Raw genomic sequence first — 525981 nt, forward strand, 5'->3', positions numbered from 1 at the left:
TTCCAGTTTGAAACAAAATTTTGAATAATGCACATTGACCAAATTTCTACCCCTAATCTGGCAACGTATCTCAGGGGATACATACATTTCAAAAGCTGCTAAGTAACACCACAAACACAGTTGGAACATTTTTTCTTCATCAGAATGTTTAGACAAATGTCCTAATTAATTTTAGGAATTTATATTGTTGTTTTATTGAAAATAAGTATGGCTAATATATGATTACTTACCCCCAAGGAAGCAGGTTCTCCACCACTGGCGGCCATGATATTTTCTGATCAGGCTGATGAAACGATGAAAGATAGCCTGAACCAAATCATGTGATCTAGATGCTAATACCAGACAAGACTTTTGATAAATGCTAACTTTATTAGTGAAAACCTCACAGCACACCCCCTACAGGATGTTAAAGAGTGTGTATCTCCTGGTGCACGTTGCCTGTATGTTCACCACGTTAGTTTAGCATGGTAGCATGCTAACATTTGCTTGTTGTTGATTAGCTTGTTGTCTTTGTGGGTATTATAAACAAAGTTGTTTTTTTTAAAAAGATTTTTGAGCTGATTATAGTGAAAGACAACAAGTTAAGCGTTCATGCATCAGTATCTACCATTTTCTGAGATACTTCCCCTCAAGAATGGCACTCTTGGCAGTGTCTAGATGTTGAGTTAGGATAAGTGGTAATTTGGACCTGCAGGTGGTGCCAGTAAGAAGATCAGCATGGATGTGTGTACAAAATTTCATGGCAATCTTAAGTTTTTCATTCTGGAGCCAGGTTGCTAGCATGACTGAAGACAACTTTGCCTTCAATAAAGTGCTTGTAACTAGCTACCTACTTCATGGTTCTTTGTTTTATTTGGTGTGTAATGTCATTTGTTCACTCTGTAAACTGTCATGAATGCAGTTCCAGTCAGACTATTAGTTTTCCCATGATGACTGAGTGCTGGGTGGATGCGATCTTTGTGTAAACAGAATAGTGTTCCAAAGACACAAGTGCTTCAAGAGTTTGCAGAAGAAACTGAGAGACTAAAATTGCATAAAAATTGTAAATGGCATTTTTGCATTTACCCTCCACTACCGCCCTGCTTTTGCCACTCCATGAATCAACACCATTTTCTGAATGGCTCTGGGTCTCGACTAACATCACGAATGTTTTGCGACTCTATCATTATTAATTAACTCAATTACATTAGATCAGAAGGGGCAAGTGTAACTGGAGAGGATGTTGTTCCTTAAATTCTGCCTTCACATTTGGGGAAAATTAATAAATAAATGAAAATAACTGTTCAGCAAGCAGGCCCCATCCACATCATTAAAGCCCTGAGGGAACTCAGTTCGGTTCAAGGGTGGACACTTCATGAAGATTAGCCACTGTCATTTTTTTACAGACTCAAATTCCCAGTTGTCATTTAGCTCTGGGCTGGCCAGGGGAAATGTGTTGCTGCTGTGGTATGATCTGTGCTGCTGGCAAATTCATCAAACCCACAGAGCTCCAGGGTATGTCAGTTTTAAAATGCCGGGGAGCAGTTTTAGGTGGAGGTCAGGCATATGGTTACACATAAAAAAATATGAATCTGAAGTGCATCTGAAAAGTATCAGATGCTCTTAAAGTGCACCTTTGCGTGCATGAATGTGTGATTCAAGCTTTTGGTTTTGTTCCTTTGACGGGTAGAGCAGTGAGCGATTAGGTTTCCTGCTGTTGCTGAAAGAAAACATTCATAATCAGATGCTCCCCAAGGAATCCTGAACCACAAGTACTTAAACATCCACATTTGCTCACTGCACAGCAATCTTCTACAGATCGAGTACCTACAGTTTTTGTGTAAGGTTCTTGCTTTTTTCAGACTATTGTTACAGAAAAAAACAAACATTTTTTAAAAAAATTCCCCAAAAAGGGACTGCTCTGACATTCGATAAGATCTTATTTAACTAAAATGTCTAACAGCTGGCGGGAAGTTCGTTCATCCTGCTGTAATGGCAGAATGACCTGCAGTGAGTCAGAACAGAGAGTTGTGTGCAAAGTGAAAAATACTTGTGAGAAGTGGTAAAAGGAAGAAAGAGAGTCATTACTGTCAAATCAATGGGATTCATATCAGGTTTCTGAGGAGTGGAAAAAGGAAAGAAGGTAGGATGGCAATGAGGAGACAACTAAATACCAAGAATGAAATTTAGGTGGTTTCACATGACAACAAACTTTGCCAGAGGAAGTAATGTTTTATTTCATATTTATTCTCATGTGAAGTTGATGAGATAATCAGTTCATTCAGACTTGAGCCTAATACCTTAAACAGAGATCAGTAAATCTCTATGTGATGTGTCTGACAACATGATGAATTACAACAGAAAATTACGGGACCGTGACTGCTTTTCCTCCCATATATCTGTCTGCTGTTTGCTTTGAAAAACTCCACTGACCCACCATGACGGCTGCTTACAGCGGAGAGGTATTTTGGGGCACACTTTGGTGCTAGGCAGTGAGTAGGGAAGGATTCTTTTTTTAATGATCAAAGCTTTTATATCAATTTGCACCGCCACTATATTTGAGTTTAATTCAAGAGATAGAGTAGATTCTTTTTCATGTAGAGGCTGCGTCATACATCAGCGCGGCAAAACACCCGCTGTGTCACACAGCAAGTTTTTAGCGTCAGCATGACTGTTGATACAGTGTGTGATATTTTTAGAATAAAGAGGGCTGTTCTAAAAGTGTCCTCGAAATATGTACTTTATCAACTCAAATAGCTACTTGAACTCTTTTAGGTCAAGTACTGTAGCTGTTAAGTGCTTGGCCACTTGACCCTCCATGATCTTTCTCCAGCCACTGGCTCTGAATCTCAGCCTTGTGGCTCTTTTTACACATACAGTAGTAACAATTATTCCTAAATTATGAATGTGTTTTCATGTGCCTGCTGTTTTGCACTGAAACCTCTTGTGAACAAATGTCACTGAACTGTAAACACTTGACAACTTATCAAACTGAACTGGACATATTGTAGGTATGTTTTAGTAACAATAATTACACTCAATGTTTTAAACGGCCTGAAAATTGGTCCTGCTTTGACTGCGACTGCTGTGCGTGTGTGTCTAAGTGTTGGATAAGGAGCAGCTCTGGGGAGTTGCTGCGTTAGTGTGTGTGTAGCCAGGAACTAGACTGCAGAGAACTACAGACACAAGTATCTGCCACCTCTTCAGTTCTTTATGAAACCTCATCAGTGTATATAAATCCAGCAGATGTACTGAGCCAGTAAACAGAGAATCATTAGAAACCAATGGAGATTGTTTTTACTTTTGTGAGTGCACATAAGGATAAAGATAAAACTATTTTGCCTATGATTTTGCTGAAGCACTAGACAACATCTTGGTTACAGTTTCTATGGCTACTACATCTAAACTGCATTTCTGACGAACATCCACATCACAGCTGTCGTATAACCATGGTAATAGCCCTTCAGCAGATTGGGTTTGGTGCTTATTTCATAAAGACAGTGACAGTCTCTCACGTATTCACTTCCCACTTTGTCCTCACCTTAACGACATCTTTTCAACTTGCTTCTTCTCTTTCTTCTGGATTGCTGTCAACCAGATTGTAAAGGCACACTTATGTAAAATAAATAATGTCCACGTGTCATAATGTTATGGGTTGTCTGAGCTTTTCCTCTCAGCCTTTCCAAGTAATGGACACATTTTTAAAGATTTCTGGCAGCTGACTCCAGTATATTCATACGTCAGCCCTTTCCTGCTGAATACTAAAATAGTTGAGGCGAAGACACTTTAAAGGTAGATATGTGATGTTTTAGAGCAAAATTGTACCAAGCCTCATTCATGGGCATCACAGTGAGAGAGAGAATATACAGCAGAAATAGTACAACTGGTATAATGGTACAAAAAGTCACTACAGTACAAAAAATGAAATTGTACAATCACAGCTATTCACAGCTACTGTGTGTTTTTAAAGAGTACCACACCGATTAAGCATTATACTCTATAACATTGTCCGACTCGAACTGACCTATAAAAACAACAAGGGATCAAAATCGATGAAGCAGAGTCAGAGATGCAGAGGTGAGCAGCAGCTACAGAGGTCTGTTGAGTTTGCTTCTTTATAACACCACACATGCAGTGTAGTGGATCGAACACAGCTGCTCACGCAGTCAAACATAGAAGACAAGAGTCTCCCAGCAGTACTAACACTGCCAGGAATGGAAGAAGACATCCATTTCAAAACTCTTTTATTTGAGAACCTCCATCACTGCACCAGGTACCATCTAGGTATTCTGGCATAGCCTGAAGCACAAAACACTTGATAACTACACTAGTTGGAGTTTAGATATTTGTTTAATACAAACAAACCTTGACTAAGACCACAGAGCCCAAATTTGTCTTGAGCACTGACCTTGAATATCTGTCCCGGGAGCTTGAGGGAGTGAAGTATTCCCGTTATTGCGTTTTTGAGAACATTCATTATTTAATTCATTCTGTTGGCAAAAGCTTGTTAATTTAACATTTGTCAATACCCCTGAAAACTCCCTCTTTTTCATAGCCTAATGTTGGCAGGTATGTTCACTGTGCTCTCAAAGTGCCTTTGCTAAAAAAGTTTACTAAATTCTAGGTTTATTGCCTTGTTGTACAGCCAACCTCAAATACATAGTTTCTCCTGCTCAGCCCATAGACTTTACATTACAGTGACGTTACTCAAAGTGAGCTTTTCTAGGGCTCAAGCTTGGCTTTTATGATAGCACATTATTGGGGAAATGCTTTTTGTTCTGTTTGTGATTTTTTGTTGCAGCGACTATAAGCAACCACTCACAAAAACTGGCTGCAAGGCTGAGTGATGTTGTAATGTCCAACTTTGTAATACATCCATGGTATAATGTGTAGTGAGTTTAACACCTTAGTTTATCATGTTAGCATACAAAAATGCTATGCTATTTGGTACTAATCACAGAGTACCAGCTGAGGTACATTGGATTTGCAGATATGGTCACCTACCAAAGAATTGGACCAATTAAAATCTTGACCTAATGGTAGTGCTAGATTTAAGGCAAAGGATAAGTTCCCATTTTTTTCGAGTCTATCAATAAACAATACTGACTTGCCTATTTTAACAATGAAGCAACTTTTGTTTTCTATAATTGTTCCTCATGTTCATATTGGACTGGTAGTGATCCTTTCCGAGGACAGGTCCAATGTAAGAGATGGGGCAATAATACCCTCAATATGATGCTTCATTAGTCTTAGTTGGACAAATCAAGTGGGTATCTGCTCAAGTGCAGCCTTTCAGCCTTTTACATACAACCTTTGTCTTTCAGTTTTTGTGGACATTGATTCCTTGCTGAGCTGTGCTAATGAGATACTAACACAAAAAGGGCATTTTACTAGCAAGATTGTAACTTTGGGGAATAGCCACTCGGCCACCGAAGCCTTTATTAGCTTATGAACTTCAGAATTCACAGAATGAGAGCAGTGGGTTTTGTCTGCTAACTCTTCCATTAGAGAAGGGAATTGATCTTTTTATGGCCAATATGGATAGAAGGAATGGTTTCAGCGACCAGTAACTCAATTTAAAGTATAAAAGATCTTGAGACTATTGTATCCAACCACCCCAACCACCTCCTGACTTTAGCGTTCCTAGCTCTTTATACTTGTACTCTTATTACTTATACTCTACTGCACTAGAAGGGCACTTAAAGAAGTGACGCTAAGGTAACTACAGTGTCAAACTAGACCAGACTGCAGTATTTGACGTGTTGGGAGTGAGAATGGGCTGCAAAAATAGACCTTTTTCACAGCAGACATTTTGACTTGTCAGAGCTGGAACCTAGCCATTGTTAATATTATTAGTTCTGCTTGTGGTTTTCCTGCTTTGACAAATCAAAAGAAGAGTTGTGGTGCTTTCACATCTGGAGTCGTTATTCTCATTGCACCCCAAATGGTAAAACACTTTAGCAATGACAGTAGCTGTAATTTAAAATGACAAGAATTCTGTTTTGCACAAGATGTCCACAGAGAACAATCTATGAATTATGATTGACATTACTGCTAGTCACACTCTCACCTATCTGGTGTGGCACTGCAGGTAGCTTTCTCAGTAGAGAAAACACGAAAAACGTAATTGCACTGAGCAGTAAACTTTTTTGAGTGGTAAAATAAGTATTTATTCTCTGGCTTGATTACTGAGTAGATTGGATGTTTTAATTCCACTTAGGGTTATCCACGTATCCTAGGTCATTATTCCACTTGATTTGTTTTGCTTAGAGGCAATTTATTCGACTGTAATTGCTTAATTTTGCTAAAGTAACAGTAAAATGACTCTGTATCGGCTGAATTTTAACCAAGCCTTTTCACAGTGTTAATGCTCTACACATTCAAGCACCCACAACACTAGCTTCTGCATGTGTTCCCCTAGAGTTCTAAAAAAGTATGTGTTTATGTTTGTGTATGAGTGAGAGTGTGTACCGTATGTGTGTATGCACTGTCTAATCTAAATCATTACTGACACAAAGGGTGTTAATTGTCTCATTGCCATGGATTCAGATGTTACTAAACGTGTGCCAAATCAAACAACTGTTCCTCTTGATCTTCCATCCGACCATCTGCAAATCATTTGACCACAGATGAGTGAATTTCTAGCTAGCGGGCGAATACAAATAAAATGTCCCCGCACGAGAGTCAAAATTTATCCTGAAAGATTTGATCTTCCCTTTTTTTGTCTGACCGACATTTATATTAAACAGTCCATTATGTTGTGTTTGGAGTACCTGCATTCACAAGGCCATGCTAGAGAGGCTCCCCCTTGTTTTCATCAGTCTGCATGTGTTACCAAGGCAACCATATACAAGCAGCAGTGCCAGCAGGGGGGAAAAAATCATTCATAGACTCTGACAGTGTGGCATAATGCTGCTCAGTCACTGCCGGAGCAATTTCAGAAATTAGGGATTTTTTCCCCAACTTTTATGGAAGATTTGCTATTTCTTAAATAGTCGGAGAATAGAAAGCATATCTACTCTAGTTCATATCTCCATGATCATTAGATATGTATAACCAACAACACAATGATCTTTAAAAACATTGGCTATCTCCGCTCCAGTTTGATCTCGCTACCTCTGCTGTATATATCTGATCTTTGCCATATGAGTTGTCCAAGGGCAGACAATATTTGGACATCACAAGACACCTGTGTCTGCCTGCAGTGAACTGTGGACTGAGTAAATTAAAGGAGATAAGAATGAACCAGTGGAGCGCTTAAATTCAAAGAGGATGATGTTAGAAACATAATTATTCATTGTGACACACTGAGGTCGAGAGATAAGATAATCCTGGACACAAGCAGGTATACAACCTGTGGAGGTAAACAAAATAAGTCCTCGCTGTTGTCTGATGGCCCTTCCCCCTGAAGGATTCCTATCTCCATCTGTTATGATAACATTATTCTCACCAAAGTAATGCTAAGATTGGGGGTATTGGAGTGTCCAAATGATCAAGCAGGTTGTAAACAAGCCAACATATTAGAACAAAAGTGAGCATAACCAAACTGTAGCTAACAATCCTTATTGCACATGAAAGTGAGCACTCAACTACAGGTCATTTTAACCAAGGTGTAACTTTGATGGATGTTTACAATGGTAGTCGGAGAAAAGAAGAAGCAGCATAAGCATTCACTCAAAGTTGTGTTTGGGTCAGCTGACACATTTTAAGGCTTATATTCACTCTTCTTTTAGCTCTGGTTTGCTCTCAACCAACTCTTGAGGAAAAGTTTCGGATTCTTTAGCGTCTAAATGCTCCATCATGTTCAGCAGCTAGTTGCTAACTTTATCCGTGATGATTTGTTGTGATAGTGATAATTGTCCCTTGGTTTGTTTTTAAGGATGACTCCCCTTTTCTCTTGCACATAGACATTTGATCCCATTGTTACTTTATTATAAAAATATTGATTTAAGCATCTTTGAAGAACACAAACAACAATCAACATTTTGAAAATCTGGCAGCATTAGCCATTTGTCTTATTTTCAGCTGCAGTCCACACAACATGTTACATTTAATTTATAAATTCCTAAAATACAGTTAAAAAAAAAAAATGTGAATGACTCATCCCACACTCAGGAGTGAATACTAAGTTTGCATCCAAAATATATTCTGTTTTTCCCACTGATGCCCTCCAGCTGCTCTGCCTCAACTCTAAATTAACTGCTAACTGCCGCTACCCAGGAACCTCCTGACTGGGGCTGTATGCAGCCTCTGAGAACGTGAGAACAATGATGAGTCATTGGACCAAGGTGATTCTCTGATAGATGATGGACGGATACCATGAGCTTTGTTGCTAAAGGGTCTGTCAATATCAATTTATCTGGGCCCTCTCCATTTATATCATGGATTTTCTTGGAAAAATCTGTATAAAAACTTCTTTTATTCATGAGACCTTGCAGAATCCTATAGCTGGTCTCCAAAAACTGTTTAAGATATGAATTTTTAAAGTTTGGCCCTCAACCTCTTAGCAACATGTTCAATAATAAACTTAATAAATAAATCAACGATAAATCAGTTTTTACCTGTCGAAGAATCCTTATTTTTAAAAATGAATATCTCCTCTAGTTTTCACTTTCTTGCAACTTATTTTTTCTGTTTAGTCTTAATATAGAATTAATGTAATCCTTTTTGGTCCTTCAAGTTCTATCCCAATTGTGTTTTTCTCAACTGGAGAGCATCTCAAAAACTGTGTCTCTTCTCTCTCGGCCTGATCTTAAGGTCATATATGCTTTTATATCATCTTGGTTGAATTATTGTATTTCATTGGATTCAATGTTAAGTAATGTTAAGTGTAAAACAATCTCAGGTCTTCAGCTGGTACAAATCATCAGCCCTGATTTAGCCTCTCTTTATTTGTTGCTAGTAAGTTGTAAAACTTAAGTTTATTTACCCAGTCATAAGGTGTATGCTCCTTTTTGACTGTCAAAGACTAAAATAATCCTGTGCAAGTCAGTCAAAACAGTCTTTGTAGGTTCAGTCTCCAGCTTTGTCTGAAGTTTAAAGGTAGCGGAACATTCATGCAGTAGATATTCATATCATACTCTCATACCTTTGACTGCTGTGCACATCCATCAAACAATCCAGGGTTACAACAAACCTTGATCAAGGACATCTTGACAGTAGATACTGAGGGAGAGGAAAGGACTACCTGCTAGTTCCTACCGCCTATGTGACTGCACACATTAATATGTGCCACACATACATGTGAAGGAATAGATTATAGGCCTGGGCAGCAAAGGAATGTTGGGGCTGATTTAGAACAGCTCATTAAGGCTGCGGCTGAATATTTTCTCTTCTCCACTGGGGATTGGCAGTCAATATCACTTACTGAAGTAAAACATTGAGCTATACTAAATTTTTAATGGCATTTCCTCACTTTCAGATATATAGCAAAAACATAACCCTCAGTGGATATGGAGTTGTTGAACACAACAAACAAAACAACAAACTAGCAACAATGTTGTCCAATGAATACCAATTGCATTCATCATGTGTTTTTGTATTTTTATGCTATTTTCTGCTTTAGGCTTGTAAAGTGGCCTGGAGAGCATATATTTTCCTGCCTATCAGCAGTGGACCCCAGGGACACCAGCTAAGAGACTGCCCTCAGTAAGGAGAGAGAGCACTCACCACTTTGTGTCACAAAGTCGAGTACACTTTCCATGATGTACATTTAGCTGGAACTATACTGTATATATATGTGTGTGTGTGTGTGTGTGTATATATATATATATATATATATATATATATATATATATATATACATATATATATATATATATATATATACATATATATATATATACCTCTACATTGGAATTCGAATTACAATTAAACTATTATTAAAGTTCACACATATATGACAAGAGTGACTCATGCTCAATCATAAGATGATTTTTGTTGTGAATTGGCGCTATACAAATAAAGATTGATTGATTGATATCAAGTGAAGGCAATCAAATTATCCCAATGATTATAATCTACAATATACTATGAGCCATGGCTAATCCATGCTTTCTGAGATCAAATTCATGCCACAATAGGAACAAACAGTTAATGAACAGCTAACAAGTAACTCTAGTTGCTGAATCACTTTTAAGGGGTCATAGACTGATATTCAGCATGCATTAGCATGATAAGTTACCGATGTCTCCTAAATATGTGTTAAGGCCTATAGGCCTGTTTGTCATTGTGTAGACATTTGTGTAAAATGTTGTCATAATTATAATATAAATTGTGAGTAATGGCCCAAAATGTGTTTTGTGAGTTCACATTGACCTGACCTTTGACCATCACAATTGAATATGGTCATCCAGAGTCCAAGTGGACATTTGTGCCAAATTTAAAGAAATTCCATCAAGACACTCTTGAGATATTCCATTCAAAAGAATGGGATGGACGGATATATGCATGGAAATACGGAGGGGCGGCCAAATGAAAACATAATAATAATTAAAAATGTAGTTTTACATTTTGACAATGCTGTGCTTATGGTCTGGTTAAGTTTAGGCACAAAAACTACTTGGTTAGGGTTAGGTAAAGGTCATGCTTTGGCTTAAAATACCTGTTTTGGTCACCACAGACACGACCTGAAGTTGTCCTGAGGTCTGCTTAAAAATACCCAGGGGTGTTTACGCTATCAAAATAAAAAAAAAAGATCTCTTGAACTGCGGTCACCGGCTTTCTCACTTGTAACTCCTCCACCATTGCCTCTACTATACCATGCCATAAATATGTAATGTGAACGTGGTATGACACGAATTGTAGAAATATCAATGCGGCGTGTAGCCATGACATACAAACGTGAACATTTTATCATGCCTGGCCTGTCCAGCACTTGACACAAATAACTTAAGGATCGTTTCACACTTACTCTTAATTATTTTCATTTGGTAGATAAATAAAAGCAACACATGGTTTCTTCCGAAGGAAAGGAAGACAAAACAGCTCCACTGTTATGTGCTAATTTATTTGTACAGCAGTTGAAAATAAATGCTTTGCTGTTCGTTGCTGCATTGCATCTTAACTTGTTGCCACATCTTAACACTTTCGATTGTTTTTAATCTCTCTCTCTGTCTCGGTACACCAGGACATATGATAGTGTTTTTCTCTGCTGACATGTGTTTTTTATTTGCTTACCTCCAGTCAAAGCGCAACATATCTCCGCAGGATATGTAATAATGGAAAATGCCTCAAAGGACATTTTCTGTGGCATCATTAAGGATGTTGAGCAGGTTTTGTCAGATAATCCTTCAGTGGCGCAATGCAAAGTAAGAATTATGATTAACCCAATTAATTATAGAGATTAATAACTATTCTACCAAGGACACAGAGACACTGAGAGGTCAAGCTGTTTTTTAATAGCAGTGCACATAGTTAACATCAGTCATTGTCTTCAATTCAGAATAACAGAATAACAGCATTAGTGTTCCACTGTAGCTCCAGGTGTTATGTCACCCCTAGGGAGAATACAATTAAAGATAAATAATCATCAGCCAAGGGCAAACCACCCCCTCATGACTGGACGTGTGTCTGAGCCCTTATTTTAGAACAACACTGTCTAATTAAGCAGAGATTTAAACACAATGTACTAAACAACGGTTGGCTTTGTATAACCTCTAACAGGATGAATATTCTTACTGGCTACATTAACATGCTTGAAGAAATCTGTTGTTAACCCATGTAATTCATGTATCCCAAGTTTGATTATGTTGGACTGAAGGAATGCCAGGGAAAACTTGATTTTCTGATTACTGAGATTACATTTAGAAGACGTAATGAAAAGAGAGCTCTCATCAGCCATCCCATATTATAGTGTGTTCAGACAGAAAGCAAAGCAAATTTTTATCTTGCGTCATGAATTGGACTGCTGGCATTTGTGTTTGTTTGCCCCATGCAGTCAATGTACTGACTATACAGATGTTGACAGCTTTACACTTTGCCTAAACGTGCATCTCTGACTGGATCTCACTTCCCTGCTCTATGTGCAAATAAGGATGTGCATCAATGGAACAAACAGATCAGTGTCACAAATAAAGAAATATCTTCATGTACAATTTTTACAAAATTAACAAGAAGGCCCAAATAGTTAAGAATGTGCTATATGGGCTTGTTTTCACAAAGTTTTCACAAAATTGAGCAGTCTGGGGACTTTCTCCACAGGCGACACAGAAGTAGCCTTTATGAGTCACTGTCTGAAATTTGACATGTTTACCGTCAATCAAATGTTGTCTTCCTTCATAAATTCATTGTAAATGATGAAATCAGTTGTAAGATGAACTTTAAACACAGAAACAGACAGGCTGGTACAGTGATGCCGCAACAAAATGACACTTTTTACAACGAAATAACTTAATGCATTGTATTTAATACCAAATTAAAAAGAAGGCCTGAATAACCTCATACTTTTCAAGGCAAAGTTTTGAAAACAACTTTCGCCTCCTAGTGGTCAAAATGTATTTAATGTAGCATGAGGTGCAATATGTAAGAAATGGCCACATGTCAAATTCATACTCCAAACAAATAGGGGGCAGCACATCACCAGAGTAACCTCTAACTGTAGCTGCCATTAGCTAGTTAGCTCAAATAGCCACCATGCAACTAGAACTCCTGTTAGCTGACTCTGCCCGGACTGTGAGTTCGGAGTACAGGGGGAGTGTTAGTGTTCTTTACTATTGGACTATCACCTCTTGAGGGACAAAGTTGTTTGGGGCTAGCTTGTTAGCATGCTAACTTCAATAGATATCTCTGCAATACAATACACTGATTTCTTTGACATATGATTAGAACTGTTATTGCATCACATTCAGTTAACAATGTTTTAGATATTTTTTGAATGTTTGAAACCAACATTCTTACTTATTGCACCTTTAAATACCCATGCATATTTTCACTTAGTCCCTGTTTTTTCTACAAAGGTATTGACAGGTTGAATTCTCTTAGAATGTTGAAGATGGCAATTTTCACTTTAAAGATTTTTTCAATACTCTTTTCTAACTTGATAATGGAGAGCTAAACAGGAAACAAGGGTGGAGAAAGAGAGAGCATAACATGTAACAGAGGTCCCCCGTCAGAATCAAATCAGGGACACTGGGGACTGCCCATTGTTTGTTGGTCCATTATTCCGAAACCCAAATAGTAAGGAAAATGTGCCATTAGACCAAGGGCCATTTGTTTGACAGCCTGTTTTCTTGAAAGCAAAAGCCCACAACAATAGTAAGGTCACCTTTCCCATCAAAGTCAGGTGACCTGTGTTGTTATGGTAACGATAATAAACAGGTGGTTCATTTGGTCAGGTTCAGGCATCAAAACTAGGTTAGGTATAGGAGAAGCTTGTGGTTTGGTTTTAAATAAGTATGTTAGTTATATCAGTTAAGCTCTGTACGTAAGGAGAATGGACCTGAGGAATGGCCGTTGGTTTTTTTCGGGATAACAGGCTGTCAGACAACTGGGCTTTCTTTCCAATGGGTCATTTTTTAGACTACTGGGGTTTTGGAAGAATGGCATGGCACAGGGGCATTGCGTTCATACAGAGGCATTCCACCTGAGAGCCTTATGCTGAAATCTTGCATATTTGGTGGTATTTTAATCAAGGTGATTCAAGGTGAAACTTTGTCACTGGTGGAAATGCACCTGAAAGGTTTGGCTAAATAGTATAATTCTGTGAGTTCTGTGAGTCAACAATCGCAGAAGACAGGCGCTGATCTTGGTCCGCTGTTAAAGTGCTATTAAGTTACTCATATTCTACCATAATAATCTCCTACATTAAATCAAACTTACAAGAGTTAAAACAAAAAAAATATAAACAGCAGAGGTCCAGATATACTTTTAGACCAAGAATGGGCAGAAATCGAAAAATGTCAGATCCTTGTTAGATCCTTTCAGCCTAGTAAATCTCTTGGTAAAGTCTTGGTAAACTCCATGCCCCTAGTTTGCAAGAATGAAGGAGTCTTCAGGCCCAAGCTGTGATAACCCTGATGAAATCATGAGGTTTATTTTTCTCAGACTTTCAAAGCCTGCTGAAACAGAAGACATTATACAACTGTTTTCCCAGGCTGTGCAGAACTCCTCATAACAAGCAAACTGAACTTGAGTGGCCCTTTTGAGGTAGACCTAACAAAAGTTGAATTTATACATTTAAATGCAAGTTATTTGTGCCTGGGACAATAGAGGGTTGCTGAAAATGTGACTGAATTTCTCTGCAGTAGGGACAGGCAATACAGAGTGTCATGATCCTGATTTTGTGATTCTGTTATTTCCTGTTTTATTTTGAAATTGTGCCCTGTCAATCAGCACTGTGTGTTGTCTTTGTCAGTTCGTTCCTGTGTTCCCTCCCTATGTTCCCTCTACACCATCCACCTGTGTTATTCCCCGAGCCTGTTCCAGTGTCTTCGAGTGTCTTCCTGTGTCACCCCATGGTCTGTTTTCTGTTTTTTGTTACTGGCATTATGTTTCTGCTTTATTCCTCATATTTTGCCTGAGTTCTTCTTCGCTCTTCTTAGTTGGTACTTTGTATTTTGGTGTTTGCTCCTCTTGGTTTTCGGATAATTTCAGCTTGATGTTAATAAAGCTCGTTTTCAGTTCCTAATCCTGCATGCTTCCTGTGTGTTTCTGCGTTTGGGTCCTAACCTTTTCAAAAACCACAACAACAGAGGCTATGATTGGTTATGATTACGATCTAAATTTGTTTGTTATTAAACGGTGTCACTGCACCTCGCCATGAATAATAATGTGGACCATTAAAGCTTACAGAAAATACATTTTAACATATCTTACAATGCAGGCAGAAGGTCAGTCTCAAAGAAGTCTGAAGTGTTTAACTTACAAGCTTTAAAAACAGAAACACTTAGTCCAGATACAAATAATGGGACCCAGTGCTACTATACACCATCATTATTATCGCTTCCTTTTCTCGTATTCCAAGTAACCTCCTACTCTATCAAAGAAGATAGAAAGCAACCAAACCTTGTCATGACAGTTAGTTCTATTTGCGGCCAATAAATTGGTTTATTTATGACATTTGAGACTCAATCACAAGGTATGAAATCTGGCATTACCTGACTGCGTATTAGCACAGCTGGTGTGGACTTCTCAAGTGTACAGTGTACATAAGTACAAAGGCAGCAGGCTACATCTAAAGAAAAACTTCAGATCCCATGGCGAGATCGGTGTAAATTTATTTCACTTTTCAAGCTCCTGCATACAAATCCTCCCAAATCCAAGTACATGATTTCTTCAGAGGATAGATTGGTTAAATATGCATCAGCCAGGCGATGTTTGCAGCTTGTCTCCAGCTGCTCTGGGAGCTAAATCAATAGAGATGTAACAGCTTGGTTCCTACCTGCTCACACTCTTTGTATCCTTTTCTTGTATTAAAATTGGAGCCAAAACACGATCAACTCGACCTCAGAGGAGCCTTGCAGATCTGAGAAATCACACCAAAAGAGCTTTTGGCTTTTAAGCATTTTTTTTTATGAATGATAGCATTGCACGGTAGCATTAAATAGCAGCAATGACATGCAAACAAATTCAAATATCTGTAAACAGATGAAATACATCAGATGAAATACATCAGTAACAGTATCTTTACCGGAATTTTTTTCCCCCCTCAACAATATATATAATATATTATATATTATATATTAATATATAATATATTCAATTCTTTTTACAATTTATTTTATAAAGTTCAAAGCAAGGTTCTGATGTCTTCGTAGATTGAATGATCACCTTGATTGCACATGGAATAAGGCTGTTCTCTTTATTTTCCTTGTTCAAGAGAAAGAAATCCCCTGTAAAACCCAAAACCAAAACCAATAGTGTAAGGCCATCTCTCAATACTTTTGTTTCTCCTGACCTGTCTCTGTCACTCAGCTCCAGGCCTATACTGAAGACATAAATCTTAAAAAATGGTTCAGGAGTATATAGTTTACTTTTTTATAAGTGTTCTCTAGTGCCTTGGTCACACTACAGAGCTTTCTGTCTTGTAAGTCTTGCAGTCTACATGACTGATCAGCATCATGGGGTTGTAATTACAAGACATGGGAATGATTTGCAGCAAAAAACACGGAAAAAAAACAAATAAGAGTGATAGGAAGGATTAAGATGATTGGGCAGCAAACGTGAAACTGCTTTTACTGTGGTTCAACAAGGACGGTGCAGTTTCAAATACTGAAAAGTTTGTATTTATGTATTCTGAAACTATAGGCTCCTATTGTGTATGACTCATACAGAATATTGCCAAATGCATATTAATATACAATTTGTGGTCTGTATGTCAACATGGCAAATATTGGAGTGACTCAACATATCTGCAGTGTTCATGGTAATAAAGGAACAATTCAGCTAGTAAAAAATGTGTAGCTCATTAGGTTCACACAGATGAATTGTAAAATCTTTAGTGACCCTCTGACCTTCATGTAGCTTCATCATTTAAACATGTAATTTGTCTAATACTTTAATGCAGTTAAAGACATTCCCATCAACTTCAGCTGTACTTTATATTTAATGATATTCAGTACGGATGAGCCAGTACACCATTATTTGTATCTGTATCTGTTCAACCAACTAAATTATCTGTATCCATATCTCATCATCCTCACAATGGGTGTAGCTTAAACTGGAAATGGATGTGGTCAACAAGATTAAGTTAATTTAAGGCTGACATTGATCTGGGTTGATCAGAAGTTGCTATATTCATAATTTATTATTTATCAGCTTCAGATCGATGTTTTTGATCACAACAATTAGAGAACTATTTACAGAAGAAGTTTTTTATAAACTTGGATGAATGAACTCCTTCATCCCAAGTACAGTTATTGACACATTTAACTCGGATGTTATGCATACTCATAAAAGTACATTATCTGTACAGAATACTTGTTTCAGCCAAGCACTAGCTCGATCCTAATAGTCAGATTGTTTCAAAAATTCTAAACTTAGATGATGCACATGTTTAACATAACATAAGCATATTATCCGTGTCATTGTGAGCAGGTTAGCATGCTGATGTCAGCATTTAGCTGTCTTAGTACAATCTCACCAGCCAGTCCTCAGAAAAATGACCATATATGTCAGCACTGAAAGCAGTTTATTACTTCTCATGTTGAGATTTCTTGTTAGGCAGCAACCTCTAGTGGCCATAGTAATTATTATGGCAGCAAAAGGAGGAAGTCGATGTAGTTTAAAAAGCGACAATGTCTGCTTAGGGAGGAGGTCAGGGACAGATGGTTGGGTTAAAACAAACAAAGGGCTTTAACCTGCTGTTCATGTGAAGCCAAAACACAATGGTGTTATTTTATCATACTAACATAGTTAAGTAACATCATGTACATCATGTAAGTGAAGTTACGTACATAATGTAGATACCTTCATAATTTACGTTACATAATTGTGGTTATTTTAACCCAACTGTGTAGTTTTCTTGCCTAAATATTAACCAAATTGTGACAGTATGACAAAGGTCTGGCGTGCCCGTCACTGGTACACTCCAACAGCCATGATGTTTTAGGAACTATGATATATGTCATTTTGGGAGTCACTGGCAATTCAGTAATTTAGGTATGAGGGTGCGTTGGTCTCACATAGCTTCTTAGCTTCACTGTATACTCTTAGTCTTATTTAATATAATAATTGCGATTTACAGCACAGAGAAAGATATAGCAGGCTTTGGCTACACATTTAATAGTCATTGTTGGTATTGTTTTTTTCATGACAGCAAGAAAAATACATTTTATCGCCAACTTTATGAGCTGTTCAGACGGACAACAGCTGTTCAGTTGTTGTTGCGCTAGTAATGTTGTTGCTGTATGTAACAGTCACTGAAATGCAATCCAGAAAAGTCTAGTTTGAGAAACAGATCAGTGAGTTAAAAGGTTTATCAGAGGCCAAAACGCTGCATGGTGATTTATGATACCAAGAGAAAGGATTACAACTAAAGAGAGTTGTCATGGTTAAAATTATGTTATCCTTAACAGTGGAAAAACTGTACTCCCACAGTCATGTACTTATGCCTTTGCACGTATATGATAGCTGCATCACAGCTGGATGACGTCACATCATGCTGAGTCAGATTCAACTTGTTAGACAACTGTTTTTGCCTCTTCTTGGCGTGGTGGTCCCATTCAAATGAATGAGGGGGCTGAACTCTGCCGTATCATTAAAACACGAGCGTTCCAGATGTCCTCTAAAAGCAGTCATTTGTTACAGTGAAAGCTCTTTCACGCATTTTGATCTGTCATGGATTTAAAATATCACATGCCAGACACTTTTTTTCACTTCAGCTTGACTGACATTTAAACACAGTTTCCTTTTTTTGTGAATCAAACCACTGATGCCTCGATAATGCTGCCCTTATCTCACCTGTGTGTCGACAGCATAACCCCCCTGTTGCCAACTTCTCTCCATCACAAAGAAATTACAGTTTCAAAGACACTTTCCCTTGAAGGCAGACACAATGCACTGTGAGAGGGACAGAGGGTAAACATAAGAGAAAGCACAAAAGTTGAAAAGTTTTTGTAATGTAAGACGCTGATCTTTCTTCTTCGGACACAGGAAAGTTCTGTGAGTGACAAATAAATAGACTTCTAGTTTGCACACAGTCTCCAACTGCAGCTACCAGCTCATTCAGTTCCTGCTGGTGCTCATACCATCCTATTGTGTCCACACGTACTGAACTATACAAATACAAAGGAAACGTCTTCGTCCTCTTCCACAGTTGTGATGATGGGGAGTTCAGGGTCTGCTACTGTGTTTGTCATCTCCAACAGGTTTCTTTCTGTCCTTTCTTCCTCTCCTTCAGCCAGCACAGCTCAGCTATATCTGTATCAGGGAGACACAGGACAGGCTATTAATATTGCAGTTGTAAATCCTCTGAACACCCACACACACTCACACAAACACACACACACACACACACACACACACACACACACAGACATACACATATACAGTACATACACACACACACACAATCCCAACTGTTTGCATTACTTGTTCTCTTTCGAAACAGTGTGCTGGTAAAAATAGCAAGGAAGCAGTTTTGAGTTCCTGTCTGCATTCAGAAAGGTAGGCAGAACACACACGCACACACTCAAAGAAAGAGGAGAATTCTAACTCAAAGAAATCATTAAAGCACGATTTAGAGAGCAGAGTTAACAGGATTGCCTTGCAGTGTCAGATTACAGTGTCTTTGGTTCCACTGCCATTATCCCTCAGGTGTTTCGTTCACACCAAACACAGTTATCCTCATACATTATGTATAAATGCTTCAGACTAAACATGTCTTTCCACAATGAGACTTTTTGTAGAGGTGTATAGATTCTTTTTATTTTTTGACAGAAGAAAATATATATCTGTTACTGTAATTATCTAAAGGTTATAACTCAGTTTCAACTGAAAACGCTAAATAACTATTTTTTAGCTCCATTAAAAAAAACAAGAAAAATGGTGAATCATGAAGTTCTTGTCAGATGGTAAAACGGTGTCCATATACCACCACACATTTGTGATGTTAAATATGGGGGGTGTGTGTTGGACAATTTATGTAACTTTCCGAAATCAACAATCCAACAAGAAGTACCGGAAGTAGTATAGCTGCAGAAACACCGTACTGTTGTTGAAAATAGCATACTAAGAATATATAGTTTAACAGCTCCGGGCCCCTCATCTCTCTTCTCCACACTGCCAAACCAGTCTGCTCAACTGAATCTCTCATGAATTAGAAGACGGGGGGTATTATAGGCTCTCCCCTAGCCTATAATGTTTTTGCTGTAGCCACATGTATGCCTCCAGACATGCGTCATGACATTCCAAACAACTTTGCTGGGTAGGGTTAGGGTTATACAACTGTATCCACATATTAACTTCTTTTGTGCTTATTTAAATCAAATGAAAGTGGGTCAGATGCAAATATATTCATTCAGTGACTGTTCATCTGCTTCATAAGATTTATCCCCACTACCCAAATAGTTAATAAACAATTCCCACGCTTTGATACACACAGATATCTTATTATAGCACATACAGCATGTGGCATCCATACGAGACTTCACATCAACCATCATTAATCTCACAGAAACTAACAGTATAGTAATCACAGCAGGTTCTATGCAGCAAGATGTAAAGAGAAACAGCATTAAGTACTCTGAGATGGCAAGTGACAGTGGTCATGTTTGATGTTGCTGTTGGATAACTTTAGGACCTATTGAATTTCTTGTTCTTCTTCCTTCAGTGTAGCTCAAGTCAGGTCTACTCATGGCTGAATAAAGGCATCTATAATCAACTCGATTATTATGTTCTACTCCCAACTTAATTTTCCTTTTCAACTAGAGGACTGGCAGACATCACTGCCCTTACTCTGAGAGTGACTCAGAGTAAGGTCAGTGAATGAAATTAAATTTCACCGCAATAAAGAAAACCTCATGTATTAATTAATTTTCTGACTGCTGCATGTTGTTTAAGTGAAGGCATAAGAAAACAAACTGAAGAAGGAAGGAAAATGCCGATCACCATAATATTACCTGTGCCATTCATTTGAATAATAATATTTGAATCCTTGATCTGAAAGTTTAATTAGTACTGCATCATCATTCCATTCACATCATGTTTACTGAGATTGCAAACAGGAAGGTATTCATGATATTTTTAATTAAAGAAACAAGAAATTGCACAGATAGAGCATCTCTGGCTCTATGTCACTTCAAGTCAGGATTTGTACATACAATATGTGTCTGCTAGTTAGGTTAGCTAAGCAGTGAGACTGGAAACAAGGAAAAACAAATTGCCTGGCCCTGTCTAAAGCTAACAAGATAACACTGCATACCAAGATCCTTAGTTAATCGGTAATGAGGCCTTTGTAAATCCTTAAGAGATTCTTATTAACATCATTATGTGTTAATCGGACTATATAAGTGTTATTAATAGCATCATAAAACATGTTTATTATTAAATTGTAAGACAATTACAAACACTTTGCTACATGTCTCCTATATTCAGCTGTACTATTCAATAAAAGTAAAAATAGAGGGGCAGTACAATCTTTTATCTAGGACATCCAAGTTGACATGTTGGAACGAACAAATCTCTTGAAAGCGCAAAAAGCAATTTAACCACCAGACCACTGTTATAAAAGAGACATCTGTAAAACATCGACATTCAAGGAAATGTATTACTCTTTGTATTATAAAAGGGATCGCATGCTTGTTTTATAACATGTACAGAAAATGGATTTCTTTCTGATACAACTGGACCGTACTGTTACTTTCAACTGACATGTGTGCAAAGGCGTGTATGTGTGAGTGTGTGATAGCATGTGCAGGTGCTAGTTGAAGTGATGCTCATGTCACTCTTTCCACATCCACTTAACAAGACTCTTTCTGGGCTTTCGCTGGAACATCCAGTATTATCCTGCCCAGTAAATGTTGGAGCTTTATCATTAAAAGGTGCAGAAAAGTCACTCAAACACACACGACTTGGCACACAGCAGCGGCACGTAGACTCTTTCCATTATATAGTGCTGTTGCCATTGGCATGAAAAATGCCTGGTACACCTGTAACGGTTCCCTATCTGTACTGACTGCATCTGCTTTTGTACTTTATCTGTACTGATTTTCCTGCGCGGGATGAAAATGTTTGTCTTATCGTAGTTAAATTAATGTTACTGTTATTCAAGACAATAAATATGTAGTAATTTAATAGGCTTAGTTCCTTCCAGCTTTAGATAGTCCAGTCAGTCCTCTTACAGCAGGAAAATGGTTGCACAACAGTATCACACATACTTCAATTTACTATAAAAGCAGATCTCTTACTTTCTTACTTCATCTTATAAAGTTGTTGAAAAGTATTTGACAGAGAAAAAAAGCCTGGCGTGTTTGAGAGGTGCAATATTCTGATATTAATTGAATTATAGTTAAATTTTATAAAACAGAGGTTCACTTGATGGAAAACGGTTATCCTCCTTTAGAAGCAAGTCTTACAGCACTGAGAAGATTAGGTTGCTGACTGTCTTCTTTGACTCTAATGCTTGCAGCAATAGAGTCAAGTTCTTTTGCTGTTTGAATAGCAGTGGGCAGAAAATAGAAACCTGAGTCACTCTGTTCCCTAGGCCATCAGTCCAGCTGTTCATTGGCCACCTGTTGACTTGCTATTTGGCTGTGAGCCCTATCACTGATGTGTCTCCTTCATTACCCTCGCTAAACCCCTCTCATTTTTGCTACTGTCCTGCTCCCCCACACCTCCTATGCTCTCTCAGTAGCAGCCAAACCACCTTACGGCCCACTTGGCAGCAGCCGTCAGGCAGTGAGGTGCACATTTGTCCCTCTTTGCCAAGGCCTCATCATAAAGGGCTCATCAGAGACCATGAGTGGATCTCAATCTGCTGAGGAAGTGAAGGGTTCATTGACTGAGAGTGGTTTCCTCTGCCATTTCCTGTAACTCAATAGATTTAAATTATTCACCTAGTTTTAAAACAGAAGTAACCCTCCGCATGCTTATTGTAACATGCTACACCTTTAAAGAAAAGCTTCAGTAAGGTTGACTGTGAAGTGAAACATATTAGCAGCAGAGTGGTATAAATCTCCTCCCCGGCAGAGCTGGGAGAAAGATTTAAAGGGTAAATATTGTGGTTGTCACAGTTGTTATTGTTATATATTTCACACACACTGGACCACACTCAACCTGGCTGGCAACAAATTTACATTTGGAATAGATGACTTTCACTTCTGGATGAAATATGCCACAGGAGGTGCAGAAAGTTAAATCTGAACGCAGAAATGTGTGTTTAGGCCAGGTGGTGATATTGGCTGAACGTCTCGGTAAAAGATGATAAAAGCAGAGTTTGTGCTCCAATTTTTGCACCATGAGGGCCTGTGAGTCAGTGTCACTGGTTCTCTGGCTGTTACGCTTCTGCTTCTTGCTTGCTTCCTCTCTGGCAGGACATACAGACCTGGCTTATCCTGCCTGGCTTAACACACAACCCGCTGCCTGGTTCTTATCTGAGGCTTGCAGCACCGCAGGCCTCAGCCTCACATGCAATTACACCAATGCACACAGACCACTTATAAGGACAGTGTGTCGATATTGTGTGTGTGCACACATGTGCCTCTGTTTACCAACCACAGATTTGGGGGGGTTGGCCAGAGGTAACCGTGGCAGTCATGGAGTGAAGCCTGGCAACCCTGTCGGCCACCACAGTTGTGACTGCCGCTTGAAGCATTTTTTCTTGGCCAGAATGTTTTTTTTCTTCTTTTTTTCTTTGAGCTGGAACCGTTTCTGTACAGCTGCTGCACACCTAGGATGCATTTTAGGTGCCACACACATATTTGAGTGTGCACCCGCAAGGGCCTCTGGGCACCTGACCGTACAAGTCTAGTTAACCAACAAATGATTACAGGTAAGCTAATAATAATCAGACAGAAGATTGCATTTCAACACAGTTGTTCCATCTGTGACCATATCTATTTAAGTTAACAGCCCTGAGCATGACAGGAGGAAAAAAATCAACAGTTAGCATTATATAACTTGAACTAAACTTGACAATGAATAACTATGAATCGTGCAAAAAGGTAAAGTTGTCTCCATGCTTTCACACCTTACTTGTTTGGTTCGGTTTGAGCTGGTCAGAAAGCTGTCAATCAAACCCTGTTCTGGAAGAAACAATCAGGCCAAGACTGCTTGAAAAGTAGCTCTCATCCTGCTTCCATTGCACCAATCACAAGATTTTTGATAACAGATATGTGATTTTAAATCCCTGACAGCTCCATTTGCTGATCATGAACTGTTCAAGAATCAATCTTGTAATCCACCTGTCATGCATATGCCTATTTAATCATAAAATCATTTGGTAACCATTGTACACTAATGCACATCAGTGTGAGTGTTTTCCCTGATTAATATTTCAAAAGCTGTTAAAACTGCTGTGCTATATCCTACTCGTGTACTTTGTCAGTTCATTAAGTCCATGAAAAGCAAAAAGTGTGTGTGACAGCATTCCCACAGTAATAAGCCCCGAATCATTACTGTACAAGATCCTGTCTCTGTTAGCCATTAATCATTAGCTGCAGTTGATTTACAGCCCTGTAATATAAATGCTTATAATCAGCTATTTCTTTAAGAGCTCTTTGTGACACCAGGGAATATAAATAAACACATCAGAGGCATTAAAATGCTGCATAAACTCCTGTCAGTTACCAGAGTTTACTTTCCCCACATGGATCATGATGATGCACTGATGATGCAGGATGACAATCGCTAAAACTATCCAATCAACGAGTTACCTGTCAGTCTGTATAGCTTCATGTTTACCCCTCTTGGTTCCTTTGTAAAAAAGTCACTGTGATGGTATATGTATGACATGTTCTGCATTTTGCACTGGCGTGTAATGTCATAGAAGTAAAAATGACGATAAAGACTCTCAGAGCTATCAGAACAATAGTAATACTCCGTAGCTTGGGACTCTTGTACTTTGTACCTAGTGTAAGCTTCTTTGCTACTTTACCTGCTGGAATAAGAATAAGTGTTGGTGATGATGACCAATTACTGACTAACTTCATTATTAAAACAATGTGAATTTGTTTGGCTGTTCTCTTAACAGATGGACGGGTTGCTATTTCTCAAAAAGTAGCTGATCAATGAGCAATTGCTGTGGAATTACACTGCACCTGTTACCTGTTACTGTTACCACCGTAGCCACAGGTGTTGCATAATCACCCAGTACTGAAATCTAAAGGATTATAACTTTATCTCTTTGATTAGTTTCAACAAGCTGTGGATGTCACAGTAGGCTGTCTTAGATAAATGCAGCTCAGCTAAATTGGCAAGTGCAGATCCCCATACAAGGACTGATGAGAAAACTTTGCCACTGCAGTAGCATATAGACTAATTTATAACTCTGTAAGAATAAAGGCCCAAATGGCATTAAACAAAGGAAGACATGTTGATTTTAGTAAACAGACATGTTTCAATATAGAGTTATTTCTAATTATGGTATGTAGATAGATACACCCCCCATTACTCCTCTTCACTTGCGCGCACATTCTCTCCTACACACACATGAATCCTATACAACAGACTCACCAAAACTCTCAATGCATCTTTTTCCTTATTGTGTTAATCCTGTCATTTCACCCAATATATTAAGTTATGTGTAGTCTTACCCCATCTGATATGTCTCATTTCACTAAATCACTTTACAAAAATAAATACATTAATGAGATGTATTCATAATCACTGTTGATTACCATTAGGTATTTTCTTGCTCTTGTGTACAGAAAATCACTCACTGTATCACACACTCCTGTTGCTGCATATTAATATGCAGTGTATGTAGCACAAAAGCAAAACTAACATTTGTAAAGCCTATTAATAATATTTGCTTCCCATTTTATGCATTTTTTTTGACAACAGATGGGGGGATTACAATGTGTGCATGTGCAAGTATGCCTCTGTGAAGCCTCTGTAGATGGTATCTAATTACAAACCAAGATAAAAGCACGCTGTAAACTGGATGAGAGGCACCCTGCTAATGCAAAAGTACCAGATAGTTAATAAATCAACAAATTACACCATGACCAAAAATAATTATGAATGGACTTAGACACATATAAACAACTATTCATCATTAGTAATACATTTGCTTCGGTGTTTAGGTATTAACACTACTACTAATTGATCATTTCAGTTGCTAATCCATATCAACATGAACAATGCAGCTGGAACTGCTGTATATATTTTTGGCTACTGCATAATTACTGTAGGAGTAGCTGTGTTGCACTGTTTACACTGTTGTGCTCCAGTGGGAACTGTATATTTGTGTTATTTTGTAGTGTTTAGGAATGTCATATAGAAGCTATGTCTTTGTGCAGCTACATGTCTATGTGAGACTCCAAGCCACTAACTAGAGGGGCATTATAATGCACCCATCGCTCCCTTCCAAGTGCCTGAACAGCCCCTATGAAAGCAGTAAAGATCAGAAGAACCTTTCTTCATGTCTACATCTGCCTGGATGCTCTTACAGGTTGCCAGTATGGCTGAGGTTTTGTTCTCGAGAACAAAGGGAGGTATAGAAAGGTCGCTGAAAAAGCTTTCTTTAAAAGTAGGATAGAGAGAAAATTGTAATGACGCCTGAATCATAGAAGGACGGGACAGCGCTGAGAGCTATTTCACTCCAGGGATGCGTCAGAGTGAAACTTTCAACGTCGCAACAAGGGCACTCTTTGATCCCTTCCCATATTTAAATGTCACTTCATCAAACTCTGGCACATCAACAAGAAATCTCAACACACATGACTGTATGTTTGAATTCAAAGTTTTCTTAGACTTTGTTTTGGTGCTTTTAATGTGCAATGTGTCCCAGAGCAGACCCACGAGTCAAAGAAAGTGTGATGTGCCTATAGTTCAACTTTTGATGAGGCTCCCTCCAGAGCTGTTCCTCACATTTTTTATGTAAAAACCTTGGTATTCAAGGTTTAAGTGAGGCTGTGTTCCTCTTTCTAAACAGTACCTACTGTGGCCTCAAGTTCTTGCTACAAGACAGCGAGGAATTTAAGCAACGGGGAACACAAATGCCTTTACAATATTTTTGCTTATTGTTTTACTCTTGATAAAAAACAAATGTCTAGATGTAACATGCTAAGATGTAGTGTATATAAGCAAAAGTAGAAAAGAGGCATAATGTCAGTGAAATGACTCAGAAACACTGGGTAGACAGCAATGTGCAACTGGCATTATGCTAACTTTAGCTTATATTAGCTACTGGTCATAACTAAACAACCAGGGCGAAGGCTCTAGCAGGACAACATCTTGGTGAATTGAGTTGTGAATGGGTGCTTACAGAGCGCTGCAGGGATAACCAACTTTTGTAGGCTAACAGGAAGTTAGCATCGCCCTTGTTCCCTTGACCATGGTTTTTTGAACTGCATTTTGGATTGTTGCAGAACACAAGGTCTGTGGAAAACACAAGTTTATGATACTTTCATAAACTTTCATTCAGCAAGATCATATTCATAGATTAACTCCACTATTATGACTTTTGAAGCAAAAATAAAATCACTAGAAGTAAAAAGCTAGCTGTTGGCTATCACCAAACACTGTGGTACACTTTACCATAAATTGATCAGTCTACAAGTTGTATAGTTAGTATTTCGTTTGAATAGTTACAGTTAGAATAGTTTCTCAACTAAAGTTCACTTGTAAAGATGGACTAGTGAGTGGATAAGTCTCCATGTAAGACATGATGAGGTTCAATGTCCCTGAAAACCTCTGTAGTGTCATTATGCTATTGTAAGTTACCACCTTTTATGACACGTAAATGGACCTTATTTCCGTCATTCAACTGAAAACCGAAGCCCATTCAAAAATCCCACTGACTTCGAGACGAGAGAACTGGAAGTGCAAAAATGATTTCCAGGTTTTGGGACTCATTCCTCCAGTACGATATTCTTGGTACTATTTTTTCATGGAAATGATACATTGACTCATTTCAAACCTGGAATTACAGATGTTTTATCTGGCCACTTGGGGGCAGTGTAAATAAACACATAAACACAACATTGACATGTCACCTTTTAAGTTGATATGGTGAACCTTCAATTTTCTTTCTTTTATGAATACATCCAGCAGATGCAGTGCAACATCAGCATTCTTTTGGAGTTGATTTTTTTGGCATCCTGGTGAACGTATCCTAATATTCACTATCCTTTTAGCTCTGTTTTTGGTCTCTACCAACCCCTAAAGGAAAGGTCTGGTCCTTGACTGCTAAATGGTACATTATGTTGACTAGCAAGTTCCCAGCTTAGTCTGTCTGTTGAGTTAAATGCTGGGCAGGGAATGTACAGTGTACAGAGAGAACAACTCAGTCAATTCGGTGGCTGTAAAACCAACAATGAGCTGAAAGACACTATAACGCTCTGTTGTGATGATGGGAAGTGAGCTGGATTGTAATTGTTGGATGTGGGTTACAAGTGGTTATGCGATTCATTGTTAATATAAACCTCTTTTGTAGCTGTTAATTTTCTCTCTATAGCTAATGAGTGTTTAACCTGTTGTGCTCTTTGGGGATCTGTTTTCAATTGTGCAGAACTGGATTAGCTTTTTGATTTGGGGTGAATTATTAATGCTGATGGAATCTGCTTAACTGTAAGGTAGTCTTCAGTCTTCTACCTTTTTCTCAAAATCCTACAGGCGCACCAGCTTTGCATGTGCCCCTACCCCACCCTCACACTTCAGCCGTGTCCTTTGTGTACCCTGACACCTCTTCTCACACCCACTTCTGCTGGATTTTGGAAAAGTCACGCACTACACGGTGAAGGGCTAAAACTGAGATTATCCCTTCCCTTTAAAGTCTGGAATAGAATATCAGATGGAAGCTTTTGACCTCTCTACAACCTTGTTTAAATGTAGGGGAGTATCTATTCTACGTCTGCCTCTGTGGGTCTACTAAACTGTGTGTGGTCTACTGCTAAGCACTTAGTCAAAACTGCTCTAATTCACAACATGATGTAATTGTAGTGCCTTAATTTCTATGCTTTACTTGTGCTCAAGAACAATCTGATAAGCCAAATCAAAATCACTTAAACTGATCAAAGCAAAATATAAACGTGGAAGACCCAGGAGAGCTTTTCTTCTTCCACATGTTACTTGTCTTGTCTTCTCCATTAACTGTTCCTTTAGTCTTTCTCCACAACTGTTAAACAACTGTCCCTTAGCTTTCTTATTGCACTTTTGGAAGATCAGAGGTTAGGTTTATTGGTTCTCTTTTATCCCCTGTTCCTTCTTTGCTCTCCCACACACTCTTTCCTCAGTGTGTGTGTTCATTTATGGCTTTCCCCTTGGCTATTCATGTCAAGGTGGAAGAGTATAGCATGGATATCTTTATATCCACGTGTCACATTTCTTTCGACCAGAGGCGAATAAGACTGGATGAAACTTGCCAGCACAGCACGTCTACTTCAGACACCTTGATCTCCTTTAAGATCAACACAGGCCTAATTTCAGCAATACTCCTCTCATTATGTTTGACAAAACAGCCAGCTGAATGGCAGTACCAACCAACTTTAAAACTGTCTTGATCACAGTCTTCCATTCATTTTTTCTCAGGGTTGTTTGATTGAGTTGACCCCTGTGGAATGTTTCCCTCTGATCCTCAGGGCTGCTGGCTAATGGACACTGATTGAGCTGAGGTTTGGAATACTCAGCACTGCGCAGGGCTGTCGGTCACAAAAGCAGCTCCCTTAAGCAACAGCAGCATTAGCAATGGGAAGCAGAAGGGCTGGACAGAGGAGATAAAAAGAAAGTTGCTTGCTCTGTCACTGGCAATTATCAAGAGTACTGTGAAACTCGTCACATACAACAGCTTGGTCAGTGGCCTCAGGCTTTAAACTATGATGCTCTCCTCTAGAATCATATCCTAACATATTATGACTTTTGGACGGATATTAATGTTGTCAAACGATTGAGGTTCAGTTAGGTTTAGGCACCAAAACAACTTGGTTAGGGTTAGGAAAAGATTATATTTTAAGTTCAAATATTCAGCCTCGTAATTTAAGTTACATAAGTGACGTATCGCACATCAAGTAAAGTCGGGTCTAAGGATTGTGTTACTAGTTAATTTAAGTTACTAGTGTGACATAACTTAAAGTCGCTTTTGACTCTTATAAGTGTCCAGTGTATGACCAACCCAACCAAACCAACCACCCTTTGACTCAGACTTTTCCTGCTTAAAGAAGTGACACTACAGGGGTTCCTACAGCGTCAAATTTAGAAGCATAGGGCAACTGACCAACGCATTGGGAGTGAGAACGGGCTGGAATTTGTTAATTGAATGTGGAGAAAATCTGATTTAACAAAAGTACCATCCTCTGAGGCATTATTTCAGTAGTCTATTTCAATAAGCTTACTTTGATTTGATTTTGATTTAACATCTCTTGTTGGTGAATTAATAACCTATTAATCTTGATTGACTTCATGCTGTAATGGATTTTGAGGTATGGTCATTTAGAGAAGTGTCCTTGAGAAAGCATCTTTGAACAGTGTGGCGAATGTTGGGTACTGAAGTGAGTTTCTATTTGAGTGAAGTGCTTCCATCATGCCCTGTAGTTATACACTGCTCTCAGCTCTCTAGCATACAAATGGTGTATACATGCTTTTTGTTACACAATATTGATTACGCAGGTATAAATGGCCTGGGAAAATTCTTCTTTGTAGCTGCCTCTCAAACGTCATTCCTGAGTGTTCGTGGTCAGGCTTTTACAGTGCACAATGAAAGGCAGGCTTTCATCACTTTTTGTTTGTGTGTCATTAGTGTATGTGCCTGTGATGCCGGGCTGCCTCTAATGGAACCAAGCTGCCTGGCATTTTCCATTACTTAATGCTTGAAAGATCTAAACTCCAAATCGGTTGTTTTATCCTCCTGTTATGGCTGTCGGAGACAAACTAAATCCAATCTTTTTTTTTAAAGTATTCAGTAGGGTAAGTGGTAAGAATAGGATACAATGTATTTTTCATTATTTCAATGCAAAAGCTTTCCACAAAGCTAAATGTTACTGAATGTGAAATATTATTATGATGGTACACTCTGTGTGCACACATTCATATGTGCACAGTTAATTACAATTAGTGGTTTTCATTTGGATTTGGATTTCATTGTATCCAAATTATTCACACTCTGATTGGGTCTAAGTTCCAATTCTGTTGCGGGCTCAATATGTCTAATACCTAGCTGAATCAATTCAGCCGCATCTTATTAAAGGTGGCCCATCATGTCTCTGTCAGTGTTGGTGCTCTCTCCCTATTTGGCTCTGTTGGGGTAAGCCACAATTTGGATTGGGTACATTTATCTTAGTCTATATTGATCCTGTTTTGTCTTTGGGTCTCTTTCTGGACTTCTTTTTTCCTTGGGTAGGATTTGTGCTGGTCCGTTCAGATCCAGAATTTAGAAACGTAATACTAGGAACAAATACTTTGTTTGGTAGAGGACTGAGGATAGGATGTATGGATATTCCATATCCACTGGATATGGAAATTAAGAAAAATGTTGACACCTCATTCTCAAAAGTTGTGTCAATTAGTGTTTTCTGTACCAACAATGACTCAAATGATTATGTTTTATCTGACAGGGGTCATGCATAAGCTATATTAAGATAAAAGCTGTGATATGACCACCGCTACCTGCTGCTACACTAATCTCTATTTAATATATAGGAATGGATCAAATGACTATGCATAGGCTAGTGTAAAAAGAGTGGCATGCAGTGGCCAACTCATAGACAATATGATACATGACTCTACCCTTGCCTTAGTTAGGTTAGCATTGTTAAGCTCACTGTTTTGGTTTTGCAGCTCACAACTTTACTGTTTTGGGTAAGTCTTGCAGATCTTATGAACCCCATTTCTAACCAGCTGCTCTTTAAACCAAAGTAGTTCTGATAAGCCCACTGTACAACAACTGATCAGGACAGGATAGCAGAAAGAGAAAGTTAATAACTAGCTAGAAGGTCAAACATCTACTAGCTATAAGCGAAGATGAAATATTGGACTTTATTACTCAGGAGACTGTAAGCATTACTTGATGATGATGATAATGCGTTGTCTCATGTCTGCTGGATGTGTAAGTAGGCAACTGTTAACCAACACATTTCAACACAAAAAAATCTATAAATACAAAAATCAGCCAGTGCTGTGTGTTAGCTTCTTTTGATGTTACTGTTGCCTCTAGTGACCAAGGTCAGAACACTTACAGTATGTAAATGTACAAAAGCTGATATACTTGCATGCATCTGGATTATCCATGCTCTTAAGGCATCTAGCCACTACATGTTAAGATACGTTAGATAGCGTGTCATCATCAATATAAGGCTTTACAGCCGTGAAACTCAAGCTGAGTGGCTAGACAAGTTCATGCCGAGGGAAGGCATTTTAATGAGAAACGGGAACTTGAATTCATATTTGTGCTTAATGAAGACAAGCTGGTATATCTTCTTTTTAATGAGGCAGTGACAATGTCAAATGAATACAATTAACACCAAACACAGAGCCAAGTATGCTAACCTACCAAAAGCCCTTTGAGAGCAACCAAAATGCTAATGTGGCCCAGGATGAAAATACGTTTTACGCTCCTGGTCTAGACATTTCCTCAATTTACTTCTGTGAGAATCCTGACTGAGAACACGTCTCATCCACAGCACTGAAATGATGAACATGAGTAGAAACTCCTCCACACTGCAGAGCATTCGGCTCTGACTCTCAACGGGCTTCACTAGAGTCAACAGAGCCAACGTTTGATTTGGTAAAGAAAGGAAAATAAGTTCATGTTCCTCATTCCTGAGGGTTTAGCCTCACCCTAAACCTGCAGCCAGTAATCACAGATCTCATCATGTACATCCCACCCTACACTTTAACTGGGCAACAAAACCTGTGATAAATTGCAGTTACATGTCTGTGTGGGGCTGTAAAGCCTCAAAAGTAATTGCATCCACTTGTTTACTGTACCACATCTTTCATCAGTCTGGGAAATGTGGCCTCTTATCACCAGACTCCTGTCATTAATGCTTTGTGTCCCCATCGTGATTGTGAGAGAAAAATATGTGGTTCTACACACTCTCTGTCTTTATCTCTGCAGTAGTGTTTCCTCTTTGCTGGTATGTTTGTCTTTGTAAATGTCTCTTAGCATGTCATTAAGTAAATTACTTTTTCCATTTACTTGTAAATTCATGCATGTCAAAACATTTCTTCTATTGCTGAGGTATCAGGTAGATATATCCATTTAGAGCTGCAAGCTATGTGCACATGAATTAATGACATTTTCCTCATGAACTTATGCCATTTCAAATTAAATATGATGGCATTTTGAGGTATGTGTGGTATGTTGGCCTCATGTCTCGTGTGTTTGTACAAGTGTATCCTCAATTAAGCTCCCCCTTCCGATAACCTGGCTCGTGTGAAATGGCAAACCTTAATATGCTCCTCGCTGATAACATTCCAGTTGTGCTGTTGTGTCACATTTAATCATCAAACATCAAAAAACTTTCCAGCCTATCACGGAAGGTAGTCGTTACTCAGAGGAAGCTTCTGAACAATGGACAAAACTAAACCACTTTTACAAAACACCTCTACAATGAATCAGAGTACTGGCTGAACTAAGACTAGTTCAGTTCCTCTTTTCCATCTTTTCTGTTCCTTTTTCTCGAAAGTCAAACTAAATTTTAAATTAAGTTTTGCTTAGAAAGAATATCTGTGATGTTGTTCTGTTAGCTTCTTCCACATTGGTGTTCTCAGACACTAACTGTCAGTGCTGGTAATTGGATTTGGTGCAATATCCTTAGGCAGGCACTGAATAACATTCAAATTAATTTCCAGTTGCCAAAGAGGAAAGTTAACTAGCTAACATTATTAGCAGTGGCTCCATGGGCCTTGTGAAAGTACCCTCCTAATACACAAGTATGGAATGATTTTTCTCCTACAGATGTAAGTGGACAGCAGAGGGTGGACCTGAGAAGTTGGCCTCCTTTGTTGTGCCATTCGTTTATGAAGAGGTTGTTTTGTCTCCCCAGTGTACAAATCTGTTCAGTCCTGGCTGCATTGAACAGCATAAACTACATTACTCTGTTTATGCCTGGGTGTTTAGTCTTTAGGATGGACAAGTTTCTGCCTCAGCGTGTTTGTAGGTTTGAAGTGAACTGGGATATGATGTTTATTAAAGATCCTCCTGAGTTTCTCAGATGTTTGCGCAACATAGGGAATGACGATGTTGTTACGTTTTCTCGTCTCCTCCTCCCTGTCTGCTCAGGATCTTTTAGCGGTTTTGACAAAGGTCCAGTTTGCGTAACCACAGATTTTAAGTACTGTGTGTTTTTCCTTAGGATGGATATGGACAAAACACCCAGGCAAAGAGGACTAAAAGAATCCATCGATGTAAAACTGGAACAACCGTCTTTGAACAGAGGAGGTGGCCTAAGACATTACTTATCACCCACCTACAATGCAGTACTGAGTTCTCTCCCCAGACAGCTTAACAATCATTCACACCTGGCTCACCTATCCCTAGCAACTCACATGAAGGCAGGTTGGGTCAACGACCCACAAGTGGTCCTAACAACTCTGAAACTCAGAGCTCACACTTGTCCTTAATGACTCTGTGAGGACACTCCCACACAAAGTTTAAAAGCCTGCCAACTCCCCTCCAGTAAGTTAGAACTGAGGAAGCCTCTTGGATGAGAGGTGAAATCTCTTCAAGAAACTGAAACACATCCAGTTGCCTACGATACAGCAATTAAAATGTTCCTACTACTGCTACTCTCAGCTGCATGCAAACAATCTTTCACACTGTCTCCACCACTGACAGTATATTTCTAGGTTTATATGGCTGAGGTGTGGTGTATGGGGGGGACTGAGATATTGCTTTCATTTAGTGTTAAATCGGCTTGGTCTCTGTTAGTGGAGCGGAGAGAGGCACATCCTTTGGACTGTCGCTGACATTCAGACACTTGTCCTTCACAAAGAACACAGTCCAGCTGCATTAAACAAATGAAACAAATTGTCCCCACGCTTGTATCGGCAACCGAGAGGGATGGGTATGGTCTAATTTTTCATTCATGCTACAATCCCCTCACATATGGCCAATAAAAAGTGATTAATATGTGCAATTACTGCAAATTGTCACAAAGAGACACTTTAAGTTACTCTTTAACAGGACAATGCTTAATATAATAAATGGAAAGACATCTTAAATTGCTTAAATCATTATAGTTTACATTTCCCAGGGACAAATTCAATGTTCAGATTGATTTAAAAGATTCTTAATTCTACAATTTCTTTCCATAATCAAACATTTCCTCTAGCTCTCATCTGAACACAAATAATGTCACAGTCGCATCTGTATGCGTCATAATACCTGGAGAAGAAAGGCAGCGATATATCATTAACACCTAGTTAATAAAAGATAAACCCTGCTGTCGCTGAACTCAACATCTTTGAAGTGTCTGATTGTGCAGATGAAGACTTGCTCTATGCCTGGGAGACTCTGCGATGAATTCTGGAAAACAACATGCCTCTGGCTTTTGAATGTACTCCACTGTCTGATGTAGTGTAACAACAAGTGAGAACAGAGAGAAGAGAAGCTGTCCTGACAGGAAGCTGCTTCAGTTTGCCACCAGATCAATGCAAAGGCACTGCAGGTGACCTCACGAACAACGCCGGGAAGAGATTGCCTGTGACACTTCCTGTAGCACAGTACAGTGTAGCCTTAACTTCTTTCAACAATCAAAGTTGTATGGACGGCGTTAAATGGCGTCTTGACAGGATTAAACCAGCCTGCTGTAATAACATCTGATAGCTGTCACAAACTCCTTGCAGTTTGGAACCCTAACAACTTTTTGAAGCTGTTTCTCCTCGCTCAGTTTTTGCAGACTGTGCAAGGATGTTGTTGAAGCCTTATCTGTGATGTCACTTAGGTATCCAGCTTATGCAAATAAAATAACTATAGAATAATCCAGGTTACACTGCTTCTATTGAGAAAGTTCAACATCGAGACTAAGCTTACTTATTTGCCTCAGAAAAAGTGGGGAAGTTGAAAATGACTGTTTATGTCCATTTCTTCTCCTCTCTGCTGGTGAAATTGATATTGATTATCAATAAACTAACTCACTAGGAGCACAAGGGGTCAGATCTTAATCAATACATACGTTAGGGTGAGAAACTAGAGCAAGTCAATGTAAGTCAATGAGTTTGACAACTCATTCTTGGTCTTGCAAAAGGCAGCGGACAGAACAATCCTACACGAGCTCAACTTTTTCTGGAGCATTTGACTGCATCACACGAAGACCATGTAGACCTCAGCAGATGGAATTTGCACCACCAGACTTCCAAAACATATTCCCTTATTAAGTTAAGGTCATAGCTTTTAAATTACATCATTTTCAGACTCATAATGCCCAGCCCTGCTGCCCTGCACAGAACCATCTGCATTTGTCATTTCCTCCACGCATTTTTAAAATGTTATTTTAATGACTTTATGCTGGCTACAGCCATTTGTGGAGGCAATTTGTTTTTGGGGTTGAACTCAAGGATGTCTGATTTGAATTTGGTGGTAAAATGTCAAAAGTCACTGTGATATCACAAAAACGTTTTAGGCCATAACTCAAGAAATAATTTGCTATTTATGACAAAATATCACACAAATGTCACTGTGACGTCATAATGTTCAGCAAAAAACACTTTTCTTGCCATTATTCAACACATAACATATAACTCACATAACTCAGGACCAGAAGGGAAGATTGTGACCATATTTCACATTTGGTCAGATGGTGACACTTATCTTGAGTTTCCACCTTGAAACCATGTTGATTGTATGGCTCTTCTGAGTTGAACATGAGTGTGAAGCATCCACATTTTAGAATTTGTAGCTTCTTCGCAGCAACATCCAATTTTGAAGCATTGTAACCACCACAAGCTCATTGGTTTTGCTAATATTTTGCTTCAGGTGATTGTCGTTGCACCACCAGACGAAGACTCTGTAAGTCCTTTGTACTCCTCTGTAAAAATAGTCTCTAAGTGAGGACAACATGTTTCTTACCAGGGAGTACTCACTGGAATCATTCCTGTCAAATAGCTTGATAATGAATTCCATTTTGCCAAATAATACATTGAATACTTTTTTTTATCCTTCAAAGTCTTATATGAGTCTGGACAGACATGGATGTAAACTGCAGCTTGACTGGTTGGTGGAGGCATACAACCACGAGGTCTCATTCTAGTTTCTCTTAACTTGTCACCTGTCCATAGGTGTCAGGGCTTCAGATGGACTTTTTCCACTATTAGCACTGGTGCTCCTTACTGAAAGTCTTCAGAGCACCAGCACAGTCAGGAAAAAACTCCCGTACACTGTTCACCTCACTTGCAATTCATTTTAATAACAACAGTTTGGTACTCGGAATTTCATCAGGTTACCTTACAAGACAATAGGGGGGGGCCATCTTAAAGAGGTTGGTCGACCCATGTGGACCAATTAGGTCACATTACATCACTCAAAATACGATCACACACACCTGGACCAATAAAGTCACGTTACTGAACGAAAACACTCCTGAATTAGACAGTAGAACTACATGGTACTGTGGGCCTACAAAAGGTGGGCCTTTTCAAAACATCATGATAGGAAAAATTTCATATATCAATCAAAACGTGCATGTTCACGATAGGAATAGTATAACAATATAAATATAGTACAAACATTGGTTGGAGCTTAATGTGTCTTCTAGGGCCTGTCCATGAACAACAAAAAAAGGACATAGAATTAAGCAAAAAAAACTTTACAAATCTAGCCTATGAAGAAGCTGATAAAGACAAAAAAAGGAAAAAATTTGATATAGGTATAGAATTTGCGTTGGTTATTATCATATGCCTACATTAGCTTCCTTATGATGTGGACATAACATGTGGTTGCTTTGGTGGCAAAAGCAACAAGTTACCAGCAGAAATGTTGCCCCTGTTGTTTCACATGATGATGATTAAAAAAAAAAAAACAGGCTTTAAGTGCTGCAATATGGATGGTTGACCTTTGGTGGAAACACTCCCACCGCTCTTTGAGCAAACCAATTTGTCTCTCCACAGGTAGAGTTGCTGTTACGTCATTCAGTCAATTCAAGTTCAGTATAGTTTTGAGTATCTGGATGAAACACCGATAATTTCATTTTGACATCTTAAGTGTGTGTGTGCAGGAATGTGTGGCTCAGCATCTGCTGCATGTTCCTGTTTGTTTGTGTGTTTTGGCTCCGTGTTGAAAGAATCACTGTGGGGAGCTGGGAAAAGTTCCCATTAAGGAAACTGCACGTGCAAGTCACCCCAACCTTCACCCTGTGTGATCTGATTGTAATAAGCCCTGCATCTGTCTACCATCACCCGCTTCCTCCCTCAAGCTATCCTCCTCCTCCTCCTCCTCCTCCTCCTCCTCCTCCTCCTCCTCCTCCACCGTCCTCCCTCCTGCTGTACGCTCATCTTTCAATAGGCTCGGTCCACCTCTCGCATATGGTCCCATCATGCCTAACTGCTTGGATTCACTACTTAATTCCAATGGATAATCTATTTACCTGGGCGAGATGAAGACTGGCAGGATGTTTATGAGATTTCATCATGCCTGGGTTCACAAGGAGAATGTTTAGTTATAATGCAGCATCTGCACTGCCATAATTGAGATGCAACACGCTGCGTGTCAACAGATTTATAGGTACCTATATGCAAAGTTTTCTGAGGCAGGTGTAGGGGTCTGATTCAGAATAATCCACAGTGTCAGGTTGTTGCTGTAGACTTTTAATCTCCAAAGGGCTTGAACTCTGAGGGGCCCTGCTGGCTCAGCAGGTGAAGGTTTGCAGGATGTACTCAAAATGTCCTTTCACTTATTGCTCACGCTTTGCATTCAGTGTCATTCTCCCTCCTTGTCACTTGCTGTTGTATGCTATCTAATAAAGCAGCAGAAGGCTGAGATGCTTGCAGTTAGACAAATACGTAATAAAGCTTTACATTTTTACCATCTAGATTATGACCAATTTTCTGATTACAGAGCTCCTGAGTCAAGTGCATGTTAACAGCCATTACCCATTACATTTCTGTCCTCTATGCCTTTCTGTATTTGTTGACCTTCGTTTTTTTGAGTGAGGGTTTAATTTTTTGTATTTATTTTGGCTTTGGCTCACATCAAAACAAGGCTTTCATCTTAATGTGGTGACTCCAGTTAAATGGATCTTATTAGAAGAAAAATAAGCTGCTGAGAGATGAACGACTTCTTTGCCAAAACACAACATCAGAGTCAATATCATGTTGGGTGAAAGTGCCTTTAAACTCAGCTAAGAGTAAACAAACGTCCTTGGTTTGGACCAAATGATAATGCCCTTGGAGTTCAGGCCATCATAAGGAGAATCCAGTAGAGTCACTAAAGCTGTTACTTTATTTATAAACTGAGCCAATCCACATGAAACAGCAACATAGGAGATCTATGGTAGCTACAATAACTCACATTCATCTTGTAAAACAAAAGACTCAAATATATTATATGTAACATTTTTACATTAAAATGTCTTAAAACGACTGGACTTTTGTTATATATTTTTAGTTGTGTGCTTGCATTATCTCAAATGTTTCCAACAATGTTCACACCCAGAGCAATCAGCCATTTTTACACAATACAACTGTCAACTTTCATTTGGTCGCCTGTAGCTGTAACTTCTGGGGAAACATGAGTGAGGAAGGAAGTTTGATTCAACGTAACATTAAACGTATTACCTTGTCTGTGAACACTCCTACATTTCTGAGTGACATTTCTTTTGTTTTAATTGTTTTGGGAGAGAGATCATAAGTGGCAGAAGTTATATTTTGTGCATTTAAGATAATAATTTGAATAAATCTTTCATTCCTTTCTTTATTCTCCCCCAGGTCATAGGGACTACTACTCAGCCAGTAAAAGCAGTTGTCTAGAGGACTTGTTAAATCTTAGATGACATCATCAGGGTTTTGTCTTGACATGCTTAGAGACTACAAGAATTCCACCAGGCAAAAGGGACTAATGAAAGATGCAATTGGAAGAACTATAGTATCTAGTATTTTTAGCAATGCTAGCAGTGTGGTTAAATGAGGGGCAATTTTGGTTGGTCTGTCTGTTTGCCACTTTGCCCAGAGTGAAAAATTGAAAAACTGTTTCATGGATTGTTCAAAAGTGTGCAACAAATATTCAAGGTCCCTACAGAGGATACATTATCTTGTTGTCCCACAAGAGGGTCAAAATTTCATTGTGCCCAACACTTTGGTTTATGACCAGTTATCTGGCACTCAGCCCCAAACCCATTAATGAAGACATAAATCGAACTAAAGAGCTCACAAATGTATACTTTTAATGAATAAAAGTGCACAATTATTTTCTAAAACGGCTGGTCAGTGTAGTTTTTTTAGCAAATTAATCAAACAGGATGTAATGTATTAGAGCCCATTGTCAGCCATGGCTTTGGTGCATTAGTGAGTATTTCCAGCAGCAGGACGGTGTGTTTGGGATTGAGAATAACTTCTGGGTAGAAAAGCCCTGCATCACGCTTTTTTTAATGATGCTATCTCAAAGTGTATACATCTAATCCAATCTAAAATGCATGTTTGATGCTGTCATATCTTAATACTAACAAAACTTTCACGAACGCTATGTTGGAGACCTAATTTAACTGTTGGGCCACAGATTAAAGTAAATGATAGCTTGAGTTTACCCAAAAGTAGCAATTAGTCTGAGATTTCTGTTGCTTAGATATCAAAGAAGCTAGCAAAGCATGAAGCTGGCAAAAGAAGTGTCAGATAAGGCAGAGCACTGCCAGTTTTCTACTCAGAAGTAACTAATGTCACGGTGATTTCAACATACACTATACAAAGTAGTGAGCTAAAAAAGCACCTCTTACAAATCAAGCACTCTGTAAAATTATAACAATTCTCAATAATTGATCAGTTACAGCTCCGGGTCCAGATTCGGACCTAGGTAAGTCTATTAGTAGTGATGTACCACTGATTTCCTCTCTGATCCAATACCAAGTAAAACCCAGGCTGGTATCACTGATACCAATAAGACACTGATAGTGAATCACTTTCACACCAAAAGCAATACTGTCTCTCATGCTGTACCTGGATAATAGTCTGCCATTAAAATAGGACTGAAGGCACCTCTCTTCTCCTCTTCTTCAGACCACCACTGCATAAATCTCATCATGTTCTGTATTGTGATTACATTTCAGAGGCTTAAGTTAGTGGTGTTGCCTCCATAACTCCAATTCCTCATTCCATATCACATAGTGTTCTTGCTGTTCTGAGAACTGAAAAGGCTCTACCTGAGCTGTAGATGGCGTCTAGAGCTGTTATTAGCATATGACTATGACAGGCGGAAGGAGAAGTTGGTATTATTTGACCTAGATCCTGGTGATACTGTAGTTAATTTCTTCTTCTGCCCCTGTTGATGATAAAACATAAATTTACCCAGAATTACTGAGTTTAAATATTAGATAGATATAGATTTGTAAGAGAGTTGATTGTTGAGTCTCATTTCAAGTCATCAGTTACCAATGCATTGGACTGATAGGCCAGGTCATCCATCAATCAAAAAGATCAGTTTGACGACTTGGCAATGAGACTCAACAATCAGATATTTTACAAATGGGACCTTTAAGTACAAAGAAAAACTCACATGAAGCTTTACTTATATGAATGTGCTGGGAATGCTGCTTGTGGGGTTTGATTGAAATTCCAGATTGACAGTACACTGAGGCCACATTCTCACAGACTGGTATGTTTTTATTTCCGTTAGGGAAACACAAAATATGTTTCTTTAAATGACAAAAAATCTATGTGACGTGTCTGATTTGTGCTGAAAATAAGTGAAGGTTTCAAAGCCTTTGGCACATTTTTGAATTTTCTGAATAAAAACAATCAGAGATTCAAGATTAAAAATGAGGTGAATAGTTTCCATCCCTCTGAGTCTAAGCTGTTATTCCTTGTTTTCATGTTATTCAAATGGAATAATGACCGAGGAATTCGAGATTAGTTTGAGTGCATTTGGGATTTCTGATTCTGATGAGAGAGAGTGTGTGTGTGTGTGTGTGTGTGTGTGTGTGCCTGTGGGAGACAAAGAGTTCATGACCGTAAAAACCATTTATACTCTTGTCCCTGTAAAGCCTTCTATTTGTATTTGTAGTTGTGGCATACTAAATGAAGTTGTGGCCTTCTCTGAGCAAATGAGTCTCACAGCACAATTAGTCTGTGAGAACCATCAGTAAGAAACATTTAATCTCAGCCTCTGACGGATGAACATTAAAATATTCAGCATTATTAATCATCCAGATCAAACCCAGTGAGTGCTCCTTCTTGACTTTCATTAGTTGTCTGAGACATTTATTTCTCAAGTTACAGGTTCTGCACTCTGCCAGATATTCTAATTTCTATCCTTCACCACTTCAAATGTCTTGATTACGCTTCCTCTCCCCCCATCTCTATCTGCCTTTCACTCCCCACTTTGCTGGCCAGCTTGTGTGTGAGAGTGTTTTATGAGGGTAAAAGTTCTGCACAAGGGGCTGCAGTCTGCTCAGGCATCATTTGTCTTCTCCATTGGCTAGAGCTCCAGCTATCATTCGTTGTCTATCTGGGGCCCCTAATGCCAAAAACATTTGAGTGTGTGAAAGAGAGAGTCTGTTTGAGTCTGCTGCCCTCTGACAGCACAAGCAACCTTGGGATTGGTTCAGGTGCCTCAGGAGAGAAACACAACAGCAGACCCTGAGCTTTCCAGCCCTGTTTTGAACTCGCTGCTCTGCCCTCTAAAGCTACTGGAACCCCCCTTAGCCTTGTTTTCCTTACATACCCAACATAAATGGTGTTGAATTCACCACCTCCTACTGCTATATAGGCCTTAATAGACTCATATTCACCTAGAAGTTTGAACTTCTTTGTTACTTTTTAGGACTCTAGGGATTTGAATATCAGTTGGTGGGTTGGTCCACTGCGGTTCAAACAGAGATATCTCAAATAATAGGTGGATTGCCATTAAATTTAGTTGAGCATGTGTACTGTATTGGCTTTGATGATCCCAACTTTTTATCTAGCCCCATCATCAGGTTAAGAGCTGCACTAACCAATGTTTTTATATCAAAGTAGGGTATACTGGCTATGTGTAACCTGAAGAGGGTCATTTATAAAGATGAACCCACAGAAAATTATTACCCAATTCTGCAGTTCCCTTCAACTCTACGGAGCATTTAAAAAAGCTTGTCCTTATCAAAAAACAACCATACTGTGGAAGCAGCTTATTACAACCTATATTTAAACTTATTATTAGGTGGCGACCCCTTATGGTCATAGTAATTATTAAAGCTGCAAAGGAGGAAGTTAGACAAAGTAGTATAAAGAGCGACAAAGTCCACATTAGGAGTAGGCTTGGGTGGCTCAAACAAACACAGGACTTTCACCCAGGAGACTGCAAAAGTTATTTTTTTTATAAAGTTATTTTAACTTTATAATGTAATATATATTAATGTAACTTCAGTAACGTACATACCATAGATAGGTAAGCATGTTACATAACTTACTCATTTTAAACCATGATCTTTTCCTAAACCTAACCCAATAGTTTTGTTGCCTAAACTTAGTCAAACTGCGACTGTTCGACGAAGGATGATGTCTGTCACAGTACTAATTACCAAATGTTAGGATGTTGGAACACCAAGATGGTTTAATGCGTTTTAAGCATGTTGGCATTGTCATTGTGAGTTTGGCTGCATGGAAACCACTACCATTATTACCTCCACCAGGAGGTTACATTTTCACCCGTGTCTGTTTGTTGGTTTGTCTGCAGGGTTACACAAAATCTACTGAACACATTTCCACAAAACTTGGATAGAGGATGGCCCAGAATAGACCACATTAACTTGTGGTGTGGATCCAGATAAGAGAACAGACCCAGGAATTTTTTCTCACTTTCTTTAACAGTGTGAGATAGGGCCTTTTTGGACATTTTTGTTAATTTCTCATGGAATAATGCATAGATCTTGACAGAAAATAGGTGTATTTAGGTGGCTGCTATCTATGAGTGAGTGCAAAAGACGACTGCTGAGTGCCATTTGAGTTACATTTATTTATTCCATAGGCTACTGTATTCATGCTAATTAAAGTACTGCAAATGTCTAATGGTTTTTTTTCTAGTTTAAAATGCAACATCTCTTAAACTAGAAATTTTTGAAACGATTTTTCTGAGTGAATGAGCAATATAAATGATTAACATGTCCTCACATTCTCGGCTCACACTGCTTTAACCTCAGTGACACTGTTGATGTTGCCCTGGGCCAAAGAGTACAGAGACACTATAGGCTACAGTAGACTCACCCTCCACTAATTAGTTACATCTACAAATGTATTCAAACAGCTCAAATGCTCAGAAAGTGACTCATGCAAAAATAAGGCACGAGTATGAATGATGCATGCGGGATGGAGAGGTGCAGTAAAGTGTAGAGTAAGGATACCCTACAACCTGAAATCTTAAGTGATTTTGGCAAAGTATACTGGTTCTCTCAACTGCAAATCTGCACATATGAATATTAGGGGGCAAAGTAAAACACACAAGCAGTATTTTAATGATATAAAAGAAAATCCTGCTGAATCATCAGGTAATGTTGGAACTTATGCAATCCTGCAAAATAAGCATGGATTTAATATGCTATCTTCATAGACTATATAAGTAATAAAGCATTGGAATTGTAATCGTAATTAACACTGACGAGCTGAAAAATGCAAAAATACTCAGGTCACGTTGAAATTGTCCTAATGGGTCTGTGGACTTAGCTGCAACCCTGTTGCCAAAATACCTTGCTGATGACAGTGCTAAAAGAATGGTACGATTCAGGCAACAACTATTCAACAACAACATTTCGGTACACAGGTGTTGTGCAGAGTAGTTCAGCATGCAACTCATCAAATTCTCTCTCTTCTGTCTGTTTCCATTTCCTCTGAAAAGACTGAGGAGCCGACTCTCACTTAAACTTTAAAGTTTAGGAATGATTTTACAGAATAGAGAGAAGAAGACGTACTTAAAACTGAAGGGACATTCAGAATGCAGTTAGAATTTCAATAAGTTGTATAATAGCCAACACATTCTCATATCTAAACAACTTAATAGGTCAAGTGTCAGTGATTCACAAAACAACGTGACCTATAGGTCTTAAACCTAACCTTGTCATTGAATTGCAATCTGGTTATGTTTCGGCGCTTAAAGTACTTGGTAAGTTGTAAGAAAACATAGTGGTTTGGCTTAAAATAAAAACAGGCCTTTCTCAGATTTGTGACAGTATATTTGTCAGTGTAATTAGCATAAGGGGGAGGGGACTTTCCTCAACCCGCATGGAAAAATTTTCATTGTGGTTCACAATGACAAAAACTCAGCTCACAAGAAAAATTATAAATTACAAAATTTAATCCAGATACATGATTTTCAATGGACAGTGGCAATATGATTGATCTTAAATGTTCTAAAACACATAAATGAATAACTATAAAATGATAATTATCCTTGTGTTGTATTTGTGATCCTTGCTTGTGATTTATTTTTCAGTGTTTTAATGAAAGTCTTTTGATAGAAGTTAATTAAAGTTGTATGGAAATGTTATGAAAACATAATAATAATAAAGAGTTCTGTTTCAGATTTATAATAAGGATGATCAAGCCAGTAACCTGAGTATCCATTATCCTATTTTGCAATATCAGTAGACAAAGATAAAAATATAATAATTTTCAAGTTAAACCACCCTCACAGACTTAAAATGGAGGGCTCAAATCAGAAATGAATAAAAAACGAAGGAATGCTGCTTTGATTATTTGTAGAAAAGACTCAGAGAAAATGTCCCTGGCAATGCTTTACAAATGGAGACCTCCAGCAGGATTATGTTCTCGTGCTGGCTCAGGAATATGACTGAAACTCCAGTTTTGTCCCTAGATTTGAAACCATGAAATGCCTTTTGAAATGAGACCAGGATGTTGCCTGTCTTGTCAACAAAAGCTGCATGATACTACTGAGTCAACATGGCACAAGGATGCTGCGTTACAGTTCCAGTACCTGTATGCCTCAACGTGTCCAGGTTAGTGTAAAAAATCTGTTGCACGTAATACTAACAAAGCACACTTGTTAGTAGTTGTCCGTGATATGGCTCAGGACCAATAGCGCAATTAATTATATGGGCTGTACACACACACACACACACACACACACACACACACACACACACACCTGAACTGGAGGATTACTGCATAGCAAACTATTGTAGATAGCAACATGATGTGAAGGAGGTCAGTAAGAGAGGGATGGAAAAGGACAGAGATAGAGTGAGGAAATATATAAATGCAAAATGTTACAAAAAAAGAAATAAATGGCGAGACAGAGGACAGACACGTAACTTGTGATTTATTCTCCCTTTGGTAAGGGACAGTATGAACATTATTTTCTCATCCCATTTATATTTAATGTAAATGTCACATTGTTGTAAAAACTAAAAACATCAAATACCGAAATAATATAACTCTTGAGGTGGCAGTGACTCAAGAGAGTATGTCATTTACTGATTCCAGGTTATGTGATTCCCACCTCCTCCTGTCCACATATCAAAGTGTCTTTCGGCAAGACACTGATCCCAAAATTGCTCCTAGTGGTCAGGCCAGTACCCTGCATGGTAGCTTGCTGTCTTCAGGGTGTGAGTGTGTGTGTGAATTCATAAATAAAAAAACCCTTGTGAAGCGCTAAGGTTTGAGTGTACCATGCTAAACTCTTTATCTTTGCCTCTTTAAGTTATTAATGGTGGATCCACACATATTATTTTCAGATTTTGGAGGGGGCTACTGCAACTTCTTTTCTGTGAAAACTGGGGTTTGATTTCCTAAAAATCGTATGGATCGCAGCTTGTTTACATATATTTTCCAGCAGTCATTGCAACAGCCAAGGTAAGGGTCCAAATATATTACATAACATAAATATCTAGCTGTATTGTTTTGGATATCAGTAAATACTGTCAACAGCAGACTCTTGTGTGGTAACATTTTGATGTTGACCATTAGCTTCACTATGCTGCAATGTGTTACTGAAAAATACAGTTTTTGTTCAGGCAGATTTTTTTTTTTTCTTCTTTACATGTATGCCCAGTAAGTCTATTTCTTCATATTAAATAAACTGTGTCTCTAACTTGACATGCACTCCACTGTATTACTTTTATGTCATTCACATTTTTTTCCAGTAAAGGACAAGTATGTTCTTATTTTTGGTTAACACTATTTTCTGTCTAGCTTATTTTATTCATGGGTGCAATCTTTGTTTCAGCACCATGTCTGTGCATTCAGAGTTACTGCAGCCCCTAAAGTGAGAACACTCAACAACAATTTTGAAACTATCTCATGAGTAATCAGGCATTGCAACAGCTTTGCTGGGATTAGGACATTAGTAATTTGAGTAACATGCAACTTTTAAAAGAATGGAGCCAGGGAGCCAGTTTTGTAATGCTATAATGGAAAATTCAATGAAGTTCTAATATTTAATCAACTTTCTTTTGTAAACACACAGAATGGTTTGCTTTTCATGTAGGACTGTTTCTCATGGTTTGAGTGAGCCCCCTCATTCTAATAAAGGAACATTTTAATGATACATTTTAGACATAGATGGTGTTGGTCCAACTGTGTGGCAACATTTCTGGGAAGGCCCCTTCCTGTTTCCACATGGCAATGCTCCCATGTACAAGCCAGGTCAACAAAGAATTGTCTTCCAAGTTTGGTGTGGAAGAACTTGACTGAAGCCCACAGACCTGGACCTCAACTCCATCCGACACCTTTGTATGGCTGAAGTGGATAGTCATCTGTATCATTTCGTCATTTGACTTGTTTTAATTTTGATCAAAAGACTAGCCCCACTGAGAAACATATAAAGACACATTACAATTTTCCATCATGTTACTGTTTTCAAACTCTGTATACTGCATGTAAACAACTCAATTTGAAAACTTCTATAAATAAAACTTCTATAAAACTTCTATAAATGAAATCATACATGAGATTTTCATGGAATCACAGCCTATTTATTTATGGTCTGTCTTTTTCAGCAATAGCTATGCACTGTATATCAATTCTTTGATCACCTTTCTGTATAGTACTTTTCATTGTTAGTTTTCCACCTTCCCTGTGCCAGATTCAAATTGCCTTCCTAGATCAAGGGATTCACAGGAACAGAAACAATGCATGCATGTAATATGGCGTTACTTTTTGTAATTTATCTCATTGATATAAGCCTAACTGACTCTAACAAAATTCTAAAAAATTCTTACAAAAACATTTTTACAACACTGTTAAATCTTTACAAGGCTGAAGTCATGAAGCAATTCCAGACCAGTCGGCAACCACAGAGAGGTTCAAATTTGTATGTGTCATACATAACATATCAATATTTCTACAATACCTGTCATATCACATTCACAAGTAAACGTGTCATATCACAGCTAGGTGACAAGGCTGCCAAGCCAGAGACCACTGTTCAAGGCAGCGTTTCAACATTTGATAAGTGCTAAACCACTGGATATTTTTAATAAGACGTCAGGTCATTTAACAGCCGTGTTTGTGGTAACAAAACAGGATATTTTTAATGAGGCACTGGGACAATTTCCAGCAGTAGCGACAGATCCAGGTTAGTAAAAAACAGATCTTTATCTAACCCTTTTCTATTTTTTTGTGCCTAAACCTACCCTGACCATAAGTACAGTGGTGTCACAATGAAAAACTGAAAACTGAACCTGAAGTAATGTAAACTTGCAACATAAAGATATGTAAAGTTTAAACATATGCATTGTTTGCAGAAAGGTACATTGCAAAGATTTATTCAGATTGATATGATGGGGTTGTTAAATTCTGAAACAATTCTGAACGTGACAACAAGATAGTAATATAAAACATGTAATTACACTGACTTGAGAGTATAATTATTTTAATTGATTATGACATTTTACAGTGATCAGGTGTTTGGTATAAATAAACCATGGAGTGAACCTGGAAGGTTTTCAGGATTTGCTAAGTTTTGCCAATGCAAGGGAAAAGTTGATTTAGCCCAATAATAGAAATGGGACTTTTAGCATGTACCTTTCTATCCACATACTTTTGGCCATGTAGTGTACGTGTTCAGAGAGAGAGAAAGCTGTACAGTTAGATTACGTTCACAGGGTGTTCTGTGAGCACACATCCAGACATCCTATTGATTGTATCAGCTTTTTATGACTGCTAGATGGCTGTGATTTATTGCACCAGATTAGCCCACGCGGAGTGTGGATCCCTCAGCAAACATATGCAAATACATTTTGGTTTCCTGAAATAGAAGACCTCTTTGTTCCCATGGATACCTGTTCATTCTTCCACAAGTGATTATGAAAAGAACTAAAACATGTGAGTAGAGCTTCTTAGTATCCCTGTTCAACCTGTCCTTTAACGACTCCGATTGATTTTGTGTCTCCGGGAGACGGAGACGCACGAGATAGGCAGCTGAGCCAAAAGGAGGATAGTGACATAGACCGATAGTGAACAGATTGAGAAACAGTAAATGTGATTCAAAACAGGCACAGCCAAGGGTGAAAAGACCTTAGTAGAGTCTGGAGAAGGAAACAGGGAGTACTTTGTTTCAGGATGGTTTAAATAATGCATCTTCCTCATTTTGAGCCCTCCCGGCCTCAAGATCAAACGTGCTCCTGCAGCCGGGAAAAGTCTGCTGAGGGATGTAGGTATCAGGTCTTCAGCCTGCCTGGCCCTGGGGAGGCCATTACAGCAGAATGCACTTAATTCAGAAGAATCCTTTATCCATGATAAATAATGCATTCATTTTGACATGAAACTAAAAAATCTTGGACTTGTGTGAACCATGTGATACCTCACGGTAAAGCTGCCAGGATTCCCTTGGAAGTGTTCCTGCTGGACAATACTGTACAAGTATTTACGTTCAAGGACAAAGGCGTCATGGCTTTTTTGATTGTCACAGCAGGGAAAGCTCAGGTGTAACTAATAATATTAATAATGGTGTGTTTCATGTGTAAATTAAGGTGTGCCAATTCTGGGGCCCAACTATGGCTGAGAGCCAAAATGAAATTCATTGCACCTGTACCTTTTTTGCTGTGACGATAAAGGCCTAATCTGTGTCAGAAACAATCCTTTGTTACCTTGTTTTATTGTTCCCCCTAAACAAAAAAACTTAAGCAGAAGTTTTCTAACGATAAGGCTGCTCCCCAGGGGGCTGTCAGGAAGTTGCAAAGATTGCACTTCTTCTCTAATTATAGCTCTGTCTAATATCAACGAACAGGCTTTATAGACTTATTTTTGTGACTTACACCTCAAGGATATCATATATTTATATATAAGCTCTGATGTACTGTTTTGTGTAAATCGTGTCAAGCTTTGTCAGGGCAGTCGCTGACTGTCGGAGGCTCTAGTCTCTAGCTCTAGCCAATTCAGCATGTACAATCGACAGCAGCTTGTCGGTGAGAGAAATCACTCTGATTGGCTGTTCAGGTAAGCGGATCAGTGCAGAAAAGAGAAAGAAAAAAACAAAAAACAAAAGCCTCTTGAGTCTGTCAGTGTAGTATCTATGATTTCACCCCTTTAGTGCAGTTTCTTCTTATTTTTCTCTCTTTGCCAGTTCCATTTGCAGCTTTTTGTCAGACATATTCTCGATTGGAAGTGGCTATATTAGCGAGGGTTGTGTCAAAAATACTGCTTAATCATAACAACGATTTGGACATCGGCAGAGAGGTATTTCCTTTCACGCAGGTGCAGAACGTACAATGTTGTTGGCTGCCAGCTGTAGTGTTTGCAGTGTGTTCAAGTGCAGCTTTGGTGTATAGGGGCCACTGCAAGCCGAGTCCCATCCAGTTCCATGGATTCTGGGGTTCTGGGGTTCTGCAAAATCATCCAGTATCAATCTTCCGTTTCTGTTCTCCATCTTCTGTTTGGCTTTGGCAGTTTGTGGACTGGGAGAAGAAACCAGATGCTATAAATGTTTACCATCAGTGGCGCTACTGCCCAGTCAATCCAGTCCAGTTGTTTTAAAAGGTATATAGCTCATTTCACAAGGTCAGCATCCATCCCAGCAGGCCAGCCTGAACATAGAAAAATGATGGCTCTGCAGTTCCATTTCCTGCTGTTGTGAAGTGCAACAATAATTCATATTGATTGACACCGCTGCAGCGAGAATCTTCACAGTTCATCTCACAAGTTCCCTTTAGAAAAAGCAAAGGGAAACTAGATAGCTCTTAAAATGCTAAATTTCTGTCACGGCTCTGTGCATTGGAACATGGTGAACTGTATCATCCTCCTCCTCTGTGAAAAATGCACAAACATTTCCATTATTATAACAGGACAGGAGCACAAAGGGGAGCAGGAGGAGCTGCAGGATTTAGAGGCGTTCAATACAGTAGACATGGATTAACACGAATTAGCACAGGACTGATTTTTAATGTCTTGTGTTGCTTGTGTAAGTGGTTTAATGACCCCCCCCCCCCCCCCACCCCCCACCCCCTCCCAGACCAGGATGCCAAATTGTTTGCAGATGCCAGACACTTTTGTTCAGGGTCAGAGGATAAGTATTTACAAGCATGTGTGCAGCCGAGGACCTGAGGACTATAAACACACACAGCTGTCATGGTTCAGTCACTTTGCTCAACACACACACATCAATACTTTTACTCAATCCTAATCCATGTTCTCCTTAGTTTCATCACTCAGAAGCGTCATCTATGTATAGCATGCCAGCGTTTCTGTTCCTCACTGACACACATAATCTATTTTCTTGTCTTCTCACTGAATCTATTTTTTGCCTTCTCCATTCATTTTACATCATTCTTTTTCATGACAGCAGAACAAATGAAAAGAGTTCACCTGCGCTCATCCTTCTGTTAAAATATGTAACACACACACACGCACGCACGCACACACACACACACACACACACACACACACACACACACACCCTCTCTATCTTTCCTCTTCTCACTCTTTCTTCATTTTGCCTTTGTCCATATTGCAGAAGCTCTAAATCCTTGTAGAGGTTGCCAAAAAAAAAAAAAAAATGGTTTGCTGTCACTTTAGCTACCATGTGCAAAAGCCCTCTTTTCTTTTTTCTTGTCAGGAAAGAGTCAGAGGAGTTAGAGGTCTGATTTTCCCCTGCATTCATGTGCTTTACTGTGCCCATGCGGTCACAGTGCAGTAAGTTTTTCCATTAAGGTTTAATATGGTCTGGGTACAGGCAAGTGGGCTTATTCAGCAGCCTTATCTGATTGCTAAGGCTAGAATACCAACTGGGCAAAGAAGGCAACTGCCCCTGGGCCCTTAGGGATCCCAAAAGGTATAGTGCACGTCAATAAGTTGCATGTAATTCGATTAAAGGTGCAATATGTAAGAATTAGCCACCTGTCAAACAAATAACACATAAGGGGCAGCATATCACCAGAGTCACCGCTAACTGCTGCTAACTGTAGCTGCCGTTGGCTAGTTAGCCCAGTTAGCCATGCAGCTAGCGGTTGGAACTGGGAGCTCAGGGACCAGGTGAATGTTTGTGTTTACACTGCTAGCACAGGATGGGTTAGCTGGTTAGCAAGTTAGCTTCAGCAGATATCTCAATACATAGACATCATAATATCAAGTTGTTATTTCTTCACATTCTGTTTATAATTTTATTTATTTTTTCGTGTTTTTAACTAAAATTCTTACATATATCCCTCTTTAAATGCAAATTCAGTAAAGACTTGGGACCAGTAAAGTGCAGTATCAACTACAGCATAGGGAGTGCTGTTTCATTTTAAAGGAAAATTTCAACACGTTTTCAGCATGGATCTTCTTCTCTGTTACACTTACCACCTCAGTTAAAGGGGTTCGGTAAACATGACTGTGTAAAAAAATATAATGGGTCAAGCAGCAAGAGCCTCCTAAAGCTTTTCAAATACCTTAAACTAAAGTTTTACAATCCAGAGCTAAATCAAAATGATCAAGAAATATCCCTCGAGACAATGTCCAAGGGACCAATCTCAAGGGGCCATGTCCCTACCCGATGTGAGGTGGTGCCCGATCTGAGTAACACATTCGCGAGTGTGTGAACCATCTTGGACAAACCATATGACTGCAGTAAATCAGAGATTTATTGAGTTAATTTATGATAATAGTTACATTTGCTAATGATTATTTTGGACGGTATCACGTGGTGCCTGTCATGGCAAAGCATTTTTATCCCCAATTCAATTCAGATTGAAGGCTTTTTTTAGAGAATATAGGAACAATGGTGCCACATCATAAGAGCATAGGCTACAAGTTGTCCAAATATTTGGATAGAGAACAATAACAGCAATATGGATATAGATAAATATACTACGCTACAACAGGCAACCACGCACGGCTGCCCTAAATAATCATAAGCAAATGTAATCATAATAACAAACTCCTTTACTTACTTACTAGTTCTGCATATGGTTGTGTGTTGCTGCTGTATTGAAGTCTAAGATGGCAGATGCACTCCTGCATGCACTTAACAAATCGGTTACTCACATTGGGCTGTGACAATCCAAATACCTGCAAAATTAATGACATTCCCATTCGTCTCAGCTATACATTGCCTTTGGCACTAACTAGCAAATGTTGGCATGCTAAAACAATATGTACACATTGTACATATTTCAAAATACATTTGTGTTTAATTAAACTGATTAACAAATTAACCTGGAGCCAAGCAAGTACAAGCACCAGTTGGTTCCTGGCTCGGGTAACTAAGCATCCGTGTATAGTATGCACTGCACTCGATCGGAGGTGACACTGAGAAGGGCACAACGACAACAAAATGCCCGTAGCCTCCCATTAAAGGTTAATATAGCCACTGGCACACTCAGAAGGTACTAGGAAAATAGTTTCTGCTGGATCTCAGTGGGGCCACAGATTGAACTCGGAAACCAAATGTATACACAGCAAGATGCAGGAAATTGCTGCTCATGCATTTCATAACTCTGACGTATTGCCTATCATTTAAATGTGAAAAGTGCAGATATTTCAAAAATGTTGAAGAGCACAAAACAAAGCTGAAAATAAAATGCTGTCACCCACTTGAATATCCTATCATCGCCTCCTGCCTGCTTACATTGCTGAACTCTGCACAAACTGTCATTTCATTCCCAATTCGCACGAGCTGTCTGCCAGGAATCTGTGAAGGAACAGAAACATGATGCATGAGCTCCTTTAAAATTCATGTGCTCTTATCTAATGAGAGTACAGCGTGACCCAGGAAAAAAGAGTATATGTAATACATTTATGTGCATCAAATCATCAGAGAATGTTTCATCAGCTTAAGACTTTTCTAAATGAGGGTTGGAGCATTAACGTGAACCCTGCTAACAAAAGGGGCCACTCGATCAATCCCAGCCCCTATATAATCTTGTAGAACAGCAGTGGAGGGTGAGTCAGAGCGCTTATTGATCACACCGGGGACTTTTCCAGACAATGCAGCCTATAGGTATGACAGGCAAAGCTTCCTATCACATAGGAGAAGAGAATAGCAATCCCCATTTCCAATTCCCAAAATGAGCCAAGTCAATGTAATCAGCTTTCATATATTTGGCCGGGCGATCAATAGTCCTTTCACCATCATGAGTGAAAGAGAATGAGTTAGTGTGTGTCTCTGGATGACCTTTGCAGAGGTGAACTCTGCTTGATTTTGCCAACAGACCCTCTGTCCAAGTGCCATTTCATTTGGCAGCTGAGATGGAAGCTGTATGAGGAAAAAGCTACAAGTAATGAGTCCTCTATCAATATTTCTATAATATGCTCCGGCACAGCCTGTGATAGATGAGGATGGCTTTAAAGTGGGGCTGACATGTACAGCTCTAGACATGGGATTAAAGCAATTATAATTAAAGATGGAGCATGTCTGGTCTGTAAGGGAATGATTATTTCATGGCCAGCTCTAATAGCGGTCAAGACTTCTCTGGTTTGATCTTTATGGGGCAAGATTTGTGCACAGCTGCAAGTAGGCACAGAACATTTATGAAGCTGTGGCATTTGATAGCCTTGCTGATAAATGCTAACAACCAAACAAATATACTTCTAAATATCAACAAGTAGAGTCTACACCTATTCTAGAATCAGTGAGGTTGTAATTAACCACGATATTTTGAGCTGAATGCTAAGGTCAGCATGCTAACATGCTGATGTTTTGCAGTAGTGACATAAACCATGTTCACCATAGGTTTAGCTTGTAGCATGCTAACATTTGTTATTTAGCAATTGACACAAAGTACTCCCATTGTGGATGGGAATGTCACCAGTTGTGGTAGTTTGGATCTCTAAATTTGATATTTTAAGCCAGTTTTCAATGAGAAATTTAAAATCGAAGCCATTTTATATATTTGTTCTCAATGAAAGGGAACATGAGAACAATTGAAAATTGTGTTAGTGTAAAGAAGTTTCTGGCATATTTTAATGGACCAGTATCAGTTAAAACAAAGCTGATTAATATCAGATCCTTTCTTTACTGAACTCTACTGTGTCTGTCCACCTCAGATATTAGTGTGTCTGCACTGCAAAACTTTCAGCTGGCAGTGCTCCTTCTAAGTGGTGATGACCATTGGTTTTGTCAGTTAAAATGACAAACATCACTGCAGGCACATCATTGCAGCTGTTACTAATTAGTGTTAATGTCGAGAGTAACTTCAGAACAGGCCAAAATGCCGTCTGGTTAAAGTGCTCTCTGCAGCTGTTGTGGATTGACTGCAACTGCAAGTGGATTGAGTGTTTAGTTCAAACAACAGAGTGATACATCTTCTCTAGTTAAGTGATCTTTTGGATTGTGTCACATCCGTCTCAGGAGTCATACTCTCTCAGTTAAAGTTGCAATCATATCATGTCAATAGTTTAAGTTTATAAACCAGACCTGCAGGATTTGGATGTGGTAGCTTGTGAAAGAATTTAGATTAAGTTGCTACACCTGTCTTTTCAATGTGTCAGATAGTATTTTATGAACATTTAGGTCGGACCACACTCAGTATCTGCTGATTCTGCAATGTTAAAGGCCTCAGATAAGAACTGGTTCCAAAAAAACTTAATTGTGATTCCCTAGTGTTTTTTAACAAATATCTTTTGAGAAAAAAATAATGATCATCTTGTTTTGTATACTTGGTATCAGTAGTGAATTATCCAAGAAATCCTCAAAACTAAACGACTGAATAAGTTAATAGCCAGTGTCTCTCAAAATTACATATATGGTAGTTCCCACCCCAATAGCATGTGTTGAGACTGTTAATCTAAAAGTTGTTTGAGACTATTAAGATCTGATTGGAGTTAAAAATGAAAAAGAAAAGGGAAAATCAACTTTTATTTACTACTTTTATTTTAATTTTTGTAAAATAAAGATTTTTTTGTAAAAATTAATTTTATTAATTTTATTTTAAAAGGACAATTTTTCAAAAGTTCGATGGTATGTGTTTGAATTTGAAAAGCAGCCCTTCTTTTATTTGAAATGAGTAAGGAATATTTATTTACTATAAACTACTTATCTAAAACCCCTTTAGCTCAATGGGAAAAATGACAATATTTTTGAAATGAAGAATTGTACTTTTATTTAATTTGACAGTCAGTTGTTGACTACAAACAGACGTTGATACAACAACTAGGCTGCTTCAGTATACTGTATATGGCACTGAATCGTGATGCGAGTTAGACATTGTGATGGTCCAACAATGAGATATTTTAGTGGCTAAACTTTGACCTTTTTGAGGCTAGAGGAACTGTTATAAAATCACAAGGTCAGATGTCTTCACCCCCTGGGGACCATGAATGTCTGTACAAAATGTTAAGAAAAAACATCTCACAGTTTTTGAGATATTTTAGTCCAGACCAAAATGGTAGTGAATGGGAGTGAACAACAGACAGTTTGCACCTCAAACTTTTTTTTAATAATTTCTTCCTTTTTCTTAATAGCCCACATGCTGCAAAGGATTCTTCTTAAGAGCAAAATCACCATTTATTGCTACAAAACACTGAAATATATTAAATATAATATAATATTAATATTTAAATACTTTAAAGTTGATGAATAAAATATAGGCCTATGGGTATGTTCAAGTGGTTTTATTGTAGCATAGAGCACAACATAAAAAGAAACAAACATTAAAATAACATAAGCTCAGGAGCACTACATCAACAAACAAGAACAATCATTAAAACAGCAATAAAAACACTACAGTAATGACAATCCTGCTAAACCCCTGAATAAGCAATGACCAGCAACAAACTCCAGATTTGTTTAGTGTCTTGTATGAATTATTCACCTTTTCTGTTCAAACACAGCTGACACACCGAGAAAAATATTATTGGAGAATCAGTTGTTTTATTTAAATTCCCACTTCCTTTGCTGACTAATTTCCTCTGCTTATCTCTGAGGAAAAGGGCAAGCGTTTAGACCTGTCACTAAGACAATAAGACTATCAGATATATGACTGTGTTTTGTGAATGTGCTACGTCATACACAAATGGTTATTCATAATCATATACGTGCATGAAGGCACAGATTATGTAAATACCTCTCTATGCTTTAACACCCCAGGCTGTGGTTTTTATCCAGACACTGTTATTATGTAGATAATTGATACCAGTGCACAGAGTTGCCATGGATAGAAACAGGTAATGCCAAAGCAACTAAACAAATGTCCTCATCACATTTTATCCCAGGGAAACCCATTTCAGGGCAGTCTCAGTCCTGTGTGTGTGGGGAATATGTATCCTCTATAAGGAATAATTATGCTTGTGAAGGGGAGATTCCATATGCCCTTGCTGCTGCGGTGAATATTAAACCACAACCCATTAAAACTGGACTATACAGTACATGTTTTCCACAGCGCCTGCTAAAAATGTATGGTTCCTACTGTTTCCTATGTCCACTGGCTGCTTCCTGGTGTGGCCTGTGCTACAATAAAAAATGTGATGTTATAAGCCTGCAGAGGAGTTGGGGCACTTCCACATAGCCTGCCAAGCAGCTGTCACCATGTAAATCATGAGTTTAGCCTGAAACTTTTCATTGAGGAAACATTTATGGGTCAGTTTAGAATTTAGCACAGAATCGTATAAGCCAGCACTGATGAATTGTCAAGGGGCTCTTTTACAAAAATCCACTTAGGGCAATGATACATATGTGTGGAAACCAATAAAAAGAAAGAAAGGTGCACATTTTAAATACTTTAAAGGGAGTAGACTGGAAGTAAAACGCATAACTTTATTTTCATGACCCAGTAGCTCATTTATTCTGAAACTGATTTTCCAAAGGCACTGTGATAAAATCTTTAACCGGCCTTTGTATGCACAATTTTCCAATAGTCACCAATAGTCAGCAGATCCAAATGTGAAAAGGTTTTATACATTTTTCTCAGACAGCAAAACTTGTATCTATCATACAGAGAAAAGACATCTTTTCTTTGCGCACATAGAGCAAATTATATTATTACTTCATGCTCACAGACTCCAGTCTTATCTTTGCTGCTGTCTGCTCAGGCAGTTTAACCGTGGCAGTGATTCCACTGTAGAACGATATAAAATCAATCCACAGACTCAGTTTGATATTATGGCTTCCTTGTTCTGCCTCTCATGTCCCTCACCAAAAAAGCAAATGAGCAGATTTTCCAGCTGGTGGGTTGTCATGTCTGTAATAGCTACAATATCACACTTTTCCTCCAGGGCACATAAACTGTTTATATATCATTATAATTAAAAATGTGTGCTGTATATTGTTGCTGGTAAATTAAACCAGCAATTTAATGTTACCCCCTCGCTGGTTTAAATCAAAGAACATAAGGCTGGACTGTAATTACTGTAATAGAAGAGAGATTGGGCTGAGCAACAACCTTCAAAATGTTTTATGATCTGTACATAACAGGGCCTCTATTGTATGAGTGCCGCTGCAGTAATTCTGCAAATTTAGTCTATATGTGACGATTATATTATATTATATTATTTGTAATCATCAAACTCATTGATAAAGTATTTATGTTACTTGACTCTTTACTCAACAGCAAAGGTAATACATTACTCGTTGCATTACTTTAGTGCGCATTTATAGATCTAATCTGAGGCTCTACACTAAAGTGAGAGCCTGGCTGTTTCAAGTTGTAGACGTTGGCTTTCTGTATGAACTAAAGAGTGGGTCAACCATCAAAAAATAGATGAAAGAAAAACTTGTACTTGTGTAAATCAGTATTGTAAAAAGTAACCAGATGCCATACTTAAAAGTAGTAAAAGTAATGATATTGTGTTACATTATTACTTTGAAAAAAGGGAAAAGTCACCCGTACGAATAATTGAAAGGCTATTAATGTAGCCTACGTAAGTATCAAAAGTAATTATCTGGCAAAAAATGTATTTAAGTGTCAAAAGTACAAGTAAAAGTTAATTATACATGTATTTACATATATGTATACTGTGCACTATGTGTCAACCAATTATAGTAGCCGATTATCAGATTTAGTGTTTTATTTATTGAACTGCAACTAGGATAAATGAATCTTAAAATGTGGCATACAATCATACAATCTGCAAAGCAATGAGTAAGTAAAGTCATTAAATACATGTAGTGTAGTAAAAAGTACAATCATTTCCTCCAAAATGTAGTGAAAGTATAAAGTAGCTGAAAATGCACTCAAAGTACAAGTACCTCAAAATTATACTTTAGTATACTACCTAAGTAAATGTACTTAGTTACGTTCCAATACTGTGTAAACTATGTACTTTAATACAAAATGTAAGTAAATGCAAGAACAAAGATCAGTTAAAGGTGCCTTTAAAAAGCCCAATGCCTCCATACCCACACATTACATCAGCTATAGAAAACAAAGGAAAAACACGAGAAAATATGGTTTTAAAAGCCATCGACCTAGCTCTACAGAAGTTCCCTTTACAGTTAAGCTGCAGGGTTCACCTCCAACTCTGAAGAAAACCAGGCTGATTCCCAAATGCAGGCTAACTGGTGGCTAACATTAGTAAGCCAGCTAAGAAAACACATTGGAGCTATGGGGAGGTGTATTGCTCATTCGCAGGAGTCACATTTCTCCTCTTTTGCTAGCTGCCGTTAGCTGCCTACCACAACACTAGCACCCACGTTAAGCTGACGTGTCGCAGAGCTGTCTGTAACACACAGGAATGAAAATTTATATCAGCTTTCATCAACTTCCAGGTGAGACAGCAGAGAAAGCCAACTACGTGTTACTGGAAAAATCACATTACTTTCATGTGCTACTAAGTAATGCGTCACTGCCCAGCACTGAAAAGAATGTGTGTCAGTAAAACATACGCACACACTGGATGTAGTTTATTGGCGAAAACCTGCACACGTGTGTGTTTCTGTGTGTGCAGGAACAAATATGGAGCCATATTCTCTGCCCTTGTGAATTATGGTAGATGTCACTCGGCACATTGTATTCCAGGGCAGAGAGTAGTAATATATGACTTGCTGCTCCTTTCTCTCTGCAGGCAGCCTGGACACACACCAACCAGCAATCAAGGGTAAAGCACTACCAATATATTAGCGGGGTGCAATGTCATGAACAGGCTGGTAAATATTGGATTTTCCCTCTTTTCCCTCTTGTGGGATGAATTAGAAAGAATGGTGATATTATTTTGTAACATAAAATAGTTTATTGGAGATGTTATGGGGGGAAAAAGGTAAACACTCAGCCATTATATCCTACTGTCTCAATCTGGATTTAGTTAGGATCCATATTCATTTTAGCAGATGCCACGATCTGCAAAACAGCAAAAGGATTCTGTGCTGTGTTTCAGCTGGCTTCTTCACAGCATGACAGAAATACGGCTGTGCTACAAAACTCAAGTGGCAAGTTAGTGGCAAGTGTGTGTGTGTGTGTGTGTGTGTGTGTGTGTGTGTGTGTTGCCACTACACCCCACCCTACCCACTTCTCCCCATTCCCTGCTCTTCATCCTCCGCTTCCCTCTACTGCATAGGGATTCAGTCCCCAAGCCTTCACTGCAAGGAACATGTTCGACCATCCTCTAAAACCTGTTTAATGTATGATGCAATCATACAGACTGACGGACACATACTGTACTTAAGTACACGCAAAATATTTATGTATTGCAAGACCTGGGGAAAGCCAATAAATAATCAGATTTTATCCAAATTCCAAACAAGACCTATCATCCAGTCACTGAATACAGTAATAGGATTGTTAAAAGAGACACTTCTGTCTGTTAAAAATTAAAATAAGGCAGAATCTGGCAAGAATGTATAGCCTATTATTAAATGAATAGGGACAGAAAACTTGAGGCAATATAAAATAGCTTCATTGGATAATATTTCAGGAGTTACTTTATAGCTTTCTTGAGGTAATAGAAATTCCATGGGTAATACCCTGCATAACTACTGTATAAAGTCGAGCTGGAAAAACGAATTTCCACATTATATTGAATGTTGTAAATTTTGAGACTGCGCCTGTAGAATGAAGTCTTTCATGAATAATGTAATAAAAGTGCCATACAAACATATTTACAAACCTCTACATGAATGGAATCAGATGAAATAATGCAATATAGTTGTTGAGGTTCTCCCAGAATTCCTTTGTTTATAACGAATTAGAGGAAAGTCAGCTTCTGAGTAAATTTGCCAGTTATTCTATAGAAAACAAGAGCATTCTAGTTCACATTTAAATGTAGTGATTTAGTCACTCTGCCCACTTGTCTGCTAATGTAGACAATAAAACTTACAGCTCAGAAGGCTGCCTAATGTTCGTAAAGAGGAAATGCACATAGAGACAGAAAAATTGCAATCGCTGTGTTTGTGAAATAAATTAATTTTAAAGTCATTGTGTCAAGTTTGTGTTTTTCGAAATACCAATGGAATTTATTAGGCTTTGGCAATTTTACCAGTGTTTCATGTGCTTTGCATCAGGATTGGGAGGGCCTTGTCACTCCACCTTCAACTTTAGGGAGGGAGAGGATTGAGATGACTGACATAGATGACCAGTGTTTACCACTTGCAAATAATACAAATTAACTACAACTGAATAAATTTCAAATTGCATTTTTTGACATAAAAACAATTAATTGTCAGCCCTGAGATCCACCGACTTCTCCATGTGGTCTTCAAAGAAGACAGTGAGATCATTTGTAAGCCCTGAAAAGACCTTTTCACTTTGATAAATCAAATCAATTTCATTTATATAGCCCGAAATCATGATCACATTGCCTCAGTGGGCTTTACAATCTGTACAGTGATCAACATCCTCTGTTCTTAGATTCGAGTAAGGGAAAACTTCCCATAGTAAAAGAAACCCTTGTAACAGGGAAAAAAATGGAAAAATCCTCAGCTAGGGGCCACAGAGGAGGGATCCAAGGATGGACAGATATGCAAAAAAAAGACCAGCGTACAGATTTCATTGACAGATTATCTAATACAAGTAGATTATGTAAAATATAAGTGAAGAATGTGGATCCAGGAGGACAACTGAGATAGAATTACACAGTTTAATCTATGGTCAAACTGCAGCTGTATAGTGCCTTATACCGACATACTGCCATCATGACATCAGGCATGATAAAAAAAAAGATTTGATTTATATTTTTGATATTCTTCAAACAGAGTAATGCTCCTAACATTGTCTCACGACTTGTATGATTCATTCATACTTTGTGCCCCCTAAGGACCGAGACAGTTCTCTGAAACCCAATGAAACAAAAAGTTTTTTAAATGAAACCCATTGCTGTCCTGAACTTTGTGAATTTCAATGCAATGGAATATTTATTGTTGCCCAACATATTTCACTGGCTCACCCAGTTCCATACATAAACATCAAGAGGCACCAGTTGTCCCACTTGGCCATGTTTACACTACATACCAGGAAGTAGGATTCCTAAACAGACCTCTTCACAAGGCTAGAAATCAATGCCATCTGAAATCCCATAACCCATCAGAACAAGACTTTCCTCTGATAGAACTCCAACAAAGCCACCAAGTCTAAAGCTTCTACTGGCTCCCACACTGTTGATGCATAATTGTTAGTAGAAAGATGGGGAAAAAAGACTGGAATTTGCAGCACTGAGCTGAATTTAGGCAGTCTTGGACTGTATTTTAGAGATTATCTTTTGTTACAGCTAAGCAGCTCACAAAATTACAAATATTAGCCAGAAAAAATCTGCTCCTACCTTACAAACTGCTGTTATGTGCTCGCAGCGAGGCTGTGTGCGTTAGCATAAAGCTCTCGGTGCACTGCTGACTGCTTGAAGATGGTGACCTGCGTGGCGAGCGCTGAAAGCGACTCCTCCTATTGAAGTAGCTGCCAGCTGACCAGGACCGCTTGTGCTTCCTCAGGTACTCCTTGTAGTTCTTGGTGAGCAGCGTGTACAGAAAAGGGTTGATGCAGCTGTTGGAATATGTCAAACACGTGGTAAGGTAGTTGATGTTGCGTTTGGCTTTGGTGGACAGGGACAGTGAGGGGTGGAACTGACCCAGCAGCTGCCAGATCCAGAAGGGCAGGAAACATGCCCAGAAAAGGAGCACAATAGTGAAGATCAGGTACAGCACCTTCAGAGATATAAGACCACAGAGATTTACCATTAAGGAGAATCATTAAAGCATTGGATAGTGGTACATCAATGTCAAATCCAACAAAAAATTTTATTATATGGACAGTGAATGAAAATGATGTCTTATCACACCCTGCCTCTCTGCCCCAGTGTGATCAAAGTGATTCTCAGTATTGGTAGGGAGAGAATTATTCCTGTAGCAAGCAGCTGTGCTTTTAAAAGTTGGGCAGTCTCCATTCTCTCAAGCTCTAGGGTCCGAGTAAATTCTATGAAGAGCATTGAAAGCAACTGAGGCAGCGTTCCTCACATTATTTATCACACTGATAAAACACAATGAAGCCATCTTCAGCCCTGCTATGAAGCAAATTGGAAACGGTTTTGTCTCAGCATGTATTTGCGGAAAGCAAAAGGGGGAATGGAAAATTGAAAACCAGCAGTAGCAGCAAGAGGATAGATAACTGAATGTTTTTGCAGAGAGACAATCTGGTGCTGCTGTTAAAGGTCTGGTGTGTGGGATTTAATGGCATCTAGTGGCATCTACTGAACACCCTTCCCTTCACCCTTCTGTTCCGAGTGTATAGGAGAACCTACGGTGGATTCTAAAAATATCAAAGGCCCTCCGTGAAGTCAGTGTTTGGTTTGTCTGTTCTGGGCTACTGTGGAAACATTGCAGAGCAACATGGTGGACTCAGTGGAAGAGAACCCCCACTCGCTGTAGGTATAAAAAGATCAATTTATGGTATGAAAACATGCCAATTCTTATTTTTAAGGTGAATGTACACAAAAAAAAAAAAAAAAATTATAAATATTACAATCAAATTTGGGCGGCTGTAGCTCAGGAGGTAGAGCGGGTCGTCTAGTAATTGGAAGGTCGCTGGTTCCCCCTGGCTCCATGCCAAAGTGTCCTTGAGCAAGATACTGAACCCCAAATTGCTCCTGATGAGCAGTTGGCACCTTGCATGGCAGCCTCCGCCATCAGTGTATGAATGTGTGTGTGAATGGGTGAATCTGACAAGTGTTGTAAAGCGCTTTGAGCGGTCAGTAGACTAGAAAAGCACTATAGAAATGCAAGTCCATTTACAATACATTTCTGCTCTAAAATCCTACACACTGGACCTTTACATAGCAACTGTTTGTCTTTTGTGATGATAGAGTTTGCCCAAACAGGAGGTCATACAATAGCTGTGGGACAGAATGTCACAAGCCTATGAGCTACAAGATAGGACCCCTCCCTCAGGAGTTAGTACAGTCTCCAGGAGGAGTATGACTAAATCAAAAACTAAATTGATGAGTGGATTGCCTGTGCTGTTAGTTTGTTTGCCTTATTGCTTGCCTAATTTTCTGGCTATTCATCAGGTTCTACCTGATGGATCTACCTGATGAGATTCCTAGGTGAGTTGAAGGGACAGCGTTTAGGGTGATGCTGCCTACCAAAAAAGGAATTACCCAGAACTGGGCCTGAGATTGTTTAGGAGAGACTATCCTCCCTTCAGAAAGTCCACAAGGAAAGGAGATTAGGGTAAATGGGTGGGTCAACAAAAGGTCAAACTTTTACACTGGAGACCACTGTTAATTTCCTGGCTCTCACTGAAAGTCAGCATTATTTTTTAGTCATTACCATGATCATTCCCCAGTTTGATCCAAATAGTTATTTTTACCCAAACATGATGTTTCCCTTATCCTAATCAAGTGATTGTGGAGAAAGACAGAGGATTGTTGAGTCTTATTCCCAGATTGTCAAACAGCGGCACTTTGGGTTTCCCACGTTGTCAAATACTGCTTCTATGTGCTAGGTTGGGGCAGGAATCAACCAATCTTACTTATTGCACTTTTAACCTAACCAAATCTTTACCATAGAAGCAACCTAGATTTGTAATAGTTTCAGTTGGCACTGACACATCAGGTCACCCTGCACAACTTGTCCTTCTGGAGGACAACATATCACATTTTATATTGTCTTACTTGGAGGACTTGTAGGATTTAGTGTAAGGTTGTCATCTACGTCTACAGAAATCTTTGAAGAATTCTCTGGAAAGCCCCAAAAGCACCATTAGAAAGCAGGCTTGTGTGAAATAGAACCACTTGTATCCCTTCAAGTGAGACAGAAACACTATCTCATAATGCACTGACCTTTTGATTGGGAAGTTTCTTGGTCTGTTTGAAGGTCTCCGTCTGTGAAACCCAGTAAGTGCGTGCAAGCTGGATGTAGAGATAGCCAATGATCAGTCCTGGAGCAACAATGCTAGTGCAAAACAGGAAGGAGATGTAAACTTTGTAGGAGAGTGCTGACAAGGTGGACTGGCACATAGCCTTGTTGCCCAGTGTCATTAGCTGAATGCTTACAATCATCGGTAGGGTGAGGATGAGAGAGGCAACCCAGACCAGCAGAGCGATGGCTTTCCGGTAACTTTTAGACCGTTTGACTGTGTCGAGTGGCTTGAGCACAGCAAAGTATCGCTCAGTGCTCATGATTGTCAGTGTGAAGATACTGGCATGCATGGTCAGGAAGTCCATGCTGATCAGAATGCGACACCCTGCATCCCCAAAGTACCATCCCTTTAGGAAGTGTGTGTAGACTACAAAGGGTATGGTTAGAAGATACAACAGATCTGCCAGAGCTAAGTTTATGATGTAGATGTACATAGAGGCTGCAGTCCTCATGGAGTGGCACATGACCACCAGGGTGTAGATGTTCCCTGAGACTCCAACGAGGCACATGATGGAGAGAATGGTGCCGATGGTAAAGGTGGCGGCTGTGTCCTCATGTGCGTTCAGAGGGGGGTCGGTGGCATTGGTGCCCCTTTCCACGAGGACTCCTACAGGCTCCATGGATACTGTGGTCATATCTGGATGCATGGGAACAGAAATGTAAGGGGTGAGGGTGGTAACTGTACAGAAAAATGGCATTTGATAATCAACCCTTATCTTCTAACTTGGCCTGATTCTTGGACTATTAAAGCGCTTACATACCGTTTCAATGGAGAAACTGGCCTGTTTGATTTGATTTATAATCTCCATTTGTGAGAGAAGCAGAAGTCATCATGGAAGTACTTAATGAGCTTGCGACCCATGCAAAGCTCCTTTTCAGGCTCCATCTCTAATAGTCAGTTGTAAAATCTTTGTCTTTCAGTTGAAGTGCCTCTGACTGCTGGCACTCACTCATATTGAGGAAAATGAAACCCCTCATTTCAGTCATCGCTTGGAAAGCAGGCCTGGAAACAGCTTCAAGCTTTTATGTCACTTAAGCTTAATGTTTATAAATGTAATATCAAACACCATGTTCTTGCAAGGTTACTCAAGTTTTCCTAAATCAGTCATAAAATGAGATGTTGGAATAGGATTTTAAGTGTCTGTATCTTTGATTCTGAGCTCAGGTTATTCGATGGCACATTGCACCACTGTCCAGTAGTGAAAGAAGTACTCTGATTTTTTATGGAAGTAAAAGTAGCAAGACTAGAGTGTGAAATTTCTGTTTCAAGTAAAAGTCCTGTATTCAAAATATAACTTTTTCTTAAAGTTTATTCAGAGAGTGTTCACTGAGGGCAATGCTCTTTTTTTCAGGAATGCCCTGATCCCATTCACACAGTTACACATTCACACCAGGAAGCTGCTCAGTACAACCACAGTCTGATCTACTCAGCAGATGCTCTGGAGCAGTTGGTGTTAAGGGCCTTGCTCAAGGGCACCTGTGTGGTGGCAATGAGGGAAGGGCAAACGGTGCCTTTCACATTCCCACCCAGATTTATCCTACTGGGGATTGAAGCAGCGACCCTGGAAACTTGTTTCCCTTGACCTTTTGCCTTAAATAACATAGTATAAGCATTAAAATATATTATCAAAATCAAGGTACTTATTTGCAGAATTACTGGTTTATAATTACCTCTGTTAGGAAGGTTATGTCTTCGCCAATGAGAGTTTGTTGGTTGGTTTGTCAGCAGGACTACAAAAAACTAAAGAAAAGATTTCAACAAAACTTGGATGGAGGATGGGTCTTGGCCCAGAATAGACCCCAATAAGTTTTAGTGCGGATCCAGATAAAGTGACTTTTTTCTACTTTTTAATTAATTTCTCAGGGAATAATGCATGGATATTGATGAAAAAATCAGGCGTATTTAGATGGCATACTTTTTGATACAGATCTTGATAAAAATCTGGATCTAGCATATTTAAATATATATATACTGCTGTTGCTTAACCTATAATGACAATATAATTTATTAGATGAATCATGTTTTTTTTTTTTTACCCCAAATCTGCAAAGTAACTGGTTACTAAAGCTATCAAATAAATATACTGGAGTAAAGAGAACTACATTTTCCTCCAGAATGTAGCACTGTTGAAGTGTAAAACAGCATATAATATAAATACTCCAGTTAAAGAACCTTGAAATTGTACTTCAGTGCAGTACTTGGGTATATGAACTGCAACTGTCTGGACTGAGTATGAACATAGTCTGAATCAAAGGAAAGCATTTAAAAAACAAAATGACAGCAAACTGTTCTGAATGTTGCATTTTGATCGCACAATGCTGATAAATTTAGCAAATCTTACAGTGGAATTCTACTAGAAATGAGAGCTATACACACTGGGTGATAATCTGAGTATGATTTGCGTCAGCAGAATTTCAGCAGGCTGATGACGAAATGCTCTGTCTTACACTCTAAGCAGAGTAAGCAGGCAAACCAATGCAATTTTTTGTGATGCCAGTACCCAGGACTTATATTTAATAAATAGCCAAATGTATCGGAGTCGATGCAACTGTTGAAGGCACACAGAGAACTTTTTACTTGTTCACAGACATCTCCCTTTATCCAGTCTGTTGCTAAGCTGTCAAGATTCAGACAGAAATACTGAGGAAAGTATTCTACCTTTGCCACAAATGCTGTTTCAAATACATGCAGAGATGAAGTCAGACATGATAAACATTACATCTTAAGCACAACAGAATAGATGAATAGATAAGAACACACGGAGACTTACCTGGTCTGCCTCCCTGGACCAAAGAGTTCAACACGCAACCGCAGTGACATCAGCCATGCTTCGTATCACTTTGCTCCTCCAAACTTTGCACTTGCTGTAGAAATTTCACACTCCATAAGAGTCCCACAGATTATACAGAGTATCTGAGAGGGGAAATACGCAGGTGGAACAAAAGAAGAAAAATCTATATCCAGCAGTCTCGAGGGGGAAAATAACCTAAATGAGTCATCCACTACAACAGAAATCCTGCCATTGTTGACTTGTGTCTCAACAACACATGAACCAATCCAGTGAGTCTAGGTTCAAGAGAAAGGCGCTCTGATTGCAGCCTTAAAAGTTCCTTTCCATTCCCTCTACCCTTTGTGCACCTTGGTAGCATCCGGACACTGGATGTCAGCTGTGACATAGGCAGCAGAGTCATTTAATTCAGGAGAGAAAAAACAGGAAAAAAAGAGAACATCAATGAAATAGTGATGAGAAGTGAGGATCACATTAAGCTACAGCTGGTTACGGAGAATACCCCCCTTTGACTGAGAGAGAGTAAGAGAGAGAGTACCAGAGGTACAGAGCAAGAGAGGGGAGAGAGAGAGGGAGAGAGAGAGAGAGAGAGAGGAGCGCTCTGCTGGTGAGGCACTCTCGCTCAGAAGCCCTCAGAAGTGGGAGGGAGAAGACGGAGAGAACGGGCAAGAGAGAGGTATGCAGGAAATGCGCTCTGCTCTCTCTCTCTCTCTCTCTCTCTCTCTCTGTCCCTCTCTCTCGACTCTAACCCCTGTGCCATCTATTTTCATGCAATGGGGGCATGTGCCACACTTGAGGCACATTACAAACTGACAGAACAACCCTGCTGACACGCATGCAGGATAAATCAATAGCTAAAAAGACAGCCAACAATTCCCATTTGTTCCAGTGTGGAATATCCAGTATCCATTATTTTAAAGATGGTCAATGTCACTTACCGCTGCAGCAATTCACCTATGCACAGTCATCAAACATCATCCACTGCAGGAGGGGACGAAGCTAAACAATGTCTTTGGCCTTCTGTCGCTGCTCATACAGGTTACAAAGGGACAATGCATTTATGAAATTGTATGCGTTATGCTTTTGGGTGTGCCCTTGGTAGTTGACGCTGCCCTTTAAATGAAATGGGGGAAAGTAATAAAACAATGAATCGGTGTTAAAAACAAAAACATAAGCATCAGAATAACTCTAAAAAATGTTTTTTATGGTGGGTTAAAACTGAGCGTGAAGCCAATTTTGGTGGCAAAATGATTACATATGAAAATAATTGAGTGGATGTGTGTTCATAAAAATTTATGAAGGGCGGTGCAAAGAGATTAACTGAGGTGAACTGAAAATGTTTTAACTTTTGCTATAGCCATTAAACGTATTTACACTAGTTGACTAGTTACCTCTCTGTGAGGTGGGTTGCATCATCAATGGTGGAGTCCATTACTGTGCTGAATTCAAATGGTGTCCACATCAAACCCATGAAACGAAGCTTGGCTGTGAAGCGATTTTGGTGCAGTGGCCAGTGCAAGGAAGCAGCATATGCACCCAGTGAGCACCTTTGGATGGGGCGCAGTCTTTGATTGCTGTGTCCAGTGCTCTTTAATACATCCATGTTGCACATGTAAATGGGATTCACAGGAGATGACGCATGACGCATGCACAACACTCAAAAAAAACAAACAAACACACATCACATTACATTCACATTGTACATCATGGTGTTCATCATGCAAACTAAACAGATACACAAGTTCCTGTTTCCACTTTGAACAAAACCCTCAGACTTGTGTAATTAAGACATTCTTAGTGTTATCCAGGTAACCACACATTAAACCAAATCAGCATGAGCTAGAATTACAAGGATTATAATGATTATGACTAATGAAGCTAACAGTGTCTGTCATTAGTGCATATCCCAAGGTTTAATGACTCCATGCACATAAACACACACAGAAAAACAGGAGTCTGGAAAGGAATAACAGGAAGAACTAGACCTGCAAAATTTGATTCATCAGTTGCTAAACTGTCCTAAAACACAGCACACGTTGCTAGCCAGGAGCAGCTAGCAATGTGTGAGAGTGAGTAGATAATGATTGTATTTTTTTGTTTTTGGGCAAACTTGCACTTTAAGAACCCGGAGCCAGCAAATGTTTCACATTTTTGCTTGAAAATGACTGAAATAATGAATTATCAAAGTAGTTGGTGAATAGTCATTGCAGTTCTACTACTCTTCCTGTCTGTCTGAATGTAATTTGCATATCCAGAGAATTGCTCATCTGATCTACTTCACACTTGGCAGGTTTGCTACTGAGGACCCAAAAAATTGATGCAATTTGAACATGCAACATATTCAACATCCAAACATTTTGAAACAGACAGCGCTCTGTGCAGCAGCAGGTGCGTGGTTTCAGTGCTGTGGCTTCATGCCTCTACAGACTGTAGCTGGTCTCACATGTGATCCTTCTCATGTGATATCATGGGGAAGTAGACGTAAACAAAATGAGGATTAGCATGGTGCAACAACTTGCTGTAGTAACGTGTTACAGTGAGAGAAAAACAGAAGCATATGGTTAAATGAGTCTGGATGAGCTGGGAGATACGGTCAGCACAGGTTTTATATTCTTCAGCGATAAATGGAGGTGAGACTTTAAGTTTCTGGTAACAGTAGTATGCTGGCTAACGTTAGCCTCAAGGGCTTGAGTGTTAAATGTTGCTTGGCAGCACTTTCAGCTTCTCCTGAGCTGCTCTAGGATGCCTCTCTACGTGGTTGTTGTGGTCCGGCTCTGAAAGTACAGAGCGCATCTGTGCCGAACACTGGTACCCATTTAGGACCCCGACCATATTTCTCCTCAGATTGTTGGGAGGGGTGAATCAGAATCAAATGATCCCTAAACTCCTGTAGCATGAACCCAGCTTGACCTAAGTCTTCTCCTACATCTGCAGCACACATGTCATTGCAGGTATATTGCTCAGTACCCAAGGAAGTAGTGTAGTTCTGTGAGCTTTTTGTCGAATGCTGCCACCAGCAGTACTACAGACCAACCTATTGGCCCTTTTGAACAGCATGTTTTGAAAAGGCATTGCAATGGTATACATATTTGGTGCAGCCGGACTTTTTCCAGGGGCTGACAGAGTGTTGTGTTCTCATTTGTTAGAATTGGAGGCTAACACTTTCTTCTTTTTGTTGTTGTTAGTCTAAAATCAACCACAAATAAACTGCAGCAGACACATCTCAGTATTTGGAGGTAAAAGTCGACTCTCCTGGTGTGAAAGTAACTGTTGTTCTTTGTTTTTGTCATCATAATGTGATTTTTATTAGACTGCTATTTAAAAAAAACAACACCAAAACGTTTGCCAATTGGCAGGAAATCCCATCCACACATGCTTTAATTTATTATTACTGTACCAGTAGGAGGGTAATATGAATGGTCTTTCCCAGTGGGCGGCTTACAATAACAGGCTGAACTGACTGCAGCGTTATCCCCCATTCAGTCTGTCATTTAACACTTATCTAATCAGAGATGACCTCCAGGCAGACTGATTTTATGCAGAAACAGACACTCTGTGGAAGGCCTTTTATGCTCCTGTATTTACTGCTCTAACCTTTTCACCTCACAGGTCAGAATTCCATTTATAACAATAGAGCCTCTCTTTGTTGCAGTCAATACATTTAGCCACTCAATGAGCCTATACACAGTTGTTGTTTTCCAAACCCCTAATGTTGTATCCATGAAACTACAGCAAATGCGTATTGGTAGCAGGACTGAGATGATAAATGGCTGCTGGAAAAGACACTTAGGATGCACGAGAGAGACACAAATCCTCCTGACAACATGCATTTACTTTTATGACTGAATTAATGTCAAAGAGTTCCTATCAGGGTCCAGCAGGTGTAACAAGATGTAAACATGTCAGTCGAAAAGCAAACAAGCCTCTCCTATGCATTATTTACAGACTATTGAAAATAAATTATCAGCTGTTATGTAATACTCTGTTCTGCGGGAAGGTGTGTGTGTATGTCTGAGGATTTACGTGGAATGTAGTCAGAGTTTACAAGGGTTGTCTGTGGGATCTTATCACAGCAGGGGTCACATTGCTCCTTCATGGTGTGTATGTGTTTGTGTTTAGAGGTCAGCCTCATAAAATTAGAGACTATTTGTAAAGGGATTAGGGGAGCACTGATGAGCAGTCATTGTAACTAGATCAGGACTGGATAACTGCTGGTGCTTACACAGTAAATGATGCAGTGCAACCGCCTGTCACAGATTTCTACAATCGCTTTACAGGATGACACCCACCTCCACCTCATTAGCCATCGCACATACACATGCACACATGCCAAATGCGCAAGACACATAAAAAAATCACAAATGCAGAAAGTGGCAGCTCTGCTGCATATTTGTGACTGCACGTGTTGGCATGTTTACCCTCCTTTAGCATACTCAATGCTAGGCGTGTTGCTATGGGGCAGCTGCATCAATCAGCCTTTGGTAAATAGCTAGTTGACTGAATGCTTAAATGCGTTCATGATGGCGTGTGTGAGTCTGTGTGTGTGTGTGTGAGAGAGAGAGAGTTCAATGACAGGTGTGCATGTCTGTGTACCATTTGAAGTTGTACAACATGCATAATGCATCCCCCCCCCTCCGATGCGATGAACAGCAGAGCCGAGTTGACTGCTGTCTGCTCTTCATTTGTTCAGTGGATGAAAGGATGAAGATTGTCAATGTAGCAGACAGAGAGGAGTAGAAGAGAAGGAATGATAGAATAATGGGGGAATAGAAATAAGGTGGAAGGAATTCAAAATGAAAGCACATGAAAGTAATTTTAAAACACAGCCAAGGCAGATCAGAATCCCAAAAATGAAAAGGAAAAGAACATTGAGAGCAATAATATTGATGGGATGTTCTTTTGTTTCCTGCCTGGGGGGACGTCAGATCATTGTCTCAAAGGAACATTATGTACCTTTTATCCTTAGAAATAACAGCTTCAAAATCATTTTGTTGGTACAGTGTCTTTTAATAGAAACTGTGGGGGGTGCCAAATCGCACAAAATGCCAATTTCTACAAAATGTTGCTTTTAACAAAAGGAGCAGGATCATAATGTGAAAGTACAATACAAAATTAAAAAATGCTCTTCCACAAAATAATGCTTCAATATAAGTATAAAAATTTTACGATTAGGATTTAAATCTCTTTAGTAACTTAAACAGAAAAACGTAACATTACTGAAAATAAAGATGTTTTAGCGTCTGTTTCACAGAGACTTGTTTGATTTGGTGACACCATGTGGATACTGGTAGTGGTAACAGCAGGTGTGTTTAATCCAGCCCCCAGGAACAGTGAGGTGGTTGTGGTGTGAGTTTGATTAAAATGTCAAATGTAAAATCTCAAAAAGCCATATGGTAAACTATTTGCGCCCTGTGGTCAGCTTTTATACTGGAATGAATACTGTGCCACCTTGAACCATGGGTGAATCACACCTTATTTTCAATCTACTACTCCATATTTACTTTCTACCATTTTGGAGTGTCCAAATTCTTAGTATATAATTTAAATAACGATCTAAGGAATTTTAAATGTAAAACCTTTATCATTTAAACATGTATAATACAAAAGTAAGTAAAAACTCATTTGCAGTCAGAGGTGTGCTGTCATTAGTTATGTAAATATCGCCAGCCAGGCTGACTTGTTGCCTATTCAGCTCTGTAATGCAACCATAATCCAGTTATAACCCACCGAAGTCTGATGTCACATTGTTCCATTAAGAAGGACAGGCAACAGCATCGTTTACCAAATACTAACTACAAAATGATTCCAGTCATTAATGACAGCTGTCTCACGTATTATCTGTAATCTCCCAAATATGTCCACTGTCATTTGTTTACTCAATCATTTCAAGTACATGCCTGCATAATTTACTATGAATTCTGTTATTAGTAGCTAGGAAATTTGAATCCCACAAGGGAAAGGCGGACCCTGCCACCAATGAGCACATGATCTTGCAAATCATGCTGCCTCGCAACCTTTAATCATAAAGGAACATATGCTGCCATCCAGGCAAAGTCTTTTTTGAGGGCCGCGTTCTGCATGTGTTACAGCAGAGTAAAAAGGATTGGCATTCTGACATTGCAATCTGTTTCTTTCTATGGTTTACACAGCATCCCCACTCTTTTGGAGTTGGGATTGTAGAAACAAGGCCGGTCTCTTGAGGCTTTTTTTTTTGGAATTAATGAACTTTAGTTGACAGCTCTGCATTTTTTCCCATAACTTTCCCTTCTTCCCTTGATGCTGGAAAATGGCGCTAGCTGAGGGCACATTGTCTCATGGGGTTTAGCTGAGGGGACTATAGCTGTCAGATAAATGTAGTGGAGTAATTACAACTTTTCAGTCAAACATGTGGTGGAGTGCTGTAGCACAAAATGGAAAGAACAAGTACCCTTAAAAAGTACTTTACATTGTTAATATTTGGTAAAACTTGACAGGCATCAACCATTGGGCCACCACTTTATTATTACTGGTATTATGAGTAGTATAAGTTACACTTCTCTTACAGTGAGACTTGAGCATTCTTTCTTAATTTTTTGTGGGTGGAAAGCCTGACTCCACTTTAGCCCGGTCCACTTTACTGTGTGGGTGGGTTGTTATAGCATAATAAGCTTTCTCCCAGTGTGAATAAAGCCAAGAGCTTTATTACTGGATCTGACTTATTGGCCACACCAAAGCTGCTGTCTGAACAAAAAGAGGAGGATACCTTTTCACGAAAGATGAGAGGTGGAGTTATGCAAGTGTTGGTTTGCCAGTAAAGACAGCCGTCACAGTTCATTCATCACACTGACAGACAATCACAGTCAGGCCTCTCACCTGGATCAGTGTCAATAAAGATGTGCCTCTGCGTCATCCTGTACACACACACACACACACACACACACACACACACACACACACACACACACACACACACTTACCTAAAAGCAATGCTGTCAGCTCATTGTGTGTGTGTGCATAAATCATTTTTTCCAGCTTGAAAGGGGATCTGAGTTAAACTCAACATATTTTTTGTTCTCGGGTGGGTTTGGATGCACAACTACAGCTCATCACAATGCAATTCATTACTCTTCCACAGAGTAGAACAGCAGGAGGCTCTGCTGCAATGTGGAGTCAGAGAAAGTCATAATGCACAGGGTACATATATCGTTACACCTATTTTACGTCCTGTCAGTGCAGCTCATATCATCCCATAATGCTGCGCCGAATTCAGAGATGATCCAGGGGCAAAAACAAATCATATATTTCTCATATTGCTATCAAATCTCTATCAAACAATCTGTGCAGTCTGAGCCCAATCTTGCCACATGTCAGAGAGCAAAAATAAAACATGATGAATTCTGTTATGAATTCTGTAAAGGCAGCAACAAAAAATACAGACTAGGAATTTTCTGGCTAAAGGTAGCCAGGGAGTGATGTGATTAAAAAAAAAAAATCCACAAAGATCAATCAAGTCATCTCATCTTTCTATGTTGTAAAAATGTGTTTGCCCTGAGAGAAGAAAAATGCCACAGGGGTGAGATACAGATGGATTTTCTTGGTACAAGATTGTTCCGCTGGTTTACCTTGTTTTTACTTGTTCCTTTTGTAGTGACTGTAAAACACAGTAATAGAGATAATATAAAGGAGCCACGACACAATAATAGCTGAATATTGTTGAGCATGGGTGAAAAAGGGGCAATGAAGGTGTCAGTATGCTTCAAAGTGCTTGTCAGACAGTATCTGACAGCAGCAGAAACAGCAAACACACACAGAGACACAGACACACACACACACACACCTTGGGGGGACTGTTTCTAACATTTTCTGAAATTTTCTGAAATTGACAATCCAACATTACACCTACCTAATTCAGACATTGCATTTACAGAAAAAACTCTCGTCACTTTTCTTTTGTAAAACTGAGTAAAACACCAAGAAGAGTTTGTCCTGAAGTGTATCCCAATTTGAACCATATTCTGTCTTGCCTCTCTCCACAACTATAGGCTGTGAACACTTTTGTCTTTTTGACAGCCTGTCATACAAACTAATTTGTTTTGAATATACTGACACTTTTAGTATAGTCTAGTACAGATGAAAGAAGAAACTCACTGTAGGCAAATCTCTCCTTGGCCGTTTCACCCACACCAACTTGGAGTCCCAGATGTTGCCTTAAAAAGGAAGTAATGGGAGAGGTATGCACACGATTGAATGAAAGGATGGAGAAGATTAAAGAAGGGATGGAAAGGTTTGGAAGGAAGGGGTGTGGATGAAGAGTGTGGATCAACAAAAATGCCTATAAACTTGAGAAATTGGCTTGTATAATAGGGTTTGAAAGTTGTTATTGAGGCGTGGGTCTGTACTTAAACCTAACCTTTGTTTAGAAGTGACTGTACAGGAAACTCAAAGTCTGCCTGGGGGAGACAATGGGGGATAAAGAAATAAAATGATGAAAATGGATGTCAGTGGAATCTGATACAGTATGTGTGCCAAGGTGTTGACCTGCTGATCGGAAGTGACACAGCGCTCCCTAACCAAAGCACCCCATGATATTTATATGCTGAACCATTTACACAACCACTCACACCAATAGAACAGCCATCGGGAGCAAATTGAGATTCAATGTCTTGCCTAAGGACACTTTAACTTGCATGCATTCAAGTCACTTCACATACATGCGTATGTTTTACTCCATCTTATGACGTAGGGGGAAATTTGTAGATATTGTTACGCTCGACCTAGGGAGCCGAGCCTAACATAAATAGCCGACACCCAAACAAGGCGAGTTATGTGACACAACAATTTATTTACAACAAGGGTATAAGTGCAATTTATGTACAGTGAATAGGTGCTCTATATACAAGTGATGAAGCGTGGCTTCAGGGTGAGCTCAGGCCTAAAACAACAAACAAAACACAGATCTAAACTCCGGGGTCCGAATCTATCTAAGCCCTATAACAAAGGAAAGAAACAAAAAGACAATTACTGAACCTAACTCCCTAACCTAGTCAAAAACAGGAGAAAACTGAAGCAAAGAAAAAGGCAGCTCACCCCTACTGCTTCCCTAACCGCAAACACTCTTGCTCTGGTTTTACCCAGAGCACACGCACTCTCACAGACACTCTCGCACTCGGGCTCACAAACACACTCTAACGATTTCTAAGCACTAATATTCACAATACGAAATTCTCTCAATTTGGGTAGATGCCGGCACGATAGCGATCCACCACGTCCTCTTGGCATTGCCGGCTCTTATAGTCCCGCTTCCGGGAGCAGCCAATCCCTCTCTGCCACCGCCGGGATGCGGAACCAATGAGGTGCGGGAGCCACACGATCTTCTGAGGAGACAGGAGCTCTCACGCTGTACAGAAAACACAAAACAAAAACACACACACTAACGAATACGGCGCGAGCCGTAACACCCTCCCCCTTAAAAACATTCATCTTCTCATGAACGCTTGTGATTAGCCTGGGCCATACACGCGGGAAAACGCGTCTGCCATCACGTTGTCGGTGCCCTTTTTATGTCGCACCTCCAGGTTGAAATCCTGCACCAGCAACGACCACCTCATGAGTCGCTGGTTGGCGTTCTGCATCTGATGCAGGAAGACTAGGGGGTTATGGTCAGTATAGATTACCACCGGTAACGGGCTAGAACCGATGTACACCTCGAAATGTTGCAGTGCTAACAACAAGGCTAATGTTTCCTGCTCAATGGTGCTGTAATTTTTCTGGGCGGCAATGAACTTCTTTGAGAAATAGCTAACAGGGTGGTCAATACCATGGCTGTCCTCTTGCAGTAGCACCGCACCTGCCCCGCTAGCGCTGGCATCGACCTCCATTTTGAATGGATGAGCGAAGTCAGGAGCCGCCAGGACCGGTGTACTGCAGAGCAGCGCTTTGCATGACTCAAAGGCTTTCTGACAAACAGGGGACCAGGAGAAAACGGTCTTCTCACTGGTGAGGCTAGTGAGCGGAGCAACCACGTCCGCAAAAGTACGGCAGAAGCCGCGGTAATACCCCGCCATCCCCAAAAAACGGCGGAGCTCACGTCTGGTACGGGGCACAGGATAGTCTACGATGGCCTGGATTTTTGCATGGACCGGACGCACCTGACCCTGACCCACTTGTTTCCTGAGGTATGTGACGGTGGCTCTACCAAACTCACACTTGGCCAAATTCAGGGTGAGGTTGGCCTCCTTTAACCTCTCAAATATTTTCCTCAGGATTTTCAGGTGCTGGGGCCAAGTATCGGTGTAGGCAACAACATCATCAAGGTAGACTTCACAATTGTCTACCTCTGCTAACACCAGGTGCATCAACCGCTGAAAAGTGGCAGGTGCGTTACGGAGACCAAAAGGCATGACGGTGTACTGCAGAAAACTATCAGGGGTGACAAATGCAGAAATTTCGGAGGCACGAGGAGTTAATGGGACCTGCCAATAACCTTTCAATAAATCGAGTTTGGTGACAAATGTAGCTGATCCTACCCGGTCCACACAGTCCTCCATTCTGGGTAACGGGTAGGAATCCGGCTTTGTGACATTATTCACCTTCCTGAAATCAGTGCAAAAACGGGGTGTCTGATCGTGTTTGGGCACCAGCAGGCAAGGAGAACTCCAGGCACTGGAGCTGGGAACAGCTAGTCCATTTTCCAACAGGTACTCAACCTCTTTTTTACACAGTGTGCGCTTGGTCGGATTTACCCGGTAAGCATGTTGCTTAATGGGCAGGTGATCACCCACATCAATATCATGAGCGAGGACAGTGGTGCGGGATGGTGTGTCGCTAAACAGAGTGGGATGGGTTTTAATCAGCTGAATAATATCTGTTTGTGCGGCAGCATCCAGATGCTGCAGATGGCCTGGCAAATCTGCGACAATTTGGGAATTTTTCAGTCGGGGACAGGCAAAATTCCCAACATTTAAACCATCATTCGCCGGGGAGTACAGCGCAGGAGTGGCCGTGGTGGCAGCAGCTACAGTGACAGGTTTGACGGAGGGCGAACTACTGCTGTCAATGCGGGTGAAATAGGGCTTTAACATGTTCACATGACAGACTCTGTTTTTTCGTCTGCGTTCTGGGGTACCAACAACATAATCCGTCTCACTCAGCTGTTCCTCTATTACATATGGTCCACAAAATTTTGCCTGGAGAGAGGAACTGGGCAGTGGGGGGAGCACGAGCACGTGATCACCCACCTGAAACTCTCTCTTAATGGACTTTTTATCGAACTTTTTTTTCATTTTTCCTTGAGATGCAGCCAGCGTGCTGTGGGCCATCTCACGGGCCTTATGCAGTCTCTCTCTAAAACTACTCACATAGTCCAACACATTGGCAACCGGACTCGCGTTCTCGGACAAAAACTGCTCCCGGAGCAGCCGTAGAGGACCGCGCTCGGTGTGTCCGAACACCAGCTCAGCCGGGCTGAAACCAGTGGATTCCTGCACACTTTCTCTCACTGCTAACATCAGTAAAGGCAGACCCTCGTCCCATTCTTTCCCACTTTCCAGGCAGTATTTTTTCAACATGGATTTTAACGTCTGATGAAAACGCTCCAGCGCGCCCTGGGACTGAGGGTGGTACGCGCTGGCCTTTCTGTGCTTGATGGACAGTGACGCTATTACCTGGGTGAAAAGTTTTGACATGAAATTTGTTCCCTGATCGGTCTGGATGTATCTGGGTAAACCAAAAGTGGAAAAGAAATTAACGAGGACTTTGACCACTGCTTTCGCTTTCAACGTGCGCAGCGGGATGGCCTCAGGATAACGAGTGGCTGTGCACATTAACGTTAGCAAATACTGATGGCCGGACTTCGTCTTAGGAAGTGGACCCACACAATCTAAAATAATGTGCTCAAAAGGTTCTCCGAGCACCGGAATGGGATGCAACGGAGCGGGAGGAATAACCTGGTTCGGTTTTCCACTAAGCTGACACACATGACAGGAGCGGCAGAAACGGCGCACATCAGCCTTCAACCCTGGCCAAAAGAAATATCGCAGAATGCGGTGATAAGTTTTCCTAACCCCCAAATGGCCAGACGCATTATCATGTGCCACGCTGACAACTTGAGAGCGAAAACTCTGGGGCACCACTACCTGCTGGACGGAGTTCCACCCTAAGTCACCAGCGGCAGAGGGGTACCATTTACGCATCAGGATGCCATCCACAACACTGTACGCACGGGAGTCAGAGTCGGTTTTAAGTGCCGCGGCACGGCACGCAGCCAGAGTCGGATCACTCTGCTGAGCTTTACGAAATGCACTTTTATCGACCACAACATTAATCTCCGCTGTGGCAGGCAGCAAACTATCCCTCACAGGGGATTCAGACTTAGCATCACAACACTCTGCCTTCATAGACTCCTCCGGTGCGGACAAAAATGAATCTGCCAGGCTCAACATGTCTTCAAATTTGCGTGACTGGGCGCGCGTCACAACACAGGCAGGAAACACAGGACTAACAGCAGCGGATACAGTCGGACTTAACTCAAGCGCAGGATTTTCAACAACCTCAGGTGTGGGAAAAACTCTTTTTCCTGCCAGATCATTCCCGAGGATGAGAGTCACACCTGACACGGGCAAACGCGCACGTATGCCAATTTTCACAGGACCCGAAACAAGTGAGGAACGCAGAAAAACAGTGTGCAGCGGAGCTCGCAGTGTACTCATTTTCACACCCCACACAAGGGCATCAGAACCACAAAATGAACTGTCGGAGAAAGGCAAAACACTCTGCAACATCAGGGACTGATTGGCTCCCGTATCACGCAGAATTGTGATCGGTACCTGATCCACATCTTCTCCCGTCAAAGAGACTGAACCTTGTAAGATGAAAGGTTTGTAACCCTCATCAACTTCCTCAGTTACTTTTTCAGGGGGGGCGATAGGAGGCGGCACAGGAGCAGACTGGACAAAACCTACACTTTTCGGCCTTCGGGAGCTCTGGTTGTGCTCTTTGCGCTGCAGCGCTGGACAGGCGGCGATACGGTGCCCTGTCTCATGGCAGTAAAAACACTCCCGACTATCGGAGGAAGCGGCGGGAGGACGCGGCGAGTGGATTTTAGGATTTCTCACCACAGGATTACCTGGACCATGTTCACGACGCGCAGAGGAAAAAGCAACCCGGTGAGTCAACACAAACTCATCTGCCAGCACGGCAGCTTTAGACAACGACTCAACTTTCTGCTCATTTAAGTATAGTACGATTTTCTCCGGTAAGCTAGTTTTAAATTCCTCCAACAGAAACAGTTCGCGGAGCTCAGTGAAAGTTTTCACCTCGCTCGCGGCGCACCATTTATCCAATAGGACCGATTTTTCTCTTGCAAACTCCACATATGTTTGGTTGGCAGATTTCTCACAGCTACGGAACTTTTGGCGATATGCCTCTGGAACCAATTCATAGGCACGTAACACGGTGGCCTTTACTATAGAATAATCCAAACTTTCATCAATGGATAAACTTGCACACACTTCTTGGGCTTTTCCCACCAGTTTACATTGCAGCAACAGACTCCACACCTCCTTTGGCCATTTTAGCGTTGCTGCAATGCGTTCAAAAGCTTTAAAGTATGAATCAACCTCACTCTCTCTGAATGGTGGGACTAAGGCAATGTGTCTACTTAAATCAAAATGCTCTGGAGATGTAGAGGGGATCCGCATACTCACGGGGGTGGAGGCAGCTTGCTGCCACGGTCGGTCTAGCTCCATGACTCTTAGGCGCAGGTGCATGAGCTCCACCTCACGGGTTTTTGTTTGGAGCTCCACCTCTCTCATGCGGAGAGCCAGTTTAAGATCCTCCGTATCTACCCCCGCTTGTAGCAACGCCAGTGGGTCAGTGCCGGAGGCCGAAGCGAGAGCAGGGGCCTCCGCCCCTACCTTCCCCTGGCCTCTGGAAGCCTGCGTGGCGGTGGCAGCCTCCGCTCCCACCTCCTCGTCTGAGCTTTCCACCGCACTGCCCATCTCAGGCTTGGTAACAATTACCTCCCTCTCCATCAGTTTCTCCGCGAGACATTTTTTTATCTCTGCCTTACGTGCGTTTAGCGGGACAGAGATATCAAATAGCCCTGCCACCAGTAACAAGTCGGCCTTTGTGCACCGATCTAGTTTTTCCAATGTAGGATGTTGTGCAAAATCATCCATTTCAAAAAGCATTTTCAATTTTGCCATACTCCACAAACCTGCCAACCAACCAGTGAACAAAAACTGGGAACAAATATCCCGGACGAGCCCCCAATTTATGTTACGCTCGACCTAGGGAGCCGAGCCTAACATAAATAGCCGACACCCAAACAAGGCGAGTTATGTGACACAACAATTTATTTACAACAAGGGTATAAGTGCAATTTATGTACAGTGAATAGGTGCTCTATATACAAGTGATGAAGCGTGGCTTCAGGGTGAGCTCAGGCCTAAAACAACAAACAAAACACAGATCTAAACTCCGGGGTCCGAATCTATCTAAGCCCTATAACAAAGGAAAGAAACAAAAAGACAATTACTGAACCTAACTCCCTAACCTAGTCAAAAACAGGAGAAAACTGAAGCAAAGAAAAAGGCAGCTCACCCCTACTGCTTCCCTAACCGCAAACACTCTTGCTCTGGTTTTACCCAGAGCACACGCACTCTCACAGACACTCTCGCACTCGGGCTCACAAACACACTCTAACGATTTCTAAGCACTAATATTCACAATACGAAATTCTCTCAATTTGGGTAGATGCCGGCACGATAGCGATCCACCACGTCCTCTTGGCATTGCCGGCTCTTATAGTCCCGCTTCCGGGAGCAGCCAATCCCTCTCTGCCACCGCCGGGATGCGGAACCAATGAGGTGCGGGAGCCACACGATCTTCTGAGGAGACAGGAGCTCTCACGCTGTACAGAAAACACAAAACAAAAACACACACACTAACGAATACGGCGCGAGCCGTAACAGATATGGTCAGAATTTAGTTCAAAACATTACAAAAAATGAATAACATTATCAACAGAATGTGAAGAAACAACAGTGTTGATGATATGTCAAAGACGTCTATGTGTTGTGTTGCAGAGATGTCTACTGAAATTAGCATGCCAGCCAGCTAGCTATTAAACGCCCTGGTGCCAGACACCGCAGGACACCATCAGAGGTCTTAAGACCATGTCTTGACAGGTCAGAGCTGTTCTGGCTGCACAAGGGGAACTTTCACAATATTAGGCAGGTGGTCATAATGTTATGCCTGATCGGTGTAGCTTTTAGTGTCATAAATGAACAAAATAAACTCACAAAATGTCACAAATGAAATACTCTCACTTCTGTTTTCCACACTGAACAGAAAAACATAACCGTAAACCTTCTGAATTGAAGTTTCTCACATCAAGCTTATTTCCCTCATTAACTTATCATAGAACACCCTTAATTAAAACTGGATGTAAACTAAATTGAACTCACCAAACAGTATTGGTTTGTCTTTCCACAATCACCTCTGGTTAGGTTGAAATAAATCCTCAATGGGGTGTCCCAATAGCTCAGTTAGCATGCGCCCCATGTACAGAGGCTGTGCCGCAGATCAACTTGTCAGCTCATCCGCGCTCTCATCCCATTTCCCCTCAATCTTCAGCTGTTCTATCAAATAAAGCCATGAAGAGTCTTCTCATACTCCTGGTCACGACAGCTGTAAATCACCTCCATACTTCAATCCCTAAATCTAGGACTGTGTTCAGTCAGTTCAGTTATCTTTTTAATTGTTTTTATTCAATATCATAACAGCTGTAGCCTAAAAACTATGTATTCTTCGAGTTTCACATTTCATGTTTCCCTTGTCTTACTTCCATTACCATTTATAATTTTATATTTACAAATGCTCTAAGTTTGAGCATATCAGTTTTAGCTTTTGCATTTAAAATTTTATTTTTTGCATTTACTCACCTTTGCCTACATTTTCAATTTATCATTTTACATTTTCATTTTCAATTTACTTTTATGTTTTAAGTTTATTTATGACATGATTATTTCTAGTTGCATCATAAAATAACAATCTTTTTAAATTGTATTTATTTGACTTTTAGTTTTCTATTTGGACTTCAGATTTTTTCTTTAATATTTTCCATACAGAGGATGCCCCGAGCGCTGTGAAACTGAAACTTTGAATTTCTGAACAACCATTCCTGATTGAATTTATGAACGCACCATATTTAAAGCTAAACAATCAACGGGCAAATGGTTATTCTTAATTATTAACAAATGTTTGAATAGTTAATGACATAACACACCCAAGGTGGATGAGGAAATGAGGGATGAACTACCAGCTCAGCACTCTGGCCATGTCTTTACCTGTACACAAATGAAGCACCTTGGCTAGATCCAGAAAAGAAGAAAGAAATGGATATAGAAAGAGTTCTTGTGTTTCTTGTGTGCAGAAGACAACGAGCATTGTCTGCTTCAGCTTTAGTAACATTAAAGCAGCCTTTTGAGTGCACTGTCATCAGAGAAGGTCTGTTTGTATGCACACAGCACACTGACAACAGCCTTCTCCCAATGCCCCCTGTTGGGCAGTACAGCCCCCGTTGAAAAACACTGATCCCGGGCCACTGGCGTCATGGCTAAGTGAGCCATGAGTGAATTAACTAACGGTAGCTAGGAAAGAGCATCAGTTGTTGGTTACTCTGGTGATATGCTGTCTCCTATGTTTTTTAGGGGCCAATTTCCACATTTTCCAAATTACACCTTTAATTGGACCTAAATTACACCAGGGAAATACAGTCAGCAATAGCTATATAGCCATTTATTTTACCTAAACTTGAAACTGTTTTTCTAATGAATGAAAATCATATCATTGATTGTTAAAGATGGACATTTGGCATCGTGTGTTTCTTTTAGTCATACAATGGACTTATTTACTTGTAACCTGTGCAATAGCAGTAAGTAACAACTGTCTCACAACTTTGTCACTGGCAGACTGGTCTACAGAGTCTTATTAAGAAAACTTTTCTTCCAAGAGTTGGAGGCTGAGTGTTCTGAGGTAACGGAGTAAGAACAAAGAGATGAAGCACCGGGGGAAGCTGCTGGGAATCATTGTTCTGGACCCCACTGACTTGTTAAAGACCCAACCGCAGTGTGGAATCCACTTGATGTGTTAAACTGGCCCATAGGGTGGCCGAACGTGTGTGTGTGGGAGAGAGAGAGGTGTCATTGATTTCTGTCTGATGTCAAGCTGAGATTACATTACATACAGCGATTGTGTTTCTAGCTGTGTGTTTGTGTGTGCTGACTTATGTGCCAAGTGACTCAGAGTAGAGCACCGAGGGTCGCAGCATTTGCTGGTGACAGGCACAATGTGATTTTCAATTCCTCATTCTTTCTTTTCTGTTAACTGCTCACCTGCTGTGTTTCTAACATTTACACACACACATGCACACACACACAAAGGACATCCTGCAGGCAACAGAGGAAAGATGGAAGAAACAGGTTCTTTGTGCTAAAAGAAACCAATCAAATAGGCGGTTTCCTCTGACAGACTAAACCATCTCAGGAGGAGCTGTCTTTCATCTGCAGACATCGAATATTTACAAAATGTGTCAACATAGCTTAATTTGTATGTGAGTATGAATGCCCTCAGGTGCTGGTGCTGCATAGATGGCATGCAAAAGTAAAAAATATAGTACAGTAGCATGAAACTTTAATGCGCTCCATAGGAGAAAACAAGACAAAAGGCAGAGAAAATGTAGATCTATAGCTGACATCTGAAATGTGTTGAGTGTGGAATTTTTAGGCTTTCCTGTCCTATAGCAGAACTTGCAGACTGTAGTTAGAGTGCTTCCACGTCTCTTCCTACCTTTTCACCTCTCCTCTTCCTTTATTTACCTGAAACCTTTATTTTGTTTGGATGGATGTAACTGCAGCATCAAACTCTTACATCACTTGTTGCTTTCTCTACACCAACCATGACAAAAGATTCATGGCAGCCATAGATTGTATATAAAGATGGATGATGATTCACCACTTCCCTCTCGCCATGCAGAAGTGAAACCAAAAAAGAGAGCTGCCTTTTTGCTTTTGTGATACATTTTCAATTAGAGAGTACAGCCTAAACCATTTTCACACCAAAGTAACAACACCGTGTTCAAACTCTCTTTGTGTCATTGTCTTTGAAAGAAATCTAGAGATGGACACAGAGTGGTGTTCTCATCGTCTGTAATCACCATATAAACCATTGGGTAAATTTTATCAGTTTGAGTTTGCCTTAATTATACATTTAACTTTGCGGTTGTATATATATCACAAGACGAAATATTTGCTCATCTAGGGCGTCATTAAGTCGTCATCGTTAGCTTACACTTTTTCCAGTAATCATAGGAAAACACAAATATTTTGTGTGCTGATCCAAATCCATCAAACCAGCCCACCCTCATTAGAGATATTACCTCACACTAGATTATTTGCAAGGGTCTTATTACGACCCATATTGATATTTCTTGTTAGGTGGTATTTATCATGACCGCAGCAAAGTCGTATAGAGGCTGTGAAGTAGTATAAAGACGAACAAAGCATGCATAGGGAAGCAGATGTGGTGGATAGGCGAGTGAAACAATCACACCTTCACCCAGGACACTGCTGTTCATGTCCAGTGTGAAACCAAAAGTTGACACTGAGTTATTTTAATTTACTAACAGTCAACTTACTGTATGTCACGTATATAATGTAACTTAAGTTACTTAAAATGACAATTGTATGTAACTTAGGTTACACATGTAAAGTACTCATTTTAGCCCAAACCACAACCTTTTCTTCCCCAAACCAATCTGCGACTGAATAACAAAGGTCAGGTACACCTGTCACTGGTACGCTGCAATGGTCATGTAGTTTAGGTAACAGTGATATGTCATATTTGGTGTAACAGTGAATTAACTTATTCAGTCTTTTAGGTACAAGGAAGTGTTGCATCAAACACTGTCAGATAATGTTAATCAATATAATTTTGCCAGGTTTGAAAAACATTCAACTTTGTCATGTTAACTTTAGACTTCAGTAAGAGTTAAAAAGAGATTAAATATATGGCATTATCAACAGTGCTTGACTGGATTTTTTATTTCTTCCCACCTGTACTCAATTACTGTATATATAATTAATCCATCCATCTACTGCTCAAGTCTGGAGTAAAGCCAAGTGCATTGCTGCTCCGCCAGAGTCTGAGGTTCAGATGCAGCTTGATTTGTCGCTCCAATACACATTAGCATTCATTAGCATTAATTGGCAGTGAGTAGGAGTGATTAATGTAAGTCTAATACTCACTTTTTTTTTTCACTTTAAAGCAAAACTTGAAGTTACTTTTCAAAATCCTCTTCTTGATGTCCTCACTTACAAGGTATCAATTTATCCCTCTAAACATACTCTTTGTACTGTTTGTACAGGTGCCAAAATCCACAGGAGAGAAGTGACAAGTTGATAAAGATGTTAATGTGTTCAGCTGGGTCACTTTCAGATATTACCCTGTTTTATTATTAATTAGCTTTACAAGCAGCAGCTGACTTTTTGGACTTTTATTTGGCCCTATTTTCACCTCTCAAGCTACATAGAGGCTACAGTTTCTACGCTCTGATTGGTGAAATTATACCTGCAGCATGAGAGGAAGATCTGCATGCATGCATTTAAATAAATAAAGCCCTGCAAACTCAGCAGTTTTCCAGTAAAAATCAAAAAAAGGAAAAAAAAGAATGTATTTTATTCATAGTCAGAATTCTCTCAAAAAGACATTAGTGAAGATTTGTCAACTCTAAAGCCATAAAAGACAGTGAAGTAAACGAGCACATTTTTGTGTTTTCATATTACTGCAGTTTTCTTTGTGTTTGTTAGACTACTGCTAAGTTGGAAAAACAGCTAGACAAAACATTATTATGTATTAGATTGCTACAAATATATACACGCTTAAAATGGCATTCATATATTTACAGTTTAGTTTAGGATCATCTGACTGCATGAGCCCCCGTACTCTTGCAACTAAACCTGGTGGTTGTTAAGTTGGACCCAAAAGCGGACAACAAGACAGGGAAAAGGTAGGCAGGATCAAGAACAAAAAGTGAGCTTTAATTAACGAAAGCTGTAATCCACAAAACCACATTACCAAAATAAAAACACAAAGTAGCAACACAAAAACGCTTTAAACAAAGTACAACCTAAACACAAATGAGCAAAAACACAAGGAGCACAAAAAAACCAAACACCTACCATGGGGCAAAACACGGGAGACACTGGAGGACTCAGGAACTGGCTCAGGTGAAACACAGGTGATTGACACAGGAGGAAAACCCAGGAGAGTAACACAGGATGAACTGACAAAGACATCAGGGAGCACACAGACTATATACACACAAAGGAAGAAACTGAAAAGTAACACATGACACATGAGGGCAAAACTTCAATATAAAACAGGAAATCACAGAAACACAGAATCAGAACCTTTCAGTGAGACTCAACCAAAACACATAAGTTAGAAGCCAGGTAAACTAAAACAGTTATCAGACACACACTAAAAAAAAGTTGTGTGGAACTGCTAAGGGTGATAAACTCAATCAATCAAGAAAAAAAAAGAAAAGAAAAGAAGAGAAAATCCTGATCAGAGCAGCTATCAGGTTCACGTCTTTCTACATTTCATTGCTGAGTCTGTTTTTCATACCAAGCGCAAAGGAGCACATTGATCTTCAGACATTCCCAGTAGATTAAGATAACATCAAGTTTCATCATCAACCTGTGTTATCTTCCCGTCCACCAGTGTCTAGACTCCAACACACCATGCAATTTTAATGAGATTTTTTCTCTGTATTGTTGATCTGATCTGCTCTGCCAAAGACCAATTACAGAATTCCTTCCAAAAAATTGTAGTTGTGAAGACATTTGTCAGAAATTTGAGATACAGTCATATTCTGTGAATGCCATATAACACTGGCTGCTTTTGTTGTAAACCCAAAAATAGCTAGATTAATTGGGATTGAGAGCTCAAAAAAAACAACAACCATCACTGTGAGGAATGCACTAATATGATTTACTGTTACACTAACATTGCCTTTAATTTTGTTCCCTGGTTCAGTTCAGTAAATTTACTGCAGTCGTTTTGTTGCCCTTGGCATATACATCAGTACGTTTTGCGAGGTTCTGGGCGGAAATTTAAGTAATGACTTCAATGGAAAATAAATCTTTTGCTGATGGTGTAAAAGCACCAATAATCCATTATAATGTATACACAAAAGGAACGCTGGGCCACACCATTAATAAATCTTTGGTAATTAGTCTAAATGAGCACAACCACTTTTAAAGTGGCACTTAAACAACTTTATAAAGTTGAGTGAACTTGTGATAAGGAGTACTACACAGTCTGTGAAAACAAATCTATGAATATCCTCCATGATGATGTCATCAGGGTTATCTTGGCTTTGGTTTGGAGACTTGAAAGTCTTTGAATCAAATCTTTGGGCGTGGAATTTAAAAGACAAAAGAAGACTTGTGACATAAGACAATGAAAGATGCTATCGAGTTGCATTACAGGGAATAAAGGATCTAGTGAGCTGTTAGACCCACATGTAAGACTAAAAGTTAACAACGTACTTTTTAGGCACACTAGCTATGTGGCTTTAGCAATTGCATTTTCCAACTCTACAGATTGAAAAAGTGTAAACAACTTACTAGTTGGATTGCCAATACATGTGGCAGATGTTCATGGTACCCAGAGAATGAAAGCTGTTGACTTTCATGATCTTCTGACATTTATTCTTGGGCCCAGCCCAATTGCCAAAATTAGCAGTTAACATTCCTGCAAACTATGGAAACAGTCACATTTCTACATGTCTACATGGAGGGGATGGTGTTGGTGTTGTAGCTACAACTAGGAGAGAACACTTTAAATATTTGTAATTGTGACAACTGGAAATTTTTAAGGAGACCTCAGAATCATTTTCCAACTGTGTTAGGGGCGACAAAACCGGGTGCAGCACTGACAATTAAATTCAATTGACAACTAAACCAAAAGAATCAGAAAGTTGCAACGTCAATAAATGTAAAGTTTTGACATATCCGCATGGAAACATACATTAGCAACATTTATCCTGGCAATAGCGTTGCTTGGGCTACCTGCAAGTTGATATTTTGTTTATTAGTGAAATGTCTCAACAATTATTGGATGGATTGCAATGAAATGTGCTACAGGTGGTCATGGTTCCCCAGAGGATGAATGTGTCAGGCGATACCCAGCATTTTTCTCTAGTACCAGGAGTGGATCACATTTTCTTTCTTATCCAGTGAAATATGTCAACTTCTACTAAATCTATACAGACATTCATGGTTCCCAGATGATGTATCCTTGTGATTGCCTGACTTTTCATCTGATGCCATTGTTAGGTCGATATTTCAACTTTTCCAGTACTTTGGTGTTTCGGAATACTGGTTAATAACATTTCTTTCAGCCTTAACTTGTACTTTGTGTTTAGTGTTACATAGCAAATACTAGCATGTTAATACGCTAAAATAAGATGGTCAACATAGTAAACATTACTTCTGTTACAATCTGTTATTGTGAGCATGTTAGCATTTAAAAAATCTGTTATTGTGAGCATGTTAGCATAGACCAAGACAAGACAATTGTATTTGCAACACCAGGGTCTAAACAAAGGATAACACATATGGAGAAATGGATCACTGTCTGCCAACAGTTCTCAGATAACTTCACATGTGCAAATGTATTTTCAAGGTCCATTGGCTTCAAGCTAAAATATGACTTTTGCCAACAGAAGTTTTACTTGAGTGATTGAGCACACTTTCATCTTAGTAGAAAGAATATGACAGAAAAAGAATGAAAAATATACCAATTAAAAAGTAGTTTTTCCTCTGATCATAGAGAGGCAGTGAGGGAGCATAGTGGCTGTGACTCATTGTGCTTTAATTGCTAAAAACAGGAGTCATACCACAAAGCGTGTGTGGTGACATCTTTATTGATCTGTCTTTCCCTTTAGAACACAATAGTTCCCACCAAAATGTGACTTAAAGTAGACATCAGTGAAATGACTTTGAGACCTAAAAAGAAAACCTCCACCTGTTCAGCCTCATCTGTTTCCTTTGGGATTTCCATGTGTTTGTGATGGGGTCACAAAGGTTTTATCATTTCCTGTGTAATCTTGCTGAAAATTCAATTTTGTTGTTTCAATTTAAATTCACTTTACAACCTGTCAGCAGGCTTGGTCTGGATGGATTTAAAAAGAATCTGGCATCACATCAAGAGTCTGTTGCTTATCCGGTGTTGTTTTTTGTCCCAAATATGAAATCCAAATATTATTAAAGCTCTCAAAGAGCTGTTTTTCTGCATAACGACTGTAACGTCCCTTTTCCAGGGCTACACCATTAGTCTGTGACCTTCAGCCTTGTCTTTGACAGCAAAGCCTGGTTAGTGGGAGCATAGAGGGAAGTGCTCTGGAAACCAGAAACTCCTGCATTTGACACAAAAAATTCCAGCCAGACACAACCTCTGTGAGAGAGGAAGAAAGGAGTGGAGACAGATGGTGAATTATAGACGGAAGACATGCAAGAACAAGATTTTTATCATAAATAGTTTGCATCAATTCTCCAATAGTGCGTCTGTTCATTTATAATTTTGCCTGATAACACAGAAGTATTTGTTTAAAAAAGAGACAGAGAAACCAGAGAAACCAATAAGGTTAGGCATCCTGTTCCAGTCGAAAAGCAGGCACATCCTTGGGGAATAGGAAACTGAGGTTAAAATAATTAAAACTGGTGGCTGTGATCAAAACCTACATCTAGGACTGTTACAGTTGAGGGCTGCCGTAGCCTTACATTAAGGCAAGTTTGCAAGTTAGTTTGCATACACCAATAAATAAATAAAGAAAGAAATATGTGTGCGCACATGTGTGTCCAAGTCTCACTTCTTGTCTGTCAACGATGCTGACTGGATGGAGGCCTTGCACAGCAAACCTGAGTTTTAGTGTGTTGAATTTTGAGACACAGCAGCACTGACTGTTTGCCTTATAGAAACGCTGCCGTAGTACTTGGCTCCTCCCTAGCAGATCCAGGCTCAGCATCTGAAGATTTTTTTAATGCAGAATTCCTGCTGCAGTCTGTCCTTCCCTTTGCACTTGTACAAATGCTTCCTCCCCACAAAAGAAAGACACATTTATAATGAGTAAGCATAGAATAGCATGACATTTTTAATGGTCTGTGTAATTATCTTTATATCACCAGATCACCTTTAAATAAAATTGCATGTGTGTAATACTGCAACTACAATAAATATATACACACATCTACACACCTCTAACTATAATAAATAATAATAAAATTACCAGTTGATTCCAGCCCTGTATGGGAGAACTTATGGCTAATAGCGGTCAAGGCTATAAAGCCACAAGGGAGTCACAAGCAACAGATGCTGACCGACACAAGGAGATACACACCAGTTCCAGTGTAGACCAGAAGTTAAAGGACTACATATTTAAGTGGATCAATTGCTCGTTGCTGTCTCACTCAGGTCTATTAATTAATCAAAATCCAATTAAACAATGTCCAGATTTAGATTCTTGGGTTATTTTATGAAGCTTCTTAACATTAGTGTGTGAATGAAAATGAAGTTCAATCAGGAAGACTATCATTTCATTCACCTCTCCCCCTGCTCCCTCTAATTCACCTGACATGGGCATTTCTTCATGTACTCTCTCTCCTCCATTTAACCAATCAGATTCTGCCACGAACACTTTCAGCCAATCATGTTTCTGCTGTCAAACTTAAAACTGCTCTCCTCTCTGCTGTCAGCTGTCATTTGAGGCATTCGTACGACCCTCCTCCTCCAGCTCTTTATCCAGTGGCTCGGTTCTACTCACCAGAATCAACCACCAGTGTCTAGACTCCATCAGGGGGTTTTCTATTCTACACAGCTTCATCACCTCCCCAAAATATTACTTCATCACGATGGAGTCTAACTGCCAGAGACTTTCTCATTCTCTTTGTACACATGGCGATAAATCTTCATGTTCACTCGTCTCTCTCCTGATTGAACTGCTGGTTCACCATTAATATGATCAGAGAGCAAGCTTCTTCAATTCTGAAAAATATAAGCAGCCCAAAATAGAATGGAAGCTTAATATTTAGCACAGCACATCAAATAATATTTGGTCTTTCATATCTGCAGTTATGATTTATAATACTTCTCTTGGCCCTGTCTGTGTCCTGTCCTGACGTTCTCTAAATATAATGTAATTTATTTGCCACAGGCAGTGATGCACAAGTCAAACCTGCACACGGTAGGTCAAAGATGAATTACATTAACACAAATCTATCAAACTGCCCCTGTATGAGGTCATACAGACAGCGGCGGTGAAACAGCCCCTCAAGCAGTGTGTCTGCAGGTCCTCACAACAGATTGCAGCAAATGGCAGTTACTGTACAGGCTTTGACTCCACACTCAAACATCTCTGAGATGATGATTACTAAAAAGAAGAAGAGGCTTGGTGTCATACAACAGATGGCTTGAGCAATTATGAAGTGTGAAGTTTGGGCAGCATTGGAGGTGTGCAGTGAAACGTGTTATAATGTTTATTGTAATAATTGCAAACATGTATGAGGGTCATAGATGACTGTCTGTACTGTGCTGTAGGTGAAAAAGATGTTCTGTTCCCATGCTCAGTCTGTATTTAAATCTGTCTGCCTTGCACAACCTTGATTTGCAGTCGGGAAAATTAGTAATTTGAAAATATATACAGACTGTCACTTTATGCCAGTGGATTCTTGGACATTGTATCTGACCATGAACTGTTATATATGACACACAAGGAGAAGCATCGAAAGCACAACGCAAGACAGACATTTTTTCTTCAAGAAAAAACAGAGCTTTTTAAGCAAGCTCGCCACCCACTGAGCTTCTGTTATTGTTGATATCATGCTTTAGTGATAAAATAAAAGCTGTGTTAGGTTTGCCTTTTTTTTACCACCCTAAGGTACCCTAGCATGTTGAAAGCTGCTCTGAACATGAAAGAGTTCCTCAAGTTCAGCGCTAACGTTAGCCCCAGTGGCTGTGTGTGTTAGCTTAATCCTGGTTCTTTGTGCAGCACTCCACAAGTTTACATACCCATGTCTGAAAGTAATGAGGTGATAACCTGTTAACTTGTCACAGTAGAAAAGCACAAAGTCAAAGTGATAACATTAACGATGGCTGAATTCCATTTAGCTACTTACAGTTTTGTTTTGTGTATTGTGTTAGCTGACTATCGTGACGTACTGAAACATTTAAACTGAACTGTCATCGTTAGCGTTTTCAGTATCACATGGCTCTCCCAGACTATGCCAAGCCAAAATGCCTGCTACATTCAGGTGTGATCTTACTAATAACTAATTTCTGCAAACCAGCTAATAAGACCCAACACGGCAAATACGACAACTCTGGAGTTACTGGAAAGAGTATTCTGCCTTGTTTGCCACAGCTAGCTTTCTCCCCAGTCTCATCACCAAGCTAACGTGTCCTGGACCAGATTCTCCAATAAAACCAAATGAGACAAAGGGCTTAAACTTGCTATTGGATATCATCCTGTGCTGGTTGAAAGCAAAAAAGTAAAACAGCCAAAGATTTTAACAGAGCATAGGGTTACTAATGCATTCCTAAACTTGAACTGTAATCTCTTACACTACTCGTTGGTGGTTACTGAAAAATTAATTGCATTAGTATCATGTATTACTTTCTCACTTATCAAACAAAAATTCTTAAGGTATTGACACTGCAATTATTTCATGTTAGCTTGTTATTATTAATGTAAAATGCACCATCTTAAAAATCTCCAAAGACAAACTCTAACTATTATGTGTAATATAAGGAACTAATTATGAAACAGTCTCAATGTAATACTAATGGCGTACATAAGCAAACAAGACCACCAGCCAGAATATTATTTCTAAACAGTTAATCTTACTACCTGTTACAGGGTCAAATTCTAACATAATCTGGATAAATCATAATATTTAAACTATTTTTTATGCCAGTGTGCCGAAGATGATTTGGGGAGTCTTGCAGAGGAAAGAAGCTGCTCTGGAGTCTGGTGGTACGGTACAGCACTAAAACAAAGTTTACTTTATTTAGCTTTTGTCCACAGGGGCCGCCAGAATCAACAAAAAATAAAGTTCCTTGTAACAGCTTTAAGCAGAAAAGCAATGCATCAACTTCAAAATCAATTTCTTTAAAAAGGCCTTATGTGTGTAGAGTGGCTTTCAGAGACTGCATCATCTTCTAATTACCTGACTTATTTTCTGTTCTGAATTAGCTACAGGTGTTATGTAAATTTAGCTGCTGTTCCACTCTCTCACGGCTGTGAGCACAGTCTTCCTATGTTAATTTAGGATAATTACTTGTTCTCAGGAAATATAACCGAGGGAGAGTGTGAAGAAAATGTTCTTGGCATGGAGACGTGCGTGGAAAATTGTCATGAAGACAACAGCAAGGTGTTTACATCCCGATTTATAATTATTTTGTGTTTCCGACACCTTCCCAGTGGACTGATTCTTCTGTCTCAGACATCTGTGCTATTGTCTGGAGCTAATTTTTGGTTACTATCAGGTGAACTGATGAGGATGTGAATAGCGATCTGTTCATAAGTGGGTTGCACTGGCTGTTTTGATCTATGGGTACACAACAGTCATTTTAATACTGCCCTACAGGGGTATGGCATTTGATTATGCAAAACCAATTATGCCTGCAACTATGCCAGAGTTTGATGTTATTGGTGACAGACATGAGTTTGGAAATTCGAGCCACATCAGGACAAACAACATCAACTGGATATATTTTATTATAAAGCTGATGGTGAGAAAGATATGTTGATCTGAGTAAATCTCTGAGTATAAAGTAAAAGTGACACCTCTTTATCACAATAACACAGAGTGCATAGTAACATGCGTCTGGTGAATTTATAATCATAAAAACTCCCTTGGAGTGCATTTGTATTATTTTATAGCTCTTCTGGAAATCTGTTTAGTCTCATCCCTGCTTTACCTTTCCCTGACCTTTTCTCGACAGCAGCTCATACAACAATCAGTCAAGCATAAGGACTTGTGAAGAATCCTTAAGTTATGCAAAGAAGATGCGCAATAACTTGAAGAATATATGAATATGTGACAGCTTGCTTATTGTGTTTAGGTGTGATATGTACTGTCTTCCACATTTATCTAAAGCCTGGATTTGTGTGTGTGTGCGTGCGTGCGTGTGTGTGTGTGCGTGCGTGCGTGCGTGCGTGCGTGCGTGCATGTGTGTGTGTGTGAGCTCTGAGTCAGCAGCAGACTTGAGGTGTCCCAGAAAGTGTAAGTGATGAAGAAACACAGCCACAGATTGGATTGTTAGGTTCAGGGAAATACCAAGACTGCTGTTGTAATCTAGGACTGCTCTTTGATTAACTCTGCCCAGAAGCAAACATTTGTTTTGGGCCAGCACCACCTCTCTGAATTGTGTACTGTATGTATCCTGTCTCCTCAGAGTACTCTAAAATAAGCATGTTCGGGCCTTCACCAATCCCTTCAAGACCGGCAGCAGCTCCACACTTCAGATGCCCTGAGTGAGGTTCCTGCGAGTCAGCCAGATGGCTAACTTAGCAGATGCGCTCAGAAAGTTCACCAGGGTGTGCACAGTCTTTCTTTTTGCACAATACTTTGGGCCAAAGATAAACAAAACAAAATAGAAAACCTCCCCCAGTCCCTCAATCCACCTTTTTAAACAAAGGAACATTTCAGCAAGTCGAGGACACTCAACAAATGCGCAAGTGTTTCTGTTTGTCTGCAGAACCCACATCCCTCCCTCAGCTCAGGATCAAGGTGTGCTCTGTATCTGTTTGTAGCTATAGCCCCATGTACAATCCTCCACTGGAGGTCTGCTGTCCGCTTTTCAACAGGCAGCTTGTACAGAGACCGCCAACTGCCTTTCGGGGAAAAGTCTGGACACAAAAACTTGGCCCACTTCGACTCCCTCACACTTCTGAGCAGTCCAAAGTCTGAAGGACGCAACTTTTGCCCTGATGTTGATGAGGCCCTGTCCTCTTTCGGCCACAGGCAGATAGAGGGCTGCTGCCTGCACCCAGTGCTTCCCAGACCAGAAGAAGTCCAGGATGGCATGTTGGATTTCGTCCACCAGGCTTATCGGTGGGGTCAGAGCCATGAGTTTGTGCCAAAGAGTCGAATCGACCAAGCCATTGGCAACCAGAACTCTTCCCCTTTACTACAGCTGGGGTAGCAACCATTTCCATTTAGACAACCGGGCACACACTTCTCCTTCACTCCCTCCCAGTTCTTTTTTCAAAGTTCTTTGTCCCAACATAAACCCCCAAAACCTTCAGACCTTCCCTATCCCACTCAAGTCCACCAGGCAAACTGGGAGCTACCTGATCTCTCCACGGCCCCACCAACAACGCCTCACTCTTAGACCAGTTTACCCGGGCAGATGAAGCATTCTGAAACAGGTCCAGGGTTTCCCTCAAATGTTGTACATCCTCCCGCCTCTCCACCATTAATGTTTAATGAACCTATTTTGAGGCTCTGCATGGAAAAATGAAAAAGGAAAAACAGACAAGATGACACAAGTAAAGAGTAGTAAAGAAAGGAAAAACCCATGTGAGACATGATCATTTACTTCCTTGTTGTTTTTGCAGTCTTACTTTTTGCTTCTTTTCTTAATGTTGTGATGTGCTTCTTGAGACGGAAGCGTTTCTTTTCGTCCAGTATGTCGAACCCAACCAGTCTCTTCAGTACACTGACAGATCTAATAAATTTATCGGTATCACTGAAGTAGTTACTTACTTTAATTGATCTTTTATATGTGACATCTAGAAAGTGGTTGATCTCTCCTACTGAGTACATGTCAGTGTTTCTGTTGGAGGTATCACTGATGGACACAGAGTCTGACTCAGAGTCATCCTCCATCTCCTCTCCTTCCACTGAGACCTGGCTGCTCTCTGCATCCTGCCCTGATGGGGAGCGGCCTCCAGAGCCGGACCCAACCCAAACCGCGGCCGGCACCAGCCGCCCCAGCGCCCCCGCACCGCCCTCTGGTGCACCGTCAGCCCCTGCAGCCTGCTGCTCGTGCGGACACGCAAAGCGTTTGTGCCCCACATCACCACACTCAAAGCACTTCATGTGTCCGGCGCTCGCATAAACCATATAGGAGCCGTCACCATGCTTTACTCTGAAGGACACGTCTAAGGTTTGATCAGACGCGTCCAAAAACCATGAACACCTGTCGCCTCAGCGACGGCACATGCTTCAGTTTGGGATCTCTACATCCCAAACTGACAGTTTTAAATGCGCTGGCAAACTTCCCAAACCTGCGGAGCTCCTTCTCCAGCAGTTCGTTTGGGATGAATGGGGGAACACCTGAGACGGTGTTCCGGGTGGACGGGACCGACAGCGGGGACACCTGTACAAACATTTCCCTTATGAACACTCCACTCCCAATCAGAGAATGAACAAGAGGCTTCTCTTTTAGAAACATGACCACTGCCTTGTTCATTCGTCAGGCAAAAATGAGTTTCTCGTGTCCTACCTGCTCGCCGACCGCCAGCAGAACTTCCTCCACAGAAACATTATTATCCGGCGGGACAATCCTCACTCCGTGCCGGATCGACGGAGGAGGCGTCTCGGTGGACACCATTCCTCCAAAAACACCTGATAAACCTCCGATTACTCCTTAAACACTCAATTTATAAAGAAAAACAACTTACCAGATCATGTACATAGAGGAAAGTAGAAAACCAAGTGAAATCCGCAAAATCAGGACAGAAAACCATTCAAAACTCCGCGCCACTCGCACATCCACCACTACCACCACCACCACTCACGCTCACCGGAAACAGAAACGAGGAGAGGAGAGGAGAGGACAAGGGAGGAGAGGAGGAGAGGGGAGGGGAGAGGAGAAAGGAGAGGAGAGGAGAGGAGAGGAGGGGAGGTGAGGAGAGAGAGGAGGGGAGGGGAGAGAGGAGAGGAGAGGAGAGGAGGGGATGGGAGGGGAGGAGAGGAGAGGAGAGGAGCCCCAAGAACACTGCTATAACCATGTGCTGCCTCTATGATGAAGCAGAATGCAACCCAACAGGAGTCGCCTCTAGCAGCAGTAAATGATTTCTTTGCTTTCAATGAGTATGATATATTGACGAAGGTTTTTAATCATCCAGGTCAAGGTAATTCAAAGTGCTGTATCGTAGGCCAGAAACTGAAACAAGTCCGGTTGCCTATGATACAGCACTTAGGAGTATGATATAGCTTCCTTTAACTCCGACACTAAAGTCATTGAATATTTAAAGAGTAATTAAAAAAGTGCCTCTATGTGCCTCAACATGGACAGGGCTAGGAGGGGGTGCTAACACAGCACTGTGCTCTGGTTAGGTACTCTGGTGAAGCACAAAAAACAACTTGAATTGAGTTAGGAAAAGATCATTTTGTCGCCACAAAACACAGGTGGAAAATGTCCTGAGGTCTCTCTCCAGTAGTCACACACTTGCAACTGCTGAAACGCAAAAGCATGCATATTTATAACACAATATTTAGAATTCAGATACTTTCCACTTACCACAATTTGTCACAGTCAGTCATTTTCTGTGTTGGATTTGTGCTGTGGTGCTTTTTGTTTGTTTCTGTGCTTGTTGTGCTTGCGGAGGTGCACCGAGAGGCTGGGCGAGGTTTCCCCTCACCGGAGCTGTTGACACACACACACCTGCAGCAGATTTGCAATCAGTACCTGCTGATAAGCTCTGGTCTCCACTCTACCTGCTGCCAGATGATTGTGTCAGTTCTGAGTGGTACATGGCCCCTACTAGTGCTAATCTCTTTGATAGCTTCCTCACGTTGTTCTCTGTGCATGTTACTAAGAGGTTTTAGTTTTTGCTTTTTTGCCTTCAGTGAGCGACTTCATTTTCACCTCTACTGCCTACAGCCTTGCCCTGAGTTCCCCTGAGCTCCACACTCCACGCTATCCACCAGCGCCACCGTGAGCTACCTCTCCCCCCCCTTCTCTCCGGCGGATTCTCCAGCCAGAGCCTCTCACTACTCATACCTGCATACTCCCTGTGGAGCATCAATACATTTTCTTACTACTCTACTCCCTGCCTTGTTGTCCGCTTTTGGGTCCTACTACATCTACGCATTATAACAAAATTGTCAAGCTTTGGACCTGAATCAATCAACATTACTAAATTCCCATAAACATTGATTTTTAGCTGAAAGAAGTGGTTTGGGGGTTTAGTTACTCTTTAATGTTGGAGTCAGAGATGGAGATCCTTCAAAAACAAATGAATAAAAACCCTGTTTGTGATGCTGTTTGTGGCTGCCTGTTGTTTTTTTTATTTTTAAGCAGTGGCCATTCACTATAATCATTATCGAGTTTAGTTTTGAGCTTTTGATGTGAGTTTATTGAGATTTTTTTTGCTTCAGCATGAAATCAAATACAAAAGAATTGCCTATATTACTATTACATTTCTTTTCCTAACTGGCACCATCCCAGACAGGCCATAAAAAGTAATCGAACACCGTCTCCTCCTGACCATGCAATCCAACTGGGAGTTAAAGAGACACAGTTGCATGCTTAATCCATTCAAACAGAGAAAATTCGCTGAGCAGCGTATCAGGAGCCCATGATGTGTATGGAGCGAGGAATATTAAGAATTGTAAGAAAAAATAACACTCCCACTGTTTAAAAAAACTGAACTATAAAGTATTCCTACACCTGAAGTTTATCACACTGTCCACCTTATTTCCTCTATCCAGTCCAACTTCAGGGTAAGTTAAAATTAGCATAATGTTCAGCATGATATCACAGCTGAAAAGCTCAGTTAAGTTACTCATTCAAGTTAAAATTTGCCAGACTGGACACTACAGCGGCAAAAATGGGAAGATGAAGAGAAAACATTTCATGCTGCTGGTGGTGAGAAGAGAAGAGGTAGTCAGACTAAAGAAGTAAATAGCCGAGTTAAAGTTGAGAATTTTGTTTGAGGGGTGTAACTTACTATTTTCCGTCAGATTTAAGTGCTTTTGCTTCCCTGTTTAATTTGGTTTTTGTGAGGGTTAAAGTTTTCAAGTCATGGCTATGTGAGTAGATGAAGTGGGATGAAGTGAACAGCAGCTGCAGTATGAAGAAGAGGAGCTTAATTTAAAGTAGAACTATGAAACCTCGCCTCAAGTAATCAGACGGCCAACATAGGGAAGCAGGGAAGAAAATATCAGATTTTTGCAATAATCAAGCTTTGCCAGGCAACTCCCAGTCGACATCTCAGCTGGCTAACAGAGTGCCAGAGATTCTGAATGCAGACTACAAAAAGACCCTCTCATCTTGAAGACTTGCCACAAGCTGTGATGCTCGCATCCCGCTGATATATCAGTCTTTTTCAATCCCAGTGGGTTCGTAATGCGCAGCTGTCAGCCTCAGTTAAGGTGGAGAATATATCTAAATTTTCAAGTTTAAAAAATGAAGGTAAAGAGTGATGAAGGCAGGTGAGTGAATTTCCGTTAGTTTCCACCTCTTGCCACAGTAGGTGCTTATAGACTTTGATCTGCAGAGACAGATTTTGGATGTATCAGAATTGAATCCAGTGAGAGGGATTAAAAAGTTTTTCCACCAAATCCCAGTGGGTAGCATTTCTCTGAATGTGAGTTTCTAAGCTTAAAGTCGACCATCGGCAACTAAGAAAAGATCAAATCGGTTCAGCATTAAGTCACACTGAGAGAAGATTATAATCGTCAGTCTAATGCCCGCGGTCCGTCACGGACTTTATTCTTACAAACTCCTTCAGGTTTGTCCTTGTCTGCTTCACATTTGACGCATGCTTGTCCTGATGTTCTGCAGACTTGGGAGACCTAAACACAGATACACCAACAGTTGCGTGCAGAAAGATTTAAATGTGCTTAATAAAGGGCAAATTTCCACATGGGGATAATAGAACTGTAGCAGTTTTGCCTGCAGTATGCTCATCCCTGTGCAGCTGACAGTGGATCCTCCTCAACCCCCTGCTCCCCTCATGCTGAAGCAGCAGCACAGGCCAATGTAAAGTGTCAGATTATGCAGCAGTTATACTATTGGAAGCAGTAGGTAATATAAGGTCATTCATGCTCTCTTATAAACTAGTTCAATTTCTGTGAAGTTTTCAACAAAAGCAACATATTCATATAATGATTGGACCACAAAGTACTTTGAACAGAAAAACCAGCATGTTGTCACTCCCAACACGTCAAAAACAGCAGGTTGCTTGGCGCCCTTAAGCTTTCAACTATGACGCTCTTCCTACCCCTGTAGCGTCAGTTTTAAATGTGAAGAGCTCGGTGGTTAAGTTTGCAATAATATGCAACCTCCGGTTAGACTTTTAAAATAAAGCTTGCTGATAAACAGTTCAAATATAATGGCATATTATGACTTTTGGACAGTTGTGAACATTGTCAAACAGTCAGAGTTTGGTTAGGTTTAGGAAAAGATCATACTTTGGGTTCAAAAAAAATTGCTGAGTCAAGGAAACTTACGTCAGGGAAGTTATGGAAGTAAACATGTCATGTAACGTAAGTATTCCACTCACCTAACACACGTTAAGTCATTTACACATGTTAACTTAAGGTTACATAATGTAATTTTAGAACAAATCACTCTTGATTTTTGGTCACAAATGGGACGCGGACACTGGCCTGAGAAACATGTACCACTTTAAACTCTAGGTTAACTGTTACTTCTGAAAAGTTTGGAACATAATAAATATTATATCCAAGTGCACTTCATTTTCGAGTTTCTGTATCTCCTGCCCAAACCGATGTCTGCTGGCTTTGGCACATGTATTCGTGATGCCATGGGGTTTAATCCATCCACATCATTTAGCTTTACTCATCACAGCTGCTGCTCCGACAGACTTTCCAACCCAGCCAGCAGCAGAGTATACTGCAAATACAGCAGCTACTCAAAAGAGTACAGACAAAGACTTTTCCAACAAATGTCTGCAGAATGTGCTTTCAAACTTCAACTGATCTGAACTGTCTATAATGAGTCCAACAGTGCTACAGGAGTGCAACCTACACCAGCGGACTGTGTTTAAAACCTGGCAAACCTTACCCATAAGTGGTACCTAATCTTCCTGGGGTCCTTACAAACATAGCAACAATACAAAACAAAAATTAAGATCTACGTACATCAATATAACATAACATTGACATAAAAAACAGACCCTCACATCACAAAGACATAATTTTTGGATTTGGAGAACTCACTTTGGCAAACAGCTCAAAGCAAAAATTTAATTATCGTATTTTGTTCTGTATTTTACTCGTCACCGTCTGGCTGAACCGTAATCCTTTTCCCCAAAGCACGCCAGTCTTCTATCTGCAACACCCAAGATAATCCTGCAGTGTGCACACGCACACACACAGCCATTATCTCCTCTGTTTATTTCTTGGGACTTGTTTTTAGTGTGGTGTGTGATTAGCAGACTGGGGAGAGGCCGTGGTTGGTGTACCGGAAAAGTCCGGAATCAACCTCTGCAGCAGCCTACAGGCCCTTCTTAACCTGTTCTATCACCACACTCTGGAATGAGAGAAAATTGGAGGAGAAATGTCAGAGCGTATCGGCTGTAGGGGCATCATGTGCCGCCGGCTAGAATGGCTCTGTGAGAGGAGGCTGGTAATAACTGAATAGAGAGATGGCAGAGGGCATTTTTAGTGCTGTTTATCCTACTCTTGAACGCCCCCCTACCAACCCACTCAGCTGATTCTTTTATCATCAATGTAGCGCTCAGTGTGTGTTTATCTGGGTGAAAACAGATGAGTAAGATAGAAGTTCAAAGCAGAAAGACATCACAAACAAGACTTTTTTTGTAATGAGCATGTGCTGTAATGAAAGGAGATGTCTGCAGGGAATCGTGGATCCTCTGAAGTGGCAGCAGAGTCCGTTCAGCTCCCTCGTCATTGATGAATGCTCTCTGCTGGAATTAGAACAGTCTCTACATGTCTCCCTCGGGTGCGTTGCCCTTCCTAAATCTCCACTGAAAAGCATGAGTCAGACCCCTAAGGCTGGCTGACAGCACTTGTAGTGCACTGTGCAACAAGTGTGAATATTCTCTGCGGAGTTGCGGTCGAGATGAATTGCCTGTCGAGCAAGCAAGTCAATCGATGCAGTCCGAGAAGCCGCGCAGAGAGGCACTACAGCTACAGTTTTACCAGTGAGAGCTACCTATGTAAATCCAACTACTTGAACAGGAAATGGAGGGTGTTTTATTTTTCCAGCTGGGTAACATTTCCATAAATTAAGTGGTAATGACATGATGTTTTTTTCTCTGTAGTGGCATCAGCTATCTTTATTGTAGAGGTCTGTTGGGACAGCAGCATCTCGACTGCTGACAGGAAGTAACTTAACAGACTGGTTAAGAAGGCTGGCTCTGTCCTGGGATGCCCCCTCGACTCAGTGGGGGTGGTGGGAGAAAGAGAGTGATGGCAAAGGTATCATGCCTGATGGAGTGCATGTCCCGCCCCTTGCAGGACACTCCATCAACACTGGGCAGCTCCTTCAGTGACATGCTGCTTCACTTGTGGTGCGTGAAGGATAGAAACTGCAGATCCTGCCTTCCTGCTGCTGTCAGACTTTACAACCAACTCTGCTCCCATTAGACCACACACAACACAACTGAGAAATTCACTCATGTGTAATATCAGTTTATCCAAAAACTTTTTATTCCCTGTATGTGATGTGAATTCAACCATCGATTCTGTTTACTTTTTATTATATTGTTTACCTCTGCCTATTTATTGTAGCTTGCTTTTTACTGATGCTACTTGCTATTGCAATGTAACTGCATATCATTCTGCTTAACACTGGCAATTTAATATAAACATATATATATAAATATTAATATAAAAACACAGCAAATAAAAAAGTATCTCTTGTGCCCTGCCTGACCCACTGCCACTGACCCACTCAAGTTTGCAAAGTTTAATCTGAAAACAGGAAAGCTGAAGAATGGAAGGAGGTTCTAGTCGGACCAATTATGACGTTTGTTTCATGTGACAGAGAGAGAGAGAGCGGAAAATGGAAAATGTTTTAAGAGAGAGAGAGAAGACATGGAAGTGCGTGGTAGAGTGCAGTGTAGACAGAGAAAAAATAGAGGTGATGAGCCAGTAAAAGGTTAATGGAAGAGCAGCTAAGAGACAATTGATCCCTCGTAATCTTCAATATGCTGAGTGGAACATCACTTCAACACAGTGACAAGGCTATTTGTGCAGTCGAGCCCCAGAAGAGAGTCTAGCGGGAGTGTGCATATAAGTGTGTGTGAGGCTGTTTGTCATTTTAATGTCTGGTACTGAATGTAACCTTGTAAAACATGGAGGAGCCTAAATCACTTTTATACCCTTTTATACACACAAAAGTGCGCTCACACACACACACACACACACATATCTCACGGTTTTTAAGGCGACTGAATCACAGCAGATTTATGTTTTTTTGCACTCAAACATACCTTCAACTAAATCACTTGTTTTCCAGCATTAATAGAAATCTGGTTTTGAGTCTGCTATAAATAAATGAACAAGTGGCTGCAGTAATTAGACACAGACGTGTAAACGTGTCACCAAGCTGCCTCGTCCTTGTTTCACATGGTCTTTATTTGCTGTAGTATTTCATACATCGTGAAATAAACATTACGCCAGCAGATACATGCTGCAGCTGTACTATCTCCTTCATCTGTTGTCCTTGCTGGGGGAGCAAAGGGGCAAAGAAGGACAGAGGCCGTGAGGAATGGCCATGGGAAGGAGATGACCGGAAGGAGGTGAGATGGTATGGTATCTGATGAGAGGCAGGGCCGCACCCGAACACAAACATACTCATAAAAGCAGTGTTAGAGAGTATGGGAATTAAACAGTTGTGGATTCAGAAAACAATGTAAGGTAGAGAACATATCAGGATGTGAGAGGAGGGGAGATTGTCAGGGTTAGAACAGGTCAGGAAGTCATTAGCCTGTGGTTTCCCTCAGTCTCCGTTGGCTCGTCTGTTTTTCTCGTCTGTTCCCTGGTCATGTTTTCAGTCGTGTCCTCATGTTACGTATACTGGTTTGTACTTTGCCAATGTTGCTGTGGCAGAGAAAAAGTCTGAGCCCCTGAGCTGGACACCAAAGATGCCAGGGATTGTGTATATCGCATACTTGCATACCTAACAAATCAATCCAATTACATAATATTACATAATCACCTTATAAAATTCTTAGTTAGCAAACTATTGACTACACATCCAGCTAACGAGGACAAGATTAGCATTCATCTGGTAATATTTCCGACCACCTGCTAAAGCTTGGAAATTGAGTCTGCTGACATAAATAAATGACCAGCTTCCAGCACATCACACAGTTCCGCAGAGCTCCTTTAATTTACAAATGTAAGTGCAGCTTTAATATATAAATATATCACTTTTCTTGTTGGTGGCTTTGCTAACATGCTTCATTTTCTGGAGTTAAGTAGCTAAAAAAGCTAAATTAACACTCACAACACACATCAGCTGCATACACAGATACAATAAAACCACAGACTGTAAACACTTCACCTCACTTGAGTGGGACCTTGTTAGCGCTGCAAATAGAAACACCCTGACATTTACAAAAGCTGATTCTGCTCTACTCTGACTAACTGCACAATTACATGAAAGTGAAAACTGTAAGGCGGTTTCCAATTAGTGGGTTTTTTGGGCTTTTTTTTAACTACAAAGTGTTTTTTAAAATGACAACTTAACAGTGCATTACTTTAACTAAGCTCTGGGGCTTTGAGGACGTGCCTGCAAGCAGGTCCGCTTACGTCCCTTGTGTCTCATCAAGCTGTTGATTCAAGCAAGATATGAGATTTTCCTCAAGAGGAGTTGCACCCTGTTTATAACCAGGAACAAACTGATGGCCCACAGTCAGCATCACACATTACCTATCTTTGCAAATCTTCGCCATCAGAAAACACGTCAGCAATGCCAAGACAAAACAAACCTGAAACTAAACTGTTATTCCTTATGTAAAATGACATAACTGGAGGATAAAGAGATAAAGGATTAAATATATATATATATATATATATATATATATATATATATATATATATATATATATATATATATATATATATATATATACATATATATATGTATTATTATTTTTTACTCTATTGAAATTAATTGGAAAAAATAGACTAATGAAGACAATTCATCAAAACAAAACTCATGTCATAACAATTTCATGTCTTGAAAACTTGTATCTTGAAGTAAACATGTATGTAACGCTGTGATCCTACCCTCTCACTGAGTTTACATAGTGCAGAAACAAGTGATGGGGGGTGCAGTGGCTGTGACAGAGACACTTTCAAGACATTGCACAATAAAAAAAAGTTAAAAGTTAAAAAGTTATTAGTTATTTTAAAGGTACAAAAGTTACATAATGTTGCTGAAATAAAGAAATAAAGCTTGAAACCAGTACCCTACCGGTGCAATGTAATATAACTGACAGTGGGCAAATACTCTAAATAATGTTTTAATGAGATCTTGAACTAAAAAGTAAATAAACTGTCAGGGTTTATCTCCATAACACTTTTTGCTCTGGTTTTTGCACACCTTATATCCCACAGGCCCACTTAAATTCATACTTCTGGCAACGCAACTGATACATACCTGGAAGGCTGCACATGAACTTTGTTTTTATTATTCATAAACTGAGTGCAGACCCTAAAGAAACCCCTCATTCTGCTACAGTTTTATATCCACAAAACTGAATAATTTAACTGTCCTTGCAGTGAAGCGAATGGAAAGATGAAAAAAAAAATTCTATTAAAGATTAGATTCAGAGTGTTGAAAGTGAAACTGAACAAAAAATGGTCCGTGAACTGACAAACTTGCTGTCAGGCAGTAAGGGCCAGAGTTTTGACAGCCGGAGACAAAGGCACCAGAGACATAATTTTTCTAATTACAGAGGTGTGTTTGGTGCGTGTCACCTTGCACATCTTGGACTGCTCCTAATTTGCCTGTTTGTCTGCCACTCGGCTGTACCTCTGACTTCAATCTCACCAGAGATTGGTGTCCACTTTCAACCTGGCAACTAAAGCTCTCCTGTCCTCTGTTGGAAAATACCGGTTCAAGAAAGGCCACTCCACCAAATTGCGATATTCCATCTGCATTTACATTACTAGATTGGATTTTCTCAATCATGCAAGAACAAGTCTTAAAACCAATTCTGGGTGTACCTTTTGTGGTCTAATAATGCATGAGGTACATACTGTGATGTCTCAACTGCTTGGACTGACAAATCCACTTCATGTAAACTCAGTTTAATTGCATCAGTCTCCTCGGGATGCAGCACAATGCAGAATGCCTCTACCAAACAAGTTTGGAAAACTGCATTAAAAGTTTGACTTGGCCGAACAGACAGCAGTGGCGGCAGTTTGTCTGTCATCTGATCTGCAGAACATCAGAGAGACTTGCACAACCAAGCTGTGGGGAGAATAAAAACCTCTGTGCTGCCTGCCTGTGTGTGAGTGTTCCAGTGATGAATATTAGGCCCTCTGTCATTAAACTGGTCTAAATTAAATAATGAATAAAGCTGATGAGAAGTTAAAATGGCAGGGTCTGGAATAATTTTCTCCCACACGTCCTGTCTCAAGGCCATGAACGGCATTAAAAGAGAACGATGAACTATTCAGGTCCAGCTGTCTGAGCTTCAGTCAGGTTCAAAAGTACAGACCTCCAATTTAGCAGTATTGAAACTCATTCTCTGCAGCACAGTATTCTGCAGCCACACAGCAACAGACATCTTAAGTGAACATTAACTGTAACTCAAAGAAAAAGTTGGTAATATTCTTCCTTTTCGTATTTTCAACAAATTGACTGACTTGACCCCACTATGACCAATATTGTTAGCGTATTAAAGCCTCATATATATTCTTACTCTGTGCCATAGATCTCCATTGTGGTCCAACAAAACATATCAATGATCAATCTCATCAATACAGCATGATGTTTTATTAATTGTGGTCCCATTTAGAGTAAAATAGACCACAAAGCAGGTATATGTTTTAGGTCTAGCTACTTTGACATTGACAAGTCGCTACCACCACAGATCCAATCAGAATAGAGGCGCAGCACTGCGGATCCTCCCCAACTACACGCTGTTGTCCAAAACATGCTCACTTCTGGCTCCAAAAAACCAAGATAGCGATGGCCATGAAGCCAAACTCGAGGCCCCAAAGCAGTACTTTGGAAACCAGTGGGTGATGTCATTGTAGGTTAACACTTGGGATGAATATTGGTCACTGTAGTTTATTTTAGTCAATCCCACATCCTTTCCAAGAAACAGTTCAAACCTTTTAAAAAATGAAACAATATTTGTGTCTTCTTTTTGAAGACTTACATCCTCAGTAGAAACTGATGGTCCTTGGGTTAAGAGCCACAGACAGAGTAGGGAAGACAGACAGTATTGAGAGACGGACAGATGCATTGCTGGGTTTGATCTTTATATGGATTTTTTTTTTTTTTTTTAAAAAACAAGGGAAGACAAGGAACAATAACACTAGACTTATCTTTTGAATGGATTTTGAATAATCAGGAGGTGTCTTAACATGCATCTAATAAGTTAGCGGTGAATAGTAACAACAAATGCTCAATATTTGGCAAATCAGAGGTAATGACGATGTGTTCAGGGTCTGGAATAATTTTCTCCCACACGTCTTGTCTCGTCCTGTCTTGTTATAACAGCGAGTAACCGATTAATGATTAAAATTTTCCTTTTTGTGAATCAGATCAAACATAATATTACATTAGCTACTTTCAGTCATAAAATGTTCTGGCCCGAGGATTAGCTTGCATCAGATCAAAGCCAAATTTTTGCGCTCTTGCCCACCACTCCATTCAGGCAAAGTCACTTTCTTTAATGAGACCTGATCAGTCAAAGCAGAGAGCAGACAGTAATGAATTCATCATAACTCATGAGGGGAAATGAGGATCAGTGCCTCATGGTGACGCATCCAGCCTCTACTTTGTCTTTTAACATGGGACAGATAAGGCTGCAAAGTCATAATCCTTGACTACTAGGTTGATTGTGTCCCTGAGGTTTAAAACTGAGCAAAACATACCAGGGTACATTCAATCAAACATTTTTAATACAGAAGGGAAGGCTTTGGTGACCTTTAAAGACATAATCAATGATAGATATTCACAGTGCCCTTCCCTGACTGTAACTTAAACCTGTTATAGGCCATAAATTGATCGAGGCTGAACTGTACTTCAACTTAATCTAAAGCATCTGTGTAAACATTTCTGCAACCTGAGCTCACTTTAAACTTTCTTCATAATTCACATCATTGAACGCTGAGTTCAACAAAAAATCCTTAGTTTCCACTCAAGCTAATGTAGCCACACCATCCAGATTATTTGAGTCCACATGTGAGACCCTGCTGCCAGGAAAACACTGCACACCCATGCAGAGACAACACGGAGCCGATATGTTGAATGTAATGTAATTATGTTTATTTCTGTGTTAAATAGAAAGGTGAAGGTAGCCCTTCTCTACAGTGGCCGACGGGTGCAACTCACAACATTAACCAGGAAACACATCAGAATTTGAATAAATAATTTATAAAATAAATGAATCTATCAACTTTCTCAACAGTTCACGTCATTCATAATGTATTCAGTAATGTTAAATGTAACTGACACATTACCATTTGAACTATGTGCAAATGATATAAAGAAAAACTTATTTTCTCACCAATTTTCCTTTGTCGATGTACAGCATGATGACCAAGCGCGTCTTCTTCTTCTGTATGACTTCCGGTCAGCATGGACCTCCGCACATTCCCACTGTTATGGACACTGATCTGCCCAGTCAGATTCAACAAGCACAAGGCCCGTCCTTTCCGTTTGACAAAATTCTGATGTGTTTTCTGGTTAATGTCATTGTGTTTTTGGAATTTGCAATCGTGTTTTCTATCTTGCTGTTGTGATTTGCACCCGTGGGCCGCCATACTTCTCAGATCAGAATGTATAGCAGTGTGAACCTAATCCTCTAATGCTTTAAATACTTGATATTAGATTTGATCCCTTCTTCTCCAGCTCAGTTTAATAACTTGGCGAGGCCAAGGTCTGTACAGTTTCCTATTTATCTGAGCTCCTTCTTAATGAGTCTCATTTTATCATACTTACATTGATCTCACACACAAAGTGTACACAATGCTATATTTAGATTATGTAGTCGTGTAGTTTAATAAGTTTCATTCACTGGTGCACAGATGCTTGCTTTTCATCCACGATTAAAATCATCCTGTATTATTTAGCAATCCACAGGCCTTTGGTGCATTTAATTGAACTGGAGAGAGAAATCTTGTAAAAGAAAAAATTAAATTGGCTCACCATTCATGTTTAAAATATTAATAATTTATTAGATTTTCAGATTTGTGTCTGAAGATTTCACAACCAGACGAGCAACAGCAGCAAACCCTGCAACTTCAGCATGGCTTTTGTTTTGATAATTAATCATAATAATGATAATGATAATAATTGTTTCTGGAAAAAACTAATTCATACAAATACGTGTGGAAATGGTTTTATTTGAAAATGCTGTTTCCTTAATTATGTGCTTGTTTCCTTCAGTTAAATGTACAAAATAATCAAAACTTCATTAATTACACTGATCTCACACACACATGAATTCATTCAGGAGCAAAGAAATTAAAGCTAAAATACATAACCTTATGCACTTTGTTGTTCTCTGCAGCAGAACATCAGTACAAAAGATCAAATATAAAAAATGCAAGCCTGTGCACATCAAAATGTAGCCTCAAACAATTTTATGTTTTTGCAAATCTTAAGATGTTTGCTTTCTACAGTATCTGCTCATTATAACTGGGAAACGTTTAAGTTGGGGAAGGATCATATTGATAGCAGATAAACTGTGATTGATGTTAGAGTTAGAGTTAAAACACCTGATCAAGGTTCGGGAAAAATCATGGTTCCAGTTAAAAAAAATGACTAATGTTAAATGCAGGTCTATGACAGGGCATTCCTGTCCTAAATTTTCAGCATGTCCATCCTCATCAACCTCCACAACCTCTATTCATTTAACTTTTGTCTTGCTACAGTGAAAGGTACCAGTAACACTTATATATTACAGTCTTTGTAATAAGCATCAGCTACAAGGTAATTAGGGCCTTTTAAGTCCTTATACAATGCTTATTAACATTAATAAGACTATTTAAGTGACTCACTTTAATACCGGTAGCTGCAAAGAGTGTAGTTAGCAGCTGTAGCTCAGGAGGTAGAGCAATCCCCGGCTCCCCTGGCTCCATGTTGAAGTATCCTTGAGCAAGATACTGAAGCCCAAATTGCTCCTGATGAGCAAGTCGGCACCTTGCATGGCAGCCTCTGCCATCAGTGTATGAATGTGAGTGTGTGAATGAGTCGGTAGCCTTGAAAAGCGCTATAGAAATGCAAGTCCATTTACCATTTACCATACAATCATGAATCAGTGTGACTGGCTCAGAAACGTCTGATCTCTCCACAGAGCACACAGTTATACAATCAAACAGATATTTTACTGTTTCGTATGTAGAATCAAATCACGTTTACAGATCCACCTTATCTCTGCTAACAGAGTCAGTTTGACATTAGATATAAACACTGGTGGATCCCAGATGAAAGATTCAGCCTTGTGTGAGTTTCGTTATTTTAATGAGACGGTTCAGGAATGAGCTGCAGAGAGTGGAGCCACATCAGATCAACGTCAGCATGAAAACAGTTCACTGTTAGGATTTTTTGCATCATACACTCAGTCGTCTTCACAGATATTTGGGCATCAAAGTCACTTTGATCATAATTTAAGAGGATCTTTCAAAATGTGCTGGGACAGTTCTTAGATGACTTTAGGAACTGTTCATTATGTGCTCTTATTTCTCTACAGGGCCTTACATCACAAATGGTAATGATGCAAATCTATTATTTTTAGAATTTAAGAGGTTTGCTACTCTCACATTGTGCATGAATCTCACTGGGGAGACACAGCACAGTAATATCATCAAAAGAACGCAGAAGTGCCTAGTTACTTTTGATATCATTCTGATATATCTCATTATTTTTTTTCCAGTGATTTTGTGTAAATCTTGTTCGCTATTGTTGTTATTATTATTATTATTATTTGCACAATGTTGGTTTACATGCTGCAATACCGTAATATATTTTACACGTATTTGATTGAGTCTGGCTTAGAGATATTCACCGGTTCTACGGTTGTAGCCACACACAGAGGAGGGACACCTGAGTTAACTTGATGCCTCTTAACTCAACGAAGAACCAACCTGGGCTCAAAAAGTTGCACTCTCTCTGTATGAATTACAGCAGTCTGTTTCATTCCTGCTCCCTGGGGCCCCCTGCCCTGTACATGATCAGCTCGCCATCAAGCTCTACAGAAGCCTGATAATGCCCCATTCATTTGAATCAGGTGTGTTGGAGCAGGGAAACACTAAAACATGCAGGGCAAGGGAGCAGGATAGAAAAACGCTGGCTTTTAGAAAAGCTGCAATGTGCATCAATCAGACAGCTGAGAATGAGGCTCACCAATCCCACTGGGCAGACACTGACACGCTCATAGAGACGGATGAGCAGGGTAAGCACAGGAAACACAAGGAAAAACTAAGTGATGACACTTATATTGCAACAAGTCTATTGATTTAAAAGGTAATCTCATCACTGAAACATAAACTGCTCACATCTGTTACTGTTATAGTTTAACTTCTTTCAGTGTACACATGGATTGACACATAATAGGTTTCTACTCTTCTGCTGACAGCTCAACTCCAACTTCAGTTTACCATTTCAAAGCCACACGCTCGCCTTTCACCAGCACTTCATCTAAAATGTATATTGCTTTCAATGGTGACAAATTATAACTTGAATTATTCTTGATTTTTTTCTTTTAAACTCCTAAAGTGAAACTAAATGTGGCGCGAGCATATTGAGTTTTGTTGACGGACTTGAGTGCTTCATTAATGAGTTTAAAAAAGTGTAGGAAAGTAAAACTGCTTACCGCGGATAATGGCGGCAGTGACTGCAGACCAGACTAAAAGGCTGGAAAGTATGCAGAAACTGGCTTGTAAATATATGTGCATACTAAATGATCTAAATGTCCTAAATGTCAGAACATTTTAGATTTCAGATTTGTTGTATTAGGTATTTTTTAGTTAAGATAATTGAACATTTTAAATTTTGCTCTATTTTACATTTTTAGTCTAATTTAGGTTTTTTTTCAGTCTATTTAGTATTGGTTCAAAACAATATTTATAATATTTAATGCCAATTGTCTTAATGAACAATACTGACAAGTCAATTTATTAAATTAATCTGAAAGATGTGTAGTGCTTCAGCTTTCTCTATATGCCACAATTCACACTGTGAGAATGAACATAGTAGAGCTTCTGTCCTTCTCAGGTACTAGTTCTGGACAGTGAGAGTGTTTCTGTCAAGGTGACATAAATTAATTTAGTGCCGACACAGCACTTTGTATCAATGAGGTAAATAAATTCATAAATAATTAAATGATGGATTTTCAATTTGTCTGCCATTTATAAATAGTGCCAGGAAGTTGAATTGTAATGTTGGTGTCCACCAGTAGGTTCCTAGGTTTCTAACAGGACAGGCACCAATGACCTGAGCACAGCTCCTAGCAGCTGCCTCCTCTACAATGGAGGCTTTGAACATGACCCAGTAGGATTGTGTCTAAGACATACGGCCACAGATCTGCCTTTGGCCTAGAGTGGTCTGGTACCGCCTTATGAACTACCTTATGCTTAAACATGGTGTTTGTTATGGCCAATCCATGACTAGCACAGAAGTCCAAAAACAAAACACCACTGCTTTGGTTCAGATTATCAATTATCAATCAATTATCCTTGTCCAGGTGTCGCCATCTTTGCCAACATGAGCGTCGAAGTCCCCCTGAAGAACTATAGAGTTGCAGTCGCATAGAGGCAAGCCTCTTGTTCTTTGGAGAGAACTCAGCCAGGGGCTTGTGGGTACTCCCCTACATAGCCATTTATAAATGCAATTACATGTTTGACCCACATTTGTCATGTGTATTAAATTGAAATATTTCAAAATAAAGTGGAGAATGCACAAGCAGGTTAACCAGGTGATTTAATCCAAATCATTTTTGCTCTCTTAGCAGAGCTCCAGGTCCCAGTCTGTGTTGGGAGGAGAAGTAATATATTTAGTTTGCCTTGATTTCTGATCTCTCTGCTCCACCTATCATGACCAACGTCCCAGAAGGCCTCTGCCAAACACTGACTGACACTGGTAAACAAGAATGTCTTGTTGTGATGCCCATCAATTTGTTTTTCCATGCATGGCTGCATTGTGTTGCTAATTTCTAACCCTGTTGACGAGGAGAGAGATTGTTATTCGGAGGCCATCCACTGTCTTAATTTAGTTTAGTGAGGCGGATGGACTGTTATTCTGTCTGTTCTCGGGTGCAGAGCAGGGTCAGATAACTGAAGCGCGGATGGAAATGAGACATCAGATACAGTCAAGGGCGCTTTCATCAGACCTACAGCATTCCAAAACAAACATAATACAGGAGTTCAGAATATTCCAGCTCATCTCATATGACCTGCTGTCAGCCATGAAATGTTGAAATGAGAATATAAAAAGACCAAGATAGGTAAGAGAATAACCAGCAGGGACTGTAGGCTAATAGGAGACAAAAACAGTGGAAAAAGTGAGAAACGAGAGCCAGTAACAGTGAATGCAATTGTTTCTGTAATGGGTTTTGTCAGACGGTTTATAGGTTAAGTTAGAACTTCGAAATGATAGTGATTCGTACTTCTTTTACCACTGCCAGAAAGAAAATGGGATTTAGAAGGAGATACATAGGCAATAAGTATAGGTTATATATAAGTGCCTACTGCAGATGGGGGGGGTTTAAAAAGTTTCCATCATTAAAACAACTTCTAAGTTTATGAGTCAATTCACTTTTCTTGCCTTCTCACTTTCCAAGCCACTTCAAAGCATCATCATTGATCAAAAACTATGAGATGTTAGAACTAAAAAACAAACATTCACACACACTTTCATTGCAAATTTTCTGAAGGTATTCTCCAGACATGGCTGTCCACAATCAGCTTGCATCAAATTGTTGATTCTGCTTATTCATATGCAAAAACAACCCTGAAAGCTCTCTAAAGTTTATTTTAATTTATGGTGGTATGCATCTGTATACACAAGTGATTCATTCAAATTCTAACAGAACTTAAATTCTAACCAGAATTTGTATAAATGAGGACTCAAACACATGTATACTAATATATTTTTAAAACTTTTTTTAACCAGGGAGGATTTGCTTGGCTCAAAAATTGTAACAAAACATTACTTCATTGCAGTTATCCAGTTCCTTGCAGTGTTTCCATCTTAAAATATTGGTGCTGGTCCACATATCCTGGAAGATGTTAATTCCAATTGTGCTAGTATCTATTCAGAAAGCAAAGTTTTCTCCTTAGGTTGAGCAGGCATTGTGTGTGATTGTGTTTGCAGTTCAGCCTCTGAATGAACTCAGCACTCACTAGAGACTGGTTATTTTCCTCCACTCTCTTTATGTTCATGAAGTCAAGTACATGTCCCCTCCAGTCAGAAGTCAACAAGTATGAAGAGAGACTAATTACAGTACATTTCACCTGACAGTGAGAGTCAGACCTCTGCAGCTCAGCACTGCAGATGCATGAGAGAATATAAATCCACTTTTTAAGTGATCTAGACCTGTTACAGGTGTATCAGTGCATGGACATGTAACGGGTGTGTCTTGTCTCTGGCCTATGCACATCCGTTAACTTGTTTCTTGTGTGTGTTGTTTCTATCCTGCGTTGTGTTCTTGGGGGTGAGGGAAAGATGGACACAGGACTCAGGCTGCTGATCCACCGGACATTTATTCAACAGGCAATGGTGGCATCTGTATGAGAATCAAATGAAAGTGCATCTGTGACATGCGGTCTTGAGCTAGCTCACAGCAGGCCCCTGCTCTCAGTGGGGTCATCACCGACTGAGCTAACTATAAAGTTCACAATTATATTTAATAAAATACTGAAATAAAATGAAATAAAAAAATATATTAAAATGTTCCTTGTTGAGTTGTATCTGTACATGAACATAAATTCAACCAACAATCAACCAAGTCAATGGAAAAATGAAACCAGTAAACAGTGAAATACATCAGTATCCATACCTGTATGAGAATCAAATGAAAGTGCATCTGTGACATGCGGTCTTGAGCTAGCTCACAGCAGGCCCCTGTTAGCAGCACACACATACACACACATGAAGAAAACAACGAAAAATAAACACTTGTGCCTGCAGTAGTTTTACAATGGCATAGCTGCGAAATTCACCTAGCAACACACACCACAACCGTTCACACTCTTCATTTATCATCCATACATGTATATTATTACGTTTTTAATACCTTTCAACCCAAAACAAAATGTAAACATGACGAGAGAAATGAACACATACCTGCTCTCAGTGGGGTCATCACCGACTGAGAGCGGAGCAGTTCGCGGGTCAAGCAGACGACGAACTCTTAAAGAGACAGTACTGATTTAACGTCTCTGCAGACCAAACTACAAAATAAAGGTGAAACCAAATAAAATGGTTCCTTTCAAAATAAAATCAGGGTTTTGGTGAGATTTCAAAAGATAAAATTAAAGTACATTTCAACCTGGTTACATTCACCCCTCCTGAAATTCAACAACATCCTGATTTTAGATGTCTGTTCAGGAATGCAAATATGTCTAACACTGACACAACCTGGCACAAGTGAAAAGAAGGACCTAGTCCTCAGTAACAACTCAGGAGTTACCTTACATATAAGGATCAGGAAAGAAAGAGGGTGATCAAATCTCAAAATTCCCTTAGTTAAATGTGACGCCTGATACGCCACATAACACTTGGCCCACAAAATTGTCTATAGACACTTGCACATTCAAAACTTAACCCTTAAAAGTGGAGTCTGAACCATAGACTCTATCAGTCTGTTCACAGATTTCACCAATCTCCCTGCACGTGTTCTAACATGACCATCAGCCCCTGTGTGTGTGCATGGGTCAGTGTGAACTGAGACACTTGCATCTGTTGATGGTAGCATGTCCGTGTGGGGTGCCAGTGAGATGGATGGGTTCTCAGCAATGGCATCGACAGGGCTAGACACTGGACCAGGCTGGTCCTGCTCTTCCGAATCAGCCGATTCAGGCTCAGGTGTATCAGCAGAGAGTGAAACATCAGATCCTCCTCCATCCTGCGCATCGTCGTCCTCAGCCAGTGCTCCCAACAGTGAAGTTATACCATCACCATCCTCTGCCTGATCGGATTCCTCGCTGATGAATGACAGATCAGTGGCGCAGGTGTCCTCACCTGTATCCATCCCAGAGAGAGGCAGGAAGTTGACCTCCAGCAAAAGGTTCCTGTGCACCACTTTTGTACGTCCAGCCACATCCTGTATCTTGTAGACGTGAATGTCCGGATTCACTCCAACAACTGTGTACACTCCATCCTCCCATTTGTCGGCCAATTTCCTCTTCCCACGTTCAGTCTTGTTTGCCACCAAGACACGATCTCCCACAGACAAATAAGCGCCCTTCACACGCTTGTTGTATTGCTGAGTTTGATGTCGCTGCTCGACAGAAGAATGTCTCTGAGCAATCTCCATGGCGCTTTTCAGACAGGAGAGCAAAGAAGTCACATATGAGTCATAGTCGACAACGTCAGAGTCGCTCAGAACAGGCCCGAACATGAGATCCACAGGCAGGCGAGGGACACGCCCAAACATCAAAAAGAAGGGGGCGTAACCTGTAGTCTCATGGACAGTGGCGTTGTACGCAAATGTGAGGGTCTGGATCTGTTGTGGCCACCGATGTTTTTCTTTGAGGGGAAGGGTACGGAGCATGTTACCCAGAGTGCGATTGAATCGCTCTGTCCCGCCATTACCCATAGGGTGATAGGCTGTTGTGTGCGATTTGGCGACACCAGCCAACAGGAGGAGCTCTGCGATCAACTTGCTCTCAAAATTGGTGCCCTGATCGGAATGTAGTCGCACAGGAAAGCCGTACACACAGAACACGTTATCCCAGAGCTTTCTGGCGACCTGCTGCGCTGTTTGGTTGGTACAAGGAAAAGCATGGGCGAGTTTGGTAAAGTGGTCGGTGACCACTAGGACATCGACTGACCGCTGCCTGCTGTCCTCCGCCGACCAAAAATCTATGCACACCAGCTCCATTGGTGCTGAGCTCTTGATGCTTTCCAATGGCGCACGAGCAGCAGGTTCGGGCGACTTCCCAACCACACACCTCTGACAACACTTGACGTAAGCTCTCACATCCCTCTCCATGGTGGGCCAGTAAAAACGCTGCCTAGCGAGTGAGAGAGTCCGGTCCTGACCCTGATGACCAGCCAGGTCATGGACGCCGGACAAAGCTTTGTTCAACAGGCTCTCAGGCAACACGTACTGGAATCTTTTCTGTTTGGACACGTGGTCCTTCATGACTCTGTACAGGACACCATCACGGACTACAAATTTGTCCCATTGCCTCAACAACCTGAGCACTTTGGAATTAGCGCCATGCTTTTCACGTCTTGACGGTCGCCTCTTGGCAGCAACAAAAGACACAACCCTGGAAATGTTGGAGTCCTGCTCTTGACTCAACTGCAGCTCTTGGGCAGAAAACATGGGCAAAGTTTCTGGACCAGCTGGTAGCTGTTGGACATGCTGGACCAAACAGAGTGCCCTGGACTCAGCCGCGTCAATCCAGTCACAGTGAGCCTGGCAAAGAGCCTGGATTTCATTTGCATCACAGACTGACTTGGGGAACGAGTGACCTTTGGACCTGCAGGATTGAGACAGACAGCTGGCCCTGAAAACATCCTGCACAGACTCCCCTTCGACAGCATTGGCCTCCTGAACCAAGGTGGAATATGGCTCTTTCAGTAGTCTCTGACTGATAGACTTGGCGAATGGGTCGCGGCTCAGAGCATCAGCCACCACGTTCTTCTTTCCAGGTAGATGATTGAGGTCAAAGGAGTAGGATGCGAGCTTAGACACCCAGCGGATCTCACAGGCGTCAAGCTTCGGCTTCGTCAGCAGGTATGTAAGCGGATTATTATCCGTCCAAATGGTGAAGCTACGGCCTTTCAGCCAGTGGCTGAATTTTTCGCAAACACTCCACTTCAAAGCCATAAACTCCAATCTGTGCGCTGGATATCTTCGCTGTGACGCGTTCAGTGTCTTGCTCGCAAAAGCCACGGGTCTGGCTTTAGACTCCCCTTGAGGCACTTGAGATAGAACCGCCCCAAGTCCGTCCAATGACGCGTCAACTGACAAAATGAAAGGTTCGTTAAAGTCTGGATGAGCAAGCACAACACACTGCAACAACATGGTCTTCAACTGCTCAAAAGCGTCTTGACATTCTACTGACCAATCAGCGGAGGTAAGTTTACGATAAGTGCCCTGAGACTTCCTGTCTTTTGCAAACTTTCCTTTTCTTTTCTGTCCAGCTGTTAGAGCAAACAGTGGCTTTGCAATAGCTGAACAATGTGGGATGAAATGCTGGTAGTAGAATACCATACCGAGGAAAGATTTGATTCTTCGGACAGAGGGTGTACACTCATCAACCTCCATGAGATCCTGTACAGTCATCTTGGTGATGACTTCCACCTTGGCGGGATCGACTGACACACCCTCACCATTGATGACATGGCCGAGGAAACCAACTTGCTTCTTCAGGAAATGGCATTTTTTAGGAGCCAATTTCAAATTATTCTCCCGCAACCTCTGAAACACTAGCCGGAGTCTGGACAAGGCCTCATCCTCTGACGGCGCAAAAACAAGGAGATCGTCGAGGTAACACAACAGCTTTGAAAAGTTCATGTCCCCAAAGATCCCAATCATCATCCTCATGAAGGACGCGGGACTGTTACACAATCCCTGGGGCATGCGATTGTATTCATGCAGCCCCAGAGGAGTTGTGAAAGCTGTGTACTTCTTGTCGTCCTCGTGAAGCGGGATGTTAAAGAAGCCCGAAGTGAGGTCCATTGTGCTAAAGAGACAGTTGCCTCCAAGAGCGGCCAGACAATCGGACTGGTGCGGTAAAGGGTGAGCGTCTTTCAAAGTTCTGGCGTTCAGCCACCTGAAGTCGGTGCAAATCCGCACCCCACCGTCTTTCTTCCACACCATCACCAGAGGCGAAGCATATTCACTTGAGGATTTCCTAATGATACCCTTCTCCTCCATCTCAGTAAGAACTTGCCTCAGCTTCTGATAATGCGCAGGAGGAACTCTTCGGTACGGCAGGCGAAAAGGACGGTCGTCCGTGAGACGAATGCGGTGCACGTACCCACTGACTTCACCACAGTCCAAAGAATGTCTCGAGAAAATGTCCTGATATTCAGATATCAACTGTGTGAGCTGAGACTTACAGGCAGCACTGACCTGACAAGAGTCTACATCGATGTCACTCAGGCCCAACTCCAACAAACTTTTGTCCAAGTGAACGGCAGGAGGGACACAGGATGAGCTGCCAGAATGCTGCGTGTCTGCGCCAGAAGCTGGTGTCTCTGCATCTGACTGCAGCTTCTCAGAAGCAGCTTGCATGCCCTGGAAAACATCCAAATCTTCAATTGCCACACAAGAAAACACATCAGCCAATTTACAGTTTCTTTTCAGTGTGACTGCTTTTTCAGACGGGTTCACAACAGTCATAGGTACCCATCTATCACCCCAAAGAGGCGAGACGAGACGACCCACCAAAACACCTCGTGGCATGGACTTGGAGCTGGTCGGCTCTATAACAACCGTGCTGCCTGGAGACATAGGTGAGTTTGCAGGGAGTCTGCCCCAAACCAAATGTTCATGTCTCGGCAGGAGTGTTACTGCTTGGGTGAGTTTAACAGTGCCTATTTTGTCAGGAACTTCACGCCCTTTCCATGACTCAACATTGGTGAACATAGACAAGAACTGCTCAACATCAGGATCAGGCTGATATCCATGTCTGGATGCAATGTCCCAATAGTCGCTGTCGCTCTTCATGACATGAATGATGTGCTTGATGACATTTGAACCCAAGATGAGGTCGTCACGCTGGCCAGGGACCACCAAGGTAGGTACAACACAATGAACACCATAAATCTTCATTTCTAACTCATGAAAACCCTCAGGTTGAGTTTGCAGACCTCCACAGCCAATCAAAACAACATTCTCTTCAGGGTACTGTCTCTCAGGCAAAACACCGGCAGAGCTGAGTTTCTCCACAGCTGGCTCACTGACGCTACACGCCATAGACCCAGAGTCCAACATACCTTTAAGCTCCACGCTGTTGTTGACGAGGACAGGAGCATAGAACAGCTCACTGAAGGCTTGAATTTTCTGAGAGGCTTGAATGACAATCTTGGTCCCTTTTGGAGCCTTTGCACAGCTGTTCTCATATAGCCAAGCAGGATCAGATGTGTCAGAGAGGGATTCAGTCAAATCACCCACACCGCCCCCCTCCAGGTGCAGGCGCTCTAGTTTAACTGCTGGTTCTGCCCACCAGCGCTGCTGTTGGGCTGGAAGCGGCGCTGGCTAGCCTGCTGTGGACAGTCCTTCTTCCAATGACCAGGAGACAAACACTTCAGGCACCTGTTCTCCTTCCTGCAGTGAGACAATGTAGAATGATTAGAAGCCCCACAAACTCTACACACCCTCTGGAGAGCGTGAGGTGCTGTGGCTCGAGAGCGAAAGTCTGTAGCAGGCACTTGTGTCTGTTGTGTGACTAGCCGATCTAACAAAGTCACCAAGCTCTTCATGCAGTCATTATTAACACAAGATGCAGCTGAGGGTACTGAAAGTGGCACAGACTGCATAGTAACATTAGGGACAGGTGCATTGTCAACCTTAGAAACTTGACACTGGGAATGGACTTTGTGTTCTACTGTACTTGGTCTAGTTGGTCTTATGACAGCAGCTCGAGTCTTCTTCTCCTGCATGTGTTCATCCAGTCTCTCTTGGATCTCACAAGCTGACCATTTCTCTGCAGACTTGTACTTGAAAACACTGGCAAGAGATTGGTCTGGGCAGTGTTTGATAAACATCATGCTAACTTCATGGCTTGGGTCATCAATGTTACGGCCTTGCCTTCTCAAACATTCATCTGCCACATCCACAGTTTTATTTAGCCTGATCCAATACTCCATGGCATCTTCACCTGGTGCAGGTAGTGTGTTATAAAAATCTGCCAGTGGCATGTTGGAGTATGTCAATTCGCTAAAGTGTTGTTTCAAAATGTCAAAAATCATGTGTGGGTCTGTAGTATGGTTGATAGAGGTGTTATTACGCAGCTTTATCCTCACTACATCCCCTGCCTTGCCCATAAGCCTCGCTAGAATTTCTTGTGATTGCTCATGAACAGGAATATGTCTTTTCTTTAAGTACAGAGTCATCAAATTTTCCCACTCATGAACAGTGAATCTGTCTGAGCCATCGCCCCTAAATATAGGAGGCTCCTTTGCATCTGACTGCATGACAAACTTGACATTAGATTGTGACATGTCTGAGGATTTGTCAGGAGTGTCTGTACTGATTGTGTACCTGTCGTGCTGTAGCTGAGCTGCAATGGACTCACCTAGCTTTGCAGCTAACTGTGTGATGAGTGAGCCCAAGTCTGGGTCCTGCTCGACATGGCTTGGCCTGGCACGATCTACATATTGTGTTGAGGTAAGTTGTGGCATGTCTAATGCACTGACTCTGTGCCCTGGTGTCCTGGTCTCTGAAGGCTGCCTGGCAAACCCCCTCCCCACACCAAACTGGAACTCAAAAGAGTCACGCCCAACATCATCACCTTCCCCCTCAACAAAAAAAGTCTCACCGCCCTCTGCCATGGTACTTTCACTTCATACACACAAACAAAAAAAATATCTGGTAAAGATATCAAATCAGTCAGAGTGGTTAAATCAAAATAGCAGAAAAAAAACAGATAACCACATCAATCAACAGTTTCAAAACAATAAATCAACATCTAGGCGCTGTTATGTTGACACAGGCCATTTTCCACATCTTTCTTTCTTATCATTTTTTTTTTTTTTGTCCTTTAATTTTTTTTCTGTCTCAGAATCTTAGTCCATGTAAATCCAAAAGAAACTGTCCGCTGGGCATAGTCCGTGGAAATACCTGAGTACCATGAAAGGTGAGTGACTGCAGCTTCCCTCGGTGGACGAGCTGACGTCGAACTTCTGACCAATCCTTGAAAGGTCACGGCACCATTGTAACGGGTGTGTCTTGTCTCTGGCCTATGCACATCCGTTAACTTGTTTCTTGTGTGTGTTGTTTCTATCCTGCGTTGTGTTCTTGGGGGTGAGGGAAAGATGGACACAGGACTCAGGCTGCTGATCCACCGGACATTTATTCAACAGGCAATGGTGGCATCTGTATGAGAATCAAATGAAAGTGCATCTGTGACATGCGGTCTTGAGCTAGCTCACAGCAGGCCCCTGCTCTCAGTGGGGTCATCACCGACTGAGCTAACTATAAAGTTCACAATTATATTTAATAAAATACTGAAATAAAATGAAATAAAAAAATATATTAAAATGTTCCTTGTTGAGTTGTATCTGTACATGAACATAAATTCAACCAACAATCAACCAAGTCAATGGAAAAATGAAACCAGTAAACAGTGAAATACATCAGTATCCATACCTGTATGAGAATCAAATGAAAGTGCATCTGTGACATGCGGTCTTGAGCTAGCTCACAGCAGGCCCCTGTTAGCAGCACACACATACACACACATGAAGAAAACAACGAAAAATAAACACTTGTGCCTGCAGTAGTTTTACAATGGCATAGCTGCGAAATTCACCTAGCAACACACACCACAACCGTTCACACTCTTCATTTATCATCCATACATGTATATTATTACGTTTTTAATACCTTTCAACCCAAAACAAAATGTAAACATGACGAGAGAAATGAACACATACCTGCTCTCAGTGGGGTCATCACCGACTGAGAGCGGAGCAGTTCGCGGGTCAAGCAGACGACGAACTCTTAAAGAGACAGTACTGATTTAACGTCTCTGCAGACCAAACTACAAAATAAAGGTGAAACCAAATAAAATGGTTCCTTTCAAAATAAAATCAGGGTTTTGGTGAGATTTCAAAAGATAAAATTAAAGTACATTTCAACCTGGTTACAGACATCAGTTTTTGGCATAGTTACGTGTGAAAACTTGCACTAAACTTGCTTGGTCTGAGCAATGGCTTGACTCGACCTGCTTGACTCTCATGACAGTAAGGTGGGACTTGCTTGCGACTTGAAAGTTAAGACTTGAGACATGCTTGTGACTTGCACACGTGTGACTTACTCCCACCTCTGCTATTTGTAGGAACTTCTCCACTGCAAATACATCTTTTGAATATCTACAGATTGGAGACTTGACAAGAGGCTTTAGAAATACTGTAGCTTGCTCTGTCACAGAGGACGTTAGCTGTCCTCACCTTGGATAGATGTTACAATGGCGACCCAATGTACAGTAAAAGAAAGAAACTTCTCAAACCATGTTTGGAGATACACTTAGTGTTTGAAACACAGCCCGGAGTGGTTCAAGACATTTTTATGGTCTTTTTGATTTTTTTTCTGAGCCACATTTCAAGCCTACAGAAGGTGAGTAATAAGTTTTGCTGCAAGAGATTCCCATCAACTATCAATTTTGTCCGAGCCAGTAAGAACTTATTTGTACAGTGTTTGTATATGCACGGCTGCCTGCAGACTGGGAAATGATTAAAGAGCTCATAAGCGTAAGAAGAGTGTAGCATACTGAAATCTGGCAAAAACATTTAGTCCATAATTCAACTCTGCTCTCATTTCATCATGTTGAACTCTCTTATAGTGGTACATGCTGTTGTTGTAAAGTGGGTAGTGTATGAATTGGGAATTTCAATAGGATATTTACATATACAATGTATAGGGCCTTTACTGTTCTTTAGCACTATGCTAATTTGTTTGTGTTGTTAACAGTAACACTTCTCCCTGACAGGGATATACTGTTACCAGAACAGGTCTGCATTTTAATGAGTGTGCAGCCCACACACATGTACTTTGACACACACACTAACACACACACTCCTACATGCTCCTAAGGAGAGTTCCCGTGTATAAGCTCAGGCTAGCGGAAGTATACTAAATATGTAAAACTACAGCAATTCATCGAACACATTTGAATGCATACATTTTCCATCACCTGTTTGTGCCTCACATGTAACCGTTAAATTTGTGTCATAGAGCTAAACTCCTAAATAACCCAAATATAATCTCACTGAATTATGATGGTGTTTCCAGATTCCTTCAAGATTAAAATAAAGACTTTTAACCATTTCAGCACCCACAAATATGGTCTTTTTGCTCTCCTGTAAAACAAACACAAAATACGAATGTGTTATTTTGTTTGAACATAAAATATTGGAAATAAATATCAACAAAAGAGGTGCAACTTGAGACAAAGTCTTTTTATATTGTGCCACAGATGGCATGTTTATTCATCCAGATGGTTCACAAAGTCTTTAAGGATTCTGAAAAAAACCTTCAGAGCAGCGGTAAGCGCTGATTAACCACAGGAGACACTGTATATGAGATGATAAAAGACGATAAAACAAGAGCACCTCTGTTTCTCCATCTCAAAGATTTGGAGAACTTCTGCTGAGCCAAAAGCAGCACTCTTATTAGAGTTAGAAACAAGACTCTTTCTTTCCTCTGCCTTTGAAACATCAGTGAAAACTACCATAATATTGTTGTAATCTGTTTATCAGGCATGTTTTACTTTTTGGGTTTATGTATCTTTACTGTTTAGTAGCAGGAGCCCTCTAAATGATACCAATGTGTCATATAGCTGGGTTTATGCTCAAATCATTCCGCCAAAGGCAGTTGTTTATTAAGCACAAGCACCTCAGGAGTTCTCTTTAACTCCTACAGAGATCTCAGCACTTTCATAATTGTGTTGTTTGTTTTACTGTGCGCTGCTGCAGTTTAATTTGAAAACACAACTGGATATTTTAGGCTGCAATCACATTTATCTCCTGATAACGTATGTCATAATACTGGTGTTGTAACATACGGAGAAGGAGCTCAGAGTGCAACCAGTGTTACATCATTCTGACTGCTGCACGGCTGTGCAATTATGCTTTTGTGACTGACATTGTTAAAAACAAGGCGAAGATGGAGACCCTGTTCCAAAAGGAGGAACATGTTTACATCCCATGAGACATTAGTTTGGATCTGATATACAGCTGAAGCTCTTTACCTTGCAGCTGATACCAACAACAGAAGACAACTGACAACTGATCCCGAAGGAAAGCAACAGATTTTAGGGAAGGTGCCCTCTTTGTTAAAGCTACATAATGACAGCAGAGATGGCATTATTCCACAGAAAGTTAAATCACTGTGTAGATACAGCACTTAGAATTACCATGGCCTGGATGACTGAGAACCTTCATCAACATCACTGTGTAGACAAAGTTTAGAAATGTGGAGTTGGAGATTGAAATGTGATAAAAAATATCCTAATATTTCCACAGGAAGTGGACGTAGTGACAGTGGGGGAATCCAAAGCCTTATCTCTGATCTAGGTTGTTTTTCCTCTCTCAGAGGGGGCCACACAGATCCTTCATCGCTCTCTCTGTCTGAACACACTTCCTATTGAGAGTCAGTAGAGTCTGCAACTTGGAAGACGGGGCGGGAGGTGGGAGGAACAAATGAAATATTTAGGAGAGAGGGGAGGAGAGATGAAGTAAATGCAGTGAGAGGGAAGGGAGGTGGAGGAGAACAAGGGTACGGCGAATCAGGGAGGACGAGAAGGGGAGACAAGTTAGTGTGAGGAGATGAGGATGAGAAGCATCAGTCTGGGTCAAAGTTCACAGGCCGGCCGGGATATTCCCAGAGTACTCTCTGTACAGGTCATTGGAGGCAGCGCGGGGTTGAATTGGTATTGCAACATTCTTCCATGAATTATAACATGGAAATACAGAGGTTGCACTGCATTACTCAATGGCAGATTTCCAGATGAATATTTGTCAATAGTGAGTTGTGTAAACAACTTTTGAGACACTCGGTGACTTTGCTTTGGTTTTAATCATTTATTCTGCAGAACATCTGTTGAGGCAGAGCCATTACATTGTATTTACATCTCATAGGAATGCTAATGTATTATTGTTGAAGCCCAGCCCCTTCTCAAGTTTAACATGTGTACACATGTACCAGCAAGACTTTGTGACATCACAATTAGTTTGTACCCCAATGCTGATCCAGTATGCAACTTATACAAGTGTGATGTGGAAACCTGATACTTCCAGTTCAACACTAAGAAAGGACGTAGGAGACACCTTATGTCCAGCAATTAAACCTTTGAAGGAACAATATGCATATTTTGATACATCTGGATTCTACTTTATTAATGAGGTAGAAGTAATTTTATTTTTAAAAAGGATTATGCAAAACAGATAATTTTAATTTGTCTCAAAACATGTCTGGAGGGGGTCTTTAAAGGGATTTGACTACTAAAATTAGCTATGTGTACTTGAACAACCCTGAAACATGATGATTAAAATTGTTGGACAGTTTCCTCCACTTGCTCATACAGGGATTATAAATGTAACCAAAAATAAAGTTGATTTTGAGAATCTTGGAAATAAATATGGATTTGTGCATTAAACATAGGGAGAGGAAGGGTTGGTAAGCACAATGGTTGCTATAAGTCATAAAAATGTCCTCATGAACTCATGACCTGTTCCTTATAAACCACAAATGAACAGTATTTGAATAAAATTGTGTTGAATCAGTTCAATCAGAACATGTTGAATCTGTAGAGTTGAGGAAACAAGGCCTGCATGAGTTTTACAGCACAGTACGTCATGGGTCTCCCTGCATGAGCCTGAACAGTGTGACCACATTGACACCCAGTGGTCAAATATATTACAACCAATCACCAGCCACAGCAATAAAACACTGAGTTACAAATAATTAGAGTGCGTACTATAACAATACTAGAAAATATCACCCTGTCAGACTTTTTAAAGCAAAATAAGGTTAAGTACAATAACGACTGTACAAAAACTATGAACGTTTCAAGCACGAAGCAAGTCAATAGAAGATATCCAGGTGCTCTATCACTGTGGTACTGTGTGTAAGAAACTGCCAAATGCTTACGGATGGCACTTGCTCTTCTATAGCAACCCATCGAATTGGATAGTTTGTAAAGCAGTAAGTGCACTGCATTGTGGGCACATTTCTCAGAGAAATAACATCTTTGTCTGGCTTGAATACATTTTAACACTCAGCTACCAAATAATCCACTGATGCAATTTTACACCTAGCTCAGACTCAGAGATGCTGAGAACACACTTGCCAGAAAAAGATGTAATTTTTCATATAATATGACAAAAAAGTCTAACTTGTAAAAAAAAAGTCATTTTATTAAAAGGCCTCATTTTATGAGCCATAAAAATAGACATTAAAATTGCTTTAGCTACCAAAATGTCAGGATATGACAAAAAACTGATGCTTCACTGCTCACCGACATACAAAAATGATCGGCAACTCTCTCTGTTCTTTACTCCTTCAATTATACATGGATATGTATTTAATGCCTAAATGAATACAACTGAAGGTAAATAAAAACCCACATTATTAGAAGCATTTCCTTGTTATGTATTCATTTACTCTGTCATAATAAAATAAAAAAACATCTGTTAAAGGGGCAGTTATTTAGCTCCCAGTCTTTCAGTGACATGACTTTTCCATGCCACATTAAAATGTAATCACAGCCACTACAAATATTATGAAACCTGCAAATGTTTCAGTATTTAATTTATTTTTATTTTCATCTAATAGAAAATAAAAAAATCATCATCATCATCAATCATTTCAAAAGTCTGATGTGTTACTCTGTTCAGGTAAGTTTGGGACGGCCCACATCCTCAAGACTACAACACAACCTTTACATTGACGGACTCTATTATTCAATATGGTTTTTTTTTCGTTCCCAACTGATGATAGAGTAAACAGAAAAACACAAGTAGTAGAGAACACAACAAGCTTAAGAACACATATTAGGTGTGTTCGAGATCAGCCACACCTGCGCAGAATCGATCAGCTGCAATATCCGCTCAATGCATGGCAGTTAAATGACCCTGTGTTCTGATACCCATACTACAATATTATTTAATATGCCAGAAAAAGATTTAGTATGTCAAAATATTAAGAATGTGAAATGCAGTCTGCCAAAAATACAAGGATGTCCTACTACATCCGGTCGCATTTTGCAGTATGCAAGCCAGCATGCTTTTCTGGCTATTCTGACCCACAATCCTCTGCGCAGTGGAAGATATGTCACATACCTCATTGTGTGTCACGCAAATATAAACAAAGCCAAGTTAGAACAACATATGACGGCTTACTGACAGAAGACAGACACCACAATGACAGAGGAAAGCACATTTAAGTGTGAGAAGTTTGTTCCGCTAAGGCTGTGACAGATATAGGAACAAGAGGGTCAAAGCTCAAGGCACACTGTCATGACCAAGTAGTATGTCCCAACTGTATGCATACCGCAGGCAACAGTGTGTACTTTGTAAGGGCAGCTGCTGTACGTACTAAAAGTAAAAAGACAAACTAGCACACACTAACACACAAACTTAATATTACAATTAATTGCTGATATCACACTTCGAGAGAGAGGAAAACAGAAGTTTACCTGACCGCCCGCAATAGAGAGCCGAAGTCACGCTCGTTCCGGTGGACCCCATGGGACCTTATATTGGAAAAAACTTTGTATAGTAAATGGAAAAGATAAATAATGTTTTGATCCGGCTTGAATTGTGTCATGAATTACACATATGATGTTTGTCAATTTAACAGATAATTTTTCTAGTCAAGTAAGTCGCAGTTTGTTGTAATTAAAGTAAAATATCATGTAGTTTTGTGTTAAAGAACTCAGTGAACTACATCATCTCCAACACCAACATAGCGCAGAAAAGATACTAAAAAAGATGAGAATCACAATAAATCTGGCCATATTGACAACTACAGTTATGTGAAAGCCTAATTTGTCCGTTTTGTGAGCAAGCTAAAATACAGGGGCAGCTCTACAATGTTTAAGTTACAGGTTTTGGTGAGCGTTCAATGAGACGACGTCACTAACGCGACTGTTTGCTGCGGAGTCTTTATAATGATGTATTTTCGGATTCCTGTCAGGACCTGATAAAACTAAAAGAGACAAGGCTTACAGAGCTTTGGGTCTCCTAAGTCCTTTATCCTCATTCCTCTTCAGGGAGCGTGTGTGTGTGGAGTCATGATGATGTCAGCAGAACAGCAGACAAGATGTCAGCATGTATTTTATCTTTATGATCCCATTAAACAGCCACTTCATCACAAAACTGGCAGTTAACAGATATGATTATGGTTCAACAGTCATACGTCTCTCTGGGTGTTTCCTGTTTAAAGTTCCATTCGCTCTGAACATTGTGGCATAGATCTCCATCTGAACGTCCAGCTGAAGGTAACGTATCAAGTTTGAAATATTTTACTCATTAACACAAGCTGTCGTTGAAACAGCAAAAAGTGTTCATTTCTCCAAACTCACAACTCTGAGTTTGTCAAAACTCTGTCTTTCTTCTCCTTCCTACAGTTGAATGTTTGAGCTTCACTGTGTAGAATGATGTATGTAAAAATTGAATATCGGATTTTATGATCACAAATAGTTTGGAAGCCAATCCTGGTTCAATATTCAGCAAACATAGGTGCGATTTGGACATTTGAGGCCTCCAGTGCACAACCACTGAGAACTGACTTTACACTGAAGTAGGCGACATGTTGTGTTCAGTAGTTAAACTTGTGAAAATGAAAAATGTTTGCTATTCATATATTGTGTAATTTTAACAAAGTGTCATTTTAAAAACCTTCAATATAGTAATTACACTTTTTACTGCAGAGACCATGTCAGACACAATTAAATAATGTATAATAATAATGTAATAATAATTATTATATATGATGTAATACATGTTTGGAGGGTCTGTAAAGAAGTAAATATGTAAATGTATCCCTAACTGAGCTGGCAGATTACTAAGTGTCCCCTCTGTTACTTTCAGTGGTGGAAGGTAACAGGTAAAGTTACTCAAATACTGTAATTAGGTACAACTTTGAAGTACTGGTATTTCACTTGAGTATTTCTGTTTTCTGCTACTTTCTTTTTCCTTTGCATTACATCTCTGAAGGAGATATTTTCCTTTTTATTTTACTACATTTGGTGACTTTTCAGATTAAGATTTTAAATAAAAAAATCAGACAATGAGTTTATATCTACCTCAAAGTCTATAAAACAGTTAAAACTTACTCCAACGCAAAAATAGAATACTTAAATTACCGTCAATGATACAGTAATATAATAACAGTGAGAGGAGCCTTTCAGATGATCTTTGTTCTCAGAGATGAAATATAATTTTCTTAACAGTTTAAGAACGCGTCACCTCTGTGGACTTTGGGTTCTTTATCAATGTTCAACATTCAGCTTTAGTTTCATTCTTACACAGGACGGTAACAACGAGTCAACTCAGCAAACTTGTGTGGATAACTTTTTGTTGCTTTATTATTGAGTGATTTTTTTTTCTCTTCTCATTAATTGTCATACATGTGCTTAATGTTAAACACTCACACGCACCTCTGTTTTCCTTAAAACGTTTCCCCAATCTAACAAAGCAGGTGAAACAACTTCCATTGAAAAAAACCTGCCATGTTGTGTCGATATTTGGAAGTGTAAACTCAGAAATAAGAGTAGAAGTCGGGGTAGTTGATCCCATAGACTGGGCAGCTTTCAGTTGAGAGTGGGTAACTATGTGAGCGTGATCAGGGCGTTCCTGAAAAAGAGAGCTCTCAGTGAACACTCTCTGAATAAATAAAGGTTAAAAAAAACAAAAAACAAAACAAGAAAAAACAAGAGTGTTGTAGCTACTTCCAGTCTAATGTAAAGTCCAGGGTGTATCTAGCAGCTAGTGGAATAGTGAAACAGCTGGATCTTCCTCTATTAGAAGGAATACACGGTTATCCAGGGTCTGAACTCAACTGTGTTTATTTATCACTACCAGGATGGCATGGCAGCCTTTAGAATAGTTGGATTACACATTGAACATGCAGGTATCACTACATGTAATAATAGTGCTAATGCTAATATTCATGCTGCTTGTCAATACTAATGTCGATGCTATTGCTACCCATGCTAGTGATGTTGATCTTGCTCGAATGGCAGTTTCGTTGCTATGGTAATAACTGCTTATGGATATTAACCACGCCCCCATTCTCTGTTTGAGAAAGAACATTGACCATTAGACAGGAAGAAAAGGTGACTGGTGGTGGGCTTTAAGGGTGTGGTTCTGCAATCACAGGAAAATAAAGTGTAACAGAATATTAGCTAAATGTACAAATATCCATAAAAACACAAATTACAAGTAAGGTATTTAAATTCTCTAAGACAGAAAGGCTTGCTACTACCAGCTTAAATGCATTGTGAATATTAGCTGCAGTACCAGAATATTCCACAAGCAACAAATCTGGCTCAATGAGGGGAGTACTACATGTTAGCATGTTAGTGCCCACTACAAGGGCTATTAGCATTAGTTTGCAACCATGCTAACTTAATTATTATAAATATGAGTCAGTACAAACATTATAAACATACAGTCTGACATGACTTCCTTCAGCAGCAGACATGTGGCTCTCTGCTACACAGTTAGGAATAGATGACCCCAACTGTGCTCAGAATAGCGTCACATGATCAAGTTAGGCATGTTGGGAAATGTAGTCCTTAAAGGAGAACAGGGAGTTTTCCATAAAGAAGTTTTCCAACCAGCTTCATGGGGGAGATTGTGTTGAATGCTGAGCTGAAGTCAACAAACAGTATTCTGATGTAGCTGTTCTTATTTTTAAGGTGTGTGAAGACTGAGCAGAGGGCAGTGGATATGGCACCCTCTGTGGATCTGCTGGTTCTCAATGCAAACTGGTGAGGGTCCAGGGCAACTGGGATGTTACCTTTGAATTACTGGAGAACTAGTTTCTTCCATCACTCCATCAGAATAGAGGTTCCACAGGGCGGTAGTCTTTAAAACTAGACACTGTAGACTTTTTAGGTACAGGAACGATGGTGGCTGTCTTTACCAGGTGGTAACAGTCTCCTGTGAGAGTGAGATGTTAGAAATGTCAGAACACATTCAGGGATGTTATCAGACCCAGCAGATTTACTCATATTCACTCTCAGCAGGTTTTTGATCCAGACAAAATTGAAGTTCCTGGGAATGTGGAGAAAATGAGGCAGGAAATTGATGTAAAGATGTCTCACTCGGGCCTTAGAGAGAAGAAAACCATAGTGGCTGTCTTGAAGCAGGTCTACTGTGAGAGTAATATATTAAAAATATATAGAGAGCATCAACTAGCTGACTGATTATGGGTTGAGAGACAGAGGGGGAGTAGAGCAGCCACAGCAGTAATAACAGCTTTACAAGTTGAGATATTTATAATACTAAAAGTATAATAATAATAATAATAATGATAATATTTATAAAAAGGAAACTGCACATTGTTATGCGTACACCAGGTTTTATAGATCAGAATATTTTTTGGTGTATGGGCATTTCCGCATTTGTACGTACGCAAACATGTAGTGTGGATTCTCCGCAGAGTTTTATAAATGAGAGCCCTGTTCTGTACTTGTGACCTTTATGGATGTGTAGAAAAACACAGAGCATTCATTAACATTCGATCCTGACCACTCATGTCGGCGTGTTGGGATATAAATAGATATAATGAAATAGATACATATAATGCTGGGATATAATTGATCACCCTACCTGTTTATGGGTGTTACACACACATGGATACGCATCACCCCTTCTCCTCCTCAGTTAAACATCAGTGCGCCTTTATGCCAAAAAGAAAAAAAAAGAAAAGAAAAATCTGACGGGGTTGAGCAGGGCCATTGGTTGATTTTGGACGGAATGATCCTATAGCCTTAACCTTACTTATTTTATTGACTGAAGTTGTTACATAATTGTTGCTTTTTTAAAGTTTTTTTTTATCTGTATTTCTCCTTTATTATTACAGTGACGGCAGAGAGACGGGATGACATGCAGCAAAGGACCTCCAGCTGGAATCGAAGGCAGGGCCTGGCCGGTGCAGTAAGAAGATATAAGCTCAACCAGGTGAGCCACCGAGGCTTTAGAAGGCTTCTTTTCTTTTCACCGATATTCAAACCAGCAGGACATTCTGTTGTGGTTGTCATATACCAAAGTCATTCAAAGTTATATTTTTTTGTCCTTCACTGTTTGCAGACAGATATCATCAATTAACTTCATCAAAAATGGGGAACGGAGAAAGTCACAAGGGCCTGGGATGCTCCAAATGTCGGATATGCTGCAAGTGTAAAAAAGACTTGCCTCCATGTAAATGCCCATCAAACCCTCACCATTTGTACAAAGATACTGTTCATGGGCGAAATGTGTATGTGTACAATGGAGGTGAATACTACAGACCAGTTGACCAAGACTTTATGTATGAGTGTGAGTACTGCTTTAATAAGCCAATCAGGGAACAAGAGGAGATACAGAGAAGAGAGGAGGAGAGGAGAAAACAAGAGGAGCAACAGAGGAGGGAGGAGGAGAGGAGGAGAGAAGAGGAGAGACAGAAGAGGGAGGAGGAGAGGAGAAGACAAGAGGAGCGACGGAGGAGGGAGGAGGAGAGGAGAAGACAAGAGGAGATACAGAGGAGGGAGGAGGAGAGGAGGAGACAAGAGGAGCAACAGAGGAGGGAGGAGGAGAGGAGAAGACAAGAGGAGCAACAGAGGAGGGAGGAGGAGAGGAGAAGACAAGAGGAGCAACAGAGGAGGGAGGAGGAGAGGAGAAGACAAGAGGAGCAACAGAGGAGGGAGGAGGAGAGAAGACAAGAGGAGATACAGAGGAGGGAGGAGGAGAGGAGAAGACAAGAGGAGATACAGAGGAGGGAGGAGGAGAGGAGACAAGAGGAGATACAGAGGAGGGAGGAGGAGAGAAGACAAGAGGAGATACAGAGGAGGGAGGAGGAGAGGAGAAGACAAGAGGAGATACAGAGGAGGGAGGGGGAGAGGAGGAGACAAGAGGAGCAACAGAGGAGGGAGGAGGAGAGGAGGAGACAAGAGGAGAGACAGAGGAGGGGGGAGGAGAGGAGAAAACAAGAAGAGAGACAGATGACGGAGGAGGAGAGAAGAAGACAAGAGGGGCGACAGAGGAGGGAGGAGGAGAGAAGACAAGAGGAGCAACAGAAGAGGGAAAAGGAGAGGAGAAGACTAGAAGAGAGACAGAGGAGGGAGGAGGAGAGGAGACGACACGAGGAGCAACAGAGGAAGGAAAAGGAGAGGGGAAGACAAGAGGAAGGACAGAGAAGGGAGGAGGAGAAGATGAGAGAAGAGGAGAGACAGAGGAGGGAGGAGGAGAGGAGAAGACAAGAGCAGCAACAGAGGAAGGAAAAGGAGAGGAGAAGACAAGAGGAGGGACAGAGGAGGGAGGAGGAGAGGAGGAGACAAGAGGAGCAACAGAGGAGGGAGGAGGAGAGGAGGAGACTAGAGGAGAGACAGAGGAGGGAGGAGGAGAGGAGAATACAAGAGGAGCAACAGAGGAGGGAAAAGGAGAGGAGAAGACAAGACGAGAGACAGAGAAGGGAGGAGGAGAGGAGGACGAGAGAAGAGGAGAGACAGAGGAGGGAGGAGCAGAGGAGGAGAGAAGGGGAGAGACGAAGGAGGGAGGAGGAGAGGAGAAAAGAAGAACTGAATCAAAAACTTCAAGAATCCCACCAAAAAGCCAAAGAGCAGCTTGAAAAACTGAGCAGCAACATTTCAGAGGAACGTGAGTCCAAGCGAGATGTTCTAATAACACGTCTGGATGAGTTTGAGGCAAACTATGAACCACGCAGTGACAGGGATGACCTTCTAGAAATCCTCTCTTTGAAATGCAGTATCCCAGTTCCAGATCTCAGTCTGACTCGGCTGACAGCTGATCAGCTGGGGAACATCCTGTCAGTCTTGGACAAACTTCTGTTTGATGAATGGATTAGTGCTCATCCATCCCTCAGCACTCTGCAGCACACTCAGGTGTTCATCACAGAGCTGTGTATTCTGTCTGTGGAAATAACATGTGGAGTTTCCCTACAAAGCATCTCTGATCACGTGCAGTTCCTGGTAGAGTCCATCAGCCAATCAGCACGTAATGTTTTTGAGAACTTCCTGCTGACTCAAGCCCTGTATCTGAACCTGATGCACTTTTTCACTGACTGTGGCAGCTGTGATACTGACGCAGTCCTCATAGCCAAGCAATGGGCTGAAGACGAGCTGTCCACTGAACAACTCTTTCTTTTAGACTTCCTGGGCACCTTCACATCATCACTGCAGAGTACAGTTAGAAGAGCCACTGTGTGCATTTTAAAGATGGAAATCCAGTGCTTGAAGCTTCTCTTATCCACACTGAAACATCTAAATGGCAAAGAATCCTACTCAGAATCCACTGAAATGCTCACCAGACTGGTGCAAGCAAACCGATGGACCCCAGCGAAAGCATTGAGTCTTCTCAAAGCACTATCACAAAAATATGCAGAGGATTCTTCAATAAGTAAAATCCTGACATTGGTGCAAGTGTATGACATATCACCAGAGTGGACAGATGAGTCTGGACACTCTGTTGTACAGGCTCTTGACTTTGCTGGCCCCGAGAGATTCCATCAGGATTTCCTAAAGACTCTCAGAAGGAATGATGAGAGCAGTGTAGTTGCAGCTCTAGCAGATTTAAAAGTGTTATGGAGTTTGGATGATTCTGTTATTGATTTGATAACAAACATTACCTCTGGTGTCCCGCAATATTTAGAAAATGCATCAAAAGATGCACCATTAATTAAAGGGTTCATTAAACGTGAAACTTTGAATGCAGACGACTTACAGAACTCTCTGCTTCAGCTCTGCAAAGCAGTTTTTGACGCAAAAGGCTTGTGGCCCACAGCGAGGCAGATGGTGCGGTGGTGTGCGTGGGTGCTGACAGAAAAGAGTGAAGCACTACAGCTGGTTGGTGTGGAAGAAGACCCATGTGTTTCAGCCATGTTTGCAGCTACACAGGTCTACATGGGAAACAGACTGGACATTGTACTGAGCTCTGAAATTCACGTGGAGGAGCGAACTAAGGAGTGGTCCGACTTCTACAAGCACCTTGGAATTTCCGTCACTACAAACATGAAGGCAACTGGTGCATCATACAGGGACATCTATGAAGCAGACATTGTGTATGGTACCATGGATGACTTTGTGTCTGATTACTTTCAACATGGTATAGAGGTAATAGAAAAAGGGGACCCTCATGTAAGTCGTGGATTTATCATTGAAGAACAAAGTCTCAGCGCGTCCAATAGTCTGGAACTTTCAAGGTTCAAGGACAATGATTCCCTGGTGTTTGCTGCAGAGGTCCTGCAAAGCCTCATGGGTAAATTTCACAGTGAAGATATGAAACTGAGACACAGGTTTATCAAGGCCATTTTTCAGGTGCTCCACACCAACCTTAACAAAGACTCAAGCACTGGCAGTAAAATCATCACCATCTCAGAGAAAATCACTGGAAAGGTATTGTCTTCTAATGAGGTCTTCATTCTGACCTTTCTTGAGACTCTCCTGAGAGTGGTAACTGAAGAAACAGAAACATCTCCAGCAGGACAGTGGTGTTTGAGGAATGTATTTGCCTGTGTGGAGAAATTCCAAGCATCAACGACTACAGAAGAACTCTTCCAGAATGTCTTAAACCTTGAAGAGCAAAGACTTTGGTCTCCAGGAGAGGCCTTAAACCTCCTTGGAGCATTAACTGACCACCATCATGACGAAGGCTGTATTTCCATCCTAAAGATTTTACATTTGATGGCAACATATCAGGTTTCTTCCAAGTGGACAGATGAGAACAACCAACATCTCCTTAAGCTCTTAAATTCATCCAGAACAAAGAATCTGATTCAGTATTTAGAAAAGAGCCTCAGAGATGAGAAGACAAAAAGCATTGAGACTCTCTTTGATGAAATCCGTCAGATGAAAGACATTGATGAACAAACACTGAGTAAATCATACAGTGTAGTGGCTCATGTAACAAACCTGATTGAAACCGGTAAAATTAAAAAGCACAAAGATGTACAGCGAGCGAGAAATCTAAGTCATAGCACGGACACAGAAGACCTTCAGGGGTTGCTAGCAGTCTTATGTAATGCTGTACACCTGAAGAGGGCTGACGGGAAGTGGTGGCCCAGAGCCACTCAGATGATAAGCTGGTGCCTCTTGGCCCTGTCTGACACTGGGAAGCTCCTGGAGATGGGCACTGGAGAAGGAAAGTCTTGTGTCATAGCAATGTTTGCAGTGCTGCGAGTGCTGAGAGGTGAAAAAGTAGATGTGGTGTCCAGCTCCTCTATCTTATGTCAAAGAGATGCAGAAGAATGGAACAACTTCTACAAGTTCTTTGGCATAACAGCTGACACAAACACAAATAAAACCAAAGATGAAGATAGAAAAGAATGCTACCAAAAGGATGTGGTCTATGGAACCATCGAAGCCTTCGCTGCAGATCACCTTCGCCAGACATTTGAGATGAAAGATGTAAGACCTGATCGCGGCTATCAGTGCATCATAGTCGATGAAGTGGACTCACTGCTGCTAGATCAGGGAGTGCAGCTGACCTACCTTTCCAGCCCCATGGTCTCCATGCAGCACCTTAACATTATTCTGGCAATGATCTGGAGCCATGTCAGCCAGTATGGCTTCCTGTCTACAGGACAGCAGACATTTATACGTGGTCCTCCTGCTTCTTTCTTCAAGGCCATCTTTGACTCAATAGACACAGAAGGAACTGGAATTAATGATCCCATTGACATTTTATGTATTGCTGAAGAATTCAACATTGTGCCAGAAGGATTTACAGAGGATTTCTCCAAAAGTGAAAATGATGACCTTCTTAGAAAACTGAGAACAGTGAGTCAGGATGCTGTGATAGATTTTTTCCAAGAACTTGAGCAACACGTCCCATATGGTTTTACTGTTTACACCTTAGATGACAAGGGATTGCTCTGTCTTCAAAAGCGCAGCCGGTACAACAACCAGAGCATTCCAGAGCTTACATTTCTTGTCTTGGAGGAGGGCTTGTGTTGTTCTCTCTATGATTCAGAAGAAACGCTCATCAAGCCTATTGCAGAATTTCTCTCAGAGAAGATTCAGTATACCCCATGTAGTACAAACAGTGAAGGCAAAATCAGCATCCCTGGATTCTTGAAGAATCTGGTGGAGAAGAAAGTGTCAGTGTGGGTTCAGAATGCCTTTCTGGCAATGCAACTGAAGAAGGGACAGGAATATGTCGTTGAAAATGACAATGTTTGTCCAGTGGATTTCAGATCTACTGGAATTGTAGAATTGAATAAGAAATGGGGTGATGGTCTGCAGCAGTTTGTTGAGATTAAACACCAAATCAAACTGAGCACAATTTCAGCAGTGACAAACTACATTTCTAACATCTCCCTGTTTGAAAAGTACCAAGGGAAAATATATGGAACAACTGGGACAATTGGGAGCAAAACAGACATTTTGTTTTTGCAGGACCTATATCCAGATCTCTCTGCCTGCAAAATGCCAACATTCAACAGGAAGAAGTTATTTGAAGTCAAAGGTAGTGTGAGGACCTCAGCTGAAGAGTGGAAATCTGAAATAAAACGAGTGGTTTTGGCTCAGATTTCTCCAAAATCATACAGAGATGGAAGAGCTGCCCTGGTGATCTGTGAAACTATCAACAAAGCCAAAGAGATCTATGATGAGCTGAAAAGCAGCATCCCAGGTGAAATCATTCTCTACTGCCGCTCTGACAGAGACAGTTTGAGTCAAATAGATAAAGAACTGCTTCCTGGTGATGTCATCGTTGCCACAAACCTTGCCGGGCGTGGTACAGACATTAAAGTGTCCAAACAAGTTAACCATAATGGAGGATTATTTGTGATCCTCTCTTTCCTTTCTGAAAACAAAAGAGTGGAACTCCAGGCTTTTGGTCGAACTGGGCGCAAAGGTAAACCTGGATCTGCTCAGATAATCATGTCCACTGAATACCTGCAGCCGTCTTTCAGCACAGTGTCTTCTCTGGAGGAAGCCAAGAGCACAAGGGACAGACTTGCAGCAGAAAAGATAAAGGACATGATGAACGATGTCACTGAGTTGAATCTGCGGGAGGACCTCTTTTCAGAGTACCTCAGAACTCTTTACGACATTCATAAGAACACAGATGATGATGAAAAAAGAGCTGCTGTTGCTGTCATGAATGACTTCTGGGGGATATGGTTGCAAACTAAATCAGAAGACATTGAACAGTTGAAGAGAAATGAGCTGCAAAAGAGTTTGAAAGCTGATTTGTCATTGGCAAAAAGTCAGTCTCAGAGTCAGACTTCACCGTGTTCTAGCGTTTATCACTACATCAAGTTTGGAAATATCGCACTGAATGACAAACAATGGGACGTCAGCAGCAGGCTATTTGAAAAAGCCATGAAACAAGATGAAAGTTGGGCAGCTATAGCTTTTTACAATAATGCATACTGCACTTTACAGCTGCGGAGTGCAGATTACTACGCCAAGGCCAAAGAAGACCTTAAGAAGGCGCAGGAGTCCCTGAAGTATCTCAGTGAGGAATGCATTGTCTGTCTGCAGTTGGTGAAAATGTCGTCTGCAAATTTAGCCAACAGTGACCCAAGCAGCCTCGAAAAACAGTTAACAAACAAGTGCAGCATATTGAGTTACTTTGACAAAAACATTAGTGAGGCCATCCAAAAGCTGGAAGAAATCAAAGAAAGAGGGAAGAATGCAGTGGCTTATAAATCTCCTATTTTCTCCCTGATGTCGAGTGCTGATGAAGGTCTCCAAGTGGAAGCTCACAACCTCTACAGTCAAGGTCTGAAATATGTGTTTTCTGTAGAAGAGGAGCCTAGATTCTCATGGGGAGCTTTGCTGGTGACTTGTCTTGGAGTTTTACAGATAATTGCAGGAGCATTGCTCGTTACAGGTACGCTTGGTACATTTGCTCTTGTCGGCATGGAACTCATCACTGAGGGAATATTCGACTGCATCCATGGCATACAGTCCATGGTGAAAGGAGATTTCAGCTGGAAATCATGGGCTATAACAAAAGCCATTTCTGTTGGTGTATCTCTTGTTTCATTTGGAGTTGGAAAGTGGATGGCAAAGGGCTTCAAAGCTTGTAAGCTGTCAATTAAGGGATTTGGAGCAAGGTTGATGGCAAAGCTTCTCTCCAGACGGACTACAGACAGTGTTGTAGCAAAGACAACTATGAGGAATACAGTAACACTCATTGCTAAAAAAATGGCAGAGGAAATCAATACTTGTGGACAGGGGAAGGAAGAAGAGGAAATACTGGAAGAAATACTAAACAGCATCAAAAATGTGGTGAAAGATGGAATTGTTAAAATTGTGAGATCAAACATGGAAAAAAAGCACTTGGCTACTTCAGTAGACCTAATTATCCTCTCACACCTTGAGGATAAAAAGCAACTTAGTGATCTCCTGAAGGACGAGAACAGAAGGAGTGATCTGTTGGCCATCTTCAGAATGTTAAGCAACACTGCACTACAACCATTCTATGCAGATGTCGGCTGGCAGAACAAGCTTAACTCATCCATTGATCCAGTGCTTGAGCGAGCTAAAGCAGAGGCACCAGGAACAGCACAAAGATTTCTGGCAGCCATTCAAGATGCCCACAAGTTGGCACTGGCAAGAGACGCCATCAGTGTAGCACTCAGCCTCTCCAATGAATTTTTCTCAAACCTTAAAGAACAGCTGAATATATTTGAAAAAGAAAACGTTTTTTCAGAGAAAGTGAAGGTGAATGAGCTGTCTGCATCAGACACTGAGATGCTGAAAGAATTCAAGCAGGATTTAGGTGACACCATCAGTGCTTTATTGGCTGATGCTTTGGTAGAAGTGTTCCACCAGAGGTTTTCCCGTCACGCTGTTTCTCATGTTCAGGGCAAAGTAAATGGCATCATTGGCCGCTATGCAAGAACTGGCTTAAACACTGACAGAACAGAGGAACTACTCAGAGCTGAACAAAACAACAGATACATCACTTACATGCCAGTAGACCCAAGTTCTAGACATGAAGTTACAGCAGAGGCAGGTGAACACTCTCGGTCACATGCTGAGAAGATCATAAACCCCAGGACTCCAGGCACGCTTCTTGATATCAGAGTCCTGTCAGAAGCCACCGGCACTAATGTTGTCATCCTAACTCAGGATAGCAATGGTAGACTTATCAAATTGTCTGAGTTGAGCCCAAGCACTAAACCCGCCAGTCAAACTGTGACATTGATCTACAGACCACAGAGTGCCCAATACCCAGACGGCCATTACGATGTGCAAATCAATACCCAGACAGTGAGCATAGTCAACGAGTATCGGAGCTGCCTGTTTCATGCTTTTGCACGAGGCATGAAACCAGAGGCCAGTGAAAGAGAGATCGCTTTGGAAGCACGACGTCTCCGATTTGTAGTGGCAGACACTCTCCTCGGACACCCAGGCCAATGGGAGCCTTTCGTCAAGCGCAAAGTGCGGACTGAAGCCATCAGAGGAGGGGACTGGTTCATGTTAAAGGGAGGCACACGTAAAAATAACATAGAAGAATTCAGAAGGATACTGAAGGAATTGGTTGGAAAAATACAACTCTACAAAGACTGGCTTGAATACAAAAAAAATTTAGGAATTGGATATTTGATCAATGCAGATCACCAGCCACCAGTGAATAGTTTAATAAGAGCGAGTAAAATGAATAAGAAGAGCAGATTACTAAAAGCCATGCTTCAAGTGGCAACCAACTCATCTTCTCCGAATAACAACCAGATTGCTGCAGTGGAGCAAGATCATGGCCCTGAACTTCCAACTGTTCTCGTGCCTTACGAAATCCATATGCAGTGTCCCAGTACAAGATCACCAGCCTTCAGAGCACGCTTAGCTGAAGCCATAAGCAATGATGATGTTGAGGGCACCTTCAAGCTGATGATCATTGGTTCGATGCCCAAATTCAAGTTGAAAAGCGGCAACAAAATTAAAAACTTTCAGGACAAGGAGGAGAGTCGAATCAGTCTTGCTGTTTTTGAAGACAATTTTCAGCAATACAGTAAAAGGATGGTAGAGACATGGTTCGACCTGCTTCAAGACAAGGGAGTCATGACAGAAACCCATCTTACCAACATTATCGATTGGATCAACAGGGAGGGCTACGATGATCAAAACGATCCATACAGGGACCAAGTCTCCAAACTACTATAATGAAAAGGTAACATTACATTTAATGTGATACTAAAATAAAGCACATATATACATTTATATATGAGTGTTTATGGTATTAGAATATGTAATAAAGGGGTGAAAGGGACGTGGAGTAGAGCCACATGTTCATAGTGCAGTGGTCCACCCTGTGTACAAGTCATGCCTGCCTACTGGTTGAGGGAAAAATTGGCTCAGACACTGGAGTAATCAGAAAACCATGGACCTCCCAGCCTTGTAACAGATACCTGAAGCATTGCTGTCATTAGTTCAATTGACCCAGTCAGGACACTCCCACTACCATTATACTGATGTTTAAATACCGATAATTAAACTCATCGGTCTCATCGGTCCTTTTCTGCACTGTCAAAAATCCTAAATGTTGTTTTGTTGTTTTTAGCCACTTCCTCCTGCGTCTGTGGGAGAATTTAATATACTTATATTTACTGAAAAGGTACACATTAAGAGATCACATTTACACAGTAAATGCTGCATTACAGTGAGCAGCTGACCTGAGTGGCTTTGTGTTTTCTTTACAGTAGACTGAGACCTGTGAAAAAGACTGGTAAATAAGAGGAAAACCATGGAGATCTTCCACCTGCCTGATCATCATCAAGAGACCTGACTGGCTCATCAGGATTACTTTTGGCTTTTGTTTGAATTCAAAATAACTATTTTACTGGAGGCTCATCAGACAAAATCATAATTGCTTGTCCTGTTCCATTTTGAAAGTGGAAAAGAGGAAAAATATAAATTTGCCATGACAGAAGTCTGAATACACCCCTTTGACCTCCTTAATGTAAGTAGAACTTTGTCTGGTCCAATGGCAGACTATATAAACATAACCGTTAACGTGCCTAATTAACACTCTGCCATTAGTCACATGATTCTGTGGCTGTGAGTAGTAAACATCCTCACTGAAATGTACTACTTTTCTATCCAGTTTCTGTGATGAGGAACTTTTTTACTGTTTAGAATAAGATTCATCCCCAGTAAACCTTGTTAAGCCCCATCTCATTACACTCTTTGCCCCTACCACTTAGCCTGTACCCCTCTGTTTGCATGTTTACATCTCAATGAAGGGTGTCCCGATTCTTGCTGTGATAGAGGTGTAGGGTGAGGTGTTCAGGCTCCAGAGCAAATTATAAAGCGGTGTCAATTTTCATAAAATATCATTACAGTATAATGTTTAAGATCTCCTATTTCATTATTATTAGAACAAAGTGAAGAGAATATTTGTGAACAGTTTTAGTGAATATTTATATTTTACAATACCTCTTCCTGTGCTTGCCATCTCTTCCCTCTTCCAAACTGCTGAAGGATGGAAGACACATCAGTGAAACATCCTCTTCCCAGGGTGTGTTTGTAATGCCTCGTGGTAAAAAAATATAATCAAACACATTCATCAATCAAGGGAGCAAGCTAGTGAAGTTTTTCCCAATGTATTACTTATATGTTTGAAATTCATTGTAACAGGATGTTAAAATGTTGTGGTGATTATGGAATGTTTTTAAGAGAGGAACGTTTGAAATGTGTCTTACTCCAAAATACTCACCTGAGTGGATAACATAGTTCTTCATATTTGCCACTAGAGGGAGCCCCAGGAATGACTTAGGTCATCATGGCTGACATTTTCATTCATTCAACTTAAAAAATGTGTTTTATTCATGATTTTTTTCATTGTATTGTTTAATTTGACTCAGTTTCTGTATTTACCAGTATTTTTGTTTTCATTTTTGGTTGTGTAAACTTATCTCTACATCTTCTCAGTTTCTGTATGTATTTACCAGTATTTTTGTTTTCATTTTTAGTTGTGTAAACTTATCTCTATATCTTTTCAGTGTGTCGACATTAAGAAAACAGTCAGACCCTTCCAAATGCCTTTTTGTATTAGTGGTCCTCATACCAAGCCTCTTTGTTTTTATCGACACCATGAATGCCAAACCAATGTGATTCCGAGTGATGGAAACAGAATTTTTAAATAAATAACGACATTGCAGGATCTTTTCATTTCACGTTTCATTTGCAGCAGCGAAGCTGTATCATCTGGTTTCCTGTCATCATTCCTTCAGCAGAAAGAAACATAAATAATAAGTCAGACAAGTCTCAGTGATAAAGCTGTCCTGAACTCCCTGGGGCCCTGAGTAAACTTCTGATAGGGGGCCCTCCTACCTGACCTGTTAGCCATGTAAACCTTTGCCATTGCGACACAGTCACAACTGACAGCCCAGTGTCTCCTCTACAATCCTCCCTCCTTTGAAACAGTATACTTCATCTGATGGAATAAATATACGTAGACCTACAGAGGAGAATGAGGTATAAACAAGCAATATTTATCGAATAGAATATTTTCTATAGAATCTTAAAATCAATGAATATTAACGTTAACCCAAATAAGAAATTTTAGAAAATAATAAATGTAGAAAATACTAAAATATAACTCTAAGCTTTCGCTCTGCTGCCTGGTTATTAGTCCAGCCCTTACAATAATGTACAAATAGCTTTGGCTATACAATGTAGACACGAGCCTGTAGGCTGTGGCTGCAGCTTAATGTCTGAAAATAGCAAATCAAAACCTCGACAGCTCTGTGATTAATTTTAAACATGAGCCGATACACGTAAGTTGACAAGTCACCATTACTGCGGTGGCATCTCTCGACGCGTTTCAACCTTAAACATGTTTACTGCATAATGAGTAGTTTTACCTTTGGTACTTTAAGTTCATTTTGCTGATAATACATACTTTTACTCAAAGCTGCAGTGAGTGTTATTTAATTATTCAGTGTAGAGGACTATTTTCAGAGTGTGGTATTATCGAAGTAAATGATGTAGTATTTTTACTATCTAAATAGTCTTTGTCTTGTTTTAATATTATGATGACGAGTGTCATCAAGCCCAGATGTTTGTTTACACCTGTATGTCCTGATGTGCTGACATTCTCCTAACAGTTCCATCGTCTCCATGCTGCACAAGACAAATATATTTTTGGCATTATTTGAATTTTGGCCCAGTCGGCATCTTTTTACAATAATTTCGATGCAAAATTTGCCAACATTGTTGCCCTCAAACCAAAATAACAGTGATTTCAAAATAAAACACTACTGTTAGTATAGTCCACACCTGTCCTGCGATAATCAATACATTCTATCCATCAAATAATCATTGTACATGGAGAAATCGGAGTGTGAAAGTCTCTTTTGACCAAATCTGTAGTTTTTTCATCAGGCCCACTAATAACACGTAATGACCACTTCAAAAATTTAAATTAATGTTTAAACCAAGGAGGTTTTTAAGGATTTAACTTTGATGAATGAAAAAAAATGTGTCATAAGAAACATAGATATTTAAAAGTTAGCTTACCTGCATGGTCGTTCTCCGCCACAGCGGCGACACCAACAGTGGGTTATTACAGCGGGGTCCACTGAGAGCCATTTTCCAGCTGTTCCATTTCCCACTATATTTCAGTAACCTACTAGTCTGTTTTCCGATGAGGTCCATTCAGAGTAGATCCAGCAGATTCCCTCTACAGTTCTCCAGGTGTTCGCTTTCCAACAGTTTGTTTTTTTTGGCTTCAGGTTTTACAGCAGGTCAACTCGTGTCCAAGTGCAAAGAGAGAAATCAGAATGGTCTGCTGACCTTATGTGACCTCGGTTGGCACGTCATTCTGTTTCCATGACATTTGACTGTGTGTGTGTGTGTGCGATAGAGAGAAGAGCATTTTAACATATCATACAATATTTATATTAATATTTAATTTAATTAAATTAGGACTATATACATATTTGCATGTAATGTATTATTTATTTTCAGTGTAATATTATTATTATTGTTGTTTTACTCACACTGTAAACCTTGGATAATGTCCATGAATCCTGCCAATGTGAGTGCTGCTGCTGCTCTTTTATGTGCAAAGAAAAGTTTTAGTTTAGTTTTCATGCACTTGAGTAGTTGAACATCCAAATGAACTTAAATTCTAAGAGGCTTTGTATGGGTGAGGGTCAATACTTATATATACATAAATATACAGTATATGAATATTTTTAAACCCAAGGAGGCTTTTTTGGCTACACAAATTGCAGTGGCATCCTGCTTGACTGCAGTGGTCCTGTTTGAGCAGTGTGGATGCCTCTTGCCTGTGTGACGGTCCAAGCTTAAGTATTTCATTTTACAACACAGCATTGTACAATGAAATGCAAGTTGTAGTCCCTTTACGTTACACAAGAAAAACTGTTATTTATGGTGAAGTGCTGAGGATGAGTTAAGAAGTCTCACAGCCTGAGGAAAGAAGCTGCTCTGTAGTCTGGTGGTACGGCAGAGGATACTTCTGTATCTTTTGCCAGACGTCAGCTGGGTGAACATTTGATGGATGCCATGATTGTTTGTACAGACATTTGTGGTTCCATTAAGATATAGCCTACTGATTTCGGTGATGAGAGATGGATTGTTTGAGAGGTGGTCAGAAGTAGTCCAGAAAGTTTCTATGGACATTGTGATGAGTTAGGACACTTTTCTCTATTTTTTTGCTGTCACTTTACAGTCTGTGAATCCAAGCTGACCACAGCTGACGTCCTCTGTGGAAGATCAAATTACTTTTCAAATGCAGCAGCATTTCAAGACTACAGAAGGTGATTAATATGTTTTCTTCAACTATCAGTTTTGTCTGCGCCAGTAAGAACTTATTTATTTGTATTTGTATATACACAAATGCGTGTAGTGTAGTGTTTCTGGTGAAAATATTTGGTCCATAATTCAACTCTGCTCGCATTACATAATGTTGAACTCTCTTATAGTGCTGTTGTTGTAAAGTGGGTAGCATACAATTGGAAATGAATTATACAATGTATATTGGCTTTACTGTTCAGTTTTGCTAGTTGTTTAGCATGATGCTAATTTGAATTTCAACCCTGACAGGGATATACTGTTACCAGAGCAAGTCTGCATTTTAATAGGTGTGCAGCCCACAATTATGCACTGTGACACACAATAGCACACACTCCTACATGCTCTAAGTGAACACATTATTAAAGTTAAGATGAAATCTGCTCATTTATATAAATCATTTGTGCACTACTTGTTTGACAACTCATGCTGATCATTAACAGGAGAACTGACTGTTATATAATAATGTTTTAATGGCTTGTTTAGTGGCATTCTCATCTGTTCAGGTTGGTGTTGCCATGTTGCTTTAACTGTATACTACATACTCTAAAAACATGACGGTACATTTTAGGGTACGACCACATTTATCTCCTGATGTATGTCATTACACTGGTGCTGTAACATACAGAGTGCAACCAGTGTTAGAACATTCTCACTGCTGCACAACTATGCAATTATGCATCTGTGAATGAGATGGTACAACATTAAAATAAAATGTTATTACAAAAACATTTTCAATTGCTGGCAGGAGACCTGTTCCAAATGGGGGAACATGTTTACACCTAACGAGACATTAGTTTGGATCTGATATACAGCTGAAGCTCTTTAACTTGCTGCTGCTACCAACAATACATAACAACTGACAAAAGTTGCAGACATTTTAAAGCGCTGCCTCCTGTGTGCAGCCTTTATTAATCTCAGATTTTAAGGAAGGTGGCCTCTTTACTGTGAAAGCAAACTTCTACAGTTTTTCCTTGAAAGTTAAACAACTTTTAAAAACAAGTTGTTAATAACTTTTTACGGAAAAAAGTTTGAGTTTGTGATTAAAAAGTGATATAAAAACTATAATGTTTTGAACCATTTGTTTTCCTCACTGTTTCCACAGAAAGTGAAGGAAGTGATAGCGGTGAAAGCCCAACCATTATCTCTGTTTAAGGATGTTTTTTCTCAGTTATGCCAAACTTATTCTTAAACTAAACTTATGCATGATACAGCAGGGTTACCTGCAGTCTCACTGAAGATAAGGTGTAGATTTGATCAATAGTTTAGTGTTGGATTTAAACTGCTGATCTTGCATCTTCTATCATACGTAATCAAGATTTATCATCACATTCCCATAACACTGTGGGACATTTTTTATTTTTAAAAGGATAACAATTAAAATAGCAGAACCTGATCTATTGCCTTTTTTATTCCATGTAGTCTAATACCTTGTCAAAACCTACGTCACCCACAATGCAACTCGATCATCAACAGTTGTATTGGAGATTCAGGTGATTTGTTGTGGCCAGTGTAGCCTGAAGCCTCCAGCTGAGATGAGGAGCAGCGACAGAGGTGCTGTAATCTCACTTCTTTCTAACTCCACAGCGGGAGACTTCCTTCATTTTCAAACTTGTAGTCTCAACTGACGCCAGCTCAAGTGACATCACTTGAGGCAATTAACCAGACTCAACACAGCTTCCCCTGGAGACGCAAGAGGCTTTATGTAACTTTTTCTCACATATGCACTTTGTGATAACGATGAGCTATGAACATACTGATATAACTATAAGACTCAAGTATTTTGGCTTGTCTCATGCTGAACAGGACACTAGGGCCATGGTGAGCAGAAGGTTTGCAGTTGAGATTGCTTTGAGCAGATAACTGAGTCTTTGACTTCAACCTGTCGTAGGAAACTAAAAAAGTAGCCCAGGCTGACGGCTTACAGTTTTAGTTGTCTCTTTGTGTAGCTCTGTAGCACCAACTTATAGTTACATTTTTGAGGAGGAGCATGTTGGCTATGGTGTAGCTTCAGAGCCTGAACACATACAGCAGCTGCTGTAGCTACGCTTTAACTCATTAATTAACAGGTATAAAGACAGATTTGATCTCAGTTAATCTATGTTGCTCATGTAATATGGTCAGAATGTAGATAGGCCACATTGTTGTATTAATGATGAGCCATTCTTACAACGAAAACCACACATTTTACTCACCTGAGATGTCAGTGGAAAAATCAGCTGTCTCATGAGGTCAGATTTAGTATTTTGTGTGTTTGTGTGATCTAAGAGTCATGTTTCTGCTGTAACAGTCCATTCATCTCTCAAGATGAAATGTGTGGAATGGACATCAATCTGTTGTCCAGAGGAATATAAATCTTCTGCAAATATACACAAACCTAATCATTAAACGCTGGATTATTTGGTAAAAAAAACAACAACCATTTAATCAATTTTAAATTGTTTTTCCCAACTATTTCTTCAGTCTGTACAGGACTTTAGGGCTGTAGGCACTCAAAAGAATCAAGCAACCAATGAAAAACTTAAACTGCATTCTCATGTTTCCAACAAACCACCATTGTCTAATGCGTGTGCTTAAAAATCCAAGCTCAGTTTAATGACTTGTTTTTTATATATATATTTATATATTATTCCTACAAATACATGGTTTTCAGCACTTTGAAAAACGTTCACTTTCCTCAGTAAACCAAGAAAGCTAGAAATATCCTACAGTGAAAAAAAGAGACAAAGACAAACCATTTTGACAAAAAAAAAAAGAAAATCACAAAAAAGACATGAAAATAACAATTAAAATGAAATTAAAAAACAACATCCTGTACAAACACTATGGCCCAATAATTTAAGAAAATAGTGTCTCTAAAACGTTCATATTGCTTTGTACCTCCACTGACCGGGCAAAGCCCACCCTGTGTGACACCAGGCAGTTCATATAGCAACCACAGAGGCCGCCAGATCCCAGGTACTGATGTCACTCCAGAGGTTATGGGGTCATGCTGCAGCCAGTGGCATGCAGGCATAGCAGAAGAGAAACAGTCATGTTTGTGTTGTTGTTCCATTGTTCTCTTCTTCTCTGGTTGTTTTGGCAGTAACAATACAAAGACAAGGGATGGTCACACTACTACAGTACTGCACTCCTTATGAAACCAAGGATGTTTTCACTGTTTGTTGTAGTTTTACCATTATTACTCTCTACAGCATTATTACTAGAACTATCACCATCACAGATACACAGAGTGCATCGTGTGTTTGTGTGTGTGGAGGGTTCGTCCGGCTGTGTGCATGTGTGTATCTGTGTGTTAGAGTTTCAGTGTTCAGTGCTCAGAGCTTGTCTTCTCAAAAGAGAAACTGGGAAGAGTCAATAGCTTGGGGTTGGTGTTGGGGTTTGACGAGCCTCCATCCTGTCCTGAACCCTCTCCAACTCCCAGGTCAAAGGAGTCCTTGGAGTCACTGGAGGGCGCTCTCCTCCTCAGACAGGTGTCCCGGCTGGGCAGAGGAGGGGGCATCCCTAATCCCCCCAGCCCCATGCCCCCAAGTCCACCCAGGCCTGGGTAGAGGCCAGACTGGGGCTCCAGTCCGTCAGGGGGGTCCACGGAGATGCAGGGTGGGCTCATCTTCTTCTTGCGTCGGGGTGAGGGGAGCAAGCTCTGAGTAGGGGTCTGGCTGTGTATCTGCAAGCTGTCGGCTCGTGACACAAAGCCGGAGGAGGTGGAGGCTGTGCTGCGCTGGGGGCTGGACTCTGCGGAGGAGCATACCTCTACAGAGTGGCGTCGTGGGTCATCTAGCCAGGAGTAAGGGCGGGGGCGGGGCAGGAGGACGCTCTGGCCTTGCGTGTCAGCACTGTGGAACCTCTTCAGCTGCCTCAAACATGGACTCTGGCTCTCCTGTTGTCCTGCGTAGCGGCTGTAACCCTCATTACTGCCAGCGCCACTGTCCTCTGTCATGATGTCATCACTGCAAGTCAACCCTGCATGGATAATGAGGGATACTTCCTGATCCTCTGAGGCTTCCTCCTGTGGATGCGGCCTGGCTGGTAAGGGCGGAGGAGGCAATGAGGAGGAAGAGGAGGAGGAAGAGGAAGGGGAGGAGGAGGTGAGGAATTGCTGGTCATGGAGCTGGGTGTGCACGCTGCTGGGGCGCGATGGTTTAGGGGAGGCGCCTGGTGTGGGGGGGACCAGGCAGAGAGCAGGTTGCTGATGATGATGGGAGCAGGGTGAGGGGGAGTGGGAGGGGGAGGAGGTGGAAGGGGATGGAGGGAGGCTCAGAGACGCCACATTCACAAGTCCTTCATTGCTCTCCCCTCCATTTGAACACAGAGCCTCCTGAGAGTCAGTAGACACTGCAACCTGAAAGACGGGGCATGGAGGTAGGAGAGGGATATATTTAGGAGAGAGCGGTGAAGAGATGGAGGTAAAAAATGGAATGGATGGGAGGGGGGGTGAGAGGGGGAGACTAGTTAGTGTGAGTCAATGAGGATGAGAAGCAGTAGTCTGGGTCAAAGTTCACAGTATGGCCAGCATATTCCCAAAGTCTCTGTGCTGGTCATCTTAGAATGTTGCAATTCCAATTTAACCTTATGATGCCTTTTATGAAGTATAACATGGAAACACAGATGCTGCACTGCATTACTCAATGGCAGATCGAATTCCTTATTAAAATTAGTAAAGAGTGAGTCATAAACAACTTGTGAGACTATTGGATGCAACCTTTGTTTTTGTTTCATTTATTTATTGTGCAGTGCTTCTGTTGTGGCAGAGCCATTATTTTGTATATTTACTTCTGATAATACTATTTATATTTGTTATTGTTATGGTTCCCCTCAACTCTAGAATTAATTATTGTTACATCACTTGTATGTTTGAATACAGAATAATGCATTAACTTGGAAGGTTGTTTTCACATTCATCAGCTGAAGGGGGAGAATTTCTTGCTGTGTCAAGCAGTAAAACATTTGAAATGAATAAATACAAGTTTGCATATGAATAAATCCTGGACATATTTTAATGATGGAGAAGGAGCAAAAGTAACCTTAATATGTAAAACTAAAACACTAAAAATCCCCAAAACAAGTTGTAAATTTAACTCATTTGTTGAAAACCCATGTCTGTCTTAAAACATGTCTGCAGGGGGTCTTTAAAGGGACTTGTTGATTAAAATGAACTACTTGTAACACCACTGGTAATGTGTCCCAGCCCATCCTACGATGTATCTTTTTTTCAAGCTGTATCAGCCAGTGACACCCAGGAATAGGCTGTGTGAGCAGCAAAAACAGATCACTGACAGTTGGAGAGACCGCTGATAGCTCGGAAAGACAGCAACCAGGGCAGGAAGCTCCCTTTGCCACCCAACCTGCATCCCCCATGAGAAAGAACCCAACAAAGCTACCAAGCAACCCAAAGAGACATACTCCCAGGCGAGCCTGAGAGACGGGGTTTAGGACAGACCTAATGATGACGACCTCATATTGATGACAAAAATTGCAAGATGCATTTGCGGCAAGGTCTGCATGAACAAGTGTGGCCTTAAAATCCATCAGGACCAAATTAATTGCATGGTGCAGGGGAGTGAAGGGCAGCATACAGGCTCCACCCCTGGTAAGTTGCAAAGAGTGCGACAGTTGACAAGGATATGGCCAGAATCATCAGCAAAGGGAGATGCAGACAAATGGCATCAAACAGTGACCCAGTGGTGTAGCCTATGAGTTGTACAAGTGCTGCCAAAAGCTCTTCAGAATCCTATGGAAGATCCTGTGAGTGATTTGGCATGGGTGAAGTGTTGCAGACCAGTGGAGGTGGGCAGGGGGCATCTAGATACCTAAGGAGAACTCCTCCACGCTGGAGTAGTTCAGAACAATCTTGCTACTTAGCATGGAAGGCAAAATCTTCTTTAGTGTCTATACAGAAGGATACTTCCTAACAAAGAATTGCTAAATTGACACCTTGGTTCAAAGAGGTGGCAACCCTGAAATTCCAGGATGCCTAGAGCACAACAGAGTTGTCATCTAGCTAATCAGGGAGGCTTACAATGGGAAGGGAGACCTAGTTGTGCCTTGGCTTGACCTCACTAATGCACACAGCTCAAACTCCAACAAGCTGTTTGAGAATACCCTGGACCAACACTATCCTGATCTACTATGGGAACTTAAGGCTCAGTGTCACTTCTGGGAATACAAAATTAGACTGGCACCGATTCAAATAGGGGATCTTGACTGGGTGCACCATTATTGTCTTTGGCCTTGCCAAAAACATGGTGGTCAAAGCGGCGGAAACTGAGTGCAGAGGCCCTCTACCCAAATTGGGTGTTCTGCTGCCCCCCATCAGAGCTTTCTTTGGATGGCCTCATTGTCATCACAACATCAGTGCCTGGTTGTAGGTGGATCCTCCAGGGCCTAGAATAGCTTAACCCTTTGGGAAGGTTGAGTTTCTAGGACGCAAGGTTTTTGCAGGTACAGAGGCAATGAATGGGCAAAGTTAGAAGTCATCCCACCCTTGATATGATATGGCCCATGGCAAAGAAAGACGACATCTTTTCCTGAAGTACATCTAGGCATTTGTTGCAGAGGAACGGGAACAGGAGCAGGGTGGTGGGCATTGGGCAGTAGTGAGCATAAACAAGGAGGGTAACCCGGAGAGGAAGATATCTTGGTAGGATATCTGACAGAACCTGGCTCATACAAATCTGGCTCAAGAGTGATTCTCTAACACGTCATCTGTGCCCTGGGAAAGGTTCACTTGAACATACACTTGAAGAACATTGCCTTCGTCAGGGCTGGGGAGCAGCCTAAAGCACAGGCCAGATCAGCAGCTCAGCATTAGCTCTGCTCTCCTTTGCATCAAACTGGGAACTGTGAGTAGACTTGGGGAGGCAGCTCAAGTTCTTCACATGGAGTTGTCACATAATAACTCCATTGAGGTCCGACGTGGTGCTATCATCAGCTTTGTCAAAGCAGGTGCTCCTTATAAAGTTGACAGTTCCCTGGGAGGACCATATGGGAGAGGTAACTAAGTGAAAGCTGTCCAAGAAGGAGGAGCTGGTGGATCAGTGCCAGAGACGAGGCTGGAAGGCTTGCTGTGAGCCCTTTGAAGAGGGGCGTTAGAAGCTTTTCTGGCCCCTCACTATGCCAAAAGATCTACACTCTGCTTGGCATCACTGGGGCTTCAAAAAGGAAAGCCATCAAGTCCATGGAGGCCACAGAGAGGGCCTCTAGATAGCTTTGGATCAGTAGGAGTGACCCATGGGCCAGTAATGCTGGGATATAAGCCAAGGGGTAAATAATGTTGAATGACCCCGAATCACAGGATGATCTCAGGAAACATCACTGATGATGTGTCCCAGTGCATCCTAGGATGTATCTCAATGTAAAATCATTCTCAAACTACCCTAACACTCTCAACATCATGTTTAAGATTCTTTTGAACAATTTTCAAGCTATATTTTATCGTTTATATTGATTATGAATGTGACCAAAATGACATTGCTTTTAAGAATCCTTCACATTGTTGGTAAGAAATGTGTATAGACTTGTGACATTTTCCTGTAAATCATGTTACAATCAGGCAGACTGGGCTAATAATTCATGCCAGGATTATAACATCAGTTAAGGCCAATCTCCACATTCACTCCATTCACAAAAGACTACATATACTGTAATTTTTAGTTGACTGTTTAAAGTGGTAATTTAACTTTGTACTAAAAAAAAAAAAAAAACCCATCAAAAATAGTTACAAATAGCCAACTGTGTTTCACAAGATGTAACAACTATACTTCCATAATTAAGGGTAAAGGTATACATTTTAATATGTATAATCTTTGTGCACTATGTTTTGCACCTGTCATTTCCTCAGAGCCCTGAACAAGTTTTTTTCACTGGCTACCAGCTGACATGATCAATATTTTTAAGAAAACAGCTCATATTTATTGCTCTTCTCATGTGTCCCAGGAACACTACTTTTTTAGGTGGACAGAAGGACTTAGCTGATTGAGTGCTGGCTGACACAGTGAACCCTGAGCCAGACAAACTGACCTTTAACCTTTGACCATTCACACAAAACCCTGTATACCATCAGCAACATGCTTTTCAGTTAATTTTCAACCAAATTCCGATCAGTCTCTCCGTGCTGTCATCCTTACCTCTAAATAAAACCATCTACAGGGTGTGAGGCCAAAAGTCAGAGGGTAAACATAATATGTTGCTACTGTAGGAGAGGAAGGGTTAGTAAGCACAATGGATGCTTAAACTCATAACATGTCCTCATGAACTCATGACTTTTTCCTCATAGACCACAAATTAATAGTATTTGAATATAATTGTGTTGAATCAGTTCAATGAGAATATGTTGAATCTATAGAGATGAGGAAACAAGACTTGCATGAGTTTTAGGATAAAGCATTTTGAGTTTGGAATCATGGGTTTCCCTGCATGAGTTTGAATTACGTGACCACAGAGACACCTAGTGGTCAAAGATATCACAACCAGGCCAGGCCAATCACCAGCCACAGCAATAAAACACTGAGTCACAAATAATATGAGTGCGTACTATAACAATACTAGAAAATATCACCCTGTCAGACTTTTTGAAGCAAAATCAGGTTAAGTACAAAAACTACTGTACTCAACAACTATGAACGTTTCAAGTTCTAAGCTTATCAATAAAAAATTCACAAGTGCTCTATCACTGTGGTACTGTGTGTACAAAATGGCCAAATGCATATGGACAGCACTTGTGCTGTAGCAATCCCCTGAGTTGTTTAGTTTGTAGTGTAGTAAGAGCACTGCATTGTGGGTAAATTTCTCAGCCAAATAACACATTTGTCTGGCTTGAATACATTCTATAACTCAACTACCAAATAGGCCTCCTTACAATGTTACACCAAGCTCCTGCCGCTCGTATAAGAATGTAAAAGTATTACAGTTTCCTACAGGCCAAGCTACCTGTTTAGAGAGTGTCAGATGCTTTGTGGCTGATGTTTAGCAGTTGACCAAAAGTTTATGAGTGACAAAGGGAAAGGAGGAGGGTAGCCTGTGAGTGTGTTAGTCTGTCTGTCTCTTTAAAGATGAATATGGAGTCCAGTGTTTCTGAAAGGCCCAGTGGTAGCTAGAATCTGCTGTTTGTTGCTGTTTCAGAAACAGGAGTATCTGTGTTTGAGAAGTAGCTCAGGGTCAGGTGGCTTTTGAGCCCAACTGAGCTGAGATCAGAGAATAACAGATACAGTATGGAGAATGAGACAACAGATAAGGTAGCAGTAGATAAAAGGAAAAAGGGAAAAAAGAAGAAGGAGGAAAAGTGAAATTGTTTAGAACATGGAATGAGGAAAGAGATTTAAGAAAGCAGTAAGCCATTATTTCTGTGGGACAGGGTCTAGGGCCACAATTGGGGAAAATATCATAGATTTCAAGAATTAACTTGCAGCATTTTAAGAAAAAGCATTTTTTACGAGAAGCTAGTTATATCGTATGAGAATAAAGTCTAAGTTGCATGAGAAATAAGTCACTTTATCATAAGAATAAGGTCGTCATTTTAAGAGCCATAACAATAAGGTAGTAGCATCTTATGATATCACATCAGCTGTTGTCTTTATAGGTCATTACTCACTGACATACTTGCTTTTCTTAGTTAGTGTTAGTTTGTGTTTTGATCTCTGAGCTCTTTGGCCCCGCTTTCTGGCGGAAATCAACCACTGTGTCAACACACACCCAGTTATGTCACTCAGAAGTTGTTTTATTGGTTAAAACCATGGTGGTGATTGTTTTATTGTCGTAAAATCAAGATTTTGAGGGGCATATTTGTGATATTAGAGTGGTAAATTTCTACTTATTTCTCATCATAGGTAATTAAATAAACAGAAAAAAGCTAAACTAGCCATCATGTCACCAGTTGAGCACATACACGCACATGTGCTGGCAGAAGTGTGTACCTCAAAAAAAAAAAAGAAAAATTGGTGCAGAACCAAAGAGACAAGCATGGGCCTTCATTTGAGATTTGTACAACACCAACTGTACTAAGCTAGGTCATTGATGAAAACAAATAAAAGTTATATGCCCAGTATAAATGCAGATTAGTTTACGATTAGCCTCATTTTCAAATTTCACATTGAGTGGGATTGGATTTTGAGCTGAAAAGGTTAACCTCAGAACCTCAAATCCCTCATTTTGACATATAGAGTAAGCTGATAAGACTGCTCTCACAAACCTTGGGTGGAATTATACTGTTATCAATATTTAAAAGGGCACTATTTAGTTTTGGAAAAGAAATTCTAACACAGAATTGTAATATTTACAATATTAATGAGGTAATGATACAAACTCGAAATATATATATTTTTTCATAACTGAATAAACAAACTGTTTGTCAGAGGAAAATAAGGACCCCAGAACACTGTTTGAAGCTAGAAAGGTGGCAGGGTCCGCCAAATGTAAACAAAGTAAAACAGTATGAAATTGCCTGAAAATCAGATTTTTCTGATTAAAATTTCTTCCCAGAAAGAACATGGTGCACCTTTAAACCTTTCTCCCAAAATACTACTACATCTTTCTCATAATATTATAGTTTTAGTTATGAAATATTAGAATATCATTTCAAAATATTATTTTCTTTTCTTTGTTGCCATAATATAAATTATGAGTTTTCCAACATTAACACTTCAAAAATCTATTTTTTTCCCCAATAGCAGCCACATTTGCTGTAATTATAACCATATGTTTTCATTTTCACACTCCAGCAGCTGCCTCAAAGATCAGCCTCTTGTATCTACTTGAAAGTTCTTTAATCAGTAAAATCAGCCTCTATAGTGCTTGGTATGAATAAAAACTTCAGATGAATGGGTCTTAATGGCACATGGTTGAATACCACTGACATTAAACACAGTTTTCCTCACATACAGTACAGATACCAACAAAACAATATATAAAGACCATAAAAGTATAAATCTGAAACATTGTGATTTAGTCACCTGTCTGCGGAGCGTACGGCTGAATGTGTGTGTGCGTCTTGGAGGCGGTAGTCGTGGTATACTCTCTGAGTCTGAGTGGCTGTGGGGGCTGATGGGTCTGAAGAGGTCTGTGGGAACGGTCAGCTGTTGGGAAAACTCCTCCGGTTGTGAACGCACCGAGCCACTGGAGCCTGCACACAACCAAGCACAGTGAGTGATTTGGCAGTCAACCTCCCTTTAGTCAACCTGCATTATGCATATCATCAAGGCCTCACATTTCTCTCGTGTGATATCTATTTGAAATGAAATGGCATATCCTACATTACCTGATTGGGCCCTGTGGGTGCCCAGTATGTGCTGGGGCCCCTGTGTCTGTGCTAGAAGCTGTGCTGGAGCTGCCTGGCCAAAGGACTGTGGGGGGAGGAACATGTAGCTGTCGTTGGGCAGGGAGTGTGTGCGTCCCACTGCAGGCTTCCTTACACTCAGTAGGTTGCCCTCCAGTGGCTCCCCAGGATCAAGCTGCTCAGGCTAGGGAGAGAGAGAAGAGAGTCAGGGTCCCTCTGGAGTTGGAAGGACTGGGGCTAGTCTTTAACTCAACCACTTTCACACTCTTTTTTAATGCATTCACAGTTGATATCTTTTAAGACACAATGTGAACAAAGAGGCAGTAGTCTTCAGCATACACAGAAAACAAACAGGATCTTTGCATGGCACAGAGCTGCCACAGATCACAGAAACAAGACCATGCTAGGGTGAAATTTATAAGCAGTTTCTTTTCTTTTCTTTTCAAGTGTAAGACACTTGTGTCTACATTTACCCATGCAGTTGTGTATGTTTACATAAGCCTGCTCCGTGATTGTGTGTCAGCTGGGGCAGTGTCCTGCAACCTGACCCATAACAGTTCACATTCATCACAGAGCTACTGGAGCTCTAGCACGCTTTACAACCCAGTGGCAAACACACGACAACTCAGATAGGATTAAAAAATACTACAACAACGGTAGAGGACATAAGACAGTATAAACACAGAAGAAGACTGATAGGAAAGGACTTTGAGAAAAGACATGGACTCACATGTAAAGCACATAGGAAAAAGACATAAAACTGAGGAAAAAAGGAGGGAAAAGGACAGAGAGTGGACAGAGAGAAAATAAGAGTAGAGACAAAGGAGAAAAAACTGCAAACTGGCAGGTAAGGAGGCGCACTACTCTACTGGACTGGACTGGACTGGACTGGAGAGTAACACACATTAGGCTGGAAAGGTGGAATGAGAAAGAGAAGAGAAAGTTGGGGGCACATGGTTATATTCACCAGGGTCTTTCAACGCCTCTTGTTCTGCTCTACCTCTTTACTCACCCCCCTTCTTTACTTTGGATTTGTCCCAGCACAATCCAATCAACAGTGATTTCTTGTCATGTGTTGGCCAGGCTTCCCTGTTTCTGAGACTGATGGTGTATAAATCGATCTCACTGCATCGTTGGATGTGCAGCATGGGCCAAGGTTACAGTGACCCTCTCTGGGGAGGACATGTGACTACAGGGAAGCATTGTGATCATTAATGAGCCAAACTGGTTGTTAATTTTACCGTGACAACCAGATGACATTCAATTCATTTTCAATTTAGAGGAGAAGATGACCTTTCCCTCAATGAGTCTTCTGTGATAGGTTGTATCATTGAGGGATGTATAGATTAATTCTGGAAAGGATGCATACATAATGCATGATGAAGTGTCCTGGTAAGAGAAAATAATGGCTGAGGTGGTGACGCTATGATTTGGTGTTCCTTCCAGCAGGTCCATTATTTTCTGAATCAAGACTTTCAGAATGCATTATTGTGCTTATATCATGACCACTTAATGCAGTTGGCTCGATTTGTTTTACATGGGGCATAAATTAAAGATTGTTGCAATAGTTTGTGTGCTCAAGAACTGATTTATAATGGTGGTTTGACTGTAGATCCTCAATTATTATCCTCAAGTGTTTTTTTAAGTGTTTTTGATATATGATTTTAACACCCACATGCCAGCCAATCAAACACGTATTCAAGATGAATACTTGTATTTTGCTATAAGTATATTGGATAACACTTTATTTCATGGGTGTGTAATTTCCTGCTATTTCCTCAGAAGTTTTCTGGAAAGAATTATGTAAGTTCAGACTAATTAAAGAGAAAATAGAGACAAAGTTATGATTGAGTTATTTAAGTTCAGTCAGTTGTGTTTAGTTTATAAGCATCTTTTAATCCCAACTAAATATTAATTAATTCCTCACTTCTTACTGGATAATTAAGTCTCTGTATATGTTGAATTGTATGGTTACTTTTAGAAGAATCAATTTCCCATGTTCAGCTGATCTGCTGTAAAGTGACTAAAAGACTAAAAAGTTTTACTAGTGATTCAATGAAATCACTTAATTGGGTGTCTTCACTGCCCCTATGAGTAATAACAGATTACACAATTGTTTCCAGGAAATGTCCTACAAATAGTTACATATAAGAAATTATAGGAAACTATTGGACCTGTATAATAAAGTGTTAACATATTCTTGCAGCTGTTGTATAAAGTAATTATAGAACAGTTAGAATTTGTAAATGTCTGACTGCCTCCCAGTGGAAGAATCACAAAGTCATCAGATTGGCTCAGTTTAAGGCTCAATCCCATTTCCAATTTTTACCCCTGACCCTCGTTTTCAAGTGCCCCCCTCTCCCCTCACAACAGAGTTAGAAAGGGTTATGGTTGATATTCCCTCCAATGAAATAAGATGACTTCTTGAAACCCTCACAGTTGTTGTCAATGGTGACTGGTGGTTTCTAATAATGTCTTCAGCTGTGGTAATTTGCAATACTGTGGCCATCCTGGTATTATCACAATGCTAATTGCCATTTATCTGATGGAGATAGAAAAGCATGGATGCTCGCAATTTGTTCACAACTTCACACTTTCAATCACATCATTAAATGAAAAAGAACACTGCTTCATTACCTGGCCATCACCGGTGCTTTATAAACTAACATTAGCATTCTATGCTCCTACGCTGCCAGTCTGCACTGATTAGTGGAGCGGTACCAAGTGCAGCAATTTCACGCTGGACTTCAGTGATGCAATGTTGAAATACGTCTAAATGGGTCTGTCACACATAAATCAGCAATAACAATGTAATGCTAGCTAGCTAGCTAGTTAGCTAGAGAGACATCAGCAAACTAGTAGTGATTGTTGTATGCATGTTACAAACAAAAGGACCATAATACAACAGAGTTCACATAACCCTTGGTTTGAAGTGTGCCTCTGAAAAAAAATTGTTTTGTGTGCCATGAAGCCCTGACACCTCACCCTACTCCTCTAATCCCAACAAGAATTGGGACACTGATAGTAGGGGCAAGGGGTGCCCTTGGCCTCCTTTACTTTCTAAGTAAAATTTCGGTCTCTGTTCAGACAGAGCTGTAGTTGCTAAATGCCCCATTATATTCATCAGCTAATTGTTAACTCTGCTGTTTGGTGATGGGTAGGTACTGTAGACTCAGTTTATAGTGTGCATTTTCAACCAGAAGCAGAGAGTGATCTCAAACAGTAATGGGTCAGAAAACCAAAATGATCAGCTGAAAAACTTTTGGCTTTGGAGAGCTTTTAACATTTGGAAAACAGCGGTGTTGGGGATACTGCTCTCTGGGTTCATTTGTAGGAGATACCTTTCACATACAAACAGACTTGTGATCCATTATTAATATTAAAAATCTGATGAAGCTGCTTCAAATGTTTTTAGTTGTGCTGGGGCTTATCCAAACTAGCTGTTTAGCTAATCCAGTTGGTTTCCCTCTGTCAACCTAAGACTGTGACAGCCAGTGTGTGACACTAGTGGGAGGACAAGAGACTTTGAAAGTGGCCTGGGAGAGGAAACACTACAAGATACTGCAAAGGGGAAGAGGAGGAAGAAGTATGGAGAGAGAGAAAGAGAGGAACTGTCAGTACATTGCATTCCAGACTGGTTAGAAAGAGGGGGTTAATATCGTCGGGGGCCGAGTCGTCTGTCAGAGCTAGGGACCAGGATTTCTCAGAGGCCAGAGACAGAGCTTCCATCTCCGCTAGAGGGATCTAGGCAGGAAGAGACAACGGCTGGTGAGCAGAGAAAACAAACGCACGCTCCGTGCAACACACAAAAATGAAGGACGCTATACACAGAGAAGACCTGCCACTGACAGGACAATACATGATTGAAACAACACATAAAACTGGAAGTATGTGGCAGGGCAACAAAAAAGACAGAAAGACAAAGCAACATTTAAAGGCTGGAAACCACATGAGGATTTTTTCTCACCTTTAGACTGTATTGCTACTATTGAATTATGGGGTTACCAACAGCAACATTACATCAGGGTCCAGACACACACACACACACACACACACACACACACACACACACACACACACACACACACACACACACACACACACACACACACACACACACACACACACACACACACACACACACAAAAACATACAGCGTGATGATTCTGAGCAACAGACAAACTGTTTAATGTCATGAAATGACAATGAACAAGCAGGCAGGAGGGGATTCATTTATATTGTATGTCCTGGAATGGTGGAGGCTTAATTTTAACGCCTCTAAGTGCCTACACAGCTAAATTTGCTGAATCCAGGATGGAGTTTTGAGTTAATTCACATCACTGAATCCAGCAGCTCTGCAGAGTTTTCATTCCTGAAGTGTTAAGAAGCCTTGAGCATCGCTGGCTTCTGTATATTTGGCCTCATACCTGCTTAACAGGAGAAATGCTTTCTGACAGGCAAATGGGCCATCCACGGAGACAGGGGCAGGGGCCGAAACTCAATGGAAAACATTTCTGCCAGCGTATCAGGAGGAGAGAGGTGGCCTATGGCGCCTAATAACGACATCTCCAACCCATTTAAAGCTTTTAGAAGATGGGGTTTTGCGATGGTAATGTAATCAGTCCAGATTTGCCTTCAATTGAGGAAAAGAGACACCCAGATGCATTATTCAGTGACTCAGTGATCCATAGCTTATTGACTGTGCCATTACTCTGCAGACTTGTGTGTAAAAGTGTGAGCTCTTGCTCTGGTGGGTTAATTACTTTGTTTGGCAGAGTAGGGATTCACATATGAACATAACAACATGCTGCATGTACACGCAAACACAGAGCAAAGACTCTGAACTCTGAACCATGTCAATGAGGCTACTAAACCAGACCAAAACCCTGCCAAGCATGAATGAATATAAGTGAGTGGAGACGTGAGCAGGGGGATGAGATCATAGCTGAGGCGGGATATGACGCACTGCACTGTGGTGGGCAACAGGGCAGGGTAGAACGGGAAAAATATTTAATGTGGAGAAATGCCAGTACGAAAAATGGGAATGGCTGTAGGGCTGTACGACATGTTCAAAACATCACATTAGCATGCTTTTTCTTAAATCTTATGAAATGAAGTTTTAACGGACAGAATGTACCAAATCCTGCCAACTAACTTTTACTTTGTAGGCCAGGGATCCTGTACTCTACAATTGTTATCCATCTTTAAGTACTTTGGTCTGGTATTCATTCATGGAGTTTCATTTTTATTAAAACAAGTGGTAAATTGTGCCAACAGAGGTGAGATAGTTTTCAATCACAATCTGTTGTTTCAAGAGTCCAAGCTCATCTCCATTACTACATGGGGAGTAATCTGCCTTATTTAAAGGGTCAGTTCGCCCAAATTCATTGAAATACTTGCAACGCTGCATCATATGTCTATGAGTCAGAATAATCTCAAGAAATGATTGATAAAATTGATTGACTTCAATGCTGAATTTTGTTTTGTCTTGTTTCATACCGACCTCTTAGATTGATCTGGATAAAAGTACAGTATGTAATTTCTGCCACAAGGGATCTCTTAATCAAAGCTATGAAAACAAAACATGTAGTTTGATGACGCAGTGAAGTAGCGTGCGATCATGAGTTGTTGTCTTCATTTTTTTAAACATCAGACAAAAATCTATCTGACGTGACTCGGGCAGTAATGTTCATGGACAAGGTATTTTATAAAAGTTTTATTCAAGTATGTTTCGTCGCGTTTGCTGACTTCCTTCTTCTGTATGACGTATCACCTGATGTTTCCTGGAAGTTATAGTGAGAGGGGACCAAGGAAACACAACATGACCTTGAGTAAAATTAAAGATTTCTCTGGGTTTGAACAAAGTTGCATACTTTTGGTAAAGTGTGAGTAGCCTATATAACTCAACAAAATATATATAAAAAGGTTGAGTCATTTTTTTTACATTTTAATGCAGGAATGTTACATATTATATCTTCAACCCTTGTGGGGTTCTAACCCCAAGGTTGTTTTTATATAACAGATTTAATGTGATATCTAAATCAACATAAACAAACCAGTCAATGGTTTAATTTAAAGAGAAATGTAATGGTCAACAAGGTCCTACCATGCGTAATGATAGACATAAAACATGTAGAGTAAAAATAATATAAATATATCACCCAAACTATATCAGTGCAAGATGCACACTAAACCAAAAAAATAAATATCCAGGCCTATACACCTAATTACTCAATCAATACACCTAAATAATGCATCTGCCGACCAGGATCTTAATTTTACTGGCACTATATTATTCTAGCAACAACAGCTTCTCTGTTTAAAAAAAGACTGATTCTTTTTCATCCATGGAGGTCAACAAATTTGTGTTTGTGCTTTTCACAGCGCTGGAAAATGAAATCTAAAACAGCAACATCTCTTTCTAGAGTCAGTGTCCCCATTGATCATCTGGATGATCAACAGAACAGCCTGTGGAAAGTTCTCATACGAACTATGTCTTTGGCAGAAAGTAGTTCCAGTGAGGTCTGCGGATTATCTTGAACTAGCGGGACCTTGTTTCTGACTGTTGCTGTTAAATTTTTGACACGTCATTATTAAAGGCTGTAAGCATAACTACAACCACAAAAAAACTCAATTCATTGCGTTGCGGTTAGAAGCATAAATTTATCAAAAGATGGATACATCAGAACTTTTGGGCAAAATTATTTGCATGGTTAGATACCACTAACTGAGAAAAAATTGATTTTTTGTAACTTGGGTGAACTGACCCTTTTTTAAAGGCATCATCACTTGCTTTAAGAATGTCCTTGCTTCAAACTACGTTGGAATTGCAAACAAGGGATATGATTGTATTTTACCTTGTGTGAAAAACAAGATTATCTGTAATCTTTCTGGATTTTGTTTTTAATATTCATAAACTACAGCAGAAACTACTGCATCACAATTTTCATTTTCTCATGGTTACTTGTGCAGCCCTACACACTGGAGAGAAATAAGAACCACTATATGTATGAAATGGAGGAAGTGAGTCATCATTCTGGTGATTATTGACCTTCTTGTCGCTGCTGTGCTTGCTGGGCTTGGGGGGCAGTGCGTAGTAGTGGCAGATAGAGCCGGACAGGTTGTCCATCAAACTCAGCTCTCCCTCCATTGAACCCTGGATGACCAGGGAGACCGAGTCAAACTGTGCTCTCCGCTGGACGAACTTCCGTAATGCAGAGTGAAAAGACAGAAAAGAGAGAAAGAAAGGGGCAGAAGTTTTGGGGGAAAAAAAGACAAGGACGGGGGAGAAGGAAAGACAGAAGTAATAACAGAGACACATGAATAAATGTGGAACAAAAGAATGGGGCACAAAGACAGAAAGGGAAGAAAAAGACAGCCAATCAGGTAGAGACACAGATATACAAACAGAAATAAGCCAAAGGAAATACAAGTAGGAAAACTACATTATCTTTCAGTGTCTTACTAAATTACTAGCAGGCTTTCATGCAGAGCACAGCAACTGAATATTCACTATCTCCTTCTAAACAACATCCAGTTCAGGCTGTCTTGTGCTGCCATTTAATCCCACAGGGGGGCACTACGACACTGCATTAGGGCTAAAGAAGAGACTGCGGTTGAACCACACATGTTTTAGAGGAGCGGCAGTGGAAGACGGATAACATCTTAGAGAGGGAAACATAACGACAGCGAGACCTCTACTTCCTATCCCTAAAAAGTTCTCTGCTGACTAGAAATAGCTGTTGAAGTGAACAACAAGGCCCCGTGGTCCAGCTTTCCCATGGCACTGTGACCTATCTATGACTGGCATGTGCTCTACAGGGACCAGCTACACTCACATACACACACAGTCATGCATGCACACAAACTGTAAACCATCCTGATGCAGGTCAGTATGGGTTACAAAGGAATTTGCACATCGAGGAGATTTTCTGTATACACAATTGACTTGACATGAACCATAACAATGCATTCATTATTATACGTCTAATATCTGAGGGCAATAAGTTAATCACACATATATGTATCCGCTTACATTTGAAATGGTGCCAGAGTGTGTAGTGAATGTCCTAATATGGTCATATCCGCTATAGTTTGTTTACGTATAGATCACAGTTTGTACACTGAGACAGTAAAGGGACATTCCTCCCAAGAAATCCATTATTTCAGATAAAATCCAGTGTGCTCAGCATCCCAGAGAGTTAACTGATGGTTTGGACCAGAGTCAGGACTAATGACCAGAGATGTGGGGGGTCATCTGACTGACCGCACAGCCTGGCCCCCAGCAGAAAGTGACTTTGGAGCATCTGTCATGTCGCCCAAGATGCTGCATTAGCCACTGAGAATGGAATGATCTTACCTAGAAGTTACCTGAATGTGTCTCACTTTTACTTGTGTGCAATGATGTGAATCTTATCCTTACATATACTGAGCCAACAGTGGTATTAATTGTATTATTAATGAATCTCTCTGTCACCCACATTTGACATGGGGTTATTGCAAATATCTAAACTAGCTAAACAAGCTTTATCAAAATCTACAAATGATCTGTTTTATAATAATAAACATTAAAGGGGAACGTTCAAAGGAAAAGATATTTCCAAACGTGGGCCTAATGTTTACATACAGTATTTTGATGTCTTGACCAAAAGTTTTGGAATCAGTCCAGTAGATCGCCTCAACGTATGCAATGGCTACAATGCAATCCTTTAGGGCAACTCCGACCATCAAAGCTAAATTCACTGAAAGTGCTTGTTTTTGCCACTGATATGCTGAGGTTGTCTGACAACATTAAGGAAATTATTACAGAGTTATAACTTTTTCTTAAATAAATAGATCATTTCTGTAACCAGAAACAACACAAGTCTATATCAAGGAGAAGTCTCCATCTGAAATCTTAGGAGAGGTGAGCTGTTGCAGCAAGACAACGCTGGAAACACGAGGAGTTTAAAGTTTACCTAGAGGAAATAAATTCTCCAGCTACAGTTTATTTCCAGTAATGGCTGACTATATAACTATATAACAATCCAGATGAACAACTCACCCAGGACACCGGAATTCCCCTTTATGCACACACAAAACCAGAGTTTTGTTTTTGGAAAACATGTAAACACCGCTAATGAGGGAACCATTCTAAAAAAATACCTTCAAACCACAACCAAGAAATAGACTCTAGATAATACACATATACATGATGTACAAGCAAAACGAAAAAGATTTATCACCTCCAGCGGGGTGTCCAGGCATGAAGCAGGGTCTGCTCTGATGTTTACAGTGTCTCTGGTTATATCAGCAGTGGGTGAGTCCATAGGACCATCCCTTTCCTGCTCCATGTCCCCTCCTCCTGTTGACCTCCAGGGGGAACCCCCAGAACTTGACCTGTCCATGCCCGGTGTCATTGGGTTGAGCTGGGGTGACCTTGTTGCCATTTCTTCCGCTTGGAGCCTGTTCTCCAGCTCCAACTCTGCCTCCAGCTCTGCCTCCTCCTTGGCTTCCTTGTTGCTCTCCTCCAGATGCTTCATCAGGACGGCAATGACAACGTTGACCAGGACGAACTGAGCGGTCAAAACAAAGGAGACGAAGTAGATGGGAGAGACCACAGTGTTGTAGCAGGTGGTGGTGGTGTCACCAGCGCAGTCCCTTAACGTGTCCTGAACGAAGCATGAAAACAAGACATGCAGGCATTAATGAAAGCTGTATGAGCTCACAGCCAATCAGAACACTGATATAAGATGATTCTGGAAAACCCTAAATTTCATTAAATAGTGACAGTTCTAAATGTCCAATGGCAATGTTTTTTAACCTCAGTGGGCAGTCAGTCAGTCCTGAAATATCTCAACCAACCAATTGCCATGACATATTGTACAGACAATTATAGTTTTTTTTTTAACATTGATGGTTATCTAACCATGAACCTTTGTGTAATGATGTGAGCAAGCTAACATAAATGCACATTAAGTAACTGTGCAGCACCTATTGTAACGGTGAACTAGCCAGCTGTAGGGGACTGAAGACAGGAATATACAAAGAAACTTTTATTAACATTTTGATGCTTTAATCAAAAGGCTTGGTGTGCACAGAGACCTACACAGACACAATAACCCCTGAGCTTAAGGAGGAAGGATGTCAAGCAAGACAAGGAACAGACCTAAGAAGTCCAGCCTCATCCCACCAACTCTGGGAGAGTAACAACTTTGTTTGCTCTCCAGACAGCGACTCCATCCACAGAGATGTTCATTAGACCCCTCTAGAACTATCTACTTAAATGTGTAAATGTATATATCTTGTGTTTCAGAACATGTAATCGTTTTGATATTATAAAACTCTGCTTCAAGTAGAGGCCAGTTCTCTTTCCGCACAAAGGAATTAATTAGTAATCAGTAAAAGAGCGGTAAAGATCCTTTTTCTTCCAAAACACAGCCCTACACTATAAAACTTTATCACACGTTCTGGCTCTCTCTCTTTTCTTCTGTCTGTTGTCCTGACTCTTGGTTTCTGCTCATCACCCTTTTGGGTCAACAGGTATTACGGGTGCTGGCTTTTGTTTTTCGCTTTTAACTAAAAACTAAACAAAGCTCTAGAATGAACTCTGAACTGAGAAGAAAGACTGCATAGATTCCTAAAAGCAACAAGCAAAGCCCGCCCTTTGCTGTATGAATAATCATGAATTTTTCTCCTTTTTTTTTTTTTAAATTAGTTAACTTTTAGACTTTTGAAGATTTTTATGGCTCCATGCATCCCGACTGTGCAGCCTGTCGCTGAACAACAAGACCGGAGAACACATGCTGTGTTTTTTCTGTGGCCTCCGAAAGGCCTTGACTGAGCCTGGATTCATCATCCTGAAGAAGCTTCACTGAACCTACTGTACAGTTATCATCTGGCTGTCTCTACGGATCCTGAAGATTTCTTGGCGAGTCTACCTGCCATGCTGGGCGCTTTCCGGGGAGCATCATTATCAGCCAATCCGTTACCGTGGAAAAGTAGGAAATAACCATCTTGATGCGTTATGTGTGACAGTTGAAGCAGAGCTAAGTCTTACATGATTTTTTGCTTTTTATTGATCTTAGTTAAGTATTCCTCTTTTTGCGTTTTTGGATCGTTTTTATAAAATTCCTTCATTGATTCATTCATTCTGTCGGCAATAGTTTAACAACTAAGCTTACAGTTAATTTATGCCTTATCATTTCCATTCTAGTCGTATATATGTACATATATATTTATGTTTAGTTAGGTTAGTAAATAACTTGAATTAAGTCGTTGTATTTGTGTTTTCCTTCATGGCAGAGATGGAGGTCAATGTCAATCAATGTAGGTGGTGCTCCTTTTAACAGGTGCTTAATAATATTTCATAAATGTGGGGGGAACGACGCTACACAGCTAACCACATGTTATTGAAACATATTGGCCAGTTATATTATTATAGTATTATTATCCCAAGTGTACGGACTTCCTTGTGAGCCACAATTGGAACTTATCAAGTACGAGACTCTGACATACCTTCCACCGCAGAAACCGCCGGGGAAAATACAGAGGGTGAAGCTAATGCGCCTAACAATAGCCTTGCTACAAATGCTGCTATCAAATATAGGAGGTATAGGCAGTCCCTGCTCCGTCAGCTAAGGGGTTTTTGGCCTGAAAAAAAGTTGAAAATCCCTGACTTTGTGTAACCATGAAGTTGACATTTTTAAATTTTGGTGAAATATTTATGTTGGACAAAGAAAAAAGCCTGCTGACTTGGGTGATCAGGTTTTTATCCAGCGCCACCAGCAGGTCAAAGTTTTTTCATTTGGACAGTGGTGGTGTAGAATTGGTACATAACATACCAGCTTAAACATGCATTCTGCATTAGTATTTAGCCAGTTCAGCCTCACAGAGCAGCTTGCACGGCTGCTGTATTCATGCATGGATAATCACAAATAGCTTCATGGTTAAAATTAGGGAAAGATCAGGATCACAGTACAAAAGCCTAAAAACAGGACATTAAGTTGGTTCTCTGGTGTGAAAGTCAGATGCACTATTTGCCCATCCATCACCATGACCTCCACACTCTTACTTTCTCCTTCATTACATAAAGGCCACACCACTTCTACTGGCACTGAACATTGGCACTGAACTTAAGTACGTTGCATAATTGTGCAATATAAATGTGATTGGTAGGGGTAGTGGCCTGAAATAGAACATAGAAGAAAGACAAACAACCATATTAGAAGTTATTTAAAGGTAACTGGCAACTTACCATCTGCTGCAAGCCACATTTTGAACAAATATAGCACTTGAAAAGTACAGCAAAGGCTAATATTTACTACCAACTATTGTTGGGCCCTGAGGAAAAAGTATTTTTAGTCATCTGCAGAAATTGGGTAAGCTGATGTGTTGGTATGTATGTAGAGAACATACCAACACATCACCACTAGATCTGCCTCTTGTGTTCCAGATGAATGTATGTGCACATGTGGAAGAATGAAAATGCATTATGTGTATGTATGCCTGCAGTGATAGTTTCACCTTCATTATGCCATTCCAGTTGTCTCCAGTGGAAACTCTGAAGAGCAGCAGAAATGCCATCCCAAAGTTTTTGAATGTAGCATAGCGCCCCAGACCTTCACATGGGTGGAGCTCATCGCAAACTGGGGAGACAAGGAGGAGCAGGGAGGGGATATGGTAGGATAAAAATAGTCAGGCAGTAAAGGAGAGCCATGGAGATAAAGGATGATGCTTTTTGTGGCTTTTCAGTTGTCAACAACTTGGCTTTGCAATGAAATAATGACTGTTGTACTACTGTTTTACTTGAAAGCTACTTGCTTCAGTTAGACATCAGTCAGAAAAATCAATAAGGTATTTCAAAAAAACAATTAACTCCAGATTGAACCCACACAGGGGAGCAATAAACACGTGCATGCCTGTGCATGGACTGAGTGGTATGTATATGTGTGGATCTTTGTTTCAGCTTTGTCTTGTTTGCCTGTATGCATGGTGCATGTGCCCTTACTCAAGTCACCAAACAGCTCCACTCCCAGCGCTGCAAAGATAAAGAAGAGGAGCATGAAGAGAAGACCCAGATTCCCCACCTGCAGAGAGACAACAGGAAGAGAGAGGGATTAGTCAGAGGAGAGAAATCCCTGGCAAAATATACTAATAACAAGGGACAACAAACAGCTCATTCCAGTGAGAAAACAAATGGAGTAGCATGATGAAGCAGCCAGAAGGAAATGTAAGCTATGGCAATTCGCCATTCACTAAACTCAACCCCGGACAGCAATTGTCCAATCATAGCTTAGCAACTGGAAGGCACAGCAGGCCTGTTGAGCTTTGGATTTCTTTGTGTGTTGAAGCGGTGAGCATTGGGCTGTAGAAAGAGAGATACTCCTTATCTAAAGAGTTTGGTGATGGTTTCTTGTTTTCCTTTCCAAAAACAGAAAAAACAAGTAAGGATGTATTAAATACTTGTCGTAGTAGTTAATATGATTTTCAGCTGTAACGTTAGCATATCTGGCTAGAATGTTGACTTTTTTCCTGGGGCATGCAGATTTAGCTGCAGTCTTTTAGCATGTTATTGTGTATGTAGATGTAGCCATGTACCCCTCCCCAGGGTTTGTAATGAAAAAGTCAGCTGAAAATATGAAAAAGTCAGCTGAGTTGGAGAAAGCATTTTTAAACAATTCTTAATGCTAACAGCTTAGCTTAATTAGCTAGCTAGCTACAACTGATAAAAACTGACAAAACTGAAATGAGCTTGAATGAGAGGCTGCTTCTGTCCACCTGCAGCTTATCTTAAATAAAGGACGCATTGTTCCAAACATTACTAAGAGTTTCTTGTGCTACATCTGCCTCGCTGTAAACCACCTATGTGTTATGTGTGAATGACACAAAGGAGTGACTGACACAAAAGAGCAGAAGAAGCAAAATTCTGAATAGATATGAGGAGTGAAAAGCGCAGTTGATCTGGGACAACAGTGAAAAAGATAATCGGAAATAACAGCTTTAAAGGTGCAATATGCAAGAATTGGCACTGTCAAATTCATACTCAAAAAAAAAAAAAAAAAGGGACAGTATATCACCTAAGTAACCGCTAACTGCTGCCAAGTGTTGCTGCCATTTGCTAAGTAGCTCAGTTTGCCATGCTGCTAGCTGTCTGGACTAGGAGCTCGTGATGAGTTGGCGTTTACATCACTAGCACACTGGACAATGATGGGCTGGGGGTAGCTGGTTAGCATTCTAACTTCAATAGATATCTCAACAAAACAGTACACAAACGTCATAATTTCTTCACTTTCTGTTGATATATATATTGTTTTAAATGTTGTCAACTAAAATTCTTACATATTGCACCATTAAATACGGTCAGAGAAGGGTTTTAGTAATGGAAAGTTTAGGGGTTTGTTGCTCCTGCTACTGCTCATAGTCCCACCACCCTTATCAACGGATTTATTTACTATGAACATTGCTGACAAGCTCTAGGTGGAATTAGCATAGAACAACACTCAATCTCTCTCTGAGTGACAGACAGAGGTTGTATCAAAGAATTCTGCGAACAGAGGAGTGTTATTTTTTTTCTCAGTCCAAACACTGCCGAAGTTGTTCTAATTTACCAACTCCACCACCCTCAAATCCACCCACCATCGTTCAAAACAAAGCCTCAAGCTACAATCATTTCCCAATCTCTGCAGGGAGCTGGTTATGCAAATAAGGGTCTCTAGAGTTGGCAAAAAAGCTCACGGGAAACAACAGCGCCCTGAAACAGAAGAATAAATACTGAAAAAGGAATGCCTCTGGGAGGTAATTTTAGGGACAGCTTCTGTGGGACGTGTTAGGAAGTGAAAGATCCATGGAGAAAAATACAGAGGAGGAAGGAAAAGAGAATTAATCGGCTTTGGTGGATGTTATTTAACAGATTTGACTGTGTACCTGAGGCAGGGCTTGCATAACGGTGTCCAGCAAAGCTCTCATCCCAACCGCCATCTTCAAGAGCTTCAATACTGTGGGGGGACACACATACACATGGAGAAAATGAAAAAGTATCTTACCAATATTAAGATTGTTCGGTCTTACATAAGAGGACAGGGACTTGTGCCATCACGCCTTCTGTGAAAGTGAAAGGACTCAGACTAAGCCAGCTCTGTCAGAAAGAGATTTCCTTTTATTAAAAAACATGAAGATTTTAGGTAGCCTGATTGAGGTCATATCCTCCAGATTGGGGTTGCAGTTTGATGAGGTCACTGGGTGGCATTGGGGTACCAATAGAGGTACATCAGGAGTGACAGATAATGCATAATAATTAATGGAAAAGTAGAGATTCACAAAAAAAAGAAGTTTTTCTTGACCTGGGCCAGCGACTTCCAGGACTCTACATTGGTTGCCAACCTCACAACAATGAGAAAACTTCTGAAAGTCACTGGTCTAGGAGGAAATGGTTCCAACAAACGAGATGTAACATGTTCATGGCAACATTTACTGGTGTTGGTTGGCATATTTTTTAATCTTTGGATCAAGAAAGGTTAGCAGTGTCCCCCTTGCTTCCAGACTTTGGGCTAAGCTAAGCTAACTGGCTGTTGATCAAACCCTTACACTGACCACACTGACATGAGTGTGGCATAAATCTTCTCATCAAATTCTTTCCCAAAATGTCACACTATTCCTTTATGCAGGAGCAATATAAATGTTCAAAGACTTTGTATGCTTACAAAATACAGCAGGGAATGGAAATTGTCTGGTCTGGGAACATATTGTTGTCACAGTAGGTTTTACTTACACTATTAACTAATAAACCATACTATTCTAATGCACAATACCAGGGCTCTAAAACTAAGCAGCAAATTTGAATACAGCATTAATTGTATTATTTACACTGACACTTTTTCTACAGACAATAAAACCAATACTGGTTTGCAATTGCCTGATTATACTTCTCATCAGGACTGTGTGCGTGTGGTGTACAATGGTTCTAATCCTTTACTTAAGTAAAAGTATAAATACCACAATGCATGAATATTAAAGTCCTTCATCCTCAATGTTGCTTAAGCGAAAAAGTACAGAAAGCAACATGACAAAATATACTTAACGTATAAAAAGTGAAAGAAGCTTCTCATTTTGCAGAATGGCTTCATTCACAGTGTTATATTATTTGAGACTATTATATGTTTTGTTTTAATCAGAGATGAATGCCTGCATAGCATTAATGTTGTAGTTCCTCAATATGGAGCCGATGTTAGATATTGTGTGTGTTACTGCATAGATTACTGGCATATGTGTTTTATATGCAGTTTTGTAAAATGTAAACAAAAGTCATACTTGAGTAAAAATGATAAAAAGATACTGTGTTAAAATATAATATAATAAATATAAATATAAAAAAGTCTTAAAGTATCTCATATTATATGCACTTTAGTATCAACAGTCATTTTCTGGTAATACATGTACTTAAGAATCAAAAGTAAGTAAAGGTGACTTATACATATATTTCCATGTATGTATAGGGTATATATGGCTCAATTATCGGCCTGGCCAATTGTCAGATCCGTTCAGAACTTTATTAATTATCTTTTTTTTTTAAATTTTCTTTGATTGCCGATAAAATAAACGAATCTAAAAATGTGCTACTTTGGCTCTGATGTAGCATGCGATCTGCAAAGTAATTATTAACTTAAGTGATCACATAAATGTAGTTGAGTAAAAAGTGAATAATGTGCCTCCAAAATGTAGTGGAGTGGAAGTTTTAAGCAGAAACTAGAAATACTCATGTAAAGTACTAGTACCTCAAAATTGCACTTCAGTACAGTACTTGTGATTAATACTACACTGTACATCCAGGCACAGCTTCTGAGAAGCAGCTTGAAAAGGATCGATGTTTAAACAGCGGAAACATTAAAATAAGATGAAACTTGAAATCGGCGAGGATGATCAAATGTGATTAGGATGGAGCCATTGTGTAAATTGAATCCAGCTAAATCACATCTACATACTGTCTGAATATGAGATACATGGTGATGCCAGATAGAAAAAGGAGTTGCTTACTGTGCCCATCTAAACACAACAAGATGACGTGTATGTGCCTGGTCCTCTATGTGACAGTAATCAATAACGACTTCCATGCTACTCCTGTTATTACACATTCAGTAATCAGACAAAACAGATGAGCCTCCCTGCTGTCCGTCTTATCTCCTCTTCTTCTCAGCTCTCCCCATCTCTTCCTCCCGTTAACTCCCTTCCAGGCTTCTCTTATCTTTAATTACCTGGACAAGTAATCAGCCTGAAGCACACGGTCAGTTTAGCTTTTCCTCTTCCTCCTGCCAAATCCATCCCGTCTTTTTAACTTGACCTTTCTCCTCCACTCTTTTCCTCCATTTATTCTGTCTCCAGATACACAGCATTCCCTCTATCTCTCTAACCCACCTACAAACCATCCCTCCATTCATTCATCTCTCATTATCCTCCTTCACTTCATCTCAACTTTATTCGCTCTAGCATCAATTGCTCCTCTTTCTGACTTCTTTCCATCCTTTTCTAATCTATTTTCAGGTCAGAAGTTATTCATCATCCCTGCCTCTTCCTTTGATTTTTCCTCTCTTCCCTCTCTCTTCTCATTTATTCCCTCCATACCTAGTCTACCTCTCGCAGCTTAATTCATTTACTGTCATAATGTGTCTTGGCTCTCTCCCACCCTCAGCTATCTCTCCTCACCCCTCTCCCTCTTCAGTTTTTATCTGTATATCATTCTCTCTCTCTGCTCCCTCCCAGTGCTGTGTTTGTCAGCTGACTGTGTTTCTCAGTGCCATCTGGTCGACTCACACCCTGCCCGAACCCTGCTGAGACCTGTCATGCAAAAATAACAAAGCGGGAGTCCCAGGGACGTGGATATTTTACAAGGCATCTTAAAAGTGCAGCAGTGTGGAAGTGACCAGAGTGTGTATGTGTGTGTGAGAGAGAGTGTGTCAGGTAGGGGTTGGGATGGATGGATGGATGGATGGACAGGGTGGTCGTACCTCGTGCGATCCTCAGCACTCTCATGATGCGGATGATGGTGGGGTTGATCGGTAGAGAAGCCTCCTCAATCTTCTCCAGAGTGATGCCCATGATGGACAGCAGCACTATGACCAGATCCAGCTGGTTCCACCTACACACACAAACACACACACTCATCAATCCCTAACACTGACTTAGACATCCTTCTGTCCAATGGCTGCAAAATCTGATCCAAGCAACTTGTCAAAATCTTTGTCTTTAATATAGTGATGTGAACTTGAGTAACTTCACCTGGATTTGAATTAGAATAGAGTTACAATTCAATTTTGACTTCAAAATAAATAACTTCACTTGGTCTAAAAGTACTCATAACCCCACACTTTTCAGAAACCAGAGCCAAACCAGTTAATTTCATTATTGCAGACATGTTTTAGCACCTGCCATTCACTGATCCATTCACATATTTAAGTGTGTCAGATTTAGTGACATCTAGAGCTGAGGTGGCAAATGGCACACAACTGAATGCCCATTGCCTCATCCTTCCCTTCCAAGACTGTAGGAGAACCTACAGTGGCTGCTAAAAATGCAAAAGGCCCTTTCTAGACTGTTTGGTTTGTCCGTTCTGGGCTACTGTAGAAACGTGGTGGTGAAACATGGTGGCCTCTGTGGAAGTGGACCTGCTCCCTCTGTAGATTTAAAAGGCCCATTCTAACGTAACGAAATCACAACTGTACTTCAGTTTCAGGTGATCATACACTTATGAAAACATAATTATAAATATAAACTAACCCTGTACTTTCATGTTACCGACTTGCTGTTTAGAGGAGCTCATTAACTAAAGATTGTTGGGAGTTAGATATGAAGATCGATACCACAGATAATAGAGGTTAGCTTAGCATAATGACTGGAAACAGGGCAAAACAGCTAGCCTCGCTCTGTTCAAAGGTAACTGAATCCTTTTTAACGTAATCCATACAAAAACCGAAGTATAACAACAAAACTGTCTGTTTCTTGGCCAGGCGCCATGACTTGATGGATTGGAATTCTGGTTGCCTGGCACCCTACAGTTGCGAGATATAAAGCAACAAGATATAATGTGATATACTGTTGCTATAATTACATATGGAAATAAATATTATGTGATATAATAAGGGGCTTTAGAGGTGCTGGTATTTGGTGGATTTTGATACCTTCAAACAGAGCCAGTATAGCTGGCAGCAGTTTTTATATTTTGGTAGACAGGTGAGAGTGGTACCAATCTTTTCATCTAACTTTCAGACAGCTTATAAATATTTCCCCAAACTGTTTCTTTAAGAATACTAATGAGTAAATTTAACATTTTCAGACTTTTGTCAGGGATATTACAATGAAATCTGTTTTTCACTAAGGCTGGATTCACATTGGATCTGGCGGTGTGGTGAAAACGCAGGTTTTCCCATTCATTTTAATGAATGTAGTCCGTTTTGGCTGCAGCAGTACGGGCTGCAGGGGGTTCCCCAAAAAAACGCAGCAGACTGTGGCGAAAAAGTTGAATCCGACTCAACTTTTGGAGAAAGTCATGTGATGTGATTGGCCACCGTCATGTTGCGGTGGCCAATCACATAAGCTGGCGATCAGACTATGACTAAAGCCACAGTGGAGTGTAACATAATGTGTTGTGTTTATTCACTGAGTTTGGCATTGTGCACCAGTTTAAAACACATTCTTGGATGCTGACGATCACTGTAGCACTGGCATGCTTAATCTACTGTGGCAGAGGCATGACCAGAGATCATAAGTAGAGTAGAACATGAGTAGAATGGGTCAGTAGCAGGACATGTTATTTAGCATGGATACATACTACAGAGGGAACACAACAGACTGCGTAGCATTAAGTTTTACTTTCATTTCGGTTCAGTCTTGTCCCCCAGTTTAAAACACAGCAATGATCTGCTTCATCCTGGTTGTTTACTGTTATTTTGAATCTGTCGATGAGGACAAATGATCACTAGTAAGACCAGCTTGCCAGTTGCATAACAACATAGCAGCTTCGATTTTCGGCAAACTGATCAGCCTGAGTCCCCAACACGCCTCACACACGGACCATGGAGTGACACTCCCACACCACCGCACCAACCTGTGGCTTTTCACCGCATCCAATGTGATCAGGTTTCTTTACCGTCCTGTTGATTTGAAATGATCTGATCTGTTTTGTCACTGCACATGCATGATCATTCATAGCAACAAACATAAGCTGTGTGCTAGAGTGTTTTTACAACCTATTTAATACTCAAAAGATTTTGTGTGAAGTATCACTTTAATTATATGGAGATTACAGGATAAAGCCAAACCTCTAGATTTTACTAGAGTTTTTATTAGTTTTTAAACAATAAAATAATCTCATAAACTTTAAATTTAGACAAGGAAGATTTTCTGGATGCATCAGAGTGTGCAGAAAGTTTAAGTGTTATGAGGCAGCAAAAGTATCATTTCATTTTAGTGTATCATAAAGATAGATTTGATCCAATCAGGAATCAGCAGGCTACTTTCTCTCACAGATACTGGGACTGACTTCAGATCAAAGTGTTGGGACCAAATCTGATTTTCCAGCCCCTGTGCAATAAATGTGCACTGAACACACTGTTTGGAAGAGAATGAGAGTGTAAAATTTGAGTGAAGACAGCGGTGGGTGGTCGTACAAATCAGGTTTGACATTTCCATTGTTTCTTCTCCACAAGCAGGCTTTTCTCTTTCTTAGAGTCCACGAGACATATCTGTTCATCTTTCAGATACTCATTTAGATCAACACAAGAAAATCAACTTAAAATTAAATGGAGTGCAACATTATCCCTCGGGCTAAACGGTGTTTTTATCTGTTTGTGTGTACCTGTGTGCAGCATGTGTGCAGTGAGGTACTATCAAAAGGGACTGCTGCCAAATCCAAAAAGGATAATGGTCTACTCTGGCAAAGAGAATGGACATCATGGAGCCCTTGGTGGTCAGCTTGAGTCCAATAACATGATGCCTCCACTGAGGTGTGTGTGTGTGTTTGTGTGTATATTCATGTACTGTATGTGTGATGTCAACATTTGTGCTGTTGTGATTGTGTTTGTGCATTATTGTGCGGTTTTCAGGGGGACGCCAGGGATTTCAAAGCTATGAAATCATCTAAGGCAGCATGTTTTATGGGTGTTTAACGAGGCCGTTTGTATTCATGCAGGCCTCAGTGAGAACCATCCACCAAAGCACCTAAGAAAAAGCTCATTTAAGCTCTGCGAATGCTGCCTCAGATTTTCCACATGACTCATGGGTTAAAGAAAGGTACCTTTACCCACTAATCTATTACAATATCACATCCACTAAAATGTCAAAACCCTAAACTGGGAGGTAAATGTTTATTCAGGATTACTGTCTGATTTGCGTCCAAGGTGTTTGGAAAAGGTTACATAACATTGGGAAGCACGGCAGTTACTCAAATACTGACTTGTCCTTGAAGAAGCGCCGGAAGCCGAAGGCCACCAGCTTGAAGACGGACTCCAGAACAAAGATGAGGGTGAAGATGTAATTACAGATCTTCAATGCCTCAGTCAACTCCTGAAGATGTCAGAGAGATACATGTTATAGATTAATAAACTGCACAGGTATCCATCTTAACAAGGCAGTAAAGCTATCATTACAGTTTCTGTTATCTTAGATGAGTGAGTTGTGGCTTTCATTGACATACATTTAATGAAATGTGCTGAAACTGCGTCCAAAACCTATGAAATGATTTCACCCTATTGCTGTTTTTTCCTTGTTAAAGACAAATAATCTTTCAGCTTCACCCCACTTAATGACTTGCTGTGGTGGATATTTTTGGTGAGTAAATATACAAGTTTCCTGAATTTACAGTCTTCGCATGAAATACCAAAAGGTCCATATTGTAAACTCTGTCCTCCTCTCCGGAATTAGACATTCCATTAATAGATCACTCACATGGCCCTCCGCTCCTCCCTCCCTCATTCTCTACGAAAAGGCCATTAGAATCAAAGTGTCCATTTTTGCCTCTGGGAGAACTCAGCGCCCATCTGCATGTAAAAACTGACCTTTAGCGGCGAAACGAGGAGAGAATTGGTGGGCTACAGGGAAAATTCTAACTGGAGACAATTCATCGATTCAAAACTAGTTCCAGTTTGTGATACATTACTACCTCTAACTCTACCCCATTCCCATCTAGCATGCCTTACCACTATCTACTCTTCTCAATATTTGTTCTGCAGACCCTTTTCTCTTTTTTACTCCATCTCTGTGTTTCTTTTACTGTTGTGGAATCTTACTAAAGGCAATCTGTCCCTACACCTCTGTCAGTCATTTTTGTTTTTCCTCCACCACAGGGTTGTGATCTAGCAGGTGGCCAACAATATGTTAAAGTGATATTTCTAAAATGAGTGGGAGGCAAATCCCAGCTGGAGCCCCTTAGGTTATGGATTTGTATTACCTTTAGGTGAAATTTGCTGTACTCTGTGTTAACTTAAATGTTTACAGTTTGAAGCATTATCATAAACTCTTGTAGTATGTCATACTCTTTTTTATTACCTCTATTACTCTCATACTTTGTTATTTGACCTCCCTGTAGGTCATCGTTACCTTTCTTAGCAGGCTTTTACAATTCTTATTTTACTTTCATTCTTTTTTCTAATGACCTGATCCCTTTATCACGCTTGTTTAAAGAACTAGTAAATGTGTTTTAAAGGTGATTTTTCTTTTTTTTTTATATCAATGGTAATTTATTATCATTAGCACAGCTTGTAAACCTGGCACTCTGAAACCATAAACCTGGTGTTCCAGGAAGATTAACACTTATATTTCACCCCCAGCCACGAGAAAAAATGTTGGTATTTTAAACTTCTGCAAACCATGGCTATGTTAAATTTGTAAACGTCATACCCACCATATTAACACTTCTATAATATTTGTCATATGACGTTCACATTACATGTGCGTATGAGCTGACTTTCATGTTAGGAGGGAGCAGGACGAAATAACGTAACAGCTAGCAAAGAAACCTGCCTGACATTTCAACATTTGTACGCATTGAACTACTGTATATTTTAAACCACACGTTTCCCAGCTGTTTTTGAGGCTAAAAAAACAACTGTAACTGTAATTTAACTGTGTTCATGGCAACAGAAACACGTTTGTACTTAAACCTAAAAAGACCAGGAGAACAACATAAACTTGAAAATCAAGAAAATCAAAACGCAAAGTTGCAAGACAAAGAAATAAAACATATGTGGTTTGCAGAAATGAACATTGTCAACATTTATTCTGGCGATTGGGTTATATTCCAATGACATTCAACCTTAAGGACCAATGTAGATACTGATTTATTTTTCAGAACACAGCCTTTAGTAGCCATAATTTAGTATCTTCTCCTATACTGTATTTGTGGAAGAGTGAAAATGCCTTTGGAACATTTACAAACAGACAACAGGTCACTTACTGTACTGTAACACAGTATAAAATCACCTGTGTCATTTTTAGTCAGTGTAAGACTGACTCTTCATGCAAATAAAGTGCACCGTATCCGTCTTACCAAGTGTGAGATATGTGATTTCAACGAGTGACCAATACAACAAACTCTAGGAATCATTTTCAATTATTACTCAAGCCCAGGTATTAACATTTGAAGCACAGAGCCCATCATAACCCCACCTTCCTCCCCCCATATCTGACCTCAGGCTGCTGGTAGTGCTCCATGGACATGGCGATGACGTTGAGCCCTATGACTATGGTGATGAACAGGTCCAGGTAGTGGCTGGTGCACATCTTGTGGATGAGCAGGCGGGTGGGGGAGTAATCGGAGTAGTAAGGCTTACTCTGAGCTTCTGTTGGAAGTGGGAGGTAGTTGGGGGTGGGGTGCAAGGAGCGGGGTAATGAGGAGGAGGAGAAGGAGGGGGAGTTCAAAAAGTGAGATAGGAGGTAACATAGTGGGACACTTTACAGTAGACCTGCTGTGTTGAGGACTGGCACCACCAAAGCTGCTTTAAAAAGAGTTGTTATAGTGAAACACCCTCCTTTACACTTAAATGTGTTAAAGTCACTCAAGATAGATATGTAGAGAGAAATGTGAAGAGATTTGAAAAAGGGAGGGCAGATCAGATGATGGACAGAGAGAAAGAGGGACTCTGGCCAAGGCCTCCTGTGGTCTGCAGTCGTGACTAATCAAATCAAATCACCTCTCCTCTGATCAACAATTATAGAAAATGAGCTTTGAGCGAGTGGGATAGGAGATAAACAGCAGAAAGATTCAATGTGAAGTCTGATGTTGGGAAATCTCAGTCTGGAGATCTGGCCATCTCTCCCTCTGTCTCTCTGATCATCACGTGACTCATCCTCCCCTTTATCCTTTCACTTCCCTCCACTCAGGAATAACGCAGGAGAAAACTTTTCCATACTCATCCATCACTTTGTTCCACACCTCTTTCCTCCATCCAGAGAGGATGGATGGATCGGCTGGGAGTTAGGATGAGGAAGAGAGAGGAAGCTCACCCCATCTATCACCTTATCACTCCATCAGTGAAGGAGAGGCTCTAGGTCACACGGGAAAGGGAATGACGCACACACACGACACACACTCAAAAGTCCTTTGGGTGTTGGGAGCACTCCCTCTCTGCCCAATTAGCCCAGGTGTGCTGCTGTGGTTGCAGCTGTGCTTGGCTGGAACAATTCCCACAAGTGTGTATACGTGTATGTGTGCAATTCATGGTGTGCGCCTAGTGTTTTCCCTATCCTATCAGAGAAACAGGAGAGCTGAGTAAGCAGAGTTTGTTAACACACTACCCACCTATCCCTGATGTTAAACATGTACAGTATATCTGCATATTTTGGGACTGAAATTCATAAAGATAAACCTTTCCAGGTACACACTTACTATGAATGGAGAGCTCAGAATAATCTCAAAGTATCAAAGTAAATTTTGCATAATGTACATTTTATTTTTCTTCACAATTTACTTTAAATTCCTCCAACTTAGCTGCTCTTTCCATCGGTATTAAGCTACTATCAATGAAAATGATGACCCAGGAGCTGCTATGAGGCTTTTAATGTGAAATCTCATTGCAGGAAGTGTTAAGTTCCTTGAAAGCAAAAGTCGAAAAACAAATGAAGGGCAAAGCTGAAGTTGAATTTAATTTGACCACTGATTTTACACTTGAAGTCCAGTTCACTCATTATGAAGGGTATACTTGGGGTGTGGAATTTGAAGTGGCCGTTCAGCAGACACTGAAGCTGTATATAAAAAAATGCTTACTAGTTGCATTATGGGAAATGTGGGATTGAATCCTTTTTGGGACGTAACCCTTGCTGGGGACTAGAAGTTAGGGTTTTTGCCTTTGCTGTTCATTTTTGACGATTCCTTTTTTTCAGTTGGTTTGGCACAATTCACTGGAGTACTCCGTAGTAAAAGAGAATTAAAAAGAATCTAAGAGAGGCAGACTATTTACTAACACATGACTTGTGGCCAGTGATGGAATGTAACAAAAAATATTTACTTAATATACTTATGTACAATTTTGAGGTACTTGCCCTTTACTTGAGTATTTCCATTTTCTGCTACTGAATAGTTCAACTCCACTACATTTTGGAGGCAAATATTGTACTTTTTACTCCACTACATTTATCTAATAATTTAGTTTCTAGTTATTTTGCTGACTACATACTGCACCAGAACCACAGTAGTTCATTTTTAATTAATTCATTTTGTTGCCAATCGTATTTGAAAAAACAAAACAAAAACTGATTCTGACAATATTCATTGGCCCATAGAATACAGTATACATACATGTAAATTCATGTATATTATTCTTTTTCCTTTGCTTTTGACACTTATATCTATATAATATATCAGATACTCTAAGACTTCTATTCAGTTGGTTTTTGAATGGGTGCCTTTCACTTTTACCAAAGTAATATTTTTATATATAAACTTTACTTTTCCCCAAGTCTGACAATGGGCACTTTTTGTACTTATGGCATTAGTGGTTGGGAAATTTACATTATCCTGACTTTATCAAGGTAAACATGGAAAAACTCTCGAGTTGGCATAACAGAAAACATTAAATTAAAAATGTATTACAAAATGTTTTGAGACAGATGAATATTAAGAATAAAGGAAATAATGTCTCTGACTACAACGCTGCAAGTTGGACAGTTGTTGAGGTTTGGCAGTGGTCTGTACTCTGATGAGTGCATAATTATTATTATTCTATATTTGTGGTCAGGTTCATCTTTGCTGAGGGCTAATTCTGCACCTGCTGGTAGTTATTGATAATGACAACAGGGGAGATGAACCTGAATACTGCTGGTATACTGGCTGAACCACAGGGCAGCCAGAGTTGGAGTTTGACTTCCCTGAACTCCTACAGAGATGTGCGTGCCAGAAAGTGAAAATAATGTGGCTTCTGGTGAGCTTGGTCCAGCTCTTCAAATAAATGCACTAAAGCAGGATGACATACTCAGTCACCTGCTTTGCTTTTCATCACCGCAGGTCCCGGAGTTGTCTCTGCAGCATCTTGTCGGCTGATCTTTATAAATGAGGCTATACTTTTGGACGTTTTACCATATGGCCCACCAAGCAGACAGTGATGAAGCAGGTTTGAAGCATCTTCGGTAAGTCTGGGCACATGTCATTGAATTGGGGTAGTTAGATATTGCCCTTGTGGGATGCAACAGCTTCAGTCATTGAGAGTTCCTATTTACAAGGTCCTCAATCATCTTTGGTTGAGCAAACATTATTTCTACTGTGTTCCACTTACTGTCTGCAGGTGCATGGCGAGCCAAGGTAGACAGACACACTCACACACAACAGTAGTCCCCAAAAACACTGTTGTTTTATGCACTTTTTTCTCTTCCTAACATGGCTTATCTGCTCTCCAATTTACATTCCCATTGAGTAATATACGGGCCCAAGAGCTAAATATAGTATGGGGTAGCTGAAGCGAGTTTGCTAGATTGGTTCACTTTCTCCCTAAAAAAGTAATGTGAAGAAGTAAGTAAGCATTGCCCTTATTATTATGGATGGGGCAAAGAGTGCAAGACCAAACCAGAGACGGGGGATAAGGGAGAAGAAATAGATGGAAAGAGAGAGAGAGAAACCTCAGTTGGCTAAAGCTCAACTTGTCTCTGGAGGAGAGGGGAGGGAATCAAGTGAGGGAAGAAAAGGTGAAAGTTTAGGAAGCTAAATTACACTTGCTGCCCCAACTCTCCTGCTCTCACTTCCACTACTCTTTTCTCCTCCACAGAGAAAGAGTGCTGCCCATATTAATTAGGAATGGAGTTAATGTTGCTTTTTTGTGTAAGGTACTGCAGCAACAGAATTATATTCGGCGCAGTAAGGAAAACCTTTTTTCCCGTCCTTCACTGATGTGACAGCCTCCTCTCAGCTCTCATCAATTTGAAAGGGAATGAGGATGGGTACAGAGGCACAGAGGGGTCACGGGAGGTCACAATGCCTGCCCTCTGCATCTCCATCCTCATGTTTGACACCATTTCTGTTTACATTGAACAGACCATCGAGGACAATCATCTAATGGGGTCTTAGATCTCATCATGTTTGATAAATAACTGAGAATTTCAACAATCAATTTTATGTTTGTTGCCCAAATGGAAGACATTTTGTTATGTTATATCATGTTGCTCGACAAAACAAATCTTACAATAATTTCCACTTAATCTTCTGACACTTTTATGACCAATGTCCACTGGCTCCATGGCCTCGCTCGCTGCAATGTCTACATGCTGGGTCTAATTTTGCATCTCTAATATCTCTCATATAAAGAGGGACTGCAGGCTTTTTTCTTCTACCTATGGACACATGCATCTAGGATAATGCAAACTTACAAATTGACTACCATCTTTAAACTATGACATTCACTTGTATAAAGACACCAATATTTATGGCAATTGGCTTCAAATCAGTATTTAATGATGTACTTAATTTGTTATTGAGTTTGTCTTAACAGTGCGGCCTATGCAGCAAAATAAGCTTTTTCTGTAAACAAGTTTGAGAAAGAAGGAAAAAGAGAAATCCCATATAAATGTTATATATCATCACCTTCCTAAAATAATGGCCTAAGTCATTTTTGACAAAAATGATTTTTTTGCCCAAGTCAGCTCTTCATGATGCTGCCACCTTTGGTAAAATCACCTACATCCTCAGTTGAACAGATCATGTGATCCTACCCCTGTAGTATAACAGCCTATGTCAAAGGCCCTTTTATTTTGCCCAAGTCACAAGACAGTGACTAAGGCAATTTTAGCTTTAGCTTTTCAAGACATATCTTTACCCCAAGGGACTATGTAAATAGTCATCTATTGTCATAACCTTTTTTGTGTGAAATGATTAATAAATATCATATACTCTGCATTTGGTTCAGTTTTTTGAGAAACTTGAAAAAATGACTTAGGCCATTATTTTAGGAAGATGACGATATCTTTCTCTTCTTCCTTGTTTGAGTTTGCAAACAAGAATATTGCCACACCATCCTCCCAAAAAACAGCTGAATGGGTCATCTATGCAAGCAACTTTTAACAACCCATATTTACCTTTTTTGCTAGGCAGCAACCTCTAGTGGCCACAATAATTATGACGAGAGCAAAGGAGGAAGTCAGATGAAAAAAGTGACAAGGTCGACCAAAAAGGAGGCCAGGATGGATGGGTCGAACACAGGACTTTCAGCCAGGTGACTGCTATTCATAGTCTGTGTGAAACCATTAGTCAACTTCGACTAGTTTTAATTTACAGACTCAGGTGAACTGAAACGTACTTAGCTTATGTCACATACGTAACACAACCTAATTAACGTAACTAACTGAACTTAACTAACGTACTTTCTACATACTTAACTACCATTTTTTCCGAAACCTAACTAAACAAATATGCAACGCTAACCACTTATATTCTCATATATGTCATTTTGGGAGTCATTAGCAAATGACCTATTCTGTCGTTTAGGTATTATACAGCCAGGATTGGGAAGGACGCAGCCTGGATTTATCTCTGTCCTGTCCTCCCCTGCTCTCCGTGATTACCATAACTGTCTTTTAATACCGCCATATTCACAATATAGTCGTTTTCCATTCATGTATTACCTGTTTATGTTGGTGGACAGTTTAAAGAGTATGACATAGACGATTTAATTGCGGCTCATAAATATTACAGGCAGTCATTTCCAAGCTGCTGCACTGCGGTGCTGATAAAATCATTATTTATATCATTATTATAAAATCACTGACATTTAAAATGAGTGATCACAGTTGGGGACAAAAGGTCGTCTTCTTAATGCCACACAGCACCCAGCCCTCAATGGTTAGGTCCACTGTTGTTTGGCAATAGCTCCAAAACAAATAAATTAGTGAGGAGGGAGGACCCAAACTTTAAGAAAAATATGCGTTTTACTGGTGTAGGATACTTCATATGCAACATTAAAGCATGGGGCAGTCCAGTAATTAAACCAGTTATAGCCACAAAGCATTTGTTAACAGACCTAAATGAGCTGCAAGTGTATTGTAAACAAAAACAAAAAAATTCTGACTAGACAATTCTAAACTATATTAGAAATGTGGCTACTGAAGAACAGACGCTTCTGAAACGTAACTGAGCCACAGCGCAAGCAGAATGCAAAGCAGCTGGATCCTGTGGACATTGGGTTTTAGGTTTACTGAGTGACTTCACTGACTTTAAAGAGAACTAAAACCCCAGTTGAAAATCTGCCTGAGGTCTGCCAAACAAGAAGAAGGAAAAACATTGTCAGAAAAAAACAAAAGACGTAAATAATTCCCTGTCCAAAAACAACCCCAAACCTTATTCCTCCTTTTGCCTTCCAGTGCAGTCACCTTCCCCTTTGTGGACTCTACACTCACCTTCGGGGGTGAGGATGTGAAGGGCTGAGGACTGGGCCTGGGAGTTGCTTTTGGACGCGGCCACGCTCAAAAACATAATCCATACATTTCCGAGGCGGTCTTTGTTGGGAAATACAGACACAGTAAGGGTCCTTAGTTGTGGGACCAGCAGCACAGCACAGCACTATGGCTATGCTGTGGCTGTGTGGGTTGGATTGGATATGTAGAGAATGGGTCTGAAACACGGTGGACCTGCTGCTGTCCAGAATGTGGTGATCATGTGCGGGTGTCTACTGTAGATTGTGAAGTGAAAAGGATGTTGTGCCAGCTACTCCGATGAAAAGGAGGCCTGACCATGACTCTTGAAGCAACACGAGACACTGCTATGACTTTGATTCATTAGTGCAATGGTTTCTGCTTTGCTGGATCTCTTTTCGATGTGTCTGAAGGCTTTATGGGTTTGGTACGTCTATCAGAGATTTACAAATGACTGGAATATTGGGGTGAGAAATGTGGATTGCTATGGGTGAGGGTAACAGAGGAGATGTAGGGACTAGAAAAGACTTAAAGTTTGGATCCGGCATGATGAAAAGAATGGCTGTGAAAGGAAGAGTAGGGCACGGGTTGTAAAAGCAGCAACAGTGCACTTTAAAGGTAAAGGGTCTGTATGGAAATGATTGAAATGTCAGTGAGAAACACTTATTTTTCACATTTTCGAGGCAGTAGTTTGGTTGCATGCGGCTGCTGCTTTTATGCCCCTGTCCTTCATGGTGAATGGCTCAGTAGTAAACCTTGAGACTCAGTGTCTGCCAGGAAAAATGTGTCAGCCTTCAATGTCATGGACTGGATGTCCAATTTTGAAATCCAGCAAACACTGAGTCTTAAAAACAAAAAACAAACAAACAGTTACAGTAAAACAATCAAACAAAGATTTAAGTGAAATTCCCGGATGCTCTGCTGCCTTGCTTAAACATCAAACAGAGAGAAAGAGGCACAGGGAGAAAACAGACATAAACCATACAAAAAGAGAGATGAATTAAAAGTGGGGAGTAACAGAGAGGAGAAGAAAAGAGGCAAAGAAAACATGACATCATTTAAAATGACAGTGCATGATAACACACACACACACACACACACACACACACACACACACACACACACACACTCATCTGCACTCTTTAACACACAAATTGTGCTGGTTCACATGGTGGACTGACACACCTCTTTCTGAGTCATACTTGAGCAGGATGGACCGATTGAAATGGGGGACTGAATGGTGAAGGCAAGCGATTGGACGGCGTGAGTGGAGGGCGGAGTTACAGGAATAACAATAATGACAAGGTGCAGACCGATGGGAAGCTTTTTAACAGTGTAATGACACAGCGTTTTACCCTTTCTCCCTTTGTGGAGTGCATGTTTATACACACAGCCCCTGCTGACAACACACAACAGGAAATAAGAAGCCCTCGACAGATCAATGATTTGGATGTCTTAGCCTCCTATGGTCAAAGGCTTATTAACTTTCAAATTCCCTGTCTTGAATCTAATAGCACATTTTTTTCATGCAATATTTTCAGTTAAAACAATATAAAACCCATTCAGAGTAATGAACCACACATTAAATAAATTCAATAGATCTTGTCTATTTCACTCTGTCAGATATAATCCTTCTAGTCTGGCACTTACCCTGAGAACCGATTTTAAGATTATTGAAACCTGAAAAGATAAGACACAATGACGTTCTCCAGCCTGGTCTGCCAATGGCAAGTAATTTCCTGTGTATCACAACACATTTTTGTCTTTTCTTGTGCCTTTTAACGCTGTCTGAATGTAACTTTTCACGTGTCAATTCTAAGAGCAAATATCAGGCGACATAATAGAAAGAGTCAGAATGTCTGATTCTAGATGTGGACAGGGTAAATGGATGGGTCAAACACAGGACTTTCACCCAGTAGACCAGTGTTTGTGTCTCGTCTGAAGCCAATAGTCAACATTGACTTATTTTAAATCACATTCGTAATGGAACTCACATAACATACGTAACCTACGTATGTAACTTATCCCATGTAACTATCGTACCCAATCCACAATGTTTTCCTAAACCTAACAAGGTCATTTTGGTGCCTAAAACTGACCAAACTATGACCATTGACCTTATAAGTGACATGCCATTTACACGCCATCCCATGATATCATAATGCTGCTTTTTGCCTATTTCGATCAACATGCACTGATTGTCAAACCTTGACAGTGTGAAAGGACAATATTGTTGAATGAATTACTAAATACAGAGGATATCACACCAGCACTTGTACTGAAGGCCTGTTTCTGTATATATCACATATGCATACAGAACTCCCTTATTTCAGGAGAAATACAGGAAAATTCAAAGTTCACCTCATGCTGCTTTCATCACTAAATTGAGCGCAGTAGGGCAGCACTACAGTATCAGCCTGTCTACCACTCTGCTCTGTGCTGTTCTCTTCTTGACATTTATGTACATGAAATATTCAAAGAGAAAGTCTCCAAGATGAAACATTCATAGCATGTGTTGTTGGGGCAGTTTTTCTTTTCACAAATTACAGCTTTTCAGTCATTCTAAGTATTTACTGCATGCTGTTTTCCAGCAGTTGAAGCAATTATTAATGAACACTGTCTTCTGTGGAAACGAATGAGCTTCATTACTCATTCTATTACTTTATTTTCTTTTTTCTTTTCAGGCATATCGGCAATTCTGTTGTCACCTATTGAATACATATCCATCATCAGTCATTCATGCAACAAGTTGAATTGATGAAATAATATATTTAGTATTTCCAGGAGGCAAATTACCTGTATTGGCTTGTTCACTGGATAAAGTAACATTAACTTATGGGGCTCTATCTTATGCCTGGTGCAGTCTCAGACTAATACAGTTGTAATTTTTTAATTCCCAGGCACACCCAGCTCTTAAAGGGAATGGGAGTTGTCACTCTGGTAAAATTAAATTATGTAACGACCAAAACACACCCACGACTAATTAAGAAACCAAATACAACTCCTATGTGCCATGCGCCTTACTTTGCACACTAAATGCACTTCTGCCGTGCACTTTAAAAATAAGGGCCCATGATGTGGCTGATTTTGACATTACTGTTACAATTCAGGACACTGATGTCAGCTGGCGGGCAGGTATGTATCAGGAAACCTTGACACACACCCACTGGCATACCCCCAAGCAGTAGCAGTACACGGCATCCAATTGCTGCCAACACCCCAAAGATTCTGAAAGATTTATCACATTTGTCACTTCACTTAACACTGCTACCTACACCTTGTGGCATCAAACTTTTACACCCACGGGCTGCATCTCTGAGACTTTTCTCCAAGTTGTGTCACCGTCTCTCACTCTTATTCTGTTCCCCTCCTCTCTGAGATTTTTATACACTCCTCTCCCACTCACTTTCTCGCTCGTATTTGCCCTCTCCCTAAAGGACGGGTGTTATTAATTACATCTCTGAAACAGCGGAATAGAAGAAAGAAAGAGGGGCGATGTGAAACTTCCGTTAGATCCATCTCTGTTGGCTGTGACCCAGATACAGTTGGGATTTGCTTGTGTGTATGAGTGTGAGCTAATAGATGAAGAACAGCTATTCATGGAATGTCAAGCTCCTTTGCCTATACCCACACTTATGTTTCAGATGTCTGTATGAGTCTGTGTCTTTGTGTGTGTGTGTTTGGCACTAGGGTAAACGATGTGTGAGGACATGATCCTATTATACTCGTCTTGTCGTTGACTGCTGGCCATGTCCTGACAACAGAGATTAACACTACTACATAGGAAATGACTCTGTTTATCCACCTCAAGGTGATGAGGATTTATGAATATACATGGATAATACAACAGTCACATTGTCCACATCAGCTGCTCACACTATCTGCACAGTTGTAAGCACACTTTTTTGGAAATAAGGAAATCATTAAAGTAGTCCTAAAGTCCTATTTTTTTTTTTTTACTTACTCTTAAACTGACTGTCCCGAGATATAGTGACTTAGATTATGTGGTTGATTATGATTTAGATATATTTTGGTGGAATGCAAAAGGTTCAAAAGGTTAGAGAACTTTGTGAACCTAAAAGTAATCTGACCGGAATGTAAATTAGAGTATTTAGAGTAATTTGTCATAAACAGTCGTCACTGTACATATCTATGATTTGTATTAAGAAATAATATGGGCTCACTAAGAAAATGCATCCAGTAAATGAGTGTTTCAGAGATACATATGAGTCCTTTCTGCAAACTCAGTGTAAATATCGTAAGACAAAACGAGCTTGTTTGAATAAAAAGCACCAGATCAAGCTATGCTCACTGAAGTCAGCCAGATTTATTTAACTGTGCCTCGGCCGCTCATCTGAAAATGTACATCACATTGAAGAAATCTTTTTCCTGCCTTTGCATCTGAATTCCTACGTTTCTTGTTGATCAGCAGATTAGCCTGAAACAAGTCACAGAACTATGCATCGTGTCGCCCTTGAGCTTCAAGAGAGCATGATACAAACGACACAGGTACCTAGTCTTGCAATTATTGCTCCATTGCTGCTAGTGGTCTAAAACTCCACAGAGTGGCTTAAGACAGTTCAAATGTTACAAAGACTACAAAAGCTACAAAGACATTTGTGGTAATTCTGTGGATAAAACTGATATGAGCACCTGTGGTAAAGATCTTAAACTGGCTAGTGTTTGCCTTTGTTTTGGAATCGAATGAAAGAAAGAGGCATCGCATTTTTAAAATATTTTTCGTCTTTAAACACAGCTGTTTGTAGGATGCGTAGCGATGAGGTAATGTATCTATTTGTGGCAGTGTAAGATTAATAACTGTAAAATGACAATGAAACAAAGTAAACCATTTTGGTACAATTCATACAGCTTGATTACATGTAATTCTACAGTTGACACATTTGGTTACTAGGTAATAATTTTGGTGAGCTTAAGCTAAAGTTATCAACATGCGATAGTAGTGCTAGAATACCAATATAATGCCAGTCTTCTTGCTGATAGTCTCGTTTGCATATGTAGGTCATATATAGGCAGCGGTATTACATAGGGACTGTTTCATAATCAGTTACTAACACTAAGTTAAAGGTACTGTGTGTTATTCTTTGCCACTAGTAGTGCTATTGAGCAATATCATTTTAAGACTAGATTCCTGTTTTGTTAGTATCTTGTGCACAAGGTTACACTAACACATGGGCCATTCCATGCACTGTCCTGCAGATGGTTTTACACTATTCTACTGATCGACACCTGGTTGTGGTAACAAGCCATTAAATGTAACAATGTGCTGGCAAAGACCAGAAAGAAACAGAATGTAAAAAATGTAAGTTTCAAATCCATCTAAAAATGTCTCTATAAGAGAGAAAATGCATTAGGCACGCTTGTTAATCCTCATTGATACACACAATGTGTTCTGGTGATAAATAGTGAAAGCAAATATAACTTTGTTTATATAGAAAACCTCCACAGGGCCCCTTGTAAAGTTATGCTTCAATTGCTGTCACTGGCTGTGTGCAGTTAACTTGCTAACACACAGAAGCAATGAGAGGAAAAATTGCAGGGAAGAGCTGTTTGTTGTTAGACTGTGAGTGGGAGGCCAATTTACAGAAAGCTGTAGGAATCACTGCAGGGCCATTATGTACTGCACTTGAAAATTAAGCAGTACACAAGATGTGGTTTGCCTGGTATCACTGGCAAGCATCACTTTCATATGTGAGTTTCAAAAGCAACATGATCCCACCAACAGAGGGGGGAAGAGGTTACAATCAGTGGCCAAAAATAACAAAATCATTCAATTCAAGAGTTACAGTCTTACCAAACTGCAAAAAGCAACAGAAACTAACACATGGGGAGGACCACAGAAAGCCAGTGTCTAAGGGGTATACATTATTCTGTCCATGCACATGTCTTCCCTGATAGGATGACTGTTTGGGGTGAACTGTGATGAGAGTGTTGTTCATGTGGGGGCTGACCTAGACAGAGCTGCCTGGGCTACAGTGTTGATCTGTTCCGCCTGTTTGGGAAGTCGAGGGCCATCTGTCATCATGGCAGAGCCACAATTCTCTAACTGACGTACATGAGGAGCACTAGCATGGCACACACATTCAAACTCATATTCTAAGCTCACAAAGCAGCATCTAACATAACATACTCCCAACAAACTCACAGAAAAGGCTGCAGAACAATGTACTGCAGTTTAGTAAGCTCTCTCCTCTGTTGACAGAATTTTGATATGCTTTTCTCTCTTCTTAGATTTCCTTGTTCTGTCTGCTTGTTTCTAACACCTCCATTATCCTCCCTTCCTATTCATCCTCCCGTGTTTAACATCTCTCGCTGCCCTGGTGTTAAACAGCATGACATAAGTAACTAATAAATACTTCTGTTTTTATATTTAGTTATCATTATTATATGTCCCGTGGCTATGATTCAGCAATGTAGTGAAGTGTGAAACTAAACAACCTTTGCACAACTAAATGTTTTTTACCTTGCACGGTTCAAACACCCTTAAATGAAAGCTAAAAGATGCTGTTTTTATATCAAAATGATTGTTTCATTTCAAATACTCCCATTTGCTGCAGTACAGAGACAGCACCAGCAGTGTATCACTGTTATACTACTCACATACTGCACTGCAGCTATTTTAGTGAAGACCATACAAGGTTGCATCTTTTTCCATGTGAATCATTTGTTGAACCTCGTCTTCTAGAAAGGTTTGCCATTTTGCACCAGCAGTAGGGTCAAAAAGTCAAAGTCATAATACAATCTTTTAAAATGTAATACTATTATTTTTGTCATTAAAAATCATGTAAGCTTAACGGTTTAAGTGAAAAGTTGAATCTTTTAAAAATGTATGTGACATTCAGAATATCTTAGTATTTGGTATGTCACCCTCACACTTTAATGACAGCATACACCCATGCTGGCATGGACTTTACAAATTGTACAAAACCTGACACTGTTCCACAAAGCTTCTTGTGATGTCACAGAATGTTTGGCTTGGAAGTGTTTGGGGTCAAACTTGTAGAGTCCATGCCAGCTGGAGTGCAAAGATTTAAGTTTTCACTTGTTGCAGTTGTTAAGCTTATATTATCATTTGTAATGAAATGAAAAAAAATAGTATTACATTCGAATCAAATACAAAATAGTCTGACCTTAAGGTATGTTTTGGAGGAAATGTAATTCTGCTGCACATTTCATTACTGTATCGAAGCCCAGCCATCGATATCCGTGATTTAATCGGACTGAATCCACCCATAATAATATAATGAAAGCACCACATATCCATAATAGATAAGAACAAATCCTTCATGTCCAGATAAATATATATACCTCATTGATAGAAGGATAAGTCTCCGACAAAGAGCATGCAATTTATGGGACATTGCATTTTTATGTACTATTATAGGTGTTGATGCATTGTGCACTGTGACAGACAGCTGACAAACATCTCTTCTCCATCACAGCCCTGATAGGCAGAGAAACTCAGAAAAATCCTAAACTTACTGTTCAGGAGGCCTACGCATGTTACTATGATAGATTAAAACAAACACAAAGTTGGATAAAGTCAGAAAGTAGTGAAAGATTGTGGTCTGGTTTAGTCCTCAAATTAAAAAAAAAAAAAAAAATCAGCATTTGGTTTAGTCAAAACCATGATCTTTCCTTATCCTACATCAAAGTGATTTGGTTGCCTAAAGACTAACCACACACAGAACTCAGGATGTGAACTACGGTCTCTGCTGTCATGCATTTCATACGCCCACCATCCGCCCTGACCACCCGCCTACACCATCCGTGCAGTACAAGAATGTGGCACTTTGTTCCCTGGAAGAGAATATTCAAACCAAACATAATTCTGGCTGCAATTACACTTGCTAACAAACATAACTGAAGGATAAATTAGTAGTATATAAACATATTTTTTGGAACTAGGGTTAATTTGTTAACTCTTTGCTATGTAAGGATCAAATGTCAAAGTAATGTTACTTGCTCCTCCATAGAGCTCCCAAAGACTTAAAGGTATGGCATTAAGGAATGCAATGCTGAAAAAACAGAATGCAAAGGCAACATATTCAAAGAATGGTAACATAGCTTAATGAGTAAATACAAATCACTGATATTAGCTGTATGCTTGTTCAATATAAGGACAGATATCATTATAAACAAATTCCTTAGAACATATATGTATATCTATATATTTCAAATACTGGATGTGAGAATACAGCTTCCAAGGGTTATAGTAATGTGTTAGTGTAATATACTGTGACTTTTTGAGTGATACTACTACCTATACTGCCACTGCTGCACAGCAGTCAACAGCCTATAGACTACTGCAAAAACACTGAAAGCATCATTACCAAGATACAAGCTGCTGTCTGTCAAAATATCCAGCATGCCATCTCTGTGGTGGCTCGCTGAGAGTGGAACAAATAATGCGAAACTATATTCACAATTTGCAGCATACATCATGTGCAGTGTAGTGTAGCTTCTCCTGATGTGTCTGTCACAAGCAGCTGACTCTGACTGCAGAATGCATGACTCAACACAACAAGTCAACTCAAACAGGGAGACACTTTACAATGACCCTGAGGGAAACTAGTGCCGTCCTCTGTTTGTGTGTAGCTCATTGTGTGTCAGAGTGCATGCATGTCTCTCTCTGTGTATGGTGGAGTTTTTTCTTTATGTGTCTACATGATTTCCTTCAACTTCTTACACGTCTCTTTTCTTCAGTCCCACTATACAAATGAGTGTATGAGTCAGAGCTGGTTTTAAGTCAAGTTCAACTCCAGTCATAAATCTTCTTCAACAAAGTCAGGATGCGAGTTTCAGGTTCAGGAAGGTGACATTTAATGAGAGACTGCATTTGGATGGTTTTCCTTTCAAAGCTGTGTTAATAGTGATATTGAGGGCCAGATTATGCCAGAAACTCGGTGGTTCAAATGACCTGTACCACCACGTAGGAAATCAAGTGTTTACACCTAATCTGAATGGCTACACTGGAAGTTTGAACTCAACTTTCTTTCTAACCTCTGCACAGCTGGCCTCTAGCATGTGTTTGAATGTCAGACTGTGGCTTTCTTAAAGTTACAGAAACCATCTGACAAAGACCGGGGGTTGAGAAGCTATTCAAACATCCGACCAACAGCTTTGATGGATTATAATGGAACATTTTAGTCAAGATAGCGACATGGCTCAAGTAATGGAGCTGTAGGTCTGTCCTTTGGTCAGTCATTTGAGTTTTGGATGGATTGCTGTGCAATTTGGTACAGACATTAATGGACCCTAGAGGTTGGAGCCAGCAGTCTTTGATGATTACTTGCCTGTTATTGAAGCACCACCTCTCAGCTGATGTTCTCAATTTCCAGTGAAATGTCTCGACAACTATTTGATGGATAATCAAGAAATTTGGTACAGATATCTGTGTCCCACAGGATGAATCAATATAATGCTTTCATTTAGAGCTTTATAAAATGTCTTGAATTGAGTGCCACAATGTTTTGTATTCGTGGTGAAAAGTACATTAACTCAAGAACTGTACTTAAGCACAATATAGAGGTAATTGTACTTAAGTATATCCAATTTGTGTCACTTTATACTTCTACTCCACTACATCTCAGGGAAATATTTGACATCTTACTACACTATATTTATTTAACTACTATAGTTGCTTTTATTTTACATATTAAACATATGATCAACTTATGACCGATGATTAATTGTTATATATTAAAGGCCGCACATGTTATGTTGTTGATTAGACCTCCTCAGGTTGAAGTTCTCATGGGATTTACATGATGTCATCATGTACTTAAAAGAATAATAAAGTTGGAATTTGCCCCACAATTAAATTGACAGGAGAGCCCCTGAAGTGCAGAAGTATTTTTTATTTTGTTGAACATGATAATAACTTGTGTGTACAAATTATTATCTTGCGGTCATAAAATAAGTATATCACATTTCGGGACCATGAAGATTACATAATTTAACCCTCTATAAGGTAACATGATGCCTGCTGAGTTGACACTTTTAGACACTTTGAACTTTAAAGTATGTTTTGCTGGTAATCAAGCAGAATTTTTAGGACATTTACCTGTAACAGAGAATTTTTACAAGGTGGTATTGTTACTTTAACTTAAGCACATGATCTGAGTACTTCTTCCACCACTGTTTAGTACATAAATGTCTACCATAGGATGAACTGTAGTGGATGAACTTCATCAGCAGGTTTTAATCTAAGTTCCTTGGTTCACGACCAAATACATTGAAAACTAGTCACTGTCCCATCAACCTTAGTTAATTACTTTTTGTTTAGTGCTCATTACCTGAGTAATCATGGTAACTGAGATGGTGAACATTGTAAACATTACACCTTCAGCATTTCAGCATTGTCATTGTAAGCATGACGTTAGAATTTAGCGCAAAGCATTGACTTGTCGAAGAATTTGATTCAATTGTGTCATCATTTTTGTAATGTACGACTAATTAGTTGTGTAATGTATGCATGTATGCAGTTACATAGTTACAGGTTGATATAACTTTTCATTGAGTGTGTGCATGTGTAATTCTAGCACATCTCCCCTCCACTCCATGTATCTCTTCTCCTCCTCCCTCCTCTTCAGTCAAAATCTTAATGTGCCTCCTCCATCATCTCGTCTCCTCTCTTTGTTCTTCTTCGTCTTTGAGCTTCTAGAAAAGGCTGCTTCAGTGCAGTGCAAGCTAAAGATAAGACACATGCTCAGACACAAGCATACTGCGCGTGACACGATTGCACGCCCGCGCACACACATACACACACACACACAAAACACCTTATTCTCTGAGTGTTGACCACCAAGTGACACACTGTGAGGATGCTGTATTTTATGTGTGTGTTCTGTGTCCTTGGCACTTCTGTAATTACCTTTGGGTAAAAATATCAAAACGCTGCAAGCGCCTGTGAAATGCTGCACAGGATCAACAAAAGGGGTGTAGGGGTCCTGCTCGCCTCTCAGACAGTCATCCAGACTGAGAGCTGAGGGGATTTGGGGATGAGAGCTGCTCGTGCATATTTTACAACCTGTTCTGCAACCATCTGCTCCCTGACACGCTCACATATGCACACACTCACACACAAGAATACAATCTAGCACAGTCAAATCTACCAGGAACGTGCCCCTATTTAACAGCACCTGGTCATATATGTGCAAACAAACACATAACCACATAATGCAGAGTTAGGGATGGGGTTGTCATCATCTAACACATCTAACCATCTCAACATGTAGCTTAACATTACCTTAAGCAGATCGCCATGGTAACAAGTTGCCACAGCAAACCAGTCGGAGTGGCCAGACCGCCCTGAGATGACCTTTATGCCCGACATGAGCCAACTGCTGTTAACAAACCTGCTGTGGTCTCGTTTAATAACAACTTGTATTGCTGTGACCTTTGTACACTGTGTGTAGTAGTAAATCAGCCAGTTTGGTCAGAGACTTAACTCTCATGATTTAATAATGGTGTCCTACTGATGCAAGTCTGATGAACTAGAAATAGATTCTTCAACAAAGAAATTATTCAAGCCATCTCTTTAAGTAAAACAAGCTATTTGGGGTCAGAGCTGTGAAGATTACAGCCTGAAAAACTAGTTTGATTTTCTTGCAGTTTAATTTCATTCTGATTACATTTACATATTTTGGCACCGGGCGACTTAAATTAAGTTTTTAAGTCAAGCACACGCTCAATGAGAAAATAACAATGTTCTTGATTGAATTTTTGTGGTCCAATGCCCTTTAATGGAGGCCAGTGACCTTTATTAGAGGATGTTATTAAAAACGCTAGCAACAGAGAGAATCCGTTCTTCCAAGATGGCAGCTGTTGTACAACCTGATCAAGCTCTCTAAGTTCTCTGACTATGATCTACTGTAACAGCTGTGAAATTACAAGATACAATGAGAATGGGACACAGCAAGTTAGTCAAGTGTAAAGAATATTTCTAAATTATCAGAACATGGGCCTTAATATTACAGCTTTGTAATCATTCATAATGGTAATAATAACCTTGTACTCAGCAAGTCAGACAGGCAAAAAACACAAGCAGTCAGGATGACAGACCTCCCTGGTTAAACTTTCTTTACTTACAAAACGTACAATAGTTGTTGGCTATGCTCCCAGTCATGCAAGTAGTATGAAACTTTGTACACATATTCGTGACCCCCTCGAGATGAATTGTAATAACTTTGGTAATTCCTCAACCTTTCAGCCAGCTCCACCAATCGGGTTACAATTTGGAATTTGCAAAAATATTAGCATGCTAACATGCTAAACTAAGGTGGTTAGCTCTAAGTACCATTGTGCCTGAGTAGAATCCCACACATAGTGTGGCTATAGACTCTTGAAACAATTTCACACTGCACACAAACCCCCTAAGTGGGAAAGGGTACAATCAATACAATATATGATATTGTTTATCACAATAGCAGCAAAAAACTTGGATGGACATGCTAATTTTTGCCCCTTTTCCAGTGCAATGCTACAATGCTTGTTGAGGTGAAGGACGCTGGTGCATAAATACTTTTCCATTTGTCTTCTTACATGCAGTACTTACAAATCGTTCAGATTACGTAGAGTTCGAAAGATACTGAAATAAAATATATAAAAAAGTAACCGCCATAACATTGTCACAAGCCTCCATGTGAGTACCAGATCTAGTGCAACTCTCAACAGAGATGAGAAAGAAGCGAGATGTCTCACTCCTTAACTACTTTCATCATCAACTCTGGGAAAAAGTGTCTAATTCAGAGTGTTATAGTCTGATGAGGTATATGATCCGCTACTTTATACTTGCGTGTTCATGATGTCTGTTGGTTGGTCACCCACTTGGTCACCGGTTCAGACTGCTATCTTAATGCTATCCTAAAGTACTAAACTGAGTGCAAATAAATTGTGTACAGACCCTCATGGTTCCAAGAGTACGAATTCCACTGACTATGGTGATCTGCTAACCTTTCATCTAAAGCCACCAGCAGGTACAATTTTCACTTACTCAAGGACATATCTCAACATCAACTGGTTGGATTGGTACAAAATGTGGTAGTTATTGATGGCTCCTAGAAGATAATTCCCAATGACTTTAGTGAACCCTTGTTTTTTCCTCTGATGTCACCATGAGGCAGACATTTCAGTTGTCCGACATTATAGTTCATGACCAAATACCTGCAAATCTAAGCTGTAATTTGTGTTTAGTGCTAATAAGAAATGTTAGCATGCTAACACTCTCAACTAAGCACTGTACTACTGTATGGTCAGAGCTTTAGTCTTGTTCCAACCCGTCTGATAGTCTTACTGCTAATCTCCTTTGCCTTGTCATATGTCCTCAGCGTTTGCATTGACAAGCACGATATTATCACAACCAAAAGCAAAGGTGGCCATCACAATGAAATTAAATCCCCAAATGTATTAAATGGAATTATTCTTTAAATGTCTACTGAAAGTACTGTATTACAACAGGTTCCCTTTCCCTGTCTCACCATGTCTCCATCTCAGTTTCCCTGCCAACCTAACTAGACAAGATTCTTCTTCTCTTGCGGTGGTGGAGCAGTGGTGCAGTGCTGTGGACGGTGGATGGATCGCGGACGGCGTGGAGGAGCTGTGAAAGACAAAGCCACGACAGAGAAAAACAGGTAACAGCATGTCCAGCGGACTGAGGGCTGATGGGAGAGAGGCAGGGGGGCGGGGACGCGGGATGGGGCCCTACCTCCCGTGATCATTGAACTTAGGACCCTAGCCACCATGGTGGGTGGTCGTGGTCAGTGGTGGTGGTGTGTGAGGTTTAAAGGGACACACAGAACATGCTGGAAACTCTGTACCTTTCAATGTGCCTTCAGAGAGGGCCCAACTCACCCCCGGAACCAATAAATCTAGAGGAATGAGACCGTGTTAGTTAGGGAGAAGCAGAAGACAGTAAGGAAGGAAGAATGGAGAGTTAGAAACAGGAGAGAGTCAAAGAGATAGAAAGAGGGAAAGAAGGATGGAGTAAGGCTAGAAGGTAGCGATGAAATATTAAGCTGGTTTATGTTCCTGTGTTTTGTCTTTCCAGTGATTCTGAGTCCAGTTCAGTTCTTTGGATTAAACACCTTTTCGTTTTTTTTTTTTAACATTCGGGAAGCCGTTGACTCTCAAACCAAAGCAGACATTAAAAACCACCTTCCAAAATTGTACTCCTTTGGGTTACACCAGTAAGTTGTCTCTTTCTATAAGAAACCTGCCTTTTTATGCTTCTGTTTTGCTCAGAAACCTTGCCCCCTTTTTCACCCTAAAGAGTTTCCTGGCAAAAATACTAAGCCAGAAAAAAAAAGGGAAAAAGAAGACGGACTTTTCTACCAAAAATTACAAAAGGAAGAAAAGAACTTAGAAATCTGAAAGGTTTTGTGTGATTTCAAGAAAAAAGCGAAGGACCTCCTGAGATATAACATGTACATGTGTTGGACTGAGATGTGCAAAGGTCTGGGAAAGTTTCTCGATTGGTCGGATACCCTTGGCAGCCTCCTCCTGAAAAAGGAAGATCAATCTCCATCTGTATTTCTCAAGCGTTGGACGGTAACATTCTGATGTCAAATAAAGTTATCAAGTCATATAGACGGAAACAAAAGGGATCTTTTCAGCTTTAAGAAACCAAGTGTGTCCACTGCTCCTTGTTGAAATTTAAAAAAGAAAGTGCCTTTGTGGGTAAAATACTGCACTTAAAGGCACTAAATTCACAAAAAGTCTAATGCTAGCGGATGCTAGCGCTTGTATTTTTACGTATAAGAGGCAGTGGAAAGAATAAAAACCAAACCAAGCAGTTTCTCACCAACTCCTATACAGCCGGAGGGGAGGGCGGACAGGCAGTGAATTAGCTACCTCCTACAAATCTCAGATCTTCACTAAAAGAAAACTAAGGGGAAACTCTTCATTTTCTTCCAGATTTTGGTCTATCCCTGCCCCTGCGGCTGTACTAAAACCCCATGCAGAAGAGGGGAAGGGAGGGGGGTTGTCTTCTTTTTGATTAGGGCGATTAAATAATCAACAACTCCCCCTCCCTCTTGCTCTGTATACCCACCACCATGCAAGCCCCGTCTGTCAGCACTCACTGGGCATGCTCCAAGGGGCCATCCCAAGCACGGCGTCTACGGTAGACCAGGCAAGGTAAGGGAGGGGGGAAAGGTGGGGGGGGCTAAAACCAGCAGTCAGTTGTTCTAGCTCTGCAAACTGGCCCATTGTGGAAGCTTTTCTTAACACCCAATGTGATCAAATGATCAAATCAAAATTGATGCTGGAGTTGAAGAAGAGCCTCCACAGCCTGTAGCAGAGTCTGCAGAGCCAGAATAGATGACCACCAGACTGCAACAAAAATGAGCCGAGGGCCTACAAGGAAAGGCAAAGAGGAAGGTTCTACCGCAGAGTAGCAACGGTAGTTGGTACTAGCTCACTAATTGCGTTCTTCCGAGTTCGGCCAAACCAAATCAAAAAAGCAAAAACAAAATAAAGGCGCAGGCTCAAATCAAGCAGGACTCAGAAAGATGTGGAAAGACTACCGACCAGCCAGCTCCTTCTCCTTACTCCGTCTCTTTTTCTCCATGCGTTTCAGTCTCTTCTCCTCCCTTCGCTTGGCCTCCTCGGCCTCCTGATGGCGCCGGCACTTGTGGAAGTTTTCCACCACCACACCCACGAACATGTTGAGCACGAAGAAGGCCACGATCAGTAGGAAGGAGATGAAGTAGAGCAGCATCCACGGGTTGTAGTTCATTACCGGCTGAAACAACACAGAACACAGAAGCTCTCTTTTACTGTGTGTACATATAAATGACTGCTGACAGATAGTACAAGTGTGTTTCTGTGTGCAGATATGTGCACAGATGTGTGACAATATTTAGTTTAAATATTTAACCTGTTGGTCAACTCCTACAGCGTCTAGTCCGTCATACATGATATCTACCCAGCCGTCTTTTGACGCCAGAACGAACAGAGACATCAAAGCCTGAGACAGAGAAAGAGAAGAAGAGGTGTTTAGATGTGCTTCACTAAAAATCTGACTGAGCAGTAGCTCAACAACGCATTTGTTTATGTATTTATTGATCATAAATCTTTGCCTCACCTGTCCCAGGTTGTCAAAGTTGTACTTGTGTCTGACCCACTTGTAGTTGGCCTGCATACAGTCTGACCTGTTGGTAATGTTTCTTACGTCTTCTCCTTGACAAACAAAGAACTTTCCCTTGAAGAGCTGAGGAGCAAAAACAGAAATGCCCTTTGATCTATAGTGAACCTTGACAGAAAACAGAATCATTAAACTACATTATGCTATTTGTGGTAAGTTTGGGTTCGGAAATGGGGGGAGGGGTCAGTTGGAAGTAGGGAGTTCTAGTGAAGTCCTGAAGTTACATTTTCCTTAATGTCTGCATACATAATCCTTCCAAAGGAGCTGAAGTCTAATATATTAGATTAAAAATCACAGATTTAAACATATGTATTTAGGCATTTAGTACTTTGACTTAGATGCTCAGTTCAACAGTCATCCACCTGGTTTAATATTGGTTAACTAACTGGCTGTCTGCTTTTTCCATCTCCTGACTATTGTTTATTATATCAGCCTTTAAATATCCACTGCTGCTCGACCTCAAGTATAAACTTGAGCAGAAAATACAGCAATGGCTGCTTGCTATAAAATATATAAGAAAAGAACTATAGGTCACTGAATGACCGCACTAAATTGGCAACATTTTCGAAAATTTTCAACAGTGGAGGTTAAGGACTGTGCAGTGAATTCCACCGATGCCTTTTAGCGAGTGACAGCTTCTCATCACTGCCTTGTGGTATCGTCACAGCCATTAACCCTTCATGACACTACTTTATGTGGACAGATGGTTTATGGGCATAAACATGCCGATGGCGGTAGACAAGAGCCTGAACTGCGCCAAGGGCAGAGAGCTCGTTGGTATAGATTGGTCCTTGGGCTGTTAGCCATGAAATCTCCATTGAGACCAGATAAGCATGCATAAGTGTCCCAGCGTGTGAATTATAACGCAGAGAGTGCATAGAAAAAACATTTTTCCTGCTAAGATTTTGTGATGTATCTACTACCAAAATGGGACAGGGAGAAGAATTGTGGGAATATTTGTCACATGTCAAACTGTTGCAGCATAGTAGAAGGATGTAATGATAATGTTCAAATGGTCTTCCCGCCTTTTTGTTTTCTCATTCCTTCTGTCTGTGTCCTCCCCTCTCCTCTCCCCCCCGCACCCTCCCCCTCTCACCTGTACTCCCAAGATGCCAAAGATAATGAAGAACGCGCAGCAGATGACCACAATGTTGCCGATGGGCTTCAGTGACGACATCAGGGTCTCCACCACCAGCTTCAGCCCCGGGGCTCTGCTGATCACACTGGAACACAGCCAATAATAGGATTTTAGTGCGCTGCCTGAGTGTGTGTGTGTCTGTGTGTGTGTGTGCAGGGCACTTACAGTACAGCTCACACCAGATGGATCAGGGATGCCTGTAGCGTTCCAACCCACAACCCCAACACACCCTCAGGCCCTCACCCTGTCTGCACTCACACTTACACACACACACAATAAACCCTCAAGAATGTCCTTCAGTAAGTCTTTTTCACACATTGCTGAACTTTTCAAATCAAAAACACTTGTTGGCTTGCAGACAGATTAAACTCTCTTTCATTCACTCCTGCTCTTCTTTAAAAAACATATTTTTGTCTCTTTCAAAACTCTTTCTACTTCCTTTCATTTCTTCAGTGGAGGAAGCAGACAACTAATTAAGCCAATGGACTGATGAGGATGTTTAATTAGTGCCAGCATGGCACCCAGCACCGCACCGCACTGCACTGTAGCTGAGCTGAAACGCACACACACCACACAAAAACCTGATCATACACACACTCTGCACTTAAAAAACACAAATGCACATGTATGAGCACAAAGACACAACAGTACCCCCCACACACTGAGTCGATATGATGTGATAGATAATAATAATGATACAAGAGAAAAACAATGCTACACAGGCAGAGAGGCTGTCAGGTGATAAGCAGCTCTGCCTCTGTCTTTTAGTCTTTGTACATCGCATCTTTTCCCCTGAGCAGACAGCTGAGTGAAGGAAGAGTCAATAGCACATTAAGAGAAGACATGAGATAATAAAAGGCCAAGCCCTACCCAGGCTGCTGATCAATAGCCCTGATCAGAGAATAACAAGCACATAGCTACACCTCATCACTTTGCACCTCACTGCTTCTCTTGATGTTCTACTGAAAACCATGTTGGGATGCAGCACCACTGCTGAGCTATAGAGGGTAGTATTGTTCAAGAGCTGCATCTGCATGTGTCTTGTTTCAGGATTGATGCATTTGAGAACATATTTGCATCGAATACCTCCACCAGGAAGGGATTTAAGTCCAGGTTTAGTCTGTTTGTCTGGAGTCCACCCTTCTATTTAAGCGTTTCTGTCTTTACAGTGAAATAGAAATGCAAAGCGCTGCAAGAATCAGCTGAAGATGCTTGTTAAATCCATCTTTTTTAGTCAAATGTTTAGCTTCTGATCTAGGCAGACTTGTCAGCCTTTAATTAAGAGGAAAAAGAAAAACTAGCTAAGGAAGAAAATAAAAGCCACAAAAGTAGAGCAAGAAAGAAAATGCAACTTGTGGAAGTCGGTGAGTTTGCAGATTCCATCAAGGACAGAATCACATCATTTACAGCCTTGCTCTGGCTCAGTCCCTCAGATCACACACTATCTGCAAAAAAAAGATGTTTCCACACATTGCTGCTTTGCATATGAAAACCCCAAGTCAACCTCTCTACCTCTTTACATCATGTTCTCTTTCTGAGCTCCACTCTGACAAACGCGCTGAAGTGAAAAGGCTTATTAAAGAGGTGAGCGGAGGAGAGTCGAGCTTCTTATTATGAGTCAATACACTCTGATGATGCACTATGTGAAGGACACACAGTGCGATGGGCTCCTCTCCGTTAAGTCTATTTGCATATGACACGGAAAAAAAGGGATGAGGAGGAGCTGGATGGAGGGAGCCAGGGGGAGAAAAGTTAGCGCTTGCTTCTTCTAATCTACTTCTCTGCATAATTTCATAGCAGTTCACAGCGTGTCCTTGTTTTGTGTGCTCCACAAAGGAGCGGGAAGGATGCTGGCGGCATGCACAACACCTGCACGCAGGCACCACCCGTCTCTCTCCCCTCTACTGGTATATCCCTCACACTAAGGAAAGAGAACAACAAGTCAGGCAATATGTGGCAGGCATGTTCCCACAATGCAAAGCACTGGGTGTAATTAAGAGACGTGGGGGGATAGAAATAGGGAATAGAGGGAGGAGAGGAGGGATACAGAGGGAATATAAAATGAAGCGGCTGCTATTTTTGCTTTTTTTAATCTAAACGTTGTTTTTCGATCCACCTTGCTGTATAAATCTCTACCCATTCTCCTCTTCTCAAGCTGTCCTTCCCCTTCAGCTGTCAAACTTTACCACTCACTGTTCTCGGACCCATCGGCAAATGAGCAAAATGCTAATGTAAACTGGAGGCCAATGCATTCAGGTGGCACACAAATATGAACCCAGTCGCCAGAATAAATGTTGGCAGTTAAAGTTTATGCAAACCACAAATATATTAAAGCTTTACATTTCTTTAGGTTCAGCTTTCAATGTTATGTTGAGACAACACTGTGCCAATGGTCTGGTTAGGTCAAGACACAAAATAAAACACTTTGTTAGGGTTAGGGAAAGATCATGTTTTGGCTTAAAATACCTGCTTTTATTGCCACAAACACAACTGGTCTCCTTAAAAATGTCATGTAGCGTCACAATGTTGAAATGCAGTCATGAACAGTGGTCACTGGCTTGCCAGAACTCCAGCACCATCCCCTCCACCTCCAGACATGAAAGTCAGGCAACAAACATTTAATGTAAATGTGATACAGCACATTTTCTTAGAAATGTCAATATGGTACGTGGTCTATGGCAGAAACGTTAACAGCCAACATTTTATTAGGCTGCAAATACAATCTAAACATCTTCAAGAATGGTAATCATGCTCTGAGTTAATTGGCCGTTGTCAATATTGTAACATACATGCGTGAGGGTCAAAAAATGTACACACATGGTGAGTAAAATATAACCAGTGGAAGCCTTGGGATAATTACATCATCATCATCAAGTGACGGATGAGCTCAAAGGCTGAGCCGACAGGGGTCGACCACAAGGGGAATTTATCAATAAACAAACCTGTTGGCCCGCAGTGACCTCACAGAGCTGTTTAGATCCATCTGCTGTGTGGCAGATATAATTAATGGACACAAGGCGGTGCGAAGGGGGTAGGATGGTGGTTTCTAGGTTGCGGCTGAATTGTCGACAAGGTGTAGGTGGCTGGGTGACATAAAAGTGCCATTTGGTGACACAAGGTGCTAACTTCTGGGTTTCCCTGAGGCCAGCCCTCAGCTCAGGATGTGGGCTTGATGAATGGCTGCAGAGGTGTGTGCGTGTGTGTGTGTGTGTGTTTATGTTTCCTGTTAAACAAAGCCGATGTATCATTCTGTCACACACAGACCCACGCGCACATCCTAATGCTCAATCTCTAATGAGAAACAGACACATTCACACATACAGAAAGTCACCTGCCTCCTGCAATAACCCTCACAAACACATGTCGCAGGAAACTCAAGAATATGATGATGATGGCGCCTGTGTGAACCCACACGTGCACTGCACTGCCAGAGGGGAAAACACAGACAAGCTCATATTTAATTCAAACAGCCAGCGAGCGTGAGTCTGCCACAATCGAACTGCAGAGACGACAAGCTGATATTGAAACTCACACAGAGGCACTTAAGCTGTGCCTGCCTTGTAACCAAATTGTATCGATCGAGAAAAACAGTTTTTAACTTTATGGCTTAGAAGTTATACTCGTGAAAATATATATATATATTTATGATGGCAATATGGCAAAAATATTCTTAAAGTCACTACTTAGGGCTCATGTCCACATTTTTTTTTCGGGGGGCTGAAAAGCGCTTGAGAGCTGAGAGAAATAACACAGCACGTGCGTCTCTATTACAACAATATCTGGACGACCGCCGCTGTGTGATCGACACTGCCCCTTTGTGGTTTAATATCTGTTTGCTTTTTATTTGACAACAGGACATCAGAGCAAGAAGGATGTGGATACATGACATTACCCGTATGAGACAAATTACAGTGAATATTAACGCCTAGGCCAGGAAAAAGAAAATGAGTACTGGTCACCAGCGGCTTTCTGTAGTTGAAAAGATTTTCAACCTGAAGCACTCAGAATGGCCACACCAAAAAGGCGGAGCGCTCGGAAAAAAGATGCGGCGCTCTGAAACCCATTATTTCCAACGTCATTGGGGATGATACGATCGTGCTCGTGTACTTTGGCAGGTCAGGACAACACAACCACTCCCCACTCTACAATGTAGAGGCAGTTTAGAGAGTCACAGGTGTTGAGTTCCTGGGTCTGTCGATGACTGACGAGCTGTCCTGGAGCACCATCGCAGCAGAGTGATTGGAAAAGCTCAACAGCACCTCATTTTTCTGAGGAAATTGAAGAGAGCAAACCTGCCGCAGAAGCTTCTGGTGAATTATTAGCACTGTGCCATCGAGAGTGTGCTGACATACTGCGTGGCAGTGTGGCTCTTCAGCTGCACGAAGGCTGACCAGAGAGCTCTCCAGAGAGTCATAACAACCACTGGGACAATCATTGGGACCCAGCTACCAGACTTCACCACCATCTACACTTCCCGCTGTCTACGTCAATCTCACAGCATCATCAGTGACCACTCACATCCAGCTCGTCACCTGTTTGGGAAGCTACACGTCCATCAGAGCAAGGAGCATCAGGATGATGAACACTATATCGCCCCTGAGCAGTCAGACAGCTCAATCAAATCAAGAACTAATAATGCTGGTGCTTGGCTGTCTCGAGACATGCAGGAAAAAGACGAGGTTACGTCAGAGACGGGGTTCAACGCGTCTATGTGTACTGTAATCTTTTGTAAAACAGATAAAACTGGTAAAGAAACAGGCTCATTCAGGAACTGTTATCAGAGTCAAGGTATTGGTAGCAGTATTTCTTTTTTCTTTTATTAAAAAAACTATTTTTATTGTTTTCACAAATAGCTGTGAGGGAGAGGTGAGCTATCTATTTCTGGCTTTAGTCGCTCAGATTAACAACTGTAATATGATGGTGAAACAAAGACAACTTTGTTTTAGTTATGTTTCCGTTCATACACCTACTGTAGGTCACATGTAATCTTACAGCTAACAGATTCAGTTGCTCTGTAGTAGCAATTTTGCTGAGAAAGTTAAAGTTATCAACATTCCCTAGTAATGTAACTGCATGTCTTCATAATAAGAGTTAGCAGCAAGATATAGCTCTGCAGCAAGGCAACATAAAATGTTACATAAGCCAGTTGTCATGCTGCTGTCTGGCGATACAGAAGTATCTGCTGCTGTACCACCAGATTAGCAGTTGGTGGTACTAATGAGCAGCTTCTTTTCTTAGGCGATGAGACTTCTCAATTCATCGTCAGCACTCTGCCATATAGTTTTAAAGTGATGACTCATTATTTCACAGAGAGTCTGAGCCAGTGGCAGGCATTAAGAATAACTACATAAATAAAGCCAATCTTCTTACTGATGCTCTCGTTTGTTTATGTTGGTCATATAAAGGCATCAATATTAAATTAATTTGTTTCGTAACCAGTTTAAAACTCTTCGTAGTACCTTTCAGCTCTGCAGAAACACTTGTGGAGCCAACATACTTCATAAATGTTGTGGTCCCCAAAGGTACATTTGTTCACTACTTAAAATAGATTTGTTAACAGAACCTGCGCAGTAATTCTACTCTGTGTTTACCAGACTGCATTATGTCTAACAGGGTTTATAGTAGCTGCAGTACACTATTACAAAGCCATACAGTATACCCACAGCAGCGCACTAACAGCTTAATATGCTATAGCCTTTAATGCTGTGAACCTGCATTTGGAGCGGAAGTTAATAACTAGCTTAAAAATGATTTTATAGTATTGCTTTCTCGTAACTCATCTGCAGCCTCAGGGGAGGAGAGCACCCGGCTACTGAGCTCAGCTCTTTCCTTTTTCTACTCCCTTTTCTAGTTTCTCATCCTCTCTTGTTCCTGCCTCTCTCACTCGCTCTATGCCTGTCTTCAAACAGTCTTCCTGATCACGTTTCTCTCTCTGCCATGTTACATTTTTCTCAAACTGAAGACATCCCTCCATAGAGCAACGGTTCCTATTTGCTCCCAAGAATATTTGCCCCAATCTGAAAATGTGTCCAGCTTCCTTCTGTAATGGCTACATATTTTCTAATCTGACTTTAACACCTTCCCTAGTTGACATTATTACATCCCCAGCCTTGCTGCCCCCTGGGGATTAAATAAGGAAGGCCAAACTGCAGAATCACTTAGACACAGTAGATTCAGCTGCAGGTACTCTTTTCAAGTGCTCAGTTTGTCACAGTTGCATAAGATCTAATTAGAAAGGCTCCTGTTTGACAACAAGTGCACTCTCTAATGTCACAGTAACATTTCACTTGTAAGTCATCAGCATGCTTGCATTTTAAGTAATTATGCACCAAAGCGGCAATCAAACCAAATTCTGAAGTGTGTAGTATTAGCTTTTTAAAAGAGCCTCCTCCATCCAATCACTCACTCGCTGGCTATGAGAGTCTGTGTTCCCCAAGAACCACACAGTGAGATATATATGAGATTTTGAACATTAATATGGCAGCCAACAACTATTTTCTATGTAGACATATAGTGAAGTAATGGCTTTCTGAACAGAGCATGAAGTCATAATCCCTCTGTGTGTGTTGTCTCTGAGCTACTCTGTGTTTCGTTTTGAAAACTGGCCCACCTGTGGGGACATAGTTCAACATGGCGGCCTTGTAAGACACTTTCTCATACTTGTAAGGCTTTCTCACACTCCAGCTAAACACTAAAATATGTTTCTTAAAACATTTAAAGCAAGAAATGCAGCAGTGCAGCACTACTATGCAGTAACATAATCTTGATTCAGATTTGATCAGCACTGCCTATTTTGACAGTTTGATCTGAGCTGCGTGAGCAATGTGTGTTCAGAAGGCCGTTTCTTTATTCCCCCAACTTTACTTTACTGAACAACAAGCACACTTTTTTTAGCCTGACGCTGATGCTCTTGGGTGTAATCTTGTGGCAGAGAATGTTGTATATAGAACCCTTACATTTGTGAAAAAAAGAGACCGCTGACCTCTGATTCTTTGTATCAGTTGACACCCTAAGATGAGAAAGCTATGCTGTTGCCTGCTGCTACTGCTGCTACCACTGCTGCTGTTGTAGACTCTGAGTGGACCCTTCCTTTGTGAGGAGGTTAGTTTTGTCACTCCTCACTCCATGCCGTGCTGAGCTTGGTGTTTCCTCAAGGGGAGTGACCAGGCCAAAGCCTTGATGCCAAACATCAACACAATTCATATTCTACTTTCACATAAAATCTACTCCACATAAGTTGGTTAACACCCAAATAGAAGATAGCACTTGGGCGGTCTGCTCCTGGCCATGGCCTGATGTCAGCCAAGATCGAACCAATATAAAACAAAACTGGCCCAAGTCTGGGCCATGCAGAATGTGGGCCAGATGAACGTTTCTCTTGTTGCCCAGATCTGGCCCGCAACAGTTTTTCTAGGGGACTGAAGTGCAGCAAGAATGGTAGGTCAAAGCTGAACCATAGTGAGTCTGGAAATATGGAGGAATGTTTGCAGTGGATACTTTTAAATCTCTTTGGCTAAATTTGAGGTTTTGTAAAGGTCCCACCACAGACGTGCACTTTATCTGTCCTGCTAAGACTGTAACAATCACTACTCATTATGTAAAAAATTCTGTACCAGTATTCTTTAGCACAAGTCATCATAGCACAAAGTAGATAATAACATAACTTCATTTCACTCAGGGCCAATTGATCAATTGTCTGCTATGTGATAGAAAAATGAATATTCAAAGAAAAAGAAAAAAGTACATATACTTAACTTCAAATACACACAAGCATAGTGTCAAGCACATACAAATCACTACTTAGTTTACAGACATAAGCATAAAAGTTTGAACTCAAAGTAGAAAGTACTATTTTGAAGGCAGTTGGAGCAAAATAAGTCTTGGCACAAGATTTCACTTTCATGTCAAAGGTAAAAGTTAAAAAAGGAAAGATCAGTGGTGTTTAGTGGGTAAATTTGGCAGAATGAAAATAAATATTTGATTTTCATGCTCTTCCTGAGAACTGCGATAAATATTCAAGAGAGGGTGAAGGCTGGAGAGCTCCCCTTCATGAGATGAAACACCGGGCATGAAGCCACATGCATGCAAATGGTACACACTGAGGCTAAAAGTAAAGCAGCGTGCACATGTAAAGAACCTGCTCGTTAATACACAAACACACGTTCTTGATTTCTCCCGGTTTCACACACACAAATGCACACACACTTATTTGGAAATGCGAGTGCAAATACAGTCTCCAAGTTGGTGACTTCTGCCTTATGTCTGCTCAAATAAACATAACTGAGCAATTGCGCCCACATGGACAATGGCACGTGCATGAATGCACGCTAACATAAATGTCTACACACATACACACACACACAAAATATACACACATATCCCAAAAGCTGGTACATGTCAGAGCTGAGAGAAACCTCAGTTTGTTTATACCTCCATCTTAAAACAAAGCATCCACATCAGGCGCATTTATAATCTCATGACTCTGGGAAATCTTCATCAACATTTTAACATTAGTATACATAGCATCTGGTCGGTGCTGACTTTATCCAACTATTAATTTGTATATGATCGTATTTTTGATTTATTTCATGATTCCTTTTAACAGTTTCAAGGGTGGTTGTCTGTCTCTCAGCGTGTTGTTTGTCTATACATTTTGGCATCCCTGGGAGAGCCACTTACCGTAGCGGCCTCAGGGTCCTCAGCAGCCTCAGCACTCTGAGCATGCCCAGAATCTTGGTCCCGGAATTGGAGATGAGCGACACCAGAATGTCGATAACAGAAATCATCACCAACATCCCGTCCAGAATGTTCCAGCTGCTCCTCAGGTAGGCCTTGTCCCCGAAGCACCAGCCCAAAGCTGTGATCTGCAAACGCATGAACACATAGCAGAGTGTAGTTACTGTACTGAGCAGATGATGCAGAGTTACACTGCTGCTGTACCACTTAGTTGGGATACATTTAAAATCGAACATTAACTCCAATGTAGGTGGCGTAAAATGATACACAAATCAGTATTTCAATATCTATTTTTGGTCTGTGCCTTTGCAGATTTGTTTGTTATGAAGTTATCTTTTGTATTCATCATGAGTCGATGCTTGCACAATCGACTTGCACAATGTCCTGTATGCACAGCTTATTGACTTTGCAGAGCGACTATTTACTCGGAACTTGGCAGCGGAGATCGTAAAAGCATTTTCCAAACCCCATATCTAAATTCTATAGGTTCCACTCATCATTTATTCTGCCCATGAAGCAATTTGCATTCCAGAAAATAATAGAGGCTGGTTGCTTTGTGCTTTTTTAGCTCAAACTTATTAAATCAGGACCACTATTTGCGCATCTTGCATTTTTAAACACTTAATGCAACTGAAAAGATGAGAGAGTGAGCGAGAGGGGGATGGATGGAAGATAATTTACATTAGTCGATGCTAATCAATGCAGAACAGCACATACTGTATATGAATAATGTGGCAGGGGAATCATCAAACTTGATCAACAAAGATAGATCACTGAGAGTTCAGACGGCCTCTACTCACTCTTCCCTTTGTGTACATGAATGTATTCAGATCCTTTACACAAGTACCAATACAACACACTCCGTTACTAGTTAAAGTCCTGCATTTTTGAGTAAAAATACATAAATATTATTAGTAAAATGTCCTTATTGTGTCAAAAGTAGCTCCTCCAAAATTCGCTACATTTTGTGTTTTATCAGATATTTTTCTGGCTCTGTTGCTGAAACAAGTAATACCTGTGGCAGAAATAAAGCATTGACGAAGACAGCGTGGATTTTGGATTAATAATAGCAGACAACCTCTGCCCACAGCATCTTTTGACCATCCAACCTGACCAGCCAGACCACTCCACGGAGGAGAGGAAGAGAATCGGAAAAAGAGTCTTTCCTAATCCATCTAAGATTTAAAGCTGCTCCTGGCTAATGTTCAGTCGCAGGAAAACGAAATGGACGAATGGGAGGCTGGCCAGACAGCGGGAAATCAGAGACTGTTGTGCCGACATCTTTATAGTGACCTGTCCATCCACAACATCCCGGACAGGTGGACTGTGTTCCGAGCAACTGCAGTTGGACGAGTGTTTGAATGTTTGAATCGTTAATGCTTGGTGCTCACACACAGTCCAAGTGGATGGACAGTGTTTGTGTCGCTTGAAGCAGTTAGAAACTTTCATTTCGTTATACAACCCTGTGTTGTATAATGACAAATAAACGACCTTATATAAGACCGATGCATTAATATGAAAGCATAATGTTATTGTTGTACTTTGGTGGTGGTTTAGGTGTAGTTAGTTTTAACTATGTGGTTTCCAAACTCAGGGTTATTCCTCCTGCAAAGTGTTACAAGTAAAATCTTGGAGGTTGTAAGATGATTAATGGGGCAGAAAGGAAGAAATACACAGTTTTGCCACACACATTTGTGGTCAACCTTTAATTATCATTTTTTTTATGAAATATGGGAATATTTTGAATGGTTACTTCATGTTGCATTCCATCTGCCTCCTTCCATTGCATTCACATTACAAACCATTGTTGTTAGAATCATCCACCCCCTCAAGTGGCTGCCAGTTTGTTCATGTTGCTAACGCTACAGTTGCTAACGTTAATGTTGCTAACACTAGCTAGCACGAGTTAGGGCAGTACAATACTGCAACTATTTAGACACTTGATGCTGATGAAACACAGATAACCTGTGATTCCAACGGCATATATTATTGGCACACAAACCTTGTTAGAAGTTGGAACCTAATTCTAAAACGGAGAAAAATAAAATCAGTTTTTTAAATTATTAATTCACAATCATAGTAATGTTTTAAGGGAAAGTGATGCACCTTTTTGTACAAGCTCTCTAGATGTATTATTTAAAAAAAATGATTTGTCAATATAAAAAGGCTATCAATATGACCTTTACAGTCCTGTTCCTGGCATTAATTAACCCCCTGAAAACTAATCTCTCTTCCTCACAATGATATATTGGGAGTCTTTTCTTCCTTGAAAAAATCCCTACGTGGCTTCAAAATGGCTCGGATGTATATCTTTGCCTCATTAAGTACACGAGGTTCTATTAATATGCAAATGAACACAGATTGTATCCACGCCCCTGTTCCACAGCAGCTGGAATGTACCTGCATTTTTTGGAAGTGGGGAAACTCAGAATGCATAATACAGATAATTACCTACATCTGCACACCTGACTTCTTCTGAATACAGCGCCTTTCCCACCAACGTTATGTTAATGAGATGGAATGCCCAAACATGCAGGTTAACAGGATTGGTTCCTTAGGTTTTTGACATATGAAACCCTGGCTGGCTGAATCTGATTTTTTGGACTGTTCTTGGTACACTGCAGTTCTAAAGCATCAATGCTCAGCCATGGCGTTGACTGGTTATTTTGCTCATGATATGCCGTGTAATAATTAAAGAAACACCATTTGGACAGGTTCACAAGGTTAAAAACATGATATTCATTGGAGGGGGTCTTTAACTGATAGAGATTGAATTCAATAGTTCCTCGACACCCACAAAGTTTTGTTTTGCGTTTGTGTTTTTTGCCCTACACCTGAAACAATTGCTTGAAAATGGAATGATACAACCAGTATTCTGTTTGTGTAAGTGTGTGCATGAGGCCCTATGTTTGTGAGACCGCCAATAGCACTGGAACCAAAAATAGAGACAGAGACTTTGAATGAGTGACACCCCTGAACTTTCCTCCCCTCTGCTTACTCCTGCCCACGCCTGCACAGACCTCCATTCAAAGCTGGTCCATTTGAATATTGGCGAGACAATCCTCTGCCGAGCATTACGAAACAGCCTTGAGAGTTTGTGCAATGTGTGTGTTCGCTGTCTGTTCAAGTCTTAGTCTCTCATTCTCTTCCTCCTTTCCTCCCTCTGAAATCTGTTTTCGTTCGTATTTTGGGAGCTTACTCTACAGAATGGCATACATCAGGCAGACTGTTTCTTCTCTGCGACTTTGTGTCTGAGCGGTTTTAGGAGCCTGGTTTGGGTTTCTCCAACTTATGCAAAGATTTTTGCATTGTGAATGAATTACAGATGTGTCACATTTCCTTCAGGCTTGAGACAAATGATGAATACTGAATGTGAGGCAACCAGCGTTTATTTCGTCCCAAAAAATGCTGACCAATCAATTATTTTGTGGCAGAAGAACTGATGTCAACTTCCTGGTAGGCTACTAAGCACAAGACAATCACAAAAAAGATGCAGAAAACTCTGACGGGGGACGCAACATATTTTTTTCCCCTGATAATGCCACATTGTGAACAACAAATCCCTGTTGAAGGTGGCACGAGAAGCGCTATAGCTTAGCTATAGCAGCCTGCCAGCAGCAGAGTCCTGCGATGTGTTTGACTAATGGAGCTAACTGCCATTTCAGAGGAACACAAATCGTTTTAATGTGACAAAAAAAATTAAAAATACTTTCAGTATTAATAGCTGGCTGCACCAGCTAACCTGAAAGTGTTTTGGCATAAATCATTCTTTGCTTTGTTTCATGCGGGTGCCAAGCAACTTATCTTCCTTCAACCATTTGTCATTAAACTTGCATATCCCAGTCTTGGCTCATCTATAGCTTGTTAGCTAGCTTGCAACCATGACTGACAATAATGAAACAATCAGACACAGCCACGTGACAATGTCTGTAGCTTGCTAACGTAATGTAAACATAACGTAAAACTTTTATTAATAAGAGTCCCTCATTGTAGATTAGTGAGGTAATCAAAGAAATACACACTTTGGAACATTTTACAGCAAACTACTATTGCAACCTCTGAAAATGTTTACTGACAGCAAATTTACCATTAAAAGAAGACAAACTATGAATTTCCTTTATCTTTTAACTATAAAGAAAGAGAAAAGGACTCTCACAGAGAGGTTTTACAAAAATGTGCAAGTGGAAATCCAGAATGTCTCACCTTTATGGCCATCTCAGCCACGAAGATTGCCGTGAAGATGTAGTTTGACAATGTTAGGAAGATCCGCTCCTGCAGTAAAAGAAGGAAGAGGAACCTGCTTGAGTTGAGGTACATGCTTATAGCGCCAAGAGCTAATAACAAAACAGTTTTTCTGCTTCTAAATTGATCTAGTGTACAGATTAATAATGTATGAGGGAACTATTTCATAAACAATTTTCCCTGTTGCACGCACTAATGATTGCTGGCAGGCAATTAGAAAGTTTACTACTTATTAGCACTGCAGGAAGTATTCAAACAATACATCTTTGGGCCTAAAATGTTATGTTTGCTTTAACTCTGTTGGTGGAAATAAACTTGTTACAATAATTCCCTGAATCAACTACATTGCACCGGAACAAGTGCCATTACATCAACTGTGTAACACTTGGTGAATAAAACCCTTCAGTCCACCATGGCTGAAAACTGGCAGTTTCCCAATGAAATGAGCATGATGCATCAGGTCCTGTACTTTTCATCAGATATAAACAGTCAATTTAGAAAACAAACACCATCATTTTGTTTTGTGAAAGTGCGCTCAACACAACACCATCAGGCCTGAGCTATTAGATCTCCATCTAAACACACATTACTGCACTCCATGGTTCCCTGTTGCCTGAGGCGGCATGGCTCAGTGGTGTGTGTGCACGCAGCAGAGGATGGGAGCCTATTTACTGAGCTAAACAAGGACTGAGGAGAGAAAACAAGCAAGCAAGTAAGAATAAGAACCCTTCACCGCCTGATTATTTATCCTACTTCCCCTTCGTCGGGAGACAACCCTGTCCAGTCACTAATGTGTCTATGTACTGCATGTGTGTGTGTGTGTGTGTGTGTGTGTGTGCGCGCGTGTGAGTGTGCGTGTGCGTGTGAGCGGGTGTACAAGCCTGCCTTTCCCACGGCCCCCGACTACCATCACCCATGCTCCAAGGAACACAAAATCACACACACAGGCATGCACACACACACACACACGCGCACATGCACACACACACACATGCACACACACACACATGCACACACACACGCACACACACACACACACACACACACACACACAGACACAAACACAGACATGGGATTCCTGTAGCAGTCTCTGGGAATGTCGGACATGACATCACTGGGAATGCTGTTATTGAGAGGCTTTATAAATTCCAAGCTTGACAGCAGCCATTCCTGTCCTCTGTGAACAACTTTCCATACTTCCATTCATTCAGAAATAGCAGGCATGTGGTAGGGAATGAGAGAAGAGAAGGTAGAGGGTAGGGGGAGGGACAGACAGAATACATGCTGTATTCCTTAATGAGACATTAATTCACCAGTCTCAATTTGCTGTCAGTCCAATTGCATTCTGGCAAAAGGCTGGAGATTTAGTTGTGCCTATTTATGTTACCAGCTGTGGTCTACAAGCTGTCAACTTTAGCTCTGGCAGGTTGATACAAACATGGCTTTTTAGACAAAATATTGCATAAAAATAGCTGTAGTCATGGTAGCTAGCAAGCCTGCTAAAATGAAACAATAATAACTTACTGTTTGCATGTGCTTGAACATAGCCTATTTGGCTAACTGAAAAAAGTAGTAGAATAGGTTTACAGACTTTCATTTTCAAAAAACACATTATTTTTCTCATATGGTGCATTGCTGCAGCACCACTTTTGACACTGTGTCTTGAATGCTCCATTTAAGCTACAAGTAAGACATCTCACCTCTGTTCAATCTTTGGTGAGAGTTGCACATCTGCATTACTTAATGGGCAGGATGTAGCCAATCAGAGGCAGAGTAAGGCGGGTCTCGACTCTAACCAGGTGTTTCAGGCAGTGCAGGAGCAGTGTTTTCTGTGGGAGAGAGTAACTCCCTTTGGCTTGGACTTTGGGCTTTTACACTTTGCGGACCTTTTACATGCACAAAAATGCTACATAATACAATAAAGGAGAGGCAAAACCCCAAAAGTTAGCAGTTAGCTCTAAACAAACTGCTTTATACAGTCAAGTTTTCTGTAGCTCTACAGTAGCACTGAAATAATATTTGTTGAGCAAAATGAGCATGGGGTTGGGGTAAATTGAGCCCTCTAGGTGTCACCTTAGCCACCATTAAATACTGATATATTAACAACAAAAAAATCAAACAATTTTGAGATATTTTTGAACAATATAAGTAAAGCCATATGTTTGTGTCTGCTCGTGTTAGCTACAGAAAGAATGTATGTCTAAATGCTTTTATGTACAACATATTTGTGTGTGGCTTACATTTATAACCTTGTTTTGTAGCTTATACTGACCTAAATTAACATGAAATAATGTCCAAAACATTTTTGTTTTATTTAAGATACAGGATTGATCTTGACCTTTAAAAACATGAAATTTGGTATGACGATACTCATTTTCTTTTCTCTGGTTTGCTTACCACTCTCTACATGTGCTTCAGTCCATCATGAATTGAGTAATGTAAGGTATACTTTCTTAATTTGTGGTTACATGACTACTGTTGTTTATGGTTACCTAGATTACCTCTTCTCCCCTTCGAGGCGAGGATGTTATAATTATACCTGCACACAGCCATGTAGGCAAAGTCCAATTAATTTCTATGAAAGCTGCTCAGTGGTGCATCAAGCCAAAACGACTCAACTGTCTTCCACATCGTGGGGCCCATAGAGCGTGCCCACTAGACACTTCCACCAACCGAGCAGGCAAACTTCCGGTTTAGTGCCTGGCTAACTCATAGGATAAAATAATTTAATCGTGCGGCTCTTCTAGACTTTGCAAATTTTATTGGACTGGATGGCACAAATTATGACAGTTTAACGAGTCATTTTGGGGGGGTTGTGACGCTCAAAAAAATGTATCCACCATTTTAGAGACGCTTCTTTCAACATGTTAGCTTATGGGAAAAAGTATTTTTGAGCCCCAATGCATCATGTGACATTGTAATTACACAGTTTGGCCACTATGAGAGTTGGCTTCAAAGCCTAGCGCTCTTCCTGAGGGCTTGATTCAATGCTGATGTCTAAGCAAACTGAAATTAACTAAATGAACAAATTATGCACAAATTCCAAATTGTCTCCAATAAATTAACTATGGTTCAGCAAGAGTAAACAAATATGTTAATGTTAGTCTATTTCTGGGCTGAGAACCATCCTCCATCCAAGTATAGTGGAAATCTATTCAGTAGTTTTGGTGTAATCCTGCTGACCAAAAAAACAACTAACCAACCAACAAACAATCAGACGTGGCTGAAAACCCTGGCAGAGGTGACAATCTAATTCTAAATCTAATCTGGGAAATGCTGTGTGCAATCCTTGCTTCCTCTTATGCATTTTAATGTAAATTGAAAGAAACAGGAATCTAGGGCTCAAAAGTAGTGAAACGCCTCCCTCATCTCGCCTCCCTCTCATTCCTCATCTCTAATGGTGTTGGTGTTATTCCTGGTTCAACGCCTCGCCTCCAGTGTGTCTGACCACAACTCAGGGAGCCACAAGCCAATCAGCCTGAAGAGCTCATTGTAGCTTGGCTTGACCCAGCAATAACTTAAACTGAGAGGCGTTTTTTCTTAGTTTCTTAGTTACAAAACAGTGAAAACTATAACCAATACCAAACACTTCCAGTAGGCAATCAGCGCTCCCATAGACATTGTACACTGGCAGCCCCAGGTGCTGGAGATGTAAATTATCTCTTTAACTTTTAAGGAACTGACACCAATAATTTATTAGGTCTGTACAGCAATGTGCGGTTACAGAAAAATTGTGCTTAATGCAGCATTTAATTATGCAGTAACAAAGCCTTCCTGTAGGCTAATCCTGAGCAGCAGAAAACAAGAGTGAGCCCACACCTCCTGGAAGGCTTTCATCACAGTCCAGTGTGCAGCGCCATCTCTCTATCTTAATGTTGTATGAAGCAGATGACGTGGATGCAGAAAACTCAGACTGATTGTATTTTATACTGTTAATGCTGATATAATTCAATTTTGTGCTCTAGACGGTGATGTATTGTCCCCGAGCTCAATTAGGAATAATAAATCATAATAGGTGCTATAATCATCCTCAATCATTTCCACTGAGCCACAGGAAGACAGTATCCAGGCAACCCTGAGCACCAAACCAAAACAGTAAGCCAAATACAAAGTGTGTGAGATAACTTCCAGGATTATAAACTAATTATTCAGCTAGCATTCCACACTAAAATGTTGTGACTAAAAGATTTTATCTTCGTAACAATGACGTTTCTATTTAAAGAATATTGCATATGTTTTTCGTCAGGCTGGCACCATGGGTGATGTAAAACAGGTACTTCAAAAGAGTAGCAGCAGAGCAGATAAATTATACATGTCTGGTTGTTATACACAGCCAAAACAGAATCAGCGAATGGAAATCGATTCACAATCGGCTTCATTAATTCAAGACAACCCACACAGACAAACAAATAGCATCATGCCAGGACCACCAGGGCAAGTAAGATCTGGAGCAATAAGCATCTCGCCTCAAACCTGTAATGACTGCTCATTCTTTAGTTTTCAGGCTTCTAGCTGCGTCACACATTTCCATCTCATTTCAATAATGGCTTCAGGGTGCAGACTGGACACGATGGCCACAGCAGGAAGCTGACAAAATATATGTGCATCCCAAAACACTGCTCTCTGGGCTGAATGTTAGTCAGGCTGCCGTGGTGGATTTTGTGCATTTGCCTGTGTTGTATTTACATATGCGTGTGTGCAAAGGTGAGAGGCGTGAAATCATCCCATCTATATGTGTGTGTGTGCGTGCGTGTGTGTGATCTCTGCCCCGATTAGACCAGGCTGCCTGCAGGGCGGTCTCCATTTGTTAAACATCTCCTTTCCTGGACATTAGCCACGTACGCCAGCCCAAAGATAATTGAATCAATTACAACGGCACTGTCTCCTCCGTGTTTGAGTCGCAAAACAAGCAGAACGGAGCGCTCCAGTGAGACCAAGCCGCAATTAGGCCCGTCCATGGAGCAACTCGCTCAGTGAGAAGAAAAAAATCAAACAGTGATAATTATTGTGTTTATGCATTGAGCGGCTGGGCTGTGTTCTGCTGCTATTGCTTGAAGTAGGAAAGGACACCGAGATAGATGTGTGCGTTAGTGTTGCTGCAAGGCATTCAGCCAGCCCTCCTCTATTTGAAGCGATGGTGTATTAACTAGGAGGTGATGGTGTTGATGATGCAGTGCAGTAGATACAGGGGTATAGCACACATTACCCAAAGCTACCGGCTCACAGTCAAACAGGAGTGATTCCCTGCTTACACAATGTTACACTCTATTTCTCTGCAGAGAGCAAACTACAGTAGTAATTCTGTGTATGTGTGTGTGTGTGTATTTGTGCGTTTGAAGGTTGGACTTGCTGAGAGGTACCCTCTCTCCCTTTTTCCTCCATCTCTGTTTGAGGGTTAGTGTTTCTTTATGGTTGACTCTGCACATACATTTAAGACACTTATATATACATACTGTTATATAAATAATGCTTCTTTGTCTCTCTACCCATCCTTTTTATTCCACTTATTTCTGTGTCACTGAAGACAGTGAAGTCAACACACTCAAGTTATGACCTTAGAGTCTTAAAAATGTTTTGAGACTCACGGCACTGGAGGGTTCGATGCGAGGCCTCTCCATGGCAATTGTGATGCAGTTGAGGAAGATGATGATCAGTACGATATGGTCAAACATCTTGTGGTTGATGATCTTATTGCACACGATCCGTAACCTGACAAAAAAAAATACACAGAAATTTGAAACTTCAGTGAAATGGAAATGCACTTGTCCTCCGATTACTGCTTTATACCGGAGGTTACAAATCATTGATTCATTAATTGTTTTTTATGAAGTGGCAACACTCTGGTTAGGGATTTTCTATTTGGTTTAGGCACAAACACAACCTGGTTAAGAGTGGGGAAACGCTGTTGTTGGGTTCAAATTTTTAAAAAAGCACAAAAACAACATTGACTGTCAGTTGGGCACATGAAACGAACAAGATGTCTTGTTGAAAAAGGTCTAACATAAAAATTCTCCAATGTGTGCTTTTTGCAGGAAAGAAGGCATTATTACCATATTTAACTCCTTAGAAATGCACCTACTCCTCCTTTATTAAAAATTCCGGAATATAAGCATACACCAATATTTTTCATTGCACAAGTGTAATTCCGGGACACAAGATGTCTCATACTTCAAAGTTCACTCTCATGTGCACTGGAGGCTTCAGGCTTCCATACGCACTTGATGCCACAAATCAAGCTTATAGCCCTGTCTCTTAAAATCTGATTTTTCTAGTGTCAAACTCTGCACGTACACCAATTTACACAGTTAAGCTTCAACATTCAACAGTAGAAACAAGAAGAAAAACACGTTTCACAGAAATGGGACTTTAAGTTAAAGTAGCATTACTTCACCATGAAAATACTTTTGAAGTATTAGTAGAGGTGAAGCTAGTTTAATCTATTTTACATACGGATGAGTAATTTAATCCTCATTACATCATATTTTATACACTACAAAGCTACCTAATAAGTCATTAAGTATGGTAAAAAGTAAAATCTTCCCCTGTGGGTTGTAGTGGAGTAGAAGTATAAAGTAGCATGACATGGGAATACTCAACAAACACGAATGCCAATCAGGATTGCAGCTCAGTCGAGGCATGTTCTATAAAACCTGATATAATATTACATACTGAAGAAGGATGTTAACTGAAAGCCAGTGCACAGTTGACAAGTAATGAAAGATCTCGTTCATTTTAAGAGAGCTTGTCTCACATACAGTATCTCTAATGAACCACTGTAGAATCAGGTGTCATTAATTATGCCTGACTTTCATTACACGACATCAAAAGGTTCCCAGGCTTTTAGCTCGTGACAACAGAGAGAAAGAAAGAGGGAACACTTGTTTTATACGGCACTGGAAAGGATTTAACTGTGCATCAAATCCGCTCTGATGGCTCATATCTGTCTGAGTGTTCAGCGGGGGACAATATTGTGAAGCTCAGATCTGGATTTCTTGGCTTTATTTGACAATGCAGACACGATTGTGTCAACACTGCTGACTGTCGCTGAGTCTGTGTGCATGTGCGTGTCATCTGACTGTGGTGATTATTATGCATGCACTATATAGTCTGGATGAGCTAATTCCTCTTTGATATCTAAATGCGAGACCCTTGATGCTAAAGAATTCAAGTGTTTCCTCCAGCAGCAGGGAGGGAGGACACATGGCGAACACACGCCTCCTCCTCCGCAATTAGAAGAGCCAATCTCTGGCTGAGAACTTTCATGTGTAGTTCAAATGGCCGCCAAGACTTTACAAACACGCACGCGCACACACACACCCACACCCACACAAACACACACACACATATAGAAAACCTGGGGAAAAACCTGTCACCACACACTCAGAGATGGTGCAGCAAAAATACCCCTGTGCGTCACCTGGGACTCTTAAAAACTCACTCACATCTTGATGCCTGGATGTTTATACAAAACAATTTTGACAAGTGTTGAAAGCTTGCCACTCTCATGATATTTACTGACCTTTTGAATTTTCTGGCATCAATGCCTCAGTTGCTTCTAAATGACAGCTGACATAATTCACTCAAATATTGATTGCAGTTAGTTTTATACTTTCAAAAAGCTTGTCCAAACATTACTCTTACAAATTAGTTCATTTAAAGCTGTAAACATGCATCCAAAATCGATAATTCAGTCATTTTCTACTCACAACCATGCCAACTATGTCAACAAAACAGTTCTGGAGCTTCACAGCAAAACAGTGTTGCAGCATTTTCCTAAACAACTTAAGTAGATGGGAACTGTTTTTAAAAAGGTAAAAATACAACCAAATAGAAAAAAACTAAACATAGAATGAATCCATAAAGCTCATCCGGCATAATACAAGTTTGCGGAACCAAGAGATCACAAAAAAAAATTCCTCTGTGGCCCAAAAATCAATTTCCCCATAGACAGCCATTATAAAAGAGACGTCTGTAAAACTGTGGACAACTGTGGACACCTTGAACTGCAAACAAAGTCCATTCTGACTCCTTTTTATTATGAATTTTTGATCCATGGAGGTTTTATATTCATTCAACTTCCCTTGAGGTGAGAAAAGTAATTTAAAAATCTGTGACATCATCACAATACAAAGTCTATGGGCTGAGCAGGACCTCAAGAGTGGGGCCAGTAGGGGAAACACTTGCGCGCATTATAAGTGGGCCGCATAAACAGAAAGTAAACCTGGAAGCTAGAAACCTTTTTTGGCGTATGCATCAGGCAAGCAATTCTTATTGGACTGAATGGGCACCATATTTGGGTTCACTATCTAGTTCTATTAAATCTTTGGTCCTGACAGCGCGTTGGGGGTGTCAGTAACTTCCTTTCAAATCAATTTGGGATCTCCAGCTTTTAGAGACTTAGATTACGCTGGACGAGTTGAACCTTTTTATGGTTGTTTTTTTATTGTTTTTTTTTCAGCTGCCCTCAGCTATTTCAGTAACTTGGGAGAATGCTGCCATGCTGCTGTGCTGTGATGCTCCAGAAATGTTGCTGAGGAGCACAAACCTTCACACGACTTTCCATAATGACAGAATTTCCATTTTTAGGTGAACTGTTCCATTAAATGAGTTGATGGTAGTGTGACAGGGATCCTTTGCTGAAGAAGTTTAAGTTTCTGACAGCGGTACTCAGGCTCTTTCAGTAGTGGCTCACACTAATCACCCAGATCTTCTTCTGTGCATTCCAAACAAACCATAGAGACATAAACTGCATCACTTCCTGTGTGCTGGATGATGGATTTCTAGGAAAGAGCTGACAGATGCTGAGAACAGTTCATTTTTTCTTTAGCTATAAGCTAAAGCACTTTTATGTTATATCATCCAGCACTGGAAAGCAGGCAGACGACTTGCAACATAAACTTGCCACAGATCATTATTTTCACTATTTACTGTCATTCTGAAACATACTCCCTGCTGTCTATTTGTTCTATTCTTACCTGTATCTTATTAAGTTCTATTCAGATGACCCACTTCCCCACAGCATTCAGCCTAGATCTACATAATCTAATCATGTACTGAATGAGAGACCATGTGCATATCCCTTGTCCAATTGCTGATGGACCACTGTTCTTACACGTCCAACTCTTGCAGCGAAGACGTCTAATTGCAGTGACTGCATCACAGTATGCCTTCATGTTGGGCCCACTCCTCGGCTCATTTAAAACTTCCCCTGCAGTAATCTTCAGTGGTAGCAGTAACAACAGCGAGCACAAAGACAAGTCGAGGTGAACTCAGGTCCATGTGAAAGCCGCTGGACTCCGGCCTCCCACTATGCTGCTGTCTCTTGATGTGATTGTGAGCACAGGCAGGCGTCCACGGTGGTTCAAGGCCAGAATGGGCGCCATGCGGAGCCTGTGTCCTCGGTGTCACTCTCAGCGACAGCCAAAGCTTGCTGCCCGCTGCGATTGAAAGCCAGCTAGAAGCCCGGATTGAGCCAAGATCCTTCAGGTTTCTTAATACTCTGACAATAACAGACTATGGGGAGCTTTTCCTATTAACCTTTTCCAGATTAATCGTACAGCAAACAGAGAAGATCTGCCACTTTTAAAAAAGGCTCACATTCAAATTCAGATATACTACATATGTTATATTTTGGGAGGACTCACCATACCGTTAAGTTCATATTCCATTTTTGGAAAATGGAAAACTGCAAGCTAGGCTAACATGTTTTCACTCAGGAAGTAGTGGCACTTAGCGTAGTTTGTTAACTTATAAGTCCAGTGTGTAGAGTTTGGGGGATACAGGGGCAGACATGGAATATAATATTTATAACTATATTTTCAATAGTATATAATCAGCTGAAAATAAGAATTGTTATGTTTTTTCTTATATATCTACAAAGGGAGTGGGTTGTCTTCCAAGGAGACTGCCATTTATTCTACAGTAGCCCTGACAAACCAAACACTGATTCTATAGAGGACTTTTCATGTTTTTCACATTTTTAGCAACCACTGGATGTGAGGGTGTGATGAGGGGTATTTCATTCTTTGCAACCTCACCGCTAGATGCCACTAAATCGTACACACTTGTCCTTTAAGTGATTTCTCTCACTAGACATTCCTTTTCATTCATGTTGTTTTAATACCAGATAAGTCACTTGCAGCTTCTGCATACTCTGTTGAGTTTTTCCCACATTATAACATAGGGGGTTCTAGCTTGCATCAGCTGTCTGTTATTCATGGGTGATGCCATGGATGAGTCATGGAGTAACATAGAAAGCAATCACAGCTGGTAAACTACCTTTATTGCTCTTGGAATTGAAATGATATTACTGTGAGTAGTCACAGACCAATACTATATTGCAACAATGAAATGACAGTAACTACACTGTACTACACAGGACTAGAATTACCGTCTTGTAGTTCTATGCCGCCACACGTGTTGAATAATGGCCAGAACATTTTTTTCACAAAATTATGATGCCACAGTGAAGTTGACCTTTTACCTTTTGCATATAAAATGTCAGCACGTAACCTTATTTATCTTATTAGACATTTGTTTAAAATGTTGTCATAATTATCATATGAATTGCTAAGTAATGGCCAAAAATGTGTTTTGTGTGGTCACAGTAATTTTGACCCCTGACCACCAAATTCTAATCAGTTCATCTTTGACTCCAAGTGGATGTTTGTGCCAGATTTGAAGACATCCCCTCAATGGGTTTCTGAGATATCTCGTTCATAAGAATGGGACGGACGGACGGACAACCCAAAACATGATGCCTTTGGCCATGGCTATTGCTGGAATGGAGGCATAACATTAAAAATCACAGTTTTGACTAATTAAGTCTGAAAGTCAAAACACTTTGGGTATATGCCAATTCCTTCAAAAACTACTTTTCATTTAACCACAAATCTTTAATACTTTCTCTGATGTATACTAACACATTTCTAAGTCTTACGACAGGGATTATTTTATACTGTATGGAAGACTCATTCATATGGAATGGACATTAAATGACACTGGTGATGGTTGACATTAAGTTCCAATCGAGGGGTAGGGTGGGGTGCCCGCTACTTGATGTTTAATCAGCATGTTGCGGCGCAGTGGCGACAGGTTGGGATCAACATGTTGCTTGGTGTTGCCTTCACAGCCACATCCTCCAAACAGACAGAAGAGATGCACAGATCAAAGTCCCAGAAGGGGAGGAGGAGTGAGGGAAGAGGGGCGCCAAGGAGGGTGGGAAGCGATGGATACAGCACGTGGCTGAGATAACATGCAGCATTCAGTAGGAGAAACTCCCTTCCTCCCTTCGCTCCTACTTGCGCACCCCTGACATGGCAGAAATGTGCAGATAAAAGAGACTTCTGAAGTGAGAATGTGGGAGGGAATAGCAGTTGATATAAGGAAGGACAGAAAAAAAATGCTGTGCTCACATTGCGGCAAAAAACACTCTGCCATTACAGTCAGCATTATGGGATGTCAGTCAAGTGCAATGTTAAGAATCCTCTTCTTGTCGGGAAGAGAGGGCTCTGTCTTTTCCTGTACACTGATAACAGAAACTGTCTTTTAAAAAAGTGCTGTGACTAGCTCAATTTTGACATTTCATTTCATTTTCGAAATACACAACCTCATGTATTCAAACTGCCACAAGAAGCAGTGGTTTACAAGTTGTCCTTTTGGGAAACAACAAACTTTCAGAGTCCTGTGTACTAAGAACCTCAGTGAATATGTAAAAATGCCAAGAACATGCTAAACTGAAGGCAAAGAGATAGAGTTATGGAGGTGAGAGGTGAAGGCTACCTTGACTCTGGAGGGAAGATGTAGAGCGACCAGGTGTCTCTCTGTCGACACCACTCTGGCTGTTTCTTCTCTAGCCAGTGATTCAGTCTGGCAAAACGACCCTGAGGGGAGCAAGAAGTGCACAGTACATTTATTATTCATATTTTCACAATTTCCTGTTGTATACTGCGAGCCTCAATTATTCTCCACAGAAAGAGGCTTATGAATTTGTTTCTTCTTACAACACAGTTTGTATAAAGGAGCCACCCACAGACAAACACAACACACATAGCTGAGCTAAAATTATTATTAAACAAATTACCCTAAACTTAAGAAAGCTTATAAGGCTTAAACTGGAAAAGTTTATAGGACAGGGCTTCCCCTCTCTCCCCATTCCTTTTGCAGTGGCAATAACGGAGATAATGTGTTTATCAATACAGGTAAACATACAGTAAACTTAATTATTGTTATTTGCAGATGATCTTTTATTGACTTTAACTAATGTAGGAAAATCCATATAGTCTGCGCCCATGTTTCATCTTCTCATAAAAATGAATATTACGACATGGTATTAGTATCTATATGTATATTTGTTAGGCATCATCTGCATCAATCTTGCAACCTTCCCAACTCTGACATCTATATCATCAACCAGAACCTGTACCATTATGTACACCTAATTCTGATTCTAAACCCTAGAAACGATTCCCCTGTTTTTAACATGCTCAAAAAGAGATTTTTGATCATGAAGAAGTTGCCAGCAAACGTGCGTCCAGACTGACCAGAGTTACCTCCTCTTCTGCATTTTCGTCTTCAGTGTTGTCCTCCAGAGAAACTTGTGTGGGGCCCAGTGTTGACGGAGATCCCTTCCCGTTGCAGTCGCTGTGCTCCTGGGGCCGTAAGTGGCCCAGTGAGGGGGGTCTGGAGCTGTGCATACTGGCTGAGCGGTACAGGGAGGGAACCTGTACAGGGAAATAACCAGGTACAGTTACACTAAATGCCAAATTCTCATCATCATATAGGTGCTTTGTGTGGGACCACATGCATGACCAATTCAGGGCCAAAATACAACCCGTTACTTTGCACCCAGATTATCCGCCATTTAACTAGTAAAAGGGAGTTGGACTCCCTTTTACTACACACTTGCACCTTGCGCTTTAGACCACGCACCATAGATTGTTTAAATAGAGCCAATAATGTTTCTATTCATAGTCATACCCTGAAGCTGTGTGAGTTTATTTTGGCATGTTCTGCTCAGAACAATGCTTTGGAGTAACAATGCAGTTAGTGCAACAAAGAAAAATGCCATAAAAATCTGACAATTTTAAGATGTACAGTAAAAGTTACTACTGTCAAGGGAGCAGGACTTTGTGGAGATTGCGGTATTAATGTAGTTTCTACTTGCACAGTCCCACCCCAGAGATTAGTCAAAGGTAGAAACTGATGCATTCACAGAATCTACCTGCAGCAGAGTATCAGGGGGCAAATCCATGGAGCTCCGAGTCTCCACAGACTCCATCCTCCGGTGTCGAGGCCCTCTCTGCGACTGCGACATGGAGTCTGTCCTGGCCAGAGAGGCGTCATCATCCTCCATCAGCCCGCCTCCTCCTTCTCCACCACCTTCCCCGTCATCCGAGCTGGAGCCGCCCTCCCCGGACAGGAGTGACCGTCGTTCCCCAGACTGCCGCTTCTGACGTTTGAGTGACGGCGCACGACTCACGCTATTCCAGCTTGACCGTCGGCTGGTCCAGCCGCTCCCAGAGCTCCATGGGGCATGGGGAGAAGAGCTCCGGGCACTGGTCTGCAGCAGAAGGGCAATAGGAAGGCAGAGAAATAAAAAGTTTAACAAGAAGGACAACATGTAAAAGTGTTGATCTTGAACCTTAGTACTCTGCCAGCGTTGCTCTTTCATGCACGTAAACTGAGCTGAATTGGATTGACTCAGCTTGGGGGGAGCTGAATTGAATAGAGATTCCTGCGGGCAGGCAGACAGGAGTAGATGTAGAGATCTGGGCTTATTTTCTCAGGTCTTTATCCCGATCATCAGTTTGTCAAATAAAGAGTGGCAGTGGCAGCAGTAAGTAGAGTGTCGGACTGCATGCCACATTAATCAGAATCAATCATTTTGACCTCCACACATCAGCAGGACACATACAAGGAATTCAGAGAGACACTCAGGGGAAAGCCGGGTGGTGGCTGTGGGGGATGGGAATAATTCCTGGCACTTATCCCTTTACACATGTATGGATGTTGGCTTTCTGACATCCCGCAACAAAGTTATTACACTTGATAGCTGCTACATGCTTTGGGTGTATGTGAGAAGAAATATACGAACCGGTGATTTGTCATAGCAGGCCGGGTCCATGGAGACGCTGCTGCCCCTGCGGGACTCGTAGCCCAGGATGGGGTCAGCTCCGACGGGCAACTTGGGTACGGGCATGGGGGTCGCAGCGGTGTGGGTGATTAGTGGTGGAGTCAAGTTGGTCTTCAGGTCCACATGGCCGTTTACAGGCACTACTAGTACAGAATTTTGTGGGTTAGGAGTGGAGAAGAACAAAGGGGACCAGTCCTGAGTTGTGTTTGTTTGATTGATCAACCAAACCCTAATCTCAGGGCCCAACCTCAATACACACCTTGCCCCTACCACTTAGCCGTACCCCTCAGTTTTGAGTGTTCACACCCAGGGGTATGGTGTCCTGATTCTTGTTGGGATGGAGGGGTAGTGCAAAGTGTTAGGGCTACATGGCCCTCCATTCGATGGTTTCTCAAAAGCACATTTCAATGACTCTTATGGTTCTTTTCTTTATAACAAGCATTGCTACTTGTTAGATGTATCAAGAGCTAACTAGCTAGCTTGCTAACGTTACATTGTTATTGCTGATTTTTTGCATTTTGACGTGTTTCAAACGTCTGTTTACATAAATGCCATTGACGGCTACTGATGATGTATGAGGGTCTTGAAGGGTCATCCAATGTCATAGGGGGAGGTTTCAACCACTATGAACTTAAAAACAAGGGGGAGGGATAAAAATTGGAAATGGGATTGAGCCAAAGTAAAAGAAGTGAGAGACAGGGGGAGACAACAAAAAAAGCTTCATAGAGGACAATTAAAATGCTAAACTGAATAAAAGTAGGAGTAATAGCAGGAAGAGGTGGCGCATGGGGAGGAGTGCCACAGGGGTGCACCCTCAGTATCACAGCAGCACAGCTTACTTAAAAATGGATGCCTCATACTGTTGAGCAACATGAATATTTCAGCCAGGCATTAATCTTATGGGATGCGTGGGAGAGAATATTATGTTTGGCAGCAATACAAATACATGACATGCAGCAGGCAATGCAACTTTAATAACGCTAATTCCTCCGTCTTCCAGCCTTTATCCAAGGCCTAGCAGATATATATTAGGCTCTTCTAGCTATGTAAGCAGTTTTTATACAGAGCATCTGACGGGGCTGAAGGGGAGATGATACTGTACATCTGGGAGTTGTACACCCATACAGTAGCGTTCCATCGGGCTCTTCAGTCTGCACGAATAGTAATTAGAGGGGATGGAAACTGGTGTATGAGGAATTATGGATGAGACTGCTGTACTGGTTTGATGCTGTGCAGGGAGACATCCAGGCACGTGCCCACCGAGTGTGGTTGGGAATCCAGTGGGGAAAAGAGTGAGAACAGTAGACCACAGAAATGGAACAGGTGGGACAATGTTTGCACAGGGTATACTTTCAATTGCCTTCGACCTTACTCGCTGTTGTATCACAACAATACATACATTTTGTCAGGAAACAAAATGGTGTCTGATCTTCAGGGATCTACTAAAGATTAGGGAGGGGAAATGCCAGCAGTTAACTGTGCAAACACAGATGGTACAAGTTTTGCCAAGTGTTTGTAACGGGGACTTATAAATCACACAGAAGGTTGAATTCAATCCCTTTGCAAATGCAATGCAATATGTGTTATTTGTATACATATGTAGAGTTAAAACACTATCATTAAATCGCAAAGTAATACTTTTAAAACGTTTGTTTTACTCCTAAACAAATGATAAATGATGCCAATAACTTATTATTTTTAAAGGAGTTACACAAATGTCCACTGCAGTGGACACCATGCACCAACTGTATAAAAAGTGATTCAGGGATAACTGTCAAATCCTTTTATTCTTAGAAAATCAGACGGGTTAAAACAATATTTTAAAAACTAAATAAGATAAGAAATATTTGTATTCTGATTTTGCTAATATTTTTCTTGTATATGTTTTTCTGTGACTGAAAATATATCTGTCCACTACAGAGGATGAGTACATAAGTCAGAATACCTTTTGATGCATAATGTCGGATGAATCTTATTAAAATCTGGATAAAAGTATTTCTAATACCTTATTGTATTTAGTTGAAAAATATTTTTGACTGTCTGGTTTTCTGATAATAAGAGGATTAAACATTCATTCCCGAGGTAAATGGTGCATCTCCTCTGTCCTCCGCCATATTGAATTTATGATGCCATATCTCAAAATGACAAAGAGCTAAAGACAACAGTCCACATAGCTGTCCAAGCTCAAATGTGGTAGTGCTGTGTTCCAGTTTGAGAGTCCTGTAAACACAGGGAATTTAACAAATTATCATTTCATCACTTCCTGATTAATCAGCAACTGAAAATACATTGGAAAGTGGAAATCAGGATAGACAACGTAAGCTTTCATTAGACAAATGCTAACATTAGCATTCAGCCACTTTCTAGCTAACAATACTGTTTGATAGCAAGATACAATAGGAAAGGGAGAAATTAAGTCTAAAATATCACCCCACATTTTGGACATCCTTATTTAAGCCTAGAAGAGAAACACACTCGATGTGATCAACCGGTAATGTTAGCTAGGAAATGGTGGAGGCTAACGCTAGCTAGAGGCAATTATGTCATTTTACCTTGAAATAGTTTTACTCTTCTTCATCATTTCAGTTGCTGATCAACCAGGAAGTGGCAAATGATACAAATGCAACATTATCCTGGCATTCAATGTTCCCACCCTGTGCATGACATCACAGGAAAATGACATCCATATGAATATGGTCTATAATTAAATGGAATTGCAGACAAGGCTTTTGGGGCCACCTTAGGACATGGTTCAAGCTGGAGTGCTTGAATCATTAAAAATGGCTTTCAAATAAATGTCCACCATACGTGAAAGGGTTAACATGCATGCCTCACCTGCAGAGGCTGCCAAATCCTTCTTGCTGCCGTTAACATCCTCCATACTTCGTGCACAGGAATCAATCTCCGAACCTGATTTAGAAGCATCACCCTTGACACACAAAGGCACACAAAGTGTTAGAGAAAAACACCTGTGAAGCTCTCTGTTTACAGGAAACAGGTGGGTTGAAGTTGCCTCTAAGCACCGATCCCTGCTTAGCTGTATCTCAGCCTCAATGTTGCATCAATCCTCGTTCAGATCTGACCTCGGATCAGTTACTAGAGGCAACCCCCCTCTTGTAAGCAGACAAGTGAGGTTGTGGTCTCCCTGATCCCAAAGGTTAAAGGTCAAAGGGTACAGAGAGAGGGTGAGAAAGATTAACTTTGTAAAGTGTCGCCATGCAAGGAGAAACCACACTGAAACTCAACTGGGAAAATGCAACAAGTTCAAGTTGTTGTACAGAAACACATTGGCCGTATGGCAATTCTTTTTACTTTCAGTGACCCGCAAACAGATACAAGAGAGCTTCAGTGTGGTTGCTAGATCTACAATTTCACACTTCACAGACACACAACACACTCGGAGCGTACTTCATTGTGGTGTAATCAATAAATCAGCAACCCAGTTTAACTTTTGTCAGAACAGCAGAACTGTTTATGCCTTGTTTTGTTCTCTATCATTGTTCCACACAGCGATGTCAAAATGAGTCTCTCTCATTATCTCACATTTACATATCTTTCCCCTTCTTTACTATCGCTCACAGACTTTTCTCAGGCGCTTAATTACTCTCTTCTAGCCTCTGCTTCACACTGTCTTCCACTTACAAACCTACTGCAGTGAGACTCAGAGTTCCTGCTTGCATTTGTTGCTCTATGCCAGAGCCTGCAGACTCCATTAATATGTGCAAGTGTGCCAGGTGGATGCTGGATTAATAGAATGCCGACCCAGTGAGTCAGACCTCTGTGGTAGCAAAGTGAATAAACTGTGCAGAAACGCCTCAGGACCTAATCACCATGCACCTCCTTTTAAACTAACAAATTACTTTCTTGATGCTCCCCATGAGTTTGAGAGAAAGACAAAGCAGGTGTGGATATACTGCTTATTGTTTACTGCTGGAGTGTTGGGTAGGCCTATCTTTGGGGCACCAATTTGCATTTTTTCCCTCTTGTGGTTAAAACCACTATTTCTGTATATTTATGTGCCCCAGAATGATTTCCCTGAACCTGTGAAGTGTGGGAAAATTAGGTAAGTAAAGTGGATGCTAATGAACTGGGAGAACAGACAACTCTCGGGCTACGTAGACATTGCAGTAGTTACCCTGCTCATCAAGTTTTCCGCATCTACTTATTTATGCCAATGGTTTGTTCCTACTTAAAATGTTGGGTCACAGAAGGAAACATGGAGCACCTGGGAATGGCTACTTAAAATGCGAGATATAAAATATAAATAGAAGGGCATTATTTGTAAATATCTCCTTCACGGCTTGTTTTTCTTCATTACACCATAATCGTTATTGTATCCAAAACCCATTTAAAGGGTAACTCCACCAATGTTACACATTAGTTAGTCCCCTGACTTTCCCTCTAGTGCCACCATGAGACTGACATTTTTGTTTTTATATGTAACATCTCAACAACTATCGGATGGATTGCCATGGATTTTAGTTCCTCACAAGATGAACGGTGGTTAGATTGAATAAGCTTAAACTGTAATTAGCCACCATTGAACAGCGTTTTGTTTTGCATGTACAAAACATTACTTTTTCTGCAATGCTCTAATCAAAAATACCTTCTGTTTATAAAGAGGACTTTCTACAACCTAAGCGCGACAGACCAATTCAAAATTTTGAGTAGTCCTCCCTGCCATCTTTGTATACTGAGTCAAGCTTTTGTGGCAGGTGATTCAAACAGTAGTATATGTTTTAGAAATGTTTGGGCATAAAGACAAATGTTCCCACATCCACCATCACACATGCTGCTACCCACAACCACACCCACAACAATTTATCACCAGACATAAATTTAAAAATAAAATCTGTTTTAACCACAGCAAGAGCCCTGTCTCCTGCTGGGCTCATCAACCCACACACAATCAATCAGACAGGACAGCTGTGATAGGACAAACCCAGTGGAGCATTAGCACTAAGCATTGTGGGTGCTCAACCTTACTGTATCTCCTCTCCCTCTCTCTCTTCTTCAGGGAGGGGGGAAAGAGAGGAGAGCAGCTGGTCTTGGTTTCGGTTCCTGCTGAGCGGTGGCCAGATAGGAGCTTGTATCTGCAGTAGCCTCCAGTCAGTGTAAAGGTCAGTGTGACAGAGTGTGTGCGTACTCACAGGAAATTCAGAGCTAAGCCAGAGGCTTTGTTGTGAGGACCTTGTAGTATAAGCACAAGGACCAGACCTGACAGGCCCAGGTGAAGAGCGACGGGACAACTTGACCCTCATCTCTCCTTTCTGAGGCACACAGACAAAACAGCTGGCTTTCAGGAACTGATCCAGGGTTTCAAAAATGAGGTTTATCAGTTTATTCGAAAAACAAGAAAAAGCCATCATCACTTGTCCTCCATAGATTGGTTGCTGTGGTTCTCCATGCTCAAGCCTGTTATATGTCAGAGACATGTTGAACAGTGCAAAGAGCAATGCAAAGGTGTTAAGACTAAATGTAAGTGAATTTTAGGGGCAATGTGAGTGTATATAAAGTCAATTTAAAAGAAGCAAGTAGGCATGAGGCACTCAGTTTTAAAATATGAGCTCATCCCAAGGCCTTTACCTAGCACTATTTAATAAACAAAGATGAAAAGAAGTGTGGATAGAGGAAAATTACAGACAGAACTAGAGTTCCTGGTGAGTGAGCTGCTCCATAAAAACACAGGCACACTCTGACCACACACATTACTGGCTATATAACTGTCCAGTGGTCAAATTTGAAAGAAATTGCTTTAGTTTCTGTCTGAACGCACCTCAAACAGTGTGAGATGATAGTTAAATATATATTCCAGAATTTGTAAAATGATGTCTATTCATATATTGTTTTATCACATTAAAGGCTTCAAGGGCAGCTCTTTGGGAGTACAACTACATATGTGAAAAAGTAGTGTTAAGCCTTTTCTGGCTCCAGAGGAAGCTGACAAAAGGCTTTACACTACTTTTTTCACATATGCAGCATCACTCCTCAAGACCTGTAAACACTTTTACTTTTTCAATAAAATTGGTGGAGTCAGCCTTTAATATCTTATTCAAACAATTTCTACAGCCCACCACCATCTTTTCAAAGCCCTCCTCTCACAGCAGTGTGTAAAAGCACACATTTTTTTTGTCGTGCACATTATTGAATACCCCGCTGCAGCTTCACATTGATTTTGTTTTCATGTATGGGTAAGGTGTTTAAAGTTTAACTTTTCCAATAGAAGCCAATGAAAGCAGATAGCTTCTCATCCATGCAGGACTAAAACACTAGCATAATGTCACAACATACAGAATGCATTTTTATGCAGATGTTTACCAAAATCAAAAAAATCTATATCTAGTATATAATATACACTGAGGTTAGTACTTCTCTTGGCTCCTTATGTCAGCAATAGTAAATTGATGATTACTTTAAGGGAATAATATAAATAAGTTTTTATTGCCTGCTATGACAAACTTTTATCAGTAGACAGACTTCTCTAGTCTGGTCTAATCTTTGTGCAGCAGCATTCCAAAACTTTGACATATCACAGGTGGCACTACCATGTCAGGACAGATAGAGTAGTTTAAACTGTACAGTACTGACTGATTGTGTCAAAAGATCGAGCTGACCTAAGACCTGCTCTGCCCTAATCCTCTGATTGTCAGGCGTGCAGAGCACAGTTTAGACTTCGACTCCAAGGAAGAGATTAATCCAGCTTAGACCTGATTCTGATCTTCCAAATGTCCTCCTGCTTTTTTCTGTGGCTGTTCTCTGCCTCTTTCCTTTTCCTCTTTTTTACCCTTTTCGTTCTCTAGTACCTCATGTATGTAAATTCTTCTCAGGGAGACGTTAATTTGTATCTCAGCTGTCTGAAAACTCCTGCCAGAGTGAATTAAAAAATTATCCTCCCAAAAAAGATGTTACGCTCTTTTAACTTCCAGATTAAGGTATTTTGGGAGGAGCAGAAATAAAACTGGAAGGAGGAGAAGCCTTTGCAAATTTTAGTTTTAATACTTATCTGGGGTAGGGAGGAGATGTTAACCGGATTATATTACTGACGGTACACCGTTGGTATATTGGTGTGGTGTATACTATGAATTCAGACAAGATCGGTGAGTAGAAGGGGACTCGAGGGCTGGACTCGAGGGAAATCCCAGGTCCTGAAATAGGCACGTTTTTTTGGATAGCTTGTTTACACTCCAGCACCCCAATTTGGGCATGGTGGTGAGAGCAGGAGATGGGCCAGACCAGTCCTGCTGCTGATAGCCAGACAATAATAGACACCAGCAGCCCACAGGGGATCTCAATCACCTCACTTCAAAAAGGGTGTAAATGGGAGATAGAGAATGGATGTCGATAGGTAATTGTGTGTGTGTGTGTGTGTGTGTGTGTGTGTGTGTGTGTGTGTGTGTGTGTGTGTGTGTGTGTGTGTGTGTGTGTGTGTGTGTGTCCACCAAAATTGTATCCTACCACAGCTGCATTTGAGACTCCTCAGGGTTAGAATTGGATTGGATAACTGTGCTGCAGTAATAAACCTCTAAAGTAACAGCAAGGCATTAATGACACAACAGCAATACAGGTTTGAAGGCCCAGGGATACCAATATTTAAATGAAATCATTCAATCAAAATTGCAAAATAATGTAATGTCTGTGTACAAACATTCAAATGTAAAGATCTAGCTCTCATATCCATATTTCAAAACTGGTGATTACTGCCAGTCTGGAAGTTAAAATGAACACTAACATAATTATCCTTTCTCATATATAACAAACTGACAATCTGCATCCTGAACTTTAGTGTACAGTTTGCCATATTGACCATTTATTTCATTGTGTAAGCGTGTTAAGTTTTGCTAAGTTGCAATAAATCCAAAGGAAAGCTGAACCAAAGTAATGGGCAAATACTTTTTTTTTAACCTGGCAGTGCTTGTTTAAAATATAAGGGATTGCCAAAGTCATTATAATTCATCCTGAGAGGGTCATAAATGTCTGTACCAAATTTCATGGCTATCCATCCAATAGTTCTTGAGATATTTCAGTCTGGAACAAAGTGTTGGCCTAACCCACGCTGCTAGCTGAAAATGCATGGTCACTGCCAAAATCAAAAACAAAATGAAAAACTTCACTTGCAAATCATTCTCAGTATAGCATATCACTACCCTAGCGATAATAAAATCGAATGATTGACTTTCCATGTTCATTTATAAATTGGCTGATAATGTGCAGCCTTAACTTGAAATTATAAAAGGGAAAATGAATTTAAGTCAAATTTATATTCAATCAAATTATTTCATTTTAATATCGGCAGCCCTGGACATCCACAGACAGATAGTAAATACAACGTATTCAAAGTATAGAGTGTACTAACAGTTATAATAAGAGGTAAAACAGGAGACTAAAACTTTAACAACAGGTTTAACCATCACGCTAGCCAGCAGACTCAACTCAAATCCCCATTTTAAGCTCAGGACGCACAGTAGGCTGTTGCATTACAACATTAAAAAGAAAAACTTAAGAAGAATTTGGAATATTTGCCCATTGGAAGCTTCTGGATCGAGTCTGGGTAGCACTCATCAGTGTAAAGTAAGAAGACAAGAGGACAAAACTTACAATCATCTGTTTTTAAGTCTTCATTTCACAGAGTGTACTGGCCCTGCCTTAATAACCCGAGTCATGCCAAAACAGTTGACCACCCCCCCTTCCCCCTCTTTATTAGCTCTCATCTTCTTGTCTGGAATTTATCTGGCTGTGCCGGGGCCTCCCAAAAAGCCAGCACCCGTCCGCCCTGATCCCCCTCTCTCCTCACTTCATCTCTATCCTCCAGCCAGATAAAACAGAGGGGGATTTTTGGCATTGCGGGTGCAACGTTCTTACCCCGAGGCTGGAAAGAAAAAAGAGAGGGGTGGAGGGGTGGAGGGCTGCTGGGAGGTGAGCATTCAATCTGAGGTTTGATGTGAAGTCTGCTTTTGAAAGAGAACGAGAACAGAAAGAAAACACACAGCAAAGTGATGCAAGTGTTTTAGCACTTTGTTGTCTTTCCTAAACTCCACTGCACAGTCACACACCGCCCCGGCTAGTTTTCTTAACAGCTGGGGCATCATGCAAGAAGCAGGTTAGAGGACTTTTAGATTATGTGACACATTCTCTGGCAGCCATGTTAGAGGTCCTTTGCTTGGTGAACAAACTGCATTTGTGATTCAATAGTAAGAAACTTGGACCATTACAGTAAGACCCATACTGGTATTTAGCTATGATGGTTCAACAGAGGCACAGCGATTTCAATTGCTGAGACTTGTACCGTCGTCCCAGTACAGTGGACATGCATGTATATGCCATTTGTGGTGCAGGGATTGAAAAATTACTCAAAATCAAATTACAATTATCTTTCCAAATCGATGCTATTTAGTCAGGATAATCCACAGACCTTGCTGAAAACAGTTCTCATTATTTTGTTTAGCCACTTATTCAGCCACTATGGATTAGTTTATGTTGGGTTATGGTCATCAGCTCTAATTTTCAACTCTGCTTCTGCAAAATCATGTCTTTTCCTTCAGTTTGGTAAGACAGGTGGATCTAAATACTACAATAGCCACAAGCCTCAGCAGCAATTTTAGTCACGTTAGTTGACATGAAGCTTTCAAGTTTTTTCAGTGAAAATATAATGTAAAAATAAGTGATATTAAGTTACCAACTACTTTTGTCGGGACTATATGTCCTGTTAAGTGCTGGGGTTTGTTATTTTCATGATAACACATTAAACGCAAAATCCAGGCTTTTTGTAACTTCCAGGGCAACACACACTCAGTGGTTCAGCTTATATTAACTGTGTTGGACTCGAGTTGGGTTCAACTCGAGTCCAACAAACAGAACGCCTGCTTGGGTTAGACATGATTACGACTCACTTGGACACAGTCCATTTCCCTAACCCTAGACCTGAAAAATGTGCCCCGAGCTGCACTCTAATTCCTGTAGAGGAGAAACCAGCAGTTCGATTTAAGCTGCTCAGTATTTCACCAGGTTTGTACAAAACCTAATCTTTTGCTTCTGGATGCTGTTAAGTTTACACCCTGTGATTGGATGTCCACCAGAATGCCTGTTCGGAGTTGTAGCTCACTTCCCTCTTCGCATTTTTATCTACACAGGCTTGTATCTTTGTGTTTTTCTGTTTTTTTAAACAAAGAACCAGATATTTTCAAACGAAGTTACTCATCTTCTGTACTGATGATTCATTCGGGAGAGTTTCATTCAAGCCTTGGAAAACCTCCAATTGCCAGCCACCAGATACGGTCTATGCAGAAAATGAACTGTACTCTTACTTCCCACTTCAGTACTCTATTGAATTGGGTTGGCAGCAAGACATTCAGCAGTGAAGATCTCTAAACCTTTGTGAATAAAATTGAAACGATTTGCTTGGCAACAGCAGGTTAGGCAATACAGTAGAACATTTTTCGTTATTTGGGTGGAGCAGCCCTTTACGACACTGGTCAATAGCATAGGTTTTTATTATCTGCATTAGTGTATGTGATAAATGATCCATACAGGCTTGTAAATCAGCCAAAATGATGCAGAAAAGCCAGACTGACCTACATATACTTTGAGTAATCCTGCTACTGTGTACATTAATAAGAAGAAGGCGACCTCCAAGCTGTGGCTGTTGAGAGATCTGACACATAACTGGAAAGCCTCTGTAGGGAAGGATGAGGAGAACGGGTGGATAGGGAGGGCAGAGGGGAGGATGGAGGAGGGCGGTTAGTCGATTAAATGGAGGGGAGGGGAGGCAGAGCTGCAGCGCTTTACATACCCCTGAGTCTACAGGCAGCTGAATAAGGCTCAGCTGGGCATGCAAATCCTCCCGCTTGGACACTTCCTATAGTGGAAGTGATCGGTGCAGCCGGACAGGAGAGGGAGGCGCACACAGGAAAAGAGGCACAGAGGTGAGAGGTGGAACCACAACAGTAGACAAGAGCAGAAGGAGACAGTTAAAGGAGATTCAGCCTGTTGTAACATTTTTGACTTTACCATGCAGGAGAGCATATCAAAGCAACTGTCCTGGATCACAGTGCACAGTCACGTGCTGCACATGTGTATTTCAGCAAACTTTAATAAGTTCAAAGCATGAAAAGTCAGGACAGCAAAGAGTAGAAGTGAAGAGCACAGCCATGTTTTACCCTCCAGTTGGTCCATTCATGTTTTGTATGAAAATCATCGGGACAGAAAGCAGTAATGACAATGACCTTGACATATACATTTAATGCTGCTGCAGTGCAGCTATGCATCGTTCAGGACATATTGTGCTCAGCATGGAAGCTTTCCTCTGCAGCTGACTTGTCAAGTACAGTATGTGTGCTTCAGTGTGATGTTTGTATATGTGTGAAATGTATGTTTCGTGTCACAGTGAGAGGTGTAATAAAAAAGAACTTCAGTCTCTCTGCTGTTAATCGGTCTCCATAAAGAAACAGATCAGTCTGGTTGCACTCTCTGCAGCGGATATTCACACTGTCACAACCTGCCAGAGAAACATAATGAGAGAAAAAGATAGATAGAAGAAATGGAGGAGATGAAGAGGGGGGAGGAAGGAGTTTAAACAAGAAAATAAAAGCAGGCACAGAGGACAAAACACATCCATAAGATGATTTCCCCTCTGCCTTTAAGTCTACAGCAATGTTTTGTGTTTGGCTGTGTGTTTTGGCTCCACATCCATACTGTACATCTCTCCTGGCTTAGCTCACGTCGTTCAAGCAGCGCGTGTTACCTAGCAACCCTGACGCAGGGAAAGTTTGTCTGACTAAAAATAAACTTTGTGTTTGCAGAAAAGGATGTTAAGTTGAAAAAGGAGAGGGAGAATAAAGCCGACAGCCATGTGATGATACAGGAGAGCAGAGGGGGAGAACAGAACACGAGCTAATGGACCTTAGAAGTTTCTACATTTGTGTGTGTGTTTGGATGTACGAGAGTGTGTATATGTTTGTGTTTTTGAAGATTTTTTCTCTCTTTCCCCTCATGGCTTTTAAAATAAAGTCATATTTAAACAAAGTGAAGACACTATAATTATTAAAACTAAAACTTAAATTTGTCTCAAATTTTGTAATCAAAATAGGAAATGAACTTAAATGACAGAGTAGCTTCTGTGCTCACATATCATTAGCTATAAACTGTTAGCGTTGTGAGAAGTCTGTCTTTTTACAACATTCAACCTTTGGGAGAATCCATTGTGCTTATAAACTTCCAATATCTAATTTTCGGTCACCTGGGGGCAGCAAAAACAAGCTATGAACATATCATTAACATATTATCACCCTTTAAGCTGATGTGGTAAACTTGTTAGCTACAACTAGTAGGTATGCAGCAACCTTAGCATTCTTTTAGCTCCTTTTTTTTGGTCTTTACCAACACCATGAGGGGAATATCTGTATTTTAGCTGCTAACTGCTAATTTAGCCTGCTTGCTGTTTGGTGTTGGGCAGTCACTGCACAGAGGGTTTTTAGAGCTTCCTTGCTGACTGCTGCAGCTGAAAATAATGCGAGGCTATAAGATAGATTTATTAGGTGGAACCAAAACAGGAAAGTTGAAGGCCAAAAAAACAAAACAATGAGCTGAAAAATGCTAAAATGCTCAGTAGAGCTGAGGCAAACTCCGAAGAATACACTTTATTTACACACAAATAGTCATGTGATCCATTAGTACAAAAAAACTGCTTTATGTTCATATTTCACATGGAATGTGGAAGCTAGTTAACCGTGTCTTCTAACGTTAGCAGAGTTTCACTTTTCAAAACTTTATAAGTCATTGGCAGGAGGGGGACTGGCTAGCATAAGCTGTCTTTCACTCTCGGATCCAGTTTTGGTGATGGAATATACCCACACTGTCAAAACTAACAACAATGGGAAACGGCTAAGCATCAGCTAACAAAGTCGGCTCCCCATTTGGCTAACTGCCTGTTGGGTCGTTGTGAAAAGTGATTTTTCAAACCATCTTTGGTTCCTGTCCATGCAGATATTGCACCAATCAAATTACACAATATCATCAGTGGGTATAAAAAAAAAAGTCTGCCAACAGAACACTGATAAAAAGGGTGCTGTCACTGCAGAGAATTATATAAAACTCATGAAAAACCTCATTTAATTTCACTTGGATGTCAAGAAGTCGACAGAAACGTATTAATTCCAGTCTTGGCGTGCATGTAAAGCCTTCATCTTAAGCTGCTTTGGTCAATGTCTCCCACCTCCTATGTGATTCCACTCACTACAGTCATGCACTTGATATTTGTAAGGCAGATAAGCACAATAGCTGGAGGAGTCCATTCCAATTAATCCATATTTTATGAGTCTGTCAACCTCCCTCTCTGCCACCCCTCATCTATTTCTCTCTTCTCTTATCCAAAGAGCCAAAGAGCGTCAGAGATCAAAGCATAGGTGCTGTCACCCCTTAAAGAAAGAGAAAGAGTGGGAGACAAGTAGACAGCTTGAGAAAGGCCGAATACTCGTGTGATTTACTCTCTCCATCTCCACTCAGCTTCTATTCCTTGTTCTCAATACCTCTATCTGTCTCAAATATAGCCCTTTACGCTCCAAATGGGCTGGCTGAAAAGTAAAGAGAGGTTGCTCAATGAGTTTCAACTTCTTTGCTCCCTGTAGACCCAAAAATGGACCTGGGAAACAGTTTTTCTCAGCTGCTGTCTTTAAAACAGCCATTAATGTACCTTCTTCACTACCTATCTTTTCACTGTCTCTTGTTCTTTTCTGTCTCAGAGAAGAATCACAAACACGGTGCGGTGGTGGATAACATCTCACTTATGTTTTACGACATAGGGAGAGTCGTACTGAGGGCGGGAAAGATCAGGGGGGCATAAAAAGAAGGTATCAGAGCATGAGACTGATGAAACAGGGGTTGTGGGAGATGTGGGCTGATGCAGTCTAGTCTAGCAGACATAGTTTTCTTATGATGTACTTTATGGCATGACTGCATTGGCAAATAAGCAGAACAATAATGAGGATGACTGCTGAGATAGTGGGAAAGAGTGGGAGGAGAAGAGGCTGACAGCGAGATGAAGATGAAGAGGAGAGGAAAAAATGAAACGCTGCAACTAGTGCGATCTCATGTCCTCACATAACCCACTGCAGAGAGTGCAAGGAAAGGTACAGGTTAATACCCACAGTGCTTATGAATTTGTTATGTAAGTGTGGGCATGAGCATCCATCCATTAGTGTAATGTGTGACTGCGCTGAAAAGTAAGCACCTCATTGAGTAATTTGGCCTCATGTTTCAGTCTTAAGACCTAAAAACTAGCATGAATAATCACCAGAATATATTACTTTCACAGATATTATCTGTGTTAAGACCTGAAGCAAGCCATTTTACTTTGGAAGATTCAACTAGATGACCTACATTTAATAGAAGATAAACAATCTCACCCAGAAGGCAAAATTCTCTCACATGCTTTGAGGCAAAGAGCATTTCATGACTGAATTTCAGAAAAACAGCTGAATAATAATTTTTTAAAAAAGGTGTTTTTTCTATATAGTTTTGCATTAGTTAGTTTTGTGCTTGTGTGACCTGAAACATTATACCTCTGTTTGGAAACCCTCAACCAAGATGGCCACCAGCAAGTTGAAGAGGACGTAGTTGCCAAAGGTCATGAGCGCGATGAAGTAGAGGGCCGCTACAGGAGTGGTGGAGGCCATGCCATTATATAATACCTTGTTCCAGTCTTCCTGTGTTAGGATCTGCACGAGAGTTGGAGGAAAAAGTATGGTTCAGCAATTGTTCTAGTAGTTTGATGTATGTGTTTGATAATTGACTGTTCGCTAAGCCTTTTCCCCTTACACTTACACTTTTAATACCTGTAAAGAGCAAGGCACATACAGTGTTTACATTGCTAATGCTGGTAGCTTTACCTCTCTTATTTTATCAGCTGTAGCTAGCTAGCTAAGATAGCCATGTTAGTTGAAAACGCTGTCTCTAACTGGCCTTTTAATGTTCCTTGCTGACTTGTTTTGAAATGGGAACCTTGTGAAAGATATGATTTAAATTTGCACTTTACAGTCATGTACCTGTGCCAGGTAAAAACTAAGCATCCTCACCAGCTGAGGATTCATGTAGAAGACATGCTAATGCTACAGATTGTTACTGTGTTGAAGTGTACAGTACGGTAGTCCTAGAATTAATTAAATTCATATGGAAAATACTGTTATAATACCCAACATACCCTGTTTGGCTACTTAGCTGACATGCTTCATGTTTTCAAACAATGTGTTTTCACCATTAATGTTACAGAAGAAAAGGCTTTCAGGATGGCAACTAACAGATGTGTTTGACATAAATAGCGATATCTCTGCTTGGCTGGAAGTAATCGAGTGCAAACTTTTGTAAATCGAATAAGGAGCAGAACAGAGAAGCTAGCATTAGCAAAAACTTTGATAGCATTTACAAGTGACTACCATACAGTGGGTGAATACTTAATAGTGGCTTTATTAAACACATCATGTAAACATACAGACTAATAACATTATTTTAAGATGTGCTCCTTGGCTCCTTTGAAAGTAATTGGGTTTGGCTACAATTGTGGGTAGTAAGCTGGTTAGCTGGCTATGCTAACATTTGTAGCTGAAGTTAAAGCAGATAAACACTGTTTAATCCATTCCTTATACTTTTGCAATGATTGGACAATCTGTGTTTTGGGGAACAGTTTAGCGACAGTCCATTCTGTGAAATTTCAAAGGGCTGTGTGTTGATGAAGTTTACTTTCTAGTAGGTTTCTCCCATGAATTTCTCTATCAAAAACATAAAATGTAAAACATTGTCTGCATTACACGTTAATCATTTGAAAGGAACCGAAGCTTTCATGACTATATGGACTTAATCAGAGAAGCCTCCATGTGTAACATTAGAACAGACATGTCAGTGCAATGTCTTGTACACCCAGACATGCTGATACATTACATAGTCCCTGATCAGATGTTACACTCAATTATGAATGTAACTACTGTATATATATACACCTATGTTATGGACATTAAATACTATACAGCAGGATATGCAGAGATAATGTATGGATGATCCGACCCTGCAGAGGGGCTCTGAGTTGATTCACTAATCCAAGGTGACATGATGCAAGAGGCAGGTCTATTTAACCTATGAAAGATACTTGGGAAATTAGATGAGTGGAGGCCAGGCCAGGAGAGAGGGGATATGAGAATGAAAAGGAATATTTGATTTGATATATTTTATTTATTCAGGAGGAAATTGTCTTTCCAGCGTCTGAATGGGGGCAGCTTCAGTCAGCACCAACGAAGCAGGAAGATGTTATCTATGTTGATTGCTTGAGGGCACTTCAAACGGTAAAGTGTTATCACAGGAAGCATCCAGATGATGAGTTGATGAACTCTCATCCCAAATGGTCAACCTGCTGCTTAATTTTTACTTTTTTTAACAAACCGTGAAGTCAGGCATAAAGATACAGCTAAATTGGCCATAACAAAGTGAAATAAGAATATTTAACAGAGCTAATGGAAGGGGTGAGAAGGGTTTATGCTCACCTGGAAGACAGTCACTATGGCCCAGAGAAGAGAGTCAAAGTTCTTCCTGTCTGGCAGGGTGTCTCCATCCCTCTCAGACCCAAACTTGCAACCAAACAGATGCATCCCCAGGATACTGACACAGAAGACAAACAGGAAACAGAGGAATAATTGTTTAAATCCGAGCAACCCATTTAATACAGTACAAATAAGGGTAACTGAACATGATGAAAATACTCGTTTTGACTGTGTCATACTGATAACACTTGCTGTTTGAGAAAGTAGCTGTGGCAGAATATACCGGGCATTAAATATTAAAGTTCTCAACATCTACAACAAGTAAAACCTGTTTTATGACCAGAAATGTAGCAAAGATAACAAAAACACCAAGTATGGATTACTGTTAGTCAGGTTTATAAACTGTCATTTGTCAATAAACAGTTGACCCTGAATGCATTGAGGCAGAAATGCTGCCAACAAAGGCAGTGGAAATGAAGCGCTTATGCCAGGTTAAGTTCAGCACCATGGAGAGCGTCACAACCCACAGCAATGACACCTTATGCATTTTTGTTGAAACAAATGAAGATCAAGTGCAATGGCGAGCAACTAAACATTATTTCAGCTACTTTGGAAATTAAATGAATAGCTCGACAAAAGTGAGATGAGCAGACTGCAGAAAACTCTTAATCTGAGCATTAAGTATAGAGCTGGAGCTGTAGTATAAAGACTGGAGGCAGCCTCCAAGGGTCACTAACTAACTGGCTGCATGTCATTTGTTGAATCTGTACACTAGCAGTACTTTGAAATGGCAATTTGTGGTTTGATGACAAGGCTCTGGGAAGTCACAAGTTTTTCAAGAAACAGTTAGAGAACAAAACATCCCCTAAAACCACATGTTGCTGTTTCTACATTTTTGTTTATGTACAGAGTGAACAAACATACTTTTGTCAGAGGCAGACTAGCTGCTTCTAGTCTTAATGCTAAGCTACTTTATTTGACTCCTAGATCTAGTTCCATACCCTCAGAAGGAAGGCAAATGGGTATATTCCCTTTTTCTTGTTCACTAGACATCCATGTTACCAAATCTTGAGTACTACTGTTGACCTGGCGTGGATAGGTAAATGTGTAAAAAGAAGAGAGTTTGAGATGGGAAAGAAAGAAAGAAAGAAAGAAAGAAAGAAAGAAAGAAAGAAAGAAAGAGAGAAAGAGAGAAAGAAAGAAAGAAAGAAAATCCCTTGCTTCATACAGTAAGTCAGCTAATAGATGGTGTTATTATTATGAAGCAGCAGTAAGTGCCCTGCAGTCTGTCATTATTCACCAACACAGACACTGAAGCTCGACTGGAGCTGAGGGATCAATGAGCAGGCCTCTGTTGTGTCAACTTGGCAAGTCTTCACTCAAATCAGGTGCTGTTTATCTTTGCTTATACAAGGCCCTTGAATACTTTGTGTGTGTGTGTGTGTTTGTGTATATAAAAATGCATGTGTGCCATCACATACATGCACTAACACATACTGGAAACACACTCCAACAAGCTGCTGAAATGAAGCAGCATATGCTCGGATAGACCTGCACCACTGCAATATGTACTTCTACTGCACCACTACGTTATATAATACAAAGACATACAGTGTGTAGATGCATGGTGGGTATCATGGCTAGGGCCTCCTTGCCACTAGGGGGCCCTGACAGTGGGGAAAAGAACATCAAGCCTGTACATCAAAAACTGTTTAACAAATATGTCACAATATTTAGACAAATATAAGAATATAAAATATATCTCAGGGGTAAAACTTTATTTCAATGTTTTTATGTATTTATTTATGTATTTATTCTTTTGTGTTAGCTTCAGTGTGCAGGGAAAAGTGTAAGTCATGTGCTTCTAGGCGCCAATCAGTATTTAGCAACATCTGAGTCAGAGTCTGATGACAGTTGGTGGGTTGTTTGGTCACTGTCAGTCAAATATTGTCAAACCACAGTCAAATGGTCTTGATGGAACAGATTGAATTGAGTCAGATTTGAGGTTTTGAGTGTTTAATTCTTTTTTTTTTTTTTTACTCTGATGTTCCTCATCTACTCCCTAATATTCTGTACATTTTTGACAGGTAGGGTTGATAGGTTTGGGTTTCAAGTTCCTATATTCAACATAAAAGCCCTAAAAAACAAACAATTCTATTCCATTTTTTCTTTAACGATCAGGTGTGTTTGTGTGCTGGACAAATGCAGAAAACCTCCACATATTTGATTTTGTTGAGCTCAGCCACAGGCCTAACCAGGCAGAAAGAATCACTTAGTCTCGTCATCCCATCGACTGATCCTAGTCTTCCTGTCACGTCTGTACTGATCTCTGCTTCTCTCAGCTATTTGCTTGCCACGTTACTTATCTACCAATTGACTTTCATTCCACACCTTTGCTTTCAATTCCATCTACAGAATGTGTTTCACAGCCACTGATCGAACTCCCTTCAGATGTCCTCGTCTGTTTTCTATTATTATTATCTTTATTTGATATCGTTCTTCCATTAGCAAGAAGAACAAGGCAATTCAACAGACACACATATTTATGTATATATATATATATATACTTTTGCAGTATGAGATAGAATGTAAGGTCACTCCCTCTGCCTCTCCCTCTACCTACCTGAAGATGAAGATGAAGAGCATGAGCAGCATGCAGAAGGTGGCCACATTGTCCATGGTCTTCATCAGCACCACCAGCTGCCTCTGCAGGGCCGGCATGAAACGGACCAGCTTCAGCACCCGCATCAGCCGGAAGGTCCTCAGCACTGACAGACCACCACCCTGCTGACCCACAATCTCCCACACACTGGCCAAAGAAAAGAGACACACACATACCGATTCAAGTTAGATCCAAGGTCTTCAAACAGCCAAGAGCGCTGGGCAGTTCAAGTGTAACGGAGACCTACTGCTTGTTAATTCTGAACATGATGTGTTTCTTTTAAGGTCTCTCTTTTTTTCCTAATAAAAGGCAACACATACTGACATGCTCAATGTTTAAGCATTGTCATTAGTACTTACAACTATGTGATAGGTAGCTGCACATTGCTTATGTATGCTTTATAAAACATTCATTAGTCATTCATTTATACTTGATTTAATCATTAAAGCAGTTTAAATTGATTATTTTGGCCACTTTGAGGCACAAAAACAGGCTGTAAGCACAATATTGATGTGTCACCTCATGAATATGTTAGTAAACAGTTGCCCATTCACACATCAAGCAGATTTGGAGCAACATTAAGATTTATTTGAAGTCGTGATTCTCTCCAACATTCACTCTCCTCCTGGCCTTGTTTTGGTCTCCACTAACACCTGAAGGAAACCTGGCTTGATGTTCCACTATGGCTGTGTCTGTTTAGTGCTGTGCAGTGGGTTTATCATAACCTGTTATGTAAAAGGGCTGCCTGTTACAGCTGGAAAAGGAGCTGAAGACAGCTGTGAGGGGAACCAAATCAGTAAAGTTGCAGACCGTAAAACCAAAACAATGAGCTGAAAGACACTAAAAACGCTCTGTAAAGGAGGAACTGCAGAGTCAGGTGATAACTCTGTGTGGCTCCATCACTACAAGCACCACCTTTATACATTATCATTGGACCTATTTTCTATGTAAAATTATACTAGTGTAGCAAAAGTCAATTATTGGATAATATAATTTCTTTGACGTTTATCTTTTAATTACCTCTCTGGTTACTAACATTAACATGTCAAACACTGATGATTGGAACTGGACAGTACTTGTACTAAATAAAACAATGTTGGCATAAACTAAATAGTTAGTTATTAAACATACTACAAGGAACTTTTACCTGGACATTAAACAGTCGGTCAGATTCTGACTTACTGGAGTCAGATAAGTCATAAAATCAAAACAACTAATAACAAATGTATGATATGAAGAGGGTTCCAAATCAAATATATGTTAAAAACTGGAAAACAATAAAGAAATATTGAGGAAAGGTGATTTTCTTTATCTTTTAGGGTCTGGTCAGTAAGTAATAAGCAGGTAACTATATAGGTAATGTTCCTCATTTCATTTGAAGGCCATGCAACTGAAAAAATGGAGCACTTGTTTCCTTTTCTAATGAGATCTTCTGCCCTGGCACAACACATTTTATCTGCCAGTTCAGGAAAATGGCAAGACATTTTTTGGGAAATGGAGAGACCATTAACTCAGTGATGTGCCTTTATTGTGTTTAACACTGTACTACAACCTGCAAACTGCAGCACCGCTCTTGGAGACTGTTTCTAGTTTTTGAACACTCTTTTTATTCCCCACATTGAAATGATGATACAAAATTATTTTTCAGTTCTTTTTCAACCCTTACATTTTGTAAAATGGCAATAGACATGCTTTTTTGCTATCCTTTTGAAGTAGATGTTGATCACACAATGTAATAGCTATAGAATAATGACACTATGGGCATTTAGAATGGTTTCCTATAAACCTCACTTTCACAATGCAATTTAGTCAAACACCGGGCACAAAATCTCCTGGGAAAAATCTTGCTCTGCAACTCACCTGATGACCACGATGATGCCATCGAAGATGTTGTAGGGGTTCTTGATGTAGCCAAAGGGTCCATAGACCAACACCTTTAACAGCATCTCCAGAGAGAACAGGCTGGTGAACACGATGTTACTGATCTCCAACGCATTGGTCAACTCATCAGGCTGGAGACACAGAGACAAAGATATAGATATTATATAAACCTTGTTTCTCCAAATCAGACATTTGCCTCTTTTTCAGCTTGACTGCCAGCACTTTGACGCAACAGCACTGGATGTGCGTGTCTAATCTGTATGAAACCTGAAGATTGCTGCGGTAGCAAGACATTTATGTGACTACAGCAAAAACACCTGCTGTGTCACATGTGCACAAAGAAATGTGCTAATGACAACAACACACATACAATTCAAATATGACAAATCTGTCTTTTCACACTCAATACAACACACACACACCCAACCTTTATCTCACACACCAAGACACACACACACACACACACACACACACACATACACACATACACACACACACACACACAGACAAAGATCACAATGCTGCAGCTGAATATGCCTGGGACGCCTGCTCAAAGCTCATCAGAGAATTGGGCTGCCACTCACATCTACATCAAACAACTGCTGTGTACTGTATGTGTGTGAGCATTTGAGCGCGGGTGAATGTGTGCCATAAAGAAAAATAAATAAATAAAAGAGAGGAAAACAGACAGGCAGTGCAGACAGACAAGAGAAAGAACACAGCCAAAAGATAAAAGGCACAACACATCCAAATGTGACACACTATGTAAATCAGACATCTATAGCGAGTATCTGTAATTATCGTTGAGTAGAAAAAAGCCAGTGGGAATGCTGTTATGTGTCTGTGGACTGTGAAACACCCCAGACAAGCTTCATGTGGCCTTTCATCTCCACGCAATAAACAGTTTACACAACTCAAACATGGTGTCACACACACACATTACACTGACATGACACAGAGGACGGAAGGTGTTGAGGGCCTGATCTGTGCTTGAATGTTCTCTGTCGTCACTGTGTAAGTGAATGTGTGCACATATGTGTGTGTGACAGTCTCAATGTCCCACTGTGTTGCCGTCCCTGCAGAAACATTATCTCCAGGAGATCATGGAGAAAATGTAATGTAAAGTAAACAGTGTGTGCCATTAAGCCTGTCCTGGTGGGCTGCCACTAATCACAATACACCATGACTGTTTAAGCAGCCACTACTCAACACTAGCATGGACACACGGAGAAAGGAACACAGAGATTAACATCACCAGTTGAATAACAGCCCCTCATGCTACATTAAGGCACCAGTTTGTCTAGAGCACTTAAGCAACAGTGACACAGAGTCATTTGGTGATATTGAAATATTGTCACTGGTATTGTAATACTGCTATAGGTCACATGGGAAACATGGTTATTCTACTATCCCTGCTTTAAGGCAATAAACATTTAGAATGCAATCAGACCTAAGCTTTCATCTGGTGAAGTAAATACTCCCTCTAACACTCGAGTTTGGCAGTGGACCCAAATTTTTTAAAAGGGAAACATAGCACCAATACCAGCCATAAGTATGAGAAATTATTCAAAGAGTAAGTAAAGAAAGTAACTCCAGCTGAAAACCCTGTTTTTGTTTACCTCTTTAAAGGAAAAGTTCAACATTTTGGGAGTGCTCAGGCATGGAGTTACATCAGATGAGTGAAAACGTTCTCATATCTGTCCATTTAATATAACACTACAGCCTACAAAAGAAACCCCTGTAAAAAAGGCAAATAATTGTTTAATACTTCACCTTTTTTACAGCTAACTGAAGAGATATAATGTGTTATTTACCGAGCTTAAGAGGTGCTGGTAGGTGGATTTTGTTACTGTTGGAGTGAACAAGGCTAGCTGTTTCTCCTCTGTCCAGTCTTAAGGCTTTGCTAAGCTAACTGGCTGCTTCTGGCAGCTTTATATTTAACACACACATATCAAAGTGGTATGGATCTTCTCATTTAACTTTCTGATCAAAAGTGAATATGGTTGCAAAATAATCTTTTCCTTAGCTTAACCAAGAAGCTTTGCTGCCTAAGCTTACAGTAACTAACATGGGACCATTTCACAACATTAACAATGTAATGTACTTGAAGTGACATACGCATGTCATGATCCTGGTTTCTGTGTTCTCTTATTCTCTTATCTTTCCTGTTTTACTTTGATATTGTGCCCTCATGTGTCGTGTTGTTGCCTTCCTCCCTGTGTGATTTTCCATCCTCACCTGTCCTTTCCATGCCTCACTCCACCTGTACTTCATGCCCTCATTAGTGCGTGTGTGTATATAGTCTTTGTGCTCCCTCTTGTCTTTGTCAGTTCGTCCTGTGATGCCACCCGTGTCATCTCCAGTGTCTCCCCGTGGTATGTTTCTGTTTTTTGTTCCTGGCTTTATGTTTCTACTTAGCTCTCATGATTACTGGTTTGAACTTTGCTTTTGATTTGTACTTTACTCTTGGTTTGTACTTTGTGTTAGTTTTTTGTTTGCTACTTTGTATTTAGGCATTTTTCGTTTTGGTTTATTCTCAGCTTTAGTTATTAAAGCTCGCCTTTTGTTCCATAATCCTGCCTCCCGTGTGTTTTCTGCATTTGGGTCCTCATCTTCTTACCAAATTGTAACACATAAGCTCCTTTCCACTTCTTGAAAATCGGCAACAGCCATACCTCCTGAATAAGCCAAAATGCCAAAGCATTCTTTTGACCTCTCACCTTGCTGCAGTGATGTAGAGGTGTACTCTTGAGTACGCCAGTACAACGTGACATCACTTTGCACAGGCATAAAAGCACACACCCATCAGTGAAGCTAGGCATGGACAAAGATGCAACCAAAGAGGGAAAACAGTGCTTTCAAACTGGTGTCAAGGGACTATTTTAATTCTACCTTTATTCCAAATAAACAACAAAAACCATGTAGACGACAGCAGCATAGCAGCAAAGCAACTTCTTACACAACTTTTTGAAATTTAGTGGCTAAACTTGAAATGGGTCACTCAGTATGTGCATGTGTGCCCAATGTAAGCACCGCCGAGACCAACCACTATCTACAGAAAACTTCAATAAGAGAATCTTGACAGCTTGTCTCAGTTTAAACAAGTCAACACTTACAAAATCATTGCTTGGTATTAAGTCATTACTCCCATAAGACTGGAATGTAACAGCAGGCCCAGAGGCAGAAAGGAATGTCCAGCAACACCAAGGCCTAATATTGCACCATAATTGAGAGCCTGGAGCTTCAAACTTGAATTTCACTGGCTTAAGATAAATTGGTATACTTGTTGTCACTGCAGCTTTTAAGAAGCGGTTAAACATTACCAAACACAATGCCCTTTTTAAATTTTGTAGCTTGGGATGAATACATTTGTTGAATTTAACGGAAATTGCACGTTCTCACAGTTGATTGTGTGCCACTTTTTGGGTAAGTAAACTTGAATGTGATTTGAGTAGCAGCTGAAAAACTATTTCTTGCTTTCTTCAGTTGTGGCTGGAATAATGTAAATGGAGTGTATTTCATCACATTACTTGTTAAGCATGGCATCACGCAATACATGAGCAATGTTAAATGGATAGTGTAGAAAATATGTAAGGAGGGCGACATCTTTGTCCTTCTGTCTCTTGGTTTAAAAACAATAATTTGCCCACAGCCTGCAGTGCCGCTCCTGCCAGGGAACTCCGCTTCCTGAAAAACAAGCTTTTTCCTGTTTCATCTCAGCCTTTTTGTCATTGTCTACGTCTCTTCTGTCTGTCTCTGGGTTCACAGACGCAGACAAATCTATTCGTTTGATCCCACTGCTTTATTGTGTCCATTCATTTGAACACTGACGGGGGAGGCGGAGGCGAGTCCTTCATGCACGCACACACTTTGTGCGATTAAGGAATGTTCAAAGGGTGAACAAATGCTAGGGCACTTAGATGTTTATGTGTTCTGTCGGATGAATGCCCTCACACACAGTTATGTCCAGACAAGTGTGACACCACAAATGCACAGAGGTGTACCCAAAAAGTTGCACTAATAACCATGTTTGCTCACACATCCACAGGCCACACACAGAAACCTCCTACACTCATTAGAAAATAAGCACACATACTGTACGAAAAAACCTTTGCACGGACTCACACTTATAATAGTGCGTGTAGACACACACATGCACACACAGCTTTATAATAGATGCGATTGATAAGCCAGAACAAGAAGTACAGTTTTTATGAGGTGAGACTTGGACTGCACACATCTGGCCTTGAAAGACTGAGGTTCAGGTCATTATTTTTCCCCCACTGTTTCTGTTCTGCTATTGTTCCAGCTTGTATATTAGACATTCCTCAGACATCATGCAAGATTACCGCAAGAGAATGAGACCATAAAAACCTTTCTCACACATAGAAACGCACATGGGAACACACAAAAGATATGGAGGCAGAAAAATTCCCCCACAACCACACACACATGCCAGCATCGCCAAAGGTTCACAGACATTAACTTATCAAACAGGATATATTCCTTAATTGACTAATGGCCACTGAGGTGTGCATACTACCTAGAGCGAGATGAATGTGTCCATGTGCACAATTGTGTAAGTGAGAAAGACATTCTTGCTTTTGTAATTGCTTCCTTAGATGGCTGTTTCCTGGGTAATGAGGCTGCAGGAGCATTAGGAGGTAAAGTGTGTTAGATGAGGAATAGTGTAATCTGGTTAGCGCTAATGTAATGTCACCTAATCTGATGCGATCTAATCTAAACGGGATGCTGCGAGCCGCTCAGCTGCCGACTGTCAATGATGCAGCACTTTGTCTGGTATGTGTGTGTATGTGTAGGTGTGTGTGTTGGTTTAATCAAGTGGTTTGTTACAAAAGAGGAAATTTCAAAGCATGAAATGGGGAATGAGACACTCAACATTATAGCTGGTTTGTGGTGACTGAATGATCTAAAAGTCTACATCAACGCTTTAATATACAGTTATTTTATTTCTTGGCAAGAATTAGACAAGACGAGCTAAACAACCACAAATATGAAACTACAGCCAGTGCCAGTTAGCTTAGCTTAATACAAAGATTGGAAACAGGGACAACAGCTAGCCTGGCTCTGTACTAAGGTAACAAAACCCACCTCTGTACAAAAAACAAAATATTTCTTGGACAGCAGAGACTTACTCCCAGTCAAGAGAAAGTCCAGCATATTACCCACCTTGAAATGGCAAAAGCCTTTTGACACTTTTTTGAATGTATTAATCAAATGAGAGCATTTCAGTTTTAATTTCACATCAAAGATTGAAACAAAAGCTTCATTTTGATTGGGTGGGCATAAGAGGTATATTGCTATTCTCATCTGGGTCTCCATAGAAGGTAAAGTAGTGAATTTCCGGACTGTCAACATATTACTTGAAATCCGGTGTTCCACATGGGGTCATTTTTAGGACCCTTGCTGTTTGCAATACATCCATACATTCTGTTTTTAATGATTATTTTATCATATTAAGAATCTGACACCACTATAAGACAAAAGCTTTGGACTGTGTAGTTGTTCAATTTCTTTAATCAAACACACTTTGACCTCTTTTTTAAAAGGTGTTTTTTGTAAGAAAAGTAGATTTTTGAGTCTCATTCCCAACTTGTCAAATAATGATGCTCTGGGTTTCCCAACTTGTCAAAAACTGACGCTTTGGGCTGGCAGCTGATCCGTCCTACAATCCCAAAGCGTCAGTTTTTGGGACTGAGATTCAAAAATCAACTTTTCTTACAAAAAACACCTTTAATTATTTTTTTTAGCACGTTTCTACCATACAGTATTGTTGAAAAGATGGGAAAATACAAAGGGAATAAAATGGTAGATTCAGAGCAGGAACTAAAAGGAGAACTTGCTAAATACAGGCAGCATGTTATTTGACATCTCACTGAACCAGAAAATAACTGGATCCATCATTTGATCACTTCATTGATTCTCTCGTTTTGGTTTCATGGCCTTCAAGGCTGGAAAAGCCCTCCCTCTATAAACCAGGATTAGGAGCTGTTGGTTTGCCGTCTACGTCTCACCATTGTACAAATCAGAAAAAAACACTTTTCTTAGGCCCGTCTTGGAGGGAGGCCAGTGTCTGCAGATGCCAACACTGCGTTCCTCAGGCAGGGTAGGATAAAAGCTGAATAAATATTGTCTCTGGTTGGAGCAAGAAGCTTGACGAGAGGGTCTTTCCGCTGTCTCTCTGGATTTGGCAAGGGGAGAAGCAAATGTGTGTGTGCACAATACAGCAAACAGACGTAAATACACTGACTGCTGTACATTAATTCCATAACCTTAGGAAATGAAACAAGTCGTAACTTTAAAACTAATGTCAATGTCAGTCCTTATAATAACTACAACACATTTTACCTCTCAAACTGAAATGTAAATATAAGGCAGCTGTGGTGACGGATGAAGGATTAGGATGTAAAAAACAGATATAGCATTCAGTAAAACCATAACAGCCAGTAACAAATTTCAGTCTCCACATCCTGCAGGTCCCTGATCCTAACAACACAAGCAAGCATGACTACTGTCTGTCACGACTGAACCACAGGCTTGGACTCAGACGCAGACTTGAACCAGCAGTTGCAGTTAAAATACAGTCCGCTTATTAGGCAGAGGTTGGTACACGGGATGTCAATCAGATCAGGCAGAGGGATCAGAATCGGCAGGCAGAGGCTAGGTCATAAAGTCAGGTAATGGTCACATAGCTAAACTCACAAAACACAAAGACACACTAGGAAAGGGCTGGAACACTCACAGGAGAACAAGATGAACTGGCACAGAGGGAAGGGAACACAGAGACTAAATACTCTACAAGACAGTGACACAGGTTGTTACACCTGTATTAGGGCAGTGCAGGTAATTACACAGCTGGGAAACACAGGAGGGCTCGTGGGGGTGAAGGGTCTAACATGCTGGTGCTGAGCTGCGTACACTAGTGGTGCTTGATTTGGCATTTAGGACCTTTAAAGTCAATCCCCATGCACTTGACCCCAACATGCCATTCTTAAGGTGACTCATCTCCTTCTGTCCATGATCAAAAACAGAAATGCATCACTGTTGAGCACCACTCAGAGTTTTAAAGACTCTACAACATGTAGTTTCCTTTTCAAGTGCATAGCTTTCAAGGTTAACAAATTCAAAACGACGCCTGTGGGAAATGTAGACCAAGTGACCCAAAAGTGACTTCAGATCACTTTGTGCTCATGTAACAGCTACGGGCTGAATCAATATTCATGTCAGTGCTAAAAAGCATTCACTACTACAGCAACAGCAATTACCAAAACAGGACCAATGCATTTCAACCCACTTCTCCCTCCACACCTATGTCTTTTTTGTATCTCTTAACCTCACAGCAGCATCAGCGCTATCATCAAGGGAGTGGGAAGACTGACAGGAGAGCTGGAGGAAAAAGAACCAGGGAAGAAAGTGATGGGAGGGCCATAAAGATGGAGGGAAGTTTCTTATGTAAAGCGAGAGAGAGGTTGACCTTCCCAAGTAAATAGACTATGGGCTGTGTCACATAGTTGGCAGACTCACAACTATTCCATCAGCTCCACCATAAATGGTAACGCTCTTAAACTGCACGGAGAGATAAAGCAGACACCCTCTCCTCACTCGTCCAACTCGTCCGCCTCCACTCTTCCACCCATCACCCCCTCTATCCCTTCACCTCCAAGTCCTTACACTCTGTCATCCCTATCCAACACTCTATTTAATCATCTTTTTATCCTTCCATCTCTGTGTTGCGTACACATTTACATTCGTTGCACTTGCCCCCTCCGCTGCCCTCCAGGCGAGAGAAATGTATGGACCATTTCCCAAGCAGCACAGTGTTAGTGTGTACATATTTGTGAGTGTGCTTTAAAGAGATAGGAAGTGGAGAGGGAGGCTCTGTAGCTCCACACACACTAGTGGGTTGCAGGGTAAAAACATGTCTATGTTTGAAGGACATGTGTGTGGATGTACAATGGTCCTTGTACTGAAGATGCTGGTTTATATCTCAGGAGTTATGTTGATACAGCCTCACGAATACAAAGTATCATAGTGAGAAACACTGAAATGCATAACCATAACTGTGGCTAGCTTTAACTTAGTCTAACTTGACTTGAAATGACTTGACTCAATGTAAGTTTATGCTGCTGTAAGTGATATTTTTTTAATAAAGTGTTAAATAGCTCTATATTCCAACAGTTATCACTGTTATAGAGTTTTTGGTCAGTAACCCATGTCTCTCCTCATGGGTCTCATGGAAGTTAGCTTAACTTAACTTCTTTAAGTTAGAATCTAAATTGAGTCATGTTTCTACTTAACTAAATCTACCTCACTTAAGTTACCCAAACTAAACTTGACTTAACCTAACGTGACATAGCTTAACCTAACCCAATTTAAGTTAACTTAAGTTAAATAAACACAAGTTAACTTATCTTAACTTAACTTACTTAAGTTAGCGTTCAATTGAAGTTGTTCAAAACAATATTTCTACTTAACTTCATCCAACTCGCTTAAATTAACCAAACATGACTTAAGTTTATCTAACTTAATTTAATCTAACTTCACTTGATTTAATCTTAACCTGATTTAACCAAACTTTACTTAATTTACTTGAATTAACATTCCATTGGAGTCATGTTTCTACTTAACTTATTCTCTCTTAACCTAACTTAACTAACTTAACTTAGCATTCAATTTGAGTCATGTTTCTGTCCATTGAGAGTAAGTGTAAGTCCAATATGCACTCTCTTTAGCTATGGTTAACTGTCTATCTGCACCTTGGTGCCTGGCAGGTACCATGCAGTGGGTTGAGAAGGGCTTTTGGTCTGAATACAACTGCCTACTGCAGCTAAAACACGTTGCTTAAAAGATAGGGGACACTGAACCAAACGACTAAAGTTGAGCGCCATGAAACCAGAACAGTTCAATTGAAAGATATTATAATTAAAACTTTTTTTATGTCAGAGTGCTGAGGATATTTTGAGGAAATAACCTGCTCTGTAGTCTGGGGTTACGGTATGGCACTAAAACAAAAAACGCGTTTCACTTTTGTTCACAGGGGCTGCAAGAATCAACAACAAAAAAAAAAAATCAAAGTTCCTTGTGGTAGCTTTACCTTAATGTGTTCTGATAAAATATTATCTAGGATAATATTTGTCAAAGTTTATTTTTTTAATATTGAAAACATTTTTCCATTGTATAGGAAAATGCATGTAACTACCAAATAAACAAACCTATACCAGTAGACATTTAGCATATTATGTATGTCCTTGACAACTTCTCACCCAAAAAGCATTTCACAGAGGGACTGATAACTGTAACTGTAAATTTTGAAAATAGATATATAGTCGACGGTAAAGCAATTTTTTTCATCTACAGTTGAAGGGATGCCAAATCCAGATATTTTCACTGACTGAAGTATTTATGCGGGTAAGAAACAGAAAATTATATGGACAAATTAACTTGAGATAAAATAAACCTGAAGGAATTTGAAAGTAGGGTTTTTTATTGGCAAAAATTAACTGCAGTGGGAAATACTGTTCTTGGAATCTGCACACATACAGTACAAACACACGCAGCTGCAGAAACTCTACCTTCGTGACAAATTGTCTCCTGTCAGATACACATATCCTGTTCATAATTACTATAATTCATGATTAATAAGCACATTTTATTTAATTATTACCTCTGCCAGCAGAAGCATTGATTGACCTTTACAAATAGGTAGACGTTTCGCTTGACTTTGTACACGTGATCATCAATTAGTAATACAGTATGTACACAACGGCCGTCAAGCTGGTCTGAGCAGTAGGAAAACAAAAGTCAAAGTAATTTACTGGAAAAATATCATTTGTCGTTTGTCATTGAGTTCACTGCACACTGAGTAAGGTGTAGTACAAGACCATCTAATATTAGACCTCAGCATATTCCCTGTGGTGTGTCAGTATAGATTTATAGATAGTATAGATCTGAGAAATCTGCAATCAATAATTCCTTGAGTTGTGCAGCAGTTGAGCCACTTAGAAGATTTGACTGCAGAAAAGGAAAAAAAGCCTCTTGAATTGATTGAAGGCTTTCATTGTGAATCAGCTATGTTTTATTAGTGACTAAATCAGCCTTTGAGAGTTAACTTGCTACATATGTCCATTACAGAGGTGGAACACTACGTCACTAGCAATGTTGTACCCAAACGTCATGTAAAAGTAGATATCATGTTAAAATATTACTCTGGGAAAAGTGAAAGTCACTCATATTAATACTACTTGAGAAAAAGTCTTCAAATATCTGATATTCAGTGTACTTAAGGATCAAACCGGCATGTCAATACCAACATTACATTTATAACTAGAACTGGAAAACTCAGGCTGTAAATATCTCTTCCATCTTTCGCATTTGCACTATGGACAAACCAACAAGGGACAAAAGTTATCCGCTTTTTTCCTTGGAAACATGCTGACTATGTTTATTATCTGGGTGCAGATGAAGGATGATTTTAAACATGTGTAGAACTGAAAACAGTTGGTAAGACTTGTCTAATTCCTAAAGTGGCAGTGGCACGGGGTACACACTGTGTACAAAAATTCCAGCAGAAAACTTGGCTGGAGGATGTATGGAAATTGAAACCCAGCCTCTCCTCCATGTGGATGCAGTTACACAGACAAACAGAGGCTTAGTGATCCTTATGTCTACTGGATGTCGATGGGCTTGCAATCAATGAAGCGTCTCAGTTAAGTTTTCAGCAGCCTGTCTGGAGACGAGAGGGATCCATGTTACCCAAACCAGGAAAGGGTACTCAAGAAAGAGAGGAGGAAAGACTTGTGAGGGCTGAGAGACGAAGGAGAAGGAGAGTATAGGAAGAAAGAACGACAAAATAGGCGAAAGTGAATAGAGGAAGGAAAACAAGAAGAGGAAAAAAGTGGGAGGGAAAGCAAAAGAGTAGGAGGGAGGAGGCTACATGAAAAGAGGAGGCAGAAGAAACAGAAAAAATAACATAAAGAAGGAAGGAGAAAAAATGGAGAAGCAAGGGCAGACAGAGAAGGAGAAGAGACAGGAGAAGTAACGATTGAACAAAGGTGGAGATTACAAAGCTGTAAAACTTCGCGTGTGTGTGTGTGTGTGTGTGTGTGTGTGTGCCTGCTGCGGATGTTTTGGCATCTGGTTTTGTTTATAGGCACTAGGTCAGGGACCGAAAGTAACCCCATAAAACCTGGCTCTACTACTCCTACTACACACCTACACACACACACAAACAAACACGATACTTGTGTCAATTACTTTACTTGTGTTATATAACTTTATACAAAATCACCCATGCCAAAAGAACAACACGATAGCCTCAAACACAACATGCATCTAAAAACTTAATCCTGCACTTGGCAAATTGTTTTATTTAAAACAGTCATCAGAAGAAAAAATGCATTGCGAAACCATGAAGTCTTGATAGAGTGTTTTGATGGAATACATTTGAACACTGGAGGAAAATCAGTTGAGCACAGGAAGTAACTGGATGAGTGATGCTTGCAGCACATTACCTCACCGAGAAGTGTATCTACTACAAAAGTACCCAAAAGCCAAACTTATGTAATAGTAAAGACATTGTGCTAGAATATTACTTTGGTAAAAGTGAAAGTCATTCATACGAATAGTACGACAAATGTTCTAATGTATAAAAAGAACAAGTAAAAGTTAATGGTAACACTTTATAATAACCATCAATACATTTATAGTTAATTAAGCTAAGCTTAAGCAAAAGGTGGTCAGGGAGGTGGTGACCAAAGTCTGGGGTTTGCATCCCGAATCAAGTCTTTGGTCAAGTTTAGGCAACTTTGGTAAGGTAGGATAAAGCTCATTCTTTTGGTAAAATGTTGTTGACATCTGATCTTATTGTGCAACCTACAGTAAGTGTGAGGCATGCTATGCTGCTGCAACGTACTGTAGCTTTTCAATCTAGGGAGGAGAGGTAGAGTTGTTCTTGAGTGTACATGTTACATGTAGGTCTGATCACGATGCACTCCAAGCGACCTGCGGATGTGCTGTGGTCGATTGCTATGTAATCTACGCGCATTCACACCTTGCATTACCGTGCCTTTTTCTTCATCCGGACAAAGTATCCTGACACAGATTGCCTTGTTAATATCAGCAGTAAATTGGGTCAAAGAGAAAGAAGCCCAGGAGTAAAAAAAAACTGCAGACAGAGTTATAGAAAGAGAAAATATCTCTGTCAGATGTTGTGGGGCCTTCCTGACCCGTTAAATCACCCCTGCTCCTCTTTTTGTCTCTCTCTGTATCCTCTGTCTCTCGTACTCTCTCATTTCCGTTTTCTCTCTCACATGGCTGTAATTACGCTTGTATAAACAAACGAGGCCAGAGAGATACATCAGGAATTCGAGTTGGGCCTGTGGGAGCTGTGGAGTGCATACAATCACACAGAATGACACACACGTGCACAGAGGATCTAAGGTAACTAACACCTGCCTGCAGTCTTTTACTAGGCCTCATCTGACTTCCCATTATTAACGACTATATATTCCCATTGAGAACTTTCAGGTTTGCAACTACCTCAGTCGAGCGCCATCCAGCAGCTGCATTCAACTTCACACACTCACACATTTCATACACACACATACACTCACCTGCTCGTGGTACTCGATCCCCATGCTCAGAGTATTGATCAGAATGGCGATCATAATCCCTCGTCCAAAGTACTTGCTGTCGACGATCTTCCTGAACGTGTCACACACCAGCCTCCAGAAGCGAACAATGTTCGCCGCCGTTTTGCCCAGCCTGAGGCGCTTCTTTTTGGGCTGCCGGCTGTCTCTCCTGTCCCTGTGGTGGAGGTCCTGGGTGAACTCATACACGCCATCACTGTCAGAGTCTCCAGGGGTCTCGTTGCCATCAGTGCCCCCTTCTGATTCATTGGCCAGGGCCTTGGCGCAGTAGGGGCAACTCTCAGGGTCCAGTGTCAATGCTGCTGTGTCCATGGCGCTGCTGGTGGTGCTGAGGTCACGAGCCGACAGCTGGCTGGAGAGCTGGGCTGCAGCCGAGTGAGAAAGGTCAGATGGAGAAAGTGAGACAGAGAGAAGGAACAGCAGTAAAGTCAGCGTGACTGTGATAAATTACACTCATGAAGTGGTTTAGACAAATAGTCAAATTCAATGAAAGAGATCTGTTGTGAACAATAGCATTTCAAGACATTCGCGTGTGTGTCAGAGGGAGTGTGTTTGATGGTGATGGACAGTGTGTGCTGTGTGAGTAATGCCTTGTCTCTACAGGCTGCGTTGCGGCCTGTCTGGCTGGCTGCCAATGTTGCTATCGTCTGAGAACCTGAACGGACCTGGCCTGACTTTTGCTGAGTCCACTGCCTTTAGGAACTTGGCCCGGGGAGACAAAACTGGCTGTGAGCTTAGACATGAGGAATTAACCTTTATTGACGGTAATTATCACTCTTTCTGCATCTAAAGAAAAAACACGTACTCTGGATAGTGTTGTAGTTGAGGCTTAATCGTGACAAATTGATATTGTACACCAACCAATAGGTGATTGCAGAGATGGGAACACTTCCAGTGGGGTGTCACCTGGTTTCCTTCACCACTAATATGGAAATTAAGCACTGATTCTGACTGAGTGAGATACTCCTGTTCTCTTCAAGCCCTAGTATGCCTTCCAGTATCTGTGACCTCATGCCTGTCCAACAGTGTTCGAGAAATGCAATGTTTGTAATGACATCACTGGAAGTAATTTATCAGATTACATGTAGCTTCCTTTGGAGCCACACAAGGCTTTATACTACTTTTTTCACATATCCTGCAGTACTCCCAAAGACCTGTAAACACATTTTTATGTGTAAAAATTGGTGGAGTTAGCAACTTTAAACAAGTGCTGTACAATTCTACAAAATATCATGTCCTAACAGACACAGAACATAAAGGTCAAGTATGTAAGATGGTTAACTGTTTAGTCTCATTCCCATCTCATCAAATACTGATGCTTTGGGTTGGTATGTCGGGCTGGCCATCAACCCCCAGAGACTAAACAATCAACATCTAACTGGACCTTTCATATAAATTTGAAGTATATATTTTACATAATACCAATATGCTAAAATTCAATACTGTAGATTAGCAAATGCACATGATATGATAACTGTAGACTTTCATAACACTGCACACCTTGAAACTGCTCGGCTCTAGTTAGTTTGTTGTAATTTGTCTACCTGTGGGAGTGTGTGTGTCCACCAGGCTCGATGGACGTCTTTCCAGGGGCATGGGTGGGATATTCAGGTTGAAGTTGAAGTTTGTCAGAGTGCTGGCAGCAACACTCCCTCGTCTGGACTCTGCCAGGGCTCGAGCCTGCAGAGTGGGGTAGTTCTTTGGCCCTGGGGCCGCAAAGGGTACAGAGTTCCTCTTCATGGCCCTGGGCATGGGAGCCGGGGCAAGGGAGAAGGGCCCCAGGGTCGACCCCAGGTTTGTGGGCGAGGGGGTACAGCGAAGAGTTTCTGTGTGGAATACACTGTGAAGTGAAGAAGAATTGGCACCTCCCGCAGCGGGACTGGACAAAATTGCTAGGTTTGTATCAGAGGCGGCCGCTGTAACTGAAAGCGGCAGGGCTAGAGTAAGTTGTGTGTCCGTGCTTGTTACAAGAGTCCCTCCGTTGTTGTTATGAGCACCAGCCTCCACATCCCTAGCATCCAGACACCTGATGCTCCCTCCTCCCCTTAAACTGCCATTCCCCAGGTGGTAGTGGTGGTGGTGGTGGTGGTGATGATGGTGCATCATGTGGTGAATCGACACAGATCCCTGCCTAGAGGACTTCCTCCTCCTTCTCTGGCTGCGTTGGGGCTCCACGGGCGGGGGCGTTGCAGCGATGTTGAGCCCGGCACGACGAGCCAAGAACCTGCAGATATGGGCCACTTGTTTGGCCCCCTTGCGGATGACGTGAACCAGGTACTTGAGCAGCTCGTTGTAGCAGGAGCCCGGCTCGGAGAGGGAGGCAAGAGTGCTGGCGTTGGACATGAAGCGCACCCGCTGCTCCTTCATCAGCTGACTCTCCCTCTGCTTGGTCTCTGAGAACTGAGTGGCGATGACCACCAGGCACAGGTTGATCATGAAGAATGAGCCAATCTAAGGACAGGGAGGGGATATGATGATATTGTTATTCACACGCTCTCGACGGATGTTCACACAGCCGTCCCCAGACTGACCCACTTGTTCAATCATCAGCTGACACACATGCACACAGCTGGTGGCGATGCGAAGTGGCACTTACAATGATGAGTAGGATGAAGTAGATGAAGTTGTAGAAGGAGTGCGCATCCATCACAAAGTACATGATGTCCACCCATCCCTCCAGAGTGATCACCTAAAGAAGACCACAGGCAGGGGAAAGGGATAAAGAGAGACAAAGATAAAACAGTAATCAGACAACTCATACAAGAAGAAACTGGAATTAAGAAAAGGAATTAAAAGACAACATATTTCACAGTCCAGTGTTTTCTAATACCAGACTCAGCAGAAGACTAATCCCAAACATTTCCCACACAGGCAAACCAAAGCAGTGGCCAGACTTATGGGAGAACTCATCTTCAATCTGGCTTTCGTCCTACAAAATTACACCCCTCAGCTAGACAGAGTGAATGAACACTCCAAGTAAATGCTTTTCAGATGATGTGGAGATAGCAAACAAATGGTGTGGAAAAATGAGGCTGCAGTCTGGTGGTGTGGCTGTGGTGACCTGTTAATCCGGTAAGCCCTATTTCTGTTACACCAGCCTCTAGGGCAATTAGGCTCACTTTCTCCCGCTTCGTCTCCATCTTGTATTACAGGCTTGCATGTCAGCCAACCAGACCAAATGTGTCTCTTTACAAATGGTCTACTTTTTTGGTCCAGTTGTTCAATCATGCCTTGTAGATGTGAATAGCAGTTTTACCTGAAAGATGGCAATCCAGGCGTAGAAGATGTTGTCAAAGTTGATGGCTCCCTTGAAGGGGTTGACCATACCATCAGAGCAGTTGGTGTAGTACTGGTTCCAGTTGATGCAGGTGGTGTTGTCAGTGATGTTAGAGTACATGTCAAGGTTGCACTGGAGGCCTCCTTCCTCATACAGCTTGGGTACAGAGTTGCAATCCCTCATGCCGCTATCTTTGAGCTGGGAGCAGATGAAGGGGTTCTCGTCGTCATTCTCAGTGTGGTAGTATTTATAAGCAAGTGGGCTTTAGGGAAGAAAAAGAGAGGACATTGTAGGGATTAGCCTACAGATTTACACTGAGAGTAAAGAGGCCCAGTAAAATTTATGACAGCAGGGCTAAACACTTCGTTTAAAAAGTGGCTGCCAGGCTGGCAACCAGGCATCAGAACTTTTCATCCCACCTTCATACAACTTAATTTGCTTTGGTTACCGATAGAAACCTGACAACCATTACTGTGTGGCCCTGGACTGCACAGATACCCATTGCCAAAATGCCCAAATACCTAAGTCTAAAATTTACCATCATTAGCTAACACTAGCCAATGTGAGATACTAGTCACACCAGACCAAATAAAAGTGAATTAGCACAACTACTGAGTTTATTTGAATGAGCAAGAGGGCATTTTAATGCGTAGAAATGTACCTTCAATTATTATTATTATCTTGTGTGCAAAAAGATACCCTTGGGTCAGGTTCTTACAGCAAACTGAAGCATATATTTTGTATTAAATCATAAAAAGACTTGACTGATAACCATTATGATCGACAATTCTTTCACATCCCACAAAAAGAATGTAGAAATTTATGTAGCTAAATGTTGCTCAACCACAATTTTTTTTTTCTCCAGCTTTCCCAGAAATCTCTCTCCTGTCTCCCTTCAGGGAAACATGTTTGCCCTTCAGCCTTCACCCTTCAACTGCAACCTGCTTTTGTTGCCAGGCTGTGGCTTTTAAAATAGCTGGATGTTTTTATTCAAAATGATGATTCCTCCTTTTAATTTTGGCACACACTGGGGAGAATTTTAAGTGGATCATCTTTGAAGCCCCAAAGTCTGCAGGTTTTAATTCCATGAAAATCCTCCAGCAGCTGATTTCACTGATTACAAACAGATTGGGAGAACTAATCAGTGACGCCAGCTGTAATTGTGTTGACAAACCTGGGGCCGAATTATTGGGGAGCCCCTTGTGTGTTGTTTGAGATGAGCACACACATTTGTCTGCCTGCTACACAACCTCTGTCTGTTACAGAGCACTTGTATGTCTGGAATAATTGGTATGTGTGTCTGGTGATTGTGCGATATCTGGCTTGTCTGTCCACACTCAGTCAGCTAGCGGGCTTCATTAATTGTGTAGAAGCCTCTAACACTTTCTGGGACCAGTCCAGTTCTTATACACCTCAGGACCACCTTACACGGATTTATTTATACATTCTTAAAAGCTGCTTCACATTTTGTGATGACCTACAAGCACATTTCTCGAGCTCAGTATGAAACACATCTGATTTATCGCACCCTAAAATGATGCATGAGAAGTGGTTCCTGCCGGGTGCTCTCACATATTCTCAATCAGTCTAATAAAGAGTCACTGTCAACCCAGTTAACAGTTAACAGCTGTTACTTTGCTGCAGCACTAAAATATGCATCAGCAATATGATTTCTAAAGAAACTGAAGCAGGCGTTAAAACAAATATAATTATGACTTCAGACATAGAGCCAGCCTTCAATGGATTTTACCTGATGCAGAAATACAGACCTTCCCGATATATGGAGAAGGTTTCAAAAATGATGATGACGACAAAAAAAATGTGCCAGCTCACCATAGCCATTATGCATGAACTTAAATTACAGCTGCGAGATGTCATAAATCCTATAGAGAATAATGAAGGCCGGGTGACACAGGGAACATGAATAAGTCATGGGTGGTCATGTTCCATATACGATGGGCCACATGGGGTCTTTCTCATTATACCAGAAGCTTGTCCTTCTCCCATTCATCACTGTGATGAGACTCTGTAATCGCTAACCTCATTGACTTTGGTACATGACCTAGTTTACAGTGTGGGGTCAAGGTTTACTCCATAGTATTACGTTGGCCTCCTGTAGACCTTTTTGCAATCTCATCTTTGTTTTTTATCTCAGCTCAATGAAAAAGATAATAAATAAACAGATTAATAAATCAAGTCACCTTGTGCACCTTTGGAATACATCTGAAGGTCAATAATGGCACAAACATTTTTTCAGTCTGAGAAAATAGGTGCTTTTTGTGACTAATACTTAATAATAACATCATTAATAAATGGTAACGTTATAGTTTATTAGCGTTAATAAATGATTTAATGTTTTATGAACCATTTATAAAGCAATTGTTTATTGTTAAGATGCAACTGATGTTTATAATTCTTTGTAAATGGTTAATTGACGGTTTGTAAAGCATTCCATCGTTTGTTCACAGTGAAATAACTATTAACTCCATAAAGTTTTATGGACCTTTTCGTCTCGGACACCATTTACGCCCGTTATATGGAATTTTGCTGCAGGAGGTACCCCCGCGGGTCTCCAGCTGCACTTCTCCGGACTTCTCATCAGCATGAGGGTGAGTCGATAATGACTGAATTTCATTCTAGAGTGAACTATTCCTTTAAAATTGACAATTCTGTCAAGTCTCAGGTTTTAGGAGGGTGTTTTCAAACAATGCCTTAGGCTTTTGCATGCAATTTTAATGAGCATCCTTGGTCTTAATAGGTGAAGTAAAATTACAGAAGTACAATATTAGCATCAATGGACATAAAGTACCTAAAATAAAAGCACTTTTTTATGCAGAATGGCACCTGTCAACGTTACATTAAAGTAATGGATCATTATCATTGATCAATATGTAAGTGGTACTTCAAGGTTGTCAATCTCATTGACTGCTTTATATGCTGCTGTAGGGTAGTTTAATCTCTAACAGTTCATCTTATTTTACAACCATGTGTTTGTAGAACAATATTACCTCCCAGGAGTAGATGTATGAAATACACAAGTAAAGTCAAATATCTCAAAAGTGCAATTAAGCACAGTATTAGAGTTACTTTCCACCACTGTCTATTATGTTGGACATAGATGATACCAAACAACCATGATTAATCCTGCAGTTAAAAATTAACTGTGCAGGACAGACATGCATGAGTACTGAAATCTAAACAGAAAAAAACTCACATTTGCACAAAATACCCAGACAAAACACTGACATGGTAGACATGGAACTCACAAGGGGAAGGTGTCCTCCACAAAGCAGCGGTTTCTGAGCCGACCGACCCACAGCTGGACGCCGACGATGCCGAATATGAAGAAGACGAAGAAGCAGAGCAGCAGCACGTTACCCAGCATGGGCAGGGTGTCCAACAGCAGGGTCACCAGAATACGCATACCTGAGAGAGAGAGGAGACAGGTTGGAGGTCAAACAGTTGTTAGCACACCATACACCAATACACACACAGTAGATATATACTATCGTGGATTAGGTTTATGTTACTGTGAAAATAAAACCTCTTTTTACTACAAGTGGAAGCGCAACATGTTTTACAGAGCTGATATGAGGACTCAGTATTTTATTGAATACTCTGGTTGATATGAGTAGCAATCCAAGTGCCTCTCTATTTACAGCCATTCACACTGCCTAGTACTGGTCTATTACAGCACACTTACAGTATAGGGGCAAGTGCACAATTCACTGTCTTTATTCATTTGAGCAACAGCTCTTTTTTTTATAATTTAATGAAAATCAAATTACAATGACAAATGGTATACATAATATCCTACTACAATTCACTTTCTCTAATTTAGCCTCTGAGTTTTATATGATTTAAACAGCTTAATGAGGGACTGTCAAAACAGGGTCATTCATCGTCGCAGATGAAGAGCAGTGCTGTGGCTTACTTGTAAACAATATGGCATCTGGCTTTTGACGAATAGAAGTGATTCAGGATATTAGTCTGTCAGCAGGACGTTTTCTTTTCTACTGCTGGGAAGGTTTTAATGAAATTAAATTTAACAAACTGCTAATAAAATATGGCGTTAAAGAAGTCCAAATAGAGATGATGGAATGCTGTTGGCATCACTTACAAAACTGTATTTCAGTCATATTTCACTGTTGTATACCACTACTCACTGGTACCAATTAAATACATACATAAATACATCATGCCAGTTGTGTTCCAATGACGAATGCCAGTGTACACCAGCATGTAAAGTTTCTTACCGACATACAGTATGATGCCACTGTGGTAACACACATGACTGCTGTCCTCCTGATATTTACCACAGTTTACATTAAATTAATAAGTAAACAAATGAAATAAATACATAACATAAATAAATGAATATGACATCATGCCCTTGATGATGTTCAATTTGAAAGAAAAGTATAGATATTGATGCCGTAGAACCCTAAAAAACATCCATTAACATCCCTCCAATGCTTTGCTTTTCAACTGGTAAGGAATGTTTTATCCGCCCCTTTGCTTGCATAGAATAAATTGGAGGCGAATATTGGTTATTTTGTGCATGTGTGACCATGCCCTAAAATCAAGACAGCTTTGTTTTTATAGTTAAAGGCTATGTACGCTGTTTGGCTACCATTGCTGGCTTTGATAGCAACGACGAAAGGATGGCATTCCTTTCATCACTAACAGTGTGGTTACCTTCCAGTCTGACCTGATGGCATGAGCTAGATGTGCCTGTGAATAGTGGCATCTTTCAGTGGAACACTGCAATCAGCAGCTGAGTATGATTGCAAGGAATTGTCATTAGTTTTCTGGGAAGAGGTATTTGGCAGTGGGATACCGGTGTATGCCAGTACGAAAAGCAGTAACATAACACAAGCCAAAGTTGCTCTAATAGTAACTAGAAGCCTGTCAGTTGCATTGCAGGTGTGAATGTGCGTTACTGCATGAATATTAAGCAGGTGTCCCTTGAATGAATAAAGGTTTAAAATACATTTGGATGCGTCACAGGAGTCCTGAGTCAAACTAAAGTCCGGAGATTTGCTGGCAACTTGTGTGTCAGCACTACACCTCCAGTTTGCTCTGAATTAAGGCCACAGTAAAAGACCGGCTTTTTTCGCCTTTCATACAGTACATCCCTGATTGTGTCAGCTCAGGACAGTGTTCCCTCAAGTTTCTGACAACACACACACACTTCCTGCCGCCCACACACTCCCTCTGCTAAATCTGGCTATGTCCCTCTGCTGCTGCAGCTCAGATTTTGCTCTTATCTTCAAGCACTGGTTTTCTCCATTCATCTTTATCCATCTATCTATCTATCTATCTGTCTGTCTGTCTGTCTGTCTGTCTGTCTGTCTGTCTGTCTGTCTGTCTGTCTGTCTGTGTTGCTGCTACTGTGTAATCTCTTTGGGTCTGTCCTTCACTACTTCTGTTTCTCTCTCTCTCTCCCTCTTTTCCCTGCGGTCTATCCTCCCAGCAGTAACCCGGTGAGTCAGGCGTCAATAATGAGGATCATTTTCTGATCAGGGGTTTTCTGGGTAATTGGAGAGGCCGGGACAGTCCCTGTCGGAGCACCGGCAGAGTTCGTCTGCCGGGCTGACAGCCACCGAGGAAGAGAGGGTACAGAGGGAGAGATGGCGAGATGAAGGAGAGAGCAACACAGAGGGAAAGTGAAAGGAAGAGCAACAGAGAGATCGAGAAACTTTTGAGCCAGAGCCCTGTGCAAGAGAAAAAATGCAGGGCGGCCAATCTTTTTGGATATGTGGTATTTATTAAAATGTATTTTTAATTTTGTGTTTTGCATTTTGTGTTTTATCCTTTTTGTTGTAACTTCTTCTTAGTCTGGGCTTCTTCCTGTTTTGCATGACTTTTTAGCTTTTATTCTGTTATACTGTTTTCCTGAGTTTCCTGCTTTAACTTTGTCAGTCAAAGCACTTTGTAAACTCTATTTTAAAAGGCGCTATATAAATAAATAAAAATAATAATACAAAAAAAACATGCTGTCAATGTCTCAAGACAAAAAAGTTTACATAGCCTGAGGCTCATTTTTGTTATGTTAAAATGCTGATGCTAGCATTTAGTACAGCCTCACAAATCTACTAGCATGGCCTCTATATCCTGTTGTTATAAAATTACAAATTACATTAATTAGTGTGGAGTGGAGAAACATAACAAACACAGGCTCTGCTCAGAGGCATGGTTTGGGCCACATCCTCAACGAGCAGTAAAGCTTATGCATCCCAACAGGGTGAGCAGTAACGCTTTTAGCTCAGCAGCTCCAGATTTTTTTCCTAAAAAATGGTGAAAATAATGTCTTTTCAAATCAATTTGGAATCTCTGGGCTTCCAGAGACTTGGATTACGCTGGTTGAAGCCATTTTAAAACAAGTTCCCATCTATTTCAGAACGCTGTTTTGCTGTGGAGCTCCAGAAATGTTTTGTAGACTATAAACCTGCACCCAACTTTCCATCAGCATGAGGGTGATTAGATAATGACTGACTTTTCATTGTTGGATGAACTTCTCCTTTAATTCTTCACCCGTCTGTACATAGTGATTTTCATTTAAATATGTATTTTTGTCATCTTAAATTATATATTTTTTAAAAAATGGTCCCACGGTTGTTGCATAGACAACGCATATGCAAAGTATTTGTCCTACTCAAAATATGTCTCAATTCACTGTCTTCTATGTGTGTTTGTATCCCACAATAGGGTATATTCAAAAACATGATTCTGAAGTGACATACTGCATATAGATATAATGTGTTTTGTTGGGTTTTACATGTGGTGGCATTCATTCAGATCCTCTCTGGTTTGGAGCTGTTGCTTTAAATGAAACATTTATTTACGAGGCATGTTTAAACAAAATAAAATTCCATCCATGTTCCAACACCTTTCATCGATGTTGTGCCATCTGGGAGTGGTGCACCAAGCTGCATGAGAAACTTTTCATATTTGTAGATAGATACGGAATTCGTTTTCATGTGGGTACACACTGAGACAGAGACTTTTGCTGTTGACAGATGGGAGGAAAACAAGGAGGATTTTGCAGATTTGCGAAGATATGGAGAACAAATGAGGAGAAGACAGCCAGGAGAGGCAGGGAGGAGATAAAGGGAGGAGAGGAGCAAAGGTTCTACTGCAGGACCGGGGAATGAGTGACAATGAGGATCATCTGCGGGATAACACGCATGTGTGGATTGTGTCTTTCGCAGCATCTGTGTATCTCAAAGGGAAAGATGTGAATATGAAACCCAGCTGAGGAGAAAGTGACATCAGTGGAAAAGAGGGAACTCTTCAATGACATCCCAGACTCTTGAAAAACACAGTTTTGAAGCTTTTTCAATTTGTGTAATAGCTGCCACATTATGCAATTTGATGTAATTCTCAACTCCCAGCATAACGGAGTATATAATCACAGTGTGAGCTGAGAGTCATAAAGAATATCTCTCTCTGAAATTCTCATAATCACACAAAATAGTTATTAAATGCTGTGCTTGTTTACAAGACAAACATCTTGTCATGATTCAAAAGAAGCAATCCAATGCAGAGATTTCTGTAAAAAGTGTGAGTCACTGCCTGTGGCCATTTGATGCCACGTCTTGCTTTTAAAATAACCGTTTAACGTAATTCCCCTGAAAGACTTTTTGTAAAGCATTCTGCTGCTGTCAGAGGTATCTTGACAGAAACTGACTCTCTGCCTACAACACCAACACACATCCCTTGCCTGACTGTAGGCAGCCACATAACACACACACAGAGCACGCATTAAGCAGCAGCTTCTTCACGTGATTGCCCTCAGTGTAATATGCTGAGCTGTTAGGATGCTGCTTAGCTGTGCCTGAGTTAAAGACAGCAGCTGGGATTAGTGTCCGCTGCAGGCCGAGGCTCACTGACTGGTTACATATGCTGCGATCCAGAGTGGAGATAGGTCTGCACAATGACTGTTTAACCATCCTGTGCTGGTATGCAAACCTCTGAGAGAACAACATGGATCCTTTGCTACTTATTTTCTCATTTTTCATACAAAGCAGCTAAGTGTGGAGTTGACAATATCTCTGAATCTTTGATATAGATAGATAATTTAAACTCCATTTTCTGCAAGTTCACTTTTCAGTGTAAAATGTACAAATATGTGTTGTTTACAATAAAGACAACAACTCTCATGTTCCTACACTACTTACACCTCTTGTTTTGCTTTGATTTGATTCAGAGACCCCGATAGTGGCAGAAATTATACACTGTGCATTTAAGTGGTCCTAAGGTTTCATTTTACATTTCCTTTTAGATTTGTGTTATTGATATTGTATTGTATGTGGTGGCACTGGCAAATACAGTTAAAACAAATACACATTTTCTATTAAAAGTAAATCTAATATGAATGTTTCATCAAGTTGTTTTGGGAAAGAAGAAATCTAAAATGACTAGGGAGGTATGTACATATTTAAGAAAAAAAGGGTGAGGACTACATACAAAACTTATTGTAATGTATGTTAAACAGGTGAATTTATGGAAAACTCGAGGGGGAAAAAAGGAAAACATTCTGCAGCTTGCTCATTGAGTTTCAAAAAATTATACATTGAAGGTACCGTGTGGATTTTTCTTGCAAACAAAGTTATGTTAACATTCAGTATTTCTCACCAAGGCATAAGCACTGTATGTACAGTACATACAGTGCTTATAGGCAACAAATGTGGGTGACTGCATTTTCTTCCTACTACAACATTTGCTCGGCCAATTTTTCTTCATAACCAAGAACCATTATTTACATCCATGTGAACATCGACTCGCAGTCTTCCTTCTCTTTGTTGCCGCATTGCTACTTTTGGCAGTACTCCACAGGGAAATATAAAAAAATGATTAAATTAGCAAATTGCCTGGTGGTAAGGATACCAAAAGTTATTTATTGACCCCCAAATAGGTTACACTATATTTTGTTTTTTCACTTTGTTGTTGTTTGTTTTACAGTGATTTTTATTGTACGTTTAATTATACCTAAGGCTATAAATGCACAGAGCAGGATAGCTCTTTGAGAGAATACTGCATTTTCAGATGAGTGATGGCAGTTAGGGAGCAATTAAGCCCAAGGTATAAGGGCGTCAAATATCCGTGGTGGCAAAAAAATTGTTTATCAACTAATGGTATAAATCAGTGGTATAAATCCAAGGCATCATATAATACATTAGATGGGCAAGAGCCAGGTTTGAGGATCAACTTTTCACTGAGTGACGAAAGCAAACATGAATATGATGAAAAGCACCTCTGTTTATCACCCAGATAGGAGAATCAATCGTCTGAGCCTCTCCCGACCTGAATAGCGTGTTCATTCCAACTGATCGACATTTCATATTCAATAACAATCATCTCCTCCTCCGCCTGCACGCCCTCTCCAACCTCGCGGTGGGCGGCCACTCCATTCCAACATGGCTGGCAGGCGGGTGGCTGTGTGTGATCGGGGAGCCATCTGTTAGCAGGCAGATTAGGTCTGCTTCCTCTGCTCTCCTGTCCAGGTCCGGCTCCGACCCGGCCAGCTTTGTAATCTGTGCACTGTGAACTAATGGGCTTTCTGAGTCGAGGGCCACTGTACACCTGCGTCTCTTCTTATTTGCTCCGAGTGGATGGTGACTAGTTGCGTGTCAGCGACTCCAGACGGAGATGACTAGACGCCCCTGAAATGGAAATGTGCCTCTGCATAAGCAAGCCATGTGACCCGAAGAGAGAGAGTAATGCAGAAAAATGAAAACTGATGGAGAGAAAGAAGAACAGAGAACCCTTCTGAACTCTGTTCACCTGCTATTTTATCTGCCCGACTGAGTTTTGTTTTTGTGCTCACGAATTTGTATGAAATTACAGGAATTCCAATCTGATCTCATTAGACTTGGGGCCTCATTTATGTGTACTCACAGTTTTGTGGTTAAACCAAGGGTAAACTCATTTCTACAGACAAATTCTCTCTTCTTGTGCATGAGAGTATTCATATTTGTACCACACCTGATCATGTGTACAATACCAACAAACGCTTCGTAGTCCAAGGTGTTCAGGACGGGAACCCGATTCCTAAGAAACAGACACACAATCCCCAATTGTACTTCCAACCAGAGATTATCAGTTCCTGAGGATGTATAAGATGTCTTCCAAAATAAAATGATACAAGTAATGCCTTCTTTCTTTTCTCATCTCTGTGTTCTCTCACAGCTATAAAAGGGTGCAACAGGAGTAGCATCATTTCAACCTTGACCAATTGTGCGTAATTAATAACTGAATGACAACAAATTAAGCGTGGACACATTGGAGAACCTTATCTTAATAATACAATAATACAATATTCAATGTACCAATACTCAAAAACATTAAACTAGAATGGAACTCACATTAAGTGCCCTATATCGACAATTTCTGGATTTGTCCCTTTTTCCGGATCTGCGCCAAAAGTCTATTCTGAGCCGAGACCCATCCTCCTTAGTAGTTTGTGGGTATTCCTGCTGACAAACCAACCAACCAACCAACCAACAAACAGGCACAGATGAAACCATAACCTCCTAGGCATAGATAAGGACATGCAAACATGCTGATTGCTGCAGTATCTCCACAACTCAAGTTCTATTCGGCTTAATATAGCTTCTACATTAAGGTTAATAGGACTTTAAAAGGGATGTCATTGACCATACAAGGCGTTATTCTTCTTCTTCTTCTGTAGCCTATGTAAATCAGCTTGTTCATGCAGGAGCAGATGGGGATAGAAGCCTTACGATCCATCATTGTTGTGTACAGATTTGTGTAGTTGTGTGTGACACAATTTTCTTGTTTATACAGACATATTTAGAACTTGTTCCATTCATGTTCTGATAAATGAGGCCCCAAGACTGCAAAAAAGAGAAGAACTTTAAGCTTCTCTGAAGGGATCACTGATTTCTGTTTCCGCAACATCCCACTTGATCCAATTCATTCTGTCTACAGTATGATTTCAAAAGAATCAATTTTCCCACCTTTATACAACTAGACGCCGAAAAAGCAGCACTTACCACAGCTTAAACTCAAATCTCTTTGACAAATCGTAGCTGTGTTGGGGAGATGGTTGCCTACCTGTCTTCAGGCTATCTGGGAATACTTTACCGCAGCACGACTCCAAGTGATCAAAGAACTGAATTTCAAGCTTTAAGAAACTGCAGCAGCTTAAAACCTTGAACTATAAATTATTTTGGACTGAAAATACAGGTAAAACAAAAATCTCTTTTAAGCAACAATATATCACAAGCATGTCGAGAGCTGCTGGGGGTGTCAACTTGATTTTCGACTAACAAGATCTTTTGTTTTTAGCAGGCAACGGATTGACAGCGAAGACCAAGGATTACTCTTTGACATTCTTTGCTTCTGGCAAACAACTTCCTCCCCTGAACTCTTTCTAACCTTATCAGTCTTTTATTCCTTCAGCTCCAGTCACAAACAAGAACAAGCCCTACGGATCAAACCCGTCCCCTGACTCCTCCAGGCTCTCCCTCTTGTCCTCACATTACAATACAACAGCAGAAGTCACGGGGTGACTTATAGGCCTTGTGAAGAATAGAAGCTAGGACGTTCTTGCTGGCTCTTTAATTACAGTAATGAGGCTCTGCAAACAATGTGCTATAGGAGGAGGAGGAGGAGGGCATGAGCAGACAAGTAGCTGGGAGGTCGATGATGTTGCTGTGTTGTTGTTGCCTTTAAAGCTTATCTGGGCGGAAGTACAAGACAGTGTGTGTGAACCAGGCACTGCTCGAACATGGGGTCCAACAAAGCGTGGAGAACAGGATGAAACGCTCCGTGTAACTGATGCATGGGTGGAAATAACAACGCACCCGTGCATGCATTGCAGGTCTGTTTGCATGTAAGAGTGTGAGGAAAATGTGTTTGTGAGCGCAGCTTGTGTGTACGCCAGTTGGACAAGGCTTGGGGGAAAGGGCACACACTGTGGCTAAACAATAAAGAGGCATGTGAAGGCCATTCTGGGATCGCTCTTGTTAAGACGGAGATGTGTCTGAGTGTGTTTATGTGAGTGCGAGTAAGGGTTTGTGTCCTGTGATATTCACCTATTGACCGCTACCTGTGGCTTATCAATCAACACTGCCTCACTCAAACATGGCTTATTCTCATTATTGAAAGCTTCATCATCATTAACCAACTCTGAGAAAAGAAGCATGTTTGTTTGCAGGCCTGGGGCACCATGCCAGAACAGCCCTCAACCCTGATGCAAAGTATTCTCCTTCTTCAATAATACCGCTTTCACACTGGGCAAAAACACCCATCTGGCTTTTGTCTTCAGTTGGAATGGGTACAATCTGCATTCATTCACAAGTCAAATGACTATGCAGTAGTAGTAGGTCTATCAGCTCCAGCTCCAAACCACAGTCATGGAAACACAACACCCGGCTGGACACGCTAATTTTCATCCCTTTTCCGGCACGATGCTGTCTCTGTTCAAGCAGCGCTCAAACATCAGCACTGACTTTGGAGGAGAGACAGAATTAAGTGGTATAAAAAACTACTGTTGTAACATTGTCACTGGCCTCCATGCTGTTTTCTACTGTTACCTGTTTTTGACGTTGAATGTGACGTTAAAAAAGAAAAAAAAACATGGCAATGGTAGTCAATCACAAATTTCTAGAGGGTTTAACAGACCTTAAAAGGCCTTCAAATATTTTTGTATAACTGATACCATATCAGCTACACATGATAATGTCCTGCTTTATAGGGGGTAATTCAAAGTTAAAACCTTGATCTATAAGTGAACTTGGACTGAAAATACAGGTAAAACAAAATCTCTTTCGAAGCAAGAATATATCGTTATCTTGTCAAGGGCTGCTGGGGGTGTCAGCCTGAGGTTCGACTGACAAAATCTTTTGTTTTAGCAGGAAATAGATTGATAGCAATGAGCAAGGTTTACTCTTTGACATTCTTTGCTTCTTCCTTCCCTGAACTCTTTCTGACCTAATCTGTTTTTTATTCCTTTAGCTTCACCTATTTTAGAGGATTTACCTCCCCTTAATGGTATCAGTTACACGTAAATAATTTCATGCTTCAAAGGGCTAATTTGACGATTAAAGTATATACAAATAGAGCACTCTCAGCTGTCCCAAACTGGACATATCTGCAGTATCGTGTTTAGGCTCGGGCTAAGTCTTGGTCTTTGTTGTAAGTTTAAGTTCAGCTATGTTTTGTTTTTCAAAGAAATTTACTAAGACATTTCTCAATGCCATGTGGAAAGAGGAAAAGGCAAAGACAATTAGAGAAATGTGTTGCATTATCCTGTGTAGATAACCGTCAGCATTTGGAAAAATATCTTAGGTCAGGTTTGGATCTCAAATTTGGCAGATGGGTTCCGTCGGGTTGGGTCCTAAAGATGTGAGTATGGTTGGGTTCAGGTCTCAGAGTTACTCACATTTCTCATTATGTTTTTTAAGGAGTGCACATGAAAGAAAGGAGACACGTCACTTTTTACTGCCACCTGTCATTGTGTTGGTTTGCCAGATCTGTTTGGCTTAGCAACCAAGGCAAGTACCTCCTTAATCTGTGAACAAAGGGCAAGAACACACACAGTGTTTGACAACAAGATTTGTTTTTCATGCCGTAACATCAAGGTTCACACTCTTGAGGCGGTCTTAACCCTGTAAGACCCAAATATAGAAAAAAATTAGCAAAACATTTTTTGACCTCTCAGATATTGTTTTAGGAGGCCTCTGATGTAGAAATTGAAGAGTTTTCAAATGTTTTACGTTTTAGTAAGTTTTTAGGGAAATGTTGTAAATTTGCAACGTTGGGCATAGTAGGGATTGTGTAGCTTTGTGACTGTAGTGCAGGCAAGGTAGGGCTCAACAATAGAGATTGCCCCATTGCCTGGGTCAAATAAAATTACTCATTGAGCTAGAAAATCAAATTCACTTGCCCAATCAGGCAAGTGGTAAGAAAGAATTAAACACATTGTCGATTCCGGAGTTGATGATTGACCCTCCTGCCTGTGAAATCTTGTGTGTTCCAGACTCCATCCACTCTGCACTTCTATATTTTTGTAAGTACTGTCATTTTGTTACAACTTGAGGGTCTCCAAGCCCGAGCTAAGATAACCCTGATGGCATCATCATGGGTTCTTTTCTCAGACCCCATCGGACAAAACTTCTCTAGTGCCTAAAATACATTATACAATTGTATTCACGAGCTGAGTAGTACTCCCTATGTGTACTAAACTGGCCTTAATGGCTATAATTGGTGAAGTTCCTCTTTAACTTAAACTGTTCTTGGCATGAAGGAACTGTGATAACCAGATTGGGAATATAGAGTAACCCCCGCCAGCAGACAAATAATGAATTACAAATTAAAACTGCGGTTGGTTGGCATGATCCCTAAACCAGGCACTTTGGCAGGAGAGCAATTATTATCCATTTCTATTCAAAAAATATGTCTGAAAAAATACAGTAGTGTTTGCTGGATATTAAATGATTGTGGCACTTTAGCCTGAGGATAAAAAAAAACCTTATTATCATCCTGTGTATAACAATGGCACCTTTACTCCTACAAACAGAAGCTGGAAAGTTATATCTCAGCATTTCAAAGTCAGTATTCTAGTGTTTTTCGTGCCCTGAGGCCTGCTAAAACCCATTTAAACAGCTCTTCACTTCTAGTTGCAGCTGAATCAAGGTCACAAAAGTAGCATTTGCTGACAATTTATTCTAAATGTTACAGTATGCAGTTATTTAATACTTAATAGAAGCACCCTGTGCTTTGAAGAGAGCAAAAAAGCCAAACCAAAAAGGTTTGGGTTATGAAACCAATCTAGATTTAGATTTTTTTCTTCCGTCTTTGCTCTTTCCATGCACTACTCATACTCATACCAATGCAAACTCATAGTACAACCTCTATCATGGCACCATATCTGTATCCATGCCACGAGCAGTGTGTCCAATAGACAATTCTTTCCTTCCAGAGAGGGAGATCCTCTTCTGTCACTCAGAGAAGCATACTGTATTCTGGACACACAAGTGGCCAGCAGCTCCCTTTGAATACTATGACCCACACAGAGGTATGTCACAGGTTGTCATGTCTGCCTTGGTGTAGCCAATGGCAGGCCTGGTACAAGGTCCCTGCGGGCTGGTTCTGGACGTGACGCTAATAGCCAATCAGGTGGCAGACGGTGGGTGGTGACGTGATGGTGACACAGCATGGAATTTTTGTTTTTTGTCGGCAGCCGGTGGATGAAGCCTGCAAAATGTATCTGTCACTTTCACTGGCAGGACTGCCATGTTAGCACATCAATCAATGCCAGAGCCCAGGACGTGGACACCAGCCCAGTGTTCATTAATACAAGGCTGAGGGGGTGTGTGTGTGTGTTTTAAGATGAGCTCCAGCCTTCTGTTCCAATACAGAATTAATGTAAGAGGTAACAGACAGAGAGAACAGTGTGGGGCTGTAGAAAGCAAGGCAGAGGACTGTTTATACATCTGTTGATCCAGGTTCAGATACAAATAAAATAAAACAGCAACATGGAGGTCAACTAAGAAGCTGAAGATGGGAAGTCTGACATTGAGTGAGCCTGCTGACCTGTAAAAGCCCACTGAAACAAGCTATTTAATCTACAGTGTGAATCAGCTGAGGTGTGCAGCACTGTCTGGTATGCATCTGCAGCTATATATCAGCCTTGGCTCCGTGTGCACCTGGCATTAATATGCATCTCATATATGGATTGCGTCAATTCATGATTTACTGGACTACACTGACACTGAATATAGAAATATAGCTACACTATAACAATACATTTTTTGTGTCCTTACCAAAACAGTGATTATTACACACATCATTTCCTCTAATAGGATTTATGATGTTTAAATTGATAGCACCTTATTCACCTGAGGACACAACCCGGACACTTTATCTAACCATACTGATCACAGCATGTTTTATGTATGTGCTGTCTAATGGCCATGTGCTATAAAATATTTTTTAATTCGCACAGCAGCTTTATTTCATAGATTAAATGCTCATTAAAATACAGTAATGGTTGGTAATGTACCAAGTGGCTCTCTTTCAACCACATTTACACAAGGTAATCAAAGTTACTAAAGAAATCCCAAAGACTGTGTCCAGATTAAGTGTAAACCCACCATGACATCGGTTCTGATGCTTCGGGTCTGCCATAATGGCTGTCACCATTTTGTTGTTTTGGAGCCAGAAATGACTATATTTGGACACGAGGGTGGACTTGCTGTTGTGGCAACTTGTCAATCATTAAGTAGTCACTCTCCCAAGTGTCTGTTTAACTCTTAATAGGACCATCATTTACAATATGATCATCAAGCTAAATTGAAGAAGACTTGAAACTACAATCAGATTTTCATTTCATTTTAAACCAGTGGAGTCACTTCTGCATTAACTTCACCTTTCAGAAAAGGGAAGGTTTGCCCAAGTTTTATCTAGTCAATGGTCCAGATATGATTAAAGCACAATAGCTCTCTATGCTGAATAGTTACCTAACCTGCTTGAATTAGCACCAAAATCCTGTCCAAGTCTTTAATAGCTGCCACTGAAGCTTCTACAGTTCTCAACTCAAACGATGAAGAAAAGTAGTAGAAAAGCCAATCTTTTTGTTGAATCATTTATTTAATTTTTAGTCATGCTAGCAGTTATAGGGATGGCATTGGGTATTTACAATATTTTTAAACCTGGGCCCTATTTTTGAATATGTTGGTATCTAAATGTGTTACAGGTACAAAAAGTTTTAGAATTGGTTCAGTAGACATACTGAAGCCAGTAGCTTCTTGTTTTTGCCACTGATAGTGTCAGTACAAGTATCTGAAATCATTATAGAAAGGATCCCTGCAGAGAAACCTTGTTGTTAAAGAATAAGATCTTTTTTCCACCAGAAACTCTTACTCTCACTCTCTTCAAAGACAACAGACTCCATCGACAAAAACAATTTTACCTCTCAAAACTTGGGAGTTTGTGGTCTATCACTGCCTCAATTGGTTAGTTTTTTGTTACTGTAATACCTCTGTGTTTTAAAGGGTTATTTTGGATCTGAACTAGAGCATTTAGTGCCACCAACCTGCATACTGTAACTTTAAATTGATTCAATGCTGCTGCTACAACTGTGAATCTTGTCACACTTGTACCATCTGTGTCATCCCTATTTTATTCCTCTTTTGTAATGTCACTGTACCAATTCTGCAGATCAAATTCTATGTAGAGTACATGTTGAACTTTAAAAAGGCGAATTGTACTCTCCTTTTGCTCTTTTTTCTGCCTTGTTGCTTACCAACCAAAGAATACTATTAATAATGGAAGGGCAAAAAACACCTTAGACCCGGCCATAAATCCAGTCTAACATTGAGTAAATAAATTTGCAGCATCCAAGAAGTAAGCACCCAAGTATTCACATTTAGTTAAGTGCACCTCAAAAAAGCCTCCACAATAAACATCCCCAGCCAGAGTCACGATGAATGCTGCAAGCTTCTCTGCAGGACTTCATTAGGCTGGTGACGGGATGGAGGGGGGGTCAGAAGACAGATATCAGCGACACCAAACGCTTGGGTACCGCCCCTCTCCACCACCACCACCGTTCTAGCCAATGACATTTTCCCCGCAGGGCCAGAACCAGCCAAATCACCCACACATTACTGTTGCTATTAGTCTTGTGATTAGGATGAGGAATGGTTGGATGCTTAATGAGTGAGTCTGTGTGCATGTCTGTGTGCTCTCTGGGTGCGTGTGTCCTAATGAGCAGCAGTGGACCCCTACAAAGGCTTTGAATGACAAGAGGATGAAATTAAAGGAGTTTAAGGGAGTGTCATCGGTAGAAGGATGGGAGAGGTGGGAGGGGGTTTGATGTGCCATTTATACATCTAAACGGGGTAAACACCTGCTTGTACACACTCTGACACAGAGATCAATGCATCCTGAGGATCATTGCTCAGTTTGAATGTAATCTCTTCTGAGCAGTTGAGAAGCTAATGACATAATTAGGGTCTGTATTTAAATGAAAGCATTACAAGGGGTGGAATCACGGTAAGAATGAACGCACAGAGTGGACCGCTGGGTGGGTCTAAAAATGCTTATGATTTATTTAAACATTAATGTGTGCACTGCAAATTCAATCTATGCTGATTAAACTCTAATCGAGACTAATGGAAGATAAGGGGCGGGGGATACAGAACTTTCATTGCAGGGATGTGTGTGTAAGAGAAGGGGGAGGGGGGGTGACAGATGGAGAAAGCGACTCAGGGATTTGTGTGTTTGCGTCGCAATGAACAAGTGTGATAGTCTGTGTGTCTACACTGCTTTAATAAGAGGCGGTGAGTTGGAAAATTGCATATAAATCTGTCTGAGTCCGACACTGCTGGCTTGGGAAATACACGGAGACACAGTCGAGGCAGCGTACTAAGTGTGGATCGGCTTGTCCATGACCTACATTCCACTGCTCTGTAGGACTTCAAGCCACCTGCATGATCACCAATTATAGCCAATGTATTAAGATAAGGTATAATATTTTCTTGTGCTGAGCCTGATTAATCATGAATCATCAAGACACTAGTTGTTGGTCCCTGAGATAAGTTATTCACTGTCTCTTTACAGATCTTAGTCTTTGTGATCTAAAAACTGTGCCTTCTGTTTGATTTTTGAAACTGAATTACTGTGTAAGGATACAATGAGCTCTTTCAGGCCAAGTTATGAAGCACCATCTCTGAATTTGAGTTTAAGCTATAGCAGAAGGCAGTTTGATGTCTCTGACCGAAGTGCACATGAAAGAAAGGAGACACGTCACTTTTTACTGCCACCTGTCATTGTGTTGGTTTGCCAGCAGCACAAGATCTGTTTGGCTTAGCAACCAAGGCAAGTACCTCCTTAATCCGTGAATAAAGGGTAAGAACATACACAGCATTTGACAACAAGATTTGTTTTTCATGCTGTATCATAAAGGTTCACACTCTTGAGGCGGTCTTAAAGTTTTAGGTGATTGATTAACTCTGGGATTGTGAAGTTTTGTGACTGTAGTGCAGGCAAGGCTGTGTGTTTGCTGTTGGACTGTGAGAGGATTAATGTATATTCTGTGTCATTTTTCTTTTATTGCATACTTTGAGATTGGCCACGCCCCCAGCATGGTCATGCCTTCAAAAACACAGCAAAGATAATGTGGAAACACAGTGGGTGGTGCCTGCTCAGGCTTGGAGTGCTGACAAATCAGAGCTGACTGGGCTTTTTGGGAGGCAAGCCCTGAAAAAGACAGGGACTAAAACAGTGTTCAGACAGAGGGTGAATAGAGGTGCTGCAGCAATGGACAGAAAGAGAAAAATGTGTTTTTAAACGTTAAAGCATGTATATATTTTATAGTACACACCCAAAATAAAAGTATGGACCTGCAAAACAGGAATAATACGGGACATTTAAAAAACATTGACACTGAAGCAATAGTCAAACTAAACTTGTACATAGTGTCCATATCTTTGTCAAGTGTGAGAGGTCAGTTTGTCTGAACTCACTTGGCACTCGGTTGATGGCTCTCAGAGGTCTCAGGACACGAACCGTCCTCACTGCTGAAAAACTGACACTCTGCAGGTTGAGGGAGTACTCCAACATCCTGCAACATATGGAGAGAGAGAAAGAAAATTTGTGTAGATACAGCAGCAACAAACCAAATACTTTAATTGCTCCAACTGCAGAACCTGCTCGATCATCTGGGAATAAACACACAGAAAATGCAAGGGCAATATTATGTAGCCAATTATATATGGCATGTATTACATGCTCTCCCTACTCTCACTGGGTGAGTGGTAATTAATCCTCTAATGTCCTGAATCACATTTACATTCTTCGCTTTGTAGAGAACTGCAGTACATGTGTTCTGGCACACAATATGCTTTCATTCCAACGCTCATTGGATTGCAACTAACAGACCAGAAAGTTAGAAACACACACACACACACACACACACAGTGCTTGTATTTGTGCTTGCATATGGAGCGCGTCATACACGCAATGTTTGTGTGCCCAACAAACACATGCATATATTCACATGCAGCCTCGCACGATCAACCTTCAAAGGAGCAGGCGGCATATGTGCATCCCCTTTGAGAGATGTCAAGAGCGGGTGAATCACTCGTCATTGAGAGTAGGTTGTGGCATCCACAGTACATAAAAGAGCAGCATCAGATTGCTCTGCCTCGTAACCTTCAGACGACGCGCGCACACACACTTAACAGCCTTTCCAGCAGCTCTTTAGAGGCTCTCTCAGGCTGTGATGGGAGGTTAGAAGGACAGCGCTTAGAGGAGAGAGCGACTGTGGAATGCTTGCAAAAACGTTTTTCTTGTTTCTTGATCAGTGTTTATCGGCATCTTTTCTCACTCTCTCCTAGTGTGTGAGTGTGTATGCGTGTGAGTGTGTGTGGAGCAGATGCTGAGCACATGTGCAGCTTGAAGGGGCGTGCAGATGAAGGAATTCCCTCCTCGCACCAAGTCCAAGTCTGTCTGTCTGACAAATTTGCAACACATGTTGGACAGTGTATTTGTGTGTGTGAGTGTGAGTGTGTGCGTTCAGGCATAAGCCTTACCTTAAGAGCAAGAAACTCCCTTAATGAATCCACGAATGTGTGTGTTCTCTTTTAGCACTTTGAGGTGTCCCAGTAGGAACCTTTTCTGTTTTTTTACACCAAAGCAGCACTAAAACAAGAATACACACACACACTCACACATATTTGTACTGTATATACACACACATACCTAGAGCTGACAGATGGCATGTATACAGAGAGAAGGTAAATAGTTAACCCAACAGCACAGAGATGCCCTCCCATCACCAGCAGAGAGGTGCGGATCTACCGCTTTCTGGTAGTCCCTGAGAACAGGCTAATTAAATCAGCTGCTGTGGAATGTTCTGTCATGGCCACCATGGACACTCGGGTCAAAAGGAACCCACTGGCACATTTATGACAGAGTAGCTTTAAAAAAAAAAAAGAAAGAAAGAAAAAGCGACTTTGGGAGCACAATATGAAGAGAACTGACACATAAATGGCTCATTAAAAACTAACCCCTAACCCTGTCCCAACAGGGATATTAAAGTTAATATCATATACCACAGGAAATGAAAAATTAATGGAGCACTCCACCAAATGGTTACATGTAAAAGACCATTTAATCCAAGTAATTGCTTGGGGACAAGAGGGGTCTACGGAAAAGATACTATTGACTTGCATTATGGGTAGTGTAGGATCAAAAGTCACTATGTTGTACTCAGTATTATTGTAGTTATAGTAATTATCGATTTGTTTTCTTCTTCTTTTGCTTATTCTTCTTCTTCTAAACAAATCAATCATTCCTTTCTGGTTCTGCTACTTCGTAGAAATTGGTTGGTTGGTTGGTTGGTTGTGGAGATAATGTAGCAATCAGCAAGACAAAGTGTCATTAACTCTGCCAAGGAGGTTATGTTTTCACCTGTGTTTGTTGGTTAGTTGGTCAATTGGTTGGGTGATTGGCTGGTTGCTCCGTTGCTTGGATGGTTGTTTGGATGGATGATTATTTGGTTGGTTGGTTGGTTGGTTGGATGGTTTGTCAGCAGGATTACACAAAAACTACTGAACGGATTTCCATTTCCATCTGGCATATATAGGTATGCATATATATTTGATGCAGATCAAAATGAAAGTGGATTTAAATATGTTTTATATGATATTGGATTAGGCTTGGTTGAATGCTATAATGCTTTGGGATTCACTGCAACTGTTTCAGTTGTTGTCAAAACAACCAAACCAATCAGATGTATGAGTGCCAAATTCAAAATTCAAGATTAAATATTCTAATTGGTGAGCTTTAGAGGTGCTGGTTGGCAGATTTTGTTAAATTCATATAGATCCTGGTTAGCTGTTTTCCTGTGTTTCCAGTCTTCATGCTAAGCTAACTGTCGCCATAGCCTAATATTTACCATATAAATATGAGTTGTCCTTAAGCAAGAAACCTTGTTTCCTAAAATGTTGAACTATTGAGTTAACTGCTCCTAGCAACCACTGCTGCTCAACTCAATGATGTTGACAGGAAAAATACATGACTCACTACTGATTAGTTAGGTCAAAATAACAAACCCTTCCAAACAGAAAACAGCAAATATGAACACGGTGTCAGGCTGAATAATGAATCTAAAAAGTTAAAAAGTTAAAATTAAGATGGCATTTCAGTCTGATTATCGGGCTAAAGGAGATTTACAGTCAACATGAGTCCAGTGTTGAGTAGCATAGTCCCTATAGTGACGGGTTTATGGTAACAATAATGCCAATGGGAAAACTCATGTTTCAGTGACAAAGACCTGATAAAAATCCCCAGAGCAATACAATACAAATATTAGGGTAATTTTTCGTCAGACCGGGTTACATAAATAAATTTAAAAGCAGATGATGAATGATGTCTGTTGAAAAATAAAAAATCCATGCAAAAACACTTGCTGCCCCTGATGAGAGCCAGATGAGGTTTGGTGCGCTCAGTGAAAACTGACCCATCTCTCCTCATCTGGAACAGAGAAACAGCCGAGGAGAAATGGAGTGTATCAAACAAACGATGGAAACGGCAGGAAGTCGTGCGCTGCTTTCGTCAGAGTCCGTGCCAGTGTTGATGATGCTGATACAGGGAAGAACGGTGGGAGGCGGACTAAGAAATGAGAAGCAGGAGAGGACGGGGGAGGCCCAACCTTGGAGGGAGCTTGCGTGAGGAGAATTCCCAAACTAAAGCACACGAAGCAGTTGTACGCACGGGGATGGAGCAGAGGACGAAAAACACTTTAACATCTTGTCATAAACACATGATTTGATACTTGTGCACATCTTGATATGGAGAGGTCCCTACAAGGACAAACTCGCAGAAGAATGTAATGAAATTCATATAAGTCATGCAATAAAAAGCACCCAAAGACAAAGACGGAGTGCACAAAATCACACACACAAACGCACACACACTCCTCTGGGGTTGTAGACAGCTCGCTTCTTACCTTCTTATCAGAGAAGCTGAAAGTGTGTGTATTTGTGCCAAAGCAGCCAAGCACATGAAGGATGGTATACATACAGCTTTCCAGCTACATCTCCTCCAAAACAAAGGTAGCTAGGAACAGGTTGCACGCACGCACGCACACACGCACACTCACACACACACACACACACACACAGTGGACATAATGCCACCCAGAAGGACCTATAATAGGAAAAGTACGCTAGGCAGCTCAGGAATGTAGGACAGTGTCCAATGTTTAACCCACCCTGTCCTCACCTAACCTTTATCTGTCTGCCTTTCTGTCTCTATCTATCCGTCTGTCCATCTTCTGTCTATCTATGTCAGTCCTCACATCAGTCTTCCTGCAGCTACTACATTGTAACAATGTTAAGTAGTCTTATATCTGATGGATAAATAAAAAGGAATGGCTCACTGATACAGCTAAATCAATGATGAGACAGACATAGAAGGACGTCTCTGAGTATAATATTTCATCATTCACCAGGTCCGGTATCCATTTCTGTTTTTTTTATTCAAATCATGATGGATAGACTGATGAAAAGACAAATGTAATTGACAAATTTTGATGGAGCCGCCTCGGTTTTCATGCTCGATTTGAGGCTGAGGAGTTGCCTTAAAACTGTGGAGAAATTATGTGATAAATAATGCTGGAAATATATTTGCTGAGTAACTGATGAGGTGAGCTGAAGCATTCTTACCCCACAGTCAGTTGACAAATGGCTTTGGGTATTCTGCAATGTTTTCAGTGTCATGGCGGCAAAGTATGTGTAAAACAGACTCAATGCACAGCCACTGCTATAGCCATTGGTCATAGAGGGCTGACAATTATGGCTGTTTATATTGTTTGTCTTGTAGCTCAGAGTAACAGGATTCATGTTAATCTGAAGTTGGGGCTCCCAATTTAGTTTCAGGCCACATTAGGTTGTTTTCTTTCAGTTAAAAATATATAAAAAAGCGTCTTTACACTACCTGTACGGCATTTAACAACAGACTGACAAAGTTAGCAACTAGATGATAAACATAGTTGAGCAATTAGCACTTAAAAAGCCACATATTTCCCTAAATTTAATTGCCCAAAAAGAACAAAACAGAGCGCAAATGAGTGTGAATATTGAGGTTACATGTGAAAAATGTAATTTTATGTAATGGAATTGGACTTCAGATGAATGCTAATGTTTCTCCGTGTTGATCTCCATTACTTGAATGTGTGAATAGGCAATAGTTTGTTAAACATATAACCTTTACAAGGCCCTAATATGTAAAATGTGTGTGGTTGTCAGCTTGTTACCCTGAAAGGGCTCATAAATAAATACATAGATAAACAAATAAACTGGACTTTACTTAGCCCCCCAAAACCCAATTTAATCATGAACATATACAGCAAGCTATCTATTTGCTTCAGCCAAGTGCGTTGAAGACATTTTTTAAACCGAAAGTCTTACACCTTACATTAACCTTAATAACCAATTTATTCACAGTTTCTGGTAACCTCATCTTGGAATTCATGCCATCTGTGCTGTCTTATTGTCCTCCATTTCATTCCAAAATGGGTCAACCATATGTGAGATCATTATATTTGTTGTTTTTAATTAGTTCCATGCAGAAATAGATCTCACTTTGAAATGTTTTTGAGACTCTTTGATCGTATTAAACATTTGCATAGTGAGAGTGAAACCATTCAGACCTGAAATATCAAGTCATAGTCATAAATAACATAAGTAATGTATTAAGTTATCGGTTATTTGTTGTTTTGGGGAATCAAACTGTTGTTTTAGAGCTGAGTTAATCTTTAGCTTCGGTCGTCATACCAGGTGACTGATCCACAATCAAAGGGCTGCTTCACATGTTTTACTGTTGTTAATACAGTGTATAATGACTGTTTTAAGAGATTATTAGATTATACTGCTTTACCACTGAAGCTGCACATTACTTCATCATATTCTGTCATGTCATTTATCACTTCCTATGAACTAACCAGTCATCTGTCCTCTCCTCTGATATTCCCTTACTCACATATTGTTTTTATTCGCCTCCACATCCCTGACAAACAAGCTGTCATGCTAGATGTTCTTCAACAAAAGCACTATGAGGGATGGATAGCTCTATGAGTGTATGTGTGTGTGTTAAGGAGGTAGTTTTCAGAAGACTTTATGAACACAGGGGTATTGTTAATGCGCACCAAGGAAGCAACTCATACCAGCGCTTATATGACAACACACATTTAAACAACACTGCAGGACAACAGCTAATGATGATGATGTCTGATCATATCAAAGTATGTGCATGTAGTATCATTAGAGAGAGAGGAGAAACCACAGAGAACAGACAGATGGAGTGTTTTCATGCTGAATCAGATTGAAGGCCTTTCATCAGCAACACGTTCTGCCATCAACCCACTCTGCTGCTTATCTAACCAAAATGTTAACCAACTTATACTTCACAGTCATGGTCGATTACTGAATATCTCTCTTCCTCTTGCAACAATCAGATACAGTGAGGGAATTCTCAGTAATACCCCCGTTGGAGGAGTCAGAGGTCTTATCTGGAGTGAACCCGCTCCTACATAGAGTAAGACAAGTGTGATGCTCATGGGAACTTCGAGTCAGCTTGTACTAATGGGAAATCTAACTGCTAGACCCCATAGTTGCACCCTCTTCTACTTTCAGTTAAAAGCCTGATGGCAATGAGGTGCCGTTTGCTTAGAGTGAATAAAAACAAAAGACGTCAGTACAAGCAGCACATATTTAATAAAACATAACAGTAATAAAGTTACTATCACCCCTCCAGGAAGTTCATTATTTTGTAATTGAAGCAAACTATGTCTACAAAACTGCTTGCAAACCATGACAAGCTTCCCTGCATATGAAATAGTCCCATTTCAAACCAACTGTTCCCAGGTCAACCAAAATCAAGCTCAACAAACCAATTTTCCTGTGAATGCGCTGATGCCTGAGGGACTTTCTGTCTGTTATCACAACATAATATGCGTGCTATTTTTTGATAACTGCAGAGCTTGTTATCCTGCTGATGCCTTGGCCATATGCCATCAGTCAAAATACGAGAACTTTTACTTTAGCAAAACAGTCTTTGTGTCAACTTTGTGTTAGTGAAACTTCTCTACAGCAATAAGAAGAAGAATCTATTTTCAGCAGCAACTGAAACTACTAAAAGTATCCTTCCATCCTTCATAATAACATATCATGAGGATGTTACCTGAAATTAATGTACATCCTCCAGCCAATTAGAATCGAGTGGCCTCTATGGACATGGTGTAAATACTGTTGAATACTGTGTCAAACACAAAAAGTTCACATACTACTCATGCCCATTTATTATTACATTACACCAACACGGCGATATCAGATAAATCTTAGTTATTACATTACCTTCTAGGGAACCTACAAAACCAATGATTGTAGCGTATCCTTCCAGGCTTGAACTCTGAGCTTCATTACCCACAGATCCTGTAACATGATACTTTGCAGAGATTTTGTTTTTCAGTGCTGTCAGTGCTGACAAAGGCAAAGTAACAAGCAAGCTTATTGTTTTCACTGGAACTGAGACACAGTCTCAGTTTGATTTACTCCAATATCTCTGACCAGCTGCCAAAATCCAGTTGAGAGAAAGGATGCATGAAGATGTCGTTACACCTATCTTTAATTACTTCTGTGGGCAGGGCACAGCAGTTAAAATTTACAAGCAGTAGTCTTTTTTGTGAACTTTCTGTCCCGAGTTTTGCTATCCAGTTACCCAGAGCTATTAAATCTTCAACAGCTGTTTTTAACTATTTTAGATGGGTTTTCGTGTGTTTAGTAAAAAAAAAAGGACTTAAGATATATGACTTGCAAAGTAGACAAACAAAGTAGTTACAGTACATGGTCTTACTAGAGACTTAAGATACATAGTCTCTCTGATTGTCTTTTGGCTGCAAAAGGCACTGCCAATTCTTCTGCATGTTTTTGTATTTACCATATCTAATCATAAGATGCTAGAATTGAACATCACTCTAAGATAAAGTGGCATTGTTACTCTCAATAATAACAAATAATCTATCATTATTTGCTAAACAGCATTAATTATCAAGACTTTATCAAGAAAACTAAAAGTAATTTACAGGTCGGTGCGTTCATAATACAGAAACTTAGCATCAGTATTCTGGAAAGCATGATGAGCAATATCATGATAACTTCTGAGAGTATTAACATTCTGTGCACAGAGAGGGTTTCCCACCACTGACTAATGAAAGCAGGATTTCATTTAGGAACACGGCGTATCCGTCGAGGCTGCAGGATGCTCCTCTCTATTACATTCTAATTTCAGTCGACAACACAGGCAGTTTTACATGCAAATGCATCCTTGTGAGGCTTTAAAACATTCTGCTCACACTGCCGCTCAACCTTTCTCATCTTCATCTTTCTTGCCTCTATCTCTCTCCAGGATCCCCTCCCTCCCTGTGACTGATAATCTATGGCCGATCTGCTGACCCGCTTGTAGTGGGGAGATAATCTAGCTAATGGAGGAGAAGCCAGCTGCATGAGGGTCCAGTGCAAGCTTACAGAGACAAAGGGAAGAAGGAGGGAGGGAGGCAGAGAGACCTACTGCTGGACTCCTGACAGTGGACAGGTTGGTTAATGGCCATCATTGTTCATGGATGCTGTATCCTTGTCTGTGTCCTCTCTCTTTCTTTCTCCCCTGGACTGCAACATCAGTCCTATATACTCACTCTCTCTCTCTCTCTCTCTCTCTCTCTCTCTCTCTCTCTCTGATTTTAATTTAAAGGAACAATTCAACATTCAAATACACTTTTTTGCTTTGAGTCCCAGAGTGACATAAGAAGATTGATATCTATATATCAATATGTCCGTGCGATAAGGTACGAGCTGGAATCTTGGTGTCTTTAACCTGGATTAGTATACAGAGAAAACAGGGGAAACAGGTATTCTGGCTGTGTAAAAACGTAACGGTTAAATATTAAAATGAAAGGAAATGTAAAAATCGCAAAACCCCGCCCGGTCATTACTCCCACAGACTGAATAAAACTACTTCCAGACATATTTAAAATGGATCTAATGTCATTGCACAGTCAACTCTTTCACCATGTGCATATTTCAGGTAATACAGGATGGAAACCTGCTAATAAGTAGTGACAGAAAGTAGGAGAAAGTTGAATTAAAAATAAAAATAAATTATATCAATTATCTCACTTTGATCTCACTCCAAAATGTTTAAAAATCCAGTGTGTAGGATTTGTTTGCATATAGTGGTGAGGTTGCAGATTGTAACCAATAAAATGCCCCATGCTTTACCCTCTCACTGGCAACTAAAAATGTGAAAGGCCCTCTCTAGAGCCAGTGTTTGGTTTGTCCATTCTGGGCTACTGCAGACATGGAGGTGTTGCAACATGGCGGACTCCATGGAAGAGGACCCTCTCCCTTCCAAAACAAAAGGGGTTATTATATTCCATTTCTGCCAATAGATCCTCCTCAACCTGCTAAAATCCTACACACTGGACCTTTTACTAAAAATATGTACTTTCATTTATCTCCCTACCTGCCTCTCTATCAGTATCCTCCCTCCCTGTTTTCCTGTGTCTCACCTTGTCTATTCTTCTCTCCCTCGTTTTGTATACCTTTCCACCCACTTTTGTTTCGCACTCTCTTCCTCTGGACATCTCTACCACCCTCACTATTCCTCCTCCACCCTCACACTCTTTCTTCCTGCTGCAGTCCTCTAAACTGGGCTGGAGCCGATCCAAGTGTCATCAATAAATAATAAAGAGGAGAAGGGAGAAGACTCTGAGGATTAGATTCGGAGCTACTCTCTTGCCTCCTTTAGTGAGACTCAATCACGGGTCTGAAATCCAAGAGGATGTGTTGAATATTTTAAGACAGTTAAAGGTGCTAAGCTTGCATTTTAAATATCAATATATCATGATAATTTTAAAGTGATACCTTCAATGATCATCATGGTGAAGATGATGGCTGCAGCGTATACTGTATGCTATATCACATAATTTTTACTTCTCCTGGAGCTTTAAAAACAACCAGTGGTACCTTGTTAAAAATATCCAGTGGGTTAACGCAATGAAAAGTGTCTCAAAACAGAGGTCTCGTGTTAGAAATATCCAATGGCTTTGCACTTATAAATGTTGGAACACAGACTTGGAACAGTGGTCTCTCACTCACCTTCACCATCGCCTTTTCCTCTACACCCAAAAGTCAGCTCATACACAAATATAATCTGACCATGATACTGCATGTATTGTAGAAATGTCACTATGATACTTATGCAACTAAAAATCCTCCAAATTAAACCATCTGAGCAGCTCACATATCTTGTCATGAGGGTCGAAGGTAGACATTGCTTGATTTTAATGAAGCCCCAAATATTTGTGAGCCACTGTTCTATTGCTTATACTGAGTCATGATATACACTGGCACTGGATATAGTTAATGATTGCATGTATTGCAGGTATTGCTTAGATGAGAAATGTCATCTTGAGAAAATGTATTTTGCACTGAAAAGATTCAATAGGTAAAGAACTACGGGTTCCTTACTATAAATGACCTATTTGAACAATGTTTTGAAATATAAAGCATCAAAATACAATTTAACCAAACTGATCAATACAACCAAAATGAATATTTTCATACAGTGTCTGTCATCAAACAATCAGACCAGAAACATATTGAGGACATCTATTGAAGCTATCTATCCAACTGCGTCAGCTTCTCTTCCTCTCTCTGTCTGCCTTTCTCTGTCAATCTATCACCCTTCCTCCTGTTTCCTCCTCCTCCTCAGTTATCCTTTCTGTCTCTCTCCAGGAGGCATTCAGCCACAGAGAGTGTGTTAAGGCAGATCGATGTACTATGGATAGGATACCCTGTCTGCTACAGTAAGTGTTGGTACACTGCCTTTCAGACTCCCTCGTCTATCTACCAGGGCTCCACTGCACCAATCAATACATAAATGCATATATAAATGAAAACACTCTCTTAACAACTGATTCAATCTTGAGGTGACTCTAAAATGTAAGTTAGTTAAAGTACACTTTACTTATTTTATACATAGTGTGTCCGCCCCTTAATATAAATAGACTTAGTTCAAATCATTGTCTTGTTTAATTTAAAAATCTGAGATAAATGGAACTCCACTGGGAATAAATACAATTAAAATGATTGTATACCCTCAATCTGTTGCTGAATATTTTTCACTTTTTAATTTGTGATAAGATGTGTAATGTCACATTATATTTTTGTGTTTCAGTCTGTGGCTTCAACTGGGGAGTAAAGTTAAATTTGGCCATACATGCATTCATAGATACAGTGCAGAGAAAACAGAGAAAAATCTAGGCCACAGACTAATCAAATTGTCAGATTCATTATGCTGACTGCATGTGGTTGGATAGGAGAGTTGTCTGCTGCAGGAAGGGACAGTTCTGTCCATCATTTCTATCTCTTATGATAACATAGTAGGTGCCAGAGTAATTACTGAGATGTGGGAACACGGCAACAGATCAGACCTGATCTCAGAAGTTAACCTGGTAAGTTGATGTAATTACTACTGAGGGGAATATTGGCCAAAGTACAACGAGACTAATACTATAGCCATGCCAGCTGCTCTGTTTGGTTGGTCAAAATGACAATGTTAACATGCTGAAGTTTAGTAGGCATAATATTTACCATTTTCAACATCTTATTATATTTGCTAATGTGCACCAAAGTAAAGCTGGGGCTAATGGGAACGTGATTATTCTTGCAGGTATTTGGTCATAAACCAAAGCATGGAACAAATTGTTTCACCCGATGATGGTGGTATATGAAAAGTAATTAGGGATCACCAACCTTATTACAATTAATCTGCACTAAATATAAAGCGACATTATGTAGAAATTGGCATTTTGTGCAATTTGGCGCCCCCCACAGTTTCTGAGTGCCACACCACTGACGTAAATACAAATCCCAGGTCTGTAACAATTTGTCAGACATAATATAGGTGCTAACTGCAAACAAACTCATTATATCATAAAAATGATTCGCCTTAAAAACTGGTATCTTGAAAACACTGTGATCCTACCCTCTCACATCATGCACCAACAACTCAACAGGTAAAACCAACAACTTTGAAAGTGTTAACACAAATCATCTGAAGCCATCAAGCAGCCTGAGTGATTTTTTTTAATTCACACTGGGTGCTGTCATCAGCTTTTTCACACTTCACACACATGCAGCTGAAGAGTGATGCACATGAGTCCATGACTGCTTTCCTCAAAACTGCTAAAAACTTCTTTTCAAGTTATAATCTTTCTATCTACCAATTTTATCTTTATCATGTGAAGGCAGCAGTGCATCCATCCTGCACTCTCTCCACATTTCACCAGCCAAAATCTCCACACTCCACCTGTTTCATATAGCCATTCCTCCATCATTCCCTCCTGACAGTGAGGTGATTAGGAGGAGAGAGTGCAGACCTGCTGAAATAGCAGCTTAGCTGTAATTATCGTCTCGGAAAGAAACAAACAGTTCATCAGAGCCATCCTCCGCAGATTTAACAACTGTTGCCAGGATATATCAAATGCTCGACAACCAGCCGTTTCCTAGGTTACCATTGTCTCTGTATGGCTGGGGCCTCTCTGTACAGATGAGATTTTTTTTTTTTTTGATTGCAGAAATAGCAAAAAACTATAAACAATGAAAACACCAAAACATATTACCACATACAAACACACATGTGCAGGCTCACATGATCACCTACACTACCGATGGAAACCAACATACAGTAGAAATAGACTTCATGTATTTTTCCATGTTTCTGTCACGCTCCATATTATTAATGCCCTTTTACACACACTGAACCTATGGCAACACTGTCCATAAATTATTTTTTCTGACATTTCAAACAGATATTACACAGTAAAGAGTGGCAGGAAATACATTAAGGGAAGAGAAAAGAGAATCATATGCAATAACGTTCCCAGGTTTCATTTCAAACCAAGACATTATAGTTGCATTTCACATTCAGACTGCTAAACCAGAGTAAAGCCTGAGCCTATGCTCTGAGCCTATGCTGGCCTTAACAATCAGCGTCAATATAATACTCCGAAAGTCGAGCAGGAGCTATGATCAAAGTCTACATTAATAAGAGGATTTCCTCACATAGTGTCCATGTACATGACATGAGCATGTCCCTGCACTTATTTTCTGCCGTATAAGAGTAACCACATCTTTCCTTATACATTATTATATTACTATATTATTATTTTAGTCCACAATTGTGTAGTTCGCAACCTAAACATGTGTGCTGGTATGGGCATGCAACCGCTATACTACAGTATTGACATATGCCGTTCATTCTTTAAGCATTACATTTGTGTGGTCCCATCATTACAGGCTGCTAAATTAGGTTAGTAATAAAACAGATTAGACCAGAATGATGAATTAATCACTGGGCATGCACTGACCGTGAAACTCTGGCCCGATACCAGTGTTTAAAATAACAATTTGGCCGATGGGCAATGCTGAAACTTTTGTTGTTATTTATTCCTTCTTTTGTGCTGGGGAAACAAAAAGACTTGATCATAAAAAAATAATTGAAAGTCATTCAGTCCTTTATTTCACTATATTTGAAAGAGTAAGAAATTGGATCATGCACATTTATGAAACTTTTAATATAACCTTCCCTCACATTTAAACAGTTTCAAAAGCCTTTTTAGCCTGCTATACAGCTATCTACTTAGTGAAAATCATTTTTCAGTATTCATAAACTGATGGCAGTGATGAGCCAGGAGCTCATGAATGTGCCAGCAGGAAATTGATGTGAGACATCACATAGACATTCATCACTTCTATCGGTTCATGCCATCTCATTTGTTGATTGGCTGATACTAGTCAACAAGGTGGATATTGATAAATATTAATCACTTGAAGAAGTGTTGACATCTATGAAATCTCGATCCTCGCAGTCAGAGGACAACGTACCATTCAGAGGACAGTGAGTAGCTCAAAGTATCCAACCAAACATGTCCCAGTTCACATTTAAGTTCTTACTAGCCTACATCACAACATGCATGTGTGAATGAGTAAAAGAGAGAGAGAATCCTGCACAACTACAACTCAATTTTTATAATAAACAAGGTCAAACTGACAATAATAGTGTAACTAATCATCAGAGCATAAATTGAAAATAAATTGCATGCAGGGTAACATGCTACTGGCACACTGCCCGTCTTCATTTTTGTAAATTGACACTCATCACAGAAAGGGTTGCTGGTGTAGATGAATGCAAACACAGACTTTTCGTTGATGTAGGTATGTAGTTAAAATGTAAATGTTAGACATGAACCTGTGCCTGAACATAGATTGCATACAGTATTTCTGTACAGACACCACCACAACATGTACATCAATATGTTCAATAGTTACAATTAGCTGATCCTAACCACAGTCAACAATACACTCAGGTTACAATCCAATACTTATTTGCATACAGGCCTCATTATGTGATTACAGCTGAAATGATGAGTTGATTGTTCTCATAATCGATGAACAGAAAAGCTATCGGCAAATATTTGAATTTAATTAATTTTCTTACACTTCTGTGATGGTAAACTGAATGTTTATTATTCAGTTTATTCAGAATAAATTTAGGAGTGTTGATTGGTCAAAACAAGTTATTTAAATATGTCGATTTCTTGGCTTTGGGAAGTTGTGAAAAAACATGGAAAAATTCTGAAAGAATATTGGCAGATTAACTGATAATGAAAAGAAATGAGAGTTCTAGCCCTCTGTGCAAACACATGCAATACATAAAATGGATGCCTATTCGTCTATTCATATTGTTTTACAAAAAAAAATCCACAGTGTAATATTTCTTGCCAATTTCTTATGGATATCTTATCCTGCACTGCTGAAACGACCCAGTTTCCCCTACAGTTTCATCTGTATGCATCTAAGAGGAATAGCTTGATTCATCACAGCTGTAACATCTGAACATTACGCCTGTTGCTGTAGTTTAAATTTGAACATCTTTTTATGGCCTTTTTATCATTTAGTGGATTAGTGCCTGCATAACAGACATTAAGGTATTTCCTATCTCCTTCACTGGCACTGGATCAGGCGCCCTCTGGGGAGGCAGCTTTTACTATCTCTGATCTTAAACGACTTCCACTCAGAAAAATGATGCAGGTATAACGAGAGGAGGGGAATTAAACGAATGAGGGCTAAGAAAGAAGACAGTGACCATCCACTGTACAAAACAGGTCCTACTACGCTTTACAGGTGTGTTACTGCACTTATGTATGAAATGTATCTCATCTCTGCTGCTGAAGGACATACATACACACACACACACACACATAATCAGACACAGGCGCTCAGGAGGAAATGTGCCCTGTTCCCACTGATGGACAACAGAAGCTGTGACAGAAGGGTGGCATTAAAAAGCAGCAGGGGATGTGGTGTGATGAAAATGTCAGACTGACACCAGCAGGCTATGTTCAGTAACATGTTTAATCAAATTACAGTGTGTGTGCATTACTGTATGTGCAGCATGGTGTGAAGCTGTATGCCCACTGAGTTCATATACTGCATGAATCTACTGTATGTGTGTGCAGAGTTTTTTTCTAATGGTAATAAAACATTGCGTGTCTTTGTTTGCAAGAATATTGTGTGCCTGGATTTCAATATGCAGAACAAATGCTATGTGCATGTGTGTTATGGAAGTTGTAAGGCACAAAACATAGTAAATCTGCAAGTGAAGTTAATAAAGTACATGCGGTAAAAAAAAAAAAAAAAAGTTAAAGAAACCTAATTTTGCTCTCACTTGTCTTAAAGCCTGATCTCAATCTGTTCAGCTGTTTGACAGATTCTGAGCATTTAGGAATTTAACGGGGCACTTGCTACCAGTTTCTAGTTACAAGGTTTTTATTGGACATTTAGGGAAATATATTTGATTACAAGTCTACTGGAGTGCACCAGGAAATAGACTGATGTGACTTAAAGGACTGGTTTTAAAAGGAACACATTTCAAATCGACTTTGGCTTTGGAAAACACTGATTGACCTTTTTTCACCATTCTCTGACGTTCTATAGACCAAAAGACTAATTGATGAATCCAGAAAATAATAATCAATGACAATAATCTATAGTTGCATCCCTAAATTTACTAGTCTGGTGGCCACAGGCAAAGAAAACCCTCCAGCTTGTTAAAATCTAGTGACAAATACCATTTACATTCTCTAAACATCTATTACACTCCTGATTCTGTCCTTGCTCTTGAATCTGTCGGTGCACTCCCAGATCCTGAACAGGAGATTACTCCTGAAATTTGTTGCACATGTGTGTGTACACTCCTTCTTGTACAACATCCAGTGTTTATGCATGGTTCCGCATGGCCACCTGTGTGTTTGTGTGCATGCGTTTGTGCGTGTAATTGCATAACTCACCCAGCCACTACTATGAAGAAGTCCAAGCGGTTCCACGTGTCTCCAAGGTAACACTTCTTGCCAAAAATCCCAAGAGCCACCATCTTGATCACCATCTCAATGGCAAAGAATGCAAAGATGAAGTCATCAAAGTCCTGCAGACACAGAAAATACAAATTAGCATTTTTATGTAAAGTAAGACAACACGAAGTACAGCTGAGGGTGATGGGAATGTCCTTGGTTTTACAGTATTCAGTCAGTCAGTGTTGGTATATGGGAGGAAACTGATCACCACAAGTGGACACCTTTCATTTTCAGACAATAGCCGATAGATTTCATTTTGACCAATGTGTTCCACCTCTTTTGCAGTCCACACAAACTGTTTACCTGCATTCAACCAAAGTCTTCTCACGTGATTGGTCAATGCTACTGGCAATACAATGGACTACAAACACAAACCAGAAGGCTTCCAATACCAAAACCTTGTCACTTGCCAACAGATTCTGCATTCATATGAATAGTTTGTATATAAAGATTATAAAGCCTTAAGCTTTACATCAAACAAATCTTTGCATTTCTTAACCACACTTTGTTGTTTGTATTTGGCGTATATGTTGTTATTTTATGGCCAACATATATGGCAGAAATATATATGATAATCTTTGGGATAAGCCAACCTTATTAGCAATACCTATGTGTTAGTCAGGCTCTAATAGCAGTCATATTTGATCTTTAAAAATAGTCCACTGAGAACCCTTGACAGTAATGTGATACTTTATTAATTCCTGCAGAGGAATCCTCTTTTCTCTTTGCCCTGCCGTCAGGAGGTCAGGCTCCCTGTTGAGGGGGGAAAGAGCAAAGTAAAGAAAAAAAGAAGGGAGCCTCCTTGCATTTGCCAATGATTTAAACACTTGCTCAAGGACACTTTAGAAAGGCACAATGACGACACAGTTCCTCCAACCTAACGATGGCTTTTTGCACACCGTGAGTCCACCTTGCTGCCTTAACAGAGACTCAAGTGACAAATGGCTTCCGATCCAGAGTATACAATGTAATAACCTGGAACAAGCCGCTCATTGAACTAATCAGTATTCCTGCCCTCATTACTGTCTGTCTGGCTGTCTGAGTGAGCTTCAACTTGCCAAATCATTATCACACAGGACTGACAAAGAATTAGACAGGAATTTAAAAAAAAGATAACCTTATTCTTGAAATATGAAAATCAAATACATTTAAAAAGGCAGAAGAGACAGAATTGGAGATGAGGAGGGACAAAATCCAGCTCAAGGGTTGAGCGAAAAATAAAAGAAAATTTCTGGAAGGAGATCAAGGCACAGGACACCCACTGATAGATGAGTCATCCAAACATGAACAGAGAAATGTATAAATATATCAAATCCTGTTAGCTTAGGCAGCAGCTAGCCTCTCGCTGCTCAAAAGTTCACTCTAAGTAAAATGTAATGGTTCACACGGGAATGTGTTTTTGTGTGTACAAGGCAAACTTCTCATCGTCCCACCATTCATGTGTTCATTGTTCTGCCCAGAAAGGCCGAAAATATTTTAACTCAACATATGGGGTTAGACCGCTATTTCCAGGGCATACAGTCTATCAGACAGTTGGTTTATTTAGCAAACAGCTGCCTCAGGTTAACTCCCCACTACTGACCATACATCACTCCAGATGTTTTACACACTACTCATTTACTCCAAAGAGACAGAAGAGCCTCACAGCAGATTGTTCAGTGATGCGAGGCCCAAAAAGAAAAGGTAGGAGAAAAAACATTGTGTTCAGTGTTTGATCTAAATTTAATCTGTCTGCTGGAACCAACTTTCCAATGCCGCAGTACATGAGAGCTGACACAGTGATGTGGATGTTAAGCACTGCCATCATTTAAGCTTTTCCAGCATAAACACCATAACATTATTTCGGCAAAATGGAGGTAATGAACCATGGTTAAGTCACAGCTTTCTTTTCTGTCAAAGTAAAATGGAAAATATTTCCAGCTTTGATGGATGCTGTAACTTTCAACTGATTACTCTGAAGGAGCTGAAAGTGAGCCTTATTCAACCACATTACATATCAGTGTGCAGTAAGAGGGTCTAAGGACAGAGGGTGTCATTGACTGTACAGTCCACTGAGGCAATGTGATTTTGGGCTACATAAATAAAATTACTTGAATGACTTGAATACAATATTTGTTCTCGCACAACTGTCCAAAACTGACTACTGTTAGCCTCATCATCAGTTTTTCACTGTAGGATTTAGGGCTGCAAAGCTATGATAAAAAAATCATAGTGCCATTATTTTAGGAAAAAAATATTACAAATGCAATATGAACCTTGCATCAGAATTTTCGTTTTCACTGAAAAAAAATACCATGATGATGTGACTTTTGTTGGGGTCTGTATCCAAAAAACATGTTTTTTTTACATCTGGAGAAAAAGCTTTGTAGGCCAGAGTATCCCTGCAGCACTACAGCATTTCATTATAATGCTGTTTTGTCACTCACTTGACCTTTATCAGAATGTTGTGGATTAAATGTAGCCATTCTGATAATATTTTCATTAATTGTGCAGCCCCAGTGGGATATTCTGCCTTTGCATAATTTCTTTAACCCCAACTGCACTTGCTGCAGGAAATGTTAAAAACCAATACATTAAAATAAAATAAAAATAGGGTCTATGAATGTGGTCATATCATTAAAAAGTGGGTGACAAAGCAGGGAAAATATCATAACTACAGAGAGCAAATTGCAGGTATTGTGTTGACTCTCTACCAGGTGATGATCAATCCCTCTTAATCGATCATTACCTGATGCCTTCCTCCAGTTTATAAGGCCCAAACCACTGTAGTCCTTGACCTTGGGAGTGTGTGTGACAGACATGTACTACCACCAAGACACATTATATGACCAACTACTTCTTTTTACTTTGAGCCTCATAAAGAGGGTAAAATACACATTCATGCTATTCTCTACAGTTCTAACCTTCAGTGTGCAGGTGCTGGACCAACTTGTTAGAGTTGCTAATGTAGTGACAAAAATGTCCCCAAAAAAGATGGTTAAATGGTGGAAGTACACAGTACATACAGTATATATTATACTTCCTATACTTTACCATACTATACAGTATATAGATATATTTCAGGTAGAGAAATATAATAAAAACTTCATTCAGGTCAAATCCAACAACTTCAAATCCAACTTTGGATGACTTCTAAGTGTTGGCAAAGACATTGCAATTAAGATGGATTCAGTGTTGCCAAACCCATTAAAAGATATGTCACTATGAGGCAGTCTGGCAACAAGCAGAGACTCCAGGAAGTGAGTGCAACCTGCAGCTCTGAACTCACTGTTAAACCACCATATTGTTGCTTTTTTTAAATCTGTTTATGTCCAGATTAAATATTGGGATACAATAAATAAGTGCTTTAGGCAGGTGTATTTTATAACTATGGACGGAGCTAGCCATTTCCTTCTGCTTCCAGTCTATATGCTAGGCTAGGCTAATCTTATCTAGGCTCCAATTCAGTATAAAACATAGACATAAAGGGGATAATCTCATCTGATATTATCTGTTATCTGTTTTTTTATATTGATCGATGTCGATAATTATCACGATATACAGTATATTTAACAATAATAATGTTGAATTGACAGTTTTAAGAGTATTTTCCTTAGGACAGAACCCAAAACAAACCAGAAGGTTAATTATGGTTTATAAAATACAATTATTTATTGTCAGAATGAATAGGTGACCAACACTCAACAGAACCAACCAACCAAATGGCTTTATGCTAAACACTGAATAAATAAAATGATGAATATGTTCAACAAATTGCTTGTTTCAAACGTGTCTCAAACATTTTAGAGGTAGTATACTGAACTGAACATGGATTAAAGAAAATAAAATAAAAAGGTACATATTGAGAATGATTATGCTGCTGTATTCTTTGACTATTGCACATTCTTGAGCTTGCAGGTAGTTGTTCAGTTCAGCTTTAATGCCTCCTGTTCTGTAAGACCTGATGTGGTTCGGACATCTCTGAGCTGCTCTAACTTTACCCTACACTCTGCGTAGAGCTGATTTTTCAACCGTGCTTATAGGCATCATATATTATCGATACAGTACGTAACTGCGCTGGTTATGTCTTTGTCTCGCTTCGGTTTCTGCTCATATGGGGTAATGTCTGAAAAAGCAGCGGCACCTGTTGGTTGAACTGAAGTTTGACTAGTAGCAGCAGTGGGGCTGGGCTGGTGGCTAGAGGAGGGCAGGCTGACGCTAGCATGACAGCGCTAACTCATGCTCTCGGAGTACTGTTTGGGACGCTACCTTCTGAGATGACGGAAGAGGTTGGTGGTGTTTCCAGTTCTGCTGAGGACTGGTCGCCGACACATTTTGCACCTAATGGTGGTCTGTCCTTTGTCAGACTTCAGGTAGCCGAACTATTTCCAAATAACCGAAGTGGTATGACCTTTCTTCGTCTTTGTCAGTTTCCTCGCACTCGGTTTCGCTAGTCGGACCGCTAATTGTCGTGTGTCGGCTAAACGCACAGGTGTTCACCGTCACTCTGAGTAGTTGTGAGTGGGAGGGGCCGGAAACATGCATCAACCACATGCATCTGTTTCTCTGCTGTGTGATTGGCTGTTGGTGTAGTGTTTTCTAGGTAAAGGAAAACGGACTCAAAAATAACTGTCGAAAATAAATGTCATAAATTTATCATCGTTATCGTGGAAAATTTTATCATGAAAATGATCGAGATCGTTTCATCGCCCAGCCCTATCTGGCTCTCAGCAAGAATCCAGATGAATATATTTCTCTAAAACTCTATTGTCTTGTGCTACTTGTATGAGATCAAATATATGTTTGAAAAGTATATTTTTGTACTTTATGGCGGTTTGCAGCTGAGTGTGAAGCAGTTGGGATGAGGGGTCAGCACCTCCGAGTCTGATGCTACAGTTCTGTGCTGGAAAATGCTTGGGGGATGAGGTCCTGCCCCCAGCAAAGGAGTTTAGGTTTTTCAGGGTCTTGTTCATGAGTGACGGATAAATGGAACGTGAGATGGACAGGAGGTTTGGTGCGGCATCAGCAGTACTGCAGGCGCTATGACCGACCGCACGAGATAAGTATGCACATGATATCCACTGTTAAGTATGTGTGAATAGTTTCTGTCTGCCTGGATATGAAAGCCCTGTTACAACATCAGGGACGCACCCTGCACTTGTAAGTAATCAGCTCTTCAGACGATGCTTTGCACATTTTGAACGATAGATAACAAGGCACATCAACAGTCCCTTGGAAAAATAACCAGAAAATCAAACTATTGACAGATGTTCCGAATCAAAGTGCATGACTGAGAGAACGAGTGTTGTGTGAAATAGAGAACAGCAGAAATGTTTACCACCATGCTGAGCATAAAATGACTGCATTGCTTTCTCCCTTCATACTCCATCGTTGTATCTCTGTTCACTTTTGTTTAATGAAGGAGACGTTCCTCTTGTCTCTGCTGGGAAGTAATTACTCATCTATTTTGCATTAGCTAAAGCCAGCATGCCCGCTGAGCCCATATTATAAGGAATCCCCTTAAGACTCAGGGTGATTGGGACTATATCTATACTATCACACACACACAACTTCAAACACATAAATACATATTTTTCGCACACTGATTACATTCAAGTGCGTGAATAGATACAGTACATGCATACAACATGGGACCAACCCTTCTGGGGCTTTTAAAAATTTGACATTGAGCTGATGTCAGCCAGCTCAACCTTCCCTCTTTTCCACATGTGTGCACACATTCTGAGCAGCAGACTTTTAAATTCATCAAAGTCAACAGTACATGCTGGCCTGAGGCATTCCCAGTGAAGCATACTGGTGTAGCAGCACATGGTAATACAGCCTCTGTAACAGGATATCGATTTCCCCAAACTTGCGTCACACATCGGTGGAGCGTGAAACATGCTGCGTGATTCTGATGAACATGGATTGGATTTGATATCTAAACATAGAGCTCTGTAGATACCACATCAATCACAGGCTGAGGTCTCCAAGGTTTCTTGACGACAACAAGCTGACTATTTACCAAAATGGAAATGTGTGTGTGTATGTTGTCACCATGGTTCACTGGCTGTATGTCCATGTGGAGACCAGAGAAGCCTAACACACACACACACACACACACACACACACACACACACACACACACACACCCCTGACTCAGAGCGAATAGACACCAGTGACCTGTGCTGAACGGCTCACTGCTCACACATTCCCTAATTTCTACCCTCCACTGCTTTCTCTCCTCTTGAAGAGATTTACTGAGGAGCACAATGTTTTAAGTCCATTGGAACATTTTCTCCAACTTTTGGAATATCTCCAAAGAATAATGAGACTTCCACATTATGTGAAAACAAAACTGAAAAGTTAATTATGAAATATCATCCAGCCTAATCCTAGTTCAGTCAAGCCACACGAAATTGGCTTTCTTTGGGTGTGACAGTCACAAATGTGTGAAATAGGCCAACAAACGACAGCAGAGAACTTGTGTTGAGTCAATGCAATCTAAATCTCTTTAAAACAGTGAGGGATGAATTAATGCAAACATAATGTTGAAGCAAAATTAAGTGGTGGATTAGATAATGAAAGGAGTGGTTATGCATTGTTGTTTGGCAAACCAAAACCCTGTAATCAGTGCATCATAACTCAAAAACTGTTTAAAAGGGACAACGTTTCATTCAGGTTTTGCATGTGTTGCTTATTGTGCTCATTGCTGTGGTGTGGTTTTGAAATGTGCTACCATTTGTCAATGAAACAATGTTGGCAGTACTGTAAAGTCTTTGTCTTTTGATTTTGTGTAGGTGGCAGGTAACGCGGCTCATGCTTCTATATTTATGCCAAACAAACCAGTTGCTGCTGCCAGAAATGGAAAAGCCTTCACTTCCTGTGCACCAGACGAACCCTGGAAAGACTCACTAGACACTCGCTGTTTATAAGCAATTGTAAAAGCTTCAAGCCATAAACTGTGGGCACAGGATTAATCACTGGGGGCAAAATGTCAGTGGATTTAGATATCCAAATGATGCACATCATATGCCTTCTTACAGCAGAGATGTTGGCTTGTCATAGTCGGAAAAGCATGGCTTCTTTCTAGTCCCAAAGAGTCACGACTGTGAGCCAGCATGCACAACACCAGGACCCTGAAACTGAAGTCACTAAATAGGCCTCAGCCATCATTAACTATGATATTTACACTGATGCTTTTCAAAGCTTGACATGTCAACTTGTGCACTGTATTGTTTAAATTGATTTGTACTACAGTGCATGGATCTATTTTTCATGTAGGGGCAGAAAAAACATAGAAACTGACTTTTAAGTAGCTTTTGTATTGTCTTGGTATGTGCCCCTGACAACCATAGAAAGCCACCAGCAAACAATGCATGAGTGAATGTAACCCTGACTTAATAAAAAGCAATAAACAATATTAAAATGGTCTTGGAGTAACACCAGCTTCAAGGTTTTATTATCCATTCTGGGCTGCTAAACAAGGTCCCTGATATCAGTAAGCTCAGTTATGTAGTATTGCTAGCAATTTAAATTTAGGCTACACCATGCTGTATTGAGCTTCATAACAAGGACGTTGTTCCTTTAGCTTTGTCAATTCTGGGGCTAGCTTAGCTGCTAAATGTCCAACGTTTTTCACTAGCTAGTTAGCTCATGTGTTTGATGAGCTCGATGGCCAACAACTGCAGTAGGGCTGCATAGTTGGGTGACTTTGCCACTATTAGCAAACATGTTGTATTTTTTATATTATATAGAGTCAGAGATAGTATAAAAATATTGATTAATGTCAATTTACATCTAGTGTTGCATGGTTAACTCCAACACATTGAGGCAGTAAATCAGAAAACATTGATAAGAGCCAGGCAATATACGATATATATTGTTATCATGACATCAGACAACATATTTGAAGAGACTAGATCTTGGATATCGTTATTTCAGGATATGGCGTAAGTGTTGTCTTTCCCTGGTTTTAAAGCCTGCATTAGAGTAAAGTGATGTAATTTTCTGAATTTACCAAACTGTTCTGCTTGTTGTAATACTTGCCTTCACCCACTTAGTCGTGATATCCACATTACTGATGACCATTTATCAAAAATCTCATTGTGTATTGTGTATTTCACGACAGTACCAATAGTCATCCCTACAATATTGTGGCAATATTGATATCGAAGTAGGACCTATTTGGTCAAAAACATTGTGATATTTGATTTTGTCAACCAGTCCTAACGTTTATGAAGTGCATTTGAGGAGATTTTGAAATCTCGAGGTATATAAAGTATAGCCATCACTCATATCGATTATTTTGGATGGAATTGACAAATACTTATTTTGGCAATTTTTGCTATAAACATTCTTTGCTATAAACATTCTTTGCTCTGTGATACACCATGTTGTGATAGATCGTAGCTAAGGTCCTCTCAGTTTGCAATTTTCTAGGGCACTATATCTGCCATTGAATTCATACTGTAAAATAGATGCTATATGCTTATACCACCAGAAAGTACCACAATAAAATAAAAAAGTGATGTCCATAGCATGGACGGTAGCATGGATCTTTGCCTTTGATGTTAAAAATTACATTTATGTGACCGGCAAAGATGATGGCAAGCCATGTACCGAATGCAGGCTTAAGTTATCCCTTTATTAACCTAAAGGTGATGTCATAGAAGATACACCTGTGTCATTCTACAGTCAGAGAATATGATGCCTACCACTGACCAGAGATAGAGACTGCTGTCTAGCTTCTCATCACCTTTTCCTTTTAGAGACACATACTCAATTTTGTTTCATTTTCCAATTCGAGTAAACTTAAATTTTTCATCACCTTTTTTCAGAAGAAAAAGACATAGTAAGATACACACTGTATTTTGCCCTGTGCCATCCTTATCTCCTCTCCCACTCTTGTCTCCCTGCAGTAACTGCTGGACGGGATTCCTGCTGTATGTGAGCTACTGGCATTCCTCCTCCCCCTCCTCGTCCTCCCCCTCCTCCCGTCTACCACTTCCATCTCTCTCATCTTTATCTTCCTCTTATCTTTTTCTCCCACTTACTCCGTCTCTCCGTATCACTCCTCAGTTACTGTGATTACGTCTCCCGCAGTATCTCACTGTGTGCACAGCTGAGTGTGAGTGTGTGTGTGTGTGGGTAATGGTACATTCATGTGTGTGCACGCTTGTGTGTAAAAGGTATGTGTCATATTTCATGGTCTTGCTAATAGTAACTTTGGATTGTATGTATGTCACACACAATTACACCGCATGGACACACATAATACATCTAGACAGCTTTGTTCCCCCTCTCCCTACATGTGTATTCAGTCCTGCGCAAACCTCTCAGCCTAAACAGTGACACCACACACCGGCTTTACAGCCCTGTGCGTACGTGCGTGCGTGCATGTGTGTGTGCGTGCGTGTGTGAACGCCCATGTTGCTTCTCACATTGCCTGAGAACAAGTGTAAACACACGTGTCCACCAGACACACACAGACATCAGCGAGCACAGCGAGCTGCATTGCGTGTTATCAAGCGAGTGCCAACATTACACGCCCTCTCATCACCTTCTGAGCAGAGCCTTTATGTTCTAAGTGCACTTAATCACTAATGCTGAGTGCACTTAAAGCACTCCCTAATGACTTGATGTGGCTCACTACAAGTGTCAAAAGCAGTTATTAGATATAGTATGGTGCCCAAGTGTGAAGTGAAGTGTGAAGATCTGCAGATCAGACACATACCTGTTCATGATGCAGATATCGCCGTGTGTTTCTGCACATGAGTGCAGGCAGCTGAGGTTACAGACTACTTAAGGGGACGTGCAGGTAACTGCCCCTCAGGAACACCCTGAAAGCCAATCATCTCCTGGGTGACCCTGACCTCTGATCTCTATAGACCGGGTGTAAGCAGGGATTTATTCACCAGTCAATAAAGTCTAATGTCATGGCATTTCAGCATGGAGATTTCAGGAGGGAGGTCCTTGGTAGTTATTGTTTTTTGCTAATTAAATGATTTATTGATTGTCAGATAACCAGTCTTCAACTATTTTGATCATTGATCCATCAAAAATGCCCAAGCACTCTCGCGTTCCAGCTCCCCAATTTCACATATTTACTCTTCTTCTTTGTCTTATGTATAATAAATTGAATATTGATATTCATCTGTTCATTAATTCTGATAGCATTTTCTAATAAGTCACTCTTTATAAAGGTTTATAAGTTGTAACTAAGGGCTAAATTGGTTAATAATGCTTCAAAAATCAGTCACAAACAGTCAATGAGAAAAAAAGCTCACTAGGCTGGGAAGAGGCCTTTTGGCTAATGTTTTTTCCTTTCGTTTTGGTAATAATGCTGTTATAAGTGTTGATAATCTATTCACATATGTTTAACATGTTGCTAGTTAATGGATTTTGCATCAAATCCTCCAGATAGAAATCCAGAAGATAGCAATCATTCCATCGATCTGTTGAATGGATTTTTTACAACATGGCAACTAAACGGTTGGCTATTAATGGCTTATAATTGACTTATTAACAATTCATAAAGCAGTTTATATTTTTATTTATTTTTTGCTGGAGCCCTCGGCAAATCCCAGAGGTAATTTAGACAAGTTAGTTTTTCCTGTTCAGGGGATGTTTTCTTTGTCTGTATGGTTCTCATGTGACCTGACCATCTGGGAAATTTCAACAAGAAACCGTTAGGAAAACAAATATTGACAGATGTAGGACCAAACCATCACCATCTATCACAGGTTAACTTCAACCAACCAGATCAACGAACGCTGAGCACTGCCACCAGCTGAACCAATAAGTAAATCAAACTCTTGCCGAAGCAAGGTTGAGAGAAGACAATTTATTTTCTATTGGGAAAAGCCTTCAGTGCAGTTCTTTGTTCTTCTTTCAATGAGATATACTCCCCAGTTCTGATATAACTGATGATATAGCGGGCCAAGCTCTTGAGAAGCCACCATTGTTGTTTTCAGACAACTATTCGCTTCTCTAACTGATCATCAAACCTAAAGTACGCCTGTGGCTGCCAGTAGTTCACAAGCACACAAGCACATAGCTTGAAGCCTGGCAAGATGGATTTGCGTGATCACATGATCTTGTGAATCCGGCTGCATGGCACAGTAAGCTTTCACCGCTAAAGCTAGCCACAAACTTTGTATTCACTCTTGCCAGAAATATAAGTGCACTGCTTCCTGAGCAGGAGTGCATTTTCAAGGGGAAGACCCAGCTACTGAAGCCTGACTGCCAGAAAAAAAAAAAATGTCACCTCCATGGCTGCTGTGTTTACCCCCACATTTAACTGAAGGACATCTTAACAGATAGGATCTGAGGTTGTATATATAAATGTATATGTTCTTCTTTTATTGGGCCCAAACAGGTGCTGTCAAATCTGTGAAAACATTTCCCTGCAACCTCTCCCGAAAATAAATCTCAGCCACTATGTATGCTAATTCTGCCTGTCACAACTCTGAATGCTATTATCACAGGGGTCAGATGCTTTCATCACACCCATGCACACACAGATGTGCTCAGACAGGCAGACGGACAGCCATACGTGCCGCTGAAGGTGTTTCATGCCTCGTGCGGTGGGGACAATAGGCCGGGCTGACTGTAATCTGCCATTCAGTTGAGATCCACTCCTCACAGGTGGAGGGAGATAATATTGTGCGAGAGACTTTTCAGCTCAATCACGACCATTCACAGCAGTTGCACACAAACACATGCGCAGACACAAGATCTGGCGTTCCTTCATCCGCCAGGCGCATGCCAGGCTGACGTGGGGGTGAACCAGTGCGTGTGTGTGTGTGTGTGAGAGAGAGAGGTTTGTTCCATGTATCAACAGCACTCTGGCTCCACACAAATGTCAGGAGCTCCATCTCAGCGAGGAAATTAAATTTATGGCTCCTTCTACCAACTCCTCTACCTCCTTCGTACTCTCTTTCTTCCTCTCTCTGTGTATCTTTCTGTAACCCAGTGTTCTTATTGTATTGCCAATGAATTTATTAGCTTTCCACAGACATCGTTTTGTTCTGTAGCTGCGGGGGGACGATGGAAGGTTAAGTGTTTGCAGTAGCATTCGGAGCAGAATGTATTCCATTGAAATCTCTCCTTCAGGGAAAAAAGGGACAATCCTTAACATTAAAGCTGCTACATGATAGCCAAGTTTGACATTTCCTTGAAACTACTCCATTGGCTAAATCATCACTTATCCCTCATTTTTGTCACTTTTATCTGGAGTGCCCTCTGATGGGCTGTCCTCTGTGGCTCGTCTACACTCCGTCCAGGTTTATTTTCAAGTGTTAAAAGGGGGGTATGCTTTAAGTAGACAGTCTACCAGATCACAGATATACTGTATCTGTATTAATGTTGGCTGATAACTAACAAAAAATGCAGGACAGACATGCAGGACAACATCCTGCACATCATTTTTTATAACACTTATTACAAAAAACCTTCACAAACGAAAAAAGTGATAGCCTGCATAACACACATATTGCGTTTAGATTTCCACTTTTTAATACATTTAATACAAGTTATGAAATAGAAAGACAGTACAGTGTTTGACAAGGACTTTACCAACCCACAGCAGTTGAGCAACAAATTCTGCTAGGGTACCAAAACCACTTGAACAAACCACATGCAGCACAACCAGAAGTAGCCTAATAATAATGATGGCAATTTGTTCATTTCTTTCTTAATTTAAGTATAATAACTGCCCTGTCCTGACCACAATTCTCCAGTTACCACATTAAAGATCATGATTATCATGAATCTTTATGTTGTTGTCTAGAAAGTTAGTTTTCTTTTTAATGGTTATCTCTTAAATATTGACATCAACATCTGGAAAGGTCCACAGCCACACCAACGGTACTATGAGGTTGTACTGAGGAACACTGGTGCTTTAAGCCAACGCTAACATCAACTACCATGCTCACAATTACCATACAACAGGTATAATGTTTCTTGTGGTCATGGTTCAGTTTCAGTTTAGCATGTTAGCATGCCACCATTTGCTAGTTAGCACTAAACACAGTACAGCTGAGGCTGATGAGAAGGTCATTAGTATTGTAGGAATCTGGTCAAGTTTGCGACAAAATTCTGACCTCTTGATAGCGCTAGATTTTATATTTAGCTTTTACAATTTATTTTTAAGGAACCCTTAAATGAAACGATTTCACTGTAATGTAATTTTAAAAACCCAGATTTAGCCTCCTAGACAATGGAAAAAATACAATGTATTAAATGCCAATTTAATTATTCATTGGATAATTAATCATAATATTATCCCACTAAGCTGTAATGAGGCTGAAAATAAGTGAATTGAAGGCAGCTTTCAATTTGTTGAAAGGTTGCCCTGAGTCATTAAAACAAATTGTAAATAATGCCTCAGGGTAACCTTTCAACAATGCTGACACATAAAGCATGGGTCATCTTTCCACCCTGCTGCTACACAGTGGCCTGTGACCATTACAGTAGCCATTAGCTGCGTCAGGAGATGAGAGCTCATTTAGCCTGCAGATCAGACAGAAGAGCCATTGAGAGGCCTGGCAGAGCCCCTCATTAGCACTGATGCTAGCATGGCTATGTTAAGCACAGCACTGATCTGAGAGCTCGGGCACAGACACATGTAGCACATATAACTGTGGGGCACGGTTACATGAATGTTGCACTAGGGGATATTTTACAATAGCATCCCATCGCATTTGGACACTTCCACCACAACATGAAAACCACTGAGAGGTGATATGATGACATTGATTATTTGTTACAATGTAATGTTCTGCTGGGAAACGGTGGGTTCTGGCGTTCATGTTGCAGACCAAGGACAGCCTTTCATGGCAACAGCACTCCTGGATGGCAGTGGCCCCCCAGCAGGACAATGCTCCCTGCAAAATCACATGTTTGCGATATTCGCCTTTGGGTTTGACGTAGAATGCCGCAGACTATTTGTGATGCTAACAAATGACCTAATTACATTTTCTTGTTTGTTTGTTTGTGAGTGATTTATTTATTTTTACCATTGATGGACTTACCAAACAACAAGACGCAACCTGCTCTGGGACTTTGTATTACATTCAAATCATTTGCACCGGTGAATCATCCAAACACTCTCTTCTTGACAAGTGGTAAGCGACAAGTAAAGTTTTTCGTCATTTTTATTTTCAGTATACGCCTGTGTGACTATCTTTTCGAAAATGATGTAGCATCAAACTGAAGATGAAAGTGGAAACTTATTTTTGTTATTTTTGTTTGACTGATTTTTATTGGGATGATGGACATAATTCAATCAATGGTAAATATGTATATTTTATAGTTGTACTTAGTGTAATGGTAGGAAAAGGTATCCACAGCTTCACTACCAGACTACATTTTTGTTCAACCCTGAATCGTAGATAAACCTTGAGTCTTGAAAGTCAAACTAACCTCTCTTCAGACAAGAAAAAGATCGGAAGTAAGGAGGGACTGGGGCAAAAATGTGTCAGGAGTATGTGAAAGTGATAAAGAAAGGCGTCAGAGTGTGTTCAAAGTGGGAAAACTGGAGTGTGTGTTCCAGACGGTGTGAGATGGTTTAAAGACAGACAAGAGCATGTGAGTGTGTAGGTCATGTTCCTTTAGGACCTACTAACATATCGATGTGGAGAGTCACGGGGACATTGAAATGGAGGAAGCGAGGAATTAATGAGAATGAGTTTAACCTCTAGGCTGTATGTTCAGCTGCGCTTCAGAGAGGAGACTCACTGAATTCAATCACATTTCATATCCCTGAGCGGAGCCTTTGGGCTCGGGCTGCCCTAGCAACAGCAGCCTCAAAACCTCCGCTCCTCTGGCTTCTTTTTAAATTACAAATCATCCTCTTCTTTGAATTCACCTGCCATATTCTCCTCTCTCTACTCACTTCTTTTCCTCCGCCTTTCTCTCATTTTTTTCCCTTTTCTCTGCTCTCCTCACCTTTCTTCTCCTTCTCTTTTCTGTCATCTAATTCCCTTTCCTATTTTCTGCTATCCTTTTATTTCCTCTCATTCCCTCCCATTTCCTTTCTTCTGCTCTTCTTTCCTTTTTATTCCTATTCTTCCCTTTCCTCTCATTTCCTGTCCATTCTTCTGTTCTTCTTTCATTTTCTCTCCTTCCCTTTCCTTTGCTGTCCTCTGCTCTCTTTACCTTTCATTTCCTTCCCTTAGCTTTCTTCTACTCTCCTTTCCTTTTCATTTTTTCTTCTTTTTTTTCTTTCTTCCTTCCTATGCTCTTATTTCCTGTAATTTCCTTTCCTCTCATTTCCCCTTCCTTAGTTTCCTCTAATTTATTTTCATTTGCTCTACTGCCCATTCCTTTTCTTGTCCTTCCCTTCCTTTTCACTTCCTTTCTCTCCATCTTTCTGTTTTTCCTTTCCTTTTCCTCCTGTCTCCTTCCCTCCTTCTCCCTTTCCTTTCCTTTCCTTTCCTTTCCTTTCTTTTCTTTAATTTTCTGTCCTCTCATTTCCCTCTCCTTTTACCTCCCTGTCTTTCCTCTCATTTTCTTTCCTTGTCTCTCTTTTCCTCTCCCTTCCTTTGGCACTTCTTCGATTTACTTTCCTTATCTCTAATTTTATTTCCTCTCCTCTCCTCTCCTCTCCTCTCCTCTCCTCTCCTCTCCTCTCCTCTCCTCTCCTCTCCTCTCCTCTCCTCTCCTCTCTTTCCCCTTGCCTCCACTCCCCTCTCCTTCTGTCTTCTTTCCTCTCACCGTTCCTCTCCTCTCTGTTCTTTTACTTTCCTTTTCTCTAAAAAGTAATGCTTGGACTTCATAAAAGAAATCATGTCTATCCATTTGGAGGTATGGAGGTGTGAATACATTAAAAAAAAAAAGTCCTATCAGTCTTAATAACTTACTTACTAAATTGTCTTAAATATCAGAAAGCATATACTGGGAGTAGGGCTCTATTTTTTGTCAAATTAAAGATATGTCATTTTGGAGTGAAACTGCTCTATTCCACTGAGTCAGTGGACAAGAAAATAAGGGGACTCTGTTCTGATTCAATCTATTTGGAACCACTTTGCCAGCACATTATCCTTTCACTGCACACGATGAACAGAGTCAGATAACAGATCTATTCTACTGCACCTCAGCCCGCTTGATTCTCTCATCCAACACAGAGAAATGTATTTTCTATCCTCTGCGTTTTACAGCATGAACAAGGCTCCTCTATTAGTGCTTGTTAGGTTAAAGGAGGTCAATAATATAATGGAAACGCCTTCACACAATGTTGTTGTTTATTTTCAATCAGAGCTAATGCAAATGGAGGGAGCTGCAAAGGCCAGATTTGCTGCAAAATATTGTTTCAGTAGATCTCTATCAAAGGTATGGTTTAGAAAACGACTCTGTGTTTTGCTGTTCCCGTGGTCTGTCGTCTGCTTAGCTGTGTTTGAATAACCCTTGTGCTGTCTCATAAGCTGCCATGCAGACTGTTTAATGTCTGATTTTTTCCAGCTATTGCTCCGCATTTGTTGTCCTTATCTCCTCGTGTTATATCTTTCCGTGTGAGTGTTGTCTCTGTAATGTGTGTTTGTGTTTTTTCTTCTTGATCATCCCACTGGAAGGCCTCTAACTTGGGTTGTACATGTCTTATTAAATAAAGATCAAGGAAGATGAATGAATGCTAGTGATGAATGTGTCCCACTGTCATGTCTCGGTGTTGTTTCTTTGAACAGGAAGCCTTGAACATAGTTCAAGGCATCAATGCTTCCAATATAGAGTTCAAGGTATATAACTTCAGATAGCCATAGCGACAGTACTTCTGCTTCATGCTAAGTCTCACTGGAGAGACTATACTAACTAAACTGACTACTAACACGCTTTAAAGGAGCCATCCACCTTTTTTACTCATCAAAGTGAATTTAGAAGCTTTAGGGAGTATTAAGCAGTGAGTGAAAACAACAGTACAATGTTACAAACTGGGGGATGAAGACTGCATTGCATTATGGGAAATGTAGGATCCAGCATTTTTGGAGCTTGACCCGAAACAACAAGTCACACCACCATTTGGGTTGTCATTGAAAAGAAGTAGTTTTTCTGACATGTTGTCTAGAACATATTGGACAAGGATCAAAAGTGTTCTAGCCGTTCTCAACAGCCAACTCAGAGGTTGAGTAAAAAGCATGCGTCATAGACAGAGGGAGACTCAATAGCTTTTAAATAAGGGGATAGAAGTGCACACTTTCAGAAAGGCTCTGCCCCCTGGAGTATATTAGCAGCTTAAAAGTCTGTTGCTTTGACATTGACCTTCTCTATGTTAATCTGTCTCTTAAAAGACTAAAGTTAAAAACAAAATAATCTAAGAGCCCCTTTAAAAGAAGCATGTTGATGTTATCATGGCTGTTTATTTCCTTTGGTAAGCAGCGCAAGCAGTGTTGGGCAAGAGGCTTTAAACATCTAATCAATGACTTTGTACATATCACTTGTTAAAATTGTCGGCTACATTACTTTCCAAGTTGTTCAAAAGTAAAAAGTACTTACTTTACATTAGTTGCCATACCTGCACATTACTTCTACTTTATTTAAAATGTTTTAAAAAGTAGGTTGAGACATTGTTGTCTACCACTAATGTTAGCTCGGCGAACAGCTGAGCTCTGGTGACTGTCCATAGCACTCCTGAAGTGCTGATTTCAAGGTTCAGTCTTCATTTATTTGTCACACAGGGCTGCACAACGAAATGTAAGTTGTTTTCCCTCACGCTACAGAGCATTTTTAATCACTATTCCTCAGCAAAGTTTACACAGTGTGCATTCAGCAGGTTTATACATCATAAAAACTTGGAAATAAAGTAAACTTAAGTCTAAAAATACCAAATCAACACTGTCCCTCACGGGACTCAAACGTTGGTAACTTGCATGAAAGTTCAATGCTTTCCCACTCGGTACCCACAGGCCCTGAAGTTAAACTTCTAACTTGTGTGTGATCAAAGACAGCTTGGATAATGACTTTTGGTACTATTAACACCACAGTCTTAAAATGATGAGACATGAATACAATCTACATGTGATTACACATAAATGGCATTAACATTCTTTTTATATTTTAAAAAAATGGACTTTGTCATAACCGTTTCATGACCAAATAAATCGTCAATAAAATGTCATTGTATTAATAAAAAAAAACTAAAAAAAATTTTTTAGACTGTATCCAGATATCTGGAAAATAATGGACTCTGCATTCTTTGGCTCAGCTTCAACCAGTGTTTTCACTTTGTGTGTTATCACTTACATATTGCCAGCCCCTTACGTACATATCTCCCTATCTCTCCAACAAGTAAGTGTGAAGAGAAAACACATACATTTTAATCCGTAACATATCAAATCAAAAACTGTCTTACCTCCAGGATCTTGCACCTCTCAGAGTCGCAGTGCATGTCCTCACAGGGATGAAACATGCCCAGTGTCACACAGTTCAGCAGGATCACCAACATGGACGCTCTCTCGAACCATGTAGAGGGCAACAGTTAAGGAATACAACAAAGACAGAAGACAACAGCTTGCATGCCAATGTCAAGAGTCAGAAGCTAACAGTAACAACAAGCTAAAAAATAAACATTTATTTCTCCAGCTTTTCTCCAGTGACCTCATTATCCCATTCAAATTTATAAATTCCTCTGACAGAGTGATGCACGTTTATCTCTTCCACTATCACTTCACTATCAAAAAGTGTATGCAAGAGGAAAAAGGAGCCCTTTTCTTGCAAAGCCTACCTGTGGAAAAGGTCATTTCTGCCTTATCATCCTGTTTACCAAAGATCTGTTTGCAAGGCGTGTTGGAAAATGTTCAGCTTGTTAGCAAGGGCTCATGATAGGCCCTTTAAAGAGACTGGATGAGGCAAAAAAGAGACAACAGATGTAGATGCTGAGAGAATGGGAGGCTGACTAAGAGGAGGATGGAGATTCCAGCTTCAGACTTAGTGAATGTGAGGACATTGTGATACATCGGCCATGAGTTTTATTGACCACAGGGGTCAAAGTGGGCTTTCCTAATGTGGTTAGGTTAAATGCCAGCCCGAGCTATGTGACACCGATCAATGATGAGATCAAACACAGATTATACTGATACCACACACACACACACACACACTCACAATGACACAGATATGTGGGCTGCATGCATACACACAAACACACACCCACATAGAGTATATTATAGATTAATGCATCCACAGTCAGCACCCTGCATCCAGCCTGGTTAACTATGTTACACAGAACAGACTGTTTGTCATCCAAGTGTGTGTGTGTGTGTGTGTGCATGTGTATGTGTGTGTGAGCTGAAAGGAAAATAGTGCTTTTCATCTATGTATATGTGTGTGTGTGTGTGTGTGTGTGTGTGTGTGTGTGTGTGTGTGTGTGTGTGTGTGTGTGTGAGCTGAAAGGAAAATAGTGCTTTTCATCTATGTATGTGTGCGTGTGTGTGTGTGTGTGTGTGTTTGTATCAGTGCACACAGGCTGTGGGGACAAACGACCCGTCCGTCTTTTATCGCATTAGCCGCCACATGCTCATTCATCCCTCTGACCCATAATGCAGCTGGGTCAGCATGGCCATGCAGCCGACACATAGGAAAAGCGAGTGCAGGGCAAACAACAACAGTGAGGTGCAGGTTTTTAACTTTACTCCTTTATGCTGGTCAAAAGCTGGAGTTTCGAAGCAGAATCTGATAAAAGCTGTGAAAACAGATAAATAGCAGCCAGCAAAACACAAAGAATCTCAAATATCTCAGCTCTACAGCTACCTTTACACTATGATATGATTAATCCATTAACAGATTAATGTATACCATGTATACCATAGCAGGTGGTATTAGAATTAGTGTTAGATGTGTGAAAGTAGAAATATTTGGCAATATGGTGGCACTACAGGAAAGGTCAGGGGGTCATCAAATTCATTATGTTTTACCCGCTGAGGAACATAAATATTACAACAGAATTTAATAAAAATATATAGGTAATACTTTTTAAAATACCAGTCTCCAATAATGGAGACATGCCAGGATTCAAGGACTAAAATATGCATTATTAAACAATACTAACACACACCTTTTACCACCTTTATGGAGGTACTGCAGTAAGTCTGTGGACTGTCATGGTAAGCAAACTACTATCTCTTGCATGAAAGTCAGTGCTCATCCACCAGCCCAACCTCCAAACCTTTACTTTATACCTCACTGAGCAAAGGGCAAACTGCTTCCCCGCTTTGGCTCTGAATACTGACATTGGGCATAAATCATGTGCTGCAGAATCATCCAATCTGAATGTATTTCTAAGGAATACCCTGCCAGAATGTGAAAGTCTGTGGTAGCTCCAACACAGTATTGAACAGGAATATCCAATAACACAGCGAGCTGGGGGGAAGTTGAGCCTGTGACCACAAGGAACCCCAGCAGTATCAGTTGAGTAGTGATGGCTGTGTCTGGAAGGCAGCATAGGATTATGTTACACACTGGAGGATGGACAGAAAGTTCTGTGAGTCCAAAGGGACGCAATTAAAAAGATCAGTCGGTATGGAGAGTGGGATCATTAAACAGGAAACAAAAGGTTTCGAGTTGGAGAGTGGTGGCACCGAAAGTTTTGAGGAGAGCAAACTGTTGTTGACACACGGTGGTAGCATCAACAAAGGTTCACAGGGAGAGGACTGAGAAGGTGGGGATAATTAAAAATAATGAGCTGCATGCATTGTCTGTAAGCTCCTGATATCATCAGCCTGCATCAGGGCCAAACACAATGTCATTTTAGTTCAGTGAAGGTCCAGGTCATAATGGATATCCATCAGGCTCCTGACAAAACAAAACCTCTCCAATTACAGCACCTCCAGTGTGAGGTTTACAGTCTGTTGTTTCTAAATTGGCTTTTTTTTTGTTGCTATTGCCATTTTAGTTTCTCCTGCATCAGAAACAATAAATGATCATGACATTTCTGACACGTTAATGTACGTCTGTGTTATGAGGGCAACACAATGTATGTTCTATTATGCAAAAGAACTGCAGTGCTTCCTAACCAAAGCTCTCCATGATATTTCTTCGCTCAGCCAATCACACATCCACTCACACCACTGGGAGCAATTTGGGGATCTTCTTCGGTATCTTTGCCCAAGGACACTTAGACATGCAGCCAGAGGCAGGGATTGATCAAACGACCCTCCCATCAGTGGACGACCCGCTCTACATCCTGAGCCACAGCCACCCAGGAAGAGATATGTGACCTTCTTATACTGGAAGGAGGCCTGTTCAGATCACATTCTTTATGATGTATGTATTCAGCATATACAGTATATGCATACATACTTGTAAATACATATGCTTTATATACTTCTTCAAATGTAATTTTCAAGTCCATTCTCACAGTACCAGACGGGTACAGACATCTTCATCTCTCTTTTAACAAAATCAAACATGGCCAGTATTCCCTCTGATATTGAATTGTGCTGATCTGGAATTTCTGAAAGTCCACATAATCAAGAATTTATTAGGTATCATGAATTAAATTAGCTTTTTCTAAAAAATCAAAAGGTAGTTAGGTCTTGATTGTCTATTTTTCCTCTATTTCTCTACTTTTATATTTGTGTTTTGTATGACCTACAGCATTTTACTGCCAACAAACTGAGGACTCACGCTGATCTGGTAACTCACGAACCTTTGGTTTGTCCAAGCTGTTTGCATAAGACCAGTATAATTAGCAGACCTTATAATTTATAATTACCCTCTAAACTAATTTAAACAGGATCATAAGATTTGCTGACATCACCAGTGTTACGAATAGAATTATGAGAGTTCAATGAGTAATTGGCCTCCTCCCGAATTTAGATTAACAAAGCAAAACTTTTGAGTTTGCACTGAAAATATATTCAGAACTTGTAGATCGTGTCTGTACCACAGTATAATCAAAAGTTCTCCCAATTAAGGAAAATTGCCTCCTCTAAGTAAAGATCTACAGCAACTAGAAAACAGAACAGAAAGCTATAAACATATTTACTATGTGTTGCACAAAGGAAACCAGTCTGCTGTTGTTCTACTGTTGCAGTACAGGACGTGAGAGTTGTACAAAATTTTTCCATGATGTCTTGCATCTGCAGCAAGACGGAGCGGGATATAAGATGGGCAGTGTGTGAGATTATGGTGTCTAACTGCTAGAGTAAGAAAGTCTGTGAGAATAAATGTTGATGGGCCACCTGAGGCCAAATCTGAGGCAACTTAAGCGGCCTTCAGATAAAATGTTCTTATTAGTGACAGAGGAGAGAGGAGAAAGAGAGAAAACAAACACTGATTTCTATTAAAAAGGGTTAAGATAAAGGAGGTTGAGTTATACAACAAGTGTTAGTAAAACAATAAGAACACTCTGCTTCAGTAGTGTTTGTGTAGGTCCATGGTGTGTTGATTAAAAGTCAGGACCTTGGACAAGATATTGGACGCTCCCCTTAGCAGGCTGATAGAAATCACACATCAAGAAGAGGAAAACGATCCTGAATGCCAAAAACTCTACAAAGATTACAAATCACTTGATGGATGCTTTTACGCTCAGCATTCTGTACAATGTTACAGCACCAAAGACAGTCATCATGGTGTACTGTCAACATAAATACTGATGCTGAATGTCATTACTGTCTACTATAATGGACAGAGTGGTTCACTGAAGGCATTACATGGCCTGCCATTTAACAAGGCTGCTGTCTTGCTGCAGTAAGAATCAATAGACTGACAGGTTGGGGTTTTTGGGATTTGGACAAACTTGACTAAGATTGACTAAGGAGCCAACAGACTTAAAGTAAGACTATGTGACTTTGAAAAGAAGGAACAGCATTCATCTTACAAATAGCTTAAAATTATTAGCTATCAGCTCTAATCAATATTTGATATTATATATATTTATATATATTCCTTGTCGTGTGATTTCTACCCGCGTACATCCAGACAGTTAGTCTAGCTCACTTCAACAGGTCCAAGCATGACAATATTACCAATGGACCAAATGTCTACTTGAATGTGAAAGGAGTCATTCATAGTGACTAAACCACATTTATCACCCAACTCCCCTCAGCTTTACAGAGCTTTAAGGGCTTTAGCTTGTTGCTCTGGTTTAACTGCCTGCAACTTTGCTGTTTTTATTCATTCTAATTACTCTTATAGCATCATCTTCAGATGCGGCAGGTGGCTGTTTTCAAACAAAAATGCAATAATCAACCCTTTGTGCAGCACCAAATGGCAATCGGACAAAGTTAGCAACTAGCTAGAGTGTTGTGAGTGGTATTTTTTTTAAACAGAGTAGCTATATTCAACAGGTGGACAGGCTAATGGCTAATGTAAGCAAACATTATATGGATGTTGCTGAGCTGTGATACCTCTGAGTCATTTTGCTGACTTATGACTCTTTTCTACTTGTGATACTGATCACTTTTTAACATTGATCTTACCATCGCTCTGTAATTACCACTTGTTACCGGTTTCGCTTTGTGAGAGCTAATGCTTATGCTAACATTGCCCAATTCACAGAGTTACTGAAAAGTGAGAATTCAAAAATAGAAGGTGAGTGTACAAATGGGTAAATGTATTCAAACTTTGTTGCACTAATATTGGACAACAGACTGATTCAAAATCAGTCAGAGTTAAAATTGAGCTGAAAAAACAACATCGGCGAGCCAAAGAGGAAAACAAAACTGTTTTGTTTTTTTCCTGGATCAGGGTCACAGAGAGAACTCAGACCTACAAAGAAGTTGTTTTTTTTTCCTCGCTGGCTACAACTGAGAAAACTGAGTATTTTTTTTAAGGGTGGATGAGTAAAGCACTGTGAATCTGGCAGCCTCACCCGCTGCCCTTGGGCTCAAGTATAGACAGCAAACAGTTTTTATTGTGCACTTAAGACCCCGTTGACTGATGAACCGTATGAAATGCATTGTTTATTAGAGGTCCTAAACTGAATAAAGCAAAGAAGAGAATTTATTAACAGAAAGATATCAAGGCGAAGAGAGAGGACAAGTCTTGTGCAGGAGGATGGAGACAAAGCAACACATTAAATATGAATAATCTGACTAATTCAATCAATAACTCTTCCTCCCCTGCCCTCGCTCTCTTCCTCCGTCTCCCCAGCTGGTGGGCTATAATTAAACAATAAGGAGAGAAGTGTTTGCAGTGCGAACACACATGCACACACACACACACACACCTTCATGGTGTCAGCATATAAACAAGCGGTGACGCCCTGAGGGATGGATTCAATTAGAGGAAAGATACACGAGGATATGCTCTGTCAAAACTCTGAAAGCAAGAAGTCAAAGACACACACACATGCGAACACACACAACAACACTTTCATCAGAGAGGCAACACAATCAAAGTCATCAACACCTCAAAAAGTATTCTGTGTATTGCTCTCATGGGTTTGTTTCAGTCATCGCTCTCTCTCATACTCTAACACACTTTAACACACACAAACATGCACACACACACACACACACACACACACACACACACACACACACACACACACACACACACACACACACACACACTTAAGGTCCCTTTCTTCTGTCCTAACGAAGGGAAAATAATAAGTAGGCTTGATGTCCTCGCCTGCCTCCCTGCATCACACTGCTGATTCACTCTGATTTCTGTCCACTAATGATCCAACACCAGACGCCACGACACAAACAACAAAGGGAAACAGTGTGTGTACATGTAACTGTGTGTCAGTGAACTCTAGAGGAAGAAAGGAGAAATAAGGTAACGGATTCAAAAGAGCAAAGTTTGGTGTAAAAAAAGTTTCATCTCATCAAGTTCTCACCGCCTCTTATTTCTTTCATGAGAGTGGGGGAATGAATCCTCGGCAGGAAGAGATGAGGTGAGCACACACAGTCCGGGGCGATCAATACAGACAGGCCTCTCTGAATAGATATTATTCATTATGTTTACTATAACTCACACAGGACGTGGTTCTGCATCCGTATCTGCCCTGCCCCTCTCTCTCCACACACACACACACAGCTCATCAGCCTTGGCCTTTTCGTACGCTCTTTCTCCAAATCTATACCTCGCCAAGGGGCCGTGCATGACGCGACACTACAGTGACATCAAGAGCTGCTGTAGATATATGACGCCAACACAGAACCTTAATAATATCACCAGTTCGTCATCTTTATTATGATCTGTTGCTGAAATAAATATGTCTTGAAAGATCTCATTTCCTGTCAGATACTGCAGATAATTTGCCATCAGTGATTTTCAGCTAATGTGAGAGACGCCACCTAACTGCACTCGCAAATCTCGTTAACACTTAAAACTAGGTGTTGCAGGTATGTAACAAAGCATGGTTATGCAACTGCACAGTCTTTATCACACCTTAGATTTATTCAGAAACAAATATTGTTGGATAGATTTAGAGAAATGTGTTATTTGCCATGTGTGCCGACGCAAAGATTATTAACAGCCCATAGTGGGTGAGAGGTATTCAGCACTTGAAAGCTGTCATCTTTACTGTAATGTTGAAATCTCAAGCTGAAATTAATGTAGTGAATCAGAAGCTTTCTATACTGGAGCCCCCCTCAGTAGCGACCGTAAGCTGCAATTCTTCTCAGTATGTTTAACTAGCTTCTCTGCTGGAAAGTTTTGTTGAGGCCCCCAGAACTTTATTTCAAATTCTCCTCGAGAAAGCAAAGTTTCTAAGGATACCAGAAGCGTCAGGGTGAATTTTGTGTATAAAATATGAGAGGTCTGAGATGTCTATCTGATGAAACTGGACAAACATGAAAACATGGAGTCTTGGGTTTTCTGCATTTCACTCAGTGTAAACATCATAAAGGTTTAATGAAAAGCCGTACAAGCCAGTACGGGAAAACACATGAGACTTTCAGATGACTTTCAGACTGTTCTTGCCTTCCTCCACTGGCTCCCTTTCAGTTTTAGAGTTCATTTTTAAGTTTCACTATTTGTTTTTAATGCACTTCGTGGATTGGCTCCCACTTACTTATCTAACCCATTAAATTCCCTACACCCCACCAAGACCACTCAGGTCCTCTGATCATCCCTCAGGCTGTTTCACAACCTGTGGAAGAGATCTGTCATTTCTACTGAGTTGTTCAAAGCACAGCTCAAGACCCACCTCTTCTCTTTGGCTTTTGATCAAACTTAAATTGCAACTACTTAATGGGATCTCACAATGGTTGTTTTACTAGTTTGAACATTGCTCTGGGATTTATCTTGAGCTCTGGGTATATGCATGATCTTTTATTGATTGTTCTGTTGACTTTATTTTGCCTTGGTTTGTAACTTTGGTCAACTCATGTTGTTTTAAATGTGCTATAGAAATATATTTGACTTGACTTTAGTGTTGTAGAAAGTACCAAAAAGTCATACTTCAGTGAAAGTAAAGATATTGTGTAAAAATATTACTTTGGTAAAAGTAAAAGTCAGCAATACAAGTTGAGTACAAGTCTTTAATTATCTGATATAAAATGTTCTTAACTATCAAAAGTAAAAGTAATTCATTTATTTTCTGATAAACCTCTTTGGCTCTGATGCAGCATGCAATCTGCAAAGTAACTGAAATGATCAAATAAATGTAGTGAGTAAAAAGTACAATATTTGCCTCCAAAATGTAGTAGAGTCGAAGTATAAAGTAGCAGAAAATGGAAATACTCAAGTGAAGTACAAGTACATCAAAATTTACTTACAGTACTTAAGTAAATGTACTTACTTTCAATCCACTACGATTGATACATGTCTTTATTTGCATTTCCTTTTTGCTGATTTTCTGGAAAATCTGTGAAAATGTCTCTGGTTGGATGGACTTGACTCGGGTTAGAGTTACACAGTTTGAATAACCAATAAACTGAACCAGGTCAGAATTCAAAACTGCACTGAGGACGGTTCAAAGCAGCACCTTTCACAGCTTCACAGCATTGTGAATCATGAAACACTGACTTTCCCAGACATTTGCAATTTTCACCTCTAAGGCATGGTCCTCTTGATATAATGTCTAAAGTAAGAGGTGCATTGCTTTAATTTTCCATAGGGAGGACTGATTGGTTCATCAGAAATCTCTTTCATCCACACACAATCATAATTCTGGATTTTCTCCATGTGTTTTCATGCTATATACATAACAATCAGTGACTTCAAATCCCCACCAATACTAATTGGAATTCAAAAACATGTATGCTCCCAAGTTAAAACAGCATGAGCGTATAGTATGCAACCAAGACTCTCTGCTTGATGCAACCTGGTGAAATTCTGTCTTCACAACTCCCCATTAGGTTCATGAAAGGGAGTTGGATCAAAGCACAGAGGGTTCCCACAGAGGATGTGCAAAGGCACCACGTTTTGATTAAGACTCACTCTGCCCTGAAGTTCAAACATGACAAAGGCCGAGTCCTGCATCAGTGAGCGCAAGGTGTCTTGGGATGGGAAGCAGCTGGGACACTGAGCTAGAGGTGGGACAGGTGTGGTGACATTCAGCCGTACTTCACAACGTGCACGTGAGTGTTACCTCATTAAAAGCTGTCAGGGAGACAGCGGGGAAAGGGCAGACTGGACTGGAACAGCAAAATAGTGCTGGACAGATGGAAGAGATAGATATGGTAGGTGGATAAAGAGAGTAAAGGCTGAATGAGTTATGGTGAGAAAAAAAAGGCAAGATGAATGTTGGATTCTGGAGTTTCAGGCCAGAAGGATGCCAAGTCAGTGACCACAGTTTGAGATTACTTTTCAACATTTGTAACAGTGAAACCACTGGATTCTTTTTTTAGGGGACCTAAATTTCTAGTTGTGTTTGTGGCGACAAAAAAGATATCTTAAGCCAATACATGATCTTTTTCTAACCCAAGCCAAGTGTTTTTGTGCCTAAACCTAACCAGACTATAAGCACAGCGTTGTCACAACATAAAATAGCAAACTGAACCTAAAGAAAAGTAAAGTTGCAACATAAAGAAATGTAAAGTTTCATCGTATCTGTGGTTTGCAGTAACGTACATTGCCAACATTTATCCAGGCGACTGGGTTGCAATTTGACGAGAGGAAAGATAGAAGTGAATGCCTCATAAAAGAAGTAAAGACTTTACCTTCTGCTCATGTGACTGTTCAGAGAGACATGCTAACCATCATCATGTCAAGTTTGTGAGGCTAAAATGAACTATAAAGTTGGACTGAAGACCATTGTCACTATAACCTGTTGTTTTTTTAACCAGTCTCAGATTTGGACAGCCCTCTAAGTCTGAGGGTCTGTAAGTAAAGGGAAGTCTGTTGTTTTTAGCTGGAAGTCAGTTAAGAGAGGGACGGTAATTGAAACTTTTCATGTCTGAAGACAGGAAATCATTGGGGAGACGATTATAAAATGGCTGCTGTGAAAAGGAGTGCTGACACCAAAATCACTCTCCCCTTTCTCACTTGTGCTCCTCTTCAGTGGCCTCGCTATTTTACAAAATGTTCTCTCTCCTTTACCACAACTGAAAACAGCCCCTCTTCTTGTCTTTGTTTCCTCAGGAGTGCAGTACCTTCTCTTCAGAGGACAAACTTTACAAAGCCGAGAAAGCACAGCAACAGTACTGTGTGTGAAGGTGTGAAAAACAGGAAGGAAGGTAGCTCAGAGACAGCTGCTGCCTCACCTTTGCTGCTCATCTCCCATCAATCCCTATTTTCTCCAAAGCCCTCAAGCCTTTTTTCTCTCTCTCTGACTCCTTTCTTTTCCCTCTCCTCTCACTTCTCTGTCTGTATTGTCTTACCCCTGCTATTCTCTAAGAGGAGATTGACAAAAATGAAACTTTTTTCCAGAGGAAGAATGCTGAACATGCCAGAATAAAATAAAAAATGGAGGAGGGAACTGAAAGAGGAAGGATGTTCATGAAATATTGAAAGTGATTGCTGCAACTCATTGTAATGTGCGATCCGTCACTGTCATTGCATTTAAATGTGTGCGTGCGTGCTCGTGCCGGAGTGAGCATTCACGTGTCTACATCTATTTGTCTATGTTTATAAGATCCCACATGAAGAAATGACACCCTATCACGAAAATAGATCGCAGTACAATGACTCTTCCTGTTCCTGTTCATGGATCAGTCTGTATATCCCATTACCTGAATGGTAAATTCTTGACAAGTCCTCATACTTCAAGGACAAAATAGGTACTTTGGAAAGTGTTTTCTGATCTGCCAACATTATGGCAGGGGTTTCGGTAAGTTTAACAACTAAAACTGCTAATTCTACTTGGTTAGGGTTGGGGACAGATGCTGGTCATGGTTAAAAGAAGTCAATTGACTGTTTTGAGGACAATCAAAGTTAGAAGGTCTTATTTTGTTGAGGTGGAAGCAAGAATCACCATCTGTTTACCCACATTTTAGTGGATTAGAGATCTTCTGCAGTTTCTCCACCTCAAGTAAAAGTACACTTGCAGATGCTGGTAAGGGTATCTCTTAAAATGAAGGTGGACTGAAAATGCCCAATGGCGATACATAGGCCTAAGACTACGCACTCTCCCATAGCATAAGTGACTTGATTCACTCGGTCTCCTTTACAGGCCTAGACTTATCATTTGCATGATTGATTTATTATTTATTTATTTTTCTTTCCATTGTCCAATATCTGTACTTAACTTGGTTTGCTTTGTCTACTTTTACTATGACCACTAACATTATGATTATTATGCTTTGTTTATCGTTCTGAAAATGTTCATTTTTCCTTTTCTTTGTTTGCATTGTTGACGCAAAGCTTTTCTGCGCAATTGTGTTTGATATGTAAAAGCTATAAACAAAGTCACAAAAAATAACCATTCAGTTTGAAGGTAGTGGTGATTATAAAAAGATTATAAACCATTATAAACTGTAGTGAGCTTGTTTAAACAGTACTGAAGTAGTATCTGTATGTTGTTATGTTTGTTATGTATATGTTGGGGCTAACTGTGATTTAATGTGAAGTTGAACTTTGTTGTAAAACAGACCATGCAGTTGAAAATGGATTTACATAATGTAACACTCCTTTCTTTTTTTCCTTTTTTTTCTTTTTCTTACCAAAATGCTTGAAGATGGAGGCCATCTTGATTAAATAAAGCTTTATTGGAATTATTGAAATTATTGGAACTGACGGTGTCTGCCCAGTTTAAGATGTCGTGCTACTTTAGCTTTTGCTTCCAGGCGAGCACAGTTACTTTTACCACACCAACATGCCAGAAATACACAAACAGGGGGCAATTTTAAAAGTACTGCTCAAATGTAAAATACCATTGCTTTTTGTCAGTTTCTGGAAGACAGACTTAAAACAGTAATTGGGCTGATTGTAGTCTTAAGGTTCAAAAAAGCTTGTGGCCTTAGAGATGCTAGTTTGAATTTGGACTAGCTGGGAAAATGTGAGTAGTTAATGAATAAACTCTGTTATTGATGAGTAACTGCTTTCATTCAAAACAGCTGGAACAATGCTTTGTTGGTTTTCATTTAATAAATGCATTTTAAAAGAAATCTGGTTTCAGTTAAATCCTGTTTACCAATCCTTTTTTTAAGTCTAAAAACTATTAAACAGGGTGTTTCTATAACTCAGAGAGTCAAGAGGAAGGTATGCAAAAGGCTGTAAAGCCTGATGAATACTGGAGTTTTTGCTCTCATACAGTTGTCAGGAAGTGCTTGTGAGTTTAATCAAAACTGTATCACTTTAAATGAGTATTTAGCTTGTAAATAAGCTGCCTCAGCGACATGCTGAGAGGCTTGACTCTTAGCAAAAGGCCGGCATGTTAGAGCAGAGCATCTCAACTCGCGGTGTGGAAAATCCTGCTGGTGTAACACTGAATATCCCAACAGCTCGCTGACACGGCTTATCAGTAGCCTGAGTCAGGAGCCGGGGAGTTAGGAGGTTGAGGGAAATAGCGGCATATTGTTACGCCGGCTGTATCAGCGCAGAGCATATGAGACGAGGGTTGAAAAACGGGCAGGAGCTGAGCAGGGAGGATGGATTGGACAGCGGAAGGGAAGGAGGGGATGTAAGACAGAAAAGGGGGGATATGTGAGAGACACGGCATGTGAAAAAGATGACATGAAGGAGAGGAGTGACAGGCCAAATGTGAAAAAGTGAAAGACGGGGGAAGAAGGACATGAGGAAGACAGAGCTGAACACATTGTATCAGTCCTGACAAAGGATTGCCCCACAGTGACTGCACTATCACGTGTTGTGTGTGTATGTGTATGTATTTGTGTGTTTGTTTGGGAGGGCTGGGGGTTAGATAACTGACCTAATGATTTCTCATGGGGGACCAATGACAGCAAACACCATTAAACTTTTACCAGGTTGCATTATTAATAAATTCGACCTCACTCCAAGATGCTGTCCATTCAGATAGGCAGCAACTTTGTTTTATACTCCCTGCTCATGAATATGGATACATACACTACACCAGCTATTATACTGACACAATGGGGACACCTTATATAGGGATCAATTTTTATGTGAGGTTGGCAAAAGAAAAGGCTGACTTCACAATCTGGTTGCTCCGTCAATACTCCGAAGAAGATCAAGATGTCCTCTGGTGGCTGCGGCGCTTCATCTGCAGATGCAGTCTTTTAGAAGTGAGTTTTATATATGAAATGCATGCGCTGGAGGGTTCATAATGAGCTCAATGCACAACCAGATTCTCCACATAGACACACACACACATCTCTCTCATCAGCCAGGAAACACCCCTGTATCTTGCCACTGCGGACTGTGAGTTGCTAAGCAACGCAGGCTTTCATTGGCAAGTATTGCGAAGTCACATCTCTATTGCTGTGGTGTCTTGTAGCTGAGGTGATGGGGCAGAGTGTGTCACAGAGCAAAACTTTGCAGAAGGCGCTTGAAAGTCTGCGAAGAGTCTGACGTTTATTTCAGCGACATCATCAACCACAGAAACGTCCAACCCAGAACATGAAGATCCTCAACCATCTGCTGAGACCGAAGCTCTTTTTCGTCATTTCAGCTTAGCGACAGAGCATCCCCCTGTGTCCACATGGACTCCAAAGTGACAGGCCTCAGGTCACTGGTGTGCAAAAGCATGGTGTGACTAAAGTGTTGATCCAATACCTGTAGTGTCAAAAGGCTTCAGCACACTGAGAGCAGAAGATATTGCTCTGTTATCCTATTAAAATGCCAGCAGGCCAACACGAGAATAGGGAGACGAGAGAGCAAAAAGAGAGTGGGAGAGAGATTTCACACTTTTGTAGAAGCTTGTTTAGTGACGTAATTTTAGGAAATATCCCTTTCTCCACTACAATCAGCAGGAAGGTAGAAAGAGCGGTTTCACTACAGTACATCACACACTGATACAGTAGCTCTTGCTGCCATCTCATGCCTCAGATATGCTAATTCTTGCAGTATAGTTTTATGAGATACATTATTTGCTCAGTAAAAGGCTTCTCTGTACTCATTGAAGACTGTCAAATCAGCAGCTTCATTGAAGCAAAGTAATCTCTTATGTTATAATGTTGGAATATTTATCACAGAGGCCATCCTCAGCAGTGATTACACTACTTTGCTTCTCATGCTTGAAGGCTGATGGAGAGGGATTCTCCACTGGTGTGAGTGAACACAAGGTGAAAGCCACGTAGTTGAGTCATAGAGGTATTAGTAACATCCAGTCTTCTGGCAGAGAATCACACACGGAGACGCATTCGAAGACCGTAATGCATTCGACAAATGGACAATTGATGGCGAACAATGCTGCAAATCCCTGAACTATGATCAGTGAGAACATTTTTGAATGTGAAATACCACATTTTTTTAAATAACTAACAAAAGAGCAACGAATGGCAACTTCGGTAAGGATACTGTAAAGGATATAACTTGTGCGCTGCAGCATTATTCAGTATGAACAATCTTCCTGGGTTGGACGACCAACATGTCCAGCAAATAACACATTTAACAACTTCATACCTAATATGGCTTTGAATAATGCCCATTACAATTTCCCTGAGCTTAAAGTGACGTGTACAAATTGTTCTTTTGTGAAAACAGCATTCCAAAACCCTTCATTTATTATCATAAATGACAAAAAAGGCAGCAAATCCTTATATTTAAGATGCTGGAACCAGCAAATATTTGACATTTTTACGTGAAAAATGACTTAAACAATTAATCCTTAAACAAACAGTGGATTAATTGACTAATCATTGCCGCTCTAATGAATGAAAGAGGTTGTTTTCTTTTCTTTTTTCTAAAATAGCCAGTACAACATTTTCAACAACTCATACAGGATGTGCGTTTACTGATCTGCCCATCTCTAGGTAAGGTATGGATACATTTCATCAACTGACAGTTCTTGGTTGTAGGTTCAAAGTTCTGTCTTGAGCTTGGAAACAGCAGCGGAGAAAACAATCCCACTACAAGGCCACCTGGGCAATCTTCATCTGTCTGATCAAGAGAATGTGACATGATTGAAAGCACCAGAAAAGCTACATAATGGACCTTGTAGTGAGTTCTGGAAAGATTGCCTTCAAGGTACGTGAAACCGACAGTGTCGTCACACAAAACTTGAGTCTAAATTTCGAGGTGGTACACGCAAAGGCAACGGAAAGACACAAGAGGGAGTGGGATCAGACACAAATTTACCCGGGGAATTGCTAATTATCCCGGAGCTTTATGAATCTGCTTCATATGCTTACAGAGATGGGAAGACAATTTAGAGAGATCAGAGTGTAATCACAATGAAATGAGGAGTTTTGGAAGGAGAAGTGACACAAACTCCCAACCTCCTTTCTGAGACTTTTTGCATAATACCAAACAAGTTCCTTCCTTGCAACTGAAAGAGGACAGTCATTCCTACAAACATGTACAGCCAAGCAGGAAAGTCTAATTTAAGCATTTGAATGAACCACCACTGCCGCAGTTTTTCTGGTTTCGCATTGAGAAACACAAGCAGCCAATAATAACACAACTGCTTTTCTGTACGCACACACAGAGCAATAAGGACACCCGCATTAAAACGCAAGGAAATATAAACACAGATAGCCAATCGCACACACACACACACACACATAGAAACACCTGTGACCAGGAGGTGCTCTGAATTAGCAGATGTGTTCTTGTCAGACAGGAAACTGCACCATATCTGTCATCCTAATTGACAGAGATGACCTGGCAAGTGTGTGTGTGTGTGTGTGTGTGTGTGTGTGTGTGTGTGTGTGTGTGTGTGTGTGTGTGTGTGTACAAGTGCTTGTTTCTTAGTATGACTTTTAGAACTTTAAACACACAGTATGTAATTTCTGCCACCAGGAGTTCCTTAATCAGAACAATGAATAAAACGTTGTTTGATGACACCGTGAAGTAGCGTTGGATCATGGGAGTTTTTTCATTGTTAAACAACCACCATTGCTAATGAAAATCTGTCGGACATGTCTCAGAAAGAATTGTTCACGGAAGAGGTAATGTTAGGTAAAATTTTATTCCATTTCGTCATGTTTGCCGACTTCCTTCCTTCCTCACTCTCTGACATCATCACCTGATGTTTCAGCATAAGTTATAGCGACAGGCAACCAAATGAAAACCACCAATACCTTGAATAAAATTATGGATTTCTCTGGGTTTGAACATAAGTGCATTACTCAACAAAATATATGACAAAAGTCATATCAGTTATAGACATTTTAACATGGAGATGTTTAACATGGAAACATCTCTAACAGCCCAGAGGAACAGAAACCATATACTGAGATGTTTGAAGAGAAGATGACCTGCAGAAATCACTTCAATGCTTGTGCACATTTTGTGAACACACACACACACACACACACACACACACACACACACACACACACACACACACACACACACACACACACACACACACACAGTAGGAACACATATTCAGGGGAAAAAATGGAGGATGGAGTTTAAATAAAAAGCTATACAAAACAAAGCAGAGATTGAGCGGTGAGATATAAAAGCAAAGGAGAGAAAGATATGAGGGATGAATAATTTATCCGAAGGCCATGTGTGGGTTTATTCCCTGTCAGAGTAGGTTTTTCTTTGGTTTTGTTTTTTTACCAAACGCACACACACACATATGCAGAGTATGATATCACCACTAATAGCTTCTGCTTTCTTATAGACCTGTTGTGGGTTGAATTCTCCGAAATGAGACGCAACTGGTCTGTCAGAAAGTGTGAGCCCGATAGACAAGAGAGGAGGAGAGGGAGTTAAGCGAGGGCAGAGGTCAGGCCGTGTTTCAATTCCCCCGTAGCTCCTCATTAATTACGCATTGACTGAACCGCTCTCTCGCTCTCTCTGTCTCTTTCAGCCTATCTCGCTCGCCCAGTCTCGAGTCTGCCACCGCTGCCATTTCATTCATAAGCAAAGCTATTTAGAGACCTGCTTCCAATCAGCGGAATTAGAATTGAATGCACATACACAAACACACACACACACATATAGCGGTGCCTGAGGAAATCCAGTTTAATGCCACGGCAAACAAATATGTCCTTAATCGCTTTGGGAGAGGAAACAGAATAACACCTTGTGCTGCAATGACAGGTTAGCAAGAGGTCAGCATGCTAGCACAATGAGAGAATGAAGCTTTGGGGGAAAAAAAGAAGATGTAAAGTGGAAGTGAAAAGAATGCCTGACCCGAAAAATGCAGATGGAAGGGAATTACGATATGAGAAAAATGCAGCGCTGTGCCAGAATCAGCATGATTAACACAAGGTTAGTTTTATCAATGCAGCTGATCTGGCCCTTGAGCAAGAACAGGCTAATGTTAGGGAAGTTAGCGGAGGCACGCTACTGTAGTCTGCACGCACACATGAACGCAAATAAAATGAACGCTCTCATATGCACCGGATATCCATGTGTTAGATACAGAGATTTTTTAGCAATCAGCGCTAACAACAGAAAAACAGATCCGAGCGATGACGACATTCACAGACAGGAAAATGCTTATAAAAGGTTAAGGTTAAAAAAGTTCAGTGGAACGCAGGATGTATTTGTAGATGAAAGCAATTGTGTTAAGTGAATGGAATATTTCAATACCTTTCAAAATATAAAACCCTCTGTTTCATGTATAAATACGAGGCTGCACTGCTGAAAGTTCACTCCTGTGTACACTTTGTTCATTTTGTTACGCTCAGACAAGTGTTTTGTTAACTTCTGGCATTGTCAGCGGCATCTGGAACACTTGGAAGTCGCAAGTTTCCATCAGGAAATTCAGAATTTGAATTTCAACAAGCTCTATTTGTTGAAGTATACCATACATTTTGGTTAAAAGCTCTGGGAAAACCCAGTAAGTGGACCTTGAGTTAAGACTATTTTAACCAAACTGCACATAATAACCTAGGGTCTAACGATTGGAGAACCGAGGCTGCCAGTAAAAATCCCTGGACCTACAAAATAAATGGGGAAAGTGAAAGTCAGCCCTCATTATCCACCACTGAGCTACCCATGAGCAAGGCCCTTAGCCTTGACTGCTCCAGTGGAGCTGCTTAGTGGCCAGCAGATCAGACTGTGGATGTAATGGGCAGCTTGCAGGTGTGAATGTGTAACTGTGTGAATGTGACCAGGGTGTTCCTGAAAAAGAGCGCATGGCTCTCAGTGAACACTCCACTGAATAAAAAAAGGATTCAAAAAAGATGTGTGCTGTTTTTGCTGCAGTCGTCCAGACTTACAGATGTCTATATGCATCAGTTTAACCTCTGGTAGTTAGTTTCCCATACATACTGAACTTGACAAAGAATGTGAATCTGATCCTAAAAAGTGAGAGATTCAGTGACAAGCTTGAAGTCATTTTTATACCAGCACAACAGCAACAAAGCGCTGCAGCTCTAATCATTATTCCTGTGGCTTTTCTCATTCTTAAAGAAACACAGAAGAGCCTGTTCCTGCTGTCTTCTCCTGTCCTGTTCTGGATAAAGAAGTAATAAAAGAGTATTTGAATGTTCTGTCCTAAATCACAAACAGTAGCGTTTTTTGTTTTGTTTTTTTGGCCTGTGCTGGCAGTGATGTGCCTGTGAAGTAGAGGCTGATTGGCTGGTGTAGCATGAGGAGACATTTCTCAGCCTGCAGACGCTGGAGAGAGATAGGGGAGCGGTTTGTATTTTATTACTGCTCCTAAAATTTCAAATGTTGAAAGAGGTATTCATTTAATTCTGGGGTTGGAGGAACAACACACAAACATCTGTCTGTGAGTGTGTCTGCATATATGTGACTGAATAAAAAGCATTTTAGTAGAGGTGTGTGTGTATTTGCCCAGCAGACCAGTTACATTTAAGTGGGTTTCCTTCTGATCTGTGGCCAGTAAGACAGTAACATTTAGACCTAAGGATCATCTCAAGCCAGTATTTTGGATTTTTGACGGAACTTGATCATCGTCATGCACAAGACAACACTCAGGTGTTATTATGTGATGTAAGTACAGGACCGTGTCAACAGGTGGTTGTATATGGGAAGGTGGGTCATATAAGACTTTTCTGAAAACCAAACTGATGTAACTTCCTTTAGGCATGGTGAGACCTTCAATGGTCATACATTAAGGTTTTATAGATGACTAAAAACTGATCATTTTCTTAAAACAACAAATCAACTGTTAAGACTGATGCCAATGTTTATGTATTAATCAATTAATCGTCTTCACGTTTCAGGTTTAGTTTAGTTCTGTTCAAGCTGCTTCACAGAAAGGGAATGGTACTCCGAAAAATATTTGAAAGTTAATACACTGTATGAAAGCAATACATAAAGTAGTAAATGATAAGTAAATGATTATTTCTGCATTATTCTTTTCATCAAATTCAGTTCAAATCAATGCACATTACATTGACAATATCAGTCTGTGTTCCTAAATTGCTGAGACAGCACTACAAAATGCAACATTCATAAATGAGAAACATGCTGCATTTGAGCTTAGGGACATTAGAGCCAACATCTGTTTTACACACATAAATACTTTGCCTTAATCACTGACTTTACTGTAAATATTTTAAATACATGTTAATTTTCCATCTAATTCTATTACATGAGTTCAAAGTAAGGGGTCAAATAATTCATATCATGTTGAGTCAATTTGTATAAATTAAAGAGCTAAATGTATAATTTATTACAGGAGACTGAATAACCAATTTAAAATGCATTACGTTTATTTATAATGCTTAAATAATAAATGTAATGTTTATCTAGAGGCTCCCCTTAACCCTTATAAATAATAATCAAAACATTTGGTTTAGTCTGCATTAATTCAATTTAAGTTATTCAATTCTAATCACTCAATTTATCGACTCAAAACAACAGAAAAAGAGAAAAAAATTAAATTAGATGAAAAAATGTACATGTAATTAAAATGCTTAAAGTGACTGTTTTAGTCATTTATTGTGTTAACACTTTAATGTAACCTAAACTGGAGTGTCACTCATAGCAATTAGACTTCATTTTGAAAATTCACACGCACAAAAGCTTAGTTCTGTCACTTAGGAGCTTAACTGCATTACCGGAGGCCCTGACATTAACTACAGCTACATGCCTAGCTCCTCACCCTGACTATAGTGTTAACCTAGCCTAAACCAAGAAACCTACAAAAGTTCTATTCCTGAGATGTAATGGTTTATCGTGTGAGGGCCAGCGTTTTATCCCATAATGGGACATAAGTCCCCATAATGTGACTGTATGAAGATTTTTGTGAGTTACAAAAATACACACACTCTCTCTCACTCTAATAGTGTACAATAAGTGGGGCATTGAGGGTGGTGTAACGTCTGGTGTGTTTCACGTTTTGTCTGGTTCTCAGGGCACTCAAAGTATCCCTCAATCTCTGCTTGGCTGCTGCCACTTCTTCATGCACGCACACACACATTAAACACACACACACGATACAGTCATTACAATAGAGACCTGGGGAACCTTAGGCCCAGAGCAGCAGACTTCCCTGAGCTGAACTCTCCTTTGTCTCCCTCCCTTGACTCCCATTCCTCTCCTCTGGTCTCTCCTTCCAGCCAAGCCGATCCTCTGGCACTGAGCGGCCCATTATACAAAGCAAATAAGCCAAGGCTATAGGCTCCAAAAGCTTCTGAGAAAGAGAGAGCAAGGTAGGCAGCGGGTGTGTGTGAGTGAGAGAACGAGCCCATAAACCCCAGTGACTCTAAAAGCTTTGCCAATCTCAAAGAATGCCTCGCGGATATTAAGTGTTGGATGACTCAAAACTTTCTCTGTAGCTTTACAAAAATCCCAGGTCTGTGTTGTTTGGCTCCCTCCAACATCAGAAAGAGAAAGAAAGAAATGGAGGGAGAGAGGGAGACGATCTCTAAGAAGCAAATGCAACAGCAGCAAATTTTAATCTTCAAACATAAGCTCCTTTTGACAGTCTTTGCCTGGCGGTGATGTCTTTGTCGCAGAGTTCAAGCGTGCATGCAAAACCCAAACAAGAACAAACAGTTATTGAACAGCAAGCTCGAATAACCTCTCCCAGACCCACGCGCCAATACAAAGGCCACCATCCGGCGTGCTCCCGACCACAACCTCCACAGTCCAGAACATGTGGAGTCTGTTGGAGTATTCCTCCACCTAAAAGTGCACCACACTGTGAGCGGCATAAATCTTCGCCGGTATTATAACTTTACCGAGCCTCAGACCTTCTCTCGCTCTCTCTCACACCCTCAGGCAACACATCTAAGGTCACACACACACAGAGTGAACACCAGGATAAAAATCAAACAGTGTCCATTTCTCCATGACAACAAAGAAAATGTTTACACTCCCGAGAAGGCAGCTCCTTCTTATTGGCTACAGTCCGGTTTCTATGGTGATGGAGTCGGCATCTCTGTGTTTGGGCATCATGAGCTGTGAGTGTGTTGATGTTATGTACAGTACAGGAATGTGTACACATATGGCTGTGATTACACAGCAGGAATATCATGTGTCTCGAAATTGGGATTTTGACCAATGGCTTGTCTTTAAAGCAGCGGCGAGTGCTCTGATTGGCTGTTTTCATTTTTAATTTAAGTGATCATAAAGGCTTTCTCCAAGACCGGGATGGGATTCAATAATAGTTAAGTCTTTCCTTGATGGATTTTATGCTTTAATTTAAGTGGTAACATTTGTCTAAGTCAGCAGAGAGAGGTATTTGTTTCAAGTTAAGACAAATCTCCTTAAAATGCATCTACTTACAGGAGGGGAATCAGAAAAAGGCTGGAAATAATGCAAGATTTGTCATATTTTCTCTTCCAATTAAGCAACAAAAGAAAATCAAATACACACCGAATCACACACATGCACGCACACATCTAGTCCATGCACAGCCCTCGCAGTGTAGTGCAGCGGCAAGTAGCCGTCGGCGAGCCCCTGTAATGAGGGAACACCAGTAAGCGCCAGGGGAAAATGAAGCAGATGGAAATAAAGATGGATGGAGAAAGAGCTGGGGAAAGAATCAGAGATGGAGGAAAATCCAAACAATAGGAAACAAACAAGAAGGGAGCCTCAAAACATGACAGCTCTGTTGAAAGATGGACAGAGAGAGGCTGGAGAGTGCGGAAAGGCGCTGAGAAAAGAAAACAGAGAACAAATAGAACTGAACCAGTTAGTTTTACATCTACTTAGTGAAATTAATATTTGTGCAATAAAAGCGCCAACATTACAACTTTTTCTCATTTTGAAAATCTGTTTTTAATGCACTTTTCCGACACCAATCCAACTCAAAACTTTCCAGGATAAATTTTCCAAGTGGTGCTTTCAAGTGCTTGATTGGCCTGATTGATTGACGACCTATTTCCATGTTCAACCGCAAAGGACCCAATTACAACATAACTTTGAATTTCAAAAGGACTTCTTCACTGTGTTTACCTATCTGAAGCAAAGCTTAAGTCTTTGCAAATTAAGTTTTCTACTGGACCGACATGAATCCAGTGACTGCCTGGAAGGAAGATATAATGTACAATGGTGAATGGTTGGCATGGGACAATGTAGCCTGAGCCTTTACCCGGTGCTTTTTTGTAGGCCACGTGGCGTCAACACACATGGGAAGAGAGAAAACATTTGACACACTATTTGATGATTCGACAAACATTCGATCATTTTACTGGCACATTTGTCCCTCTACATGGAATGCAACATTTCAGATTTTATAAATAAATATTCTAAGCTTAAACACGTACATACTAGTTTTGACACCTGGTCTCACACAGCCTCCCTTGACAGACGTAGGTTCAAGGTTCCACAGTTAGGTCACTTACGACACTAAGTGGCCGGCTCCATTCACTGATTTGAGAGCAGGAAATGTGGTTAAAAGCTCCAAAAGCTTTGTGAGATTGTCAGTTGACCTTTAAGCTTAGATGCTTCCAAAGGTAAGGAAATTCACTGCCATGCATGTATTACTATTTGATTAGATTTAAAAGAAAAAGCTTGCATGTTGACTACTGATACAAATTTCATTAAATCAAACTTAATTTTTAAAAGCATTTATGCTCAGATTTTTTATTTAGTAAACTATTTATTCAATTAACTCTATATTCAGGAATGTGTTTTAGAGTCCACTATTCCTGCCCTGGATTAAGCCTGGCTTAGTAAGATCTGGCTACACCAACTCTCATTCTGGTATGGGGGGAAAAACACCCTGCTTGTTCGCATGTCAGGGGGAAACTTGGTTTGCACATGGAGAGGTGAGGTGAGGTGCATTAAAATGGCTAAATACCCGCATAAGAAAAGGTAACAGCTGCTGGCTTGTTTCTGTTTGTGCCATTAGCGACCAGGTTAGCGTTAGGGTAGGTTACCAATTTCAGTGTGTAGGTTGCTAGCTTGGAGGTTGATGTTGTTTCACGTAGCGTGATTTTGAAAATAGTAACATGCACATAGTGGAAGGAAGGAGGGAATAGGCAACCAATGACAGGCTTTATACCAACAGTCTACATCCCATAAGTCAGACTAAGCTTTACCTAACACAAGGGATACAATTGATGCAAACATGTAATACAGTGCAGTTTTATCTCATTGATATCAGCCTCACTGTTTTGACACCATATCAGAGTCATATTAAGTTACTGCTTGCTTCACAGTATAAGCGTTTAACTGAAGAAACACGGGGGGCTTTCATCGCAAAGCTGCCCCAGGAAATACTTATGTGTAATGGTTAGTGCTAACAGCTGATCAAAAGTGCACCCACAAAACAAAACAAGGATCATTATCTGCTTCTTTTGACAGTGGAAAATCTGTCATTTTTGGAAGGAAGCAACGGCACAAGCTTTGGTGATAAACTGCACTTGCTGTTGCCATGGTTACAATGGGTATCGCCAAATCAACCAAGACCGAAATCCTAACTCTTATTACTTTGAGGCAGAACTAAAAATAAGTTAAACTCAAACCAGGGGAAACACATTTAGTTTTGAGGGAGTAGGAACTGTGTTATATTTCCAATATATAGGATATATTTGGTACAAAAAAAAAAGGGAAGCTAGAAATTGTAGAGGAAGAAAGGAGCCAAGGGAGCAGAGGAGGAGTTAAAAAGCAGCAGACGGAGTGGGTGAGGCTCATCAGTAAACAGGGGAGCAGGGGAATAAAAGGTACAGGAGGCACAAGAGGCAGTCAGCTCTCTGGGGGCCCCGAGCTGCTCTGTGTGAAGTGGCCGGTGCACTCCCAGGTGCACGCGGCATAAACAATGTGCCTTTCACACAGAGACAAAGAGACCAGCGGACAGAGAGTCGGATCTGCAGCACAATTAGAGCAATACAGTGTCTGCACTTCTCTGCTGCACTGGCTAACACCAGGGAGCCACTTTTCTCTGCTTTACAGAGAAATCAAAATCCACTTCTACATCAACACAACGGTAGCAAAAGGATGGCGTCTGATCATATGATTTCTTATATGTCTGCTGAGTCACTTTTGGATGAACAATAAAACATTCTGGACTTTTAATATGGCGGTCTAAGGAGTCTGCAGAATGGTAAACAAACATAGTTCCCTCTAGTGGCTTCTTACCACCTGGTAGTCTCCAGATGTGATTTAGGTGAGTTTCAATTAAAAGCTGTGCTCAAACGTGCCTCTCTTACAAACAGTGAGCTTGAAGGCGAAACAAGCACATCACCATCTCAAATGACACTTAGATCCTTTGAAAAAAAGACAGTGAACACTGTTTCAGATGTTTCGCGTCACATCCATTAAAGCAATCTATTTTTCGCAAGGCTGTTATTATCCAAACTGTCTACCACCTGTTTGATTTGCATCGGTTTGATCTTGGTTTGATCCGTTTCAACAGTGTTCATGTGAGGACTGGAGACATGTGGCATTAACACCTGTAAATGTGGACACAATAGCTTTGACAACCATCAGAGCTGGTATGACTGGTGTAGAACACCTAGGCTTTGCGCATTTACTCTCTCTTGATGCATTTAATGTTCATGTCGACTGCGGAGAAGATCTTTGGTTTCATGACACATTTCTAACCTGATGGTAAGAGACCTGGATTAATTCTAACCAGCCTTGAGAACACAAACTGTCCAGGTTTGGATGAAACGTGATTGGAAATGCTGCTAACAGCTGTTGAGATAAACATGGATGTCAGTGGGGTTTGATGCACATTACAGATACATTTGCTAGCGTGGCGGCTGGTGAATGGACAGCCTAATAACAGAGTGAAAGAGCCAGCTGGGGAAGGCTAATTAGCCACATAGGCTAACAATCAGATCTAATGGGTGCTGAGTAAATACCAGCGGTTGGCTAATAGCCATTAATGCCCTACAAGAGAGCCAGATAACTGTATTTTATGTGTGTTTGTGTGTGAGTGTTGATGTGGTTTTGTCCTTATGGGGCCCAACATCCTCTCAAGCATGATGAGAGGAAACACTTTGAGGCTCTTCTGCAGGGGCCTAGTTTAAGGTGAGAAAATGAAAATAGCGTGTATAAAGTGTATAAATGCAGTACTTCTGTGTTAGTTTGGTGTCACGTTTATCACCATGTATGTAAAATTGGTAACTGTTTTGCATGTATTTGTTCACATGATGATGGTGACTGTATGTCAAAAGCTATTTCTGTTAGTCATCAACATCTATACTGTAGATCACATGTCTCTATGTAATGTAATCATCCCTGCCCAACATACTGCCTGTAGGAAATAATAAGCACAGTCCTTATTCTGTGCAAAAGTTAGCCGAGGCTAATATGATGCTTCAGTAGTCTGAATTAGACACATCAAATACTTACACTGAACTACCAGGAAGAGTCCTTCTGCCACAGCTCAGCAAGATTAGAGAAACAGAGAGAGAATTATGTACTACAATGTTACTTGAGGATACTCACTTTAATTTGCTAACTCTCAAGCCGTGTGGCAAGTATGTTTAGGAGGAATGATTACAGTCGCAACCCACACGTGGGTCACACAAGATTTCATTTGGACCACAAAAGGATTTGCAGAAATTCTTTCTTAGTCTTTTAATTAAGACTTACTGTATATATGCAGTATACCTTTGTGCCAGATGAGGAGAGCTTGTTGGTGTATCCACTGCTTAATTTGTAGATCAGGAGGTGTCGGAGCACAGACAGGGTGCTGCTCCGGCGGGTCAGGGGGAGAGGAGAAGTCACGGAACACATCAGAAATGTAGCCATACTCTTTTCATCATTTCACAGCAAAAACGCCCACTTGCTTGCAGGGCTTACAGTAATCATATGCCACAAGACTTAAACACAAAAAAACATTAAACCTCATGCCATCATAACTCACAGCTTCAGGCATTTCTGTGAGACCTGACCGCTACCTCTCTTTTAAATCACATTCAGTTTCCTGCCACTCTTCAGCTGCACTATCTAACAAAGCCATGAAAAGACCAACAAATGCAAATTAAAAAAAAGGCTAATGTAGAAATTGCAATAAACAAATGTGTGTTACCCCAAAGAAGACAAGTTCTTTCCTCTCTGCGCTTTAGAAATCGCCCACTGGCCCTGTTTTTCTTGCTTTACCACATCTGGCTGCCTCTGCATGTTGATGAATTTGCTCTACAATCATTTTCTGCTTCTCTGGTGAAAAACAGCTTAATCCAGACGCACTTTTCTAAACTTCTTATTGGTTTTTAACATATGTATATTTCTCTTTTAATACTACAGGTGACTGGTGTAGATAATCCCACCTCTATACATGGACATCCAAATGCTTTTAGCTAGTAAAGCAATAACCACTGACCCGTGACTGGGAAGCAGGGCTGGAATTATAGAGGAATACTGTTTACAGAATGATTCCATTTAAACATCCGGTGGATTCTTTGTACTGTTGACAGACAGTGGTTATGAAAATACAACAGTCCAGTTGAATTCAGGACATGTGAGAAGCCCAACTGGCTGCATGCTAATCTCCTGCTGTCCAGGCAATGAGGTACAGTAGCATAGCAACATGAAAGCATCCAAGTCACTGGTTTCCTTGTGTAACCAAGCAATTGTCTTTTGAGTTGCAGTTTTTTTAAAAGCGAGGGCTGTTTAAGTGACTCACACTTGCTGTTAATTGGTGTGCCGGCAGCAGCTAGACTAACCCCGTTAAGTTGTTTCAGATTAGCATCAGTAAGACGGCTTGATTGCAGCTAATTCACTGGGATCACACAACACAAGACACTAATGGTGCTCCTAATGAGTGATCCATCCACAAATGAGAGCTGAAGGCCACTTTGTTAACTTTTAAAGGGCTGTTGGCTTTGAGGGGGGAAAAATAGGAGGGGAGAGGGTGGGGTTAGCCTGAGTGGTTGGATGCTAATACACTGGGGATGTTCATAAAGATCAATTTTATAAATCATTTAAAGGTCATGCTGGTGTTAGTTAAAGCTTTGGGCCATGACCTTCACTGTGACTTATCATTTTTAGCATTTCTGCTTCATTACTGAAGTTTATTTTTGTGAAAAAAAAAAAAATTCTGTCTGTTTTGGTACCAGTGATGTGTGTTCTCAATAGCTGTGTGCATCTAATTATCTACATAATTACATTCATCAACACTTTCCCCAGGGGCACACACTCTTGGTGTACTGTCTCAGTCTAAGGGCAGAGATCTCTGCTTATTTGCAGTGGCACAATGGAGCCGATCGATCAACAGGGGCCCTGGTACTGCCTTGTCTAAATGTCACACAGGGCCCCTTAGGAGCCCTAGCTGGCTTTCGGCTAACATGAGATTACGAAGCTGACACACTAGGCCCTCGCAGAGATTCAATATGCACACACGGACCCATTCGTCCACTGGTGGTTGTCGGGTGTGGGAGGACTTAAAAAAACACCAAACCATCAGAAATCCATCAAGCGCCGACAAAAGTGTAATTACAGATTGTTCATAAAGTGACAAGTAAAGAAGATGAAAGAGACAGTGTATTGACCACGAGATAGACAAAGAGATAAACACGCATCCATGCCCACGCTAATACACACACATTCTCTTCCCGTCAGAGTTAAGTATCTCCTGACACTTTGGCAGTGGTAATCAATTCCCATTTGCATTAGAGCCAGGGTTCTCATTAAACCGCTGGTCCACTTTTTCTCCTCTGGGACTTTCTATCTCTCCATCTCTCCTGCCTTCACTCCCTTACTCTGGTTGGGAAGGAGTGGAATGAGTGGTTTAATCCCTACATGCCCTCACTCAGAGGCAAACAGAAGAAGGCAGCCATTGATCTGCACACAAACACACACAGTGCCATATAGCTCTAGCTATTTGGGGAAAGAAATGGTGTGTGTGTATGGTATACGCAGTGTGGAAACGGCTTTATTTCCTATATTTCAAACACTGCTCCTTCTGCACATCTACTTATGGCCTCACCATTAGTCCATTAAATGATCAGCATGCATTCCATGTTTGATCAATAACTCTTTCAAACTCCAAACGGAAAGTCTTGTGGATTAGAGCCGTTTGATGGAAGCCCCTGCTTGCCAACATTTCTATGTACCACTCCACCACTACAATCAGTCTTCTGTCTTTTCTACACGAGTAGTAAATGTGTGTGGGCAGCCACCTCGGAGCAGTGATGTGGAGGCAGCAGGTATAAAGCCGTGGGGGCCCGAGGCATACTGTGCACTTCCACTGCAGGGATGAAAACGTGCTTAGAGACTAAAACTCTCTGTTCCATTAGCTCAACAAGCATTTGTTTCCACCCAGCAACGCCAGATTCCGAAAAAAAAAAATCTGCCTTGCACAAGGTGAATCCTAATTAACAGAGGATTCCCATAAAGCTTTGGGATTTACCGGCAGGCTTGTCGGAAATTCTGAAGCCACGCTGGATAATAAGATGAGAGCGCGGCATGTGACAGGAAGAGGGGAGGCCGGTCTGGAGGATCTTTCTTTCAGTTCTGTTTTTTGTTTTTATTTTTTAAAATCATCTAACAACTGCAGGAGACCTTTGTTCAGTAGCTTGGAAATGAAGCAAAAAGCCCCTGTGCATCACAGTCTCCATTGTTTTTATTTTTTAAAATCATCTAACAACTGCAGGAGACCTTTGTTCAGTAGCTTGGAAATGAAGCAAAAAGCCCCTGTGCATCAGTGTCTCCATAGTGTACTGTAGCTGAGAGAAAGCTGTAACTTTTTATTACGAATTATGTGCAGATGAACTAACACGAAGATCCCGAATCCAGAGACTACTTTTCCTGCATCTGCATTCCTCACACAGGAACAATAACAAGACTCACTACAATGCCTGCCTGGATCTCTATAGATTAATCCACTGGCTGATCTATGTGTTGTGCTCTCTAGAGACGCCTCCATCGCTGCAGTAGTATAGTTAAACCAAATGTTTACCGACTGCAGATGTTTAATTGATCGCGTTTGGCTACCCGTGAAGAATTAATGTATTCTATGTGGATGCGGAGATTATCTAGCCACTAAAAGGCTGGGGAAAGCAACACGAATACTTATGTGGTAAAGTACAAACTGTACAACCTCCACATGACAAACGTAAAATAAATATTTGCCCCAGATGGCATGAGTTTTCATAATTTGTTATCTTAAGATCATTAGAACTCAAAAAAACAACATCATAAATAAAGGGACTGATAGTGTGTAGGAGTTTTGGGTTCTTCTACAGTCACAGTGTTTGATCCAATACACCTGTCCATAGTGTGAATGAACTTTGTAGTAGTGTAGTGTAGTAACTGTAACCTGCTGAAAGCCATGTTTTCATGAATCATAATCAGATGAAATACATCATTCAATAAAATCACACATATTGTTGTGAAATTGGAATTCTCCTATTTGTGACCAAGAAATACTACACTGTGGAAATGATGATTTCTGATTAAGTATGATGATTAATTAAAAGAATGTTGCATTTTTTTTTTTTTTTTTTGCATCAGTTTGTTGTTATACCAGCCAATAAATTCTTTTTTTGTTTGTTTGTTTTTTACATTTAGGATACTAACAGAACAGCTTTTGTTTGATTATATTATTCTCCAGGACATATTTCTTAGCAAAAGCTGTACAAGAGTGCTTTTAAAGCTAAAGACCCCGGAAGCATATTTTGTCAGTGTTTTACTATGAGTAATGGGGTACTGCATGAACACAAAATCATCTGCCAAGTTAAAGCAATGCTGGTTGTTTCTATGTTTGTGTCATTGTCTGTGCTCCTCTGAGGGTTCGAAAGTAGGCGGAACTCAGTGGGTAAAAGATGATGTCATGTACTTATATGCACCAATCAGAGTTTAAAATTAACTTTTTCTAATTTGCCAACACTGTTGATTAAATCTGATCAAACCACACCAACATAGTCCGGATGAGGCAGATTAGCTGAGTTTGGGGCTGATAAAGTTGCTGTTATCTATATTAAAATAACAAACATCAGATAACAATGACGAAACAATATGACAATCTGAATTACCGCCTGAATCTGCAGTGAGTTTAAGCTTATTGTTGGTTTGGTTTCTTTACTCTAACTGCTCTCATAGTGTCGTTTTTAGTTGCAGCAAGCGGCTGCTGTCAGTGAAAAGCTCTAATCAGAGACTATACTTCTCTATATGGAGGCGTACATGGACAGCTGCAGACACCACAGACACGTAGTGGTTCTGTTTATACTAATTTCTGAAGTCCGCTTGGAGGACGCAGTTGGCGAGTAGCTGATGAACATACTGGAGCATTTAACAGCTGAAGATTTCTCTCAGGAGTTGGTGGAGACCAAGAACAGAGCTTAAAGGAGTGAATATCAAACGTCTGCTTCATTTCCACAATCTTCTTTTCATAATGACACAGATGAATGGAAACCCCAGCACAAATATGGGAGCGATGCTGATTTTCTTTGTTTCTTGCCACCCAGTCTTAAAGAATACGCACATGCTAGCATGCTGCAGCATGTTAACTAAATAAGCTGTCAAACTTTTCACTTAAACCATGTTGTTATACTAGAACTGTATTACAGTAATCAATCAGCTACCTAATTCACTTCATGCTGTCTTTCTTTGGCACACAGCTCATATGGTCAGTCGCAAATCAGCCACAATGTTTTTAGCAGACACATTGGAGATCTCGGAGGTTCTCATGGGAATGGAGTTCCTGTTGGCCTCGCATATGTACACAGAGCTATGTGCTGTTCATTTAAACACAAACATAACTCCATCTAAATGATAATGTTGCTCTGTACCTGCTAGTTGTATAAATAAGAAACTGTTATGTGTATTCACAACTTGTTTCCACTGCCCACAGGCAGCCAGAACTCAGTTACTGCAGGCATTATGTCTTCATAAAGAATACCTAAGGTTGTTTCTTTTCAAACGTTAACTCTTATTGAGTTTGTCATGTGTCAACATATTGTAATCAAGAAAATCTGAATGTTTCAGTGAGTTTAAGCCTTTACAAACAACAACAAGTGTGACAAGGCCACAGTATTAGCAATACTTTAGCCTATACGGATGGATATGTGCCACAATGGTTCTTTTTACATCACAGAGTGACGCTGACCACCTCCATGCTGCTACTATAGACAGTGCAGTGGTCTTTCTTCTCGGTAAACATGCTCTTCACAGATATAAATCGAGTGTGCTAACATTTGTTGGTAAAAGGAGGGGCATATAACCTAGATTTAAGAGTACATGTACACCTAAATCCAGGCTACTGCCTTGACCGAATGCTGGGAAACTGCTTACATGCACACACACAGATATTTAAGCCTGATGGAATCCTGTTACTGAGTCAATAGCACATGATATACCTTGATGGAATTATGGCACGCACCGATCAATATCCAATTTACTATAGCGTAATGGACAGATGGACACCATTCCTTTGGGAAATACTGGAATGTAGAAAATGTAGAGATGCAGTCTCCACATTTGGGAAATTTCCACAGGTATACCCCCCCAAAAAAACACATACTCAGGAAGACATTATTTCCCAAAGATGAAGACTCAAAAGCAATAATACTGCAAACAAATACAATCATCGCACTCTCACAGGTCATGAGATCTCATTTCCGTCTTAAATCCATCATGAGCAACCACAGACGGACGATGAAGTCTGAAGTCCCTCCACCCCTTTGTCTGACTGTCACTTTCCATCTCTGTCTCCATTCATCCCTTTCCCTCCTTTTCAACGCCTGTCTCTTTCTGTCCATCCCTCTCTGCATCATCCTCTCTGCACAAGTTCTCCCGGCTATCGCAGGAGAGGTCACCGCTTATTTCCATGCGTACTTCACACTTCCCTCGCTCCAACTTGGGCTCCTTCCTCCATCTATAACTCCCAAACCATTGATCATATAATGAAATCTGCCACAATCAGTCAACCCTTCTAAATGAGGTGAATCATTTGACATACAGAACAACTTAGACCCAGGAGGTTAGTCTGTGATGCATCACTGTCTGCGGATGGATGGTTAGGAAGCTGTGTCAGAAGTTGCCATGCTCTTTTTGGGCATTTGTGAAAAGTCTGTGCTTACATGTTGAAAGAAAAGTCAATCAAACAAAATGATTATCACTGTGGATGTAGTCAGAAATAGCTCCCTGTTTCCCTGAGAGCTGCAGTCAGACTATAACATAGAGAGAGAGGCAAACACATCCACAAACACAAAGGCACATGCACAGATTGATCCACTTTATCTCAACTTCAGCTGTCCTGTGGGATGTTAAGATCCATCATATAGTGTGCAGCTGCTGTGTGTGTGAGTGTTTAATCATCCTGAAAGTACCCCAGCAGTGAAAGCATCTCCAGGCACCATCTTGGTTTAAATTGCAAGTCTGGAGGGGAAGTCAGATATTTTCTACAGGCATCTGATAGATTTTCAGCATAGCTAAAGAGCAGTAGCAATAATAAATTGAGAGGGAAAAGCAGGAGTTGTGACTCTAGCATTAACCCTATGGCCTGCCATATATACTGTGCTACTAAAATAATAATAAAAATACAAAAATAATACCCATGAGTGTCATTTCATGGCACTCATGGGTATTATTTTTGTTGAAATGAAATCTAAACCAAGAAGCGAACATTAACTGATGTTTTTCCTTTGGGCTTTTGGCATAGTCACTACTTGTCTTAGCTAGACATGTCATTTACGATAATTCAGTGTCACAGGGATGCAAGAAGCAAATTATGTGACTAAGCAAGTCAAGACTAAGAGTCTACAGCCATGCTAACAGCTCTGTGAGGCTGGACTTAGGCATAGCATTACTTTGAGCTAAACGCTAACGACATACTTATGTTGAGCAGGTATCTTTTTTATTATGTGATTGATTTTATTGGTTTATTTAAAACAAGACAGTGTACAGTAAATGTATTAGGGACCCTATTTTCCTCCGAGAACAGCTTGTTTATTTAGTTATGGAAAAAATAAATATTTCTGAGTTTGTATTATTACCTCATTAATATTGTAATATATATATTGTTTGAATTCCCTCTCCAAAACTACCTTGTGCCCCTTTAACCAAAACATTGAATTAAGATCTCCCCAAATGATGTTCCCAAAGTTCCACTGATTCCAACACTATATTAATGACGGCTGTTTCTTGACTTGACTGAGAAAAAGCAATGCGATTTTTAACGTTTGGTGTTCAAGTGCACTTGCAGCATTTTGCCTCTGTTGAAAGTATGTAGCAAATGTGGACAGTCAAAATATAAAATCTAAAGATTTTAGAATTCAGACCGCCTTTCACTCTCACACGCTGTGCACTTCAGCTTCAAAAAGAATCAGACTGCATGAAAGGACTTTGAGAAACTCAGAGGAAAGCATTAACAGAACTCTAGTGTGATTAATGCTAACTTTCAGTTCAAACACACTCCAGGATGAAGGCTGGGCGAATTCTCAAGATGGAGAATGTCAAAAATGACTCTCAGCATAAGTCCAGAACAATGTGTGTGTGTGTGTGTGTGTGCGTGTGTGTTTGCGTGTGTGAGTGATACTTTTGAGGCCTGTTGTGGCTTTTAGAGGATAGCTATTAGGGTGAAGTACCTCTCTTTCTTTCTCAACATTTTTGTTCTTCGAGCCTTTCTTACACTCTTTGGTTCTTGCACAAAGAAATCTGCAAGCTCTGCATATCCTCTTCCAAAAAGGTAAAAATGTTCATTACATGCACAAGCAGAAAGTGTGTATCAGCAAAGAGGCATTTGCAAAAACACATACAGTAGACTCCAACCAACACACAAACACACACACACTTACACACTGCCCAACTGCATCTGGTTTGCGTTACCACGTCGACGGTGGAGAAGTGCATTGGCGCCCTGCGCCCATTGGTCCGTTGCTGCCGGCACTGGTTTTAATTGGTCGTCTTAGTGCCAGACCCTCAAGCTCATGCTCACATACACACTCACCAACACAAACACACATATGCATGCAAGCATACACACACACACCCCTAGCTGGGGGCTGCAAGGGGGAACGTTCTAGAAAAAAGGGGGAATGGTGGCCAAAGTTTCAAAGTTGAGCTAATTAGGAGCCATTTTCTCCTCCTTCTACCGCTCACATAGACACAGGCCTTCGACTAAATATTCTGCACAATTAGCAGAACTATTAATACCCCAAGGTGTGTGTGTGTGAGAGAAAGTTTGGTAATTAATAGAGGGCAGGTCAGGACGGGATAAGAGCGAAACAATGGGCGAGTAGTGTTTCCTGCAATGAAAGAACAAAGTTAAAGCATGGTCATGGTTACCCCCTGTTAGATACACCTACACACACATGCACACACTCGTTCGGGGTCTCCCTAAGTCAAAGCCAGACAGTCTTTTCTTTTCCTCTGGTCTGAGAGATGCTGTGAAGGAATACACACAGCTGGACACCACATGGCGACCGGCTCAAGGCTGATCCAGGATCACAAGCAGAAAAATTGGAGTGAAGCATTTATTTTCACAAACATTCTTTTAATACGTTTAGTTTCGGCTCCATTCTGCTCATAAGAACATTTGTAAACTTACTTCTGCACTTCTCTACATCATCTCTAACCATGCCTGCCTTTGCTTTGCCAGGCTTGTTAGCATGCACAAGTGTGATTCATCACCGAGCGAATCCATCAGAAATGCCTGCTGTGTGCTGAATCATGACATGGATAATCTGTCCACTCCTAGTGAAACTTCCCCTCAGTGGAATAAGGCTGAGGAGCTTTGTATGAGGCTGCAGCACTCGTCTGTAGTTCTCTGGGAACAATGCACACAAGGATCAATCGATATCTGGGATCTGGTCTGCAGCCAAGTAGGGCTCAGTAACCCCACTGCATCGCTCATGAGGAGATATATAGAGTTGAGTCTTGTGCTTGTGTGTGTACTGAAAAGGTGTTAACCAGAGAAAAGCCAAAAAAAAAGACACAACAGAGATAAATACTAGAGAGAAGATGAAGTTGTTGTAGTGCAGGGATGTTATGATACTTTGCAGAGCAGAAGAAAAGTCAATCAGCCATGTCCTTCCCCTCATCCTTTCTTGTCCTTTGTCCTCTGAGATGACACAAGGCCCATACACTACTAGCTTGAAGATTAAAGGAAAATTCCACCAAAAATCCACATTTGCGTTGTTAATTGCGTCGCAGGGATGAAAGCTGGCACTGGCAAGTTTCTAGTTTGCTTCTTCACCTAAGATGGAAGCTATAGTTTGGATTCACAGCTGTTACACCCTTCCCAAGAGGGTTTCAGTTGTAGTAGTAGTGTCTCAGTGTCTCATCGGCGCAATAGTAGGTGGTAAAATGTTAATGTTTCACAGCTAAATAACATTCAAAATGTATATATAAACTTTACAAACGACTCCTGTAGTGTTCTGTTTCTCTACTATTAATCTATTTGTTGTGATGCATGCAAAACACCTCTAACACCTCAGGTCCAAGATGGCTGCATGCCACATCAGTGTTAAGTGTTTTATTCTTTTAATATTCCACCTAAGTTAAACAAAGTACTTATTATTGAGTTTGAGGTTTGAAATGCACGGTTCCTGTGCTTGTTTATTGTCTTTTGTGTCCTTTTCGTGTTTTATTGTGTTTTTATGCTGCTTACTCTATTAGCCAGGTCTCCCTTGACAAAGAGATTATCACTGTCAATGGGACTCTCCTGGTTAAAAAAAGGTTAAACAAATAAATAAAATGAAGCTTTATGTTCATAGTTTCATCGCCATATAGCTAAATATATGACTTCCATGTTGTGATTGATTTATTCATTGCTCAAAGTTCCACCAGAAGTAGTATATTAAGCAATTTATTGGCAAGTAGACAGCTGTTCAGACTAAAATGAATATACATATTGATGTCAGGGTAATGCATTACGTTGGAGTAGATTTAAAAGCCTCTATGCTTGTTTTGATACGTATGTTTGACGTGTTTTGACACTTTTTTGCAGTGGCTTTGAGTTGCCGTTTAAACACGACTCAACCCGAGGCCCACTCATCAGCGTTTATAACAGGATGAAGTTTCAGAAGAAAATCCACCTCCTTCCAAAGGAGTTACTGCAATCAGGGGATTTGCTCAAGGTGGGGAAGCACATTTTCCCAAAGAGACTTGTATTTGTGCTGCTGACCGACTACCGATTCTTTTCATTATCCATGAATCAACCAGATATTCTCTTGATTGATCGCTGTCTGTATAATGTCAGAACCCAATGTGGCGTCTTCAAATGTCTCATTTTGGCCAACTGATGGGCCAAAACCCAAATATGTTTGACAGCCAGTCATTTTTGAAGAGTGCTTAAACAATGACTCAAACATTTAATCGATTATCAAAGAGGCTGGAAATTATTAATTGACTAATTGATTAACCTACTAATTGTTATAGAGGTAGAGCTCTGTCATATAAGCTATGCTGTAGCATCAAGTTTTATACAACCATGCTCTGCTTGAGTATAAAATACCCATTATAAAGATATTGCAAGGTCTGTATTTAGTTGTGCGATAGGAGCGGATGGTACAAATACTTTCTTTTGAAAGAAAGTGTAAATAGTGTCAAGATCACAAAGTTTTCCAACTATTTTATGATGAAGTGCAAATTAATTCATTTTGCCACTTTTGGTGTGACCAGGCACCAACTGTGGTGGATCCAGGCTGACTGTTCACCACGAAGGAGTGAACTACGAAGTTTTTAGAGCTATCTTTCAAACCTGTTAGAAAAAGCAGGTGAGCATTTTAAAACACAGAGGGGATGTTTTTTTGTTTTTTTTTTGTGGAAAACTCCTTTAAAAGATCACACAGAGCTATTATAAGTGTTTTCCCTGAGGTTCAGCCCAGTGAATAGCATGACCTTGTGACAAAAAAGAGGAAAATAAACAGGAAAATATGGTAGAATAGAGAGGGCGAGAATGAAGAAAGCTATGAAGGGACGGAGGAAGAAAACAAGCCCCAAAAATGAGAGAACGAGCACAGAGAAGAGAGGGGGGACAGAGAGAGAGAGGGGGCGAGAGAGAGAGAGAAAGCTCTTTGAAGTGTCAGGCTGCAGGCTTGGCTACTGGTGGCACTTCTAATGAAGGCTGGGCTGCTGCTTGTGTGTGTGTGTGTGCGAAGTGTGTGTGTGTGCGAAGTGTGTGTTTGTGATGTGCACCGGGTAGACTGAAAGGTCTGTGCAGCGCTTGACTCTCCATAAAAGTTCAACAGCCACAGGGCTTTGGAGGAAGGCCATGCTACACCACAACACGCTGGCCCCGAACCTGCCTCATGCCTGCTCCAAACACCCACCCACACACACACACACACACACACACACACACACACACACACACACACACACACGCACACACACACACACACACGCACGCACACACACACACACACACACACACACACACACACACACACACACAACATCAACACAAGCTCCCACAAAGCACGCAATGCTGAGATCATCTATAAAGCCACAAATATGGGCAATCAAACTTTAGGAATAAAACACATTGATACTGACATGCACACACACACACACACACACACGCAGCCACAAACTTGGCAAACGCTGATGATCTCGTCATACGGTCAGAACCATAACACTAATGCAAAAAAGATGGAAAGTATGACAATCATACATCCCAGCGAGCCGGACAAAAAGCATAGTGCATTAAAAGTCTCACATAAAATATTAATAGAAGAACAGTAACGCAAAGCAAACCGACGCCAGAGACAAACAGATACACTGTGTGTTTGAACAGGAAGTCAGAATGACTCAGACTGCTGCTAACTAGACCATCATTCACTGGACGCTCCAGTGTACTGCTGTCTCTGTCTTCACCCTGGTGCATCTGTGTGGTGTGTGTGTTTGTGTGTGCGTGAGCCCGCCACACTGCTTTCCCTCTGGCAATCTGGACTGTCCTGCATCTGTCCTGTTTTAATGTGTCTGTAGCGCCAAGGTGGAGCACAATACAAACACAGATTCACAAATCTGTCATATTAAGGGGGGGAATCTTTATGTGCTATGACTTTCACAGTCACCAGTCTGAACCTTGCTGAACACCTATGGGAGATTTTGGAGCAACATGTTAAGACAACGTTCTCCACCACCATCTCTCAAACACCATATAAGGGAATAAGTAACCATAACCAGCCAGATTATATTTGAAATAATGTTTAATTAGATTACAGTTAAATTATCAAGGATTACTTGATTTCATTTTTGATTATGTGGAGCTCATTTTTAGTAGCCTATGAGGTGCAGTATTTTCAATTTTTGATTTTAAAGTATCTAAAATCAACCAAAAAGTACCTAAAATGATTCAGGTTAGATTAAATTTGTTTTGTAATCGAATGGATTTATTATTAATTAATCAAAGCCAAGTATTTTCTATTCAGTAACTGCATTGTAAATATATTTCAAAATAATCAGACCCAACCCTGGTAACATATGTAAATATATGTGCATGTAATGTGCACGCACTGATTGCAAACATTCTCACAATGCAATGACTCACATATTATAGACTTTACACGTGTAAGCGACGATGCAAAATGGCAATGATGTAATACAATGACAATCCAAAAACGCGATTTACAGCTCATATAGAGAAAACATCAATTGTCATGTTTCTGTTTTGTTATGATGTGATTTCCTGTTTTACTTATGAAATGTTGCCCTCATGTGTCGTATGTTGCTGTGGCTAAAAATCTTCGTAAAACACAAGGTTGGCTCCTTTTCATAATTTGACATTCAAAATCACCAACAAAATGCGCTAAAATGAGGGGGAAAAAGCTTATTGTTGATGGAAAGATGCTTGAATTTGTATTTCAGAGAAGAAGTTGAGAGTTTTTGAAGTGGATCTATGCAATCTGAGCTTTTCTTGGAGCCAGCATGAAGCAGTCATTACTGGCACTTCCAAATTGGCTTCAGCTTGCGGCCATGATAGTGGACGCCTGGTTGGACTTGGTGACGCTGTCACTCCATGTCAGCATCAATCAAACACTTCCCAAATCTTTATGACATGTGTACACACAGTCACTAAGACAATGTCTGTCAACACAGACAGATGCAGGAGGTAACGGTGCAATCATGAACAGAAAGGAAAGGAAATGAAAGGAAAGGAATGTAAGAGCCAATAAAGAGAAACAAAGGCTAAAGATTGAAAATGGTGAAAATGACAGGTAGGGAACAGACGGTCATTCCCCTCGGTGCTGTTTACATAATGTCTAATGCATCTCAGGGGACTAAAGATAATTAAGATCATTCGTAATCAGTCACCAACTACAGCAACACAGGACCTACAGCCATTCCTTAGTTTTCCTTTTACTACGAGCTCCCTCATTAACTCCTCCTCCTCCTCCTCCTCCGGCTGGTATTTGCAGTAAGTCGCCCTGACAGGTGAGCTTGGAAATTGACAGTAAAATCTTTCACCTCGATTGAATCAATCTTTAGCTTGCAGCCCTGAGCTCATTGTAATGTCATCATGACAGACAAATCCATCCACACATAACAGGCAGTTAAATACCACGGTGGCTGCTCCCATCACGTGCCGGCCCAATGGTTGCCGACTCCGAATTGCACACGCACGTCAATCAGCGGCCTACAGTATGTTTTTGCAGATCCCCTTTCTCCACAAGCACGATCTCTCTGCAGTAATGATACAATTTGTTCCTGAAATTCTTTATGACGAGGAAAACAATCATAAAAAACATGTGGCTCTATGTTTTGAAGGATTGGCATGTTTGTGCATGCAATGGACAGAAAATCCTTTAAAAATCTCAAGTAAAAAACCAGAAGTCTGTCTTTAGTTACTGAGGCTTGAAATTAAGATCTGTACATGATTCATAAACCACAGCAATGGATGTTTTGCTTAGTACTGTTTGTTCTTCCAATAAAACTTAGCATGCAAATATACACAGCAACTAAACCACCCACCAATCCTGTTACATACTTACTGTTCTACCTTGGGCCCCTAAGTCATTTTAAACATGTATTTGCACATTTTTTGTTGTCACCAGCTAGGCTTTAGAGTCAGGGGCTGTATTGATAAAAGCTGTCTGTACAGAGAGACTGATAGCTAGATAGAAACCCTGCAGGTTGTGGTCAGACTGAGCTGTGTTTTATGAATCAATGGCAGCAAAACAGAGTGTAACAACGGACTTTGGATTCTTCTCCAGAGCCTCGAGAGATGTGTTGTACACATCTGAACCCAAATTTGTCTTAATTTATCATCCAAAAACAATATATACCATTTGACATAATAATCTTAACTCAAGGTCGATTTACTGGCTGTTCGTGGAGCTTAGTATGGTGATGAAGCATGTAAAGATGTGATTGAAAGCTCTGCAGAAAGCTAGAAAATTGACTTTTTCGTACTGCGACCAAGGTGAAGAATAAAGAGTTTCCCCACCAAACAAAAAAAACTGCTTGGGTTTTGTTTCTGCAATACAGGGCTTCATCTTGTCTTTGAACCCTGAGGGCTACAACATCCTTAGAACAGAAAACAGTGATGGACAACATGTGTAGCACGCCAAAAATATTATTATGTTTGCGTGTGTTTCAAAACACAATAAAGGAGACAAAAGAGACAGAAAACACAGCTCACATAAAAAGTGCCAGAAAGGGAAATGTTAGTAATTTCAGGATATAAGCTAATTTGCTGAGAAGTAGATGATGAGAATGAAACCACTCTCGTGTCTGTCTGTTAAATATGGAGCCAGAATAAGTCTAATGCAAAATAGTTCTAAAAGAAAAGCCAACTGCCATCATCTATTAAAATCTCTAATTAATATGTTATATCTTGAGATCTTAATCTGTACAAAAAATGGGGGTTGTGTTTGGGACTATTTCTTGGCCAGATGCAGTGACTTCAGTCACTTCGATAAATAATATTAGCAAGCTTAAGAGGTGCTGATAGGTGACTGGCAGATGTAAGAGTCATATCAATCTCTAACTCTTGCCAAGAAAGCGGATATGCATATTTCCCAAAATTTTGAAATTTGTTTACATGCATTAAATACCATATCCCTGGATTAGAAATAAGTCTGCATGGGGCATAAAACAAGACAAAAATAGGGGTTTACTATAATATATTAAATTAATAATTAATTACAAAATCCTCCCCACCTACAGGCTTGAAAGGTGGCTGTTAAAAGTTTGTAGCTTGTCTTTGCGGCAGCTGCAATTAGTACGGACAAAAGTAGAAGTAAAAGTCAATAGAAACTACTCAGTTCACCCTTGCAGCATAATCCACGTCCATGCCACTGATCTGTATGCTCAGTATGTTTTCAACGTGGCCAAATACACTCTGTAGAGTAGGAGGTAGTATTCAGCAATGATTGCTTGAATCATACTGGGCATATGGATCAACAGCAGCAAAGGTGAAGAAAAATGGGACTCTACCAAATGGAGCACCATTGAAATCCAATCAATCACCAGCCACCATTCAACCCTACAACTGGTTGAGTGTTAATACGCATAACCCATACATTTTTCTGATTCTGTCTTCATTATGCAATAAATGCATTCTTCATATGTTCCATTTCCCATAGAATTTGCATCTCCAAAGGTAGGCTGTAGGAGTGGCTCACATCTTAGTTAATGTGGTAAAATAGAAGTGTAGGACAGTGTAGGGGAGGTGTGTTTGAAACACTGGGGATTAATAAGGTGAATGCATAAAAGCAGAGCAGCTAATGTGTGAGGGCACTGCAGTGTTCTCCACACTGGAGATGATGCTAAATCGCAGCTGGCAGCACTTCCCTGGGAGGTAAAGGTTTCGACGTCGAGTCTGTGCGATTGCACCTCGCCTTCTTTCTTCCACCCACCCTCCTTTCTTTCTTCTCACCCCTTCAACCCATCTATACCGCACTTCCTCCGTTCTCCCCGCTGCTTTTGTCAAACTCGGTGTAAAACTGTCAGCAAGTAGCTTTTCGGGAAGCAGCAATTAGAAGAGAACAGAGACTTTTGGGGGGGAGGGCACACGCAGGCGTCTTGAGTATTTTCCAGCAGGAGCGACCTCAAAAACTGTCCTCATCACTTTGGATAATGCATTCTTAGAACAGAAATAACTCGCTGGAGCTCAGTGTTCTACCCAGTTGGATTTACATAAAAACCCCACTGTTGAAGCATGACAAGTGGTGCTTGAGTTTATTTCGATTTTTTCGCAGGAAGCTGCTGTCGCGTGCTCCCTTGCTTAGCAGATACAGTAATTCTGCGTGCAAATGCCCCCTTATGAATGAAGACATGTACATGTATCTGCAGCCAAGCATATGTAAGTAAATTCCCCTTTTTCCCATACAAAAACACAGGTCTCCTCCCACGCTGTCTCTCTCTGTCATACATAGACATATCTCACAGTGGTGATGTAACATGACCCATAGCTCTGCCCTATATTCCACCTCCCAATCCATGATTCATATAGCAGATGGGCTGCAAGCATGACAGTGCATTTGACACACATTGCACCCTGTGATCCCAATCCAGTGGGTTAGTGTATTGTCAAATGGTTAACAGTGAGGGGTCAGCGGTGGCTGCACCAGGTTGTTTTTTTTAGCAGTTGTCGGCCACCATTTAATTTTTTTCAACAAAGAGGTGAAATAAGATGAAATATTGATCTCTCCGGGGAAACTGTGCACAGAAATAGCAAAGAAATGGAGGTCAGGAAAGAAAGAATAAACTAATAAGAGTCGCTAATGATATAAATAAAGAAATGGGAAAAAATATTGGCGATTTCTGCAATAAAAATAAGTCTCACTAGTCTGAAAGATGTTTGCAGTTTGCAGGGAGAGTACTGTCAGGAGAATTTAAAGAAAACAATAAAACCGTCAGGGATTCCATTATTGATTTCCAGCAAATCTTTCAATGGCAGCAACAATCCCTACAGCCCATGAGGGATTACAGAATGAAAATGTTGCAGTGCTATGTGTGATGTGTCAGTATGAAAAGAAACTAATTTTCCAAGACAAAGACAGTTTTCTACCAGAAACGAACAATGTTTTTCTCAAACACTTGCTCTCTATACTTGTAGTTTGCCATGGCGGAAGTAGAAGGTGTCAGTCTCCTTCATCTGTCCCGGAGGAGAGCAGCCCTGACACGGTGTGAACATGCTAATGGTCTCACTTCCCCAGCCGCACCTGGGCTCCACACTCACACATACAGCATAGACACACACAGCAAAAAGCCAGCAGACAGACATTTGACACAAAAACATGATGTTGACAACAACAAAAGTAGTGGTGAGTGTACCAATCAGCATCATACTGACAACAATCTTCCACTGAAGTAGAATGAGGTCTCCTTTAATCTCAAGCCTCTTTTAAACTGAATATAAATGAGTTCTCGAGTTCGACTCTCGAATCCACACACAAATCATTCTACTTTCAGTAAGTGTCCGACACACTTAGAGACAAACAGCATCACTGTCATGTGCTCCAAAGAGGCTAAACCACTTGTAGACAAACTGCATCTGCATCAGACAAAAAAAAAAAGGTTAAAAAAGGTTAGCATTTTGGCTTTTTGGTGCAGTGGATGGATGGAAGCAAACTCTTGAGTACTATCCATGAGTCTTGCCATATTAACATCTGTTTTACAATATAAAATCATTATGCCATTAAAATGTGCAGGTTTTTTTTTTTAAAAAGTAGCATGAACTTAATTAAACAGGTAATAACACAAACTGCAGTGACTGCACTCCAGCTGTGGACGAGCCCTGCCTAATCATACAAAAGGAAATGGTGTGCTCAACTCGAAATTCCTGTAATGGGTGCCAAACAAAAATCCCCAAATAACAAGTGAAGTTGTCAGCACTTGCAAATAAGTATATACATATAACACTTTCTGACACTGAAGAAGGCCTGGTGCTGAAACTTGTCTGTTTATTTCTGCTGCTGCCCTGCCCATTATTAAGAAGTAGCTACACACTTTTTCCTGCCCTTTTGTTGTTTCCCCATCTTAGTAATTAAATTTGTTACAACAAGTAAGTAAGGCAAGAGCTAAATCTAACTCTGATGGGAAAATGTAAAAACAGAGAAACTAGTCCTAGCTTGCTAGCTCAGTACTATCCTGCTTCTACTGCTATTTAGCACTTGTCGGCCACACACAATTTGATGTGGTTAAGCTGCCTTTAAATTATATTTAAATGTTCTAAACAATATACTCATTTATTAAACTAGCTCATTAGTTCTGTGACATTGATTGAAATTCAGACTAAAATAAAGGTTTTACAACTTATATATGTATCTCTTACACTGTTCACTACAGCCTACAATTATCACAATGCTTCAAAGCGCTGTAGTTATAATTTTTTACGTTTTCACGGTGTCTCTGTTGATGGAGGCAAATAAAAGGACTATGCAAATTAAATACAAAAGGCTCATGGTCGGGCCTCTCAAACCTGCACTCTTTATCTAATTCAAAATGTTCCACGGTACAATAGTTTAGTCAAAATGTATTCAAGTAAAAGCAAAACTACCTGACTTCAGCTATTCAAAAGCCACATAAAAAAAGCTACTTAGTCACAACCAGGTAATTCTTCATTTCCACTCTTGCCAAAATGAACATACCAATTTTCACACTGCATTTATTTTACAAAATGGTCTTCTGTGTGAAGCCACTTGCTGGGAGAGAGAGAGAGGAGGGGAGTTGGATGAACACTGATGAGTTAAATGGAGACAAGTACTGATTCATTTGTTTTGGTTCACCAAGTGAGGCGAGACCTTGACACACAAAAGATTAAAGCCCACTCCAGAGCGATGAGCTAGAGCCAATTAGAGCCATTAAAAATCATGAGATTCATATAGATGCTAAAATATGCGGAGTGCTTCGAGATGTGAAGAGCCCGAGAACCTGAGGATGGAGATGATGGTGCGTGTGCATGAGTGTGTGTGTGAACGAGCATTTTCCTGCAGTAGGCTGGCTCCCTACCACAGCTGAGTGCTTTTTTTCTGAAAACAAAAGAGAAATTAAAAGCAGAAAAATTCACCCATGGCTTTGTCTGCCACCCCAGCTTTTACTGTATCAACAAACAACAGCTATTTATTCATCTGATTTCCCCTTCAACCCTGTCAGCTAACTAATGCAAACAAATACACGCTACTGCCGGCTTTTATTGCGGCCACCCTCCCCAACAAAACCACTACTCCATGGTTTTGGGAAGCCGGAACAATCTTAAGGGATGTCTTGAATGTAGCAGCCTCCTACTGGGAATAATGTGTATCTTATACAATCAATTAGTTAAGCACAGTGAGTCTTTATTCCTAAAACAAACGAAAAATCTGCCAAAGGGTTGAGAAAATTCCACTTTTTCACAGATCTTCTCGAGGCAAACTGAGGGGTTGTATTGAAAAATTTTAAAGAATGCTGCTGTTTTTCCGCATTTTTTAATTTTAAGAATGCAGCTGAGTCTTGACAGTTTTTTAAATGCTCCTAAAACACCGTGAGGATCTGGTTTGGTTTAACACTGAGATCAGACGGAAGGCAAGAAGGCAGGAAGGAAAAAGAAACGCGGCAGAATTTGAAAACAAAGGTTAACGTGGAGAAAGGCAAGATGAAGAGTAAAGGAGAAAGTAAACATGATGGAGGAGATTTACAAAGAAAAGCGTTAAAAGTGGGCAGAGATGGAGGTATACAGAGGATAAGAGAGGAGGGAGGCGGTGGAGCATGTGAGGCTGTTTTATGTTGATTATATTGGATGAAGTGGGGATAAGGTTGGTTAGTGATGTAGAGAAGGTAGGGATAAGACTGTCTGTGCAGCTCCCTCTGTGGCCTGTTGCACTGAGGCTGCCCTCCAACATAAACCCTTCCCCTAATGAACAGCTCGCTGCCTAACAACAAAGGAATCACTTCATTAAACCGAAAGGCATGAAAACATACCTGCATTTAATATTGTTTGTCAACAAAAACTCATACGTCTCCCTGCGCTGAATAGATTTTAAAGGTCTCATTACAACTCCACCTTATTTTCAGACCTCTTTTCTATCAGTTAGAAGAGTACGTGAAGTGCAGGAGGTCAAAGTTGAATCAGGAGGTCTTTTTCTACACTGTAAAGGATATTTACTACAGAGAATTTGTGTAATAACTGTTTTCTCTTTGAATAAGTTTGGCTAACCTGCGGCTTACTTTTCAAAACCTGTGTGATGCTCATGTTTCCTGCTATAAAGTAACTGGAATCCAAGATCACAGCAACCCTGAACAGAACAATTCCATACTGATGAAAAAGGGATTGTTTTTTTAAGTGTCCAGCACCAGTCCTATGATTCCCAGCTCATATACGCTTACAAGAGAATAAATAGATTTTCAGATCTCATCAATGAACTTGGTGAGAACGATCTAGAAATGAAAACCGAACGCCCATTATCCTTAAAGTGAAAGACATGATTGGTCCTATTCCACCAAATTAGCTTTAGTTCATGAACCGGTTCTGTTCAAGATTCTTAGAACTTCGGTGCTATCTAGCAAACAGGGGCTGCATTTGCACCAGTTTTGAGCAGAGCTACTGTAATCAAGGATATGTCATCAACGAAAGGGGTGTTGCACAATGCACAACGACCTGTAGATGATGACAGGACTTCTTCAGTTCACACTTCAGGTCAGGGGAATTGTTTTGGTTTTAGCTGGGAACCAAATTTTTGGGCTCTACGCCGATTTGTTTTGGTCAAAGCCCTGCACAGTTAAAATATATGTGTGCAAACCGGAAAAGATGTTGGTGAAAAAGGGATACGATCGGTTTATTAAAGCATCCTGCACCAGTCCTATGGATCCCAGCTCGTATCGGCTAACAAGACAATTAAGCAACAAAAACCAAGATGATCACATGACAAATCATAGTGTACAGCTCCACACACAGACAAGTGAGCCTGCAGTGCACTTTTTGCCACCATGCATTCTCTACATATAGTGTGAAAATAAACCTCTCCTCATTAAAGAACCAGTTCAAGGTGTTACCTTCACACGACGGAAACAAATCTGGATTTTTTTATCTGTTCTTTTGAAACAGATATTGCTTTAGGTGCATGAGGCACAAACTTAATTAATCTCTCCAAAATATATTTATAATGTGGTTCTTTGAAAACCCCAATCCCTGCTCTCCCTTAGTGACACCCATATGTTATTCACTATACTGTAGATCTCTTTCCAACAGGCCATTTCTTTTCTCTTATGAAATTCGTCAGTCTTTATGTTTTCCAGACTCTTCGACTTTTTATTGTCTGAGGGCAGCTGTATAGTCCAAATCCTTATTTCCAAGGCAACAAGCCATTGTGAAAGAAAGCAAGTAATGTAGGGAAGAGGCCAAAATATTACCGACTTTATGAATTATGCATTAAACCACGACTGGGCTTGGCTCTGTGTGCAATAATAGACCTGAGGGTTCAACTCGGAGGTCAGAGGCTCTGCATCCATCACAAGCAAAATACACATAGGTTACATAAAGAAACTATAAATAAGTGGCTTTGGAAATACTTTGTGAATCATTGATTTATTTGTTGTTATTGTTTTGTAAACACACGCTTCAGTATGATAAAGGAGTTTCTTGACGGGATCTACCATAAGAATATTCTTTGAGCAGAATTTGGAAAGATCTAATAAATCTGAACACAAATACATTAAAGGAGTGTTGTGAGGTCTAGTGAAGACTGCTTTGACATTGTTGGTGCAGGAACAGAGGTCTGATAGTAGACAAGAAATGTGGAAAAAGTAAGTCCATCATCTGCAGGAACATTGTTGTGTGAGACATTATTAAATGAGCGTAGCGACAGTCTCCCCTGACAATAATTCAGCCCCACTGTGGTTAATCAGGTGTCGAGTCAACAAAAACTTTCCTTTTAAATAAGAGAGGCAGAGATGAATAATTCATAGAAAAAGGTGTTTTCGTGTGTGTGTATTCTTGACCTAGTTACCTCCCACCGTTGTTTTCAAAGAGGTTTTACTAAGTACTCTACCAGCATCTGAACTTTCTCGTGAGTGTGTGTCCTGATGAGGTGGTTTAATGTGGTACATCAGTGGTTCCCGACCATTTTTATTTTCAGATGTACCCTCAAAGACTTGTCAGATTAACTCATACTGCTTCATCAACACCTAGCCCAAATGTTTTTATTTAAACTGATTTTAAACTTGGTGTTATTTAACAGTTATGGCCAACCTTTCAAAATTTGGTCTGATTTAATCATGCTACAAGGGGCAGAGGCAGACATTTCAATCATCATCTATTACTTTAAGCTAACTCTTAGAAATAATTGATCCATTACTTTTAACTAAATATTTGAACCGTTTGTTATTTCAGTATTTTTCTAATACTTTTAGCTTACTCTTAAAATGGTTTATTTGTTACTTTTAGCTAACTACTTCAACCATTTAGCCTACATCCTACTTACTTTTAGCTAACTATATGTGTAGTTTATTCATTACTTTTTGGTAACTACTGTATATGAAGTGTTAAATAATTACTTTTAGCTTCTAATTATTTAAATCCTTTATCCTTTACTTTAAACTGTTTGTAACTTAAAGCTAACTATGAACTGTTTAATTATTACTCTTATCTATTCAAACCATTTAGCAATTATTTTGTTGTTAATTAATTTGTTACTTTATAGATTTATTAATTAAGTATTAACTCATAATTGTATTATAGACATAATTTTGTCAAAGGGATATGGTTATCAGGAAATATAATGCACACTTGCCGGCCAATCAGTATCAAGATTCTTTATGTTATATAGCATCAAAACATGTCGAAATCCTACAACCCTAGCGATCAGGAATTACCATTTCGTTGTCATGGTATTATTTGAGTGATTTACGGTAATATATGGTTATATAGCCTACTTCCTTCCATGCTTTTTCCAATAGAGCAAGACTGAAATGCCTATACTGGTATGCATACAATGGAAAAGTACTTATTCATAGCCTGTAGCTGAAGTTACAATCAATTAATTATTAAAATTCTTTACAGTGGTTGTGGAGGCAGTTTTATACAAGTTGGTGGAAGTTATCACACTACACAGATGATGCAATGTGTGAGTGTGTGTGCCATTTGCTCCTCTTTCTCACGACAGCTGCTGTACGAGTTCGGGATTTTGTTTTGTGTGAAGTGTTTGTGGCTTGGCATTGCATACTGTGAATGCAGTGTTTTTACCATTGCCTTAAAGCCACTTCTCTCAACAGTATGGGTGGGCATCATGTCTTTACATACGTGCACAGTTCCACAATGTTGTGTCCTTACAACACTGGCTTTCTTAAGGACAGTGAGTACTTTGTGACTCAGAAGGAGATTCCTGCTTTGTGTTTCTGTCTTTCAACACCATCACTGTAGCTTCTCGTGTTGGAGCCAGAGGGCGTTCTCAAACCATCCCTCATACTGGTGGACATGTTTTCTAATGGTTTGGTATTGCCTAGAACTGTTTGTCTCCATTCTATACAAAAACAAGGGTAAAGCTGAAACCATTTTATAGTGGTCAATGCCATCATTGGTGAAATTCAAGTGGGGCTTTCCTGAATACCATTTTTGGGGCTTTCAAAGGTTCAGCGAGAATTTCCCACTCAACAGTGGCATGCTCTACTTTCTACTTTTTAATTAATATGCTTTGCTATTAGTGCAATTATGAGAGACAAGTAAAAGGAGCCACTGTATTCCATCCCTGCCTCCAAAGTCTCAAAAGTAAACTTGACATGGGAGCCAGTATTGAGCTTACATTTGTTTCAAATGATTGAAAAGATTGTAGTTGTTGGTGTAGAGAGTAGGCTTGTAGCACATCTTATCCTTAACTAAGTGTATTACTTGCCTAACCTTAACTATAGTACATTTGTCATAACCACAATCTTTCCCTAAACTTATACTTAATTTACCATGCGTAAGATGATCTCCAGAATGTTTTTCCATACACAATAATAACACACAGTCTTGCAAAAAAAGCTGTATACTTCAACTTGTACATGAATCCTGATGAATTGTCATGTTTGTTCTTGCTTTTTGAAATTAGAAAATGAGTAACCACATAGCAAAGTCAACTCCACACCACTTTTCCAAAGGATGCTGAGTACATATTTGAGTGCAGCTACTGTATGTTGGTGGACGTCATGCTCAATGCCTTCCTGGCAGCTACACTGCACGTCATTCCTCCTCGCTTCACCATCTCCTCTTGTTTTCTCCAAAACACATCCTCTTTTCCCTCTCATTTTGTTAAGCTTGATTTCCATTGGCGAAAACACCAACTTTGGAAATTCACTCAATTTTATCATTCAGCACTCACAACCGATGTTTGCTTCACATTAACAACATGCTAACAACTACAACATAAACTTTCCAAAACAGTTTCTGGATTTCCTCTGGGAGACAAGAACAAGCTTATTTCCACACAAAAATACTATTGTGCCAGGTTACATCACTTCATTCCAGTTAAATCTTCTCTCAGTTTGGTTTACAGCACCAAAGATGTGTCAAAAGCCATTAAAGAAAGCATGTAGATCCTGGTTACTCAGTTGTAATGTATAGTTGTCAGCGAGGGCCTATTAAAGTAATGAGTCCATGACCAGCACAGGATATATAATCAAGGCAACTCAATAAGGGCACACTGACCATGACTGTCAATTAACTTCAAGAGCAGCCATCAGGAAAAAGCCATAGTGGGGTCAGAAAGCCAAAGGGCAGGGATCAGTGAATGCAGCGATCTTAAAGGAAGACACGTGGCTCTGGAGGGGCTGATTTGCTGCAGTGTGTACAGAATCTGCACCTCTGCATATATGATTTTGAGTGTGTGCATGTTTTGGTGCTCATATTTCTCTATGTTTGTCCTCATGCATCTGCATGTGTGTGGCTGAATGTCTGTGTCTGTGCTCCAGCTTGGAAAATAAAAAGGGACCCAAATCAGAACCATATGCACTGTATTCACAACATGCAATAAAGTCCCGGGTTCTAACCAAAGTCATATATTACTCAATTTTGTGTCTTGTCTTTGCACAGTGGCTTACAGAGAGCAGAGAGACGCAGCCACAGCTACCGACAACATGTTCATCAACTGGGACTGCACCACAATGCCACCATGAAGAGAGGAGGCTCTAAAATGGCTGCCACCAGGACGGGAGATTACTGCTCTGAGTCGTTCTCTCTTCATGTTGAATCGTGACATTGGCTTTGTGCTTTAAAAACTACATTTCTAGCGGGGGGATTTTCCCTGAGAGTTTTTCAAGTCAGACAATCAGGGCGCTCTGAGAGTTTCTGTCAACAAGTAGATAGTAAAATTGTCTTGTGAAAGTGGAACGTAGCCATGCTTGTCTACATGCGAGCTCTCTGTCTCTATGGCCCTTTCTTTTCCTCAAAGATGTCCCCCCTCTGCCCACCACACACATACACACACTCAGCCCATGGCAGTGTTGATGCGATGCCGCACTCGAGGCTAGTGTATAAACACTGTCCATCCTTGTAGCCAGGGAGCCTCTGAGAATAGCAACAGATAGCATTAGCAGAGAACAAAACAAACCGCAGCCGAGCCAGGCAAGTCAAACAGAGGGAGAAGGAGGGATAAAAGTAGACAGGGAAGGAGTGAGAAAGAGGGACAGTGAAGCGTAGCAGAGGAGAGCAGAACAAATCTCTCCCTCAGGACTTTCCCACTGTTTGGGACTCGGTGGCGCATTCCCTCCATCTGTCTACCGCGATGCCTATCATCCTTTCCTTCATTCCTCCATAAGGCCTCTCCAAGCATGTTTGGATCTAAAGAGCAACAGAACTGATTTAGCACTTGACAGTGACGCGAGCTGGACTTATAGGGCAGCTAGAACAACAGACGCAGCACAAGTCCCAGACAGGACTGGAACAGACTCTAAATCCGGGGTTCCAACTATGTAATTATGCTAATAATTCTTGAAAGAAATGGCAAAGTTTACACTGATTTCCCCCAGAATCACAGCTCATGCACTTGGGTATCTGGCCTCTTGGCTGGTAAATGGTCACACCATATACTGAACATGCATTGTGACACAAGACACATTTACTGACCCAGTGGGTGCATATTTTTTTTTGTTATGGATCACATCCCCAATTGTTGCTTCAAGGATGAACTAATAGAATGTTAGTCGTACACAAAATGGTCAGTAACACTTTATAATAACCATCATTAATCAAACTTTAGTTAATAGTTTTTTCACTTTCGCTTACAAACAATGCTTTATAAACCATTTATTAAGCAACTGTTTATTGTAAAGATGCAACTGATCTTTATAATACTGTACTTGGTTAACAATACTGTGTAGATCATCTGTAAACATTACTTGGATGGATGAAATTAATATTTTAAAACCATGAGAATGCGAGCACAGGTCATCCAAAACCAAAACAATGACTAAAACAGCCTAAAACAGATATGGGGGGAACCAAAATAGGTAAAAAAAAATTATTTCAGATTACACATAATCATTTAATCTATTTTTAGTGTAACTGTAATTTATAGCCAAAATCCCAAAGTTTCTATGACACTCCGTATATCAGGGGTTCTTTTTTGAGACACTTGTACAAAAATGTCATAAGAATACTTCTGTTGCCACTTTTACATCAAAATTAGCATGTGTATGCAGGTTTTTAAATCCAGGGTAAACCTGCTAAAAAAGCTTGAATTAAAAAAAAGTTGAATATATTTTGCCACACCCTTTCAATTCAAAGTCTAAAAGATATGTAACCTCTTTGACTTTGGATTTTCCTCCCTTGGGTTAAGATTCATTACAGAGCCCACATACAGGGATCACCCTCACAGATGTTTTCACTTGATGCTTGATTAGCCTGATTAGCTCTCTGCGGGTGTGTAAGTGTGAGTGTACTTGATTGACATCTCCCTGCTTCCTCTTCTGAGTTTTGTTGCACCTGCTATAATCTTTAAAATAGGTCTGATGAGCCACTTTAACTTCATGAATACACAATCTTTCACTCAGATGCTCAAAGCTATGTTTTTATGGTAAGTGAGTGAATTATTCTAACTAATATCATGTTTTGTATGATTGTTAATCATATACTGTTAATACAAATATTCCAGATGTCCTCTTTGTTAGCTTCATGTTTCTCTAAAATCTATACAAACCTGATATATGTGGCATCATCTTTGGGATTTTTGGCGATAATTTAAAGCTGTACTAATCAATTTTGTTATACTAAAATTAGATCAGATGACTGTGTATTATCAAAGATGTTATTCATAGCGATAACCCCACAGAAATAAAAATTACAGTGTGGGCTCCCCTCGGGTCTAAAGAGCTTTTTTGGCATCTTGTAGCTCATTGTTTTGCCCACAAACTTTGCTTGCATTCACATGTTTTTTAGCACTAGCAGCCTGCTCTGATGGACCCACTACTACCTGTCCAGCATCAATTTACTGGTAGACAAAGTTAGCAACTAGCTGGTGAACCTACTGGACAGCAACATGGCTCTAAATAAATGCTAAACTTGCTCTACGTCTGTTGATTGTGAAAATAAGCAACTGTTTGCCAACTCCTGCAGACACCAAGTTCTGTGAGCTCTAACAAAGTTTAACTTTGTGGAAATGTGCTGAAGTCGGTCATATGGAAACATATTTTCTACGGTAATTTAATTTTTTCTTGCAGGAGGCTTTAATCGAGCACGAGGGCCGAGGTGTGATGTGGAGTGTGTATACATGCCTACATAAATACACTATCCTAAATGAGTGAAAATGTGAGGAGCAAAGCAAAACAAGAGCCTTAGAAAAATGAAAACGTCAAGCAGAAAGAGCGATAAATCTTCTTAAGCACGGTCATCTGACAGAGTTTAGGCATGTCTTGTGAATAATATCCCTCACAGGATCGAAAACTAAACAAGGCAGACGAGTGGGGACGAAAACAGAAGAGGAGGATTTGCTTTTTGCTTTCCGAAATGGCATAGAATCCCCCTCAGCGAGTCATGAATTTGGCTTGTTCTAATGAAATGCACATACTGTATAGCGCAGAGATAAAAATACCACTTTTAAAACTGGCTCCGATGGTGATTTCAATTAATGCGACTGTTTCTGATTCCAGTTATTTTTCGGCCCCGAGCAGCATGTCGGAATGAAAGCGTTTATATAAAGATGTTTAAGCGAGTGACATGGTGAGGATAAATCCTGGTGAGCTGTAAGCATTGTCAGAGGACGAAAAGGGAGGAGGAGAGGGCGAGTGAGTGATGATCTTTATCTAGATTACTGTGGGTGCGCGGTGTGTGTACGTGAGCGTGTGTGTGTATGTGAGATGAGTCATCCTCAACCTTAAACACCCCCTGTAATCACAACATCAACACAGCACAAGACGCTCGTGCTGGCACAAACATTCCCACACTGATCTGACTGTGGATGAGGATGTGAGCTTGTGTGTATGTGTGTGTGTGTGTGTGTGTGTGTGTAGCAGATAGTTTTGGTGATGATAGCTCTGTTATTGTTACAGTTTGGGTTTGCTTCAGGGATTATCTAACGCAGTTTTCACCCAGCCGAATCTCCTCTCCATCACTCTAAGTGTTGGGAAGGAACCAAAATAACTGCTCATGTACTGTTGTGTTTTTCTGTACTTGTTTCCTGAGAAACTTCCACAAGCATCTGATGCATTCAGGGAATTAATGTCATAACTCAGCATCAGACAGTATCCAGGTGACTGTTCATCATTCCATGGATACAGTGTAAACAAGATCAATTAGTGAATTGAAAGAAAATGAATTTATAGCTATTTAGATAACCAATGAATAATTTCCTTTTGTTTGACTGTGAAAAACATGGCAGATATTTTCTGTGTTAAAAAATGTGCATACAAGAGGAAGTGTGTTTACACAAGTGTGAACTCTTTTAAAATGAAAAAGGCCTGGCAACTTAACAAACACTAAAGTCTAAAGTTAAAATGGTTACAAAGCTGCCATCATCTAACTTCAATAAACTCAAACTGCCTCCTGTGACGTACACATCAGTTTTTCTACTTACTGCATGTAAGTGGTTCTCATAAAATTTCTGAATCAGTCGGTAAACTGATTTCAAGTGTGTGACTATATTCTTCTTTCTCTGACTCCAAATGCCAAGTACTGCCTCTCTGGGATATATTTTCATCGTGTGTTTGTGTGTGTTTGCCTGCACATGCATGTGTGTGTGTGTGTGTGTTTGTGTGCACGCCTGGCCCAATCACTCCCGTCTGTTTGTCTGTCTGCTGCTGGGGAGAGGGTGTGTGTTTGTTGTGGAGATGTGGCGGTGCTGTGAGTGGACAGTGACGAGGGCCATTAGAGGGAGACGGCTGCTGATTAGGACTGAACTTCTACTCTACTTCACTTATCGCGCACACACTCACACAGAGGCAGACAGACACACTCCCGCTGAGATAGCAGGTATTAGTTTATTAGCCTCTCGCAGCTTCTCAGCCACTCGTACACATGTGTATCTAGGCACGTGAACAACTGCATATGTAGGCTTTTTGTGCATCTTTACAGTCATGCAGGCAAGTGTGTGCAAGAAAAGGGTGTGTGTGTGTGTGTGTGTGTGTGTGTGTGTGTGTCTGTCTGTCTGTCTGTGCATACGTGGGTATCTATGTACTTCTACTCAAGTGCATATGTGCATATATGTGAGTGTGTGTTTGTGTTATCAGGGCTGCTTCAGGTCCTCTCAGGCCTGGAGATTGTTGTGTGTCTGCAGCTGAAGGACTGAAGTTGAGGCTTTAGTGATTAGGAAGAGATAAACAGCAGCAGCCAGGAGACGCACAACGGCACTGTGACAAAACAAGGCAACAGAACACACACCTTTATCATATCTAACTGCTTCAACTGCTCAAGTGAATTTGAGGCAATTTTGAAGTTGCCATTAACTGGTTTGGAAGGGAATAGACAAGGTTCCACAAAGCAGAGTTTTTTCAGAAGTTAGCAGAATAAGCTATGTTACACGCGGCAGCAACAGGGTAAAATAAGTAGAGGTTGGGAACGTTAACAAAACTGTTATTTGCCTACCGCCAGTCAGCCTAAGAGAAGAAGAAGAGAGAAAACTTGTGAACTTCTATGAAGGAATGTGAGAATTAATCTGGGAATGGGAATGTTAAAGGTCCAATATGTAAGATGTATTAACTGTCGAGTTTCGTTCCCAAATACTGTCACTGTGGGTTGGTGGCCTGTCCGACCTACGAACCCAAGTGTCAGTATTTGAAGAGTTGGAATTGAAACTCAACAATCAACTACGTACCTTACGAACCAGGCCTTTAAGGGGAACTGCAGAAACAGCTTCATCTTTTCTACTTCTTCTTCTTCTTCTTCTTCTTCTCTTGATCAGTCATATGAGTTAAATGTTTGCTACATCAGAACTTTGATGTTCTTCTCTACACTGACTCTTTTTTTAAAAAAGGGAAAATTACCTCAAGCAAGCGTAAAAACCTTTTGGCAAAATTTCAAAAAGCTTTCTCTTACATTTTGACATTTCCATGCTAATAGCATGGACGCTTTTGCTAAAATGATACTTCAAAATGTGCATTTAAATTAAATTACATTGATGGAAACAAGGCTACTGTGCAGCTGCTGTACCATCACGTGGTACAGCAGCTGCTTAACTAAACTTAGTAAACAGCTCGCCACGCATCAATGCAACTACCTGTGAGTAACCTTACGTTAAAAAATCTGCATTATCCCTTTAACTGCATCCTCTCCCAGTCTATCACAAACCATCTAATGTGAATCTCAACACACACTCACCAACAGCAGTAACTCACTTTAATGTGTCTTTCAGGTCAAAGGTTGTAAATTGAGTTTTGGTTTCACATCAACAGAAAGTAAACCCATACATGCTTTAAAATGAAAAACAGCCCACTTCTGTGGCAGCAGTGATTTGTTTGGACAGGAGATAAACACAAGACATTTTTTTTTTTCATCGAACTGTGGGACAAACTCATTTTACGGCAAAAGAAAGAAAACTTTCTATGAAGTGACTAAATCAAGCTGCCCCTTCAAACGTCTTCCCTCTCGGTGGTCCTGACAGGGCTGATCAGAGAAGGCGCTCACCTTTCATGCATCAGCTCATATCAGATCACAGATTTCTCTGTCAGCAACAAAACTGTCACAGCTGCTGCTGCTTCCCTCTGCATATTCAGTTGGCGTCCGTTTCAAACTGTGCATGGCAATTTGATTTGTTGAAGCAGAAATGAACGCTGTTGTGGCACCTCAGCACTGTAACTTTATTGAAAAGCTGTCTGTTTTGCTTTTAGTGTTTTGCTCTTGCCGGGCCACGACTCAATGGTCTCTTCTCAGAGGTCTCCGGAGGGAAACCAGAAATAATGACCCGTGACCTCAGAGGCAGATGATCGTGGTTGTGGGACAGCTCTCTGACGTCAAAAAAATCTAGATAAACCGGCCCTGTTTACTCAGCTGACTGACTGAAGAAGCGGACGGTACAGTAAATGGAAGTGAAGGGAGGGGAAAAAAGAGTAAAGAAATGGATCGACTGGGACGTGGGCGCAGAAATGTAAATTCCCTGACAAATAGCAGAGGGATGGAGCCGAATAGCCAGACAGAGAATGGGGAGAAAGGCGGCAGGATCAGAAGATGAAAGAGAAAGTGGCTATGATTCAATTGACCCTCTTAGGGACGAGAATGTGACTGAACTTAGTGCTTCCGCTTTGATCATGGGAGATGGTGCAAATCGCTGCAATATGGGCTATGAAAATGAAGAAAACAGCAGAGTGGCGACGGGAAGAAAGAGCGGGAGAGAAGGTGGTAGAGAGAGGTCGCATACCAGCCCAAGGCCCGAGAGGGAGGGAGTATGAGAGAGGAGAAGGGGTTAAGGCAGAGTGGGAAGTAGTACTGTACAAATCAAGTCAGGACAAGCAGAGGAAAAAGAGGCAGAGGAGGAAATATTACCCAAGCAGAAATGTAAATGTCTTGTTTAGAAATCTACATGAGTATAAGTAAAAAATAGCTTCTGCAATGTTCTCAGAGGAAAACATGCTGACTTAATTAATAGAGAAAGAACATTGTTGGAAATGATTTTTACAACTTCAAAAAGCTTAAAGGACAGAGTTCAAACCATATTGTTTTAAGTGGAAAAAATTGGAAATTACAAAATGCACAAAGTAAAGCCAGATTTTTGTTCTTGGCTGACTAACCGTTCACTGGTAATGGCTCCAAAACTTTGATGCCAAAATTTGGATGCTTGCGGAAAGCCATCAACACTTGTATTAATTACCCAATGTGATCTGAGGGAAGTATATTATGTCAATAAAAGCCTAATGAAGTTAGTGACTCAGTGCGCACAAATGCTACTCAAGCTACAAGAACAAGAGAGAGAGAAGTTAGTTACTTCTGCCCGTGTAGAGACACGACTGCGTCCTGGGAAGAAGTGGATCAGAGCTTTGAACAAAGGAAAAGAAGTTGTTATAGTCTAATTATGTTGTACCTGTGGGAAATAGCATTCATTTAAATGCTCCAGGTTTGAGCGGTAAGCTAAATTGAGACTGTCCTCATGAGAAAAGCAACCATTGGTTACACTTTCATTGTTACTGGCGGAGTCCACAGTCCCCATGTGGCATTCAGATTGCTACACACACGCACAGGGGGTTCACAGGAAAGAGTGCATGCATATACTTCAACATGACTTTTTGTTATTGTATCTCATAGATAGAAGCCTCACTGTTCACTGCCACATTAGAGCCATATTAAGTTACTTACTGCTAAGGCAAAGTGAACATTTCCGACTGCCGCTGCTTCACATTAAATTCATATAAATGGCTAACCACACGGTGGATTTTATTGTGAAGTAGTCACAGAAAATCTGGTGCTTTTGTTATCAAGGGTAGTAACATTGTTCGAAAGACACATGTTTTGTGCAGTGAGCGAAAGTGAGACGGGTGATAGAAGAAGAAACAACAGTATTGGTAGTGTGTTAATATGTATTAAATGGCCTATACACAAAAGCAACCCAATGCCTTAAAGCTGCACTAATCAATATTCTTACATTAACAACTGAATTATGGACCAATTTCCCTTTAGCTTTACAAAGTGTTTTGGTATCTTTTAGCTCATTGTTTTGGTTTTCATATGTGCAACTTTTATGTTTCCCATCTCATCACTCTCATCAATGTTTCCAGTCACAACAGGAAAAAAAAAGCTCCTATAAACCCACTCTACACTACGTGCCCAGCACCGAACAACAGGGGGCAAAGTTAACGATTAGTTGCTGCACACAATGACACATTCAGCAGCTAAAGAGCTAAAAGGAGAGTGAGTATTAGACTTTCATTCATCAGCTGAAGTCAAAACACAACCGCAATTAAATGATAATTTAGTTCTATGTCTGCTGTATGTGCAAATGAGCAACTATTAATACGATTATGTTGTGATTACTCCTTAAAGTTAATTCCCTCAAAGTTTTTTGCCTTAGGCACCTTTAACCATAGCAGTGACTGATCAGAAATCAGTTAAAAAATCAATTTTGTGACCGTCACTTGTAACTCTGGAAGAACTTTGGAAGAATGTCTTCCTGCTGATAGCAGTTCCAGATCAAAAGCAGTATGGGTGGTGTGGGAACGCAATGGCAAACAGCCAATTTTAAAAATTCTAAATTTGATCTTTCAGCGGGAGCTGCTTCAGTGAACAAAAGCTAGTCTGTTGTTTTGGATTGATTCATCTTCTGATCTTGGAATCAACACAACACTTTAAACACTGTAAATGAATTGGGGGGGGGGGGAATCAACAGATATTCCCTCGAAAGCCTTGGAAGAAAGTGTGTTCACTGTGCTCAGTCATCTGCTTTTTGCCTTCTCTGCATAATCCTCGCAGGCTGCCATCTGTAGCTTTAACATGGTTCTCACGCCACACAGGGACCTCTCTGGGGTTTTCCCTCTGTCTCCCTAACGTGGGGCACTGTCTCCCTGATCTCTCCCCTTCATCACTGTATGCAGTGAGAGGATCTCTGGAGGTCTGTTTAGCTTTAATTCATTCAGACCAGTGGTCCTGAGGGTTGACTGGGAGGTAAAACCAGCCGTTGTGAAGTGAGCCATCACTCATACGCCTACTCCTTTCCACTTCCTCTTCTCCTTTTGTCTGTCATTCTATTCTGTCTTTCCTATGGCCGAATGTATCTATTCCTGTCCACTTCAGTGCCTTTTCACGACGCTCTCCCAGTGCCCCAGTCCTTGAGCCTCTATCTCTATCTGTACCAGCACATCAAAACAAACTATAACTCAAGATGGACCACCGCAGCCTCCCACCAGTTCCCATAAAAACACAGCCAGCGGAGAGGAGAGAAGAGGAGAGGGATAAGGATTGGGAGGGAGTGGGAGGTTTGGGAGGGAACAAATCGCAAGATAAAAACTGACATAATGAGAGAAAATGAGAGAGATAGAAGGAGAGCAAATACAGGAGGTGGACAAGGAGGGAAAGCAATGACAGCTTAAAAAAACTGGTTAGGTGAGAGGCACGGGAGGGTGTAAAAATGGGAAAATGAAGCACATCTAAAAGATGTGGCACTAGAGAAAGGAGGAGAGGAAGAGATGGGGGATGAGTGTTAAAAAAAGAGAACGCGCAGTGACTGACTCAGGAGGGAATTGATTAGCGGACTGGAGCTGGAGACATTCCTACAAAGCCGACGTACCACAGAGAGGAAAGAAAGGGAAGGGAAACGAGTGGAGAGAGAGGGTGAATGAAAGAAAAGGCTCGAGCGCGGTCAGGGGAAATGCAGAAAGTGAGATGAAAGAGTAAACTGAGGAAGGGTTGGAGGGAGGGGAGGATGAGCATATTGGCAGACAGTAATTTGAGGCTGGTCATAGGGGAGTAACAGAAAAGGGTGAGGGTTGGGAGGGCCGCAAAAAATAAGCATGCACACACACACATACACAGACTAGGTTATGCTTTGCTTTCATAATAAAAACGGAGTGATCCAAGGCAGAGCTGCCCTCAGACAAAGCACAGCCACTTCCCACCAGTCAACCAGGAAGTGTATCCAGGCACAGGATACAACAACAGCCAAGACTCTGCAACACTGCCTCTCAACATCACACCGCATGCATTTGATAACATGGTTGAAGCTCGCAGTCAAGATGGAATCATTCTGCTGCTCTCCACAGCCAACTGATAGTGATTTCATCTGTAGACCGTTTATTAAAACGTGCACATTTGGAGCTTAAAAAACAAGGTTTTCAGATGATGTGTTCTGCAGAACTGCATAGTAAATAACCAGTGATGGAGGTTGTGAGACTTGAGCTACAGAAAAAGTAACAGCTTAATTGCTCACAGAAGGAAAAGAGCATATAATTGCCTAAAGTAGGTTTTTGTCTTCTACAGTGACAGGTTTGACCATATTTTTGTCTTTTTGTAATGTTGTTTAGACTCATTTACACAGGTCTGGTAGAGGTAAGTTGTCTGGATAGAGCAATCCGATCTGAGGCATTTGCATTAACACATGGTGTTGAGTGTTCCTGTTCCTGCACCTGGTGGATGTTTTAACCAACATGTCAGGGGAAGCGATGCTGCTGTATGGGCTTTACTCAATTTCCTTTGCAGAGGAAGGGCTTGTTTACAGCGTTTTGCCAGGAACCTTGAGATATCAGGGAAGATAAGTAGATGACCTTTAAATTTGTTGTTCAGTATTTTTCTTATGAATGTGACCACACTGCTCTGGTTGCATTTACTCCTGACTGGGCTCTGATCTGAGCCAGGCCACCTCCAGACTAATCTGATGATTTATTTTCTCGTCCACATAACATGCTGAGCTATAGATTGCATGTTATCACCAGATGCAAATGGTGAAAAAGTCCCTAATATATGAAACTTGATAGCATCTTTTTAGCCATGCTAGCAGCACGGCTGTAGTGATGGCAATGCCCTTCATTCTACCACTTCAGTCAAGACTGTTTCATTGCCATGAAATCTTGTGCAGAGACATTCATGGTCCCCAGAGGATGAATACTACTTATTATTCATGCACCATAATCAGAACATTTTTTTGATTTTAGATAAAAAGGAGGCATAGACAGGCACCCCTGTCTTCATCAGAGAAGCTGAGGTGGAGCAGGTGGGTTCCTTGGAATTACCATCACTGAAACCCTATCACAAATTAGCACCCTGGTCAAAAGGCTCTATCTCCTATAGACACTTAGGAAGGCTAAATTTTAGGGCCAGATTTTGGTCAAAGTTTACAGAGGAGCAATAGAAAGCATCCTGACTGGAAACATCACAAACTGGCATAGATCATGCATGGCCCAGGACAGGAAGGCTCTGCAGTGGGTGATTAAAACTGCCCAGAAGATCACTGGTACCATCTACAGAGCATCAGTGAAGTGAGATGTCTGCACAGAGCCCAAAGGATACTAAAAGACAACACCCACCGCAGTCACAGTCTGTTCACCCTGCTGCCATCTCGCAAAAAACAGTATCCACTGCCATACCACCAGACTACAGAGCAGCTTCATTCCCCAGGCCATGAGACTCCTCAAATCATCATCAACACTCCATTTTCCAAAATAGATGTAGCAAGACTCAAGGGACTCTTTTGGCAGTGCTTAGGCACAAACCACAATCTTTTTAGTTATGCACGTAAAATGGAAAAAATATACTTGAAGCGTTAAAAATAAGCATCAGATGGTAGTAACATGTGTATTGCACAAAGGAAACGCCATGACACAGCTTGTGTAGACAGCTTGATTGTTTAATGGAAGCTAAGCTGTGTAGATACGTTCTTAGCCTTGTTATTAGACCTCCCCTGCCTGGTAAATGTCCACATCTTTCTAACTCCACATCCCCGTTTGTAAAACAGGCGTTCTCCTATAAACATGTAATCTCCAAACTAGAGCTAAGATTTCTCAAGTGATGCAATTTGTCAATTTTCTCAAACTTGAAAGGTCCACCAGTGCCACAGCAGATGATATACAATTTTGTTCACTGGCTGAGTAGTAAACTAACTCACATGTAAGAGTGCCCCTATAATGCAGTACCCGTAGGGCCAGCAAATAGACTATGTGTCTAAACAGTACTATGATCAAACGAAACCTGCAAATATTACATGGATTTCAGTACAGTGTAGAGCAGTATTATGCAACAACCTGCAGACAACTTATAAAAGTCTTTCGATTCCCAAACTCAGCAATTCATAATCCTGCAGGGATATGACTTTAGTGGCTGTTTCTATCCAGATTATGAAGTGGCAGCCAACACCACAACGGGAGTCTCATGCTAGTGGAGAGGCGAGGAATGTTGAACGAGTCAGCCCGGGCCATGAATGAAGCACAAATGAGGCTGACTAGATCCCCTCTGCTTTGTTCTGCCCTCCAGCCAAGGAAACACCAAAATGACTTGTTATTCTTGCGCCACAGCCAGAAACCGCTCGATGTCTCTTATTTGGGACAATGATCTTTCTTTCCCGACTTTCACATATCACAGCGGGGCTCAGATTGGCTTCAAATGTGTGTCGATCCACTACACGCACGCTAATACGCACAAAGCTAAATATGAACTTAGCCATATACACACTCACTTATCAGAAGAATGTTCTGGGCTGAGAGGTATTTCCTGATATGAGGGAATGATTCGGTCTGATTGTGTGCGTGTGTGTGTGCGTGTGTGTGTGTGTGTGTGTGTGTAAGTGTGTGTGTGTAAGTGTGCGCATCTGTAAAGTAGAAGAAGAAGAAGAAGAAGAGGCCTATGTTGGGAAAGAGACTGGCAGGGCCCTCGTTTAAAGCAAGCAAGCAGGTTTTACAACCAGCTGAGGAATGTAGACATGAATCGACTTTTATTGTTTTACACAGAGCAGCGGTGGGCTACCAGCAGCAACTATCTCTATTTCACCACATTTGAAGCTTTCTGCTCTCATTTAGCTTTATTTCTACCTTCTTCCGAAGCTGTCTCTGTCATTTGTTGTCCTCTCGTCCACCTCTCTGCTTCTGTACTCAACCCTGCCCTCTACAAAACACATGTATGTACTAATTTGAGTGGGCAAATACATTCTGAACCTATTTGCCGCCTGGATCATGTTCACAGGCAATGTTTTTCCAGTAAAGGAAGTGCAACGTTCCTGTACCTCAGAGAAGTCACAGGAGGTCAGTGTGGATGATTGAGGCATACAAAGCACAGGACTTTGACACTGGGGATCAGGGTTGTAGTTAAATATGGAAAAATCAACAGTATACTGCACAATTTGGTGCTTGAAATCAGTATTCAACTCAGGCCAAGATTTCCCCAGGTGTCACTGAGTGCTTGGAGTTTCTCGTACATATTGATTTAAAATGTTAATTTAGATGTCGAGAGTTGATTTATTTTAAGAAACTCAAATTTTACACAGTGCGGTTATACTGTTTTTATGTATGTTTCATGTAAATCTTTCCTCGCTTTGTTGATAAGGTGATAGAATGTTTCCTACAAAATCCAGTTTAATTATTCCATCATAAGGTTATTATAATGGCCTCTGACAATATTGTTGACTGTAGAGCTGAAACAGTAAGTTGATCAACAGCAACTGTGTTGAAAATTGGTGCATTTTTTCGATGTTTCGTGATTGCTGCTTTTCTATGTACCATCTGATAATAAAATCAGTGTCTTTGGGGTTTAGACTTTCAGATCAAACAAGCTAGCTAAATATGTCACCTTGGGCTCTAGGAGATGACATTGGCATCTTTCACACAAGGTGTTTCCCTTCGTCCATGGATGTATTCATAAAACTGGATAGTGCATTTGAGAATGGCGCCCCATTCTTTCCTGTAGAAGCTGTTCGATGCAAAATGAATGTTCAGGCTTCCGCATTTGTAAGCCATACCCATTAGAGTCGTTCTGCCATCAAGCTGGTTGAGAGCATTTCAGAGACTTCCTCTGGCTGATGCTGCTGATTTCCTGTTGGCTCCCCGAACACATGAATGGGGTCAAATGATTTACTGATATGGCTTTTCAAAATGTTTCAAATTTCTGTGGATTCAATTTAAATCCAAAGAGTGTCACAAAAATGTATTTATCATTTCACAGTGTTTGTGTGGGAAATAATGTGGTCACTACCCAAGAATCACCACTTAGCCCAGTACTGTTGTATGGATTATAACCATAAAGTGTCTAAAATGTTCTTGTGAAACGTCCATCAACATGATATTACGCACTTGATACATTTGTGTTCTGTTTCACGTCTGCAGATGGAAAAATGATGAAACTGTGTTTGGGTAAGTAAATCTCAAATAGGTCTGTGTGTGCATTTATTTACTTTTATGTTACATTTTGAAGTGCTTGTGAGTGTCCCCATATGTTTGCATAGCCTATAGCATGATATATATGTTTCGCTGCAGTACGAGTGTGTGTTTGTGTGTAGGTAAGTGTGATGGATGACTGTGTCTAAACAGTAGCGTTGAACGCTGAGCCGGGAGAGTGCGTTAGGGGTCGACCAAGGCCGTCTGCCAGTGATACACTCTCTCTCTCTCCCAACACGTATAGTAGCATGTCAGCTATGATAAAGCTAGCCTACACAGTGCAGAGCTCCCTCAGGTATACTTAGCAAGGCAAACCTGCCTCACACACTCCGTCATTACACGAGGGAGGAAGTGTGTAAAGACAAGGCGCATATACGACACACACAACCCTGTATACCCCAACCAGGCCAGGCAGCACACACACCATACATTATACTCCTTTGCTGGAGCACACACACACACACACACACACACACACACACACACACACACACACACAGAGAGAGAGAGGCAGGAGAACAGAATTGACTACATAGTTACTCATCCATATAGAATAGTCCTGGCCAGTTTGTCAGTGGGACAGCAGGGTTGTGTCAGATTTTCAGTGGCAGTAAATGATGGCGTCCCCTCACACAGCCAATCCATCAAATATGCACACACACACACACATCATAAAGTGAAAATACAGAGCTTTAAGCTGACCAAGGTTTCAATTTAACAGTTCTTTTCTTATGGAAATAAACCTACATATGTTTCAATCAATCAACTAAATATGCATATTCCATAATATTTCTCATGAGTTGAGTAAAAATGTGTGTATACAAAACAGGTATTTTAACCCAAAACATGATGTTTACTTAACCTAATCAAGTGATTTTTGTGCCTAAGCCAAATCAGACCAATATCACAGTGTTATAAGACAAAACTGAAAATTGATTAATAAAAATGGTAAGTTTCATCATATCTGTGGTTTGAGAGAAATACTGTGCCAACATTTATTCTGGCTCCAGTTTATGCTGGCTCCAAATTATGTCACCAGTGCAAGATGGCAGCATCCGTATACATGATACTTTGGCTTCAATTTTGTACAATGGGAAGAAGTGGAGACGTGTTGTCGATTTTTATGTACAGTCAATGGTCCTGCCTAACAAAATTTAATTTGACTCCAATCATATTGGGATGCCAACAGAGAACTCAGAGCCAGATATGAAACCAAAACGATCTGCATGGCAAAATACCACAAGAGGTAAGTGAGAAACATATTTCCTTTGTAATTTAACCAAAGGAGGCAAGTTTCTGTACCTTCTCTTATATAAGAGTAAAATAATTGCTTTTTATCAGTAAAAGCAGGTCCTCACGTCTTACTTCATCATCAAAAAATGTGACTGAGCTGGCTTTCTGCTAATCTTTGCTTTTTTTTAAAATTTTGTGCCAAAAACAGGGCTGAATGGGTAAAACAGCAGCCAAGCTGTGTTCCCCTGGAAAACCTATTTGTTAAAATCACTGTGTAGCCATCCATTTAACACCAATCCTGCTATTCATTTAACACAAAGCTCGTCCCATCCATCTCTACATCTCTTTATCTGTCTCTCATGAACCATAATTTATGCCAAAACAGATGCTGCTACGTCTGTTGCTGTTGAGATGCTGCTTGAGTGTTTGTGTGTGTGTGTATGTGTATGTGTGCCTGTGGGAGGTGGAAGTAAGCGAAGCAAATAATAAGCATAATCACTAATACCGGAACAAAGGAAGAAAATCCCGCACAGACACTCCTACACACACATGCTCACAGCAATCCTACCAAACATGTACTCAATCATTCCTGCACTCGCATGACAATGATGCATATTTCATGAAACGCCACACACACAGACACACACATCATCCACCCACACACACGCTCTAATATTCTTCAACCTCATTGACAGTGATGTTGCTGACTCAGGCCTCTCAGGGGGTTAAAGGCCTTTAGTGTTGCTGAATTGGCTCCTGTAGGACACACAAACACCAACACGCTCAGACACATACACACATGTGTACATGCAACCCAGCTAGCACCACCTGAGGGGAACGGACGGATGCACACTTTTCATTCCTGCCATAGTGTTACACTTTTTAAACTCCAGCCTGTGTTTGCACGTGAGTATGGGAAGACGATCATGAGGCTTTGATCAAAACTCTACAGAGGTTAGCTGATACTTTTCCCTCCGTGTGTGTGTGTGTGTGTGTGTGTTTTTGTTTACACGTGCAAGCGTGGGTGCGTGCATGTGTTCGTCTGATGGGCAGAGGCCTTTCATGTTGTTCAGCTGTCTGCATAGCGGAGCAGCAGCCGAGATAAATATAGTGAGGGGAGAGATATCGTGCGAGCAGGAAAAACAGGCTGAGAAACAAAGACCGATCGTCTTCTTTACCTTCAGAGTACATCGGCACAGGATGTGCAAACACATGTAAGACACATGGTCCAATTTAGAGATTCAATTAAGATGTCAATAAACATTCAGCAATTCAACTGTTTTGGCTATATTCAATGGTTGTGTGTATGTTTTTTATTGATTTAACTCTTGAGCTTCATGGCTCACACACACACACACACACACACGTACACTTGCTTAATAAATTCTTCCGTTTTGTGCTCCATCCTCTACCTTGTCCTTTCCTTTCCTCTCTGTTTTTGTCTTTGTGCATCAGGCACTTCTCATCCCCACAGGTCACTCTGACAGCTCTTCTTCCCTGTATTCATTCTTTCTTTCATTTCCTTTTTTCGGACCTTAATTTGCATTGCTTGAAACCTCGCAAATGCATTTTGTTCATTTGTTTCCAATTCAAATTAATCCATTAAACTGTAGCAAAGCCTCTGCTCCAATAATATAGAACAGTGGTTTTGGGTCATTGTTCCATTTTCAAACAACCTTGTTTATGTAAAAAGCAATTTCTAAAACCTCCTGCTTGTATTAGCCTGATACCTTATACCTTTAGGTGTCTAGGTATTACCTAACTCTGCTCTCTGTAGTGGTGTCAGTATCTCCTTACACCCTAATAACAATTGATTTCATGTCTCTCTTCCGGTCAATGTTTCAGAGCTGCTTTTAATGTCTTTAGAAGCCTTTTCACACATCAGTGTGCATCTCTTACAGCTTGTACTGATTCAGTATGTGTATTGATGCAAGAATATGACTGTCTCATTATGAGCTTCTGTTTTATCTGAAGAGATAATTTGGACTATTGACTAGTCACTAAACCCCTTCCCTCGAACAGCGATTGTTCAGTCATATCTTACAAAGAATGACAGTTAGACCTTAAATTTTTGTAATATCATAATTACAATACTGTAATTACACTGCGGTACAAGAATAATGCTATTTTTTTATTTCCATGGTAGACACCAAAACAAGTCAGCTTGCAACATTGACAAGCCAACTCATGAAGCTAACATTAAATATCACCGTAAACTGTATTATGTGCATAGACTGTATAAAACATATAGTCTCTGTGACGTCACCAACAGGTTTCTGAGGAGCCACTATGAAGCTCAGTGTGGAGGAAATTTGCTGCTATCTTAACAGCTAGCAGCAGGCTGCCACTCAAAGTGTCCATGCCGTTAATCATACACAACTTTAAGCATTATTATTGTTTAAATGAGTGAGTTATAGAAAAATTCACCCCCTGTACAGTTGTTGTAAATTCAGAATCAAATTAGGATTATTTATTGATCAGACATAGTATTCATGTGTAAGAGGTGCATTTATAACTCCAGGAATTTGAATAATCTATACTCTTTTCCATATTTTCATCTCTTACAGTCAACCTACTTGTTTATACGCTATTTTATTGCTTTCTTTATCTCTGACTTTTGTCATTTGATTTGATTTTTTTCTGTTGTTTCCTCTCTGTAAAATTAATTGCGCTGCTGCCAGCAACATAATCTCCCCAAAGGGAACAACTAAGTTTCATCTTAATCTCATCTCTTATGACTCAGCTCACTTCAGTTCATTTTAGAGTCTCGGTGCCGAACCTTGTTTCCCCCATTTCTCCCTAGACGGGGTTTCCCTCTTTTGCTAAATGCTTTTCACTCTCTTAAATTGCAGTCTACCCTCGCTGCTCCTCCTCACTCCATCCCTGCTTCCCTGTGCGGCAGCGTGCTGCGCCCACAAAAGCCTGACAGATACACAGATAGCTTCACACACGGTGCCGAGTGCAAGACCACTATGCACACACTCTGATGAATTCCACGCACACATGCGCACACACACACACACATTTATTTCAATGAGCTGACTGCGAAGAGAAAGTTGGTGCTAGGTGGGTGGACGGATGAGAAGAGCTGAGGTAGACAGACGGGGAGCGGAGAGAGAAGAAGAGAAGAGGACAGGTGTGGATATGGAGAGAATAAAGCTAAATGAGGGCAAGAGAGAAGGGCAGAGAAACGGGGGGGATAGATGAGGGAGACAAGTGTGGAGAACGAAAGAAAAAGATACCTGTCCATCCTATGCCCAACCACACCCACCCTCAGGCTCTTTCAGAGAAAGAGACAGGCAATAAACACACACCGCAGCTACAGCACCTCAGCCCTCTGAGGCACAACAATGGCTGCATCCTCTGCATAGAAAAGCAGCCAGTCAGAAACAAAAGACAAAAGAAAAACCAGTAAGAAGGGGAAGAAAAAACATTGGAAGAAGCTCCCAGTATATAAAAAAAAACTCACATCACCATAGCAACCCTGGCTAGGGGGGAATGTAGCATACCAGAAAGATGGAAAAAAGCTACTGAGAAAGAGAAGAGGGAAGGGAGAGAGAGGAAAACAAAAGTGCCTGAAAAGAAGGGACTGATAGAGGATTCAAAATTAAAAGACTGGTGAATGGAGAAAATGTATGGCTTGTCGGCAAGGGCCAAAAAGCTGAAGAAGTCAGGGTGGAAGCCTAAAGAAAAAGAACTGAACAAAACACCAGCATGCAGCATATTAACAAGATCAAGAGTCTACAGCCATGCTAGCTGCTCTATAAGGATGTAGAGCTCATTGGAAAGGAAAACCAAACCCTTAGGTAGATAATAGTTGAGGCCCAAAATGTGTTTTATCATCTTCAGCAGTCATAGCAAAATATATGTACTAATTGGCTGGAGGGCGGTGCTGGAGTGAAGGTCTTTTACTACTGCATATGTGAAAAAGTTGTATGAAGCCTTTTGTGGCTCCAGAGGGAGCTGTGTGAAGTCTCATGTGATGTCACCTGAGGCAACGTCAGTAAGGTCTGAAGACTACAAGTTTGGAAATTAACTAAATCTGGGGGTGTGGAGTAAAACATTACCAGACATATGTAGCCTGCTCCTCAACTCTGTTTGAGACTTGCAGCTCAAAGATAGTTTAGCAACTACGACAATAACATACCTAAACCTCTGAACTGTCAGCAGTACCCTAGAGTTGCATTGTGGATAATGTAAGCAGCAGGTTTAGACAAGAATAAAGAATGAGGGCATGAAAAAGATGTTTTGTTTTGATGATTAATAGTGAGTCCAACAATGTAATGGAATGAAAATGCATTAGGGCTGACCAGTATGCCTCAAAACCTCAAAGCTTCAACATTGCCATGGTAATCGGCATCCAAGATATAACGTATTAAACTTGCACTAGACACCCAACCATCGGTTAGCTAAGCCTCTTACCAAGCTAAAATTAGCTAATTAGGGCAAAGTTTGGCTGCGATCGATGGGAATTGTAAAAAAAGGCCTTATTATGACGGCGCTACATCAAAAGTCAGGAGATCATTAAAGATCACACATACCATGAATGTCTGTGCTGAAAGGTTATCCATCCAAACTCATTAAGATTCCTCCTGTGGGGACTATGAATGTCCACACCAATTTTTGGCGCATTTCACCAAAAACGCAACAGTCAGATGATTTAAGTCAGTATGATTCATCCTCAGGAATCATGGATATCTGCTTTTGGCAGTCCATCCAATAGTTTGAAGGAAGTGGTGGACCAACTGACTAAAAGAGCAACCAACCATGCCCACAGCCTCATGCTAAAAAAGAGAAAAATCAAAAGCAGATAAGGGCTATCATGCCTCAAAAAGCACAACCAACTTTAAAATCCTGTCACCCGTTCTCAGAAAACCAAACACCTCCCTCCATTTCTCCTCATCTTTCCCTTACCCTTTCCTACCCTCTAGCACTCCTTCGCCTTGCAATCTCTCACCTCACTCTCTCTTTTTTTTTACACTGCTTCATCTTTGCTTCATTCTGTTTCTTCCCTGGTGGTCATATCTTTCACTTTTTCTTCCTTTTTTCCCCTCCATTTCCTTGGGGCAGAGATGCATTGAATAATTCAGAACGGGGCCTGATTTATAAGAGTGCATGTAGTGCCCAGACGTCTCAGTCTCGCTCATCAGTCTGGCGGCTCATTATGGCTAAAGAACGGCATGGCAGCCTAATCTGCAATGACATGCTGCAGTTCTTTAACTGGTGTACAACATCAGCACAGTGTGTTCTAAATGCACTCAAGTAAGCAGGCTTTGCGGGGAATGACAGGCCATGATCTGTCTCTTCGTATGTTATCACAGTCAAACAGCCAGCCACAGTCCGTCTCAGAAATATATTGCTATTGTCATGTGAAAAATATCCTTTCTCTAGGTTTGATAATTTACTTGTTGATAGAGCTATTTCATGGTCTTATGTAGGTTGAGAAAATTCTACCATTCGGTTAGGAAGCACACCAACAAGGAAGGAGGGAGCATTACCCATATCATCTCCCCCACCCACATTTTCCCAGCTGCTCTGTACATGAGAATAAGCACTGCTCCACCTCTTCTAAACACCAAGATAGACATGTACAGCATTATAGGCTGCTATTGTAGGTTTTTGCCCCAGGGAACAGTCATATGGGAAAATTTGTGTTGCTGAATTGTAACAGTCTGAGCGGTAACGTGGGGAGATAATAGTGGTGGGAGGGAAACTTATGATTATAATAGACATTCTTATACACTCATTAAATTGGATAATTTGGAGTTAATTGAAGTATAGGGAAACTGAACAATTACTTATTATACTAGGGCTTCCCCTCAAGGACCTCTGAGTGTCACACAAATCAGAGAGCCACTAACAAAAGCACACCCAATCCTGATAACATACAGCAAGTAGAATTAAATATATATGCATCTAATGGAAATGTGCAATGTAAAAGTATTATTCAGCTGTTACACATGGGCAAATAATCTGACTGGTGTAATCACAAACTTTTGCACACCTCATTTGTCACAAGCTACTTGATCAAAATACTGAGGGTCCCAATTCAGAACTATATAATTCAGAAGCTTAAAAGAATAGTTCTACATTTTGGGAAAAACACAAATTTGCTTTCTTGCCAAGACTTAGATGATTAGATTGACCCCAGCCTCATTTCTGTATCCTAAATATGAAGTTACAACCAAGAGATAGTTAGCTTAGCATGAAGAGATGAAAGCCGATGGAAACCCCTAACTTTGCTCTGTCCAGTGGCACAAGATTGGTCCACCACCCACCTACAATTTCTTCGACTGGTGCAGTGACCTTTTTGCAGTCTCATCATCACCATGAGGCATTCAGCAGGGACTCCAGCAAGTCATCCACGGAAAAGTCCCGCACTAAACAATGTTGATGGGAACATCATTACTTTTAAAGGTCATCATTACTGTATTGAATCATTTGAAATTTGATTTTTATTTTGGTGATTAGGGCTGGTGCCAACGGATCAACGTAATCGGTTATATAAATACATTGATTTATGTAATGCGCGTTGACGCGTTGGATGTAAGCAGTACTACCGCCATGCTTGAGCACTTGAAGTGGAAGCAAGCGGCTGGATTCACATTGGATCCGGCGGTGCGGCGATACGCCACAGGTTGGTACAGCAGTGTGGGAGTGTCACTCCATGGTCCGTGTGTGTGATGTGTTGGGAACCCCCGCTGATCAGTTTGCCTAAAGGCGAAGCTGCTATGTTGTTGTGCTACTGGCATGCTGGACCTACTAGTGACTGTTTGTCCTCATCGACGGATTAAAAATAACAGTAAACAAGCAGGATGAGGCAGATCATTGCTGTGTTTTAAACTGGGGGACTGTTGTGCTCCCTCTGTAGTATTTATCCATTCTAAATAACATGTCCTGCTACTGACCCGTTCTACTCTGTTTATGATCTCCGGTCATGCCTCTGCCACAGTAGGTTAAGCATGCTGGTTACTAGTTACTACTACTACTAGTTACTTTTTGTCCCCACCCAAACCTAAAACTAGCATTATACAGATTAAGATTGGGCTATTTTTTGTTGGGGAATAATGCCCTGCAGTGCATACTTTGTCATATTTGTTTGTTGATGATAAAGATTATTTAATAAAATATTGAAATATAAATGACAAGTTTTAAAATGTTAATTTGGGTAAATTTGTTGATAAATTAATCGAGTAATAAAAAATAATAGTTCGATTAATCAAAAAAATAACTGATAGATTAATTGATTAGTCCAAAAAATAATCAATGGATTAATCAATAAAAAAAATAATCGTTAGGTGCAGCCCTAGTGTTGATATTGTGTGTGCATGTATGATGTACCTATGTGTAGTGGGTCTGGTCAGCTGGTCACTGTGCTAAAGTCAAAGTATCATGTTCGGTAAAGAGAGGACAGGCAGCCTGGATCAGGTGTCAGCTGTCAAAGATGATACTTCCTGGGATAACAGACCCCCTTTACTCTCAAAGGATGAAATGGAACATGCCCAATTAGACCAGCTTAATGGGGTTTGGGATCCTCAATAATGCAAACGCTCACACAGCCGTTGACCTTCTGTAGATCATCACTGTTATCATTAGCTTTGCTACTAAAGACAAGCTGTGAACATGAGCCTAGGAAGCCAGCAGCATGAGGGTACAGGAGAAGCCTTGCTGAAAGCTTGGAGATAAAGTCTGCAACTTCCCTTCCACAGAAATGACCAATGAGTTGCTCCACTGAACCAAACCAGCCTATCAGAAACAACCTCCAGGCCTTTGTAGCAACAACACGGATACAAACGGTTCTCTACTTCCTGTTCATCTACCTGTTTTATTCCCATAGCGCAGGTCATCTTTTTTATCTTTCTCACTGAAATTGTTTTCCTCAAGTGTCATCATTTGCCAAAAACATTATTTTTTTTACCAGCAGTGCTGAACAGAAAAAAAAGAGGCTGAGCAGATGATGTTTCCTGCACAGCTGACTGTCAATCTTTCTCAGTCTCCTTCAGGAATTTCAATCAAAGCAATTTGACTCCAGTCGTGGCAGATGAAACAACAGATGAGCAAAGAGGGAGGAGGAGATAAAGTAATGAGAGTGTGATCGATGGAAATACCCTGAGAGACTGGTAGAAGCGAAACCCATATATCTGAGGGACAGGTGTGCACTATAGAAGGAAACAGCAGCAGTTTGCTTAAAAGGGGGTTTGCTAAGACAGATGGAGTAAATAAGGTACCTCAGAATTTAAAAGATTTTGAGTCAAATCTTTCAGATATATGAGATCATGTCAGTCAACTAGTGTATATAAACATACACATTGCTCAACACCGCATCTCGTCTGTTATCTTTAATGCCAGCTTCTTGGAAAAACCTCCCCAGCCCTCCCATGTATTAGCATCAGGAATGCAGACTCAGCATGTTTTTTCACTCAAAGTGTGCATATCATGTTCATGTAATAGTTGAGTATCACAGATTCAGCTTGAGGAGAATCTGCGAGTGACATGTTTGTGCAAATTTGATCGGAAGCATCGCAGGAGCATAGCCACTCTGTCAAATGAAAATATGTAACATTGCAACAAAGAATTGTTGACTAGCATCCTGGATGTAGCCATATGGAAACATGCATCCTTCTTCATACATGCTTGTTTCACAAAGCCAAAGTAGGCAGAAGTGACTGAATGAGCTTATCAAGCTGAAATGTTTGAAAGCAAGTAAATGGGACTTTTAGAGACCCAACAGCATTGAGCCTAGCACAGGCATGAGACAGTGAGTAACAGAAAGTGATTCAGTTCATTTGAAATATGGTTGAGCAATACAACAATTTAAACAATGAGATAATAGAAATGTGTCCACTGAGATTTTGGCATTTCAACCCTGTCTACCAGACATTACTGACTCTGACAGTGGAGACAAGGGAGTCTCCTGAGTCTTAGATCTTTTCAATATAAGGAGAACGTGTTCATGTGAACTGCAGCAACTTTGTTACTCTTAACTGTCTGTCTGATTTCACAAATACTCAAATGTTCAGTGATGGAAATAGACTCATTTAAAATTCTACAATATAGGCAACTATGTGTTAGTTTCACTTTTAGTCCGACTTTGGATGGAGTTATCTTAAATGCAAGAACACATCACTCAGTTTGATCATCTATCAACTTTTATCATCAGCTTTCACTCACTGCTATAAACGCGTACATGTGAAAAGCCTAGTTAACCATCAGCATGGCCAAGAAATCAGCATTGCGAAATCTAGCTGAGGAAATCAGTTTCACGATTACTGTAAAAGGGTTTAAAGCAGCATTTAAAGCAGCTACAAGGAACATTCTTGTGTTGATTCTGGCGACCCCTGTGGACAAAAAACAACAGTGTTTCCACCGCCTCTAATCATAAAAGTCTTGATCTGGGTAGCACAAGCTTCTTCTTTTTTTTTTTTTTGAAGGACGCAACATATTTTTAACAAAAAAAACCCACATTGTTTTAGTGCCGCACCACCAAACTACAGAGCAGCTTCTTTCTTCAGGCTGGGAGACCCCTCAACTATAATAATTGTATGGAAATAGCCAATCTTGCTGATGGTGTTATATGTTTATGTAGGTCATTTAGACTTGTTTCATAACCAGTGAAAAGTTCCTTGTTGAACGGTTAAGAAATCATCTTGGGACGACTGAAAGCAGCTCACTTTTGTGCATGTTAACACACCGTATCTTTGTAGTAGCTCTGATTGTATGAGATCATTACATACATTATTGTTCAATCAATGAGCAGGACAGCTTTATGGCAATATTTGATTTAAAGGACTTTTGCATCAATATGATTCAGTACTTTAATTTGTTAGGCACTGGACTATGTCAATAAAAACATATTTCCATCTGTTTTTATTATCTATTCAAAAATCTTAATTGAATTTCTTGTAGATTTACAATCACAGTATATATTGACAAAGTAATACAAAATTGAAGATTTAGTTCATGTTTCTATGCTGTAACTCATGCTGTAATCTTTAATAATAATCAAAGCACGTAATCAGATCTATCACAAGGCACACATAACTGCACATTATAGAGATCTAACACTGTCATGTAAGATAACAAGTGGGACAAGCGAAACAATAACTACATAGATACATGGTGTTCTATCAAGAGAAAGCAGCACGAGAGCGGCTTTTGTTCAACACACAAGCACATAAGAAGGAGAAAGGCAAACAAACCAGAGCTCCCCTGCGAGCCACAGGCACACGGTTTTATTTATGAATTTAATTTGTGTTTTTCTTAAAGAGGCACTTGGCGGCCTGCCTCGACACAGAGGGAGTTAGGACCCAGAGGAGGACAGCCAGGGAGCACTTTTAAATTAGAAGCAGACATCTCTCTCTCTCCCTCTCTCTGTGTCTCTCGCTCTTTCTCAAAAGACAAAGAGACAAGGAGGAAGTGAGGGGAGAGGAAAGAAGAGAGAGACAGAGGAGTCTGGAACTGGTTTTGTAGCCACATCTTGTAGGAAATCCTGAACAGAGCATGTTAACGAGGGACACCGAAACCACGAGCGCCGAGGCTCCCCTCCCTGCGCTTTGTGTGTATGTGTGTGTGTGTATCAAAAAGTACAACACACACTCTCAGATAGAGCACAGTGGCCCACTGAGCCACTGCTGACAAACACACAATATAAGCCATACTGTACACACACACACACACACACACACACACACACATAGACACACACACACACACACACACATATGGCAAGGACTTGCAGTTACAAAATGCTTCAACACAGATAAACACACTCACACTAGATTACATATTGCACAAACAAACATAGAGTACTGGCTTATTTCGCGTCACCAACAGACACACACACAGACACACACCTCTCCAGGGACTAGACAGGGTTTCCCTCACAGTCTACATCTGCAAACTGTATGTAGTTACCCAGGGATGATTGCAAAACTCACACACACACAGACACACACACACGTACACACGCACACACACACACATGCAACAGAGCAATGAGACCTCCCCATGTGCTTGTATATCAGGCCAAGCTATGCTGTGTTGGCCTATATGAAGACTAATAAAGAACAGATCTTACATAATGGTGCGCAACAGTATGCACACTTGTTAAACACACACACACACACACACACACACAGTGGGGGAAGAGTGGAAATGAGGGAACAGGGAGGATGATATAGTGGTGACTAAGAGGAAATATTAATCAAGACAAAAAGCAGATCTCGCTCTCTTTCTCATCCTGCATGTGGGATGATCTGCGCCCTCGGGTGGAGCACATGCATTTTTCTCCCAGAAATGATATTGTCACATTTATGAATGCGTGGGAGCCTCTGAGTGCAATATGTGTGACGGAGGAAGAAGGTCGAAATGTTTGAGTTTAGGTATCATTTGAATCTGTGTGGGATGCAGCAGGTATTGTAGATTGTTAGCATATTCTATTGAGCTGTTGTTGCTGTGCAAGTGTTGGACACTGGTGGGCTTTACAGATATATAGATATTTTTTATTACTTTGTCCAACTTTTTTCATTTCTTCTCACTTCTCTTACTTATCTTGCATGACTCTGTCTGACGCAATAATGCAAAACAGCATTCACAAAGTACAGTGTATGAAATTTGTGAATTCTTCATATGTTAAGATGATTATTTGATTATTTGAAAATCACAAAACACGTTGTAAGCAACATACAGTTTTACCTGTGAGAGAGCTAGGCTAACTGTTTCAGGGTTAACATGTTCCAAACCTATCTGTGTGTACAGAGATGAAGTTCTCACAGCAGACATTTTGATTTGTATGTATGAAAAGCACAGGTGTCAATACCTTGACATTAAAAACAGGTCAAATAACAGCTTTAATCTTAAACAGGTCGGCTATAGTAATCGCTGGTGGTAATATTAGCAACATTCTGCTCAGTGTTTGGTTTTTACTGTTGGTTTCACCACACTGATCAACCATATTTCCAGCCACAGCAGGTTGCTGTGGCTTTTTCTTTTAAAGCAAAAAAGCTCTGATAAACCCACTGTATGCTACCTGCCCAACAACAAAGGACAGACAGACAAAGTAAGCACCTAGCTAGTGAATGTAATGGAGCATTTAGCAGCTGAAAAAACATATTCAGATATTTTTCTCAGGAGTTGGTGGAGACCAAACCAGAGTTAAAAGAAGAGTAAATGCAGTCAATAAGTTAAGTTCGATGTTGCTCCATGTCTGGTGGATGTGTAAATAGGCACCTGTCTACTAACACACTTTGCTATACAAACTTTATGAGGTGATGAAATGTCGATGATGTATTTTGTAGCTTGTTTTGTTTTTAATCAAAGTAGTTTGACATCTTGGGAAATATGCGTATTTACTTGCATAGAGTTAGATGACAAGATTGACATCATGTAAATATGAAGCAAATGTTACGGCCGTTAGACACTTAGCTTAGCTTAGCAGAATGCTGCAAAAACCAAAGTGTAAAAACAGCAGTGTTACAGAGCATTGTTTTCCTGGGGTATGTACATTTCCCTTGGAACCTCACAGTGGCAACCAAATTCCAGGAGAAATATTGTGACGTATAATATGTTGATTTGTGAGCCTTACAGGCTCTGGTTGTCAGATTTTGTTAGAAGTCTCCTGTTTACCGGCTTCATATATAGCATACAAACAAACAAGCGCCTTTCCAAAAAATCTAATATTTTAAATATATGGAGTTTGGTGACTTCAGGAAACTGTCAAGGCTATGAATAGAACAGGTCTTAAAACTCATATGAACACCTGACAGTCTTTCTCTCGCAATCTGATGCTCTCTTCTGCTTGAACACTGCTTCACATTCCTGACTGTTTTATTCTAAATAAAAATGTGCTGAATTCAATAAATTCAACTGTTTTCAAAGCTGACACTTTCACTTGTCACAGCAGGTAAAACACAGATGAAACTAAAAAGATAACAATGGCTCTGTTCTATTTCAGTGTCCCAGTAAGCCATGCCAGTGAACCAGCATGCTCATCACCAGCTCCTGAAACTGGAACACCTAAATGAGTTCAGCCACTATTAGTGTCAATAGTGACACATGTGCTTTTTCTGCTTTGTCATCAAATCGCTGCCTCAGTACTTGTACATGCAGAGGACATTTTGCTAACCTTTCAAGATTACACAATACTTTAAATAATACCACAAATAATTTTACTGACAATTCAAAATGCACAACAGACATATATACATCCATATCTTATATTCTTTACTGCTCACATAAATTTCACTTAATAATTGTGTGAAACACAGCTGATGTTGAGCCCCTGCACAAAGATGACTATCATCAGGTGCTAATGCACTGATCTGTGACATTCGTCTAACAGATTACACCTGTTTCACCTGACCTTGTAAACGCCTCTAAATCTGGTAAGCTTCAGGCTCCTGGGACTGCATCACATTCCCTCCTCAGCTGATCCCAGCGCAGGTGCAGCAGCGACAAGGATGCTGAGGCTCGGTGCTCTAACAAAATGCTGCGATCTGATTCTGGAGCAGCCACTATCGCACAGTCACATGGGACATTAAGCTCTAATGGCTGCGAAACTGTAAATGTCACAGTGATTTGGGCCAAACGCCATGGGGAGAGAGCCCAGAAGTGTGTGTGTGTGTGTGTGTGTGTGTGTGTGTGTGTGTGTGTTTGCGTGTCTATTGTCATGTCAGTGCCACTGCCAGAGCAAAACGGATCACAGTGAAAGGGCACTGAAGTGAAGCGGAGTAATTACAGTATGACAAAAGTAAGTACACAGACAACATACATAGACACACACACACATTTACACACACAGTCCCATACATTAGCTGCACACAAGCCAACTGCACACCCAAATATGGAAAATGTACCGTACATACACAGAGTTGACTAATGTTTGTACACTAAAGCTTTGCCTGCAATTCCCGTGGGTTATCCCTATAGTCATACATACAGGAATTACTGCCCACTCATTAAGCTCTGCTCCCCCTTTAGTTAATGATGTATAAGCATTGTGTTCTCTCACAGCACATACATTTTACAGAGATAACAGGCAGTAATAAAAAAAAAAGGGGGTTCAAGATGTAACAAAGATAGACAAAAGCAGGCTTCTCATTTCTGGCTGGTCACCATCAATTTCCCAGCTGAAATGACAACTGTTGCTGGCTGTTGCTAGCTAGCTAACTAAGCTAACATTAGCTCCATGGCCTGGTTGAACCTCCGTCTCCGGTAGATCTTAATGTTTCAAGCTGCTCATTTTAAAATAGGAATCCATTAAAGGGCCTTAATTATGCACTTGATGGCTACATAAATTATATCATTCTAAAAGCTAAAGCTTACATTTCCCAAACAAAAAGACAACATCCTCATCAGTTACATATTTTGAAATGAAAAACAACAATGTTTGCATTGTTGAGCTATTCACCCTAAGTATCCACTATGATAAGGAAAAAAGTAAAATTGTGTATTTCATTCCAACAGCTTTTGGTTGCTTAGCTCAAATACTCGCACTTGGAAAAGCAAGAGGCTTTAGAGTCATGTTTTTTTGTCCATGTTTTCAAAAATGCTATTAAGATGACATTAATGTGTTTGGTAAACATTAACTTGGATAACAAGTTGCTGAAACCATAGCAACAATGGAGCTACCACTACACCCTTATATAGGAACATAGGAATGTACATATATATATAATTTTCTGCTCACAGTTGCTAAGCCATGATTGGACAATCTCTGTTCAGGGGAGAGATTCAGCAAGTGGTCAATTGCACTGACCGAGCACTCGCTCATGCATACACACAACACATGTGCTCATCAATACATGGCCACACTTTCAAAACCAGTTCCTCCATCCTACTGTAGGCTCTTTCTTAATTACACACACCACAGGGGGATTAGACACAACAGACGTCCATGATGACTGAAAACACAAACACACATGCTAATACACACACACACACACACACACACGTCCCCTCTGGTGGTCATCCATGGCTGGTAAAGTTCATTAGTTTCCACTCAGCCTTTACTGTATCTATATTAATTGAAACAAACTAGGCTTACTGCACATGTTATGCTGAACAGTGCAGTGAGCTTAAGGCACATTGTGGAACCAGAACGCTAATTGAGTGAATGACTATCACGCAATTTGCTGCTGTATGATTACACTGTGTAATATATTGCTTTTACATTAATGGAAGAGATATATTAAAGCAATGGACTACAGAAGCTATAGCTTAACAAGGCTTTGGACAGGCCACACATGCACACAGATGCAGGCATGCACACACATACACTGGGCTGAGAGGCCAACGGACATATCATGACTCTTATATAAGCTTCCCGCCCCCAGAGGTATTTATATCCCTCGTTTGTTATCTATAATAAGACATCTCTCTTTTTTTCGAACTCCTTCACCAGACTCCCCGGTCCTGCTGCGGGAAAATCCTGATTAGTGTCCTGATGACTTGACAGAGAGTGATCGAGATAGAGATACAGAGACGAAGAGGGAGGAGGGGAGAGGTGGAGGGAGGGACAAAAAAGAGCAAAAAAATGACAAAGAAGATGTATTTCTGTACGTGTCTGCATGTGTCTGAATTATTGACAATACTGGCAATTCCACAGCAGGCTGATTTGACAGTCGACTGATCTGACGCCCTTAATGTTTTTCTCGTGAGATGAGCGTGTGTGTGTTGGTACTGAGATAAGACCAGCAGTCATTTCTGGTGATTGTCAACGCCCAGTTAGTCCCTAGTTAGTAACACAGCCTAAAAGAGTTCTTGTGTCAGACATGGCACCTCCTGCTGTGCTGCTCACTAATCAATCTAAGGCGAAAATAACAGCTGGAAATTAGGGGATGTTATCACACAGAAGGTGGAGCGGGAATGTGTCAAAACGGAAAAGAAAGACAGGAAAGGAAGGAGACAAAAACAGATTCCTTTTGTTCTCATTGCTTGATGTGAAAAAAAGGAAGGGGTCCAGTGTTTGAGAAGCCAAGAAGTGAATATATCTGGAAACAGGGAAAGCATGCGGCGGCTGGAATAGGTGATGGTATGGAGAGAGGGGAGAAGGAGAAGAGAAGGAGTTAGTAGAGAGGTGAAGGAGAGAGGTTCCGGCTATGACGTGGGACAGATGCAGCCACAGTAAGACAGTTAAAGATAACTCGATTCAGGTGCCCGATGAGATTTTGCTGTGTAAGAGTAAGTGTATAGCTTGCCCACCCCCATCCTCCTCGTTCTTCAGAACCCCCACCCCCCTTCTGCTGCCACTCTGTGCAGCCAAGCTCCAGTCTTCTACAATATCCTAATGAGAAAAAGCTGGTAGGAAAATCCTGGACTGAGTCCTACATAAACTTACAGCCATCTCACGGAACAGCCCATGGAGAGGGGGGGCGGGGAAGACGAAAAAACACATTGAAAGAGAGCAAAAAATAAAACAAATCTAGAGAGGTCATCTCCTCAGTCCTTTCTGTACACTATTTATGTGTGTAGACTGCGGGTTGTATGTATTCATATGTCCATCTTTACAGTTAAATAAACAAACAGAGGAAACCCCTCTGCTGTTTCCAGGACTAAACTCAAGATCTGGGTACTCCTTTTCTTCATGCTAGCAAAGAGGGTTGACTATTTTTTTCACTTCATATGTAAGAGTATATGAGCCAACCAATCAACCAACAAACTTGTCAACCAACCAACGAACAAGCCAGCCAGTTAAAGACCCCACCGTCCAACCAGTCAACCATTCCTGCCAACCAGTCAAACAATCGACCAACCGACACCCAACAGTCAACACACCAGTCGACTAACCAGTCAGTGCACCCAACCACCAACGAATCGAACGAAATACCCAACCAGTTGGCCCACAAATCTACTAATCAGTCAAGAAATCACTCAATAAACAAATAAACCAGTAAAACATTGAACCATCCACTCAAACAATGAACCAATCAATTACCCAACCAGTTAACCTATCAATCTACCAACAAGTAAAACAACATTCTAACCACCCAACTTGTTAAACACCCAACCACAGTAAACCAACCACCAAACAATCAAACAGACCAATAATCTAACCAGTACGCCGTTCCTGATCATTAACTGCAGATGACAGTGACACAATTGTTTGTTTTTTTAATGCATCTTAATCATGTCAAGCCTTTTTTTGGAGCAGCAGTAATTAACAGCAGGGATTTATCTGCACTAATTGTTCTCCCTGTACAAATAATTGATTGAAAATCACTGACAAATTTGCTGTCTAGCGACACACACACACACACACGTGACTGCATGTGAAACCACAGACAGTATGAGAGAGGAGATCCTTTAGCCGGAGGCGAGAGCAAAGATTATGAGCGTGTGACACACACACACACACTGTGAAGTGATTGTTTTACAGGGCCACAGACGAGTTCTTTAAGACGGCACGTCTGTAAAAGTCTACACTCCATCCCTCCCTTTTCATTTCACTACCTCCTGTTATCAGACACCTCTGCTGCTCCTCTTTTCTCTTTTCCTCTCACTCTCCTTCCTTTTCCTCCGTTGGGGAGCGAGCCTGTGGTTTTTACAGGATTCACATTAATTTGTTAACTAGGCCACCGGAGTCACGGGGGTGGAAGAGCACAACACAGTCTGAAGAGAGAAATTAGGCAACGCAACTAAACATAAGTGTGTAAAAGTTGGCTGCTGCTGCCTCGCCCTCAATCAAAGAGTCACACTTACAAAGACAAACAAGAGACCTCAGAAAAATCCAGGGTATAAAGTTTTCACTCGTTTCTACTCAGTTCTGGGTCTTTCTCACGTATACGGTCAAACTCATCAATGGTCATATGTAAATCAGTCAAGACCAATTTAGAAACATCAAAAATACGTTCAGACGTTCATGCGCAGGCACACCAAACACACAACCAAACGCACACAGTAAAACACACACACACAAACACACATACAGAGAGACAGTGAGAGTGCTTCCTGCTGCTGTCTGGCAGTCTACAGTGGAGTTTGCGGTTTGCCCCTGAATCACTGTGGTCGGAGCCTCACGGGGTGTGTATCAGGTTAGCCAGTCCTCCCCTGCCAACACACACACAAACACACAGAGGCAGCTGCCAGGCCCGGCCCACAAACACAGCTGTAAGTAACCGGGTTACTAAGAGAGACCAGGTTATGCAAGTAATCAGAGATGATGGCTTTACCAGAGAACAGTCAAGAACCACAGCTTCAGTCTACAGAGCTCAACTTTGAATCCAAAGATGCAGCAATTCAGTCTATTGCCAGTGTAAAGATAATACTGCGAAAGCATTTCACTGGTCAGACAGGCAGACACCTGACAGACATACTAGAGGACTTTGGATTTATTATATGATTTCTAGTTATTTGTTAATTAGTTTCTGGAGCGCCACTATGATCATTTCTTGGAATTTATGTCTGTGGTACTCTTCGACAGGAAATATGAAAGCGGAACTGTGTCTCAAATAATAGCCAACAAGAACAAATATTGGATGGCTGGAATTACCTGTAGCCGTCTACAATGTCTCAAAACTCATTATAAAGTACATTCCCCCAGCTTTAATTTCATTAGTACAACAGCATAGAGTCATGTCGTACTCACTGCTGCTCTCATTTTCTCTTTTGAAAACAAAAATACTAGTCTTATTCACTAATTGATTCCAGTCTTGCCATTTTTCTCGATCAATTTTAAGCTATGTAGTCTCTGTGAAAGCCAACACTTCCTGTAGTTTCTTCATATGATAAAACCTGCCAATGAAAGGGAGGCTGATGTGGAAATTCTGCAAGTGTTGAGTTTCATTCCTGGAACAGGTAAGACACAACATGCAGTAAGTTTGGTGTTTGCATTAACTGGGAAACTAGAGAATAAAGGACTGTTTCTGAAAAAAAGGGCCAAGTTCTCTAGTGAGGTAAATAAAGGCCTCAGTCCCTACTTCGTTTCAAACAAAGTGGGCCATGTCCCTATTAAACCATCATTTTTCTGGCTGAACAATACTTTTTCTCCCAAACATTTCGAAACAAACCTTCAGATCTAACATACAGTGCATACATATACAATAGGCATATAACTTTTCACTACTATTGCATATGGCATAGCCAGAATTGGCTGTGCCCAGTTCATTGGGGGGAATCCATTCCGTCTCTTATGGACACACAAGACTTACAGACTTCTGAGTTTGAGACTTTGAGTTCTGTTTTCTTTAGTTCTGTGCTGAGGCTAAATATATATACATATATACACACTCTTTTTCCATCAAGTCTCTCTTGTAGTGGAATAAAGGCTTTATTATGCCCACTCTTATCATGATGGCCCATTGGCGAATAAAGACATGCAATGCTTTTCAAAATGCACACATTCACTGGGCACAGTTAGAAAACTACTTAGTCAACGGTTTATACAGCGTGGTGACTTGGCCTTATTATATATTTCAGCTATATTGCGATACACAATATATTTCTCGACATCTGGAAATCTCCGCAAAAGCGCTTCATAGTTGCTAGGACTTGGCAAAAGTCAAATATTCTGATATTTTTTATTAAATACTTTGATATCGCTATTGCGACATTATTAAAGGGATGAATAGTGGCACTTTCACAAACATCAACACTGAGATTTTTGGTAAATAATCATCAGTAATGCGGATATGATGAATAAGTGGATAACTTAGTGCCAATAACTAGTAAGTTATAACAAATAGAACAGTCTGGTAAGTTCAGAAAATGTTATTATAGTGCAGCCTTTAAAACCGAGAAAAGAATACTTATGCCATATCACAATACAACAATATGTGCACATAGTTAAAGTGTCATCTTATCTGCCTGTCATATCGATAGAATTGTTCATCTCGGGCCAATATTTCCTTTAAAAGTCTTTATTGCCCGATATCGTCCAATACCATGCATCACCTTCTGTGCAACAAAGGAAAGGGTTTCCCCCAGGAAAACCTACCAAACACCAGGTGTGTACAACAGAAAATGTAAAAGCTGTAATGAGGTGACTGTAGGTTCAAACTACAGTGCTGTAGCAATAAGTGACAGAAAGTAGAAAAATGAGTTGCAGGCTGAGCACAAAGAAGGGTTTTCTTTGTGCTCAGCTTGTTTGCAGTTTAACAGCTTAAACAAAGCTCCTCATTAAGAACAGGCCTCATACTGAGTCGTCTACTCACACCTCACTGCAGTCTGAGCTTGCCTCGGACTCGCTCCCTTCCACCGCCTCTCTCTCTCTCTCTCTTGCCACCGCTTTCTGATTGTCACTCCTGTTATTCGTCAATAATTGGCACTTTCAGCGTGGCTGAATCACAGAATTTCACACACACACTGTATAGTGTGTCAGGAGTTTGTCTTTGCCACTAAACTGATCTATCACTGTTGTCACTGAATCAGTGTTTGGATCGGGTCCAGCACATTATGCAAGAAGAACCTTCACTTTCTTCAAACAACCTTGGTGCCTATGAGTGTGTGTTGAGAGTGTATACGATAGATGTTAGTTGGGTTTTAAGAGGCTGGCACGTTCAGGACAACTGCACAATATGGACAACAAAACATCAGTGCAATTATTGTGGTAAATATTGCAGCTGATATTTGGATTTGTGTATGATCAACACTCAATCATTTCCTTCTGCTGCAGCCAAGAGCAAAGGCTCAGTGACTAACAGCAATATATTCAACAAACTAACATTAAATTCTGAATGCAACAAAGATTTCCTAGCACAATAACAAAGCTCTACACCCACACACACACGCCTACATGAATACCAGCTAAAGTCAGTGCTTAGTGTTTTTGACTGTAGCTGTGTTCTCTCTGTGTTTTTACTGAGCTCACAGAAAAGTGTCATTGGATACATATTTGGTTGTTCCTATGTCCTCTTTTTACCTCCCCACTTCTTAATGATTTCCTAAAGAATGCACCTAAGCATTTTAGCTATGGGTTTATCATGTTGGTGCAGAGAGCAATGTGATGTGGGAGGTCTTTCCAGTTAAAGGTCTCATATTATGCTCTTTTACAGGTTCATACTTTTATTCCATGTGTCTACTAAAAAAGGTTTAAATGCTTTACTGTTCAAAAAAACACATTATTGTTCTCATACTGTCCATTGCTGGAGCACCTCTATTCACCCTCTGTCTGAACACTCCCTTTAAGTGCCTGTCTCTTTAAGGCCCCCTCCAGAAAAGCCCAGTCTGCTCTGATTGGTCAACTCTCACAGGTCTGTACAGGCACCGCCCACCTTGTTTCCGTAAGCATTATCTGTGTTTTTGCAACCGAACAAGCTGTCAGGATAGCCGAAGATGGTGATTGTACATCCCGACCTAAAAATGTCCTAATGGCTTGTTTGAAGGCACAGTTTCTGAATACAGACTAGGGTTGGGCCAATGGGAGATGCCATCATCCATTTTATTAATTTCTTATTAAACAGGCTCAGTAAGGTGAACCCAAGACATCCTCTGCAGGATGACAGTTGGAGATTCATGTCAGAGCACCACATACACAGTGGTGAGCTTATACGCAACTGCTGCCTTATGACAACACTGAGGGGACACGCTGACTCAAATTCATAAACAACAACAGCATCGTCCATCACGATGTTTCACTGTAGACATCGTCATATGCCAATTCGGCAGACATCGGCCAACCCTAATACAGACTGTGTGTAGCTTGACCGTTTTTATACTTTCACTGTATTTACAAAGCACCTAGAGCTGCTTTATAATCAAAAAAGAGATGAAAGCCTATTTTGGTCTATTGAGGCTTTTGAAAGCACAACCTCTGTCGCTACTTCTTCTTAGATGGATTTATATTTTATGTTGTATGACTGGTGCAAAATGTCACTTGTAAGAAAGAGCCCCCTTATTTGCCTCTACTTATAGGAAACTAATGCTAACCATTAACTTTTAAATTTAATTAGAAAATGTTACTTAAAGCTACACCAGTCTATATTTTTATATTAACAAAAGAACAAATGACTGTGTGTAATGTGAAAGGGGTGGCACATTGTAACAATCCCATATTATGTCATATTATATAATTCGACTTATCATTCAGCTCTGCAGTTTCCCTCAGCCCTATATAGCTTTTTAGAACCTTTCAGCTAATGGTTTTGGTTTGTCTGGCCCACAAACAGCCCCAGGCAGCTGTTTTGAGCAAAATATTATCTGATAAACTGACTGTACACTGCCTGACTAGCACCATACAATCCACAGACAAAATTCAGGACAAGCAGGTGAACAACTGCAAATGAGCCAGATATTTCTCTCAGTAATTGGTAGAGACCAAAACAGAGCCAAAATTAGAGTAACAAAACACCAATTGAATGCTGTTCATGCTCTGTGTTTGCTGGATGTGTAAACAGGCAACTGCTAGTCCTGGAGGCTTCTGGTAGGGCTTTGATCAGTTAAGGAGGTGTCTGATTGGTCAACAGTGAGCCAAAATGTTTTCTGATTGATCAAAAACTCATCAACCCTAGCATCAACTGAGAAACAGCTGGTCATTGATGAAGTTAAGTGAATGGTCAGCAACTAATCAGAGAGACTTCTGATCGGTCAACAATATCTACTTCGCGTGAACACTGCCAGCTGACGAGTTGTGTTTTAAATAAAAACCTGTGTTTGACTAACTATCTAATCTGCGCACGTGTTAAATTCACCAGTTAATTTTTAATACGATTGTGTGTGCAGCTCATAAATACACACGCAAAACACATACACACACAAACACACACACTCCAACACAGATACGCATCCCTTGCAGCGAGCACTTTACATGCAAAATGCATGCAAGTCACATCACATGCTCAGCGAGACACATGAATCACAGACTAAAGTCCCCCTACACACACCTCACACACACACACACACACACACACACAGACACACACACACACACTAGCACACCACACAGAGTCCTTGCATGTTTAAGTCAATGAATACTTCATCATACATAATATCTCAGTGCATAAGCAGCGTTCATGTCAGAATTCCAGTTGAAGAGAACATACAGTTTCAGTTCATGTAGAGAATATGGAAGATGTGCGCGCACACACGCACACACACACACACACACACACACACACACACAACCACATAGTATGCATCTTCTAAAATGTAGACAGATGATCACATGCACCTATGATAGAAGTTCAGATAGAATTTGCAATGAGGATCAAACTCTCAAACTGCGAGAAGTTGGAGATGTCTGAAATTCTCCAAGGAACTGCAAGATCGGAGGGATAGGGGTGGGTGGGGTGGGGGGCAGAGGGAGAAAAATATGAAAGTGAAGTTGATGGCGGGTGCAGGCCTACATCTTCACCTCTTAAAAAATGCTCTCTGAAATCCCACTCGGCTCTCCAACCAAGGTTTTATTTTATTTTCTCCCTTTTTTTCCCCCATGCGCTCTCTCTCTCTTTTTTCCTCTTCTTCTACTGATTTTGGAGACTGTCAGAGATGGCACGCACACACACACACACACACACACGCACGCACGCACGCACACACAACCCCGCTCACTCTCCAGCCAACATGAGGATTTTAACTCCAGAGGAGGAAAAAAGCGACGGGTCCGGGAGAAAAGAGAAGCATAAGAAGAAGAAGAAGAGGAGGAGGAGGAGGAGGAGGAGGAGGAGGAGGAGGAGGAGGAGGGATAAGGGGAGAATAGGCGACGGGTAGGGCAGGAGACATTTTCTGCTGATTAAGTAAGTGTTTGCTTCGGCTTCCATTATTTGACAGACGCATCAGAGCAACACGCTACAAATGTGAAAGCCCGCTTTGCTGAAATATAGAGCAAGAGAGCGAAACAGAAGGAAAAACAAATCCGTGGAATATTTCGCCAAAAAACCCTACACTCCCCTGAGCGCGAGTGGTTTGTCGGCCATCCAATGAGGCTTTTTCAACGTGATGACAAACACCTATTCTGGCCAGGTGTCCTCCCTCACTGTTCTGGGGCCATGTAATCCTCTGCTTAAATCAGTGTGAGCAAAGGATAGAGAGCGCTGGATGTGTTCCCAAACTCCCCTCCTCCTCCTCCGTCTTGGCACAGCATCCAGCTCCCCGCCAGAGAGGAGACACCTACGGGAGTCCTGTGGAAGTGTGTGTTTGTGTGTGCGCTGCTTACACAACCTCACTCACTCTCTCTCACACACACACAAAAGCTCTCACTCTCTATCATACACAGATTCGGCAGGAATCATTAGCAAAACCAGCAGAGGGAATTTCACACAGGCCGGGCAAAACATCACTCAGAGCGTACACCCCAGGGGTCTTCAATTAGACCCTAAATACCTCAGCGAGTATCCAGGGGTCCTAATTACTTCAGACTGCTGAAAATGGCCGCAGGCCGCCTAAGGCCGAGGGCTTACCGAGGATATGCCTGTTTAGAATAGATTCTGGCCCCAAGATCAGTCGGATTTTCCTGTGTTGTTGGTCTACAGCATCAGACAGAAGAAGCAGTCTCTACGCATCAGAGCCGAGGCAGAGCTGGCTGCTGCTGGTGTGCTGTGGATGTATTTATAGCAGGAGAAAGAGAGACTACTGCACGATTAATTCTTTAACCAGAAAGCAGAGAGGGAGCCCGAGAGAGCGGCAGAGGAGGGCCACGGATCAAGAGAGGAAGAGTTAAAAATATAGCAAAAAATACATCTCTGTGGAAACAAAGCATGAGTGTACACACAGATTCGCACACACACACACACACACACAGGGGCCACAGAGACAGATCGATCTCAGGAACGTTACAGTGCATTACAGAAGCGGTGACCTTTTCCTAAATCTGTACAGATAGACATTAAAGGGCAAACGAGAAGAGAGGACATCTAAATACAATCCCTACAGCCCTGGGGACGCATGTGCACACGCATACAGAGGAACATTCAAACATTGTCACTAATTACCCCCAAGTCATTTCAATGTGTTGAAATCCTCATTACATTTCAAAGGGAGGTTTGTAAAACTTTATCAAACAGATCTAAAGCCACAGATCCAATTCCACTTGAAAAGATTAGCCACCATAAGACATGATGTCAGGTCAGACAGGTAGGAGGAACGTACAAAGCTTCCAGGAAATTAACCAATTTCAGGACAAAATACCCTACATTCAATCCAGACTGCAACGCACCAACTCATTTGGCAGTACATCCACGCAATGGGCTGCGAATTCAGGTCAGCATTTATTATGCAGGATAGGATACACTATGAATCCTAACGTAGAAGCAAAAAGGTTAGACGTGTGAGCTCTGAGTAAGCCAAACATAACAAAAGAGGTCAACAAGTGCACGATGCTGAATGGAAGTTATGTGAAACAGCACAAAGAGTTTATAAGAGGCTGCGTGGTGACAGTAGCCGCCTCACAAGATCTCAGCAGATATTTGATTGGATCATTTTACGGTTACGGTTAAGATGGAGTGGATTTGGCAGCTTCTCACTATAGCTGAAAGGCTCAGTCAACTGATAGAAAATGAATCGATGGCGCTTTAAATAATTGGTTCATCTTCAAGTCATTTTTCAAGCTATGAGGCCAAACATGACCTTGTTCCAGTGTCTCAGTTTTGAGAGGTTTCTGCTTTTCATTTGCTTTTGTGATGGTCCATTCAATCTCTTTGGGTTTTGGAGTATTGGTCGGAAAAACTATGTCACTTGTGCTTTGTTATGATGGGTATTTTTCACTAAACAATTCATTGAGAAATAACTGGCAGATTATTCAATAATGAAAAGGACTGAATGATTTGTCTCCTACTGTGGGGAAAACAGAAGCTATGACTTGTCGTTGAAAATGTCATAGTCATCTAGAGATTTGTAGAACTATTGATCATCAATCGTACCAAGGGAAAAATGATCGTACAAATGCAACTTTTACCGTACACCTAGCAACACTATATAAACTTAGGAATTATACAACTGCATTACATCATATTGATACTAATGTCTACATTTTCAGGTAGCTAAATAATAATTAAATTAAATCATACTTTTGCAGATATCCTCCATCTCTGATTGGTTTGTAATTTCTTATTGAAAAACTCTTATTCATGCTAATAAAAGTAAACAACTGGCATGCAACGTCATTCATATTGGTGTGTGGGTGGTACTAAAGCTGGTCCGAGGATAACGTTAACTTTATCACTTTATCACAGTCCCAAACCATCCCAACAGGTGTCCTTTACTTAAATCCAAATACTGATAGGAAGTTGAGCAATGTAAAATACTTTGTAGCTACAATAATGATTTCTCCAGCAAAAAATCGAAGGACAAATTATGGCACAAAGGAAGTGCATCTGCCACTGCGCAACCAAAACAAGAGGAGGCATTGTTTTACCCGGTTGCTTAACGGTAGAACAACTGGAATAACTGTGGAAACTTTATACTGCAAAAGTATAAGAACCCCGCTGATGGAGGAGGCAAAGAAGGTGAAGAAAGGAGAGTAATGGAAAATGGTAAATGGGGTAAAACAAGAGTGAACGGAGGGGCATTCACTCGATGGAGAGCACCAGCACTGTGTCAAAGTCTGTTCCCCTGCTGATATGTGTTTCCCCGTACCACCGGGACTCAAGATCGTTCAAAACAGGCATTCATTCTACTAGATCAGTAAGTAACAAAACCCACCTACTTATTAACACAACCTGTTTATATACTCTGCCTTTTCATCGTGCTGAAATCAGGTCAAATTGGGATTCTTACGGTTGCTTTTTGCTTGGATAGTAGCCAGGCTGTTGGCGGTAACCATGTTGCTAACGCTGTCTTTTCGACAGCGGCACCAACAGTAATACCACAGGGAAACACTAGGAGGGGGAATTTGAAAAGTTGTCTAATTCTGCTTTAAATAGTCCTTATGTGTCACTTATAGATACAATCTTAAGGCACAGGGTCAAGTTCAAATAGGAATGCGCGCTAATATTGGAGTGTCAGTAGGGGGTCTGTGAAATGAAAATGTTTGAGAACTCTTGACATGGATAATAGTACCAAGCATCACCTTTGCTCCCTTAGGAGCCACAAGGGACTCATGTGGCCCCCCTGCTATAAAAGTCTATTTGTAAGACCTTTAAAGATTTGACATTTACAGACATGGAAATCAGCTGTGATCAGCTGGGAGACCAACAAGGGATGAAGAAAGGAATGAAAGATGAAAGGAGGATAACAGTAGAAGACGAAGGGGGGGGGCTAAAAGAGCAGCAAGTGTAAGCTGCGTCGTGGACAGTGTTCCTGGGGGGGCAGGAAGACAGGCTTACATGGCATCTCAATTAACACACTGACAAATGAGGAAACGGGGGGGAATTAGGATGTGAAGCAACAGACAAGGCAGAGGGGACGGATGGATGGAGAGAGGAGGAGGCGTGGGAGGGAGGCAGACAGGGGAGGAAGGAGTGGAGGTAATCCGAGTGACATTAGCACACATACACACAGCACCTACGACAAAAAAAACAAAGGCTGAAACCTCCGGAGCGGAGCACTATCAGCCAAGGAAGCATTCCTTCCCATAGCTCTCTCACATCCAGCGACCAAAACCTCACACACACACACACACACACACACACACACACACACACACACAGAAAGAAAGACAGACATTAAGAGACCGAGTCTCCAGTGCCTCCTTTCTCTCCCCCTCCTGCTCTCCTCCTCTCCAGAGAGGTGAATCAGTGCAGGTCTGTACACTTATGAATCAATAATACACTTCAGTGGCAGGAATGATTCAATAAGGCTCTATGACTTGAATAGACTCCACCCCTCTGCTGCTGTTCACCCCGAAGAAAAGGCAACCGCTCAATAAACAGCCGGTCTAGGTGTGTATCAATAAACTAATTATAACACGCAGCCCCCTCTCTGTAGAGTTCAATAGATTTTCATCACTTGCATTCGTTATGAATAATCGATCAGAAGCTAACACCGACTCAGAGGAATCAGAGCGTGATGTGGGAACAGTAAAGACAGTCAACGTGGGCTTGAGGGGCAAAACACAAACACACACGGCCACATGTCCTGTCAGGTGACTGAGTGCAGCTCCACTGGGACCGACTCACATTTGAGTCAAACACATCTGAGAGCAGGTCTTTTTGTACAGATTAAGTCATGCAGCTTGTATACTGAATAATAGGAACAAAGTGAATCAACACACACACACACACACACACACACACACACACACACACACACACACACACACACAAACCCTGATGTATGTCAAAACCTGTATGTCTAAGCAGACCATGTGCTTACTCTGTGATTCTGATGGTCATTCAGTAATAACCCATGAGGTCAACTGGAAAAAGCTGCTCAGCCAAAAGCAGGTGTTTCTTACCTGCCACAGGTGGAGGCGCGCGCATGTGCGCATGAGCAGACTCCTACTCTCAAAAGTAAAAGGATATGGGTTGCAGACCATCTTGAGACACCAGCTCCGAGGCCGGGTGGTTTGTTTCAGGTAGAAGAAGACCACGGGGGCCAGGGTGGGGTAGGGCAGGTTCTCCCCGCCGCTCGCGGACGCTTCCTCCCCGGTCGTAGAGATCCCGTCAGGCGCCGGGGACGCCGGCTCCACCACCACCTCGCTGCGCTCCCCGCCTCCTATCCCGACCCCGGACAGGTCGTTGAGCCGGATGAAAGTCCTCGGCAGAGAGGAGCGACCCTCAGAGCCCCTGGCGTCGGGGACCCCGGAGAGATTTCCCCCATCCTCGGCCATCATTCACCCCCTGCAAGCAAAGGGCGACCGTAAACGTATGATTAGACACAGTAAATATAGCTGACAGCCATGGAAATGTCTGCAGCAGCGAGAGGAGAATTATTAAGATTCCATTAAATATTAAGTCAAACCTGCTGATTTTTATTCTGAAATAAAATCTACCAACTTTCCACATGGTGAAAAAAATCATGATGCACATACAATTTTTATCTAAATAATGTGTAAACAGGCAACGGTAGGGAGCAGTGGTGGTGGTGAAGGGGCTATTTTGGGAAAATATGCGCACACCTCACCGAAAAATGATTGCATACATTTTCTTCTGGCATAAAAAAAAATGTCACCAATAGGATTTTTTTTATGGATGCAGATCAACTCAGTAGATATTTGCTGCCGTGAGCTGGTAAATAGAATGGAGCTCTTAATGAGCCTCCAAAAATTCACGAGGGGCTCGCATTCCTTTTCATCAAAAACAATGCCAAAATCTCCCTCTCATCAGCAACAACAGCCTGCCACTGCTCTAATTCGTTTCCAAACTTCAGTTTCATCAATTACCTATCAGCACTACATTCATTTGGAACTGATTTGTTGCGGTAATTTCTCCAAATGAGTGCCGGAGCATCTTTCCGTTCGATTTATTACCTGTAATGGACTCGGTAGATGTGCCCAAAGCGCGCTCAGTCATCGCATGATCAGTTTTTGTCGTGGCTGTAAAGTCCACACCAGCCTGAAGAAAAAAAAATACCCGGTTGGTAAGAAGGAGAGACGAGGAGGGAAGAGATAAAGAAAAGAGGAGCGAGGGGGGAGAAGAGAGAGGAGAGGGTCTTGTGGGTTTGGTGCGTCTGGCGGACCGTGTAGGTTCCAGGTGGTGCGCTTCTGCGCGGGTCCGACTCAACAGACGCGGTGCGCCCAGGCCCCTGTCTCCGATGTCCAAGCTTCTCCTGGGGCCTCACCAACACTTCAGAACCATCCCCCGTTAGAAATCAAAAAGGAACCGTGAGGCGTGTGTCTACTTCTGCAGCGTTCAGCATCAGGTAAAATATCAACACCGCGCAAAAACTTCTTGACGGTTCCTTTCTCCTCCACGGAGCTGATGGACAAACCCCCCCAAAAAGGACAAATAACGTCAATAAGTGATCTATTCGTTTCCCCGCGTTTTCCTCCGCTGTTTCTCCTCTTCAAATTAAGAATCCAGTACTTTTCTCTGCATCCACAGGCGGTTTTCAGCGCATATCCCGCATCAGTGTTTTAAAGATCCAATGGAGATGCTGCTGCACATCCTGTCGCAGAACACAAACAGGCGTCAAAGAGGCAACCTTTGGTATTTTCTAAATATCACAAACACCACCCCTCTCCATTGTTGCACTCGCGAACGACCGGGCGCTCCTGCTCTCACTCTTGTCTCCTCCAGACTGTATTCGGTCGGTTCCGTCCATCAGCAAAGCTCACACAGCTGGATGGGGGATCCTAACTTCTCACTCCCCGCCCAACGAGCGCCCGCTCTGCACCAATCACAGCGCGTCCTGAGTTGGAGCTCCCTCCTCACCGGCCGAGCTGGATGTCAATCTAAACTGTGGCGCGGGGAGGAGGGGGGGGAAACAGCTGGAATCTTATTGTCAGCCGTCAGCCAATGAGAAGCGAGGGAGCGAAGGTATCCATCAGCATTGCTGTGTGATTGGTGCAGAGTTTATTATGGGGAATTTTGAGGGAAAAAGTTTCCAGATTATTCGATTAGCAGAGAACGGAATATAAGTATTGGTTGTAGTTCAGTGCAACAAAAGTAAAAGACAAACAACAATTCGTCATTCTTATGTTATCATAATAAAATGAAATGTAATATTGCTGTGATAACAAGGACATTGTTTTTTTCATTTATGTTGCCAGATTTGGGGACCCCGTTCCCTGGGAGAGTGCGCCGGCATGTGTGCTGGTGGCCACTAGGGGAAGATGTTTCCCCAGGCTTTCCTGCCTCACACACATGCGCACATGCGCACACACAAACACACACACACACACTCACACTCAGTACCTACAGCTGGTTTAGGGAATAACACAGCCTGAGGCAGAGAGTTGTACATGTAGTTTTTAAGTGACATAGTGCCTCCTAATTACAATGCCATCCCCTGTTGCAAATCTATTATTTTTCATGTTTTAAGGATTCTACAAACCTGATGCACATACACACCCACACACACATACAGGCTCAGCGCATTACTCACTACATTGCAGTGGCATACTTTATTTTCATTACAGTGTATGATCATTGATTTGAGCGCAGGAACAAATCAATGAGTAGGACCAATTTCTTTTTCATAGAATGTGTCGCAGCCAGCGCTCGTGTGCAGTAGCAGATATTAATCACCTGGGCTGTTCGCACATAGCTCACTGTGAGAGCACTGAGTCTTAGAAACACACGTGCACACATGACCTGAAAAAAAAAACACCTGCATGTGAGCACAGGAGGTGGAGACAAAAGGAGAAGGAGTCTACACAGCCTCTGCCAATAGACTTTATTTGAACTGATTACTTAATTGTGTACTATCTTAACAGAGTATCCATTAAAACATATTGATGCAGCCCTGCTTGTACCTATTAGGCAGGAATGCCAAATAATTGTTCTGAACACATAAGAGAAAAAGTAGAACACAATTAAGGCCAGGTTCGCAGTACAGCACACCTAAAAGTACGAATACAACATTCATTAATAATAAGCAATACAATTATGCATCTATTATTCATAAAACGGAATAAAGCAGTGGCAGTTCAACACTGAGTGCCCATGAACACTTCCCAAGGCGTGCTTTTATGAGTGGTTGATGAATGATGTTTGTTAGTGCTGGCCAATTTGAGCTAAGACCCCAATTTATCAGAGTGAGTGATCTCAGCTCTCCCGGGAAAACTTTTCTCTCATGGCTACTCTGCAGGCCTCCTGACCAGCAGCAAGCACACATGCAGCTCATACATTAGTGCTCACCTTCAGCTGACTGCGATGACAGACCTCACTGACAGAGAAAGCCCGATACAGAGGAGGGTAATACATCCGTGATTTCTCTCTCTCCGATCGACAGGAGGCTCCGATCCATAGCTACAGCATTATGAAGTGTTCTGATCCACAGAGAAATATGCTTGCCTGAGGGAAGAAGGGACGTAACAAATGACATGAAAACAAATGATTGTACTTTACTGAAGATAGCCTACTAGTTAATTTAATGAACTGTAGGTAGGTTGAGCCATATAAGTGGCTCTAGGGATACAATGTTGGTCTGTTGTTTTGTTCTTCCCCCACTTTGGTCAAGACTGAAACACTGAACAGCTACTGGATCGACTGCCTTTACGTAAATGTTATTTTGTTCAAATGAGTAACAATCCAGGTTACAGGATTCTGTACAGACATTCATTGTCCCCAGTGCATGACTCCCACTGACTCTGATGATCTCCTGAATGTTTATCTCTAATATCACTATGGAGGTTGAAAAGTTTTTATTGAAATGTCTCGAAACCTATTGGATGGAATAGCCAGACAACCAAAGCTTCTACAGATATGCATGGTCCCCAGAGGATCAATCCTGATAACTTTGATCATACCCTGTGCACCAGAGACTGGAGCTTCTGATAAACTTTGAGATGAGTCCAGGCTAGCTACAGCTAATGTCTGTTGGTCAGGTCAATCATCCAACACACCGAGCAAGATATCTTACCTGGCCAGGTTGCCACAAAATCTGATGAGTCATGGTTCCCTGAGGACGATCACTCATGATTTGGATCTTTTGTCTTGCCACCAACAGGTCAAAATTTCTCCTGGGCCTGCACCAGTCAGGTCTTGAACCTAGTACTTCCTTGCTGCACGGCCACAGCTCTAACCACTGTACCACCATATTGCCTCCTAGAACCAATGGAGGGGAATTAAATCTCAAATGTTCATGGACCCCACAATTTATCTTTATGTTGAACATCTGGCCCCTTCACCACCATCAGCTCAAAAGGTCTACTTTTACACTAGAAATTATGAAATGTATTTTGGCAAACTGTGTGTAAATGATCAGTACATTTTTGCACCTCAGAGGATGGTGACTCAGACACTCAATCTTTAGTACCAACCTCAAGTGGAAATGGCCACTTTGCACATAAGATTTCATATAATCTAGTAATTGCCATGAATTTTCCTGAGTGCATTTGTCCATATAAGTGATAGCCTCTTTGGATTGTAAAAACACTCTGGTGCAACACTCGGGACAAACTTAACAGTTTTAAAGTGATCAGTATATGGTTGTTTTTAGTCATGCTAGCAGCATTGCTTTAGGGATGCCAATGTCCAGACTTTAATATCTCAAGAACTACTGGATGGATTGCCATGAAATTTAGTACAGACATTCATGCAGGATAAATGGTAATAACTTGGTAACTCTCTCACAGGAAAGATCAAAACTCAAATCAAACATTTATATCCCAAACTTTATCTGACTTTGAAACCTTTACAAATGGTTCCTCAGTGTTTTTGATCTTATCTTGGTTATATTATGTTTGGAAGGCAGCAGTGTTGCTTTGTTTTAGAAAGATGATAAGCATTCATGTCGGGAAATGAGACTGACTCCCAATCAGAATCTATCATCTCCCCTGAGATAGGCCAAGGAAGTAGAATTTGTACATACTTTACAGACATTACCATTTGTATGTAACCATAGATTGACTGCTTTTTTGAATTATCTCATTTACAAAAAAAAAGATGTTAATGAGGTAAAACATTTAATCTTTGTACTGTTTCATTTGAGTATATGTTAAAAAGGATTAGCAAATGATCACATTCTGCCTTATTTGATTTACATAGCTTCACAACTTTTTATGTTGTATGATGATTATATATGTTCTTATTCTGGATTTGATGCCGCCGACACATTTTAAATCTTAAAGGTGAGGGCAGGGGCAACAAAACACTGTAAGAAGTGCTGTAAAACACCTGTTTGGGTATTAAAGGTTCATCCTTGAAAGGCTTAGTGTTTCACAAGCAAGGATGGGGTGAGGTTCACCACTTTGTGAAACCCGTGACTGTATAAAGGATATCACAAGACGGGCTCGGTAACACTTTGTTAAACCATTTTCTGTAAACACAGTTCATTTGAAAATGATTGCGTGCTGTTTTTATTTTCTTTTTTTACAGATCGTTGAAATCAGGGTTTCACGATGATGCACTGTTGTGTGTGTATATGTGTGTGTGTGAGTGTGTGTGTTGATGTGTGTGTGATTGATCTCTATCCATGTTATTGAACCCTCAGTAGTTCTCCCCCCTACAGGCTCTAGAAGTGAGGATTGTCCAGAAGAAGTAATTACAATTATTGATCATTCAGTCATCCTATCTCTCCTTGATCCAATGCTGTTCTTACAGTTAGCCCTATACATTACAGGACAGGAGGTTGTCCAGTCACTTAACACCTTCCTACAGCAGTTCCTTTCACAAACCAAATAGCCAGTCCATTCTCTTCAGCCTGTCACATCAAAAATAATTATTGTTGTCTTGAAGAGAACCAGCAGCAAAAAGCCAGCGACACAAGGAAGATCACCATCCATGAAAAATGAATTTAAAGCAAACCTCATATTCTTTTAAAATGTGATGTATTAAAGTTGATGTGAGGGTTGTATCAGGTTTAATATCAAACAAACAACAATCCCCTGCCATGCATAACTATTGCAAGATGCCTGCTTAATTCTAATTTGGGAATGGTGAGATCAATATCAGTTTTGGAGAATCAATGGCATGATAATCAGAATTGTTTGTTTAAACTCCCAAAGGTGCCAGAGCACATTTACTGGTTGCATTTTAGCATGTTTGGCTTTTGGAGCCTTGCAGTAACCAGGAGCAACACTAAAAAAAAACCTCAAAGAATATTTGTGTTTGTTTTCTGTCTTCAGCAGAGCTTCCTCACCACTGATAATTAACACATGTAGTACTGTGGGACATGGTAAATGAGTGTAGAGAGCAAACACACCGTTTTTTACATACTGTTTTTGTCATGTAACTATACTTTCCAAAGCAGGGGGGAAATATCAACAAACAGAAATGGAAATAAGGACAAAAACAGTTCAATTTCACTGACAGCGTGTTGACATATGCAAAGCTGGTTCCTTTTAATCAATAAAATCAGCTGAGGTTGAATATGATCTTTGTGGTTGCTGTGAAATCCAGGAAGTTGTTATTCACATTTGCTGTTTAACTTTGTGGTATTCATTTTCTGAACAGGCAGCCCATTCCTGTATTTAGTGCCAGCAAACCTGCACTCATTTAGAACTAGCAAGTGCTATTATTTGGATTTAAAACATTAAAGGCTCTGAAAACTCTGTTTCTCATTGTAACTGTTCGTCTATACAATTATTTCCACGTCTAAATAAGCAAAAATCAAAGTTAAGATTCAGGAGAAAAACATCCTTAGTTATTATTTATTGAGAGTTCAACACACAAAAACTCAAAACTGCATAAAACAGGCCTGTGTGGGTGCGGTTTTAACTTGACTTTACTGACATTACTGGAAACACAAGCAAACAACTGGCATTATGTTCTAATATAAGTGTTGCTTAACTCTGATTGGAAATAAGTGACATCACGTTCTTCCCAACTGTGCACGCAGGCATCAAACTAATGACAAAACCAAGGACAATAACACTGAAGTAATCTAAACTGAGCTCATTGCTGATATTAAGTTGTCACCTGACAAAATAGGTTTTCAGGGCGCAGTCCAACTACCTGGTATCTGCCTGACTCCTCCCATCTAGAATGAGAGAGGAACGCAAAATGGTGGCAAACTGTTGTAGAGAGGCCTGGCAATGTTATATGTGTCAACTTGGGCTTTAGGTAGAAGAGAACAGGAGGCAGAGACAAATTGATTTGTTGAACATCACTACTGCATTAGCCAGCACCACTTTTAGCTAACATGGCTACAACTCTCAGGGCACTTTTGCCAAGGGTCCCATTTTTGGAGGATCTCCACCTGACAGGCTCTGAGCACTGCCAAAATGCAGGTGATCTACACGCTATACTGCTTAACTGCTCTGCTGAATCCAAATGTCCGGACTTCACCACCCTTGCAGTCTCACAGATTTGTGCAGCCGTGTTCCTAGGAAATTTGCAAGTGCTGAGTGCTGTCCAAAATCCACAATTCATTTAGTCCACAAGGTGGTCCACTTGTGGGGCAAACTTCACTGGACTTTACTGATTTAATGACTTAAAATACATTGCAATAACTTTATCATTCTGTAAAACAATTATTTAATTAAAAGTGACTTGAATTACATACATGTAAGTCAGAAATGATATTCAACCACAGGTCTAAGCCTGTCTATCAACAGCTTATATAGCTTTGCAGTCTCTTGCCTCGCAGGCTTGACATGACGACAGTTAACATGTCACAGTCCAACTGAAGTCGGAGAGGGCTCTGTCCACAAGTACAGAGAGTGGACATTTGGATTCAAATCTTAAGTGCAAAAGATATCCGTCTTGTAGTGTTTTTAGCAGTCACCGAACAGCTTCAGGTGCATCACCACCTCCTGCTGGACTAAAGGAAGGACACCCTGATGGAGTAGAGTCAGATTTATGATCTGACTGACAGAGACACATCAAAGTGTCTTCACTCTCATCTGGATTGTGACTAGATGTTTCAAGTGTACATGCTAATGTTAAGTTTATCTAATGGATATGGTAAGACCGTGGTCTGACTGCCCCTCAGTAACTACTGATACACACACCAACACACACACCTAACCAACGTTACATGGTTGGACGAAGCTACTGGATGGGACAGAACTGGGCTGATACAAGAGGTGACTGCCTCTGGTCTCACTTTTCTATTTATCTGCTAAATGATAAATAGAATAAAATCAGCATGTCAGTTTATTTTAGCCCACATGCAATCCAAAACAACACAGTAATACAATGCACCCCGTGTGACTCATATGGTGTGTCTCTGTGTGTGTGTGTGGCCTTGTTATGGGAGCCCGAAGAGGGTCAACAACAATATCAGTCATTTATAAACAAAAAATCACTTCTAATTGAAAAATGTTAAACACAAGACTCCAGACTATACAAAGCTTGAAGCTTTTCCATTCCTGCTTGCCCACCTAAAAAAATCACACGTGATTACAGTGATACTGATTCACATGTTGGTAACCTTGGTTACAGAGCAGCGCAGCTCGGAGAGGAACATTTTCAACACTTCATAAATTATATGCCTGTAATGACATGGAGGCAAGAAAAGGAGAAAGGAGATGAGATTGGTGGGGCGAGATGAAAATGAAGAATAGGAGGAAGAAGGAAAATAAAGAGGAAGAGGAAGAGCAGAGAAATGAGAGTAAGTGAAGAAGAGGATGGTGTGTGAAGAGAGGAAGAGCAAATAAGGAAAAGGCATAAAGGAAGGAGAAAGAGGGTGCAGAAGAGGATGGAGAAGTAGGATGGAGAAGCAGAGAGAAGAAGATGGAGGAGGACCGGGAGGAGTGTGGACAGAGGGAGAACAGGTTTGAGAGATTAAGCAGTCAAATAAGTAGTTCGACAACACTGTGCTGTAATGACTAATAGATAGGTGCTGAGACGTGAAATCCACACTCTACTTTTGTTTTCTCTTTGATTCCCCCCTCCCCTCCCCTCCCCTCTCTGAGCCTGATTAAAACTGCTTTTTTTTTTTAAACAAACATAAATTGATAACAAGGAGTTGCCATTGCAACATGACAAAACAGAGACAGAACTGAGAAAAAGTTAAGAAGAAGACGAGAGGGAGAAACAGAAGGGGCCCTCAGCGCTTCCCTCTTTGCCTCTGCCTTTCATCTTTTTCCTCTTTGAGCATCCTCCAGCTCTGTCAGCGTCTCCCACAGAGCTCTCTGCGTTCCCACTGGGGGTCTCTGCGAGTCAGCCCAGGACGAGCTGCTGTCCCTCGGGGTGAGGCAGAACAGTGCGGGGCCCCGCTCTGGAGCCTGTGCTACTAATAGCTAAGGGCACAAAGTGTTTAATATGGGTATTTTGAGACAGTCCATACTGCCAAAGTGTAGAAAATGACACCAAAACTACCAGAGAATTGGATTGAGTGTGTGTTTATCTAGTCATATAAGTTTCTTTGTGTATCATGCCTATGCAAATAAAGAGTGTATGCATACACTGCTGAGACATGTTGTGAATATATCGTAATGAGTGTTTACATGCACACCACCAGATACTGGGTCATGTTCTGTGTAATCCTATTTATAAATATTACTGCATACATGATTAAATACAATATTACCCTGGAGATTATGTATTTAATATCTTAGAAATGGAGGATGGAGGTTACCCAGATACAATATATTGGATTCTTATGACTGCTCCATCATCATTATCCATTATCTGTGAATAGTATGCACCATTTAAAGTACATGAACTGAGTCATAGAGGAAATGCTTGCATTGGAAAATACATTACTTGCAAATGTATACACAGTCATTAATGTACTAATCCAAACAGCTTTAGTGCACAGGATAGCAACACTAAGAGTCTACAGCCATGCTAGCAGCTCTGTGAGGCTGTAGTTAGGCACAGTGATGCTTTGAGATAATGCTAACATCAGCAAACTAACAGCCTCACAATTTTAATGTTAACATGCTGATGTTTAGAGTGCAATGTTTACGATGGTCACCATCTGAGTTTTGCTTTTTGCTAATTTTCAAACTAGCACAGCTGAGGCTGATGGGTATGTCGTTAGTTTGGGAGGTATTTGGTGGTGAACCAAAGTGTAATGAGTGTAATTATTAAAAGTCAGAGGATCAAAGTTTAGTAAAGGGGACATGGATGCTTGTCAAAACTAGAGAAATAGTCACTAAGTAACTAATAGTCATGGCACTAAAAGAAATAAGGATAATCGCAAGGCAGTAGGCTTCCTCTTCTGGGGACCAGAATATTTCAAGCCTGGACTAAAGTGGTGGACAGACAGGTTGACCAACTAACACTGTCATGCGTTTCAGTCACACCGCTATCATGGATAAAACCATTAATAAACTCTAGTTAATCCATTTTCACATATTTGTTGGGCCCGAGACGAAGGCCGTCCTGTGGTCCTGGGGATGACAGAAAATGTTGATTTACCTTTTTAACTAGCCATTACATATAACCATAACAACCCTATGTTCTTTAGGTTAATTGAGTTTACCGTAACACGGTTACTTTTGACCGAGGACGTATTTCTTTTCCCGATAATGCCACATTGAAAACAAAGTAGAGTTATTTAGCCGTTAGCTTCTAGCAGCAGAATACTGTTGTGTGTTTGGCTAAGGACACTAATGGCTACAGAGCTGATAGCTCACAGCTAACGCAGCTAATACAGCCAACAGCTAAACACACAGCAGGACTGAGGGTTTCTATTCTGAGTAACATGAAGACTTAAACAGTGAGCTGCAGTTTAACATGACAACAAGTTTACAATAAATAAATGTAAAGTCCTCCAGCTGAGTACAGTTTGGAGGTAAGAGTACTTGTGCTTAAACATTTAACTAGTTATGGACGATTTAAAAACAGCCAACTAAGGTCAAGATACAGAAGCAATATTCAAAACTTGAAATGCTATTGCACATCTAAATTATTTGATTAGAACATTCTTGTCCTCATCCGACCAGCTGCCAACTCATGTTGTCTAATAGGCAGCATGAGAAATCACAATGCAAGTGTCACCATTCAGCCTGTGGTCTCAGTATGGCTATGTGGGTTAAAAGCTGGCTGTGCCTGTTCACACAGGAAAAGGAAAAGCGATCACGGACATCGATCACTCCCACAGGGGAAATGTATTGACAGACAGTATTGTGTTCGTGCAGGAGTCAATGACCACAACGTGTTGCTTCGTTTGTTGCGTTTACTGAACTGACGCACACCTTACATTTTACGACCTTGCCGTACATCACTGCTGAAAACCTTAAAGACACAGTAACCTGTCAATTGCAGTGCATAACCTACCAGAGTCCAACAGGACACATTATGAAGACAAACTGCATGTTTTCAGACATAACATTTTCCCCCCACCCCCCAGGGAACAGAAACATAACATTCACCTCGCACCCCACCCCAATATCAATGTCACCCTGTCACATAGTCCCCATGCCAGACAGGCGGGGCCCTCATCCTCTGAGGGCGTGCTGGCCCTGAAGCTGCGTCGAGTGGCGCTGGTGGGTCCCCTGCCACCCGATTACCTCCTGGCCGGGGCTGCCAACCTAGAGCTGCCGGCGACAGAGGTGAGGCTGGTACAGTGGGGCTTGCAACTCTGTGCAGGCGGTTTGAGTGCCAACGAGTCCCGTTCTCCAGTCTGTAAGTGGCCGGCCCCAGCTGCTTAGTCACCCGCAGGGGCTCTGACCAGTATGACTGCAGCTTATTTTGGCGGTGGAGGCGTTTGATCCTGACCCAATCCCCTGCTGAAAGTGAGGGGGTCTGCACTCTACGTGTGGCATCGTACTTCTCTTTCATCCGAGCCTGCGAATGTTTCACCTGAGCTCTGGCTTTCTGGAGCCCTGGGCTCCCACGTGCAGGAGGTGGCTCAGCTCTCAAGCAGTCCAGTGGTTGCTTTAGTTCACGTCCAATCATTAGCAATGCAGGTGACACTCCAGTGGTGGAATGTTTGGATGCCCGGATGGTCAGGAGAGTTTGATTGAGAGCGTCGCTGAAGGTCTTCCCTTCCTCCAGACAGGCTCGGATACCATTTTTGAGAGTTTTATTCAGTCTTTCCACCCCTCCATTACTCTCTGGGTGATACACTGCCGTCCTGATGTGCTTGATGGACCGCAGCGTGAGAAACTCTGCGAACTCTGCTGATGTGAATTGGGGCCCGTTATCTGTTGTGACCACACCCGGGAGGCCCCAGCGCCCAAACAGGTTGTCCAGGCGGTCGACGATGGAGTGCACGGTGATGGAGCTCAATTGGAAAACCTCTGGCCATTTCGAATGAAGATCGTGCACCACCAGCAGGTACCGGGCATGAGCAGGCGCCCCGTGAAGTTCACCGCAGATGTCGACCTGGATATGTTCCCAGGGTGAAGACGGCCAAGGGGTTGGGGTGAGAGGGGCTGTGGCGGGCTGGCCTGTTTTCCCACTCAGAAGGCAGCAGGCGCAGTTACGCACCAGCTCCTCAACGTCAGAGTCTATGTGGGGCCACCAAACTGTATCCCGGCAGCGCTGCTTTACCTTGACCACCCCAAGGTGCCCCTCATGTGCCATGTGTAGTACTCTGGACCTGAGAGTCTCTGGAATGACCGCACGGTGACCGCGAGCTAGGCACACAGCCCCCCAGCAGGAGAGCTCGTTGCGGAAGCGGTAGTAGGGAAGCAGCCTATCATCCACTTTGGCAGGCCAGCCGTCCCGGACGTAGGTGCGGAGAGTCGTGAGGGCCTCATCAGCAGCTGAGGCCTGCTGCAGCTCCGCCAGGGTGACTGCTGAGCTGAGGGGCCCGTGCAGGATGTGGACCCAGTCTTCGTCGCTCTCTGGGTCTGATGACACCCCACCCATCTCCTTCGTCACCGACACAGCCCTGGACAGGAGGTCGGCCACTGTGTTGGCCCGCCCAGGCACAAACTCCAGACTGAAGTTGTACTGGTTCAGCCTGTCAGCCCACCTTAGCAGTCTCATCGGCCTGTGCCCCGAGCCTTGGGTCGCCAGCAGTGCCGTCAGCGCTTGGTGGTCTGTGCGAATGGTGAAAGCCCTCCCGTATAAATAAACATGCCAGCGTTCGCAAGCCCACAGACAGGCCAGAGCCTCCCTCTCCCCCACCGAATACTTCTGCTCCGCTGGAGTAAGTGCTCGTGAGGCGAAAGCTACCGGGCGATCCACCCCGTCTTGAGTCTGGGAGAGGACAGCGCCCAGCGCCACCCCAGAAGCATCGCAGGTGACCAAGGTGGGCGCAGTCAGGCTGAAATGGGTCAGTGTGGGCGGGGACGTGAGCTGCTGTTTGATGACGCGCACGGCTTCATGGCAGGCCGGGGTCCAGTCCCACGCAGCCTCCTTCCTGAGCAGCCGGCGCAAGGGAGCTGTTGAATCAGAGAAGTGTGGCATGAACCTGAGATAGTAGGCGGCCATCCCCAGGAAGGAAGACAGCTGGGATGGTGACTGCGGGTCTGGGAGGGACAGAATGGCTTCAGTGTGGGACATAATCGGGGTGATGCCCTCCTTCGAGAGCCTGAAGCCCAGGAACTCGACTTCCTCAACCCCGAACATGCACTTTTCAGCGTTCAGTGTGACCCCATGCTGTTCGAAACGCTGAAAGACTTGCACCAGGCGAGCATCATGCAGTGTGGTGGAGGGTGCATGCACGACCACGTCATCCAGGTAGATGGAGACACCCTGGATACCAGCCAGTATGAGTGACATTATCTTCTGAAAGCAGCTCGGGGCTGATGAGAGTCCAAATGCCATGCGTTTGAATCTGAAGACCCCCATGTGCGTGACAAACGCTGTAAGGTCCATGCTGGGTCGTGCCAGAGGAACCTGCAGGTAGCCATTTCGTAGGTCCATCTTACTGAAGACAGTGGAGCCGTGGAAATGGCTAGTGAGTTCCTCAGCCGTAGGCAGGGGGTACTTGTCGGGGATGATGGCTTTGTTCACGTCTGTGAGGTCCACACAGAGTCGCAGTCCGCCCCCCTTTTTCTTAGCTATCACCAGGTTCGACACCCATGGCGAGGCGTTGACAGGCTCGACGACGTCTGCCCCCACCAGGCGCTGCAGCTCGGCCTCCACTGCGTCACGGAGAGCCAGAGGAATGCGCCGTAGAGGCTGGATGACAGGGCGGACTGACTGGTCAACTGTAGGCTGGTGTACAAATCCTGTCATGCGGCCCAGCCCGTTGAACAGTTGTGGGTAGCGGTCAGGCCAGGAGGTGGCGACCTGCAGGACATGCTGGCCTCTGGCATCACTCACAGCAAAACCCAGGGCAAGGAACAAATCTAGGCCCATAATGTTCGCTCCACTCCGGGTGATGCAGAACTTGGTGTTAGGCGCACATTGTTGATCATATCTGACGGGAAGGCAAGCCACGCCCAGAGTGGAGATGGGAGAATGGCCGTAGCCCAACAGGGGTTTAACTGCTGCTTCCAGAGGCACCTGACTGAAGAAGCGGTCATATGTGCATTTGTTCAGGATTGACACTTTGGCTCCTGTGTCCACGAGGAGCGGGATTAGAGCTGTGCCCACACAGCATGTGCAATGTTTGAAGGCAGGCTGTGAGGTCTGAACAGTGTTTATGGGGACAGCAGCAGTATCATGGGAAGCGGGGGAAGAGCGACAGCAGCGTGCAAAATGGTTCAACTTGCTGCAGTTGCGGCAACGTTTTCCCCGAGCAGGGCATGATTGATCTCTGGCAGCATGTTTAGAGGAGCCACAGTTGCTACAGCTCTTGGCCCCACTCTCTCTGGGCCCCCTGTCCACTCTCTGTACATCCAAACTGTCACTCACCCCGTCGTTTGACTCTGCAGTCTCTGTATGATGAACTGACGGCGGTGATGACGTCATCGGGTCGTGCACTGCGCGGCCGAACTTGCGCGCCTCCGCTAGGGCCGTTTCCAACTGTTTTCCAATCACTACAGCATCTGCTAGTGTCATGGAGTCTGGCTCTAATAAAAGTCTCTCCCTCAGTTGGTTGCATGACGTTTTCTCTATTAACTGGTCAACTACAAGTCCATCCTCCAAAGCCCCAAAGTCACAAAGCCTAGCCAGCTCACGTAAAGCTGACACGAAGTGGGCAACGGTCTCACCCGGCTTTTGGGTCCTCTGACGAAATTCGAAGCGGTACATCCGCCGGCTTCTCCCGGAGCTGAAGTGTGCCTTCAAAGCGGCCGTAGCTGTGGCGTACTTATCGTCCAATAAGGTGAGCGTGGCGAAGACTCGCTGTCCCTCCTGCCCGAGGCAATGGCGTAGGAGCGCACACTTCCTGGCCTCCGCTAGGTCCGTGTGTCCCAACGCCAGCAGATAATCCTCAAATGACCGCAGCCACCGATCCCAGGGAACAGCTGGGTCGCCGGGAACAGGTAGGAAAGGTGGAGGAGGCGGTAAGGCGAGTTCAGACATCCTCGTTCGCCAAATATTGTGTTCGTGCAGGAGTCAATGACCACAACGTGTTGCTTCGTTTGTTGCGTTTACTGAACTGACGCACACCTTACATTTTACGACCTTGCCGTACATCACTGCTGAAAACCTTAAAGACACAGTAACCTGTCAATTGCAGTGCATAACCTACCAGAGTCCAACAGGACACATTATGAAGACAAACTGCATGTTTTCAGACATAACAGACAGACTAACCCTGGACACACATTTTTCATGTACAATGACAACACACACACAAAGACACTCTTGCTAGGCAACTAATTGAATCTTTTGAATGCTGTTTTTGGGAAGAAGGAAAATAGCTGGTTGACATTTTTGTCTCCTTTCTACAAGCGTTCAAACTTTTAAAACTTGCACTACTTTCCACCATCTAGTTTCTTAGTTTTTGTCAAGACACCTGTCCAAACAAACTCCTTTTTGGATTCCTTCATTACCAGGACAGTACTAATAAGGTGGCCTGACACTTTGTGTCGGAGTGTGCGCATTTGTTCTAAACCTCTGACCTCAAAAATGATCTACAGCTGCTACCTGCCAATTGCATCTGACAGGCAGTCTGTTCACCTGCCTATCACGTCCACGTGTGCGCACACAGTGAGCAGAGGGATGAAAACACAAACATTTTCAGACACAAATACCTACACAAACACACACAGATGCACACAGTACAGTCAGAGGAATGCATCACTACAGTGCATCAGTACACTTTCCCTGCTTCACCTCAGCCTCAGAAACAGACCGATTCCTCTTCATCGTGAGGGAGAGGAAAACAAGACGAAGGTGTTTATGTCGCGCACATGATTGAAAAGCCTCTCGCTGACCTTCCCTGCAATGCTGAGTTTGACCGAACACTCGTGTTTCTAACACGCACGTCAGACGGCCTTTTGAATGAATATATGTTACCCAGTGAAGATTAAATAAAAGACTGGGGGCCTTGCATTTGTCTCAAGCCATTTTCCCAACCGAAATGATCCAGTGAAAGGGAGATCGATATTTCCATTTGTGTGATGGCTCGGGTGGGTGTTTTGAATTATTTGAATGATTGAAAAGTGTAGGGGTTAGGAGGAAGTGTGTGTGTGTGTGTGTGTGTGAAAGAGAGAGAGGAGAGAAAGAAACATGGAGGAAAAGGGGGAGAGACCGCTTGCTTCACACTGCATCCTTGCTGTGTGTGGACATATCAACATTTCTAAGTGATTGAATTTCTATACTTCTCGCCTTTATAGTTCACCAGCTTCTTCTTATTGAAATGCTCTCAGTCTCATTCTCTCCGTCTTCCTAAAACCTAAACCTAATAAATGAGTTGACTACCTCCAGATATACTCCAGATACTTTGATATAAAGCACCAGGGGCCATTTAATAGTTTGATGAGTATGACAGTTAAGCTAATCAGATGCTATAACCCTCACGGTCACCAGATTTCACACTTCAAGAGTCCCCTCTACAACTTGGACCAACCTCTAAACTCGGCTAAATTTTAGTTCAATTCTAGGTTTCTTCAGCAACACAATGTAAATGCTATTGTAAGTCATTAACTCACCAATGAAACAATCTTACATGCCCACTGTTGAGGATATAACATTAGCATTTTTGTACAGTCACAGCAATGATTAACCTACATAATTAGCTCCAGGTTAGCAGCTAGCATGTTATATCTACTATGAACCTTTGAAAAAATGTTATTTTTTCAGTTTCAAGATTTATGCTAATCAACAACCAAGCTATCAGGCTTTGAAGCTACACACTCTTGTAGTAACGCGTTAGCATACTTAGCTAGCTAAGCCAAGCAGCTGCCAAAAATCTACACTAGCTGCTTTGATAAGAGTTCCGGTTGGTCAAGTTACTTTGCTTGGCTAACTGCAAAGTTGCAAACCATTGACTTCTGAAGTTTTCTTCAGTTTAATAGAAGAAATGAAAATTGGTATTTACTCACCAGTTAGCAGTTTAGCAGTCAGCCAAATCCTCTTGGTGCAGCCAAACCTTCTGTGAGAGAACTGATGCACAGGTTCAACCAGCAGGGGCTGTCAATCATCCTAGTTGTCCTTGCAATTCAGCATGACATCTCCTTTTCTCTTAATATCAGAGCTATTTATCACCTGTTGTAAAAGTAACATTGGATCATTTTAACAGCTAAAACATCAGAGCATACCATATATGACTACTGTATGTAGTTGCATTTTATTAGGCTAATAGACTACTTTGTGGCCAACATTCTTTGTAAAATGACAGGGCATTTCTGGTTCATAAACCACAGGCTGCAATTCAGTTGCAACTCAACCTCAAACCAGTTTATTGTGATCGACGCAGCCCACAAGAGCTTAAACTTATCAAAAACTGACTTGCTGTATGTAGCTCGTACATGTCCCCAATACAAATAGGCCAAACTCACCCAGGAACTAGAATGTTGTCTTAGCCATGTCGACACATCACATGATGTTGGCCCATATGACGTTTCCATTTCCCAGAACTGAGCAGATCTGGCCCACATGTAGGCCTATAGGCAGCTGCGTAGTGTTGTGAGTAATGCTAATCTTGTTGGTTGTTTCAATTAAATAACCCTTAATTGCCTGTCTCCTTTGTTGTAAGGTGAGGTGCAGGATAGCATGGTGGAAGATAAAACATCACGCTGGCAGGCAGTTGTGCAGAAAAAATAGTCAAAAAAACATTCTTCACACAGCTCAGGACAGTTCTGGTGCTACTCTTCAAAAAAAAAAAAAAAAAACAGTCCATTCTCTCCTCTTCCACTCACATATATAGCATGTGAGTCCGCCTTTCCAGTTCAAACTGGCCTATCAGGGCAGATCTCTACAATGGAGAGTTGACAAGGTTAAATAACAAATACACATCATTTTCTTAACTTGCTCATACCAACCAGATCTAAATGAATTCTTCAACATGTTAAGATAACTACTGTACATTCAAAATAAACGAATCATTTGTACATCATTCAGTATTTATCTTAATTACCTGAAATTTCCTCACACATCCACTATCCAATCAAATCTGAGCACACGCCTACTCATACACCACATAAAAAGGCTACTGTTGAGGCGCGCTTCCTCTTTCATCACCAGCACAAGATGGCCACCACAAAGGACTCAAACTCTGACAGGTTATTGCTTTGATTACAGCATGTCTTTAATGTATTTTGAGAAATAAACTTCTTCCCTTCTCAAACTCTAATGGCGAGTACAATTCTTTGTATTTATCAATAATGTTTTGGAACTATAATTTAAATAAAGAAAACAGAGGAAACTGTGTGTGAGTGTATGTCCACCTTCCTGAACAAAAAAATGGGTTAAGCAAATAGTGAGGGAGCTGGTGCTTCATCACATCCTTATTTATATTACAATAGTTTTTGCCACTGTAACTGACGGAAAGAGAGATACAGATATTTTCACTTATTTATCCGCACTAGCAACTTGGGTTTAAGGTTGCAATGTTGCAACTTGTTCGTCTACCTTTTTGGTCCAAACTGAATGATCTCAACAACTATTTAATGGATTGTTGTGTAATCTTGAACAGACAGTCATTGTTCCATAGAAATTAAGACCACTGGTTGCAGTGATCCCTTGAATTTTCCTCTATAGCACCACCATGACTTGACTTTTCACAATGAAATCTCAGCAATTGTTTTCCAACAAATTCCACTGCCCAAAGAATGGAAAGTTAATGCAAATGGTACAGCATAGACAGACAAAATGGTCAACTTACTGACTAATGGACCAACTCTATTTCCTGAATATCTTAACATACATTGTTGAACTGTAAAATAAATGTGGCCTTTTCACCTCAAAAAGACTGTCTCACAGAGTTCAGATGGGCGTCCAGAGTTCAAGTGTGTTTCCTTTCGTTCCTGCTTTCGTCTCCGTCTCCCGTTCCAGCAGTGTATTATGTAAATGAGACCGTCTCATTCATCATGGGACTGTGATGAAGCTGGCCAGACAGGAATGTCATCTGGACGCAGATCAGAGGGAAGGAGGGGAGTGGTACCAGGGGAACAGATGTAGTATCGTAGGTGGGAGAAAATTTCCATAAGCCACCGAAAGCTCAGGCCTGTAACGCACACACAGACGCACGCATGCTCCAGGACTGATGCCATCAAATACAAAGACTGAATCAAGGTATTCCTGCATGCCTGAGTGTGTGTGTGTGTGTGTTTTCTTTGGAAATATGGAGGGTGTAACCTGCTCCTCAGTGGGTTTTCTGAGCGGGTCTCTACTGTCAGAGTGGTCACACTTCATTAACCTGAGAGAGAAGTAGTGAGAGAGGGAGACAGAGATGTGTGTGTGTGTATGCGTGTTGACAATTTGGCTGGCCTTCGGCTTTTTTTCAACGGTCTGGAGAGAGTTACGGCCACAATAGCGAGAAGCCACGCAAGTGTTCGCTCTCTGCTGCAAAACGTCCAGAAGAAAAATGATCTGCAGCTTTTATCCATGTTCTTTGTGGTCACAGCACTGTTTAGAGTTTAGATGTCTCATCAAAAAGGAATTCCACTTCCACTTTATCAATCTTATTTCAAGGGGCCAGGAGCCTGTGAAGTAGCTTACAGATGTGACATGCCTGCTGAGGTTTAAGCCTTGGTTCCATCATTAAATATAGCAGATATTATGTAATGTGCTATGGGTGACATTAAGGGTTCGTGTAACTCGGTAGAACAGTGCAAATACCCACTTACTCAAATGAATAAGGACACTTCCAATCTGAGTCTTATTTCACATTTTTAGGCCATTTCTTCTCTCATACTTTCTTCTAGAAATTAGATTTCAAAAAGCAGGGATTGTATTATATTTGAGGAAAAGATACTTGCATATCACAACATCAGATATTCTTTTTAAATGAAGAGTCCCGTTGTACAGAAAACGCTGCAGTATGATTTGATTGTAACCGTGATGTTGCTAGGCTAGTGAGTTTCATCAAATACAATAACAGTCTGCCTGTTGTAATAATGTGTTTTGCTGCCATGGAGGGAATAAATTCCTGACGAGTGAACCATCCAAAAGAGTCTCCTGATGTCTTCACAGCAGAAATGGACTGGGGAACAAATTGTCTGTAGAGGTGCCAAGATAAAAGCTGTCAGTGTGCTGTGATGAAGAGCTCAGACAGACGCACTGTAAATTGCTAATTGGCATTAAAAATAATTTGGACTTCTTCCATGAGCTGACAGTGGGAGAGTATGTGATTGAGAGACAAACTCTACATTCACTCCTGATCTACAGTGCATTCGTCAGATGGCAGGTCCTGTTTGTGTAAAGAGGCAATTTATTGGGAATACTAGTTTTATAAGGTGATGCTACAGTATGTCAGTGTTACTTTGAGAGTCAGCTGGATTTGCAAGATTATGTGATCTAGCAAATTCTTCCTGCCAGGGTTCAAACTCTGCGCGTGGATCAGACCAGTCAGTGTCCGATAAGGAACTGCTGACAGCTACAGGCGTGGTTTAGGTGTGATGACCAGCAAGAGAAGTGGCCGTTTGAAAACAACAATGGTGGCTCCTAAAAGATTATAGAAGATGCTGCTATAGCATCAGATATAGTAGAAATGGAGAGTATATCTTCACAGAAAGAAGAGCAAAGAACAGCACTAAAGGATTTTCGCACTTGTTCCGACTGGCTTCGGAAAGAATCTGATTTACAAAATGGCTCCACTGGTAGCGTTCTCCTGCTATGTCACATGGTTTGTTGATCTTTTTTCCAAACAGTTCCCAAGGATGGCTTACTTGATGGTTTTGTGTAACAAACCATCTGGCCCAGAATTTTAGTTTAGGCATTATAAAAAACATCATCAATAATGCTGTGTCTTCTCATCCCTGAAGTGGAAGTCTGGGTGCGAGCCGCTGTAAATCACCTCCATACTGCATCACTTGTCTCCAAGATGGCATCTGTCAGTCTAAGAGGATGTGTTCACTCTCGGTCTGGTGCCCAGCAGAGATCACTGGGAGGCCGCTTGACTGATCCCCGTTGACCGCAGTGACTCCCCCGTCATCCGGCTACTTTGCTCAACGGCTAACTGAGCTACTTGTTAATGGCAGCAAGTTACAACAGCCAAAGATAGCTACAGCAAACAGTTTAGTGAACAGCAGTAAGCAGTTATACTGTCCCCTTTAGTTTTGGTCCTACCTTTGAATTTGAGCCATTTCCTACAAATTACACATTTACTGTCACTGTTGTGTTACGTGTTACATTGCGTTTAAAGCTTTCTACTGCCCCCAAGTGGCTGTCGCTGACAAAATGTTGATTATGTTTTAAAGATAAATAGTAGTTGAATCTATCTGAATTGCCCCATTCTCTATATGCAGGCAACCTGGCAACCACACAGCAGAAACAAATCTAAATATACAGAATATATACAGATACATTTATATTTTTAATAAAGGCTGAATTATTGCATCCTGTTGATGCTGAGAAACAAACCTCCAGTGAACCCTAGGCAATGAAGTGAATATACAGTATGCGTCTTCTTATTACAGAAGCCATCCCAGCTGTATAGCCTGACAGCCAGTCAATGGAAATGCAGCAGTAATCAAATCATCAATACACCAGCGCTGCTTGCAGAATATCAAAGTATTTATCTGTGTATGTATGAGCAGAAATTAACACAGTAAATCACAGAGGGTCTTAGATTTAATGAGAAGCGGTTTGTTTGCATTCGGTGCAATGCAAGGCCACGGATTTCTGCGAAGACAGATCAAAGCGACTGAAATGATTTGCTCCTATATGGATCATACTCATGGGGTTGCTGTTAGTGTTGACTTTACAGGATGTTTAATCACTGACATCAACTTCGATTTACAAGGGTCATACAGCAAGTCAATATTTTCATTGCTAATTGCCACTCATTCACCTTTATCTCTTTCTTTTTTCTACTTTATCCACATTATCTAGCCACTCCTCCACTTATTTATCTAACCAAATACTCTCCTGTTAGGGGAAGGGTTAGGTACCATTCATCCATCCATCTGATACTTTACATAGACTTACACACACTCTACATATATTATATTATATTCATCTTGAAGGGGATATGAGTGTTTTAACAAAATTTCATGTAGATCCTTCCAACAGTTGAGCCATTTGAAAACCTCTCAAAACTCCAAATGTCAACATCACAATGGCACGGTGGCATTGCCATTTTTATTTCAATAAATTGTCTTTTAGACCTTGAGATATTTCACAGCATAAATGTAAAATTGGAGCAAATTTTGGATCAGCAAGGTCAGTAGGGTTCTTCCCCTTACGACCATGAATGTCTGTATAAGATTTTATGGCAATCCATCTGATAACTGTTGGGATCATTCATTCTAGTACACAGACTGACATTGCTATCCAACAGTATGTCCCTTGATTGTTGTTTGTTCTTTGTCACATTTTCTTGGTGCCCAATCACTTTGTTGCAACATCACGGCCCCTCCAACCATAGCTAAGCTCCTTCCTTTGATTAGTGGGTGTGATGCTGTTTAAGGAATTTGGCACTGAGTGAATATATTGGTCTTTCACTCAGTTACAGCAGAACTCAATCATGAAGCACCATATGCTAACAATAATCATCTGTCTAGGCATCTGTCACACAAAATCTTTTAATATCTCTTCCATCAGGGACCTGGTTGCAATTTCACCAACAGTGTAGGAAATAGGAAGGAACTTCTGAAAGGAATGTTGCTTTGAGGTGATTTGCTGCTGATAAGGAATCTTGTATTGAAATTGCATACACGGCTATGGTACATTAACTTCTCTACAATTAAAATTACTTCAGCAATCACAAGTTTAAAAGGATACCAGGCCACATGTGTGTGTCCACATGCAACAGTTGTTACATTCCTTTGGCTTAATGTTCTTTTGGTTTTCATTTGAATAGTGAAGCTGGGGTTGGTAAGACTGTATAAAACAGCAAAGTCTTGAATTTGGAAAGTATCCAACCAAAAAAGCCAACCTCTTCCTTTCGGGCCTCCCTTCGGAGCCACCCCTCCAAAACACATGAACACGTACTGCCTGACTACACTGAGTGAATGCCCTGCAGCTCTCGCTGCTCGGCAGCTGGGAGATGTACATGTATTAGTAGTTAATTTGTTACGTTCAACATGCTCTCTTAGCTTTTTAGACTAATAAATACATAAACACACAAACACATCCATTGAATGAGACAATTGGATGGACTTATTATAGGCCTGCAACAGCCACAGTCACTGGATTTATTATTTTATTTGTCAGAGCATTTGATGGATTGATTGCTGTCGTGATGTTAAGAGATTATCCAAAAATCTAACCAAAAATGCTTCTAGAGTAATTTACCAACCCTAGCTTTAATGGTCATTTCTTTAGTATTCTACTCACTCAAGCATTTAGTGCTTGTTTCGGGATTTACCTTCAAAGGACTTAGTCACACACACTGGCCAGTTTTTCTAATCAATTAATGTCTTAGCAAAGTGATTTCAATAAAGCAAAGTAAATGTGTGCTTTGCTTTCACAAGGCGCTCACCTAATCCAAATACATAAAGACTTTGAAAAGAGTTTTCATGGGCTTTAACAACTAATCATCAAACAGGATCCAGTTTGTGTCTACGAAGCCATAGACTGGAGCCCCCAAAAGCACCCTGACTCTGCGCCATGACACAGCAGAAGTGACCACTGTGACACTGTTCCACAGTGCACTTTTCCTCAGTGCTGCAGCCATAACAACAGATGGCAGGAGCCTGTTGACATTTGACCATCACTATTCTCCTTCCATTTTTGATAAACTGTCAAATACTGCAGTTTACATGTGTCCACAAATGTCATCAAATGTCGAGGAAATGTCAAGGACTCAGACATGAAGACGGTACGGTTACTTGGAGTCTGTGTGTGCGGGCAATTCGTGCATTCTTGTAAAGCTACAACGCTGACGTCAGTTTACTTCAGCTGGCTGCATGAACAAATAGACCATTTTAAGAAGACTTTTTTTGATTTTCCTCTATTTTAGGAAGTGTACAGCAGTAATACAACAGTTTAGACAACATAAAGAGGTTTAAGAAGTTTATTTGTATAGCACAATTCAGACACAAAGTGCTTTACAGGGGCATAAAACTTACATTAAAAGAAATTAAAAATTGCATTTAAAATACATTAAAAACAAGTAGGAAGACATCAAGAAACAAAACATTAAAACAAGTTAAGAAATAGGAAAGTAAGCTAAAATAGAATAGATGTAAAAGAGACAAGACTAGAAAATAAAAGTCACAGTGCAGTTCAAAGCCTTGAAATTGCTTCAGTGAAAAGCAGTGGCAAACAGGAAGGTCTTCAGCCTTGATTTAAAAGAGGTGAGAGTTGGAGCAGACCTGCAGTTTTCAGGGAGTTTATTCCAGATATGTGGCGCATAATAACTGAACGCTGCTTCTCCATGTTTAGTTTTGACTCTAAGGACTGAAAGCAGATCTGTACCTGATGACCTCAGGGGTCTGGATGGTTCATAACGTGGCAGCAGATCAGAAATGTATTTTGGCCCGAAAACCATTCAGTGCTTTATAAACCAACAACAGGATTTTGAAATCTATTCTTTGACAGACAGGAAGCCAGTGTAAAGATCCAACAACTGGAGTGATGTGATCTACTTTTTTGGTTCTTGTTAGGACTCGAGCAGCAGCGTTCTGAATCAGCTGCAGCTGCCTGATGGATTTTTTAGAGAGTCCTGTAAAGGCACCGTTACAGTAGTCGGGTCTGCTGAAGATAAATGCATAGACAAGTTTTCGCAAATCCTGCCGAGACATAAGTCCTTTTATTCTGGATATATTCTTAAGGTGATAGTAGGCTGACTTTTTAATTGTCTTAGTGTGGCTGCTGAAGTTCAGGTCTGAGTCCATGATTACACCAAGGTTTCTGGCTTGGTTTGTAGTTTTCAACACTACAGATTGAAGCTGAGCAGAAACTGTTAGTCGTTCTTCCTCGGCTCCAAAAAACAATTATTTCAGTCTTATCTTTGTTTAACTGGAAAAAACTCTGACGCATCCAATCATTGATTTGTTCAACACATCTACTCAGCGTTTGTATGGGATAATAGTCCCCTGGTGATATGGTTATGTAAATGTATGAGTCATCTGCATAACTTTGGCAACATATTTTGTTGTTTTCCATTGTCTGAGCTAGAGAATGTGAATGTTGAACAGTAGAGGCCCCAGAATGGAGCCCTGGGGTACTTCGCTTGTCATTTTCATCCACTCAGATGTGTAATTACCTATAGACACAAAGTAGTCTCTATCATTTAGATAGGATTTAAATCAATTTAGTGCTGTACCAGAGAGTCCCACCCAGTTTTCCAATATACTACTGGACCAATTCAAAGAACAGACAGACTCAAAAGAACAGCATTAGACTATATTTACCCACATTGATACTGCACTGTGTTACCCCTCACCTTTAATTTACATGAAATGACCCTCGCACCAGTTAATTTCAGTTCAGTTCAGCAAATGGCAAACCAATAATGATCATGTAAGACATCAAATGATGACAGATTCTACCTTTCACCAAAATTGTCAATGATTCCAATTTATAGGCCAAAATGAGCAGCATGAAGCCTGTAATTAACCTGTTGTCTTGCGCAACTGCATGATGCAAAACTGTGACACTGAGCAAGAGGGAAGAGGAAGGAACTGGGGAGGAAAACAGGGAAATGTGGAAAGGAAGGATTTAATGAGCATCCCTTTCTCTCTGCTTTCATCTAACTAGGCTAACATGATGAACTAGTCGCCCTGTTCCCCCTCAGCCTCCATCGCTCTAGTTACCTCCCTATCCACCACACAAACCGGGCCTGGCAACACATGATAAATCTATGGGAAGTGCACAAGAGAGGGAGATGGAGAGAGTGTTCACTCTGTTGCACTGATAAAATGCTGATTAGTTCTCTCATGTTACTTCTTCACCCACTTTTTCCCTTTTCCTTTGTGTGTTTGCCCATCAGCAGCTGTGAGTGCATATAAGTGAAATCTGCTTTGGCTGTCCTTTCAAAAAAAGTTCATCGAAACCTGGATGACTCACAGCTACAGCTGAAGTTCCCCAGCTGCACTTCCAGTCAAGCCCTATTTGGTATTTGCTTTTCATCCAATAACTATAAAACACGAAGGTTGACGCATTTCTCTTTCATGGCTGAATGAGAAAATATGAGATCAGTTTCCTGTTGTGATAATGTCTGTTTTTAAATTTCAATACACACATCTGATTCAGGGAAGTTGCATTAATTTAACTTTGCTATAGTAACTTAGGCTTTCAGTGGGAGTAAACTCTAATCAGTAGCGGTTCTAATTAAACTTGGCTGGCTGTGAATGCAAGGTAATATTTTTCTATATTGTGCAAACAAGTTATCATCTTATCCGAACAGGAGAACAACTTGTGCAAGCAATTATAAAAAATATCACCTTTAGGGACTTTAGGGTCTCCGTATCAGGGGCTCAGTTGCTAAGAATCTCATGATGATGATTGAGTTATTCCAGCCGAATGACCTTGAAGAAACTCTTCTAACACACTTCAAGTTCTGTCATAGGCAAGCTTATGGAAGCCCAATTCTGCTGGGAAAAAAATGAATGAAAAGTAAAGAAAAATAGCCATGATCCTGTTAAGTCAGCTAGTATCATGATTTAAACCATATATCTTTTGACAGAGGGGAATCGTTTGAAAACATCTCAAATAGTATGAATTTCTTATCTCTCTGCTAAATATGAGGCTACAGCCAGCAGGGAGTTAGCTTAGCTTATCTTAGCATAAAGACTGGAAACATTTAGCCTGGCTCTAACCAAAAGGAAGACTTTTTGTCCTATAAGTTCCTGTAGAATTGTTGAATAACACATTATATTGACTATTTAATCCATACAGAAGTTTAAAATGACAAGACTCCACAAAGTCACTGCACCCAGCCACTGTTCGCCAAGAAATAGTTCCACTGAGTAACTGTAAAACAACAACCATCATTGCTAACCATTTTCAATGGCTAAAGCCTGCTCGAAATATTAATCTATGATGCCATAACAGAACTATTTACTTGTATTTTTAAATGAAAGTTTAAAAAAGTCAAGCTTAACTTAACTAACTCCAACCAGCTTTATAAAAAACAAAGGAGAACTGACCAAAAATGTGATTAGCGATTGGTCCTTCAGCATGTCCATAGCACATTCACCATCCTGTCTCACTGCTAATTGGACAACTCCCTCCCACTCAGTGCACACAGTCAGTCCAGAGAACCACAGCCACAGAGAAACTTAATTATGAAAAAATACTGGTGATTTTTTTCAGAGAGAATAATGAAGGCCCAAAAAGTTGCCAGATTTGTCGCTAGGCTGTTTTTGTAACATAAACAAATAAATAAATACATACATAATATTAGCAAGTTGGCAACACTGATCACAACTTGTCATTTTTAAAATTTTGCATGACTTTGGACAGATCCGGACAAGCTGCTTACCTGGGACCAGTCGTTAGGCTAAGCTATAGGTTAACTGGCAGCTGGCTGGAGCTTCATATTTTGTGTACTCATATGAGATTGATATTGATCTGATCATCGACCTTAAACTTTTTTGTTATTGCTATAATTTCATCCATTTCTTTTCCTGGCTTCCATATGGCCCACGCTGTATGCATTAAAAAAAACACACCTATCTGAGAAACAGGTATCATGGTAATATATGTACTGGTGCAGTGGATCTGAAATGTTTTTTTCTTGCTCTCATGCGGGAAAAGGAATCTCTGCCCACATTGTTTAGTCCTATCTCTACTAGAGCAGAACTTTATATCCACTGGGAAACTTTATGGTGCAGTATAGCAGCTGGAAAAAGGCAACACAACAGAAGGACAGTGATAACGTTCACACAAAGTGACTGAACGGGAGCAATAAAACAAGTTACAGGAGCTGCCGCCTCAAAAGGAAGGTGGCCAATATTCTACACACCACTAAAACCACAATAATCTAAGGTACAGTAATAAAGTCCATACAGTGATTTCTCTGGAAACCCACCTCATATTCTTCTCTGCCTGCATTACTCTAAATAACTGACCTATTGACTCTTTCTTCCTTCATTTGCCCCATTCTCCTCACTCCTCCTCTGCTTCCACCCTGTCTTCTCACATACATATTATTACTTCCCTGCCTGGTATCACCTGCACGCAGCCCTGAGAGAGGGGAAGTGAACTGAGATGCTATTAACCAGCTATCATGAGCTGTCCGATTCAATATTAGTTCATGAGGGAGGCAAGAGAAACAGACACACACATTTTCTGACACACAATTATTCCACAGACATTTTCAAAGGGGAATTCTTCAGCTTAAAAAAAATCATGTGTTTATATTTATATATATTTGGTGTGTGTGTGTGTGTTTGTAGGGTTTATGACAGAAGAAAATAAAATAAATTAGGTTCCAGTGAAGGTCCAAATATCATACCTGTAATTATGTTCACATTTTTACATGTTTACAACTTTTTTGTGATGGTCTAACATTTTTGAATTACGCACAGATGATCAATAGGTGTACTTTTAATTATGCAGAAAGATCATTTGCTGACTCTATTAACATTGTTAAAATAAAGGGGGAAAAAATGCTGCCACTGTTATATTGTCTAGACACAGTGGATGACAAATGGGTTATTTTAACAATGATAGTGTCATTGTAAAATGCAATTATTTAGGTGAAAAAAGACTTTACTGAGCTAAATGCTAACGTCAGCATGCTAGCATGCTCATAACTGTGAGCTAAACAAGGAGGTAAATATTTACCATGTTAACTATCCGCTTTATTCCGAGCCCCAATGATACCTTGTGCGAATTATGGGCATGAATTCCAGCTTGTCCTGTCACTTAACCGGAACCAACGTTTGCCATACTTAAAGATGCTAGGTGAGGAACTTTATTGAGTGAATACTATTAACACTGTTACTTTTGTTTAGCCCACTTAGCTAACGCTTCTAAAGCCTTCAATGTTCCGCTGTTGTGTCAGTTATTATGATACTTTGTTACTGACGCTAGTTCCGCTGACTTCTGGAAATGTCACCCATAATCTTCTCCCCAGGGACCTCCCCAAGAAACTTGGCACAGCTGAGGCTGATGGGAATGCCTTTAGTTTGGCAAACATTTAGTCATAAACCAAAGTACTTAAAAAATGTTTGCCTGATGACAGTGCCAGATAAAAAAAATTAATGGGTTACCAGTTGTTACAACTCATCCTCAGGAATATCTGAGCCAAATTTCATGACAGGCAATCAAACAGGAGAACATAAGGATCCCCCAAAACATAAGTATTCATCCTCTGGGGACCCTGAATGTTTGTACAAAAGGTCGGACCAATACATCCAGTATATATTGATATTTCACTAAATTATTGGAAATCATGTAGCAGGATATCATCAAAATAAATAGGCATGATCCTCTGGGGAACATGAAAATGTACAAAGTTTCATCAAATCAATCCAATAGTTGAGATGTGTCAGACTGGACCAAAATAGTAGACTTCAACCGACATTGCCATTCCTAGAGCCACTAAAAAATTGAAATACCCCTATAACTAAAATGAAAGGTAAGGGGCTAAATACATGTACACTGTAATTTTAAAGACCAATTCAGTGTTTTTCATCCAGACTGTGCAATATCTCTATTACCTCTCCACCTCCACCCTGGACGTCAGTTGGTCCGACAGCGTCTGGCTGGATGCACTCCGCTGCTCATGACTGCTTTTGACATGCTGCTTCAACTGATATAGCCTGAGCCATGATTCAACAGCGGTGCAAACCCACTTCTGTCATGTACATACATACAGTGTTGGTGAAAATATCACAAAGAAAGCGGACGACAGGAAGGGGGAGAGACGGCGAGGTGAGGAGACTGAGGAACAGGGTGACGGACATAAAAATATGCCACCACAGTTGTTGCTGTATGATGCTGTAAAGTGGAAATGTGTGGTTTTATGTCTTGTTGTTGTTTATGCTGTGTCTGTTTCCATCCGTCTGGCCCTCTCGCTGACTCAAGAGAGAGCGATGATGAATGTTGATAGACGGATCTCGCCTCACCTTTAGCACCACCTCCCACGACAACCTGGGCATTCTGATAAACCACTCTTCCTACGAGTCTCAAGGAACAGTGACAGCAAAACATGGAGTGGTCAATATTGGCATTTGGGAAAGAAAGAAAGTTGTGTGTTTAACTTTCTTTTTTGAAGACTGCTGATATCGAAAGGCATCAGCAAAATCCCATCAACCTTTTAGATCTTTATGGTTAATTAAGGGAGCGAGGAGACAATCATACTCAAACAATGAGCAAATTCAGCATCTGTTCTTTCCAGGAAGTTTTTTGATGACCAGCTCAAAGTGTTGGGTGCTACAGTTTTGTACCTAAGGAACAAGCAGCTTTTAAACAGCCTGTTCAAGACGGGAACGTTGTGGAATTTTGATGTTCTGCCTTTAGGCCGGCAGTGGAGGTAGTAACAACCGTCGTCTGACTCAATGTAAAAAAGCAAAGGGAGCAAAAAGGCAATGTCTGTGTTGCAGCAGTATTGCAGGACCTCTGTGTAAAATCTGCTACAGTTATACCAATGGGGTAAATGTTTCACAGATGGTCATCATGTCAGATTAACTGATAATGGTAACAGAGTCATGCACAGAACACAACTCCAAATGTGAATGGTAATGTTGCTCTGTGTCTGCAGAATATGTACTTGACAAACTTTTGTTTCCCATTGTAAAATTGTGAAGCATCTTAAATGCATAATTGGTTTTGACTACATAAATCTTTGTGTCTGATGCTCAACTTCATTCCAGAAGCGTCACATCTGTTGGCTCAGGTTGATACTGTGCGGTTTCATCCAAGCATAAGGAGTTGACTATGTCCTCTTTATAAATCACGACTCTGCAGCCGTACCAGATCAACAACCTCATTTACATTGGGAACGTACAACAGATCAAGACATTTGGATTCCAAGGATTCTCCCCCTCTTTTTGCCCTGTTTTGTGTGTGGTCTGAGTTATCACCAAGGTTCCAGCCTGGTTTGATGAGCAGAAGTATTGATTTTCCTCTTGGAGTTTCTTGGGGCTTATCAGAAAGGCACTGGTGGTGAGATACCTGTTGTGACTCACCGTTCACCACACATACACAGATGAAACAAACACACTGAAAACATTCCGTACCTCTGATTTATAAACTGTTTTTACATACAGTAGATGCACATACACACAATTTACTTTTTTAATAAAGTATAAAAGATTTTAACAAGAGACAAACTTTGTAATATATCGTCATCTAAAGGTTTTCTAAATTAGGTTCATTATAAAGATGTATATAAATAATAATAAATGTTGAGGAAGATGAGAGCAGAGAGATTTTCTTGGGCTCGGTGATAGAAGAGCAGAATAAGATCCCCCTCTGCCTCTGAATGTTCCTCCTCCCTCCGAGTTTGTGAGTCGCTGTTCTCAGCCCCCTGTGGCCTCATTATCACACAGGCAGACTGAAACACAGCAGTCACATCTGATAGCAAGCACAATAGCACACACACAACCTCAGATCGCCTTGCCTCACAGAAACTTTAATCCAAAACACAAATTGTTGAACATATACAAAGCCAGGCAGACTGAGACATGATGCGTACATGATGTTCCAATCTAAAACCAGAAGAAAATGTTGAAATAAACACACCAACTCACACAGCCATAAACATAAAAGTCTTGCTTTAACCGAACTAAGCCTCAGTTAAAAAGTACGAGATTACGTCACGCAAACAAATTTAAAGCAATTTTATGCAACAATTGGTATTTTTTTATTTATTTCCATTTACCTACAGTATATGCATGTTATAAATATGTTCACGTGCGCATGTTTTCGCATCAGAAACTATGAAACGGTTGCAGATTTGTTGTTTAGGCACCTTAACTACTTGCTTAGTTGTGGCTGGACCAAAGCGTCACTGACAGAGCAGTCTCTCACTGTGCTTTCACACCTGACCTGTTTGGTCCTGTAGTCTGTTTGCCCAGTTAGTGCGATTTGTTTGTGCTGGCGTGAAATCTGTCAATGGAACCCTGGTTCGGACCAAACAACTGGACCGAGACACTTTCAAGCAGACTCTGGCGCGGTTCATTTGTGATGTGAAAGCAAACAAACCAACCACAGGATTTATGATAATAAATATGTGATTTCGGCAGGATTTCAAGAGCTTCAGCACTAGTTTATGCATCTGCTGATTGTGGACTGTGCAGGAAGCGATCTTATAATTGATCTGTAGCCAAGCCATACATTTATGTAAAGTAGCATGTATGCATGCTCGTGCAGTTTAGTGCAAAAAGGCGCATTTGCTACCATGGCACCTGAACAGCGGTAAGACAAATCGCACTGCAACATCTGTATTTGAATTAGGTCAGCTAATGCTACCTTTTGTATTGTATTTATTTATTTTCTTTATTATTTTATCTCAGTTATTTGTTATCATTGCATAATTTTTTGTTCAAGCACTATATAAAAATGTTTACTGGTTGTATGTTGCTAAAGTGCTACACAAATACAGTTATTATTAATATCTTTGCTAGTCAGTGGCACGTAGATTACAGCTTCATAATTACTGGGCCAACAGGTTCGCCGGGGTCAACCACTAATCTCAGCGCTAATTAAAATTTAGCTTGTGCAGCTCATCAAAACAATTAGTGCAGAACAATAATGAGAGGAGTGATGGCGTTCCACAAGGGAGGGAGACAAGAAATGGTGCGTAGACATTTGTGTGAGGAGAAAGACTGAATGAAAGAGAAGACAGAGGTGTTATCATGCCTCCAGTGCCTCAGTACAGCAGAGGTATTGAAAGGGAGAGACACGAGTGCGTCTGTATCCAAATCTGGAGGGGCCCGACCTGGTGGAAGATGATAGGCTGAGACACAGAGGGAGGGAGGGGGGGACGTTAAAGTGGAGAAATTTGCTTGGAAATGCACAAAAAGGAGCCCCAAAGTGCCAAAAAGCATGATGGCTCACAATCTGACAGGTTAAGAAAAGTGATGTCGGAACACGACGGCGCTATAACGGAACAGAGTGATCCCTTTCCCTCTCTCCTTTCCTTCCCTGTATATCTGTCTCATATTCCTCCTCTTGGCCTTGTTCCCTCTTTTCCCTTTTCTTGGCAACTTTTGCTCCTTCCACAGAAGCAGCCGTCTGCCAAAATGACTTCCCTCGTTCTTGAGGCGACAAGGCCCTCGCCAGATCAGAAAGGGAGAGGAGGCGAAGGAGTGGGGAGGGAGGGGGGATTGGCAGACAGAAGTAGAGATAGAGGACAGAAAGCAAAAGTAAACAAGTACAGATGGCCGAGGTGTTTGGTGGATAACATGGCGTTTCCTTTCACCTCTGGGGTGAGGTGAGGGATACGAGGCTGCCCTCGCGTCACGATGGAAACATCACGTTTGCGGTGTTTCTCCTCCCATCTTTTCTTCTCCTCCGCTTCCAGAGCCCAGAGCAGGACCCTCCGAGACAAACTTCCCTTCCTTAACACTGGCAGTCCATCTGTTTCCCTCTCTCTCTTTTCTCACACACACACATGCACACACACTCCCATGTGCCCCTTCTCCTCGCTACAACACAGTTTACATTACCTACATTAAGCCTGCTGGGGGAAAACACCAGGAAAAGAATACACAACTGTGGGTTTTCTCTGATGAGCATGGTGAGTATTTATAGTACAAATTAGGAGAAAGACAGTCTGCTGGGACACATTCACTTCGTCCCTGCTGGAGTTTTCCCATCTCAGACCGAGAGAAAGAACACGTCCAACGAATCATGTCATTCATTTAAGTTTTCCTAAAATCTTAATGGAGGCCTGTTATGCTTTTTCTGTGTTTTCCTTACCTTCAGTGTTTTATACATGTTGTTGTGCATGTCAAAGATCTTCAAAATTAAAAAGAACAAGGTCCCCACCAACAGAAGCTCCTCTCTCCCACAGAAAACATTGCTCCTGAAATGCCTTCTCAGTAGTCTCACCTTTAATTCTGTGACATCACACTACATCACCATGTCACACATTTGCACAATTTATGTCTAGCGGCTAGTTTGGCACGTAAGAATTGATATAGCAAAGCTGCTCCGTTGTTGTTTGTAGGAGTGTTGGCTCAGGCAGGTATGAGGTGACCAATCAGAGCAGACTTGGTGTTCGGGCAGGGGTGCCTTAAAGAGACAGGAGCTAAAACAGAGTGTTTCAGACAGAGCTGCAGCACTGGACAGTATGAGAAAACATGTTTTTTTTAGCATTAAAGCACAACAAATAATCATAATATGTCTCCTTTAAAGCTAAAAAAGAAAACTACATCTTAAATGAAGCAGCTCTGTCAGTCGTGTTAGTGGAGTGATCCCACTTCTAAAGCCTTGTTTCAGTTGTGCACCCAGGGAGTAAAAACTTCAGACAAAAAAGAAATCCATTCTAAAAATGAAACGATCACTGCTTAAGGGAAATATCTTTATTATTCACACTTGTGCGTATACATGCTTTGTGTTGTTGTCTAAACCTCAAGATAGAAGCCATGACGACATGAGTCTGCAGCAGTGGAGTGGAGAAGAATTCTCTCACATTGAATCCCAGATAACAGACACATAAATGAGGGCGAGAGCAGATGGTAAAGGGAAGATCTTGTGATTGGCTCGTTCACTGTGACGTTACGACAAATGGAATCAAATGCACGTGCGATAAAACCTTTAGAATTTACAGGAATAAAAACCTGCAACCGTCCTTTTTTATACACTTAAACACGCACGCAGGCATGCAGGCTTTCACTGTCAGATCCATGTGACATGAATGTGGGAGCTGGAACACAGGGCTAAGAGAGGACAACAGGGCAGATTGGTTCATTTGCACAATATTCTCGGTCCAATTCATCCAGGCGGTCTTCGGTTCTAGTCTTTTAAGAGTCTGTCATTTACTTCTAAGCTAACAGTCAAGCCGGGACATTTTGTACAAGTGCTGCATATTTTCAGTAGGCTGCCACTGCTGCTGTGCATATTTCTATAACAACATTTATACACCTGAATTTTCAATATGGCTCAGCTGATTAGCTGTCTCTTAATGACCTGCTAAACAAACTTTAGTTGATATACGAGGTAATACTTTGCTGGTCTTGCTAATGAAGAAATGCTGGAGTTACACATCCTGTATGAAGGAATGAAGCCGCAGTTACCTAACGGTACTGTAGCTATTCCTACCAATGTAGCGTATCGAGCTTTAAAGCATTGGCATCCTTTTACGGCAGAGCCAAACTCACTAGCCAAAAACAGCAGAAATAAGCTAGGCTAGGGCTACAGATTGGAAGAGTGCAGTCTATGAAGATCACAGCCTTCCTGTTAAATATGAGTCAGTCAGCTCTTCAGTCGTCAGTCTGCCTGCGTCTCCGTGGTCCCGTCCAGCAGGAGCCTGCGTAGTTCCTGAGGGTCAGTGACAGGAAGTGAACAGGTAAAGTCTTGGCACACGTATGCTGTGGCGACACCACCCTGCTGGGACATGGAGGAAAGGACTGGCAGACGCTGGCACAGGAAACTGTCTGCATCATTGTCAATGAGCATCAAGACCTGCCAGAGAGGGAAGGAGGGGTAAAGGAAGAGAGAAATGAAGAAAAAGCAAGTCAGTTTAGTCAGAAATAAACATTTCTTTTTTTGCTTATTTACCTTACATTAAGGAGCCCAAAGCTGCTTACATGCAGTGGAAGGACAAGAAAAATAAAAAATATAACTTTACATAAATAAATAAAACTGTTAAGCAAATAACTAAGAAAAAAGATATTTAATGCTTTATATACTTTTCCTTATCAGTCAGCTGATAAAATGAATTGTTATTTTATTTATTTCAATTTTACATTCATTATTAACCAGCTTGCTTTGGTTTTCAAGAACGTTTGCTAGCTACGGCAAATTAGAAGTTTTTTAGATTTGTTTATTTGACCTTCAGTTGTGATAGTAGGAAAAATGGTTGGAAACACTACGATCTGAGCAGTCTGAAAGCTGAGCTTTTTGCTTACAGGTATTTAACGTATGTCTACCTCATTATTTGAAACTTCGGGCATGTTTAATTTGAAGAGCCGACCTTGCAACATTGTAGACAGAAAATAAGTTGGTCCACATAGCCCAGCTGGGCCAGAGGCATGATGGGATTAGAACTACAGAGCATATTCAGTGGGCAGCCTACCCCAAGTAGAAGAAGAAACTTGTTTTGGTGTATACGCCAGGCAAGTAATTCTTATTGAACTCAAAAGGCAGAATCTTTGGGTCTGGTATCCAGCTCCAACAACAACAAAACAGACGCACTAAAGCTTTGAAAAATAAATAATAAACTGATAAATAAATGTATTTCAACAACTGATTGGTGGTGAAAATAGTTATTTTTTAAAGCCAGTTTCAAGACTCCATACTACAAATCAGCTTCTCCTTTTTCTACAATTATCACTGTATGGGCTGACCAGTTTCTCCAAATAGAATGGAGATGGGAGGCATTATACTCGACTGTTAATAAGCTAAATGGGTTTGTGACTATCTCTAGAGCTGGTCTGAAAGATTGGATTGTCAGTTTCACTCTGTATGGCAGCAGTCCAGTCACAAAGATGAACATTGCATTCACATCTTTAGGAGGTTTTGGATCAGTAAAGCCTCTCAGCGGACACATTTTGTTACTGATCACTTTATATTTTTCATTAAAGTAAAAAGAAATAATGTATGCCTTTGTATCTGCTTATGTTGGTGTGTGTGTGTGTGTGTGTGTGTGTGTGTGTGTGTGTGTGTGTGTGTGTGTGCGTTGGTGCTCTTGGACACGGAGCAGAGCGAAGTTAAAGAGGGCTGCCTTGTCCGTCTCTAAGGCAGATTCCTGTCAAACACGTGTCATTTCCTCCTGGCCCTGCACCACCCCTGGTTCACGTCGGAGCGAGAGATGACAACATAAACAACGAGCATTGACAGAAGGGATAAAAGGAGGGAGAGGAGGAGCAGACAGAAAGACAGAATGAGGAGAGAGGTCCGGTGATACATCTCATCTCAGGTGAAGTTCTGCCAGAGAAGACTGACATGTATGTCAGTGTGTGGTGGACTGAAGGTCGAAAACAATACATCAGAGGGGAGATAGATACTGATTGATTGAGGAAGATTGATGATGTTTTGAAGTAGCGTGGGATCGTGGGACTTGTCTTCGTTGTCAAACAACCATCACTTCTGATAGAACTATCTAACGTGACTCAGGCGGGAATAAGGTTAACAGACGAGCCAACGTACTGAGTTTCATTCACGTTATGTTTAGTCACGTTGGCCAACTTCCTTCCTCGCTCTCTGACTCTCACAAATACACACACACAAATGTTACATATTTTATCTTTAACTTCACCTGATGAGTGGATTTTCATTTTTCGGTGAACCTTTCCTTTAACTTTAACTGACCGTGTAAACTTCTGTTACCCCATTATCTGTAGCTCCATCCAGAGTGACTGCACCAAACCAATCCGTAACAACTCATGTACTCACACATAAGTGGCTAAAAGGGACAGGGAGTCAAGTACGCCTCACTGCATGTTCCTGCCTTCACCCTGAATCTATTCTCAACCATTAGCCAGCATTGTCCATTAGACAGACACTCCTCCTCTGTCCCCTGTCACCCGAGCCATCATGTGGAACTGTCCGCATCCTCTCCATCCCGTCTCAATGAGCCTCATGTTCTCATTCAATCTCAATGCAGCCCCAAGTGCTCCGCTCAGCCATTTAGACGCTCATTTGTGCCGGTGGCCATCTGCACCTCTAATGCCAAGAAACTATCGGTGGGTTTCGCTGCCTGTCTCCTGCCATCTCCACAGAGGTGTGGTATGTCTGTCTCTATTACAAGATGTGGTGCTGAATGAAAGTCCTCCTTACGAGAAGATGAAGTGATGCAGCTCTATCGTATCTTATTCTCTACAGAGATGCTGGGGCACCTGTTAGACACAGCTCAGAGCATAAATAACCCAGGAAACTATGGATTCACACAGAGCGCTGTCGAGGGTTGGCTGTAAACACTTCGTGGGCATTCACACACACACAGGGGAAGACTGGCAAGGGGTGTGATGGAATGTGGTCATAATGGTGTGACTGTTGCCATGGAGACAGGAGGAGGACTTCCCCGCCAAGCCCAACCTTTCCCTCTCTGGTCCTGACTCTTATTTCTGCTTGTCAGCCTCATGCGGTCCCTTCCCTGGGCCCAGACCACATCCAGCCACGTGCCCTCAGCGTATAAGGTCACGCTGTAGTCTGTCTGTGTCACAACAACACTATCTACACACACCCTTGGGGACTGGACAAGACAAGACAGAGTGTGTGTGTGTGTGTGTGTAAAAGTGAGGGAGAAAGAGAGCAACGGACAGAGACAGGGAGACAGATCATGTGTGAATGTATATACAAGGCTTGTGAATGTGATGGAGTGAGTGCAAAGTGTGTGGTCTATTCTGTGCACTGCAAAATGTGTGTGTGTGTGTGTGTGTGTGTGTGTGTGTGTGTGAAGCTGTAGCAGACAGCACAGTTGGCTACACATGAGAACACATTCAAACTCCCACAGGGTTAATCCCTTCATACACTGGGCAACCCTGAAGCAAACACACATCAACACACACACGCATGCGCACGCACACACACACACACACACACACACACACACACACACACACACACACACACACACACACACACACACACACACACACACACACACACACAACTCCCACCCGTTAAATGTCCCTTCACTGACAGCTCCCTCCCACTCTTCCTCTCTCACTGCCAAACGAGTCGCGCTCAGACACTTTAAAGGAACACAGTGTACCTGTGTTGACAGTAACACACAAACACACACACACACACACACACACACACACACACACACACACACACACACACACACACACACACACACACACACACACACATCATCAGGAGCCCAGTGTTCCCCCTCCCAGCTGGAACACACACGACTCGTAGACCGACCACTACCAGCGAGGCGGAGCCAAACAATGAACACATCAAATGCACACGTTTGAGAGCCGCTGTCATACCTGAGGAAGAGCGATGACGGTGGCTGTGCATAGTGCCGCATGCAGCCAAGCCTGAGGAGATTTACTTCCTCCATCCCGCTCACTCTGTTAGGTCTCACACACACAAACATTATTGTGAAGAGACCCGCTCAGTCATCATAACAACCTGGCATCTGGGCCACCGCCCCAGGACAGAAGCAAGACACACTCGGACACAAAATGTTGGAGTGTTGGTGGGAGGCTGTGCAGCACGGCCACATGCGGCCACACACGCTGTCAGTCATTCGTCGTCGACAGCTTCAGCGCTGGCTTCATTCGCTCAACTGAATATTTGCCAGGAGGGAGCGGAAGGGGAGGAGGGTGAGGAGGTGAGAACACTGGAGAAAAAAAATTGGCAGGAGACATTTGAGACAGGGAAGACAGCAAAGAGACTGAAGGAATTTAAGACGGAGACATCAGAAAGATTTACAGCTCATCCCTCTTTTTAGAAATAATATATCTGCCAGTTAGCATACACTTTTGACTCAATATTATTTAATAATAAGCACATTTTGACTTTTCCTCTCCTTTACCTTTTATACGGATTACGGTGCTGCTGGCTGTGGGGGAGTTCCAGCGTTAGGTTAGACTTACTTATGTGCGACAAAATTAACTTTAATTTGGCTACACCTGAATAAAGAGATGGGAGTCAAACTAAAGGAAAAATCTGAATAAATGACGCTATGTCAGTAAAGTGTCAGCAACCCAGCATTTTGAGCCCACCGCCCTGTTTTTATTTTCATTCATGTCACTCGCGTTAAGAGTGTGACAGGGACAAGAAATGCTTCATGCATGCAGCTGAAATGAGTCTACACTCTATACAATACCATCTACTTTTACCACCCAAACCTAAATGAGGTGCCAGCTGGGGGGAGATTACCAGGGAGCAGAACGTTTCTGGTGAGAAAACACACCATCTCTAATTGCTAAATCTAATTATCACTGTATAAAATGTGTTTTCGGTTTAAAAAGTGCAAACATGGGAAGACAAGCTAACTTAGCAAACACAACCATCTTTTACATGAGACTTTAAGGTTAAGTCTCCAATCTGATCTCCTCTGCACCTCTGATAGGTGCGTGGTTTGTTTACAGAATACATATTTAACAGATTCAGTGTGGTCAGCGAGCGTCGGATGCTTGCATGCAGTTAGGACACGGTGTGAGTGTTAATTCATAACAAATGATGCTAAACAGATGCTTCCGTAGACAGCACTGAATGGCTTGATAATTATGTGAATCATACACAATGGAGTCACAATATCTCAACTGAGTTGAACACCAATAACAGATTTTGGAGGTTAACACTAAAAGCTTAAGTTCAACACCGCCAGAGGTGCAGCAGCGCTCTCTCATGCACACCAGGCTGATTTTTCACAAGGTTTGGCAGCCAAAGTTCAATTAACTTAAAATTAGAAAGACCCAAATACGCTGACCTCCAAAATACATGTCTACTTGGATTCCATCATGACCAAAGGCAGTTATGGCAGCAAAAGTTTTACAGAATAGCAGAATGGAGGAAAAGTTAGAATTGTGCTAGTTTAAATTCCCAAAGTTATTCATCTCTACTGTACAGACTTAAATAAGAAATGTAAAGATAAAGATTTGTAATAGTATAAGCAATTTTAATTTTGTAATTTTGAACATTGATGCATGTAAATGGTAAGTGGATTTTTCTGGTCTACCAGCTGCTCAAAGCTCTTTACACACATGCCGAGGTCACCCAGTGTCACACACATTCATGCACTGATGGCAGAGGCTGCGTGGCAGGGTGCTGGCCTGCTCATCAGGAGCGATGCAGCACTCCTTAACCAACGAGCCCCATTATATTTCTATGCTGAGCCACTCACTCACTGACGGAGCGGCCATTGGAAGCCATTTGGGGTTCAGTATCTTGCCCAAGGACACTTTGACATGCAGCCGGCGATCAAACTATTACAATTAGTGGACGACTTAAGGTTTAGTCAATTTTGTGGAAAGTCCATTGAGATATTGTTTATTTATTAATAAATGTAAGTGATTGAGCAAAAAGAAAAATCCCCAATAAACCGTTTGGCAAGAATAAACACTTTATTTATAAATAATCAATATCTGATCAAAAAGGAAACATGAAGTAGAAATCATACTATGATACAATATTATCAATAATGACGTTGCCCACACCGACCTAAGACACTAACACATATAAGAGGGGATAGCTACGATGGAATGAACAGCATGGCAATATCTCTGACGGCTGACAAATTTAAATTGTCTCATTGTAAATACAATGAAAATGCTCAAGCCTACTTCAAATACTAAATGCAAATAAAAACTAATTAAAATGAGGCTGATCCAACCACCACAGACAAACTCATTACCCCCCTTGCAAGGACAATCTCCTCCCACAGAGTAAAAGATGCCTGCACACACACTGATACACATGCACGAGAAATAACATGTAATATGACAAATACATTATCTGCTTTCACTCCAACTCAACTCACATACACCACATATTCTTAAATCCATCTTAAAACCAGACTCAAATTGTTGCTAACAAAACTGTTAACACAATTATTGTTGTCCGTCTTATTTCCTACCTAACCCTGTCTGTTATATTTTCTTAAAATAAATAAATAAATAAAGCCAAAGCCAAGTTGCTGTTTTTGTGGGGCATAAAAATGTCAAAAAGACTATGCTTTTAAATGTCAACACTTCTTATATGCATTTTCTTAGAGACCTATCAAAGAATACACACACAACTACACACTCACTGATGTGTCTCCCAACCTGAGCGAGAGTGAGTGGGCGAGCATGTTCTGGTGGTGTGCCTCTGTCCTTTGTCACGCCGAGCATCAGTTTTCAGCTGCTGACAGTCTCTCCAGGACCCTCTCCACTAAATCACCCGAGGCTGCGGCGACATGTGAGGACGCCTCGGTGTGTGTCAGTAGAATTAACAGCCTCTCTCCTCAATCAGGCCCTGACACCGACAACGTACTTCATCAGCTTATGTTGCGTTTAAGATGAAAGGGGATTCTCATTTGTTCAAGTCATAAAAGTCATGTCAAGTTATAAATGTTACGGAGATCAAATCTGACATGGGAGCGTTATTAAATATCCCGGATGAGGAAGACTGTTGGTAAATGTCATGTCTTCAGGTACTACACCGGCCAAATGTAGAGGACATGATATTTGAGGACAGCAGCGCCACAGCAACCCAGCCAAAAGCTCACTTATTTCTGGTTATCCAGTTTGCTTTTCTGTACCAGTGAGCTTCAAGTGCTACACTTTATTGATAAGAACAAAACTACTACTTTGTCAGAGAATGTTATTCATTGATGTTTTTTGTAAACATTTTGCAAGTGCCACAGTTTATTTGATTGCAACAGTGGACTAATTAGAGGCTTAATTAAGTGTGACAACGTCCACTCTTCAAGTTACAAAAAGAAGAAATGTCACTTTTATTTATTCTTCTGCTGTGATTGTGCTCCCCACATTGGTGTTGGTGTGTCAGTGCAGAGCGCTCAGCTTACACACAGCCGTGCGCAGCATTTTGTAGATACACTACGTATCCAACGGGCTATTAATTACATGGGCTTGTTGAAATTGGGAAACAAATGTCTTGTATCAACGTTGGCAGGACATACAATATGACCAGTAAGCAGTGCACCGTGGAAGCTGGCACTCACATATCAGTCAAATGCTGCCATGGGAAGTGCCCACACAGAGGTCTTTAGCTGAGACATGGTTTCCACAAATATGTCCACAAAAGGGTTTTATACTCATTAGAAGAATGGAAAAGTATTCACATTGTTATTAATCATTGTAGCTTATCATTTCTTCATTCAAGTGAGGACAAATCAACCTTAAGTCCAAATAATTTGAATGGAGCTTTCATTGAAGACTTTCATTGTTCATCCAAAAAGCTTTTCAGTTCTGTTTCGAATACCAACCTTTATCCCTGTGATGCAACTACACCATGCAGGGCCACTACTGAAATGAGGTCATGTTTGGCTGATATTAGTGCATATCAACACCTGTATAGGCCTCAAAAACCCTGTATCAGTCTGACTGTCGTAGAGTTATGGACCTATATGTTATTGAATGTAATGTTTTAACAAAATGTGATCACTTAGTGTTCATGTTTTCATATATATACATATAATTACAAATAAAAGGACTAAAGAAACTTCAGTTAATTAATTTCTTGCTTGGCTCCTGTTTCGGCTGCTGAAAGGCCGATTAACAGTAGCGACCCCTGGGAACCTCTATCAAGTGTCTGTATGTGTGAGATTAAAGACTGCTGGACTCCATGAGAGGTGTTTCATTAGCTCCTAGTCACACAGCAGGTCAAAATAGGAAATTAGATACATTTTTTCCCCCAAATCATCACAGGAAACTGTAAACTTAGGCAGGTGTGGAGAAACTGAGTCTTATGTCATGTGTGAAAGTATGACCAGCTGGAACATGAAGGCTGTTACATCACACTGTGGACTCATCTGTGCACTAGCCCGCATGTTATTTAATGTTACAGTCATGTATATGTACACAGGCATATGCTGTCTTTTAATGACAGCACAACGTGATCCAGTAAGTAAATGATGCCTCATTTACAGTGGGAGGAAAAAATAACTGAGAAGGGTGAGAAGAAGAGAGAGAGGAGGAGACGCCGGAGGAAATGCAGAGAAACTGAGAACTGTGCCAGAAAAAGATGTACACCGAGCAGCTTGCAGATTAATTCTAATAAAATAAAAAAACCCACAATTATTTCATGTTGCGTTTTCAGTCAAGATGATTTTTTTTTTTTTTGCAAACTACAACAACTCTACACATATAAAATAATCCATAAATAATTTACTGTGTGGTTTCAAATATTTTTTCACAGAGAATAGGGCTTAATGATGTCAAAACAGACTGCAATAACGCAATACCAATTTAAAGTGTGATTTTCCGTGTATATTCCTATATTGGTGGTCTGCCCTTACAAAATAAAACTCCATATGTTTGTATCAGGTAAAAATCACAAACTATTCATGTTTCTAGAAGAAAATAATTCGTCATCATATTTAATAAGTAATAAAATAACTAATCATTTACTTATCAAATTATGACATTTTAAATCCATGACCTCTTGTGTTGACTGGGATGCTGTGTATTGACTTAAGCCAACGGTAATGTCAGCTTCAGACACTGGCATTAGAGGGGTATACAAGCCAAAATTCTGATCTTTCGGGGGGCTTTAGTTTCAGGAGGGGACATTCAGTGGGGGTTTGGCACATGTACTGCAGTAGAAAGACTTGCCGCCTACACCCTAGGATCAACTTGTGTTTTTTAATCAATCAAAATGTCTGCTTGTCTGCAGTGAAAATGTCCCTATTCCTTGCAGTGTTGGCAGTTTGGCAGGGTAACAATGTTTTTAAAGAGGTTTAATTTTGTGTCAGTTTGACAAGAAATGTTTGTATCCCCAGGACACATTGTCTACACGGGGGTATTAACAAGAATTGTTTGAAGTTGTTTGCGATCAGAAAAATAATGTCACTTTAGGCTGAAATATTGTTTTACTTATCATTTTGCTCTTAAATGTTTATAAACGCTCTAAATAGTTTAATTGTAAATCAATTGGGACAGAATGACATACAAAAAACATTCTGCTGGGGTTTGTACCTTCTTCCTTACATCTGGAGAATATAACATGTAGGCCCTGTCATCTCTGTAGCACCACAACGCTGATGATTTTGATACTGCTCTTGACCATGTAACAATTTCAGTAAGATTTAGATTCATTGTGCAGTCCTAAAATCAAGTGAATCATCAGTTCATCAGTAGGTTATCAAGACCGGAATCCTTTCACTATATGTTTTGTCCTGAGTCTGTACGTAGTTCAGAGAAACACTGATGCAGGATCTTCTTCAATGGACCATCCTCCAGTATGAGTACGTGTCTAAATGCAAACTGAGTTTTGGCATTGTCAATGAACAAAATGCTCAGAACTGCTTTCATTACCTTCGACTGCCAATTAGATTTTGGCTTAGCATGGAGTGTTTCCACTATTTATGGACACACAAACTGTTTAGTTATAACTGTTCTTTTTAAAAGTTTAAATGAGCGTTTGAGACCAGACTTATCTTTAAAAATATGTTTTTTTTTCTATGATTAAGGGTCCTCTTACTGTTTCTAATCTATACCCAAAATGGGCAATAGACTAAAAGCCATATTTTGAAACAAATAAAATTGCATTTTGAAAGAACTGAGTTGTCCGACTTTCTCAACTATCTCTTTTTTCTTGCCAAAAAAATATTAATCTTAGTAGAATCTTTAAATTGGCAACAATTCATTTAATTTGCAAAGTATGCCATCAAAAAATTATTGAAATGTTAATACTGCTGTCAAACAAAAGTGCATTAAAATAGTGTGTTTTAAAAATCCACATCCAACTTAGCGTCTTCCAAATTAAATAAGTCCAACTTTTGTCTGCATCCCGAGGAACACCCTCCTTCACAAATACAAGGAAGATTAAACTAAACTTGAAAAACTGTGTTAACCTCGCTACATCCCAGATTACATCAGAGGAAAACATTCACAGCCTGTACAGATAAAGGGAGAGCGACAGAGTGAGGGAGACATATAAACATCCACAACTCATTGTGTGTGTGTGTCTGTGTGTGTGTGCACATGGACAGGCATCTTATCTGTTCAGCATGGGTTTTATTTACTGAACTGAGATGTGGATAAGCAGCGTCACGCACGACCGCAGCAGACGTACAAACGAGATACAACCACAGGGAGAGGATTATATCTCCAACATCACCACTAAAGCTGTCCAGTCTCTGCTGGATCCTGAGTGTACCCGCACCTCCCCCATAGCTTTATGGATGTTCCGACGCATGGTGGAATTACCAGATAGAGGGATGAAGAAAAACACTCAATGGAGGGATATTTATAAAATTTCAGATTAACAACTCTAGGAAGAAAGGAGTGAGATAAATGTCTGAGCGTTTGTGAAAATGAATTTTAAAGCATGGTTGCGTGAGAGAATGAGAGAGAGGGAGAAACCCGGAGAGTGGCTATCTGGATGCATTACAATCTGCCTGGGAAGCACTTTCCTGCAACAGGAGCCATCTGGGACCTTTCTCACAGCTGTCAATCAAACTGGGTTCTGCTCTCTGACTGGTCATTGGACTTAGCGGGTCGTTTGCAGAGAACGGGAGAATCAATTCCTAGAACACAATACTGCGTACGGACAAATACACCCACAGGCTGCCTTTGAAGAGAAAACAGAGGAGTTGTGATGGAGGGGAGAAGGTAACAAGGCAGCAGACTGAAGTGAGGGAGGTCAAAGGTCGGGGAGGAGGACTGTGAGATTGCCTGGCTCTAATCTTCCTCCGCACTGTGGTGTTACCAGCACTTGTAAGCTCCTGACTAGGTTCCTTCCTTCCCTCTCTCTGCTTGCCCTCCCCGTCACCCTGCTAACTCTTCCTCATGTCTCTAAGGTCTTGTTAGGGATTCACAGTTGTTTCCTTCCAGACGATTTCAAAAGGACCATCTCTCCTCTTTAAGGCCGTGCCCCTCCCTTCTTTCTCCTCGCCTATCCATCCTCTATTTCTTACCATCTTTCTCCTCACTAGGGAATGCGATCAGCAAAGACGTGGAAGGGCACGGAAGCAGGAATAAATAGGAAACTCCTTTGCTCAAACTTATCTCCCTCCAGGAATTCTTGCATCTTGTTTCTTAAATCCTACAGATTCCCTTTAATACCCTCTGCTCTTTCTGCCCAAGCATCTTTCACTAATGCCAGCATCTTGTGGTCCTCCTTAACACTTGCCACAGACACCTTCCCCTTTCCACATCACATCCACTCCACTTTTTCTGTTAAGTGCACTCCAGGGAGAGCCAGCAAAACTACCTGCTCTCTCACTATTGAAAAAAGAGGAGAAGACTTACTCAGGTAGTTTTTTGGGCCAAAAGCACAGTCGAGGCTGATTAATAAGCAGCATCGGCAAGAGACATTCAGGCCAACAACAATGATACAAAATACAAAAATACTCATAAAGCACCACACACGTAAATCTTGCACTGATATGAATTCCTACTTTGAACCACTGTCAACGCTTCTGCCAAGATGCTTTGTTGCTTTATTTTATTACAGAATATGTTATTTTTCAGGATTGGAAAAAATGTGGTGGTTGTAAATAATTCAATTTGGATAAGACCTACCCCATTACTGAACTGTGCTATGAACTGTGTTTACCGACACTGGAAATGTCGACCAGACATTAGAGATTTCTTATGATTCTCTGAATCTTTTGACGATATTATGCATTGTAGGTGGTATAATCCCTACATTTCTGGCAACTGGGCATTGAGAAACATTGTTCTTAAAGTCTTTTTTTTTAGTTTACACCTGGGTTTTTCCTTTCTCTCACGTGTAGAACTGTCTTCTGGAAAATTTTTAATAGAAAAAGAGTCCCAAACACTAACATATATAAAGATGGACAATGCACAACCCCTTCCTCCCACACTATGGAAATGAAGCCAAAATATCACAGTTACAAGTGGTGCCATCTTGCACTGGTGACATCATTTGAGGCCAGTGTTCACGCAGTACTGATCGGGCAGTGGAGTCACAGTACAGAGTTCCTTTCCATACACCTGCCCACTCATTGCAAGCAGGGTTCAACTGTCAATCATGATGCCACACCCCCTCTTATAGCATCAAACAACTGATGGTATTGCTTCAAATCTACAGTACAGTGCCAAAAACAATGGCATTTTAGTTTCCTGTTGATTAGCAACACTTGCGGCTGCTGAAAATGTTCAGAGAAACACTGTGCACGTGCGCTTCCTGCCCCTTCGCTGTGCATTGTTTCACACCTCCATACGAGGGGGATAGAGAGCAGAAAAGCAGAGACAAAGACTCCAGTGCCAGAAAGAACAGAATCTCTCACAGAAACACACACACACACACACACACACACACACACACACACACACACACACACACACACACAGCGTCTCTTGTTGTGTTCCTCTCACTATTTCAGAGCGTCTACGATCAACAAACCTCGACCAAACTCTAATCAAGCTGTATTTCTGTGTAATAGAAAAATTAACCAGAATTTATTGCAGCAATTACAATCAAGAGCGATGTTTCAGTATGACTGTTAGGGCTGTAATTGATTCCAGCAAGCAAAAAGTGCAGCAGAAGCTCTGAGTGCTGGGGTGAATTGAGAAGCACAGAGTCTTGTGGTGAATTGAAATAGTAAATAAATGACATGAAGATCTCAGATTGTGTGTGTGTGTGCGTGCGTGCGTGCGTGCGCGTGCTTAGATTAGCATGAGTTGGGTACTAAGCACCTAATTCAGCACAATTAGAGAACGCCGGCCTCGTACCAGGAAAACAGACGAGGAGTAATTGGATTTAAATTAGACATGTTCTCTTCTCATGGCTACCTACTGTAACCTGAAGCACAATCCTCTCACTCTCTCTTCCTTCTACCTCTTCTGTTTATCAGACTTTACATCCATTCATCCCTTCTCACCCGTAATACTTAAATAATTCACCCTCTTGACTCCATCATACACTTAATTCTTTATCTTTCTCATACTGATTCCCATTCTTAACCAGTCTAATTGGTTTTCCTGTGTTTCATCTTATCCATTAGCTGAATGTGTATTTTTTCTGCTCCTCTCAAGGTGGACTGTTAGTACTTTTTGTGATTACTACCCAGAGTTAATCACAAAGATATTTGATAACTAAAATAATCTTTTAGTGTATAAAATGTCGGAAAAGGTGAAAAGTGCAAAACACAATTTCCTAGAGCCCTAGGTGATGTCTTCAAATAGGTTGTGTTGTCCAAAAATCCCTAAACAAAGAAAGAAAACCTCTTATTAAAGGAGCTTGAAAACACAAATGTTTAAAGCAATGAACCATCCCTAAACTCCTCCTCCAAAGAGCGAGTGTCCAGTCACAGCTGAGCAACCCTAACTAAGCACAATAGGCCTGTCAAGCTATTAATAATTATTCATAGCCTAATTAGCTAGCTAGCTACAGTTTTATCAGCTCAGCCGATAAAACTGTAGTTGCAAGAAATTGGAAACTGCTTTGTTCTAACTCTGTCTGAAGACTTATTGTGACAAAAATTACTAAGAATATAGCATAAAATACCCACAGATATGTGCTGTGAGTGAACAGCAAGGAGGGCTTAGCAAAAGGCCAATTCATCAATTGTGAAAATGATCATGTCTACAGGTGTGTTCACAGCATGCACGTGTTTACATGTTGCATCTGTTGCTATTTGGGTGCAATCTTATGGACATACTTTATTTTTTAAGTGTGTGTGCTTGCTAGTGTGTGTTACAGCTGTTGTAGGCAGCGGTGCTATTCCTAGAAGGGAGGATTGTGTCTCATCCCCAAGAATGTGTGTGTGTGTGTGTGTGTGTGTGTGTGTGTGTGTGTGTGTGTGTGTGTTTAGTCTTATGCTAGATCATCAAATCTCAGCCTGGCCAAGATAGCTGCTACTGCCACTAATGGCCAGCTGTTCTCACAACATCTGGGAACACACACACACACATTCATAGACACACGCACACGCACACGCACACACACACACACACACACACACACACTCCCTCTTCGGTCTCATTTACTCCTTTCCATCCCCCCTCCATTTCACTGTGAGACTCATTGAAGGCTCATTAGAACTAAATGTGGATCCGTCCTGTCACTCTGACAGACTGGTCTTTTTTCTTTGTCTGGCTTCTGCACACACAGACACACTCACACAGGAAGTGTATACGCTATATACACACACACAAACAGCACTTTTTCATCTTTACATTCAGTGTATAAGAAAATACGACTTTTTCATCCAACACTTTCTGATAAAAAACACATTTCCCTCTGTTTTAGTAATAAAGAAATCCTGCTCCTCTCTTGGGGGTATTCAGTGATACTGACTCTTGTTCTAGTCTAAGTGTGTATCTCTTTCTCATTTAGCATCTTATGGGTCCCAGTGGTGTGTGCCTCTCTGGTCACTATCATCTCTTTTCTCATCCTTGACTGGATGAGGCCTTTAAAACTCCATTCCTCTTGTGTCCTTAGCTCAACCATTACTGCACTCATTAGCAGACGCAGGCCAACACCCTCAATCAGATGGAAGCTTTATTAGATCCAACTGAATATAAACCTCCTACAGCATTCTGAAAAACTTCCAAACGACTTCTGATATTTTAACAGACTACTATGACAGGGCCGATCAGTGAATCCCATGTGATGAACCTGACAGTAACAAGGCCCAGCACGTGACTGGTCCTGGCTGGGTGTGATAGTGCATAACACACATGCCCCTTAATAATGGATCCATCCTGAAAATGGCTCAATCTGGTCTCTGTCTCTCTGCAGGGATCTGCAATGGCCTGATGTTACTGCAGCCACCGCCTGATACTGCACAACTCATCTATATTTCAATAGGGCACTGTTGAGTGTGTGTGTATCTATGTGTGTGTGTGTGTGTGTGTGTGAAAGAGAAAGAGGGAGAGAGATGGACTGTGTCACTGGACAATCACCGCTTTAATATACTGATCTAATTTTCGCTTCTGGGCTGGTCGCATAAAGACGACTCAGTGAGCAGTCTTACACAATCAGGATAGTGAGGCTGCATATGCAGAGTGTTTTGTTTAGAGTTTTAGCCGCTCAACCAGTATGTACAGCTTCATTAAACAATTTTTCGCAAAACAGTGATAAGAGAAGCAAAACATCAACATGGATGAATCTAGTTTAGTCTGGACAGAGCTCTCATCCTCATCCCTCACTTCATGTCCAAATCTCTACTACACTGGCCATGTTTCTCTTATGTGCTGATACTTTTTGTAATTTGGAACAATAAGGTGTGAATCTTTCTGTCTAAAAAATAATTTCTACAGGAGAATAAACCAGGTTAGTCCCACTGCAATGAAGACTATTCTGTTCCTTAGATGGAAGTTGTAGACCAACTGCACACAAAAAAGCGGGAATATAGTTGAAATCCCTGAAATAACTGAGACTACAGAGGTTGTCGCAGACTTTAAACGTTATCGTGCCGAACTAGTCCGCCTTTACAGGCCAACTTTGGTTGCAAATGATTCTAACTAACTTTAGGACTTGTAGGTTGATCAATTTACAGAAAACGTGTATAGTAATAGTGGTGGTGACGTTTAAGTCATGCGACGAGTGTGATCTGTTTTATAGCCCAGCAGCTTTTTTACTTCTAGAGATTTAATTTACACTTCGAAAATCACAAAGATGGTGTTCATCTGTGAATATTATCTTGCCGAACAAAACCTGTAAGTATCATAAGCTTGTGTTTGCCACACAGCTTATTTTGGGCGATATTCAAAAATCCATTTCAAAAATCCCATAGGCATTTTGTCGAGGAAACCAGGGCAATGCTAACTTCCAGGTTAGCCTCCAAAATACTTCAACGCTACACCACTCTATATGAAGGAGACAATTAGTGTAGCTTAGCATAAGGTTTGCAAACATGGTGAAATGAATAGCCTGGTTCTGTCCAAGGACTATCTCTTGTCCAAGGTTCTAACTGGACAAACATGAGAATGTTATCTTTTCATCCAGCTCTGGGCAAGAAAACTAAATGAGTCAATATCCTGAAATTTTGAATTGCTCCCTTAAACAAGATCTTGTTGACGAGGATCGAAGAATTCTCTGAAAGTTTAAGGCCAAAACCTCTATGAAATGTGGCCATGGGAAACAGAAGTATGACAGCCTTAGCTATCCATAATGAAATTTAAGTCTGACTCAGACTGACAGCTGTCCAAATCAAAACACCCAGCCTGAGTCAGGGCTGCCAGGAGGACTCTCACACACTAAGAATCTCCTCAACTGCAGAGTTGAGATTTAGACCCACAAGGCATCTTGATGTTAGGAAAGAGCCAGCTAGGGACAGAAGAGCCAGCTAATATGCCTGAGAAGAGATAGGAGGAGGAGAGGAGAGGAGGAGAGAGGAGAGGAGAGGAGAGGAGAGGAGAGGAGAGGAGAGGAGAGGAGAGGAGAGGAGAGGAGAGGAGAGGAGAGGAGAGGAGAGGAGAGGAGAGGAGCTCAAGCTGACCTTTAAAAAACCACACTTAAAGCAGCCAACACCCCAGGCACTGTTGTAGTTTGGTCCCACTCTGCATCTCTGTGCGTGTGTGTGTGTGTGTGTGTTTCAAAGGTTACTGTGAATCTGCTGCCACTGTTAAGGTACTTATGTTAGAGTAAATCAATGAATGTCTATGTGCTGCAACTTGATCTCTGCTCTTCAGGGTTGCTTTGGCGACTGATGACTGTACGTTTGTCAAGATGATGCATCACTCTTTCACACACTCTTACCTTATGTGGTAGATAGAGGGAGTTGACTGCTGCTAGAAGACTTGTGGTGTCTGGGGCATCCTTCTGGCCACAGATCACGATCTAAAAAAAAAAAAAATAGAGGACAGTGGGAGGAGGGAAAATATGAAGGGGGGGGACAGAGAGATAACAAGATGACAGTATGGATAGAGTGAAATAAGAGGGGAAAGGTGACACATGAGAGGAAGGGAGAGGGGGAGGAAGTGATAGAGGTCAGTACTGTATTAGTAGCAGTAACAAGGGAGGCAGGTGTTTTCTCTGGGAGTGCCTCACCCCGCCTCAAACCTGAGCTCGTTACCCTCGCCCTGTAGCCTCGACTCATCCTCCGCAGGTCATATATGACGGACAGGAGACTTTCTATCCACGTCCTCTCTCTTCCCCTGCTGCTGTTATTTCATTCTCTCTGTTCCTTTGATTGCACAGCACATGCCTTCAGCTAAAAGTTTTCTTCGAGTGGTCGAGAAACTTCGCGCTGTGCTTTGCTGGTATGCTGGTTTTAGTGGTTTCAGGCTAACTGAGGGTGTTAATATTTCAAAACCGATTATATAAGTGAGGCTGAGCAGCTCAAATACGCCATTAAATGCATGAGGGCTGTTAAAAAACAGGGGGAAAAAGATTGAGAGTCAGTGTGTCCAGGGATTAAGTGTGCATGTATGCAGAGGGCTGAGATAGAGTCACTGTCCCCAGATGACTGATATTGTTCAACATTTCAACTATTAAAAAACATGTTTGAAGAATCTATTATATTTATGTTGCTCTTCATTCCTTCACAAAAGGAAAGGAAAAGGAAGCTATTTAAACAAAGATAAAAAAACAGTATCATTCAGACACCAAATGTATTATTTAGATTTAAAATAGTTTGGGCCCAAAATATTAAATGATTCAAACATCCGTGTAGCTGGTGTCCCCACAGTGTTGCATGACTGGTGGAATACTATTGTGACCATTTTTTCAACCCCAATACCCTTTGATTTTGAAAGACAAAGGAAACAGCAGTCTACTCAGTGGTTAGACTGAACAGGTGTAACCTGTGATTGTTCAGCTGATATTCTGTGATCCACTTCCAATAGTGCTAACCCTAGACTAACCTCCTGTTTATATTTTGAGGTTTAAACAATTTCTTTTGCAAAGGCATCGAGAACATTAATCCCACCTTGTTATAGGCATTATTGTGCACTTGACATTACAACGCGAACGTGTTCATTTAAATCTGCACAGATTTTGATGCTAGCTGATGATGACATCTTATATTTTATTAAACTGCTGCTCAGAGGTATACTTCTCTTTTTCTACAATTTCACTTGTCAGTCTCATTGAGCCATTGTACTGTTCTGTTGTCATGATAAAAACCTTCAATTTTCTTTTTCAAACCTTTCATACAAAATCACATGTATTTGCAAAGAGGACTTTCTACAACCTGAACGCATTAAAGGCCATTCAAAGATATCAAACGTTTGTGGCAGGAATTTCCCAACTTTTGAACAGTAGTGCATAATTTATAGTTAAATGCTGTTGCATCGCCATCTGGCTGATTTCTTTTCTCATTAGTAAGACAAATTTGAACCTACAGTATATTAGGTCTGCAATGATTTATACAGTAATATAGGAATATATGGTCAGAGAAAATGATCCACTTAAAGACATCACTTTAGGCTCATTTATGGTTGTGACTGCTGTTTGTCAGCATTCTGACACTTTACAGATTAAAGGAACTATTTGGTTAAACATGATATTCATATTGTTTCTGTTTAATTTTGCTATTTGCTAGATGGTTACATCCTTTGATAAGATTATGTTTTAGATATAGACCCTGTTAACTTTTAGTGCTGATCCGGATAAAGGGACGGATCCAGGAATCTTTTTCTCACTTTTCTTTAAAAGTGTCAGATAGGGCATTTTTGGACAATTTTGTTAATTTCTTGGGGAATAATACATAGTTCTTGATGAAAAAAATCAGACATATTTAGGTGGCTGGTATCTATGAGTGAGTACAATTTCATCCTAGATTTGGTGGTCTTAAATTATGGTTAAGCAGTTTGACATTGGATTAATTTTGATTGAATTAAAGTGGAATGTTGGGCCTTGGCGGAGGTATGTGCTCTATGGAGCACGGTCATTCTAGTTTTATATTTTATTGTTAGATTCATCGTTTTTTCTATTTATCTACTTGTTAGACTTATTAAAGAGCTATGCACCAAAGAACTTTGCGATGCATTGTACTGTGTCTGATTGTGTATGTGACAATAAAACTTGAAATATCTTATGATCAAGAATACAGAAAAGTTGCAGCAATGATTTATGAATCAGAATATTATCAAAACATTTACTGACTGAAACTATCTATTGGTCTCACTGAAACAGAAACACAGTCCACGGAGGCTTGCTGTCACAGTTTTTTTTTTTATTTCAGTGCCTGCTCATTGATGACAGCATTGAGTCAGCAAGGCCAATATGGTGATGTTCATTGTTTTACCAGCTTCTCACTCTTTGCTTTTGTTAGTTTGCTGTGTATTGTTCGATTCAGTTCTTGTTGATAATTCTAATGTCTATAGTGCTTGCACAATTTGTCAGGCAAGCTGAAACACTTGCTTTCAGTAGGCGGACATGACATCAAGCTCAGGCTAACAGCCAGGTAAAGACACCCACTCCGAAGGCTAACCTAGTCTTGAGGGCTAACCACAGAAAACAGGTATCCCTCTATCTCAGAGAAGAATCTTCGATATGTGTTAACATAGATAAAAAATGAAGTGGTAATAGATGGACTAACCTGTTTCAGCGTGTAGTGCTGGGCCATGAGAGCCCGGACCATTTCAGGCAGTGCTATGGGGACCTTGGATAGACGGTCGGAGAAGGCTGCCAGCAGCCGCTGGGACGTCTGGAGCCACTCCTGTCTTCCAGTGTAGTGGGACAGGCGCAGGAGATTGGACGCAGACACTGAGTTTGCACTGGGTTCAGCTCCGTCCTGATCTGAGACACACACACACACACACACACACACACACAAAACATTACAACAAGGTTTAAGCAGTCCTGAATCCACCTTTACAAAGAGGCCAAACATTTTAAAACTTAGTCTACACTTAGTCATATGATCGATCATAATCAGGTCAAAAGATAACAGGGTCAAAAGACAACAGATTTTATTTCTCTACTATTTCAGGAGACATAAATCTTTTAACAAATGTGATGCTTCTGGTCCAAAACATGAGATTATCTTTTATTATTTCACACTAATACAAAAGATGGCAAACCACCGAGTTACAATACAGACTCAATAGGCTACCTTCCAATGACTTCCCCCAGTACACAATCATGCCAGAGTCTCTTAATGTGTAGTGTGATGTGATGGGACTAACAGATGACCTAATGGCTTAGCCCTGTGAAGTGATTGGTCCTTATCTCTTATCAGTGTCCAATGAGAGCCTGGAGGAGATCTTCTCATAACCCATGACCTCGCTAGATGTCTGCTTCTCAGCAGTGCTCTGATCTATGTCTGTGTCTATGAATGTGTATGTGTGTGAGAGGGAGAGAGAGAGAGAGAGAGAGAGAGAGAGAGAGAGAGAGAGAGAGAGAGAGAGAGAGAGAGAGTTTTAAGTTGCTTTTAAGTCCAACAGCAATTTTAGGTCAAACACTAAAAATAGCAAAGATAACCCTGCCACACACACATACATGCACAAAACTCTGTACACTGCATATACAATATTTTTTATGACAAGCATGAATTAACAATCACATATAGATGCACGTGAACACCCATGCATGACTGATCTGCAGAAATAATTTCATTTTATCCTGCAGTATGTTTCAGCTCTCCTCGAGCCCCATGGCAAGGAGGCTTCAACACACACACACACACACACACACACACACACACACACACACACACACACACACACACACACACACACACACACAGCTAACATACATACACGGAGGTTAAGAGAGCGAGTCTCTCCACTTTCCACATTTCACATATTTCTCTTCTTAAAGAGCCCCATGGAAGGAGGTCATATACATGCACAGCTGTGACAAAACTGCCTCCAAACTCCAAACTCCACACACACACACACACACACACAGTGACACACATACTGTACAGGAAGACTGGGGCTGCCAAGAATTAAATTTCTGTGGCTTCAAAGCTTCGGTGAGAATTACCCACACATGTGCAAAGCTTCGATATCGGAGTGGGGCAACACGAGCTAACATCAAACTATTCACCTATGCTATTTGCTCTCATTGTAATTATGAGTCTGATGAGAGATGAGGACAGGAGGGGACACATCAGCCACTGTTCCCACCTCCAGAGTTTCACAAGACAATTTGAAGAGAACGCCATAGAGGCAGCTCAATTTTTTGCTCTCTTTATCAGCCTTTTGCCTCTTGTTAGGTACAGCTGCCTTTCTTCAAATACTTGTTAAAGTGCAGTGGCAGAAGCCTCAAAGTATTTTACTTTGACTACGGAGCTCCAAAGTGTTCAATATTAAAAGCATAAATAAATAAATATGAAATTAATAATTACCCACACAATATGTGCAAAATACATGCGTAAAACAATAATTTGTGAAATATTTTTCACCACAGTAAAACAAATAAAAGATCAAATAACATTTCATAATCATAAGTTCAGTTATACCTTCTTCCATTAGATCAGAAATTGCCAGTCATTTATATACATATTTAGATTCATATATCATATTCAATTATTTGTCCATTGTATTTCCTTTAATATTAAAAAATGTCTGGTTGCATCTGGGTCTGGCTGTATCCCATTGACTTGTGTCAAGTGAGAACACATCAACATGCATTTTTAGCCACAAGAGACAAAAAATATTTGAACAAACAGCTGATTTTGGCTGTTTTTGAATCAAAGTGAAATATGCTTCTAGACAGATACCGTGCTTCATTTTTAACCTTACTCCTTCAAAACAAATACACACAGGAGAGCGTGGCAGGGCTGTAGAATGTAGAGTGGCAGTGTGGTGGGGTAATCCGTCTTGCAGTGACAGGCTACGCTGCTGGGACAGGCGTCCACACAGCAGCGACTGTAGCGTCACTAATGGGCTTCAACCTTACTCGGTGCCGCCACCATTATGGCACAGTCAATCCTCTCAGATGAGAAACCTCTCACACGTCAGCTCTGATAAACACACACAGATGTAGGTGTGACGGCGCACTGGGACAGGCACTCCCGCACACACACAAGCTCACACGCACATTCAGCCATCATCTCTGATCTGTCAACAGTTCTTAACAAGAATAACTATTAGCTTTTTCCCTGTTCCCTCACCCTACTGTGGTACCACGCTCCTGTCTGAACTATTTGCACATTCTATCTGACATACGCACAAGCATGTGTGCTATTATTTTTCACGTGGAAAACCATAGAGTTATAGCATCTGGAACATTTAAACTGACAATCTTACAGATAGAATTCTCACTTTAGAGTTTGCTTTTCTTAGGCTGACGTTAAATGTTAATGCACAAGACTTGCTTTGTGCTTTTTCAAGCTGGCCCATATGACACTGACCAACAGAACAGCTGAATAATTCTCAACCTCTGAGGTTCAATGGCACACTCAAAAAAGAGTTTCTCACCAGACTACACAAACCATAAAAAGAAAGACCAAAGCCAATCATATGGGATGGGTGAATAATAAAGTACATTCTGTATTATCCCTGCGGTGTGGATTTATGCACCTTAGAGAACAAGTAATAGTGGCAGATTGTTTTTCCTTTACCTCAAACCAAAACCCAGAAGTAATAAAACATTCATGTGTACCGGTTGTAGGAAAGAAAAGAGAAAAGTAACAGCATGGGATGCAGCAGGATATTACACCAAGAACAGATGACGAGAATAAGAATATAAATACAAATGTGAGAAGCAAGGTGGTAAAATAAATGGTTGCTGTCAGACAAAGTATCTCAAGGGCAAAAACAAAAACAACTAGATCCAGACTGGAAACTCTGGTCTTATAGATCAAAGGTCAGTGCCTGCATGTCTACAAGGTGTCAGCCTCCCTGAACTCCCAGCAGCCATCAGTTTTGAGGGGTGGACTGGCAGCTAAAGGAGAGCTGCTGTTCACTTCAAGGTCAGACTAATGCATTTTATATCCCTTCAAACTCTTGTTCCAAAAACACTATTTTGGCCAGACATTGTGAGATAATGTAGCTTTGCAACATTTAACTGCATACTGAATAAAAGTTATTTGGAAATCATTTTGGCACATCTTGTGTGGTAAGTATTTTTTATTGTTTTGCCAATTTTTGCTTTTAAACAGATATATTGAAATCACTGGATCTCTTGGCTGACAAGTAACAAAGAACTGCAGTACTGTAAAGCCAAACACATTTGAAGGTAGATTAGAAAGTGCATCTCATTAGATGTGTTATTACATCATTTGTCTTCCAGAGAACATTGAAATGCTTATTTTTTAAAAATGTTTTATCTATATTTATGTCTGCATCAAAGATCTAGTGTCTGTCAGACTATAGCGTAAACATGCACAAGACAGAGTCTATAGCCAGGTGAGCTGCTCTGTGAGGCTGTGCTGAGGTAAATGCTAAATCCAGCATGCTAACATGTTCACAATGACAATGTTTATGCTGTTGATGTTTAGCAGATATGTTTACTATGATAACCATCTTTTGTTAGTGTGATAGGATGCCAACATTTGCTGATTAGGCCTAAGGTACAGGTGGTGGAGATTAGCTTTGTGGGTATTTGGTCACAAAACAAAGTGTTGGACAGAGTGCTAGAGGAAAGCTTAAGGAAGTTATTAGTTAGAGTTCCCAATCAGGATTGTTAGGGCCGATCACTGCTCGTTGAAAGCAGTAATGGCCATGCCAATCACAGATCAGGATGTTTCTTTAATTTATTATCATCTTTAATTGATAGTTATTATTGGCATAATAAAAACACAATTAAAATATTGAGGAAATAAATGCTTACATTTATTTTGCTCTATTTAAAGAAATAGGTTTTAAACATAATAAAAAAGTCGTCTATAAACAGAAAACAGAATTTAGTAACACAGAATTTTGGGAAAAGTTCTGTACTCCATCCCTGGCTTGTATCTCGAGCCCTGCAGTACGCTATGGCATTTTAGCAGTGCTCTTGTATGTTTATCTAATTGCTATTCTGATCAGCCTTTGTAGAGACAAAGATCCAACTATTTAGAGCAAATATTGGCCGATAAGGATCGGTGGACGATCAGTCAGAGCACCCTTAGTTATTAGAACTGATTCTGGAAAGAGCATGAACGTGTGGTCACTCAAGTCAGTAGGATTTATCCAGTGGCCATGATGAACGTCTTTACAGAATTTCATAGCAATCCATCGAGTAGACGTTAAGACATTTCAGTCTGGATCAAAGTGGTGAAGATTCAGGATGTAGGTAAGATGTGAGATGAAAAGAGGCAGAGGCAGAAAATGGATTTCTGATTCCCACTATACATTGTGCGAGCTGTTTCAGTCTTTCAAAGGCAGATGGACGAAGACAGGCTGGAGACAGATTTGACAAGTGCAGTGATCAAAGTAGCTGAAGAATCAGAGCATCAATCTTTGAGTGCTTTCAGGGCAGAGAAGTTCAACTTGAGTGAGAGACGGTTGCACTTCACCGGAGGTAGATACGGGAGGTCAATATTCTTCTGCTCTTTTCTTTTATCCTCTACCTAGTCATCCATCCTATCCTTGCCTTCCTCATCTACTGTGGATCAAGTGTAGCAAACTGGCAGCGATATCACAGCAGAGGCTTGTATCTCGTTGAGCACTGGATCAATCAATAAAGTGAAAGATATATACAAAAGACACCGGTAATTTAATATTTTTGTTCAACTAAATGACAGCTGTCCATTCATGCCTGTTTTGTTCCTTCAAATAACTGTTCAAATTGTGGCACGTGTCAATTAGCAAACTGTCTGCGGTGACTGCAGGCCTGAAACCCCAAATTTATGCATCTGTCTGAGCAATCCATCCTTGAACTTGTCTAAGCCTCAGAGGTATGCAGCCGTAGTACTTCACCTGTCCATCAATCCTTCCCTGTATCTCTCAACCTATTAGAGCCACAGCCAGCAGCAGGAGCATCAATACCTTATTTATTTTCTACGACTGGATGGTAATGTCATTCTGTCTGTCAGCCACTTTGGTCCTGATGAAAATTTCCAAACTACTGGCTGGATTGCCATGATATTTGTTCAGGTATTCATGGTCTCCAGGCAATCTCTTAATATTTTCTTTAGCATCACCATGAGGTTGAATTGTTGTTTTGAGTCTCAGCAACCATTAAATGGATTGCCAAAAAATGTGATGCATACATCAAGTATTATTGATCACTTAACCTTGCTTCTAGCACCATCATCAGGTCAAAATCTTATTCAAATAAAACTTTGTCTTTTGATTGACTCCCTGCATAACTGATGATATTATCCTTAGTCTCTGCTACAATCTGTGTTTCATGATGTGGAGCAATATCAGCATGCTCACATGCTAAAGTGAGATGGTGAAAATGGTAAACATGTACTTGCAAGACTTACTTGTAAGCTAAAGATGTATAATGAGAACTGGATACATTTCCTGATGCAAATCACTAGAACTGCCTTTTTCCACCTAAAAAACATAGCTTGTCTCCACCCATCAATCTCCTTCTCTGCTGCCGAAACTTTGATCCATGCCTTCATCAGATCCAGAATAGACTACTGCAACAGCATTCTCAAATCATCCGAAGTCCTAAATAAACTCCAGTACATCCAGAACTCCGCTGCTCGCCTGCTCACCCACTCCCGTGACCACATCATCCCTGCCCTCCAGAACTTCCACTGGCTCGCTGTCCCACATTGGATCGCAGCCTCTGCTCCTCTGATGCCAACTGCCTGTCCCCACCATTCAGGACCAAGCGCGGGACCTGGGGCAATAGGGCCTTCTCCATTGCCACCCCCACCCTCTGGGACTCTCTCCCCAAACCCATCAGAGTTCAAATCATTAATCAAAACTTTTCAGAACTGCTTTTAATGTGTGCTTAATGTTGTTTGATGTAAGTTTTTAGATTTGCTTGTAGTGTGTTGATTTTATGATATTTGTTTCTAGTGTATTGCTTTTATGTTTGCATGTAAAGTGTCTGAGTCTTTTGAAAAGTGCTATACAAATAAAATGTATTATTAATTATTATTATTATTATTATTATTATTATTATTATTACAGCGTCAAAGGCAAGGCTCAATTCATTCCTATTAGAGCTACTCTGTGGTGCATGAAGCCAAAAAAATCCAGGTACATCCTCAGATGTTCCCTATAGTGCCCGCATTGTGCGGCCCATAGAGCGTGCACACCTCAGACTTTCGTTGGCCGAGCTTGCTAACTTCCAGTTTAGCCGTGGGCTAACTTGAAAAGGGATCAAAAGGATCAAAAGGATAACATGCAGCACTACTAGACGTTCCAAATGTTATCCTACCAAATGGATCAAAATATGATAGTGAAACAAAGCATTTTACATCCACTTCTTTTATAATCTAAGCTTATGGAAAAGAGACTTTTTATTCGTCCATGTGCATCATATCACAGTGTACAAGGTTTGGCCACTATGTTGAATTGGCTTCAAAGCCTGGCGCTCCTCCTGGAGGCTTAATGTAAGTATGTTAGCATGGTGACTTTAGCATTAAGCTCAAAGCAACGTTGTACTTAAGCCTCCAGGAACAGTGCAGGGCTTTGAAGCCAGTTTTACATAGTGGCCAAACCGTCCAATTACAATGTCAAGTGAAGCACGGGGGCCCATAAGACTGTTTCCCATAAGCTTACCTTGTGAAAGGAGGACCACTGTTTTACTCCCATTTAGCAGAGGGCAAAAACAGAAGTTAGCCACTCAGCTGGTGGGACTTTCAAGACCGAAGTAGTCGATATCAGTCATGTTAAGGGAAGAGTTTGTTTCAAAATATGTACTGATGATATCTGTTTATTCATCAATGTGTCCATCCCTCACCCTCTTTGAGTTGCAGCAGCACAGTGTTGTCACTGGGGTTGCTGCAGAAGTAGCCTCCGCCCTGGTCATCCGAGAACAACTCGTCCTGCCTGAGCTGTAGCTCCTCGGCCCACTGTAACCACTCCGTCTGCAGCGTGGCCTCGTACAGGTCCAGCAAGCCGCAAACGACGAAGGCATAGTCATCCAGGAAGCCAGAGATAGGCGGATATCTCGAGAAAAAAGCAGGAGAAGGGAGATGAAAAACCAGAGAAGCGGGAGAAGAGCGAGAATGAGGACAGTTTTCATTAAGAATTTATTGATAGATCAGTGCGAGAAATGTAGAGATGGGTTACTGTTGGTGAACTAGTTCAGCTTCCTGTTTTCCTCCCCCCTCATTTTTTACATACCAAATGCTTGTTTACAATGCCTGAAGAAGATCGGTCTATAGTTTCAGTCAAAGGCAGTACAGAAAGCCAGAAGAATTGGCTTGAAAGAAGTGTTTGTGACAGGGCTACATTGCGATACACATTGCGGGTTGAGTATAATCTCTCCCTAAAGCATTTTTCTCTATGCAAAATTACCCATCTGCCTTCTCTGTGCCTGTCATACTGTAGAAGGCATCAGAGACATTTATACATGCACAAACAGTCTTTGAAGTTTCAAGTGAAGCAGGACAGTAATTAGACAAATCTCTTTGCAGTTAGACCTCCCTCTAGCATCAATGTGCCACCTCTCCAGTCACCTCTCCAGGTAACTTTTACACCCTCTAAAATGTTTATCCTACAAAATCTTTTCATTTATATTTACTTTATTTTACCGTAAAATCCTCTGTACATCTGGAGTTTTCTGTCTATATTAATCTGTCTCTATTTTAAAACCTGTTCTGGTTGGTTTTTACAGCCCAACAACAAAACCCCTTTGGCCCCCCATCCCATTCCCACAATGGCACCCCTTTTGGGTGAGTGCAGGGGGACGGACGGTGACAGGAAGCCAGATAGTGCTGCATCAGGCGAGGCAGGTGGCTGGTGGTCAAGAGGCTGAAAACAGGAGAAGGCTTTGGAGGAGATGAAGTGCATGGGGACTTTGAGAGGTCATGGGGAGGTGAGGAGTCTAATCTAGGCCTATCTTTATCAGACAGACAGAGGTTGACTCATAAGTCGAAAGGAGACAGCAAGCACACGCAGACTAGACAGGACAGGGCTGCTTTAAAGAAAATCCAAAGGTGAAGAATGTATTTGGAATGTGACATCATGACATTTCAAGCAAGCTAAGAAGTACTGTAAGTGTGTGACAGTCTGCTGGAGTCTGCGTGACATGAAATTTTGTCAAAGGGTGCACTTGCAATTTTTGTGCATAACTGTGGCGGTGCTAGAAAGGGTCTCACTAAAAACTTGAAATCGCACCCATATTGGTTTGGTTTTGCAGTACATAGCAGTTCATGCTTCGGTGAGCTCTGTTAAAATCTCAGCCGTGCTCTGAGTGCATGTTGTTTTTCAATAGTTTGTATGTTTGACCTCACATCTATGTGCATGGAAAGGAATAGCCTGCCTGGTAAGTCAGTTTGGGTTGTTGGGTTTAGGCAAGAAAACTACTTGGTTAGGTTTAGGCAAGAAAACTACTTGGTTAGGTTTAGGCAAGAAAACTACTTGGTTAGGTTTAGGCAAGAAAACTACTTGGTTAGGTTTAGGCAAGACAACTACTTGGTTAGGTTTGGGCAAGAAAACTACTTGGTTAGGTTTAGGCAAGACAACTACTTAGGGTTAGGTTCAGCAAAAGATCGTGGTTTATGTCAAAACAATAAGTCCATATTCACTTTTGGTTTCACACGGGACACCAACAGAAATTATTGTAAGAAAGTTCCAAGGGCAAAATTCCGAGTTTTTCCTAGAGTCCAGTGCTGGAAAACAAAATGGATGCAGAATACTTCTTCCTTTAGATGCCAATCTACTGTGCATGTGTGGAACGTGTCCTCTAAGCAGACTCCTTTAGCTAGTATAACCAGAACTACTATGTGTCTGCGTGGGACAATAATCCAGGTTGAAGAGTCTAAAGCAGTTCTAATGGCTCTGTGACCGAAATTTTAACGTGATGAGACAGCATTTAAGTCCAGGATGTAGCATCATTGGGCCTTGTCCCCATGTGCTCAGAAAGCAACTGCAGTCATAGACACAAATTGCATTTTATGTTTTAGGAGAATCTGAGCTTTTTTTTTTTACATAAGCAAAACTTTCTACTCTTGGTACTCACCAAGCTAGTTCATCACAACTCTTTTTTTTCCACTAGTAAACGCCCTTCTCTCACACAGCGACATGTCATCCGGCTGAGGTGGCTCCAGTCACGGAGATGACAACTTGAGACAAAGACTTCAAGAGGGCTTCACTGACACACAAAAAGGTAAAAGCCTTTCAGAAGTACTCAACAGCCTTTTCATTCACACCTTCAGCAGTGCGTGTTAAATGACTCATTTCCCCGAGAGCAAAGATAAAACGCCTTGTCATTCTCCTGTATCATAGCGCTCGGAGACAGTTTTATAATAATAGCTTCATAATGGTTCTCTCATACACTTGCTACTTCACTTCTCCCTCAATAAAACCTATTGGGGCGACATGGGTCATGTAAACACATTGACTCCCATCATTTTTACAACAGCATTGACCTTTATGTTAGAGAATAATTTAAGAATATGCTTGCTCGTGCTACAGAGTGTACTGTTGAACTATTACCCTGTGCCATTACATATGAAATAACACATAATAATGTCACATAGAAAAATAATAGGAGAGGGGATGAGAGAGAAAAATGGGAAATAGAGAGAGAAACTATAAGACACCCAGAGAGATTTCCCTGTTTGACTCATTAATCGGGAAACGTAGCCGGTGTTTGTTTTCCTGTGACAATCAACAGAATTCATCCAAAATCCTATATTTCTCATCTAATTACTCTTTGTGGGCCGTTGCATGCTGTGACACCCAATACTTTATGTTCTGTTTTCTGTCACTGCACCTCCTCTCTCAAACCACTCACTGTATCTCTTAAGACCACAGGATACACTCCACAGGCAGTGTTATGATTGACTTAATATGTTGCATTAAAGTGTAAATGTAAGGCAGGGGGAGGTGTGACTACAGAGCATGCTTACTACACCATGGGAGTTCAGCTTAGCTTGGGCTCAGGTAAAGAGATCAAGTTTGCTTACGACTGGGGCTAGCAGTATCAGACAGTTTGATAATTGTTCTTAAAAAGGATAGCTCTGGTGATATTCCATATTATTTTAATTTCAACAAATCGCATGAAAAGACCAAAACCAACAATTAATTGATCAAGCTAACAAGTATTATGTGTATCTAAAGCCTTGTAGAGCTCTATTGCTGTCCAAAATCTATAAAAAAAACACATATTAGTGAGCCATACTGTTGCACTGGGTGTGTTCCCACATTACCACAAACACACACAATTTAGTTTGTTTTGAATCAATCCAACATGACGCAACCTTCTGGTGCTTTGAGTCTTGAGTGTACCGAATGCACTATCATTCTTGTTTGAATATAATTTGTGAAACACTACAATGTGTGACTAATGTAGTTTTGGTCTGGAGCTGTAACAATCCCAGACGCCACATCCCAGAATAACATTGTAGACAACAGTTTGCTTCCTACTTGGTGGCAACAGTTTGGGGAAGGCATCTTACTGTCTTAACATGGCAATGCCCCCATGTACAAAGACAGGTCCATAAAGAAATATTTTTCCCCATTTGTGAATGATTTAAAATGTCAAAATCAGTGATCCACTAATGCTCTTGTAGCTGTGTTTACAAAAGAACAGAGACTATAATAACACTGTATTAATGCCCATGGTTTTGGAATAACAGTTTCGAAAATCACATACAGGTGTAAAGTGCTGATTACTAAATACTTCATTATTATTATGATTATTATCAAGGTGTTCCAATACTTTCCAGCAGAAAGAAATGTTTGTTTGAAATTAACAGGAGAAATGGGTAATTAAAAGGGGTCACACAATTTTGAAAATAAACCGAAGGGAGCTTTCAATTTTGAACACTGAAATCAAACGCAGGATGGTGATGTCCCAGTATTTTTTTCTCTCCACATCCACCTACTTGTGTGCACCCGAAAGGGAGAAAAAAACACTTCAAAGACGACACAGCTAGCTTGTCGGTACACTGCAGCTGCACAATTATCCTGTGTGCATGAAGATGATCAACTGACTGGTACTGGAAGTCACTCTGACAGCATCTAAGATGTTGGGTTTATCTTTTTCTTCACAGATTCTTTATTGATTTGTTTGGAAAGATGGTTTGCTTGAGGGAGAAGAACTGAGCTGAATGGAACTGATAGTACCAGGGATCCTTTATTGATTTTGTTGGGAAGAGGGTTTACTCAGGACAGGTTTAAGAAACTGAACTGTGTAAGGATACCTTGAAATCTGGAATTGTTATTTTTGGTGAATATTATCTGAACTTGTCTCACCCTAAGAAGAACTGGAAACTGGTGACAACAGTTATCAGGTCATAATAGCAATGATCTGTTGATATTTACAAATCCAGATGTGTTAGACCAACAATGCCATAGCATCAGTGCTGCAAAAAAGTGTTTAATTGGGAAATTGAATCGAGTTGTGGCCTTAAAATCAGAAGTCAAATCGAATTGAGGATTTGGAAAATCGTGAATCCCCTAATAGTTAATAAACCGTAATCTACAAAAGCAACCATGGCTGACCAAAACAAGTGCAGTTCACAACCTGCAGACACCTCATTACCAAAGAATTTCCACAGAAGAACTCATTGACAAGTAGTCACTGGAAAATGCAGTGCAAACAGACTACATAGGACCATGTTGACAAATCAAGTAAAAATTAGTCAACATCACCAGTGTTCCACCAGGACCTTGCCACTGTCTCATTGTTCCCGTTCTCATGACTCCCCTCAGGTCCTGAAGACTCAATCATCCAGTGCCAGGCAAGGGCCACAGAAAATCTATGGCATCAGCTCCTTAGTGCCTCCACAGCCTATTAACCCAGTTAGTCTTACCTACCATTCATCCTGGCAAATTAGTCCATGGCCCATATGTGTTTTATCCATGTATGGAAACTAAACCAGGCTTGAAAATGGCCTTGGTAAGCATTCTCATCCCTGACACCATCCTAAATTGGACAATTATGAATGAGAGAGAAGCCATGGAACGAGGCCAGAGTGTTTCAGCACAAGTGTTTATGCATGCGTTTAAAATTGTATGCATTTTATCATGCCTGTTGTGGGTCTCCTGGCATATTTTTTTCTGCTGATTCGGTGGCATTTAACACTCACTCATTCACAGTAACTAGGGCACAGGGCTGGCCAACAAAACAAGGACACCTGGAGCGGTGTGTTTGTGTGTGTACGTGCATTTAGGTTCTGAACATTCCCAGTCTAATCCACTGATTGAATGTTGCCACCAGTCGATCAGGGGCTGTATGTTATTGTTGGCTGTGTCGACTAACCTTGATTCCAAAAACGAGTCAAACCTTTTAAGAGCCCATGCTGCCCAACTTTACAGCAGAAATAAACATGTTTATAGCCTTGCACAAAAGCGGTTGTGGCCTCTATACCTAATTTATCACTTCATGACAACTGTACCGGGGGTTATTATACAACTCCACGCGCCATATCCTCAACTTCACCTCAGCTAATTCCACTCACTGTGGCGGTGTTTGAGGTGTTGGTGTCTTTTGGAGAATTTTTAATGCAAATATTGGACAATTAATATTGCTTGCTGTGTGGTTAGTTTGACTAACAGCCTGGATCGGAAGGACAGACGCTGATGTTTTGGATTAATGAGCAACCCTGTTAGCATTAGCTGGCACACAGCTGCTGGAGCTGCCAAGCTCTAGAAGAGACAGCTGTGGGCAGAGCTCAGAGCTTCTGGAAGAAACCATTGAGAGTCAAGGAGAGTACAGAGTTTGTTTGTTTTTTAAACTTTTGGGATTATAAGTAGTTTTATCTTCACCCTCCCTCTCAAGCTGTCTGCAGCAATGAGTCGTGGAGGTGCCGACGTTCACTGTAACATGATGTAATTCTTTCTTTTATGACTTTTTTTTTTACTTAACTTCATGAACCTAAAGAGAAGAAATCGGGAAAAGAAAAGACACTGCAGGATAACAGAAAGAAATTGAGTATCTGGTGAGTGCTTCTTTGGTCAGAGACAAAACTGAAAACAAACACACACGCCCCCTCATTGCTGGTTGTTGCTCCTTATATTGCCGGTAATGTCCTGTAAGGTATTCTGGCTGTATGGGGCAAATAAACTTGCAGTCAAACTCACATAGGTAACTAGAATAAACACAAATGATCAAGCAATCAAAGTCACATGAGTAATGTGAGGCAAAATTTTTCTGTGTACCCACGTGTTAGTTAGGCGGAGTCAGGTAGTGCCAAGATGGCAACAGCCAGTATCACCAACACTGAACTTCAAAATGGCCCTTCAGAAAGCTATGGTTATAGGTATTGGTTACAGTCATGGTGGCTCTGTCCACCATTTTATACAGTCAATGGGTGGAATGCAACATTGTAATATTATGCACAAATCAGGAACAACCATGTTACATTAGCCAACTAGTTAGCTACCGAGATATCAGCAAACTAGTAGTGATTGTTTTATGCTTGTTATAAGAAGGGCCATTAGACATTGAAAAACCAGAGTTATCAGGTAGTAAAATCATAATTTTTTGAAGTGTGTCTGAAAAACCTCTGTTCGGATGGCGATGTAGCCCTCACACTTCACCCCTCCCCTCTATCCCAACAAGAATCGGGACACCAGGACACCCTACCTCTAAGTGGTAGGTGCAAGGGGTGTGTTGGGATTGGGCCAAGAAACTGGAGCCTCTGAGTACGTCTGCTTTCATCTGAGTAATTCCCTAAAGTTAATCAGTGCGTGTATATCACTGGGCAAAATTCCAAACACATACAATCAACAAGAGACTGTATATTCTTCAGCTACAGATCCTCACCTCTCACTGTCAAAAAGCTCTGACCAGGAAAAAAAATCTTCAACATCATTTGTCATTCAACAGGCATCTATAATCCACTTTAAATATGGACAACCTTGTTTCAAATTTACAGTATGATAGAGACTAGAGGAGAAATCTAATTACTGCCCTGTGCATGTAAATGCAGTTTTACAGTAACCAGGTTACTGCAGTGCATTTGAACATGTTCTCTGACATCCTGCCCTAACCTGATTTATCCCAATAGCCTTGTTTCCTGTTTGTGTATAAACTGTTAGTCATCTTAGCACAGCACAATGATTACTTCTCCTGTACTAAAAGTTGAATTCCCCCTTTCAGAATTTGCTACATTATTTCTTTGGTCCTGGATGTCAGTGAATATTAATGCATTAGTGTCCCTGAGCAAGGAAGACACTAAACAATTTTCCAGGCATGACTCACCAGTCTCTGACTTTTAGTGGTGCTTCGAGGCAATGTTTAGACGAGTAGGTCCCTGCTGTGTTTTGAATTCCTGCCATTGGTAACATGTCATTTCATTGATGGACAAGTGGCAGTAATGTACCAGGAAAAGTACCTATGCTTTAGCACATGAGAAAAGGAGACCGCAAGCTAGAATATTTGAATGTATGCAATGCAGGAACATTTGTTCTTTAAAATGAAAATCAGCTTGGCAAACGTTTTAAGAGGAAAGAAATGTATTTAACAATGTTTTTTGTGAGAAACACTGAATGTAAGAAGAACTGTTCGACTCCACAGGGTACCTGGGGAAATTCTCCACTGAAAAGACTATCTGTGGAAGATACCCGTTTGATTCGTCTAAATCAAGCTGTTGAAGATTCACATTAGCCTCAGCTACACTTTAGAATGCATTTCCAAAAAGTGTAAGGACTGTTGTTATTGGCACTTATTTACATTACACACTTGAGATTGCTAAGGAATTTAGAAATTAACTTGCAGTGAGTGAGGGAAAGACTGAATAAATAATAAATAAAGTATTTTTCTGAGACTCTTAATCAGGTCAAGAGTATTCTTTTAAGAAATAGTATTTTCTGGTTTTTGACTGCTTTTGTCGACTTCATTAATGTTTAATGATGGAAGTATTTGGACAGTGACAATATGCCAGGGTTAAGTAGCAGGAGGCCTGCCAGAGACCCAAGTTCCTTCAGTCCTTTGGATCTGTCCTCAATCAAGACTCCCTGCCTGCTGACAACATCATTAAAACATCTCTTAATGTCTCCGTCTCTGACACAAGGAAAAGCCCGAACTAGCGTTATCCAACAAAGCAAGACTAAAGATCCCAAGATCATCACGAGGCATTTGATTTGTTTAGCTTCAGGAGGCATGATGTCACTTTTCCTGTGAGCAAGGTCAAAACACAGGTTGTAGAAATGGGGTGTGGAGACCGTCAAGGGTCCCACTTCCATCACTAAAATATCACCATTTATCCAGAAATTTTAACCACGGGATAATGTATATGAGTGACAATTGTGATCACAGGTTTCAAAACACTGTAGTCAAAATTACAAAAGTAATCACAGTCTTTGGACAACCATGGCACAGGTAAAACCCCTATCTAAAGACTCTACAGTTTAACTCTCAAAACCTCAACTAATGTGCTTCCTGAGGACTGTGTGCAGGTGGGTATTCAGGTTGGCTTGACAGCAACCTGGCAACATGACTAGACAATCTCACAACTGACAGTTAAAATGCTACTAAATCCTGATTGGTGAACAGGAGTGTTTGACATCACATTCTAACTGAGCACAACAGAGTTAAAATCACTCAGAGGATCACAGACAAAACACCCACCAAAACAGAAATCTCTCAAGCGCAATCACCAACATGAACTCCAGCAGAAAGTAATTTGTTCTTGTAATAAAAAGAAGGCATGCTGGGCTGCAACATTATCAAAACTCTCTTCTTACATCTGTTGCACCTCCATTTCATCTCCACGGTAACAGGATCGGAGGATGATCTTCTGCTCAGCGTCCCACAGGTGCTTCTTTATGAAGTTGCCAGCCTGCACCGCCCTCTCCAGCAGGTCCTTGTCCCCGAGCACAGCTCCAACACGAGCATAGGCTGACAGCATCAGACCTGCGGGCAGCAAAGAAGAAGTGACGGTGGGATGATTAGGTATAAAATGCCCGTTAATCATCTAAAAACATCCTGTCCTCTCTGAGGTAGCAACGTGTAGCCGCACCACAGTCCCAGCTTAGTTATTTTTCACACTCTTTGAAGCCTCCTTGTTCACACTCATTCCTTCTCTCTTACCATTCCTTCCTCCCTCTTTCCCTCCATCCCTCTTTCATGTGGCGTTTTCAAAGCCTGGTGAGTGCACAGCCTGCTCTTCAAAGTGTTTGCGGCGAAGGACAGGTGATTAATGGAGAGGTTTCTTCATTAGAGAGGAGAAGGGGAGTCTTGTGTCTAATTGGAAAGTTCTCTGGATCGCAGAGCCTCATTACCTCACTAACACACTCTGTCTCGAGACGTCAGCCCTGGAAGCAAAATTTGTGGCTGCGTGAGTGTGTTTGCGTATGTGTGGTGGGCTTTTTGTTCTTGTAATTAATCACATCTGAGATAATGTGCTCAACAAACAATGTTGAGGGGTGTCCAAATTGGCGTCACACTAATGGGAAGTGACAACTAGTGGCTCTATAATAATCCGCAAACATTTTCATACTGCTCATGATAAATGTCTGAGTGGATAATTATATGTATAAATCTGACTATCGACTTCTAAAGTACAGTATACAGAGGCTATAACAGGCTTTTATATTTGCTCTTCTAATGCAGCTGCTTGGCAATCAACATTAGTTTGTTTGGAGTTAGAGAAGAAGAAACACATGGCAGTTTGGTACTTTGGCAGGTAGTGGGGCTCAGTACCAACACCTCATATGGACGGCTATCAAAACTTTTTTTCAGTGTGGGATGGTGTTTTGGGTCTGGAGTATTGAGCACTATGATGGTATTAGGCATAAGATTAAAGTGGTTAGACGCTTTCTGGATCACCTGTCATCTATTTAGCTTCCTGTCATTTTTTCCTTTAAGTTAAGGGGATTTTAGGGACAGAGGGTGTTGTATGCTTTCAGATTGTAAAGCAAACTTTTGATTTTGGGTTATATTAATAAAATTGACTTGGCGTTTGCTATAAAAAGAAAGAGTTTATGAAAATCAAATCAAGCTGCAGGAGGTATTTATTCAGCCTGCTCTATATGTGTCTGTCAAAGAGAGAGCTGAAGCAGATGTTCTGGAAATAATTTACATATTATGAAATCTGTCACATTTATTACTCAGATGTGGTGATTAATAACATAATGCTGATGCCTCATTAAAAACAGTGACAGTGTTTTCAGCTTTGTTTATCACAAGTCAATGTTTTGTGTAAATGTGGCTGAATTAAATCTATCAATAATCTGAGCAAAAGCCCATCTGCCTGCACCTACTACCAAATCACCTGGAACATTAAGATGCACTCATACGCTGACTTAGACTGGCAACCCTGATTCCAAAAAAGTTGGGACGCTGTGATAAACATCAACATGCCCCATCCTTGCTTGTGAACAACTGAGGATGCCCCTTTGATACACCACCACCTGTTACCAATTAACTGTCTACCTGTGGAATGTTCCAAACAGGTGTTTTTTGAATATTCCACAACTTTCCCAGTTTTTTGTTGTTCTTGTCCCAACATCAAATCCATAATAATCATGTACTTACTAAAAATCAATTATGTCAAAAAGGATTATAACATTATCGCACTGTTTTCTTTATGTTTAACACAGCATTAAAACTTTTTTGGAATCATGGTTGTAGTTCTATTGCTGTAGTGTAAACGTGTGTGTAAACCGGTCTAGACTTTACCATTCCAGGAGGCCAACATCTTGGTGTCTAGGTGTGGCCGCGGCCGACTCTTCCTCACTTCTGCCATTCTGGCTCTGGCAGCAGCCAGGAGCTCGTTGACTTTCTCAACACTGATGCCAAAGTGAGCAGCCGTTAACTCCACTGAATAACGCACGATCAGCACATTCTGGCCCTGCAGCTCCCCGTGGGGGTCCTGGCAGCACAGAGCACAGGGGATAAGAGGGTGTCCACAGAAATGAACTCATACTGACCACAACAGATGTCATGCTAAGGCCTTAATGGACCAGGTTTAACACCTCAAATTGTTATCAGAATAAAATTAAAGCAGTGATTAAAGAGTCTGCCTTACCTCTTCCATCTAGATGATTATTTTTATGACTTTCTGATTGATTTATGCATAAACACCTAATCAGTCTGTCTGAAACTTTTAAGATTAATTCCTCAACTTCAATCTTTCCACACATCCATCCACTCTTTCATTTCTAGCTGAAATCCAAGAATGGGTTGTGACATGAAATTTTGAAGTACCTGTTCTGGATTGACATTGCCCTGCATCTTCACCCCATAGTGGTGTATGAAGATGTCTGCCAGTGTGGCAGATCCAGTGGCACCCTCCACCACATCTGGCAACAGCTCCCGGACTTCTGAGGCTGTCCAGACGCAGAAAGCGCCTTCACGCTTTTCAGGTCCTCCCGATGCTGGGACAGAGTCTGCATCCTCTGCACTGTAGAAACCCCCAGACTGTTTCACACAATAGACAGGAGTGGAGAAGGTGGATGGAGAGAAAACATTAATGTAGTAGCCATAAAAAGACAATTTTGACAGTAATTGTTTGGGTCACAGGGTGTACTGACAGGGTGTACTGAACCATGTAAGTTCATACAAAACCACACGTACCAAACAGCTCAGGACAAATACACATAAAGTTACACCCCTGCTTAAGACCAGTCTGAAAAGCAGTATTTGACTGCCCTCTTTGGTCAATTCTTTCAAGTCTGTTTTTTTTGCTTTACAGCCAGCATCACTGATGGACGTGGTTTGATGTGGTCAGAAGCGTGCTCCTTTGCATGTGTGTAACACACCCAACAGGGACGTTGTACTGTAATGACACACCCTGGAATATACTTCTACATCACGGCAGGAAGGTCCGGGGGTTAACCAGTAAAGGTCAGCAAAAACAGCATGTTCAGGAGGTGTAAAGTATTCAGTTAAAGCACAGAAACCACAAGAAACTGTAAATCTACAGTTAAGAATGGAAACTACAAATCTGACGGTAATCAATGAAGCAGTTGAAACCTTTCAAGGGTCTGAGAACTGTAAACACAATGGTATTTGTGTAAGCCCTGGTCATTTCAAGCGAAAAAATAACTAACTGATGGAAATCAATAAATCAATCAACAGCTTTAAAGGGCCTGATTATACACTGTATCATGTAAGCCATCTCTGGGCCTGTATTAACCCTGTGAACAGTATTTTTACAGTCATGAGGAGAACTTGTGGCGTCTACCTCACTGAGGGAAGATCCCAGCCACAGTAGCACAAAAGAAACATACAGTCTAGAGTAAAGTGCCTTTGAGACATTAATTCATTAGCGTATAATTACATAATAAATCTTGGGGAATATAATGATTACAACGAGTGTGGTTTTAATTGTGTGCCCCGTTCGCTCCTGTCGACTCATTAATCAAAAGGAAAAAAGGGTTGACCCGCAGAGGAGAGCGAGGGGTTTAAGAGGCTATTTGTCAACGGGGTCCCGCCCCTTGCCCTCAAGGATGTACGAACACACAGATGTGCACACACAGGCAAACACACACTTATTATCTCCTGGTGGAATTTACAGTTAATGTTTGTGCTTTGTCAGCAGTGGACACACACAACAGCCTGCAGTTAATATTGCTCCATTTTTAATAGCCTTCCTTTGTCAGCATGCATTCCCCAACACAACATTAATACTAGCCTTAACCTGCAATCCTAACCCAAACCTAAACCTTATCCTTACTGCCCTCTCATTTTAGAATATTTGCCATTACTTCCAATTGAGGTTATCTGGTCCCCATCAAACGGTAACACGGAAATATGCAGACATAAACACACACACAGACACACACACAAAGGTCCTAACCATGCTGTAGATGATTCACCTTGTCACTCAGGTCTCTGGAGACGTAGAGCAGTATGTCCTTAGCCACATCTGCAAAGAGCTGCTCACCTGATACCTGGAATAGCAGAAACACAGAAACACATACCGTCTTGTCATAGAATCATAATTCAACCATAACGTAACCTTAAGGATACCCTAATGTGATTTATATGCGGGATATTAACTACAGGATTCCATGCAAATGCTGAGGTAGTTTCTACAGTAAACCCTCATTAAACACAAGCTTGTATGTGTGGACCACATGTGTCTGTATTTGAGTTTGCCTGCATGCTGCATATCCTAATTATTGACTTCTTGTTTCTGTCCCTGCCTACTCTGAATAAAAAAAAAGGCCGTGCATACACTCAAGAGAAAACTAAGAACTGTGGCATTCAGATTTGATATTCTATTTTTAAAAACGACAAAGGAAAAAAGAAATGTACCAACTGTGATATGTGTGTTTTAGAAGCCTCACTGTCATTATGTCCATTACTTGGATAAGAGAGAGCCAGACTGATGGTGGGATACTCTGTCAGATGTATAAAAAAGAGCACACACCTGGGAGGCAGTCACATAGGCTACAGCCAACTGAGCCTGGTCGTACAACATCTTTTCAAAGTGGGGAACATGCCAGGAGGAATCTGTAGAGTAACGATGGAAACCCTGCATAATTGAGACATAAACAGACACTGTAAATAGTTGTAGATGCTAAAATTCCATTCAAATTGGGGGTGGGTAAAAAAAATTAATAAATCAATTCACATAAGAGTCTAGATTCTTATCTCCTACGATTCAGAATTGATTCACAAATGTTAAAAATTGATTTTCTAAATGTTAATTAATAATGTGATGTTGACGGAACAAAACAGGCCAAACTGAACTGCGAGTCGTGCAGCACCCAGACAATTTACAGCGCACACACGGTAGTGTTATGTTGAGTTATTTAGAAGTTCACCTTCAAAAAAGGCAGTAGTTTTAAGCATTTCTTTTATTTAATGACTGAATAATTACCTTTGCCAGACAAACGTGAAGTAGGGCACATGATTGTGAACACTTTTCACGCCTCCACCAAGAAGCTAACGTTAACTGAGCAGACCAGTGATCCACAGCAACAAACGAGACCAGCTGAGCAATGCACGCATTGAACAACTGTTTTAACTAAAAAAAAGTATATCTGCATCTGCTCAGCCTTTAGTATAACTATGGACCCAGCGGAGCTAACAGTGCAGCAGAAAGGCTGCTCTGACTGCTGGACTTATAAAGTTAATAACACAGCAGGGAGCACACACTCTAATTTAATTATCCACATAAAGGAATGCAAGCTTTCAAATTAATAAATTCATTAATGAATGCCGTTAATTTTTTAAAATGAAAAGGTTGCAGTTCGTTTATCTTAATATCCCGTTGTGTCGCATATTGTATTTCAGCAGTATAAGGACACCCCTATTGTGGCACCATACTGGAACAAAGTCCAAAATCAATTCTGAATCGAATCGGACACCCAAGAATCGGAATCGAATCGTGACATTGCTAAAGATTCACACACTAATTCAAATTATCTATATCATAATATCCAATACTACATTGCTCTGGCAACATAAGCTTCTCTACTGCCATATAACTTGAGAAGCAAATTTGATCGAACCTGAAACAATAGAACACAGATTATCATTATGTTCATACAAAGAGACATACAGTACATGTCTGTGTGTCTGTACATAAACACACCCAGGCCGCAATTAACTATTATTTTCACTATTGCTTAATCTGACAACTGTCTTTATTAATTAATAATATTATCAATAAAATGTCAGAAAGCAGTGAAAAATGCCCACTGTAACTTGTTTTTCAGTTCAACATGTATGAACCTGTGCCACATGGTCGTGGATGCCTCCCAGTGCCATCATTCGGAGTGTGTGCAGGGTCATCTGAAGAGCCTCCATTCCTTCTGAGGTGGAGCGATTCACACACCAGTAAGACATGAGGAACATCAGATTCACTATGGACAAAAGAAAAGAGGGAGAGAAGGATAAATAAATAGAATCAGATAAAAGGTATTGAGTCACTGGTTCACCACGGTTCTTGCTGAGTCTACCTGGTGTCGGGAACTTGGGAGCATCTCTGAAGCCACCATACTCTTCTTCGTAGGAATGTGCCAGCTGCTGGAAGCAGCGATTAGCAACGTCCGGAGCCAGCGGAGGACTCTCTCCTGGGTTTGCAGAGACGGCTGTGCCTTTCTTTAGAGCTTCAAGGATCCTCTCGCCATTGGACTCCAAAGCAGGACGGTTATTCTGCCACTGAGGAGCATAAGTCATGCTTGTCATATGGAGGGATGAAAAAGAATGCACAAGGCTGAGAACAATCTACGTAACTACCACGTTAGCTGAAAATCTTATCTCATCATATACAAGCACCAAGTTGCTGATGACTTGATCTGATTAAATTTGTCCTCTTATATCAGTGGCGATGATGGGGCTTCACAATAGCAGCAATTATATATGTCATGCAATTTCCTGTTTAACAGGGCTGAACACATGGGGGGAAAGAGGTCCTGTTCTACCTGGTCCATGATTCTGGTGAGAACTGTTTTGAGCCCAGGTCTTCTTCCATGGTCTCTGGGAGGGAAGTAGGTGCCTCCAATGAAAGGTCGAAGGTCAGGGGTCAACCACACACTCATGGGCCAACCTCCACCTCCACTTGTTGCCTGCAGACGTTAGCACACAACAGTGATGAGAAAGTATCAGTAGAGAAAAATGTAAAAGAGGCCTCTGAGAGAAATCCTAAATCCGAGCATACCTGTACAAAGGTCATGTAGACCTTATCCACATCAGGTCTCTCTTCTCGGTCTAACTTGATGCAGACAAAGTTGTCACTCATGATTTTGCCAATTTCCTCATCCTCGAAAGACTCCCTCTCCATAACATGGCACCAATGGCATGTTGAGTAGCCCACTGACGTTCAGAAAAGGAGAGAGATTTACATAAAGCATTCCAGTATGATATGCATTTTAATATAAGGTGTGAGAGGGGCTTCTGACCTGATAAAAAGATCGGCTTGTCTTCATTCTTTGCTTTGTCAAAAGCCTCTTTTCCCCATGGATACCTGAGACGAACATGATGTTAGTTTATACGACGTATCAGCTCTCAGGATTGTGTGCCGATCTGCAGTTTAAATGCACTCACCAGTCAACAGGGTTGTGTGCATGCTGTAGCAGGTAGGGCGACCTCTCATTGGCTAACCTGTTGGTGTGTTTGGGAGGGGAGGATGATGGCCCTTCACCCCCTGATGCCATGCTCATGAAGACAGATGAACTGGGCACACATACATGTTGACAATTTTAGTCACTGACTGTTGGAGTCTAAAATCTAAAATAAAGGGAATTATCCATCCCCCTGATGGCTATATCATAAAGCTTGATTAATGGTAGACATACCTGTCACTGACTGACATTCTGAGTAAATTTGATCGCAGAGAAAGAACATCTATCCAGGAAGTCTGCGCACTAAGTTATTGCCAAACAGATATTTTGTATGACCGATTCTGGTTTGTCATAGCAGGAAAAGTACAGGTGTGATTCATGTTACAAATAGCTGCACTCCATTTAGGTGTTTCAATAGCTGGGAGGAAACATGTTTGCTAACTGGACAGGTGACTAAATTTCAGCCATCACTATGTAACGTTGCATCACCTGTGCTTTTTCTGCCATGTCATGCCAAACTGCCTTGTCAAAAATAACAGCATGGAGCCAAACTAACTGTCCACTTTACATTTGACTGCCTGAATTTGTATTAACCGACATCTATGCTATGAAAATGAGATGTTATCACGCCTCCAGCTAGCTGAGACTGAAGAAGCGTGTTCAGCAGCTCCCTACTACAGCCACTGTAATGTTAGCTAATCGACAGACATGCCGAATTGCATTTGAATGTTGGCCAATTTCTTGCGACGTTGCTTATAAACGAAGGTTTATGCCCCAGAAAACACGACTGAACGCAGGTTCCGATATATAAGACTTTTTCCTAAAATTCGGCCATAATTGCTGGCCCATGGACACATGCGTATTTCACTATATACACGTTACCCAAATGCACTTAGCTAGCTGTAACCGTTAGCAGAGGGTGGTGGTGAAATGAACAACCACTTCGAAAAGCTGACAAATTGTTAGAAATTCGTGCCGCTTCGTGCTTATGTATTTACGCCGAATTAAAATACGACGCCTTTGGACCTCGGTCAAATGTCTTTACTCAAGGGACATATCTCCTGACTAAAGCCAATATGAGGAACATATTTATTTGCAAGGTTTTGTAATGAAGTTTCGCTCAACCCCTCTAATCGTCCAAAATCATGTCCACAATCATCACAGCGGCTCCCATGCAATAAGCATCATGGCTTACCCACGTTTGACTTCCCATACATGTCCTCAATGAATTAATGTCCGCTGCAACTTGTCAAAACACAAAATCTAGCGTTAGCATTAGCAACCCATTAGCCGTGTTGGCTTTACCTGAGGTAGTAGGCCGGCTGGTGATGGTGGAGGAGCTGTAACCTGTGTGTTGGTGGGTGGGGAGTTCGTCTGAAACACCTAATGTCACCCCCTGAGTTCTGATGGTGACTGTCCGCTGCCAAAAAAGCCGCAGTCAACAGGCGTGCAGGCTCCACACGGCTATTTTTGGACGTCGACTGACGCAATGCTAGTCTTAACATCGTAATCCACCAAGTGTGCTCCTAAGTAAGTTTAGCAAGCTAACGTTGGCTACTTTGTTGACACACAGACCAGCCAAAACTTCCAGGCATGAGGTGAGCATTTTATTGCAATACCACGGTTTGACACATGATGGCGTGCCAACAGACCAGGAACACTCATAAACAATCCCAGTGTGTCCTGTGTTGGTTCTTGCAATAATACATCATTGGTTAGTTAGAGAGCAAGAGAGTGAATTTGTTAAAAAAAAAAAAAAAGAGTGAATCATTCCAAGAAACAAACAAAACGAGACATGTTTCCTCTATGCTTTCACACGCGTTTCGAAATATTGAGCTCGACGACCATCGAGACGAAGCCACCTCGAGTCGCCAAGTCCGAGGCGATGATGTTCATGGGTGTTTTGCCCGCCTGCTCTTTCACCCACTGCAGCAGGCGAGGCAGGCTCCTCCGTATGACGTTGGGAAAGTTGTCACAAAGTCGAAGGATGTACATGAGTATCTTGACATTGTCGGGCAGCGTCAGGTTCAAGCCACAGACGAAGAACTCTGCAGGTCATTGAGGGGCAAATTAAAGCTCAGACATCATTTCACACAACAGGATATAATTTTCAAAGGGCTCTGTTCTTGAATTTGCACAGTAATATAGACATTGTCAACCTAGGTCCTGTTTACAACATACTCAACTCATTGAGCTGCAGATACAGAGGAAACTCACGTTTAGAAGGCCTTCCTTTTTCCAACTGCTGACGAAGTTTTGATTCAACTTTTGTCGAATCCATACTGTTACCGTAGTAATAAATTATTTCAGTCCACATCTCAAGGGGCCGTTTTATTGGGTAATCATACGAAACTATGACGTTTCTGCCTTGGTCCCAGCACTTCTTCAGGGTGGGGGTTTCCTGTTGTGATACATGATACAAAGAATTTTTTTTGGAAGTGGTATGAAGCCATGTTCTTTTTATTTGAAAGCCACAGCAGCTTACAGTAAGCAGGCTATCTTAATATATTTGACTTATTCATCTTAATTAAATAAAAGTTTATACTTTACCCCTCTGAGGAAGAGTTTGGGTCCAAACAAGGTCTTGATGAAGTTGATGAGATGGTTGTGGAGGTGCTGGTCATTCTTTTTATCAAAGCCTTTGAAGTGGGATAAAGCCAGAATGAGGATCTCTCTGGGGTGACTCTCTGCCCAGTCATGTACGACCCTGAGAACAGTCTGATCACAATGGCAGAACAGAAGCTCTTAATAAAAGTACATGCACATTTTCATGTGGTTGTTCTCATTTATTAGAGAAACACCTTCACATCAGTCAATCATTTGGATTGTGGTTCATAATAAAAAATGATAAATAAATGTAACAAAGTACTTTTACCGCTCCATGGCACTGGTTACAAGAGGAGTATTTCAACTGACTGATCAAACTCTAGCATGTTCAGGGACGTAGCCACATTTTTAGAATTACTGAGGTCATGAGTTCATGACCCCCAACCTCTCTGACATTAATATTTAAGCCTCTAAATTGTAAGTTAATGTTATTTAAAAGTATCTGTTCAGACATTAGTGACTTTATTTTTGATAGTAGACTATAAATGGGACAGGAAATGGCAGGAGATCGAGGGAGATATGATATGCAGTGAAGGTTTACAGCCAAGTCGGCAACCTAAACCAGAAGGTCACCAGACAGCCTTTCAGTCTACAAAATCTAAATTTGTCATATTCTATTTAATCAGTGGAGTGTTATACACAGTTATACATTTATAATCTCTGTAAATTATAAAGTCATTTGTGTATTTATTCACATATTTATTGGCATAAAAGTGGTCAAATATAAACAGGGCTGGATTACTACATGGATAGATCACACTAGACCCTAGGTCTGAGATTCTTTTAGATGTTTAGGATATTTTAAAATGTATGTTACAAATGATTTAATTATTATTTAGGGCAGTTGATGATGTTTTCTCCTTTGTCTGCGCCCCCTACTAGCAAGGAGACCTTAGGCATGTGCTTAGAATACCTGTCTAGATCCTGCCCACAATATAGAATCCAGAAGTGCTGATTGCCTGTAGACTAAAAATTCCTGATACCACTGGTGACCAATGTTCTGCAAGGTTGGTTTAATCCTGCTATATAATATTATTAATCGATGTATACATAATTAAAAGAGGCTCTGCTCTTATGGTTTACGTATATGACATTTCAATCTTTACCTCCACATCAGTGTGTGTGTACAGCCCATGATGAAAGTAAAGCCTTGTGGGGTCAGTGTCATTCCGCTTTTTAGCAATCCTCAGGTCAAAGTAGCGAACTCCTGCATCCAGCTGCTGTGTGATGGTCTCCTCCTGCATTACAAGCCACTACAACAGTCAAAGACATCTTTTATGCACAAGAACATTCATTACTGACTGAAGTTTTAAACACCATTTACCTGAGTGAGCGCCCATTTGCGCACTATTTTACGTGCACAATAAATCTTGCTTAATCTTTTCAGTCTTTCAGGCTCTATTATAGGGGAGTTGATGTCCAAGTCATAACTCATTGAGTCATGGCTACCTAGGAATTACAAAACACACACAGAAACACAAACAACAAGTGTTATAGAATTGTTAAGAAACTTGCTTTTCAGGGAAAACCATACATCTCCAAATTTGACGATTTCGTATTTTTAGCCATGCTAACACCATGGCTTTATGGATGTCATCAATCTGTCTATTGATGGGTTGGTCAGTTCACTACATTAGTCAAGTCTGAAATGTCCTCACAACCAGGCGTATCAGATGGGCAGCCATACAATTTGTGCCAGGGATCCATGATGCCTTACTGTCCTTTCTAGTGCAATCAGCAGGTCAGAGTTTTCACTAAATTAAGGATGATATCTCGACATGTGCTTGATATATTGTAACTAACTTTTATACATACATTCATGGAGCCCAGAGGATGAATCCTAATTACTTTGCTAATGTACTGACTTTTCCTTTTGTGCCACCATGAGGTTGACATTTGTGGCTTTAAGTGAATTATCTTCATGAGCTATTGGATGGATAACCATGAAATTTGGTGCAGACACTCATCTTTCCTCCCAATTGAATATTTTTGGGTTTCCCCCTTCCATCTATCCAGCTCCATCATTATGTCAACATTTTAATTTGTCCATACCATAATTTCTGACTAAATACCTGCAAAATGAATGACATTCCCATGAGCCTTAACTTTATTTTATGTTTAGAGCTAGTTAGCAAATACTACCAACTCAAGACACTCAACTACACTCAACAAAAATATGAAAGCAGTACTTTTTTTTATCCCAATTTTCATGAGTTTAAGTGAAAGACCTCAGACTTTTTTGTCTTCTCTTTTACCAATGTAATCCATCCACCTGATTGGTGTGGTATATTAAGATGCTGATTAAACAGCATGATTGGTGTGCCTTGGGCAGCTATCAATAAAAGGCCACTTTAAACTGTGCATTTTTAATCACACAACACAATGCCACAGATGTCGCAAGTTCTGCACTAGGCATGCTAACTGCAGGAATATCCATCAGAGCTCTTGTAATTTCCAATAATTTTGCAGTACATCCAACTTGCCCTCATAACCGCAAACCACTTCTAACGAGACCAGCTCAAGCATCTGAAACCAGTCCCCAGGACAGCGGATGTAACACTCGGTTTGCACAACCAAATAATTTCTACACAATCTGTCAGAAAGCATCTCGAGAAAGCTATTCTGTATGCCCATTGTCCTAACCAGGGTCTTGAACTGACTGCAGTTTGTCATCATAACCAACTAGGCTGGGCAAATGCTCATCTTGGATGGCATCTGGCACTTTAGAGAAGTGTTCTCCTAACAGCTTAATCCTGGTTTTAATGTACTTGACAGATGACAGACAGCGAGGATGCTGTTGTGTGGGTGACTGGTTTGCGAATGTCAGCGTGTGAACAGAGTATCCATGGTGGCGGTGCCGTTTTAGTATTGCCGGGCATAAGCTACAGACAAAACACAGTGCATTTTATTGATTTGAATGCACAGAGATGCTGTGATGATGCCATGCCAGTTCTTGCATGGACTCCATACTCACCAGACATGTCACTCATAGAGCATGTTAGGGTGCTCTGGACTGGCCTGTATGACAGTGTGTTCAAGCCCCTGCCAATATCAAGAAACTTCACACAGTCACTGAAGAGGAGTGAACCAACATTCCACAGGACATAATCAACAACCTGATCAACTCTATGCAAAGGAGATGTGACACACTGCATTAGGCAAGTGGTGGCAAAACCAGATAGACTGGTTTTCTGCAAAAATGAACAACCTCAGCCATAGTCGTGTGAAGTCTATTAAGTGAGTGCTTAAAGAATGTCTTTTTTCAAGATACTTATTAGAGTGGCCTTTTATTTTAATCAGCCCAAGATACACCTGTGTAATAATTGGCTTTTTGTTAGCATCTTGATATGCCACACCTGTAATGTGGACAAATTATCCTGGCAGTTGTTTAAAACGGTGAAAAATGGTAAAAAAGTGTCAGATGGTGAACATGGTACACATTATACCTGCTTACCTTTAGCATGTTAGCATTGTGATTGTGAGCCTTTTAGCATAATGACATTAGCATTTCACTCAATGCACAGCTCTGCCTCTCAGAGCAGCTAGTATTTCAATAGACTTTAAGTCCTGTTCAGCTAAATGAAAAGATAAGACAATGCAGCAGTTTCAGCTTCATACCTGGAATGGCCAGATTAAAGAGAGGAATGTTGTGAAGTTCAGCTGGTAGTTGGGACATCCAGTCACAGTAGCTTGCTACTTCTCTTCTCTTTTTGCCTTTTGTTGCAGACATTGTCATCTAAGATTCTATATGAAACAAATCAAAGTCAGCTCAGTTTCATAACACAGTAGTTTTAGCTAATAGATCACCATTAAAGAAAGCATAGAAATGAAGGACAGACATTTAGAGGAACGCCACTTACCCTGCCAAGATGATTGACAGCCTTCCTTGGGTTCTTTATTACCTCAGATTTGACAGTGCAGACGTGTACAAGGACTGATTTCGTCCTAAACTGTCTTATGCTGCTCATTTAAAGGCTGCGGTGTTCAGGTAACTATCTTAATAGCACTGTCGTAAGAGACAAAAAAACCTGTACCTGCAGCAGTCAATCAGGTTTTTGTTATCAGGAAGTGCACTGTATGAGGAAATCTAAAAACAGAGTTACCTCTCCCTGTAATGTTTAATGGAGGTGATAAGCAGTTATGGTAAAACTTCCTCATGCCATCAATGTAGTCATGTAATGTAACCATTTTGTAATGGGATCACACCAGCCATGACTACAAATCTAACACGACACAAGAGAAGCACCCAAAACATCACATACGGAGTTAATAAAAAAAACAGAGCCTGCAGACTAGATGATGCTACCACAAACAATTTGTGGTAGTATTATCTAGTCTGCAGGCTCTGTTTTTGTATATTTCACTTGTGCTTCTGGCCAATGTGTGAAATACCCATCAGCTAGCTTGCTCAAACCATAAAAACCATAAGCTGTAACCTTAAGTGTCCCGTTAGTGGTCCACTAGGCCAAGTCTAGATCAAATTCCTACTCAACCATACTGTAGTGAAGTACAGATGAACTGATGGGAGAAATGGCAGGTTGTGCCTTCAAAGGATCAAAGTAGGATAGTGAAACGAGTCAGTTTGAGGGTTGTGACGCTCCAAAAAATGTATTTGTAACTGTTTTACAGCTGCGTCTTTGGGAAAAAAAGTGTTTTGTGTGCATCACATGATATTGTATTTACATGGTATGGGCACTACGTCAAATAGATTGCTGAAGAGATTACCTATATTTGCAGGCCAACCTGAAAGTTAGCATTTCCCTGATTCACTTGACAAAAAAGCCAATGGAATTTTTCAGTTGGCTTTGGATTATTGTCGAATATAAGATACAGCAATAGTTTTTGGAAACGTAATGTAATTGCCAGAAGGAAGCAGCTAACATTGTGAACTACGAAAGTTTGAGTTGGGATAGTTGGCAAGCAAAGTATGCCTGTAAAGGCAAACCAGTGAGTAGATTAGTTTCCGTGTTCGATATGATACAGGTTATTGTCAACATTTTTAAGACACATTATGGTTAGAAATTCACAAGTGGGTTATTTAAGAATGTATTTTATGTCATAGACCAGAACTTGAAATTAAGCTTGTGTTAAACCACAGATCGGCAGTCGTAAGTGCAAAAATCTTAACTAATTTCTGGGTTTTAGGACACATTCCTACAGCACTCTTTTGGCATCAAAGCCCAGTGCACTTCATGTGGGCTTTCCCTGCTCAGGCTGTTGGACCTGACCGATCAGAGTAGACTAGGCTTTTTGAGAAGGGGGCCTCAGAGAGACAGGAGCTAAAATGGAGTGTTTCAGAAACAGGGTGAAAAGCAGTGCTGCAGCATTGTACAGTATATGAAAAATAATATGTTATTCAACATTAAAGCATTTCAACCTATTCTTGTAGACTCCCAAAATCTATGAACCTGGGGATGAGCATATATACTGTTCCTCACAGGTCAAGAATGAACTCTGTCAGAGACTATGTAAGGTTTAAAAGAAGGTATAGTATATTCATGCTCCTACAAATGAACAATTGAAATCATAAGCTGTAAAACACACCCTCCCAATACACTCAACAGTTTTACTGCTACAGTCTTACACAGTCTGGTATGACAAGTAGCTTACGATGGCTAATGTTATCGTGTTAGCAGACTTTGGAAAGATTTTGTTGTGTAACTGACATTACTCATGCAGCTTGCTGTGCCAATCCTCTCCTTTCACTTTTAGCAAGTTTTAGCATTTACCAATTTCCCATAAACAGTAGCCTCTTACAGTGCATAGACTCACCTTTAGTATGCTACTCATTATGTAACACACCATAGATTTATTGTGCAGTGCACAGGGTGGAGAAGAAACCGACTGAGACATTCTGCACTACTGTTTGATTGACATACAGTACTACAAAAACCATTGACATAAAGTTGTGCCATTGCATGTATGTTTTGTACGTAGTGTCTTTCCATCAAAGGGTGTGTTTCATTGGGTTATCATCTTAAATGAGATGTTATAGTAGCATTGACACAGATTTAGGTTTCTGTGTGTTTGTTGAACAAATAAATTAAACTCCAGTTGATTTAACTCTTTTATTGAATTCTAGGAATTGTAATCATTTCTAGGACAAGAAAAAGATCTGTTATCACTGGAAATCCTACGATTGCACTAAGATGTGTATATGATTGCTGATTGTTGCAAGGCTCTTGGGCAAGGTGACTTCAGGTTTTTTATTTAGCCTTGGCAAGACCGACCATATTCTGGGCTCTGCTGTAGATGGAATAGAACTGTCTGAGGAAGACATCACCCAGGAGCCACTCGCTGTTACCTCCTTTGTCCAAGCCAGTAAGGCAGCCATAGTGTTTAGTCTGTGGGAGAGATTATGGAGAATAATTTCAGATGTAAGGAGAAATGCTGTGATGGGAGAAAATACAAACTCTGGCAGGGAAAACAAACACCAACCTGACGGATGTAGGCAGAGGATGGGAGGGTAAATTCCTGTCCTTGGATGTGGAAGGTCACATCTGGCATTTGAGGAATATCGTCACAGTTGACAGTATACTGAGCGCAGAGGGAGAGAAGAAAGAGTATCAAAGTATCAAAGTTTGGTTCTACTGTTCAGTTTTCAACTCTATTAAGTTGTATTTTACTCAATGCAAAGCTACAGAAATCTGATTGAGTCAACCAGTACGTCTATTCTGGCACTGACCTCTCCGTTCTTGACAGTAACTCCCACCAAACTGTTGATGTTGTCGATGTCGCTCTGAGGTCCAATGACCAAAGAGGTGCCAGTGTCCACAATAGCCTGGCAGCCGCCACTGCAACCAACAACCTGACCATTGATAGTAACACTGAAGGAGAGACACAGCATGCATCAGATAGATATCAAACACTCTTGCCTACAATATCAGTTTGGTTCGGAAACATTTCAAAGGACCTGGGATTCTGTATCCATGGCTTTACCTGTCCATTGTGATCTGCCAGAATCGCTGACTAGACAAGGGAATCCAGGTGATGGGAGCAATGTAGTGGTTGGGGTCAACACCACCGAAGGTCACCACACTGCCTTTGTGCTTTGGTTGACTAGAGATGAAAGTGAGAACTTACTGATGAACTCTGATAAATTAACTAATGTCTTAGTAAAAATGTTTTTTCCTCTGAATAGGATACTGCAAAGCCATGGTTGTCCTTACGCATTCAGGTACACAGAGAAGAGATCCTCGTTGACCAGGCCCTCATTCATCATGTTGTCAAACACGGGTGTAGCACCGGAAGCAGAAATGGATGGGTAAGCCAGGCCCAGAAAGCCATCAGCATGCATGTACTCCATGAAGGGACCCTCAGTCTTGCTCAAGCCAAAGATCTGGTTTCTCACAGCGATCCCACCCACCTGGCAGCCAAACACAAAGATGGTACAGGGGACTAAACATCATAAACTATAGTAGGATCTTTAAAATTAATACGATTAATTTTGGTTACAATCAAGATGAATAACAGCTTTCTGCCTTGAAGATGGTGGGACAAAGCAATAATCAATAAGATCTATGATTACACATGCCAGCTCAAAGTGATACTATATTATTTCATTTCTCACCGTGACAGTGTCATATCCAAGGATGCCAGTCATGCTGCCAGTGCCATAGCGGATATTAAGAGGACTGCCGTCTTGTCTGTAGGTGCTGCTCGCAGCAGGGTTATACTTCACATGGTTATCTAGGAAGGTACACATGAAAAAAAGTTGTTGATGTTTACTGATATGGTGTAGGTTTCCAATAACTTTATTTGTAGTTCAGCAGGAGTCAAAATAAATTAAGTACCAATTCTATCTGCATCCCTAACCCCAACCTTCCTAATGTTACTCTTACAGGTAGATCTTGATCTTTCTTCAGCCTATGATTATCTCTGGACCATATTTTTTTTGCTCAACAGTTAGCCGTAACTCCAACCATGTTGGAGGTGTAGGTTTCCAATAACTTTCTTTGTAGTTCAGCAGGAGTCAAAAGAAACTGATGCAACCACCCCCGTTGTCAAATAATCTTTTATCAGTCATCTACACTAATCAGTGGCTTTCATAAGGAGCTATTTTAGGACAAAAAGGATTGCGATGCTTCTGACAAGACTAATTACCAATTCTATCTGCATCCCTACCCCCAACCTTCCTAATGTTTACTCGAGACTGTCACAAGACCTGTGTTCTCTTACAGGTAGATCTTGATCTTTCTTCAGCCTATGATTATCTCTGGACCATATCTTTTTGCTCAACAGTTAGCCATAACTCCAACCATACTCGCTCTTACTCTATCCCAATTTATGGCATTTAGGTGCCATCTGGTACGTCCTTTATTCAACATCTATTCTTGAATGGGCATCCCCTAGAAGATCTCAGTCTAGGTGGACAGGACTTAACTAACCCTAAAAGTAAACTCTTCCAATGGTTTCTGAAGCTCACAAATAACCATTGCAAATGACCTCAGAATAAGAGAAATGAGATGGCAAGCTTTCTTAAAATGACTACCAGACCTTAGTCTGTCCATGTAACATCTGTCTGTTTAATGAGTGGAGGTGTATGGTATAGCTTTACATACTGCAGGCTGGACTGCTGCAGTAGACAGAGGGCACCCACAAATTTGATGAACCAGTGTCAAAGATGACCTTGAAGGACTGAGGAGGAGTTCCAATGGAGATGATCCCATAGTAAGCCAGCTGGAGACAACAAGAGAAACTGAGATTATTCATGACCAAAACGAGCCACTTCTCAAAGTGCTATTCATCAATTTGTTCAAGCGTTAGCCGCTGTTACTTACATTAGCATCGTTGGTCATGGGCTGAGTGCCCACAGCAAAGCGGTCGTCGAACTTGGCCATGGGGTTGTATGGGTACTTGAGCTTGTACTCCTCCCACAAACCCTGCTCCTCCAGGAGTTCCCTGGCTGTTTTACCCCTCTCCAGAGGGACCCTAGGATTCACCAGTGGGAGCAACTTACTTCATATCCTTTCAGCTACATTTGTATGCCTTTTTTTTGCTCATGTGTACTTCTCATTACTTGTACACAGGAAAACATGACTGAGATTTTCATGAGCCTGCTGCCTTCACTTAAATTTAAAGTAACCCTTGAGCACAATTCATACACAGAGAGCTGACAGTTGCTCATTTAAATATCACATGGCTACAGTAATTTCTCAGGATCTCATGAGGTGTAAGTAGTAGGAAAAATCAAAAATAGAAGAAGTAAAGGAAAGTGATATGGCTGACTTACTGGACGAGGCACTCAGACAGTGCCACCATGGCACACACAACAAAAGCCCACTTCATTGTCTCGGCTCTGCTGTCAATTATGTAAGAAAATGAATTTCAGTCAAGCAGATCTGGTCACAAAGTTAATCACCAAACCATTCGAACTGAAAATCTGCAATAGTAACATTGTAGGTTTATGTATACTCACCTGTAGACCCCAAAACCTGAGTGCCAACAGACAAGCGTGCATCCTCTTTTATACAGGTGGAGTGACATTTTGCCATTACACAGTGATAAGGCAATGAACACAAATAACTGATAAGTGAAGATAAGCAATGGACAAAATAATCATTGACCTCAAGACAAAGTCAATTATGTGATTAAAAGAAGGAACACAAACTTTTGGAAAAAGCTTGCACAAATGCAGTTTAGTATTTTTGTTAATGTAGAAGGTGCTAACTGGTAAAAGAAGTAGCAAAGCATCACTTTGCTAACTCAAAAGGTGATATGAAAAGATTTTCAGGATTAATATAATAATTGTCAACTTTTTGGTTAATGTTTCAGTTTGATGGATAATATTTTGTTTTACTTTCATGCATTTTATGCTTTTCTGTTACTTCAATCTCAACATTTTATTTTAAACTAATAAAACCAAGCTGCATTTTGAATTTGAATGTATTTTCCATGTACGTTAAAGTCAAACATTTGACACCTTTACTATCATTTAATTTTAAACTTCACAGTCAATCCCCATGGCACAAGGCTCTCTCAATAACAGTGTTTGAGCTATGTTATCTTGTGTTTATTCTTATATCAGGATATTTTCCTTTAGATAGATAATAATATGAATAATTGCTGATCAAATATTCATAGCAATGTGTTATCACTTAAAGTAAACACATTAAGAAAGGTGATAGCAGTAGACAGCTAAGCACAGCTGGGTGCAGGCTTCATCGCAAACATACATATACATGCACACAGCCTGGCAATACATAGCAAAATGGTGACCCAAGTTTGGTCATGATACGTGCCCTTTTGTTATAGGCCACTTCCACTGCCACATCCCCTTTTAGCCAATTGGCATGAACACAAACACACACACTTCACCTCCATGCCAAATTTCAGCCTCCTAGGGCGAAAAGATATGGCCGCAAAAGGGTGGGGACATTTTTCGGGACAAACCAACACACACAAACCAAACACACACATCCAAAAGTCAAGGATGAATTAATTCTCATACAAACAACGAATCAAACTCATAAGCAATAAAACATACCCCTGCTAAATTCAGTTCATTCAAAGGTTTTATGATACAGTCTTACTTGTTTTGGTTTGACCAGTAGCTTACAAAAGCTAAATTTAATTAAAGTTGTTGTTGTTTGTGAGAGCTAATGTTAGCTCGTCTGCCCTGGCTATCTTAACTTTTAGCTCTTCCTTCGTCCTCTCATAGTGCTTTTCCATGTTTTTAGTCTTAGTAGTAGTGGTGTAGTGCTATTTGTTTAATCTGGCCATTCCAGGTATGAGGCTGAAACTGCAGCATTGAAATAATATGCAGCCCAAATTTTGACAGAGTGTGGGTAAAGGAGTTTAAAATTGACATATCCATTGTCATGTGAAAAACAGGTCTCTCCAAAACAACTTTTAATTGGCTTTAAAAAGTCCTTTTTAATAAAGCTTTTATTGAGATTTGTTCAGTTCAGATTTTGTAATAGCACTTTATTGAGTTTAAGAGGTAGAAGAATTGTCTCAATTCATAAAGTACAATAACAACTATCTTTTCATTTAGCTGAACAGGACTTAAAGTCTATTGAAATACTAGCAGCTGTGAGAGGCAGAGCTGTGCATTGAGTGAAATGCTAATGTCATTATGCTAAAAGACTCACAATCACAAAGCTAACATGCTAAAGTTAAGCACGTATAATGTGTACCATGTTCACACTTTTTACCATTTTTCACCGTTTAAACAAGTTGAAATAGAAGACTTCATCTGCGCATTCAAAAGGCTTTCTTTCTCATTTTTTATATTTATTATTTTTTTGGCCTTTGTATGGCTTTAATGATAGGAAAGCTCAGAGAGATGACAGGAAACAGGATGACAGAGAGGGGGGTGACACGCAGCAAAAAGACCGATTATTACACAGGTGTATCTTGAGCTGATTAAAATAAGAGGCCACTCTAATGTTTATCTTGAAAAAAGACATTCATTAAGCACTCACTTAATAGACTTCATATGACTAGGGCTGAGGTTGTGCATTGATGCATACAAATTAGTCTATATATCAGTCAACAAAATGCACTGTTTTTTGTCCGTAGCTTATGCCTGGCAATACTAAAACACCGCCGCCACCATGGATACTCGGTTCACACGCTGTGACATTCGCAAACCAGTCACCCACACAATGCCATACTCGCTGTCTGTCATCTGCAAGTACATTCAAACCAGGATTAAGCTGTTAGGAGAACACTTCTCTAAAGTGCCAGATGCCATCCAAGATGAGCATTCGCCCAGCCTAGTTGGTTATGATGACAAAATGCAGTCAGTTCAACACCCTGGTGAGGACAATGGGTCTCTCTCTGCTCTTAGTACATGGTCAACTGTAACAGCATTGCACAAATGCCAGATGTGACCTTCCACATCCATGAACAGCAATTCACCCTCCCAGCTTCTGCTTATGTCCATCAGGTAAGCATTTGATTCCCTGCCAGACTCACTTTTTCCTCACCTCACTGCACTTCTACTCCATCTAAAATTCTTCTCCTAAATTCCTCCCACAGTCTCAGTACTATGGCTGCTGTACCAGCTTTGGCAATGGAGATGACAGCCTGTGGATCCTGGGTGATGTCTTCATCAGGCAGTACTATTCCATCTTCAGCAGAGCCCAGAACATGGTGGGTCTGGCCAGGGCTAGATAATCAACCTGAAGTCACCTCGCCCAAGAGCCTTGCAACAATCATGTGTAAATCTTAGTGCTATTGTAGTTTCAGTACTGCTGTAATGATGTGAGATGTCTGAGATTCAAACCTTTTCCTTGTCCTATAAATGATTAAATGCCCTCAAATCCAATAAAAACAGTTAAATCACTTTGCATGTTGTTTTATTAAACTGTACAACAAATAGATATGACAATAAGAGCCCTATCATACACCCAGCGCAAAGTGTTGCACAGTACAGCGTTCCTCCTCCTCAGTTTTGGTGCATGTGCTCATATGCAGTCAAATGCAGTTGTTGAGGGGACAAAGGATTGGGAGACAGCGTAGGCCGAAAGTCCATCATCCAAGGAACACATACCTGTCCCTCAGCAAAGAGGAGTGCTACTTTTTAAATAGCAATGTGCTAGTTGCAGGTGCATCTGGCATTTGCGAATGCATAGGAATATGGACGGTGTACGGTTGAGGGAATTTAGTGCCAAAGGAAAGTGACATCACTGCATGCAAGGAAAAGTTTAAAATATCTAAAAGCAGCAGCACTAAAGCACAGTGTACGTGTGTTTTGAACCCATCTTTTCAGGTGCATCGACTATCTGGATAGTGTGCCCTTTAAATAGAAGGAATAAAACTGTGCCATTGAATTTAGACTAGCTTTTCATTGGTCTATGGCAGTCAATTTCTGCTGCCTAAAGATAGCAATGCACCATCAAAGCACCTGACCACACCTCATTGGGATGGGCCCAAACAGGCAGGACACCAGGATTTCAGTTTTGGGTGGACCACAGTAATTTTGGCTGGGCCTCATTAATACATATTTTAATAATGTTTGCCTTTCATTTATTTAATTATTGATTTTTTTTTTTTTTTACAGTTTTCAGTCTTGCTAAAACAGAGATGATATTATGCTTTGATCTCAGGTGGGCTCTGGTGCTTAAAGCAGCACTATGGGGAAATTGCCATTTTGTGCGATTTGACACCCCCCACACTTTCTGAGTGCAACACTACTGTCATAGATACAAATCCCAGGTCTGTAATTTGTCAGACATAATGTGAAGCTAACTACAAACAAAACACGTTACATCATTGTATCTTGAAGTAAACATTTATGTAACGCTGTGATCCTGCGCTCTCACTGCAGAAACAAGTGATAGGGGGCTGTGGCAGAGACACCATGCACCTTATTACAAGAGACTGTACCATCAAAATAATTTGGAAGCTGTTATTTTAAGGTAAAAAGGTGACATAATGCTGCTTTAAACAAATAGCACTACGCCACTACCATTGTGACTAAACACATGGAAAAGCACTATGAGAGGATGAAGGAAAAGCTAAAAGTTAAGATAGCCAGGGCAGACGAGCTAACATTAGCTCTCACAAACAACAACAACTTTAATTAAATTTAGCTTTTATAAGCTACTGGTCATACCAAAACAAGTAAGACTGTATCATAAAACCTTTGAATGAACTGAATTTAGCAAGGGTATGTTTTATTGGTTATGAGCTTGATTCGTTGTTTTTTATGAGAATGAATTTACAATTCAGAGGCGCGTTCTAGTTTCTGGTGCTTTCTGCCTAATCTCATTGCCTCAATTCAGTGAATGGAGTTGGCTCATGTGTCATCATCTGACTTAAGCATAGAACTTTGGACGTGATAAAAAAGTGGTTGTATGGAGGGGACTCCTACCAGGGGGCTTCTGGTGGTCCCCATGGAGTTAGGAGTGTCCAACAGCTCTGCAGGTTACTCTGTTGGTTGGTCCCCAAAAATGTCCCCCCCCCCCCCATTTGCGGCCATATCTTTAGGCCCTAGTCAGCTGAAATTTGGCATGGAGGTGAATTGTGTGTGTTTGTGTTCATGCCAATTGGCTAAAAGGAGATGTGGTAGTGGAAGTGGCCTATAACAAAAGGGCACGTATCATGACCAAACTTTGGTCACCATTTTTCTATGTATTGCCAGGTTGTGTGCATGTATATGCATGTTTGCGATGAAGCCTGCACATAGCTGTGCTTAGCTTTGGCTACTGATATCACCTTTCTTAGTGTGTTTACTTTAAGTGATAACACTAATAATTCATATTATTATCTTTCTAAAGGAAAATATCCTGATATAAGAGTAAACACAAGATAACATAGCTCAAACATTGTTATGATGAGAGCCTGTGTGTGGAAAATACATTCAAATTTAAAATGCAGCTTGGTTTTATCAGTTTAAAAAAAAATGTGGAGATTGAAAAGAAAAGCATCAAAAGCATGAAAACAAAATAGTATGCATTAAACTGAAAACATTAACCACATTAAAACTCAAAAAGTTTTAATGGAAAAATAAAAAGTCAATTATTATATTCATTTATCCTGAAAATCTTTTCATATCACCTTTTGAGTTAGCAAAGTGATACTTTGCTACTTCTTTTGCCAGTTAGCGCCTTCAACATTGACACAAATACTAAACTGCATTTGTGCAAGCTTTTTCCAAAAGTTTGTGTTCCTTCTTTTAATCACATAATTGACTTTGTCTTGAGGTCAGTGATTATTTTGTCCATTGCTTATCTTCACTTATCAGTTATTTGTGTTCATTACCTTATCACTGTGTAATGGCAAAATGTCACTCCACCTGTATAAAAGAGGATGCATGCCTGTCTGTAGGCACTCAGGTTTTGGGGTCTACAGGTGAGTGCACATAAACCTACGATGTTACTACTGCAGATTTTCAGTTTGAATGGTTCGGTGATTAATTTTGTGACCAGATCTGCTTGACTGAAATTCATTTTCTTACATAGTTGACAGCAGAGCCGAGACAATGAAGTGGGCTTTCGTTGTGTGTGCCATGGTGGCACTGTCTGAGTGCCTCGTCCAGTAAGTCAGCCGTATCATTTTCCTTTACTTCTTCTATTTTTGATTATTCCTACTGCTGACGCTTTATAAGGTCCTGAGAAAATTACTGTAGCTATGTGATATTTAAATGAGCAAGTGTCAGCTCTCTGTGTATGAATCGTGCTCAAGGGTTACTTTAAATTTAAGTGAAGGCAGCAGGCTCATGAAAATCTCAGTCATGTTTTCCTGTGTACAAGTAATGAGAAGTACACATGAGCAAAAAAAAGGCATACAAATGTAGCTAAAAGGATATGAAGTAAGTTGCTCTCACTGGTGAATCCTAGGGTCCCTCTGGAGAGGGGTAAAACAGCCAGGGAACTCCTGGAGGAGCAGGGTTTGTGGGAGGAGTACAAGCTCAAGTACCCATACAACCCCATGGCCAAGTTCGACGACCGCTTTGCTGTGGGCACTCAGCCCATGACCAACGATGCTAATGTAAGTAACAGCGGCTAACGCTTGAACAAATGGATGAATAGAACTTTGAGAAGTGACTCGTTTTGGTCATGAATAATCTCAGTTTCTCTTGTTGTCTCCAGATTGCTTACTATGGGATCATCTCCATTGGAACTCCTCCTCAGTCCTTCAAGGTCATCTTTGACACTGGTTCATCAAATTTGTGGGTGCCTTCTGTCTACTGCAGCAGTCCAGCCTGCAGTATGTAAAGCTATACCATACACCTCCACTCATTAAACAGACAGATGTTACATGGACAGACTAAGGTCTGGTAGCCATTTTAAGAAAGTTTGCCAACTCATTTCTCTTATTCTGAGGTAATTTGCAATGGCTATTTGTGAGCTTCAGAAACCATTGGAAGAGTTTACTTTTAGGGTTTGTTAAGTCCTGTCCACCTAGACTGAGATCTTCTAGGGGATTCCCATTCAAGATAATAGATGTTGAATAAAGGACGTACCAGATGGCACCTAAATACCATAAATTGGGATAGAGTAAGAGCGAGTATGGTTGGAGTTACGGCTAACTGTTGAGCAAAAAGATATGGTCCAGAGACAATCATAGGCTGAAGAAAGATCAAGATCTACCTGTAAGAGAACACAGGTCTTGTGACAGTCTCGAGTAAACATTATGAAGGTTGGGGGTAGGGATGCAGATAGAATTGGAACTGAATTTATTTTGACTTCTGCTGAACTACAAAGACAGTTATTGGAAACCTATACCATATCAGTAAACATCAACAACTTTTTTTCATGTGTACCTTCCTAGATAACCATGTGAAGTATAACCCTGCTGCGAGCAGCACCTACAGACAGGACGGCAGTCCTCTTAATATCCGCTATGGCACTGGCAGCATGACTGGCATCCTTGGATATGACACTGTCACGGTGAGAAATGAAATAATATAGTATCACTTTGAGCTGGCATGTGTAATCATAGATCTTATTGATTATTGCTTTGTCCTACCATCTTCAAGGCAGAAAGCTGTTATTCATCTTGATTGTAACCAAAATTAATCGTATAATCTTAAAGATCCTACTATAGTTTATGACGTTTACTCCCCTGTACCGTCTTTGTGTTTGACTGCCAGGTGGGTGGGATCGCTGTGAGAAACCAGATCTTTGGCTTGAGCAAGACTGAGGCTACCTTCATGCAGTTCATGCGTGCTGATGGTATTCTGGGCCTGGCTTACCCATCCATTTCTGCTTCCGGTGCTACACCCGTGTTTGACAACATGATGAATCAGGGCCTGGTCAATGAGGATCTCTTCTCTGTGTACCTGAATGCGTAAGGAGAACCATGGCTTTGCAGTTTTCAGAGAAAAACAACTTTTACTGAGACATTAGCTAATTTATCAAAGTTCATCAGTAAGTTCTCACTTTCATTTCTAGTCAACCAAAGCACAAAGGCAGTGTGGTGACCTTCGGTGGTGTTGACCCCAACCACTACATTGCTCCCATCACCTGGATTCCCCTGTCTAGTCAGCGATTCTGGCAGATCACAATGGACAGGTAAAGCCATGGATACAGAATCCCAGGTCCTTTGAAATGTTTCCAAACCAAACTGATATTGTAGGCAAGAGTGTTTGATATCTATCTGATGCATGCTGTGTCTCTCCTTCAGTGTTACTATCAATGGTCAGGTTGTTGGTTGCAGTGGCGGCTGCCAGGTTATCGTGGACACTGGCACATCTTTGGTCATTGGACCTCAGAGCGACATCGACAACATCAACAGTTTGGTGGGAGTTACTGTCAATAACGGAGAGGTCAGTGCCAGAATAGACGTGCTGGTTGACTGAATCAGATTTCTGTAGCTTTGCGTTGAGTAAAATACAACTTAACAGAGTTGAAAACTGAACAGTCGAACCAAACTTTGATACTTTGATACTCTTTCTTCTCTCCCTCTGCGCTCAGATGACTGTCAACTGTGACGATATTCCTCAAATGCCAGATGTGACCTTCCACATCCAAGGACAGGAATTTACCCTCCCATCCTCTGCCTACATCCGTCAGGTTAGTGTTTGTTTTCCCTGCCAGAGTTTGTATTTTCTCACATCACAATATTTCTCCTTACATCTGAAATTCTTCTCCATAATCTCTCCTACAGACTAAACACTATGGTTGCCTGACTGGCTTTGACAAAGGAGGTAACAGCGAGTGGCTCCTGGGTGATGTCTTCCTCAGACAGTTCTATTCCATCTACAGCAGAGCCCAGAATATGGTCGGTCTTGCTAAGGCTAAATAAAAAACCTGAAGTCACCTTGCCCAAGAGCCTTGCAACAATCAGCAATCATATACAGATCTTAGAGCAATCGTAGGATTTCCAGTAATAGCAGATCTTTTTCTTGTCCTAGAAATGATTACAATTCCTAAAATTCAATAAAAGAATTAAATCAACTGGAGTTTAATTCACTTGTTCAACAAATAGTCAGGTTTCTAAATCTGTGTCAGTGCTGAGCTACTATAACATCTCATTTAAGATGATAACCCAATGAAACACACCCTTTGATGGAAAGACACTACGTACAAAACATACATGCAATGGCACAACTTTATGTCAAAGGTATTTGTAGTACTGTATGCTCAATCAAACAGTAGTGCAGAGTGTCTCAGTCTGTTTCTTCTCCCCCCTGTGCACTGCACAATAAATCTATGGTGTTACATAATGAGTAGCATACTAAAGATGAGTCTATGTACTATAAGAGGCTACTGTTTATGGAAAATTGAAAGGAGAGGAGAGGCACAGCAAGCTGCATGAGTAATGTCAGTTACACAAAAAATCTCTCCAATGTCTGATAACACTATAACATAACCGTAAGCTACTTGTCATACCAGACTGTGTAAGACTGTAGCTGTAAAACTACTGAGTGTATTGGGAGGGTGTGTTTTACAGCTTATGATTTCAGTTGTTCATTTGCAGGAGCATGAATATACTATACCTTCTTTTTCAACCTTACATAGTCTCTGACAGAGTTCATTCTTGACATATGCAACAAAAATACCAAAGCCAAACCACAGCAATTGATACCATATCTCCTCGGACCAACACATCAAAATTTATCCCTCTAGCTAGCAGTGGCATGATCTTTGGCAGCAGGGTGTATGTATTTATTGTGATAAAGCATGGTAGTAGTACTACTAAACTGAAGAGTAGCATGACACATTTTAAAGTACATTTGACTTTTTCTAAGTGCTGTATTGTAGTTTTTAGTATTGTGTTGTTTCAGAAACAAGTCCAGCTGCCTAAGGATGTGTTCCTTGGATGATGGACTTTCGGCCTACACTGTCTCCCAATCCTTTGTCCCATCAACAACTGCATTTGACTGCATATGAGCACATGCACCAACATTTAACTGAGGAGGAGAAACGCTGCACTGTGCAACACTTTGCACTGGGCTTATGATAGGGCTGTTATTGTCATGTCTATTTGTTGTACAGTTTAATAAAACAACATGCAAAGTGATTTAACTGGTTTTATTGGATTTGAGGGCATTTAATCATTTATAAGACAAGGAAATGGTTTGAATCTCAGACATCTCACATCATTACAGCAGTACTGAAACTCTACCATAGCACTAAGATGTACACATGATTTTTGCAAGGTTCTTGGGCAAGGTGACTTCAGGTTGATTATCTAGCCCTGGCCAGACCCACCATGTTCTGGGCTCTGCTGAAGATGGAATAGTACTGCCTGATGAAGACATCACCCAGGATCCACAGGCTGTCACCTCCATTGCCAAAGCCAGTACGGCAGCCATAGTACTGAGACTGTGGGAGGAATTTAGGAGAAGAGTTTTAGATGGAGTAGAAGTGCAGTGAGGTGAGGAAAATCTGAGTCTGGCAGGGAATCAAACACATACCTGATGGACATAAGCAGAAGCTGGGAGGGTGAATTGCTGTCCATGGATGTGGAAGGTCACATCTGGCATTTGGGCAATGCTGTTACAGTTGACAGTGTACTAAGAGCACAGAGAGGGAGAAAAGAAAGTGGAAAAAAAGAGATGCAAAAGTATAAAAAGTTGGTTCAACTAATACATTTTTAACTTTGTTAGGTGGCCCATTTAGTCAATGTGAAGTTACAGAAATGTCATTCTGTCAACCAACACAAATTTCTTGGCACTTACATCTCCATTCTGGCTGCTAGCTCCCACGTAAGAGTTGATGTTGCTGATGCTGCTCTGAGGGCCAACGATCAGAGAGGTGCCAGTGTCCACGATAGCCTGGCAACCACCATTGCAGGCCACAACCTGACCATTGACGGTAACACTGAAAGAGAGACACAGTAGAACATGTATCAGACAGATATACACTAAACCAAATCACTTTGGTTTGGAAACATTTGGAGCGACCTGTGATGCTGTATGTGTGGCTTTACCTGTCCACTGTGATCTGCCAGTACAGCTCATTGGAGAGAGGGATCCAGGTGATGGAACCAGTGTAGTAGTTGGGGTCAACACCACCGAAGGTCACCACACTGCCTTGCTGAGAGTTACTTGAGAGGAAAGTGGGACATTACTGATAAACTCGGGCAATCAGCTGTCTTAGTATTACAGTTTGATGTCAAGAAATATTTCCTTTCTCTGGATTGTATATTGCAAATCTATGATGGTCCTTACGAGCTCAGGTACACAGAGAAGAGGTCCTGGTTGACGAGGCCCTCCGTCATCATGTTGTCAAACACGGGTGTAGCACCAGAAGCAGACAGGCGTGGGTAAGCCAGGCCCAGAATGCCATCAGCACGCATGTACTGCATGAAAGGAGCCTCAGACTGACTCAAGCCGAAGATCTGGTTTTTCACAGCGATCCCACCCACCTGGCAGACAAACAAACACAGCGAATTAAAACCATCTCAAACTACAGTGGGATCATTGAGTTTGTAATGGAAATATCCCCTTCATTTGCTTTTTCAATTTGAATGACATTTAGATATATAATAAGAATTACGAATGAACGCTATTTTCAAGTACAAAGTGGTTAAATATTCTTTTATTTCTCACCGTGACAGTGTCGTATCCAAGGAATCCAGTCATGCTGCCGGTGCCATATTGGATTTGGAGAGACTTGCCGTTGTGTCTGTAGGTGCTGCTAAGTCCAGGATTAAACTTGTCGTGGTTGTCTAGGAAGGTATATGTGCACATTTTTTCATTTTTGCTGATATGACATAATAATTATGTTATGCTTCAGCAGGAGTTAAAAGTAAATGGTGCAATTGACAGTGAAAACAATGAAAGCAACAGCCCGTTTTCATAAAAAAAAACACAATCACTACCCTCAACTGTTAGAGCAGTTTATTACGACCCAAATTAAATTTATTGCTAGGCGACGACCTCTAGTGGCTGTAGTAATTATTACAGCAGCAAAGGAGGAAGTCAGGTGATGTTCGTGTCCCGTGTGAAACCAAAAGTCAACGGTGAGTTATATTAACTAAGTAATGTAGTTAACTTATGTCATGTATGTAACGTAAATCAAATTACATACGTAATGTACTCATATATGTAAGTACAATTACAAAGTAGCCTAGCATACTTATTTTAACCCAAACCACAATCTTTCCCTAAACCTAACCAAATACTTTTGTTGCCTAAATCAAACCAAACTGGGACCTTACATTATAGGTCTGCTATGCTGCATTGGTCATGTCATTTTGGTAACGGTGATATGAGTCATATTGGGAGTGATAGGCAATTGACTTATGCACTCATTTAGGTATGAGGAGGTGATTATGAGGCAAAGTTATATAAATATGTTGTTGTGTATTCTATTTAACAATGTAGAACAACTCCCATGATCCCATGTTACTTTATGACATCATCAAACTCTGTCTTTTGTTGTGGTTTTCATGAATAGACCCATTACGGCAGAAATAACATGATGTTTTCTCTGGTCCGGTATTAACTTTCAAACATGTCTGTCAAGTTGGGGAGGTCTTGTTGATGTTGAAAACACCTAACCCTAACCCTAACCCAGGATAAGAGAAATAAGATAGCAAAACTTTCATTTTACGTACTGCAGGCTGCACTGCTGCAGTAGATGGAGGGGATCCACAAGTTAGATGAGCCGGTGTCAAAGATGACCTTGAAGGACTGAGGAGGAGTTCCAATGGAGATGATTCCGTAGTAAGCCATCTGGAATTGTGGAGACAGAATATTCATGACAAGAATGAGCCATTTCTCAAAGTTCTGTCCATCCATCTGTTCAAGCTTTAAGAGCTGTTACTTACATCAGCATCGTTGGTCATGGACTCGGTGCCCACGGCAAAGCGGTCATCGAACTTGACCATGGGGTTGTATGGGTACTTGAGCCTGTACTCCTCCCACAGACCCTGCTCCTCCAGGAGCTCTCTGGCTGTTTTACCCTTCTCCAGAGGGACCCTAGGATTCACCAATGGGAGCACCTTAATTTTGATCTAAAACTTTTCACTATTTGCACGATTACATTCAGATTTACTCGTGAGCACAGTGCATATGAAGAGGCCTGACGCTTGCTCTGTCATATATCTGCAGTGGTGCCCTAGGAGTTAATACAATTTAGGTTGTAGGTAGAAAAAAACAGAACAAGAACAGGAATGTGTTAGAGTGTAACAGCTGACTTACTGGACAAGGCACTCAGACAGTGCCACCATGGCACACACAACAAAAGCCCACTTCATTGTCTCGGATCTGCTGTCAACTGTGTAAGAAAATACATTTCAGTCGAGCAGAATCAAGCACAGGTCACTAATGTCCGTCACATTACAGAAGGATTCAAACAGAAAATCTAAATGTCTGTGATCCTGTAGTATACTCACCTGTTGACTCCAAAACCTGAGTGCCTGCAGACGGAATGCATCCTCTTTTATAAAGGCGGCGTGACATTTTAAAATTACACAGTGATAAGGCAATGAACACAAATAACTGATAAGTGAAGATAAGCAATGGACAAAATAATTGTTGACCTCTAGACAATGTCAATTATGTGACTAAAGGAAGGAACAAAAACTTGGAACAAGCTTGCATACCTGCCGTGTACTAATGATGTTCATGTTGAAGGTGCTAACCACTAATAAATCACAATTGCTCTCTTGTCAGAAAAAAAGTCAAAGTATGATACAAAACTATGTTCAAGATAAATTCACAGCTCTAATACACATGAAACAGTTCATTTGTAGTGTTTTATCTTGGTTAATGCTTCAGTATTATGCATATTTTGTTTTTGTCTCTTGCTTTTTATACTTTCATTTTATTCTGTTTGAAACTTTTAAAACAACAATTTTTAAATTTGTGTTCTTTCTTTTAAATATCGTTGTATATTGGCCATATTTTCTGTATGTTATGTGTACAATGTGTAATAACATACAGTTGTTAAACTAAGGTGAACCCAAACTGCATGTCACCACATTTGAATGCATTGTCCATGTACATTAAAGTCACACATCTCATATTTAATTTCACTTATTCATTACATTTTAAGATAATACCACAGTCAGTCACCTTAATGTAGATTGTGGTGTCTCAGCAATAAGTGTTTGGTACTACATTATCATGTGTTTACTCTTGTATCAAGGTCATTTCCTTTTGATTGCTAATAATCTGAATTACTGTTAACAAAATAGTCATAGAGCTGTGTTATCATTTAATCTAAACATATTTTTTTAAAAAGCACACAGGCCTGTAAAAGAATGTTATAAATAAAATGGTTGAAAAATTTAAATTACACACACTTTCAGACCAAATGGTCACTTGTCTTTATTCTTTTGTGGAGTAAAACATCAACAGGGTCTTTTACAAAAACTATATCAGCATATAACTGCATTTATAGCATACAATACTGTAATGAACAATATTATGTGCAAAGAAGTAGACAAAAGTGAAAACTTGACTCTATATTTTAAAAAAAGTAATTACACTTTAATTGCTTTACAATAGTTCAGTTTATACAGATATTACTAATTGCACTCTCTCTTCACTCACAGTAACAACCTATCTTACCATTGTCTATCTGTTTTTATGTGTATGTTCAACAGGCTTTTTGACCTAAATAATTCACTGGATAATGAAAAAATGATTTGCACTTCCATTATTTCTTTTGCATGAGCATGCATTGGAGTTAATTTTTTGTAGCATTAGAAATTCCTGTAAACTGTTTAGCATACAAGACATTTACAAGACAAGAAATTTAGTCCCTATAGAAAGAGGAAGACCCACCCTTTCTGGTGTGTCTCATGGGACCTTATTTCAGAAAAAATAGGTATCATGATCAATGGCTTGAGACAAGTTTTTGTTCCAGGACTGGCTTGACAAGGTTTCTGTTTGGGGTTTTTGTGAGTGTTAAATAGACAACATCACTTATGCGTCTGTTGAGTGTGAAGTCTTTATAATAACGTATTTTCAGTCTTAACCTTGATTTGTTTTATGACAAACTACAAC

At 40.8% G+C, this 525981-nt stretch overlaps 7 protein-coding genes across 7 annotated transcripts; 1 reads left to right on the forward strand and 6 right to left on the reverse strand.

Moving 5' to 3' along the window:
* Positions 1–18663: 18663 nt before the first annotated feature.
* LOC141015848 (urotensin-2 receptor) lies at positions 18664–68188 on the reverse strand. The gene is made up of 4 exons (XM_073490064.1): positions 68107–68188; positions 65257–65972; positions 62746–63124; positions 18664–18837 (listed from the first exon to the last, which is right to left on the reverse strand). The coding sequence occupies exons 2-3, from the start codon at positions 65968–65970 to the stop codon at positions 62747–62749; spliced, it is 1092 nt and encodes a 363-aa protein (XP_073346165.1). The 5' UTR covers positions 65971–65972; positions 68107–68188; the 3' UTR covers positions 18664–18837; position 62746.
* An 83838-nt stretch (positions 68189–152026) lies between these two features.
* cacna1g (calcium channel, voltage-dependent, T type, alpha 1G subunit) lies at positions 152027–420911 on the reverse strand. The gene is made up of 36 exons (XM_073490161.1): positions 420604–420911; positions 325590–325701; positions 307202–307335; positions 291252–291349; positions 275019–275178; positions 271732–272014; positions 271072–271164; positions 270020–270926; positions 268440–268840; positions 255787–255938; positions 253888–254073; positions 251268–251382; positions 249300–249455; positions 245534–245599; positions 237583–237676; positions 234709–234890; positions 233836–234174; positions 233165–233335; positions 232395–232495; positions 226199–226322; positions 220575–220643; positions 216315–216499; positions 207594–207720; positions 206438–206563; positions 206231–206320; positions 205882–206095; positions 184132–184283; positions 181901–182010; positions 178458–178588; positions 175384–175454; positions 173468–173546; positions 172984–173105; positions 169704–170129; positions 160462–160663; positions 160157–160326; positions 152027–153552 (listed from the first exon to the last, which is right to left on the reverse strand). The coding sequence occupies exons 1-36, from the start codon at positions 420909–420911 to the stop codon at positions 152521–152523; spliced, it is 7488 nt and encodes a 2495-aa protein (XP_073346262.1). The 3' UTR covers positions 152027–152520.
* Positions 420912–455387: 34476 nt separating this feature from the next.
* Positions 455388–501100, reverse strand: spata20 (spermatogenesis associated 20). The gene is made up of 16 exons (XM_073490314.1): positions 500820–501100; positions 499498–499626; positions 499353–499417; positions 499112–499266; positions 498876–499019; positions 498411–498612; positions 498184–498314; positions 496874–496978; positions 496317–496391; positions 494704–494916; positions 494176–494368; positions 492240–492408; positions 483337–483545; positions 476132–476331; positions 473347–473427; positions 455388–456504 (listed from the first exon to the last, which is right to left on the reverse strand). The coding sequence occupies exons 1-16, from the start codon at positions 501017–501019 to the stop codon at positions 456310–456312; spliced, it is 2466 nt and encodes an 821-aa protein (XP_073346415.1). The 5' UTR covers positions 501020–501100; the 3' UTR covers positions 455388–456309.
* Positions 501101–501326: 226 nt separating this feature from the next.
* On the reverse strand, positions 501327–505851 carry LOC141015940 (PI-PLC X domain-containing protein 1-like). Its single transcript, XM_073490163.1, has 6 exons — positions 505740–505851; positions 503446–503570; positions 503228–503359; positions 502065–502232; positions 501732–501915; positions 501327–501562 (listed from the first exon to the last, which is right to left on the reverse strand). Exons 1-6 carry the CDS (start codon positions 505849–505851, stop codon positions 501327–501329), a joined length of 957 nt encoding a protein of 318 aa, XP_073346264.1.
* A 2476-nt stretch (positions 505852–508327) lies between these two features.
* Positions 508328–511409, reverse strand: LOC141015461 (pepsin A-like). The gene is made up of 9 exons (XM_073489542.1): positions 511354–511409; positions 510902–511052; positions 510683–510800; positions 509692–509810; positions 509291–509487; positions 509061–509180; positions 508807–508948; positions 508560–508658; positions 508328–508465 (listed from the first exon to the last, which is right to left on the reverse strand). Exons 1-9 carry the CDS (start codon positions 511407–511409, stop codon positions 508328–508330), a joined length of 1140 nt encoding a protein of 379 aa, XP_073345643.1.
* Positions 511410–517053: 5644 nt separating this feature from the next.
* On the forward strand, positions 517054–519821 carry LOC141015766 (pepsin A-like). Its single transcript, XM_073489945.1, has 9 exons — positions 517054–517109; positions 517412–517562; positions 517664–517781; positions 518346–518464; positions 518668–518864; positions 518969–519088; positions 519201–519342; positions 519491–519589; positions 519684–519821. The coding sequence occupies exons 1-9, from the start codon at positions 517054–517056 to the stop codon at positions 519819–519821; spliced, it is 1140 nt and encodes a 379-aa protein (XP_073346046.1).
* A 1215-nt stretch (positions 519822–521036) lies between these two features.
* LOC141015765 (pepsin A-like) lies at positions 521037–524225 on the reverse strand. The gene is made up of 9 exons (XM_073489944.1): positions 524170–524225; positions 523797–523947; positions 523584–523701; positions 522574–522692; positions 522193–522389; positions 521952–522068; positions 521701–521842; positions 521437–521535; positions 521037–521344 (listed from the first exon to the last, which is right to left on the reverse strand). Exons 1-9 carry the CDS (start codon positions 524223–524225, stop codon positions 521207–521209), a joined length of 1137 nt encoding a protein of 378 aa, XP_073346045.1. The 3' UTR covers positions 521037–521206.
* Between the last annotated feature and the right edge of the window lie 1756 nt (positions 524226–525981).

This window comes from Pagrus major, chromosome 20 (assembly GCF_040436345.1).
Source record: "Pagrus major chromosome 20, Pma_NU_1.0".
Classification (NCBI taxonomy): Eukaryota; Metazoa; Chordata; class Actinopteri; order Spariformes; family Sparidae; genus Pagrus; species Pagrus major.

What these genes read in the sequence shown, in the direction of transcription:
- LOC141015766 (XM_073489945.1), top strand. Translation starts at nt 517,054, where the DNA reads ATGAAGTGGGCTTTCGTTGTGTGTGCCATGGTGGCACTGTCTGAGTGC. An exon ending in CTGTCTGAGTGCCTCGTCCA is followed by an intron (nt 517,110 to 517,411) that starts GTAAGTCAGCCG and finishes GGTGAATCCTAG; the next exon opens with GGTCCCTCTGGAGAGGGGTA. An exon ending in TTGGATATGACACTGTCACG is followed by an intron (nt 518,465 to 518,667) that starts GTGAGAAATGAA and finishes TTTGACTGCCAG; the next exon opens with GTGGGTGGGATCGCTGTGAG.
- LOC141015940 (XM_073490163.1), bottom strand. Translation starts at nt 505,851, where the DNA reads ATGTCTGCAACAAAAGGCAAAAAGAGAAGAGAAGTAGCAAGCTACTGT. An exon ending in ACACACACACTGATGTGGAG is followed by an intron (nt 502,233 to 503,227) that starts GTAAAGATTGAA and finishes CATTGTGATCAG; the next exon opens with ACTGTTCTCAGGGTCGTACA. An exon ending in CCAAACTCTTCCTCAGAGGG is followed by an intron (nt 501,916 to 502,064) that starts GTAAAGTATAAA and finishes GTATCACAACAG; the next exon opens with GAAACCCCCACCCTGAAGAA.
- LOC141015461 (XM_073489542.1), bottom strand. Translation starts at nt 511,409, where the DNA reads ATGAAGTGGGCTTTTGTTGTGTGTGCCATGGTGGCACTGTCTGAGTGC. An exon ending in CTGTCTGAGTGCCTCGTCCA is followed by an intron (nt 511,053 to 511,353) that starts GTAAGTCAGCCA and finishes GGTGAATCCTAG; the next exon opens with GGTCCCTCTGGAGAGGGGTA. An exon ending in TTGGATATGACACTGTCACG is followed by an intron (nt 509,488 to 509,691) that starts GTGAGAAATGAA and finishes TTTGGCTGCCAG; the next exon opens with GTGGGTGGGATCGCTGTGAG.
- cacna1g (XM_073490161.1), bottom strand. Translation starts at nt 420,911, where the DNA reads ATGGCCGAGGATGGGGGAAATCTCTCCGGGGTCCCCGACGCCAGGGGC. An exon ending in AGCCATCAACCGAGTGCCAA is followed by an intron (nt 275,179 to 291,251) that starts GTGAGTTCAGAC and finishes TCTCTCTCTCAG; the next exon opens with GTATGCGTATTCTGGTGACC. An exon ending in GCCTGGACACCCCGCTGGAG is followed by an intron (nt 160,664 to 169,703) that starts GTGATAAATCTT and finishes CTCTCTCCCTAG; the next exon opens with CCTGAGCAGCTTGATCCTGG.
- LOC141015848 (XM_073490064.1), bottom strand. Translation starts at nt 65,970, where the DNA reads ATGACCACAGTATCCATGGAGCCTGTAGGAGTCCTCGTGGAAAGGGGC. An exon ending in AGAAACTTCCCAATCAAAAG is followed by an intron (nt 63,125 to 65,256) that starts GTCAGTGCATTA and finishes ATATCTCTGAAG; the next exon opens with GTGCTGTACCTGATCTTCAC.
- spata20 (XM_073490314.1), bottom strand. Translation starts at nt 501,019, where the DNA reads ATGTTAAGACTAGCATTGCGTCAGTCGACGTCCAAAAATAGCCGTGTG. An exon ending in GCACACAACCCTGTTGACTG is followed by an intron (nt 499,418 to 499,497) that starts GTGAGTGCATTT and finishes TGTTCGTCTCAG; the next exon opens with GTATCCATGGGGAAAAGAGG. An exon ending in TCCCAAGTTCCCGACACCAG is followed by an intron (nt 498,315 to 498,410) that starts GTAGACTCAGCA and finishes TTTTGTCCATAG; the next exon opens with TGAATCTGATGTTCCTCATG.
- LOC141015765 (XM_073489944.1), bottom strand. Translation starts at nt 524,225, where the DNA reads ATGAAGTGGGCTTTTGTTGTGTGTGCCATGGTGGCACTGTCTGAGTGC. An exon ending in CTGCAGCAGTGCAGCCTGCA is followed by an intron (nt 522,693 to 523,583) that starts GTACGTAAAATG and finishes ATACCTTCCTAG; the next exon opens with ACAACCACGACAAGTTTAAT. An exon ending in TGGCAGATCACAGTGGACAG is followed by an intron (nt 521,843 to 521,951) that starts GTAAAGCCACAC and finishes TCTCTCTTTCAG; the next exon opens with TGTTACCGTCAATGGTCAGG.